This window comes from Rhamphochromis longiceps, linkage group LG15, assembly GCF_057381845.1.
Source record: "Rhamphochromis longiceps isolate RC_006_pf linkage group LG15, R_longiceps_female_GT1.1, whole genome shotgun sequence".
NCBI lineage: Eukaryota > Metazoa > Chordata > Actinopteri > Cichliformes > Cichlidae > Rhamphochromis > Rhamphochromis longiceps.
Window position 1 is genome coordinate 16570005 of NC_140571.1, and position 565335 is coordinate 17135339.

At 39.8% G+C, this 565335-nt stretch overlaps 8 protein-coding genes across 13 annotated transcripts; 3 read left to right on the forward strand and 5 right to left on the reverse strand.

Moving 5' to 3' along the window:
• The first annotated feature begins 1008 nt into the window (after nt 1-1008).
• On the forward strand, nt 1009-3162 carry LOC146652465 (uncharacterized). Its single transcript, XM_085383100.1, has 2 exons — nt 1009-2202; nt 2742-3162. Exons 1-2 carry the CDS (start codon nt 1375-1377, stop codon nt 3066-3068), a joined length of 1155 nt encoding a protein of 384 aa, XP_085239226.1. The 5' UTR covers nt 1009-1374; the 3' UTR covers nt 3069-3162.
• A 565-nt stretch (nt 3163-3727) lies between these two features.
• On the reverse strand, nt 3728-6944 carry LOC146652466 (uncharacterized). Its single transcript, XM_085383101.1, has 2 exons — nt 6734-6944; nt 3728-6050 (listed from the first exon to the last, which is right to left on the reverse strand). The coding sequence occupies exons 1-2, from the start codon at nt 6887-6889 to the stop codon at nt 4125-4127; spliced, it is 2082 nt and encodes a 693-aa protein (XP_085239227.1). The 5' UTR covers nt 6890-6944; the 3' UTR covers nt 3728-4124.
• A 28181-nt stretch (nt 6945-35125) lies between these two features.
• On the reverse strand, nt 35126-46948 carry LOC146652467 (vesicular inhibitory amino acid transporter-like). The gene is made up of 8 exons (XM_085382228.1): nt 46782-46948; nt 45784-46474; nt 39781-39917; nt 39447-39573; nt 38852-39054; nt 37661-37898; nt 37235-37397; nt 35126-35675 (listed from the first exon to the last, which is right to left on the reverse strand). The coding sequence occupies exons 1-8, from the start codon at nt 46883-46885 to the stop codon at nt 35356-35358; spliced, it is 1983 nt and encodes a 660-aa protein (XP_085238354.1). The 5' UTR covers nt 46886-46948; the 3' UTR covers nt 35126-35355.
• An 867-nt stretch (nt 46949-47815) lies between these two features.
• lama2 (laminin, alpha 2) lies at nt 47816-279004 on the forward strand. 5 transcript variants are annotated; one of them, XM_085382585.1, is made up of 73 exons: nt 47816-48248; nt 91200-91370; nt 94496-94608; nt 114370-114421; nt 115905-116095; nt 128262-128441; nt 128574-128663; nt 131687-131804; nt 134026-134204; nt 134287-134386; nt 134867-134924; nt 135756-135858; nt 136110-136250; nt 139744-139908; nt 154172-154276; nt 157241-157452; nt 157887-157998; nt 160203-160316; nt 163078-163205; nt 167972-168058; nt 174535-174746; nt 183330-183436; nt 184048-184320; nt 185631-185811; nt 187545-187681; nt 189091-189222; nt 190037-190141; nt 193992-194135; nt 201652-201828; nt 202131-202316; nt 202516-202634; nt 202836-202953; nt 204625-204777; nt 210549-210673; nt 210845-210931; nt 211429-211622; nt 214516-214658; nt 216161-216259; nt 218858-218969; nt 227745-227907; nt 233408-233486; nt 233563-233694; nt 235997-236113; nt 236312-236475; nt 236910-237048; nt 237910-238012; nt 238272-238388; nt 239273-239455; nt 240373-240527; nt 241072-241215; nt 243327-243460; nt 244304-244463; nt 244550-244674; nt 244974-245136; nt 245568-245712; nt 245830-245968; nt 250940-251060; nt 252204-252359; nt 254523-254576; nt 257256-257407; nt 257514-257690; nt 259393-259564; nt 261248-261340; nt 265446-265558; nt 271088-271181; nt 271502-271597; nt 272010-272090; nt 273092-273169; nt 273462-273531; nt 273694-273822; nt 274052-274182; nt 277493-277712; nt 277878-279004. In XM_085382585.1, the coding sequence occupies exons 1-73, from the start codon at nt 48182-48184 to the stop codon at nt 278036-278038; spliced, it is 9750 nt and encodes a 3249-aa protein (XP_085238711.1). In that variant the 5' UTR covers nt 47816-48181; the 3' UTR covers nt 278039-279004. The 5 variants fall into 5 exon arrangements, with proteins under 5 accessions (XP_085238711.1, XP_085238713.1, XP_085238712.1 ...); XM_085382587.1 differs by having other exon boundaries at nt 211429-211484; XM_085382586.1 differs by having other exon boundaries at nt 184048-184314.
• A 1250-nt stretch (nt 279005-280254) lies between these two features.
• rgs6 (regulator of G protein signaling 6) lies at nt 280255-388320 on the reverse strand. Of its 2 annotated transcripts, none has more exons than XM_085381851.1 (18): nt 388249-388320; nt 381167-381487; nt 298830-298926; nt 296268-296318; nt 295353-295459; nt 293224-293275; nt 291879-291943; nt 291555-291631; nt 290528-290609; nt 290336-290410; nt 290000-290101; nt 289532-289593; nt 287434-287544; nt 286497-286622; nt 284320-284506; nt 282987-283076; nt 282402-282455; nt 280255-281673 (listed from the first exon to the last, which is right to left on the reverse strand). In XM_085381851.1, exons 2-18 carry the CDS (start codon nt 381395-381397, stop codon nt 281623-281625), a joined length of 1620 nt encoding a protein of 539 aa, XP_085237977.1. In that variant the 5' UTR covers nt 381398-381487; nt 388249-388320; the 3' UTR covers nt 280255-281622. The 2 variants fall into 2 exon arrangements, with proteins under 2 accessions (XP_085237977.1, XP_085237978.1); XM_085381852.1 differs by lacking the exon at nt 388249-388320 and adding an exon at nt 387979-388084.
• Nucleotides 388321-400781: 12461 nt separating this feature from the next.
• sipa1l1 (signal-induced proliferation-associated 1 like 1) lies at nt 400782-497603 on the reverse strand. Its single transcript, XM_085381456.1, has 25 exons — nt 497381-497603; nt 458376-458444; nt 435986-436111; nt 433839-435364; nt 433371-433593; nt 432842-432972; nt 429936-430124; nt 429017-429191; nt 427696-427799; nt 427193-427350; nt 420038-420617; nt 418016-418114; nt 416941-417116; nt 416373-416660; nt 415797-415946; nt 415020-415153; nt 412906-413003; nt 412297-412784; nt 408841-409032; nt 407884-408052; nt 407207-407441; nt 406687-406857; nt 406497-406608; nt 405922-406000; nt 400782-403493 (listed from the first exon to the last, which is right to left on the reverse strand). Exons 4-25 carry the CDS (start codon nt 435234-435236, stop codon nt 403350-403352), a joined length of 5493 nt encoding a protein of 1830 aa, XP_085237582.1. The 5' UTR covers nt 435237-435364; nt 435986-436111; nt 458376-458444; nt 497381-497603; the 3' UTR covers nt 400782-403349.
• Nucleotides 497604-522900: 25297 nt separating this feature from the next.
• rab15 (RAB15, member RAS oncogene family) lies at nt 522901-539530 on the reverse strand. The gene is made up of 7 exons (XM_085382656.1): nt 539164-539530; nt 527691-527751; nt 526276-526336; nt 525566-525643; nt 524929-525018; nt 524689-524754; nt 522901-524582 (listed from the first exon to the last, which is right to left on the reverse strand). Exons 1-7 carry the CDS (start codon nt 539285-539287, stop codon nt 524421-524423), a joined length of 642 nt encoding a protein of 213 aa, XP_085238782.1. The 5' UTR covers nt 539288-539530; the 3' UTR covers nt 522901-524420.
• Nucleotides 539531-541349: 1819 nt separating this feature from the next.
• On the forward strand, nt 541350-563396 carry fntb (farnesyltransferase, CAAX box, subunit beta). The gene is made up of 12 exons (XM_085382655.1): nt 541350-541581; nt 543336-543400; nt 546613-546685; nt 547783-547874; nt 552092-552238; nt 552955-553038; nt 554663-554749; nt 554872-555001; nt 559608-559740; nt 560283-560394; nt 560506-560620; nt 563080-563396. The coding sequence occupies exons 1-12, from the start codon at nt 541483-541485 to the stop codon at nt 563245-563247; spliced, it is 1305 nt and encodes a 434-aa protein (XP_085238781.1). The 5' UTR covers nt 541350-541482; the 3' UTR covers nt 563248-563396.
• The last annotated feature ends 1939 nt before the right edge of the window (nt 563397-565335 follow it).

Genomic DNA, 565335 nt, shown 5'->3' on the forward strand with positions numbered 1-565335 from the left:
CCCCAGCGAGGGCGCGCAGTCGTCCGCTTGAAAATTCCCGTCCAAGCCACGTAGGCTTGTGTATACATCCGCATTTCACAACATCCGAACATCTGCTATGAATATTTTTCAAAGGTTTATCATGTCAGATAACTGTGTCTCAGCACTCTCTGCTGTGCTAATGAAAGGAAGGAAGCTGCAGGTACAAAGCCCAGTATGTGTGGCTTGATACCTGCCACACGTCTTTTCTTATTGGCAAAACAATAAACTATTAAATTTGCAATAATATGACTAGGACTCGAGAGCAGTTTAATTCTATGTTCTAAAGTAATTGGCAAAAAATGAATCAGGGATTATCATTTTTTTCTTTATAGAATGTGGATGAGTCTTTGGTTCAGAGAATTATATTATTCCTACAGACTGAGTGATCGTTAAGTATTGGTTTTGATGACTGCCTTGGCAAATGGAGCACAGCTCATGACAACCTGCCAACTGGCCAGGAGCTGATGAATGAATATTCATGAAAGAACCAGTCGACTGTGGAGACTCAGACCTAATGTCCAAGAAGAAACTATTAAATTGCATCCTTTCTAATGTTTTCAGCCTTCTGTCCACCATAAACTAACTTTTTTTTCACAGCCCCAAATAGCTTTTCAGAAATGCAAGCCAGGGTGGATAAATCTTTAAAAGATGGTATTGTTTATTTTACCCTGAGCTTATGTCTGTTTAGAGGCAGGTTCTTTCATAGAAGTCGTGATAAAAAGGCACACTCTCTGCAGAGTGCATACCTTTTGTTGAGCTTTAAGTTTACTAGAACTTTCTGTGAAAAAAGTGAGGAACTGATCAATCTCTGTGCAGGGGTTTTTTAAGGTCATGTTTATAAGATAAGATAAGATAAGATAACCTTTATTAGTCCCACACGTGGGAAATTTGTTTTGTCACAGCAGGAAGTGGACAGTGCAAAAGTTATGAGGCAAAAATTAGAATACAATAAGAATAAATACAGTACACAACTACGGAAGCGTAGAGCTGCCACCCAGGCAAAAGAAAAATACAAGTGTATCACGTTATAACGTGAAAGGTTTATTGTTCTAACAAGATACTTTTCCTGTTTGTACAATATACTATCATGTTTGTACAATATACTTTTCACGTTTGAACAACATAATATCACGTTATTACAATATACATAATTATCACGTTCGTACAATATAATTATCACGTTCGTACAATATAAATATTATATTGTACGAACGTGATAATTATATTGTTTGAACAATAAAATTTTCACGTTATAACATATATTTTATTGTTCGAGCATGATATATTGCCGTAAAGATACGGAAGTGTAAAACATAGTGAAGTGGGTGACAGTGCAGATCAGAGTGCGAGAAAATGGCTCGTTTATTGGAATTAATTAAGTTCTATTTTATGCTTGGATTGAGGCATGGGGAGATTTTGCTGTTATTGAGCAGTTTGGACAGTATTGTGATAAGCATGCGGACACTTAGAAGAAACCTAAAACGCATGGGACTGTACAGGAGAAAGAATGAGTCCGATCCGATTGAGGTGGCACGATTTCTTATTGATCAACTGGAGGGACATGGGAGGCTCCATGGATACAAACTACATCACCTGAACTGCATTCAGGCAGGTTATGTTGTCACGCAGAGTACTGTGAGACATTTACTGAAATATCTTGACCCTTACGGTGTTGAGCAACGACGCAGAAATCGCCTAATGCGACGCACGTATGTAAATCCTGGACCAAATTTCATGTGGCATGTTGACTCCTATGACAAACTGAAGCCTTTTGGAATCTGTATAAATGGAGCTATTGATGGGTTTTCGAGAGTTATGATTTGGCTTCATGCCTATTCAACAAACAATGATCCCAAAGTCATTGCTGGATATTTCATAGCAGAAGTTGAAAAGAGGATGGGAACACCTGCTAGGATTCGCTCTGATTTGGGAACAGAAAATGTCATAATGGCCGAGATGCAACGATTCTTGCGCTGGACTATGGATCCGAACGTCAGAAACTGTTTTATTACTGGATCCAGCAATCACAATCAGCGTATTGAAGGCTGGTGGGCCTTTCTGAGACAACATCATGCTCAGCACTGGATAAATCGTCTCCAGGAACTAAAAGACCATGATTGCTTTTCTGGATGTTTTTTGGACAAGCAGCTCATATTGTTTACGTGCCTGAACGTCATCGAGGTATGTAACCATGTTTATATTCTTTTAATGAGTCATTGTGTGTGTGTGTGTGTGTGTGTGTGTGTGTGTGTGTGTGTGTGTGTGTGTGTGTGTGTGTGTGTGTTAGAGAGAAAGAGAGACACGGAGAGAGAATAAAAAGTTTGCTTTAACACCTACCATGCACCATCCCTATTATCACTCCGTTGAGGATATGAAAAAAAATGCATATTTCACTGGCCAGAAACATAAAATCGCACTGTCTAAAACAATTCACGTTTAATAATTACTTAAAATTTTCCAAAGTATCACGTGTCTACCACTGTTATTCTTGTTGTTGAGTATTTTTGATAAACTCTGTTTTTCCGACTGTCATTGTGTGGTGCTTTTGATTGATTGATTGATTGATTGATTGATTGATTGATTGATCGTACTTTATTCATCCCGAGGGAAATTGGGTTAAGGCTGCCAGCCGTGCCAGCGCCGTTTTGGGTAACATGTTGAGCCAAGAGAAATGTGTTCTTTTACTGATATGAGATTTTTTAATTTTTAATATTTAATAGGAAGAGCTGCAGCAAGTTGCACATATGTGGAACACCCATCTAATACGCAGAAGCAGAAATGCAGTTGCTCCAAGTGGACGTCCGATTCTCATGTACACCATCCCTCATCTCTTTGGAGGACAGGATCATCTGAAAGAGGTTTCTTGGGAGGCAGTGGATGCTTGTAAGCAAGAATGTCAACAGAGAGGACCTTATACCTGTGATGAAACCGTTTTCAGCTTGTGTTGCCTTATAATGTCAGAGAACTTCTTACTTCCACCAAGCACAGCAGATGAATCCATTGAACTGTATCTCTTCCTGAGAGCCTATATACTGAAGGACTTATAAACCTAAATATAATTGGGCTTTGGGAATTTTTACGCATATATTTTTGGGTACAATGTTTTATTTGTGCAATAAACAATAGAAAAGACATTCATTATTATTTTGTTTGGATTTTCGGTTCAAGATAGTAGCAAGCAAGCATGTCTAAATATATTTAACCAAATCTGCGTACTCCAACCTTTTGGCATTTCCAATTATTTTTTAACGGAATTTCTATTATATCTGATTTCTGTTTTAAGACTGTCAAAAAAACATTTTTTAAACTGCTGATCCTATACATTATCATTCATGAAATATTGTTTTCAATTTTACTGAACACATTGTGCAACTGCTATTCATCCACGAACAGTTTCTTGTAAACTGGTAAATGTACAAATTCTGCATTATTTAATAATTAACAAATAGTGTTAGATGTTAACCTCCCTTTTATTTGTGTTCAAGGAGAAGAAAACACGGACTCTTGATAAACACTACAAAACTTAACTTATGTGCCAATTTTCTGTCTTTTATTCCAGTCAACTATTGCATCAAACACATTGCCTTCCAAAGTTATTCCCTTAAAATATGTTCTAAACAAATGACTGGTGGAAAGGTAAAAAAAATATACTTGAAAATAATTAATATTAAGTCTTTTGAATTATTACTAAACAAAACATCCCCTCTAGCAGACATCTTGTATCCTACAAAACTGCACCACAGACCTGTGGAAAAGGACCTTGACACATGATAAGAACTAATAATAAGCATAGTTCACCACTTGCTGCTAACCATATGAACTTATTAAACATAATTAGTTAACATTTAAACTAGTAAAACTTTTAAGTATGAAAATTTAAACTGAAATTTACATTTTTCATGGTGGAAACAAATTGATGTTATCCACAATTTTTGAAAATAAATTCAAATATGAAATAAAACACTTCCCTGAAATTTAAGCTCTTTCTTTTTTTATACAATGATGTGTTCCCTGTTTGTGGGTTTAACAAACTTTAGAGCTTCATAGCCAGTCATTGTTAGTGCAAACCTTTCATTCTTTGGTTTAAACATGATGGACTTTAATCAAGCTATGCTGAACTCATAAGAGCTTTTAGCAGCCAAAACATTGTTCAGTTCATTTCGTAGTTCTGGGTAGGACGTGTATGTCCATGGTAGTTCCAGAAGAGGGCCGCATGTGTGTGCCACAGGTCGTCGTGCCAGTCCATCCACAGGCGTGAACAGTACCTCAACCTTGTCAACACAGATGACATCTGACCCAGTAAGAAACCTGAACATCCTTCTGAGCCCTGTATCGTCAAGTCCTCTGATGTACTGGTGCAGAAATCTGAAGCTCTGCTTCTCTACTTGAGTGGTGGGAGAGGCAGTAAGCAACTTCAAAAGCTTTCTCGTTGTTGGCTTTTTATCCTCATACATTTGTAGGACATCTTGTGGGCTTTGAAAAGCTTCTTTTAGGAAGTAGCTTGCAACTAAGGACATTTTCTCTGCGGCATATGCTGGTTTTTGGATTAATTGTTTGTGTGCGACTTTCAGAAGAAGGCCTTTTAAGTTCTCTTTGGTTGGAAGCACTGATACATCCAGGCGATCCATGAGATCCAGCACTTCATCCCTGTCTTCATCTGAAAGATCTTCTTTTAGTGCCCTTGTTATCAGATCCCTATCTGATTGACTTAGGTAAAAGAGAAGACTTTCAAACAGCAGATCATCTGATACTTGATTCTCACCGAAGATGAGTGCCACTGTGAAAACAGGAGCAAGGCGACAAGGGAAATATCCATGGTCTTGAAATCCCTTCAGTAAAATTCTACCCATGGATTTCCACTCTTCTTCCTGCCATTTAGGAGACAGTGATGGCACTCTGAACTCCTCTCCTTCAGCTGTGTTGTCCACAAACTCTGACCAAAATGCAGCATACACATCTCTTGATACGCCATCTGCGTCAGCTCCTTTTTCATCAATGTAGGTGTATTTTAGAGGGTGTATGAGGAGTGTTGGATCTTTGAACTGGCTGATCATCTCCTCCAGAATAGTAACCCTGTGAAGTTTGATGGTAACACAGACAACATCATATGATCCAGCAGAGCTTATTGCTTCATTGCTTATAGATGTTTCTGGACTACTGACTGCTGTGTTTGTTGGAGGAAGTGTAATGGATGTGATGACCAGATCATCTTCCTCAAACTGCAGGAATGGTTCATCTATTACAGTGTCATCAAGTTGACAAGGCAGAGGCTCTCCAAGGTAGGGTCCAATCATTACCTCAGATGTGTCTAATAATACATCTTCATCAGCATTCCTAGATTCTGATGATGAGATCACAACAGTGTGAGAAGCTTCTTCATCTCCTTGATGTGAGTCAGTCAGTTGTGTAACATTGTTTACATGTGTTTTCCCTCTATCATAAACTTCTTCATCATCTTCATCATTGGAAAATCTTCTTGTGCACAAGTAAAATCTCAACATTCCCATTTTAAGTGCTGAATAGAGTTCTCCAACTGTGACATCTTCATCAAATACGGCCTCTTCCTGATAGTCTAATATGTCATGACTGAACACTTCCCATCTTCCAAATTTGCTTTTTCCACTTGGAAAGAAAAGATCTTTAGCATACTGTAATATGTCAGCTTTTTTGGAGTCTTTGGGCACATCAAAGGTCCTTGTTCCTCCTCCTCTGCGCTTTCTCACTTGCTTACCTTCATGGATCCACCCTAACTCAATTTTTCGTGTCTTTTTCTCAGCCCATTTGTTGTTTTTTGCATATGTTCTTTTTCTCTTAGAAACAAATGCCTCCTCATGATCAGGTTTCTTCTCATTTTCATTGATTCCCATCTTTTCCTTCAATTTTTCGAGCAATGAGTTTTTTCTTGATTCCTTAGTACTTGCACCACTGTTTTCCAAGCAGAACCGTCTGGCAGCTATCCGGTCACCATATGTTGGGATGTAATCAGACAGGGTCTTGTCATCCATGAAATCAATCACTGTGGCATCAATCTGTAATAACAGGGATATTTATTACTATACAGAAGTACAAGGTATACCTGCTGCCACACCACATGAGGTACCTCACTAAAAAAATGTATGTAAATTTCACATGTGTTTTGATAATTGTCTGTTATTATTTTAGTGGCAGCCATCAATATTTAGCATTTATTCTTTTCCTCTCTCTATGGCAGCAACATTAATGAGATTCTCTAACATGTTATTAATAGAAATATTACAGTATATACAACGCCCACCTTTGAAAAAGTAAATTAGTATTCACGTATCTTTCAGTTGCACAGAGCACAAAGGGTTAAACTCACTGTTTTTTTTTAATTGAAGACAAATATCAATATAAACACAGTTTAATTCATTTGTTTTTAGATAAACAAGGAAACATTGTGCATCACATAATATAGCGATATATTTAAGAAACCTGGAATCTGCATACGGGTTAAGTAGTAACATGTGGTCATACAACGACCCAGTTTTATACAGCGGGTTAATTTGTTTTACATTTTCCATTCCATATTAAAGATCCACACCAATGCAGCCTACCGTTACGTCCTTACGCAGTCAAAGCGAGAGAAGCGAAAACCGCTGTGGTTGCTAACTTAGCAATATGTCACATTTTTAGACGCTGTAACTTCGTAAAAAGCGAGTTTTACAAGTTTCCCCCTCAAGAGTGCACTTACGTGTTCTTGTAGCATTCGTAAGAGACAGTCCTCAGGTACACCACGATTCCGAAGAAATCTCAGAAGTGGGCTATCAGTGTTTGTGTCCATGTTGAAAGCAGGGCATTCAAAGTTAAGTGCCAGTTCTGACGAGCGTGCACTCTCCACAACTACCATGGATTTGGGTTTCCGAATGCAACACGTTTTACGTTCTTACAATAAAAAATGTTATTGTAATGGTATTTTTTTTTACGTTTGTACAATATAATTATCACGTTCGTACAATATAATATTTATATTGTACGAACGTGATAATTATGTATATTGTAATAACGTGATATTATGTTGTTCAAACGTGAAAAGTATATTGTACAAACATGATAGTATATTGTACAAACAGGAAAAGTATCTTGTTAGAACAATAAACCTTTCACGTTATAACGTGATACACTTGTATTTTTCTTTTGCCTGGGTGGCAGCTCTACGCTTCCGTAGAATACAAATACAAATACTATATACAACTGAGTAAAAATACAACGATGACAGAAAGGATTATTGCACTTGGTATTATTGCATATGTATGGATGTGTGTGCTTGATCAGTTAAAGTCTTTATTATGAGCAACAATCAAATCTATATTAAAAAATAAAACCAGATCAAATATTGAAGTTTGCCTGATTCTGTCAAGGCCCTGTCCATAAATACACGTGTACTTTAGTAAACTTAGCCTTTTATTTTTCTTTTAGTTTGCCATCCACACAAAACCTCCATGCATGCTGAAGACTTTTTTGACAGCAGACTGTGCACTACAGTTAGATTGTGGATGGATACAGACTTCTGGCCAACATTTCACTGCCATTGGGGTTATATCACCACATGTTCCTTTGAAATGCTTTTGACAGCATTTCACATCACTTTCAGCATTTTTGTGTGGATGGAGGAATATATGAAAATGAAAACAAAAAACAAAACAAAAAAGTTTTAAAAAATTCTCATGTATGAGTAGATCCAGGCCTGAAGTCTGTTCACTGCACCCATGGGTACCATGGGTCATTAAGATATTTGCAGTCAATTTTACCAGGTGAAAGAAGCAGCTTTACCAAAAACCTACCACCGATTGCTTTGGTCACCGGCAGAATGTTTCTATACTTCGCATAAAGTTTGCATCTTACACTAGTAGCCACTCAGATCTATAGTGAGGGCAAATGTGTTCACATAATAGTTGGCACGTTGAGCCTGGAGGTTGCTGGCAGTCTCTCAATTCAACTGGTTGCAAAAAAAAGGTCCTTGTGTTTGCTTTGGTTGCTAGCAGAATGGTGCAATGGCCTGTACTGAAGACGCTCACTTGTCTGCAAACCCTTGCCAGCTACTCTCCAAGCAGTAGTGCAACTATGGTGCGACACAAACTGGAAACATAGACTGATGCCTTCAAAGTAAGAGTTCTGAAAAGTGTTGGTTTCAGCAGTAATGCAGAGCTTTTAAACTGTATTTGAACAATCATGGTTTGCATTGCAGAATAGTTGACAAGTGTTTGCAGACAAGTCAGTGTCTTTCATACAGACTACAGGCCACTGCACCATTCTGCTAGCAATCAAAGCAAATGCAAGTGCAAGGAGCTTTTTGGTGCAGCATCCTCTCTGCAGACCTTTTCATCTAGAGACTGCCAGCAACCCATATGGAAAAGAAATAGTAAAAACTTATATGTGACTACTCATGAAAGTGGCCACTTTCATGAGTAAATCATATAAGGCTTACATGATTTACTCATGAAAGTGGCCACTTTTTCATTACTTTCATACATTGTTTTAGTAAGTATCCAAAACATACAAGTTTCATTATATAATTTTTCAAGGGATCTTATATCTGTTTTCACTCTTATATGCTTTTCATACAAGTTTCACACAAGACAGATACAAATAGGGATGGGTACCGGTGTCCGGTGCCATGATGGCACCGGTTCTGACATAAACGGTAGTAACCAGACCGAAAAGCAGCGCACATTTCGGTGCTTTATTTTGGCGCTTTTTTTTTCCTGAGCTGTGATACACTTCTAGCCAATCATTTTACGTTTCCCAGGATAGTAGGCGGGGCCAGGTACGTACGTTCAGTTAGAGCAGAGCTACAGATTAAAAATGTCCAAGGCGAAGCGGTCAAAAGTCTGGTTGTACTTCACAGCAAAATATGCAAACTCAGCAGCAACAAGTGCTTTAAGCTGATACTGTGATATTGTCAAAGGAGGTAACACCTCGAATCCGATGAAACACCTGGCGACGCATAGCGTTTTTTTTAAAAGCCGAGCAATGTGCCGTATTTGATAGCTTGCTGCGAGACCTCACACTGTGCACGTTGGGTGGGTTGCCAATTATCGGACCCGGAGCAACATCCCCCAAAAACCCGAAGAATAGAGTCCTGGCCCCTAGCCCTGCCAGTGTAGCAGAAATGATGAGGATATTGATGCAGCAGCAGCCGTTCTTCTCTGCGTGAGTCGCTTAATGTTGTTCGAGTGTAATTTACGTTGAGTAGGCTAACCACGTTATTACATTAATGCATGTAAGGTGAACTAGCAAACATCATCATAGCTACATGCGGCTGTCTTCTTGTTTGATGGCAGATACTCCCTTCACCCTGGCCAAAAAGGCTAAAATGACCAAAGAAAAAGTGGGAAACAGTTAAACATGAGAGGTTTTTGGACAAAGTTTGTGTTTTTTTTCCATTGTTTAACCACTGCTTCCAGCCAAGAGTGATACCATATATGCCCCATAGCTGCAGAAAAGGCTAACATTGTTATCTTTTTACAAAAAAAACAAAAAAAACCAGCTGAACATGAGAGGTTTTTGGACAAAGTTTGTGTTCTCCATTCTTTAAGCACCGGTTTGAGCACCGTTTGAGCACCGGCACCGTTTCAAAAGTACCGATTTGGCACCGGTATCGGATAAAACCTAAACGATACCCATCCCTAGATACAAACTTTATAAGATTTATATATATCTTTTCCATATGGGAACCTCCAGCCTCGATTTACCAAATATTAAGAGAACACATTTTCCCCTCTTTTAGACCTGTGTGAAACAGACTAACCTCAGTGTTAGTCTCATGTTTTATCATTTGACATTGGTAGTAGTTTCAGAAAATAAGCTACTGTTAGTTGCTTATTCCTGCTAAGTTATGGTTGCAGTAATATAGTCCTCAGCAGTTTACCCGGAAAACAAATACTTTCAGAAGGCATGTTTATGCTCTTTGTGTGTGCATTTTTGCAGAAGTGTAAGGAGCTGGACTGTGTGAACACAAGAGGAATCTTGCGTGTGCTAATGCATGCTGGATGACAAAAAAATCTTCTAGAAGAATATGCAGAGGAAAAAAAATCTGTTGATAGTAGCTTTGGCTGTGTGTGTGGTGTGTAGGTGTGTTTATGTGTGTGTGTAGGTGTTTGTGTGCGTGTGTGTGTGTGTGGTGTGTAGGTGCAGGCTTCTTTTTTCTTTGCAAGTTGAAATGCCAACGCCTCTTTTCACTCTTACTGATTCCCTTATAATTAATCAGCCATGCAATTATACTGCAGAATAGAGAAAGAGAGAGAGAGAACAAGAGAAGGGGGGGAGCACGATAGGGTGAGAGAGGGAGAGAGAGACACAGGGAGTATGGAAAGAGAGAGCATGAAAACTTCTATTGTGGTTGAGCAGGAGGGAGAAAAAAGAAAGTGATGAGGGGAGAGAGAAACGTAGAAAGAAAGGGTTTTTCATGAAAGGTGATAATAAGGAGCCCTTAAAAGAACAAATGAAAATGTCATTTCTCCACCATCACCCCCCTGTTCCACCCTCCCCCTTGTCCTGTGGAGGGATAATGAGGGGGGAAAGGGAGAAAGTGAGGGAGAATGAGTGTTTCTCAACATGAGACCTTTTGTCGAAACATCTCCACACTCCTTTCCTCCCTTGGCTTTTCTCTCTTTTCCTTGTACCCTGACATCTTTCCTCCTCCATCTACCTTTTGTTGCCATCTCCCCCTCACCACCCTTTTCCCTTTGCTGGGTGTGATTATTTTCCCGATAAGGACGTGTCTTCCACCACCCACGCCAACCCCTCTAAACTCACTTTCTTCTTCTTCTTATGCCTGCACTCTATTATACTGGACATTAATTCCAGGTTGTTATCAAACCGAAAGATTTGGATTGGGCCACAGCTGAGTCTCTGTCCTTCTTTTCAACCAATAGAAAGGTCAGTTATTATGGTAATAGGACACAGTTTGATATTAGAGCTGCTCTTTTTGTTCTAGACAAGTTTCATTACTCTGGAGGAGCTCTCATTACAAAGAACAACGCCTCACTCTGACTCTCTTTTGTCGAGACGATAATACACGAGGCGGGTGAATGTAGAACACTCTCTGCTCACTGTAAATAAGCTCCTGAGGTGCCCTTGAGCAAGGCAATTAACATTTGACTCCCTCTGCTGTTTTAAAGCGCAGGACATTTTGGAAAGCGATATAAATTATAATTTTGCATATGGCAACAATTTAAAACGCCCTCGCGCCGGAACGTTCGCAAAATAAGAATTTACCTTCAGTTCGATTTGCTTTATTCAGAGCCTGCATTCAGCGGAATATCAAAGCAGCTCAGCGTTACTTCATCTTCACAAGCACGTCTTTTGCACAGTAGACACTTGACATTCAAGTGTCAGAGCTGTGCTTTTAGCGCCGCTCTCGATAAGGGAGTCCACTGTTTGGTGCTGCCTCACCTGCCTTTGAGGCCATTTCACATTTTAAGCCACAACTACTGAGAAATCACTCATTTGCAGTGAAAGGTGAGCGCAGACCCGTGGGCAGCCTGGCAAGCAGGGCAAGAAACTGACTCCTTCTCATGGAAACTGCTGTGAAACCACAGGTGAATTGTGTTGAGCTTTTTGAGGCCATCTGCGCACAACGCTGAGCTTGACCATTGACATGTCAGCCCCGATCGCTCTGTCAGAGAAGAAAAGGTAACTCCTGCTGTGCACGGTTTTATTCTGATGTGTGTACTGTACCAGAGTTCTTTGAATCACGAGTGCCGAGTGGAGCAGCTCTCTCTTTGCTCTATGTTTGCAGTGAATGTGTTCCGATTAAAATGTTCTCTCTTTGTCGGGAGAAAAATCGGAACTTTTGTACCAATAAAATATTTGAGCATGTTGTAAAAAAATTACACATGACAAACCTGGTACTAAACCGTACCAACATTTAAAGGGGCTGAGGTAAATCCTTTAGTGAAGAACATGAAACAACTCCTACAACAGTTTGAAAATGTAAAAAAAATGTTGACTGTTATCTTTCTGTTGATTGATTGTTAAATGGATTACCCTTTCCCTGGCACAGGGACATCATTTCAGTGGGAACCATACATCAAGAAGTTGACGATGCTGCAGTCATGCTGAGGAAAATGGTGATTGGAGACTCTGGCATAAACCAAATTACTGCAACTAATTGCAGTGAACTTGAAATCTTCTTGTCTTTTGAAATGGTGGCTTCAAGCTCAGGTTCTGTCAGAGCAGGCTGTGTAAAACTATGTTGCCATAAATATTCACTGTAGTGGTTTTCTTAGTTTTGGGCAATATTTCTTTCCAAAGGTCAGCAATGGCTGAAAAGAAAAATTCTGTCAGCTTCCACCAGTGTTTAACTCTGTTGGAAGCTCATCAAAGTTAATTGATGGATCAGCTCTTGATGTAATGTTTTCATTTATAGTCAGTGACATTTTCTTTATGTACTGTCTTAACGACTAACATTTTAATTAAAATGTTTGCATTTATTTCATAATGGGAAAATGTAAGTTAAGGTTTGGATTTAAAAAAAAAAGATGTTTATTTCAAAAACTTAAAAAAAAATAGGTATACATTTTTAGTAATACATATATATCCATGACAACGACCACATTCATAATACTGATGCTTTCAGTAATGCAGAAAGGGAGCTGTAGTTGAAACTCTTGCTTCTTCCTCCGCTTAGTGTTCCCAGACTGCAACAAGGATGTTGTGCCGTGGATCTGCAGGCGACACACAGCTTATCGTCTGTGAAAGAGTTTAAGTTGATTCTGTTATGCAGCCACAGGGAGGTTGAGTCCAGCTGGACCAGACTGATCAGAGATCAGTGAAACATACCGTGGAATCAGACGAGACTATTACCAAAAGATACAGAGCCTGTGTGTGTGTGCGCGTGGGCAATTTATCTTTTATTTTCCCACCCTTCAACAACAGCTTGTGTGTGTGTTTGTCTGTGTGTGTGTGTGTGTGTGTGTGTGTGTAGTAGCAGATGGGCAATAGAAGAATCAGTAAATTAATCCTCAACACATCGCAGACCACTAATTACTGATTAATAACCACTGGTCTGCTCTCTCTGGCTTTTCCCTCCTCACACATACACAGTTCAAAGTGGTATAATAAAGAAAATGAGTCAGAAATTGGTGGAGGTAGAGCACCAGAAATAAAATCTCATAAACAGAGACAATGTGGGAGAAAAGAATGGAAGAAAAGATGTGGTTAGAGAGCGCGGGCAAAGAGAAAGATGAAGCAACAAAAGGGAATAAAAGTCTGTTGTCTTTTCATCAGCGCAGTCATTGTTTGTAATCCACTTAGATAGACACACAGGCGCACACATTTATCTATCTATCTATAACAGGACGGGTGTTGCTCTTCTTTCTGCCACAAAAAAATAGTGACAGATAACAGATGACTGTGTGCAGCTACAAATAGCTACACAGCTGATCAATGCTGTGCATGTTTGTTCTTCTGAAATTGCTCCAAGTATAAGCCTGGTTACGTCAGTGCTGTTGAGTTAATGATACTTCAATTCAAAACATATTGGTGTCAAGTTTTTCTTTCCAGCTAGAGATAAAACCTCACAACTTCAGTGACTAATACATTTTAACCCACAGAGGAAGATAGTGTATCACTGTCATGTGCTGGTGACATTTTTTTGCCTTTATAAAAACTAGTTATCTTCAGAAGTTTGCCTGCTCTTTGCTTTCTTCCGCTCTAGGACCAACATGCCATCAGCTAAAGATAAGTTTATCCAAGGTCTCAGATTACTTGTAAGTCTTACTAACTACTAACTGCTAACTACTGGAAAGAATCATATGTTTTTTCATGTTGATCTTGAAGATGATATCCTGTTTACCTTGGATTTTTTATGTCTGGTGACTGGACAGCAACTACGCACTACTGTTTGCACCGATTGCTATCATGTGTCCACAAGATGTTCAGCTGTCCATTTGTCTTCAGATTTAGTTACATCCAGTGTGACAGCTGCTTAGTTGCTGTAGTACGGCTGGTACATACACCTGTAACAAATCAAGTGCAGCCTTTTTTAATAGGTTTAAAAGAAAAATGCACAACCTATATTTTTTGTAAAAGGAACAAAGGGCAGAGGACAAGCTGAAAAAGAACCACAATGATTACATACATCTTTTTCAATGCATCTCATTTGCATTTACACTACAGATGTGCTTTGGAGACAACCTCAGAAAGTAGTTTGAGTGATCCAGCAACAATTTATCTCTGTGGTCATTTAAACCTGTATTTAGTAGTCTCCATTCGTAATAAAAACATTTTTAAAAAGTGTAAAAAGAGTCTAACATACACTGAACAAAAATATAAACGCAACACTATTGTTTTTGCTCCCATTCTCCATGGGATGGATGTAGAGACCTAAAATTCATTCCAGATACACAATATAACCATCCCTCCCAAACAGTGGTCACAAATCAGTCCAAATGTGTGGTAGTGGGCACATCTGCTATTGTTAGGGGTTCCGAAAGAGACTCAGGCGCAGGCCAGGGTTTTCCTTTAAGCGAAGGACAGTGCGTTTATTTACAGTGAACACATACACCAAGTGGCTATATACAACGTGCAGGGGAAACGGGTCCGGGTCGCCAGGGTCCGTGGGAAACAGGGTTGGGAGAAGGGTGTTCCACACTTTCTGTACAAAAAGTTCCCCCTTCAATCACTCCTCTCCGCATCGGGTTCCAAAAACGATCTACACAAAAAACGTCGGGTTAGCAGGATAATAATAAGAAATTCTCAAGGTGAAGGTTAGCCGAAACACAAGTCTAACTGACACTGATAGCTCAACGATCCAGCGAAGACTAGTGCAGACTCGCCATCTAAGTAGTGCAGTAATCAGCTGGGATCAGCGGCCGGTGTGGTGATGAGCAGGTGTGTGGGCCAGCAGCGGGAGCCCGCAGTGAGCATCGCCGTGGCGAGAGAGAGAGAGAGTGAGAGAGAGAGGGCGAGAGAGCAAACAAACCACAAACATATTGCCCAATAGAGGATTGACCAGCGGGGCACAGGGACCATGACAGCTATATTGAGATAATCCATCCCACCTCACAGGTGTGCCACATCAGGATGCTGATCTGACATCATGAGTAGTGCACAGGTGTACCTCAGACTGCCCACAACAAAAGGCCACCCTGGAATGTGCAGTTTTTTGCGCTATTGGGGGTCTGGGGACCCAGAACCGGTCAGTATCTGGTGTGACCACCATTTGCCTCATGCAGTGCAACACATCGTCGCATGGAGTCTATCAGATTGTCAATTGTGGCCTGTGGAATGTTGGTCCACTCCACTTCAATGGCTGTGCAAGGTTGTTGGATATTCGTGGGAACTGGCACACGCTGTCGTATACGCCGGTCAAGCACATCCCGAACATGCTCAATGGGTGACATGTCCGGTGAGTATGCTGGCCATGCAAGAACTGGGACATTCTCAGCTGCCATCTGCCCTGAACAATGTGAACCATGATTCATCCGTGAAGCGCACACCTCCCCAACGTGCCAGACGCCATCGAATGTGAGCATTTGCCCACACAAGTCTGTTACGGCGACGAGCTGGAGTCAGGTCAAGACCCCAATGAGGACGACGGGCATGCAGTTGAGCGTCCCTGAGACGGTTTCTGACAGTTTGTGCAGAAATTGTTCCAGCAGCTGTCTGGGTGGCTGGTCTCAGACGATCTTGGAGGTGAACCTGCTGGATGTGGAGGTCCTGGGCTGGTGTGGTTACACGAGGTCTGCGGTTGTGAGGCCGGTTGGATGTGCTGCCATATTCTCTGAAACGCCTGTGGAGACGGCTTATGGTTGAGAAATGAACATTCAATGCACGGGCGACAGATCTGGTTGACATTCCTGCTGTCAGCATGCCAATTGCACGCTCCCTCATTGCTTGTGGCATCTGTGGCATTTTGCTGTGAGAAAAAACTGTACATTCCAGGGTGGCCTTTTGTTGTGGGCAGTCTGAGGTACACCTGTGCACTACTCATGATGTCAGATCAGCATCCTGATGTGGCACACCTGTGAGGTGGGATGGATTATCTCAATATAGCAGATGTGCCCACTACCACACATTTGGACTGATTTGTGACCACTGTTTGGGAGGGATGGTTATATTGTGTATCTGGAATGAATTTTAGGTCTCTACGTCCATCCCATGGGGAATGGGAGCAAAAACAAAAGTGTTGCGTTTATATTTTTGTTCAGTGTATATGTTGATGTTAATGTTTATGAACACTGCTCAGTTTGAGACATTATTTTTAGCTGCTGTTCTTCTTTTTGTGGTTTTTATGCATTCCTGTGAAAAAACTAAGCACACCCTTTACAGCTTTCACGGGAATTAAGAGTCTAAGTAGCAACCAGGTGTAGCTAATTAAATACACTCGATCGACTGATGATCAGCAAGTGTAACCACTTCCAAAAAAGAAGAAGTTTGGTTGTGTGTTCCAGCAATAAAACAGTCTTCCTAGGAGTGGATATCCCAGCAACGTCAGGCCATGCAATGCTCAGAGAAACTGCAAAACATCCAAGAGCTACATCTTAGAGTCTACAGGTCTCAGTTAGCTTGTTAAATATTCAGTTCATGACGGTACATTTAGAAAACTACTGAACAAGTATTGCTTGTCTGGAATGTTTGCCAGGACAAAGACTCTTCCCTCTAAAAGAACATGGCAGCACAGCTTAGGTTTGCAAACTACACGACTTCTGGAACATTGTCCTTTGGAGCCACAGGACCTGCACTCACTGAGTCGAAGAACTCCTCTGTATACCAAAGTATTTACGAGACAAATGTGAGGCCATCTGTTCCACAGCTAGAGTTTGGGTGAAACTGGGTTATACAACAAAATAGTGATTCCAATCAAAGCAGTAAATCTACAACAGAAGGGCTCAAAGAGAAAAGAATCAAGGTGCAATGGCTCAGACAAATCCTAGACCTCAACCTGAACTGCAGTGGCAGGAACTTAAGAGAGCCGAGTCCACAAACCTCATGAAACTAAACCAACATTGCAAAAGAGAGTGGTACGAAACTCCTCCACGGTGACGTGAGAGACTGATAAAGCCATTAATGCTGGTAAAGGTGGTTCTACAAGTTCTGAATTATGGGGTAGTTAGTTTTTCACAAGACTACATAGACTGCTATGAAAAATGTCTTTTTCACATGACTATTAAAATTGCCTCTTTCCTCTTCAGCAGATAATTCCTTTGATGTAAGGCACTCTATTTTTGCTGGGTTGAATTTTCAAAATCAGATCTTGTTGGTCGCACTATAAATGGACACATCAAATGCTCTTCTGTTGTATATCTGACAAATATTCAACAATATATTGTTACTTTTTCCAATGCTTTGCTAACTTCAATGGTGTACCAATGCTAAATGTTGTTATAAAAATGCTAAACATTGTTATACCACGCAGGCATTCTGGAGTTTCGTCCTTTTCACCTTTACAGGGAGCAGGAACACTCCAAACGCTTCTGTGAGGGTGTCGGCGTGATCACCTGGCTTTTGGTGTGTACCTTTAAGAGCAGAGCTGGATGGACTGGAAAGTTTGCACTCATTACTCAACATAATGGACAGACAGAGAGAAGGGGGGAGGAAGACACAGAGAGTTAGTGAGATTGTGAGCGACTGTGTCCCACTCTTGATCATGCAATATCACTGCTCTAATAGATAAAGTAAAATTTGCTGACTTGTAGTTTTCCCACCTCTCTCCTGGACCATCTATCTCACTAACTGCTAACGCCTTTGGAGCTGCTATTTCTACAGGAAATTACCATAGAGCACTAACTTCCCCCAAGCGTGACCACATTAGCCTTATCTCCAGGAGAAACTACAATATGCGGGGATATTTCTACAAACGAACTCAGAAGCACACTTTATGTCTTCCAATGTGGCTTTTCATTGTAGGAAAAATAAAATTTAATTGAAAAGTTACAAGGTCTAATGTAGTATGAATAGAACCCTATGAGAGTCCATGGAAATCATTCATACCTGACTAGATTTTTTAGAAGCATAACAATTACAAATCTAATTATGAAATTGCTCATCTTTAATCCTGGGGAAGATTTTTTTTATTATCTAATTTTTGTTACCCTGCAATAAATCTATAGCTCAGAGAACCACCTACTTAAAAGGTTATAACCTCCTTGAACATTAGACATTCAGCTCATTTCAACCAGGAAGCTGAGAGCAGCAGTAATTTACATTAAACAGAGGTGATTCAGTGGGAATGTATATTATTAATGTTTCCTCTTTCTCTCGTTTAGTGTTTTTATTTCAGTTTTACACATTGAGCAAAGTTAATATCTCTACCTTAAACCATTTATAAGAAGGTTTTATATTAGGTATACCGGTAGTTACTCTTTAGCATATACTGTGTTTGTCACAGTCTGTCTCTAACAAGACTTAGTATTAACTGAAAACAAGCCGTTTATTGAAGGCTGATTTTAGCAATGAAAAACTAAAGCAAAGACAAAACTAAATCATAACCTAAACTGGGTGAGCTAAACATAACAAAACCCTGGAACATGGACATGGAGACAAGGTAGGATATCAGACGCTCGGACAAGGAATGAATGAACACACACAGACTAAAAGTGCACAGGAGGTGATCGGGGGAAGTGGAAACACATGGGGAAAACAGCTGACACAAATGAACATAATGACATCACAGTAGAAGAGTAAAACTAAACACAATGAACACGTGACCTCTTCAAAATAAAACAGGAAACATAATGAGACAGACATGACAACATGAACTTGACAACAAATGACATGCAGACATGAAACACATAGGACAGGGGAGACTTAATACAGGGGTAGAAAACACAAAGGGAAACTAACAAACAAAGAACTATAATGACAACCTGGGCATGATAGAATGAACTTAGAAAACCTAAAGGACTTAAACATAAAAACAAACTAAAACTCAAAACGCTGGTTCAAAATGACCCAGGATCGTGACAGTGTTAAAGTGTCTTAACTGCAACAGATACAAAAATAAAACATATTTAAACCTTTACATTTTCAAAAGTTTATTATATATTAATTTCTTAAATAAAGCTTCTGTGTCCATCTGCCAGTGAAATCATGTACACATGTACTCATACATAAGTTAGGGTAGCAAACAAAATAGTCAATCACATGACAATAACTCTAGGGGTTTAGCCATGTAGGCATGGTCAAGATGACCCACTGAAGTTCAAACCAAGCATCAGAATGGACAAGAAAAGTGATTTAAGAGGGTTTGGTCTTAGTATTTCAGCAGCTGATGATCTACTGGGATTTTCCCACACAACCATTGCTAGGTTTTACAAAGAATGGTCTGAAAAAGAGAAAAGGTTCTTTGGGAGAAAATGTTGATTTGAAAAGTCAGATCAGTATGGCCAGACTGCTTTGAGCTGACTGAAAGGCAGCAGTGACACAAATAACCACTCTTACAACCAAAGTATGCAGAACAGCATCTTTGAATGTACAACATGTCAAAACTTGAAGCAGAACATCATAGTGGGTGATACTCCTGTCAGCTAAGAACAGGAAAATGGGGCTACAATAAGCCCAAGTCCAACAAAATTAGACTTTAGAAGATTGGAAAAATTTTGCCTGGTCTGATGAGTATCGACTTCTGCCGTGATATTTGCATGATAGGGTTAAAGTTTGGCCTAAGCAACATCTAAGCATGGATCCCTCCTGCCTAGTATCGATGGTTCAGCCACCACTAGCGCCTTAGCATCAACTGAACATTGTTTAACCACCGTAGTCTACCTGAGTATGTTTTTTACATGTCCATCCATTTATGACTGCAGTGTACCCATCTTCTGAGAGCTCACAATGAGTTCACTGCACTCAGTACACCTCCACAGTCACTAGATCTCAATCTAATAGAGCACCTCTGGGATGTGGCAGAACGGCAAATTCACAACATGGATGTGCAGCCAATCAAACTGCAGCAACTGTCTGCTGCTGCCATGTCAAAGTGGACCAAAGTCTCAGGGGAATGTTTAAAGCACCTTGTTGAATCAATTTCATGAAGGACTGAGGCAGTTCTGAAAGCAAAAGGGGGTCCACTCTGGTACTAGCATAAAGTGCCAGGTGGGTGTATTTATAGTATAGTGCAGCGGTCCCCAATCTTTTTTGCGCCATGGACCGGTTTATATCCAACAATATTTTCACAAACCGGCCTTTAAGGTGTCGTGGATAAATACAACAAAATTTAAAAAGTACCGGTGCCAAAAAAAAAAGACGATTTATTCATAACACACGGGAAAAGACCCAGGGAAACCGAGTTAACGATAAAAACGATTAAAAAAATAATGATAAAAACCCTGAAAACCATACATTTCACACTCAACTCAACTCTCGCAGCCCGGTACCAAACGACTCCGGTCCGTGGCCCGGGGGTTGGGGACCGCTGGCATAGTGGGTGTTGACATAGAGGGACAGATTTGCCACCATGTACAGTCAGCAGATAAGACAAGTATGAATACATGACAGATTAAATGTCACGGAATATGCATACACGACTTTAATTAAATTTCTTTTAAACTAATTAACAACTAATTTAAATGTTTTATTTCATTCGTCCACTCTTTTAGTTCTTATGAGTGTTTTTTCATCTTTATTACAATTGTTTTTAATTTATTTACATCTTTATCCTATTTTTAAAATTTGTATTTTTGTATTGTATATTTGTACGTCCTATTTAAACTTGGCATGTTACATTTGGATTTCTCAGAGCGGCACCTTAAATCTGCCTTTCTGCACAAAAGATGCTTTACAAATTAAACTACTTTGCCTTGCTTTGCCTCGTCTTACCTCAGTGTGATGTACAATCAAACAAAAAGGTTCTTGGAAAAAGGATTCTAGTGCTTTTCTAAGAAACGGAGGTTCATGGGCTGTTGTGACATATTTCCACACATGTTCCACATAACTCACACGGACACACACAGACATGCGTATCCACACACGGCTCATCCTGCATCCTGCTGTTGAAAGCCAGCATATTAACAGCTGCTGAGAACCAATATCACTAATGACTGACCCCATAATATACTACAGCGGCACACACTAGACCTGGCTTCCAGTAGGTGCAGCATGTGTTTCGTGTATTAACACATGTATTGTATGGTGTGTGTGTCTGTAGCTGTGTCAGATGTGGGTCATTGTGTGTTTGGGATCCGTGTCTGATGATATTAATTTTAATCATCATCTGTCTGTCCACACAACAGCTGCCACAGCATAGAGCAGAGAAAGAATAGAACTGGCTGATGTTTTAAACTCATAGAAACATGAATTAAAAATAAGGGCGATCTGTCTTTAGGATGCACATTTTGCAGCGACATGCATTTCAAGTGTTTTCACAAATCAATAAAAATAGAGAATCAAGGTAGACCATGCTTCCAGTAACTGCCCAATCCTAATGACTGCTAAAGTGCTTCTTAAGTGGGTTTCAAGGATGATGCTCTTATTGAGAATGGCTGATGTTTAGAGCGGATATAGTATAATTAAACGGCGAAAAGCACACAGGAGGACAAAGCACGAGTTGATGGGGAGTTTGGAGTGAAGTAAATGTCAGTGCAAGTGGTATATATTCGTGATTACAGTGGAAATCTCAGTCATGAATATTGCATAAATGGCTGTATTATGAATAGCTTAATTGTTAATTAATATTAAGGGGAAAAATATGCAAAGTGGGATGCTTTTCTGCTCAGTGCCATGCAGTACAAATAGACCTATTTAAATATGTAAAAATGATTTTTCAAATACTTTGGGGCAGTGCATACAACACTGACTTTATCAGCAACATGATTAATAGACCGATTGATACTTCTTTCCCTTTTCACATCAAAGTACATTGAACCTACATAAGGTGCTTTAGTATGTGTTTATTCATCATACATATGCCTATGGATGCATTTCAGACAACACAGAGTTTCCCTTCTTACTCCAGAACACTTTAACTTGCAGTCGAGAGAGACTAGGGAATCGAGCTATTGACCTTTGGATTGGCAGACAACCAACTGTATCTCCTGAGCCACCTTACCTTGCAAGCTGATAGATCAAACTTGTTAGCAAATGGCTGCCAACATGTTATGGCATTTGACGCTTGCCAACAGCTGAATAGTAGATAATTAGATAATAATGAGAAACAGTCTGTCTCAGAGTGATGCTGAAAAGCTAGTTCACGCAGTTATTACTTTTTGGTTAGACTATTGTAATTCATTATTATCAGGTCATGCTGAAAACCCTATAAAGAGCCTTCAGTTGATCAAGAAAACTACAGTGAAGACTGGGAAGAGAGGCCATATTTCTCCCATATTTGCTTCTCTTCACTGGCTTTTTTGTTAAATCCAGAAGTGAATTTAAAATCCTTCTCCTAACAAATAAAATCTCAAATGATCAGGCCCTCTCATATCTTAGAGACCTCATAGTACTTTGGTACCCTAACACTTCGCAGACAGCACTTTGCTCACAGACTGTTGGTTTACGTGTGGCTCCAAGAGTTTTTTAAAAGTAGAATGGGAGATTTGAGCTTTCAGGGCCTGCTACTATAGAACCAACTCCCAGTTTGGATGTGTGAGACAGACACTCTCTCCACTGTTAACATTAGGCTCAAAACTTTACTTTTTGATAATACAGCTGCAAAAGGTTACCATGAACCATCCATTAGTTAAGCTTCAATAGGACTAAGCTGCTGGGGAGCTTACCTTCACTTATCACTTTTCACTCTTTGTATGTTTTAACCCCTTGATAACCACTTGTGAAAAACATTTTTGTTACACAGGTTATTATAGTTAGCTAAAACTAAACTAGAAGCTAAAACTATATGTGAAAAATCAGTTTTGTTTACTACTTAAAAAATATGAGACTAACTAATATTATTTTGCAAACTTGAACTACTAAAATAAGATCAAATCAATCCTTAGTTTTCATTTTCTTTCTTAGTTTGGTAAAAATTTTATTACAACTTGCCTGGTGTGGCTTTGATCATTGGATACCTACAAGATTGTGAATCTACTGCTAAAAGGTCTGCAGTTTTGTACTAATGTTCCCATTTTCCCATGCTTCAGATTTATGCCCCATATACAACACAATGAATAATTTTAAAAAGGCTAAAACTGAAGACCGAAGCTAATAGAAACACAAGTAAAACTATACGTTTTCACACAACTAAAATGAAAAATCCAGTCTGGAAACAAGGTAAAACTAAACTGAATTAAAAGCAAAAAGCAAAAATGAAATAAAACTAAAAACTAATACAAAACTATATTAACTCTTTGTGACTGGTTCGCACAGGGCTGTAGGAGGATGTGGACTGTTGCTAGGTAAAATTGGTCCCAATGGGTAATATGGTGTTGCACTGAAAACAGCCTCTGTCTAACAACCACTTAGCAAGTAGTTGATGAGTGTTTGCAGACTTGTTTTGCCACTGCTTGGTGGTCATTTAGCAAGTGTTTGCAGTCAGCATCTTCCATAGAAACTACAATCAGTCTTTTAGCGGCCAAAACATTCACAAGGTTTTTGCACTTGCTAACTCGTCGAAAAATACTAGTCACTATTCCCTAGTTACCAGACGTTGCCGAGGAGTCACTGACCAGTTTGTAGACCTCTGTGGCTGAGGCCTTAAATGCTTTTCATATTTACTTCCTTAGAATATAAAAGTTGTTTTTATATATAAACACAGAAAAGGACCCACAGATGTGGGTGAGACTAAAAGTCATGGCCACACTAATTAATGAAACGCTGCGTGCTTTAAATTACCACAATATTTATTTTTGAACGGTGCATCTGGAGTGTAAAAACTAAAATAAAAGCTGTCTTATTCCAACAGCATAAATGAGTGGTTACTAACTGTGTTTGCTGTAACTTCATGAGTTTATGGCTCTCCCTCATAAACTACTTCTGGGTTGTGCGATATAAAATTTAACGGGCCCTTTGTTTGCCTCTCTATCTGCAGTTTGTTTAGGTGTTCGGTTGACTAATACTGCATGTTTCTCAATCTTCTCATGCTTTGTCTAGTTTCTTTGTCTTATAAATGTGGCATGTGTGTCCAAAGTGTTAAAGCTCTGCTCCCACACCTGTAATTTATGAGCATATAACTTGCAGTCAAATACACACAACGCACTTCTTCAGCACTATAACCAGGCTGACAAAAAGAGAGAGTAATAAGTACAGTAACCAATTTCTTCAGTAACCATCAGACACTATGAACAGCTACTTTCAATACCATCAATATTTATTTAGACTTTTTTTCTCCGACTCATCTTTGTAAGTCAACTTCAGTTCTTCCTCCAACCCATCACTCAATCTTTAATACCCTATTCATGCAAGACTGCACAAAGAGGTCCTGCCATTAATTAATGTTTTGAATTTTAAATATGATCAACCTCTATTAATCGGCTATGTGCCACAGGCCATCAAGCTGGCACTTTCTCCCCTCATTACAAGCAGTCGCAGCAGATGGCCGCCCCTCCCTGAGCCTGGTCACTGCTGGAGGTTTCATCCTGTTAAAAAGGAGTTTTTCCTTCCCACTGTCACCAAAGTGCTTGCTCATAAGGAGGTCATGTGATTGATGGGGTTTTCTGTGTTTACTTTTTTTATTGAAGGGTCTTTACCTTACAATATAAAGCGCCTCGAGGCAACTGTTGCTGTTATTTGGCGTTACATAAAAGAATTGAATTGGAAAATATATTTAACCTAATCTAAGCATTTGAAGCAGTGGACAGCCCCTATGCCGCAAGAAATGCTGTAAACCTCTGACTTGGTCAATAGTACAGTGACTGAGAATTAACCATACCACAAAACTAGCAGCATGTTAATGCTTCTGGCCACTATACTGATTCTGAGCCTCTTCCTAGTTTAAAAGAATAGTTAACTAAATGCCAACATTTTAAAGTAAGATGAGTCAATCAAGGATGTTGCAATCTCAGATGATTATTTCATCCCTGAGGTTCCAACTGTTTCAAAGGGTTTTGACAGTAAATGTCAGCAAAAAATAATAATAATTAAGCCAAATATGTATATATATGTCAGGATTATAATACGTTAGGTATGTAATCACAACAACTGAATGTTTGGTGTTCACCCCAGAGGACATTTTTTTTTGTTGATTCCATTTGTTGCATTTCTGTAATGAGGAATCCTCCACATCTGCTGACCCCGTGCTCAAAGAGATTAAATATGACTCAGGCTTATTAGGATGCTTAATTATCATAATGGTCTCATTATTCTATGGTCAGCGATGCAACATTGTCATTTTTTAAATTTATGTTTGTTTAACCTTGTAGGTTAGTGGGATATGAATTTATTATTGCTGGGACAGGGGCAGAGCTAAGATTAAGAGTTATAGAAGAGGGGGGGGGGGGGGGGGGGGGGGCTTTGGAGGAAATCGGAGGTGTATACAGTAGTGTGTACAGTAAAGAAAGCAGATAAATTAAGAAAAAGCTAGCATGGTTTGTAAATCTAAGGAAGACAGCAGGTGCGGGAACTTGAAAGTGTTTTGACTAGCCTATTTTTAAAGGGTATGGCTGGGATGAAAAGATCAATTTGGGGGATTTTGGAACTCACTGCAGTTGCTGGCAGCTGCACAGTGGAGTGGGTTACAGCCAAAGAAGGTGTGAGCTTCAGGGAGGAGGAGAGGAAGAGGGGGAAAATTGCTGGAGCTGGTGGAGATGTGGACTGGTGAGCTCAGATAAAGCTGAGTCTTGCCAAGGATGGATTTGCAGATGAGTTGGTCTGATGAATGAGCGAGTACAGCACTGATAGACTTGTAGCACTGCCCATAACTCGTTAATATTTATGACAGTGCCAGCTGACCAAAGTGGTTTTATTATAATGCGCGGGCCAAGTTGAGTGCTCAGAGACCCACCTAGCATGCTCTACTACATCCTTCAATTTAATATATTTTCTCCAAACTCTCCATAATTATGTGAAATATGTAGTGTAAAACTGGAATGGTAATGAGTATATACACTCTTAGTTTCTGGCAACCTTATTTCTCTTCCCCTTTGTTAAGCACTTCCCAATCTTAATCATTAGGAGACTTGGCACTGGAGTTGAGTGATAAATTGACATAACAAAGGCATTAAAAACCACAAGCAGCTGCAAAAAAAAACCCAAAACAGGAATATAAAGAAGTCGGTCTACAATCACTTATACACAAAAAAGGAAAAACATATGCACATTTAAAATTGGGTCAAACAAACACTACCCAAGAATTTTAGACAGTGAAACTTCTCCAGGATTTTAGCATTTCAGTGCAACACCCATGAAACTTTCATTTGAAAACCGGCATTGCTGACTCCTGACCTTCACAATGCAAAGTGATGTACTAAACATGTGAACTTGAAGTCGAGTTTGATGTATCTGACGTTTTTCTGGCAATGATTAAAGCGAACTTTTGGTCAAGTGCAGTTTGCCTAAAATACAGTTCTGAGAATGTGAGCCTGGGTTGAAAAAGATGACCGCATTAGCCCCGTCCTGAACCTTGTTGCATTTGCTCCAATTTTAAGGCACTCCAGCTGACATATTACACAGAATTGCACCATCTGAAGCCTGCCTGAGCCAACAATGCAGAGCTCCTGATTATTCACAGAATTAACAAAGAAATTCTCTTATGGAAAATATGTTTTTTGGAATAGCTCCCCAGCTTTTGAATAGGCACAGTGTCTTTGTTAACTTCAGATGACAGAATTTAATACAATCCCTATAGGCTGTACACAATATCTGGTCCTATAAGTACATAAAAAAAACCCCCCAAAACTTTCATATAGCCTATATTCATGATATCAAAGTCAAATGTTTCAAGCCCTTTAAAAAATAAATAAATAAATAAATATTGATGATTTAGGCTTACACCTTAGTTTATTTCATGTTGTTTCAATAAAGTACTGTTCAGACAGTATAAAAGCCATGTAACTCCTGCTTTAGTTGAGTACACACAACCACAATCACAAGGAAGACTGCTGTCCTTACAGATTTCTAGATGACCATCATCAACACCCTCCACAAGGAGGGTGATCATTGCCTGACCACAGAAGGTCATTGCTGAAAATGCTGGCTGTTCACAGAGTGCTGGAAGGAAAAGGTGCACATGCATCATGAATGACCACCACCACGAGAGGACTGTCAATAAAAGTTGATTCAAGCATCACAGTGAGTGGACTGAGTCTGGAGTCAGAGCCACCATTCACAATTACCTACAGGACAGCAGCTACAGACATCAAACATACATTAGCAGGGCAGGCAAAGAACTGGATTATTGTTCAGTTTTCCAAAGTAAATTTTGTGTTCCTCTTGGAAGTCTAGATCTTGGATTCTGGAAGAAAAGTTGCGAGGCACAGACTCAAAGGTGTTTGAATTCCAGTGTGAAGTTTCTGTGGTCTATGATGATGTGGGGGGCCTGATGTTCATGGAGTTTGTACACTGTATTTTATCTAAAGTCAACAAAGCCAACTACCAGGACTACGACCCACAGTGCCACAAGATGATCACCTCCATGCCGCACCACACGGATTGCATGAATCTTTGGTAAAGGAGCCCCAACCCAGTAGTGAGTGGACGAAGACCTTTAAAAGGTTGGACATTTCTGTATTGTAAATTCTTGTTTAATTGATATTTTGATAATTTGAGACAGTAGATTACACATTTTTATACGGTATAAGCCATAATCATCAAGATTAAGACCTCAGATACTCAAGAAATATTCCGAGAACACAAACCTCCACCTCAGCAGTACTTACTTTTAAGGCAACAGTATACATGCTATTTATGCTATGATATAAAATAAATGCACCTTTTTGTGTGAATGCACACTAAGCTGATGCAACTGATAAATTATATATGTCACTAATGGCTTTCTGATTTCATATTCGGGGGTATGCTATGCTGCAAAATTTAAAAAATAAGTCAGATGGCTCTCTGATAGCAAGTCATGGAGAAGAAAGTAAATGTTTGAACCTTGTCAAATGTTTTGCACACATTATCGACTGGACTTAAATAAAAAGGTTTTTTAAAATATTGGTCAAATATCTTCAGTAATACAATTTAGGAAATATTACCCTGAAAGCAGTTGTGGCAACACGCAGACACATAGTATAACATATACATACACAAATGTATAAATTCCCATATGTGCACCCACATTGCCTTACCTTATGAGCAGAGCGAAACTGATAAATATATGTATGTGTAAGCTGGCCTATAATGGCACTCCCACATACGTATACACAGTGTCTTAGCCAGCCAGATGTTAAAGGGATTAGCAAAATTGGCAGCCAGCGCAGAGCTCCTTATCCACTGGAGCTAATTCACTTTACTACAGTACCTCTGGCGCTTTCTCACTGACAATCTCGCCTCCATCTTCACCTTTTGATCTCTGTGTCGGTCTCTGTTTCTGTCCCTCTCTTTTTCTATTCTCCCTCCTCTCATATCCTTTTCCACCTCTATCTCCCTTTCTTCTCACCCCTTTGCTCACTTCCTCTCTTCATCTGTTTTCTGCTGCAGCAGGAGTGCTCGACTTTCTTTGTTAGGCAGGTGAAGATGTCTTGGAAAGCTCTCTATGCCTCTGGCAGTAAAAACCCTGTACTGATAAAGGTGTAGCCTACTGATAAAGGTGTAGCCTACGTTACTCCTGAAACTCCTTTGGCATCTGTGAAAATTGATAAAAGGCACGCCAGAGTTCCTCTAACTTTTGAACACATTTTGAGTTATTTTGCCTGTGCAGGAAGAAAAACTACAACTATACACTGCACAACCCTATTCCTAAAAAGTGTGGATGCTGTCTAAATTCTAAACATAATGATTCATCATCATGATTTAAAAACTGAATGTAATGATTTGACTTCTCTTTTGAAAACTTATATTTTCTTCAAATAGAATATAAAAAGCAAATCAAATGTTATGTGTACCATTTTCTGAAAACATGATCATTTTGAATTTGGTGGCAGCAACACATCCCCCAAAAAGTTGGGACATGGCCATGTTTATCACTGTGTAGCATCACTTCTTCTTTAGCATTTGATATGTTTTCTTTGTTGTATTATAAATAAAATATGGGTTCATGAGTTTTGCAAATCATTGCATTCTGTTTTTATTTACATCTTATACAGCATCCCTGGTAAAGTTAGATAGTGCTGCTTTGACACTGACTGCAACTGAGCATCTTTAAAGATGCCAAAGCTCTGATCACACCACACAATGGCAAAGAAAAATGTACCATTTACATCTTTGTGGGTAACATAGACCAACTAAAATAATGTACCTAACAAGCTAAGCACTGACATACTGTGGCAGGATGTGGTTTGTGGCTCAGCTGCAGGGGGAGGGTAGCAGTGGGTTCAGGGTGTGGCGTCAGGGGAGGCTGCCACAGCCGGTAGTCATCATCTAATCATGCCTCCCTTATTTCAGTTGGATGCTGGGACCTGGACAAAACAGAAGAGATGGCGGAGACAGAGCATGAAGCAGAGGGCTGATTTAAGTGAGTGAAAGCGGTTTAGCTGCAAGTGCGCTGAAAAAAACAAACACTGTAAATAAACAGGCGCTGAAGCTGCTACCATTGTGTGTGAGTTCCTCCTTTACACATGCTAGTAGTTCATGCTTTTTATATGGTCACTGGTGGTCACGATGGTTCCAGTTTTTATTTTAGCTAAACGTGTTTTCCCAACTCTCTTGCAGCTCTAGACCTTTCTAGACATTAGGCTACCCAACAGAGGAACAGGTGAGAGCACAAATCTTAGGCAATTATATGGCCTTTAACCTTTGAGCTTTCGAGTACAAAGTCTGTGTTATATACCAATGTGAGAACGGCACAGGTAATAAATAGTTTGGGGAAGGGTGTGTCCTGCCTCCTAAATACTCCAGTTGGAACGCTATCTTGCCTAAACTTATTAAGAGCACTGAGAACTCATCTGACTCAGTATTCTGCTATATGCTACACGTGACAAAGGACAACATGTGACAATGTCCTGACCTGATTCTCCTGACATTTTCAGGCATTCATATGTGAAAACAGCTTAAAAGTTAACAGATTGCTGGCAGTAGCTTCGTGTTTACCACAGAGGAAGAAGAAAAATCCTTTGAATGCCATTGTCACCAGGCATTAACGCACATCGTTTAGATGCCTGCCTTCATAGAGGTTTAAACCTTGATCACCCAGCTGAAGGACAGTAGCTGTGATGCCAAATGTAACACGGTGGACAGCTTCATTCAGAGCAGCTCAATATGGTGAGTGCATACTTCTACCACATAATTGGCTCCAGTGGGATTGACTGAAACAACCTTCCAGCCTGACCCCTGATGACATGGCACAACCCAACCCACGCTCAGGCTAAATCACAGCCAGTAAGACCTATACTCTGCTTGTGAATTTACTGGGTGACAAAGCATGAGCAACTACAGTATAACAATGGATATCTAGAAGTAATTTTTCAAAAATGATACACAGAGATCTCTGGAAATTCAGGTACGTGCTATTAATGCAATCACCGGAACCAAAAGGGTATGGCAAAGAACCAGCATATGAATAGCATCATTTATCATTGCACAGTACAGGTCCAGGTGTATTAAATACAATTTTGGAGGGCGACCGCAGCGACGACCGATAACAAGATATTAAATCTCCTTTGTGATAAATCAATAGATTCTGAGGTCAGCGGGCTATCATTGCAGAGGGTACAATGGTTTTTTCCCCATGTAGTTTAATGCTGTTTTCAGCAAAAATTAAAAGAGCCCCTCTGCACATGATATGTTTTGGACAAGTATGAGCACTTTGCACTCTCATCCATTTTTCTCCACCCATTTGGACACCACATGGTATCCACTATCTCACTGTTAAAATTTGACATCAGTGAGACGTGAACTAATTTATTTTCTCCTGATCTGAATGGACTGGCTCTGCTGTTGGACATTCATGGAGTATTTATAAAACATTTTTTTGCAAAAATACAAAGGAGGTCTTAGGTGTAATCTCCTGTCTGAATCTTTTTTCACAGGCTGTTTTCTAGCGATGTGTTGGTGTGGGCTGTCGTGTTCCTGCCACATCGCCGTATGAAACTGACCTCTGGCTAGACACACATGTGTCTTATGATATTTATATGGACGTGGCAGGTGTTGGCTTAAAGACTTTGTCAAGCTGTCAACTGAGTATGTGTGTGTCTCAAAGTAGAATAAGGTTGTAACACGACACCCATACACCCAGAGACATTTTTATTATATAGATGCACCTGTTCATCTGTCATTTAACACACATTTCTAATCAGCCAATCATGGCCGGAGGAATGAAAGTCTTTTTGCAACCATGGTTAATAGAAATTTGGTGGTCTTGAGATAGAATTAAGGTTTTCAGGCACTTCCACATTAGTTTTATTTTTCCAACCTGGAAGCTATGCCTGTGTTTTGAACTGTCTATGGCAGCAGTTCCACCCATTTAGACATGTAGACATGGTCAAGATGACCTGCTGAAGTACAAACCGAGTATAAAAATGGGGAAGGAAGGTGATTTAAGTGACTTTGTTTGTGCTCAGAAACTGCTGATTTACTGGGATGTTCTTACAGAATCAACTCTTGGACAAAGTTCAGCATTTTTATTATAATCCTTGCACTGATTTTCCTAAATCTTGTCACTGGCATATGCTGTCAATAAGTTAATAATAATGAAAACTAAACATTTTGAAACTATAAAAAACTGAAACAAGAAAATCCAGTCACTACACAAGTGTAATAACTCTAATACTTCTGATGGAAGGGTCAGAATTCTGTGGACACAGTAATGATCCATGGATCAATCCTGCCTTATATTAATCATTCAGGCTGCTGCTGGTGGTTTAATGGGATGTTTCCTTGGCATGCTTTGGCTTTAGGCCCCAACAACTGAGCATCCTTTCATTGCCACAGCCTACCTAAGCATTAGGCACGTTAGTATTGTGCATCTAGCTTCTTATTACTACTTACAGCAGGGTAGTACACTATATTACAAACCCCAAAACAGTCACCAGATCTCAGCCCAATCGAGATGTGCTGGAATGGGAGGTTGGATGATACTATGTCAATGCGGACCAACATTTATGAGGAAAATTTATAACTTTTACATGAATTGCTTTGTTTTCAGCGTTACTATAGTGCAGCACAGTATGTGTTTGCTTGTCTCACCAGTGACTCAGAATCTCTGACTAAGAGTTATCACATATCCCCGAATAGAGTTCCAAGAAACACAGAAAACTTTAATTTCTCTTCCCCTCCTCCTCAACTGTCACTTTCTGTTTGCCCTTTCTCAGTCTTATCTTTTCCGTTTTCATTTTTCATTCCTCTCACTGTTCATATTTTTGCTCAGTAGATGTTTTTTTAACATGGTGAAAAATTTAACTACCTTGGTTTCCTTTGTAGTTCTTTTAGGGTTTTTTTTAATCTATCTCAGTTCATTTCAGTCCACTTCCACAGTGTGCTGAAAACACAAACAACTGCCAAACCAAACCCAGAATCACTCCCACCTGCACACACACAAAACACACACGTGTATATATATATATATATATATATATATATATATATATATATATATATATATATATATATATATATAGGTGTGTGTGTGTGTGTGTGTGTGTGTGTGTGTGTGTGTGTGTGTGTGTGTGTGTGTGTATGTTAAAAATTCAGGCATTGGAAAAACATAAGTCAATTTTCTCCTGCCCAGGAGAAGTAGATAAGCAATAATTTTTCATATTTACTCCCCCCAGAGACTAATTAGTTTCACAACAACGATAAGGTGCATACATTTTTATATCTAACAATTGTGTTTTACAATAATAATGTACAGTTAAAGGGTATATCTTTAAGTTTAAATTACAACATATGTTACACTCTTTTTGCCATCTCTTAAAGAAACCCTTAACCATGTTTGATATTATATTACCCACTCTGTGACGATTTCTTGTTTAAGGAAAAGAATTTGTCTGTGATGTCAAGGTCAAGCCTAAGTCTCTTTCTCGTTACGTCTTCCCATAACAAGTCTGTGTGGGGAATGATATTTTAAAGGTTTGTTGCTGTAGTCGATAAAATGTCACAGCCACGGCCATTTGTGAGCAATGACTCCATCAGAAGCCATGAGAAACACACAGCTGACTTGCTGATTTTCACTTCATGTTCTTGATTCAGTCTCAGCATTCACATTTACCCTTGGAACTGTGGGATTTGAGTCTGCCTGTTGCCACAAAATGCTCTCTATTAAAAGTATCAGAATATGCGATATGGAGGAGGAAGCTTGTTGCTCATAAATGTAGCAGTAGTTTTCTTCCAATAGTGAATATTTGCTTTTATGGAATAATTCAACTCTTCTGTGGTGGAAATGAATTTTATTCACACACATTCAACACTGAAGATCACAGCATGCACATACACTGATTTAGATCATCTATAAAAGAGGTTTCAAGATCATGTTTGAATTATCTTCTTTTATGAAATGCATTTACACTTCTATATTTTTTCACCTACATGCAGATTATAATCTAGCAGATCTAACAACAGAAAGGTCACAATATCAGTTTTGTCCAGAATCAACTGGACTTGGTCTTCTTAACTTTACATCAATGCTCAGAGTAACAATTCAAAATGTATGAACACTGCAAATGTCTTGAATAACCCCTCATTTCTTTATGTTTTGCCTCCAGTGAGCCAGACTTTCTTTAATTTTTACGTGGTTTTGAGCAATAGTTCTCCAGGCTTTTTCTTTGGTCACTTTTTCACTCATTTTCATTCATTCCAGTCCTTTTACCTGAACATTTTCAGAAGATTTTAATGATTTATTTGTTTTTAAAACTGACCTTTGAAAGTAGCTAACTCAGACAACTTTGCAAAGAACTGATTTTAAATGGCATCTTTAGGCACTGTTAATGACTCGCTGTTGCAAAACTGCAAAGATAAAACGGTTTGACAGTGCAATAAAAAAAGAAAACAAAATATTAAAAAATGTTCACTGAGAATTTTCATTCCCAAAGATCTATTAGCCAAATATTTAGCACTCACACAATTTAGCACTGTTATGTGTCTGTCAAAAAAGTGTAGGATAAAAGATGGACTGTATCTCAAAGTCATGTATTTAAGAAACAGGAAAAAAAATCTCAGTATGAGTCTACTGTTCTCCAAAGTCTCATCAGAGGTGATTTAAGTAGAAGTGCTGCTCTCAAGAAGTCACACTTAAGGAACTGAAACACGGACCAAACAGGGAACAAACCAAATGACACAAGAAGTGGACTGAAAATCAGTGGAAGCAGGTCTTATAGAGTAATGAGTCCAAACTTGGAATATTTGATTTGAAATATTGGCAGTATATAAAAAAAAATGGAGGAGAAAGGTGCATTTCAGTGATGTTGGAATGTTTGCAAAAGTGATGCAATTGTGAACATTGTAAAGTACCATCAAATTTTTAACCACCATGCAGTGCCATTTAAAAAACAACAACATCTGAATGTCAATCTCTTCATTTTTAACATGACAATGATCTCAAGCAGACTACCGATGCATAAAAGCATACCTGGATAAAAAACACACAGTGAAACACTATCAGTCTTGGATTGCAATCCCCAGAACTCGGACCTCAACATTATTGAAGCAGCATGTGCCTGACAGACGACGAAGAAGCCTGGAGAGCTAAGACTTACTCCTGGAGACTTACTTACAAAGTTACAAGAAAGATGTAACGGTGGTCATACCAAATCTTGACTCTCAAGCTCATTTGAAATGTTAAGACTCTGTTTTCACCTCATATACTGTATTTTCATGCATGCTTGCATGTGTTTCAGAAAATCGCTGCAACTATTTCCTGTTTTCCAAGCAAAATATAAAGAAATAAGGGGTGGCTCAAGACGAGGGGTGTCCTGTAGGTTTTAGACGTCAACCTAGGTCAACACACCTGAATCAAATGATTAGTTAATCCAGGCCTCCAGAACTTCAAGACATGTTGAAGAGGTAATTTAGCCAGTTAAATCAGCTGTGTTGCATCAAGGACGCATCTAAAACCTGCAGGACACCGGCCCTTGAGGCCTGGAGTTGGACACCTCTGCTCTAGACCTTTGTACATTATTCTTCATTGACAGTTTTCAGAACAAACAAATAAAGAGAAAAAGAAAAAAAAGCACAATTTGTACGTTTATTGGATCCTAATATACCTTACAAGCCTTTTAAGACTAACAGAAAATGAAAAACAGCGTGCCTATTTTTATTTGTACTGTAAACTATGTTTGACAAGTACAGAAGGGAAAATATCTGCTCATACATTATTTTAATCCAGGAATAAATACAAAGAAGAACTCGCAGCTGTTCTTTAACGTGACTGACTTAAGCTATTAGCAAATTTTTGCCTTTATCCATCTTCACCTCCTATAGGCCTTCCAGTAGCCTTTTCACTGAACAAATCACACCAGACACACTACAGATGACCCCCAGACTCAGAATACCCACATCTATCAGTCGGGCCTTCACAGTAAGGCGGCTCCACTGCAGTCTAAGGTGAAATAAGCACGGCAGTATGAGTGTCATTGCCGCCCCGGTCACGCTTCCTGTCAGACCCATCAACAGGGAGAACCTGGGCACCAGCAAAGCCAGCAAGTATGATGTCATCAACAAGGCGCCGCGGACCACAAGTGCAGGACGAGATACAGCTTGACCTCGGTGTTTGGAGTAAGACGACATGGCAGCATCTGAAGGGATTAAACCAGAGAAGTTGAAAAGATATACAGTGGTAACTGGTAACTGGTTTATATTCACTATCAAAGAAGCTTTTGTTGTTTGGTCTTTCAATTTATGGATCACTGAATAAGTGGGTGTTACTCAACCACAGCCATTAGATTTGGTTGGATTACAGTTGGGGTTGCGAAACATCCTACTCTGACTCATTGTTTTCCACCTGCACCTGCGTGGTGACTTTAATTACTAAATGACTGGAAACTGTTAGCCATGCATCATTAAATCATCATTGAGTAGTGTGATGACTACATAACTGTTGACAGTCAACTATGAAAGGTTTAGCTATGGTGACCCATCACCAGTATGTTGAAAGTTGGCACGTGTTGTAGGTTACTTTTAGCCTAATTTGTAGGGTTTTCCTTATTAAATTTGACTTACTGTAATTTTTTTCTTACTTCAAATGGTTACACTAATATCATTAGTGAAACACTCTCTGTTAGTCATGTGTTCAATCGTGGCTGAACGTATTGGAAGTATTTTTAGCTATTCACTGTCTGATCATATTTCTCACAGCATCAAAATGCACTAAGCCTTTAAATACATCTGCTGACACTGTTTAGTCACTGTAACTGCTTCTATTTCCTAAAAGGCTGTCACATTGATTTACCAAAACTGCCTTCTTGGGAATCATAGTTTTACTTGTTATAGACTCTTTTGACAGTAGGCATTTTGAAGTGCCATTACAGGGTAAACAAAGGTGTATTTACTAACAGCAGCACTGTGTAGTACTGTTTCATTGAGACAATCCAGTGTTCTGGTTTTGTGCATGCTAGCTCACTGGAATGGCTTTGACACTCCAAACAGAAGAGGCTGTTATTAATTAAATCCACATTTAACCCGCTATTATCATACGAAAATGGCCTCTGTTAAATGGCCCCATGTGGGAAGCAAGGTGGACACCAACTACAGGCATGGGTGGCTAAAAAGCCATCTCAGCTGGGTGCTCATAAATTGTCTTAGGCAGACTTGGTTTAAAGGGTTTATAGAAACAGGTTGCTATTTTTGACATCTGGGCTAATGTAGTCTTTCGTTCAAGAGTAACCTCACAGCATGAGGTGAAATACGACTGATCTGTATTTACTGGCATTTGAAAGGGTAAGCGTTAAGTTTGAGCTTGTCTTTTATGGGCCAAAATATCTGGAAGAAATCACAGCTTGATAAAGCAACATGTGACCTGCATGCTCTGCAGACTTTACAGTGGATTTATGGTTCCTTGTTAGCTCCCAAGCATGCTTTTTTTAAATTAAAAAAGGCTAAACTAGGCTAAACCTAAGGACCAACACCCCCACATATATTTGACACTAACTCCTGGTGACAAACAGACATCCACAACATGTAAACGTGGGTCTGCAAAGCCCAGTGTGCCACCTGCAGACTACCAGAGCACTACTGCCTTTAATCGCAGTAGCTTATGAACATTTGAACATCTTTTTAATTTCAGTGACCCACTGTTAGTTTTAGTATGTACTGAGACAGCACTAGGGGTTATGTTTGGGTTTTCTTTTGGTTTTACCTCTGAGCACACATGTTTGCAGTATTTCAGCAGCAGCATAGAATGGCAGAGGGTAGGACAGTTGGGCTTTAGCCAGCAGGCACAAATTGACTAGAGGTCGTAGGTCAGAGGGTAGATTGTCTGTGATGACCTCACTGGTTTCTGGTCCCCAGGTTAACACCGCCTAATGGAGGAAGAAAACAATCAGCCAGTCTGTTTGTCAACTTATCAGTTATATCAAACCTTAATTGCGAGATACAATTTCTGCTCTGTTTAAACGTGCATGTGTATTAACAGCAAAATAATAAGAATGAAAAGCTTTAAGCAAGGGAAGTGCTACTGCAAACTCACATGCTAATGTTACAAACTTAAAAACCCGCTTTTGACCATCATTTAACTGAAGCTTGTTAGCCTGTGCAATCATATGTTTTCCAAGTTGTCACTAACCATTAGGGAAAACATAGTTTTCATGATGCAAGCTGCTCCATGGGTCCACCCCAGCATGACATTAAACTGTCCCCTGTCTTCCATACTATCCTCTAGAGGAGGGAGGAAGATCTGCGAGGTATAGGAGAAGATGATGACACCGACGGAAACGAGGAAGTCCTCTGGATCCACAGAGAGAGACAGAGAGGACCAAGACCAGCTGCTGGCGCAACTCAAACAGTACAGCATGACCAATAGGCTGTGAGTGAGACAAAATAAAAGCTAATGAGAACTGATTAATTAAAAATTTATCAGCACAGTGATAAACACACACAACAAAGTGGGGCGTAAAAATCCTAATTACGCCGAGAGGAAGAACAAAGTGATGAACTGCAGAAAAGAAAAACACAACAAATAAAGGCAGAAATTATTAACGGGGTAATAAATTAAACTCTCTGAAGGAGACAGTTTAATCAAAGTCTATCAGCAACATCTTAAACTATTTTAGCCCACTACACAAATGAAAAAAACACTAATAATTGTACCGGATGACACTTTAGAAATGCATTAATTTTAAGAAAGTACATGTAATAGTATGAGAATAGTTTAATTTACAGATTTACCATAAATCACTAAACTCTGAATTCAACACACTGTACTGTAGTTTGATACAAATGAGTCATACTAACTGATGTCATCATATCTTATTCATCCAGTCTACCTAATAAAAAAAAATGGATATATTGATGTTGATATTCAACCAGTTACACCAAAGCACTTTATGATTACATGGTTTTAATTACACGATGAATTAATCTAACCAGCACTGCCAAAGAGTGGAGTGAAAACCCAGGCTTTACAATTTCTGTTTTTCATGAACTGAAAGTCAAAGTGTGTGCTTTAAAAGATCAGACAGCTGTAAGAACCCTGGCAGCTCATAGACGCAACTCCGTGCTTCTTTTCTCATGCAAGACACCTGGTGTTAGAAATAAATCAAACAAGCAGGAACAGCGGCGTGTAGCAGGTGAGAGCAGACGACTTAAACAGCAGCAGCTGCACCGCGATCACACGAGCGAGAATGAGAGAGCAATTTAGACAGCGCGCCTTCCTCTCTTGATTAAAATGATTGGTGAGTTTTTAAGGCGATCAGGTCAGCCAGTACAAATTTGCTGGAGTGTTGGGACAAATGAGTTGCTTCTTTTATTCTGTCACCTGATAAGTATGTGAGCCAGGGAACAGAGGAGGCTGAGAGTGGAAACTGGTCTGAGATCAGTCAGAAGCAGACAGGGCAGAAGAAACACCAGAGACACGAGTGAACACACTGATCGAGGAACAGCCACCCAGGACAAACTGTCAAACAACAGGCTTGTAGAGACGAGTAGATAGAGGGTACAGGTCATCAAAAGTTCAATGACCTGAAAGACAGCACAGACGTATATTTTTACTTCATATATTTACTGTATATTGTAAGAAAGTAAATAAATGGCCTTTTTCTGGATACACATATAATATTAGTGCATCTTAAATATTGTTAGATTTTGAGTTATCTAAAAGTTAAGTAGTTTCAGGTTTTTTTCAGTGTAGAATGATGTAATTTCACTATCTTCTAGTGCAACTCAGTTTGAATAAAGATTCTTTTTGAATTCTCTCAAAAGTGACAATATTTTAAGACTCTGCCACAAACTTAGAAGATTGTTTGATTGTTTCATCTGCTTTAAAGAAAAGTTTCGAGTTCATACGTTATATTGCAGAGCAAAAAGAAAAAAAAGGAAAATAAAGGACTGTGTTACAGTTGAAGGCGTGTTACCTGAGCTACATTTACCATCAGACCTCCAACTCCAGACCAATTCGGCCACAGTCCTTTGCAGCAGGCCTCCATAATGTCCTGATAGCTGGTTCGGACCCGGACCTTTGAAACTGACCCAGACCCACCACTGAAATATACCAAAAATATACCAAAAACAACTATTTAACAGAACTAGTAATGGCCTCATTACTTTGTTAAAATGCTTGTGTATTTGGTAAATGTAACAGTTCCCTTAAGTATCTCATAAAACGAGACACTTAAGGTTACTTTTAGTAATGGGCTCACAACAGGCACTGTCATATTGATATTGATAACAATGTGAAAGAAACTCTACCTCATTTCTTCTTCATATAAACAGGACACCAGGGTTCTTCCTGTGTGGTTACAGACCCACGCTGAAAGAACCAACAGGACCAGACCCACATAACCTGACTGCACCAGGGCGAAGGGCAAACCCAGCACAAAGATACCCTTTGAGAAAAGAAAAAGTGCATTTAAAAAAATGTAGGTTTACGAGTAGGCTAAGAAAAGCTCGAAATGACAGACGAATCAAAAACAGCTTAGATGTTCATGTAAGATCATGTAAGGGTGAAATTTCTGGCTTAATCTGCATGTCGTTACTTCATCTTTGAAGGGAGAAATTTACTCAAAATAAAACAAACTTTGATGGTGGGTTTTGTTTCTGTTTTTCAGTGTATAAATTGTGCATAGTCACACATCACAGATGCACATTTTCAGTGAAAGTTCAGGCCAAAATCAAATTTGCACATTTTAAAGATCATCTTAAATGAAACCGCTCACATCAGGAGGTTTTTTTTAATACATGTGAATTCTACCAAGCTAGATAATTCAGAAATAAACAACCTAGATCGATAAAGTACACTACAACCCAGAGGGTAATTTCTTCTTTGTGTGCACACAAAGCTAAATTATAGACAGAAAGAAGGTGGGGGAATATCATTATCTTAGAAAATAATCCACCTTGAGATGACTGTTCTCATGAGATGGTACCATAAAAATAAAATTCCATTAAAAAATGTAATTGAAAGGTTTGATATTATTATAAAGAATATATCAGCATTACTGAAATTCATGCAATAATCATCATCATGAGACCCCAAAGACAAGAAATCTTAGTCAAAGTTAGATTAGGATCGTGCATACATACGTTAAAATATTTTTTTTTTAATGTGAAAATTCACAACCTAAAGTGGAAACTGAAGAGCAAAGGATGGCTGAGGAGAAGAGCGAGAGCAAAGAGATGAAAGGACTCTTCATGGTTGGATGATGAGGAGGCGAGAGAAGAGTTTTGGCTGGATGCCTGGAGAGTCTGAGGATGCAGGAGACCAGCAGGAGCAGAAGGAAGAGTAGAGTCGAGCTTTGGCCCATCACCAAGGGAAAATGTAAGTCACTGCCAGAGAGGGAAGATGGAGGAGAGGGAATGGAGGTGAAAGTGGGAGGTGAGGCAAAGAAAAGAAAAAACAGGGAGACTAGGGAGGAGGAGAAGGACACAGACAGGAGAGAAGGTTGGAAGGAGAGGTGCAGCCTCAGCGCCAGAGAGCATGAGGTTGGATGATGGAAGATCAGAGGAGACAACAAGCTACTTTGATGGAGTTGCTGTGTTTTGAATGTTGGAACACGGAGATATGCAGTCTCACTGAAAGAGTTGTGGAAGCACATCACAGAGCAGACATAAGCACACACTGTGGATGCATAAACAGACAGAGACACATTCTCTCTCTTTCAAGTTGCTATTTTGTAACTGGTGACTGTTAGGCATATGCTGATAGAGCTTTGATGTTCAAATGGAGCTGCTGGGGATGAAAGCAGTTTGAGAGGAATCTGACGCTCAAGTATTTGATTTCATCTCCCCGCCGCTCTCACTGCACTTCTGTTTCTCTGTGTTTTTGCCAGCTAATTCCTAATTGGTTACTCTGAGTACAACCAAAAGCAGCTTCCAATCACAAAGGGGTACAATAAAGGAAGAAACAAATCCCTGATTGGCTCGAGAGAAGCTGTAGAAGAAGTTTTACCCCTACCCCCTTTTATTCTGCCACAATATGACAACTCTAGTATCTTCTATTTACCCAATACTACCTTTATACTCTTTCATATCTTACACAGGAAGCATTGGCAAAACAGTGAGAGTTCTTTGGCATTACATGCTAATAGAATAAAGTTTATTGCACATTCACTGCACCATGCCTGGACTTCTGAGTTAGATTTCAGCTCCTGCCCCTCAGGTCATGGCCAGTATTTTATGCATGGACATGCCTAGTTGGCAAAAAGTGACAGAGAAATGTCTTATTTTCTGCCATGGGGGGATTAGATGATGCTGAAACAGGCAGGTTTGACATTTAAATAACTGAAAGTGACTTTTTTTAAAACCAGGAACAAAGAACTGTTCTCAAGTTCAATCAAACCTGCATTAGAAAAATCAATAAAACAACAAATGGATGTGCCTAATTCATGCATTTGCTGTTTTTCTCTTTTCACTTTATTAGGAACAGGGAGATGCTCATTGAATCTAATGACACGGCATATGCAACTCGATGGATTTAGGCATGAAGAAGTTGTCAAGATTATCTGTGGACGTTTAAATCAAGCCTTTAAATAAGCAAGAAAGGTGATTTGAAGTGATATGTAATGTCAGATGGTTGTTGGTGTCTGAGTATGGCCCATCTGGTTTGAGCTGACAAGAAAGCAACAGCAATTTGTAATTCATTTGTTGCAACCAACGTATGCAGAAGAGTGTCTCTGAATCCACAATACATCGAACCTTCAAGCGGGCAGGCTACGGCAGCGGAAGACCACACCATGTGCAAATCCTGTTGGTTGAGAAGATTAAACTGAGTCTAAAATTCACATGGGGCTACAAAATTGGTCATTGGTCTAATGAGTCACAATTTCTGTTGTGTCATTGGTATATATAGAATTGAATACATTGAATATAATTAGAATTTGGTACAAATAACATGGGTGGTTGTATTTTAATGGTGTAATGGTAAATGGTAAATGGCCTGTATTTATATAGCGCTTTACTAGTCCCTAAGGACCCCAAAGCGCTTTACATATCCAGTCATCCACCCATTCACATTCACACACTGGTGATGGCAAGCTACATTGTAGCCACAGCCACCCTGGGGCGCACTGACAGAGGGGAGGCTGCCGGACACTGGCGCCACCGGGCCCTCTGACCACCACCAGTAGGCAACGGGTGAAGTGTCTTGCCCAAGGACACAACGACCGAGACTGTCCAAGCCGGGGCTCGAACCGGCAACCTTCCGATTACGAGGCGAACTCCCAACTCTTGAGCCACGATCGCCCCACGTAGGTAGTACTTTCTTGGCACTCTTAGGCCCTTTAGTAGTTTAAATACTATAGACTACCTGAGTGTTGTTGCTGACTATGTCCATCTCACTATGCAAAGCATGATGGCTGCTTACAGCAGGATAACGCATCATGTTACAAAGCTCAAATCATCTCAAAGTGATGTTTCAGGTTTTTTCTCAGCATGACAATAAGCTCACTGTACTAAAATAGCCCCCACAGTCACCATATCTTAATCCAACAGAGCACCTCAGGGATGTGGTGGAGTGCGAGATTGACATGGATGTGCAGCTGACAAATATGCCGCAACTGCGTGATGCTATCATGTCAGTATTGACTAATGAACTAAAATGCCTGAGGAGCATTTCCAGCAGCTGAAGACAAAAGGGGGTCAAATCTAGTACTAGAAAGGTGTACCTAATAAAGTGACTGGTGAATATATGTATTATTATATTATCATATATTTCTTTAGCAAAGACTTACGAGTTGGTAAGTTCACTTGTTTAAGATGGCTTGATGTTCATATTTTTCAGTTATGGTTCTTTTTAGAGTAAATCACGATATATCTAGACTGAAAAACATATTTGATTTATAGAGTATCTATATTGTAACTGAAAAGTCACATGAGCGTGTAGTGTTGCTCAGTGAGTTCGTTGTCATGTTGTAGACAGAAGTTTATAGAGTGTCTGCATACGATTAGCCTATTCATCGGTAAACAATCAGCTATAGTCGTTATTTTTGATTTATCATTTCACTGATCGTTTAAAACTTGAAATGTAAAAATCTGATGCAATTAGTTCATTAAGAGCATTTTTTTAAACGGGGCGAATGAAAAACAGACATTCAGTTTGTAGCATCCCAATAAGTTTTTAATCTAAGCAAAGCAAAAGAATAAAGGAACAGATCCTCCTTTTCTCAACCATCTTTCCAAAACAGAACGAGTACATTTATTCCCCTCTGGCTTCTGTTTAGATCAGAAAATCACGACGACTTAAATTTTTCAGTGTGGCTTAAAGTAAAATATCACTTGTAAACAGAAAGCGTGTCAGTCGCAGTCATTCTTATTCTCAATAACATAAGGCCCATATCTCTAATTTGAAACAAAGACACACAAACTGGAGCTGCCTCATTAACAATCAGATTGGAAATCAAACTGAGTTTCATTATTCCCATGTCAGGAGCCTTGAGAGCTGGAGCTGGTTTTTGCATTTTGGCAGCAAATTTACTTTCTAATAAAAACTTTATTAAGCTGGCAGACAGTCAATTATATTGGCATCAATAAACCACCACAGGAAAGTACATATTTTCTTTTTAGCCTTGATAGGAGATAAAAGTGCTGTTCTTTTCCCATTATTTAGACATTTGTTAGCCAAACATCAGATCTGTGATTAATGCCATAATATTTCTTTACACACCACAGATATCCTTTGTCTTTGATCGCTGCCATGTGATTGTTCGTCGCTGTTCAATATTTTAGTATCCAGTGAATATTAAACCATAACCTGACCGTCTGTAACCTCAAGTGAAAGCATTACTGAGCAGTTCATTTAGTCAAGGTCGCTGATTGAGACAGAGGGCTGCAGGTAATGAACAACCTATAAAACATTAACCAATCCAACAACCCTGGAAAGTGTTTGTGCTGAGGTAAAAACACGCTACATAAAAAGTATTCAGATCACACTGGGGTTTGGAGCTAAAATAAATAGCTGGGAGCATTTAAAAAGCCATAGCTTTAAATAAGCAATTTTAATCAGTAATACAGTATATATCACAAGCTGAATTTTCACTGGAGACCAGGATTCTGTGGCTTGCTTGGCACAGAAACCGAGTCTCTAAGGAAAACTGGAATTAAAAAAAATCTGGCACTCAGATATAGACTGCCGTAAACAAACCAAGCACATAAAATACTTCTCTACTAAAAATCATGTGCTAGAATATGTGTTATGTGCTTATACAACGGGGTTAACAGTAAGAGTTTCGAGCAATCGAACACAAAAGCATCTGATGCAAATGTACCTCCGCTCCCGAAGGAACATGTTTGCATCTTAATTAGTCAGCATTTACCTGCATATGACTGTGTATGGATGCATACACAGTATTCCTACCCTAATGTCATAAAGCATTCTCTATGGCTCCGGTGACACTGTTCAATTACACCAGAGTTATTCAGTTAAAACACACGTGCACACACACACGCATTTACGTGAATGCAGTGGTTGAATAGAGCCCAGCATTTAGAGCAAGAGAAGCTATTAGCATTACTGCCACGAGGACACGCTGTGACCGGTGAACTGCCATTTTTTTAAAAACGATTTTATCCACAGTTAATTTAATTATCAAGGCTCGCAAGTGCCTGACAAACAGCCTGCAAGACAAAAGAAAGCATTGTTCAGTAATATAAAAACACAAAAGGAGTAAATGAAATAGGCTGCTTCATGCTTTTTGAATGACGTGTGCAGCTTAACACCTTCACAGTTGGCATTTCGAGTTGTCATTTTTCAGAGGAAAAATAGATGTGGTGCATTTTCAGCTGCACTTAACAAAAGATGTGTTATCAGAAGACAAACATGAGGGCTTTCTTTAAAGTCCTGTTTGAATGCTGCCGCTTTAAATGCTGAAACACTGACTCAAAAATCTGAATTGAGTAAAAGCACTCAATAACTGGATTAAATAACTTTGACTAATGTCTTTTCATAACTGGATAAGTCATACTAGCAACATGCTGAGTTATTGCATTCATTCGGCAGGGAACAAATCAAGGATTGTGTGTCTGTAGCTGTAGGAAAGGTTGATTGGCATGATACAGGTGCGTGAAAGTTATAAAAGTGGAAGTCTGAAAAATGTGCTGCATTGTAACGACCTAAATTATCTGTATTGCTGCTTTACTGCTTTTTTTTTAATCACTTACATGAGGTATGGCATCATGAACTTCTAAAGCAGGGCATAAGAACTGTTATATTTTCTTTTAGGGAAAGCATTTTAACCATGCATGTGTGTATTAGTGTACCTGTATAGCATTGGTGATGTTCCAGCCAGCCTCCCAGGCTGTGATGGTGGGAGAGGGGTTCAGACCCAGGGTGCAGGTTTCAGGGCTCTGAACTGAAGTAACCAAACTCATGCTTCCACTCTGTTTTTCAAGGCGTGTACAGAGCTGAGACGTCCCTTCTACGGGTTTCTCCCCCTCTTGATTCTTCTCTACATCTCCTGAAACTCTCCATTTTACCACTTTCCCTCTAGGAAGCCCAGATGGTCTGATGGACTTCTTCTTGTTCCCCTGGTTCTGGTTGGAACCTTGATTCTCCCAACTCTCGCTTCCCATCTTTTCACCTTGCATCGCAGATAATCTTTTTTCTTTTTCATAGTTTCTGGTATTTTCCAACCAAAAGGGCTCTTCAGTAGAGACAGCGGAAGTTATGGTGAAGGTCTTGGTTCCAGTGGAGATTACAGTAGCCCTGGTTTCTTTAAAGGCTGGGCTTTCCCATCCTAAGGGGCTGGTGGCTCCGTTATGAGCTGCTATAGAGGGCTCATCTTTGCGTCTGTCTTCTCTTGATGACGGTCTGCTGTTTATTCTGTCATCAAAATGTGGATTAATATTGCTTGTGATGTTGTTAAAGGCTGATCTGTTGTCCTCACAGTAACTTCGGTTTAACTCATCACTCTGGGTCAAAACCAGCATCTCTTCATCTCCTTGAAAGAACCTGTAAATCAAAACCTCCTTTGAGAGCTCATGATTCCTCCCCCATCTTTCATTTTACAAAGAACTTCTAAATAATTTTTTACTCCTCCAGAGGTTCCACACATATTCAGACAGATAACAAAATAGGAAAAATATCAAGAAGTATGAAAATAAATCTCAAACCGTCAATAAAGTTATATCAGTTGTGAGAAAATGAATCTATAAAAGTTCACGAAAGTTATGTTATTATATGTATAACATTACTGTAAAATATAGTTCATTTTTAAAGTGAATTTATATAAATAAATATATCTCATGATGTCACTAACCTTGTTGTTCGGTCCAGGTGCAGCCTCGACATAGCCCATCCCCACAGAGACCCAGCAGCACTCCAGGGCTGCTCAGGCCCACGAGCCCAGTGAAGAGAGCCCATCTTCAGCCTTCGTGTCTGCAGAGTAAGCCTCTCTGTCTTTGGAGGTCTTAGCCTCCGGGGGAGCTTAACTCACACTGGACACATAAACAAGCCCAAACAAAAATTCTCACCCAAACACACACAAATACAGGAGTAACATATTCACTCAAATTAGCACATCTGTGTAAGTACTCAGAGTCACAGGTGTGTGAATTGACTGACAGGTTGATGAGCTGTAACATTATAATATGCCAGTGCTTTCAGCGGGGAAGAAGTAAACAGCTCTAATGGCCCTGAGTACACTCAGGGAGTGGAGGCCATTGTAAACAAGTAAACAAGAAACACCCTGAATTCCCGTAGACAACCCTACACCACTACATTTACATTTGTCTTACTGCTGCCAAACAGCAGTAAGATAAAGTAATTTATTCTATCCTAATTTATCATTTATGTTTATAACATTGTATTTGAAAATTGCTTTAATTCCAGCCTTAGTCTAATCCTTCTTTTTACCCAACATATGGAGGTACCAACACCTCTAGTTACCAAATATCGTGCATCTTTAACTTTAATGTGCAGGCCATATGTATGTATCAGCGTCTCTGATTGTTTCAACAGATGGAGCTTCGTGTTGTTTCACATCTCACTTCATTCTTTAAACTACAAGCAGTTTTTTTTTTAACTTAAAACTTTTTTTTGTCCACAAATAAGTAAAATTGTAAAATAAACTGATAACAGTACATGGCTTCCCCTTATTTAAAGTCTCTCCAGTTTATCTGTGATTTAATGTTGTTTTGCCCCAGAGTGTGGTAAGTTTTATGGGGCAGCAGGAGGAGCCATAGAACAGTAGAGCACATCTGGACACGTGTGGACCAGAACTTCTGGCTTTTCTGGTACTGTCTGTGAACCACTACTTTTCAAACTTTTCCCTCTGCTTCTCCTCTTCTCAGAACTGATGTAACACTTCACTGGCTTTGTAGCATCTGTCTGAGTGTTCTTGTCTTGAAGAACACATTTTGGTTACAAGACCGCTCATTTGGATGTAGTGTTGTTGTTTTTTTCACCTGCATCTCCCTAGGAAGGTTTCATATTCCATTCCCATCTCCCCCACCCTTGCTCCCGCCACAACTTTTAGAGAGGAGGAGAAACGAGAGGAAGAGGAGGAGGAGAAGAAAAAGAAGAAGAAGAGAGAGTTTGGATCAACTTCTGTTAAAACTTTTCTGGCGTTCAACTCAACATTGAGCCGCGCGAGAGGACGCCGCGGACCCCACATCGCGCGCGCGGCAGGCTACACCATTGCAACTCAGACAGGACAAAATGAAGTTGCTTCTGCTCGTACTTACGACCGCGTTGCTATGGCAACACTGCCAAGCCCAGCAGAGGGGTAAGTCATCAGCGACTGATAGATAATCGATACGCCGATACCCGGCGCTCTCTGCTGGAGTTCTTTACACAGAACCCCCAGAGCTCATTCGGCTGTGGCTGTTTCAGCGTGTCCCTTAATGAACCACTCAGTCAGTAATTAGATACACCTTTTAACTTCCGGCTATCAGTTCAGTATATTTTGTATCGGTTTAGTTGCGAAGAAGCCTGCCTTTACTGGCTGCAGCTTTACTTTGTTTTCAATAAACAAAAGGGAGGGGAAAGTGTGTGAAAATCATTCAAAGCCTACACGTTTGTCAATGAGCACAGCCGCCTGCTTCAGCCCTAAGTTAATACTAGCACTTGATGAAAAGATGTTTATGGTGGGATTTATGCCCGCTTTGTCTCTTCAATCTGATATTGAAAAAAAAAAGAGAAACACAAGTTTAATGGGTCAGAGACTTACTGGTGGATTTCGTATTATTTTTAGCCACATAAATCAAATTAAGTGCTTGACCTTAAACATAATTGACCCTGGCTTAGCTGTACTGTTATGTGTTAGACAGATGTCACTTGGCTTGCTCTTTTGCAGTTACTGCTGCAAAACAGCATACACTGAGTTTATGATGATCCATGTCACTGAGTTTCACAAAATACAGCCTTCCTAGTATAGAGTCCTTCTTTTTCTTTCATAAAGTTTATGTTCCACCTACTGCAACATCATCAGAAACTTATTTATTTATTTTCAATCAAAAGTCACATTTCTTTGGTCTCCTGTCACTGTAAATATAGACAATGTGTATATAGGCAATACTTTGTAGATGCACAAAGTGACACATTTACATCTAAGCACACAAATACAAGACCTACGCATCCGTAGCAATGCGTAACATATGTGCACTATTAAAAGTAATGTCTCTTTGGTCAGAGGGCCCGGTGGCGCCAGTGTCCGGCAGCCTCGCCTCTGTCAGTGCGCCCCAGGGTGGCTGTGGCTACAATGTAGCTTGCCATCACCAGTGTGTGAATGTGTGAGTGAATGGGTGGATGACTGGATATGTAAAGCGCTTTGGGGTCCTTAGGGACTAGTAAAGCACTATATAAATACAGGCCATTTACCATTCTTTTCTTCTTTTTTTCTATTCTGTAACTCACCTCCAGCCCCAGCTTTAAGGGCTCTTAGCAAGTTACAGCATTAGGCAGGGCCGGTTGACCTCACCTGGGAAAACCAGCAGTTTCTAGTTTACTTATTCACACTTCAGGGGCAAAAAATAGTACTGTTTGGTCAAAGCCACTGGGATCTCATAGAAAACATTGACAAAGTCTGGAAAGTAAGGCTAGTAGCGCTTTCACCCAGGAGACTGCGGTTTATGTCCTGCTTTTTTCTAATTCTAATTTTCACTTCCTTCAAAAAAATGAATGAATGTACTAAAAAGCCATGCTAGTTTTTATTTCACATATTGATTTTGCAGTATGACTTTAATATTTTGTCAGAAAACCCAATATAACAGAGTTTAATTGAATACCATTACAACTTTACGGTTAGAAAAATCATCTCTAAATCTTTTTAAAACATTATGTGTTTGCAGAACCAATGCTCTTAATACAGTACTAAAAAAATAATTTTTTTGAACATTTTTGGTGATATAAAGATTGTCCTAAATAATAGGAAACTGATGCTAACATTTTTTAAACAAACAAAAAACTAAACAATCTGCATCTGTGGACACCAACTGAAAAAAAATCTAATAGTCTAATAGAAGTAAGAATTAAATTTTTAATTAGAAGTGCCCTGAAATGCACTCGAGAAAGAAATACTGCTCTTTTTTACTTGGTATGTGTGCAAGGCTATGAAAGATTAATTCATTTAATGTGTGTGTGTGTGTGTGTGTGTGTGTGTGTGTGTGTGTGTGTGTGTGTGTGTGTGTGTGTGTGTGTGTGTGTGTGTGTTAGGGCCCTGACACAGTCAACAATGAAAAATGAGCAACGAAGCCTTGAGCAGAGATGGGGATTGACAGCTGAGACAAAACCACCAACATAACATGGTGCACAAGAAGAGTCAAAATATTCATGCAAGCAGTGCTTCTAAGAGTTGTTAAGCAAATTATCTCACAGATCCACAAAATGCATTAAAACTGGATTGGAAAAGATGAAATAGTTGCATCCTGTGCAGGGAGCTGATCAGTCAGGTGTTTGAACATGAGTCCGTGCAGAAGTTCTTTGCATGTGCATGTTTTTTTCAGTATGAGGTGATGGTGACTGTTGCTCGAAAGATGAAGCAAATGTATTGCCAGTCATGCTTTTTTCTATTTATCCTCTTCAAACCATCTCCAACTAGTCTGTAAACCTGGAGTGCTCTGGACCTCCCGCAGAGAAGAGGATGGGGACTGCCATCAGGATGTATGTGTTTCTGTATATTGTTTGTGTGTTCTCCATCAGCGACAGAGCTCAGAGAGACACTAGGAGATAATCAGAAAGAGAAGAGAAGGAGGAGGCAAGCTGAAAGAGAGAGGAAGGGGGATCTGTTTAAGAGTTGTTAAGAACTAGAAGAGTGATAGAGAGTGGACTGATGAAACAGGTAGACAGAAGGTTCAGAGGATATAAGACAGAGGATGAGGTTGAAGTATAAATGTTCAGCAAGGAAACCAAACTACATTAGCCACTAAACAACAACAGCTTGATTGGAAAAGAAGATTTTGTCATTCTCCAATATTTATTTTGTGCCTGTGAGAGGGTAGAACTGAGATCATTTTTGTTGATCAGGAAATAATGGGTATTTTTTGGTCATAGTGGAAGTTCAAGTACATTTCCTGGAGAGTCTGGTGCAGAATACACCAGACCTTTCAGCTTCAGTGTGGAACATAAATAATGATTAGTTTTAACTGATGTATTCTCCTGATTTTTGTATCTGAAGAAAAAAATCTTTGCGCAGCTTTGAGGGCATATGAAAGGATTTGTCTGTGCTGTTCTCACTGGTTTGAAGTTGGGAGGGTGAGCTGGAAAATGTGATGCTCTACATTTCTCTTCATCGATAATGAGCTATCAATATTTGAATCTGAGGATTTTTTCTGTTTGTTTGTTTGTTTCTCTTAGTTGCCTCAGCATTGACTTTTGAGTGTTAAACACTTTGGGGTATTTTTCCCCCTTAAACTTGGATTCACTGTTGATTTATTATCTTTGCTTGTTGAAATTTTTTGAGACAACGTGAAATCGGGGTCTCACAGCCACCATTATTTGCTGATATTATATGGAGTGATTGAAATAATGAAAAAAGATCAACAGATTGATGAGAAAACACTGAGGTTTTGGCAAGTGATAATCAGTGAACATTATGTTGAGTACTAATGCCAATACATTGCTATTAGCAAAAACAGTATGCACTGGTCAGCCAAAACATGAAAAATCGGTCTGTGGTTTAAGGCCACAGACCTAGAGACTGGTCGGCGACCTGCTGGAAACCACTCGTTGCTTCTAAAAAAATTTATATTCCCTGAGTGGTTGCTGGAGGCTGCTGGCAGTCACTAGGTGAAATTGGCTACAAAGAGCTATATGGACTTGCACCAAAAACTGCCTTGATTATTAACAGATTGCTGTGGTCGCCTGTAATTTGCATGTAAGACAGTGCGTTGTTTGCAGTTGCCAAATACTCATCAAGTAGCAGTGAAACTGTGAGAATTGCAGCGCAAACTGGAAACGGAGTTTGCCTTCAAAGTAAAAGTGCACCATTCAAAATGATTGGTTGTACTGGTAAGGTACAACCTTACTTTGAAGTTTGGGGTGCACGTTTACAAGTTTCGCTGTAGCTCAGTGAGTAGCTCACAAGTGTTTGCAGACAAGTTGGTTGGTTTTCCATGCAAACTTCAGGTGACCATGCCAATCTGCTATTGACCACCAGGAATCACAAGGTTTTTGGTGTCGCACGCTCTTTGCGACCGATTTCACCAGGCAACATGCAACAAATCTCCAGCAAACACTCACTAACCACTTTGAGAATACTTTTTTTTCTCTAGTGGCCAGAGTTTGCCAGGGTATACTGACAGGTAGGGGTATGTAACTGGGTCCCCTCTTTCCACTAAAACATTAATGTGGTTTTAATATGTGGAAATTTTGTGTTGGTGGATGCTTCTGAATTATTTTGCTCCTGCACATTCCTTGATTTCATATACCCTTATAACTTAGCATGAGTCTTCTTGCAATATAAGTTTTAAACTCTGACTTTCTATCAGATGAGAGCCAGTATGATGCATGGGACTCTGGCACCAAACCAAACAACTGTATTGATAAAAGATAGCAAAATGTCAAGAATATGTGGCTGTCACTGGGGAAAAAAATGTAAAAGTTCTGAGAAGTTGCCAGAAAGTTAACTTGTTGGAGTTATGTGTGTATTAATGTGAGTATTACCAGCCTGATTTGCATGAATAGATGTCAAGTATAGTCACTAGAGACACTAGTGTGGATTGAATCCAGACAAGGCTTGTAAACCAACTGAGAAATCAGCATTTGTATTCAGTGAATTCATGTGACTTACTCATAATCTACTGTCCTGCAGAAACCCCATGCTGCCTCTTAGACAAGATGCAAAAATGTAAGGAAGAGTGAGAAAACTGATTGATTTCCCTGTTGATGTTTATCACACTTTAAGTGTAATTAAAGGTGCAGACTAATCCTGTGATATATTTTCTCCTTGGCAGGATCTATTTCAAAAAATATAACAAGTAGTTAATTTGCTGATAAAAAAAGTCTCTTCATAGCAACTACAGATGTGTTTATAAGTTTATGGTAATGTGGATTTAACCAAGCTGGGCCAAATGCGATGAGATGTGAACTCACCAGAGGCGCCGCAATGAAGGCGATGTGAATCCAGAATGGGTTTTTCTGCTCATCAGAGAAATCAACATTTTTATGAGGTGAATTCATCCCAACGTTATAACGTTTCTAAAATATGTTGATCTCACTCTGCTATGTTAATGTGAGAGCAGCCGAGCTTAGCTGAATGGATTTGATGGTATACACAGGGGGGGGAAGCTCACTTTTTCTCAGCCTGGTACCCAAATTCAGTGAATATAATCAATGTGTCCTAGAAAATAAAGGTAGAGGGAGTGAAGAAAGGAAGGAAAGATAGGTACAGGGAAGAATAAAAGCAGAATAGGCAGGAAGATATGAATGATTCAAAAAAGTTTTCTTGGGTTTAGGAAGTGCTGTCATAAAAGCTGTAGATGCATGCAGAATGTAGATACATATGTCCTTTTGCTTTATACAACTTGCAATTACATGTTATGCTTTTAATTGTCTTTTCTACAATTTCTACTAACTTTTGACAGGAATAGTGTAATACAAGAGAAATCACTGTGTTTCTCATGCGAGTTTTTGTACATTGGAACAACTACACTTACCAAAGTTCACATTTCTTGTTCATTCTAACCAATCATCAGGCCTCCATCCACTTCACCACCACTGCAACAACAACTCGTGTCTTGTGACACCGTAGCCAAGAATTAATAAATGACATTGTGCCAAAAACATAGATCACATTTCCGCTAACAGGTGTTTGTGTTTCTGTGTGCTTCGGAGGAGTCTGGGTGCTAAATTTAGGCAGGTGCTAAGTTGGAACATAGCTGGATGCCTCCAATCAATAAGTGGAAGAGAGCTGGAAGCTGCAGGAGAAGAGAGACACAGTCAATTGCACGGACTGATTTAAGTTTTAAATGTGAATTAGTTTATTCTCTCTCTTGTACAGTTAAATAAAACTAATAGCCTGTGTCTGACCACCTTTTGCCTTTAACAAAACACGAAAAGTTAGGGCGTTCTTTTTTCTCCATAACAATCGATATTAAAATATATCATGAGATGAATTAAATTCACTATGTCAAACAAGCTTAAAGATTACTTTTTACTACTAAGTGAGCAATCATGAGGTTGATTGCTGATTTAATTGCTGATGTGGCGTTCACTGTCCTTATACCAGTGTCTGTTGTGATGAAGACTTCAGTCCTAAAACAATGGCTTTGCCAACCCAGCTCGAAGACATTTACTTTCCAGATTCCAATGATGGACAGTGAGTTGGACATTGAGTCTTATATGTGGTTCTGATGTCCGACTTGACCGCAAATCCAATGTGGTAGCAGAGCATATAGCACTTTGCGGCTCATTTTTAGTGGATTCTATACTTTGTCTATAACTGAGGAACTGCCATCTAAGAGAAATGTTTATGGCCAGGGAGTTGGTAATGAGGGTTAGCTACTGTAATAACTCAGTTAAATCTTATATTTTTGACTGTGCTTACTGGTGTCATGCGTTTTGCACTAAGGTAGACTGTTACATCTTTGATACCACTATAGCTCTCTTTGTTTTGTTTTGTTTGTTTTATTTTTTTGTGTACTAAGGTATTGAACTGGAGAAAGTGGACACTATGGTTTGTCGTTGCGCAGATATCCCAATTGTTGTTTTAGGGGGACCACCAGCACTTGCTTGGATCTGGAACCGTAAAGTCTTGTAAACATTGTTTGTGCTCCAAAGGATGGAAATGCTTCAGAAATAAGCTTTGTTTTTACCATAATCTGCAGTGCTTGCAACTTTGTGCCAGACTTTAAAAAGCCAAAATATCTCCACAACACTGCATTTCTCTGATCCTTCTTTTCAACAGTGTCCTTGTCTTTTGGGCCTAGAGCTATATTCACTGGAGTGTCTTTGTTGGTAATGCTGTCTCTTGACTTGTCTTTAACATTTTCTGTTGCCACTTTCTCTTTTATCTTACTCCTCGTATGCTGGTGTACATGGCAGTGGCAGCAGTATCCCAAAGGTTTGTACATGTGCCATGCCTCCTTTTACTTTTTCACTGTTGTTGTCAACCTACCCTGATGTGGCTGTAACTCCACTCCAGAAGATTTCTCATGATTATTATCATTGCCTTTTTATGCCGGCTGTCAACAAACTTGGATGGAATGAGTGTTATCAATATTGTATTCACCATGCATTGCATTAATTACTTTCATCAGTTTACTTGCCAGCCTTACCACCAATTGTAAAAGGCACACAGCATGTAGAAAAACAAATCTTTTGTGGATTTAGAAATCTAAAATGTTTGCACAGTGCTGTAGGTCACACTATGGATTCATTGTTAAGTGATACATGCTATCTCTTAAAAGTAAAGAAAACTAGCAGGACTTTTTTTTTTGGAAATAATTATGTAAGTAACGACTCCACAAATTATTTCCATAATACTTTTGAGGCACTCGTAATTCATTCACTGAACTTTAGACCTTTATATGCTGCATTTTTCTTATTTTAGAAGTAATGCATAAACATGTGATACATAAACACGCGGGACATTGTCTCCACTAATGCATGTGTGATATGGTTGTCAGAAGATTTGATTGAGTTAGCTTTGCATATTTGATTATTTGTGTGCATCATTGTTTGTGAATGTGTTCGATGCTTATTACAGCAGGATTTTAATATTTGACTTGTGTTCTTCCCCGTGGGGCTTTGCCGCCTCCTAAAAAGCGCATCTTCCACAGAAAAAAAAAATCTAGGTCTGTGCATGTGTGTGTATGCCCATGTGTGTGAGTGTTTCTTTGCTGTTTTGTTGTCAGAACAGCATTGATAATGCTGAGGAGAAAATCAATAGTTAATTCTACCAGGGACACAATAGCTACTCTGCCCAGCTCCATTCTGTGGTGGGCTTAGACACAGAAACAAACAGGGCATGTGCTGATGAATTGGTAAGTGTGTGGTGTGTGTGTGTATGCAGTAACTGCAGCACTCAGACTGCTTAATGTGCCTAAAAAATAAACTAGACTGTGACATAGATTTGTAGGACGCAACACACTGTAAAAACTGTAAAATACTGGATGACAACGTTTTTAGGAATGCAACCCCTACCACTGTTTTGAATACATTACTTATTTAGGTTACACTGAGCTGCGCTATAACCAAGTGTGTCTGCAGCAAGGAATACATGGGAAAATAATGGAAATTAATACAAATTAATACATAATGCATTCTTCTAATAGCACCGACTTCCCACATTGAGAGGCGTCAAAATAGAAAAAGTGTTCTGTGAAGTAGTAATACCAGTACTTCAACTTACATTTTAGAGGGGCATTGCAGAAATAACTACCCAAATTACCCATCTTTCATTCCTCTAACCTTTTTTTTGGTATTTCGACACATCAAATGCTGCTGTGTGGGTAAAATTGCTCTCCAGTAGAAATAAATCTTTCAGCCTATCAGGTAGCTTATCTTGAAGAGTAAAGAGCACAAAATGGGTTACTCATTGGGGGTTTTACAATAAAGTCATCATAACTATTAAACATAGTACTGGAAACAGCTAAAGGTGTGCAGGAACCATAATTTGTTATGCCGGTTTTTTTTTTTTCAGCTTTAATTCCAAGTCAAATAAGTAAAGGTTATAATAAATGCAACTCACTCAGTGTTTACACTGTGGAGTAATATTATTCCTTTAGCTAACCAGTTATGTATTTGGTTTATAAAAAGTCCAAAAATGTAAAAAAAAAAAAAAGACAGTTGAGTGTAATGTTTTCACAAATGGTACAGCAGTAATTCAGAAACATGGTGATCAAGCTTTTTATAATGGGGTGGGACTTCATGCGATGCGCATGCCACAAAAAGAAACAGTGCACTCTTCCTGGGATATCATTCAACAAGGAGCGTTCATGATACTTAGAGTTAGAGTTTTGCATTAAACACTATCTAAATAATCTTCCTCAAAATAGGAAATGTTGTACCTATTTCGATTGTTTTTTTCTTTTTAAAGAAGCTGAACTCTTCTGATTCTCAAATTCCTATCAACTGAATAGACAATGTGCATTCAAATATTGATGCATAAATGTCTGTGTTGGATAGAAGGTTAGTAAAGCAGACAGTCAAATCCATGTATGCATGCTAGGGGATTTGATGTTATGAACTTGTGGCAAAAACACAGCATGTTTGACATACAGATACGCTGCTACAAAACCAGAGGCTGCTGACCCTTACACACATAAACACACACATCTGCAGCTGCAAAGGTTTTGGAATGACCTCTGTTTTTTTTTTTATCTCTCTATGTCAGTCTCTCATCTCTCTCTTGCTCTCTGATCTTCCTGGGTGCTTATATTTTTCCAAGGAGGTTCCTGTGGTAACACATGGTGTCAATAATGAGCCCCCTACACACACACACACACACACACACACACACACACACACACACACACACACACACACACACACACACACACTTTGCAGAAATGCACACAGACATCCCCCCTTCCTCCCCTACTCGTACTCCTCTTTCCTTCCTGTCCACCTCTGCTTTTTCTTTCCATCTCTCCTTTCATTCATTGGCTGCTTGATTGCTTCTCTCCCAGACTATTTTTTTTCAATATGTTCTTGTTTTGTTTTTGGGTTTGTTTGTTTTTTAATCACTTCTTCTATCTCTATGCTTGTATCTAATCAGCAATAATCAGTAATTTTTTTTGAAAATGTCTACATTTTAGAATTTTAGATCAAAATATCTGTCTACATTTTTAAAGGTACACTAGTGATGTGTAGTTTTTGCACATTACTTTAAGCATTCTGGAGTTTCTACATTTCATATCCTTGCACCTCTCTTCCTCCTTCTACATTTCCCCCCTTAACTTTTCTTCCACGTCCTTTTGGGCATCTTCCTTTCATCCTGTGTAGGAGTACTCTTGACAACCTCTGTGGCCATAGCTGAGCGCAATGTCTGCCCTCAGTTTGTTTGTCTAGCTACTCCCTCACTGCTGGTTTCTGGAGGTCTTATTGTTTTGTTCCAACTCAAATCAGTTGAGTTCAGAACCTCTGTTTATCCACAGTGAACACAGTGAGAGCAAGATGTCTTTTACAGGAGAAATCTGCCTGACACAGGCAGTTGAAAGACAACCATAAAGCAAGACAAACACCCCCCGGCTTTATTTTGGATTTTTTTAGCTTGTTAAATTTGGTTTGTGGAAGTTTTTTTCCTTCGGTGTTAAAGTTTGAGAACTAGGGCTCAGCTTGTTGATTTGGGTCCAGGCTCTTCCTTTAAGCTGTCTTTACATTTTATCTAGGTCATGAACCTAAAGCATTGAGTTACACCAAAATAGTTTCTTAATCAAAGTTTGTGCTGTAGCTACACACAAATTAATCCTATTCTAAAGATCAAATGTGTGGATATTATGTCTCCTGAGTTATATTCAAGGCACATCTTTTAGATGAAGTCAAAATAAACTTGAAAATCTTTTGCTCATGTCTAGTTCAGAACAAAAATTTGACGTCCCTGTGTTTCCAGGGAATTCTTGCCAAATTTATTCATTTTCCCTAGGATCAATCAGAGTGATCCTGGGAATTCCAAATATGGTATTTCCTGGTATTTCTAAAGGTTAAAGCAGGATTGGCAGATCCATGTTCAAATTTACTTCTATCTCTAGCTCTAGTATTCTTCTATTGTACATTTTTATTAATTACCTAATTTTAAAGATTAGGCCAACAAATAATGCATATATTAAGTTCAATAAAGACAACCTTTAGAGGAATTAAGATGTTAGATTTTTCTGCAGTTTAAAAAGTAAATAAAAGTGTTTATATCTAGACTAGTAACAACCTGAAGAAAGAAATTGATGACACGGTTTCAGGCATATTGCGAGCAAGGCATATTGCACACATTGAACTTGCACTAAATATGGTGTGTATTAAGACTGAAACAGGGGATAGTATTGCTGAAAAATGTAAATTAAAATCTCACAACACACCTAACCAGAGAATAAGCCATAAATAAGATGAACCAAAAACTGAAAAAAAGAAAAACAACAAAGAAGTCTGTAGAAAAAGTATTACCTGCTCTTACAACCAATTAATTTCAGTTCAATTTATCCGATTTTATTTATATTGCTTATTTCACAACAATAGACGCTTCATATTGTAAGGTAAATTCTAAGGTACCTTACAATATTAGAAAGAAACCCCAACAATCACACAACCAGTATGCAATCTTGACCATCAATATAATGTCATTATATCCTGGGATGTCACGTGAACTGACACTTGAACCAACTTTTGATACCTTTCAATACAAAAAGTCTGAAAACCAAATGGTATTTATTCTTTTAAGTACCACAGGCAACATATGAAAGCAACCCCTAACCCTAGGCTGCAATTCTTCCAGGCAGCAAACGGCTACAAGTCTTCTAATCTACCCTTGCATGCTGAAAAAGGACAGTCACAAGCTTAGGGAAAACAACTCATGTCATTGCACTAATAGCTTCTTTATAATTATAAAAGGACCACCAGCAGACTGACTACTCAACGAGTACACTCACCCATTGCAGTGACATCTGAGTGAAGATAATGCTTTTTGACTTCAGACCTGTTACATTTATGGCATTGCACTTTGAGACACTTTTGCCCTGTTTTTAATTTCAAACCACAGTCTTGTTTATAGACACACAACAGAAGAAACCATGGCTTGCATGTCTTGTGTAGTGCACACCAGACACATGGTCTACACATGTTATAACTTTTTTGTCTGGATTCTTTGTTTGTCTCCTTGCCTTGTTGCTTAATAACATGGTTCTTATTCTTGAGGGGAACATAAACTGCCATACTTATAGTTTTTGCCTATTTTTATTTGTGTGATCTTTATAGAAAATACTTGAAATTACTTGATTTTGTGTATGTTTCCCCAGCAATTGAAGTAGTCATTTCTGTATGTGTTCATGGAGAGGTATACGGGAATTTTTTTATCGTGATGTTTTTTTAATTACAAATAAAGGCTGATAAAAATAGCAATTTAGAGTAAGTTTTAATCCTCGTGTCTTCTAGAAAATTGTGAAAAATTAGGTCAAGAATATAACATTGAGATTTAGCTCAGAGTTTTTCACGACACATTTTGGTAAAACATTTTTTTTCCCAGAAAAATTTCAGAGGCCCACTCAGTCTCGACAGAAAACCCCTTGTTTCAGACTCCCACCAACATCGCAATGCTTTATAGATCATGTTTCAAAAGCGGATTTTTACACTTTAGTTGGCAAGTCTGCTGTGGGCCACTGAGGAGTAGGAATGTCTGAGCTCAGACTGCTTGTTAGACTGGGGTTTATCTGAACTCTGCTCAATACCAGTTGTTTTTAGTGGTTGTTAGAAATTACCAATTACCTCAACCACAACATCCCCGTTCAACACATGGTCCCAAATCTGGGTACAATATGTGTGTGTGTGTGACAAAAAACAAATACAACTGCATCATGAGGATATGGCTTTTTGTTGATCCATCTGTTTTTTATTTCTCCATCTAGCTGTCTAGCTTTTATGTCATGAAGTTCATAATAACCTCTACCCTCTTACATTCATGAACTTTGACCTGCAAGGGTCACCGTCCTCGACCTTTTATTATTGTAACCAAGGCCATTTGTGTGGTCCAAGTTGAGATATCTAAGATTATTCCAGAGCTATACCCACAATGGCTGTGGTTGAGCTCCAGAGTTCAGTTTGCATCAAGGCGAATAAGGAGCGGTATTAAAGAATTGAATCTACTGGCTGCATTAGAACTGCATTTCGATGCATATATAGAACCTTTCCATCATCAGTTCCATGGTTGCAGAGAGTTGGTGTAATTAGGTCAACAAATTAAATCACAATTTGTTCAGCACTCCTACGAAATGGCTTGAATGCAGTTTTTACTTTCTGTGAATCTCTAAGACAAAGAGACAAAGACAGATACCTGTTAAATAGGCAATCTCTGTTTTGAAGGCACCCATTTTCTTTGATTTTTTTGTTTAAATTTATATATTTTTATGTTCTGCTTTATCAAAAATCACTACCAAGGACACTATTTGACTGGAAAGTAAATTTTTGTACAATTTTTTTCTCAAGGTTGACTGCTTTTGGAGCAAGAGCTTTTCAGTCTGTAGCTAAATACGATAGGCATTTAGCTACAGCCTTGTTTGTTTCTGCAAGACTTTTCTCAGCTTCAATCAGAGACTTTAAGATAAAAATAACATTTTTTAGACATAAGAGATGTGTAAACTGGGTAGTTGCTAATAGTTAAACCGCTAATTATATTGTGTGTGCCAGCCACCTTGATGTTTATGATAACTGTTTTGAACTGTTGTTGAAATGGGAGCTTTTATTACACCTTCGTAATGACCAGATTAATTACCAAGTTTGTTGTGGTGCTGTTCATGCGTTCAGCTGCTAGTGGTCTCAGCTGGCACAAAACGGCACTGATGTAAACAAGTATCTAATCTGATAGTAATTTTTAGCATCAATTAGTATCCAAGTATACACTTTTTAAAAAACTCTCCTCAGTACGTATACGTACTGTGTTGGCATGTTTTTAGAATTTGGCACTGAACGATATTCATTCATTAGTATTCATTCTGGTGACATCCCTACCTTATATATTATTTGCTGCTGAATCAAGTAGTTAAAGCTTGGGGAGTTTATGAGGGATTTTTGACTTCATCATCTTCACTTCCATGCCATCAGACTTATATCCACTTATATGTCTTTTCTTTTCCCTGCCTCCCCACTGATACTGTAGTAGAGAAACTAACATGAACATAAATGAGTTAAAATCAGTAGAGACTCTCACAATTGTTAATAAAAACTTTTTATTATTTATTTTCCCCTTTGGAGAGAAGAACACACACAAAGTTGCACCGTTTGGACACTGCAAACAGACTACCTAGACTTTACCTATTTTTATTAATGTGTTCCTCCACTACTCATAATCAGTAGCTTTTTTTCATTTGTAACTTTTAATTAATTTCAAATATGTGCAGTCAGCTTGACTGACAGGTGGATAAATGAATGAATAAAAGTCTAGGGCTTCCTAACCCAACAATTGCCATTTCTGGCGTTACTGACAGATCTGTATGCAGTGCACACATTCTGTGCAGCACAGCTCCTAGATAGAAGTGCGCACGTGCACACACACACACACACACACACACACACACACACACACACACACACACACACACACACACACACACACACACACACACACACACACACACACACACAGAAAGAGGCAGCAAACAGAAAGGCCATTATTTTGGGGCTGAATGTTTGTGTGATTGAGCTGATAAAGCATCAGAGGAATAAGGGTCTATTAGACTGGCCTGGTTAGCTATGGATTTAACATTTATACACACCTCTATGTGTGTGTAGGTGTGTGACAAAGAAAGTGAAAAATACAGATGGTGCAGAGTGAAGGAGGGAGAAAGAGGTATGTGTTGTGTATACAATTTTTCCATTATCCCAGTTGCTTTTCTCATCAATATTGTGTGTGTGTGTGTGTGTGTGTGTGTGTGTGTGTGTGTGTACATGTGTGCACAGAAAGGAACATACTCTATATGTAATTTCACATTTCCATTATATTTTTTTGTGTTTCCATTATTATGGTCCAAGGCAAATCCACAGAGAGCCTAATGCAGAGCAAATGCTCACATCTGACATGAGATGGAAATACGTGAAAAATGGTTGTGTGTGTATGTGTGCATGTGTGTGGACGGGGGGCCCATAACCTCTGCAGCCCCGCAATAATAGACTGGTGACACCCGGGATTTGGGACTGCGGGCTCGGGATTGGACAAGGCTGGTATGAAGTAAAATATTCCACACTGTCATTTCCTTTTCGGGCTAGCAGAGATGGAGCTAAGTAGTTTTTCTAATAAATCATTTAATGGCTGGGCTTAAGGGGGCATGGAAGTATTGAGGCCCAGAACAAACACAGAAATGCAAAAGTGACACAAACTTAATTTGATGATGCCAGGAGGAATCAATAATGTTCTTGGTGAAAATCTCACAGGCTGGTGGCATAATTAAAAGGGCATGGCATTTCCTTTATATTTGTACATTTGTTTAATTACCTGCATCCAAAATTGACACACATTACTGTAATGGCTGATTGGTTTTAACCGAGTATGGATAAACCAAATCTATATTTTAACTTTAAATGTCTACTGAGGAAACCACTAGGAGCACCTCCAATTGTGATCCATGTCTCACTTTGCGCTATTTTGGGCTGACTAGTGCACTATATTTCCTTTTAGTCAGTTTCAAATGAAACAAAATCAAGTAATGGACTTTGTATTTTACGTTTTTCACAGCTGCTTATCCAGTTTGAATAAAAAAGAAGTTGCAAACAAGCAATACCAAATCTTGTTTTGTTTCTTTAGTCCATTCCTGTGAACCCAGTATTTCCGGGATGCTTTCAGAGAAGGTTTAAAATTTGGCATGGACATTAATTTGGATTCACAAATGAACTGCTTAGAATTACAGGAATACTAAAAAGTAGTTATTCAATGAAATACCAGAAAGCAGCAAAAGAAAGTTAGCTTTTGTCCTTTTCAAAAAATATATATAAAGAAGGTGACCGGTGAACTAAATAGTTGTTGCAGCTCTGTGTTTAATAATTGATTGGTAATTTTCGACAGAGAGAGATGAATAATCAGGACCCAGGGTGCTTTTTAGCTGAATTTGACTTTTGACCTTCTCCTTGTTGGAGGAAATTCCCCTGCTGGCATCAGTCAAGTATTAATCTGTTTAGTATCCTAAAATCAAGAGCAAATGTCAGATGCAGTAAAGCAATAAGAGGCAGGCTTTTTTTTAAAATACATCTTTGCATCCTCATTTTCCCCATTAAACCTTGACTGTGTTTTTTTTAACCATCTCTAAGATTCATACTTTATTTTTCTTCTGCTGACCTTGTTTGCCCCTGCAGAGAAAAAGTCAACCTAAGCGCTCAGCTGAGCCCAAGGCTTGTGCTGACAGTGGGTGGGAGGTGGGTGGTCTGTTAGCACATTTATTCCTAGGAGACCCCTGTGCTCTCTTCTTGCAACCCAACCAGCTCATTGTCCTCTGCTGGCCTAGGCCATGTTAACAAAGGCTTCTGTTAGTATGACTTGTAGGGGTCTTGATCTTCTTTGCCCCCTGCTTATTGCCTTGTTAATTTATATATTCAGCATTTTAAGCCAAATCACGTGTTTCTTTATCTAATCAGTTAGAAATCTACATGCTTTATTTAGATTTTCATTTTCAAGTCAGCTGTTGCAAACACATTCTCAAAATTGTATAATTACCTGATAAAAATGAGTTCTGATCAAATGTATTACCTAAAACAGCGGTCCCCAACCCCCGGGCCTCGGACCGGTACCGGTCCGTGAGTCATTTGGTACCGGGCCGCGAGAGTTGAGGCTCAGGTGTGAAATGTATGGTTTTCAGGGTTTTTATCGGTTTTCAGCGTTATTTTGTTATCGTTATCGTTAACTCTGTTTTCCTGGGTCTTTTCACGTGTGTTATGAATAAATCTTCTTTTTTTCGGTACCGGTACTAGTTTTATTTTGTTGTATTTATCCGGGACACGCGACAAGGCCGGTCCGTGAAAATATTGTTGGGCATAAACCGGTCCGTGGCGCAAAAAAAGGTTGGAGACCGCTGACATAAAACACAAAATTTAACACAAAGTGCATAGAGAGATAGATACTGCCACTTGACATCTGATTGTGAAGCCTTGACTAGGGCTATTTAAAAAAACAGATCTTGATTTTATTGGGATTAAATACTTATTTGTGCTACAAACCTTTTTTTTTTTTGCCTTGTTATTTTGTCTTAAATCAAGTACATGCCATATCTTTACAGCATTGCACTCCACACAGCAAATTCAAAAGTGTTAAATGTTTTGGTGTTAGTAGCCTTCTTGCAAAAGTAGAGTTAATTTTACTCTAAGTAGAGTCACATTCTTTTAATGTAACTCTGAGGTGTAAAATGATAGTAGTTAAAATCGAGTGTTAAAAATGAGTGTTTCTATTTCAAATCTGGAGGTGTTACAATGGAAACATTAACTCTTGACCTCTTAACTCTGAACTCCAACAGGGGCTATGACACCAATAGAGTAAATTCACAGACTCCGCCCCCAGCACCATAGGCTCCAATCGAAGCTGAAGTGAAGCCGTTTCAGAACATTTTGCTCTACATATTTGAGTTGTTTGCCATGCTTGGTAAGTCATTTTTTCAAAGATTGTTTAAATTATTATTATTAGCTTTTACTTCTGTGGCTCTTTGGAGTTGAGACAAAGCTGTGTGAAAGGCATTAGCCATGTTGCTCGGTGATAGCATAATATTCTGTTTTAGCTAGCGGAAAGGTGTTGTTTGCGGGCAAATACCACAGCCTTGAAAAAAGCTTGCATATGAATTTTCAGTCAAACTTTTGGTCAAATACACCTAAAACAATGTCTAGAATGTGAAATGTTGGTATAATGGTGCTACTTGAAGCCTGAAAACGATCTCCCATAAAAAAACAAAACAAAAAAAAACGAGCAAACAGCAGTAGCAGATGTCCTGACTGGGTTCTACGTTAGCATTTAGATCCCTCCAGAGTTTTGTGCACACGGTTTAGGTAAAAATGAAAAAGGTTGAGGTTTTACATTTAGTTCAGTATTACCTGTTGCCTGTGTCCTTGTCTTTTGGAAAAATACTTTACACAAGTAATGGCTCAAAGAGGATTCCTTTTTTTTTTTTTTTTAACTGTGCTGTAATTGATTACTGGATTATTTGTGCCATTAATTAGTGTCAACTAATTTTTATTCAATCTCCACACAGGATATGCTTGTGAAGATGGAATATGGGGGAGAGCAGAAGTGCGTTGCAGTTCCACAAAGTGATGAATGAAGGACGTGCATATTGTATTGAAGAAATAAGTGATGAGAATGCTGTTATTTGCATTTACCAGCTCACCTATGTCAGACCTTTTGATAAACAAAATTCTAATGAAAGTGAGAACTGTTACATCTTTCAGAAAATGTTTTGAAATTGCGGTGCACAGTTCAGAATAAATGTTTTTCAAAAACCATTGCGTCTTTTTTGTCAGGCTCAGGAGATACTCGGAGGCAGACCGTCACTTAAGTTCACAATTTATTTACACACAGACACCAGGCGCGGATATATACAGGTGTGGGGGCACAGGAAGAGGGTCTCCGGGGAACACAGGCACGGGAAGGGGACGGCTATGTACACAATCCTTCACTGAAGCTCAGGTAGCTCGGACTCCGGCTTTTAGCTCACCAAAAGGCGGTCCTCAGGCTGGCGAGAAATGAGTGTTACACAATAATCCAGCGAAGAAGCACTCTCAGCAGCCGCCTTAAGAAGTGAATGAGATGAGACGATTGTTTGCAGGTGTCCGAGCCAGGGGCTGGAGCCGTCATGACTCCGCCCCGGTAGAGCGCAGTGCGCGGGAGGGGAGAGAGACGCAGCACAACAAAAGCACTTGTAGCCATACAGAGTCAGCCGAGAAGGCACAGGGTCATGACATTTTTAGTAAATGTTTATTTCCAAAAGAAATTTCTAAAAGTTCAGAACAGTAAAATTCCCGCTTTTTAGAATTAATTAGAAGATAACTCTTACGTAGTTAAACTAAAATACTCTTTGAGAGTTAATATATAAACTCTTAACACCTAGTTAGCATTAGTAAGTGTTAAATTATCAACTCCAGACAGATTTGGTGTTTAACACTAAATCAGAGTTAATGTACCAACTCTCCAAAAAGAGTTAAATTAACACTCTCTGGTGTGGACCCATATAGACACTTTAATAGTGTTGAAATCAAATCTGACAGTGTTAATTTGGACATGCTGGATTTGCTGTGCAGTCTCTCCCTCAAAGCCCAAACTTCCACACTGTTTTGTGCCGCTCCAACCAGGACAGCTCAAAAACAACATGATTGTAACTTTTTTCTTCTTCTTTTTTTTTCCTGTCCCGTTTGGCTCTTTTGCCATCAGAATTATTGTCTAAAGGCGAAGAAAGATGCCCAACGGATTTACTTTACCAAATGGACCAACCCAGCCTTGTCGTAATGGTCTATTTGAGTCACCTTTTATTGTTTATTTTATTTTCACTTGCTAAATACGGGACAGATTTGAGTGGGGTAAAGAAAGGGGAGAAAGAAAGAGGGAAAGAAAAACAGCGGGGAAGAGGCACGGGGATAAAGGGCAAAAAACAAAAACCAACAAAATAAGCACACAAAAAATACATATATCGATCACCTGGATCACCTGTTGAGAAAGAAAAAAGAGAAAACAAGCAGAAGAAAAAAAAGGGCAACATAATAAACAACATCACGATGATCTATGTGAATATAACAGTAAATACTAAATATTAAACATTATTGTGCAGCATGTAAGATCGACAGAGCACAGTGTGCTGTGAGGTAGGAGCCAAAAAGGGTGTAGTTTGTATGTGTGAGCACCCATGTGTACACCTGTGAGCATGGACGCGCTTGTATTTAAAAGGTTCCTTCATGTAATGATCTGCTAGAGGGTGTGGGGAGCCACAGCGCCGTCCTCCAGGGCATGAAGCAGGTATGGAGGAGATCAAAACTCCAGACATCCAGAGGCCCTCAGAACACAAGAGACCAAGGAAGACCAACAGAGGGGCAGCCGCGCCACTGTCCCAGAAAGAGCTGAGGAGAGCCCCAGATGAGGAATCACACATGTATTTCTTAATAATTGCATCAAAAACAATCCTGATTATGATTTTTGCTACCCCATTCTCATGAGCAGGTAGCAGCGGGGAGAATTTCATGGTTTTATCTCAACCGTTTTGGTACATAGAGTTGGGACCACATCTGAGGAGGCAGAGAAATAATTTCAGAGAGCTGATTGAAACGAAGCAGCATCTAGCTGTCTGTCTGTGGTTAAAATAGCATTGTTTTCCTATATATTCTATAACAGTGTGCATTTTGAGCTACAAGTGAACTTGTAGCCAAATCCAGTGGTCTGATTGGTTAGATCTGCATATTCACATCCAAGAAATTAAGTTTGATCTGAAAGAATAAATGCCACAAATTTGTCCTGCACTAAGAATAGCTGAGCTCCAAAAATATTTTTAATGCCTGAAATATTTGCATGAATTTTACGTGTTTGGTGTCTAAAGTCGTTTACTCTGAAGTAACGGAGACCAACATCTCATCAGGAAAAGTCACAGATTGAGGAAATTTAGGGTTGTTTCTCATAGATATTTACACAATTATCAAATGTTGTTGATATAATATCAAGCTTAATTATTTTTGAGTTGTACTCTTTATTATAATGTCAATTAATAGTTTTTTTCTTTAAGTATGTCATCCTTATTCCAGGATTTTATGCAAGTTTCCTTGTGGTTTGGTGCAAAGTCGTAACTCAGCACGGTACAGATGCATTGCACTCATGCACAAACACTGGCAATGGAAACATAACGCACATTTTTGAGGAATAGTCCTCAATCTTAACACACATCACTGTGTATTCTATGCTTTAGATCATTGTGTCTGCCCCCTGATGTCAAAAGCTTTCAATGGCTAAGTCTGGGGCTTATTTTCTCCATCAGTCTTTTGAAGGTAAGTTGCAACCATGTTGAAGCTAATTTCCAGGTGGCCTACATAAAGTTATTGGCAGGCTCTTGCTTAACAAGCAGCTGAATAGAACACATCACCACTGTCAAAAAAAAAAAAGCACCCTGGGAAATGTGTAAGTGTAGCCAATGAAATGTGTAAGGTTGCGAGTGGGCATGATTACAACACTCAATCACAATTTTAACTGCTGGAGAATCTTGACCATCACAGGTTTAACAGTATAAGCACATCTGAGAGGGTATGATGGGATCGTTTAATTGCTCTCTAAGGTTCAGGTCTAATTTCAAATTTGCCATTCAATGGCAGTTTTTAAAGTGAGTGTGCCTTTTATGTATTACATCAGCATGCCATTATAATGAGCGTGTTAAGTCACATATACACAATAATTACAGATTATTAGATGTGTTTATTTGCTGTTTCCTTTTATCACAGCCACTGCTAATTTTAATATTGTTAAATCATAGACACACTTGTAAGGATGCATACTTATAGAGCTTCTTTCCGATGGGCCTGTCAGTCTTTTTTTTCCTAAAACATAGTGTGTCTAATGCAGGAAAAATCCATCTGTTTCTCAACAGACACGCCTTTGGTGTGTGTCACACACTCAGCAGCTGTTCCCAGACTGAAAGCAATAGGAGAGCTTTGAAGTACTCTATCCTATTCTGTCATATTTTCTTTTGTTACCCTATGTTTTATTCTAATACCACTGGTTCCCAGTTGATATTTTCTTCTCAAACAACCAAAGACGGACAAGGTTTTATATGACTTCACACAAACCGGTGTTTGGTTTCCCTGATTTACATACTGACTCAGAGAGAGCAGAATTCTAACCAGATATATATTTTTTATTGTGCCCCGTTTCCATATGCTCTCTGCTGAGTTTCTCAGGGTGTAGGTGGGTGTATTTGCTGAGACAGCAGGTCTGTGTACTAGTAGCCTCGCACACTTGTACACAGTACTTGTGATGCATGGAGGAATCAGAGCTCCAATAATGAGCGGAATCAGCCTTTAACATGGTAATGTGTCATTTAGGGCCCATCCATTTAGCTAACGACTTGCTTCCTTTTGAAACCTATTAGCAGTAATGGTAAATAGCAACTCCCCTTTCAACTCACATCTGATCTATTTGCTTTGCCGCTGTTAGTCTTCTCTTCTCTTCTCTTCTGATTTTTCTTTCATCTTCATTATTGCTTTTTAAAAAGAATGAAGTTCAACTTCTGTGCCCTGTCTTTCATATACTCAGCTTTTATTTTCATTTCCTCATTCACATCCCTTGTGTTTCCTTTTTCTTGTTAATGCAGTTCTCAAAGTCCTTCTAGAAGCCAGTCGTGCCTCGTGTTATCTATCTTAGCGGCAGTATCTTCACAGGTCCTTAAATGAATAATAACCTTAACGCAAGCAGTCTCCCTTAAAAAACATTAGTAAAAGAATGGGTTGTTCTAAAGATCTCTCTGCATTTGAGAATGGTGTCGTAATAGGTGCCACTGTTGCAACGAGACTCTTTGTAAAAATTTGTCCCTCCTGGGTATTCAACGATTAACTACTGTACAAGTGTATTTTTGAAAAGTGGAAGCGTTTAGGACCCACAGCAACTTGGGCAGACCACCTAAAGTTGCAGAGTGGGGTTTCCAAATGTTGAAGTACATAGTCCATAAAAGTTACCAACTCTCTGCTGACTTTGGCATTAATATCAGAACAAGAAGTGTTTGCAGTAAACTTCATAGCATAGGTTTCCACAGCTGAACTGTTCCTCTATCTGTAATATGTGTAATGTATAGGTGGTACATGCTTTATTCCCTATGATGCAAAAGGTTTTGTGTTGTTACGAGAAGGGTGTTTCACACATGACATTGTAGGAACAAGTCAAAAGAAAACAACAACAAAAAATGTTGGTCTACACCTCCCTACATCTTTACTATGTTAATGAGAAGATATGATTGTCGAGCTCCCTTGAGGCTGAAATATGTCCATGTATCGAAAATACAATAGTTTACATTAATCAGCTTTTGGGGAGGCTGGGTGGGTTGACATTTTTGGCATTGCTGAATTCTCTTGTAGTTTGTTCTTTCAGGATTTTTTAAATCCTCTGTGATGTCTTGGTTCTTTCCTTTCATCCATTTTCAACCTTGCCCTTTATGCATTCACATTTTGGCCATACCTTAGGTCTTACAACCTCTCCTCTTCTTTCCGCTCCTCTCTTCTCCAACCCACAGGGGCTCATTCATAACATGAACCCATTACCCACCAAGCTATTAGGTTTGCTAACAGTGAGATCCATTGGGTGAAAATCAATGTCTATCCAGGGAGCAGTTTGTCTGTAGTGCCACTGTAATGAATGCTATATACTCCAACACACACAACTCTGGCCCTGTTTTCTGTGCACACTCTCATAAACACACACATACAGGTTCAGACTGAGAATGTGAGCATTGGTGTAACCGATAGTTTTGTCAACAGTGCGCCTATTCGAAAGAGTTGTAGACAAATTGTAGTCCACACTTATGGGCTCTTTGGAACTCTATCTGATAATCTGTCCACCCTGGTTTTGTCTCTTTTCCGTTTTTCTCTCTCTTGCTCATGTTTCACCTGAATACGATGCTGAATGTTTGGACGCAGATTGTTGTCAAGAAAATTTAAATGGACATTTTCTGTATATTTAGTCATAGTAAATGGTATAAAGCACTATATGTAGTCACCCATTCACTATCTATTAAGCCCTTGCATACACTCTTATAGCTTCTATATTCTCCAACCCATATTTCAGCTACATTCAATCTAATCGGAACCTTTTCCATGCCAAAGCAGTTAGTGATAGCCCCAGGTCAGCTAATAGCCGACGTGTAGTCATCAGTGCTGGCCAGAAACCATGACTCAGCAACCTGTACTTCAGTTCTTGCAAAAAATCCATAGTCATTATTTAATACTATGTATGAACCTCTTAACTCCAGGAGAGCTCATTTCTAATTCAATCATTTGATTCTGAGTTTTCAGACAAATGCAGTCATATTTAAAATGTCACACGCAAGAGTAGTCTGCATAAAAAGAAGTCCTGAAAAACAGTCTGATCAACTTTAACAAAAGGTTGAGGGGAAAAAATGTGTATGAAGTGGTTGCATACTGACTCATCTGTTATCCAGCTGCTGCTTTCAAAAGAAATGGTTTCCACATTGGGAAGGTTTGGGAGCATTTCTGGGTCAATTTTGTTACTCCCCAAAAATCTTTTACTCATTTCCTAAATCAAATATAGAGTTATCATTATGAGGTTATATTTTATGTTGCACAATAGGTTTTTATGCATGACGGATGAATAATGAGCATTTAGTTTCATACATTTAAAAGCCTGATGATTAAGTATCAGGCTTGTATGTATGATAAAGACTGTAATGCAACCATGTACTAGAATAAAATACTCTGATCTCAGTTTGGTCAAAGAGCTTCCTGTAAGACTTTAAACATCTGTGTGCTTTTTGACTTTTTTTTCTGTTTTTGTTGGCTTGCAGTAATGTTTTCCATGTTGACATTCACATTTTGGGCTGCGTCTGGGGCCAGCAGACTATAAAACATTTTGAACTAATCTTTAGATCATAGCAACACTGAGACTAATGGGAACAAGTCTAGCCTCCATCGGTCTTTCTGATGGCCAGTGAGCTATGTTCTCCTTACCAATGTAAAGAAGTTGTTCCCCTGAGAGAATGTGTGAAACTGTGTGAGTTTGTATGGTTAATATTCCTTATGAATAGTGGCCCTTTTGAACCTATTTTGTTAATTGGTCCCCGTGGACCGACTCACACAACTATTCAACCAATACGCTGTTTCCTGTCTCTCAGATTTGTCATTTGTCAGTCATGTGAATCGAAACTAGAAGAGAGGAGATAAAAGTCGTGCGATAAGGGAAGAAATCATGAGGAAAATGGGAAGAGAATAGGAAAAGTAAAAGAATAGGAAGGGTGCGCAGACAGAGATGAAGAATATTAACATTGTAGAGTGTGTTCGGTTTGATCTCTGTGGTAGCCGTTTCTTCCAGGAAGCTCATGCACCTCCATCTGGATTTCCAATTACTCACAATCCCTTGTGACCCCACTGGCGGCGTCTAGAAAATAATGTTATTTCCTGACCTGACAAATACAAAACACACTCAGGACAGCCCTGCACATTCACACAAAATACATCTACTTGAACACATGTAGGAAGTACATATGTACAGAAACACACATAGCAAGGTAACAAAACGAACAAACTTTGTTTTCTGATAATGTTATACTTGGAAAAGCTTCAGCACTAGAAACTCTATGAAAAAAAGGGTTTAGGAATGCACATTAAAAAAAATACCTTTTACTATATAAAATAGCAGTCTGTTCAAATCTCTGTGTCACATCATGAATCAGGATAAACTCAAATTGTCTTAAAAATGTTAGAATTCCATTTTCTTTACCTTGGGGACCGCTGATGAATCACCTGTCTCTCAATGACCATTTTTAGCTGTTAAAATAAATAGAAAGATTTTGTAAAAAGATTAGACAAGGAAGCATAATTTTAGATAAAAATATTGAATTTGGTGACCAATTTGTTTGTTCCACCATTCGTAGACACATCCATTACTACTGCGACAAGTCACGGCAGCCACTGATGGCAGCAGTGTCTCCTGCTGTCTACTGATAGTGGGTACTTGGAGTGACAGTGTTACACCCAGTTTATGTTCACTTTTCTTGCTCTTGCAAATTACAGAACATTTTGAAGATATATCAGATATAACAAGAGCTCAGACAATCTCAGATTACAAGGATGCAGCAGCTGCATCAAGATTCAAACGCATACATATTTTAGGGAGACACCATCACTGTAACGGTGACAGGTTTGTTTCAGATATTTGTAAGTGCACAGCACCATCAAACTTAATTTCATATTGCCTCGGTTTTATAAGCAAATTTGTGTAATACTTTGTACAGTTTATCCCTCAGGGGGAAATTACATTTTAATGTAATAAGCCCTATTTGCACTGGATTAGTATTATCAGGGGGCTTTATTTTAGATTATAACTTTGTTACTCAAATTTACTGACATTTGCGTTTGCCAGTGACGAACCTAATGTTAGCATTTAATGGGATGTTTCATTTAAAAATAAAAACAGTTGAAAAACAGGTTTGATAGCCTGCAGCATTTCCCTCTGCTAATGATTTTGATCTTTTTCCGTGAATTTTCACCAGTGCTGTGTAGTTACATGAGCCCTGCTGAATTTTCACCAATGTCAACCCGTGTGCCAATGCACGCTCTGAAACTCATTTACATAAAACAGGATTGGGAGAACACAAAAATTGTGATGTCGTTTTTACTTTGCACACTACAGATGGCAGAGTCACAGAGTATTAAGATCACAAATGACCTCAATATTTATTGCAAATTACTAGAGGTCCCCAGGTCATAGTCCCATGTGAATAGGGCTATAAGCTCTGACAGATTGCAGACAAGTAAAATGACCTTCTAGCAGTATCATTGTTTTGTAATTGTCATATTTTCCTTTGGCTTTTATTACATAATGATGTCTACTCTATGCACAGTTAATTGTATTTACAGTACACAAGAGGTTTTATTGCTTGGACATGTAATTGTTCGTTGCATATTAGCAAAGTTATATATGAAATCAAGGCAATGCTATTTTGTCCTCTTTCATTACCTAGTCAGCAGTAAGACTGACCAATTATTTTTGGAAGCTGGAATCAGTCTGGAAATATTCAATATAATTGTCATTTTTTGTTACTTTGACATTCACCATTTCATTTGATGACATCAGGTTTCATAATTGTTTTGCTTTGGTTGACCATAAAGGCCACATATACATGCTGTAAAAGCCTGAGCAGTCACTGATCCATGACTTTATCTCTCTGCTCTATTTTGGGTTGCAGGAGAATGTAGTGGTTGCAGCTATGACAAGATTAGATGCTCTCTGGGGCCAGAGGTCAAGTTGCTCTCTCCTGTAAATCTGCTCTCTGGCATGTTTTCATTACTAGCACCAACATATCCCCCATATTCCCCAGACAACGTGTGAATCTAAGTGTGTGTGTAGTGGCCTTGGCTCAGGCTGGACTCTAAGTACTAACCAAGGCTAGCAGCAATAGTTCCTGCTTAAATCATACACGGCCACACACACACATATACGAAGCGAGAGCGAGGGACAGCCATTTCGCGGAGGTGCTTGTGGATGATTTAACAAAGTACTCATCACTGCCTCATCAGGTATGGATTGGGTGTGTATATGTGAGAGAGCAGTTGGAGGGGGCTGCAGGATAGATTTACTGCTGACTGGTCTGAACTCAGCTATATCACTTCAAACACTTATCCAGGAGTTATTGCACATAAACATTCTCCCTGCTACCCTTTGCCTTTAATTCTTTTTTATTTTTTTAAACATACTGTACAGGCCTTGGATCCATTTGTTACTAGAATACTATGGTATTCAATTACAAAACCTGCCTAATTAAAGAAATACATTTTGCAATTGGCTGCTCTGATTTCCGCAAATGTTAACTGTCCTTTCATGGAAGTAGTCAACTAAATGTTGGTGTCATGCGAAATGGTATGCATGGACACCAGTAGCAGCGATAGTCTTAGCCAAATAATTTACGGTACAGTGCACCTTTTTGCATTTCTCAATAGATACAAAATATCAAAATTGACCTAATTTTAAAAATCTGGCATCAGTTATGATGCCAAGGTATAGTGTTACAGTGTGGATATGCTGTCGGTGCTTGTTGCATTAGCTATAATAGAATCATCCCTTTGCAAAAGTAGTAGTTAGCAAGTTATTTCCAGAGGTATAGCATTTATCTAGGGCTTTTCAACTCAGATTGTCTTACTTTTAAAATATTGTCTAGAAATTTTGGGTTGGAAATAAGTGCAACGATTTTTTGAAACTTGTGCAAACATACAAGGAAGTACAGTATATGAGGTTTAAAAAGAGTTTGTATAATTCTAAAGAGCTTAAAAGTTAATATTTCGTATGTTCAACTTTAAAACAGCCTGAACTCTTTCTACCTTATTTCTTTTTTCAGTTGTATCAGAATCACAGTTGGCTCATGGCACTTTATATTGTAAGGTAATGACCCTGAAACAATAACTCTGTAAGTCAAGCTTTCTTGCGATTTCTGTAAGTAATCTTCAATAATAGTACGGAAGGCTTCTTGAAGGACACTCAAAGCTTTTCTTTGGATGCTGGGTGGCTTTTATTCCATTTTCTGTCAAGACGACCCCACACTGTTTCAATAATGTTGAGGTCCGGGCTATGGACAGGCCAATGATTTCCATTGTATGTTTTTCTGTGTAATTTTGGTTAAGATCTACTTTTTGCAATTTCATCTTTTACTGGGCTGCACTGACTTTCACTGAAATGTTGTTTATGCAGTATTCATCAAACTTCTCAAAGCCTCGAGGAAAGAATTTACATTAATTACCTCATTAAACTAAAGTTGATCAAATGAGCCAAACAGACAAATCGGACATTTGTGTACTAGTCTGTGAAATTAAGGACCCCAGGAAATTCTGACACTGATAATCGTGTTTATGTTTATGTGCCTGGATGCTTGACAGTTTTGAGAAAACAGAACTTAAGCAGACATACTGTTGGATAAAAAGGAGTTTTGATATTTAGTTCAGACCGCAGCCGAAATGATATATTGTCAAAGCGCACCACTCCCCATTTTGTAATTTAGCCTACATCCTGGTCTGAAGAATTAATTTGTGAGTAGACCTCCTGGGAGATGCTCACCCTCCAGTCTGGAGCAGACAGTTCATTGACACTGGGTTTGTGAGTTCCTAAGAGTGTGTTTAAGTAGGGGATTAACTGTCTATAACTTAGCGGTTTTCCTGTTTAGTCTGGGTTTATGACCGTCTGGAAGAGGACAGCTTTCGCAAAAATCTACCATACAGACACACACAAATTCACACACAAATTCACACACAGATGCACATACTTAAGCCCACGTGCCTCTTCCTCTTCGGCTCTGTAATGACTGTGTGTGGCCATCTGGAAAAATACAACATTTGAGTCAGTAATTTCCTAAAATTTGGGCCAGTTGTAATTAGTAAAAAGAAGCTTCACGCTCCAATGAACATTGAAGTGTTAATATGTGACTTCTTACTGTGAAAGTACAGCAGTTACATTGACTCGTAGGTGAAATAGTTCAGAGATAGCTGGTGTTGTTTGTAGTTTTAGTTTAGGAGCTTTTAGACCAGTAAAAAACGTGATGTGTGGGAAGGGACAAAAAAAAAGAGGCAGAAATGAAATTTTATTGAAACAGAAATGAGATAAAAGAGATCCCACAGCCTCTTTCTTTCTTTTTAAAATAATTTTCTGCATTTATTTTCTTTTTGTAATAAGTCATTCATCACTCTCTTTCAAGTCAGTGTGACTATCTGCCTGCATTTCCTTTGGAGCTCCATTACTGTTGGGAACCCACACAGAGACACACACACACTGACACACACTCTCCCAGGGCAAGAAGTCCTAGTGAGAGCAGGATGTTGACTTAGTTTTCATTTCAGCTTTCTATGAGAACCCCGGAGGTCGACAGAAGAGGGGCCAACACGTGTAAAGCTGGAGACAGAAGAAGGGGAACAAAACTATAGATTAATGTATATTTTCTCACTCTTATCACCCCAGAGAAGCAATAACAAGAGAGCTCAAAGTGCATATTTATTTTCAGCAATGGTATTGAGGGATACAATTCAAGAAAACAACTTGGGGAAAGCAGACACAGAGAATATGCAAGCACAAACACAGATTTGCCTTGAGTTTATGAGTATTGTATGATGAAAAATCGCATATTTTATCGTTTGGCTCATACGGTAACATAGATAATGGGACTTTTCTGAAAGACTCTTTGAATGAAATACACTTTAAAATGAATGTGTTCAATGTGACACTAAAGACAGTGACAGAGTGACACATAAAGACGCTTTTCAAGTGCTACAGTAATGACAATGTCATAAAAAATGCCCATAAAAACTGAAAGGCACTACTATCGTGCATATCAATTCATTTTCTCAGCGTAACATGTTTGGGTAATATTTCTAAAATCCTTTTACTGTCAACATTGTCTTAAAATCAGCCTTAAGATTGCTGAGGTCAACTCATAGCATTATGGTGACTGAATTCAACCATATCAAATAAACTGACTCATGGGGACCAAATTGGAAATTTATCAAACATGTCTGTGAATGGGCAGCACGGTGGCACGGTGGTTAGCACTGTTGCCGCACAGCAAGAAGGTCCTGAGTTCAATTCCTCCATCAGGCCGGGGTCTTTCTGTGTGGAGTTTGCATGTTCTCCCCGTGTTTGCGTGTGAATGTGCGAGTGAATGTGAGTGCGAATGGTTGTCTGTCCCTGTGTGTTGGCCCTGCGACAGACTGGCGACCCGTCCAGGGTGTACCCTGCCTCTCGCCCTATGACAGCTGGGATAGGCTCCAGCGCCCCCCGCGACCCTGAAAAGGATAAGCGGAAGCGAATGGATGGATGTCTGTGAATTATGTTACTATGGAAACAACATGCAGTAACCAAGGAACACTGACGGTCGTGCATGGGCGAAAACGCACCAATGTTAGTATTTAACCTTTTCTTTGATCTGAGTTATGCTGAACATAAGTCTTGATAAATACTATGAGAATTCATGATTTGCACGTGTATGTATGTGTGTGAAGCAACCAGGGATCGAACCACAAGCGTTCTGATTACTAGATGATCTGGTCTAACTCTGGAGCCACAGCCACCTTAAAATATAATAATATATGTTCCATATAATAAAACCTGTTAGTTGAAATCTTTAAGCAGATATTTCGCTTTTTCATGTTGCCCGGCCTCAAATTAAATGCCGTGCTGTGAACTTTGCTGTTATTTACCCATTTCCTCACTTGTCCACACCTCACCTTCCCTGATTTCTTATTATTGATTGGCTCCTGTGTTACTTTGTCTCTTAATTAAAATCACCTATACAGCAGATATTGCTTAAGGACCTCCCCTTTTATTAAGTCTCAGCAACGGGTGTGTGAGTTTGTTGTTTATTATTAGTTAGATTAACTAATAACCTTACTTATCATTAAATTACTGACCAAAAGTCTAGTCTTTTTTGTGTCTTTTTAAGAGTTTGTAGTTAATGTGTGTCTTTTCCCTATAGTTAAAACTGCTTTTCTTTTAAAACTAAAAATAAACTTAAAACACAGAAGCAGTATTGTTGGCTGTATTTATATGTATTCTGATACATGATAATAAGCCAGTTCCTGTGAAATAGCTGATAACTTTTTGGTTTGAGTAGTCTGGGTCACAATAAAGTATACGTATATATTTTAACAGTTAGATTTTAAGACCAGTGATTTACAAAACAAACATCTAGCTATTTATACGAACTAACTACTGGAAAATGATGACATTTCGAATCTTCACGATTAAGATAAAAAACAATTACATGCTATATATGCCACTATATTTGCACAGTTTAGTGATTAGTCAGTTTGTCACACTTGGATCTTTTTCCATTTTAAATTCGTACTTAAAAGATTTTTTTCTTTAAACTTGAGCCCTTAAAAGTTATGCTGCATTTATTTCAATTCACAGTTAATGAAGACTATCTTCCTTTAGATAAGGATGGTGGCTGTTTGTTAGCGATGGATGACTGAGTGTATTTTTCTTTCCTATATAATAAGTAATTTAGACCATGCCTATTCAACTACGAAGTTAGTTGGGCCAGATTTTCAAACCGAGGAATTTATCTGGGCCAGATATTTTTTTTGAAGCCAGTAAGCAGCAGATCATGATCAATTTCAAGCCCACATAACTGTACTGAAAAACAAGTTGTTTTTTTTATTCCTTTTCCCCTATAAATCTGGTGGTGACCTCTCACAAATGCACACCAAAAGGTCCATTTAAAAAAAAAGGGAGCTATAACTAAACTATTTTTTGCACATTTGAAATAATAATAATAATAACAATAACAAAAAACATTTTGATAATTCCCTTTCAAATTAAAATAAATATTTTGCTGACCACTCACTTTTCCTGCCATGGATGGAGCCCCATCGGTCACAAGTATACAGACACGCTTCATATCCAGACCATTTTCCTCAAAAAGAGCTTAAATCTTTTCAAACATCATTTCGCCAGCTGTGTGTCCCTCTAACGGTAGTAAACCGAGCAATTTCCCATCCAAAAAACGGACATATACGCATAACTGTGCATTATCAGTTCTGTCTGTGATCTCCTGCTATAGACATTACATCAGTTTTCTTCAGGTCATCTAACAGCATTTCAAACTCGTCTGATGCCAGAACTTCAACTCTACGAATATTTGAACTGTCCTACAGGGGTACGTTTTTAATAGCAGATGTCACACTCACTTTTCACCGCATCCACCACGGCCAGCATGCAGTATTTCATTGTTTCAGAATCTGTGAAAGGCCTTTTCTTCTTCGCCAAGAAGCAAACACGAAGGGAAGATGCTGCAGCTCTCTCTTGGGCTGTACAGGACCCTCACCATGGTAGTACAACTCCGGTTGTAAGATTATTAAACTCGGTAAAATGAATAAGTATTTGTCAGTCCAGGCAGGGTTAAACCGACAGTTTTCATTGTCAATTTTGCGCTTTTGGAGTGAGAAAGACATGCTGTTGTCGCATCATATATTACGATGATTGTTTAATAAGTTTACATCACGGTGTATTGTGGGTTAAATATTGCTAGGCTACTAGGAGTGTTGCATTCACAGTCTACACTACGCTGTAGGAATTTTTAATTTTTAAAAAATTAATTAACGAATTCATTTTTTGCGTTTTCTCTGTGTTTCTGCCAGGACCACAGGCAGGGCCACTCACAGGTTGCTTCTGGGCCGCATTTGGCCCGCGGGCCGCCATTTGAATAGGCTTGATTTAGACAAAGTGCTACCTGTTAGGTTCCTTCCTGTAGAGCCATGTGTAACAGGAGGAAACTTTGCAATTATAATTTAATCATTCGGTTGCATTATTTTACTAAGGTCTCCAAGTGTTATGTTGATGTTACACTTAATGATCACTTTCTTTATTGGAAACATGCTTTGCTGTACCTTAGTTCTGTGTGCAGATGCCTGCCTGTACCCTGTGTCACCTTGTTAACTGAGACAGAAAATTATTTATGCCTTATTTGTATTTATTTATTTATTTTACCAGGGTTTCAGTCATGACTCAGGCTATCATCTCGCCCACCTTCAGTAACAAAATTAGGATATGGTCTTGAGAACACGTTATTTTCATCTAGCCTGACATATGACGAACTGACGAGTTATAGTCAGTTTAAGCTTCTGAAAAGGGGCCATGGCGTGTGTTTCTGATTCATAAATTTTCAGTTTCTCCTTGATGAAAAACAAACATTGATGTAATGAAGCAGATACGTGGCCACCAAAAATTGTTTTGTCTTAAAGGAAAAACTGAATCATTGATATTAACCACATGGCTCTGGTCATGAGCAGATGCGGGCACTGCAGCCAGAATCAATTAGCAGAAGCTTTGGTCCCTCATTCTGATGGAAAATTTGATATATCCAGATAACAAGATAATTAAGTTTTGATTTTGATGCTGCTGAAGTCGAAATAGCTGCTGCTGATCTCACCTTCATGTGGACATTTTGGTGATATTTGGTACAAATCTGGGCATGCATTGAATTCTCCTGTCCTTATTAAACTGTTAAAACCCCATTTCCTGGATTGCCTTGTTTACCAAGCTCAAACGAAGGAGAGAAATCATATTTCTGGTGTTTCGAGCACAGCTGAGCTACAGTAACAAAGCTGATTAGATTGTTTAGGAGAGATCCTCATGAAGCTGAAGATGAGTCCAGCACTGATTAGTGTCTCTCTATTTATTTTTTATCTTTTTTGCTGGAAATTAATTTGCGTGTTAGGTGCATATGCATCTTATGAAGAATATCTCTGTGAGACTGGATATAGAGTAATTTTCTATATTTTTGCATATGTATTTTACTGAGTTTAAAGCTCTGCGCCTCGGTTTTTCATCTTTTTGCTTATGTAAATATCTTTATATAAAGGTTATGTGTGTGCATATACAGGATTATTGCAGTCTCATTCCTCTTCTAGCCCTCACCCTTTTTAAACAACACTTCATCTTTCTCTGGGAATCCCTCCATCCATCTATTTGCTCTCCATCAATCTTTCTATCTTTTCTTCCATCCATATCTCGCTCTCACCCTCTAAGCACTCAGGGTGGAGGGAGAGATGGAAAGTTACAGAGAGAGAGAGAGAGAGATACAGAGAGAGAGATGATCCTGTCTTTTTCAACCTCCTCCTTATTCCATCAAGCATACATCTAGCCTCAAAACTCAACAATAACACATCCATCACACACACACACATAAGGCACACGTACAGACGCAGAGCAAGGCGAGCAGTGCCGAGTCATCTTCTATTATGACAAAAAAAGCAAATAAAGTTTTATTCCTAATGCAATAAAAAACCTTTATAAGATAAAAAAGAATATGCTATCGTCCCGAACTTGTGGAAATCTGATCAGTGTGACCATTTTCCCCTTAGATTTAATGTAGACTCCTATGTTAATGACCCATGTTACTACATTGATGAACGGTTCAGTAGCCTGACTTTTGAAAACTCTGCTTGTGTGCACTTGAGCATGTGTGCCCGCCTCAATTACATATATGTAAAAAAGCATAAATATAGAAGATAAATAAAAGAAGGTGAGAGGTGTTTGAGGAGCTTTCAGTAATATTTTACATTAACAGGTGGGTTGGTTTGCTCAGTTGACACAGATGTTATATAAGTTCATGTGCTGATGAAGGACTCAAGATTTTGACTGAATTGCATAGGAACATGTAGACTATTTGAATATAGACAATATCATCTCAGTTTTTGTGCTCGACATCCTTTAAGGGCTCACAGTTGTGCTCATTGTGTAGCTCTCTGGCTGTCAAAATAGAAAGTTTATGAGAATCCGACCAACACAGAGACCACAAAGGCGCTCTATTGTGCAGCCTGCCAGAAAAAAACAATCACGTGTCACCCAGTGGTGGTGACCCGATGCATAGTTCAAATACTAAGTTTGAAAAGTTGGCTTGAAAAAGTCAAGAAATATGGATGTTCACCACAAAGAGGAAAATGTACAAGGAAAAAGATAAAGTTCAAAGAATGAACAACAAGATACCCTGACCGTGGCTGGAGTTGATAGTGTTCATGGTTTTTCAAACTATGTTTCACACAATTATAAAAAAAAGTGTTTTGTGTATCTGGATTGCTGTCTTTCCTCAGCGAGGGATAGGCTAAAGTACCAGCAAAAGCACATATTTTTGCAGTATTTCCCATGTTTTTCATAGTAAATGTAGCAATAGCTATGCTCCTTCAAACTCCTGTTGGTGTTGGTACTGACTAATAATCATAATTCAATTTCTTTGTAAGTGCACTTGAGGAGACTGGGAACTGGGAAAAAAGGTCAAAGTTCAAAAGTTTAAAAAGTCAACTTGATTAACACAAATTTTTAATGGTAACAACCATTTTTTTTTTTTTTTTTTTTTTGTTTTTACCTAGCTATATCAGTATGTAAGCCCGTTTCCGCCCACACAAAGCCCCCCCCAAAGTATCCGTAACTCAAAATGTCGAGTTATTAACTCAGAATTTCAACTTATTTTCTCGAAATTTTGACTTATCAACTTTAAATTTTGAGAAAAGTAACTTTTCAGAGAGTTAGCTCTGCTAATCAGTAATATACGTGGAATGCGCACTCAAATTGGCGCTTTCGAGAGTACGTTTGCTGATAGTAACGCCATGTGATTCAGCTAATAACTCAAGAATTTCATCATTTGTGAAGCCACGCTGAAAATAATCAGCAATTTGTGCATTCATGACTGGCTGTAATACTAGTAGCTTAGCTCTAGCATTTGTAGCTGAGGGTTTCAGCTTCCGGCTAACAAGGAGATGATGTGATTCACGTAGATTACTGATTGGAAACTCTAACTCAAAATTTCAAGTTATCAACTCAAAAGTTTGAGTCAGTCAAAATTAAAGTAAGTCAAAATTTCGAGCTACTTTTGTCAAAATTTCGTATTAATAAGTCGAACTTTTGAGAAAGATAACTCGAGTTATGGATACTTTTTTGTGTGTGGCAGATATGGGCTTCCATAATATCAGCCTTCAATACTAGCAAAACATCGAAAGTTTAGGACATTGACAACTCCTTGGGCAATGACACCGCCCAGCTTTCCCTAGGTATACTTATGCATTTTGACAGTATTAAAATTTAGAGCCAGTATGGCAATAAATCCTCGGAGACTTCTGGTTAACAGAGCGTAGATGGAGGAGGATAGAGAGGCCGACAGACAGACAGACACACAGACAGGCAGGTTGCCATAGTTATCAGAGCAGAGAGAAAAGAGTGGAAGGTGATGAACCTTCGTAGGTGTGTGTATGTGAGAGGCATCCACGGACCCGTAGGCAGACAATCATTGTGTCCTTGTCATTCAGTGAATCTGAAATGTGAACCCTCGTCTTTATCCAGCGCTCTCTGTTTCTCTGTTATCTCACCTTATTGTTCAACATAAAAGGCATGAGAGAAAAAACTTATCACCGTCTGAAGTCACAGTCGGACACATGATCAGAACTAACCAGAATTTTGATGTTGCTCTAACAGCCAGCAACCCATAAAAGTCCCCAAAGTAAAGATCATTCAAATATCCTTGTTTTATTTCTTTAAAGCTGGAATGTTTTTCTTCTCTGCAACATGAAAATTGAAATGTAAGGGTTGTTGGGTTAAGATTAAGTTTATGTGGTGAGGGTCGACTGCTTGAATGTAGCACGGTGCAAGGTCTCAGAGCCTCTGCCCACAGTGCTGAGTTCTTTTCGTTCGCTCATTGAAAAAGTTCTGTTTCCTATTAGAGCTGTGTAGGTTGGATTTATGCTTGAATAATTTCCTGTTAATAACTCACATTGTTTTACTTCATTCGCTGTTCGTTGCATGCCACCTGCCACCAATGAGACAATCAGCCTCCTTGCTGTTTCACTTTGTTTATGGACAGATGTTTTAGAACTTCTTGAAGCTTTTTAGATGTTCTCCACTGATTTGCTTGTGATTTTTTATTCTGAAAATCTCTCTTTGTTCTTAGTTGGCTATTTGTTTTTGTTTTTTTGGGTTTTTTTTTCTACATTTCTTTGTATTGTTTACCACACTGACTCAGGGGTGTACTACAAAGTGACGTTAATGGATTAGCAGCTATGTAGATCTTAGAGTCAAAGCTTTTTTTAATGCCTCTCTTTTTACCTGTCTAAATCACTGTGGTAACTTATACTGCAGCACCTGGTTTATAGCAGATTACATTCAAAGTTATAGTTTAAAATTGGCTTGAAGTACCACGATTTCACTAATTATTTTACTTTCATTATTTGCATGTGTTAAGTGTGATGTAGATTCTTTATTGGCCACGAAGGAAGCCCAGCTGTAAAATTTCAAGAGTTCTAGCTTTGCACTGCCATTGCATTGGAATGTTTTTATATTTGATTCTAAGTTTCTGCTAATTCTCTTTCCCACAATTACAGCTACTAGAACACAAAGTAGAAAATTAATCAGTTATATTTGTTTGCTGGTCATTAAAAATTTTAATTCATCAATAGTGGTGATCTAATGATTTTCTTGTTTCCTTTATTTAGACTATAAGATGGTAACTTTTAATTTTTAACTGTATTTTATGTTCTTTATAGATTTCTATAAAAATAAATAAAGTTTATTATTTCTGTCAACTTCTTATCATCATTATCTGATAATGTCCTTCACTGGAGTAGGGACACTCATAGGGATCATTTTATGTGGACAAGAAGAGTCATGAGTCTAATGAAATCTGGCTGTGTTGAAATTCCTTAATAGTATAAACCACTCCGATGGCCTGCGTATGACCTCTTAAGAGCAGTTCACAGCAAAATGACCACAACATGTACACCGAACCTAAATTTGATGACAGGCTGATGAGATGAAAATGGTACTTCTGTCTAATTATAAGACTTATCCAATTCAGGAAGATAGATTACCCAGAGAGGAGCCAACGCCAGTCACTTGTTGGATTTGAACCCAGGACAGTACCAATCACTGTAGCATCAGTGAATTTAATCTGACCACCAGTATTTCCCAGCTCGCTTGAAAGACAAAGCCAATACAGTTAGACACGGAAAAAAATGAAGTTCTCTTTTAAGCCCATATGGAAAATATATATATAAATCTTATAAAGTTTGTATATGTCTTGTGTGAATCTTGTATGAAAAGCACACAAGAGTGAAAACAGATATAAGAGCTCTTGAAAAATTATATAATGAAACTTGTATGTTTTGGATACTTACTAAAACAATATATGAAAGTAATGAGAAAGTGGCCACTTTCATGAGTAAATCATATAAGTTTTTACTATTTCTTTTCCATATGGGAGACCACGTGTGAATCTGTAAATCAGACATGAAGAAGTGATAAAAAGCTAAGGGTAATAGCTGTCTCAAATCAAGTTGAAAATTCCACAGTCTCCCACACACACTTGTATCTAGAGACTCTTCCAGGTTGTGAATCAAAACCCCAGGAATAAGTAGAATGTTGGCTTGATTTCCTGGCAGTTATAAACGGTGTGGACAATAACCATAAAAATATGTTCATGAAGACATTTTTTTTATTGTGCAGTAAGACATTAAACTAAGTTTTATACTCGGGTCTTGGTTGTCTATGTTGACCACAAAAGAATGCAATCTCTTTTTTCTTCCTTACCTCTGTGGTATGTATATACAGGTCTTGAATGCCATTGCTTTTTTTTTTTTAGAGCTTTATCTCTTCCCTGTTGCCAGTGTTCAAACTGAGAATAAGTGAACAAAAGAGTGCTTTTGAAGGAGTTCAGACTGCTCTCCACTGACTGTGTTCTTTGAAAGGTTGACCAAATATCAGACTAATCTTGAGGCATCAAAAAAGAAATCTCAGAAATTCACAAAGAATCACAGTGAATAGATTAAATTGAAAAGATTTTGATAGCAAATCTATAAAAGTGGCTGCATTATCATTCCAGGGTTCAGAGAGAGACAAAGAGGAGTTGCACTTAGACTGTTTGATTGTGAGTTGAGATTTAGGCATTTGTGACTGTGGGACTATTTGTTTGAACACTTTGTTGAATAAGCTTAGGAAAATGAATTTATATTAAGTACAGCAACCTAATTCGCAACAAATAAAGCATAAAAAATAAATGTGGTGTATTAATGCATGATTCTGTTTTATTTCAAGCCGGCATATTTCCCACAAAAGGTGCAGCTCGTGCACATGTTGCAGGTCATGTTAAAACTGCACATCCCATCTTTGTTGGAAGGATTCAGGGGAATTACTCTTGGAACAAAAAAAAAATCCTGGGGAAGTCTGCACATGCCTCCTGTAGCTTTCCAAACAATCAAAATTTTTACATGAATCGTTTTAAATGCTTTGCTCTGACTGCAGCTACAAATAAGCACAGTGGGTAGCTGCCTAGAATGGTCATTTTGGCTAACTGCATAGGGATCTACATCTGGGTCACCTCACCTGCTGGCTGACTTCAATGGTTATTTTGACAGCAGTTATGTTCGAAATCAAACGGTGTGACTGCTCAAACCGCAGAACAGCTGATCAGTGATTTTACCATCATCACACCCCCCAGAAGTTACACATTAAATGACGACTGATTTGGAGAAAAATTGGGCCAACTCTAAAATTTATTTGGGGCTAAAAGTCTGTATGGTATCCTTGCAAGGTTTCTGTGACTAAAATGCACATTTTCTGTTAAATCAAATGTGTTTCAATACATTACAGCTCGAGGAATTTGATTAACTATAAATATTTTGTGTGCTTCAGTGCTTTAAGGTGAATTAAAACCACTAGAATATGTAATACAGGAGGAATAAATACGGGACTTTGTGTTATTACTCATTGAGAAGCTGGTTAAAATATTTATCCGTGACGTTTCCTTTATTTAAAAAAGTCGTAATGGAAGTCTGGGCTTCTTAAGTGGCAGGGGCTTCTCAGATATCATTACTAAAAGCGTGGGAAACACGTGTGCATGTGATATGTTGTGAGTATTCGTATGAGAATGTGTGCGCATATGTGAGAGAGACTTTGGGTGTCTTAGATGTTTTTCACAGTTCATCTGTCTTGACATCTGGCCAAACAGCTGGACTCATCTGGACAAACACTCACAGACAGTCCACGCTTTTCCAAGTGCTTCTCCTCTCAGACTTCCTTACACTTTTCCTCTCCTTCTTACTCACCCTTGATTTGTTTGTCTCCCATGTGCACGATATGGTACATTTATATTTATCTATTTTTCATTGTGTATACATGCACATGTTCTTTAACTTGTTTTCTTAAACTTTAATTGTAATGTCTAGTGTAACATAGTATATTTATGTGTTTATCTGTGCATGATTTCCAGAAAGGAAATGTGAACCATATGTAGGCCATGTTCAGCATTCCAGGACTTTAAGTTCAACAAGCTTGCCATTCATAGTGAACACTCTGTGATCTCTTAGGGACAGCTGATACTGGCCAATGTTCCATCCTTGTACTGCAACATGTAAAATGCAGCTTTTGATATCTTGAATGGAAGTTCTGGTTAAACACTGAACAGTTATAAACCTTGGTTGGTTTTTACATTTTAGCTTTACATGCATAGCAAAATAGTAATTTTGATTATTTTTTTTAAGAATTGAATTAATGATTTAATTGATAAATTCTTTTTGAAAACGGTCTCTTTTTTGTTAAAAAACTGAGTGTTATTTCAGGCAGACCGTCAGCGGCTCAGTGCCAGCCCACATCAACTGAGGGTTTGGCTGATGTCCTTTTTTGCATCCAACTGTCAAGTCTAATATAGGGTATGTTATTTAAACTGCCCACAGTTGCTGTGCCTCTGCAAGCCACTTCGCAACTCACTCCAATCCCAGGTCCTCTGTTCAAGCTTTATCTGACTTATCCGTGTCATAGTTGTTTCTGTAGGAGGTCTCTGCTATATTGGTATCCCTCAAAAGCAAGTCATTATATCTCAAGGAAAATTCCAGTAATTTTATGTCAATAGGTAGGGGTGGGGGAAAAAAATCGATACTGTGTAGTATCGTGATATTTTGTTTGCTAATAATGTATCGATACAGGAACAGCAGAAATCGATATTTTGTTACAAAAAAGGTTTTTGTGGACTGGAACATGCTCTGACTTCAGAGCATGTTGATCCTTTTTCTGAGCAAGAATCCTGACATTCCTTCACTGTCCAAATGTGTTTAACTTGTTTTTTGGCAGCAATAAACATGACAGTTTACTTATTTTAATTTAAGACATGTTTTATTTTAATTAAGTTTAAAACTTTTTTATTTAATGTAAAATTGTATTTTGTTTTAATTTACTTTCAAATTCTTCAGTTGCTGAATGGGCTGCATAGTTTTCATAAATTGCATAGTTCAGAATAGCTATAATTGGACTAGACTATAATACAAACCGTTCAGTTTGTCAACAATAAAACTGAAATGAGAGAAAGACTGAGTGTGAGACTTTGATATTAGATAAAATTAATATTGATAAAGTTTACCTTTATGTACAGAATCTGAATATCGCAAAATATTTTAAAAAATTGCAATAATATTGTATCGTGCGTTAAGTATTGTGATAATATTGTATCGTGGGATGTATGGTGATTCCCACCTCTATCAATAGGGAGAGATCACTTAGAAGACTTGAACATGATTTATTGAGATTGAGAAATTAATGTGTTTGGTAATTAGACATCATGGCAGAACAGACTCCCAGTGGTGATAGGATTTAAGACAGGAGCCCCCGGAGTCTAGACGCTGGTGGTGGTGAAGATGAAGACTGAGGCTTAGATGAAGCTCTGATGGGGAGGAGGTTAGTTGCACTGACGGTGGGCAAGAAGATGACTGGACCAGAGTCATGATGTCAGTACTGAGATTGACAGCTTGGGAAAGTGGTAGTGATGTTGTATTTTGAAATATGCTTTTTAAAGCTTTAAGCCCTGCTTTTTCAGTAACGTGTCTATCCACTGTTGCTCAGTTAAACTTATGCAGTGTAACTGGTGATTGCTGCAGCCATTCTCAGTTGAAACATTTACTTTTAGATTGCACAAAACTAGCGACTAATATTCAACTGTATGTTTTTGGTAAAACACATTTGCCATTTCCAGCAGTTTTGGTGCACAGTATTGTTCTTTGTTGGAGATTCCCAAAGTGAACTGTCACTGAAGGTTGACAGTATTCTAGCTTCCTGGCTCCATGACATATATGGTCTTGTCTCATTGTATCCACTAGGGAAATTAAATGCATCAGGATGGATTTCCATCAATCCATTCATATGATATTTTACGTCATTTAAACATTTATTGATTAAATATGTAGATTATTTGAAAACTAACTGAATGATAATAGGTCTTAGGGATGAACAGAGTGGTGTCAGCCTTACATAGATGGAGAAATGTGCTGAATGTGCATAAATATGACCTATTGTGGAATAAATTATGGCAGTGAGTGGTATATCATACGTTTGGTCTTCACATTTATCCTTGATATCTGGCTTGTTGCATTTTCTTTCTGCATAAAACATCCAAGTTTCCTGAATGTCCTTCCTGCTTGAATGAACCTGGTCTCACAAGATTACCATAACAATAAGGTTGAAAACAAAGTCCTGTTAGCACAGTATAACTTTATTAATGGATTCCAAGAATATCCTGGAAAAAAAATTGGAGGATTTTCCATAATGTATGTCCTCTCCTAGTTTACATTCTGTGGCTCCAGCAGTGAAAAATGTCCATGGTCAGAAAATGAAAGTTGCTTGAACAACATAATGCAAATGAACAGTTTTGAAACAAAAGTACAAAATTGCTCAAAGTCTGCACAGTGGAAAGCGTGCCAGAAAAATATTCTGTCCATGCTTCTTTTATCAAAAGATAAAGTGATTACAGCCATTTCTATCTGTTGATGTTAAATGATGTTAACTGCTTTTGACTGCACTGAAAATACACCCAAATTAAATAGCTTGGATGATGCGAAACCCTTGCCCTCCCCCTCATGTTCCAGGCTAATTACTCATAACCTCAGTACAACAGAAATACAGGCATCATTTTGATTTGAAATACAAAACCTAAATGCAAATCAGGATGTGCTGTTCCTAACAACCCCCCACGGTAGCATTTGGCAATTGCCCACCTTTTATTTTATGCTTTGACTAAGAAATCCAGCCTGGCCTCATTTGAAGTGCTCTGAACGGACTTTGATGTGTGATTAACGAAGATCTGAATGCACAATAACATAGAACTTGCTTCGAAGTTATCATGTACTGTGTTCTTTTCTTTTTTAGATATGTTGAAAACGAGTGAACTAACTTTTGAAATATTGTAATTTTTTTATTGGATAGTTGATGTAGGTTTGCTTTTTATTTCAAATTTTTTAAGCTATAAAAAAAAGTAGAAGGTATATGCAGGCATCAGTACTAATGCATAAAGCTCTTTAACTTTCAAAAGTTGCATCTGTATGCAATTATCCAATTACCCATGTCTGTTTTCTTTCTTTTTTTTTTCTTCCCCAGGTCTGTTTCCAGCTGTGTTGAATCTAGCGACTATGGCTAATATAACAACCAATGCTACCTGTGGTTCAACTGGTCCAGAAATGTTCTGCAAGCTTGTGGAGCACGTTCCAGGACAGCCTGTTAGAAATGCACAGTGTCGAATCTGCAACCAAAGGAGTGCAAATCCCATGGGTAAGGAAGAGTCACATCCACATGAGACTTATAGTCTTAGTGATTACAACAATTAATCATTTTACATTAGTTAATTAGACTATGATTGGCCAGATGTTAACCAATCATTTTGTCTAAAACGATAATTATAGAACAAAACGAGGAATCAATTGCAACATGACAAGACGACAATACAAAATTAGCCTGCACTCATTATTCAAGTAGTCTACCAGACTGTCATAATACAATGGATCAATAATTCAATTAACCGCTCAGCCAGTCAAATACCCAATCAGTTTGTCAGTGAAGCACTCCATCATTAACTAGTATCCAGTGATTAGTCAACAAACCAATTAGTCAGCCATCAGTCAGCCAGTTCATTGTTGGTGTTATTCATTAAATGGAGCCCATCCTTTTCTTTATTTTCTTATTGTATACTCTTACATTGGCGCATATTCATATAGTGATGGGCCATGGTTTAAAATAATGAGGTCAACGTGTATCCATAGTAGCCTAGTGCTTAGTCTTTAGCGTGCTCTCAACATGAGGTTTTAGAGCTTTGTTTTTTTTTAACTTGTGGCTCTTTTTGTCCTTTTGAGCAGATATCTTTAATTACATTTTAAATATATACCATCAAATCACAACAGCAGTTTCCTCAGTGCACTTTATATTGTAAGGTAGAGATGCTACAATACTACAAGGAGAACCAGGCTCAGCGGCTATCTGCCACAACAATCCTTAATATGTTCATTGACAGTGTGTTCAGTATGTTCAAATAACAACTAGCTGTATTTTGGTAGGGTATGTAGATCACTTCTTGGCTGTGTAAAGTGAGTTAAGGGGGGGTCAACCATCAGGTTGCCCAACATTCAGAAATGGCCCACTGCTTATAAAAGCACTAAAAGAGCAGTTGACAGTTGGTGGGTGAAATTTAAAAAAACCTCATTGCTGTTGCTTTGGTCCTTGTATTTTGTGTAGAAAACAATATATTGTCTGCAAACACTCACCAACTGCTTGCCAAGTAGTAGTAAAACTGAAAAGTGCAACTCAACATATTGGTTTTAGAGACTTGTAACAACTTTAGTTTGAAGGTCAACACTTGGCAAGTCGGCATCTTTTATGCAAACTACGGGTGATTACACCAACCTACTAGTAAACACAGAAATCACAAGGAGCTTTTTGGCGCAGGGCTCTCTTTGTGACTGATTTCAACAGAAAGCTCTAGCATCCACCAGCTGGTCTGGGAATTTTTTTTTTTCTAGGACGTAGCTTCAGTTTTAAAATAAAGTTTATATGTCGTCATCTACAGGTAACTTTGTAAGAAAGCATTTACCCTAGGTCAGGGGTCAGCAACCTTTAGGACCCAAAGAGCCACTTGGACCTGGTTTCCACGCAAAAGAAAACACTGGGAGCCGCAAATACTTTTTGACATCTAAAATGAAGATAACACTGTATATATTGTTTTTTACCTTTATGCTTTGTGTGAACAACTAAGGTGTGTTGCTTATGAAATCCATGAAGTGCTACAGAGAAAGTTACATTTTATTTATGTAATTAACACATTTTGAAGAAATATAACAAAAGGAAAGACACCCAGCTGAACTAAAATGATCCATGTGGCAAACAAAAACTGTTGTGAGCCGCCACCCTTATATCGGCTTTGGGCTTTTGGAGCCTTGACCTGACTTTTAAAAAATAATTGGAAAAAAAGCACTATGCTGCTGAAAAATGAAAAATAGATATTTGCAAAATTCTGCCTAAATATGTATTTTACCATGTTAAGGTGTGTGGCGGGGCGTGGTCTGCAGCGCCGCTGCAGGGGAGGCGGACGCACCTGAGCGGCACCCGCAATCACGCCTCGCCGCCTTAACGTCTGTGCTATCTATGCTGTTGTTGGTGTATGTCGGGCTGTGGGCTGAAAAGCTACAGCCGGCTGTATGCGTACAGCAACCCTGTATGAAAAGTGGTCAACCAAGAGATGCTGAAAAACATGTTCATGCAAACATCGTCGGGTCTGCCGTGTTTACAATGGGACTTCTGCTCCTGAACCTCTGTGCACAGCGTCTGCAAATCGGGGCTGTACGAAGTCACTTTCATCTTTACGCAGGACTGTAAGCTGTCATCTGTGAGGCGTGAGCGGTGTTTGTTTTTAACATAGTTCACGGTGGAGCTGCTGACATAATGTGGATCCGAAGATCCATAATTGACCTACCTGGGATTAAAAATCTCGATAAATGCACGGCGTTTCTGCGGGTACACCGGCTCCCACGAGTGTGACGCTTATTTTGAACGATGAAAAAATAATAAAATATAATTTTATTTTTATATTTCAATATCACAATAATCTTCCAATTTAGAAGTACAAGTTAAAAAAAAGAACTAACATAAATAAAATACACTTCAGCTAAATACTTCTAATTTATTTTACCAAACCACGCCGAGCCACAGTATAAGTATAAGCCGCAGGTTGCCGACCCCTGCCCTAGGTGAATATTCATTTTCTATATCGTGGTTTTAGTGTTTTGTCCATTCTTTATTTGCTTTCTGTAAAATAATTTTCTTTACTGTGTTCTTCTAATGCCACACAGCAGGGTAGGAAAGAGCAAGATAAGTACAATACCTTTATTTTGTTATAGATCATTTCCATTACTTTTAACTGAAATGTCACAGGTAAGTAGCCAGATGACTGACAGGTGCCAGTCAAGCTGAAAAAACATGTCTGCTCTTAAAAACCTTCATTAACACACCTATAAGCACCAAAACGATTCTGCATATAGCGCATAAATAAAATGCTTGATTGTGACCTTTGCTTTATAATAAATTATAGTGGCGATGCATTTTTATCTTCCTGCTCTATTAAAACTGTTCTATAGACTTGTAATAGTACCCAGAAGAAGACTGTGCAAATGCACTGACATTTTTTCTTATTCAGAAGTGAAATCAAATATTACTAAATGGGAAGGAAATCTATTACTACTTCTTTTACGAGGTGGACAAATGTGCTTTTGATATCTGGCTTTGAACGTCTCAAATGCCAGGGTGGAGAAAAATTGTAGAGTACTACATTTTCACTTTAGAACAATGTAGAATGCAAGATGAAAATACCTGAGATATTTAAAATAAACTGTTTCTGTGTGTGCTTACAGAACATCATCCCGTAGAGTATGCCATAGATGGAACCAATCGTTGGTGGCAGAGTCCGTCGATAAAGAATGGAATGGAGTACCACTATGTGACAATCACACTGGACTTGAAACAGGTAGAAAACACACATTCATTATGAGTGAAACGCTGTTCACGTACTTTCACTGCATGCCTCTTTTCTGTTTTATTTATTTATTTGTATTGAACCGGGTTACTTGTCTTTATCAGCTTGCATCATCAAATTTAAGCATTGATTTTCTAAGGTACAAAGTCTTAGAATAACAAACGGGCAGCAGTTTCATCATTCGACAGATTCCTTTAGTGATGACACACGTGCATAATTCGCCAATATAGAAATAATGTCAGCAGACACCCAAGAACACACACAAGCACATATTATATAGGAGAAATGTACAACTTTTCCTCATTTTATACCTGATTGTCAGCACCCGGGGTACCAGAGACTAGGAGGTAGGAATCACAAGCCCTGATTTCTGTTTGCAGATACAGACGTAATAAAAGATGGTTGGGCTCACCTCGAAGTCACTCGCTGGTTGGCAAATCCAAATCATGTTACAAAGCCTTGAGTGTTTTCACCATCACTTTATGTTTTGAAATCAGATGTGACAAGCGAGGAGTGGATGTGAGTGTGAAAATGCATGCTTGTTGGCTAAAGACTTGTCAGTCACAAGTTTTCATCAAATGAACATTTTCTGGATCCTTTCTGATCTGACATTTCAACTCAATCACTCAATTAGTCATTAATTGAGTGACTGAGTACAAAAAGCCATCAGGAAGCCTGAGCTTGGGACTGTACCAGAGACTTGTGTAAGACCAGGAGGTACAGATAAGATTTTCTATATCTGTGTTTGTTTTTTGTTTTTAAATACTGTCTAGCTTTATATGTTGGAGAAGTGGAGGCAGGGTGGGATGCTTAAAGATGGCTGGTTTCAGATGCAGCATTAACTAAGGGGCTGCACCAGGGCTGGCATAAGCTTAAAATATTTTTTAATTGGGAATTATTCCTCCATTCTCTGTGAGGTTTCATTCATGTCATTTTCATTCTTTAAGGTAAATAACCACATGCTTGTAATTGCAATTACTGCATGTAAAATTGAAATCCTTATAAAATTAATAATTTACTAATTACTGCCCAACCTTTCATACTTAGCCCAAAACATGCAGCAATAAATGCATAGCTGTGACCCAATAATTCAGCTTTGTGACAGGTTTATTTATTTATTTATTTAGGACAGTGCATGTTAATGAACATAAATGTAAAAAAAAAAAAAATTACATGAATGTAAACATGCCAGATTATAGCCAAGGGCTAATTTCCATCTGTTGTCCTTAAGCATAAAAAATAGACATAATAATTCATAAAAATTCATCATTCATTCATAATAAAAACTCCATCACCAAACTTACACATACACACCATTCTGTTCCCAAATAAAACATTAAAACTATACAACTCATACATGATCACACACTTGATTTGTCCATACCCAGTTTTTAACCTTTGCCTTAAACAAATTGAGTGTAGAGCATTCTCTAATGGGTTGAGGAAGACTGTTCCACAGATGGCCACCCTGGACAGAGAGGACGTTCTGCCCAAATGCTGTCTGTCTGTGGGGTATAAACAAGTCTCCTCAGATTGTAGCTCGAGTGGTCCTGTCTGAGCTTTCTTTATGCCAAATGAACTGCTTTAGTGGTGGTGGAGCAAGGGAGTGTAAGACTTTATATATTAAACACACTCTTTTAAGTTTCACTAAGTTATTGAAGTTCAGTAATTTATGTTTTTAGGTTTGTGATGTGATATCAAACCGCTTTTTAAAAAAAAATGAATAAAGGGCAAAATCCTCTTTATCAAGGGGTATTTAAGGGGTATTCAATGTAGTCCAAGCAGAAATTCTAAGTACACAAATGCTCATGCATGTGTGCTATTGCAGCATGTTCATTCTCTGAAGGCGCACCTTCACTTGATGCCGCATCAGAAATGTGTCTTGTCAGTACAGTGGAACCCCGACTTACAAAATTAATTCGTTCCCGAGGGTCTTTCGTAAGTCGAAGCACCCATCGTGCGTTTTGACTGAGGCCATGCTGAACGATAGGCTATAGGCTAATCCTAACTAGAACAACAATACGTTGTTCAAGTGGAACAGCGAAGCGCAAGTACGGAAGCCAAGGGGTTGTCACTAGGGGTGGGTTTTGATAATCGATTTATCGATTAAAATAGATTCTGGCTTGGATAACGTGATATCGATTCATTAAAATCCTGAATCGATTTTTTAATATAAATTTATTTTACCTGAAACGCCAGAATCTCAGGTGAAACCTCACAAAATTTTAACAACCACCAAACAGCTAAAACAGTGAATGAGAGCAGGAACACGTGCACATAAATGTAAACACAAAGCGCGGACCGCAGATCAGAATCAGTGAGATGTGGCTTTCTCACCCAATGGCACGGACACGGTCGGGGCTGAAAGCCGACAGCTCGCTGATTCTGATCTGTCGGCGGGTCCGCGCTTTGTGTTTACGCCCTTTTTGCGCTGATTCTAAAGCTGTTAGTTTTATCTCTCTCCAAACAATACTGACTGAACCAGCAGCAAAAGAAGCAGCAAACTATGCTTCACATAAACATTGTCATGGACTCCCTCTGACTTTTGGTGTTTTGCTTCCAACATGATAAAATCAGACATCATGCACAGCTCTCTCTCTCTCTCTCTGTACTTCAAGAACAGTTTCCCGTCTATCCCCAAAATCTGTTTTCTGCATTATTCGCTTGCTTGTTACGCACAAGTCTACCGTTGTTTACAGCGCTGTCGGCCGCTGTTTTTTTCCTTTTACTTACTTCCGAAAAGAAAACCTAATTTCTGCTGTTCAATGGGCTTCAAATGCAAAACGCTTAGCTGTGTCTCTAATAAAACTGCTGTAACTTCAGAGGTAACGTTCATATGTTGATTAATCGTTTTCTTTCGTTTTTGATGTACTGCAGAATATTTTTATAAAATCCAGGCCAGGAAAATCACCTTCATGTTTTTCTGTGTTTTATCTTCAGCTACTTTGACACAAAGGCATCTGCTGTGATGCTCACACCTTTCATAAAGTCTTGCGAGTGTCAGCTTCCATTTTATAGATACAAAAATATGTAAATGTACTGATCTGAATTATAATATTTCTGACTGTCTGAGGCAAAATTTCCCAGATACAAATCGAATTGAATCGAATCGTGGATCGAATCGTTTCGGGACCTTGTGAATCAGAATCGAATCGATTCTAGAAATCAGTGACGATACCCAGCCCTAGTTGTCACATGATTCGGAAGGCATTGTGGGCATTGTAGGCTCAGCCAATCAGAGCCAGTGGATTTTGTTACTCGGGCATTTTGCCGTAACATGGGCAAAAATATTGCTGTTCAGTGCCTTCGTGACTTGAATTTTTCATGAAACGGGGTATTCGTAACTCGGGGTTCCACTGTATATAAACATCAATCCCTGTTTGCAATGTCCCTTTTTTTACACACTTTTTTCATTTGTTAAGGTTCATTTAACAGCTTCAGAATCATTATTTAATTGCTGTGTTGTATAAGTGTATTATACATTCAGACATACAGATATTTAAAAACTCTTACTAAAAGGAATATGTTTCACTAGACATGTATACCTTTTTTTTTTTAAATTTTCGCTCAGTTTACTTTTAGTTTTAGAAGTAATATTTAGCTTTTCTTAAATTGATTTATATGGAGATCCACAATCTCAGCTTTCCATTAGAATCAGACGTACTCACACAAATGCTTATTTTAATGAGTCAAATTCTTTTCATTTGCTTTCTGTTTGTGCACATATGATTGGATTCACACTGAGCGCAGATGCATTCAGCTGCCAGGTGCTTGATCCATCAAGCTCATCCCTTTTCTGCCACTGTGTTCCTTTTCCGTCAGGATGTTGCACGTACAAACACTGTCTTCCCAGAGCTACATTAACACCCTGTGCTGCATGCTGTCATGGTCAGCTTAGCTTGGATTTTATTTTCTCTGCAATTAAAGTGATTACTGCAGTTAGTCATTTAAAGGTGCGGTGTACAAAATGTGTCATTGATATGTCATCAGGGTTTTAAGCTACACAGAACTGTTTCAGTAGAGCTGGAATTAGTTAAACCAACTTTGCTATTAATCACTTCATAATCTTGTGTGCCACGCTTTAAATATTGGCTTCCATTTTTGACTTGGAAAGCTTGGCAGGAATCTCTGTGATTGAGTGGCTGTGTACTGGCATGGGCTGATTTAGGACATTTAGTTTAGTTTAGTTTAGAAGTGTGATTAAATAGATAAGACTGCCAGATTGTAATTATATAGATGTTATGAGAATAAAAGTAATGAGAATAGAAGATTTAGTTTATGAGAATCCATGGCTTCATTAAGAGAAGTCAGTCAAAAATTGGTCTAAAAGTAAAAAAAAAAAAAAGAGATTAATTTTAGATGTCTAATAAAAACACCAATATTCATGAAAAAGCTGAAAACTAACTCGGGTTAACAATTTCTGATTTTCTGATCCCTATTTGACTTTATTAAGTATGTTTTTGATGTCAGCTGATCAAAATTCATACTTTACTATTATAGGGTTATGTAAAAAAATCCAGGTCTAGAAATTGTAACTTGCTCATCCCTTCTGGCGCCTGTTATAGTGGACTGGAAATATGTCTTTAAATTCATTTTAAACATATAAAGAAGAAACAGCAGTTAACCTCCAGCCTTTTTACACATCTAATGCATCCTTTTCTCTTTCTAATCCATGTGATGCGTTCATGGTGCAGATGTAAAGTTGCGGTTGTGATTCTGTCCTAAATCGAAGAAGAAAAATTAGAGTTATTTAAAAGTTGCATTTAAATACTTTACTAGGCAGTTTGCTACAGTTTAGTAGAGGCTGATTAAAGGTTAGTTCGGAGTTCTGAGGTGACGTTTGTAGTAATGTGCTAAGTTGGACTGATTCTGGACAGACTGTGGCGTTCATAGGTTATATTGAGGCCTTTCGTATGTAAGCTGATGATACTGATTAGATTCTGCATTATCTGCTGTCTAAGGATTGGGCTCAACCATGATACCTCATTTAACATCTGCTGAAATTTAAATCCAGGTAACTAAATCCATAAAGAGAAGTAAACCTCTGCAGCAGTGCAGGTCAGCTTGTCAGAGCCTAAACACAAAGAAAATCTACCAAAAAAGTTATTACATGACTTATTTCTAACTAGTTATTTAACCTCATGCCGCACTGCTCCACCTGATCTACAAAAGGCTGCAAAAGTGTAAAATGGAGCAGCAGAACTGTGGAATAAAAATAAATAATTAAATAAACAAGATAAAGTGAAAAGACAGACATGGAGCAGAGAAATTATGAAAATGATGATGACTGAAAAAGAATCTGTTAATTTAATGGCAGTACATTGCTCCAAAAATAATTGGATCACATGTTTTTCAAATGGAATTTAAAGTTTTTTGTTATAATAAAAATAAAGTAATTTTTATATGGCAACGTCTTGCAAATAATGTTTGTTTCAGTCAAATATATCCGGAGTTAATAAAATGGACTTGGGTTATTCAAATCAGTTAATAGTCTGGTGGTGACTGCTGTCTTGTGGCTCATTAAAATCAAACTGCTAACTAGCAGTGCTGTGCTCTATTCATAGAGGATATTTGTCATAACACTAATAGAAATTGCAGGTGGTGGTAGTAGATTTCACTTTTACTTCACAGGTAAACTGGACCCGTTTGACTGACAAAACATAATCAATGGGAAATCATCAAAGAACTGAAATTACAGCAACTAGCTGTATCCACAACAAGCAGAATAAAACCCTCCTAGTTGCCTTTTTTCAAATTTTAAGATTTCTATTCTAACATAATCCCACACGTTTAAGACAATGATGGATGAAAGTGGATGTGATGGAATGACCCTCACAGTTTAAAGTGTAGTTTGTTAAGCGAAATGACAACAAAAAAGTAGTGAAACAAACAAAAAGTAAGAGTTGAATACTAATGTCACATATGAATATTGTAGTATTTCTGGTCAGAGTCCTACTATTCATACTGAATTTAGAGCCACAAAGACAACTGCAACAAAGTGAGGCAAATGTGAAGAGTGCTTTTTCCTTTTCTTGCTTGCTCTTTTTTTCCTGAACGTAATTACAGCCCTGCACAGGAAGAAGAGTAACAGCCATCTTGAAATAATAATGACTTTAGGCCCATCAATCACACCTTTCACCACTGTGGTGCGTCTACTGAATAAATATTAAGGCTTCAGTGGTCTCACAAATACACACACGCACACACACCTGTCTCTGGAGTTGTCACGGGGGTGGAACGGACTCAGGCGCAGACTGAGGTAGCACAGTTCAACGACACTTTATTAATCACACTGGTGCGCTATATACACGTGAAGGGAGGGGGGAAACACCAGGGTCCCGGGGATCAATAGGCTGGGGAGACACTTCTTCGCACTCGCTCTGCTCCCTGTCCAAACAGTCTCCACACAAGCAGCTCAGCTCACTCTCCTACTCACGGGGTCCAGGGGTCACAAAAGGGCTGATCCAGGTAAACCTGTTTACACAGACGAGGGTAAGTCGAAGGCAAACACGGGAACAGTAGAATCGCAAGGAAGCCAGGAACCAGGGCACCCTGACGAAAAGTGGGCTACTGGAACAAGAAGGCATCGGTGGGCAAGAGACGAAAACAGGGCGTTGTTGGAATGCTACTACGCAAGTAACCCCGGCGGAAGGGGCTACATGAATAGGATGAGGGACCTATGGATTCTTCGATACCCAACATCCACAATGACGGCGAAACAACTAGTAGCTCAGTGTTCCAACATTCGAAAGAAGGGACTGCTCTCACAGCTAGAGATTGACGAGGTACAACACAAATGCTACGGCAAGGAGGAGTCAGGACGCCAGGTCAGGGGGGAGATATCATCACCCCCACCCGAGATTGGGTACATAGCCCCAAGTGCGATAGGAGAAGGATCGTTGAGTGCGAGAGGAACTGACCTGAAAAATAGGATCATGGCCAAGCTTGAAACCTGGATCCCCCGTAGCCGGTTACCAAGATTACGTGAAGTACCCTCAGAAGGTCTGCTAGATGATGTTAATGCAGCACTACGGGCAATACCTACAACCACGATTACCGACACTAACAAGCTGATCTACAATACGGCAGCAGTGATCAGTGAGATGCTTGGCTACAAGTTGAACTGCGACAAGGGGCAGTACCCTCCATGGAGAAGGAGGCTAGAGGGCAAGATCAAAGTAGCACGGAGGGAGGTTAGCCAACTAACGGAGTTGCAAAAAGGTGCGACAAATAAGGTGCCTAAGAAATACAGCAAGCTGTCCATACCTGAGGCCTTGGAAACTGCCAAGCAAAGACTCACAGCCTTGGCCAGCCGCTTGAGGAGGTACACCAGAGAGATAGAAGGCAGGAGAATAAACCAGCTGTTCTCCACAGAACCAGCAAAGGTGTACTCTCAGTGGCAAGGGAACAATAAGAGAACAGCACCACCAAGGCTGGAGACGGCGCAATACTGGAAGAGCATATGGGAGAAGGATGCAACCCATAATGGCAATGCTCAGTGGCTAGAGGATCTGAGGGCAGACCACAGCGACCTCCCTGAACAGGGTCCAGTAACCATCACAGTGGCAGATATCCAAGAAAGGGTCTCCAGTATGAAGAGTTGGACAGCACCAGGGCCCGACATGGTTCATGCCTACTGGCTGAAGAAGCTGACTGCACTCCACGAGCGTCTGGCAGCACAAATGAACCAGCTGCTAGTTAACGAGAGACACCCGGAATGGCTAACTGAAGGCCGGACGGTCCTGATCCCCAAGGACCCCAAGAAGGGACCGGTCCCCTCCAACTACCGACCAATAACCTGCCTCAGTACTACATGGAAGCTCCTGTCAGGCATCATATCGGCTAAGATGAACAGGCACATGGGTCAATACATGAGCGGGACACAGAAAGGAATTGGCAAGAATACCAGAGGCGCAAAACACCAGCTACTGGTAGACAGAACAATCAGCCGAGACTGCAAGACCAGACTGACCAACCTGTGCACTGCCTGGATTGATTACAAGAAGGCCTATGACTCAATGCCCCACAGCTGGATACTGGAATGCCTAGAATTGTACAAGATCAATGGGACCCTAAGAGCCTTCATCAGGAACTCAATGGGGATGTGGCGTACAACACTAGAGGCCAACTCCAAGCCCATAGCACAAGTCACCATCAAGTGCGGGATCTACCAAGGAGATGCTCTGTCCCCACTGCTGTTCTGCATAGGCCTGAACCCCCTCAGTGAGATCATTAACAAGACTGGCTACGGATACCGACTACGGAACGGAGCAGTTGTCAGCCACCTCCTGTACATGGATGACATCAAGCTGTATGCCAAGAGTGAACGAGACATCGATTCACTGATCCACACTACCAGGCTATACAGCAATGACATTGGAATGTCGTTCGGACTGGAGAAGTGTAGTCGGATGGTAACAAAGAGAGGGAAGGTAGTCAGAACTGAGGGGATTGAACTACCAGAAGGCAACATTGCAGACATAGAGGACAGTTACAAGTACCTGGGGATCCAGCAGGCAAATGGGAACCATGAAGAGGCCGCTAGAAAGGCTGCAACCACCAAGTACCTGCAGAGGGTCAGGCAAGTCCTGACGAGTCAGCTGAATGGTAAGAACAAGATCCGGGCCATCAACACGTACGCCCTGCCCGTGATCAGGTACCCTGCTGGGGTAATAGGCTGGCCAAAGGAGGAGATAGAAGCCACTGACATAAAGACAAGAAAGCTCCTTACCATGCATGGAGGGTTTCACCCCAAGTCCAGCACCCTGAGGCTGTACGCTAAGCGGAAGGAAGGGGGCCGGGGACTGGTGAGTGTCAGCACCACAGTCCAGGATGAGACAAGGAACATCCAAGAATACATTGGGAAGATGGCCCCAACTGACCGAGTGCTCAGTGAATACCTCAGGCAGCAGAAACCCAAGAAAGAGGAGGGAGACGAGGAACCATCATGGAAGGACAGGCCCCTGCACGGTATGTACCACCGGCAGATAGAGGAGGTGGCTGATATCCAGAAATCCTACCAGTGGCTGGACAAAGCTGGACTGAAAGACAGCACAGAGGCACTAATCATGGCAGCACAAGAACAAGCTCTGAGCACAAGATCCATAGAGGCTGGGGTCTATCACACCAGGCAAGACCCCAGGTGCAGGCTGTGTAAAGATGCCCCAGAGACAATCCAGCACATAACAGCAGGGTGCAAGATGCTAGCAGGCAAGGCATACATGGAACGCCATAACCAAGTGGCCGGCATAGTGTACAGGAACATCTGTGCCGAGTATAATCTGGAAGTCCTGAGGTCAAAATGGGAGATGCCCCCAAGGGTGGTGGAGAATGACCGAGCTAAGATCCTGTGGGACTTCCAGATACAGACGGACAAAATGGTGGTGGCTAACCAACCGGACATAGTGGTGGTAGACAAACAGAAGAAGACGGCCGTAGTGATCGATGTAGCGGTTCCGAATGACAGCAATATCAGGAAGAAGGAACACGAGAAGCTGGAGAAATACCAAGGGCTCAGAGAAGAGCTCGAGAGGATGTGGAGGGTGAAGGTAACGGTGGTCCCCGTGGTAATCGGAGCACTAGGTGCGGTGACTCCCAAGCTAGGCGAGTGGCTCCAGCAGATTCCGGGAACAACATCGGAGATCTCTGTCCAGAAGAGCGCAGTCCTGGGAACAGCTAAGATACTGCGCAGGACCCTCAAGCTCCCAGGCCTCTGGTAGAGGACCCGAGCTTGAAGGATAAACCGCCCGCAGGGGCGTGCTGGGTGTTATATATACATACATATATATATACATACATATATATATATATATATATATACACACATATATATATATATACACACACATATATATATATATATATATATATACACACACACACACACACACACACACACACACACACACACACACACACACATATATTGTCATGGTCCTGCGACCATGACTCAGTGACTTTATGTTTATGTTCTTTATTGTTATTACTTTCATTATTATTCATGGCTGTTTTGGGATGGTTTGTGTTTGGGATTTTAGACACTGGGTTCTGGGTTTGTGCTCCCTCTGTTGGTCCCTGGTGTTAGTGTTCCCCTGTCTCGTCAGGTTAATCAGGTCCAGCTGTTTCCCCCACCTGTGTGTGATTTCCCAGTGTCTCTTCGTGTACTTATAGTGTGTGATTTCCTCTGCTCCTCGTCGCGTCGTCTGTGTTCATACCTGGTGTAATCCCCTGCGTGCTCTCCCTGCTGTTCTCCCTTCATGCTCAGGTTTGCTATTTCTTTGTGTAGTTTCTCCCAGTTAGTTCATCCTTAGTTCTGTTTTACCATCCCCACTTTATATTGGATATTATCAATAAATCACCCTCACACCTGAATAAGTGCTGCGTTTTGAGTCCTCCTTCCGCTCTCCACACGGCCGCTGCCCCGGACCGTGACATATATATATATATATATACATGCATACATACATACATACATACATACATACATACATACATACATACATACATACATACATATACACACACACACACATATATATGCTTTTATATGTATTATTTTGCAGCATAATAGTATCATTATCACATCTTAAAATATCTAAAAAGCTTATGTAAGGAGCTTAGATTACCAATGAGTGAGACTGCAAGGTCATCTTACCGGTAATGTGATTTGGATGTCCCAGCTCGTCCACTGACTCCAAAGGGTTAATGTTAAATTCTTATTATTTAAAATATGTCAAATTTACATCTTAACGTCTTGATAAATTACTTATTTGTTATTGGTGCTATTATTGTAGGATTGGGTGAAAATGATCCACCATGGTAGTTCTAAAAGGCTTTTTATTTTCTTGTTCTAACCAATCTGTCTTCACCCACTGACGATCCCACAGGGGGTTTTGTTATTCTGTCCAAGAGGTTTCTAACCACTTGGCATCAGATATGACTGTGCCTGTGGTGTCAAATTGATATGCCAATAGACACCTTGAGTGTTCCTCTGCAACACTACAGCATTTGACTGAATGGGAGTATTCTGTTTGGTGCCCTCCATCCATTCACTTCCACTTATCCTTTTCAGGGTCGCGGGGGGCACTGGAGCCTATCCCAGCTGTCATAGGGCGAGAGGCGGGGTACACCCTGGACAGGTCGCCAGTCTGTCGCAGGGCCAACACACAGAGACAGACAACCATTCGCACTCACTTTCACTCGCACATTCACACCTAGTGGCAATTTGGATTATCCAATTAACCTATCCCCACAAGTTGCATGTCTTTGGACTGTTTGGTGCCCTGGGATTGAAAAAGAGTATCAGCCCATGCCAGTATTTTTTAATTTTGCATGACTGTAGATACCAGTAACATCTCGACCTGATTTAATTTTGTTGAAAGTCAGGCTCAAAGTCAAGGTCAAGGTCACAACAAATGTGAAGATCAATAAAAACGTTATATTACCAACTGTTTTTTATGGATCGTCGTCAAACTTCACAACAATGCCACTGGGGGACATGAGTATATACATTAACTAATTTTTTGACCTTGAACTTAACTGTTAGCGCTAAAGGTCAAAGTTTACCTTGGAAAAATTTTTTAAGAAAGCATATTGAATAATATATTATATGAAAGGGCATGGAGCAATGCCCTACAGCATCACAGTGATGTCATAACAGGCGGACTTCATTGTACTGTATTACAAACAGACTAATGTCAGCTTGTTGTAAAAAAAACATCATAAAACATCAAAGTTTTAATATAGCCTTTGTACTTCGGGGGGAGTTGCACTATCTGAGTGCTCTTGTTGATTTTGAATTCATGATTTTAGAGAGTAAAGTAAGTGATACGAGTGTCAGTCAGTCTCAATGATTACTAATGTTTTTAGTATTTTCAGAATTGAAAATTTGCATTCTCATGAACCTGAGACTTTTAGGTCAGTTGAATATTTGAAACTTCTTTATTCTCCTATTTAAATAATGGCTTTTGTATTAATTACAGCAATAGTACATTCCATCTATGCTGCAGACGTTGACTACAAATTAAACGTGGTTAATTTTTTGTTAATGCATATGTGTGAATGTGCTTCATTGTATGCGTGACGCTCGATCAAACCAACAGAAAGCTATTTACTCTCCAGTGCACTGAATTTCCTCTGCGACCGCAGTCATTTCACTCGGAAAATGACAGTGGGCTTGTGTGTGTTGTTATCGTCTGTGACATCACCACTCTCATTTCCTCTCTTGTTATTGTTGAGACTCTCTGGACAGAAAGACTAAATAATGAGAGAGTGGGAGCTGAGGGTCTATGTGCTTCACTCCGTGTGTGAAGCAGACAGTTGATGTCTGTGTATGTTCTTCATTATTTTTAGATAAATTCTTGAATCATATCCGTGCGTGAAGATGCATCAGACTTGACAATACACTAAAAGCCATCCGCAGAGATTCTGGAGAGTGGCTTGAGAATAATTTCTAACTTTGCAAAAATAAACATTTTTTGGGGGGGGGGCTTTCATTAGTTTTGAGGTTTAATTTACTTTTTAAAGATTAAAAAATCAAATCCCTTTTTTTTACTGTATCATTGGAGTATTGCAACTCCAGTTTTTCATGCCAAACTAAGAGCTTTCTGGCCATGCATCGCTGGTGTATAAAACTCTGAATTGCAGTTGGCATAACTAATAAAATACATTTAGACTAAGAGATGTCTTAGGACTATTTTACCATGAGTGGATATGCTTGTCTTGCAGTCCCAACATTTTAAAATCATTGTAAGACAGTTAAATGCAATACATACTTACTCTACAATACTGAACTATTGGGTCATGCAAAAAGACAGAAATGCATGTGAAGTAATACAAGTACGCAGAGAAAGTTGCAAAATGTGAATGCATTGGAGTCGTAACATGATTGGGTGTCAAATAAGGAGCGTAGGCTTTATCATATCCATCAAAAGTTGTCAGAGACTGTATGGGCTAATAGTTTAGCAGATAAGAATCTATTTTCTCAATATTAATTTGCAAACATTTTAGAGATTTTATCATCTACAGAACAAAATGTTATTGAAGCACTGATAATCTGTATGGAAATCTCAGTGTGGAAGGGACACAGCTGGAAACCAATATTGAATGGCTGTGATCTTCTTAAAGCTATGATCTCTAATCTAATTTACTTCATGGGCTCAGAAACACTTCTGAAAATCATTCAGTCAGTGAAAATGCACAGCAAAACTCCACCATACAGACAAAAAAATCAAGTAACAAAAAACATATCAACAATTTGAGAAACACATCTTTCCTTCACTGTGACTTTGCTCATATAAACTGGACTCAATTTGAAGTGTACAACTATTACATCATTAATATAATAATTATTATAATATTATTAACATATTTTTTTTCAATTATGGACACAGCATTGTGCTGCCAAAAGAAAAGAGACTCTGGATTTTCACCAGTGCACCTGTGCAGTAGTGCATATGGCATATATGCAAATTAATAATAAGAAACAAAATATCAATGTTTTGGAGGAACACAGGCTACCATCTAGGGTTCCTTTTTCAAGGAATGCTTTCTCATTTCAAGAAGACAGTGCTGAAATAATTTAAAAATAGCATGGCTCCATGCAAAAAGTTGTCCTGTTGCCACACTGGTCTACCTGCAGTCCAGATGTGCCACCCTATGTAATGTTTTATGAAGCGAAGAGTAAAACCAAAGGTTTGCTGAACAGCTGAGATCCTGTATTAAACAAAAAAAGGAAAACTTTGTGCTTTCTAAACTGCTGCAGTTGGTCTCCACAGTTTGCAAAGGCTTTGTGTTGTTGAAGAAGAGGTGATGCAACACAGTGGTAAACATGCTTCTGACCTAACACGAGCTAAACATATTGCTAGTATCAAAATGAATATGAAAAATACAAAAAAAATACTGTGGTCACTTTATGTTACCTTCTTATTTTAGTCAGTACCCTAAGAACGCTGAATTAATTATATTTTTTGCTTTTCCCACCACATTTTACACAAAGTCACACCATTGTTGATTCAAAATTTGATGTGTTAAATGCGTATTTCTTTCTTTAAGCGATACAGACAAACTTGTTTAGCTTTTCAAAAATAACAAACATAAAAAATGATGTAGTCAGAACTTTTAGTGCCAACAAAAATCATAACTAAGAGGACGTAAATGAAACATCTGCTGTACCCAATAAAAGTTTGCTGGTTTAATGTCTGACAGTAGCTTGGGCCAAAGCAAGAATGTGGGAGATTGCAGCATCTGGTGTTTTGTGTAGAGTAAAGCCTATTTAAAAGCTTAGGGCCAAATTACGACCCAGTCTGTGAGTGAGCGTGTTAGTGTATAAAGGCATTTCATTTGTATGTGCAAGTGTGTTTTGAGCAGTTCAGGCAGAGTGACAGACTTAAACAGAATGGATTTCAAAAGGCTGTTACACAGCCGGGCATTCCTCTGTCTTATCTCGAGGCCCGTGTTTGTGTATACTGCTGCCGCTTCGCTGTTCAAATCTATGTGAAAAACAATATTTTTTTCGTATTTCTTGTTGGGGTGTTTTTTTTCTGCAGAGTCCTGTAACTTATTTGCTGCAGGACTGGCGAGACTTTTTTTTCTGGTACATTCAAAAATATGTTCTCAAATTGTTTTTAGTGGAAAAGCACAAAAATGTGAAAAACAAGTGAATGGTTCCACTGATTATTTGCAGCTTGTTTGCCTGCATTTAGTTTGGCAGTAAAGGATGCTGGATGATTCACACCATTTTGAACCGGACCAACAGCTACATTATTAGTCCTGTGAGATGTTAACACATTTTCATTTGAAGTGACAGTAAATCTTCGTACTAGTTTCTCTCATGACATATCCACCTGTGTGTTTATGTCTGGGGGGAAAAAACAAAACTACAATAACAACAACAACAAAGCACCTTTTGCTATTTACATTTTGGGGTCACTATCTTGTTCTGACCTCATCTCACTTTGTTTCTGGTCAGGCTCTGTTTTTGTGCACTGGAACTGACTGGAGTACTAACAGGAATTGGAGGCTGATGCCAGTGTATCAGGCCAGAGAGATTTTAACACGTTTCCATGTGAATGACCTGTAAACGCCAGCTGTTCTGTAAAACCGCTGTAACTATGTGTCCAAATCACACTGAGACAAAATGGATTCTTCACAGGCTATTTAATTGTAGGCAACCTAGCCACACTGGATACGGGGCTTAAGTGGCCCGATTGAGCATTAAAATAAACATTTTAAGTGCTCAGTTGGCTGTAACGCTGAAATATCTGCCAAAAGCCAGTTCCTGGCATATCATGATGATTTTCTGTCAAGTATGTAATGGCAGCAATGGAATACATGAGAGCTATTTGGAAATGAATTTATATTTTTCTGAGTTTTTCATTTAAAAAAAAAAAGATTTCTATGAGATCTAGATATATGTGCGAATGTTGTAAACTTTAAAGACACTTTTTTATTGTTTTTATTTACGTCAACTCTGAAATCTTGTCACTTTTATCTGAAGCAATGTGCAATGTAAAATTAAAATGATTCAGAAGTTTATTTTTGAGTCAAAGAATTATTCATCGGTCCAAAAAACAAATACGATTTTCCACTTCACCTGGGGAACAAATGACTCACCGTTTCACTTTTTAACTTTTTATAAACTCAAACAAAACACAGAGCACACAGATTCTCTCGCAAAAGTAAAAGCTGTTAAATTTTATACTTTTTAATTGCACAAGAGCACCGTCTGTCTGTGCATTAACATGTTGGAATGTTTAAGGCTTCAGCACCAGTATCAAACCATTTATTTTTAAATGGTATCAGTAAAAATTTGTAACGTCATTGAATTAACATGTGATTATTTCAGTGTCAATTTCACTAAACACACATGGGCCTGATTACTGGCAGAGCTGTTGAATCCAGAAATCACATAAATAGAACCTGTCTGACGAAAGTGAAGCAAGCTAAAAGATCTCAAAAAGCAACACAACTTGCTACAATCTAAAGAAACACCTGAGAAATAAAGTCACTGACATCTATCCGCCTGGAAAGGGTTACAAAGCAATTTCTAAGACCTTAGGACTCCAATAAATCAAGGTGAGAGCCATTATACACAAATGGAGAAAATTTGGAACAGTGGTGATGCTTCCCAGGAGTGACTGGCCTACCAAAATTACTCCAAGAGTGCAATGACTCATCCAGGAGGTCAAAAAAGAACCCAGAACAAGATTAAAGAACCACAGGCTTCACATATCCCAGTTAAAGTCAGAGTTCATCAAAAATAAGTATGCAAAAATGGCTTCCATCGGAGAGTTTTAAGACAAAAACCACTGCTGAGCAAATAGAACACAAAGGCTTGTCTCACATTTGCCAAAAAACATCTTAATGATCCCCAAGACATCTGGGAAAATGTTCTGTGGACCGATGAGACAACTTTTTAGAAGGTTTGAGTCCTGTAACATCCAGCATAAAACTAACACAGTATTTTAGAAAAGGAACATCATAGCAACAGTGGTAGTTTGAAGGTCTGGGGTTGTTCTGCTGCGTCAGGGGACCTGGATGTCTTGCTGTGGTAAATGGAACCAACCTGCTGTATACCAAAACATCCTGAAGGTGAATATCCAGCCATCTGTTCGTGACCTCAAGTTGAAGCGTACTTTGGTACTTTAGATCGAAAACACACCAATTTTACCTCTGAATGGCCTAAGAAAATCAAAATGAATGAACCGGCTTTTTAAGATCATGCCACAGCATCTCAATCGAATTCAGGTCAGGCCTTTGGAGTGGCCGAGTCAAAGTCCTGACCTGAATCTGATTGATGTGCTTGATGGCATGATCTTAAAAAGCCAGTTCAACCTTGAAAACTCTCCAATGTGGTTGAATTAAAACAATTCTGCAAAGATGATTGTGCCAAATTTCCTCCATAGTGCTGAAGAAGACTCATTTACAGTTATTTATAGTCATTTATATAGGTTTGGGACATTTTTTCACACAGTGCCATGTTGGTTTTGTTTTTTCCCCCTTAATAATTAACCGCATCATTTAGAAACTGCATTTGCATTAGCTTTGTCTAATATTTAAATTTGTGTGTTTTGGGGTTGGGTGGGGTGGGGGTGTGTGGGGGGGACTGGTCAGGTCTCCAGTCTGGCATTGGGCTAACACAGAGAGACAGACAACAAGCCACAACATATTCACAGAGATACCCACCCAGACATGGGGAGAACATAGAAACTCAACCCAGAAAGAAAGATCCCTCTAAGGTGGCGGATTTAAACCCAGAACCTTCGTCCTGGGAGGTGGCAGTGCTAAGCACCATGCCACTATTTGGATCAGAGTAGAACATTATGCTGTAAAACTCCTTTCAGCTGCTACATTATTCAGTAAGGGTTGCCACAGTAGAAGAATATGCATATTTGATTTGGTAAAGATTTCAGATGCCCCTCCTGACAGGAATCCTTTCTCCCTGAGAGACTTTTGTCTCTTGTCCCAGTCTTGAATCAAGGACTTTTCTGTGTTAGGTGAATGTGTTAACCACTACCATATGGAACCGCTAACTGACAGAGTAAATATTTGAAGCTAAAATTCAATTAATAATTAATAATAATTATGCTGCAAAGAATAAAAATAAGTTTTGGTTCACAAGATAGACCAGATAGATAAAATAGACATGACGTTAACATTGCTGGACTGTACTTTAAGTGGGGTGACAAATACAATGGTATTGAAAGGCAGTAACTCTGTAGTAATACCACCACATTTTATTTTTGTTCAAAAATTTCAATTTCTTTTTTCTTTCATTTGGTGATGCACTTTTTTATCCATTGAGAATGTTTTGTTTGCTTCATTTTAAGTTGGAAATAACAAGGTCTCATGCAAAACCTGATGAAACTCGCTGACACCCTGCTACTTTGAGCTTATAGTTCTTGCACTATAAAGGAAAAAATAAATAAATAAATGTTTGAGCTGAGAATCTATCCAATTAAACTTTATACTTATATGGGCTCTACATAAATGTATTTATCTGACATTAAATTAAATTTCATGCCTATGAGATTCACATTTATTCAACAGCTCTCTTATATTTTGCAGGATGGTTATTGGTTTGTTTATTTGTTGATGCTGTGTTGAGCTCCAGAGGCTGCAAAAAATCTCTTGTCTGATCCACATTTGATCAAAACCTAGACTATGACACAATGCAACCCTGGGTGCGCGCGCACACACATAGACACAGAGTGCATTAGTTAGTGGTGTTGATCTATGTTTAGCTGCTGGAGCTGCCTAGCTGTCCCAAAGTTGTCACCATATTACAAGTTACCCCTGAAATCACTCCTTTTCACATACACACACACATGCACACATACACACCATCCCGTTCTCAGTAAGTAACAGTGACTCTTTGTAGGAGGCTTGAATAACTGCTATAGGGTTACTTAAATGACACAATCTCTCGCTCTCTCTTGCCCTCCCTCTCTTTTGCTCTCTCTCTCTCTCACACACACACACACACACACACACACACACGCTTTTTCCCTATTCTAATTGCTGCAATGTGACACTTCTTCCCACATCTGAGAAGAAAGGCCAATGAGCTTGCATAGAGAAAGGAAGCACAGCCTGGTGAAGATAGTTCAAGCAAGCATTTGACCTAAATCTGAATTTCGCATATACAGTACATTTTTATACCTGTCTATAGTGAGCTGACCTTTTATCTTGCTGAGCGAATCTGGAATTTTTTTTTATTTAAATCATAATAAAATATTTTATTTCTATTTTATAAATACAAAAAGTCGGGCAAAACTGGACAACAACATTCAGTGACTGAAAAATAAAAACCTTTTAGTTTGGTGGGGGTTTTTTTGGTTTATTGTGGTTGTCTAGCTTAAAGTTACCACGAAACCGGCTTACTGTAAGCGCTGGTTTGCATATATATTTTCATATATTTTGAAATTACTATAGCAGCAAATAAGCATTGGCTTTAAGCACATGAGAAACTCATGCTCCCTTTGTGTGAGTTTTAATCTGAGTTTCCCTCTTTACTGTTTTTGGCAATCGGTACAGCTGGCGTGTTCGTGCATGTAAGCCTCTCCCTAACACCTGCAATCTACTGCACTGCACTGTAAAAGCAACAAGGGCAAAGTGCAGTCCTGAGCATTCAGTTACCCAATTTATGTGCGCTTTATTTTTTAATTTTCACTTGTTAAACTCCGCAGTGAGAGTTTTGCTGCCCTCCTCTGCTCCATGTTTCACCATCGAGCAGAGCAGGGGAGAAATTAAGGAAATGAAGATAATTTGACCCAAAATAAGGAGAACTTGATACACTACTGCAAGTGCTAAAAAAGCTCCCCAGCAAGTGTTAATATGTGTTAACATGTTAACGCCTTCTAAGATATTAATGCAATAAATTAAAGGGAGAGAAGCTGACAGGAAGACTGTGTGATGAGTAGACGTGTGTGTTATTTGACAGTGTGGTCTAATGGATTTCATTTTCTCTATGAATTTTTTTACTTTTTGCTCATCTGTAGGCACAGGCATGCACAACTTTTGTTAATTTTGGGGAAATATTGAATGTCATATATTTGTTACAGTGAAGCAAGAAAAAAGCTGAAAAGAACTGAATTTTCAGTCTGAGATACAGTAACATTTTATTTATTCACATATCCCTGTTAAAGATTTCTAATATTGGACTGCTCTGTATTAAGGCTTAAAACAGTGAAAAAATTGTGTAATTGTTAAAACCAAGGTATGATGTGAATTTTTTCTGTGTGCATCTTTCAGGTTTTTCAGATCGCCTATGTGATAATAAAGGCAGCCAACTCACCTCGCCCAGGTATGCGTTCAATTATAAAAATGTTATTTTATCAGTCTCATACTGCTGGAAGTGTTAATATTTTTGCTTTGATTCATTTTAAGGAGAGGACTGTGACTAATGCGCAGGGTTCGTCTTAGGAGCATTAATCATCAAGCTAATGATCATCCCACAGAGAAGCCTTCATATAATGGAAGACTCCATTCAATCAAATGGATCTAAAATCAAAGCTCAGCGATTAACAATACTGATGTGAAACAACAAACTAGCACGTTAAAGTAAAATGGCGGTGGAAGGTTTAAATATGTTGAAAAGTAATCTAGAAAAAGACAAAACAGTTGAATTCCTATGGAATTACTATGTTCTTGGCAAACAGTGCTATCCATTATGGCCACATCTCCATTTGATTTCGTCAAAGGACATTGTTCCACAAGTCTTGTGGTTTGTTCAGATGCAACTTTGCAAACCTAAGCCATGTTACAATGTTCTTGTAGCATTGTACTTCCAGACAAGTGCTACTTATTGAGTCTTTCTCTAAATCAGGGGTGGGAACTGCAGGCCTCAAGGGCCAGAGTCCTGCAGGTTTAAGATATCACCCTGGGTCAGCTCACCTGAATCAAATGATTAGTTCATTACCAGGCCTCTGGAGAACTTGATGACATGCTGAGGAGGTAATTTAGCCATTTAAATCAGCTGTGTTGGATCAAGGACACATCTAAAACCTGCAGGACACCCCTGCTCTGTACTGTCATGATCTTTACCATTAAACATGTTAACTGAGGCCTGTAGAGTCTTTGTCAGATCTTGGTTTTTCTTTATAGTTTTTAAGAGGACTGCACGATCTGACCTTGGTGGGAATTTACAGAGTTGTCTGGTCTGTGGCATCGTGTTAACACAGCCCCAAATCCATCCAGATCCAGACCATCTGCTTAATAGAAGTGGTCACGCTTGCTGATTATCAGTTAATCAAATATATTTCATTAGCAGCACCTGTCTGTTACTTACCCTAATTAATTCCTATGGAAATAGTAAAGGTGAACCTAATTTTTGACAGTATTGCAGAAAGCAATGTGAAAAACCTGCTTTTTCACATGACTCTATATAATGGAGGGATGTGGTGCTTACATGATAAAATAAGCAATTATAATGGGCAAAAATAAAGTTGATGTTCTAGCTAGTTCACACAGAAACACAATAAACAAAAAATAATAAAGATGATGGAAATTATGAGTGCATGTTTGTTTGATTTTTCTGTTGTTGTCTTCACAGTTTTTTTTTTTTTTTTTGTTCAGCAGGACTCACTTTACTTTGCATTTAATCAATCCAGAATACCACAGTTAAATATGAAACTGAATGTTTTGTCAATTTTCTATGTATATTAAGCAGCGTGACCTTAACAGAGACTTGCGTGCCACTCATTATTTTTATTGATCTTCCCTGGTCTCCTCATCGCACACTGAAAGCATTTCATTGTTTTCTTTACCATCGTTTTTTTTGTCCGCAGGCAATTGGATCTTAGAGCGTTCAATAGATGGCGTGACCTTTGAACCCTGGCAGTACTATGCTATCACAGACACAGAGTGCCTGACAAGGTTCAACATAAATCCTCGGACAGGACCTCCATCCTACACCAGAGATGATGAAGTCATCTGCACATCCTTTTACTCAAAGATTCACCCACTGGAGAATGGAGAGGTAACACATGAAGATGTCACAAACTAGGGCTGCTGCAATGTCAGATTTTGACTATACAATTATTCTGGCTGAAAGAATTCATGCTGATCATTTTAACTGTATATCTAAAGGCTTTTGGTTGCATAAGGGTAAGCTGTCCTTCTTAAGCAAAAGAGAAAAGACATTTGCAAACATTTCCAATATACCAGCTCATATAATGGGAAGCCTTGACCTGGATATCTGCTCACTCAAAATACAGCTGTTGGGGGTAGGAGGTTGGATTGACTCAAGATTATTTGTCTTTCTTTGGTCCCAGTTGGGGAAGAAGGGTTAAGGTGGGTTAGTTTAAATCTACTTAAACCATGCTGGAATTTCTGGATTTAATGCATTGCTTGTATAGGCAAAGAAGAAAAAATCCAGAGTGGTCAGAGATGATAAAGAAGGAGGCAGAACCAAAGTTGACTGTACAACTGTGAGACACAAATGAGGATGTGGCAAAGAGACTGATCTGGTGGACTGGTGTAGGCAGGTGATGGCCAGGCGACAAGAGGGATGTGGGAATTGTTATAAAATACTTTAATCAATGACATGAAAAAGAAAGTTCTGAGTTATTAAAAAAGAAAAAAAAAACACCACAAGACACACAAATACACACATGTGCACCCCAGTGTTTACTGTTGTGTTCCTTTGATCTGCTGTGTGTGATCACATCCAGTAACAACAGGCAGGCAGGCCTGACATTAATGAAGAGAAAGAGGATTTCAGAGCACACAAACATACTAACAAATACACAAACACGCATTGAAAATAAACTAATCACACGTTAACATCCCCCCACACAGGGCTGTAATTGTAGATGCCCTTCTGATTATCTGCATGCGTTTCCATGTGTGCTAATGTGCGTGCATGAATATGTGTGCTCGGTGTGTCTTTTTGTGTGTTTGCACTGTATGTGCTTGTGTCCTGCAGGGGAGCGCTAGTGGGGGTGCGAGCTGGGAGATGTCAAGAGCTGCAAGTAACGACGGAGGTGTCTGAATTGTGTGTGTGTGTGTGTGTGTGTGTGTGTGTGTGTGTGTGTGTGTGTGTGTGTGTGTGTGTGGTTGACAGCTCCCTTGCCGTCTGATCACAGTGAAACCATAATGAGTCGTAGGCGATGTGTCACAGCATCGCACACACACGTTCACAATGTCACCCCACCACTCATCACACACACGCCAGCACACACACATAGAGAACCGGCTCCTTCGTTACTTCCAAGTGTGCAGCTTACACCCATCAAGTGTTTCCCCTTGACATACATGCACATACACACCGTCAGCTCACTGAAAGAGTTTTTCTTTTTTTTTCTTTTTTTTTTTTACAGATGCCAAATGTTGCTTTTGGCCACATTAGTGAGACAGACAGATGGACAGTCAGACAGTCAGACAGGCAGACAGAACCTAACACTTCTTATTATGTGCCTGCTTGGTGATTATTGTTTATGCACAATATAAACTGATGCTTCTACTACTTTCACTCTGATTTAATGTTAGACCAGTGCTGGAAAAATACAAGATTCTTTGAATGCCATCAGTAATTGTGCTTGTCCTTCCTTTTTCTATTATTATGATCCAAGTTGTAAGATTCTGTAGAGAGGTATAATCTTTGCCTTGTGGGCATCCTGTCATTAGCAATTTTACATCAGGAAATCTTTTTTTGTTGAGAATTACTACGTTTCAGAAAGGATTTTTGGTCATCTAACATTTCAGCTCATACATTTAATGCAATTCAATGTTATTCATATATTGCCAAAAAGGTAAAGACCCTAAAATAATAGAGAGAAAACCCCAGAAATCAAACAACCCACTTTGAGCAAGAACTTGGTGACAACGGGAAGGAAAAACTCCCTTTTAACAGTAAGAAACCTCTGCCGTGACTGGTTGTGGTTAGTGGGAGGAAGACATGATGCAGAAGAGAGCCAGAAATTAATAATAACTAATGATTAAATGCAGAGTGGTGTACAAACACAGTGAAAATGAGGCATACTGAAGAAATACACAGTGCATCATAGGAAGCCCCTAGCAACCTACATCTATACATATAGATGTAGGTTGATGTAGGCTATTTTCCCAGGCGTGGGACTAATAAAGGTTATCTTATCTTATCTTATCTTATCTTATCTTATACACCCAGCCTAAACTATATACTTTATCACAAAGGAAATTTTTAATCCTAATCTTAAAAATAGAGATAGTGTCTGTCTCCTGAATCCAAACTGGAAGCTGGTTTCACAGAAGAGGGGCCTGAAAACTGAAGGCTCTGCCTCCCATTCTACGTTTAAATACTCTAGAAACCACAAGTAAGCCTGTGGTCTTAGAGTAAAGTGCTCTATTGGGGTGATAAGGTAGGGGAGACCGGGGATAGTTGTAACATTTTTGACATTTCTGTCTGTAAATTGGAGCTCTTTTAAGGTAGTGGATTCAAAATGTAATGCAAAGTATTTACATGTCTCGGCTATTAAATAGTGCAGCTATTTTCTCTGCAGCACAATTACCCATTGCATGGTATGGTCTCAAACACGAAGAGTGAAATGTTACAATTAACCCCATAGTCTGGGTTAGTTGTAACATATCCTGGGGTGAAATGTAACACAATGAAATAAGGGTACTAACAAAACATTAACATGTAATCTTTGTTTATTCAACACATGAATGCACTTAGAGCCATTTATGTAGTGTGTGTGTGACGAAGGGCCAGCTCTGTTCTAGGATGCCCTCTGGACCCAGTGGAGGTGGTGAGTGACAGGAGAATGGCGGCTAAGCTGTCATCCCTGTTGGACAACGTCTCCCACCCCATGCAGCAGACTGTGACAGCACTGAGCAGCTCCTTCAGTGGGAGACTGCGGCACCCACGGTGTGGGACGGAGAGATTTCGCAGGTCTTTCCTCCCCACTGCTGTCAGACTCCACAACAAAGACTTTAACTGAACAAACACACACATCCACACATGTGCAATAACACTAAGTGCAATAATCCTTTCTGGCATCGTTGTATTTTTACTCAGTTGTATATAGCATTCGTATTCTATTTTTATCTTATTGTATATTTTTATTCTATTTTATTCTACTGTATATAGTATATTATTTTATTCTATTCTGTACAGCTGTGTACTGTATTTATTCTTATTGTATTCTAATTTTTGCGTCATAACTTTTGCACTGTCCACTTCCTGCTGTGACAAAACAAATTTCCCACGTGTGGGACTAATAAAGGTTATCTTATCTTATCTTATCTTATCTCTCCCCGGCCGGGCGGAAGTGCACGCAGACGGCGCCGAGATCGTAAACAAAGGCGAGGTAGGCGCGGAGGGCTACGGGCTAAGCTAAAGCTAACACCACACCGGCTGCCTTTACCCAGTATTTTTCTCGCCAATGTCCGTTCTCTGGCAAACAAAATGGATGAGATACGGCTCTCCATCACTAACAACAGACGGATTATGGACTCAAATGTCATGTTTTTCACCGAAACATGGCTGAACAACAGCTGCCCGGACAATGCTATCGAGTTAGCAGGACGCCACACACACCGAGCCGACAGGCTAGCAGATGACTCCGGCAAGACCAGAGGTGGAGGTTTGTGCATTTATATTAACAATGCTTGGTGCATGAACTCCACTACTACTGAGAGTCACTGCTCACCTAATGCGGAGTTTTTAATGGTCAAATGCAGACCTTATTATCTCCCCAGAGAACTCACTTCGATCATACTCACTGCCGTGTATATACCCCCCGACGCTAATGCTAGGTTGGCCATGAAAGAACTTTCTGCAGCCATTAACAAACACCAGAATAAACACTCCGAGGCTGCTTTTATTGTTGCTGGCGACTTCAACCACACCAACTTAAAGACAGTCCTCCCCAGATTCCACCAACATGTCTCCTGCCACACCAGAGGAGACAAGACTTTAGACCATGTGTATTCCAACCTGGCTGGAGCCTACAAAGCCACACCCCTCCCCCACATTGGACAATCGGACCATCTCTCCCTGTTCCTCACACCTCGGTATTCACCACTCATCCAACGTGTGAAACCTGCTGTGAGGACAATTAAAGTGTGGCCAGAGGGGACAGACGCAGTGCTCCAGGACAGATTTAAAAACACAGACTGGAATATGTTCACCCACACAGACCTGGACCAGTACGCCTCATCTGTACTGGATTACATCTCCAAAACCACAGACAGTGTCACCACCCAGAAACGGATCACCATGTACCCCAACCAGAAGCCTTGGATGAACCGGGATGTTCGTCTCCTCCTGAAGGCCCGCAACACTGCCTTTAGGTCAGGAGATGCACACGCCTACAGTACAGCCAGGGCTAATCTAAAGAAGGGCATCAAAAAAGCCAAACACCATTACAAAAAGAAGGTAGAAGAACACTTCTCCAACTCCAACCCCCGACGCATGTGGCAAGGACTCCAGACCATCACAGACTACAGGACCACCAAACCCTCCCCCGCATCCTCTGATGTCTCCTTCCTCAACGAGCTCAACAACTTTTATGCTCGTTTTGAGCGAGGGAACCCCACAACCAAAGCAGACATGACGCCAGACCACCAACCTCTGACTCTCTCCCCCACCGATGTAGGAGCGGTGCTGAGCAGGATCAATGTCCACAAGGCTGCAGGCCCTGATGGCATCCCCAGGCGTGTTCTCAGAGCGTGTTCTGGGGAGCTTGCAGGAGTGCTCACAGACATATTCAATCTGTCCTTGGCCCACGCTGTGGTACCGGCCTGCTTCAAATCCACCTCCATCGTCCTGATACCCAAAAACTCCAACCCATCTTGCCTCAATGATTACCGCCCAGTAGCACTCACCCCCATATCATCACTAAGTGCTTAGAGCGACTGGTCCTAGCACACTTCAAATCCTGTCTCCCCCCCACCCTGGACCCCCACCAATTCGCATACCGCCAGAACAGGAGCACAGAGGATGCAGTCTCCATCGCAATGCACTCTGTCCTCTCACACCTGGACAACAACAACACCTACGCCAGAATGCTGTTTATAGACTTCAGTTCAGCATTCAATACAATCCACCCCTCACAACTCATTAGGAAACTGACAGATCTGGGCATCAGTTCCCTCATCTGCAAATGGTTACTGGACTTCCTGACCAACCGCCCCCAACATGTCCGGCTGGATAACCACTGCTCATCTACCATCACAATGAACACCGGTGTACCACAAGGCTGTGTGATGAGCCCTTTCCTCTACTCCCTCTTCACCCACGACTGCAGACCTGCTGACGGTTCCAACACCATCATTAAGTTTGCAGATGACACCACGGTGATTGGCCTCATCAGTGACAACGATGAGGCCGCCTACAGGGAGGAGGTGGATCGTCTGGCTGAGTGGTGCGACAGAAACAACCTGCTGCTTAACACCGAGAAGACCAAGGAGCTCATCGTGGACTACAGGAGGAATGCTGACCCACATCCACCCATCCACATTAAGGGGACGGCTGTGGAGCGTGTGAGCAGCTTCAAGTTCCTGGGAGTCCACATCTCCGAGGATCTCACCTGGACGACCAACTGCTCCAAGCTGGTCAAGAAGGCTCACCAGCGCCTCTTCTTCTTGAGGACTCTGAGGAAGAACCACCTGTCCTCAGACATCCTGGTGAACTTCTATCGCTGCACCATCGAGAGCATCCTGACCAACTGTATAACAGTCTGGTACGGGAACTGCTCTGCCTCGGACCGGAAGGGGTTGCAGAGGGTCGTGAAACTGCCCAGCGCATCGCCGAAGCACCACTTCCTGCCATAAAAGACATCTACAGGAAGCAGTGTCTGAAAAGGGCTGGGAAAATCATCAAAGACCCCAGTCCCCCATCGCATGGACTCTTCACCCTCCTGCCCTCTGGGAGGCGCTACAGGAGCCTCCGGACTAAGACCACCAGGTACCGGAACAGCTTCTTCCCCACAGCTGTCAGACTCCTGAACTCTGCCTCCTGACATCTGACCCACGTTAAACTCATGGACTGAACATACACACACCCACAATGGACAACTGTACCCTCAAACACACAATAATAACATGGACTGAACCACCACTCACAACCACTAGCACTTTATATAGCCTCTGTAGAAACTATCTACACCCTCACTTATCTTAACTGCACTACTGTATAGCTCTGTGTAAATAATCATTCTGTACATTCGATAATCTTTAATCCTACAACTGTTTACAACTTGCATAGTTCCCATTCTGTATAGCTGTATATCTCAGATTCTGTAAAGTTATTTATTTCATATTCTGTATAGTTTTTCATATTTATATCCTGTTCATAGCCTGTACATAGCTTGTACTCACTACAGCCTGTACATACTTATAGTTATAGAATATTCACAACATACTTCATACCGTGTACATTATAACATACCATAATAGACCCATTTCTGTAATATACTCACATATCTATATTATTGCTAATATATATTTTAATATATCTATATCACTAAAGCACTTCTGGATGGATGCAAACTGCATTTCGTTGCCCTGTACCTGTGCATGTGCAATGACAATAAAGTTGAATTCTAATTCTAATTCTAATAATGTATGTGTGGGAACACAAACAGTGGAGGAATTGTGTTGCCAATGGCATTAACCGCATATACAAAAGCGACCAGTGAACCTCTCTCTGCTGATGTCGTTGCCCCAACTTGTTTAATATAAGTTAAAGTAATAGTGTGGTAAGTTGTAACATCTGCATTATTGTTACAACTAACCCAGACTGTTGCTGTTACAACTGACCCAGACTCCTATAGCCATGAACTAGCTAACATTACAGCCAACGGCTAAAACATTAGCACTATAGACCTACCCAGAATATATCCCCATAGACATACAAATAACATAATTTAAGTTTGATGAGTTTAACTGCAAAGCAGATAATGCTATTAGAAATTGAAATAAAGTAGAAAAACTTACTTTTTGGCATACAAATTACTTTTTTCATGTTAAATTGTCTGTGTTTGACAAAATGCGCTGATTTTTCACATGTGATAGCAGAACTGAGTTGGGCATGTACAGGATGAGTCACATCATTTGAAACTTAGCCCTGATTGGAGAAATTGGAAGTGTTACAACTGACCCACGTTACAACTATCCCCGGTCTCCCCTACTATGAGGTCTTTAAGCTAAGATGGGGGCTGATCATTTAAGACCTTGTATATGAGGAGAAAGATTTTAAATTTGATTCTGGATTTAACAGGGAGCCAATGAAGAGAAGCCAATATAGTCCCTGTCAGTACAATTGCTGCAGCATGTTGGATCAACTGAAGGCTTTCAAAGAGTTTTTAGGACATCCTGATAATAATCAACTGCAATAGTCCAGCCTAAAAGTAATAAATTCATGAACTAGTTTTTCATATCTATATAATCAGCATCTCAAATGGCTACAACTTCATGCATTTGGACCTGTAGATATAGAAAAAACAACCTGCTGAAGTTGAAACTGAGCAGAATGGGGAAGAAACGTACTCTTAAGTGACTTTGAACATGGCTTTATTCCTGGTGCCAGACAGGCTGGTCTCAGTATTTCAGAAACTGCTGATCGACTGAGATTTTTCCACACAACCATCTGTAGGTTTTACAGAGAATGGTCCAAAAAAAAGAAAACATAGAGTGAGGTTTATGGGTGAAAATGTCTTGATACTAGAGGTCAGAGCAGAATGGCTAGACTGTTTTTTTAATAAATGGGCAACAGTTAATCAGATATCTACATGTTAAAAGCAAGGCATACAGAATAACACAACTGGGCGCACAACAGGTCCACGCCTGCCGCCTCTGTCAGCAAAGAACAGGAAACTGAGACTACAGATTACACTGGCTCACCAAAAATGGACAATAGGAGATTGGAAAAATGTTTAAACACCACAACCTACCAGGGCACCATTTATATTGATGTTCATCTCTTTATAACAACAGTGTAGGGCTCTTTTGATGGCTGTTTTCAACAGGATAATGTGCAATGCCATCAAGTTCAAATCATCTCAAGCTGGTTTCTTGAGCATTTGCTGAACTTAAATGCCTTCCACAGTCGCCAGATATCAATCCAACAGGGCACCTTTGGGATGTGATGGAACAGGAGATCGTCATCATGGATATGCAGCTCACAAATGTGCATCAGCTATGTGATCCTATCTTGTCAGTATGGAAAAAACATTTTTGAAAAACCTCTTACACATCATCATTCTGTGCGGTGAACAGTGTTGGGTAAGTTACTTTAAAATAGTAACTTAGTTACATTACTAGTTACTTCGCTCAAAAGTAACTCAGTTACTTCAAGTTACTCGTTACTTTCAAAGTAACTAGTTACTAGGGAAAGTAACTTTGGTTTTACTCAGAATTCTCTTGTTAATGTGTTGCTTCCATAACTTTGCCAGTCTTCTAGCTTGCTTACTTGCCACAAGTGCACTGTGCCACCTGCCAATAGAAAGGAAAAGATAATGTGCATATTTCCACGAGAGAAATCCCACGCCTGGACCGTCATTGACTGCTGCCATGATTCTAGCCTACGTCACAGCGTCATGTGCGCCTTTTACATCCAACACAAAAACTGCAGTCGTGGTGCTTTCGATTGTACTCAGAACTCGGAAATTCTGCCTTCTGAATAGGAAGATGTAGGCAACACCAGACTGCAGATGAGCTGCATACAGAGCTGGACTGGGACAAAAAATTGGCCCGGGCATTTTGACTGGAGACTGGCCCACCATTATAGCAAAAATCATAAAGCCTTTGAATGAAAATAAACACTGTTGTGACAGTGATGTTCACTGTTTTGATGGTATATATGCATCAATCTATCAATCGTTTGTTGTAAGATTCAGATAATTATTTTTTAAAAGCTAGACATTTTAAATGGGAATAAGAAAGAAAAGTATTTCTTTGTGCCCCCCTTTCCCTGTTAATGCCCTACCTGGCCCCCTGGCAACACTTTGCTAGATCCGCCCCTGCACAGTTACCAGCTGTCAGCTACTTAGAAAAGGATCCTGGTGTTATTTGTCGCTCAGAAACAGTTCATAACTTCAACTCATTCATGTCACCTAAAAGGTAAACCTGTTTCTCCATCACAGCTCTGATGATTCAGTAAGGACATCTCCTGGTTTCATCTTCATGTTTCCCTCTCACCAGATAACCAAACTGATATCATGACCAGCAGCTTTACAGCTGTGGCTCCAGCAAACATCAGCTGATACTAGAAATTAATATTAAATAAATTCTAACAACAGCTGATCAAGCTTAAACGTGCTGCTGTTGTTTAGCGCGACATCCTTTGGTTTCCTCTTTCGGCGCAAAGTGAGCGATAAACAAACAAGAGAGAAAAGCCGATCAGCTGATCATTGATCAGTTTTCATGATTGAAGTAGAAACGGGAGAGGGAGGGGGGAGAATGAGAGAAGAAGAGGCAGCTGTGCAGCAAAGACACAGAATAACTCCAGCTTTGTGCCTTTTTCATTGTAACTGAATTACGGCACAAACTGTTCCTTTTCACCTCAATAAGAAACTCGTAATATTTTCTCTGAATACCAGGCGGGACGGTTGGCAACTCTAATAACTTATGAACAAAATAAAGTGCAACATCATTAACTTCATAGGACCCACCCAGCTGTATAGAAACTCCGTCATGCTAGCTAGCACGCAGTACGGAAAAAGTCAGAATAACGAAAATAAACACCACCTAAACTTGGTTTATATCTGACTCAGATAGACTGCAGGTCATAACTTCTTACCTGAAGTTCAGTTCACATTTGGACTGGCGGCCGCCTCGGGTCTCTTTTCCTTCATCCACCTGCTGGCCTCCACCACTTGCTAATGTTACTGAATCTGTGGAAGCTCCGCGATAGCCACCACACGAAGTAACGAGTAACGACCCTATCTAAATCCCAGTAACGACTAACGCGTTCCTGATTTTGGCATAATAACGAGTTACCGTGCTCGTTACCACAATAATAACGTAGTTACTGTAACGTGTTACTTGATAACGCGTTAGTCCCAACACTGGCGGTGAAGGAGCTAAACATCCAGGAAACGAAACACTGATCAAAACGTGGGTGAATAGAGACAGATTTTTTTAAAATACATTATGAACAAGTGAAAAACCATCTGTGATATTACATAAAAAACACGCTGATACACTCAGTAAAAAACAAATTTAGGTATAAAGAAGCATAAGAAATTTGAGGCTTCTGACTGAATCAGGTGTGCATGACAAGATGTCTTAGCCAGCGAGTATTTAAACTCTGCCAAGTTGTGGAAGGCAGGGTGAAACTGTTACTATGTGATAAGTTATAGTAAAGTTGGGACACTCTTGGAAGTTATAATCCCTTAAATAAGTTGTGCTGTCAGCTGTAAGGAGGCATTTTTCTTATTGAGTCTTCTTTAAGTGCTTTAAGTGTTAGTGCCAGGTTAGCTTAGCCTACTGTGACCAGTCACTGTTCAACAACAAAGACTGTATATAAGTTGGTCACAGCCACTGTGACATCACCCATTGCTTTTCCCTCTGCATCTTGAGGTCTCTTTTTCCTTTTGCCATGCTGGGTTTTTTTGTCAGAGGGAAGTATATTTGGAAGATAAAGTGGTGTGCTAAGTTATCTACTAAGCTTGATTACAAAACAGGTATCTGATAATTATTACTAACTAGTGCTAAATAACAGATAATTCATTAGCCCAGAAAGGCACCAAGAACACAAACATAGTCAAGAGATTAAGTTGAGTGACTCAAATGTGCTCTGATGTGGCTACATTTGTCCCCATTTTAAACCCTTTCAGAATTCATTCAAATGACCTAAAAAAAATGCCAAAACATTTTTTGTCCACATTTTTGTCACTTCTGTGATGGCTTCACTTTTTAGTTCAGGACTCTCAGTCTGTTGTGGTCAAAGGGTGATAGCAGGTTTTATGTTTGAATCACTGCTGTGCTTTGCTGTAGCCCAGGGCTGCCCAATCCCAGTCCTCGAGAGCTACTATCCTGCAGCTTTTAGATGCATCCCTACTCCAACACAGCTGAATCAAATGGTTTGATTACCTCTTCAGCATGCCATCGTGTTTGGCAAAGTCCTGATAACAAGCCATTCATTTGATTCGGGTGTGTGGGAACAAGGATGCATCTAAAAGCTGCAGGACGGTAGCTCTCGAGGACCGGGATTGGGCACCCCTGCTGTAGCCACTGTCTCCTGGTCTGAATTTGAAATCAGATTTTATTATTACCAAATAAAACCATTTTCTACCCTGACATTCTTGTTGAATCCAGTGAAAATCAGCATTCTTTTAATTAAATTTGATATGTTTCTGTTGTTAAAGAACAAATAGCAATTTATCCTAGAAGCTGTCGCTGCTCATCAGTGTTGGTCAAGTTACTTGAAAAAGGAATTAGTAACTAATTACTGATTACTTGTCCAAAAAATTAACCCCGTTACTTTACTGACTACTTATTTTCAAAAGTAATTAGTTACTTAGTTACTTAGATAGTTACTTTTTAAAAACATGATACATTATATGCAACAGTCTTTGACTTGAAGAAATTTGTTTAAGATTTAAACCTATTTACTGCATATCAGCACATAAAATAAAATAGTGCTTTGTGTTTACGCTCACTCTTTCAAATAGATGCAAGTAAAACACAGCAGAAATTAAAAAAAAATCAAAGACTCAGGACTGAGTCCTGTCGCTCTTAAATCTATTTTCACCTGTTTAGCAGGAGTGGGGTGGGTGGAGGTTTGCCCGGTGCCGCAGCGGTCATGTCAGTGGGGGGGATCTGGGGGTTTCTCTGTGAATTTCACATTCGCGTGGCAGCATGCTAGGTACTTGCTCAGAAGCTTAGGGGTTTTTCTTCACACGCAGTGTACAGTTGATAGTAATGTTTTTGTCACTTTTTATGGAATCAAACTCAAAGTAAGGTCAGTACTTTGACCCTTTTAAACAGTAACACAGAGTGCTTACGGGAAAATAACAGTAATCTAATTACTTTTTTGCAATAGTAATCCCTTACTTTACTCATTACCTGAAAAAAGTAATTGGATTACCTGCCCATCGTTATGTCGTTTGAATTTTTACTTCTTCTGTTTACTGCTGTGAGAAACTCACAAAACATTTAATCTTCACAGCATGCAGTCGAATTCTGTTGTCATATCTTGGCGTTTATCTCTACAGATACACACTTCTCTGATCAATGGTAGACCCAGTGCAGATGACCCCTCGCCAACTCTCCTGAACTTCACGTCCGCCCGCTACATCAGGTTGGTGTTTCAGAGAATCAGAACGCTGAACGCCGACCTCATGACTCTGACACTCCATGACCCCAAAGATATGGATCCTATTGTGACGAGACGGGTGAGGCTAAAAACACATGCACTACCACTTTAACTTTGTCAGTATGAGTCATTCATCTCTGGATATTTTTAAGTAGAATATCTTTTGAGTCATTGGTTGTTAAAGTTGCAATAACCTGTTTTGGCTCTTCAGTACTACTATACCATTAAGGACATCTCAGTTGGAGGGATGTGCATCTGTTTTGGCCATGCGAAAGCTTGTCCACTCAACAGTGTTACAAAGGTAATAATGTCCAACTTTCTCTCACTCTGTTTAACAATACCATCAAGGTGATGTAGCTCTTCCATAGTTCTGAACAGGAGTAAAGAGAGCCCTCAGGCATCACCTTTTCATCTAACTCCTTCTATAAAAACTTTCCGTGTGAGTCTGTGCGCGCCTTTCTGCAGGGGACACAGGTGACACTGTACAGCATCGTCTCACGTGTCACTTCAAACAGAGGAGTGTTTGATACCAGACACCTGATCTTTCCCTCTTTTTCTCCCACCACACACACATGCACCGCGTTGTGTCCTTTACATGTCCCGAGGCTGAAACAAGAAGTCTAACTCGGATTTGACACCTGTGTCTGGTCCCTCGGTGGTGATGTCAGTGACAATAAGTGATGTCACTGGTGTGTGAAAAGTCCTGTTTTTTTTTTCTTCTTCTTTTCCCACCGTCTCTAACCAAGACTTGAGGAAGTATTTAAACTCACTAGAGGAGACTAACCACTTTCTTCTGCCCAGGTGTTTAAAGGCTACACATTTAGTCAGTTTTAATAGAACAAAAAGACTTTGCAGAGCAGATGTAGTATACGGTACAACCGAATAATTTCTGTTTATTTATAATTCTGCTTTATTTATCTGCAGTTTTTTAGAGCCTCTCTGTTGCGCTGTCTTCCCACAGGACATTTAGCTTTTTTACTTTGATTAGTGTTCAAACAATCCATGCAGTAGCATACTGGGCAGACATTCAGAAAGGTGGAGACCTGCGAGATGATTTGTTGATGATCGTCCGCAGAACATTTGTTCAGATGCCTGCTCAGCACAAAGGCAGCCTAAGCAAGAGCTGTAGCATTGTGTCTCAGATAAAAAGGGGCAAATTTACTCATGCCAACAAATCCAGACTTGGCTCTCGTTGTGCTATTGTACTGCTCTCCTCTCAGTTAAATCTGGCACCCTCACCATATCAACCAATTTACAGAAAGTCCTAAATTGAATTACTGAACCTTAGTTGGCAAATATCCTGCTACATTCTGCTTTGTCTGTGTTTAGTTTTGAATTTATTTCTCTCCTGGGAGACTAATCGTGAACCTATTTACTGCTAACTGAAAATTTGGAAACTGAACCAAGTTCTTTCAGTTGAGTTGGCTCTCATGTGTACACATTGTTGTTTAAAGGGCTTTCAAAAGGTGATGCATTTGATAATTACCTATTTGCACTCTATTCTCACATTCATGTGAATGTTGAGGTGTCACACGAGGGTGCGCAAAGGAGAGAATTTTTTTTCTGTGTATATTAAAAATATATTCATAAATATTGTACAGAGGGTTATACATGTACACTTTCTACACTTTTAGATTCAAATCAATACAAACTTGATCTCAACATTTTATTTTGCTTCAGTTCAGGTGTTGTTCATACATTCAAACATTCTTACTGCAGATGTGGTTATGCATGTAAAGGACCACAAAGTCACAGCAAGAACATAAAGACTGCATTTGAACTAGGTTATTACTTTATTTGAAAAATTGATAGTTACAGTGCTTATTATCTCAGAACAGTTTAAAAGAGATTTGTTCTGGAAGCTATGTGGTTGAAAATGCATTAAAATGTCTTATAACAGTGTCTGTAAAACAATTTTTGATGTGATTCTTATACAAACTGCCACGTGCATGATAATGGAATTCAAGGATTTTCCTGGTGACGAACTTTTTGTCGACCAAACCAGGAAAAAATATTATACCCTTTCATTTATCTAAGAAACACTAAGATATCAAGTTAAATTTCCATCTAATGGAAAATGTCAAAAACTAATAACAGATGCATTTTAATAACCAAATCAGCAACAACAAATAAAACAACCAATATAAATAACCGATGCTAAATATGACGTGAAAACATGTTACTACAAAACATGTTCAAATATGACAAGTTAACATCTGACAAACGTATAAATTGTGACAGAAAAGTGTGGCGCATTGTGCCGTGCGTTATGAATGGCGCACACTGTTCAACCACTGCAATAAAAGTTCAAATTTAAAATAACAAAACAAGCATCCAGCCATTTTCTTCCGCTCATCTGAAGTGATGATTCAGTGATTTACTGGCATTTGGCATCAAGTAAAATTTTAACAATTGGATTAAACGACTACTAAGTCTGGTACCGACTGGTAACAGCGATGATTAGTTGCACACATCCATAGTGGTAATAGTCCACATTCAACTGAACAGTTCCTTTGCAGTAACTTGACCAGCACCATTTCCCTGCACAAGCAGTGCAGTTCCTGATATCTTATCATATCACCCATATCCCCCAAAGAACTCCCAACGCTGGGTTCGGTCACACTAAAACAGTGAAACAGTAAAACACCTCATACTACACTCAAGCAATAATTTCTATTTAGACGATTTATTGTCTAAAAAACTTAAACAGATGGTTTTATTTTCACCATTTAACTCTCCACTTGATTCCAGCTCTGAAACCTCGTCAATCTCCTCCAGGATTAAAGGCCTCACTTCGGGCAGTGGAATTGTTAAGAATATAGTGGCAAGAAACAAAATTTGATAAGAAAGGAAAAAATAAAAAAAATAGATTTCCCTTCAGGATACAAAAATGGTGTAGGGGAAAATAAAAGTTAAAATCAACCTTATTGGGTTGTAAAGTCATTAAAATAATAATATCAAACAACGGGAGCTTCTCTAACAGGCTGTCACTCGGCACAGCGACAGGACACAAAGAAACAAATAATAGTTATTAGTTTAATTAACTGAAGGTCACTCTTTCCCAACACTGTGTGTGGGAGTAGTGTCAAGCTAAGGGCTGACATTTCATTTTTTCACTTAAGAGGTTTTGAATCACCTGCGGTGAAGAATTGGCTGCAGTGAAAAATCATATTTGTTCACGATTCAGATTCAGATTTAAAAACCTGCTTCTAGTTTGCACAATCAATTTAAAGAGAGCTCACATCTGTGAAATTTAAAGTGCACTGTTAATGTGTGTTTTCCATGTGTTTGTGTGTGGACATTTGTGTTTCTGCGCATATGTAGAAGTTTAGCTGTGAATGTGAACACAACACTTGTGGGGAGAGCTGTGATCGCTGTTGCCCAGGTTACCACCAGCAGCCTTGGATGGCAGGAACCTTCCTCACTCGACATGTCTGCGAGAGTAAGAAAAACACAGAACAAATTATATTTGTAAATTGCACACAGCTACCCACAAGCTTACAGCAGTTCACCCACAACACATTTGCTACTTATGAAAAATAAACAGTGACTTCTCAGATTTTCACGAGATAAAAAGCCTCTATCAGAGTTCTTATGGCACTATATAATAGGAAACAGAATACTACATCTTTTCCTAAGAGATTGTAACTAGATATTTCAACTATTTTACCCATTATGTTATTTAACAATTTCTCCATCTACATTTTTAGCTAAATACACTTTACTTACAGATTTGGCAAACTATTACAACCATTTATACATTAAGTTTAGCAATTTGATTTACTAATGGCAGTTTAATGTTATGTGTATTGGCTAACAATTTATTTATTTATTTTATTTTGCTATTATTTTTTCAACATTGCATATTTATTTTAAATATTAATATATATCTATTTTAAAGACTAATATTATTTTTAATTTTACTTTTCTGGTCAAAGTCATTTAGGTCCATTCGGTTCAATAAATTGTGCTTCTTTTTCAGATTAGTTGAGCTAATTTTTTCACATAAAGCCTGGCTACTGCAAAACAGTAGGCTAACCCTAGAGTACTCACTCACTGAGGTCAGTACTCTCCACACAATTAAACTGTGAAGCTGTGCCCTGAAATTCACATTCTTTCCAGCTGATCAGAATCAGTCTGTGATATAAGTCTGTATAAAGCCATCCGAAATCACCCTGGCATCCATTAACCTTCATCAGTTATGCAGCAGTGGAGGGATGAGGTTAGAGGCTTCCACCTGTCATCATAAAACTAAGGTTACAACATGTAATCTTTATTTTATTTCACACAGGCTACACCCTCTGAAAGCTCTGTAGTCTTAGTGGCTCAATGACTGCTTCTGTTGCCTTGACATTGACATAACTAAAGTGACAAAAGGTCCTGTATAGCATAATAGTAAAAGAACTGAACATGACAGATTTAATACCAGTACTGAACAAACTGTTGTAATGGTAGGGGTAGAAAACGTTTATCTAAGATGAGGTATATGAAGCGAACTCGGCACTCTAGGATAGCACAGAATGATGCCCTGTAGTGTTGTGCAGCTTTACAGGTCAGCAGTGACCAGCGGGACAAGCTATCCACTGTTCTTAATCCCATAAACACAGCTGTGAACACGATACTGGATTAACAGTGGGTGGAAGGTCCAGTCATGCAAACATATAAGACAGATGTAATTATAACTTTCTGGAGAACAAAAATCTTTCATAATCATGTCATGGAACATATAAAGCACTGTGTAGTGTTTAAGCATGTGATAGATCATGTAACGTGCTCTGCTTCTCAAGCCAACCAATATGCATTGTAATTAATATGTCGTAGGGACCTGAAATAAGGCATGCCGAGCAGTGAAGGTCAGTACTGTTTTCTTAACACCTGGCCATTTGTACAGCTGATGCCTTTAATCCCTGGATTTAATACACTTTAAGTAATGTCCATCAGGCCATTTCCCTGTGGTTGTTTTAACCTAAAATCTAAAAGTGTTTTGTGTGTCTGGCCTTGCAAATGTATGTGCTACATTAAATGTACTGAGTTTGTAGGGGTGAGAGTCCATAGCCATAGTGTAGGTTAAAAAGTCCATTAGTCATGTAGGGAAAACATATGATCAATATTGCATCAATCACAACATTATCTTTGCAAAACATGTTCTGGTCTGAATTAAGAAAATGTATGAAACAAATGAACTCGGCTACAAAATCGGAATCTAAACTCAAGAAGATCTTTGTGGCCTGGAGTTCGGGCCGTAGGAGACTTCTACAAACTTTAAGTCCAAGTTTCTTCTCAAAATTCCAAAGGACAATGCTTTTATCTAGCTCATGAATTTTAGACCACTTTAGTAAATATAGCAAACTAAAGTGAAAATGGAAAGGGCATGAATGAATAGTAAGGCTATTTTTTTCCTCTGGAGATAATTCTCTGGAGCCCTAGAGATAACACACAGCTCACAGTCAGTGTGTGAACCTTACGGCACTGTCTAAAAACCAGGATAGGGTGTTTTTTTTCTCATCTTGTGAGCAGATGAAGTAAAAGGATTAGAGAAAGTGTCCCCCCCCCCCCCCCGGCTGCATATAATACTGTACAGAATTTTGATAGAAGAGGCAGGACTCGACAAATCCTATCAACTGCAGTACTACAGCCCACCAACTTTTTCTGTGTGTTTTCAGAGTGTAACTGCCACGGTAAGGCAGAAGAATGCTACTTTAATCAAACAGTGGCAGATCTGTCGCTCAGCCTGGACATTCACGGTCAGTACAAAGGGGGCGGAGTCTGCATAGGCTGCCGTGACGACACGGCTGGCATTAACTGTCAGAGCTGCGTTCCTGGATTCTACAGACCTGCTGACGTACGTAACCTGCTTATGCGTGTGTCCGTACATTACCTAAATTGCTGCTATTTGAACATGTCTGCGTTCTCTACCTGTCCAGGTGAGCGCTGAGGAGGAGAACCCCTGCATCCCCTGCTCCTGCGACCCATATGGTTCCATCAGCCAAACGTGTGTCGCAGATTCGAGACAAGCTATGCCCCGTATGCACTCAGTTTGACTTGTACTTTCTGTCTGGTAACGTGACTTTCCGCCTTGTTCTTTCTGAGGATCATTTAAGCCCTAACATAGGGATAATTTTGGCCCCTCAGTGGATATGCATGCAGACTTTTAGAGCCTGCACCCATTTCACATTTTAATTCATTTTAAAGTGGTACTTCAGTAACTCTGAGATTTCATCAATTCGGTCCACATTGATTTCCTATGGGATCGGGGTGAGTCGAGTTCAGCAGCATGCACAGAAGCTTCTGTTACTTGAAAATGTCTTTGACAGAACAGAACTATTTATATTAGAGATAATTTTACTCCTCTGTCCTCCTCTGTGTTTTCGCTGTTTTTATATCTAGCAAGTAGAGTTATTTTAGGTGCAGCTACTTCAAAGAGATACCCTTTCTCTTACACTTATACTTTTTTTATGTGTGCATGTGTCTCTTTGTGTGTGTGTGTTTGTGTTTGACTGACAGGCCAGCCAGCAGGGTCATGCTGGTGTAAGGAGGGTTTTGGGGGTCTGAGATGTGACAGGTGAGAGACACACATACACCCACATGCACACAAATAGGGAAAGAGATAGACACATAGTGACAGGTGAGCAGAACCTTTCAGCTGTTGTCTGTTCCAATTAGTGTTTAGAAATTGCCACCAAGTTTCCATTAGGATCTTTGATGATATTGATTATCACACTTGGGTTGTATAGAAGTGACTGCATGCATAGCTGTGGTGCAAATGCAAGGCACTGTCTTATTTGCAGCTAAATGTTACTTCCTTAATAATACCTTTCATGAACTTAAACGGAGAGAACCACAGCCTGAGGTCTTCATGAAAAGTCTTAGCATTACTAAATTCCTACAAGAATTAAACAAGAAGCAGCTTCAATATCAACCCGTAGATCTGTCAACAGGGTCCTTCATGTTACTCTCCTGATTAGTTGGTTTGCGAGTAATTGCGTTTACTGATGTAATTGCTTTTTTTTTTTGTATTATCTTTGATCCCACGGTAACCCAGTATTCCACTCTAGTCTAATGTAAAAGCCTTATCTTAAAAATACTGCTTTTCCTCTAAACTTTTAATGACCTACCTGCAGGGCCGCAGCATAAGCATTGTCTCTAAAATGACTTCCTAAATGCTATTTAATAGACTTGCTTTGGCTTACTTTCTCTGTTAATTAGTAGGAGTTTTTTGTTTTTGTTTTTCTGCTTAAGCACGCACACATATTACCAGCGTTAGCGGTTTGCAGCAGTGAGTAGGGGATCGGTGACTCACGCGAAAACAGTTTGACCAGGATAAAGGCAGTGGTTGTTAATCTGATCAATTTACTGTTTTGACTTGATCTTTATTATTGCTGTAAAACTGTAGGTGTGCTATTGGTTATATGGGCTACCCATACTGTGACCGCTGTAACTGCAGCGTTGAAGGAAGCGTCAACGCTGACCCATGTATAACACCCTGCATATGCAAGGTACACACAAACACGCACATTCGCATTTGTATGCACAGAAATAATGACAAGTACTCTCTCCTAACCTTTTTAGCCCTGTCATCATTATTTTCACCACATTAACATTGCCGGAACATGCTTTGCACTCGTAGCGTCAACCTGAGGGCAGCCTATAAACTATGCTGCGTCCTTCTTCTTCTTCTTTTTCTCCTCTCTCTTCTCTGCCTGCCCTTTTCTGTCTCTCCCCCTCTCTCTGTCTTTCTCACATGCAGGAAAATGTGGAGGGGGAAAATTGTGACCGCTGTAAGCTCGGATTCTACAATCTTCAAGCGTCCAACAGACGCGGCTGCGAAAAATGCTCCTGCATGGGCGTTTCCAGTCAGTGCGCTGCCTCCACGTGGACCTATCAGAATGTAGGAACTCATTATTCACTGATGTTGTGGGATGATGTAAACGCCACTTCAGTTTAAAATCTTTTCTGCAAGAGTGGCTTAGAGCTGAAAAACTGTTTTTTCCTCCTTTTATTCAAATATCATTTACTGCTGTAAACTTAAATTGCGTCATAACTGTGCACCACAGAAGGATGAACATCAGCTGAGAAACAAATTTGTGACGCAAGTTGTTCTGACTAATTTTATAGTATGTGTTCCCTTCCATGACAAGTTTCAGAGTGGAGTAAACTTTCAGTTTGTGTTCATCTTTTGCATCTAATCCAACTTTGGTGACTTTTGACATGCAGAATTTTAAACAGCACTGATGTTCAGTGAATCAGAGAGTCCAAAACAGAAGCATGTGTCATGAGGTTTTACTGACATTGGCCTGTGTCTCCTTTTTCTAACAGCGTGCTTTACTTGAGAACAAATTGCTCAGCAAAAGAGACGTAAATCTGATTTTTAAACACGAGGGAAATACTACATGAACAACAGGTCTCATACATCAGAGTTATTATAGTTTTCTATAATGTGTGGGTTTGCTCATTTCAGTTTAGTTTAGTTTTTGAAAATGTTTGCTTTTAGTTTCATTTTTATTTGTTTTATAGTTAACTTGAGGGCATTGAGGGTATATGCTGGAAATAACATCGGTAAGGGTACATAGGTATAAAAAAAAAAGCGAAGAACAAACCAGTTGAAAGCAACTGACTCAAAGTAGACATGCGAAGTCACAATAAATATATGCAAAAAGGCCTCATCGGCCAAGCTGTGATAACAAATTTTGCGAAAAGAATTAAACTGAAGTGTAACTCGGCTGGGATAGGCTCCAGCACCCCGACAACCCTGAATTGGATAAGCAGAAGAAGATAGTTGGATGGGTAGTTTTAGTTTTTCATTTAGTTTCAGTCACCTAAAATAACCTTGTCATAATGTTCAATTAGGTTCAACGCTAACAAGCTTGGGCATTGACACTGAGTTTGACACAAGTTTTTGTGATTGAGTTAGTAATTAGTTTGCCAACTACTATTTACCCCTTTGTTTAATCAAATAAATTGGTTTGATCAGGCCTTCAGTATATTTTAAAGTGAAATTTTTCAGATTGTGAGTTTTTAATGTAGGTCCATAATACACATTTTCCTAACAAACAAAACAATCACTTAAGCTATCGCTCAAAACACTTTTTTTTTTAGATGACACGAAAACTACTCATCCACACTGCTGCATCAGTTTAATAAATATCTTTCAGGGCCTGAACATATCTGACACCAGGTGTAAAGTAATTTGGATCTGGCAAACATTAAAAACATCTGGAAATTAATCAGTAGGATGTTAAGCAGAAAAACAAAACTGCATAGAGAGTCTGGAGGGAACAGAGAGGTGAGAGACATGAAGAGAAAGAAAAATATGGAGGAAGGAAGAGGACAGAACTAGAAAGGAGAAGGGAGAAACAAGACAAGAGGCAAGAGGGAGGAGAGAGGTGAAGCAAGAGGAAAACAGTTTTTGACTGACAGGGAGGGTGGGAGAGGAGGAGAGAGGAGACGCTGACAGGATGACAGCTCTGATTTAGACACCGATCGTGTGTGTGTGTGTGTGTGTTTTCAAAAGGGGAAGCCAAGGTTAGGTTAATTACAATGACAGATGTGTGTCTAGCAATCTCTGATTCACAAACACACACACGTGCAGACACACATCAACACACACAAAATCCTTAAGAAAAAAAATCTCTTTCGAGGTGTCGATTGCAAACTTCCAGCTGACATGTGGCAGATTTACAAAGCTGTTACCAAAAGCTTAACTTTGACATTTTTGTTAAAAAAAAATCTTTTATCTCAATCAACTAATTACATTTACAATAAATTACATTAAAAAAATCACATGATAGACATTTTCTATTGTTTTTTAAATTAACCTGAAGTAATATGGTGACTTTAACTTGAATTTTGCTTTTCATTTTTAATTACCTCTTATAATAAAGTATCGTTAGAGGTAATAATTTTACTGCTCAGGAGTTCATCTATATAAACCACCTTCATTTTGCTTGAAGGATTTTTGTAAAAAGGTTTTGGGGTTTTGGAGGCAGTGGTATGGACAAGTTGACAGATGAAGTCAGGCAGGAGTCACCATGAGCTATGATGTTCATAGATGACACTGTGATGTACTGAGAGTATGGACAAGAGGAGTGTAGAGGAGTAGTAGTGGAGTGGAGGTGTGTGCTGGAGAGAAGAGGATTTGAAGTCAGTAGAAGCAAAGGAGAATACATGTGTGTGAATGAGAGGCAGGCAGGTGTAACAGTGAAGATGGACGAGTTGAGATACCTGGGGTGAAGCATCCAAAGCAACATACAGTGTACAATAAAGGTGAAAAAGAGAGTGCAGGTAGGGTGGAGTGGGTGAATGTAAATGAGGGTTTACAAGGTGGTGGTGAGACCTGCTGTGATTTGTGGTTTGAAGACAGTGGCATTAACAGAAAAGACACCAGGTGGAGCTGGAGGAGGCAGAGTTGAAGATGCTCAGTTTGGTTGGGAATGACCACAATACAGAAGATAAGGGTATGATGGAGGCAGACCAAGCTCAGATGATTTGGACATGTGTAGAAGAGGGATAGTGGGTATACTGGACAAAGGATGTTGAATATGGAGCTGCCAGGCAGGAGGAAAACAGGAGAAGGTCCATGAGTGCAGTGAAGAAGGACATGAGAGGGTTGCTGAAACAGAGGATTCTAGGGCAGGAACGAGAAGTCAATAAAACAAAGGTGACGTTTGGCAGTAGACTACCTGGACACAATAGGTACACAAAAAAAATACATTGCAACTTTGGTAATAGAAAAGAAGGAGCTCAGGTGGTGGATGAACAAATCTATTAAGAGAGTCAGAGTGTTGACAGTTGTGTGAAGTAGCAAATCCGAACCACCAGCTGGGCATTATAAGTAAAACCTGTCCGTCTACACTGAACATGCCTTGCTTTAATATGTTTGCTGTCAATGTTACTGATGTGCTGACAGTAAGCAACTCTGTCGCGTGGACAGAAATAATACTGTATGTTGCTTTTCTGTTTTAGACTCTCCCTTTACATATTTATATAAATTCTTTTCCTGATGACTATATATAAACATCTTACATCTCTACATGACTCACGCAGTTTAAGTGAGCAACAGAAAACCTGCTGAAAACAGAAAACCCCAACAAAAACTTGAAGTTGAAAGCTGACGTCTTGTTATGATGTGTACTTCCGCGATTGCAGAAGAGAGCGGAAAGGTGCAATCCTGCCACAGTCTCTTCACACAGATCGTGCCTCACAATTTGGGTGTTGAATTTTTTAACAACCCCTACACAGAAATATTCTTTGTGTACTTTGAAATGTGACATGGGGAACTGCGGTCTGGGCATGCCAGCATGATCAGAGTAAAAAAGTTGTTTTTGAAATAGATGGAGCTGAAAGTAAAATAACTTTTTTTAACCTGGATGTTGTGTTCATAGGAGACCACTCTGACAGGCTGGCACCTGGTTGGCAACACGGGAGGGAGGGTGTGGTCCGTTCACAGAGAGACCCCTCCATATCTCAGCGTGCGACACTTAGATGTTGTGGACGATCTTGGCACCGCCTACTATTGGAATGCACCTGGACTATACTTAGGAAACAAGGTCAGCTGCAAGCACACACTCTGAGACTTTTACAAATGGCTTAAATGACACCTATTACGATTTTCCTTGTTTTCTTTATATTAAACATGGCCAGTGTTTCCAAAAATGAGGTCAGTGTATGTACAAGGAACCCGTGCGAGACAAGAGGCCATTTTTTCTGCTTTTGCCTGTCTATTATGCTCCTAATAATCCCTAATAATCTCAATTACACTGCTCCTGCATTGAGAACAGAAGCTCCACAACCTCCTGTTTGAGTCTTTTGTTTGCAGTGTGCAGCTAATCAAAAGAAAGTTGGCTTAAAGGAGAGAAGGAAAGGAGTTGAGACGACTTGTTTCAGAAACATGAAGAACTGAGGGGCTGCGCTAAGGCCCAGTTTAAGATAAATAATGCAAAGCTACTGTAGACGACCCCAAAAATGACATGGATTTGTCAGTGAATATATTCGGTGTCCTTTGAATAACCAGCAGTCAACACTGATTGCTGATTTTTTTTGTGCCTATTTTACTTGAGATAACTGAGAAACTACATTAGCACCAACATTAAAGTAGACACATCCAAATGCTCTCAAGGTCACAGTAGTAGCTCAGTTGTGCGTTGTTTTAATCCAATCTTTAATCTTATACTTCAGCAGCAATAAGCTATAAGCTAATGTTTCGGGTTACTTCAGCGGACTATTTGCTTCACGACATGGGCATTTCTAACTATATTACTGTGTAGTGATAGCACTGGCGGGCAAATATATAAGTTCTAACGTGATGCATCATTAGGATAGCCTTCACTATATAAACAGATCCAATTTATGATCTCAAAATGTATCCCCTGGGTGGAAGTCTGGTGAGAATGTGTCCTGCTGGGATGTTCACCTCCCTCGTAGCCCTGCTTCTCTGGATCAGCTTCTGCTAATGCCGACTGTTTGAAATTGCGCCGTGGCTTTCTGTATCCACGATTAGACTTTATCACTCCAGCTGTCAAATAGCTGCAGTCCATGTTTCAGAAGTCGAGTTTTTGCTCTACTGCAACAACAGACCGACTGTGATGTTTGTCTGTGTGTCATGGCTTAGAGGAATATACCACTGAATTTCATTACTTTGCACCCGGCAGGCCTGGCTTGTCATCTCACTTCTTTGTCTGAACCTCTATCCCTCCCTCTAACCATCCCTCCATCCCTGCTTCTTTTCATTGGTGTGCTCCTCTAACTCTCTCTCCGTCTCTCCAGGACTCGCATTTTTCACCTCCCTGTTCCTAAATCATCTCCTTCTACTTCCCCCAAGCTCTTTTCTCTCTCACTTCTCTCTCTCTCTCTATCTCTTTCGCTTGCTTTGTGTCTCTTGGGGTAAACAGTGTTTCGCCTGTTGAACTCAATAATCAATGTGGTTTTTTTTTTTCCTCATCGCACACATGCATACACCAAACACACACACACGCACACGCATTAACACTCAGACAGACTCCCAGGTCTATATAAGTCAGATAATGATGTGTTTTGGAGGCATTAGGGACAGCAGAGCAGAACCAAATGCCTCCAAACATGGGAAACAAACAAATTACCACTGTGTGTATGTGTGTGTGTGTGTGTGTATGTGTGTGTGTGTGTGCATGCATGTGTGTGTGATCACTAGAAGCAGTACGCAATACTGTATGAAAAAGTGATTCTTTGCTTCAGTCTCTGATCGTGTTACAGAGATAGATGCTATGTGACTTGACTATTAAACGCATTCACTTACACACGCACATACACACACACACAAACACGCTGTGATCTGTCATGTTAGCGTGTATCCTTGGAAGTGACAGGCCATGTTTGTAATAACAAGCTAGCAGCAGATATATAAGTGCACAAATGTGTGTGTGATGATGTGCTCCATCTCCATCTCTGTATCGTTAATGCCATGCATGCGCATTGGCCCGATCGCCTGCTTCGCGGATGCTCATTGGTCCAGAAGAGCATTCCACTGATGCTCATTGGGTAGTTTATGTGCCATGTAGGTCCAGCGACTGCTCATTCACAGGAACAGCAGTTACTATCATTTAAAAGTGCCAAGTTTAAAAAATAGCCGTCTCTGCTTTATTTGCCAGCAGAGGGCAAATGAGTGGGGTTCAGCGTAAGGATCACAATAAAACTTTTTGATGTGGAGTGTAATCTCAATCTAAGAAAATGTTCCACAAGTTCAAAGACTGTTTTTTTTTTTTTAGTTGTTTTGGTCCTTCTTCACAAACCTGCAGTTGATTCAAGCACATGGACTTTCTTAATCTCTCAAATCTCCATTTTCTTTGGAGCACTTAAAGTAGTCCTTGCACTAAAATGTCATTTTGTTTTAGGAAGCACTCCTCTGTCACAAAAGTGCAGATCTTTGGCTTTTTAATCAGAAACCAAATACTTTATGATAATAGCAGCACAGAGTCTTTGCTAATTTACTAACAGATTCACAATCAACAAAATTTGGGAATAAAAGAATGATGAAGATGGCCAAACAGAGAGCAAAGCCATAGAGTTTTCTTTTCTTCTCCCTTTAGCAACTCTATCTAGCTATTAGTCACCTTGCTTTTGTCTTCCTTGTGCATTTGACAAAGCAAAGAAGACAAAATGATCATTCTTTTAGAAGCAAACTAGCTACACTCCTGAGGGAGGAGCGGAGTAGCTGATTCTTTAGAAAAATGTTATAGAAGTTGACACCTCACCGTTGTAATGAATGAAATTTGTCTTTGTGGAAAATATTATTTTTCTCAGTAAGAAAAACATCAACCTTTTGCAAGCTGATGAGCTGTGACTTATGAGAGTGACAAATGTGTGTAGGTTTTGTGTATAATGTCACTACTAATCTGGTCTTAATTGCATGACATGGATTTGCCCTCCCCTTTCCTCTTTTCTTCTCTCCCTCCCCTTTCTTTTTCTGACTTGTACGGCTGAAAATGCACCGTTACGTCAGTTCGCGGTTGATTTCTTCCAGTTTTTTTTTTTCATTCTAAATGGCAATCTCATGGTCCAGAGAAAAAGAAAGGAAAATAATTACACCTGGTTATCAGTACAGCAACACAAAATTGCATTCCTGAAAGTCAAACAAGGCGTATATAGATACACAACCGTATTCAGTTTGCAGCAGGTCTTGAAGTTAAGATAACTGTTCCTCTGTACATTGTTGCCCAAGTTGCTATTTTGGCTCGTATCTCCACTGCTTATCCCCTGTCCTACTTTGCTCATTCAGGAGATATTAGAAGAGAACAAAAGCAGGTAACACATGCAACACATAATTTGGACAAAACTGGACTCATCAACACTGTAATTAATTGCAAAGTGTAGAGGAGTTTGGTTTTGTGCCTTTTCTGAATTATGAAATAATTTAATTTCCTGACAAATTCAGTGTAGGCCGATAGAGGCTGATAGACTTGTGTTTACATGTTCTTATAATTAAATGTGGAGTGCTAGTAGGATGTTCATACTTAAAATAATAGCTGCAATGAGCCTCAAGGGTGAATATGTGCTGAATATTGAATGTGGGATATCATCTTTCTGTTTATTTGTTAGTTCAAGTCTGAAAGCAGGAAAGAAGTGTTGCACATATAGCCTGTGTATGTACACTCATTGGACACTTTATTAGGTAAACTTTGCTAATACTGGGTTGGAACCCCTTTTATTTTAGTAACTGCATAACTTAGCTCTTCATGGGAGAGATTGAGCAAGATGCTGGAGACAATCCTCAGAGATGTTGGTCCATATCGACCGTGATAGCATCACACACTTGCTGCAGATTCATCAGCAGCATATCCCGTTCCACCACCTCAAAAGATGGAGGTGGTGAAATGGGCCGAGTGGCATTGAGATTAGGTGACACAGGAGAACAATGAATTAATGGAAATCTTCAAGAAACCAGTTTGAGATGATTTGAGCTTTGTGACATGGTGCAGGAAGCAACCATTGGATAATGGCTGCACTGTGGTCATAAAGGAATGGACATGGTCAGCAATAATACTCAAGTGGGCTGTGGTGTTTAAACAATGCTCAGATGGTATTAAGGCAGGGGTGTCAAACTCAAATACACAGTGGGCCAAAATTCAAAACTGGAACAAAGTCACGGGCTAACGTTAATATTTATTGAAAAAAAAATCTTCCTCCAGATATAAGAATGAATCTTTTCTTATGGACTCAAATAAGTTTTTCTGGAAAACTGAATATGGAACAAGCAAAGCTTAATACTAAACAATATATACATTAGCTGTATAATACCAGTAGGCCAGCTCTAATAGTAATTTGGTATGGCTTCGCGGGCCAGAGTTTGACACCTATGTCTTAAGGGAACCAGCGTGCCAATAAAATATCCCCCACTCCCTTACGCCATCACCACTAGGGGGTGACTGTGGTTCAGGAGGTAGAGTAGAGATAAGAGAGATTTGATGTTGTTTACACAAAGCTGTTTACAGTCTTATATTGTCCGATTTTGATGGGCTTGTGCAAATTGTAGCCTCTGTTTCTTGTTCTTAGGCGACAGGAGTCGCAATTGGTGTGATGTTCTAGGTGCTCTTCTGCTACTGTAGCCCTTTTGCTTCAAGATTCAATGTGTTTGGCATTCAGAGATGCTCTTCTACCTTGCTTGTAACAAGTAGCTACTTTAGCGTAACTGTTGCTGACCTATCAGCTAAAAGCAGTCTAGCTGTTCTCCTCCGATCTGTGGCATCAGCAAGGCATTTTCATCACTGGATATTTTCGTTTATCAGACCATCCTCTTTAAACCCTAGAGATGGTTGTGTGGGAAAATCCCAGTAGAGCAGAAGTTTCTGAAATACTCAGACCAGCCTGTCTGGCACAATCAACGATGTCATCAAAAAGAATCTGTTATAATGTTGAACATTTTAACATGAGGATTAAGTGTGGCCCGTTAACTTCACATTGGCTTCATTTCTTGTTTGCACAGTTGGTCTTAAAATCAAATTTTCTTTTGTTCGGATGGTGCTTCAGGCCTTAGACTTTCTTTAAGCTCAACAACCATAGCAGAACAAAAACAGTGATATGTAATATGGGCCACACTGTAGTAATACATATGATAGTAATTTAATAATTATGAGAAAAAGCCATTTGAGAAGTCTTCAGGATGTGAACTTTAAAACAAAAACTTTAAAACAAAAACTTTAAAACAAACACGAAAGCTGGTATACCCACCATGCCTTATACCATATGTAAAGGTGAACATTTTTTGGGCTCTAAAATAACAAAAACTCATGAATTTTGATTAGATCTGATGTGGAGGGAAAAAGCTAAGTTATTATAAACTTGAGTGAAAACATAAAAAGACTTGCTGGAGAAAGAACTTTGACACGACACTTATATTGAATCCATAAGTCTTTCAAATGTTAAATCCAAAACTGTTACCTTGTAGAAAGTAAAACTTCCAAATCTGATACATCGCAAAATGATGGAGTTGATTTTAAGGAGTCAGCAAGCTGCAGAAGAACACAACAATAATTGATTGGCTCTAAGAGACCGGGGGCAACAGAGTGAGCTGCTCTGTGTCATCTTCCTGAATGAGATATGCATACAGATTTACAGTATATGTAACCTTCTCTGGAGTAATAATTATTCTGTCATAGTCCTGCACACAACCACTTAAGAATTCAACAATGTTGCTTCCCCCTTTTGTTTTTCCAAGTGCCAAAGGCATATGTTAGTGTCTGTGCATCACTTAGCAGCTTATAAAACTTCATGGAAAGGAATGTTATTTGAACCACATATACAAGAATACGGAGACACCGGTCAGCTGTCTTTCAGAGGTTGTTTGTGCTTTTTCTTAGGAATTTTGATGTGCTGATTTTGACGTGCTGAACCCAAATATGACATTTTAAACCTGTTTACATGGTTTAGATTATCTTATGTCTTGTCTTTATGTGTGTTTCATGTGATTAACATTTCTTTATTTCTTTATGTACCAAACAATAGCCTTGTAAAAAAAAAAGGTATGGAACAAAAAAATATCTGTGAGTTCACGAAGTTGTTGTGTAGAAAAGGGGGGGGGGGGAATTGATGTCTAACGTCCATTACCTCAGCTATTAGGCTACTTAACTCCGATGGGGTAATTTTGATTCATTTTTCTTTGATTTTTCATTTTTCAACATATGTCCTTATTATTCTGTTTATTTATCTATTTCATTCTTAATTTAGTTTTTCTTTGACCTTATTGTTTGTCGATCTGCGCCTTGACACACAGTAGTGTTATGCGTTAAGTTGTGTGAATTTGATTGCGTCACTAGGTTGTGTGGGTAAGCTACAAAGTTGACCCCACAAACGTGTCCTTGTTTGGGATTAACAAAGTTTTCTTAACCTGAATGTGAATAAGAAACTGGATATATGTAGTGACAATATATGTATTAGAAAAAAACTGCAGGGTTATTCCACCTAAAAAAGCCCCTACTGAAAATATTTAGAGCTGTGCAAGTCATGTAGACGTGTTGCCTGCATGTCTTTCTATGAATGTCTCCACAACCTTTTGCACTTTGTGACTCACAGCACTCTCAACGGCATATCAGGAAAGGAAGTGAAAACTATCACTTGTGTATTGCATTATAGACTTTCTACTGCAAGGAAGGTCAAACCCAAAGTCACAGTAGAAGTCAAAAAGTCAAATAGAGATAATATATGATATTATATATATAATATCATATATAAGGCAAAACAAAAGCTATTGATTAGAAAATTGTCTAAAATTTGATGTAGAGTGACCCTAGGGTAGATTTCAATAGAATTATATACTTTTTGTTTTTTTTAGAAACAGAGGAAATGTTGTCCACTTTTTACAGCTGGAGGCTGTGTGCATCTGTTATATAAAGATCATTGCCTGTAGCCATGCACAGTGTGAGGTATGTCTAGGGATCTAACCTCTTGCCACAAACATCAACTTTAGGTAGAAAAGTGAAAAGACCATATTAAGTTATTGCCTATAATGCCAAACTGAACTCGAGGCCAAATACATTGCAGAGAACCTCAAAGAACCCGATAATAAGCCCGGCTCATTCCTGTGTGCTATTACTGAGTCAGGGTGCAACGGACTGACCCCCAATTAAAGAATGCTGCAAACAACACAGGAGGACCTCCAGGCCAGTACCTGGACCTCTGTAGCATGCACAGCTGCCAAAACATTCTCACAGTCCTGGGAAACTGCAAGTGATCATACAGCCAAGCACAGAAAAAGTAAAGTATCAGGGTGAGCACTGTCTGAAGCAAGTGCTTCCACAATCCAGAGCACAAACACCTTCTAAAATTGTCTTTACCTTGTAAAAGTGATCAGAAAAATAAGACCTAAGAAAGGTAATCACGCAGAATGGTTACTGAAGTACAATCCAATAATCACCTGGTAGCAAACTGCAATAGACACAATGTCTTGTCCAACATCTATCTATCTATCTATCTATCTATCTATCTATCTATCTATCTATCTATCTATCTATCTATCTATCTATCTATCTATCTATCTATCTATCTATCTATCTATCTATCTATCTATCTATCTATCTATCTATCTATCTATCTATCTATCTATCTACCTACCTACCTATGTTCTGTGTGCCATGTGTTTGTCATTTTAGAGACGTTTGTTTTCCAAGGCTTTTGTTACAATCTGGTTTTCATTTCCTAAAGGGTGATTTCCTTTGTCCCCCTCCTCATCCTCCCCGTCTCTTTTTTCCCCTGCCCAATCTCCTGAAGAGAGCATCTGTTGCCACTGTCTGCTTTTGTATTCGCAAAATTGACAGAAAGCAGGCGCACATTTCTGTGAAGAAGCTGGCATGTGGTACGTACAAAAGAAAGTTACATGCTAATTGCATGTCATTACTCCCCGCACACAGTAATTTCTTTGATTGTGGTTACTGTACTTTTCTTCTTCAAAGTAGTGATGGTGCTGATTCTTACCTCTAAATTCTCCATGAATGTCCACAGCGTTTGAGATCAAAAGTCGCTAAAAGTAATAGAAAATGTTTAAAATTGACATGTGTATGTTTATTTGTAATGTGAGAAAATAAATAGACATATAGGAATCATCATACAAATCATTGTAAATTGTTGCTCTTGTGGTTTAGTCAGATTTCTGGGTTTTTGGTAACTAAATACTATTTGGATTAATTATATTCTATATAACTGCATCTGATTAGGCAACTGCCACCATCAGTCCTGTGCAAAAATGGGTGTACTTACCTTACAGTAGATCCATACTATTCTTGCCTAAGCTAACGCCAAAATCAGTCCATTTGACTAGTGGGATCACTATGCACAGTGCAATGCACCGGATTCTCGAGTGCTGTTCAGTTGGACCACTGCTTCCTCAACAGCTGCTGCCAAAGAAATGTTTTGTATTAAGTAATTAGGAAATCTCTAAGGCACGCGAGAGGACACAGTGTGACTGAAGCACAAACTGCAAAATTTTGTGGTTCAGGCACCAACTTAACCACAAAGTGCAAAATGATTAACATCTTTGTTGCCTGCACGGGTGCTTTTGAAAAGCTTGTGTGCATCAAAGAGAGAAATGATATGAGAGTAAGAGAGACAAAACTAAACATATTCATGCTTGGACGTTTAAGCACAGAGTGAGTGCAAGCCAACAGGCAAGTGTAATGAGGGAACAAAAGTGCCTGGATGCAGTACAGAGCCTTGACTGAGTACAGCTTAAGTCTGGGCTTTGGGTGGGCCTGTCAAGGACTTGTTGATTGTTTGCTTTGGTTTACTTTTGTGCACATTTAAAGGTGAACTGTCGCCCTATAGCTTCAGGTCGCTGCCCTCCTGAGCAGGTATTCTCCAATGACTTTTCTATATTTGGATGAAGTCATCCTTCCCTCAGTTCTGACTAGTTTCCTGGTCCCTGCTGTTGAGAAGCACCCCAGAGAATCTTTATCCTTATGCTCTCAGGGTGTCCTTAAATGCCTTTTGAGAAACACCAAGTGGGCTGCCATGTACCTCTAACTTCTGAATCTCTGTTACCATGACTGCTGGGGTCCTGGTCACCTCCCACATGGACCTTCTTGCTCAGTTTGGCAGCAGCGCCAGCTCTATGAAAATTCCTGGAGGGGGTCTTCTTTCTTTTGCAATTACCGACTCCTCTGTGCTACTGGGAACATTCAAAGCAAAGGTTTTGAACCCTTGCTCCCCACAATTTTAGCATCTAAGTCTACAGCAAGGTTCTTTGGATTTCTGAGGCTGAGGTTTTATCCTGAAGTACAGCGCGAATTTTCCTTTCACAGAGCCATGCATATATGAGGGTTTGTCCCTATCATACCTCTGAGTCCATCAGAGTTCTACATACTTGCTAAGGGTTATTAAAGCCAATAACATCTGGCTAGAATTTGAACTTTTACAGTAAAAGCTGAACGATTAGTAAAATTAGACAATCAGTTTCAGATTTTTAAGACATTTGCTGTGTTTCTCATGTTCTTTTCATTTTGTCATCATACTCGTCTGAGTGCAGATTGATGGGAAATGTCAATTCTATTTATTTCACAAATCATAAAAATACAGTTTGTCATTTCTCTACATACATACATATACACATTAGCACCCAATGTAACATGAGTAGCATATATCTTTTAACAACTATCAATGACTAATTTGATGTAGTGTTTTATAAAAGTGTGTATAAGGAACAAACTCAGCTAAATTTGAATAATTTTATGTGGATATGAGAAAACAGGTGTTGTTAAGCAGATATCTCTTTAGGAAAGATGCCTTCGCCTTTTTCTGCAAAACTCGCAAAGAAGTCAAGCTGTAGCACAAATCCAACTCTTTTTGGACAACAACAGTATCCTAAAATTGGAATGGACTAACCCTTAAATTATAATACTCGACTAGGCTACTTATGATTATGGAAAAGCCCTATCCATCTTACATCAGGGCTCTGCTGAGAACCTTGGAGGAGGACTGAGGTCAAACGTGACTCATATGTTGAAGTCACCCAACTTACAGTGACTCATCCTTACACCTCTTCTCCGTGCCAAACCCAAACCCACTACTTGGCACAACGCCAAACTTTACTCTTCTCATTTTCTATATTTTATCCACTTTATTTTTAATTAAACTGATAAACAGGGGCATTATTACCAGTTTCCCCTCCTTCATGAACAGCAGCATGCACACCTTCCCATTTCATCATGTTTAGTTTAGTATGCTCCCTTTTTTTTCACAGTAACTACTCCTGTTTTGATATGAAACTACTTTATCCCTTCTCTCAAATAGTATTGAAGTGAGCTGAATGGCTTGTATGATACTCATATAGCCGTGGCTGTGACAAAGGGTTTCACTCTAATGAAGATTGTGTCAGCTTCTTGATTAGGGTTTTAACAGTGAGGATTATGTCTTGTTCTTCTTATTCTGACCACTAATACAGTTAATAACAGGCTTATCAAGCTCACAAGGGATCTCACTGATGTCTTTTGCAGCTGTGTGTGTGCGTGTGTGTCTGAGTGTTTATTGTTCCTTCGTTTCCACTACACATGATTCTCCTCTCCCTCCCCGTATGTCTCTCTCCTGCTGTGCTGTTCTGTTGGCCTTTTTTTCTCTCTCCTGTATTGTGTTTCTGTATTTCAACTCCCCCCTAGGGTAGAGATGGGTCATCAGGTTGCCATGACAAAAGCTTTGATTGTTGCCCAGGTTGAGTGGACGGCATCAGAGAAATGAGTTTTTCTGAGAAATGTCAATAATTTCAAAGGAAGTAAATTGCAAAATACAGGAGTCCTAACTGGATGGAGAATCAGAGTGAAAAAGCTTTTCTGTTAGTTTTCAGGTCATATCCTGCTGAATGCTTAGTGAACACAACAAACAGAAACAGGTAAAAAAAAAAAGTATAGTACATGCAAATCCACTTTTTATAGCTCTTTGCACAACTGGAGTAGTAAGTTGAAGCACTTACAGATCTGTGCAACTTTCTTGTGTTTTTATCTAGATTTTATTCTATGCCAGCACTTCCTATACTGGTGAACAAAACACTATGTTGTAGTAACAGCAAATGTGAATGCCCATGAGATAGACAGTATTTGATTTTTGGTTCCATAATTCTATATGTAACCATACAGAATTACAGTACTATTTATTAGACTGACATCCAGTGTTTATGCCACAGCTAAACTAAAATAACAATATTGATTATTATAATAAAAATAATGTGTCTATGTCTCTGTAATGGCTAATCAACCAGTGTGTGTACACTCTTTACAAGTGAGCAAAATTTTATTTTATTATGCTGGGGTTTTTTTTTTATTATTTTCCGATTAGGATGACAAATTGTAGTTATTTTTGCAGTTATCATTCCTGAACAGAACATTTATTTTTAGCCAGTGAATGTTTTGCTCTAATAATTTCTGACTTTTCAGACAAGTCCATTGTGCTTGCTCAAATTTGGGTATATCAAAATGTAATTTTAGTTTAAAAAAAAAAAACCTGACAGATTTTTTAAAATACTTGTGTTTTCTTATTTTTATGATAAGTGGTCTAATAAATTTGTTAAGCAAATGTTGTTTTCATAAGCCACAAGCTAAAAAGCCCGGGAATCAGGACCTTGTGAGACTATAATGTATTTTCAGCTCATATCTGGAGTGTTGAAAACTTTACTAATCAACATTTATACTGCAAATGAAATGTAAGATGAGAAAAAATACAAGTTATATATAATTAACCAAAATGCAGACAGAGACAGAATGTTAGGCTAAAACTGGGTTTTATTATACGAGCTGATTTCACAAAAACTAAAAGGTGTATAAGCTAAACTCACAATTTAAAAAAAAAAGTGTTGTAAACAAACTAAAGCTAAATTTAGCTTCTTCTTTTTTTGGTCGCCACTGTGGATTATCTGCCTCCATCACCCTATTTTATATACTTTTCCTCTTCACTGGTAGCTCCATATTCAACATCCTGTATCCACTATCACTCCTCTGTGCATGTCCAAACCATCTCAGGCTTGCCTTTCTATCTTTCTCTCCAAACCACTCAACACGAGCTATACTCACATCTACTCCTGTCCACTCTGGCCACTCCCACCTAAAACCTTAGTTGGAATCTTAGCATCTCCAGCTCAAACCAAAGCTAAGCACACGCAACAGTAAGGGTCAAGCAGATAATCACAAGGGCAGGAATAGAACCAAGAGAGGAAATAAATTAACAGAGGATGCTCAAGAAAAAACAATTACGAAAAAAAAAAGAACCATTAGGAACACAAACACACACAGACAAAGAAAGATGAGAAAAAAGAGGAAAGTAGAAAACAGCGGGTCAATAAAAGAGTAACAGGAATCAAGATTAAAACAAAATTCAAAACCTCGTCCATCTGCATGTTGTGTGAAGGTCTAAATCTTGCTGTTTGACTAAGTCTCACCACTAATCAGTCTATTTCCATCTGCAGCAGGCAGCTGTTTCTCATGAAAAGCCCCAACCCTAACCCTGTTACAATGATTATTTTCTTTTTTCCCTGCTTGCAAAGACTTGGGAGAACAATTTAATAAAACCAAAAACTACATGTTCTGATAGCCTAGGGTTAGAGTTAGGCTTGTGATCATGTAGTAACTGCTGATGCCTCAAAAGGTTAAAACCTATACACTGTCTAGCATCAGTGAATGATGAGACAAACCTATTGACTACTTGTTTAACACAGTGGGGGTCTCTAAATTCCCAGATATTTCCATTAAGGATAGGGTCTAGGATTGTATTTTTTCCTATATTTACCAGAAAAAAAACTATTTCTAATGCTAATGCTAATTTTCAAATGTTGTGTTTATATTATCTCGTGCTTTCTCAACGTGACCAAAATGAACATGGAAATAAAATAATGCGGGTTTAAGTAAAATAAATAATTAAAAGCATGCTATGAAATTTTCACAGTAATATATGTAGTTTTGTTAATTGGTCAAAGTATGAAGTCTGTGTTGTGCTTTTTAGCAGGATCTGTGTCTCTGCTTTATCTTTTAAGTGCTGGTAGCTGTAGTGTCAACAACGAGTTCAAAAAAGTGACGAGATCACCAAAAGTTACTTTTTCCCGTCTACTTGTCTGATCATACCATTTATTACACCTGTAGTCTAGCGAGTACATTGGAAGTGGATGCGTAGCTTATCGTCCTTTTTGTTGCACTGGAATGAAATTCAGACTTTTTTCTTTTTGCATGAGAAACTAAGCGTGTATGCAGTGGTCATGCTAGAGGGCTGATTAGCTAATGGAGGAGGAGGTCGGGCAGCACAAGTGTCTGATGTGTGTGGGCTGTGTGGGTTTAAACTATGATTTTACTGTCCTCTGGAGTCCAAATCAGCAAATGGAGGTAGATAGAGGATAAGTGTTATAGAATAAAATATCCACCAAGTACACCTCCAGGCACACTGGTGTGGATATATCTGTGTATGTGTGTGTGTGTGTGGTTTTTCAGTCAGTTGTGAAAACGGTGATTCCGCCTCGTGGTTTAAAAAGTGAGTGTAATGATGTAGAATGGAAGAGGTTTATAGAGGCATTAAGCCTAACTCTTCCTCCTTCACTACCTCACTCGCTCTGTCTTTCTGTCTCCAGCTCTATTTCTTCGTCTCTCTCCCCCTCATCCTCAATGTCCCCCTCTCTCTGTTTTTATGGTGGCATTATTATCTCGCTCTCCCACCCATTACTGTTCAGGTTGAAGCAGAATAATAAATTTCAGGATCATGCCGATGCAGCACTTCTCCAGCTAAAGCTCATTCTGTGGACTCGACAGAAACGCTGCACCAAAACAACTCGAGACAACAAAGATTGTAGCATGTACCTGCTTTCTTCATGTTTTCAGCATTTTAAAACTATTTTAGGTGGAAAAAGTCATTATTAGATGAAGAAGTTGTGGTGGTTTTTCTGTGTTATTGTGGGTTTGTCTATGACTTGTACTTATTTACAACTTTTCAAAATCTCTCTGACTAGATAACATTTTTTGCATTTTCTAAAAACCTCTTTCTGTGAGACTATGATTAGTTTAAAACAGTGTATTAGGCTTTTTTCCTTCCTACTAATGTACTTTGTCAACATTTTCAACATTTTTAAGTTAACCTGCCTCTACATCAGAATTTTTTCTTTGTCACTTTTTCTCTCACTACTCTGATGGTTTTTTGGTCACGTTTTGCTTTTTAATCCGTGCGCTCTATTAGCGTCAAATAAAGCAGAAACATGGACCTTTAAATCAATCTAATAGTGAGCTAAGTCTAATGAGCTACGAAGCATGGGAAATCAAAAGGTCAAAAGGTGTTGTTTTTATTACAAACTTGACTTTCTAACTTGTTTTGTCTGCCTTTGTCATTCTGCAGCTTTCAGCCTACGGTGGGAATGTCATTTTCACCGTGTCTTATACTGTAGAGCAGCAAGAACAAGTGAGCATCAGAGTCACATCAGAGCCTGACTTAATTATAGAGGTAAGTTTTTAAACAATTCACTAATTACTTGTAGCTGCGAACTTAAACTACTGTCAACATGCTACACGGTAATGGAGAGATATCAAGTCAACCAGGACTTGAGACTGGTCGGCTACCACCACCTGATAGGGAAAAATGTGTACTACCTAAGCAGTTGGCGAGTGTTTGCTGGTTGTCACCCAGTGAAACTGCAGAATAAATCTTGGTCATTATTGGTGGTTGTTATCAGATTGCATGGAGGACACAGACTTGTCTGCAATCACTTGAAAGCTGCTTATTAACAGTCAGACTGGAAACTGAGAACATTCACACTTAAAGTGAAAGCTGTGCCTTACTGCTACAACCAGCACCTTTTGAAGACTTTGAACTCTAATACATTATTTAGTTTAATATTTCAAGTTGCGGTTTTCAATCCACAGCCACAGTAAGGGCTGAGACTGATTTCACATAGCAACAGCCATCAACCTCCAGCAACCACTTGCCAACTGGTTGGAGATTGCAAATGCCTGTGGTTGCTAGGGGAACTGCATGACTGGAGCTTTATCAATTGGTTTCCCAACAACAGCCAGAAATTTCTGCCAATGTTTGAAGAAGTGGAACTTTTTATTTAGAATAAATAAAGGACCTCTAGCAGCCACTCAGCGACCAGTAAGGGAATACACGTTTTTTCCTAGTGATCTGTGGTTTCCGGGAGTCCCCAAGTGTTCTTGATGCCTATGTGACTCTAGCCTGAAACAACATATCCATGCAATCTATATGCATGGGTTTAAATTGTGTCGTTTTTTTGTTTTACTTTTTGATTCCTATATTAAACTGTCTTGGTGCATTTGGGAGACTCCTCAGGAACAGCCATGCGGTAGAGCCCAGGAATGAGATCCAACTGAACTGACTATTTCAGTTAAAGGGGTTGACAAGGACTGCTCCCAGCACTCAGCAAATACATTATTTTTGGTGTCAGAGTAACTCAAGTGTGACTTTTTCTGTTTTTGTGTACTTGTTTTTCCGCTGTTTTCTGCGACCATGAGGACTAAATGAAGTTGCAAACAGTTAAGAAAAGACAGACAGTCACACACGCGCGCACGCAAGCAGCTGCAGCCTGAGGAGAACTGCTGAACTTAGCAATAAAAAATGCAGATATACTCTCTCGCCCCTTCTCTCCCTGTATGTCTGTATAATGAGCAGGTTGCATTATGATGTATGGCAGCAATAAGCAAAGCAGCCACACTATTAGTTAACTGTTTATATCTCTCATATCACTAAACAACATTGTGTCTGTGTATGTGTGAGAGCATGGAGTACACACAAAACAATGCACAGGTTGGTGTGTATGTGTGTCCTCTGTGCTGGAGCTGTAGAAAGGATCCAGTTACTTTGCTAGTGTTCGAAGAAGTGGGAATTCTAATTAGAATAGTTGGAAGGGCTTTCAGAAACGATCTAAAATAAACTGCAGTAAATGTGAAAGCACCTAAGTCTCACATACTGACTGCAAAGAGAAAGCGGCGTACTGTGTACGGTAGGTGAGAAAGAATGGATCGAATGGATGAAAGGGCACGGAAAGAAAGCCATAAAAGGAGGGAATGAAAAGTAAAAGAGACTTTGAATCAAATAAAGGCAGGGCAGACTGAAAAGTGAAATAAAAGATGGGAAAGAAAGAAATTGACAAAAAAAGGAAAAAGTAGTGGAAGATTGAAAGGAAGAATGGTGGGTGTGAAACAACACAAAAGGAAGTGAAAAGGAAAAAAGGAAAAGAAGAAACAAACAGTGAAGAACGGAACGTGGAAATAAACAAAAGTAAGAATGAGGAAGAAGGAAAATTGTGAGACGGATAGTCACAGACCAATGAGCTTGTGTTATTTAAAGATGTGTCAGTGAGATCGACAGACTGGGAGGAGATGGGAGGAGAAGGAGAGGAGGACAAGTGTCGGTCTTGTTGTCAACAAAAAGCCTCTCCAAATGATGACAATAATGAACCACCTACACACTGTCAGCCAGCTCTCTCCCTCTTCACTGTCTCTTTCAGCCTTTGTCTCGTTTTGTTCCCTCTTTTTCTGCCCTGCTGTTTACGCTGCATATCTGCATCGAGTTGTAATATTTTTTGTTGCTTGTTTTTGTGAAGTGCAAGAAGAAACTTGTGTGTTGTTCGCAAGAAGTCAGCATCTGAATAGATAATAATCTCTCTGTCTTTGTATGGCTCTGTGGCTTTGTTGCTTTCCGTGCCTTCCTCTCGATCCATGCCCACTCAATCAGTCCACTTTAGCACAGTTAAAGTGTGTAAATAAAGAAAGAAAAGAATGCTGTAAACACAGAAACGCAGTCTTGAGCCGCCTCTCATTTTGTTTCAGGAAAAACCTTATAAAACTTTCCCTTTGTGATCTAATTTTTAAAGTAAGAAGTGAAATGTTTGTATTAAAAAGTATTAAGAATTGAACCAACATAATGATGTTTGTCTTTTTAAGGGATTTTTTTAACTGAATTCATTTTCTTACTGGTAAATAAAAGTGAGGTGACTCTTTCATTTTCCCTCTTTGTCTCTGTCATCCTCTGATTTTGTGCATCTCTTGGCTGTGCTGCTGGTTTCACCGTCTTTATGATTCCCCCACCTCCCCCAATTCAATTAGTTTTTATTTAATGGTTTATTGGCATAGTAAGCTCTCCCTCTCTCTCACTCTCTCCCTCCATAAGTAGTTGTCACTCTGTGTTAGCCACTACATGCCATTGATCCGTTCTCAACAAGAGATAGTCAGATACCAGGCCTGGGCTCAATTTACTTTGCATTTAGTCCATTCAGTATGTCAATATAAACTGGAGCTCATTACCTAATGACACATCTTTCACTCTCACTCATTTTTTTTAGATAAGTTATAAATGCACATGTCAGTGCTGTCATAAAAGCAACAGAGGGAATGCCGATGTTTTACATTTATGAAATTAAAAGTTCAAATTGTAATTCTTTTGCTCTACCAGGGAGGAGGGATGAAGATTAATTACAAAAGGTTTGGCGAGCCTGTCTACCCATCCTCATCCAGCACCAGTCACATAGTTCTCCTGCCAGAGAACTTCCGGGTTTCAGAGACGGCACAGCCAGTTAGTCGGAGAGATTTCTTGTCTGTGCTGGCAAAAGTGACGAGTGTGATGGTGCGGGCCTCTTACAGCACAGAACGCAGCGCTGTTTACAGGTGGGTACGGAAACATGTACACATTTCGAAGTGTGCCATCATGACGTATTGATCATACACTGTAAAATAAATCATTATATTAAAATTAAGCTTGTAAAATCAGAAGTTTTTAGTCTCATTTAGCTGTAGGAAACAAAATTTTCGCTCAGAATCAAGACTCTGAGGCATCTCCTTCTTATAGCCTGTGAATATCACGGCTTTAACCTTGTGCAACCTAAACATAAAGATGGTGGTTTTATAGGTGAAGCTTATTGCCGTCTGAGAGTAAAATCTGCCTGAGAGAATGAACTCGGCTCATAAAACCTCTAAAAGACTTATCAGCAAAACTGCCCTGTTTACGCACAAGCTGTATGTTTAACTGTGAAGGCGGACAGACTCCCAGTATGCTGTATGATTTTGCTTGATATTTGTATTTCTGTGCCCTCCGTGTGCAGACTCCACTCATTTTCTATGGAGGTAGCAAATCCCGCTGCTATAGGAGAGAGGAGAGCATCAGCTGTAGAAGTGTGTTCTTGCCCTTATGGATATGGTGGAACTTCTTGTGAGGTAAATACACACCATTCATCCATTTGTGTTAACGGCTTATCCAATGGGCACATAAGGCTGGTTGGTTACATACTGTAGCACTAATGCATAGAGACAACCGTTCATACTAACATTTATACCTACAGTCAATATAGACACAAGCACATAGAACAAACAAGATGCTACCAGACAATAAAACTTATAGAAGGGATTAAAAACAAATATGACAAGAACAGAACCAAAACTATTTAACTAAATTCAATATCCAATTGGGCCAAGAGATTAGTAAAGATCTCTGCTTCAGATGGTATTGTTGCAAAATGTATCCTGAATAGAATTAGGTATATTACACATAGCTAATTATTCCATTTGTATGACAAAATAACATCCAATCCAATGTGCAAAAGGTGGATAGGTAGACTTACAAGTCTACAAGAATCAACCCCAGTTACTGGATACAGAGCCGTCTGGACATTAGGTGGAAGTCTGAAGCTTTCAGCAGAACATGAAGAAAGTTGTGGTTACCTTTAATTTCTCTGGAGAGCGTTGCTGAAAACCTGGAAGCTTGTCTCTTGTGAAAACACACATTCTTTGACAAACACTTTTTTGCTAGCCATAAGTCAAAATTTGGGGTTATTATTTTGAAATTTCAACTTTCAAATTTCAATAATAACAATACGTTGTTTTCTCAGACGTTTGAATTGCTAAGACCTAACTTTTTTAGATCATTTTAACTTATGAATGACAGTTTAGTTTTTTTTTTTCTAGTTGTGGGGAAAATATTTTATAGTCTTGAGTTCATGCAGAACCGAATAAGACGTGTGAGCATCGCCTCAGCGGAGCAACATTTGTTGCACTGAAAGGGCATTGATGAAAAGATGTGGTTCAGTTTTGTGTGGCGTAACTGCATATCTTTGGACTGTAGCGCTGTGGAGTGAACCCATGCATCCACTGGGAGTACATGGAAACTCCACACAGAAAGGCTGTGGAGGCTGTAGCTGTAAGATGGCAGGTCTAACCACTGCACTGCAAACAAGCACAAATAAACAAAAAAAATCATTCAAACACAAAGAAACATTGATTAGAAAAATTTCCAGTGCAAGAAAGGATTCTTGAAAAAAAAAAGAGTACCTATTCAAAAGATTGTAAGCCCACACTGAAATGTACGCAGTCACTTAATGATGTTGGTGTGTATTTCTATGTTAGAACATCACATGTGTACTTTTAAATGTGGCTAATGCTAACACATGTACAAGTAATCCCTGTGAGCCACAAGTAGAGCCTTCAATTTGTATCCTGCTATATTGACGTTAACTCAGGATGCATTTCCTTAAATGGTCATCAACTGAAGGCTTAGACACCCATACATACAAACAACAGTCTCTTTCTGTAAATGTTTGTGCACAGTTTTGTGTTACAGGCATTTAGTGTACTGATTCCTTGATATACTGTATGTTATGCTTGGTAATACTTGACTGCACTTCAGGTGGAATTTTAGTGCATTCGTTTTTCATAAATACATCAAAAAGAAGTGTCCTTATTCATGATAACACCTTATGTCCAAGCACATATTCCAGATGGGATTTTTACTCAAAGTGAAAAGATGTTTGTCTGTGTAGCTTTTAGTTATCCAGATCATGGTAGCTGGAATGAGCTCAGAAAGAAAGTGACTTTTTTAAGTCCCGTGAAGACTTGGTTTAAATACCTGGAACTTTCTTTAGAACTCAAGAATCCTCTTGGATGAGAGGTGAAACATCTCCACGAAACCTAAAGAAGTCCTCTCCATTTCTTTCCAGGCTCCTCAGACAGATGGTTGGAAATGTTGTGGATCAGCTTATATTATCTGGGGACTGTTTAACTAGTCTAAAACATCCAAACATATCTCAGAACATAATTTTATTCAAATTGTATTGTGATTCCTAAATTTGTCTCATGGAGATTTGAATTGCTTTATTCAAAGAAAACTGTAAACAATAACACGAAATTACCGTTTAGTCTCAGAATGCAGCTGATGCGCTATTGTTTTAGCTGACAGCATCATGCTTTTGAAAGTCACACACAAGCGCACACGAAAAATATTCCAAGTGTTGCACTCAGAAACACACACACACTTGAGGTGCTAATTAGAGGATCACCATGTAATTACTCTACGCTACAGCAGCTTGAAGAAAGACACTCCGTCTGGCTTTCTGTATTTTCTAACTTTGTGATCTTGTGTGTTTCAGGCGTGTGCGCTTGGTTTTCGGAGGGTAAACGGGAATCTGTATAACGGGGTGTGTGAACCTTGTCACTGCCATGGACACACAACACAATGCCATGAAGTCACGGGGCATTGCTTGGTAAGTAGCTTAGTAGTGGGTGAATTATGTCACCTGTTTCTTTTTCATTTGTATTTATTATTTATTACTATTGCTTTTATGTGTTTGTTTTATGTGTAAATTAATACTCAAAGATCTAACCCTATTTATCATCATTAAAATGTAATAAAGAGTAATGAGTAATGAGTTCAATTTTCTTTATTTGTTTGTTTTGAAAAGTCTCATTTCTTTCATTAACCGCATTCTTTTTTTTAATCAGTAATTAAGGGAGTTGAATTGTTTATTTGGAAGCCGTGGATTACATGTATTCATATCTTTTCAGTGTTTTTGTTTAAAATGTGTCCAATTAATTGAGGAATTGCAGAAAATCTTCCAAAATTGGTTGAGTTAGCTGAGTGTGAGAGTTTTGAAATGAAAGACACTCGGAAGCTAAATGCATAACTTAATATGGAATACATAAATGAACTTTTATGTATACAAAAGAGTTTTTTTCTTATTAGTTGAAGTCTCCCCGGATTTGCCATCTAGTGGTGAAGGCAGGAATTGCAGTGTGAAATGAATAAACATTCCAGATTGGCCTTCTTATGTGCATCTGCTCACATGCACCCACCCCAGTCTGCACATTGCCTTAGGGTTAAGCTGTCAGTTACCATCGCACATACACACACCAGAATACACACACAACACACACATACACAGCGATCTATGAGTTTTGTATTGCCATGTTATGTTTCATTATAGATGAGGAGGATGCTGGGATGTGTCAGGGGGAGGCCAACACACAGAAAAAGACAGACAGACAGGCAGGGAGGCGCTTTCTTTTTCTCTGACACACACACACACACACACACACACACACACACACACACACACACACACACACACACACACACACACAGAGGAAGACAATTTGACGTGAACTCACTCACAGCACATAAATAACCTCTGTATACATATTCATACACAGTGAGTGGCAGACAGATCTGCACACAAACACACCTCTTTTCTGAGGAATTTGATTTCCAGCTCGGGTTGAATGACTGAATGATGCCATGGTTATACAGGTTAACACACTGTGTATGTGTCACATTGTGATTCACCATTTGGGATGTTTGAGCTGAGAAAAAAATGATTTGGAATAAGGTGACATATAAATGCACAGACTAGCTCAAAAGTACCACTGGCGCTTCAGCTGGACATATGAAAACAACAAAGATTTTGGCCAATAAAAGAGCTGTCTATTATAGATACAGCATAATTTTACGGTTTAAAAACTCTTAAACTGAAATCTTCAGATTTTCTATTTTACGTTCTCAGTGTTGAAGAATTTAGTCTTATTAAATAAGTCGTGATGCCACAATTACAAAAGAGCACTAATGGAAGTAGAAGGTTTTACAGCATAAGTGCAGGTTTTAATATTGAGTTTCTCTCTGGAAGCAACTTCTTAATTCAGATTAAAAAGATGCAACAGAAGATGCATCGCTGTGTTTTGATATGTGAAGGTGAAGCCTCCCATTAGAAACCGTAGGGTGTCGAGGACTGTCGATTTTTAATTTCAGAGAGTTTTTTGTACTGCCACTAAATCTGGCCTTAACTATGTTGTTTGCAGCCTTCACAATTTTGCAGGTAAAATATTGTTGGGTTGACTGTTATGATGTTGGGTTTCTGTTAAACCATTTCCTGTTTTATTTTGGAATTCTTTGTCTGTTTATGTTGTTGATTTTATTTCCTGTCTTTGTTAGTTTTCCTTGTGATTGTATGCTCTGCCCTGATTAGTCTCATCTGTGGCGTTCTTCATCCCTGTTTCCAATTAGTCATCATTTACCCGGCTATATGTGTGTGTCTGCAGTTGTTTTCATCTTACTTGCCTCATTTACCTAGACCTCATATTGTTGTCACCCTGCTTGGCACGTGACAAGGTTGTGAATGTGATAACTGGAGAACCAGGTGACGTAGGATTTTGAAATTCATATCACAGTTGCATCTACTAAAATCTTCAGATGAATTTGAATCTCGGTGAACTTGACCTCAAGGTAAAGGTCAGAGATCAACTTTACAGAAAATCTTGTGAGCACAATAAACTGAGAGCAACGTCACCTAGGCTTTTCAAACTGATATCATAGGTGTGTCAAGGTCAGAGGTCACCTTTTTACAAAAATCTGGTTCTGCTGGTGTTGCTTGTGTTGCCAGGATTTTCTGGTGTAGTTTTGTATGCAAACCACCCCCACAATAGCAAAAAGCTCCAAAGGTGTGAACTGTTTAGTTTTTATCTTTCTAACCTTTAACTTTTAGAAACAAAAAAAATATTATGAAAAAAAAAGCAGATCTGTTCTAACGTCTTTCTTTCTAGTTTCTTTTTCTTCCAAGTCTCAACTTAAATCATCCCCTTTTACTATTAACTGCACATGTATGGCTTGACTCAGTATGGTACAGGTTCAGTTCGTTGTTCTTCCTGTCTGTCTTTAGCATTTTTGACTGTTGGAAATTATGCAAAGTTCGTCTGCAGATGTGTATAACATGTACGCAGCTAAAAAAAAAAACTAAAACAAATACTTGAGAGGTTTTTTGTTTCCAAGACAATTCCTTGTTACTTGAAAATACAAAATAGGTCTTATTTGGAGTTTTTTCCTTCCTAAATGACTCAACAGAACAATAGCACAATGTTGTTGAGGTATTTTTATCATTGCACAAACTGCTTAAACTCTTCTTTGAAATTGCATCCTCAGAGAAATTGACTTGCTCTCCTGACTCAAATGAACTTTAACCTATTTTTCTCCCCCAGGACTGCTCCCACAACACCGCTGGCCCCTACTGTGACACCTGCCTGCCAGGTTACTATGGCAACGCCACCCGTGGGTCACCTGCGGACTGTCAACCCTGTGCCTGCCCACTCAATATTCCCAGCAACAAGTAGGTTCTGAAGACCCTGGGGTTAATGCAGCCAGGGCAGCACAATTTAATCAAATGCCTCAATCTATCACTGTTGACCCACCTGACTCTGCGGTCCCTATTTCTCTTAATAATCTCCCGTCTCCTCCTGACACTCTCACCATGTTTTTTTTTTTTGTGTGTGTGTGTGGTCTTTAGAGGTTATCGCCACAACTAGAGACTTCATCACTCTCGGCGGGAATATAATTGTAATGACATTAATGGAAATATCATCACCACAGGTAGACTCATAAATATAAGTGGAGAAACATTATCCCTGTGGGTGGAAATGTCATTGTCGCTGTTAGAATCAACATAATTTCTACTAGGAGCCTTAACACAGTAGAAAATGCAAACCTCCCACAAGTCATTAAGGGATTGAAAACCCTTTAGCATTATATTCCTCTCATATGGAAAGCTACTCATGCTGTGGCTACATCACAGACTTGAATGACAGATGCTCAGATTACACCACACAACAGTTTTCCAAAGAGATGCAAAAATACTACCAGACATGAAGACCTTTAAACCACAGCTATTAAAAAAACATACACATTGATATGTTGTCTAGGGGTAGGCACATTGCTTGGTTACATGCGGTTATTCAATTAAACTCCCTCCGGGACCACACGTGTTGATAAAGTTTAGAAAAATCATCGTTTATAAGAATTTATTTACACACGTCTGATTTGGTTTATTCATGAAACATGCACATAGTACATAAATGACATCATTTAATAGTATTTTATGTTGTTTTGAGTTTTTGGGTTTTTTTTTTTTTTGCAAAGATGTTTTCACAAAGTGGAGTCATTAAAATCAAAACTACCAGCCGGTGTAAATTTGGATAATCTTTCCTTCAAGGTGTCCTCCTCATACATTTTTGGTGCACTTCAGAGCAAGTGTTATTATTACGTTTCTCCCTGGAAGTCCAATTTTGTATCCTGGCACTCTCTGCAGTGCACGCAATGTCCGCTCTTCTAGCGTGTCAAAAAGCCAACATTTCAACTTGAATTTTATATAGGCGAATAAGGGAAATGCTGCTAGCAGTGAGTGAAGGTGTGTTGGTGTGGCCAAAAAAAACATGCTGTACTCTAGCACACTTTTGCCATAGTTTGGTCTATTTGAGCGGAGTGCCCTCCCTCCCTCCCTGCTTGTTGAAAGCCTGATCATGGAGGACAAATTCACAGGGCACAACCCTGTCAAAAAATAATGAGCGTGCTCCTACTCGTGCTTCTGATTTGATGTGCCACCTTTAGACTTGTGCACTTCAGACTTTTTGACTGAGAACTCCTCTTTGGTTTCTGAGTCACAGAGCCAGCCGTCATCTCCTGTGAAGGTTCTTGAGATAAAAGGAGGGTTAGTATGATACTGAAGCTGAATTTGAGGTCCATGGTTAAGTTGCAAATGCAAAATGGGTCTTCCTCAGAGCAATATATGAATAATAGTATCACTGGAATTGGTGTAGAGAGACGCTCATGCAAAGTCCAATCTTATAAAGGCAAAAATTGTAAAATAAATTATGCAGTTAATTTTTTAGTAAATGTAAGAAATGATCAACTTCAGACAGAGCAGGTTATATATATAGACATTTTATTTTTATATTATTATATTATTGAGCCGCAGATTTTCTAAATGACCAGGGTGTGATGCTCTATGGGACTTGCATGGACAAACAACACAGGCAGCAGCAGCAGCTGAGAATTCTCATGCAGTCATGACATGACATATTCAAAACCCTAAGCGCTAAAGTAAGACACAACTCTCTCATACCTCAGGCCTCCACACCACCCTGGCAATAATAATAGCTTTGAGAAGCCATGCCTTTCACCCCCCTCAAAATAGCCATCCAGTCCCTTATCTTTACCAAAATAGCTAGTTAGATTGTTCCACTTATCTGTAATGTCTGAGCTCTTATGAACATCTGATGAAGTGATTAGTGTCAACAGGGGAGAAGACTGGGGTTTTTAATCAAATCAATAAAAAAAAACTGCTTTGTTTTTGATTGCTGTTCTTTTTAATTTATGCCTGGGATTAATTCTCTAACTGCCAAGGACACGTTTTTGTCTTTTTTTCCCCCTTTTTAAAAAAATCACTATAGTTGAATGGAAGTTAATAGTCAATTATGTATCCACGCAGGCCTTAAAAATCTGCAGATAAAACTGTATATGTCTGTTTAACTAAGCATTTTTCACCGCCATTACGACCTAAAATTGTGCCAAATTTTTCCAAAAAGTATAACACGGCCTGCTTTTTTTCCTATTATTTTTATTATTATTTGTATTTTAATCTTGGTATTAATCAGTTTATCAGCTTTAAAGATTATTTATTTTAGTAAAATGTGTTTTTTATGATTTTGTTAATTTTGCAGATACTACCTTGCTAGATATTAGGGCTGAACGATTATGGAAAATAATCTAATTGCGATTTTTTTGCCCCAATATTGCGATTGCGATGCGATATGCGATTATTTTTTAAGGTCTTTGTCTTCTGTATTATTAAACAAAGACAAGCAATACATCATATAGTATGGCCAATACTATATTACATTAATTTTAAACTGTTCTTTCCTGGAAGACAGACCTCTGTTATGATGACATGAGGTGATGCATGAATTGATGACTGACATTTTTATTTAACTTCTTCAATCACAACAGTATATTTGAACATACACAATAGTTTATTTTTAGCTTACAAACATCTGAGCATAAAGTGCTGACAAGGAACCCTGGTGTAAACATTAAAATGAAAGTCAGTACAATGTGCAGATTGCAGAAATATACATAAACAAAATCAGTGGCTTTACCACACTCAGTTTTTCGACATCTGTGAACTACTAGACAGTCATTCAATTAAAAAATAATATTAAATAAATAAAACTAATAAATAAAAAATACACACATCTTACTGATCTCTGCAGTCAGTAACATTACACATAAAGTGCAAACATAATAGCAATTGTATAAACACACACACAAACACGCCTTTAAAGTTTAAAGGCGTGAAATTGGACGGTCTAGCCTTCTGATTAGCGTCACCGCTGTCTCGGTGGAGTTTAATAAACTCGGCCGTCTGCTTCTTGCTATCTAAAATATAACCAGACACTGGCGTAAATTCTCGACTGTCTCATACTTCTGTTTAATAAGTTTTCTGTTTGACGTTTAGTCAGCTGTGTGAAAACCAAGGAGGAACCCACCCGGGGGATTAATAAAGTTTTATTTTATCTAATCTAATAACTTTAATCTCAGCCAAACCGATTTACTCACGAACAAACAAAACACTGAAAAAAGCCCAACAATAACATTTTTAGGTTGTCTAAGTGACTTATATATTACGTTTAACCCGAGCAGAGAAACTCCGCGGTGATCTGAAAATGATGTGCCGGGAGTTGTGCCGTTCTCGGCCGCATCAGTAACCCTCGAGCTCCCGGCTAGCTGTCGAGCTGGTGGGTAGCAGACGCCTCTGAAAACGTCGAAGCACTTTTGCAAATATGGGATATCTTGATAAACCGAGCAGATATTCGATGTTTACACAACTACTTTCTCGCCTGAAAATATTTTAAAAGTTTATTTTGTGACCCAGAAAGATTAGTATGAGTAATTTTAAAACTTAATAGCGGCCGCCATTGTTGGAAACTGGAGTTTGGCTGGGCCGCGCTATGAATTCTGGGATATGGTAGTAATTTGGACAGCCTTCGGCGCGTCACTGTGACGTAATCGGTCTACAAATGCGGCATCAGGAGGATGCAGCCCATGAATTTGGACATGTCCAGAGTATAATCGCAGCCTTTGCGGTTAGAAAATTGCACTTGATCATGTCGCAATATTATCACAAATGCGATATATCGTTCAGCCCTACTAGATATATTTGCAGACCAGTGACATCCTTCCCATCCTGGCCCTTGCAATACCACTTCTAAACTGCAGCAGCCTCCTTCACCTAATGATCCACACGGCAAAATCGGATAAGAAACATAAAAGCACAATCCTTAAAGGCGCTTTAAAACTGCATTACTTTAATGACCACCAGGGGGCAACTCGTGTGACGCGAAATAGCTTCTTCCTCAGGTTCCTTGCTCTGTGACATCAGTAAACACTTAGCAATAAAGCATTAAAATGAGCACAGCTGCAATTTGGCTGTTTACAACTTTATACAACTCTTCTCATACAGCTATGAATTATTTACATTTTATACAGAAAGTGTTTTTCAGTGTTTGTTGTCCGCATACTCTGGCCAATGAAATGTTATTTGTAACTCAGTGAGCCAGCACACAATTAATGAGCCAGTCAGTCAGCTAGTGAGTCAGTCTGGTGCCTGGAACCCGAGCCAGCAGAACTATCTATAGTTTTTGGAAGTGGGAGGGTGAGAGAAAGAGGGAAAGAGACTATCATTTTACTTTGTCGCTGTCTCTTTCTATCTCTCTCTCTCCCCCTCTCCCTTGGTTCGTTAGGCTACACTTTGTAGGGTGGAAGAGGGTTTTTGTAGTCAGGATTGGTGCATGTGTGTGTGCAAAACGGAGAGGAAACTAAAATGTGTATGTGAGTGAATGTGTCATTCAAAGTGCGAATGGGACTGGGAAGAGAAAGCAGAGAAGCAGGTGTGAATGTGTATATGAGGAGGCAAACAATGGCCTTAACTCGCCTCTGTCTTCTCTTCTTCTTCCTGCCTTTTGCCACACTGGGACAACGCTACCAAACTCATCAAAAACTTCAACAACAATCGCAACAACTTCATCTTGGGAACCATGGTAGCTTCAGTCCAACCTGCCACTTGAGTCAAGATGGAGAGCTGCTGTGTGATCAGTGTTGGCCTGGCTACACAGGACCACGATGCGACAGGTAACACACAGTCAAAGCGCTTAGAAACGGTGAAAGGTCTGACACAACTCTGCCTGAACTATGTGCCTAATTTTCACCTTAGCCCAGCTAAGTTCATTATTATTTAATTAAATGACACTGTCAGAAACACACATCTATTAGTGTAATGCATTCAAACCAGCAAAGTATGTTTCATGACCAAATAGTGGCACTATTAGATGTATCCAACTCTAAGTACTAGAAAGTAAACCAGACTTATAGTCAGTTGTTAATTTTGTTTTTTAATGAAAATGGAGAAACTACTGCTCATTAACTGTTTCTTGAGTACTCTGTCTCATTGTCCATCTATTTTATTAGCTGAGTGACATTCTTGTTCCATTAGCTATGGGCTCACCAGTGCAAAACTAATGAGAAAAATATTTCTCTCTGGATGTGAGGCTTGTTGAAACTTCAGGCTATACTGTCATGTTATGACATGCACCGAGTAAATATAGACGTTTCACCACCCAGGCTGACTCAAATACAGTACATTTGGTTTGTATTAAAATAAAACTGCTCATAGTTAAAATTCTAAAGTTCTAATGTGCTGTAAGAGTACTCTTCATTATGTTTGTTTTTCATATAAATATATGTGAAAAAGCATTTAATAAACTTCAGACAAAGCCTTGTTCTTGCTTTTTGCTAGATGGAAGGGGCCTACCGGATGTTTGATGTGCTGATCTGATTCATGTTTTGTTTTTGTAAGCTTTTATGAGCTTCTTTAGTGACAAGTTTTTGGAAGTATTTTTTCTTCTTCTTTTTTCTGGCAACCCAGAAGCTGTTTTCTGTTGTATAAATTTATAAATCTTTAATAAACTCAGTTGTTTGCACTGTCGTCACATAGCAAAAGAACATCATTAATCATAAAAAGTGTTTGCCCTGGGCATGTGCTGATTTCTTACATTCTTAAAAATTGGTGTCTAAAGCTCAAAATGTGTTCGTAGTAATCATGTTCTATAATCAAACTAGTGCACTTCTCAAACACATTAATTCATCTTCTTTTATTAGATAACCTATGGCAAATTTAGAATTGCCAATTACCCTTACTCATGCATGTGTTTAGTCTGTGGGAGGAAGCCAGAGATGGGTGCCCAGGGAGAACCCATGCAAGCATTAGGAGAATATGCAAACACCACACTGAAGGTCCACAGTAGGCAGCTTGATTCAAACATAGGACCTTCTTGCTGTGAGGCATCAGTGCTAACTACTGTACTACTGAACTGCTCTTCAAATCTCATAGTTCTATTTTGTAAAGCAAATGATTCAGTCTTGGGCCTGAAACATTCTTAACCTCTTATTCTCGAACTTTAAATGGGTAATAGGCCAGTTCACTGGCTTGGAGGCAGTTTTGGAAGGGAAGCAGGCAAATGGGTCACTTTTTAGAAGTAAAATTGGTGCTGTAGGAGGAACTGAACACCAGGTTCAGGCACCCGACATTCATCAGACCCAAGAGGTTGGTATAGACAGAAGGACAGACCGTGTGTAACAATGCCCCTGCTTAACCAGCTAGCCCTAATGGCACTGGAAGGTTGGGCCCATCCTTGGAAACAAAAGCCATGAGTGCCATGAGAGTGTGCACATCTTGGTAACAGTAGCAAATATTCAGTTAACAAATTTAAAGGTCGAATCTTGGCTGCTCGTTTGAGGGGAACGTATCAACCATGATGTAAACCACTGAGTTTCTGGTGTTTGCCATTGAAGTCAACTGACCACTGTCTCTAATGCCGCATAGATTAGTGTTTACATTTTCAGCTTTTACAGCTTTTACAGATATGCAAGGATATGTTCATATGTTTTTCTTAATGAGAGTAACAGATTAATAAAACAACTTAATATTGGCATATTTACACTGTTATTTATAAACAGTCTCAGTCTCAAACATTTGGGCTAATATGATGACAAATTCTGCAGTTGCAGTTACCCGAGCTTTTCTATTTGTTGCTGCTGGAGGATGCGGCGCCTCAGTTTGCTGTCCTGAATAGTATGCATGCCATGCATTCCACATCAGAATCTCTCTGTCTGCCTTTGAGTCTTTTTATAAACCTCATTTGCCACTGGAAAGTAAACTGACTCATTGCCAGCTCTGTCTGTCATAGAGTAGCATCTGCACCACATTGCTTTCCAGCCACTGTGCAATATGGCCTCGTGCTGGAACGTGGCCCAACCAATACAATTTGACTCCTCCACCTTTCCAATCTACTTCTGTGTCCGTGTATTAATGAGTGACCACATGGTGCAGTCTGTGTTTTTAATTAATCCTAAAGTAGGAAAAAGCTCATAATATAGTAAACATTCCTTGTTGCTGCTTTTAAATGAATTTAGAAGATGGTGTTTAATTTTGGGGAGTCTGTGTGTGCCTGTACATGTTTATCTTTTGTGCCTGTGTGCCGGTAAATTTATGGATCTGCAGCTGAATATACAGAAGGCATCTGTGTATACATTCTCCTATCCACATGCATGTGTTGTTTTGATCTCACACTGCACAGTCTCATAACGCACAGGAGCTGATGTAATGGGAAATATTTTATTACTAATGACAGCATTAAGTAGGTAATCAGCAGTTGGTGTTTCTTGTTCTATTAGTCTAATTGATACCTGCTATGCACTACCTGCCATTACACTTCATTATCTACAGTGCTTTTGTTGTTGTTTGTGGTAATTAATTGTAATGCGCCAATTTGTCTGTATTATGGGCTTTAACAAAATAAGCTGGTCTATTCCGCCCATGCTAATAGACTATCCACTCACTGCTAAGTGATTCTGCTTTTCAATTTCCTGTCCATAAACAGTCATTTAGAATATAGCTGAAAGCTCTTTATTGCAGCTGCTTAACAAATGTAGGTTAAAACACTTTGAGTCACGGGGTGCTATTTAGGGTGTGCCAGTATGTTAATGGTCTTGCAGATAAGGTCTTTCATTTGTCATGTTAGGTGCTTGCTGCCAACTAGCTGATATGATGGATATAATGTACTTTAATCGATCACCCTCTCATCTAGAATGCAGAGGGATTAAAGTGAGGGTTATTGTTAATGTTGTCGTAATACTACTTATTGATGTTAATGTTAAGAGATGTGCAAATGTAATCATATGTCAAGCTTCGCTGTACGTGTGAGTAAAAGTAGAAACTGTAACACGGAGGCTGCTGGAGGCTCCAAAGTAACATTCAAAAATAGAAATGAAGACTCCAGGAATTAAGTATCTGTTACTTAATTGACGCATTTTAATTGACGTATTTAAATACCTTGTCTCTATGCCGGTTTATGGAGTTTGTCTCAGCTACTCCTCACATGACTGCAGGTGACTAAATGAGTAAATGAGTGGAATAGTCAGTTCACATGGGATTGTTGCTAGTAGTATTAAAATGAGTGTTGGCAGAGCATTAGTTCAGCATTACTAGATAGCAGCAGATTAATTGGTGCTTTGGTTTTAATGAAACTTTTCAGTGCAAAGTTCAGACAATTACTGTATATTGGATTTGATTGACAGTGGCCTGTTAGCAGCAGCAGCACCATCGCAGTTATCATCAAACTTGAAACAGCCCTCTTCAACCCGGGGATGACACCACAAAGAAATGCGTTTAATCAGAAGCTTTTTGTGAACTACGAAAAGTACTCTGACAACGTTTTATGGCTTACTTTGTACTTCATTGAACGTTATAGTAAAAAGCTGATTCCAAAAATGATTTCCAGGTGCTGTTAAAGCACTATAGTTTTTCACATAGCTAATTGTTAATTCAGGATTGAGGATTTAAGCTTGTTCTTTTATGAGGAAATTAGTCTAAACTGGTTGATGGTGTGAATTTGAGCATTGTTTTAGTGTCGTTCTGTTTTAGCCTGTGTTGGAATGATTAAAAAAAGCCTTTAACAGTTTTATTGACAGTGGAGACGAACATAATTAATGATTATATTAAGAAGAAACTGAGCATTTATTCCCCTGTTGTCGACTCTCCATTCATCACTCTGAGAATACAACGCGACTGTTACGATCCAAGCCCATCTGCCCTTCTCTATCTCTCTTTACAAGTTATGCCATACATTTCCTCCACACTCTGATGATTTTGACCAGGTGTTTAACCCCTCCAAAAATATCAACTTCAATCACGCTAGACTAGCCACTATAAATACCTTCACTTCCTCTTGAGGCCCAAGTAACTACACGTATGCATGACTAGAATAGAAGCCCTAACATCGGAATTCATCTCGCATATAAGACTAAATACAAACAGCTCATCTCAACTCAAGAAATAAAAATGCTGCCAGTAAAACTGGGAAGATGTGCAGACATGCTTCAGAAACATACATGTGCACATACACACACACTCGGAGTGGGAAGGAAAGCTAATAAACCAGTTCTATTGAGTACCAAGGAGGGTCAGTGGTAATAATGGCTGGCTGCTCTTGACGCTTTCCCTCACTCTGTCCTTTCCTACCCTCCACCCCCACCCACACCCCCTCTCTAAATTCAATTCTCTTTTCAATGTGAAGACCTTTCCCCTCTCTCCATCTCCCTCTCTTCTCTCATCTGATCGCTCTCCCTCCTCCCTTTCACTTTTCTCTGTCCCTCTTCCTCTCCTCTTTCATCTCAATTCCCTTTTCAGCCTGTAGAGCCTGAGCTCAGCTTTGGCCAGCCTTATTTGGTTTCAGCGGCTCGTGTGACAGCGCCGCTTTCTCAGGTTAATATATTTCCCAGGCCTTGGCCATCTTCCTTTTTATTAATCGAATGAAGTTATTGAAAAAGCAAAATATTGAAATCCTGAACTGGTTTGACAGTTAACACATTTACTTGTTCTTGATCAAGAGTCCTAACGACCCTTTGGAATGTTTGTATCCATGAATGATGCTTAAAAAAATAAAGAATCCATCACAAAAACATCACTTGGTTTTTAAGACCACCTGTCATAGAAAAAAACAACACAAACTAAACATTTGCTGAACTGAACTGATGTTTTTATACCAAAATTTGAGCACAAATTTGAAAAATAAATCAAGAATAATGTTTCCACAATGCAAGTTAAAAACTATAATTTAGCATCTTAATCAAAAAATAAAGTGCTTTAATTCTTTCCCCACTTTTTTTTTTTTGTAAAATATCAAATTTGAAAATTCACGGATAATAATAATTAGGATTTAATATATCATTTTGATTAAAGACCTTAAAGAGCGCACCCTGGTGGATTCACCAATGCGGAAGCATAAAAAATGATTTATTGTTAATTTAGGACAGCTGTGGCATAAACCTTACTATGGCTGGTGGACGAAAAAAATAGGTTAAAATAGGTTATATGTTTTTTATGATTTTGGTTTTTAACGTTACAAATAAATTTGAAATGAACATTGCAGGGGTTTTTTTCGTAGTCTGACTTTTTGTTTCCAGTTTATAAATGTAGTTCAGACAGCAATGCTTTTATTTGAGTAATAGCTGGGCAGCCTGCAGTAAACATCCTGAAGTTCACTGCCTAAAGCCATTAAATCTCCATTTTAAAAAAAAATGTCTTCAAGGGTTTACTTTTATAAACTTTAATTTCTATGCCCTTTCATTTCTGTGGGTTTGCCCTGTAGCTCTTTGGGTGTTTATATTTATGTAATGGGAGTGTACGTATATGAATAATTCAGCTGGACTGGTATCTAAGCAGTTTAACTGGTCAAACAAATTATATAACAGTGCTCATAGTTCCTGTGGACATTTGCTGATGATTTTTAGTTCTTGTGTAGATAGAGACTGGATTTTGGCTTCTGTGATAGTTTGGCGCTTTAATGAGTAATTGTGTATTCAAAGTGTTTTATAATACTGGTGCTAGAAGCTGAAGTAAACAATACTTATATTTACCTGCTTTTACCTGCTGACTCATACGCAGTAGTTGTTAGATGCGAAAGAAAGATAGAAGACAAGGTGACCCACTGTGTATTTTCTTTCAAACTTGAAAGCTGAGGGGGAAAAACATATTTTCAAGTGTTATTTGGGATATAAAAGCAGAGCAAAACTGTATTTTAAAGATATTAGTGCAATACCTGCTCCTTCAGTAACAGAGAGAGGGAGAATAACAGGATGGCATCTTGTTGGTGCAGCTCGAAAGGGTAAAGCTTGGATGTTAATCAGGGTTGAGGCATTTTAAAAGCTCCTGTATGTCGAATTTTATAGTTAGACAACTTCTGCTGCTGGTATAAGAGTTGGTATGTAGAAAATGTGACAGTTTTTACAGTCAGTTTCAGCCCAGTCATCCTCAGTGGTGCTTTTTAATGCTACCTCTAGGAGTCAGAAACTTGACAGATTACAAGTAAAAATCTGCAAAAACCTTGATGCAGAAAAATATTTGTGGGTTCACTGGCATGTCTTCTATCTGCATTGTACAAAATATTTCACCTTATTCTCTTATTATTACGTCTCCCCCAGGAAGCTGATCGGTTAAAGATGATGTGAAACTGATTTATCCATCTCTTGGTATCTCCACTGATTCTCAGATGTTCCAATGGATACTATGGTCAGCCCACTGTACCAGGGGGATCCTGCAGACTTTGTGATTGCAATGGCAACCTGGACCTTTCCATACCTGGGAGCTGCGATCCAAATACAGGCCGGTGTCTGCGGTGTCGCCAGGGTTATGGTGGCAAATCTTGTGACAGCTGCGCTGCAGGTTATTATGGAGACGCCATCATAGCAAAAGATTGCCAACGTAAGTAAGACGACAAAAATTTAAACAGAAATCAAACAACTGATATACAGTCATGGGAAAAATGAAAGCTTCTGTTGAGCTTTGTCTCTTGCTTGTTGCATGGCCCAATTTCAGACAGGCTTTAGCAGTTGTACAGATGGACTCACATCAGTATTATAGATATGTTTATTTTGTTATTAGTATCATTATTATTAATAGTAGTAGTTGTGGTGGTGGTGGTGTATACTAGTTGTAGTATTCGGTGTTAAGATATTTTTAAATTTTCTAACACGGCCAAAGCTTCATAATTTGTTTGTACTTATTTTGTGATGCAGTTCTAAATTTGGACATAAAATACAGACAGTTTCATGAATGAAATTACTCATTTGATTTTAATCATTTGTGCACCAAACATTCACTCTCTGATCTAGAGCTAATTTTGCTGGTACATCCACTCCAAGGAAGACTATTGTGAATCTTTTCATTTGTAAATAATCTTTCTCGCTTTCGAATGATAGCTTTCAAATGGTTTGAAAATGGCTTCATAACCCTTCTCAGATTTATGGGCAGCAAAAGTTGCTTCTTTAAAATAATTTCTTTTCTCCTTGGCATTGTGTTAACACACACTTGAATGCTCCACACCAACAAGCTGCCAAAACCTCTGCTTTTATATCAGTGGTCACACTTGCTGATGATCAATTAATCAAATGCATTTGACTAGCTGTACTCAGCTGCTACTTACCCTCTTAAGTCCCATGGAATCAGGCAGTTCTTCTGCATTTTATCTTAGCCTTTGTTAAATAAATAATATTAATAGCTGCTAAGGATCAGATCTGATTTGATATCTAAAACCTTAGAACTGAAGGATAATGTTCTTTCTTTTTACCATGAAGGTATGTTAGTTTATATCGCTGTAGTATTTCAGTAGTTTTCAAACTTTTTGTGGCCAAGGCACACAAAAATGTCTGCACGGTGACATTTTATCAGTTGTTTTTTTGATTACACAGTCAGACGAAGGCACTTCTTCTTGTGGCATCTAACATGATATTTGGTTACCTGGTTGTTCCTGATACAGTCTCATAATTCCCACCATCCAGCAACTGCATGAATTGACCTAGTTGTCTTTGACAGAAGGCCTTAAGATGTTTTTTATTTCCTTCTGTGCATAAAGAGTATAAACATAGCATACTTAGACTTAACTTCAGACATACCGGTAAACCCCAGCACACCATTTGTGAAGCTCTGGTCTAGAGGAAAAATAAAACCCACACGTGCATCGGGTCTGAGTGCATTTACACTGCAAGCACTATTCACACACATTGGTGTTCACTTGCAGGGGAAATTTTAGAATTTCATTATCCTGTCCGTGGACATTTGGACCATAGACCACTAACAGAGCCACAGGGATGCCTGACTTGGTGTATATATCCAGACATCAAGTAAAAATCTGATTCATCTGTTTTGGTGTAAACAGCACAAATTTAATGTTCTCAGTTCTAAATTTGTTTGCATGTTGTTCTAAATCACATACAGATCTGTTTATTTCACAATGGGACCTCACTGAAATCTGAATTCATCTCACTCTTGCGTCGCTCATATATCTCGAAGGTGCTGGAGATTACCTGCTCTGGAGTACGCGCTGGAAAACAAACCCCACAGAGGTTTTATGAGCTTTGATAGTTTGTAGTTGCTACAGTGCAGACAAATAAAAAACAGAGCAGACATTGAAACTTTGAAAAGATTTTTTTGTTTTTTGCTTTTTTAGACTGAACTAATGTTTTGTTGTCACAGCAGCTGTTGTTTGTCTAAAAGTTACATTGGTCCTCGTTTACGATGGCTATCCACTAAGGTGGCACTTCATTGTATGTTTCAAAAAAATCTCAATTTTTACCATACAAGGTTCTCATCCTTTCATTCTCTCGAGAGGCAGGTCAAAATCTTATCTAAATCATAGTTTGTATAAACATGATAAATTTGCAGCCCTCATTTTTAAAATTTCAAAATTGATCACTTTGGTGACTCCTAGTGTCAGAAAGAGACACTGCACGCCACTGCGTCGCATCCCCAGCGTGACCCCTGGTAAAAGTGACATATTGACAGGACCCATCTGTCAGTAAAGAGTTTATTATCATAATGATTTTAAAGAACCTGCAATAAAAAATAACACTCAGGGCCTTAAAGATGGAAAATATAATTTGGTTTTCCTTCATTATAGAGAAAGTCAGCAGTGCAGCTTGTGGGTCTCAGCAGGGTGTCTCACTGTAGAACACAATTTCTTTATGAAACTCAGTTTTAGCTAAATGATACTTTTAAGCCTTTCTCTGAAACATTCAGTGGATTGTACGCCATCTGGAGCGCGCCTGTATGTGTGTGTGTGTGTGTGCATCAACGAGCAGCTGTGCTAGTGGGAGGTGTGATGTTGGAGCAGCCCACTGACTCCCAGCTGTGTTTAAGATTTAAAATAAACACTATACCTGTAAAAATGAGGTGGTGAGAGTGGAAGAGAAAGAAAGAGATGACAGCGAATACAGATGGCACTTGTTTGTGAAAATCTTCATTAAAACCTTTTTTTCTTTTTTTTTTAAAAAAGAAAAAAAAAGAAGACAGTGGTGTGGGTGGGTGTGGGGAGGGTGGGGTAGGGGAGACAGATCAGCAGAAAGACACTTCACAGTGAGCGATAGACAGGCGGACTGATAAACAGACAGATAAAACTGTCAGCCCAGCACAAAAGCAGGCAGACAGGCTGACAGAGGGTATTAATGTGTATTTGATAGTTCATTGTTCTGTAGTTGTTTCCCCTCTCCACCCAGCTAAATGGTTATTGATTAATCAGCCTGATCTATTGCTCTTCCACAGTGCTGATCGGCTGCTTGTGTCTGGGAGATGGAGAGTTGTTATTGATCCTGCATGAATGACAAAAGACCACCAAGAATTATTAAAACACAACAGCTCTCTCTCTTGCTCCCTCTTCTTCTGCCAGTCTACCTCTCTCTCGCTCTCTCTGTGACTGCTTCCCTCTCCCTGCTGCTCCCAGTCTTAATGAATTTTATTGAGTGGAGCAGGAGAGTTCAGGCCGAGTCCATTTGCGCACTATTAGACTGTAAAAATCCTTTACTTTTTCTTTTGATGTCAGAGTTCTCATCTTCAGCCATTTTCGCCGCAGCCTTTTTGTGTCTCCCCCCTTTAATAGTGTTTCGCTTTAATTCTGCTGGAGAATTGAAAATGGTTTAATTTTGCAAGCAAACTTGGCCACAAACCAATTTGTCTGAGGAATAAATTTCAAGAGAACTCCTCTGAGACCATTTCTCACATGGGGGGGGAATTCATTTGAAAGTTGTAGAAAAGATATGTCAATTGCTCCGTCGCACATTTGTCCATGGGAACAATGTGAGTATATGGTAATTCAATGGCGTAATTACGCTTCCTGTGTATCTGACACTTAATGAATGTTTCATAGATGTTTCTAACAGTTGGTCAATAAACTCTTGAGGGATCTTTGGGAAAACTCACAACTCTAATTTTATCACTCCTAACGGACTATTGAGTGCAGAGGCCCAGGCACTTTTCAAGGGACTGATGGGACCAGAGAAATACTGCAGGAAAATAAAATCCTCAAACAAGTAAGAAGTCTGGACTGACTATGTTTTAGCCAGTTATTTTTTTACATGTACATTAATAGTGCCCCACCATGTATAAGATTCAGACTTCCCTGCCTTATGCTTACTTGACTTCTGGAGATTGCCTGTGGAGACTACTGTACCTGCAAATAATTTCTTTCAAGGGGTTTGTGGCTTGAATTTCTCCAGTTAGACTCCCATCTTGAGCTCTAGATGTGAAAAGGAAATGAGAAACACTTTTCTTTTCTTTTCTTTTCTTTGAGTCAGTCAAACAGCTTAACCCCGGATGCCACCACTTCATGTGCTCAGTGGTCAGTAGAAGTCCCTTTAAAATAGTGCTTGCTGCACTATACCATGAAAAGAAAATGTGGCTTTGGTGGAAAACAGGATGTGCACTCAGTGGAAATCATCTAGATAAAGACTTGTAGAAATTAGAGATGGCACAATACCACTTTTTTATGTCCGATATCGATATCATAAATTTGGATATCTGCCGATACCAATATGAATCCGATATAGTGTTTTTTAATCAATAAAACTGTTTTTTAAATATCTTGCTGCATTTTGTATAAGTTCATACTCAAGTTTAAATAAACAACAACACTAAAGCTATTGTGTTATACCTGTATGTAAAATAAAAATACACTGCACCCAAAATATTTCATAGTTCAGCAATACTGATCAATCTAATAAACTTAAACTTACTCCATCCTTCCTATTCTGGAGTACTTAGCAGGAATATTAAGCAGCCTAACTAATAGGGTTGCAAACTCCCTGCAAAAAAAAAAAAATAGGGAACCACCCCCCCACTTCATGATGCTTAATCAATGTAATCAACTTTAATTTGATGCAGTGTAAAAAAAATGCACACAAATAAATTATTTTTCAAGAATAATTAAATAGATTCAACATCTTTCTTCAACAGAACTGTAGACTGCACAGATGGTATCTTCCCAAAGGAAAAAGTACTATAGCTTACTAGAGTATATTAGACTTAACAGTTACTATATACTGTAATGGACTTCTATACATTTAAATCAGATTAAAACTTTGGGTGTAAGATTCAGATAATTATTTATTAAAAGCTGGACATTTTAAATGAGAATAAGAAAGAAAAGTATGTCTTTGTGCCCCCTTTTCCCTGTTCATGCCCTATCGGCCCCCCTGGCTAAACTTTGCTAGATCCGCCCCTGCACAGTTACCAGCCGTCAGCTACTTAGAAAAGGATCCTGGTGTAGAAAGTAAATAAATTCTAACAACAGCTTATCAAGGTTAAATGTGCTGCTGTTGTTCAGCTGCTGGTTTCCTCTTTCTGGTGCAAAGTGGGCCAAAAACAAAGAAGAGATATGGACTCGCGACAGAAAAGCCGATCAGCTGATCATTAATCAGTTTCATGATTGAAGTAGCAACAGGAGAGGGAGAGAGAAGAGGCAGTCGCTCCATATATTGGTTATTAAGCTTAACGCGGGAATGCTTTACAAACATTCAGAGATGAACTTACACACTTGCTTTACTTCTCTCTGGGATAACTTCCTCGGAGATGAAATGCTGGTTTAGTAGCAGGCTACAAATACACACAGCCGCTCTATCACGTGAGCACACTGCTCTGACGTGCTATGGTTATGAGCCGAGTTACGCTATGTCGCAAGTTTTGTGAGGTGCTTTTTTTGATATTTAAGGGATCGGATTACATTTTTTATTTCTCTCCGATATCCGATCCAGTAATTTATGTCAGTATCGGACCGATACGTAATATCGGATCGGTCCATCTCTAGTAGAAATGTCAGGCAGATAATCATCTAAACCAAATGCCTGGTATAGCTCTGATGCAGGGAGATCCGATGTCAAAAATCTCAAAAAACTTGAGATTGTAACCCTGAAATACATATTACATGTAGTAGTGCAGATAAAACTGGTTGAATTTGGGACCAATCGGATGCCTCATTGATGGAATTGCATCATCTTTTACACAGCAGTTCATATAAAACATGCATTCATAGCATTTAGGCTCTCTAATTCCCATTTTTATTTACATGTTTATCATTTTAAAATTATTATGTAGCACACATGCAAGCAAAACCCTTTGGAGTGATGTGCATTTATGGATAAATGCAATTTTTTTATAGTTGCATTATTGAATAAACACTGTGTTCACTAATATCATTATTCTAATGATAAATGGCAAAGCTAATTAAGGACAGAAGTTATCAAACTAGGATTGGTGATAATCATTAGTTATTTTGAGTCATAAAAATCTCAGTACTGTGGACATGCCTCGATCATGGAGTTACAGACCCCTGGGCACAGATGTTTGATGGGCTTTTGACAGCTTGTTTTAAGGATCAGGCTTGTTTCTCTTTTCTTCAGTAATCAGACATATCATACAGGACTGTGTGCAAACATGTACATAAAATAGTTTGAAATGAGTACACATACACACATACCTGCTCTTTTCCTCACTTTCTCTCTCTCTATGTCTGATTTCCTCAGCACCTCTTGACAGTACCACAATGCTGCTTCTACATCAGAGCTGAAGTAATAATGAAGTAGAGCCCAGCACGCTTTTATCAGGAAAAGCACTGGGATGTGTTTGCTTAGAAAAGGAATAAGCATTGATTCTATGTCAAAATCCAAAATTAAGTATATAAAATAATAATACAGGTAAAACAGAAATATTTTTTAGATACTTCCTTCTTCGGTTGTGAGGGCAGCCTGGTTTTGAGTCAAACCTTTAGGTCATAGATTTATGGTGATTGTGAGTAGCTAACCCTTAGCTGCTAACCTAAAGCTAACCTTTAGTCATGTTATCACACCAAGCATTTCAAGAACTTTAAAGTCAAGGGCAATGTTTTCATCCTGAATTTTTAAATTTCCTCCTTTTTCTTGTCATGGCTGTTTCATTAATTTTTCTTCCGCTCCTGTGTGTCCCCGCACCCTGTGCTCGCTGCTCTTGTCTTCCCTGCTCCTTCCTGGAGAAAAATAACAAAGAAGCAACTTGTCAGGACACTCAACTACCACGGGCATGCACTCACTGGACTTGATACTAATAACACTAATGTGGAGTCTCACGCAATGATCCCACAACAAGGAGCGCTCAGCCACCGTCTAAAGAAGCTCCCCAACGACGCTTCATTAGCTGCAGGTGTGTGAGTCATCATCTGCTTCAGGTGTGGCCATCCTCTAGATAGGACACGCCCACCAGGCCTACCTGAAACCCAGTACTCAGCCACACTCACAGACACACCCACTTGCCTATACATACCAGGACAGGGAATCACAAGAACAGCAGCAGTGCTGCTTGGTCTCATTTTCCTCATGAATAGACACCCCAACTGAGTCCCTGGACACATACCCAGTATGCACATTGGAGGCTGTGGTAATTCATTAAAAGATGATGTAAAAGGACAACATGTGATGCTTAGTAAGTTCAAAAACAAGGCCAGAGTAAAGTAATTGTTGGAGATGGCTAACAACGTCTACTATTACAAGTTATATAGGGCATGGTGTCCATGGTAAAAATTACAGGGGATATTCCTGATTTTTTTCATAGTACCAAACACTGGCATTTCTTTGGGGAAGAATGCGCTTTTACACTGGCACTTTGGATGCCAGATGCACAGTAACTACTCCTCCAGTTGGTTAATCTGACAGATTGACGATTGCTGAGTAACAAAACAAATTTAGTCTAAGAAACATTTACTTTTCCAACACTGAAAAGAGGGAAAAAAAATGAAGTAGTGATTTATCCCACAACAAGGTCCACATAGTAACAACAGACAGAACAGTCCAGATGGTTCCCCAAGGGTGAAGCTGGGGAGGTGAGACAGAGTACGAGAGAGTGTGAAACAGAGGCAGGTGTATGTGTGCATGTTTTCTCGCATGTTTATAATCAGCCGTGTGTGTATTTACATCTGCATGTATGTGGCTGAGCAGGTGTGCATGTGCATGGCTTTCTGCAATGTCCGTTATGTATCGTATGAATGTTTCTGCATATCTGTGTGTATTTCTCCATCTCCCTATCTCTTTGTGGGGGCATCTGTTGTGAACCCCTGCCTCTCACCTCAATTTCCCATCCCACAGTCATGTCTGTCCTTCTTCCTCTTTTATATCTAAGAGGACAGCATGACAGAAGGCAACACAAACTACAAATACCCACTGGTGTTTGTCCAATGTGATGTGTGCTGTTAATTGCAAGGTGTGTTTACAGATGGATGTGGTTATGTGTGTTTTTAAGCATATACGCATTTCCTTCTGACAGCCCATCTACCTGATACAAGCTGTGATGTTCAAGCTTTTAGTTGTATGGATAAGTGGTTGAATGGCAGGGTTATGTGTGTCTTTATTTACTTTATTTATTTGAGTAATGATTTAAACACATTTTATTTATTTATGTATTATTATCTCACTAGGGATATCGGGACATAAATCTTAAATAAAAAATTACATTCATGCAAAGTATTAGGAGTAAGGTTCTAAAGAGTCATTTTGTGGGAACAAAATGTGCTATATCTTGAATTTCTTATGCAGTGCTGTGCAAAAGTCTTGATCAGTCCCTTATGTCTTTATATTTTTCTAGGAAAATAGGATGTAGGCACAGAGATTGAGACAAAAATACACAGAAATGCAGTATATAAGAGAAAAATAGAATGTGTACAATTCTACGTGCAATCCTTTTTTCTTTGCAATTGAGAGGTGCTCAAATAGGTGCTTGAAACATTTTTATTTTTTTTAACTGAGAATTTTGAAAAATGCAGACAACAGTTTTCAAAATTCATTCAACCCACTAGACTACAAAAAATATTTGAGCAACAGAATATTTTCTCAGAAGTGCAGTGACCAAGTGGATATCAGCAGTTAATCCTGAAAAGAAGACCTTAAGCAGTACCTCTTATCCGACCCACCATAGTGTTAGATAAACGCACTCAGAACATGTGTTATTGTTAAATATGCTTGTTCTCAGTCTCTCCTGTCTTTTCCTTTCCTGCAGCGTGTCAGTGCCATACTAATGGTTCTGTTTCTGAGGTCTGCAACCAGGAGACTGGAGAGTGCCACTGTAAGGAAAATGTGCTTGGACAGAAGTGTGACAAGTGCAGGGTAAGTGTAAAGTTTTCTCTACTGACATCCCTGGTTTGTGTTGATGGACTTGTAGACTTTAATTATTTCCAGCTCTATCTCTCTTTTTTTTTTAATCTTCTGTTTTTTCTTTCTGCAGTATTATACCGACAGAGTATTTCACATCTGTGTTTTTATTTGAATTTATCTTGCTTGTCTCATCACATATAATGTGTTTTTAACCACTGGTATACAGAGTACCGACAGGTCAAAGCTGATTAATGTGTCTGCTGCTGCACAGTAAATGAGGTATTATAAGGCAGTCGTGACCTTTAGGTGCTTATATGTCATTGTTAACCTGTTTCTGCAATTTCCCAGCACCTACACAGTTTTTACTTCTAACACAACCTAAGACCCACATGCAAAGCTTTTTCACAAGAATTGGTTTACAGTTGCATTGACAGTATTTGCAATATTTAACCTTGTGTTACCCTGTATTTCAGTTAGCCACACAACACAACAACAGTGTAATTCGTTAGTGTGTAGCCTTGACTTTTTTTAATTTTCTTTTTAACTCTACTGTTTTTATTGCCCTGCTTTCTTACTCCTCCTTGTCTATCTATCCTCCACTATCTGTATTCTGATTGGTCCAGCCTAACAGCTGGTGGGATGCTGAGCATCAGGAGTGTATGCCCTGTCGCTGCAGCCCCTACGGATCTATTTCTCAGCGCTGTGACGTCGAAGGCCGCTGCATCTGTCGCCCTGGCTTCGTGGGCCGACGCTGTGATCTCCGTCGCCTAGGTTACGAAAGGCGGGAGACACGGCGGCCCGTGGAGCGCATCTCGGTGGACTCTGCGCAGCAGAGATGGGGGGGAATAACCCGCACGGGTGGTTGTCCCAGGGGCGCATATAGGCCTAAGGCACGGGTAACACGCGCTGCATGTGGATGGCAGTGGTGTGTTTTTAGTAGCATGGATGTGCTTTCGAGATAAACTCTCTTGGTTAAACATATTGTGGTTTTGGTTTTAAAGCAGTGCACGGCAACGGAAGACAAGTTTATATATAAGGGTTTTGTGAGCATGGCTCTTCCTCTGTGTGTGTGTTTCTTTTAATTCTGAATGTAATCAGTAAAATGTCATCCCTCTGAGTAACTCGAGATGTTTGTTGGGGCTGAAAATTGGCGTTGTAAATGTCAATAGTTTTGGCAAATTATGATGTTCATGATGTTTTTTTGTTTTGTTTTTGTTGTTTTTCTAGAAGTAGACACACTAATGAAGCTATTTTTTTCTTTTAGTTGAGCTTTTTTTCTTTTTTGTTGTCTTTTTTTTGTATGATAACTTCTGAAAATACCTTTGATTAAAAAGTATTGAGTCAGGCTTTATATAATATGACAGTTTAGTTGGCATGGAGATGTCAGATAGCTTTCAGAGATCTATAGCAATTTTTAGGCGGCCTCTAAGCTGAAGACTGATAGAAAATAAAGGTGACTGATTTTGCTAATTTACAGACAAATTTTACTCTGAATAGTTCATAGTAAAAATATATATATATATATATATATATATATATATATATATATATATATATATATATATATATATATATATATGTATATGTATCGGACCTTTATTTAGCTGCTTGTATCATATGTCAAAAAATATTTTAATGATCCGTTCATAAATGTTTGCTTTCTTCTTATTGGTTGCCCCTCACCTGGCTTGAGCAAACAGAACGTTTTTCTAAAGAGATTCAATTCAATTTTATTTTATTTATACAGCACTAAATCAAAACAACAGTCGCCTCAAGGTGTTTTATATTGTAAGCTGGATCCTACAATAATACATACAGAGAAAAACCCAACAAACCCCCTATGAGCAAGCACTTTGGTGACAGTGGGAAGGAAAAACTCCCTTTTAACAGGAAGAAACCTCCGGCAGAACCAGGGAGGGGTGACCATCTGCCAAAGAGAGATCTATTATATGGTCTTTAATACTTATATCCAACGTTATATATTTATAAAGATGACCCACAAAAAGGAAAAGTAATATTGCCTCTACAATTATTTCCTCAGTTTTTCCCGTCTTTATATTTTTCCAGTCTTCTAAAAAGTCTTGTCTGTTTTTCTAACCGCTTTATCCGAATTTGAGCGTGTCTGACATTTGTTTATCCCGGATCAGTTTATACTTTGTCATTTCAGCTCACTAACTCAATGCCAATGGTCTGTGTGTTTCTCCAGGCTGGGACTCATGGCCTTACCACAGGTGGAACCTGCATCCCATGTCACTGCAATTCATATGGTTCCAAGTCATTCGACTGTGATGAAAACGGTCAGTGTCGGTGTCAGCCTGGCGTCACCGGACCCAAATGTGACCGGTGCTCACGAGGATATTTCAACTTTCAGGAGGGAGGGTGCACACGTAAGCACAGAATTTTTAGTCTACTTTTCACAGAGGGCTTTTCCTCATTTCAGTCAACAAATGCAAGTCCGGAATTTGTAGCAAAAGTAATGTCAGCAATCCTCCCCCTCAAAAAAATCCTCTTTAAATTACCGTTCTGTTCTTCTTTTCTTTTTAATTAGAATTTTGAACAAACTAAGATAAAGAAATCATATTTCTATCCCTTCTCTGCCCTCAAGTATTGTTTCTGTTGTGCTCAAGAAGAGGCAGAGTTAAAACAGTCTGAAAAAATATGTAAATCGTAACGAAAAGTAATAAATTGGAGCTGCTGCTTTCTGCTACGCTGCAATTTACTTTACTAAAACGCAATATACTGTCACTATGGACATTTTTATTCCGGGTTCAGATGAATGTGATTATAGTGTTCAGCCACACCTGAACTTTCAAAGCCAGACAGCATTTTGTAATATGCTGCAATTGTTCTCATGTACTTTTTTATGTCGTGACATGTATTATATACAGCTAAGCAGTTCCCTCAGGCAAAAGGCCTGAGATGGAACCAAAAAAAATCTATACCTGTAAATACACAATGAAAGGAACAAATGAAAGACAGAAGAAGGAAAGGGAGACGCAAAGCAATGAGTAAAACATTGCCAGGAGAAACTAGCTGCTGAAGGTCTTTAAAGAGTGAACACACACACACACACGATAAGAAAAGAGTTGTTATTCATGCTGTTTGGTCAATAAGGAAAACGGCAAATAAAAATTATGTGTCTAGGATATTTATAGGAGACAATGTTTAATAGATCCATCCATCCACTCTGCTTAACTGGTAGCCGAAGCCTCTCCCAGCTTACATTGGTTTATCCAATCAAATATTAGTCAAATTTACTGGAATATCTATTTTAATGCTTGATTTAAAAAACAACAACAAAAGGACACGACATACCAAACTGTAGCTGTATGTGTGTGTGTATTTATGCAAATTGCATAACTCTATATGAATGTTCAATGAGGCATTCTTCAATTAGTTTATCAATTTGTCTAATATATATTTATATTTATTATGTTAACTTCTGTTTCCCTTATTGCACTCTGTGACTGGTGCTGTGTAAAATTGTGAGGGTTCCAGGTAATTAATTTTCCACACCGAATGCCAGTCTTCATCCTGTAGCGGTGATTCAAGGTCCGAACCCATTGGGATGTAAGAACAAGCACGCGTTTCTATTCGCACCTCAAATTAAAGGTCAAGGTTTGTACATCAGTGATTTGAGCTGGAAGTGGAGACAGAATTATTCTGTGCCAATTAAGTCAGAGTGTAACCCCTAAAAAGAATAGAAAGTGAAGGTATGTGCTGTAAAATTTCAGTATGTTTTATTTATTTAGGAAAATGTTTTCCTTATGTGCATTTAATGTTGTATTTCTCTTGAATTTGCATAAATGACACAGTTACACTCATGTCAGTTGCCCAAATAGCCAGGTGAGTTAACATTAGAGAGCTATGTTTACCTACCACAACAGTAAGTGTCTCTTATGAGTCTCTGTGTGTGCCCTCTGCAGCAGTTACTACCACAAAAGACAAATTCTTCCCTCTAAAAACAACCCCAAAGCTCTTTTTTTCATACCAGCCATTATTAAACTGGCCTTTAAAATTCAATTTTTGTTGATAACAGCTGATTTTTTTCCAGCTGCTATGCTCGCTCACCTCTCTTTGCTTTAAATTCTCTTTAACTACCTTTCTGCCTCTTTTACAGCATGTCAGTGCAGTCATGTGGGGAACAACTGTGATGCTAACACTGGGCAGTGCATCTGTCCTCCGAACACAATCGGTGAGAGGTGCGATCACTGTGCTCCCAACCACTGGGGGCATGACATCGTAACTGGATGCAAGGTAGGCTGAACAGTGAGCGTCCACATCAAAGGACACTCACTTATGAGTGTACATACGGACACCACATGCCATAATGAATGGGTTATTGAACATGAAACAGAAATATGAAGGATACTGAAGAATGCTTTATCACCACACAACCTTGGGGCCTTCTGTAATTATAGAAAATATTTTTCAGACAACACATTTTTGTTAATTTATTTATTTACTTATTTTTATTTTTTTAACTTTCACTTCTAAACCTGAAACTAACAGGTATGTCTGTGCATTTAATAAAAAGTAATCATTATTTGTGAAATTATAACATATTTTCAAATGTATTTAATGTCTTTCTGATAAAATTAGAAATTCACTGTACTCACTGATCCAGGTGTTTAATTAATATTTTACAATAGATGTAAGTTAAGTGATTGTTTGTGTATATGATGTTATTATGTTATGTATAGTGTATGTAGGTAATTTTTGGACTACCCTTGCCTTGTTTCCACACTCTTATAACCTGCTTTCAGTTCTTTATACCTCACTCAACTGATCTCTACATGCTCCCTTTCTTTGGCATTTTGTTTTCTATTACTGTGTTGGTTTACTCAGCTTTTTTCTTTATCTTGTTTTTGTGCTTTAGAAGGTGTTGTTTTGCTCTGAAACTATTTGACCAATGAGCCGTGAGGCAGCGATAACAGTAACCTATTAGAAACAGGAACAGGCTACTAGTAATTAGACGCTTCAACCTAATCCACAGGAGTACACCGGGACAACTAAGAGAAGAGGAATCAGACAAATCTACATGATAAAAAAAACAAAGAAAATCACAAAGCTACAACCTAGATGTCAATGAGGTCTCAGTAAAAGCACAACAGGAAGAAAAACACAGAGCGAGCAAAAAAAAAGTTAATTTCAAGGTCATGTGGAGATGCTCAAAACAAAAAAATGTCACCAGCTCATAAAATATTGCTGAATATTGGGTTATTAACTCTAACAGTGTTACTTTGGGTCAGTAGATCAAGATTTCCTATTTAAAAAATTTCGATTCGGAGTTGAAAGTCTTGCTGTGATTCTGTCGTAGTTCCTCTCATTTCAGCAGAGACATAGTTTACTTGATGATATTTGTCCATCTGCAGTCTTTGCTTCTGAGCATGCAAAACAAATATCTACTTTTTGTGGTGTTTTCATCTTTAATTGCAACATCTATTAGGGGAACATGGCATTATACAATGATGTCCACTGTAACAAGTGGAGGTTCTTCTCTCCACTCATGCATACATGTAAAGTTGTCATGCTCACTTTGTGGACACAAAACCGTGACTGAATCGTTGCACTAAGATACAAGTTTGTGTTATACACATACAAAGTTTTTCTTTGATGTTTTCATGTCTGAATAGAATTTGGGTTTTTTGTGTGTTTATATGTAGGAGTGTGGCTGCAATGTGATCGGTTCAGTGACCCAGCAGTGCAACGTAAACACAGGCTGCTGCATCTGTCACGACTCCTTCAGAGGAGATAAATGCAATGAATGCCAGATTGGATACAGAGACTTTCCTCAGGTAAATGGTCCAGATTAAAGCTGCTAATATTTCTCATATTGTCATAAATGTCACTTTTATCTCTGCTGACATGAAAGACGAGACGCTGGAGAGAATCCCTACGGGGATTCAGTCATTAGGACTTGATAATGTTTGTAGCTATAGTTGGACAAGCAAAATAGATTTTCATAGACATGACGATGCTGTTGTCATTAATTTTATGAGCACTGAAAACCTGAATAAAAGCATTTGTTTCCTTTCCTATTTATAAAAGTCCAACAGTTTCATCGAAGCCAGTATTAGATCATTTTTATGGCAGAGCCAAACTTTTCAAGACGTGCTGATATTTCTGTATCACAGGTGCCTTTTATGAAAATGAATTATTAAAAAAAACATCCTATAGCTTAAATATAGAGTGACATTTTAATCAAAGCTTAAATGGACATTATTGCCATTTTTTTGTTTTGTTTCAGTCTTTCTTTGATAAGACTTTGAAAGTTTATACATGATCTTATATTTGTCATTTGGCTTTGTTGTGTAGCTTATGATAGAGGAGTTGTTTTGTTTTTAGCACGGTTACTGAATCAATCAAGGAAGACACTCTTTAAAAAGTTCAGAAAAAAGTTGTTTTTTTACACTTTTCAAACCAGAAAAAGTCTGGTTCTGGTGTTTGTCTGAAATTCTCAGTTGACATTGGAGTGAGAAGATAATGGCAACATTTTCATTTTGGAGTAAGTTGTTTAGTGAAGCATAAAGCTAGGACACACTCTGCTCCCTCCTCTAAGGCCTGTCATGTTGTTGATAGCAAAAACTTGCTGTTTTTTTTCCCCCACAGTGCGTCCAGTGCAAGTGCAACATCGCAGGATCGGACAGCCAGACTTGCGACCAGGAGAGAGGAGCCTGTGGCTGTGCAGATCGAACAGGAAAATGTAGCTGCAAGGTAACAGCCACCTTTTCACATTATGTTAAAGACTTATTTTATTCATTTATTTATTTATTTATTTTTCTGGCAAGATACTGGCAGTGTCCAGTGAATGTTTTTATGGGAAAGCGAGAAAAAGCATGTGCTGTTTATTATTTTGACTCCTCGCAGAGATGATAGGTTAGATTTTAAATGTCAGTGCAGATTTAAAACCTAATTTGCATGCTTTCGCTGTCCTTTCTGTCTCTGTGGGGAGCCTGCCCATGTTTGTGTTTTAAAGTATATGTGTGCGCGTGTGTTTGTATGTAATTATTCCAGCAAATGTCACCGTGCCGAGTATGACTGACATCTGCGCACGATGACCTCCATATACTGGAAGAGACATACATGCAAACGTATGAGGTGTGATCAAAAAGTTCAGTGAAACGAGCCAGAAAACTTGCAAAAGTGCGAAAGGACAGAGCAGAACTTCCAGGAAGTGATCTAAAAATAGTTGTGGTGTGTGTGTGAAGATAATCTTGGAGGAGAGATCAGATAAATTTTATGGCCTGGGTCCCAAAACGTTGTCATCACACCTTGTACACTAACAGATATAAAGATGCTGTCATGGTTTGCAGACCAGAACTCAAATGCAGGACATCAGAGGCAGAATGAATAAATGGGAAGTTAATTTTTATTGCTTATATAAGTCCCAAACAAAGAAAGGTCAAAAGGTAAAGCATAAATCTAAACTGCTGGGAGCCAGGGGAAAACCAGGAAACACAAAGAATAACTCAGATCACGCCCCACCACACCCTCCTTTATATTTCCCATTTTGTCATGTGTCCGTCAGCAGTACTCTTCACTTTGGCTGATACTCACTGAAATAGTGTTGTCACAGAAGGTGAGATTCTACCACTTTCCAGCACCAACCCTTATTTCCCTTGTTGGAAATAGCGATTTCATATTTACCTGAAAAATATCCAATGTTGTTTTTCTGACTATCTTTGAAATCATATTTTTTCCACAAGACACAATGTGGCAAAATTACTAAGCTTTAGCTCAATTTTCTTAATTCGAAACATTTTCTTCATCCCGGTAGAGGGGTCTTTTTGATCATGGTCAAATTGTCTCAGTGCAGTAGTAACTTTACTTGATGAATAGTTATGCTTGCATTATCCCTGCACTGCTTCTGATTTAGCATCTGTATGTGTGAACTATACACATCTGATGTTTCCTAGATTTGTCCTGTCTGTGTGTCAGAGAGACAGAAATTGAGTTACAGTCAGAGTAGTTAAATGTTCTACCTGAGAAAACTGAAATTTGATTCATCCATCACCATCATCTCTCTCTGTCCTTGGAAAAACCCTGACAGGCACATTTTTACAGGAGTTACACACATATAAAGCTTAAATTTTACACCTCTTATCGTCACGTTGACAAGGTGATCGCATTACTGCATATGCACTCTTTTCATCATTACCTTGCTGAAGATACACACTTTCACATATTTGATAGAGACTGGTCCACCTGGCATCACTTTTCATCTCTGCTGTCACTTACTGATCACATTATGACACACGCAAAAATGCAAACCTTTTGCGCATACACACACATATACCACCTGATTCATGGCATGTAATGAGGCTTTACATTACTGAGTGTCATCTTCTCTCTGAAAAGGTAGGAGGTTGACTTGCAATCACTCGGTCATTAGTAACCTGTCTCCTGTATGTAGACATCCTGTATGTTAATGTGTACCTCTCTGCCTAGCATGTGATCTACCTACATTGCGTTATATCATCAGGCACATCACTGCTCTTCAATTTTGTGCTTTAACATTAAAACTTAAACGAAATCATGTCATAACTTACTAACCCCTAAATTAAAAGCTGCTGCAATCTAAATATATTTTTTTAATAAAGCAAGCAGGCAGAGATAAACATTAATGAACAATCTGGTAGGAAAGTCTTCAGCATATGCATGATGGTAAATGGTAAATGGCCTGTATTTATATAGCGCTTTACTAGTCCCTAAGGACCCCAAAGCGCTTTACATATCCAGTCATTCACCCATTCACACACACATTCACACACTGGTGTCATTCATGTGTCATGAATGACACATGATGAATGTTGCACATCAAGTCAAGAATGTTCCCCTGCATGAAGGGGAACATGCATGCATGTTGGCTGTTGTTCACAAAACTTACAAAAGGGAAACAGTAGAGTTCTGAAAGAAAGAAAACCATCAGCCTATCAAAATGTTATCGATGCCTTCACTTTTGACAGAAGCAATAGAATACAGAATGAGAAACAGGCACATTCTGTGCGCTCGGATTCAGCCAAATGTATTGGATGAGATTACATCATTCCACAGAACAGTGATCATAAATATACAGCTAAGTAGCCAGGGAGCTTTTCAGAGGGATAAGAATGGGAAATACTTACCACATATTTGTTACATTCTTTTGTTACAGCATTTAAAGTAATAAAATAGCGTTGTAAAGAATTATTGCTCTGAAATATTTCCGATACGTGTCCTTGTTATAGAAGCTGCTCTGCTGCCTGTCTGGTAAGCAGTGCAAAAGGTGCAGTGCAGGATTATCAATGATGGATAACAGTTTGTTCCATGATCTCCTCTCAACCACAGCTTAAAAAGTGTCCAATTTGCAGCCAATCACAGAGCTCCCCTGATCAGTTTATTTGGTCCGTTGGTCACACAAGCTTTGATGTTGCTCCACCAGCAGACCACAGCTAAGTACACTGCGCTATCCACAACTTACTAATAACTGCTACCACTAACTACTAATAAAATATCTCCAACACCAACGTGGAATATCATACCTGAGCTGCATTCCACTTTCTGAAGACTAAAGACATACAAGAGATCAGTGTGTCAGCAGTGAAGGAAAACAACACTAACGACTTTGGGTACATCTTTTTTTTTAAAGTAAGGAAGTACAGTATATAGTGCATTTAGGTTAACAATTGTAGGGAATCTGAAGAACAATTAAAGGAAATAAAACTGTCACTGTGCACCTACCTTTGGGGCTGTACAGGGACTGAATAAAGTATAATACAGTTATGAGCATTAGTTACAGTAATTCAAATGTGGGTATGTGTGGATTTTTTGGTATTGCTGTATGTGAGCATGCAGTGGGATTTTCTTTCTTTTGTGATACAACCCCCCCCCCCCCCCCCCCCCCCCCCCCCCCGCTCCCAAAAAAGAACTGTTGTTGATTATGATAAACAGCCCCCAATAGTGACATAATGATTTACTTTTAATGAAGAAATCCTAACGTGGTCCTCTCTTCCTGACTATACCTTCCCACTCTTCCCTCCTCTGTCCTTTCTCACTAACCTGCAGGACTTTTTGACAGAGCTCAACATTAATTGGATGATGTTGTGTTGACAGCACTGTAACTTTCCTTTGCAGAGAGAAGGCTTAATGCACAGCCCTGTCCACAATTCCATTTTAGACCAGTCGAGTCTCAGCTTATTTACTCACAATGTAAACAGCTGGTCCAGATTCTTATTGCCACCCCAGTGAAGCCAAGACACCAAATGCATTTCCTGGCAAGCATATAAACTAATCAGTTAAACTTTTTATGACATCTAAGAAGATATTAATCATTAAATTGCTGTAAACACATAACTAGGGCTACTTCTGGACTGCTACTTTTATCTGAAGGGTTTAGACTTTCAGCCGTGCTGACATGTTCTTGAGTGAGACACTAGATCCCAAGAGTACTATTAAGCTAAATGTGCTTTATAGCCTCAAGCAGAAAAGAGTCATTTAAAGTATTTCCTAAAGAAATGTTTTCATTTAAAGTATGCATAGAAAGACTGGCTCAAAGGTTGCTTTAATTTGCTGTGTCACATTTTAGGAAAATGTGGAGGGAGACTACTGCGATCACTGTAAGCCCGACACGTTTGGGTTATCCCTACGAAACCCGCTGGGCTGCAGCAGGTGTTACTGTTACGGATTGACCCACTTCTGCACAGAGGCGCAAGGACTTATCAGGATGTGGGTAAGTAAATGTATGTTTTTTGAAATGTTTAACGGATGAAAAGACAAAGAAAGTTTAATTTCAAGTCAATTCTGAAACATTTGGAGGATTTTGATAGCAGTGTTTTATTTTGTTCCCAAAAACTTTCTAAAAAATAAAGTAACCAACAAAAGCAAAATATTGCTGTATATTGCTCAAAATGCTGGTGATGTCTCTAGTGACTTTAAAGCTAATATTATGGTCTGTATCCTTGTTCACTTATGAGTTGTTTTGCCTGTAGTGTGTCAGAAAAGAGGACGTAGACAGTCGTTTTCTAAGCTGCCTATTTGATTTGCACGCTGTCTACACTAGCTTACTTGCTGAGATAACTCATTTGGCAGCCGGCTGCCTGCAACTGACTCTGCATTATACGAGCGTTGCCAAGTAGACTCCATGTCCTTTGCTCATTATGTACAGATGATCTGCAGCTTTTATGAACATTTAATCTTAGCAGATTTGATTGCACCTAATTTTGCTCAGTGAAAAACCAAACATAGTTTTTTTTGCCAGTAATCATAAGCATTGTTTAATGATTTTCTCCTGTACTGCAGATGGAATTAACAATGTTATAAAAAGACAGACACCTCCAGTGATTAAACAAGGTTAAGGGCTTTTATAGTAGCTCTGATAGCTGTGTCTTTTTGAAGACTGTGGATGCTGCATTGTTTGATGCACTTACGAAAAGTGGGTATCAATACAAGAGATAACAATTACAAGCTGATGAGGGCAAAACAGAAAAGCCATGGACCAACAAAAGCCGTGTGGTGTTCACTACAAAAGTTTCACCTCACATTGGTTTGCAGAAACAAGAAGTCCTGCAGTTGCAAATCCCTCTGCTGCCCACAAACAGGGCTGTTCACAGGCTATTAAATGAGTTAATAGGTGTCTGTAGGTTCTCAGTCACAGGAGACTTAAATGTTTGAGTTGAAGCCATCTGGACTTCTTGAGGTTCTCGAAGATGTTTCACATCACACCTGAAACTTCTTCAGTTCTGGCAGCTGATACGGAGATATGTGAGCAGTTAGGATCACATGGGTCAAGATTTGAGTGTGCGTTCAATGATGGTTGTTCCAGGTGAGCATAGATGTCTTGTTGTACTCCTCTCTTAACCGTCTGTCTTCTTTGACCAAAATGTCAACACCTGTATCCTCAAAGGAATGTCCCTTCTCTTTTGAGAGCAGATATTCACTTAGTATTCACAGATTTGCCTCTCTGGGTAGACTTTGTGTTGTTATTGCAACCTGTGTAGCAAGTATTGAGTTATTAAATTAGCAAGCTACCTAAAGACTAACATTGGGATTCATAGCTGTTAATGTGTCTAAAATGTATGAAGTTGTTTTAACAATGAAAAGATGAGATTTCCTACACTGTCAACATAATCAAGGAACTTTTCCTGCTGTTCAGTCATCCATTGTACATGTTTTAGAGAACATAAACATAGGCGTGAAAATGACATGTAGCAACTTGAAGTCAAAAAGAGAGGTCTGATAGATTTAGAAAGACACTCAGGAAGTTTACAATCAGTTGTTGAGGAAAGAGTGTTTTGAATAAGGCCCCTTTATTGTAGAAATGGTTGCAATCAGCAATAAACTGCCGTTTCCGTGGTAACCCGTAGAGTTTTAGGAGGGTGGCGAGAGGCCTCATTTGAACAACAACCATTCACTTCATTTATTGTTGACTGGGTGGACAGACAGAAAGAGAGAAAAAAAATGGAGAGTTTATTGGTAAGAGGGAGATTTTTTCTGAACCACTGAATCGTGAGATTACACTGAGTGAAGTGGGATATATACACACACACTATGAGTGGACACTATGCACACACACACTATGCAAACACAGTACACATGCATTAATTCACACTCTTGAAAACTCACACTACATCGGATTACATAGAGGTTTTACGCACATACAACTTGCTGCACACAACTTTTTTTGAGGAAACGAAGTGTTAGATGGGTGAATATTTAATGAAGATTTGCACCAGCATAAAACTGTAAAAGCTTTTACCTTTATGTGGAATTTCCCTTATCTGTGGGAAAACTAGGAATATTAAAGCACCAGATAGAAGAAAGAAAACATTGTAAATATCTGAAAAAACAAAAGCATGCATGCTTGCTTTAAGTCTGTAGGTAAACTGTAAAGATAATGCATTGATTATATATATTATATACAAACTTTGTGATTTTTAAAGAGGTCTTGAACACAGGTCTTTTTTACAAAAGTTTTCCTTTAGACATGAGATGCCTTTTCACTCATTTTCAGTCCAGTCCTTGGAACGTTGTTTGACTGTAAAGCCACTTGATGCTCAAGGGATCAACAACTGTTGTGGCTAGCTGTAACAGGCATCTTAAAAAACTTTTACTAGCAGCCTTTTGCTAAAACATGCCTAAGATAGCACAGTTTGGCAGGCATAAAAACACATTTCTGCACCAACAAAGGTGATTCCGAAAGAGCTGTTAGATGAAAACTTGGCATATTGCCACACGGTATGCAGTCTCCTTAAAAATGTGACAAAACTGGACAAAAAAAGAGGACAAAAGAAGAAGCAGACCTAAAAAACTGCCACGGGTGCTGACGCAGACGTGTGAAGTGGTGAGGAGTGTGGACCCAAGTGCAGGCACTGATGACTGAGTAGCTGTGAGTGAGTTTTATTTACAGCGGGGGAACGAAATGCAAACAAAGGCAGAGCATCTTAAAGTCATGAACTTGGGAAATAGAAAGAAATTTAGCAGAGACACAGGACCTGAGATATACATCTGGTCCTTCATGTCTGTGAAGGTTCTCAGTCATCCAGGTCATCGTAGTCAAAGGAGCTTGCAAAGAAAAGCGTCTGGACTTCTTTAAGTTGCTTGAAGACGTTTCACCTCTCATCCGAGAAGCTTCTTCAGTTCTAAGGTCAAATGGTGGAGAGTCCCAGATATAAACCTAGTGGGAGTGACCCCCCACAGAGGGACAAAAGGACCCCCTGATGATCCTCTAATCGCCTGAGCCAAGGTGGGAAACTGGGCGTGGGTCCCAATCAGCCAGAGTTTCGGGTGTGTTCATTGTGAAACCTGGCCCCACCTTATCATGCGAATTCCTGAGGTCAGATGGCCCAGGGTGTGAGTGGGCGTTAAGGCGTCTGGGAAGGGATCTCAAAACTGGATTATAGATGGCAGAGAGTTGGTGTCGTAAACCCCCGCCTCTGTTCAAAGATGGTCGCTCACAGTGGACATAGATGGCTTCTTTCACTCCTCTTTCAAACCATCTGTCCTCTCTGTCCAAAATGTGAACATTTGCATCCTCGAAAGAGTGTCCTTTATCCTTAAGATGCAGATGGACTGCTGAGTCTTGTCCTGTGGAGGTGGCTCTTCTGTGTTGTGCCATGCGCTTGTGAAGTGGCTGTTTGGTCTCTCCAATGTAGAGGTCTGAGCATTCCTCGCTGCACTGTACAGCATACACCACATTGTTAAGTTTGTGTTTTGGCGTTTTGTCTTTCGGGTGAACCAGTTTCTGTCTGAGCGTGTTGCTGGGTCTGAAATACACTGGGATGTCATGCTTGGAGAAAACTCTCCTGAGTTTCTCTGATACACCGGCTACATAGGGGATGACAATGTTGTTGCGTCTGTCCTTCTTATCCTCCCTCGCTGGTGTCTGGTCTTCTTTTCTGTGCCTCTTTGCTGACTTTAAGAACGCCCATTTAGGATAGCCGCACGTTTTGAGTGTGAAGTTGGTCCTGTCCTCCAAGGACCAACTTCACACCCGATCAGATCTGCACACTGTTAGACCTCTGCCTCACCACTACATATTTCAAGTACAACGAAGGCTTTTACAGACAAAAACATGGCTGTGCCATGGGCTCCCCCGTGTCACCTATTGTAGCCAACCTTTACATGGAGGAAGTGGAAAGGAAGGCTCTTGGCTCTTTCAAAGGAAGAGTACCCAGCCACTGGTACAGATATGTGGACGACACCTGGGTCAAAATCAAGACACAAGAAGTGGAATCCTTCACTGCGCACATCAACGCTGTGGATAAAAACATCAAGTTCACCAGGGAAGACACAAAGGACAACTGTCTGCCTTTCCTGGACTGTGCTGTGCACATTGAAGAGAACGGCAAACTCAACATCGAAGTTTACCGGAAGCCCACACACACGGACCAGTACCTCCTCTTTGACTCCCATCACCCTTTGGAACACAAACTTGGAGTAATCAGGACCCTACACCACCGGGCAGAACATGTTCCCTCTAAGCCTGAAGGGAAAAAGAAGGAACACACACATTTAAAGGAAGCACTCAAAACGTGCGGCTATCCTAAATGGGCGTTCTTAAAGTCAGCAAAGAGGCAGAAAAGAAGACCAGACACCAGCGAGGGAGGATAAGAAGGACAGACGCAACAACATTGTCATCCCCTATGTAGCCGGTGTATCAGAGAAACTCTGGAGAGTTTTCTCCAAGCATGACATCCCAGTGTATTTCAGACCCAGCAACACGCTCAGACAGAAACTGGTTCACCCGAAAGACAAAACGCCAAAACACAAACTTAACAATGTGGTGTATGCTGTACAGTGCAGCGAGGAATGCTCAGACCTCTACATTGGAGAGACCAAACAGCCACTTCACAAGCGCATGGCACAACACAGAAGAGCCACCTCCACAGGACAAGACTCAGCAGTCCATCTGCATCTTAAGGATAAAGGACACTCTTTCGAGGATGCAAATGTTCACATTTTGGACAGAGAGGACAGATGGTTTGAAAGAGGAGTGAAAGAAGCCATCTATGTCCACTGTGAGCGACCATCTTTGAACAGAGGCGGGGGTTTACGACACCAACTCTCTGCCATCTATAATCCAGTTTTGAGATCCCTTCCCAGACGCCTTAACGCCCACTCACATCCTGGGCCATCTGACCTCAGGAATTCGCATGATAAGGTGGGGCCAGGTTTCACAATGAACACACCCGAAACTCTGGCTGATTGGGACCCACGCCCAGTTTCCCACCTTGGCTCAGGCGATTAGAGGATCATCAGGGGGTCCTTTTGTCCCTCTGTGGGGGGATACTCCCACTAGGTTTATATCTGGGACTCTCCACCATTTGACCTTAGAACTGAAGAAGCTTCTCGGATGAGAGGTGAAACGTCTTCAAGCAACTTAAAGAAGTCCAGACGCTTTTCTTTGCAAGCTCCTTTGACAATCTGGTCCTTCAGTTGATCCACTGTTGATCTAGAAGCTATTCTTAGGAAGGAAAGCTGAGATACAAGAACTGGGCAGAAAATCGGTGGCAGCAGGTCTTGTAAAGTGATGAATCCAAATTTTACATTTTTGGTTCAAATCATTGTATATATGCGGAAGGACATGAGAGAGGTACAACAGTGAGTGTCTACAGCGATCTGTAATACCCTGTCATGCTTCGGCCTGCATTTCAGGCAATGGAGTCAGGGTTTTTGTCAAAATCGATAGAATCATGAATGCAGAAAAGTGCCGGCAGAGTTGTTGGTACCATTGGCAGTTATCCCAAACACTCTGCCAATACAGCAAAACCCTACCTGGATAGAAAAACACATAATGGAACACAATCAGTCATGGATTGGCCTCCCTAGAGCCTAACCCTAACCCCTAACTGAGACTGGAGCAGAAGGTAGTCAACCTTCCAAGAAGAGCTTTGAATTTCCTTCAAGAAGCGTGGCGAACTATTCCTGAAGACTACTTACCAAACATAGCTAGAATTGGACAAACTCAGTTTATATAGTGCTTTAATACAATATTTAAATTTATGTTTGCACATGTTTCAATAAATTTCTCATTTTCCTAGCAAAATCTAAAGAAATGAGGGGTGGCTCAAAACTTTCACATGATTATACATATTGTAATATAGATAGACTGCTACCTGTGACATGCTGGCATTATGGTTTGGCCTGCCTCATTCGCCGTGACACACTAAACACTCAGATTAGAGCATTAAAAAGAAAAACATTCTTAATGATACGCTGTTACTTAAACAGATATATGAAGGCAGCAGTTTAATGTGTTTTAATATCTGATGAGGTGTGTATTTACAGATTGTTCAATGACAGTACGAAACTGTATTTTTTACCATTAATTTGATTTCTATTTAGATTTTTGTTAGAAATCCATTACTCTATATTAATGTATGCCATAGTAATATGTAATAATAACTTATGAGTAACAGTTAAGTAAGAAGCGAGCAGTTTCCCATTTCATGTGTGACTACCTCACTTATACAGGCAATATTCCTAGTATATCCATGCTTTAGTAACTTAATAGATTCCAGAAAATCTGTGCACCACACCAAAAAAAACCTTCCATAATGCCTCAATATTATTCACGCAATATCCACATATCAACACTTCTGGACAGATGGATCTTTTTTTAAAGTGTTTCACTGAACCACAATCCACAGTCAATAATAAACTGTGATATTATTCAAGTAGTATTGAAATATATACACATAAAATGAGAGCTGGAGAGAATGGAAATGAAAGGGGTAGTTTTTCTCCAGACTGCTTGTAATAACTGAAATATTATATCAAAGAGAAAGCTTGGCACATCAGATTTAAATTATATCTAGAATGTAAAGGAACAAAGTTTGATCACTAAGAGAAGAAATTTTAAAATTATCAATTTACTGAAGAAAGAAACAAACACTTCCTTCACTCATTAACAACCCACAGGAAAAAAGGAGATTTCTTCTGTATTGTTAGTGGGGTTTTTTTTTAAATGAATAATCTGTTAATGTGTCGCTTAAACACATTTTTGAGAGTGAAGGTGTTCCCTTGTACAAGACAGAGTGTGAACACGGTAAAGAAATTCTTCTTAATGCATTTAGGTTCAGAGCGGGAGTAAAGGTTATTGTTATATCACAGATAAGTCTTCACCTACCTCAAAGGATGAGAAGTACGCCAAGATCTATTCAATCTCATTTGAAGGATTCTCTAAAAAACTCCCATCATGTTTCAATCAAGTGTGTGTGCAGGAAGTGCTTCCATTCGGACCGTTTTGGAGGCCCAATTACAAGACGGCAAACAGAAAAAAAAATAAGAGAAGCTGAAATTTTGTCTGGGCATCTCAGACAAAAGCCATTTGAAATGGCAAAAAGATCAAAAGATGGTGATGAAAGAGCTTTGTTTGAGTCAGCATCGTCAGGAAGTGAAGAAAGTATGTGGATAAACAGGACAAGAAACACCACTCTGTCCAGTTATTGTTACACATTCTGTTCACTTGTATACTAGAGGCTACGCAATGAACACAGACTCCTTCACTGCTCGTTAGAAAGTTTTTAGCATGTTCACATTCTTTAGGCTTATGCCATTGAAAGTAACTGTTGTACATATTCTAAGTATTTGTATTATGCTATTTAATTTTCTAATTAACAGTACAATCAGGTACCCTAACAGTATGAACAGAAAACAGGATTATTCTCTTAAACGATATCTTTTGGCGTTATTCTGCTGGGTTCCACAGGCCACTGCATTAATATTGTCATGGTTATGTATCCCAGTTAACACTGAAGCCGGAGCAGACGGTGCTCCCCTTGGTGGATAAATCCAACGCCGTGGAGACGAGAACAGGAGTTAGCTTCCAACATCCTGAGATCATCATTCATGCAGAACTTATCACCTCAACTCTGTCTGAACCATACTACTGGAAACTGCCTGAGCAGTTCAAAGGCTCTATGGTAGGAAATATCACAGTGGGGTTTTTTTATTGTTTGTATCATCTTGGATTTTACTTTGGTATTTACAAGATAGTGTGTGTATAGTGATAGACGCTAACAAACATCATGTCTTTCCAAATATAATTGCAAAACTCATGTCACACCTGCCGTTCATTATACATTCATATATTGCGTACAGATCCGTTGTTTTGCATGCATGTAAGACAAAACGGCAAGGTATTCATAGAGAATCTCAAAAATAATGCTCAAAAATCCAATAAGTACAATGTTGGTGATTGTTTTGTGTCATTGTTTCTCTTAAGATCACAGCATATGGGGGGCAGCTGAAATATGCTGTGTACTATGAGGCCAGAGAAGAAACCGGTCCTTCCTCCTATGAGCCTCAGGTCATTATTAAAGGTGGTCCTAACCACAACATGGTGATGACACGCCACATAACAGGACTCCAGATTGGTCAGCTCACCCGCCATGAGATTGACATGACAGAGGTACAGTAATGGTTTAGAGGTGATAAGGAAATTCATAGTAGTAGTAGCAGCAGTAGAAGTAAATACTGTAGGAGTAATTTAAAATTAATTGTTTATTTTACTCCATGCAAACAGGGTTTCTTAAACTGAGTGCAGTGATGATGTTGATTGTGTGTGTGTGTGTGTGTGTGTGTGTGTGTGTGTGTGTGTGTGTGTGCAGCATGATTGGAAATTTGCAGATGGACGGAGTATGACTCGAGAGGACTTTATGGACATTTTGTTCTACGTGGACTACATCCTAATTAAGGCATCACACGGCAACTTGATGAGACAAAGCCGGTAACACACACACACACACACAGAACAACTTAATCCTCCATCTCCACACATTGGGACAATGGCTAAATAAACATTACTTTTGTAAAAGTTTTCAGGTGCAATAATGCAATTTTTTAAAATCTATTTTTTTACTTTACTTTTTTAGAGTTTTGTTCATTAAACTAATAAATTCAAAGATTCTTGATTTTTTTTTTCTCCCAGTATTTCAGAGGTCAGTCTGACAGTGGCCGAGGAGGGCATACCAACCAAAGAAAGCGAGAAAGCCCACCAGATAGAGAAGTGCGATTGTCCAATTGGATACTCTGGACTTTCCTGTGAGGTGGGGACACAATTAAATACCTGCATGCATTCACACATGACACCACACATCTGAAGACCAAATATCTGCAAAGGTCTTGTAAAAGAAGCTCAGTAAATATATACAGCTTACAGATGGTGGGTATAGTGCTCCATAGTATTTGCAAGTAACTGGTTTTTTTTTTTAATTAATCATTTAAAATTTAAAAACAGGTGAAACTTGGAGACTATCTCATATAGAAAAGATTCGAGGACATCTCTCTAAAATGAGGCAGCATGGTTTGCAAAGTATCTGAACAAACCAAAAGACTTATTGAGCAATGTCCTTTGGACAGATGAGCGGAGATATTAGATTGTTGTTTTTTTTTTTTGCTTCTGCCTGGGGATGCCACATTTTTTAGCTGGGTCCTGTAACCCAATATGAGTTGTGTGTTGAAATTAATTGAGTGCAGCTGAGAAAAAGGATGCAACATTAAAACGAATGAAAAAAGACAAAAAAAAAAGTACGATAGTGTGAGATTCTTACAAAAAAAATCACAAGAAAAACTATTTAAATTAATAAAAGTTCAACATTAATCACAGAGTGAGCTGAACTGGCTGCTTCCTTCAGAGCTCGGAAGAATTTTTTTTTCCTGCTTCTCTCACAATGAGAAAGAATGAGGGGAAAATGGGCGCACAGACATGGCTTTCAGTACTATCTCAAAAGTTTCTAATTTACATTTAGCTCAGCATTTTAAGCCTGTCGGTGCCTTTCAGACCCTCCTGTTTTTCTATTCTGTTTTTTATTCTTTTACTTTGGTTAGTCAGGATTAAGCCTCACTGAGCATCTCCTCCACTCAGTTGCGATTTTGTCCAACCAAATGACTTTCAGCTGCATCCAGCTCCTTTGCTTAAGCCGCAGAAATCTTATAGCTGTGACTCAATCTTTAGTCTAATGAGGATTTTGAAGACACAGCTTATGATACACTGACACAACAGTTCTGGCTAATTCTGCTAGGCAGCAGTGCCCAAAAGTCGTTTAGGCATTATTGTGTTAATCTTAAAGGTATACAAGGTCTTCTGGCAAACTTTTAACTGTGTTCTTCAACTTCTGTTTCACTTTGTTGGATTTTATTAGTTGTTCAGAGCACATATTTTCTGGAAAAAAATAACTTAAAAGCTACAGATACTATTAAAAATGGCATCTAAACTTAAAATGTTCAGGTTGTTGAGGGCTTAGCTGACAGATGGCCATTTCTATTTGTAGCTGCCGACGTTGTTAATAAAGTATATTTAAACAGGCATTTAGTGCTAGCACAGGGAACAGATGGCTCTTTAAATGGACTCCATTAATTATTACTGAGCAGGAGAGAGAGGAAGAGAGAGTTACCTTGCATGTGTGTGTCTGTATGTGTGTGTATGAATGGATGCAGTTTTGTGTGTGTGTGTGCATTTGGCAGGTACATGAGGGTGTGTGCCTGTGTTCAAAAGTTACTGAAGGGAGACACCTTTGTGTGTGTGGAAAAAAAAGAGAGCGGTCAACAACTGCCCAGAGAAGTAATGATTGGGGATTATTATGTGAGTGTGTTCCAGTGCCAGGCACAGTTTGATGTTACCGTGGGAACGCACACTTCATCAAACCTGTAAAAGTCTACTTCTATTTTTAATCTTTGTCTCTGATCTAAATCTTTGCTCCCATTATCTCTCCGTGCAGGAGTGTGCTGCAGGATTCTACCGTCTTCGCAGTGGTTTCCTGGCATCTGCTCCAGCGTCCAGCGTGCCCACGGCTACAGGCATGGGCAGCTGTGTTCAGTGTCAGTGCAGTGGGCACTCCTCCTCTTGTGACCCTGAGACATCCATATGCCAGGTAACTGTGTGTGTGTGTGTGTGTGTGTGTGTGTGTGTGTGTGTGTGTGTGTGTGTGTGTGTGTGTGTGTGTGTGTGTGTGTGTGTGTGGGCATTCTACCGCTGGAGACCATCCTAGAGCCATATGCTGAGCAGTTTCTGGAGGAAAGAGGTGGATGAGGGTGCCATATAGGTGTGTAGGTGTGTGTTGGAAAGGATGTCTGGTACTGTAATTAGCCCTCCAATAATTAACGACCTCCAGCTTTCTCATATTTTATGTAATTTCCTCTTCTGTGGATCTCACCCAAAGTTATGTCTGAATATTTTTTTCAAGCAAGGGCTATTAGTTACAAGTAGTTACTGTATATAATGCTATGGCTGTATGACAGAAAACAGTGGTTGGAGACAAAGTTATTGCAACTTTGTGTAATAAACATACAATCTTGTTGCCTTTGAAATGGTTGCTTCAATGATAGAAACCAGGTCTACAAATGGTCAGTTGCCATCAGACTGACTTTAGCAATCTAAGGGCATAAGACAGAGTCAGACTCCTGTCTCTTTGTGATTGAATATAAGAATTGCATTGCATGTGTTTCTGATTAACTGTGCTAAATTTTCAAAAATTCCTCCACATAAAGTGACATAGTTGGTGCAGGACTGCGATTTAGCTGCAAAATGACCAAATGAATCCTATTACAAAGAGATGTGTTGCAGACGAGTTAAACGCATCGGTGCATACTGGCTTCAACTGTAACCTGTTGGCAGTCTGTCTACATTAAAAAACACTTTCTCAAGTTGCAGTCTGAGTAAGACCGTGATCATTTGGAGACAGGTTGGGTACCATCGAGTGACCTGTGCAATCCTTGCCGTCAAAAGTGGTCTCCACAGCTACTTGCAATCAGTTTCCAGTGGGGAAAAAATTCAGTACCATCACCAGACACTGATTTTTGTGAGTCGTAAGGAAGTCGCTGTTGTATTTTTAATCTAGCGTGAGTCATCAAAGGAGATTTATAACATCATCTTGGGCAGTATTGATAAAATTATAGGTTTATGTTAGTTAACACATTATCAATGGCTTGCTGTAAATAGATGTTCAATATTTATTGAAATGGGTTTAGTTCCTCAAACTGTGTTGTATTTACCTATGTTAGATTAGGGAACTGCATAGTGTGTTGCTGGACCGATGAGTCCTCATATTCTGCGAAAATACACACGCTCATATGCATGCCCTCAGTGTGAAACCAAATAGTTTTTTAAACCTTGTTTAGTTAATTTCAGTATTATTTTACTCGGATACATAACAGTACACATTTTTGTTCATCATGTAGTCAGAAATTCCCAGAATTTCTGGAAGTTTGCTCATAAAAATCCAAAACCTTTTCTTTCACTTTCAGATTTTAATGTAAGTTATCTACCACACTGAGGTGACAAGAAACGTGTGCACACAGACAAACCATTTGACTTAAACAGCTAGTGTTTTGATACTCTTCTCCCAATCGCCTGCTTTGACAGGTTATACTCAGAGAATTGTTTGTTTGTTGAAGTTACAACTTCTTACTTAATTTCTTACATGTTCTCAATTTCTGTTAATCTAATGGCACCTTAACGTGTTGGCATCATGTCAGAATTAGCACCTTGGCCACTTTTCTGTGAAAGTGATTTATGTACTATTACTAACTATTAGTCTCATTAAGTTAAAACATTTCAGTGCAATCTGGGTGACACTGTAAATATTGTGCACTACACCGAGTACCTTGACTCTCCGTTTATCACTACTAAAAGTATGTTTGAGTAAAGCGATGAAGTTAATGTAAAAATGAATTGTACTTGAATGGTAGAATGCTAAATGTAATATCAACAGCTTTCCAAACAAATGGGGGTGGTTGAATTCTCATGGAGCCTTGTATACCCTTTTGCATCTTACTTGCAGCTGTTCGTGGCAGCTGGCTGTCATCCCAGAGCATGTTTATGCCTCAGGTTTGTGTCCAGTGCAGCTCATTTTTGTTCCGAAAAGTTTGCTTGACATGCTTAAGGACATACAAACAGGACAACTGAAAGAGTCAGCTAAACAGTGTTTTCATTCCAATTTGTTTAGGTTGTAATGCATCAATGTATTTGTTGCCCACTGTCATTTTAAAGGAAAATTGAACTGCTTTCATTCTTAAAGGAACAATAATTCCCTTCCAAATATGGATTTAAACCACAAGTCCTAAACATTCACCATAAATTCATGGATAATAATGGTAATTATACAAATTCTGTCCTTGCTCAGCTTAATATTCCAACTTTAAACCCTAAGTGTGTGGTTATGTACTGACTTTTTTGCCACTTTCAGTTTCTTTTACTGTCTAATTTTTGTCAGTTTCTCCATTATTTCCATGACTTTCATCTCTGCCTTTCTTCTGCATTCCTTGTGTTGTTCCTCCTTCTGCCACTCCTCCAATTTATCTTTTTTCACCTCATTCACATCCCCTAAATTCCTGTTCTCCTTTCCCTAGTTATATATTTATTCCTCTGTTGTCTTCTTTCATCTTCTTGCCCGTCTTTTGTTTCTAGTTTTCTCATTTTTCATTTTCCCCAATCCTCCTTAACACCTCCTTGGTTTTACCAATTTGTTTTTCTCTCTCTTTCTTTTTTTTACTACTTCACGCCCTCTTCCTCTCTGCCTTCCAGACGTTTTTTCCTTGCCCATTTCTATCTTGCTCTCCATAACAGCAGCATCATTAGCATTTTCTAACCGAGCGGGCTAAATTGAAAATGCTAAACGAGTTTGTTTCTGTGGTAATTAGAGGTAACGAGGAACACAGGAAGTTAATGGAAATGACTTGCCTCGTTAAGAGGCGACTTCCTGTTGTACTGATTGAAGTTCCTATTTATAACAAACAATCCGAACACATAGGACAGGACCCTGGGGATATGAAAGAGAGAGGTGCGTGTTTGTGTACAATATGTATTGCCGTTTAAATTGTGTGGGTTAAAATGATTGAGCTCACAGTGAGTGTTTGAGGGTGGAGGTGGAATAGGGGGTATTTTGTTGTGTGTCCTAAGTGCCTACAGTCTGCACATATTGTACAGAATTACTCTATATAAAAAACATGCCATATTTTTGCCATGAGATGTACCAGAATGCACAAAGGAATAGACACTGTGTCCGTGTGTGTGCATGTGTGGGTGTATGAGACTTTTATAACAAGCATAGCTAAAAATAAATTACAAAATAAACAGAAACATCTGTGGATATGAAAATATTTTAGATATATTTAGATCTCTGTGTGTTGTTGTACCCATGAGGCTATCTGAACAACAGCAAGAGTGAAATCCTGCGAGGAAAATTAGTATTTCAGATGCTCTTGAAGAAGGAAGCTTATTAAAGTCTTTGACGTGTGAGATCGCACCTGTCGGCTAACAGCTACTGTAGCTGGTCGCTCTTGGTCTCACAGCACCTCATCATGCAGGAATGGGACTGAGACCATAGTATAGTTGGTCACACATTATTATGTGTGACCAACTATATTTCTTTTCAGAAATGGTCTGTCTTAGATAAAAGTTCACCAGTGCAAAAGCTTGTACTGGCTCAGCAACTGTAGGTGGTGAAAAGAAGCGAGTAATGATTTCCCACAGAGATTCAGAGCAATCAACACTCACTGTATACTTCTATTAGTTACAACTTGCTAGTACCGGGCGAGACCTCTTTTCCCTTCAGAACGCTCTTAATTCTTTGACTCAGACATTCAGTATTTTTCTGAGATTTTAATCCTTACTGCAACATCACCTTGCAGTTGCTGCAGATTTGTCAGCTACACATCCATGATACAAATCTCCCATTCCACCCCATCCCAGATCTTAATCTACTGGACTGAGATATGGTGACTGTGGAGGTCTTGTGAGTACAGTGACCTCATTTGTGACATGACATGTTATCAGAACATATCAGACCAACAGACCAAATCCATCAGTCAGAACTGCTGACATGAAGAAGGGGGGATCCATGCTTTCGTGTTGTTTATGCCAAATTCTGACCCTAACGTCTAAATGTCACATCAGTAATTGAGACTCATCAGACCTGACAACATGTTTCAATCCTTGTAGTTTCAGTCTTCTGTTCTTAGGTGATTAGTGTGGCACCCAATGTGTTTCTGTATTTCCTTAACCCTTTTTCTTTAAGTCTCAATGTGTTGTGCCTTCAGAGATGCTCTTCTGCAAACCTTTGATTGAATGAGTGGTGATTTGACTTCTTGTTGCTTCCTATCACCTTGAAGCAGCCTGGCCACTGTCCTCTGACAGCAACAAGGCATTTTCACCCAGAGAACTGCTGATCACTGGATATTTTCTGTTTTCAGACAGGTGTAAGCCCCAGCAGTTTCTAAAATACTCGGACTATCAAAGCGCATCAAAACCAGCAACCATCGTAATTTCAAAGTTACTTAATTTGTCTTTCTTCCCCATTCTAAAGCTCAGTTTAGACTTACCAGGTCATTTTGACCATGTCTACATACCTAGTTGCATTGAGTTGATGCTATGTAATTGGGTGATTAAATCTTAGCATTTATGCCCAGTTGAACAGGCGTACCTGACAAAATGGCTGGTGAGTGTATACGTATGTTAAGATAGTAAGTTTCTCAATTAATAATTAATTCATCCATCCATTCTCTTCCGATTACCCTTTTCAGGGTTGCGGGTGGGGGGTGGGCATGTCCCAGCTGTTTTAGGGCCCTAAGATAGCTGGAATAGGCTCCAGCCAGCTCCAGGATAATTATCCTTAGGCTAGGATAATTTACTGATAAATAAAAGGGACTGTGTTCATCTTTCCCTCTAGAAAAAAGCAAATCAAAGAGATGGCCGGTTCTTGACATTGAAGAGATTTAAAGTGAAATGACCCATCTGTCAACATGTTGTCAAACATTTCACTGAGAGTCTCTAAAGTGTCCACATCAAAGCTAAGCACAAAAGTGTTCGAAAAGGCTGTTGTTAGCACCAAAAACTGAAGTGACAGCAGGGAGGTATGCTACTATTATTTCTACTTCTCTGGTATTGATGAAACTCGAACAGCGGTGCCAGGATAATTATCTCACTCACCAAAAAACAAGCCTCTTCAGTGTTGTTTTGTCAGTAATGAAGGAGGTAATGACAGGTGACCCGGTCTGTCATCTTTTCAATTATTCATTGTCAACTTGAAAAACATGGGAGACACAGCTTAAGAGATATACAGATTTCTTCTTTATTAAAGCATCTGAAACACAGTAGATTTTTTTTAGTCTACATGCACTTGAATAGATTCCCATTAGCCCACAAATGCCTGTAAGTGATTCCAAAAAATGTTTTATCATCTTGCTCAAGCAAATTTGGTGTCTTGCTTTTTATCGTGCCAGGGGTGATTTCCAAAAATAATGTCCAAATGGGAGTGTAGGTTAATTTTTGTTAATTTAATTAGAAAATCTGTTGATTTTAGAGATGAAAAGCTTTCTGGAGAGGCAACATGAGTTTTCTTCTTTGTGTGTGTGTGTGTGTGTGTGTGTGTGTGTGTGTGTGTGTGTGTGTGTGTGTGTGTGTGTGTGTGTGTGTGTGTGTCACCATCTTAAAGTTGCCTTCATTATGCTCAGTATGACATTCTGTATTTATTTCCCATCCCAGCACACACCAGGAATTTCTGGGTGGTGGGTGATGGATATTTTTGCACCTACATATTGGAGTAGGTTAAAGTCATGGGGGAGTTGGAGAATGACTAAAGGTAAATAGAGTGCCTTCGCATACATGCATAGCATTATTTTTATGTGTGCACATTTGTGTTGGTAGAACTGTCAAGACAACACAGAGGGTGATCGGTGCGAACGCTGTGCACCGGGATTCTATGGCGTGGTCCGAGGTTCTCCTGATGACTGCAAACCCTGCGCCTGCCCCCTTACCAACCCACAGAATAAGTAAAATTTCTTGCAACCTATCACTACAAACTTTAAACAATATTAATCTGTCATTTTATGCACATTTTATCTTTTCTGTCCTCTCTCCTCTGTAATATAAATAGACTGTATGCTCCAAATGTTTTAACATTTCTTTTGTAATGTCTGTGAAAAATCTCTTTTCATATCCAGTTTCAGTCCCACCTGTGTAGCAGAGGGGTTTGATGACTACCGCTGCACCGCCTGTCCTGAAGGATATGAGGGCAAACACTGTGAGAGGTCAGACACATACAAAGAAATGAACAAGCATAGAAGTTTGGAAATCATCGGCTTTTAATGTGGACTGCACGGATATTTAAATGCAAAGACCAATACAGGGAATACGAGTTGATGTAAAGTGGAATCCAAAAGTCTTAGTCGACCCGTGATAGTTTTAAGAGAGACATTATATGGAAAGAAGTGGTAGTGGCAGTTGCCCCATGCCCATCCCCAAAGAGCCAAACTTCAACTTCATACCAGCCAAACCTGGAAATGCATTGCCAGTTGTTTGCACTGATTTGAATATTTAGAATATCCTCGTATGTGTTATGCCTAAATTCTGCTGTAATGACATGCACTTGAGGTTTACATGAAAACATCTCAGACCTTGGGATCCCACTGTGAGTATTTTGCTGGTGAAATAATTTGTGATATCTCTTTACAGTGTGGGGTTAACATATGTTAAAATTTGGTTAGATTTGAATACTCTCTCTCTCTATGTGATCCCCCCTGTTTAGGTGTGCCACTGGTTACCATGGTAATCCAAGGATACCAGGTGGCCACTGTGAGGAGTGTAAGTGTTCCTTGTGGGGTGCGTTGCCCGGACCATGTGACCCTGTCACGGGCCAATGCCGTTGCAGGGTTGGGGCATCTGGGATGACGTGTGACCAGTGCATGGATAGGCATGTGTGTGGACCATCTGGGATCATCTGTAAGACTAACGCACAGCTTTTGGTTACTCATTCTTTTGTTTTCTTCATCATTTCATTTTTTTCCCTTCATCTTTTACTGTGTTTTTTTTTTCAGAGTGGTCTAGTGTAAAACATGAAAAAATGAAGAAATAATGTGGCTGAAATTTTTTATGCACTTACCTTTAAATGGAAGTTGAGAGATTTTATTATAAAGATTAATCTGCAGTGAAAGTTACCACCAGTGGTGGAAGTAACCCAGCGTAACAGCATGGGGTGTCATGCTTCATGAACCCCACAGACATGCTCTCTGTCTCTTTCTTCTCTGTTCTTCTGTTCCCTTCCCTCTGGTGGCTCACCTCCCTTCATTGTCACCTGATGTTGTGATTTTTACTTTATTTTGGCAATGAAATGCAAATGAACAGTCAGAGCTCCTTTCTCCAGTTGCCATGGGAGACAGGAGATTGTGGCAGAAGTCAGATTCAAGTCATTTAGAAAATAATTTCAATGTCATTTGGAGCTAATTTAAACTTAATATAACCATAATGGCAGGGCCAATTTGGTGCCATTAGCATGTCTAGAAGGAAGTCTATGTGTGCAAGTGAGAGCACAGAAGAAAGGGTAGTAAGACAGAGGCTGATGTGAAATTGCTGCTGTCAGGTCAGTGAGGAAATTGCTTGCTCAGGTCTTTGTGTTCAGACACAAAGCGTGTGTTCATAAATTGGCAGTGCGTGTGCCGCAATGCTTCCTGACACCAAACCGCTCAACTCTACGTCCAGGCTATAATCCCAAGTCCTGATGGTTTACAGAGAATGGAGTGATCACACTGCTGTTCACTTGTTGAAGAGTGATTGCACTCTGCATTCCTTCTGTTATCTGGCCTTTCTCCCATTCTGTCCAATGCCACTGAGCACTTTTGGAGTCAGAAGTAGTGACATGCATGCAGCTCCTAAATTTGTTGTATAATGCTGTTTGCTAAGAATTGCCCCTTAATGTCAATAGATTTTGTAATGGGTACATTAGTAAACGCACCCAAAGAAGAAGAAATTCAGGAAGAAAATTGAGAATAAACTATACAGTATCATGGTGTACAGTTATAACTAAAGACTATATCTGCTTAATAATGGAAAAGAAACTTGCTGGGCATTTTATATAAACTTTAAAACCAAGATCCATATCACTACATGACGTTCAAAGCCTGACCAACAGAATCGCTAGTGCTTGATCTTAACAGGTGGATAGCATTATAGCTATGTAATAAGTCAGGATATAGCTTATTTCTAAATTAGATTAAACTGAATTACAATGTGACTGCAATGGGCTTCCCTATTAAATGAAATAATTCAATTAATTTTCCCATTGTCAAAAATTGACAAATATTTTAAGTGTTGTAACTTTAATTTAGACAAACTGACTTTGGACTTATCAGTCTGATGCAAAATAATTGGGAACACAATATATTGATCACTGAGTATTCAGAAGATGGAAACCGTTGGTGGGTGGAACATTTTGACCATCACTGTCCTGTTTTTATGGATCCAGACATCACATGAGGGAAACTGAGGGATATACAGATTCATTTTGGTTTTAGTCCCACCCTGAAATAATACTTTTCAAACTTAAAAATACTTGACTGTAAAGTCATTAGAAAATTGCTTATTTTGGCCATAAATTTGGTGATTAGTATAACTTTCATGTTATAATCAAACTTCAATCTCCATCTTTTTTCTTCTGTCTGTGTATATAAAGTTTTTGTTTTTTTAAAGACACAGGTGGGGACATTTGCGCTGTTGTTTCTGTGAACTTGCTTAGTGCCACACCTTTAAATTCAGTGGTGTTTTGACACCTACAAAACCTACCTACTACATAAACTGCATTACATTTGTAACCCTTACAACTCTTATAATCTCATATAATTTACTATATCAATAGAAGTTTACTATTTTATTATCACACTTCAATAGAAAACATTTACACAATAATATTACACTTGCTTGGTGTAAATACATATATCATTTCAATGGCACACTGGAAATGTTTGCAATGATAAAACAACTGCCGTTGTATAGTGACTCACACATGTACGATAATATTGTGTGTCATTATTAAAATCCACTATCAGCAGACTTCAACATACTGCTTACAAGCTCCATCTCTGTAGTACAAAATGTTTTCCCTCAGTGCTGAAGTTAGTGAATGCAATCCTTCATCAGTGAGCTTCTTGAATAGCTTTGATTTGACAAGCAGCTATTTACTCCCACATACACAATGTAGTCTGCATACAGTACACTGTGTGCGCATATATGTGTGGGTTTGTGTGTATGCATTAAACTGCATGAACGCATGGATTTATTTGTGTTTTGCTGTTTTGTCAGAGATTGATAGAGTAGAAACTGTTTTTATTTTATTTAATTTTTCTTTGATTTCCCTTGTCAGAAATTTTAATTTGTGTAATAAATCAGCCTCAGGCTGCAGAAGGCAAAGAAATTCATACACACGCGATATAGGAGAATGTGTGTGTGTCTTAGTGAATTCCCTGGTGTGCGCCGTGCATATTTGTGTGTGTGTGTGTGGGTGTCTGTTTGTGTGTTTTTAGCCTGCAGTGTGTACTTGTAGTAGGCACTTTTGCCCCTGCGCGCTGAATTTCATGCATCACCAGCCCTGTCTTTCTGATGCCAGAGCCACTTAAACAGAAAAACACAAGCAGTCACCACAGTCCCTTATTGATGTGTTTCTGAGCTCGCCCATATAAACACACATTCAGTTGTAAAAATGCACTCAAAACTCAAACTTTCTCGAAAAGTTAACATGTCAGCTCACACACAGACACAAACCCATAATGACTGTTTGTGGTTTTAGTCGCCCTCATGACTCACTGCCTTACATCTGACTGTGTGTCTTTACTTGTTTCTCCAGCCTGCGATGATGAGTGCTCTGGTTTGTTGATCAGCGATATGGACCGCCTGTTAAGCATCATCAATGAGGTCACTTTGACGACACCCCTTCCACCACCTTATAAGGTGTTGTACCGATTTGAGAACATGACAGAGGAGCTCAAGGTAAGAAAAAAAAATGTGTGAGAGTAGTTGGAATTTACTTTTATTTAACCCATGTCATAACTACAAGTGGTTTCATTACTTTGACTTACTTTGACCACCTATATGTGGCGTCCCTCAATTCGATGCCTTCAAATTTCCTCCATTTGAATTCTGGAAAAACTGAGATTCTTGTGTTAGGACATGGAATTTTCTCCAGTGAGGTCGGTCATTACACCAGCCCCCCTGCCAACAATATCAAATATTCTACTGAGAACCTTTGCATCGTTTTTTGTTTTGTTTTGTTTTGTGAGGCTCTAAGATCCAAATCTTGTTTCTTTCATCTAAGGAACATTTTAATCGGTGCCTTGTCTTACACCCAGTAATTTGAGACTTTTAATACTCCCTTTAAATTCCGCCCGACTTGATTATTGTAACTTACTTTGCTTCGCTGTCCTCCTTAGCCTGTTATTCCTTTTGTTATGATGCATTTCTCTTTTTACTCTTTTACAATTTTTATTAGAACAGCAGATGCTGGTATCTAATGTTACCAATGGTTGTGACCATTGGTTGCATACTACTTTTTATGAGGCGTTACTTGAATGCTCTATGTAGGGCATACTGATACTCATTGTGCATTCTAACACTACTACAACATGGTAAACTTATCTAATGAATCTACTGATTAACATGTGCATGACATGTTATGATACTTCGACTGCTTCTGTTTGTGAACCATTCAAATGCTGCCTTCTTTTTCTAGTGGAACTTTTTTTTTGGCCTCACTATGATGTGTCAGTCTCTAGTGGGCTCATTACTTCCCCCTGAGGTCTAAAGACCACTGGTACAATTATCAAGTCACAGTGAGTCCTACACACACCACAGGGAAATATGTACTTTTGTGTTTCAGCCCTGTGATAGACTGGTGACATGTCCAGGGCGTACCCCACTTTTTTACACTTTTTAAACTAATAGGCGGCATAAATAGCCTACTAAGTTGGACAAGCAGTATAGAAGGATGCAAAGATGGCTAGATGACTGAATGGAAATGTTTTGTGCTTCAAAGGTTTTACAAAAGAAAATATGTACTATAACTACTACTTGGTTTATTGTAAAAAATAAACCAAGTAGAAAGCATTTTAATGTGCTGTGTAATCAAATATATGGTCGTACATTGAGACACTCACTTTAGCTCACTTAAGATGTTCTGTAGGTAAAGGATTATCCTGCATTAACACTCCTTAGTGAGTTTTTCAAAATTTTCCAAGCGCTTAATTACAATTCCATAAAGTTGCCACATTTATATTGCTAATACACACTGCACTTTGAGACAATTTAAATATGTTTATCAGATGTGTTTACAATTGAATTATTTATGTCTTCCTTGCCTTTTGCACGCACTTGTTTATTCTTTTCTTTTTAGCTCTACGGCACAAAGCCAGACAGTTCAAAAGCCTAGCCCAGGGCCAAAATGTGTCAGACATTTCTCTCCATAATTCCTTCATCTCTCTGTTTCTCTCTGGCAGCACATGTTGTCGCCTCAGAAAGCTCCAGAGAGATTACTGCAACTGGCTGACTCCAACCTGGGATCGCTGGTTACAGAGATGGACCAGCTACACAGCAGGGTAAAAACCTTTGAGTTTTTCTTTTGACTCAAATTTTGTCTCCATCGTTGTCTGCCTTCGTCCTGTCTTTATCCTTGTTTCACTCTTTCTTTGTGTGCAGCCGGAGAGCAAATACACATTGTGACAGGCACTGAGATCATAGTTTAAAGCATTGTGTGTAACAGTTTTTGCTGTCTGGGATGTCAAAATATAGATATATAGTACTGAGACACTGGGAATTAAGTGCTGCTATCCACTGAAACATGCAATCATAAATACAGATAAAGGATGTAAGGTAAAAATCGAGTTTGTACAATTCTAAAAGTCTTCTCTTACGCAAGCTTTCTTGAACTTTCTTTCAGAAATAGTTCTCCAGGCTTCTTGAATGAGATTCAAAGCTCTTCTTTGGATGTTGTTAAGGTAATGTTAAGGTTCAAAATTGAGGAAGGAGAGTACAAACCAGCCTTGGTCCAGAAGGTCTTTGGTCAAACAATGATTTTAATGAATACACGCGTGGGAAGACACTCTGTACGCAGACAGCCAGTAGTCCTCGACTTAATCAAAGCATGAACAGATATTTTATAGCATCAGGGTTTGTTTACTGACGCCCCTTCATGCGTCACCGGTACATTTTATACATAGATCAGATCAACATCATCATGACTTTTCACCCAGAAAATCATCTTCTATTTTCATGGCTTGGTACTTTCCGTTCTTGTCTCAAAGTGAATTGTTCCTCTTTCTTGTCTAGACATAACTGATCTCTCCTCTAAATAAGTCTAACTAATATGTGTGTATGTGTTGACCTCACATGCTCTTTGTGTCACCTCTTAACTGTCTGTGTCTCGTCCTCAAATGCTCCTCAAAATAACCTACACTTAGACTCTGCTTTCGGTTTCAGTTCTGCAAAAGGCACACTCTGCAAACCTGCAACTTCCTGTCAGCCTGCAACTTAGTCTCTCTGAAAGACACACACTGTTTAAACATCTGAATGCAATATAAACTCCAGATTATATTATTAATGCAATGGTACTGATGACAATTATTTAACAATAGCAGTAAAATAATTTCCCTTCTCCACAATGTCGATTGCCTTTTGTTCCATTCTTTGTTGAGATAATCTAGATTTTAAATGCTAACATATACCAGTATTATTGAGGGTCAGAGAAGCATATTTTGAGCATTTTACTAATTTTTAAAGCAGATTTTTACACAACTTTTAAATCCTATATTTTTACATGCATGTTTCTTTTTAGTTGTGTATACTATGCAAAAATAATGAAGATGAAGTGCAGAATAACTTGTACCAGTTGGTCAAAAATGTCTTAAAGGGCATTTTAAGGACTTTATCATGGCAGTTTCACTTTGATGGTTTGTTTTTCAAAGCAAACCTGATGTCATGAATAGCTTTCCCACCCTCTGGAGCTCTGTGTTGCTTCTTTTGGCCAGCTATATCGCTCAGCTGGGCGCGGATGAGTAGCTAAGTGGTTGGATATTAATAAAATAAAGTGGTTGTCACACATGAACTCCAGAGAGTTCCAAAGTTTTCATATCTCACATGGAATATACAGCTGGAAACAGTCTGTTTCAGACAGTTTGGTTTAGTTGAGGGTTTTGCAGGACGGAGGACACCTGACACCTACTCATGTTCTCCCTGAGCCTGCGTAGGTTTTCTTCAGGTACTCCAGCTTCCTCCCACTTTCCAAAGATAGATTAATTGGTGATTCTAAACTTGGTGTGAATGCGGGGTAGATACAGGTCTTAAGCGCACAGATTAAAGTGCTCTTTGAATGTGTGTGAAAGCCCATAGAGTGATATATAAATCGAGTCTAGTTTATTCCATCTATTATTCTGTGATGCCACAGAATAAAAGTTCAGGGCTGCGCTACCTGTTTGAGAATCAGTCCATGCATAAAAGTAATTAAGATGAAAAGTTAACACTCTAAAGTTTTATATACCACATAAATAATGAAGTATTCTACAAACTCTTTGTCTAATACGCGCTCATTTTTTACCATTTTGAGAGTCAAAGTTATCTGTAAGAGTAGTTTACCAACACAGAAGGAAAAAAACACTTTTTGAGTGGAGGGGACCTAAAAATACCAAATGGAGAAAAATAACACTCACATTCGTGCTGTCAAGCTGCAGCCTTTTAGGGGCTGAGGCCTTGACATTTGTTGACAGCAATACTATCCCCCACACCCCACACCCCATCGCACATACACACATACTCTCACACAAACCACCTAAAATGATATAGCATGGTCTTGTCAAATCACAACAGTAATTACCTACACTTTCTTTTTGTCAGTGTGTGCGTGTACATGTACATTGAGTGTATATGGAACTGTTTTCATGTCTGTCAAAAATTCATCCGTCTCTTGTTTTCCTGGTCCTTTGTGAACATGTTAATGTCTGATATTTTGTTTTCATTTCATGTCAGTAATTCATTTATCCTTATATTTGTTTGCACAGTATTATCAATAGTGCTTATGTATTGCTTTCATCGCCCTTTACGTTGAAGATCTCATCCTTCTTTTTTCCGCTCCATAGAAGTCGATACGTTCACTTATTCAGCAGTTGTTCATTATTTTATAACGTATATGTCTTTGTGTACAGGCCACTAAGGTGTCTGCTGATGGAGAGCAGGTTGAGGATGATGCTGACAGGATTCATAAACGAGCCGAGGACCTGGAGCAGTTCATCAGGGACACACTGCTCGGAGCTAAAGGTAGCAGAAATGAGAAGCACCTCTCCCCTATTAGCTTCCTCTATATCCTGCCAACTGGGATTTCAGGATTTATCTGTCTATTGTCTCCCTAGTTTCATCTGTCATTAGAGCACATTTCATTAAATTAGAGAATATTACACGTAACAGATCCCAATGGGAAATTTGGGTTATTACATTTCGGGAGAGTGGGACAGAAGAGTATGAAAACGTAATGAAATGAATAATTATCATGACAGAACACATTAAAAACTCCATTTAAATAAAGATGCAGCATCTTCAGAATGACACTGAAGTTGAATTGCACATAAAATAATTACTGTGATAAGAGCAGTGTCGTTACAACCAAGACTCATTTCAGCATTTACTCGGAGTAAACAGCTTGTATTCGTTCTGTTCGATCATTATTCTTTGAAAGTGTGACATTTTCAAAGTGAGACAAACAAAACATCTTAGTACCCCCTTGTAAGATCACTAATGGAAAACGTAGCTCAAACACAGTCGCTGATGGGCCAGCTGCCAGTGCTCTGTGCCAGCTGCCGGAGTAAAGTGTTGCCTGACCAATAAAGACAGATCCAGCAGGCTGCAGCATCGCTAACCACGGTGATAAAGAGAGCACCTACCAAGATAATTGGGTGCAACAACTCAGTTGGCTTTGTTCGTTTTGTAGGTAGTTGGCAAGCAACTCTTCCATTACCTTGAAGAGTAGCATCATGTGGCAAAAGAGGCTTCTAAAGCACAATCTAGCTCATGTGCACATGAACTACAGTGCTACACAAAAATCTTGAGCCAGCCTTTCTTTTACTAGGAAAATGGGAAATATGTGCAGTTATTTATTGAAATGTGACCACATAATTATAGTGAAATAAACTGTACAAGGTAAAAACAGTTTGTACCATTCTAACAAGCTTAATGCACTACAAAATCGATATTTGGTATGAGCACCTTTATTCTTCAGCACAGCCTGAACTCTCTTAGCCAGGTTAGAATTGCTTTTAGTCCTCAGGAATAGTTCTCCAGGCTTCTTGAAGGACATTCAAAGCTCTTCTTTGTTTAAAAAATGCTGAGGTCCGGGGTCATTTATTGCCCTAGCAGTGTGCTTGGGATCATGGTTATGCTGAAAAACGAAGCAGTTTTAAATCAGACGCTTTTTCCAAATGGAATTGCCCGATGGATCAAAATCTGATGGCATTGTTCTGTGTTCACAATTGTTCATAATACCCAGTTTTGACAAGTTACCCAACACCACTGTTTGAAATGTAGCCCCAAACAATGATAGATCCTCCACTATGTTTTATAGATGGCTGTAGGCACTCACTGTTGTACCTGCTTCTTGACTCCATGTATACATCTCTTTATACATTTTGACAATGCCTTGTTGCAATGTCTGCTTCTTGTGCAATAATGCACACCTCTTACTTAAAAATTGCTTCTTCCACTGAGATGGTTTCTGATGAGGCTTTATTGAACAGTACATGGATAAACTGAGGGGCCAGATGAATCTCTTACATGCTGTTAATCTGCTGTAGTCTGCCACTTCTTCTTTGGATTATCTCTTGTTTGCTTGGCATATCTCGGACTGCCAAGCATTGCCTAACGATACAATTTCAAACTAGTTGTTTTTTACACTTGAGTGATTCATAGTTCAGTGTTTATGGCCTTAACATACAAGAAAGGAAGAAAAAAACATTCTTCTGAAAATTGTCTGCTACAAGAAAAGGACTGAAAATAAGTGAAAAGCAGCCAATATCCAAATAGACATTTTGTAAGACCTTTAGAAAGCCTGGAAAACTGTTGATCAGGAACACTTTAAGAAGTTACTCTTCCTCCCGAGAAGAACGGATCAACATCTTTGCACAATACTGTACTTATTGTGGGTTCTCAGTCATCCAGGTCATGGTAGAAGCTTGGAGGAAAAAGTACTGTACTTGTTCAATCACAAATGGTAGCTTGAGCAGCATTGCTCATGCATACACAGATTCATGCTTCAAATTTTTTTTTTAAAGATTTTTTTCCACATTGGCCTTTTTTAAAATATATTTTTTCATGGTAAATGTTCAGCTCCTGTTCACCAGCTCGTTGCTGTGGTGCTAAGTATGTACTGCAGAGTGGCGTTTAAAGGAAAAAACAATAAATAATAAAACAATAAAGAATTTTTGCTGTGTCTTGATAAGAGGCAAGAGAGCGGTGAATCAGAACGGTAATGTTGCATTTCAGAAAATTAGAACAACAAGCTTGTAGCTCAGAAGGAAATCTTTGTAGGTTTAAGAATTCAAACAACCCTGCTGCTTTGATTCACTGTTAATAGAATAATATTGGCTTACAGCACCTTTAAATTAATTTTCAATTAATTTGAACCAAAATATTTTCACAACTTAAAGGTATTTCTTCACTATTATTTGTTTGTTTGTTTGAGTTCTTCATGTGGTGTCTTTGTTTAACCACGAATCATATATTATCCATGTAGCCACAGATTTAGGGATAAGTACTGTCCAAAAGCGGGATGCTGGTGTAAAAGAGTCTCTCAGGACTTTGCAGTTTTTTCCAGATGGTTTCCTCCAGCAGTGACGACTTCAGGCAGATTGCTTCTTTCTTTGGCTCTGTCTTACGCACACATGCGCCCACACACACTCACACACAAATATATACTCTGCATATGTAACTAGCAGGTCACTCAATTCAGCTCCAGTCTCCTTTTTTTTTTTTTTTTTTTTGCTGGTGCAGCTGCTGCATCTCCTCCTTCAGCTCTGTCAACAGTGGCTTCGTGACCAGCTTGTGATTAGTTTTCTTCTTTGACTCAACACAAAATAAACACAACAGATGATAACTCAAGTATAAAAGAGGTTTCACTGCTTTGTTTAGGGATTCCAAGCCATTAGCAGTCTTCCGTGTGGGAGTGGACGAGAATTGAACGTGTAGCTTTTGAGCTTTTGTTTAGCCAAAAGTGCTTTTTTGCTCGACACTTTGGTTGTACTAGAACCCTTCATGCTCTTCTTTACCTACTATTACAGCTGACACCACATTTAGTCCCTGTTGTTTCAATATTAGCCTTAAAGTGGACTACTACACTTTTTCTCTGGTAGTGTGTTGCAGTGGTGGAATCTAAATAAAATGGACAAAGTTTCGAATAATGAAGTTAGTTTATGTGCAAGTTATCCCTATAAAGACTTTGAACTATCCTAAATGAACAGTTTCGAACAATCGTTTGTACTCTTGGTTGTGTATGTCACTGAGATTATATCCCTGATGTGGTTATCCCTGGCACATGGCTCTGGCTGTGGGAAAATCAGCCTATTTGTAAAGCCTCTGTTTACAAGGACCAGCCAGCAGTGAACTGGCTATGTGGGCACTAGGTTAAACAGGTTGTTGCCGACAGCGGGTGGACTCAGGTCCAGTGTAGGATGAACTGTGAAGAAAGAAAAGCTACTCCCCTTTTTTCACATTTAACAAAGTAAACATCAGTGACACAATTCAATGCAGTGTGCCATCACCAAGATATTTTTTTAACCCACTGCATCTTTGGCATTAGAAAAAGCTGCCGATTTCAAACAGTCTCCACTCACTTGTTTTTGAACTCTCATTTTTAGATAAACTTTGCTGTCACAAAAGTGTTTTTTTTCCCCTATTCTGAGTTTTTTTTTTTTATTACTTGTATTCATGCTGGCTGGAAAAAGGTGTTTTAGTATGGACAAAAGACACAACCCTTTAACAGAAAAACTAAAAACACTGCAGCTCCATGGTAACCACCTAAACTTTATCTGCTGATAAAAGCTCCATAGCGAGCGAATAAGTGGATCTTGAGTGCAGCTTGGTTTGTCACCTGTTTCCACAGTCGCTCCCTGTTGTCTAATGTGTTGTTCTCTGTGTTTTCCCTTTCAATAACTGCTCCAGTTAGACAGTCAAAGCTTTAAAAAAAAATAATATTCTTGTTGGTGAAAATGGTTATATATATAAAATAGTTATATATGTGCGTGTGTGGCTCTAGTTTTAGTCACTTTATCCTGAGCAACTCTAATTGAATTCTACTTAGGCTTAGCACAAATAAATCTATTTATAAGTGGCTCTTCCTCCCCTTTGCTGATATTAGGTGGGAACAACAAACAAGTGTGCTCTTTCTAAAACTGTGTAGTCAAATAATGAAATATTTTGATTTCCACTATGAAAATTTTATGGCTTGTGTGATGAAAAGAAAGTTACTAAACCAACCCATTCTGGCTGGCTGTGATGAAACTGTCCTCTTCTTGTTGTTGCTCCCAGCTCTCTGGCCCTCTGCCTAATCATTGTGTGATTATGGTTGTGTGCGCGCACGTGTTTGTTTCTGAGAGAGGAAAAGAGAGACTGTGTCGCAGCTCACTGGATGATTGAGAGCAGCAATTAGAGACTTAATTAGTGGCTATCACAAACGCGTGCGCATGCACACACACACACACACACACACACACACACACACACACACACACACACACACACACACACACACACACACACCAGATACACAAACACTGATGCCAATGTACACACACATTCATACAGCTGCGCATGCACAGCCACACACATGCACACACATAATAATACTGTACACACTTTTCTCTGTGTGCGTGCCTGTGTTTACTAGATAGCATAATATGATTCCATCCACGTTTTAAGTGTTTAATTGGCTTTTAAATCCTACTATGTAATTATATGGCTGTGACACACACTTACAAACTCATAGACATACGCACACACAAATGCAACATGCGCACACATGCACACATGCAGTACAGCTGTTCATTAGCATGATGGCTTTACTGCTGTCTTGGCTCTAATCACGGCATGTTTACATTTTAAATGAGCGGAAATGCTGCATTGCCACAACTGCGCACACATACACTCAGGCCCACCCGTACACAAACACCTTCCAAACACTCACATACTCCGTTTAACTTTGAACTTACTTTAATCATATTGTGTTTACATTTCAAATGAGAAAGGATTGCAGCATTACAGCAGACACACAAACCACACAAACACACATTCAGTTTTTCCCTCTTCTGTTTTCGTTTTGCATAGGCAAATACACAGACACACTTCTCATTAGGGTTGCAGCAGTTTGAATAGCCATAGAGTCTCTTTTTTTTACTGTATTTTAATTATTGATTAGTTTGAGATTTCACTAGCTGTAATTTAATTAAAGAGGGGCAGACATAAACTCCTTTGCTTTGAATAGAGCTTTAGCGTGTGCATTTGTGTCTTACTGTCAGACTTTGCCAAAGACAGAATGTCCATCAGGTTTGGCGCGTTCATCTGTTTGGCTGTGGTACATCTCTGTATATATGAAGAGGATTTCTGTGTGCACTTCTCAAACTGTCCCTAGCATCCACTTCTGTCACACCAGTCCTCTGCATGTCCTCCTTCACTCCTATGTGGTCGTCCTCTTTTCCTCTGGCCTGGCAGCACAGCATTCAGCAGCCTTTGTCCAATACATCCACTATCCCTCCTCTGCACATGTCCAAACCATCTCAGCCATGCCTCTCTAACATTATCTCCAAACTGCTCAGTCTGAGTTGTCCCTCTGATAATTCTACCTTATAATAATGCTGTGGACTGAACAGGCAAGATAATACTTGAAAACACAGTGTTTCCATCATTAGATTAAAGTCATACAGGTTTAGAAAATTCAATCTGTGGATGATGAATTTAGTATTTTGTGCAGTTTCTGTCCACTACTTTAGTGATGGCTGAAATTTCTCAGCAGCTAATGGATTGCCATGAAATTTGTGCTGAATCATTTGCTGAATGTTAGAGTGTCCACTATCCGTTTTGTAAATTAACAGTTTGCGTGGTGTGAACATTTTCAGAATGTAGTTTTACTTCTTTGCACTAAATAGTAGGGCTGTGCGATATGACCCAAATCTCATATCCCGATATAAGAATTCTATCGTCCCAATAACGATATAAATCACAAAAATGCAACATTTTCTGTAAATTCTGTGAATCTCGGGAAGCTCGACTTGCAGGAAGTGTTTCCAGCTGCGCGTCATGTAGCTGGAGTCGAGTGTTTTAACCGATGCATGAAACTACACATTTTTAGACATAAGTTGTAACGGCTGCCGTTTTCTTTGTGAGTATTTATTACACGGCGTGCTGCGGGGAAAAGCCTGTCCTAACGTTTGAGTCTAAGGTTTATTTTTTAGCACCCGGCCGCTCTTTTTTTACTTCTCATCTGCAAATAACCTGCTCTTTCACGTGATTATGTTTATTTTGAAAAGTCTCAACAGGATCTTGAGTAGTGATGTGCGGATCGATCCTGAAATATCGATTCCTCCGATACCAATCATTTATGGTCTAGAATCGATTCTCACATTAAAATATCGATATTTTAGTAATATCATTCGGATTGTCTACATTCAAAGGAACTACTTCCTCTTCCGCCTTTCATAGTCATGTGCGAAATACGGCTGTATAAATGTCTCGCGCCCCTTGGCGTGCACACGCACAACAATGGCTGAGCCTAATTGGAGTCATGTGAGGACTTATTTTACCTCCACAAACAGCTGAGACGTGGTTTGCGATACATGTGGCAAAAAAGTGCTCCAAGAGTGAGGTGTTGTGGCCATACTAGGGCTGTTGGGGGGGAATACATTTTACAGTGTTTATTTATCGGATAAAATACGTTAAATGTTTGGCCGACCCGGAAACAGCGGGGGTGTCCAAATTCAGAGGCCGCTTCCACCTGAGGACCCGGCCTTCGTGGTCTAAAGAAAGCCGGGTAGTACGTCATGAGTTCCCTCGGTGGAGTGAAACTCTGCCGTCTGCTCCTTGCTATCTAAAATATAACCGGGCGCTGGCGTAAACACTCGACCGTCTCACACTTCTATTTAATCATTTTCTTTTTGACGTTTATTCAGCTGTATGAAAACCCCAGAGGAACCCTCCCGAGGGATTAATAAAGTTAAATTTAAATTAATCGAATCTAATAACTTTAATCTCAGCCAAACCGATTTACTCACGAACAAATAAAACACTGAAAAAGCCAAACAATAACATTTTTAAGTTATCAAAGTGACTTATATATCATGTTTAACCCGAGTAGCGAAAGACCGCGGGGGTTTGAAGACGATATTTGAAGTTTACACAGCTACATTCTCACCTGAAAATATGTTAAAAGTTTTTTTGGGACCAAGAAAGAGAAATAAGAGTAATATTAAAACCAAGTAGCTGTTGCCATTGTTGGAAACTGGAATTGGCTGGGCCGCGCTATGAATTCTGCGATATGGTTTTTCAATTTTGTTGTCCGGGTGGAAAATCGGGAGAAATTCGGGAGAATGGTGGCTCCGGGAGATTTTCGGGAGGGGCACTGAAATTCGGTATTCTCCCGGAAAAATCGGGAGGGTTGGCATGTATGGTTGTGGCAACATCACTAACCTTGTCAAACACCTCAGAGTAAATCATATCACAGAATATGACGAGCGTATGTTGAGACTGAAGAGGAGGAGAGGGACAGGTGCTGCTAGGGCGAGACAGACGTCTCTCACAGAGTCCTTTAGTGCTGCAGGCAGGCAAGGTGTTCAAATAGCGCACAACTTCAGTTTTTTTTTATTTCTATATGATGAACTCTGCATTATTAAGTGATAAGAACAAGTAATCTGATGTCCTGTAATCATTATGATGCTATAATTTGAGATACAATAAATAAAATACGTTTTTGTACAAAGTATCAGTATTGTCGATACCACCCTGAATGTTACTTGGTATCGGATCAGAAAGGAAATCAGTGGTATCGCACATCACTAATCTTGAGCTTTATTGTGAAAGGTTTATGTGGAACATAAACAAGCGGAAACGCGATGCTGTTACCGTCGTTGTTGCTAACCACAACGCATAAAAACAGGCGCTTGTCCGTCCGTAGTGTGGTTATATAAAATATAAGAGAAAGAGAGAACTTTAAGAAATGAATATAGCCACTACAGTGACCATCAAAACGATGAAAAAATATTGCCGTAAACAGTTTATTTTGTGACACCACGAAACAAACGATAGCGTAAAATGAAACGATAGACGTTTTTATATCGTCATCCGATATATATCGTTATAACAGCCCTACTAAATAGGACATTTTTTTCATGTTTTTAACCATCTTTATGGAGTTATTTTGCTTACACAGTTGGGCTGTATATTGCCTATACACTAAAAGGAGATTGACCCTCTTGGCTGTTTGTCTTGTATATAACAGACTAACTACTGAAAATTGTCAAAGAAGCTGATCATGGTGACAAACGCACAAAGAACTGACAGAGAAATCTTTAGCTCTGATAAATAGATTAGACTCTCCCTTTCATGCACCAAGCTCTGGTGTGTTAATGTTGTTTTTAAACTAAATTTGATCATCTAACAACTGAAAATACCCAGATTATTTTCCCAGGAGAGAGTAAAAAATAAAACTGAGCTAAAATATAAAGTGAATATGTCATTACAGGAATTGCTGGCCAGTGTATAAACTGATTTCATAAGATGATTACGTGTCAGTGGTGTGTTTCAAAGCTTGTTTTGAAGTTTTTCTGCTCTTGGTTGCTGAAAGGTTTGTTAGCGAAGCTAAGCAGAACTGTTAAGGTGACTAAAATAAAAACATCCGAACTTGATAATACCTATATATTTAAAATATAAAAGTTCATTATTAACCCTGAGGAAATTTCAGTGAATCTGAAATGCTTGTAAAACTGTGACTGCATGAATTGAGTCTGTCCACCTGCCGTGTTCTAGATTCAGACTACTTTCACGTTGTGTCTTTGTCTCCAGACCTCGAATCAAAGGCTGCTGAGTTGAATCAGTCTCTTTCACGGAGAGGTGGAACTCCAGAAAAAAGCCTGAGCGAGATGAAGGAGGAGATCCAGGCTATGCTGCATGAGATGAGGCAACGACAGCTGGGAAGGAAGAAAGTTATTGCAGAGGAGGAAAACAAGTATGGAAACACATGAACACATATGTACAGAGGTCATGTTTTTCTATCTCCCACACACACACACACACACACACACACACACACACACACACACACACACACACACACACACACACACACACACACACACACAAAAGGAAAACTAAGTAAACAGACCAGCCATTGTTTTAGACATATGCAACGGAGTGTGTGCAAACCATAAGGTGGTAATATACAGAGATAAAACATGCTAACAGTCATGTCTGAGTACAAGAGAAAAAGTGAGCATCCATGCTATGGGCACTTTTTGAGGATGCTTGATGTTTCTCTTTCTCGCTGTCTTCATTATTTTTATTTTATTTTTTGTAAAATTTGTAGATTCAAATCACAACTGTTATCTCTAGGTGCTTTATAGTGGAAAGAAAAAAACCTAGTGTAACAGTGGAAATCACATCAACCAGACAAATAAATCTATGATCAAGCATTGGGTGATGGTGGGAAGGAAAAACTGCCTTTTATCAGGAAGAAACCTCCAGCAGAAGCAGATTCAGATAGAAGCAACCACGTGCTGTGACATGTTTGGGGGGGGGGGGGGGGGGTGAAGCGAAATGAAGAAAGGAGAACAGGGGGAGACAAGACGAAAAAGTCCATGTGGGAGAGAGAAGACACAACAGTGCCATGTAAACACACAAAGAATAAATTGAGGTGAGTGGAGATGAAGTGCTCAGTACATCACAAGTCCTGCAGCAGCCTGGACCTATATCAGCATAACCAAGGGATGCTGAGGGTCATGTGATAAAGCCAAAAGTTTAAGCTTTATCAAAAGGCCAAAGTTTAAAGTCTAATCTTAAGTCTGTCTACCAAATTCAAACCGGGAGCTAGCTCCACAGGAGAGGGGCCTGATAGCCGAAGGCTCAGCCTCCCATTCTGCTTTTAAATACAATATGAACCACAAAATGCTCTATTAAGATAATATAGTACTACTGGCTCTTTAAGATATGAGGAGGCCTGATTGAGGAAGATATGAGCGGACTTTCTACAGTAAATGGGATGGTTCTTATATAGCACTTTTACTCTACTTGAGCACTTAAAGCGCTTTATACAACATTATACATCACCCATTCATTCAAGCACTTTTTTCTGTGCTTAAGCGCTTTCTGTCTAACATTCAAACACATTCACACTCAGATGGAAGCATTGGAGAGCAACTTGGGGTTAGTATCTCGCACAAGGATATTTGGCATGCAGACTGGAGCAGCCAGGGATCAAACCACCAACTTTCTGATTAGTAGATGACCTGCTCTACCACCTGAGCTACAGCCACCCCGAAAATGTGAGGAGAATGATTTTAATTCAATTCTTGATTTAACCGGAAGCCAAAGAGAGACACCACCATCTGGGAAATATTATCTTGCTGCAGCATTTTGGATCAACTGAAGGGTTTTCTGAACAATCTGGTAATATTGGATTATAATAGTACAGCTTGAATATTCTGAATGCTTATTTAATTCACAAACTCGCTTTTCAGCATCAATTTGAAACATGATGTTTCTAAATTTAGTGATAATAAAGAGATAAAAGAATGCAGATGAAAGAAATCAACACATTTGTTTGATGTGACTCCAGGATTCCACCTACCAGTTATTTTGCTCTCACTTGTTCAAGACTTTGCATTTACTTTGAGCTGTTTTTACTCATGAAATTGTGAGTGGTGCCAGGACATTGTTCCAATGTGTACAAAACACTTCAGAGATTTTCTCTCACTTGTAAATACTCGGTTTGATTTTAGCAAGGTTGCTGCCTGGGTAGAGTGTGCAGAAGGCAGGAAGTAAGAAATACATTCGCTTTTTGCAAAATCACCTTTTGTATTGTCACAAAGTGGACATTTCTACTTATGGTTTGCGGTAAATTAGTTTGAAAAAAATTAAACTTGTGGGTAATTACTTTGTAAATGCACTATGTTTGTTTCTGGCCATTTAAATAAAGAAAATTCTGCCGCGTGTATTGATAAAGTAAACTGCAAATGATGTCAGACTTGATATTTTCAAGAGTTAGAAACTAGTTTCATTTAGATTCTATTTGTTTATGGAACTTTCCGTGAATGCCGGGAATAAAAGAAAATCACCTTCATTTGTAAAACAACACTGCACTGAGTATTTGGAAAATTGTTAGGTAATATGTAGAGGTTAAATTAAGCAAACCCATCATTCCTTTGTGATTGATTTCTTTCTTTTTTTGGACATTGGGTATCAGATGTAAACCACTCCCACTTACAGAGATCTGATTGCTATGTGTCCTAAAGCCCTGTTGATGTTTCCCCCTTTGCGTTCCCACACTTTCTGTCTCTCTCAATGCATTTGATGGAATTAGTAATCTGTTCCCGTCTTCCCTCCTTTGCTCCCTCTCTTTGTCTGTCCCTTTGAGCAGTAAATGTTGACAAGGTCGATGAGTTAATTAAAAGTATCACCGCGGGGGCAGAAGCGGAGAAAGACACAGCCATACAAAGAACAGGTAGTGAGAAGAAAAGTCACAGAGGGACAGGGGAACAGCTAACAGATGGACAGCGAGTTGTGATGGGATAACATATGAGGAAAAACAGAGACAAAGAGAAGTTGCCACTGCTATTCAGTGACTTGCCTGTCAGTTCACAGTGCATTATTTCACTGAGCCCTGAGGGGAGCAAAGAAAACGCTAGCAAAAAACAAGTGCTAAAATGAGCAAAGCTGGCACAATTATGCATACTGTTTATATTTCATCTAGATATGCCAGAGTTCAAAAACTTTGCAGTGTGCTGCAAATGTTACTTTCATTCACATGCAGCATTAGTATATAATGATGTTGTAATAATTAATTGTTAGATGCGCCCGTTATATTTTTTTAACTTTGACTTTCTCTTGCTATTCTCCACAGGGTTCATTAAATTGTCATCAGATCAAATCATTACCTTCCATATGTCCCTAAAATTATATGAAATTGTCCTCTGAGTACTCTTAACTGGAGGACACTAGATCCTTGTAGTCCTTTTTAATGCTGAAGGTTAAAAATTGCACTCATTACAGGACTCACTGGTAAGCATATGGCTACTAAACTGTTTGAAAGTATTTCTGCTTTCTAAAAGTTCACATCATGGAGTAGGGGTATGTCACCAGGGTGCAGAGGAGGCTACCCCCCCCCCCCCCCCCCCCCCCCTCTGTCCCCTTCTGGCTGCCTCTGCCTCAATTTTATCCCACAACTTAGACATTCACATTACTCACACTCTCATTACACATACATATAGGATCTTGGGGGTGGGCACGATACACGGAGTCCAAAGTACCATCAGGGTGTACACCTCACCCCTGGCGTCGTTGCCCACCTCTCAATTTTAAATACACGTAGACATTGAGGGCTAGCAGGAGGGACCATGCGCTTACCTGCTGCTCTCTGGCAGGTAGCTCCATGCCCTCCTGGGTTTTAAATGCACCTTAGAACACACATGCATCAACACTACAATGAGCGGGTGGAGGGAGGTTTGGAGTCTTCTCTCACCCCCGTTCTCTGCGGCCTGCTGGAGCGGGGGGGCTAGGAGGAGGAGTTGGCCGTCCGACTGCGGTCTGGAGTGTGGGGCCTCCCTGCTGCTGCGGAGTCGGGGCGGTCTGCCTCCCCCCACCGCAGGGAAAAGGGTAACACCACCTGGGTCTGGGTGCAGTTCCCCCCTCCAGGGGCAAGGGTACCTAGACCCGGTTTGTAGAGTACGCTTGGGGAGTGTGATCGTGTGTACAGCGTCTCTTTATGTCTGTCTCCACGTTGGTTGAGTGTGGAGTAAGTGCATATGAGAGCATGAGGGTGGGAATGGATGTTTGTATCTGTGTGTGCCTGTATGTCTGTGTCTATATGTCAGGTTGGGTATCAGACGCCACCTCTCTGGGGACATCTCAGGCCCTCCAAGGTTTGGAGGCCTATCTCCACCCACCACCACTTCCCCTGCCAGTGGCGGACTCCCTCAGGTGTCGGTGCGTTGGTGGTTCTTTGTGTCTGGGGGTGGGCATCCGGGTACACACCGGCTCACACGATTGGTGCTCTGTGAACGTTTTCCCTTGAGTCTATCCCCTATGTACACATCCTCTGATGCCCCGAGCCAGCTAAAGAAGAGAATATTTGCTACAAGCCACCCAAAATGTGAAGTGGTGACTTTTAGGTGTCTTCAACATGACAAGATGTCCATGTTGAAAATGCTCAATGTCTCGGTTGTTGCAAAACAATCATTGCTGCCCACTGGCTAGTTTTCCTTTTCAAGTTTTTCATTTTGAGAAGTCTTTTCTGGAAACATTCATGATGATGCACTGCGTTATGCAAAAAGCCCCCTAAATTCATATAAAGGCTGAAACAGGGGCTTTAGAAAGTTTACACTCTGCCAACTTTCTCACCTTCATACAGCTGGCCGTGTATGCGACGGCCATGAATGTTGCAACATAAGTTTCAGAGATTGTACTCTCCCATCCAATTTTGTCTTTGGAAATATGTGGCAGTAGAGACTGTTTGAACACCTATGAAGTATTTCTGATGGAGTATACTGGCTCTCTAAGCAATCAGTGCTCTGCTCTTTCATTTGCTGGATGCCTGGTACCACACCGCTCACCTGAAAGCCATGCACTCACTTGCTTCTACTGCTATTTTCATTTCATTTCATAGCCTAGAATGCACATGGAGTGTCTGAGTCTGCCTTTCCCATTGAGGAAAATGACTATTGTCACCTCCCCACTCTCAGCCTTGCTGAGCCTGATGTTGTAAAAAGAGAAAATGGATTGTTCTGTAAAAGCCAAACACAAACATTATACATAAATACATTTGCAAATGATCCATCCCATGTTAGATACTCAGTGTGTACTGCACTTAGAATGAGAACAGCACAACAAAACTATTAAATTTTAATGAAATGTCCCTTAAACAAAGCCTGATGACAGCTTAAAATTCCTTTTATATTAAACAAAGTCTCTGGATTGTTGGCTCTGGATATTTGTTGCAGCAAGCTGAATGCAAAATTTATGCCTCGGAGTATTTCTCAGACAGGCAGCCTGATGAGGCTCGGTTGTTAGGTTTTAGTTATCTTTTAGAATCTCGTTTTCTTCCAGTTATATTTATTGCTGTTACCTATATAGCAAATTCTGTTGCAGTGTATATTACCACGTGTTGCTTTACCCCCTCACCCACACAGACACGCATGTTAGAGTGATATTTGCAATGTTTTACATTGCTGCAATTTAATCTATCTTAGCCTGAGGGGTCAATAGACAAACGCTGCTAATTTCAGACCCACATTTCAGTGTTCAGTCATATGGAGTGATTATTGTCTTCAGACTAGCAGAGGGTCTTTCACACATGGCAGTAACTCCCATCCTCTTGTCTCTTCTGTGGATTCTAGTATTCGCATGTGATACTTTAATCCACTGTTCTACTAAGTCATGTATGACACTGTGCAGTAACACTGTGGGATTTAATGGAAATAATCCAGTCTCTCTCTCTCTCCTCTTTTTCCATTCAGTTTAGCAGAAGAGTTGTATCAGAAAGTCCAAAGACTCTTTGGTAAACCGCATCAGGCCACTGAAGACCTCAAGGCAGAGGTGACAATTAATTTTACTTATTTGTCTTCAGTTTTACTAAATGAATGGCTTAACACCTCCTTATCTTCTTTCTAAGATAAAAGAGAAGCTTTCGGACCATGAGGAGAAGCTCAGGGATGCCCATGGTCTGCTCATCTTTGCCCAGGGACAGACAAGTCTGGCTGGCTCACTGGCTTACCAAAACCAAGCTAACCTCACAGCCCTGGAGGTACAAGCACGAGTTTACATTGTGACCTCGTGTCCAAACTGTGTGTTTTGTGTATAACTGATATTTTGAGATGTCAGTTAGTTAAATGTTGTCATAATGTGGTAAGCAAAGCCTCTATGCCTCTTTAACTATCACACAATGGGGCGATCGTGGCTCAAGAGTTGGGCATTCGTCTTGTAATCGGAAGGTTGCCGGTTCGAGCCCCGGCTCCGACAATCTCGGTCATTGTATCCTTGGGCAAGACACTTCACCCATTGCCTACTGGTGGTGGCCGGTGGCGCCAGTGTCCGGCAGCCTCGCCTCTGTCAGTGCGCCCCAGGGCAGCTGTGGCTACACTGTAGCTTGCCATCACCAGTGTGTGAATGGGTGGATGATTGTGTATAGTTAAAGCGCTTTGGGGTCCTTAGGACCAAGTAAAGCGCTATACAAATACAGACCATTTAGACCATTGACAGTAGATTCTGTAAAAACACCCTTCTGTTGGCATTACAATTACTTGTCAATGTATTTGCCGTATACTCTAAAGTGCTGAAGCGAGCAGTATTTCATAAAAACCGACTCTGAACCTGAAGCATCTACATGAACACTGCTGTGTGATGTCTTTGTTACTCCCCATTTGCTCTGTACTTTCTACTGTGGCCTGGATAGCTACAGAAAAGAGCACCAAAATGACTGTTTGCACATTTTTGGACCCTTCCATGCACTTGAGAGAGACAAATTTATGCTCATACCAATAAGCATGTTCCAGTCTTTAAGAAGTTGGGTCACAAAGTTAAAGGCACAAGGCCACACGTTACCCAACGTCTGATAGTAACGATAACGTTTTAAGTGTATTTTATTTCTGACTTTAGACATAAGACAATTAAATCTTTTAGTTTCTGTCTCCTAAACTGAAAAAACAATAAAAATGCTTAATAATCCCAAAGACTGAAATTCACCATCTATAAATCATTGATGCCACTTAATCTTATTTTGTTGAGAAGCCTTTTGCATGTGATTAATCATCAAGAAGGGCTTAGATGCAGCATAACCTCTAACAGAAAAAAATAGCAAACATTTATTGAATAGATTATCCTACATATCCTACAGGAAAGATTATACAGTCTTCTATCTCTGACACACTCAATCAATATAGTCTCACAGCAATTTCATTAAATGCACCTTGCTAGTGTGGAGCAGGGAAATTATTTTACTGCTATTGTTAAATAATTGTCATCAGTACCATTGTATTGATAATATAATCTGGAGTTTATATTGCATTCAGATGTTGAAACAGTGTGCGTCTTTCAGAAAGACTAAGTTGCAGGCTGACAGGAAGTTGCAGGTTTGCAGAGTGTGCCTTTTGCAGAACTGAAACCGAAAGCAGACGAGACACAGACAGTAGGTGAAGAGGTGACACAAAGAGCATGTGAGGTCAACACATACACACACATTAGTTAGATTTATTTAGAGGAGAGAACGGAAAGTACCAAGCCATGAAAATAGAAGATGATTTTCTGGGTGAAAAGTCATGATGATGTTGATCTGATCTATGTATAAAATGTATCTGTGACGCATGAAGGGGCGTCAGTAAATCAAACCCTGATGCTATAAAATATCTGTTCATGCTTTGATTAAGTCGAGGACTACTGGCTGTCTGCGTACAGAGTGTCTTCCCACATGTGTGTTCATTAAAATCATTGTTTGACCAAGACCTTTTGGAACCATGGGTGGTGTGTACTCTCCTTCCTCAATTTTGAATCTTAACACTAGTTACGGCTCACTACCCCTTTTGCCCTCAGAACTGTCTTAATTCTTTGTGGCACAGATTCGACCCAGAAACACTGCTTAGAGATTTTGGTCCATATCAACCCGATGGCATCACACAGCTACTGCAGACTTGCCAGCTGCACATCCATGATATAAATCTCCTAGTCCACCACATCGCAGAGGTTCTCTGTTGGATTGAGATCTGCTGACTGTGGAGGTCATTAAGCTCATTGTGATGAAACCAGTCTGAGATGATTTGGGTTTTGCGACATAGCACATTATCCAACTGGAAGCAGCCATCAGAATGTGGCTACACTGGGGTAAAGAGATGGACTTGACCTGCAACAATATTTGGGGAGGCTGTACTGTTTGAATGATGCTCGATTGGTACTAAGAGGCTCAAAGTGTGCCTACAACATACCCCCCCACACATTACACCACCACCACCAGCCTCAACCAGTGGTGTAAGGCCAGATGGATCCATGCTTTCATGTTTTTACCACCAACTCCTGACCCCACCATCTGAATCTGGTCCTGTTTTCTTTTAATGCAGAGGAAGCGATCTGCAGTCAGCGGAGTGAAACAGGAAGCACAGAAGGTTCTTAGAGAAGGAGAACGTCTACTGGGTGAAGCGAACCAGCTTTCTGACAACGTCAACAAAGAGATCGAGGTACGGAAATAAACCTTTCGTGCTCTGTAACACTTTAAACCTCTGTCCACTCTAGAATATTCTGCCTCAGGTTAGTTGTATTGCTTTTGTCTTCAAGAAAGACAAATTTCAGTTCGGCACATATAATGTTATTGTTATGTTTTATTAGCATTAAAAGTCACTTTTATGTAGATCTGAGTCTCTGTTCTCTGTTCACAGGACTTGGAGGAAATGGCGAGTGAGCTCGGGGCTCTTCATGGCCGGCTGGATGACAGAGTCAGTCACCTCACTTATGGTTTGAGCGATGGTCGCCTGGCTTATCGCGTGCAGGATGCAGAGGAACATGCCAAGCAACTTAACAACTCTGCAGCCATTTTAGATGGGTAAAGGGAGTATATTTTTACAGTACAGAAAAGCACACACATAGGCCCAGGTAGTATTTACTTCAGGCCGAGTGTGATTTTAAAACGGGTTCATGTTGCTTTCTTTCATGTTGTTGTCTTTTTTAATAACATTTGCTGGTTACAGCTTTTTATTCAGTTTCATGTAACTGTAAGTTAAATATCCAAATCGACTCTTAAGCGCTAAAAGCATACCATCATCAACTGCACGCTCAGCTTCACAGTTCAGTTAAGCTGGAATATATTATGCTCAAGTCCACCCAAAATCCAACTAATGGCAGTAAATGTTGAAACATGAAAAGTTCTGGAAATTCTCATTATAACTTCCAGTTTAATTTAACTGCTTACCAAAGTGTGTATAACAAATAGAATAGGAAATCAATGTCCATTTCTTCCTCTCCCCCCCCTCTTCACAGTATTTTGGCTGAAGCTAAAAACCTTTCCTTCAATGCGACAGCCGCCTTCAATGCCTACAGTAACATTAAAGCGAATGTTGATGCAGCAGAGAAGGAAGCAAAGGCAGCCAAACAGAGGGCGAGCGAGGCGCTGGCACTGGTAAGAGGACGTGCACTGTCACGTATGGAAACACATGCTGTATGTAACTCGCCCTGTATTCAGCTACTGTAGATACCAAACACAAGCAGTTTAGCAATCCGGACCATGAAAGTGTTCTCTCAGCACAAAAGATAGTGTGTGTGTGTTTGTGTGTGTGTCGCATGCAGTGACAGTAATGTAAGCTTGTGCTCTCCATTAGTCATGGCTGAGGGATCAAAGCACAGCTCTGTCCCTCTTCTTCCTTCCCTCTCTTTCTCATTATCATGACTCACACCTGAATTCTTCCTTTTTCCTTCTTTTATTTTTTAATTTGTCCCGTTTCCTATTCCCTTTCTTTTTTTCCTTCTTTTTTTTCTTTTTCCCTTGCACGTTTTTACTTTTTTTTTTAAACATTCACCTTCATCTTTGATTTTTTTTTCTCCATGTATTTCCTCTTCTCTCCTTTTTCACTTTAATTTCCTCTGAGCCAGTTCATTCGTCTGACCGTCATTCTGCTGATACTTTACCCTTCTCTTGTTGACTCATGCGGCTTGTTTGCTTTTTTCGCCGCCTTAATTTTTTCTTTTCCTTTGGCAAGTAATATGTAAAGGGCTAAAAGTGAAAAGCAAAGGGATGAAAAAATGATTCAAAGGGTTGAACACGGAGAAACAAAGTGATGAATAGTTAAGTAATTTGAATCCCTTTCTTAGAGGATCATTTAGCAATGCGAAGTAGTTATGCTTTGATCTTACAGTCGGTACTTCTGTATGCAGATTACTGCACCTCTACATTTTTTTTTTAAATTTGTGTGTGAACCCAAAAATACTTTATTCTGAGAGCATTTTAAGTCACATAATTTGCACTGTTGCTCCTTGTATGCAGGCTTTAGGTCCAGAGATCCCAGTAAAGGAAGCAGCTCGAGATGCCCTGCAGAAGAGTCATGTACTGTTGGATCAAGCTAAACAACTTCAAAATGAGGTCCAAGGTACTGTCGGTGTATGTGTATCCAGAATGTATATTATATATAATGCAAGAAATAGGTTCCTTATACAATATAAACAAGCCTTCCAATTTTAGAGCAGTGTATCTGATATCACTGTCGTCCTACATTTGCCTCTCTATGCCTTTTTCTCAGTCACTCTTTCCCATTAGGGAGGTGAGGGAAGTGATTTCATTAGCAGGCGGCCTTGGCTTCAAATCAAACCACCATCATCATTTACTTTGTGTGTGTTGTGTGTGTGTAGAGAATGCAGCTGGTGTGGCCGGGCTGAAGGGCAGAGTTAAAGCAGCGAAAGACAAAACCAAAGACCTGCTGAAAGCTGTCAATGGAACCATGGCAACGCTCAACGCCATCCCCAACGGTATGATTGCATCATTGTGTGTGTGTGTGTGTGTGGGGGGGGCTGTGCATGCACACAAGTGTGGGCGAAAGATAAAGACAGAGTGGATCAATATCAGTGTGTGGATAGAGGTCAGTTGCTCGGGTAAACTCAACTTGACACATGTCAGTACTCACAGATACGCACTCGGAAATGCACTGCGGCGATAGCAAAGTTACTGAACTGAAGTGTTACACATGTTTGTGTTTGGATCGACACAAAGACAGCTCTCAAATGTAGCAATAGTAACAGTTCAACATGGAAACATTTGCCTTAAAAATAAATGAATATGAATAATAAAGAGATTTTTACAGGATTTCCCTAGTGTGATGTCACCGTCTGCTTAGAGCAAATATTTAGCGTGATACTTTTATAGTTTCAGTCTCAAACAATAAAATCTGTTCATAGACTGGCCCTATGCAAATGTTGTATCAAAACAAGCTGTGTTTTTATTCTGGAGACTTCTCACGTCCAGGATGATCAGAGCAGGGATTCACATTTAATCATCCAAGTTTCACTTTCTTTTACCATGATGTCTAAGAACTATAATCCTTGATACTAAGTGATGAATTTAAAATTATTGTGCAGCGTGAACTGAGAGAGCATATATCTGTGTGCGCGCATGCGTATGTATGTAATGTGATGCCATAATCAAACCAAATTAATGCCATTAATTGCTTTGTGGAACTTACAGAGTCCAGATCTGACCTAAGAGCTATCTTGTTATTTCTTTAATAACACATAAAAATGATAGTAAATAAACTGAACAGTAAAGTATATATTTGTTTAAAAATTTGGGTTTGCACAACATCAATGTAAATTATGGCAGTTACAGTACACATCTTTTATGTTTCATCCTTTGACAGACACAGCAGCTAGGCTAGCAGCCACAAAGGCTGTAGCAGCGGATGCTAACGCCACAGCCATCGACGTCCTGGAGCGTCTTGGAGATTTGAACCTGCGACTTGGTGGACTAGAGCGCAACTACACTGATCTGAAGGAGACTGTCAGCGAAGCCAATCAGATGATCCAGGACCCTGAGAAAAACAGTAAAGTGCTTTTCTTTTGGTAGTTAGTATGCATAGTCTAATATTAGTAGGCAGGTAGTAACTAATTACTCTTTCTTTACTCTGAAAAGAGTGAGCTTTTGAACATTTTTGCAACTCTTACATCCTAATTTGATAAATTAATAACAAAATGTTGAAAATGATCAACTGGAACATTTCCAAACTTTTATCTTGTTGTTGTCTCAGATCTACGTAAATTCAAAATTGAAATTTGATATATTTCTCTCTGTTTCTCTTTTTTTCAACCCCCACAGCAATCAGTATGTATATTTCACTTACTTTAATTTGAGCACGTATTATACGTGGTGCACCAATACCATATTTTAATTGCAATATCTCACATATTTGTTTTGCTTAAATACAATAAATCACAGAGTTCACACTGTATTGAGTCAGCGCGCTCTTCAGTCAGTATCGCCTATGGCGGCATAGGCTGATTTCGACAGCAGTATTGGAGCACCACCCATTAATATTGTGATTATCTTTAATAGCTACACGGTAAACAATAGTTGCTTCTAATAAAGCCTCCATTCGGCATGAGCATGAGAGCTCTGCACACTGCAAAGCATAGCACTTCTTTTTTTTAATTTTTATGTCTTCTCTTTATTTTTATCTTTCCTGGATCTTAAGCTGATACAATTTCTCCAAGTAAATAAATTAGAAGCAGTTCTCTTTGAATGCTGAGTTACACTAATTGTTTGGCTCTTACTGGCTTTGCCATCTTTCTGTCTCTTCCTCCACATTTCTCCTCCTCCAGTGATTTCCTCATCTACCATTATTTCGCTTCGTCTTCTGCAAGCTTTCTCTTTCTCTCAGCTGCAGTACTGTACCGAATAGTATCATGATAACAACTATGGTAGTGTTCTGTATCGTTGTATTTGATCTCTCTCTACCTTCAGTTCATGCTGCAGGAGCAAAAGTGAAGGATTTGGAGGACGAAGCTGACAGGCTGTTGGAGAAGCTGCAGCCAATCAAAAAGCTACAGGACAATTTGAGGCGCAACATCTCCCAAATAAAGGAACTGATTAACCAGGCCAGGAAACAAGCTAATTCAGTAAGTTGTTGACACACTGCCATGTACAACTCCTACTCATAGTTGTAGGAGATCACATGTTTTATAGTAGTTTAATGTTCTTGTGCAAGATTTATTATGATTTATTTGAACTTCCAGAAGCATTTGTGGCTGGCTAACACTTCGACAGGTTGACCAGGAGAGAGTTGGACTGAATGTGTTTACATGTACGAGGCCCAGCCATGGGTCTAATAGGCTTGGTTTCTTTTGATGACTTTCTTCCACCTCACCCCTGGGAGCTATTTAGAAACATGTCGGTGCCCAGCGGTTGGTTAAAACTCTGTTGCAGGACTATATATGGCATAATAATTCAGGCATAATCTGCCTGCATTTATAAATTAGATATCAGTCTATCTGAGACTGATTGCTCTCAGTCCAAGCTGGACTTGGAGGCAAATACCAGATGTTTTTTTTTTTAAATACTTGTGTGTTATTATACAATATATAGGATAAATTCAAACTAAAATCGAAGATTCCTTTTTGTGGAAACATTCTTAATTCCTTCACTCTTTCTTCCTGTTTACAGATCAAAGTATCAGTGTCTTCGGGAGGTGACTGCCTCCGTAGTTACCGCCCTGACATCCGAAAGGGGAGGTATAATACCATCATTCTTCATGTCAAAACCACCACACCTGACAACCTGCTACTCTACCTGGGATCAGCCAAATATGTAAGCACGTCTCAGAAAAACACAGGAGCATAAAATCAAAAATAGTTTGAACTTGTACAGGTTGTTAATTTCTAAACAAAAACCAAATCTATTGCCTTAAAAATGTGTCTTTATGTCACAATTTAAATATGAAAATGTTCATTTTTTAAAAAAATGTTTCATATCGATGCATTGTTCTCATTTAATTTAACACTCAGGTGCTATGTAGAGCACCATAACATATTTTTTTTCTCTTGAAGCGTTCTCGTGTACCATTAGTCTTGCATTAAAAAGCACACACACTTGTCTCTTTCCCATAAACCGGCCCTCTCACACACCTTACAGGTATTCCCAAAGTGGCTTGTCTAATATGTGAATAACTAATACACATTGACACATACTTGCAGGCACCCTATAAACATAGCACTAATTTAAGTCACCATGCTACTCCCAAGGTGTGCATACGTGTGGGTTTGGTTGTAAACACACGTGTGTATCTTGATGAGCAGCACCAATTAACAACAAGTTTATGTTGCCATGTACTTTAGCCTGATTTCCCCTGAGAAATCTTCACTGCATCTGACTGGAAAGTGTGGAACATTCATATGTGTGTGTTTGTGTGTCTCTACTATTTTCTGATGGTGAATAATTCAGTTTGTATAGTAATTTTGTGTGTGTGCATGCACGCCTCTTACATTTTTCTAATAGCGTGTAATACTAGTTGAATAGTAACGATGCTGCCCTGTGATCTCTACTAATGAATAATCGGCATTACCCTGGGGAGACCAGAAAGATTAGTGCATGCACTTTTGTGTCTGTGTATGCGTGTCATTTGTGTCTTCAAATGTGACCCCCTGATAATCTCTAATTGCGCATAATAATATATGAATTATAATTCTTGGTATGCACTTCAGCTGCATCATGAAGATGAGAGCATATGCTGAAAGTTCACTTTTTTTTTTCATACTCATACATATGTAATAAGAGCATTAATCAAAATACAGCAAGATCCAGTAAAAATCCACTTACAAGGACAGATGGAGAAAAGGAAAGCTTTTGTAGCCCCGGAATAGATAAGAACTGGGTATAAAAGTGCTTCACTGTTCAATCATTCACATTTTAGTACATAAAACCGCTGCATAACTCCTGCATTGTGTCATCTTAAAAGCATAGACTGTGTATAAAAGACACCTGTATCGAGGGAAAAGTAAAGCCACTGCCCATCACTTTTTACCTTACAGTTTGCCACTAATGGACATTATAGGCTCTGGTTTCATAGGTCACTCTATGCTAGGACATTTCCAACAACGTTATGTAGGTAGTTGCTTCAGTTGCTCATAGTTTAACTCTGTAGCTGCTTGCTCCACATGCAGCTATTTTGTGGTCGAAACAAGTTTCAATTTCACCGGCATACTGTGGTCTTACCATGCATAACTTCAAGCCTGTATATAGCTTACATGTTATTTCTCTTGTAAATCATTTTAACATGGGTACCTTTATTGGCTTCACCACAGATCCCAGCTTGCTAAGGAGCTAAAGCATGATTGTTGGTTGTCCATTTCTAAACAAAAACCAGTATAAATATTACCACTGCACATTATGTTGTTATTTGCAGAATTCTAGTAGATAAATGATTCCACATTCACAAAGGTGTTTAAAAAAAACAAAGTGGTTAGCAGTGTCACCTCAAAGCAGGAGGGTCGTGGGTTTGAATCCACCAATTTGCTGGGGCCTTCCTGTGTGAGGTTTGCATATTCTCCCTGTCACTGTCAGGGTTCCTTCTGGGTATTCTGACTTCCTATTACCATGTTAGAACAATTGGAGAATAGGTGAAAACTGGCCATAAGTATGAATATGAGCATAAATGGTTTTCCCTACCTCTCCCCCTATGACACCTGGAGTATGCTTCAGAATCACCGTGACCCTGAACACTGTATATCTCGAGTTTTCTCCAAGTATTTTTGAATGTTTCATAAACTGTCAACTTGTTCATGTGCATTACCCACAATTACATAAAATCAGTATCTGTATTCATCTTGTTAAGCGGATAAATCAGCACTAAGCACAGTAACCTTAACCTAAAATAAATCACAACAATGCAGTTTATTCAGCATGTGTCTACTTTGTCTCAGGTTGATTTCTTGGCATTGGAGATGCGCAAGGGGAAGGTGAATTTCCTTTGGGATGTGGGTTCAGGTGTGGGGAGGGTCGAATATCCCCATCACACCATCCATGATGGAAACTGGCACAGGATCGAGGCGTCTCGGTAAGAAGAGCGCACTCATTCATGTGTATGGAAATGTGCTGTACCTTTGACACGTATGGTTTAAAAACTGATGTTACATCTTACATTTCAGGAGTTTTGAGAAGACAATAATAAGAAAACATGCGTACACCCACACACAATCACAAGAAAGGGGTATAACAAAAGAAAGTTACTGTACTTATCTATACATGTCTGTATAGATGTATATAGCTAATTAGTTTTCTACATTTCTTTATATTTTTTTTTGTCTGTCATCCCGTCTAACCACAAGCAACAGTTGTAACCGACAGTTGTTGCAGAAATAAACCAACAGTTACCTAAGGACATCTTCTCATTCATGCTACTGTGGAAAACGCACTGTTTCACTTGGGAAATCAAGAGATTGCAGGATGTCAGCCTGTGGCACATCATTGCATAGATACAGTGTAATCTAACAAACTAGTTTTCTCTGTGAAAGCTGCAGCGATGTTTTATGCAAAACCATCTAACATCAGGCCAATTCACACAAAGGAGATGGCCCATTTGCACCATGTATTTCCATCTGAGAAATTTCCCAAAGGTGTCTTCCAGTGGAATCACGCAGACTATCGGTCTTAAGTGTTCCCCTACACAATGTAGAAATCTTGACTTTAAACTCCAAGGTGGCCAGCTGATTTTGCCATACATCTCAGAGTTTTCACTGCAACAAAACTGGCTCCACACTCTGTTTCTATCATTCTTCTTTAGCACCAAGAGTTTATAAAAACTGATTCCAAATGGCTTCAGTCATAACAAATCTCTTCCAGGCAGTACAGAATGCCAAGCAAAAAGACAACAAACCCTCTTCTCATTCTCTCAATACAGCAATGGGTTGAATGGTACCATATCAGTATATCCTCTGGAAGGCTCTATGGCTGGTATGATGCCGACCCCGGCCAGTGCCAACTCGCCCACGGCCTTCACCATCTTGGATGTAGACCAGAACGCCTACCTGTTTGTGGGAGGGATATTCGGCTCTGTCAAGGTGCCTGTCTGTCTGTCTCAAAACATGAAGAACCTGTCTTCCTGCTGTGTTTTCTCATGATTATCTTTTTTCTGTTTGTCTTTTAGAAAGCAGAGACAGTAAGAACAAATACTTTCACAGGCTGCATGGGGGAAACCTACCTGGATGGTAAACCTATTGGACTGTGGAACTACAGAGAGAGAGAGGGAGACTGTAAGGGATGTGTCGTCAGGTATACAGTCACAATTTAATTAGAAGTTAATTATTTTATTCTTCCTTACTGATATTGATAGTGTAGTCTTTTTATTACTCCCAGTTGTATTCCTAATCGTAGATATGTAAAGAACATTTTATACAGGAACTAGGATTTATTTATAAAAACAGCTGTCTTTTGCAGATATTCTGGTTGGTCTAATATTCAAGTGAGCGTCTCATTGTCTCGCCTACTTTGCATTTAATTATTTGTGACCTTTCAAACTCAGGCAGTTGGACAGGAAACAAAGCAGTTGTAAATTGGTCCTTTTTTTGTAGCCCCCAGCGCTCCCACGGTGAAGGGACCGTTCAACTGGATGGAGAAGGCTACGCTGCAGTGGGACGACCCACTAGGTGGAACCCAAATGTCTCCACCATCACTTTCAAGTTCCGCACGTTCTCCTCTGATGCTCTGCTCATGTATATGGCAGCTGAAGACATGGTATGTGTTTAATATGGTATTAATACCATGATGGAGACAGATATTTTGTTTATTGTGTAAGTTGTGAGGCTTTTTAAAATTTATTTAGACAGTACAAATACTGTAAAAAGTACATCAAACAATCAAACAGGTGTCATGCTCTTACTGCTTGTGTCTTATGAAAATTAAAAAGAAAACATTACAGTTCTCTTTATGTGACATTAAGAATAGTGTCCAAAATCTGCTGTTTTATTGAGCAGTCAAGATTTGATTAATTGATAAAATAATTTTAACCATTTTCTTCAGTCTAGTCCATATTGGGACCCTTTGCAGTATATTTTACACAGTGTTGTTAAATCCTATCTTTTCAGACTCGTGCTGTTATTGATTTGTACTGAATTTGAAACGCCAGAGTGTCACAGCAGTCTCTCCCTGTTTGATGCTCTCTGCAGAAGGACTTCATGTCTCTGGAGCTGTCAGAGGGTAAAGTGAAGGTTAACTTTGACCTTGGATCTGGAGTTGGAAGTGCCAACTCATCTAAGCGCCATAATGATGGCCACTGGAAATCCCTCACCATGTCGAGGAACAAGAAACTATGTAAGCCTTCTTATATAACCTGAGCTGTGAATTAATGGAACAGATAAATTAGAGGGTATACATATACAATCGCTCCGTGTTCTGTTGCTGATAATGTATCTTCAACTCTTAACAAAGCCACGGTGTCCATAGTAGACGTCGACAGCAGTGACGAGGAAAAGATTGTGGCCACATCTCTGGGGTCAGCTACTGGTCTGAACCTTAAGGAGCACCAGAAAATCTATTTTGGGGGTCTGCCAACGATTGGAAATTACAGGTACGCATAAAGTGCTGTAATTTACGTTGGTTCAGTTTATAAAAGCTTACATGATGTTCTGTGTGAGAGCTGCATATTGTTTTGCATTTGATTTACAGAAATGCTCTTTAATATTTTTGAATGTTTCATTTGCGTTAATTCATATACACTCAACAAAAATATAAACGCAACACCTTTGTTACTGCTCCCATTCCCCATGGGATGGACGTAGAGACCTAAAATTCATTCCAGATACACAATATAACCATCCCTCCCAAACAGTGGTCACAAATCAGTCCAAATGTGTGGTAGTGGGCACATCTGCTATAGAATAGAATAGAATAGAATTCAACTTTATTGTCATTGCACATGCACAGGTACAGGGCAACGAAATGCAGTTTGCATCCATCCAGAAGTGCTTTAGTGATATAGATATATTACAATATATATTAGCAATAATATAGATATGTGAGTATATTACAGAAATGGGTCTATTATGGTATGTTATAATGTACACGGTATGAAGTATGTTGTGAATATTCTATAACTATAAGTATGTACAGGCTGTAGTGAGTACAAGCTATGTACAGGCTATGAACAGGATATAAATATGAAAAACTATACAGAATATGAAATAAATAACTTTACAGAATCTGGGATATACAGCTATACAGAAATGGGAACTATGCAAGTTGTAAACAGTTGTAGGATTAAAGATTATCGAATGTACAGAATGATTATTTACACAGAGCTATACAGTAGTGCAGTTAAGATAAATGAGGGTGTAGATAGTTTCTACAGAGGCTATATAAAGTGCTAGTGGTTGTGAGTGGTGGTTCAGTCCATGTTATTATTGTGTTTGAGGGTACAGTTGTCCATTGTGGGTGTGTGTATGTTCAGTTCATGAGTTTAACGTGGGTCAGATGTCAGGAGGCAGAGTTCAGGAGTCTGACAGCTGTGGGGAAGAAGCTGTTCCGGTACCTGGTGGTCTTAGTCCGGAGGCTCCTGTGGCGCCTCCCAGAGGGCAGGAGGGTGAAGAGTCCATGTGATGGGTGACTGGGGTCTTTGATGATTTTCCCAGCCCTTTTCAGACACCGCTTCCTGTAGATGTCTTTCATGGCAGGAAGTGGTGCTCCGGCGATGCGCTGGGCAGTTTTCACGACCCTCTGCAACGCCTTCCGGTCCGAGGCAGAGCAGTTCCCGTACCAGACTGTTATACAGTTGGTCAGGATGCTCTCGATGGTGCAGCGATAGAAGTTCACCAGGATGTCTGAGGACAGGTGGTTCTTCCTCAGAGTCCTCAAGAAGAAGAGGTGCTGGTGAGCCTTCTTGACCAGCTTGGAGCAGTTGGTCGTCCAGGTGAGATCCTCGGAGATGTGGACTCCCAGGAACTTGAAGCTGCTCACACGCTCCACAGCCGTCCCCTTAATGTGGATGGGTGGATGTGGGTCAGCATTCCTCCTGTAGTCCACGATGAGCTCCTTGGTCTTCTCGGTGTTAAGCAGCAGGTTGTTTCTGTCGCACCACTCAGCCAGACGATCCACCTCCTCCCTGTAGGCGGCCTCATCGTTGTCACTGATGAGGCCAATCACCGTGGTGTCATCTGCAAACTTAATGATGGTGTTGGAACCATCAGCAGGTCTGCAGTCGTGGGTGAAGAGGGAGTAGAGGAAAGGGCTCATCACACAGCCTTGTGGTACACCGGTGTTCATTGTGATGGTAGATGAGCAGCGGTTATCCAGCCGGACATGTTGGGGGCGGTTGGTCAGGAAGTCCAGTAACCATTTGCAGATGAGGGAACTGATACCCAGGTCTGTCAGTTTCCTGATGAGTTGTGAGGGGTGGATTGTATTGAATGCTGAACTGAAGTCTATAAACAGCATTCTGGCATAGGTGTTGTTGTTGTCCATGTGTGAGAGGACAGAGTGCATTGCGATGGAGACTGCATCCTCTGTGCTCCTGTTCCGGCGGTATGCGAATTGGTGGGGGTCCAGGGTGGGGGGGAGACAGGATTTGAAGTGTGCTAGGACCAGTCGCTCTAAGCACTTAGTGATGATGGGGGTGAGTGCTACTGGGCGGCAATCATTGAGGCAAGATGGGTTGGAGTTTTTGGGTATCGGGACGATGGAGGTGGATTTGAAGCAGGCCGGTACCACAGCGTGGGCCAAGGACAGATTGAATATGTCTGTGAGCACTCCTGCAAGCTCCCCAGAACACGCTCTGAGAACACGCCCGGGGATGCCATCAGGGCCTGCAGCCTTGTGGACATTGATCCTGCTCAGCACCGCTCCTACATCGGTGGGGGAGAGAGTCATAGGTTGGTGGTCTGGCGTCATGTCTGCTTTGGTTGTGGTTGTGGGGTTCCCTCGCTCAAAGCGAGCATAAAAGTTGTTGAGCTCGTTGAGGAAGGAGACATCAGAGGATGCGGGGGAGGGTTTGGTGGTCCTGTAGTCTGTGATGGTCTGGAGTCCTTGCCACATGCGTCGGGGGTTGGAGTTGGAGAAGTGTTCTTCTACCTTCTTTTTGTAATGGTGTTTGGCTTTTTTGATGCCCTTCTTTAGATTAGCCCTGGCTGTACTGTAGGCGTGTGCATCTCCTGACCTAAAGGCAGTGTTGCGGGCCTTCAGGAGGAGACGGGGGAGATAACCCATCCCACCTCACAGGTGTGCCACATCAGGATGCTGATCTGACATCATGAGTAGTGCACAGGTGTACCTCAGACTGCCCACAACAAAAGGCCACCCTGGAATGTGCAGTTTTGTCTCACAGCAAAATGCCACAGATGCCACAAGCAATGAGGGAGCGTGCAATTGGCATGCTGACAGCAGGAATGTCAACCAGATCTGTCGCCCGTGCATTGAATGTTCATTTCTCAACCATAAGCCGTCTCCACAGGCGTTTCAGAGAATATGGCAGCACATCCAACCGGCCTCACAACCGCAGACCTCGTGTAACCACACCAGCCCAGGACCTCCACATCCAGCAGGTTCACCTCCAAGATCGTCTGAGACCAGCCACCCAGACAGCTGCTGGAACAATTGGTTTGCACAACCAAACAATTTCTGCACAAACTGTCAGAAACCGTCTCAGGGACGCTCAACTGCATGCCCGTCGTCCTCATCGGGGTCTTGACCTGACTCCAGCTCGTCGCCGTAACAGACTTGTGTGGGCAAATGCTCACATTCGATGGCGTCTGGCACGTTGGAGAGGTGTGCGCTTCACGGATGAATCATGGTTCACATTGTTCAGGGCAGATGGCAGCTGAGAATGTCCCAGTTCTTGCATGGCCAGCATACTCACCGGACATGTCACCCATTGAGCATGTTCGGGATGTGCTTGACTGGCGTATACGACAGCGTGTACCAGTTCCCACGAATATCCAACAACCTCGCACAGCCATTGAAGTGGAGTGGACCAACATTCCACAGGCCACACTTGACAATCTGATAGACTCCATGCGACGATGTGTTGCACTGCATGAGGCAAATGGTGGTCACACCAGATACTGACCGGTTCTGGGTCCCCAGACACCCAATAGCGCAAAAAACTGCACATTCCAGGGTGGCCTTTTGTTGTGGGCAGTCTGAGGTACACCTGTGCACTACTCATGATGTCAGATCAGCATCCTGATGTGGCACACCTGTGAGGTGGGATGGATTATCTCAATATAGCAGATGTGCCCACTACCACACATTTGGACTGATTTGTGACCACTGTTTGGGAGGGATGGTTATATTGTGTATCTGGAATGAATTTTAGGTCTCTACGTCCATCCCATGGGGAATGGGAGCAGTAACAAAGGTGTTGCGTTTATATTTTTGTTGAGTGTAGTTTCCTCATGGGAAAGTTATTTTGACACTTTGAGGCAGTTAAAGTAGTAACAGACCAAACCTCTGCTCCAACATATCCATTATGTGGGATAATGCTTGCTACTAAGCACAAATACATTTTTATCCTATTTCTAAGCCCCATTCCAGAAATAGGATAACAATTAGGTCAGTGAAGACTCTGAGTTTGTTAACCCTGAGATGAGAGAAACGCCATATGTTCTGATCTGAGAGTTAACTTCAACTTTGAGCCTGTAACCGGGGTAACCTACTCACTGGCAGGATTTCTTCAACTTAGTTTAGCTCCTCCCCTCCTCCTGCACCTGAATCAGCTGTCTGACACTGGCTATCAAACCTCATAGCAGAGTGAATTAAATGGCATAAACATTAAAAACAACTTGACCAGTTCAATGATCAAAGTAAAGATGGCAAGTTGAATTGAAGGTTTAGTTTAAGAATGTTAACATGTTTACCATATGGTTGTGTGTTTGCTAATGCTTGAATGTCATGTTCCTTCTTAACAGCACCGCAGCCAGGTAAATGAATGAATAAATAAATAAATAAATACATTTTATAATCAAGCACAATAAAAAAATCAACTGTATTCACTATTGAGCTGTGCATGAGGCTGACCTGCTGATAATGCTGTACAGCCCACACTGAATGTACGTTTGTTTGTTGGCTGGACTCTCAGAAATCACTTTTTCTATCCTTTGTTAATCTGAATTTGACGTTTGTTCAACAACATTTTGGTGGAATAACTCATATGAATAACTCCCTTCCATATTTTATTGGCATATTCAGTAGATTTAGATGTTAATCTACTTCCTGACATTTTCGAGATTGATGGGTAACTTAAAAAAAAAGTGTATTATGCTGCTAAAAGAATGTTTATTGCAGTCGTTGACGAGGATTATCATATGCTGGATATTTTTTTAAGAACTTTCTCTTCAATAACAGATACTCATCTTGAAATGAGTAATATAGAAAAATATCCCAGTGCATTTGTATGGACAAACGACATATTCAGATTATTCTTGTTGCTGTTTAGGTATCACTCTGCTTGCGAATTCACTGCTGCAGTAATTCACTTCTACAAGAGCAGACTGACCATTATTATGATTATTGAATACTCCAAAGTAAAACTGTCTTACACTTCATATAGGTCAGAGGTCATTCTGAAGAGGTATGCGGGCTGTCTTCGGGACATTGAAATCTCCAGAACGCCATATAACCTTCTGAGCAGCTCAGATTATACTGGTGTGACTAAAGGATGTAATGTAGAGGTAAGTGAGCTTTTATGAAACATCCCGTATGATTGCTGACCCTCTGGTTGCAGTATTATATATTTTAGATTTGCCATATATAGAGAGAGATGTGTGAATGGGTCAGGTCGGCGAATATGTACATATAATTAACATAACATCCACTAAATGGGGAATCTGAAAAGGCATTAAAATCTGTTGATTGGATGACCTTGAAATTCTACAGCTTTTTTTTCAACAGCACATGTCACTTTCATTCTGATTTGCCTTTCACTCGGTTGCTTCTTTATGTAGGAAGATGGTTTCCGCACAAAGAATAAAATAAAAAGGCACAGACGTGTTTAATCTGCAGTACCCTTTCATATTCATGTTCCTCTCACAGACACAAACTATGCATTATGTATTAATCAGTGCATTTGTAAGAATATACACACTTCTTAAATTGCTTTTTATATTTTAATCTTTCAAGCCTATTATGCAAACACACTCATGGAGCTTTCAACAGCCATGCAAGGTTTTCACCATGACTAGTGCTATTCATTTACTTATAAAAAAAAATGCAGCCAAAGCGTATCAAGGCCCAGAGAATGTTGAAGAAGATTGCTGAAGGTCTTTCTCTTGTTTTCTCCGTGTGGTGGTGGTAGAGAGGAGGTCAAAGGCTGGGGACCTTCGTCTTTTGGAAAAAAGCAAGTCGTTATTATGTGAATGATTTAAAATAAAGACTTAGTTTAAGCATAGTATAAAGTCAGGTTAAGGTTAGATGTAGGCAGTTAGTGGTTGTAAGAAAAAAAGAAAGAAAGAAAGAAAGAAAAAGTCCTTATTAAAGTAATAAAACCACATGTGGGTAGTAGGTATGTTAAATAGAGGGGGAGAATTTCATTTTTACAACTACCGTAACAAAAGGAAAGCTGGATGATGATGCACCAGAAAGTCTGTGTGAAACAGCGTGCCACTAAAATGTGTTGCTGTTCTTTGAAAAACCTTGACTAAAATATCAGAAAGTCATATCAATTTGATCAACTACATTCAGACTTGTGTAGTCGTTTTTACTCTTTTCTGTTTGACTTCTGCATTGTAGGCATGATGAACGGTGCTGAACTAAATAACTGATCTGTCCATTGACAACATACATGTCAAGTGAAACTGTTTCTTCTTTGTTTGCAGAACCTGCACACAGTCAGTTTCTCTAAGCCAGGATACATGGAGCTGAGTGGTCTGTCGCTGGCCGTTGACACAGAGATCAGCCTGTCATTCAGCACTCTAGAAGACACTGGGACCATACTGCTGGCAGTAGGCGGAGGGTCACCAAACAAACAGAAGGTTATTGTTATTTTATTAGGGGTTTTTTTTTTTGGTCCATCTGTTTTACTCACTGAGTCACTCCAATACAATATACTTCTTAAATCTGAGTTGATCAAGTTCCTCATTCTGTTATAGTTGTAAGATATTTCTCATGGGTGGGGAACAGTGTAATATGGAGAGTAGCTTCATTTGAAATTAAATACTCATTCACCACTAATCACTCAAATCTTTCTCTATTGTCACCAGTTTGTGTTCAATATTTTTTCAGAAAATAGTTAAAAAATTGTTAAGTTGTTGTTAATAATTGCCATAAAATCTAATAAAACTGCAAGAATGTACAGTATAATCATTTATTTTAAATATAGTACATATATAGAATTTATGTAGTATGGAAGTGAAATACAATATAAAAATTGTTTGGTATATTGTTTCAGTCCATCTTTGTATTTGTGCTAAAGAAACATTTCGAAAACATCCATTTGACTTTAAAGGGTTAAAACAATGTTTGCTGTGTAGTGACAAAATTTGCCAGTGTGTGCATGGTAACATAACAGCGTGCCTGTTGTCTAATAATATGGCTTCTATTAAAAACCTTGTAATGCAAGCTCAGTTTTTTCTGGTTAAGTTTCTTGCACATCTGCCCCTTTTATGGTACAGTTAACCCTTTACAGCCGATCGGAGCGGGCACGCTCTGTTTTGCGTAACTATTTTTAAATCCCGGTAGCTCTGCAACCAAGTAAGCTAGCGCAATAATTTTTTTTGCATATGAAACTGGAGGAGTTGTACTTACATCTTATGCCATCAGCTTGTCCTAGGTCACAGTTTCCTTCCACATATAGCTTTGCAAAAACTGCATAAAAATCACTTGCAGCAACAAAAACATGATATTCCAGAAACACGCTTCGCCGATCCATCAGCTGTTTGTAACACTTCCTACGTCCATCAGCGCGAACTATCACATGACCGCATGACCTGCCCGAAACCGGAAGTGACGTCATTTTACGGAAATGTAGTTTTTTACGATCGGGGCCTTATGAGCTTGTGTTTTACTTGTTATGTGTTTTAAAAAGTTATGTTTGACTTTATGACTTTCTGTGTCGTTTCTGGGATGCTTAAGACTCATATTGCACTGCTGGAAATAGTTTATTTTGATGCATATGCTGTTATTTTGCAAATTTGCACTATAATATTTATTTTCGTTTTTCCTGCAGTATATAAAAATTGGTGTGTTTCAAAAATAAAACTATGAAGACACTCAAAATAAATTTCCTGTGGTGGGAAACTATTTTGTGTAACTTTTTTGTATTTACAGTTTTGAGGGATAAGCCTCTTAAATTTCTCTAACTAGAAATATATGTTAAAAAAACAAAAACGATTTTCAATTTTTTTGTAGTTTATTGCACTTTTTTGCAATTTATGTAATTACTATGCACCTAATGCAGACATATTATTAAAATTTGGGCTATAATGGTTGTATTGATGTATAGCAACTTGAAATGCTCCCAAAAATGGCTCCACAGCATGTAAAAATATAATATAAGCTCTGGCAAACTTGGTTCTATGGTAGGTCTTAAAGGGTTAAACTATGGAAAACAGCAAAGCCAAAACTATTGTGAGCGTTTGCATTGAAATTGTAATACAAACAGCTGCAGAGGAGCTGAGCTACAAATTGATCGCAAACTGTCTGCGTCTATAAATTTATGGCAATAATTTGCCAATCTGTGTGAGTGTTTTCAGTCTGGTCAAGGTGGACTCAAGTGACTCACTTGAGTAATCGCATTACTCAAGTGAGTAATCCAGTGTAACTGTACCATTAGGTAATGATAGCACTTTATGATAAAGCATTGTGAAGCTATTAGTAAGGTGTTAGCAAGTGCTTAATTCATCATTGATACAGCATTATTTCTCCTTAAGGCCATTTATAAATACAGATATATGATCATGATTCATGACTCAAAGCTGTGCATGGTGTAAGAGTAGCAGATAGATAAACATCTCTGTTTATAAATGACATACCAAGGCGGAGTAATATGTATGTAAACAATAAATTAAGCACTTCCCAATACCGTACTAATGCTTAATAGTGTGACATTATAAGAAAGTGCTACCAAGGCAGTATCAGAAAACTTATTGGAAGAATCTGTGCACAATAACATTGTTCTGAATATCTTTCCAATCCAGGCCCGCTCCACAAGCCTTTCAAAGTCCAAGAGGAAGAGAAGACAGTCAGGAGAGGTGGGTTCACCATGCACAGTTTGGACCCAAATGCTGTCTTGTTTGCCTAAGTGAATGGCAGTTACATAAGTGCATATTAATGAGATTTGCAGTTTTTGGCAACTGAGCTAATGGGATTGTTGTTTTCCAAAATGCACACTCTTACTTATACACACCCATAGATGTGCAAAGACTCATACACACCTTTAGTAGCTGTTGTGGAGGTTCATTGTATAGTGGCGATCTTAGCTTTTAGCTGACTTTGCCAGTGCGTCCACACAGTCACACAAGCAACTTTTCTGTAAGTGAATTAAGTTTCCATGAGTGCATATTAATGAGATTTGACTCTGTTGGCAACTACACTGATTAGATTGTTTCACAGCTGAAACACCTTTTTTTCCACGTGCACACACACATGTGCACACATGCCTGTCAACCCTAGCCAGTGCTAAATAATTAAATCCATTATTTTAACTCCCCTGAAAACACCATGGGCAGCATGTCATATTTGCAGCTGTGTGTGTTTGTATGTGCACGTAAGGGGTTTGTGTGTCATATCAGGTGTGAGGATGGCACTCACACGCGTGCAAATTTAAATGTGTGTCGTGTTTTTGTGTGTGAGAGAGGTAGAGAGGACAGAGGGTTACCTCTAGCTTATCCATCATCACTGGTTGTTAGGCACATAAATCTATTTTTACTAACTATGCTGGCAGGCACAGCATTTGTGTGTGTGTGTGCGCCTCTGTACGTGCGTGTGTGGAGAAAGGTTAAGCGAGGTTAAAAACACCATCAACTCAACTTGGCCCTGACTAATGGCTGTTTTAGAGAGGGACACAGAGAGAAGGGGACAGGAGACAAAGGATGGAGGGATGGAGGAGAGAGATTTAGAGGTGAAAGTAAGGATAGAGAAGTAAGAACAAAGCTAAAAAGAACGGAAATGAGATGATGGGGAGGATAGTCTGCTGTGGGAGAGAACAAAAATTGAAAAAATGAAAAGAGCTGGGAGCAAAAAAATGAAAGGACGGGCACAGAGGAGAGGTAAGAAGAAAAGAGGTGGAAGAATATCTTAGATGAAAAACAGTAGATTGTTTTTAAGCTGGCCAATAAAGAAAGAAAAACAAATAATCACCTGTAGGTAAAAGATGGAGACCACCATGACGTCACAGAATATTTGTAAGCATTTGAACCACGGCGACTTTAACCCTTTAAGACCATAGAGCCAAGTCCGCCAGAACTTATCTTTATATTTTTACATGCTGTAGTGACATTTTTGGGAGCATTTCAAGTTGCTATACATCAATACAACTGTCATATACCAAATTTTAATAATATGTATGCATTAAGGCCATAGTAACTACATAAATTGCAAAGAAAGTGCAATAAACTACAAAAAAATGAAAATCTCTTTATCTTTCCTTCTTATCCACTGAATGATTGCACTAGTTTTTTGCACTAGCCTCGAGATATCACATTACTTTTTGTTTTTAATTAAGACATTAGATTGTCTCATAAAATGTGGAAAAACATATTGAATAGGCCTGACCTGAAAGACATGGACTGCACAGTTCTACCTGCTTCAGCTTTACACTCAAGATATCGAATGAGAAATGCAGAAAAGCATACCATGTTTTGCATGAATGTTGTATTTGTGCACATTCTTGTAAAATGCACCTGTATGTGAGTCTGCATGAGTGTGTGTGTGTACGCACGCGGGTGTGCTTTTGTACCCATGTACGAGTGTGAGATGGCGCGGCGAGAGCCATGTTGTACCTACATCTCAGTTCAATTTGTCCCCGACCTCAAATTGAAATTCCATTTTCAGGTGGTAAATTGTCTCCCACTTCGCCCTCTGGCACACAGTGAATTAAAATTCAAATTAGCCTGACCCTGCACCACTGCTCTCTAGCACCTCTCTGTCTGTCTCACTCTTTCGCTCTCTCGCCATCTCTATCGTGCTTGCTGTTTTGCTCTCTGCCCTCTCATCTCTTCCCCCTATTATCCTGTCCTCTCCATTCCTCTCATCTCTTGTTATCCTTTCCTCCCCACTCCCCTCGTCTTCCTTTATCTTGCTTATTTCCCCCCAATTTTGCTCTATATACCATATATCTCCCTGCATTCACCTCGCCATTCCCCCTACCCTTTCTCTGCTCTAATCCTCACTCTGTTTTGCCTCCCTTTTTTTTTTTCTGTCCGTTTCATCCAATACCCTTTCTTTCCCTTTTTTCTTTTTGCACAATGTGGATATAGAGTTACAACCAAATGTGCATTTAGGTATTTATTTATTTGTGTGTGTGTGTGTGTGTGTGTGTGTGTGTGTGTGTGTGTGTGTGTGTGTGTGTGTGCGTGCGTGCGTGCGTGCGTGCGTGCGTGCGTGCGTGCGTGCGTGTGTGTGTGTGTGTCTTCTTTAAAACAACATAAATGGATTAGAAGCTAAAACAACATTGTTGTTGTTGCAGTTCCCCTGTGTGTTTTTAAGAAATAATCTGTAATCAAACACCTACATTTTCATGTCATTTTCTACTCATCAAAATAAAGTTTCTGATATATTACACTGGACTGAATGTACTGAATTTAAAAACATAAAGTCCTTTTGCATTTACTTATGCAAATTTACTTGAACTTTACCATATTCTGTCTCCTAGGGTTAGTTTGAATGTACATGTTGACCCTGTTAATAAAGTTTATCTCCAACTCTGGCAGCCCTACCTCTCAGTCATGCTGACCAGAGGTTCGCTGGAAGTCGTAGTGTCTACCGGCAGCCACAATCGGCGACAAGCCACCAGACGACCTGAACAAGGCACGCTGAATGATGGCAGAGAGCACACACTCCGCATAGAGAGGCTAGCTGGCAGGTTAGCGTTTGTTTTTGTTATGAAGTAACAAACTCCTGTTGAAGATGTTTTATTGTGTGTTATAATCCATTTCCTCATTTTGGAATTTTTCTTTGTTTTCCAACAGATCTTTTGCAGTCCACGTGGACGATGAAGCCAGGATGCAGGGTATGCTTCCCAATGACCAGCCATTGAACTTGCAGCGTATCTTCCTTGGTGGTATTCCCGCAGAAGTAGAGCAGACCTCCAACAGAGCCAACATCCCCTTCAAAGGATGCATATGGAACCTCATGATCAATGCTGTGTATGTTAAACTTTGTCACTCTGTCAGATATAACTGTGAACAGATTTGTTTTCTACAAATTTATTTGATGCAGGCATGATCTTCAGTTGAACAGCAGAGTGTTTGGTGTTTTTTAAGATGATTAACAGCAGTTTATTGAAATGCTTGTTTAGGCTGTAGACTTGTTTTTAAGTTAGCTTTTAAAAAAATTGGATACAAACAGTGTGGATCTGCCACTAGAAATGCTTCTGTCTCCTACGATGTTGAGATCACACATGGGTGAAAGTACTAATTCACTTTACATTATGTTTAAAATGTTCCCGTTAAACCTGTTTGATCCATATTTAAACACTGTACTTACTGTCTTAATGATCACCATAGACATTATACACTGACAGGTTAAAGTGTAGTTAATGCAATTGCAGCAGGTCACGGTCGTGCTGGTGGTGTTGATGATGATAAAGCCCGTCTTTCTGCCTGAACAGCAGTAATTGAACTGTCCAGCATCATAAACATGCTCATAACTCAGATTACACCACCTCGTCTTTGTCTGTTTATGATTGCGTCGTTCCCTTCATTTCAGCCCTATCACCCCGACCTTTTCTAAGCTTACATCTGCGTGCCTGTCTGTCAGTTCACTCAGTGTCTGAAACAACCTCTCCCCTTTAGGACAACCTCCCTTTAAGCCAGGGGTGTCCAACTCCAGGCCTCAAGGACTGGTGTCCTACAGGCTTTAGATGTGTCCTTGAGCCAACACAGCTGATTTAAATGGCTAAATTACCTCCTCAACATGTCTTGAAGTTCTCCAGAGGCCTGGTAATGAAATCATCATTTGATTCAGGTGTGTTGACCCAGGGTGAGCTCTAAAACCCGGAGGACGCCAGTCCTTGAGGCCTGGAGTTGGACACCCCTGCTTTAAGCCATAAAGATCTGGTTGGCAGTCCCATCCAAATGAAAGGCCTGAGTGCGAATGCTCTGCTCACACATATGTATCTAAATGATGAGAGCAGGAGTTGGAAAAACCCTTGTAAGCTGAGCTTTTAGAGCATTCTGAAGCCTAAGCGTTTGGCTAACAGGGATTGTTTAGTCTTTCGTTGGTTTTTTGCTGGTATTGTATCTAAGGCAGAACCACTTTTGTCAAAGAAAATGTTATATCCATCTAAAGTAATGTTATGTAACAGAGCAGAACAGGGATCGGTGACAAAAGATGTGAGAGGCTCGTGGTGAAGCTGGTTGCAAAGTGCCTTGAAGAGAAAAAAGCAAGTGGAGACAGGCGAATAGCTACTTAAAAAATGTGCCCTGTGTGAAACAAATATATGTATAAATACTTGGAAGTGTATAAACTGAATCAGCTGGCATCAGTTGATGTATTGGAATCAGGGGCTAAACTTGGTTTTGGGGCTAAACTTGGTTTTGTGGCCTGCCTGATCTAAGACTATGCTCAATTGATTTAGCCATAAAATTATGTGCATGTCAGGCCTGTTGTTTTTATTCACCAGCAGGGAATCCACCACACGCGACAGTGATGATAGTCATTTCAGCCTGATATTTCTTAGTTGCAGTTTTATTTGTATATGTAAAATACTAAATATCTACTTTATTTTGTGAAGAAAATGAAATTAAGGCTTGAAATAATAAACCATAGCAAACCTTGATACTTACAGATTTATTTAATTCTGCTGTGCACATGATTTTTACATCTAACTGCCTGTTCCCCTCTCAGTTTGTCAGATTTCGCTCAGCCTGTTTCCTTTGAGAATGCTGAAATTGGTCAGTGCCCGAACCTCACCCCACCGCCACCTCCACCTCCTCTACCAGCAGAGAAGGAGCTCGAGAAAGAAAAAGAGGATTCAGAGCCCTCAACCCCCATCTCACCACGTCCAAGTCCTCCTGCTGTAAGTTTAATATAGCAACTAATGAAGGATGTTACAACTATTAAGTAAATTGTAATGGCCATTGTTTTTGTTAGTCAGCCTGTTTTAGACTGTTTGAACATTTTCAAAATATAAAAACAAATAATTATGTGCATGTTAGGCACATAGAACACAGTGTAGTAAAAAGACACACATTCACCTGTGTACAGCTGTCCTACAGGGCTACAGTGCTATTTTTCTGACTCTGTTATTCAGAATATACTCTCACTCCCTTTCTCTCTCTGATGAAATGCAGCCATGGCCTGCCGTGTTAGCTTAGCAATTCATCACACAGCAGTTGTACAGCCCATTAACTTTTCTTTATAGTCCCTTTAGCCTTGAGTCACTAAACGCCAGCCCTGGCAGCCTGTCATACAGAGTGGAGCCATGGCGTTATGCTAGGCTAACTGTGCATACAATTAATGCTTTATGAGTGCAGAGGAGCCAAACACTCTGAGCTAACATTTAGCCACTATTCTAAGAAGCTGGCAGGCGGTAAAGTCAGTCATTTTTACACTCTTAGCACCGGGTTAGGCAAGATATATTTCACATATATGGCTTACAGCAGGCATAGGTTATCAGTTACCCAGTTAGCTGCTAAACTACACCTCTTAAGGAACATTGATCTTCAAGCACAGAGCCAAAGAACTCTCCTATCCTAGCTATAATTCTGGTTTGTTGCTTTATGGGCTGAGAATTCATCTGATTTTATGATTTAGACTGCAGGCTGTAAAAGCCACAGTTCTGAGTTCTCATCTACACATTAAGTGTTATTAGGGTGGTTTTTTTTATGTGTATTTATATATGTCATGCTTTGTTTGTTTGGTGCTTTGTTAAGACTCTTGACTCCTAGAGAAGTCTGTTAAATTAACATCATAATGTAGTATACAGCAGATACTATAGAAAACATCATTACTGCCATTTTTGTCTTGTACTGGATACAACACTGTTAAAATATTGACATGTTTTCACTATCGAAAAACAGTTTTTAAAAATTGAACGGCACAATTTTGGCTATTAGCACATTGTTTTCAAATGATTAAGCAATGGAGCTCTGCACACAGGTTGTGACATGAATTTTTCATCAGCAGTAGGAGGATTTTGTCAAAATGAAGAAGTAAACACTGGTTGAATCACAGTTGACAAAACACAACAACTCAGCATGCGTATGAATGAAAAGAGCGTCTTTACTTCCCACTTCTCTGTCACGGCTTCTGTATTTGTGATTCTTCTGATAGTCACCGAGTACCAAGTGAGGGGTCAAAGAGGCTCCATAGGCCTCAGTGAACCTCTGAAAAATATAACTCAGACTTTAATTTGAGCATTTTCCTTTTTCTCTTTGCATTTTGATTGATAATGTGACAACTGCCTCTAATTAGCTTTTTAAATCTCAGGTCTATAATTTCCTTCATTTACACTGAGCTGCAACATTAATAATGTTAAACAGGCTATATTTTCAGCTGCAAAATTAGACTTTTTCTTTAAAAAAACCCAAAAAACTAGAAATAGGCCTTGATCTATTCATCTGTTAGAAGAAACTATGGTAAGAGTCTATAAGGAATGGGAACCGTTGCTTTTTGGCATTATCATCTGCTCTGTCATCATTCTGTCTCTCTGGCTGCCACTAATCTGCTTCCTTCCAACTCTCCAACTGCTGACTTGCAGGAGGCTACGTCCCCTTCCCTACCTGCTGCTGCAACCCGTGCACCTGCTACTGTAGCACCGTCCAGTGATAAACAGAAACCCAGCTCAGATGTGGTACACACACACACATGCAAACACACGAACTCAGTACTGGTTTGCTATTATTAAGTCAAGTGTAAGATTGTGTCACTCAGATTTTGTGATTTCCTCTGTGGCTTGCAAGCCCAAAACTTGTCCATTCATACTGAAGACATGATCCAAAAAAAAGAGAAGATGACAAATAAATAATTTAATCTTTCAGAAATAAAAACTGTATTATTTTCTAGAAGCGCTAGTTAGCAGACACTATTCAGAGAGAGAGAGAGAGACATTAAACAGTTGTTGGTAACTATTCTCAGACACAGATTTAGTGGACTGGAGAGTAACCTTGTGTTTACTCCACCCATGGCATCATTCCTTCTTTGGCCTTAGGCTAACAAGTTATCATGAGACTGACCCAAGGTTCTCTTCTATCTGTCTGCTACTTGAGGCCAGGCAGAGAAATTGGTGCAAACACAGCCCTCAACTGGCAGTGACTGACCACCTCTGCCAGAGCAGCTGAGGGTTAAGTGCTTTGTTCGAGAGCCCTTAACATTAGGTACTGAGAAGAAGAGGGGCTTTCTTGTTTGATATTCCGATGGTGTATCTGTTATAGTTTGGGATGCACCAGTTTATCAGCTGAAATTAACCTTGTTGACTGACTTCAACGCATTGGCAAAAGAGATGACATTCACTGAGGGGAGTGTTCAGCATTTATTTTGTGTGTTCCATCAATTTTGTGGTCTCTGGGATTCAGTTTCATTTAAAGACAGCGTGGCAGGGAAAATCTGAAAGACCTGAGATAATCAAATTGAGAAATGTCTCTGTTTTCATGGTAAAAAAGAGCGCATGAATGATAAAAACTAAATAAACAGAAAAAAACAAAGGTTCACAGGATTCTGGGTACTCCTGTGAAAGACTAAGAATGACCGCATCGTGACTTGGTAGCTTGTAGAACAACCTTTAGCAGCAATACCTTGGAATAATAATCATCTATATGCATTTAACAGTATCTCACATTGTTGTGGAGGAATCCTGGCCCACTCTTCTCTTCGTCCCACCATAGCATTTCAGTCAGGTTGAGGTCTGGTCATTGAGTTGGCCATTGCAACATCTTGGTTCATTTCTTCTTCGGCCATTCTGTTGTAGATTTGCTGCTGTGGTTGGGATTGCTTTCCTGTTGCAGTTGCAAGCTTAAGACTTTTTCCTGACAACCGTTCCAAATAAGCCATACTTGTTAAGTCTTTTCTCTTTTCCTTCACTTTCTCTAAACATTGCGCAGTTGGACCTAGAGGGGAATTTTCACTCCTGTGATTGTGTCATTGTTTTTAACACGTACCTGAATGCTCCAGACCAGCAAACTACCACATAAGTAGTATGTATTTTACACCTGTAAAGCTATTATCCCAGATCAGTTTGTTCTGCAGTTCTTGTTCCTAAAAACTTTTTTCCAGTGGCTGAAATACAGTAAGCACAGTATAGACTTTATAACTATAGAAAGTGGTGGAAACTCTTACCTACACACACAGGCTCATCTTCACTCGTCACACACACACACACACACACACACACACACACACACACACACACACACACATATATATATATATATACACACACACACACATAAATTTCTGGCTAAAGGACAGATTCTATTGGTGTGACCTCCAACCAAAGACCTGAATGGAAGACCGTCTTCCCATTGTTAGCTTAATGGAAATACGCAGAAGGGATGAGAGAAAGGAAGGGAAGAAGAGGAGGATGGAAAAGGATAGAAGAAAGACAAGAGGGAAGAGAGAAAAGGTGCAACGAAAAGGGAGAGTCTTTCTGAACAGAGTGGCGCTCAGCTTTTGTTGGCTTAATGGAAAGACGGAGGAGAGGAAGTGGGAAAAGAATGAAAGGAGAGGGAAGTAAAGGACTTCTGAGCAAGTGACGTCTGCCTTTTGTTAGATAGGGGAAGAATAAGAAAGAGGAAAAAGACTGAGGTTGAAGAGGAGGAGCGGATATGGGGACAGAGAGTGATAAGAGGTGAGTGTCAGCTGTAACAAAGCAAGGTCACGGTGTGGGGAATGTCTTCACTTGAAAGGGAACAAGAGAGGATTGGAGATTGAGACACACATACACTCAGTCGTCTCAGATCCTCTCTCTCTTGCTAACTTTGTCACGCACTCACACTTGAAGTATGGCAAAGTACCTTTATCACTTAATAGGCATTACTGTATATTCAAAAGAGGAGAGACACAAACTAGAGGGTGAAGCTTTTGGAAGGGGGGGGGGGGGGGGGGAATTAGGGGGCGGGGGGACAAAGGAAAGACCAGATACTGAGGTGTGAACAGAAGACTAGTCTAGATCTGGAGAGACTATTAGAGGTGATACAAGGTAACAAAATGAAGTAGAAGCAAAACGAAAGGACTTCAGGTGACTGTAAGTGAGACAAGATAGAAGTGTAAGATAATAAAAAATAGAGGGAAACAGATAAGGGCCAAGGACAAGAAGTAAAGCAAGAAGTAGAGAGAGAGGACAATGACAGGAGGGTACGATGGGAGCAGAGGGTTTGGTAAGTAAAAGCCAAAAAAAGAGGTGTAGAAAAGTGGAGAAAGTTGAGGGAAATAGAAGATCAGTACAGTTTGGGAAGAACAAAGCAGAAGAAAAACCATGTACGGTAAAAGAATGTGGAATGAGTGGGATTTATCGGTACATGCTGGTACAGACAGCAGGAGGAGAGGGAAGAAAGGAAAACTGGGTGGGTGGGAGGAGAGGCAAAGATGGTAAAGCAGATGATGGGAGCACAAAGGACGAAGAATACTACAGGAGACTTAGACTGAAAAAATGAATAAGAAATATAAACCAGTGAAGATGAGCATTATAGGGGGAAAAAGACAGATGTTTTGAGTTTTGAGACAAGCAGACAAAAATAAAGGAGGTATCATTTTTTTTTAAAAAGGAGAAGGTAAAATTGGATATTGTTTTAGAGTAACCAACAAAGTAAAGTTGCATCTGATGCTAGTATAGGAAAATATGAAAGCAGAGGGAATAATTGTGGGGAAATAAAGTAATTGTAAAAGTGAGGACAACGGAAGGAATAAATAAAGTAAGGAAAATGAAGAAGCAAGATAAAAGTATGCAGGAGTGGAGGGAAAATGAAAGCAGCAGATGGGAGGATAGGTGGGCATCATGAAATTAGGGAAAAATAAAGACTTTGACAAGGAGGAAAAGGAGAAGAGGTATAAGAGTGAGGAGGGATTAAATAGAAGCAAGCAGAAAAGAGAAATGTCTTGGAAGGCCTAAAATAAGATGGTGTGAGATACAACAATGACACCTGGTGGTTGTTGACTGAACTGCAGAGTGCGGGAAGAGAGAGCACATAAACACTAATTGAATAAGTTACTAAAATAATATACAGCTAAAGCAATTCAAGAATGAATAGTGGAATTGTAAAGAGGGCCTCGAAAAGCGCTATATAAATGCAATCCATTATTATTATTATTATTATTATTATTATTATTATTAAGAGAAAACAGCTGTGATGCCTGGTTTAGATGAAATCAAAACATGCACAGGGGTCCTAAAAATTAGACGATTCCATGTTCCATAGCAAAACACCAAATCTGCCATGTGACCAGCTGTTTTGATGTGATGAAGAACATAATTGATAAGCATGACAAGCATCCAGTCTCCCGTTTTCTTAACCACTTAACCACAGGCTTATTGGAAGGATCTGAACCTACCTATGATGATACGCACACCTTGGGTTTCATGGTCCATAACATAGCAGCAGTGCAAAAGATTGAGAATGTTATACTGGACTATACTGTGTTTGACAATCAGAATATTTTTAATTGACTGTATTGTTTAAATTAGAGTTTTAAAATTACATCATAAATACCCCATCTAAAAACTACTGTGCCTTTAAAGTGATTTTTTTTCAAACATTTTCAATGATTTCTTATGTAAAGTCCTGTTTGGTGCGTCATCGTGACCTGCCAACCCTGCGAGCCCTTGCAGATCAGAAGAACGAACCCTATTAGTGTGATTGGCATGTGTTCTGCCTGGGTGTTAGGGTTCACGTTGACAAGAGCCAATTGAAGCGGTGCGGTGAGACCTTGTCACTGTAACTGACATGTTATGTCCCAATCTCCAGGAATCATGTGCATCAGCTGTGGCCCCAGCAGCACTTGAGAAGGCCTATCAGTTTGGATTGACCAGAAACAGCCACATGAGCTTCGCCTTTGATGACAACAATGTCAGAGACAAGTATGTTCAAAGCAAATGAGCTTTTTCAAATGAATAATGGATTTGAGTTATTTATTTTTTTAATGGTTCTTGGCAAACATGTATGGAACGCCAGGACTGCCATAATGAATTAATTAAATACACCATTAAATAATTAATTAAATGTGGCAATAATTAATTAAAATTGGAATTAATTAATTAAAAAAATAGTTATGGTATATGTAATTAATTAATTATTGACACATTTAATTAATTATTTATGTATTTCACATTTTAATTAATTATTGACACATTTAATTAATTAATTATTGACATATTTAATTAATTATTTATGTATTTCACATTTTAATTAATTATTGACACATTTAATTAATTATTGACACATTTAATTAATTATTGACACATTTAATTAATTATTTAATGATATATTTATTTATTTCATTTTGGCAGTCCTGGCGCCTGGCTCTCATCATGAAATAATTTTATCTGTCAGCCTCACCCATCAAACTCAGGGGGCGGGGTTAACGCTGATCGAGTCAAAACCATTGCTTTGGCCTGGTGGCCATTGTTTCTAGCACACAACAACCGGCATGTGGAAGCTAACAGAACTGAGCTTTGAAAAACCCTGTTTGTGTGTTACCAAATACCGTTTTAATATTTTTTTTAGCCGAGAATGTAGTGGTTTAATCTTCATGTGTCTGGTCGGTTTGTCAAGATACAGCCTCTTTGCAAAAGTGTTTCGATGATTTCGGAGATGTCGTCCCAGTCTCACGGCAAAGCGTGGGATAGACCCGCTCGCCTCGCAAGCAATCCCACCGACAAAGCGCAGGCCCCGGTACACAGCTGTAGTAACCCCCGCTGACTTCTTTTACTGAGGTTATATTTATCGGTGTTTTATTTCCTGATGTTCTTATGTGTCCTACGTGTTTCAGTCGCCAATTCTGAATTATAACTAACATTAAAAACATGTTTAAGGAGGAGAGAGAGCAAATAAATCTGTTTAACATCTGATCTTTGGGTTTTTGTTCAGTAATCAGCGTGACCTGTGTATAAACACATAAAAGAGATAACGTTGGTGTTTCCGTCATGTAGTAACTGCTGGCTTTAACTGTACAAAGGTTGTTCGACACTATGAAACACATACAGACTTCATGATGTTCGGCTAATATTTTTATTGTGAATATTAATCATGCTGACCTCGCTCTGTACACCACGCAGCGAGGTCAGCATATCCACGATATCCTCAGCTCCATGAGTTAACACAAAGTTTCCCAGCTGACTATCTAACTGCCAACTATTCCAGAGACGTGAAAATATACAGCATAAAGAAAAGTGTAAGAGACTCAGCAGCAGATTAGAATAACAGTTATACATTTAATAAATCACCAAATGAATCCAAGAAACGAGCAAACCTGTTCCGACAATTTGAATTTGTATTCCCTCAGCTGCAGACTCGCTGCTGTTTAAATGTTTGAAAAGGAAGATTAGATATAAACAAACGTCAAACATAGACTCAGTCTGCCTTCACATTTGATATGAGGCCAGCACGTATAGTGGCCTCAGCAGGCTATTACTGAAATACACGTGCTATATCTTAAACTATGATATAAACAGGGAGGTCCTATTAACATGTTTAGTTTTAAAGGACACCTTCCTGCCTTTAGTCTCATTCATGAGCAGTATTAGTTTTCTTCTAACATCCAGAAGTCTGCACGATGTGTTTCATAGTTTGTAACAAGCCTTTGACAGGTAAACATAACATGACCGAAAAAGCAAAAAAAAAAAAAAAAAAAAAAAAAGAGAGAGAGAGAGAGAGAGTGTTGACATAAGAAGAGAAAATGCTCTCAATTATGGAGACAGGCAAATGGTTCATTTATGTTTGATGTGTGTTTATTCCTCCCTAAATATCGTCGGTGAAGTTTGCCATGCACGTCAGATTTTCCTGCGCATTTTTATACCTCTGCCAACAGAGAGAGAAAAAAAATCACATTCTAACAGACAGCTGGTGCTTAGAATACAGTTGAATAACTATTAAAAAACAGATGATATTTAGATGATAGTTCAGTCTAACACATGTGCCAGTGAACCATTAAACGTCTGTGAAACTATGCAGTTATGAAACGTAACTTTAACCTCAGCCAAACCGATTTGCTCAGTTGTAAATAAAACAGCGAAGTAAACGTGACCCGACAGACAGAACCTGAGTGAATGAAGTCCAGCGTTTAACCACTGAGAGCTAAAACTCAGCTGAGGTTTGAAAGCTGTGTGCCGGTGATTGGACATCAGCCGCTGATAAAGCTGGCTCGCCTATAAAGTGCTCTGTAAGGAAACAAGCTCCAGCAGCTCTGCGCTCGGGGAAAATAGTATATTTACTTATCTTGTGCAGAAAAATGCGCTGACATTGCGTTATATCGAGCACCGGCTGCCCAGTTAAACTGTGACTATCACCAGGTAACGTAGGCGTGTTTCTTGAATTAGCAGCAGGTGTTAAACAGCTGACAGATGAGGAGGAGGATGCATGCAGGTAAACTGAGGGTCTGTTGAGCTGATCGCTGGTTTCGTGAGAAAAATGTCAGCTCGTTCTTTATGTTACAGAAGCACAGAGACACAAGACCAGGCGGAAAGAGACGATCGTTCGGTGAAAATGAGAATCTGCGAATGCAACATGTGGAACACGGAGAGTGGAATATGTAAACAAACCGGTTAACGTAACCCCCTCGGTGCGCTCTGCATGCTAACTGTTAGCAGAGCTAGTGAAATCTCTGAAAACATCTGAGCACTTTTGCAAGCATGTTCTATGTTGACAACCTGACCAGACATACGGCGCGACATTCGCGGCTAAAACACTGTTAAAAGTGTAGCTGGTGACAGAAAAACGGGGTATTTTAAAACTACACCACCACCATTGCTGCCTGTGATTTGATCTGCATTCTGGGATAACTGGCTGCCCCAAGTCTACACAAGCAATCGATTTTCTAGGATCGACCTGTTTTGACTTACTTTGCACGGCAACCAATCAAATGTTAGAGAAGCTGCATGGGCAGCATTAACCCCGCCCCCTGAGTTTGATGGGTGAGGCTGACAGATAAAATTATTTCATGACGAGAGCCAGGTGCCAGGACTGCCAAAATGAAATAAATAAATATATCATTAAATAATTAATTAAATGTGTCAATAATTAATTAAATGTGTCAATAATTAATTAAAATGTGAAATACATAAATAATTAATTAAATGTGTCAATAATTAATTAATTAAATGTGTCAATAATTAATTAAAATGTGAAATACATAAATAATTAATTAAATGTGTCAATAATTAATTAATTAAATGTGTCAATAATTAATTAAAATGTGAAATACATAAATAATTAATTAAATGTGTCAATAATTAATTAATTACATGTGTCATAACTATTTATTTAATTAATTAATTCCAATTTTAATTAATTATTGCCACATTTAATTAATTATTTAATGGTGTATTTAATTAATTCATTATGGCAGTCCTGGCGTTCCATAAACATGTAGACAGTGCTGCTTTGTGGAATTTAGGTTTTTACAGTAGAGTTATGCAGTAGCTGTCATAGATGAGACAAATCTTTGTAGTATTGTCTGAAACTTGGATGTAATTGCAATGAAAATATTCATCTCAATCAATTTGAGTTTATTGCAAATTATTTACTGTAAAGAAAAATGTGCAATGGGAGGAAATATTCAAATATTATAAAGTAACAGTTGCATGATCACCTTAGTAAGAAATTGTAATATGCAAGTAGAACTGTGTGCATTTGAAGCACATTGTAAGTATGTCATTATTACAGATGATATGCCCTTAATGTTTTTCTGAATAATTACATAGTTGGATGAAGCAGCATAAAAAGAAAATACTGTAAAAGTTAGTCACCCCAGTTACAAATGTAGCTACAGGATAACCCCACCACCTGTAACATAGTTAACATAGCAACCCCAGATACGTGTGTGTGTGATCTGCAGTACGGAGCACATTTCTAAATAAATAAATAAAAAGCAGAAGTGAGCGGTAGTTTTGGCAGGATGTGATTCCTACAAACAGAAAGGTGTACACCGGGTCAAAATCTACTGTATAAGAAACAACATCTTTAAAAAATGAACATGTTGGCTGGACCAGCCGTCAGAACAACCCTTCTGGTCCACAGCAAACTGACAGTAACAAAAAAAAACCACACTCTACAAACAAGGCGAAGGTCTGAGTATGCTTTAGTTGTTGTCCTAGTGGTCTGTGCAAACAAGGGATTTGTGTCTTGGGCAGTGTCTCTGACTGTTTTAAGAATCACACTTGTAACATTTAATTACTTCACATGCTCCCTAAGCTGCAAGGCAGCCTGCTGTCCAAGTAAATCACCATGTATCCATTACTCTGTGTATCTGTCAGTGCTAGAAAACACAAACCTGACTCAGATATTGAACTCTTCAAACTTAAGTTTGTCCTTAGAAACACTTCTTGTAATAATCAAGGCTATGCAGAACTAAAGACAATTACTAATGTAAATCTTTGGGGTGTAAAATATGGTTTGAAATATTGAAATGGTACAGTCAAAGAACATACTAGACATTATTTTGTATGCTGTATGCCCTGATCTCAATCAATCGAATCGTTTGACTAAGATATTAACAGAAACTGGTCACAGTCCTTTAAGATTTCCTGTCTCACGCGAACTCTTAGTATTAGAATTTAGTAATGTCTTTTTGCATCAGTAGCATCAGTCACATATTTCACGTAGGCTTTTTTGACTCTTTATTTCTTTGTTTTCAACCATTCATTTGTTCTTTAGGCTGTTCATGGTTGCTTTAGGTTGTGATCTTTTTGGACTGCTCCTACAGTAACTTCAGAGTCACAGGCTACAAGGCACAATGATTGCAAGGAATCCAGGTGCTTAAGTAGCAAAGCCTGAAAGATCTCTTGCAAACCTAAAACATGCCACAATGTGGTCGTGCAATGGTTTTCATTAACTTAAATTCTAAATGTGAACTCTAGCAAGTTGTAATGATTTATGCATCTGTTTTTTTTCCTGTTATGCTTGAGTTCTTCTTCACTAGGACTTCAGGATATATGGTGGATGCCAGCTTCCAGGAGAGTAGCAACAGTCCTGTATTTCCTCTATTTATACACAGTTTCTTATTGTGGATTTCTAAACACCCAGGGACTTAAATATGCTTTTGATGCTTCACATACAGTTTTTCTATGATGCTCCTTTTAGGTCCTTGGTTCAAACCGACGTATCTTTCTTTAGAGAGCAGGCGATGTCAGTAAGAAGACTCCATGTTTTTATTTAAAGAGCCTCACAGCTCTACAGCCACCTCCCTCTCTCCAGTTAGCCTTAAGAGAAATCATTAATGAAGAGGTTCATTTCTTTCTTTCTTCTGGTCTGAGTCTGTGTGATTACAAAAAATACAAGTGTGTCATCAGTTTAGTCAGATCCTGTTTGCCTTGACAATTCAGAAACCCTGTCTTGCAACTGTACTACAATGTATTCCTGTGTTTGTTTGTTGTGGGGGTTTTTCTCCACAGACTGAAAATTGAGTTTGAGCTGAGGACAAAGGAGTCATCCGGTCTTATTTTCTACATGGCGAGAATCAACCATGCTGACTTTGTTTCCATACAGGTAACTATCTAATATACTGGCAGGTGTTTTTAGTTGTTTCTCTACTGCTGTTTGTCCTGTAGTATTTTTTTAGTTTAAGACTTAATCTCATAAAGGGATATAAAGTTTGCTCTTTGTGTGTTTGATTTCCAAATTAGGCCCAGTAGGTACACACTCTGAACTGCTTTTACAACTTAAAAGGTTTCACCTGATAAATTTCCAGTTTGATTTCTGTCTGTGCTGTAGAACTGTATAGAGGCTAAAGCTGTATGTACTCTGTTTTACATGTCTGCTTGTTATTCTCCTTCATCTATCATGAAAACCCTTTTTTATTCTTTAAGATCAAGAATGGTCAGGTTTGTCTGGGTTATGATCTTGGCCATGGAAACATATCTGACTGTGTCCCATACTCCATCAATGATGGAAGCTGGCATAAGGTACAACAGTTCTTAAGTTTTTAACACATTTCTTCAATTATTTGAACAGCATCTCCTGTCTGGATTTGATCTGCATGACATCTTGTATGCAACATTATGATAAGATTCAAAATCTTTACTGTTTCAAGAGCTTAACTGCAATAATAAAAGTTCTGTTGCTTGTTGTTTTATAGCTCTTAAAAGAATTGTTTATAATAGAAAATCTGCACTTTCCTTATTAGGAATAACAATTTGTGTTACACTGCAATGAACACATTGAAAAAGTCACAGCACGTAAAGACAAGTTGTCAGTCTTCATGCGTCCAAGGCAACGTTTTAGTCATTGATGAAACTATCGGATGCTTGTGATTCAGTTACTTCACCATGTCTACTTCCTTTTTGTTCTCTCTCTGTCTCTGGTTTTTGTTCCTAGATCAGCGTAACGCGTGACAGGCAGAGAGCCACGCTTATTGTGAATAGGCGGTTCCAAAAAATGATGTCAAGTCCAAAGAAGGTGCTCAGAATAACTCATACATGTAGCATAACACAATGCATGACCTGCAAAAGCCGTAATTTGCTCAAACTCCGCTTCTCATACGTTACTCATTACTTGTCAGTGACATCAGAAATAGTCCTTGGACCTGTACTATAAATGAAGTTTATACATCCAAGGTGTTATTCCTTATCTAGCTTCTTAACACTGGCAGTCCTGCCAAACAATAAGTCAACCTAGGGGTTTGATATCTAGCTACAAGCACATTTACGTGAAAGAAGTGGTGTTGGCAGCGTCTGCTGGCTGCACAAGCGTGTATTTTATGAAAAACTTACACTATAATATTTCAGAAATATGAAGAGGTTAAACAGAGTATCTAAGTTGTAAGCATCAATCCGTAAGTGTCCATAGTGATGTACACGCTAAGAGAACCAGCTCCATAACATTGAAACCTAGAATTAAAAGTTGAACTTGCATCACTGAGCCCAAGTCCTGTTTCTGCCCTCTATCGTCACAATGAGGTAGTCAAACTCTTGCCATTATGTCATTCAGTAAATCATGAACTTAAACTGTGGCTAACACAAAGTTTCACAATGATTTATGTCAAAGATGTTGTACACAGCAGTGCAGGAAACCAAAATGAAGTGTTTTACAACACTGCGTAGCACAAAGGAAAAAAATCACAGAGGAAGCATCAGAAAAGACTCTTTGCATGTTGCATTGGGAGAGGAAATATTTGTTCATATTTGGACTTTAAACTGTGGCCCAGCAAGGGGGTGTTTTCACTGTTTGCATTTCTAATTTTATATTTTTATGCTGTATTTTTGTGTCTTGTCAATTTTCTCTGCTACATCACCTTGACATGGTCATCTCGAGACACATTATTGTAATAATCAATAATGTAGGACGCAGACAGACAGAATTGCTTTTATTATCTGTACTAATAGAGATGAAATTGTGTGTCAAAGTGACTGTGAGCACTGCAAAAATATTGCGTTAATGAACTGTGTTCTTGTTGCCAGGCTGACCTGTTAGATGTGGTGGGGATTCTGTACGTTGGCGGATTACCACAAAACTATACCACAAAACGAATAGGACCGGTAAAACACACGCACACACACACGCACACACCATTTAAAAATAGGTAATAAGTCTTTCATTGCATGTCAACACATGCCATCATATTTTTATTTCGGTGCTTCACTTGTTTGTTGTCAGTTTAGTTGTTTTCGATTAACTGAAATAGCTTGAGTGTCATTTCAGTATAAAAATTAAGAACTTCTAGCATGATTATCCAGTTTTCGAGGACTGAAGTTAGTATCAGTCAGATTTTGAGTGATTTTTGTTCAACGAAAGCCATTTTTATCAACTCTTTTTTTTTTCTTCATCAAGATTCTCTATAGTATCAATGGATGTATTCGTGACCTTAGGGTGGCTGGAAGCCCTGTAGGAGGTGTTTCAGGTAATGGTTTGTATTGTATTTAATGAGTGCCTATTGGTTTTAATGTCTCTTTTGTTTTGTTGTGTTTTTTTCTCAAAAGAATAGTGTAACAGCTTGATATACGAGATGTTATTTTTGAATGTGCCCAAATAGTTTTTATTAACTTGCTCTCGTTCTATCAAGGTTCTTCTGAGTCCATGATTGACTTTAAACTAGACATGGCCACACCCACATCCAGTCATATGGTTGGAAGGTGCTTCGTTGCTACTGAGACGGGCACTTATTTTGAGGGCACTGGCTTTCTAAAAGCAGGTGAGATGACGCTCAGAGCATGTACATGAAAGGGGAACATAAGGCTGGGATTTTCCTGGTCATGTTGTACATGCATATAAATTACCTAGCAATGACCTGATTTTGGTTCTTTTGCTGTTTTATTTTATTTTATTATATATTGATCTGAATAAATTTTACTTATTGGAATGTCTTTGTACAAAATGTGCCTTCCATTTCTCACCAACAGTTACTCTTTGTCTTTATCTAGTCTCATCCTATAGAGTGGGTCTGGATGTGTCCATAGCATTAGAGTTCCGAACCAGCAGAACCAGTGGAGTGCTTTTGGCAGTCAGTAATCAAGGCAATGATGGACTGGGGCTAGAAATTGTCGATGGCAAGGTACGCAACACTCATTTATGGCTCAGTCGCACCAAATATAGTGTGTATAGTAAATATAGGATAAGACCCTCCTTGTGACTAGAAAAAAACAGCAGGGATTGCACTGGATTTTTTTCACCTTTGCTGACTGAATGCAAGTAGTTGTGGTGACCAGCTGGTTGTCCAGAGGTTGAACATGCAATGCCCTTAACCTTTGGGTAATCATTTCTGACAGATTTATCAGCAGTAAATCTTTGCTACTGTCTGATTTATAAATGCAGAAAAATTGCCAACACATTGCAATCAATCTTGGTCACTTTGCACCAATGAGCGCAATTTGTCTGTGACGTGTTCCACAATAAGTTTCCTGTTGTTAGACACACTGAGGGACTCTACTGAACCGGTTGCCAACTGCTTCCATTGCCATATTACAATTAAATCACAGACATCATGAACTCCTGAATTTTAGTTTCAGATCTATGAAGTTCTGGCTGGACTTTCAACATAAGTACTTAATGTGAATTTCTGTGTAACAGATTTGCGATTATTACAAACAGATTGCATGTAATTAACACATTGAAGCCATTCAGTTGCAGACTGACACCGTTTGGTGCAATTATGGTCACAGACATAGCAGCCATGTTTGAATTGGCCGCTTTCAGTTTCATTGTACATGGTCTTAATAATTTTGTTAATGTTGCAATTTCCAGCCACTGTTGCACTGCGCAGTGGTTCTCAAACTTTTTACATCATTCCCCACGTGGCAAGAAGAAATACTTTCAAGCCCCATCTAAACAAAATAATGACAGAAAAGCCTGGCTGCAACTTTATTTAGATAATAAACTCATTCACAATGAATCATTCAGTAATTTTTGTTTTAAACAAACAACTTTCATTTCAAACAACTATTTCTTAACTTTTAGTCTGCACCACTTCTTCAAAAAGGTAAAAAGTTAAACAGAATGTGAACATTGCCAGACATAGAAAAATAAAATTCAGTCTTAGTCTTATAAAAAAAGAAATCCCCAGAAACTTGTGAACAGAGGTGAAAAATATATAATTTAGTGAGAGCTTAATGCTATTCACTCTTAAAGGCTGCAGTCAGCCTGTTTTTGACAGCAGAGCTGCGGCGGGGCGTGGACTGGGGCGTGGCTGCGGGGGAGATGGACGCACCTGTGCGGCATCCCCAGTCACGTCTCCCCAGCTTAGGACAGAATGAACTGGGTCCTGTTGTTGTTGTTGATATGTGTAGGCTGTAGCCGAAAAGCTGCATTCGCGTGTGTAAGTCGACAGGCGCAATATAGTGCGAACATGCAGCCCAATCCTGGGTTTTGGCACCACTGTAAACGATGGACGACAGACACAACCACATGTTCGCACTTTTCACTACACTTCTTTATTGCGGCTGTTGAATTACACGCGTGGCTGCGTGCAGCTTTTCAGGGATGCAGCGGATGCGCATATTATTAACGTAACTGCTGCAAATTTCTTGTTTCTTTCCGCCGTAAAAGTGATTCTGATGTTAAACATTAGTTCTGCATGACTTTTCTGCCAGGTAACTTGCGCCCCACCTGTCAGAACTCCAGTGGGGCGTGCCACACACTTTAAAAACTGCACTAACCTGACTGTAGTATAATGGACTGTAGTATAAAGGAATAATATTTGTGTGAAATGCACATATTTAAAAACTCACATTATAATATTACAGATATATTAAGCGGTTAAACACTGACTTTTTTACTTATTTAAGCAGGACAGTATAACTATTGAGATCAAAAATCTCTTTTACAAGTGTGTTAGTTTTCTAGGCAAGAAATACAGCAGTGAAGTTGCAAAAAACTGGTAACACACAGAAAAAAATACACAAGTTAAGTACTCTAAAATAAAAACAATAAAAATAAAATACAAAAGCAACCAAAATGTATAAATGTCATCACCAATAAACCCTGAAAAATCAATAAAAGTAATTCCCACAATTTTTTGATTAATGGAAGTCAGTAAGACAGGCGCAGACCATATAAATAAGACCTTAAAAATAAGAATGTACCAGTGGCTGAGGCTATGAAATGACAAACAGACCTCCCAGCACAAGCACACAATGTACAGTGGCAGGTAAACGCTTTAAGGTTTGTAATAAATCTCAGTGCTCAGTTATAGAAAGAATCCAGCATATGTAAACGTTGTAATATAAGTGAGTATCTCGACTTTTAATATATATATTTTGTTCAGTAAACATGTTTTATATCTTGTTTGAAAATTATCCATGGCTCTGCTCTTTCTGCAACAAAATCATAACAGAAGGTCGTCGTCATTAGCAACAACCGAAGCTGCTGGACATTAATGTGGAACGATTGCGATAAATAAATAAGTTAACGCTAAGTGACCTCTTTGGCGGTTCTAGCATTAAAAATTTCCTGGATATCTTGAATTAGTTGTCAGTAATCTGAAATTGATTTAGAGAGTCACAGCAAACTTAAATTATTCCAATTCAAGTCTTCCATAAGAACCATTTACTTAAAATTCCCTTTTAATAAAAGCTTCATTAAAGAGGGTAGTGCACTTCTGACAACTGAGGATGTTCTGGAGTAGCCAAGTGTAATCTGGAGGGATTCAAAGGATCAAGTACCAAAAACTGAAATGATCAAAAACTCACTGATTCAGAGTTTTTGCCAAATATTATAATACCCCTGACTTTTTTAGGTCACTCAGTCCTATATACATATAATACCCATCAACACTAATATCTGTATTTGTAATAGATTTGCCTAACCAGATTTCAAATTAAACTATAATATTAGAATGTGCTCAAATGCTAAGCATAACCATAGCACATAAACTATGTATGTTCAAATGAAGAAAACATAAATCTGTTTTAAAATCAACAGGAATGTTAAACCTTGTGCTGGAAGCAGGCCCGGAAATAAGAAGCAACAGAAGAATTAAACACTTGTCATTTTTTAAGATTTTAGTCCATTGTAAAATAAAATAAATGCTGCTTAGAGGAAAAGGACATTGATACAAATTTGATCTTAAAAAAACCTTAAAAAATAGCAAAAATAACATAAAGGGAAAAAACCTCCAGAGAGAAAGCTTTTTCAGTTGTGAGGTTTGGGACTATCAAACATGTTCTTGGTCCATCTCCACAAATTGAGGATTTTATTTTTTTACATAAACTTGTCACAAAAAGTAATTTTTACTTAGTATTTTTTGTGAAAACTTTATAAAACTTTTCACAAACTAATTTCAAAGAATTTCAAAGAATTATGAAATTAGTTTGACTACATGCAGTAAGCTTGTTTGTTGTTTCCATGTGCCTTTCCCTCCCTCTTAGCTGCTCTTCCATGTTGACAATGGAGCTGGGCGCTTTACGGCAGTGCACGTTCCTCAGGGAGAAGGCTTCTGTGATGGACAGTGGCACTCCGTCACCGCCACCAAGAAACGGAACAAGCTGGAGCTGGTGGTTGATGGGAAGCAGAGCGATGCAGCCAGTCCGTATGCACACTCTGTCACCTGTGACACCAGCGACCCCATATATGTTGGAGGATATCCTGGTATGAATGCCACCTACCTAAAATGATACTTGGACAAATGTAAAGAAACATGCCAACACATATGAATTGTTGTTAGCATATATAGAAAACATACTTGTTACAGGAGAAGAGCCTGTTCAGGGATTATGGAGTAAATTTGATTATGTGTTTTTGTTTCTGTCTCAGCTGGAGTTCACCAGGCAGCTCTTTCTACCAGCACCTCTTTTCATGGTTGTATAAGAAACCTGAAGATCACCAAGTCTTCTAAGACCATGGAGGTGCACTTCAACAAGGCTCTGGAGATTAGAGGAGTCCAGCCTCTTTCCTGTCCCGCTGTCGCTGCCTAATTCTCCTTACTGCTTTTCAATAAGGTCTCAGCTTTCCCAAGGGACCTAATGCCAATTTATGTGTTGACCCATTTCCTCAGAGTGAATTTGTGTGTTAGCTGTGTAGTCATTACTCTTTTAAGTCCTGCAACTCGTGACACGTTTCTCTATTCCCAAATTAGTGTACCTTTACAGCCATTCATTAATTCTACTCACAATTCATTTGTTTGGTGTAAGTACCTAAAAAATAAGTGCCCAGCTCAGCTACACTTTTTGCATTGTAACATCAAAAATGTCTTTCTGAGCGTTTTTCTTCACTCAAATTGAAATATAAACAACAACAAGTCTAACCAAACAATTATTCTGATGCTACCAACATGCTATTGCTCAGTGTGATTTTTAAAGTACCAAATTCATCCATCAATCTATCCATCTTCTTCCGCTTATCTGGGGCTGAGTCGTGGGGGCAACAGCCTAAGGAATCCTCCCTCTCCCTAGCCATCTCCTCCAGCTTGTCTAGAGGAACACCAAGGTGTTGCCAGACCAGCCGAGAGTTATAATCTCCCCAGCATGTCCTGGGTCTGCCCTAGTGCCTCCTCCCAGTGGGACATGCCCAAAACATCCGTAGGCATCCTAGCCAGATGCCCGAATCGCCTCAACTGCCTCCTTTGGAGGAGCAGCGGTTCTATTCTGAGCCCCTGCTGGATGGCTGAACTTCTCACCCTATCTCTAAGGGAGAGGCCAGCCACCCTTCGGAGGAAGTCCATTTCTGCCGCTTCTCTCGCTTTTGGTCGCTACCCACAGCTCATGACCATAGGATGAGGGTAGGGACGTGGATCGAACGGTAAATCGAAAGCTTCGCTTTTACACTCCACCCATCCCAGTTCTTCAAATATAACCTTAAACATCTACTAAGAAGTTCTCAGTTTATTATCAGACCTGCGCACAATGTGAAGCTCTGATCAATAAATTTGTAATGGCTATGAAGTGAGTCTCACTGTGTTTCAGTTTGTCATCTAAAGTATTAAAATCCTGCATTGCAATACATGTGCTTACAGTACTCAGGTGCTGCTTTTTGGGATATTTTTTGGTGTTTTGAATAAGTTCAGTTTTGTCTTTTATCTTGGAAACAGTTGCACCAGGATTTGGTTTTTTTTTTTCCTGTCTGTTCTTCGTATACCTTCTTTTCTAAAAAACGGTTTAGAACGTCTGAATTTTTGATCAATGTTTTTAAGCAATAATGCACAAGAAACATTTAAGTGTTTTGATCTCTCCCACAAAACTTGAGTATGCACTTAAAGCTTTACAACTATATGTAGAACATACACTAACGAATCACTAAAATATAAAAGTAAAATAAAAAATTTGATACTCGGGACAAAATGGTTTTATCCAGGAAGTGTACAGTTAGATCCATAATAATTTGGCCAGTCACTCATTTTTACCTCTTGACTGTAAATTGCTGATAGGGTATTGCCGTTAACTTTGTGAACACAATAACTTGAGATTGAGGCAGTGTACGATGTCTAAATCAATACTACAGGTGCATCTAGTAAAAATCTCAGACAAGTTATGAATATCAGTGACTTTGACCTTAAGGTCAAAGTCCTTTACCTGCACTGACATCTGTTTGGGTGTCATATTGACAGTCTCAGTTACCAAAATGAAGTTCAACATTTGGAATTAACCAGAGGTGGGTCGAGTGTTTGTCATGGAATAACAAGGCAACAGTCTCAAACTTCTTGTCAATTGTCAAAATACTTTTGAGCCTCTCAAAATATTTCTAATTCTTTTGCTGAACCTCATGAATTAAAGCTGAAAGTCTGCACTTGAATTACATATTGCTGGATTTGAAACCCACTGTAGTGGTGTATAGAGGGAAATCTAAAAAAAGATATGCCTTATTCAAATATAACATGGAGACTATCGGAATAAAACAGTAGTCATACTTGTTTGATGAAGATTAATATAAGACTGACTTACAGGAGGAAGATAATAGAAAAGAGAAAAAAAATGTACCGTTTCTTAATAAAATGCCCACCAGATGGCGCTATTGCACTTCACAGCTATTACTAAGATGGCAAGATACTAAAAGCTCTTTGTAGCATTAGATGTAATAATCAGTCTTTATTTCCCAAGCATCAAATTCAAGAGCGACAACACTTTAAAGCTGCACTGTTTAACATTTAGGTTTTAATAGTACATTTCTAAAGCGTACTTGTTGCCCAGCTGTAATGGTTTTGCTCCACGTGCCAGCAAATGACAGAAAGTGAGACGTTTAACCAGTACTTACTACCCAACGGACACTAGGGGGCAGTATGTAACTACAAAGTGCAAAGATGCACCTGTTACATGTTACATGCATTTATTCTGGGATTTTATTGAAAGTGTCATCTGATGCATTTTCCCTGTAAGAAGAAATGGACATGCTGACATAAGGGTCCAAAACTCCGTCTTTATTGTGCATTCCTCTTTTATTGTCATCTTTACACAAAGTGAAGAATGGTAAGAAGTCAGCCAAATAAACATTACTGTGGCCGCCTGCAGTGGAATGTTTAGAAGATAGAGTAAAGCCTAACCTTTATCCACCCACCCGTTTAAAGCAATACAACTGTTTGTAAACCTACCAACTCACCTTTTTATGACAAGATGTTCACCTCTGGGTGTCCACAACATATGTTTAGGGCAAAGTAATTATTGATTTGTAGATTAAGAATATGTCCAAATGATCAGGTCAACACTGATTTTGGTTAGCTTTCCAGGATACGTGTGGCCTTCGTGTTTGGTGCCCTTTACTTGAATTTAAAAGCAGACATTTCAGCTTGTGCTTGTACTAACTTCAGTATTAGTAGCTACTGTTGCACATACTAACACATACTATTGTACCAACTACAGTACTACATTACACAGCTATAAGTGCAGGGAGACAGACAAAAGCAGCAAGTGTGCTGATTTAAATGTGAGCGCACACTGTAACCAAGTAAATCGGCATTGGACATACAGAGGCATATCTTGTGTCATACAATAGTAAGTTGATCTAAAAGCTTTAGTCAATCATAAGTTCAGTGTACTACACCACCTGGCAGTCAAGCATCTGTAAACTGCTCCCAGTGTTTCATTCCCTTATATCATCGTAGTGAATGATGAGATAAAACAGCTAGCTACAGCATTTAATCTAAGTCTCGTTTGACATCTGTCAAGGCATTCAAGCATTCCGTGTTTATATCACTGAAAGTAAAAGCAATAGCCTCTTCAGCTACTATATTAACATGAGAGTAGATAGAGAGAAACAACTGAGCCCGGCTTTCCTTAGTACAGGTGATTTTTGTAGAAACTTCCTAAGAGGAGTAGCATTGTTTATCATCTACACTGTGACAGCACTGGTGTCAGGTCTGGTGACTTATTGCATGCTGTCGGTCCGCTTGAACTGATCTGAGGTGAGTTTCACATGTGGTAGTAGTCCAATCCAGTGGTGTAAGCTTGTTTGGCGCACTTATCCACCTCCCATAGCTACACAAGCACACCCCAGGGTCCTTTTCCACCTGCTTCCCATAGGTAAGCAGCTCTTCTGGGTATGGTTCCACCTATTCTTCATCCAGGCCTTGTCAGGACGACTGCATGAGACCCGTCAGTCGTTTGCCTGTCAATGACTTGCCCTGGAAAAGAAGAGTCATAGTTTAAAGTTTTATTCTCAAGATTTCTAAGGAGCTAAGGAGAAAAAGAAGAAGGATGACCTGCATGCACATAGAGCTTTGTCTGCAAAAATATATTAAATCTCAAGGTGAGAATACATTATATTAGCCCTGAAAAAAAAAGGGGGGGGGGGGGACAGTAATGCAATGAGAGGTGCCTTAGGGAGCTCCAAGCTTGCCATATGAAGTCCAATAAGACTTAAATAACGTTTTTTTCTTCTTCTTTGATATCAAGCTCATAATGTGTCTGCAGAGAAATGCATAGTTTGGTCACAGTTCCATGTCTTTGCAAACCAAAGGCTTCATCTATTGAACTGAAAGAAATAATGCATTTCATAAAGCAAAAACAAACATGGCAACACATGGCAAATGGCACCCCAAAGGGAACACTGAAGAATACAGAAATCACTCAAACCGCTTAGCTGTAATTTTACATTGTAATTGTTTTGCCTGCATCCTGCCTCTTCCCTCATTTGCAGTCACGCAGTTAGGCAAACTAATTTGTACAATGGACAGTCCTTTATTACTCAATACGCCATTCTTTTAAACCATTGTTTTAAAAAAGTAAATGTCCTTTGTAGCTGCAAAAGTATCTAATGACTACAAAAAATACTTTAGCACAGATGTACAATTAAAAAAAAGTTTGATAAAGTAGCTGTAATAATTAAAACCAGACGCAGCGGGACACTCACCACACTGCGAGTGAACTTCTCCAGGGAGGTGCGTCGGCCCTGCTCCGTTTCAGGCTAGAGTCGAGCAAAAAGTAAAGAGTGTGAGAGTTCAACTCTTTCGAAGCCAAAATTGCATCTTTCACTTTCAGAGTCAGTTCGCAAAAATTGCACAAGATTGCAGGCATATTTTTAAACATTACTGATATTACAGTAATTGCTGGAAAATACTATGCCGTATTCCACTTTCTTTTCTAAAAAGGGCTGTTAGCAGTCGTCTCAGCAATTTAGCTGACCGAATGCGGTGCACCCCTCATGCCTCATAGCTGGCCCTGCTAGAGGCAGGTTGCCCATCAATCCAGTGTCAAACATGTCAAAATGCCCTTTGACATATTCACAAATTATACTGTATCTCATGGTGTGTGACTGTTACAGTGCTGTGTGTGCACTTTGAGCAGTCATTAAGTCATAAAGACTGGTCCACTTATCTCTACCAAGTAAAGTCGGGGAGCCTGCCTTAGTCTCAGCTTCACTGATGCTAATGTTCAATGATACAGCTTCTGTATGTCCACAGAGAGTAATTCATAAATAGATGACACAGTCACTTACTTTCTTCCTCGCCATCAGAAGGTCCTGGTACAGGTTGGAGCGCAGGAAACGTGAATAGCTGTCACTTTTCATCAGCTTGTAGATGTGGTCCTTAGAGGTCAGAAAGATGGGATACACAGCAAGTAAGAAGGAGAAGTTTGCGTCGGAAGGATGGCGGTGCAATTCTGCTATGTTTATATATAACTATGTGTCGATGATGTACAAAACTTGCCAACTCAAGCAGAGTAAACTGAACAAGACCCTCTCAGTGGGAGAGGATGATTGAGGCACACTGCCAGGTAACTGACAGGAGAAATCTTTTCTTTGTTTAACTCGTCCCATTTAAGCCTGTGACACGAGACGGAATTTAATAGATGCTACGCAGCGCCCAGTACCCCCCCCCCCCCCCCCCCCCCCGCCCATCTATCTCCCAATGAGACGTATTCTCTGGAAATCACTCCACAATATAGACCCATTAGTTGATACTGGTGAAGCATGTAAGAAAGACAAATGGAGCAGACAATAGTGTGGGGCAGAGCTTCTGAAAGAAGCACAGAAAACCCACAGAGATATAACCAACTTAAGTTGGAATGTAGAATAGAGCCTTGTGGTAATACTCTTGACCTCAAGCAGGCCTATTTGGAGTCAGTCACATAACTGGGGAATCCTGATACACAGGAAATTACTGAAGCTTATCCCAGCTGTCATAGTATAGGTCAACAGTCTATTGCAGGTCTAACACAGAGACAGACAACCAGTCACACAATTAGGTCATTTAGAATTAAACTTCAGAAGCATGGCGGTGCATTAGTTAGCATTGTTGTTTCCCAGCAAAAAGGTCCTGGGTTCAAATCTGCTGACTGGCTGGGGCCTTGCTATGTAAGTTTGCCTGTCTGCTTTACTTTTTCAAAAGTCACTCCAAAGGATATGAGGTGTGTATTTGCAGTGTAAATGTGTTGCAATCACTGATCAAAAGTAGGGACATTTTTCTCAGTAGTGAGAGAACAGAATGAGGCTAACTGAAATAAATGCAATTTGCTAAATGACTCCTTTTCTAGGATTCACTTAGTGTTGTAGTTCACCTTTTATTATTTATGAGTACCACTAATTCTCAGTTCAGCCAGACAAATTTCAGCTGGCATTTGCCAAAAAGTTGCATAAATCTGGACAGGATTTTAAGAGCAGGTTCTTTTTTTCCCAGTCATATAATTTCTATATGTAGGTTTAAAGAGGTTGATATATTGTTACATCAGCTCCACTTTAAAACCCTGTGAAGTCCGACTGGTTTTATAATTTTCAAGTTCAAATAATTTTACTTGAGCTCAAATGCACTGCATGCTCCTCTGCTTCTCACCTGTGCATCTTCGTAGCTGTATCGTCCAGGGTCTTTCAGGTTTTGGCTGGTGCGTTCGTAACTGTGGGAGTCCAGGTTAATAGAGCTGGGCGCTCCCTCTGCCAGGAACTCTGCCCAGATGTCCTGTGCCCTCTGTGCAACTTCGTGCTGAGGTATCCTCTTTAATTCCTGCACAGCCAGCCAGAACCTGCAACAACACAAACAGAAACACACATCAGTGGCATAGACCTTTAAATCTGCATGCTAAACATGTAACTGGTGATAACTTATCTTTAGATAGATTAGCGAGTTTAGGACAGTGAAAGCTTTCTGTATGATTAGAGCGGTAAAATTAAAAGTGAAACCTTCCTGCAAAGCAAACATAGTTTTCTCGAAACATGTCAGTATCCAGAACATTGACTTACATGTATTTGATTTCTTTCTTTCTAAAATGCTCTTAAAACTTTCTCCTCCTTTCCTCGACGACACACGAGAATAATTTTCTTTTAAATATTGACACAGAGAAAAAACTTAAACTGTGTTAAATACCAGGGGCAGCAGAGAAGCAGACTGCCTGCAATATTAGTTTCTATCTATATTGATCTGTGGACTGGTTTAGCAATATAGAGCAAAGCACCTCTGGGGTGTGCTTTGCTCACTCACTCTCTATTTCTCAATAACTGACACTCTCTCTTTCTGTGCCACTCCTCCAAAAGCTCCCTCATAAAACCAAAAGCAATTAAGGGTCCAGAAGAAGAGAACAATAGATGGAGGTGAGGAGACTGGTGGCGTAGCTGAAGGGTGAACAGCGATGTGAGTGTATGCCCTCCCGCTCTGCATCTCACCCTGCTTATGTGTGTGTGTTTTTTCTCTGTAGTGGATCTCCCCCTGGCTCAGAAGTATCAACAACCTCCATAGTATCAGTTCATCCCCAGACTCTTATTCCTAACACGTTTCTGTCTCTCTCACTAGATTTCAGAGATGCCTCATCTCTCTCTCCCACCCACACACTATAAAACACCCACTTATTGCTGCATAGGTGCATAAGGGACTAAATATGACAGTGCCTAGTGTGTAAATTTGTATTTAATGTGAGCTGTAAACCATTACAAGAACAAGTCAAAGAAATCAAAAACATTCATGGACTTAAAAATTAAACAGACAGATTGAGGAAAAGTTGCCATGAGCCTAAAAACACGAGTTTTGAAATGTTTTGTGACGTGTGATGGATCGTCGGGCTAGCGGTTTCTCTTAGTATGCTTACTGCCGGTGCTCTACAACTCTGTTTTTGATGTGTAGACAGAAGTAAAGTAGTTCTGTGAAATCTTATTTCCCTTTGAATCTTTCCTTTAAGGCACGACAACTTAAATTACGTCTTAAATGCATAGGAGGAGTGTGGTTGTCTGTTTAAAGAGGCCCTGTGGTAGGGCACGTTGTGTACTCTGCACCTCACCCAGCAGAGCCAGCTGGGACAGGCTCTACTGCTGCTGCTATGACTTTTAATTGAATGAGCAGTTAAGAAAATTGATGTGTACCTCATTAGCTCAGTCTTGTTATTTTTATCAGAGTTGTAAGGCTGCATCTTTTTCTTCTCTTCGATACAACATTGTTGTTTATGGTGATAAGACCTTTCAAAAACTGTTTTTATCTTAGATTTATCCAACAGAGTAAAAAAAAAATACTAGAAGAGATACATCTGCATAACATTGTAGCTCAGTATTGCTCCTTTCTAATACTCTTTTCTTTTCCTGAAATTTCGATGAGCAGAATTTTAGTGTGGTTTGTGCGCTTCTCTTTAAGTGTTCTAGGTATCTAAAAACTGGCAAACCTTCACTTGATTGCTCTTCCATGTTCCAAGTGGGTTGAAATGGTAGGTTGGAACAATGAGGTTGCCAAGAAGAAATAATTTCTGCCTATTTTCATGGAAGTGAAAGCTTTTGATCGACTCTTATACTCTCCTCACGTTGTTAAAGGGGAGCTGCACAAATGTCCAACTGAATGTCTTAAATGTTATCCTATGAAGCACAGAGGATTTGTTATAATGCAGAATAAGCTGCCTTTAAAAATTCACCACAAAATCTGTGCTTGTGCACTACTTGCCTTTCTTCATTAATTGAGTTCAGTACAGCATGGTTAAAAAGAGCAGGAAAATATCACTTCAACATACAACAGTGATGACTGAAATATATTTTGCTCACCTGAGATTCTCTGAGCTAAACTCTGATTCTAGAAACTTGAGGAAAAGCTCCTGCCCTGCTGGATCTTTCAAGGCGTCCTCCAAAGAGAAGCCCCACTTCTTCACCCTCTGCTGACTGGGCTCCTTACTAGGAAAGATGGAGATAGGGATTGGCAGTTTATTGTTATATATGTATATATGTATATTGCAGCCCCTCTATAAAAATATCTGTGTTTCCAAAATTATCAGTGCAATATATTTGTGTTCCCCTCAAATTAAGCTGAAAAATCTGTAGTATTCACAAAACTCTACTTTCAATATGTTTTTGACAATAGTTACAATGTCCTTAAAAAAATAAAGAATGAAACTAGTGTCTGAGACTTAATTACAGCTGGGAAAGTGTGGACAGATCTAAAAAGTGAAAACAGAGGAAAGATGAAGATAGAGATGAGACATTAAAACTGCAAAATCCTCCTGATCTTTGGGACTCACGAAAGGGTCTGATGTGGATGTGATACTGGTTTATGAAAAGCTGCACATTATGACAGTGCTCATCTGAAATCCAATCATTACAATCTCTGCAGGGAATATGTTCTCTTATCCTGCAATTAATCAATTCAGATGAATTATTAAGCTACATTAGGCACAGTGATCATGTGTCTGATCTAATGAATTCCTGCGTATTCAGCAGTTCCAATCATAGTGCACCTTGTTGAGAGCACTACTTTTCTTTATGTTTAATAATTTGGTAGCAAGGCAGTTCAAGGAAGGTTATAGGAAGGTTATAGGAAGGTTATAGGTTAAAGGAAGGTTATAGGTTACAGAGCCCAACAACAGAAAAATAAATTATTTTAAAATAATCAGTGCAAACAGTTTCCTCTAAAAATACCATGATTATGAAAACAACAACAAAACAGCACGCAGAGACATCTTGACATATCCACTGACAGTGATTGTACCTAGCCTCCAAATCCCAGAAAGTGGGGTCATCGCTGGTCCAGGGGTTGGATGGTTCAGGTGATGTCACAAATGGGTCATACTCCAAGTACTGCTCAGTGTAGGCTATCAGACTGACACACAACAGCAACAACACACATGGACACACATGACAAAGGAAAGGAGGCATTAGCTTATCATATGTTTAGAGACAGCAGTGACATGCTGATGATTTGAGGTACATGTTAATAGTGAACCGCATGTTTTTCTGCAGTAAAATTAAGAAACTGATGTCCTGAGTAGTCTGAGACAAACGGTAAGTGAGAGACAGAGTGAAGCAGAATGTCCTTCACAACAACAGCAACACTGTGCAGAAAATATTTTCCTTCTCACAGATTAAACAATAATGCAAGAATCCCCAATAACATACAAATGTATGTACTACAACTTCGCTGCACTGCCAACGCATGACCTCAAGCTGTACGAAGGCGAGGAAAAACACACAACTTCTTCTCTTTACAGCAGTAATATCCTTCTAACCCTACGGTACAAAAGCTTCATTATATCTAAATATGACTTTTTGATTTACATATTACAACACATGAAAATATGAGCTATATACATAAAAAGAAAAACAAAATTATAAAAATTACAAAAAAACTGCAGAAACTCCATTTACTTATGTGTTTCCAGACCTTTTATTTTTGATGCTGATTCCAGAAAGTTTTAAATTGACTAACAAATAAATGCAATTCCAGATACCAGGATCCATAAAAATCATAGACACCAGGCCAACAGAAGTTATAGAAGCTCAATACAATATACAGTACATTCTGTAACAGCAATGGGCAAGATAAGCAGGGTAACAGGACCACGGACAGAGACAGCCCAGAGTTTGTTTGGATGTTCCTGTGCAGAGTTCTCTGAATGAGCAACAACGTAGTAGAAACTTGATGTCCACCTGAGGATGACACCTACAAGAGCTGCCCAGCCATGAAAATCAAAGCTCCCCTGCACAGTTTAGTGCTGTTGTTAATGCCAGGGGAAGTTTAGAAGCAGAGCACTGGTGACTTTTACACACCAAATACCTCAGCACTTGGCGACCCTAACCTGCAATTAAACTCTTCCCTTTTGCAATAATACTACATAAAGTTGATTTTAAAAGGAATTTCTTGAACTGACTTGATAATTCATTGAGTGACTCTGTGAAAGTGACCCATTCTTTTGCAAATGTTTGGAAGGATATTATAAGCTTTGGCAATGGGACTGAAAACAATAATGCTGTGTGTGGCCCAGTGCTTATGTCCACATAGTGTAGTTAAAGACTTGTTCTCAGTTGAAGTTCAAATCGTTAAACAGGGCAAGACGGTTGAAACTGTACAGTGAGCAGTTTTTTAAAAGACTACAAAAACACAGTGTTTTGTTCTTAATGTGTTAAAGGAAAAAGCATAGACTTTATGGGGCTGGAGTATTGTACAAAAATTATTTAAAATGAAAATTGTGCAGTTTCACATCACATCCCAAACATCCTCTCTAGAACCCTTGACCCTATTGTGTATTATTAGCTCAATACTTATTCAAATTTTGAAAATGTGACATCATATTGATAAATTCAAGAGAATGAAAGTAATGAAAATGCATGTTGAGCCCAAATGGTAAATGGCCTGTATTTTTTATAGTGCTTTACTAGTCCCTAAGGACCCCAAAGCGCTTTACACAACCAGTCATCCACCCATTCACACACATTGTCTTTAGACCTGTATATCTAATAGTCACACTGAGCATGAAAATCCAGGGACAAAATACAGTCTTACTGAACCACTTCATACCCAAACAGCAAAAGCAGCACTCTGGACTCTGAATGTCAAACTGAAACCTCCACAGGTCCAAATAAGGTGTCAAGAAACCTATTATCCCCTGTCTGCCACTCCTCTAGGAGAGTTACAGTAAAAGGTAGGCCAGTAGCACAGAGCTTTGTCTGATTATGGATGGTCAGAGAGTACAGGAGATGGGAACGGAGTACCTTAGCGACAAAGAGTGCCTCACAAGATTGACAAGATAGAGATTGGACATGATGCTGTGCTCCATTTTAAATGTGTATGTGAAGTAAGTTTCCTGTACCTTTCAGCAACTTTGGACATCTTCATGCAGTGACGATCTAGCTGGGTATTCAGGAATACGATCTGAAAAAGACAATGAGCAATAAACTATACCAAAAAATCTTTTTATATAAAGGTTTTTGAATCTGATTGCATGATCTCAACTAGAGCTAGCAAATACCTGTAACAGAAATAAATGAAAAGGAGCTTGTTGAGTCAGCTGGCAGTGTCTATGTCAATCGGCAATACTGTTAGTGCTACCATTTCTCATAATTACTGTTTGTGCGAGAAAACAATCCAGCAGATTTGAAAAGATTTGACAAGGTGGGCACCGCACAAAATGCGTTACAATGTCTGCCAATCTTCTCTGTAATTGGCCTGCGGCTGTGAAATCCAGTGCTTGTGGCGTTAAAAGCAGAAAGAGCACAAAACACTGACATCTTCTCTAATGATGGCTTATAATTTTGTCAACATTTGAACTGATTTTTACCTCCTTTTCTACATCCTCCTTGGTGCCTTTCCTGCAGTGGTGTAAAGGAGTGTGTATGGGACTCTGAGACTGTGTTCCCTCCTCTATCACACCATACACCGACTGGGCCATTCAACCATGATGAGAGAGGAGAAGTGGGTAAGTATTAGAAGGTACACTTATTTTCTTGCAGTGTGGGAAATGATATGTTATGTTGTTTAAAAAATGCAAGGGACATGAATTTTAACACAACTTACAAAAAATTTTAAAAAAAGGAATAAACTTGTTGCATGGGGTATATTTTAAAAAATCTCTTTAAAAAGATTCCTGTCACAAAGTTGACAGCTAAGGTTTTACCTTCTTAACTCTGTGAGGATTCTTCATGCGTCTACATTTCCTGATGTCCATCTCTGTGGTGTTAACACATCCAGGCTGCAGAAAAAAACACCCCAAGGAAAACAATGTCATTGCATCAGCACTATTTGAGAATGCGGATTAGGTGGGTGGCTATAATCTCACATAGACAGGAAGTGTGTATGTGAGACTTACCACAGGTCTGTGGACATCCCAGAAAGCTCTCTCTTGGCTGTCCAGGATCTTCCTTTCAATTTTATCCTTTTTCCTGTCAATCCTGCAGAATAGAGCAGTGTTTTTTAACAATAATGAGGCTCAGAACAGACTCAGTCTACAGTGTACTCTAGCTTCATACACACTGTCTGCATCCACATACTGTGTAACTCTGTGTTATTCCAGGTACTTGAGTACTTCCAGTTTTTTGATATCTACATTTCATTTTTTTCAAAAAGAAATTAATTTAAAAATTAAGAATATTCACCGTGAGTTAAAAAAGCATTTAAAATTGTCTAACAGGCTTCAAGAATAATAAGAATAACAATTGTATAATTTGTTGATCTTCATAATGTTTAATAGGTTATGACTTTAACTTTTAACTTAATAATTTTAAGGAATTGCTACTTTGCATACTAGTATTTAAAGTCTTTGACCCCTGGCAACGTGCATTATGTTTGTTTATGTGCTAGACTTCCACATTGTTACTTATTTAGAAGAAGAAGAAAAATTAGAAAACATTTTAATACTAGTTTCGTGAATCATGATCAGATTAGAAATGCTGGTCATATATACCTGGAACCAAAACATGGAAGCAAATGTAATAATAGCAGTTCACTTTATTTCACAAAGATCTTGGGAACATTTTGGAAATTACAGCTTTCCCTTTAACATCCCTCAGACTGATGCAACTGTGGATTCATAATCAAAAGAAGGCTGGCAAAGGATGGTGGAAAACAGAGCAGTGTGTACAGTCTCCACTCTTCTTCCATTTTCGAATTTCCATGTGTTCCAAGTAAGTATTGCCTATGTTTGTTAGTTTAAAGAGCATCTGATGTGAAACACACCTGTAGACACGTCAATCCTAATCTCACAGTGGTAATCTTACACAAAACCACACGTACAAATGCTCACTTCTCATGATTGCTTGTCTTTTACCTTGAGTGTGAATGACATCAGTGCATGCACTGCAGTTTCATGTGTTGCCTTGGTAACAGATCACACTTACTTGACCTGGGCCTCAGCCTGCATGTAGATAAACTCCCACTTCCTGGCAAAAGCTCTCTGCAGCCTGGCCAGGTTCTCCTGTTAGAAATGAGAGAGAAACATTATCAAAAGTCAACAAGGAAAAACAATAGTTGGGAAAAAAAATACTGTTAAATACACTTGACAGTTTTAAAGTTTGAGTCTGCTCCAAGAAGTAATTTAGATTTCATGCCATCACAGACACACGCCTGTCTGACCTTTAAGAGGCTGTATTTTTTTGGTCCCAGAGCTTGACGCACTGATCAATACTTGGACTAATAGCTTAGAGCAACAGTTCAACACTCACAGCCTCATAATCTGCCAGCTCCAGCCTCGTCTTGTTCTGCATGGTCCGCTTGCACAGGTAAATAGCTGAAGGAGAAAGAGAGAGAAAGAATTAATCACAGAGACATCCCTGTTCCTCCTTTTCACTCATCTGTGCTCATCTCTCACTCTCTGTGCAACCCACCTCTCCTCTCCTCACCACCCATTTTACATGGACTACAATCCCTCTCAAGCTGCCTGCCCACCATTGGGATTATGAGGCAGTTTTAAGAGTCCCTGAACTCCCAAACCAAAAACTCCAGTCGTGGCTGTGTCTGAAAGGATGAAGGGCAGGAAGTGGAACAGTGATTGACTAATCATGTCAGCTGTTCGCCTCCTCAACTAAAAGTACAGTGCTTACTGGGCTTCAGTGCTTTGCTCAGTGGGAGTTTGTTGAGCTTTAGTTATAAATTGCAGGCTTATGCCTTCTCATCTGTTTACGGTTGCTTCATCTTTCTTCAGATCAGAAAAATCGGAAAAAAATCTACATAGTCAAGACTTGAAATGAAACACTGTATTGAAAAGAATAGCACGGTTATATCAACTCAATAAAAATAAATAAATAAAGGTTAAAACTCTGTGTCTTGGTGAGACATTATGACATGAAAATATGTAGTTTTCATCAATTAATAAGAATATTATGACATATTGAAATTAATGCATAAAGTTGATTCTCTTTATCTGGATGCAGCGTTTTCTGTGGAAGAAACGATTTGTCACTCATCCATGTTACTTGGTCAGGCTCAGCTGACTGCAGGCATCCCCAATTAGTTACTTATTAATATTCCCTACAGTGGGATATTTAATTGGTGTCTGCTTGTTATAATCACTTTTTAAGCTACACAGTCTAGCTTTTGCTGCATAAAGCTTGTTCAGAGTTGAGCTGACAGACAAAAGTTAGATAAATTATCCAGTTATAATCTTTCTGCTCCTAATAAAAAGGCAGTCAGAAAACATGTTTTTCCAAAGGTTTTGCCTCAAGATCAGATGTAGATTGATAAGATCCATATCTTATCCCTCAGTTATTATTGATGGTTATTCATACCCTGCTAATGTTGGAGGTGTAGTTTGCACTTTACATAATACCTCAGAAGCAGCTGTTGCAAATTAGATTAGAGACCGGGACCACAGAAAGCATTAGTTTCACCTTAAATTCAGTATAACACTAGCAGGTTTCGTTCCATGCAGTGATGCTATATTACTGTTTCCAACCCACGTATACTATTTCTAATCCATTTAATTAATCTTATGACTAAAGCATTGCTCTTTAAAACTTAAAGGACAATCAAAAACCACAAAATGTCAAGATATTCCTTGAAGTTTCTCACCATAGTCTGTGTTCTCAGGCTCCCAGCAGTTGGACGGCCAGAAATATGGCGCCTGAGGACAAAACAAAGTAGAAATGTGAAAATCAAAAGTGATGCTGAATTGCTGCTGATTGTTCCCTGAACCTCCCAGGTCACGATTTATGAGTCAAAACTATTTGACAAAACTGGAGTGATGATGATGACCTTTACAAGATAGCTGTTTGCCTCTGAGACACAGGGGAGCACATGATTGTCTTGCTTCACCAATCAAAATATTTTTTATTATCAGGGCAGGAGAGATTCAGAACAGCCAACTTCTAAAACTTTTCACACCTCTGCAACACCCCAGGGGGCTATTACTCATGGAAAAGTATTGCAGAAAACAATAAAAGAATGACAGCTGGGAAGTAAACAGTCAGAAAACAGAACAATAAGCCGCCAGGCAAAGAACAGACAGGACAGGTTCTGTATTTGACAAAAAACTATGTAAAACTGTTAAACGAGTCCAAACCATCTGTAGTATTTTCATTGAGAAGAGATATTACACAATTGTGATTTTTCTGCCCTGTGTTTCTCTTTATCTTGCACTTGATTTGCCTCCAAAAGGAAATGCTAATGAGTGGTGATTATCTTTATGAAGCTCTTTCGGCTACAGCAAATAGACCTCCTCCTCCTCCCCTCTTTTATTCCACTTCACTTTGAAGGAGGAGAACCAAGGTCAAATAACCTAATGTGCACTGTTGGTTTAATTAAACTGCTCTTCTGGCTTCACTGGAGATTCAATCCTGTAACTGCAGTATGTATAGGAAGAAGATGCTACATAGAAATCATTCTAATCGCACCACATGCTGCTTTTGCATTCACAAATGAGGAATTTGAAAACATGGTTTCCTTTCTTTAATTAGAGACTTCAGTCTGGCATAATTAATATGCAAGCTTAATGCCACTGCCTTAACTGTGAACAGTGAAGGAGGCACAAAATGTCAGCCTTACTTTATTTATTTTTTGTTCTTTGATATGAGTCTCTAATTGTAGTGTGGGCTGCTACACTACATGTCCCTGTAAAGATTCTGGTAGCTGCCTATTTGGCCCGGACCAGACCTGCTTCCTCTGAGCTCTTGATGAATATTTTAACAGCTCACCATCCATTTTTAATAGGGTCACAGGATCCCAACATAGTACTGAAGAAACTGTAGTGGACAGGGCCCCAGTGCTTCTATAACGAAGCAAGTAATCGTCAGTGGCTGATTGGGATATTGTAGGCGACCCCACAGCTAGATTAAACTTGCTGGAGGTTTTTTATTATCTCTTACAATTACACAGAATGAAGAAGGCATTAGTGTGAGAGTCATGTCTGGCACAAAAGGGAACATAAAAGGGAACATAAAAGGGAACATTAAAGAAAAACTATTTTCATCTATTGACAATAAAGAGCCGGTACTCGAAACTTACTATATCTACATTTCAAAAGCTATCTGAATGTGCTGAGTCAACCACAATTTTTCCACCATGTTAAGAATAGCTATCAAAAGTAACATCCATCCATCCATTTTCTTCCGCTTATCCAGGGCTGGTTCGTGGGGGCAGCAGCCCAAGCAGAGAAGCCCAGACCTCCCTCTCCCCAGCCACCTCCTCCAGCTTGTCCGGGGGAACACCAAGGCTTTCCCAGGCCAGCCAAGAGATATAATCTCTCCAATGTGTCCTGGGTTTGCCCCGGGTCCTCCTCCGCGACCCAGGGATCCCAGGGGCTATGTAGGGCTGTGCAATATGACCAAAACCTCATATCCCGATATAAAACATCTATCGTCCGATAACTGTATCATTATCGGACGATAGATGTTTCACAAAAATTTAACATTTTCTGTAAATTCAGAGTTTCAGGTAATCATTAGCTATCCAGTTTCATGTAGTGGTTCAATCCCTTACTTACTCACTTGAATTTTTCACCCGTCTATACAGAAAATAATTTTACGATATTTATCAAAACAAGACACTAACCTAGAATTAACCATGAAGTATCTAAATGCTGATTGTCACGTTTCTCATTAAGCTTCACATCAGGTATAAATCTTGAGTTTGCTAATAATTAAATGTGGCCATACCTCCTATAGCCTTCTCTGTGTTTTTAACCACTTGGTGTGTCCGCTCACCTGGAAGCGGTAGAAAGTTCCATCGTCTTTCAGGGTAAGGACATGGTCTGAGATTGGGAAAAAGTACCCCTGAGCTGCAATTAAACTCCCAATGTGCATCGCCTCAGCTGTAAAAGGAGCAGAATAAAGAGATAAATAGATTACAGTAGATTCCTCAGCATTGCAGACAGTATTTACATTGCAGTATGGATAGAATTAAGTTGGTTGAAACAACATCTAGACAATGAGATCAAATATGACAGTCATGGAACTGATATTTTGTAACATTACATTAATACAAAACTATGAATCACCTGCCAAGTATACCATCCCTGGAATATTTTTTGAAGTGGAGCATTTTAAGAAATGCAAATATATCAACACAGCTTGTTGAACTTTTGTTTTTGTTTGTTTGTCTGTTTAAAGTGGCTTTCTGCTAGGACTATGGGAATCAGAGGTGGTTGGGATGTACATGGATGACTCAGTGACTGATTCACTGTCCAGGCCGTGGGCTATTGTACCAACAATAAACACTGCTCTCCCACCACCAGGCTTTAGGTCAGGCCAACGAAACAACAAATATAAAACAAATTCTGTTTGTTAAAAAAACAATCTAGTTGCCTCTTTTCCTGTTTGGTATGTTTTCTCTATAGTATTAACTTGTAAATGTTTTCTACAGATAATTGCCAAGTTTTTGTAGTTAGGTCTTCTGAACAACAATGCACCTGCTCACTATAAACATCTCTTCATTGTAAGCATTTATTGCAGGCAATTGTTCAAAAACCTATCATAAAGATAGACACACCCCTGTATTTCTTATTATATAGCGTGCATGCTTTTTATAAATAAATCCTGCTGTTCTGCTATCATGGGAGGTTGTGGCATTTAGAAATCATTCAGCAGAGTACACTCTGCTTTCCCATTTTAAAAACATACCTGGATCCTCAATGGACAGATTCTTCATCAGCCACTGTACAATATCTGCACCTGTATCAGATCAGATGAGGATAGATAAATAGCTGCGATACATGGTGTGTTTACAATAATGTACTGAAAGATATAGATTTGGGATTAAACATACAGCAGCCCGGGGGGGCAGGATAGAAGAACACAAAAAACAAAACAAGGGGGCTTCCATTGTTGGGGCAAAATATACACTCAACAGTCATTTTAGTAGTTACCCCTTGCTAGTAACTGGTTGGAGTGGCTTTCACCTTCAGAACTGCCTTGATTTTTAGTGCCATAGATGTAACAAGGTGTGGGAAACATTCCTCAGAGATCGTGGTCCAATAAAGTCATGATAACATTTTGCAATTTCTGCAGATTTGTCAGCTACACATCCAGATCTTTTAGATAGAGAATTGGCAACTGTAGGCCATTTAAGTAAAATGTAATGTTAACCATGACCAAGAAACCAGTTTGAGAGATTTGAGCTTTGTACTATGGTATATTATCCAACTGAAAGAACATGGGTACTGTGTGGAAATACAGGGATGGATGTTAACAGCAACAATGCAATGCTCGCTTGGTAGTAATGGACCATAGTGAGCCAAAAAAATATCAGATCAGGCAACATTTCTTTCATCTTCTGTTGTCAAACCCTGCATCAATTGTAGCCTCAATTTCCTGTTTTTAGCTGGCAGTAGTGCCATTCAGTATGGTCTTCTGCTGCTGTAGCTCATCTGCTTCATACGCTGGTCATGGAAAAAGTGGTTATTTGAGTTATGGCTGCCTTTATGTCAGCTTGAAGCAATCTGACCATTCTTAGGTTTGGACCACTCAATATAAAACTAGATGTTTGGATGGGGAAATCCCAGTAAATCAGTTTCCAAAATATTCAGAGCAGCCCATCTGACACCAACCACCATGTTCAAGGCCACTTAAATAATCTTTCTTCCCTATTTGGATGCTCGGTTTGAACCTCCAACCTACATGCCTAAATGCACTGAACAGGTGTAACTAACAAAGTGGCCAATGAGTGTAAATACACAAGTGCCCCAATTTACACTTCCAAGACAAAACCTAAAGGTAATAGAATGATGATAATAAAAGACATAAGACATAAGGCATAATCAAAGGCTTTCTGCATGCTAAAAACTAGGTTAGCTTATCAGTATTTTTCCCTCTAACAGAAAACAAAATCTCAAATGTTTCAACTATTTCACCCAAAACAGTGGTATTCGCTTGAATATAAATATAAAAGATTTTAAATGTGATCCCATACCTCAAAAGATCAATATTTAGAGACTTTAAAACTCTATTAGAGTGGAATTAGAATATCTTCTACTTTCCTTAGTGAGGTGATGTTTAATTTCTTCATCAGTTATTAGTTTCTTAGCCTTCAGCACTCAGCTGCAAACATTTGAGAGATACTGTTCTGCATATCCATCAGCCGCTGGGGTAATTATGTTTATTGATATGCTCTGCTTATTGCATATTGGGTATGCATCTTCCATTAATGCAAAGACTGGGGTAGTGGTGGTGGGGGGTGGGGGTGGGGTGTTAATAGTCTATGTTTTTGTTTTCATCATTTGTTTCATTCGTTTGCTGTGAAAGCCTCCCACTGCAGCACCAGCCTGTTGGAATGATTTATGCTGTCAGTGAAAGTGATTACAGCCAGCTGGCAAGGGGGCTAACATTCATCCCTACCCATCAGGTTCAACTAACAAATAATGTTTTCTTTTGTTGTTTTTACTTCATTTAAATTCAAAGTTTATTCTGTTGTTGGACAGCTTGACGCACAGATCCCCACAGTCGCAGCTCTACGAGAGAAGTCAGGGGTTGACTGCTTCACTTAAGGGCACCTTGATAGTAGGACAGCATTAGTCATTCTGTTTATGCACTTACACACTTTTTCAAACGTTTAATCATATGTTGTCTTCCCACTTTTACCTAAAGCTATTCAGCTTTTCTGTGCCTCAACAGACTGAAATGCAGCCACCAAGCAGATGATTATTTGAATACAAATGTGGGACCAAGCTGGAGAGCTAGGATGTACTGTATAGTGTTTCACAAAATACCTTGCAAGATGGATTTTTTTGGATGCCTACCCTTGTGTTGTGAAATAAACTAATGCTCTGTCTAGATGACAGGCAGGAAATTGATATCCTGCTCATACCTATGTGTATAGTGTATCATAAGTCTGCAATTAACAGACAGTTTACCTTTTTATAAAGTCTACCCAGATTGTTAATATTTCCATATTTCCTTTTTTCAGGAATAATTCTTCACATACAACCTTAAAAAGAAGCTGAATAAGTAAATATCTCAAAATATCAAATTAAAGTACGTTGATTAAATTATCCTGGAATAGCTGATTGAACTGTCATTTTTCAGCCTCACTAAAACAAGAGGCCCAACAGACATCAGCATTTTCCATCGTCTCATTTTGTTCTCTGGGCACTTAATGTCCATCAGTGATGCACTTCTATAGTTAATGTTTGTACAGTGCAGGTTAGGTCACTTTTTGCTTGACATCTGTCTCTTTTGATTTCTTACCCGTAACGACACTGGGGATTTTCGTCATGAAACTTTTGACAGTTCTGATGGGTACACCGTCCGTCTCGTCCTGGATGCGAGTGATAATGTCTTCAATCTGTAGAATAAGGCAGAAGACAGAGTTTAAAAGTTTGAACAAACGGAAACTTTTATCCATGTGAGACAAGTATTAGTTAAATGTACTTTATTTGGATTTTTCTTAAGATATTTAAACAGTTAATCTTTAAGTTGAAGTGCTGCATTACTTCAAACCAAGACAATGGCAAGCGCTATGATTCATATCTATGCCATCACAAAGAAAATGCAGGATCAGCTCACTTCTCTTCAATTTATGAAGACAAGACTATCGTTAGCTGCAAAGATGCTGCTACAATTTCTACTGTAGAATAAAATATGTCTTGAAAGAAAGAAAAATGATATCATTCATTATATGGTCTAACAAACCAGTTAATTACATTGACTTTAAAATTCAACTGTTTATAAATGCTTCATGGAAATTGATACCAGTGAAAAAACACAGGTAGTTCGTGAAAAAGAAAAGCTCTTCTCCTTTTTCACTTTTTATAGGTTTAACTATACACTTCACCTCTCGCTGTAATGTTGTTTTAACCACAAGACTGAGTCACATGATAACTGAGTCTAATCTAAGCAGGAGTTGAGGTTCAGCAGGACAGCACATATCTGTGGCCCTTAATTACAATTGCACAGATGTTAAACGAAACACGTCACCCACTTTGCACTTAAGTAATCAGATTAGTATTTGATTATCTGGTTTTGATTGCAAGGTTGACACCCCCTCTCTCTTCACAGATGCTTTTTTTGTTTGCGTCAGGGAGTGGGAAGTGAGAAGCTGGTCGCTTTGGAGACAGCTATCGCACACTAACGCACAACCCGGCAGCTATATATAAACCCTGAATGGAACCCAGAGCAACGGCAGAGAGGCAGAGATAACCACATATGCTTTTTACATCTAGACAATTAAAGTGATTACAGAAAAGAAGTGCATTTCACCAGTTTTGAGAAAAACACATTCTACTTCCTACCTGTAGTGCCCATAGTTTATTTTACTGCAAATATGTCCTCAGTTTGTGCAATTTTGCGACCCTTATGAGTATATTTATAATGTGCAGCTGTCAGTGGAGTATAGTTCTAGGAGCCACCCACGCTGGGTTAAAGCTGGTGACTTCCACAACACTCATGCAGACTCAATGTACAGTCTGTTTAAGACTGAACATACTATTCATCCACACAGTTTTTCAATATTTCTTTTTTTTTTAAAAAACATTGCACAATATCCAAAATAATTTAACAACATTGCTTTGCTGGTGTGCTTTTTTTACTTGTATGAATAGCAGAATCCCGTGGATGCATAAAATCACTTCTTCAATGGCCCCCGTCTTTAGAAGCATTAGAATTTTGCTAAAAACAAGCAAGCATACAAACGTAGGGTGAGAGAGGTTAAAGCTGGCTTTAAATCTGCAAGAGAAGAGAAATTCATCCCTTTCATAAGAACAAAAGGAGCAAAAGCAACATATTGGCTTTGCTCTGTGTCTCTTTGAATAACTCAGCTGGGTAAAAGTGCTGTTTTCGCCACACAATTTTCCACTGCATGACTACCAGCAGTTTTTAAAAATATCACAGCTGGTTTTGGTTTGTTTTTATTGACAATACCCCAATGTGATTGCTATGCAAATAAAATGCTGTACTCTTCTAGAGTCCACCACCTATTAACTGGATAAACACAGGCAGATAGAAAACTGGTGACTGAGACTAAACAGAAGCTATAGTTTATGCTATATGAAAGGCATTTAAGCTGCTTACACCTGAAAGTAATTAGGTAAATTTACCACTATCTCCTATCATAACCCTCCTGTCCTGTTGCAAGTAGACAGGTGACGTGAAAACGCAGTATTTGTGTCGTCGAAGGGCCTGCAAACATTCAAAAAAAAAGAAATGACTGAAACACATCTTTCTCACTTTCCAGCACAGATGCTTCCAACCAGTCTGGAAATTCAAACTGACAAGCTTCCTGCTTTTACGCCTCTGGCCATCAGCCTGCTGTCACCCTGTTCCTCTCTATAGATCCTGGCTGTCTGCCAAAAGCAAAGACATAGAGAGCTCCGGGCTACACTTCAAAATCAATACAACTAATATGATTGTAATAAGATGTTGATAGTGTGGAGGTAGCTGCTCAAATGACTTTAATGGCTTCCACTATCATGAACAATCTACTCCTGCTCCATTAATGAAAATAGGCATTCACAACACGTTTACTTCATGCTACAACAGCTGTCACCCACTGAATCTAAAATTGCCCAACACTACTTTGTATATCTGTGACGATGAAACACGAAATGGTATTTTTGAAACAAAAAGGAGGAACATTAAAAAACAATTTTCTGTGTATTTTATAATATTTATCGTTACACGTGACCAAGTTGAGTCGCTGTTGTATTACATAAGTTACATAAGTATCATAATTATTAATACCGATTTGCTGTATGTGGTTGGACTTACTGCCTGTAGCGTTTGGTTTGCAGTTTTTGGTTATGGAGTTAGACTCCATTAGGTGTGAAGCTCCCCCAAATCTGAGGCCATGACTCTGAGCTGGAAAATGGAAATGGCTGAGGAAAGGTTGCTGCCCAAAACATAGGAATTTAAGTACAGCTGTGGAAAAGAAAGTTTTGGAAGCAGCCAGATGCTGCAAATCAAAAACGCACTTGAACAACTGGTCATCAAAATTCCCCCAAAATACTCTTGGTCCACTCCGCAGATTAAAAAACTGGAGATTTGATACAAATTCAAATACGAGCCTTAGATCAATAAGACTTCACCTCATCACACAAGTATGGACTCAAATATCTAATGGACTCAAGCAAACAATTACTTATTTAACTCTCTATTTCTGTGCCTGTGAATCATTTGTTTTCAGCTGTCTCTTAGCTAAAAATATTATGACTACTGAAGAAGAAACTTGCTGCATTGAGAGGAACGTCCACAGGTTAGTCATAGCACTTTGCAATATGACATTAAGCCAGGTTTAATGTTTTTTTCTTGCAGACCCTGTACTGGAACCCTGATGCAATGACATTGCGATCTTTTACCCCCATAACTGAAGACTTCCTTTTAAAGCACAATCCTGGTGCCCTAACATAACATTTTAAAACTAGATTAGTTCAAGATGACTGTTCCGTTTAGATTACTGGTTGATTAGATTGGTAGTTATAATTACTGTATGTGTTGTGTCAGTGTAGATCCTCACAAGTCCATACAAACATATGTGCATGTGTATATAGTTTTGGGGTTGTGTGCTGTATGAATGCGCCTGCTTGTTTGTGTCTTGGCTTGTAGTGCAGCCCAGCGGGAACAGATTTCATCAGACTTATTGCAAGCCGGTCTATTTAACACGCCTGATTACAGTATTATCACCACACACTTAGCATGGACCAGCTAGCGGGCTGGCAGGCATCTTGGCAGACAGGTTGGTTACAGGGAGAAAAGGGCTGTGCTACTGACTGTGGTTTAATGATCTCTTTGGGCAAAAAAAAAAGAAAGAAAAAAGAATGTCTATCTATTTGTACTTACCAGAAATGCCATCGTCATGGTCCCTCACTAAGCCATTAATTGTCTGATTGGGTATCGTACTTACCTGACTGTTACGCTAGAGGGGTGTCAAACTCAATTGCAGAGGGGGCCAAAACTCAAGGCACACTTTAGGTCACGGGCCAAACAAGATAAAGATTTATCGAACACACTAAAACAATGTTTTTTAAACACAAATATGAAGGAAAACAGACAGGAATATTATTCCAGATTAAATCAACTTAAAAAAATAAACTTTAACTATAAATATTTTGCTCCACATAAAAATATATCCTGTCAAAATTATGCAAGTTAGAAATATCAACATGCTGCCAAAAACCCCAGAAAAAATAAATGAAAGCATACACAAGGTTGGAGCCGCATGTAGACGGAGCTGGGCATTGCTGCAGGAATGGAACTAATAAACAGTGTCGTACTTTGCCCTGAGTGTCCCATTACACTGCAGCTCCATCTGAATCTGCACAGGTGCAGTTCAGCAAAGTCCGCTGACTTGGTTCAAGTGAGGCAGGTTGCACTGGTGCATTTGTGACAGCTTCACTTGAAATGCCTTCACCGCATCATACATGCCATGTCCATGTACTGACAGATTTCCTTGCTGAGCTCAAAAACTCTATTGAGAACTTTTCCCCAACTCAGCCAACGGACCTCTGTATGATGAGGAATGTCGGCAAACTCTGAATCTATTTCCCACATGGAAGGAAGTGGAATTGTCCTTGGGAGGTAATTTTCCTGTCGGGGCACTGATAGGAGATCCGTCAGAGTTACGACTCCTGGGAGACCCGGGCAACCCTTGGATAGTAAGTTCAATAAAAATATGGGGAAGAGTACTTAAAAAGTACCATTTAAACCAGAGGGCCGGTTTCCTTAAATGGTTTGCATATGACCCAGAATTTTTGCCTAGTAAGTTCGACTCGACATTCAAAACATGGGCAAATAAAGGTCTCACCACATACAGTACCTTGTTGAAAAATGGAAAAGTGATGAGTTTCCAAGACCTTAAGAAAAAGTTTGGGTTGCAAAATCCAGATCTTTTTAGATATTTGCAACTGAGGGACTTCCTGAATAAAAAGCTAAAAAATTCTCAGTTATCAACTGGGAATGAAGAGATTATAAATATATTCGAGAACGCGTATAGAGATGGACCCTATCAAAAAAATTTTTCCAAATTATATTGTTCACTGATCAATCTACAGGGTCATGATACAAGATATGTTAAAGGAAGATGGGAAACAGAGAGCAATCTATTCTTAACAGGAGAGGAATGGGATGGGATTTGTAGGCAGCAGTGGTCAGTAACAAGCTCCCCCTCGTGGAGGGAATTCAGCTGGAAGAACGTAATTCGTTATTTTATTACCCCAGCCCAAAAATTCAATTATTCTCAGAATACAACATGCTGGAGGCATTGTGGACATGCAACAGCAAATCATTTTCACATTTTTTGGGAATGTCCCCGTGTGGTTCCATTTTGGAAGGAAACACATAAGGTCATGGAAACAATCTTTCAAAAGAAAATACAATTTCATTTTGCATTATTGTACCTAGGCAACCTAGAGAGTCTTAATCTATGCAAACCGGATAAATATTTGTTCAGTGTGCTGTCGGTAGCTTGCAAAAAGGCCATAACTCGCCTTTGGATTAAAGAGGATATTCCTACCATAGATGAATGGATTGATGTGATATATAATATTTTTGTTATGGAAAGAATAACTTTTAGGCTAAAATGCCAGGCGGACGCATTTGATGAATATTGGTTGAAATGGTTGAAATATGTACAAAATGGGAGGCCCGATTTTGTATAATGTCATTGTATTTCTTGGTTTGTTTGTTCTTGTGTTTTGTTTGGTCTTGTTTTGGTCCGTTTGTCTCTTATGTTGTTGCTCGGTTTGGTTTTGCTTTCCCCCTCATGGTGATTAAATTGAATTTGTTGTATATGTTGTATAAATAAGAAAACTAATAAAAATTAAAAATAAAAAAAAGACTGAAATTGACGGTGATTTAAACGTTTAGCTCAGATAAAGTTTACGGTTTGCGTTACGGTGACTATCTGTTGTAAGTCCAACAAGTTTGTCCCAGGGCAGTTTCATGTCGGTTACACTTTGACATACGTTTTAAAAATGTATTTTCCTGTCGCTGTCCCGTGCATCGATTTAATGTTCAGTATTTCCTCTCCACGGATGAAGATGGTCAGCTGTGCAATGTCCATCATGTCTGTACTTTCATCCACAGCAAGATATTATGCAATAAAGTTTTTGCTTCTTTCACACAACTGGCTCTGCTTTCAGAATCAACTTGTCTCTCCACCATTGTGAGCGGCTAGCTTCAAACAGAAGTTTGACTTGATTGAAGCGGGAATGTTCCCAGTTAGCCTAGCATTCAGCAAGGAGGCTGCAGCGCTGCATTATGGGATCTGTAGTTTGTATATTATTAGCGCCTCATATCGCTGGGCCATGCATAACAATAATAGTACATCTATATAAAATGATCTCAAATCAAATCACTTTTTATTGTCACATCACATGTGCAGGCACACTGGCACAGCACATGCGAGTGAAATCCTTGTGTGCGAGCCCCACAAGCAACAGAGATGTGCAAACACAACAACACAAACGAGCAAAATACAAGAATGGCCAACCTGAAACTAATAAATATATGTACAATATATAATAGTGTATGCATTTCTGGATGTGTATACTAAATATTTTCCTACGTGTGTGTGTGTGTGTGTGTGTGTGTGTGTGTGTGTGTGTGTATACACATTTTTACAAATTAAATAGTAAAAAAATAAAATAAAATAATAATAATAATAATAAAATATATAAAATATACAGAGTTGAATATGTGCAAAACAAGTGGCATTTATATACAGTGTGGAGTGCATAATGTTAAAGTTCCAGTAGTGAAGCTGAGGTGTCTATGACGTGTTCAGCAGTCTGATGGCCTGATGGAAAAAGCTGTCTCTCAGTCTGCTGGTACGGGACCGGATGCTGCAGAACCTCCTTCCTGATGGAAGCAGTCTGAACAGTTTATGGCTGGGGTGACTGGAGTCCTTGATGATCCTCCCCGCTTTCCTCAGGCACCGCTTCCTGTAGATGTCTTGGAGGGAGGGAAGCTCACCTCCAATTATCCGTTCAGAGCACCGCACTACTCGCTGGAGAGCTTTGCAGTTGTAGGCGGTGCTGTTGCCATACCAGGTGGTGATGCATCCAGTGAGGATGCTCTCAATGGCACAGCGATAGAAGGTCCTGAGGATGCGGGGGCTCATGCCGAATCTTTTCAGTCTCCTGAGAAAGAAGAGGCGCTGCTGCGCCTTCTTCACTGTTTTGTTTGTGTGTACTGACCACGTAAGATCCTCAGCCAGGTGTACGCCAAGGAACCGGAAGCTGCTCACTCTCTCCACAGCAGCGCCGTTGATGGTGATGGGGGTGTGTACTTCTCTGCACCTCCGGAAGTCCACTATCAACTCCTTTGTCTTTGCGACGTTGAGGGTGAGATGGTTGTCTTGACACCAGTGGGTCAGGGCGCTGACCTCCTCCCTGTAAGCCGTCTCATCACCGTTGGTGATAAGACCCACCACTGTAGTGTCGTCCGCAAACTTCACAATGATGTTGGAGCTGTTAGTGGCTGTGCAGTCGTAGGTGTAGAGTGAGCACAGGAGAGGGCTCAGTACACACCCCTGTGGAGCACCAGTGTTCAGTGTGATGGGGGATGAGGTGATGCTGCCCAGTCTGACCACCTGGCGTCTGTCAGACAGGAAGCTAAGGATCCAGCTGCAGAGGGAGCTGCTCAGTCCTAGATCCTGCAGTTTCCTGTCCAGCTTCGAGGGAACGATGGTATTGAATGCTGAGCTGTAATCTACAAACAGCATCCTCACATACGTGTCTCTCTTCTCCAGGTGTGACAGGGCAGTGTGTAGTGTCAGGGCTATCTCGGGCCGGATATAAATGTACGCCGGGCCGGATGTGGCCCGCAGGCCTTGACTTTGACACATGTGCGCTAGATGGAAAAGCACATAAACATGAACATAATATATCTGTATAAAAAAGTACAAAACATATTTCTACACTTTTCTTTCCAAATTAACTTATTTCAGCAGGTATTGTGAAGCATTAGTTGCATAACAGACATGCTACCTATCCATCCATCCAACACAAGGTAAAAGAAAGGTACTGCACACCTAGAATTTCTCCCTCAATGATACAACCATACAGACTATTTCATTGGTCGTTGCATCATAAAACCAGTTATCAGTTGAGAACATTTATTTAACCTCCAGCACTGTGACTAATGATGGTAAAATTATTTACTCAAGAGTTTCTTTTTTTCCCCCAAATGCAAACGGGCTGAAGCATGAGTCAGGACGAGGGCACAATAATTCAAAGCTCAACAACCTGGCATGCACACCTAAACACGCAGAGGAGGCTAACACAAAGTACATTTTATTGTAAAATAGCCCCCTTTTGAATTCCTGTCCCTGAAACAGCTGCAATTAGCCTTTCATAGCAAAAAGCGAATTACGTGGGAGAGAAGACTGACAAGGCCATTACTATGGTTATAATGGAGCAGGGATACATCCTGCTGAGAGAGAAAATGTCAGCCACAGACTTGAAGAATGGGAATTTTTGTGCAGTGATACCTGGGCAACACATTTTGAGAGAAAAGAAAGAAAATTACCTCCTCTGAACCGTGCAGTTCCCAAGCCATCCCCACAGTGAAAGTTAACATGCTGCTAGATTGATAACAGCCTGGCTGAAGGCCAGCTGGACAACAAGCAGATAGATGACTTCAAGTCAACAATCTTGAGTTGAATATCCTCGCTGTTTGTTTGACTGCAGTTTTGATCATTTAATGGTCTCACTCATCTTGATCTTTCCAGACAGATTATTTACAGTTCCTTTAGTACTGTAAGACTATTTTCATCCATTCTAGGGCTCATGAGTTATTTTTGTAACTCATGTACTAACACCAATCAAACCTAAATGTACCTTGGGAGGATTGAATGCCATGAATTTATTAATTTGAATTTTCGGGGAGGCAAATATAGTATGAACAGGAGACCATTGGCTGATTTGGCTCCTTCCGGATCTACTTCAGTAGATTGCATATTACCTTCCTAAGACCATTCACAATCAACTGATTGCAACACATTCCTCTGTGCTTTGAGTGGCACTTGCATACTGACAAGAAACTCGGAAAGAAAGTCAAGAGCCAAGCACAGGAAAAAAGGGATTAGAGATTCTGTGAAAGCGCTTACCGAGAGCCGCGCGAGCAGATACAATTTGTCAAAAAATGCAGCATAATAGACTATGAGCTTAAAATATTCAACACAGTGCAATGGACTCAAGAATCATGTTGGCAATGCAACAAAAAAGGCTCAATTTACATGTGTTCAAGACTGTCACCAGCAGCCTAGCAAGCAGTTTCTTCAATTTCTGGTTTTTATGATAGTCATAGTAACTTAGTCTGCTTTTTGGCTTAATGTCATGCATATATGCTTCATATAGCATGTTTATGTCAGACATTTGTCCCCAATTTGACACAAAACGCGTGAAGTAATTCATCATGCAAAAGTCAGAGTGTCACGGACCCGGCTCTGGAGGACTCGGGGGTCCGTGAGCAGTTTTGACTGTTTTTTTGACTGATTGTTATTATTATTATTATCGTTATTATTTGGTGATGTGTGTGTTTTTCTGCACAATGCTGTGTTATTCTGTGTTCCACTCATTATATGTATAGGCAGGGTGTGGGTGTGTACGTGTGTGTGTGTCTGCGGGTGTGGCTGGAGGATGGAGCACAGCCACCTGCAGGCCTGATGGGTGTGGCCCTGTGGGAGGACTGGCCACACCTGAAGTTCCTGTCACACCTGAGCACACACACGGGAGTCATGTCCCCACAGTCTGCCAGCCAGAATGTGACACAGAGCCAGCCAGTATAGTCTGTATATTAGAAAGTTTATCCGCAAACTCAACATTTAATATCTCACTATAAAGAAATATTATGAAAAGCAGCTGTTTTTATAATTCATCCCTTGTAGCATGCCGTTATGGGTGGTTGACACATGTTATGTTCCTAACAGCAATTCAAAGTAATTACAAAATCTAGCGAGAACTGGTAATAATGCGACATGTGACAGAAACAAATAAAGCACTGAAATTGTGTAAAAATAGTACAGAGAGATCTGATGAAGAAAGATTACCTTGGAAACAGCACAAACCAATCAAGATATAATTACATATCCTACATACATCGGATACATCGGCTCACACAGGTGATAATTAAACATCTTACCTTCTCCATTAATGCTACTGGGCAAAGACAGAAATCTCTATAAGAAACTAAAACGCTACAGCATATTTCAAAATTCTCTCTCTAAAATGCTAATGGGTCATATTACCCGTAACACTCCAAATATTTTAACAAATTACGCATCTTTTTTTCCCCATTCTGAATTAGGCAGATATGAAGTTTGCTATTTACAGCTGTTCATGTCGGGTCTAGACTGATACTGACTGGAGTTTGTTTTAATTCCAGATTAGTCCAAAAAAGGTATAGTGTTCAGTCTTATTTTAGTCAGAAAAATCACAACCTCTTGTTTTGAAGCTTAAAACAACTAGGTGGCACATCAAGTGCTGTTGTGCTAGGCAAGAAGCTAACTACTAGGACATTTAACAAGCTCTAACAAGCTCTTTCTGCAGTCCTGGACTGGGAAATGCATGCCAAACCAGGCAACAATTCGTTTCCCAGCCAAAAATCCCAACAAACAACTTGCAACCAGACCCGGATCTTTGGCAAGTAACACCTGTAAAGTGGCTTAGGCTACGTTCACACTGCAGGCGAAAGCGCATCAAATCCGATTTTTTTGACCCTATGCGACCCATATCCGATCATGCTATGACAGTGTGAACGGCGCAAATCCGATATTTTCAAATCCGATCTGGGTCACTTTCGTATGTGGTACTGAATCCGATACATATCCGATGTTTTAGAAAGCGACTGCTGTTTGAACGGTCAAGTCGCATTAAATCCGCCTTTTACGTCACCGACACAAGACTGAAGCCAATTATCAGCGCCCGAGAAGACATCGCGAACGCTTCCTAGCCATCCAGTGTAGATGTCAGTGAAACTGTTGGGAAGACAACGTAAACATTTTATTTGTACTGTATAATCTGCAGATTCTGACAGAAATCTGCAGCTATCCTTTGAAGCACCGCTCCTCTCTTAAACAGCAATAAGGATCATTATTAGGTTATTTACATTATTATGTAAATAACAAAATAACTTAAAGCAAAAATTGGGAAACGTGAAGTCCGAAGTCTTTATATTAACGGCCATCAGTCAAACAATACTGTTTGTTCTTGGTCTAAACAGAGCGCGTTGTGTGTGACATCTTCTTTTGCGCATGCGGGCCGCTTTGAGCGTTCACACTAGAGCGCGTTTGCTGTCGCATTTTATTTGTAGTGTGGACGAGGAGACAAAAAAATCGGATTTGATCAAAAAATCGGAATTGAGCATTAAGACCTGCAGTGTGAACGTAGCCTTAGTCATTACGCTGAAGGTCTTCTAGATCCTGACAATCAGCCATACAAATGGAGAAAGCTACTTGCGTTTCAGCTGAAGAACAAGTGCACAGTTGGAAACTAAAAGGTATATCCAGTGGAAATGGGGTGTAAGGGCTTTGTAGTCAGTTTAGCTGTAAGGCTTCAGAGGGGGCTCTAGGAAGGCAATCAAAGCAATCAAAGAACTCGCCATGGTGCCAAAATAGCCAGTCACTGTCTTGGAGTAAAAAGAAGAGGCAATGTCGGAGCCACCGCCTAAAAAATAACTACAAGACTCAACCTGCAGCGAGCCTGTGCTTAGGTACAAAGCCAAGCAATCGTTTCACTAGAACTACATTACAAAGTTGCTTTAACACTTCCATATACTGTAAGTATAGTAACTATATGGAGGGAATATACTGTATCTATAGTTATACTTGTGGAGCAGGGAAATTATTTTACTGCTATTGTTAAATAATCATCATTATTACCATTGCATTAATAATATAATCTGCAGTATGATCATTGCTTTAACAATGTAACAGATAGCTTTAAGATGGCCTTAAGATGTTTATGATGATGTTAATTTTGTATTTCAGATGCAGTTATAACTATTGTGTACACAATGCATATCTGTGCTTATTTGAGTTGATGTTCAGGTTCTTTAAAGGTCTTAAGCTTCACTGACGTGACTGTTCAGGTGATACATGCTGAGGGAAAACTAGAACATAGAAGGAATTGCAATACATGCTTACAAAACACTTGTATATCAGGTCATTTTATATTAAGGTTTTAGTAGAGGTTCTTGGTTAAAACATTTATTTAGTAGAGGACATATACATAGTCTCAGTTAGGTTGTAACACATAAGGATGAGCCTCTGTTCTGGTAAAAGGTCAGAAGTGCAACAGGTGAATTGAGAAAGAGCATGTGAGGTCAACACACACACACACGAGTTAGATTTATTTAGAGGAGAGATTAGTCATGTCTTGGTAAAAGAGGAACCGTCCTTGTTGTCTCGGCAAGAAAGAGGAACAATTCACTTTAAGACAAGAACGGAAAGTACCAGCCATGAAAATAGAAGATGATCTTCTGGGTTAAAAGTCATTGTGGTGTTGATCTGATCTATGTATAAAATGTATCTGTGACGCATGAAGGGGCGTCAGTAAATCAAACCCTGATGCTATAAAATATCTGTTCATGCTTTGATTAAGTTGAAGACTACTTGCTGTCGGCATACAGAGTGTCTTCCCACACGTGTGTAGTCATTAAAATCATTGTTTGACCAAGAGCTTCTGGACCAAGGGTGGTTTGTACTCTCTCTCCTCAATTTTTGAACCTTAACATACTCCAGGCACTCTAGGGTTGGAGATGAAGTAGTGTGTGAAGCCATGCTTTAGTGTGTGCTTGGATGTGTGTAGGTGTAAGTATAAGTGTCATCCAAGGTAACAGTTCCTTCTGAGACCAGTTTTTCTTTTAGTAGAGCACCTTGCCTCCCCTGCAGTTTCTTGCATCCCACTGCTAACGCTCAGAGATCTCTGCACTGCTGCAGATATCACATGATTTTCCTGTAGAGAAGATTACAATCAGTCTTAATCTTAAAATTTGACTGCTGGGCTTAATTTTAAGATTTGACTGCTGGGGGGGTCATTTTTATTGTTTCACTGTGAACTTTTTGTCAGTTTTTGTATTGATATAGTTGATGGTAGAACGGTGCTCTTTTTTCCCTTTGTGTCCCTATGAATAATACCCAAGGCTCTAAGGTAAGTCCACTAAGAATAGAGGGCTGTCTGACTTCCTCTCAAGAATTATATTTTTAGCAATGGGGTGATAACACTTTATGAAATGCTTTTATGAGATTATGAATATACAGTAAAAGAATATGAATCCTCCACTGTTACTTTTGGAGTGTAATATACAGTCTCACAGTCTTCTAGTGTTATATTACAATGTGAATACATTATACATTGGAATACACTGGAACAGCAACATCCAGCGAATGAATAATTTTACAATTCGAGCTAGACTTATATTACTTTGTAAGGAATTTAAAAGTGCATTTTTAGGTATAATTATTTTTTAAAAGTAATACCATATCTTATTAATTTTTACAGAGGGTCTAGATTCCCCAAAAGCCTGTTAAAGTTACATAAGCCAACTCTGTTTACTTGGATGATCTAGCTGGAATAACGTTAGTCCCTGAAGACCTGGGCCCTGTGCTTCGTACGTCGCTTACTACATCCAAGATCAAATGAAACATCCAAGACCAAACCATCGCGCTAACCGTGAGCGCGCTAATCCGGTTCCCCGAACACACCTGCTGTTGACGATTAGTACAGCTGGACGCAGTAATGTGACATCACTGGGTGTCGTAAAAGGGGCTACGCATCGATAGTAGAAACATTGATCGGCAACCCTCTGATTGGTCGGCGAAAATGTCGACGGAGCGCGCTCGGCTCGGTATTTTTCGGCAGCAGAGCAAGAACTCTTGAGTGAGGGATTTCAGGAGTTTCAGAGTTTAATCAGAACGCAAGGGAACACTGCAAAGGCTGCAAAAGCAAGGAGCGAGGGCTGGCAGGAAGTTGCTGACAAATTAAACTCGTAAGTAATTTAATAATAACAATAATAATGGAGTGGATTGATATAGCGCTTTTCAAGGCACCCAAAGCGCTTTACAATGCCACTATTCAGTCACTCTCACATTCACACACTGGTGGAGGCAGCTACAGTTGTAGCCACAGCTGCCCTGGGGCAGACTGACAGAAGCCAGGCTGCCATATCGCGCCATCGGCCCCTCTGGCCAACACCAGTAGGCGGTAGGGTAGATTTATTATATTACACTATATTATCCAATATTATATTACATTATATTATAATATGTTATATTTTATCCTCTTTCACATTAGAGCCACGACAGGACCCACTAGAACATGGGAACAGGTAAAAGTGAAATATAAGAATATCCTACAGAATGGTAATATTTATCACTTATATTGCTTTTAGTCTCTTGGAAAGAGACCCTGGAATAATCTGTTTGTTTATAACAGCAACCAAGAAAAGGGCAGAGGAAAAAAAGACAGGTGGTGGTCCTGCACCCCCTCGTCAACAAGTTGGTTAAGTGAATAATACCCTCACGGGAAAATCGATATCTCTCTATGAGCACACTGTCGCGCTGAGCTAAAGGATCCTGTCTGTCCCGCAATATACGCTGAATTCTGAGGACTCTCCTTATCAATCTTGCACCTTCCGCAATGGGTGGCTCGCGTATACGGACAGGACATGGCTGCGACAGACTTCCCAAATCCACCTTCGCTTTTATAGCCGTGGTCTCTCATCTTGATTACACGAAGTAATTTACAATTACTACTCTGAAATATGAATTACATCTGTAATAATCACATACATGTAATAGAATGTTAATAGTACATTTCCCTTTTTTAGGAAATGACCTGTATGTATCTGTGTGAAATCAATAAATGGATCAGGTGCTGCATTGTCTTTAGTTACATTGATGTTATTTATTTATGGTGAAACAGTGGTGGAATATCGCTGTTGCTTTCGTATGAATGACGCGGGCATACCTGCGTGGCCGCGATCTAATCCTGTTTACATAAAGTAAACCTGCTCCCCAGCAGGTTTACGCTTACGGCTCTGTTGCTATGACAGCAAGTCCCGGATGGGCTTCGGGGAACCGAACGATCCAGGATCACGCGAAATCGTCAACAATCTCATCCAGCTAACTCACTTAGCGCGGTACGAAGAACAGGCCCCTGGACTAAATTCACAGATAATAATAAATATAAATATTTATTAGGAAATTGTTTTTGTGAATGACTGCCCCGCTTGCCAGCAGGCACTAACATATCAAATGTGAGTAAGGCAAAGAGCTACAAAGAAAGCTTATGATACGATGAGTTTACAGTTAGGTTAGGTTGACACCAGCTGTATTTGTCAGTGTTATGAAGGTTTTATCTACTGAGTGAAATGCATAGTGGTGCATTTATTCTCTTGTTCAGGCCACACAAGGTATTATCAAGGGCTGTCACTGTGCAGTGTGTGTGTGTGTGTGTGTGTGTACAAACAAACCAAATTGTAAGTTATGTAATACAAAATGCAATCAATAGGTTAGATTGAGACCGACCAGTCCTAAATGAAAACATGGTATGCTTTAGTTTTGCTAACATGCTCAAGATGACTTGCTGAAGTTCAAACTGAACATTAGAATGGCGAAGAGATTTTAAGTGGCATGTGTTGAGTATTTCAGAAACTGCTGATCCACTGGAATTTTCCTATACAGATACCTTGAGGGTTTACAGAGGATGGTCTAAAAAAAAGAGAAAATATCCAGTGAGCAGCAGTTCTCTGGTTGAGCCGTTTTGTTGCCAGATGTCAGAGGAGAATGACCAGACTTCTTTGAGCTAAAAGGAGAGCAAGAGTGGCTCAAATAGCCACTTGTTACAATACATGGATCCTTGAATCAAATGGGCTATAGCAGCAGAAGACCACACCAGGTGCCACTGCTGTCAGTTGAGAACAGGAAACTGAGGCTATAGTTTGCGCAGGTTCTCCAAAACGAACAAGAGATGATTGCGGAAACGTTTTCTATGGCGTTATTTTTGTGCCTCTATTCTGAGCACATGTAAGAAAAAATTGCAAGCGCAAATGTTGCATTTTGAGGAGAAAATTATTTTGAGCAACGAAAAGTTTAATTTGAGCAGAAAATTCATTGTTGCCTGCAAGAAATGTATTTCAGTGTTTGCTGTTATTCATATACACACACAATAATAGCTGCTCTCGCTCAGTTGTTGGCCACAAAACCAACCAATCACAGACTTGGATGCAAAAATTCTGATTGGTTGTTACAGTCTCCAATCAGCTTGCTAGCTACTGCATTCCGGAAACAGGGTCCAGAATGTAGCTTAATGTAGATTAAAACCAACAATGGTCTTAAAAAATTACAAGTTTTAAAATAAAATAAGTAAACATACTAACCGAAAATGGATTTAGACTGACACTGTAACAGCCAATCAGAATTTTTGCATTCAAGTCTGTGATTGATTGATTTTGTGGCAGACTTAATGGTGTACAGAGAGCTGAGCGTGCACGAAGCAGGGATGGTGTGAGCACGAACGACACACTGAGAGCAGGTCAGCAGAGATCTGAGCAAGAGAAAATGCCAACCACTGAGCAAGAGGGGCTGTTATTGTGTGTGTATGTGGATAATAGCAAACACTGAAATACATTTCTTGCACGCAACAGTGAATTTTGTTTGCTCAAATTAAGCTTTACTTCGCTCAAAATATTTTTCTCCTCAAAATGCAACATTTGCGCTTGCAATTGTTTTTCCCCTTACGCTCAGAATAGAGGCACAAAAATAACGCCATAGTTTTCTGCTGCCACATTTGAATGCTAGTGCCAGAATTTGGTGTAAACAACATGAAAGCATGGATCCATCCTATCTTGTATCACCAGTAAGGCTGGCAGTTGTGGTGTAAAATTGTAGTGGAACACTTTGAGCAGCTTAATATCAATTGTACCTGAATATTGTTGCTGACCCTGTGCATCATTTTATTACCTCAATGTACCCATGTTCTATGGGCTGCTTCCAGCAAGATAGCGCAACATGTCACGAAGCTCAGATCATCTCAATTGATAACAAAATTCATCACAGGAAAACTTATGCTTCCTCACTTTACAACCCAAAACAAAACAATAGTTCTAGTTTATGAGAAAAAAAATGCAAGTTTAAACACTGTAAATGTATTTTTAAATATCTATTTAAATTTCTATAATGCTAGACTAGACTAGCATCAACACCTGTGGTAATGTAGCACCTGTCAAGTACCCCATCACTGACTTGAGTAGCTTGATGAGTTCTTTGCTATAAAAAGGAAATGCATAATTTGCACAAGCTCCCAGGTCAGTGAAGAGGATAATTATGATTGTCGACCTTTTGCTTAAGAGCGAAATAATGTACTGATAATAAATCTCCACTGTGATGGAAATTGCATAATAAAGTCTGAGCGCATACAGTTAATGATCAAGCTCTTGTATGCGAGAACTAAAATGAGAGAACTTGGGTAATCCCACATTCAATCTAAAATCTCACGCAAGATATTAGCGTCTTTCTTCATTCCAGAAGATAATCACCATCCCATCCTGGCAAAGGTCAAAGTAGTTTCGTCAAATATATTAAATGTAGTGACTTCGATCAAAATGCGTGTGTGCATTTAACACACACTTCTCACACAGAAGCACACATTAAATGAATTACCGTTCTCCCAGAGTGGGTGTAATGACTCATAGCAGAGATGGTGAACCTGCTTGTGCACAGTGTGCACAGTGTACGGGGTTTATGTCTGAAGGTCAGATTCGATGGCTCGGTGACAGTGATGATGAGCCTTACTGGTTTCAGCCCAGTGCATTTGGCAGCAGGGTTACATGACTGTTAATGGAAGTGTAATGACAACAGGATGGCTTTGCCACAGTTGACTGCCGATGCATCTCTGCCTGACAGCTGATACCATCCCAGGGAAATATGAGGCTGGTCGGGATTCTGGATCACAAAATGAAAATGTCATTTCGTTTGTTTCTTTTACAACAATAACTGCTGAAAAGATCATCTCCAATCATTCCCCCATAGTTGCTTACCCATGTTTAGCCCCACTGTTCATAATGAATAGACAGCCAGCTGGATAAAATAGTACTGCTGACAAATTAATTAAGACTTAAATTATAATATAGTTGGGCTTTTTCAGTTAGAAGATATTAAATGTGTGTTTGCTGTAGGGAATTCTGTGAGGCCAAACTCAGGTACTCTGCTTCTTTAAACCAAGATGCTGTTATGGTTGGTGTATAAAAGGACATTTCTGCACAGGAGAGATGTACTGTTTGCCAGTAATGGAGGATTAACTGCAAAGCAGTAGTCAGACACTGAGCTGCACCTGAATCCTGTCTGCGCCCAAATTTTAAAACAAAAGCTCACGAGGCATCTAAGTTAAAAGCTGGTTGTTGTTTCTGGAAAACATCTGAGGTGAGAATAATTCATGCAGTTGCTAAATATGTCTTCATTCTAGGTGGGCAATGCTTCATTTTATGGTTTCCTGAGTTATGACACCCCTAATGTGTGGAAGGTAGACTAGATATCAAGGGTTTTCTGCAAGCAATGAGCAAGGAACTCAACACCCCATCAATTAAAACACTACATGACTCCATGAACTAACTGCAGGGCTGGCAACATTTAATGACATTTAATGGGAAGCATGGAAAAGACAGATCATGAAGACGTAACAATAAGGAAGTTTTGCAGAGCCACTATTGATTGAACATATTAGTATGTTAGAGACACAAAGAACAGATGAGGCAGATAACAATGCAAAGCTTTGCAAAAATTTGGTCACGTAAGAAGGATCTGAACTAACAAATATTTTTAACAAGGTTAAGTTACATGTTTAAAAAAAAATCCCCAAAGCTACAGAATTCATTAATTATTTATGAATGAATCATATTTCATGGCAATCCATCCAGTTGTTTACAGCCAATAGGGGAAAGGTCAGAGCACCAGAAACAAATTTATTTATTTTTCCTATAACTGTGAAAAACCACATTTATATTGACATTTTATGCTAACCCATCATGGGCATGTTCAGATATGAACAACGCTCTATGGATATAACGAGAGGTGATCTAAAAGCCAGAGAAACAATACAATTCCTATCAATTATATAGCAAAAATATATTTTTTAAAAATGACATGACATGACATAACTTGCCTTGTACTGTATGTGCACTCCTTTTCAAAGAGATTAATATTTAAGCTCACATGCCGAGGGATTTTTCCTAGTGCTTTATGTTAACACGACTCTGCTTGCGATTTACTGATCCGTCCATCACTTTCACTTTCTAATTTTGAGAAAAAGGAAAGACTATGATAAAATGAGCTAAACTGTCCATCAGATTAGAAAGGGCACCGTACATCAAAGTAAATGGAATAGAATGCTATCCATCTAAACTGCAGTCTGGGACGAAACTGAAAAATATTTTTTGGAAACTGATCTAATCAACTAATCATTTCAGAGTCCAGGTGTTAACTATAGTGCTTTAGTCAGGTAGGAAAAAAACAAGAAAGAGCTACAAATCTAATTTCCATGAAACATAATTTCAGTTGAAAAAGAAACAAATGCTGCAAAAATTAATTGCACACAAAAATGTTTGAACAGACTGCTGTTTCTCCGGCTACAGGAGGTGTACAGACCTACAGCCTCAGCCTTCCTCTGCATAGTTAACCTCTCTGGAACACGACACCTACTGCACTGAGGGTAAGGTGCCCTTGGCGACAATGACGCAACAAGTCGTCTACCTGACTGTAGCAGAAACAGGGAAATGATATGGTAAATGGTCTGTATTTGTATAGCGCTTTACTAGTCCCTAAGGACCTATTATTCAGCTTTTCAGTGATTTTAGATGACTCCTACAAAATGCATTATATAAACTTTTATTTAAGCTGGATGGCAGTGTTTTAAGCCACTTATCACTGACCTATGAATCATTCGCGCATTAAAAAAAAAATTACCTAACTTAAGTGATGAACCAGTGTTGTGTCTACAAATAACAGACAGTTATGTGTTTGCTACAGAGCAGCCTATTGCAAAAACACATCCTTTGGATCTGGTGATTCATCTACTGCTTGCTCGGTTAAAAATCTAAAGTTCTAATGGAATAATGAATTCATATTAGAAATGTTTGGTTTAAATTGTCATAAACATGAACTGAGGAGATCAGGAGAATGAGTGTCTACAGCCATCTGAAATCTCAGTGGAGGTTCTGTCTGTGGTTTGTGGTTGTGTGGATTTCAGCCAGTGGTGTTGGGGAAGCTTGATGGAATTATGAACGCAGAAAAGATCTACCACTATTTAAAGACTAACATGCAGCCATCACTGAGCTATCAGTCATGCACGGGCCTCCCCAGAGCCTGGGCCTCAACATTATTGAGGCAGCGTGGGATCATCTTGACAGAGAACAGAACAAAAGGCAGCCAACATCCAAAGAAGAGCTTTGAATGTCCTTCAAGAAGCCAGGAGATCTATTCTTGAAGTCTACTTAAAGAAATTACAAGAAAGCATAGCTAAGAGAGTTCAGACTATGTTCAAGAGTAAAGGTGGTCATACTAAATACTGAATTCCTAGCTCATTAGAATTGTACAAGCAAATTTAACTTACTGCATTTCCATGTATATAGTATATAGGCTTGCAGCACAATGAACTACAGGAATTGTCTCCCTCAGTTCATCTGCTCATGCTGCCTATGACAACGTGATAATACATCTATTCCCTGAACATTAAGTAAGAGAAAAATTCTCAGCGATGTCCGCATGTTGCTCTTTAAAGCCCCGTGAGGCATAGCAGATTTCATGGACAGCACGCTGCCACAGCAATTCGTCCGGGGAATCGGCTCAGAGAGAATCAATGCTGAATAAAGATTGAATTCATCCAGCATTTCGTGGCAATTGACATGTGCTTTTGACAAATTGAGTAATCCTATTACAGTGTTAAACCTTGCAACAGCTCCCGCATGAGGGAAAAGAATGAACATATAGTTGTTTATACTGTAGTGTGAAGGTGCGCACATCCATGGATTCAAGATCTTTTCCTGTGGCACAGAGAGTAAATTGACCTGTCACTTCCTTTTAAGCACAGACTGAATGTTTAGCTGTAATGAGACTGTCAATTTCCTTCTTCCCCAGCAGAACTGTGTCCTCCTATCCTGCTCTGAGTCACATGGGTCACTGCTGTAGAAACACTGTGTAGACATACTAATAAGAAGATCTGTTTCATTTTACTGATACCACCGGGAAACGACAAGCTTCTATCCACCCTCTGCCTCATTTTTAAAACCTCATTTCAAAGCCTCCTCCCAAGTTGCTCTCATTCCTCTCCCTCGGTGAAAGGCTGTTTTCATGTTGAGAAAAAATTCTGCTTGTAAGAGAGAAATGGAAACACACCAGAGGGAGTTGAATACGAGGGGCACTGTGGGTGAATAAACTGCAAGCAGGAATTAGGACATTTCACTAGATTGGAGAGGTGATTTGATAAACTGTGATGGGGACTTTTAAATAGCAAATTGGGATCTGTTGTAAATCACTTTAAGGAAGCTTCTCTAGTAGTTTAGAAATTATTTTTCTTCTTTAATTAGCTGGTTTTACATTGTGTTATATTCTGAATTCCTCACAAATGTAACACAGGATAGAAATGTGTACTCTTAGCCTCTCAGACAGATTCACACCAAACCCTGCCCACTCCAGGTGGAAAGAGCAGAAAGCGCTGTTCATAATCTTTCACATACTCCTGTAATTTGTTTAAACTGGTAGCTGGTTGAATTGCACTTACAGCTACATTAGGTCTCAGAGTTTGGAAAGAGCTCCAGAGAGCTGTTTCAGTAATTGGAGCTCTTACTCCTACATGTATGGTTTGTTATGTCTCAGGCTGCACACACACATTGCTCTGAGTCATGGTAAACTCGCTCCCTAAATTACAGTATGAAAATGGAAAAAAAGGAATGAGTAAGAAAGCATCGGGGGACTCTAATACTGTAGCTGACATTTGCTATTTCTCCATAACTCGGTGTAGAGCAAACTTCAATAACAAATTCTAGACAGCTGACACAAGTTCCTCAAGGCTTAAATTTATTTTTTGGGTTGAAGCTCTTTGCAGGTTTGGCACAGAAAGAGTGGGGGGAAAAAATCAAGTGATCAACTCTCATTTTGGTTGCTTGTTCCTTCATCTAACCCTATAAGACTTATAACCCAATAAAAACATACAGAACTAATTCTACATCAAAACAGCAACAAAGTCTGCAATATAGTATTGGGTATAATTCAAAATACAGTGTTACTCTCTTCTATTGCATAACTGAATGTGAGTTTATACAAATGCAATCAAATGCAATTAAAAAGGACAAAAATGATATATATCTATTTGCTGTTTGACTGACATAATAAGAAAGCTGGATATGATGACAACCTGTTACAATTTGTTTCACAGAGGTATTATCTTTGTCGTTATCAGTGTTGTGTAATTACACTGCATAGACCTGGATGACTGCAATGCATAGGCTACAAAACAGGCTACAGCTAAGGGTTGCATCTTAACACAGTAGCTTCCACTTGGGTTTAAATCAGTATCATGAATCGAGCATTGAACCTTCCCACTTGGAAGTCCACCAGACTCCTAGTTATGCCATCGTCAACAGGTAAACAAGTTTCAGTGCATATAACAGTGTACCTTCAATGTTTTGTAATCATGCAAACTTGTTTACACATCAAACACATCCATATCCAAGCATGCTTCCTTCAGCAGAAAGGGCTGGACTTTTCTAAAAAGGAGACTGAGGCTGTCCACATGTACAATGTTTTTTTTTAAACAAGTTTGTAAATATATCTGTCCACATGGTGATGCAAAAACTGATCTGAAGGTCTGTCAAGAGTATGCCAAAGCAACACGTGGCACTGTGACTTGAACCGTGAAGAAACGATGGCCAATCAAAAGCCAACAGACAATAATGATGCCAAAAAAGGCACACAACTTGTGTGCCAAAATGTAAATGCAGAAATAGGGTTTTTGAAAATCTTTACTGTGGCAGGAGTTTTTAAAAAGCTCAATTTTCAGAAATCCAAAATTGCATTTATGTGAAAATTTAAATTGCATTTAAACTAAGTCAGTGCACATGTCCAAAATTAGTATATCCCCAGTTTTATGAGATAAGATGGAGTCATCACAAAAACACCACACGTTTTAGTTTTCCCTTCACTTGACTTTCACTTCGACTCTCACTGGCTGTTAAATTAGATTTAGGTGCCCTCATTGTTTGCATAGGCTTATAATGTTTGGGGTTTGCAATGTGAAAGAAAGCTTAATATTAATGGAAACAAGCTCAATATCCAAGATCTATAGGTGGGTCATAACAGCTTGTGAAAAAACAGCCTATGAAGTCATTTGGTGGAGGAAGGATAGTTAAAGGATTTTACACCCTTTCATATAAAATCTCAAACCTCAAGTGGTTAACCTTCAGCTGCTCAAAAGGTGATACACTGCAGGTCAACCTCGGCTCTGGCTTTTCTGAAGAGGCAGTAAATGTTTGTGCTTTTAACATGAAATAATGAAAAACATTTCAAAGGAGAAAATCTTTTTATTTCTATATTCAATACCCTAACTCTGCTAATGTGGGATTTACTATATCGACTCCCTAGATGCTGAAATACTATCTGGTGATTCACTTCGCAGCAGTCAAATAATTGCTCATTTTGTCTGAGTCTGAGAGCAATTTGGATGCAGGGAGTGAATTTGTGTTTTTCATTAGACTCCATTTTCAGCTCCCAGTTAAAAAGCAGTTCTTAGACTTGACTGTCTCACATTTGGTGATTCTTTGAAGAAAGTAAGTTGCTGTAGAGCTTGGTTAACCCCTTCTCATAAACAGGGTCATGGTTGGTAGCTTTCAGTAGATGGGCAGTGTCGTTGTTTTGGGCCTTTGACTGTCGTATTTGAGTTTTTGTGGACTTTGAATTATTATTTAATGCAAATATTTTGTTTTATCTTGGTTAGGGTTCCTATAATATGCAGACATGTTTGTTAGTGTTTTCCAGTGTCAAGTTCCCAGTATGTCAGTGTCTTATTAGTGTTCAGTTAGTTACTTCCTGTTTTACTTTCTTTTGTTATCATTGATTCGTTTCACCTGCTTTTTGTTACCCACCCTTCAGTGTGTGTGTGTGGGTGGCTGTCTGTCCTTCAGCTGAGCCTTGCCAGGTCATACTGTGTCCTTGCCTGTCTGTATCCCTGTACCTCATAGATTTTATTACTTTTTTATGCTGGATTCTTTTTTGCTTTCAGTTCTGGATTTATGTTTTGGACTTTATTAGCCTAAAAAATGGCTTGCTTAGTTTTTTTCTCAGCGCCTTGCAGTTGGGTCCTCATTTCTGCGCACACCACACCATTACAAGCAGTTCCAAATTGGTTTTGATCCAGTGCCAAGTAAAATACTTTGCCAGATTCACAAATATTAAAACAAACATTGAAAGGTTTCTGTGCATGTAGACTCAACAGCAAAGAAGCAAAGAGTGCTCCTCATAGAAATCCATCACTTCATTTCTATCTGTACTTTTATATGCAGATTTGGTCCTGAAACACCTTCAGTTTTTGACATCAACATTCCATCATCCCTTTAATGCTAAGTGTTTTATATTTCATGCGTACAGTTTTTCAGACAACCAAAAAAAAAATTTAAAATGCTGGACATAGCAAATAAGCTAAAAACTCATATGATCTGTGATAAACACTGCAGGATGCTCCTATCAAGCAAGGCAAAAGCTTCAGACTGCTCTCATCGCTCAGTTTCTAATAAATCATTTTTCACTTGTGATTTTTTTATCATATCTGGGAGAGTTGTAATTGCTAATATGGTCATTTTTGCCATCAAATGTTAGCTGTGAGCACGTAAGCATTACCTAAATGCTATCCAAACTATTGTATCCAAGGGGGCAGCCAATCAGGAGTAATTTGACTTGAAAGTAGAGGAGCTTAAGCACACACAGTGCATTTTGATGCTTGGAAGATAATGTAAATATTAAATTTTAATTCAATTTAAATCATAAATAAATAGTTGTCTCAAGGTGCTTTGCATTATTGTATTGTATTTACCTTACAATATAAAGAAAACAGAAAAAAAAACATATCAGTCACATGACCTCCTTTGAGCAAGCACTTTAGCAACAGTGGGGAAAAACTCTCACTTAACAGGAAGAAACATCCAGCAGAACCAGCCTCAGGAAGGGCCATCTGCCTCTAGCAGTTGGGGGTGAGTGGATGAAGACAGGACAAAGACATGCTGTGGAAGACAGTCAGAGATTAATAATAACAAATAATTAAATGCAGAGAGGTGTACTGCATAAACACATAGTGAGTGAAAATGAAAGAAACTATCATCAAACTCCAGGCACATGAGGGACAACTAGGTGTTTTTGGGAATACCAGAGAAGGTTGAAGAAGACCTGGAAAGACGGTGATTATTTTAATCAAGACTCACCTGAAATAGAAGATGTAGTTAAAAATATCTGCTTCCATCAGGTTTGGTAAATGGTAAATGGCCTGTATTTATATAGCGCTTTACTAGTTCCTAAGGACCCCCAAAGCGCTTTACACATCCAGTCATCCACCCATTCACACACCCATTCACACACTGGTGATGGGTAGCTACATTGTAGCCATAGCCACCCTGGGGTGCACTGACAGAGGGTTACCAGGATAACTCTTACGGATATGGATCTTTTCATTCTTTTTCATAATCACTTTACTTTTAGGCAAAAGAAAGAATCTGTCTGAGGCTGTTTAGAAATTGTTTTTAATGGGAAATAATTGAGCCAAACTTTCTTGAGAGGCACATTTCCTCAATGATTGAGCACACGTTGTTAAGGACACTAAAGCCTTTGACAGGCCATTCTGCAGCACATCTGTAATTAAACATTATTTCCTTGCTCTGGAAAAAAAAACGGATTGTCATCATTTTGCATACACTTCTCCTTTAGTGTGTTTCATCCTAATTTAGCCACTGCCTGCTGAGATGGAGATGGAGTGGCCCCAGCTTATTTCTTTTCTTTTCTTCACCGAGAAGCCAGGAGCAATTGGCAGATTGAGATTTTGACAAAGAAACAAAAGGGGCAAAAATTCATTGTCTGCCATCATACTGAACTGGCTGGGGTTTGAAAGTGGTTCTGAAACACTCACTTTGACTTTGGGGTACTGTCAGTTTTTAATGCAATAACAAAAGAGGGGAAAAAATGTGAGGAGAGTTCATCTCATATGAACCCTTTATGCCAAAGTATTAGTTGCAAGACGTGAACAAATAATTGGTTTGTATAATTGGATGGTTGTGCTGTTAGTCTAGCACGTTAGGGAAAAAGAGAATTGATGTTATGAATCTATTAGTAGTTCACATGCTAATTGGCGAACGATGCACACCGAGTTCCTTAAAGCTCATTTACACTTGGTGGTCTTTTGACAACCTTCAGTCAGGATTTAAAGGATAGCTAAAAAAAAAAGTAAAGACGTGGCTCCAAAATGAAAGTTATGAGCTTGGCATGCTTCTTCTGGATGTCCTTATTAGATTTGTTTTTAAAAGAAAAGGAAAAGGAAAAAAAAAAAGCAAATACCAGAAGTGTCAGTCAGACCCATGACCTCAAACTTCAGGGCCCATTTCTCGTACTGCTGAGCTAATCAGCATTACATTTAAAAAATTCCCATCACAGTGTTTGTGTGTGGACAGCAGGGTCAGAGATAAGGTGACTGTAACAGTCTGACATCTTAAGCTCACCGATCAGCAATTGAAATGGATTTTATATGACCATAAACATCATTTGCTTAAAATTTAATGACTTATATTAAAAAATAGGCCACGTTAAAGTTGGTCTGTGTATGTGTAGAAGCTGTTGTGTAGCCGTCCACATTCTTGTTAAAAAAAAATGGCAAAGATGGATGCATTTAATTCCTTCACTGCAATAATCTGATTTTTCTCAGTCTTTCTATAGTTTAGTTTCTGTCGTTGTGCCACAACTAGTTTTGTAGAGATTGGCTTCCTGTCTCATGTGTTTGAATGATTTGCTTTCAGAGCAATGAGGTTTTCTTTTCTTTTTTGCCAACTATACCGATTCTCAATTTCACTGCTGCTAATAGGGGTTTCAGTGTGGTTAGATGTTATATGTTGTTTTGCTCTAGTTGTGGTTTATTGAAGTTGCCGACTTCAATAAAACACCTGACTCATCAGGGAGATGATTCAACCCACTCTCATGCAAAACATGTAATAGACACACTGGTCCACCGTGTCCAGTTCATCCTTTGCTTTTCCAAAGTGTGAAATGTACACACAAGGAGAGATTGCATTACTGCATGCAGAAGTTGCATTACCAGCATGGGGCGATGATATATTTAAAGCCAAGAAGTCATGTTAGTGCGTGTTAATGTGTTAATGATATCTGTTTAAGCGCTTTCCCGTGATTATTTTCATATTGGCTTGCAATGAAATTGTAGCTTACTGCAATTTCTGCATGCATGTACATCTCGAAATATATACAGTCTACCAGCCAAGCCTATTGCACGCATTGCCACGATATCAGGTTGGATGATTTCAGGATCTTAACCATGTTTGCTGGGATATAATTTTTTTTTATATCATTACATTGTGTGGCAAAAATTATTGTCAGGTAGTGATGGTTTCATCAGTGAGCTTGCCCTTAATCCAAGTGATCCTTAACAGTAATCTGTGTTAGAAAAAGTAATGAGACCAGTTTCAGTCATAAGTCTAGTATTACACTGTGAACAGTTATAACTTTGTAACCACTTGGCTATTGGGGGGGGGGAACAAACTTATAGGCTAAAATTTAATGAACTACTATTAACTTTCAATCTTTTAAAAAAAAATTACCACATTTTATCTAAACTACAGACTTTCCCAAGAATGTGGTCAGTATGTAAAGGATTTTAATGTGAATACTTATCTTTCTATCTTCAGGCTATCTTGGGATGTTATCTGTATCTCCTTTCTGGGTATATCAATGCATCTACCCCCTAATGGTCACCTTTGCCCTCGTTTATTTGCACCTTTTTGTACCTGTGTTGGTCTGATTCTCACAGTATGCATAAGTCAGTTTTTTTCATATATTACGTGTCAGTTTTTGTGTATCTGTTAAGAACTGCTAATCAGTGGAGACGGAGCGATTTTACAATGGAGCAGCCTCATCTGCAGGGTTCACACCAGTCTAATTAACCCAAAGGAACAAACAGCACCTTCACACTTATTCCCTGGTAATTTAATGGACTTCATTGTGTACCACACTACCTGTTATGCAGATAACTAATCAGCAGCCTGGTAACATCATCTGGATGTTTGTCATCTAGTCCATAATGTCAGCTGATGAAGACAGTGGTAATGGTAGAAGAAGTAGCACGTGTAGGGAGTTTTAAAACTCAACCAAATTTTCACTTGTATCAGTGTGAAAATAATTATCTGTAATTAACAGACTGCTTTGTATGTGATACTCCAAGGAAACACTGAGAGTTGGACCATCTGCATAGAAAGTTAGCAGTCACCTCACTTCCAATGATATATTTCTATCTTCCTGGGAGAATTTGTGCTGCACTTTCAAGTCTATCAGTCAATGGTTTTGCAACTAATTATAACAATCTCAGTTTAAGACTTAGGCTAATTTTATTACTGATTTAATTACTGCTTTAGAAAATTGGGGTGGGGGGGGGGGGGGGGCAATTGTGCTTGTACATAAAAATCAAGAGAAAAATCTGGCTTTGGCGTCTTTTATTCAAATGTGATTTCAAGAAACTTGTAAGATGAGCCTGAAATCCCTCCATGTCAGATTGAACCACATCATGCTGAAATAACTGAATGGTTTAAAACATTAATATCTGAGTTTAAAACTTAATCCATACACCGACATATTAATGCTACCAAGATAAGGCATTTTACTGATTGCATCTTACAGTTAAATAAGCAGAAGCTGGTTTCATGTTGGTGTCACAACCCTGTATGTTGTTTTAAAGGCAATTTAACAGGGCTACAGGTTCAGTTTTCTGACATTAACGGAATCACAGTGGCCTTTTACCATCCTGAGAAGTGACTACAGCTCTCCTGCTGCTCTGGTTTATCACTTTGACACCTTTAAATATCATCACAGACTAATGGGCCCCCTGCTCAGTGGCCAAGGATGTGTTTCATGGCTGCACGTTTTATTATACCAGATGGTAACAGATTCATGTGTGGAAAAATTTAATTTTTAATTGTTTTCAAATGATTTCTGCATTTTTCTTATTATTAATTATTACCCGGTGACCTTTAAAAAACAACTGTGTGAATGCTGTTATGATAAAAATAAAAATTGTTAATATTCATGTTTTGTCTCCCAGGTAACTCTTTCTGGGTGTAAATTATACATAGTTGGGAAGTATGCGTGAAATAAGCTTTTTTCTTCCCTTCACTCTGTTTCACCTTCCAGTCCTGCATTCAGTTTCATTCATGTCTTTATTGTATTTGACGCTGTCATTCTGTCAGAAACTGCTTTACACAGCAACAAATGGACGTGTGTGCACATGTGTGCCAGAATGATGGAAAGGGAGAGAGTGTGTGTTATCTCCCCACGGCTACCCCAAAGAATAACTGTCCAGAGTGTTCCTTTTGCCTGGTAATAGTCTGCTCCTATCTGCCTTCATGCTGCACTGAAAAGAAATGACTTTCCAACATTATGCTTTCCTTGACTGCTCAAGCCTGAATCAGCAGCAACAAATGGAGCCTCGCCTTTGGACCCATCACTGTTTTCATTAAAAGTAATTTTTTGTGACTTTTTTCCCTCTTTATTTTGCATTAAAGAGTCCCAGGCATCAGGAAAGCCACAGAAAGGGCAAAAAGCTTGGCGATTCTACTGGACTTCCTCATCCTGTAAATATGGAAATTACACTAGTTTGACTCTTTATACTCCCCCAAATTTCCCAGCTCTCGTTATAATAAGTGCTCTCTTTGAGTGGCGTATAGAGGCAGGTTTCCACTTTGAGTATAGCATAATGACTACATTATCATTTCACCACACAGTTCATTAATTGGAGCATTACTTGTTTATGAGTGGCTAACGGCTTACCAGGTCCACTTTGAAGCTGAACTACAGCAAAGTGTCACTGCAGTTTGAACTTCTGAGGAGAGAGTGCTGGGTTAAAAAATGTCAGCGTCCTCTTGCACACTGCTTTTTAAAATGAGCCGACGCGATGAGCTCTTTTTTTGACCCATGTGCACTTCCTGTCTGCACATCCCCAGGCCCCACTCGTTCACTGGAAGAGTGCACTTGCTGCCATTGCTCCTGCAGAGTGTTTTCTTCATCGTTCGTTGACAAAGCCTCCACTTGTACACTATGGTGTCTTGCCTCAGGGCTCTCAAGTATGGCTTAAAAGGAGTGGCAGCTCTCCACAAAGGCAAAACCAGTGGGCATATTCATCTCCTGGTCATGACAGAAAAAAGCTAAAGATGTAGCTGTGAGATGGGGCCAGGATGAATAAGTGAACCCCGGGGCAATAAAGAAGGCTCGATGAGCAATGTCTGACTACATCACTATCTATCAGGCCATCAGCTCCCAGGGGCTATCACAGCAATCAATGACAGTCCTCAGTACAATATAGAGAAGGTCTCAGCAGTGATAGAAGAAACCTGTCTGCTGCTGTTGCAGCTTGAATACTAACGCCAATAAATGGATTGCTCCTTTGTTCATTTGTTCCCTCCTTCTTTCGTCTCCTGTATACACGGGTCCATTTTCTGCTTTGGGATGAAAGGCTATGACCCCATTTCTCCTTTTGTACCTAATCACCAGAGCATCACATGGATTCACAGATTCAAGTAAACCCTAGAAATGAATCTGTAAATAATGGCAAAATAAAACTGTTATTTGGTTCAGTTGCTTTTTACAGGGACTAATTGAGGCTGTTCAGTATTTTATTCAAGATGACTGTTTAATAGCCCCGTTAGATGGACTGCCCCTTTGGTCTTGCTAATAAACCCTGTTGGTTTATTGAAAGGGACAGCTGAAACGCTGAGCCAGTATATCTGTAGCAGATCTTATTCACAAATAAACTACTACCCCTGCTAACATTTGTTATTCTCAGTCTTTGCTCAGGGATTTCACACTAGCATCCGTAAATGCTCCAGAGAAATGAGCCCAGTTTGGTAAGACACACAAATGTGATTTATAGCAGGTGATGGGAAATATCCACGTGGAACGTCATAAGAATATGGATCGCATCTTCTCCACAACTTGAATATCACTGGCTCAATTGTTCAGTTTTTATTTTGTTTTTTTAATCATAAACCTTTGTCAGCTTAAAATGTTTTTCCTACCCAGAGCTGTTTTTCTTTCCTACTGACCACCTGCAAACATCTGCAAAACTGTGACACAACTGTTAACCTGAGTGTGTACTGTGTACTTTTAGCTAATGTCAGTCATCTCAGTAACTATCAGCATGCAAGCATAATCACTGTGAGCACATTAGCATACTGTGCCTCATTGAGTTGCAGCTTTGGCCATACTCATGTTAAAATGCACACCATTTTACAAGTGCTCCAAAGAACCAGCATTCCCGTCAGACCATATCAGACAGCACTGCCAAAGAGAATACATTTAAGCAATTTCGCTGAAGTTAAGGCCCAAGTCACACAGGCATTAACCCTGCAACCATGAGTCACTTGGAGAAAGGTTTTGAAGAAATACTAAACGTGCAGCTGATGAAAGACGGGTCCTTGATGTGATAATTCCTCCCTATGTGCATATTTAAACTTTAAATCATGAAAGAGAAATAAAGAAAAGTTTGCAGTGATTCAGCAGTGATATAAAATTGAAATTCTAAATCATTTTCAGTCACATCTTGAAGGAATTTTTAGCTATGTGCATTAATAAATTACAGCTCTGAGAGAGAATTCCTTCTTTGGTACCCTTGATTGCCTTATAGCACCAGTTCATAAGTACACTGCAAAGCTGAAAATTGGCACTCAAAAGAATTTACAGCCAGTGCAATGGAAAGATTTCTTTAGAGATTTTTGATTAGACCTATCTTTATCTCAAGATCTACAGAGACTATGGAAAGAATGAGGTTTAAATGCCAAAGAGAAAGAAAGATGCACAGTCCAGCATTTGTTGCGAATGGTATCTAACAGATGGTGTGAAGACAGACTGTTCACACCAAATTCCCACCAGCTGTTTTGCTCCACTGTCTAATGTATTTTTTCCAGTAAGAGATAGCTTGGGGCACTGAAACCAGCGCTGATTAAGACTTTAATCTTTTGCTGTTTCTTCGCTGATCTGCCTAGTGCTTTAGAAGAAAAGCATCACAGGGATAAACCATGAGAATAAAGAAAAGAAATAAACAGACGTAAAAGAAAACAGCCAGAGTAAAGATGATACTTTAGAGCTATTGAAGTCTCAGCCTTGATTCCCAGAAAGAGCTGGACCCTTAGCCTGTTTCTTAAATCTTAGTCTGCTCCATTACGCTTAAAAGCAGCCTATGATCTCTTCCGCAGGGTGGTGGTGAGGGGACCTGAAGTCATGGCCACTGACACTTGCATATTTCTTTCTTTTTAAGCCTGCAAATGAGTTCCGATCAGGCCCAATCTGCATCACTTCCAACAGAACAGAGGCAAAGACATCTGTCCCCCACTGCTCTACCACCCACTGATCAATGGGAATGTGAAATGGTGCATGTTCTGCACAGCGCTCACAGCCAGCATTTTAGTTTTCTGTGTATTTGATTTAAGTCTGACAGTTTCAAACAAAAAGCAAAGTTTTAACTGCGAATGTCTATTCCTGTCGGCCAGATCTGACAGATTGTTTTATCAAGAGACAGAGAAAAGAAGAAAAGAAATATGTGTGGGTTTATGTGTATTTGTGCAGAAGATTTATGCAATTCTTCAAGATTTCTTTCACATTAAAAAAGAAACTAAACAAAACAAAAAAACTCTTCTGTTTTAGCTTTCTAGGTGTGCATATGTGGGTATGTACTGTAAGGTAATTAAGGCTTATTGTTTTCTTCATCACTCAAAGTTTTACTTATTAAAATTAAGTTTTATTGTTTGTTTGTTTTTTGCTTTTTGTGAATCTGTTGGCAGTTTAACGGTTCTGTGCTCTTCATTAAATCTTCAAAAATAACTACAGACCATTTCCAGCACCCACACATTTCTTCCTAAACTTGCAGACAATCCAAGACTTTAACAATTGTAATTTCTACTGAAGGCAGGTTGCAACAGCAATGTCAGCAGCTCCTTTAAAATCGTACTTGCAACAGCACTGCTTGTAAAAATCATATCCCTACATAGCACGTTTAAACACAGCAGACATTTACCAAAATGCTCCACAGCAGTCAATTAAGATATGATTTAAATCAATTAAAATATTAAACTTTTAAATAACTAAAAATTAAAAAAACTGTGAACAAATGCTTTGCACAGAATGGGGGATAAAACATCAAAGTAATTATTTGAATGCTCGTTGTGATAATTAACAATGTCCACTGCACAAACATCTTTCACCTGTCTTTCAACATAGGTTGATTTACTCACTTTTATTGCAGTCCTTGTATCTGACTATGTTCGGAGGCTTTTTGTTGTTAGCTACTGAACCATGACCTATAAACAACTCAAGTATGAAAAAAGACACCAGGCAACTTGGTAAACAACCAATTTTAAACTGTGTCTTTAGGTACTTTATCGGCAGCTTGTTCCAAAAACATGTCATTGTTCCCCGTTCCTATTAAAAATCTGGCAAGATTTTTCCAAGACTGGACAAATGGAGAGCAAAAAGGAAGTGGCAGGCCTAAGAAACTAGCTTTGAAAGTCATGTCCTTAAAAAACAGGAAAAACTCCAACAAAGACCAGCATTGTTAAATCTGGTTCTTCAGTTAATCCATCTACTGTTCACTGAAGTCCCATCAGAAATGGTCATAGTGGATGAGTGTCTGTCATAAAGCCTATGCCAAATTACACAAGAACTGGACTAAAAATCAGTGGTGAGGTCTGATGGAATGATGAATCAAAATTTGACATTTTTGGTTCAAATTGTCAGTATGTACAGAGGAGGTCAGGACAGGCCTCTAACAGTAAATCTGTACAGCAATCTGTAAAACGTGATGGAGGCTCTGTCGTGGTTTGGGCTGCCTTTCAATCAATGGTGTTGGAAATCTTGTCAAAATTGAGAGAATTGCGAATATAGAAAAGTACCATCAGATTTTGATCCACCATGCAGTACCATTCATTTTTCAACATGAAAATGATCCCAAAAACATAATGTAAAAACGCATAATGTCATGGATTGGCCTCCCCAAAGCCCAGATTACAACATTATGGAAGCAGTGTGGGATAATCTTGGTAGAGATGGAACAAATGCAACCCAAATCCAAAGAAGAGCTTTGAATGTCCTTCATCAAGTCTGCAAAACTAAATACTCGAAGACTACTTAAAGAAATTATAAGTGCCTAAGAGAATTCGGTTAATGTTGAAGGATAAAGGAGGTCATACCAAATATTGACTTTCAAGTTTGTTAGAATTAGACAAACTCTGTTTTTGCCTTATACACTGCATTTCCAGGCATGTTTGCACGTTTCAATAAATCACTGCACCCTTTTCCTATTTTCCTAACAAAATACAAATAAATGAGAGGTGACTAGAGAGTTTTGCCCAGCACTGTATGTCCTCTGTCGACATTTCAATACTGTTAGAAAGGTAGATGATCTAATCAGGAAATAACCAAAGTCATTAGGATTCGTCCTGTAGAAAACATCTGTGTCAGATTTTATGGCTACTGATCCACGACTTTTTTGTTGCTCTTAGTAAAGGGTAGCCTTCTATGAGGTGTGATGAGGAACTAAAGGGAGAGCTCCGCTATTGGACACTGATAATGTTGTTGTGAAAGACTTCAAAGCTTGGATTCCCAAATGCTTTGGAAAGAGTCCTGGCATGCCCCATAAGAGCGGAACAATCTTCTGTTTCCTCTGTCAGTGCTATTTCATGTTGAATTCTGAAGTGTTAGGTAGATAAAAGGATTTTAATGAGTACTGTTCCAGAGACACCCACGTACCCTTCCCTGTTCCCTCTGACAGTGCAGCAGGAGAGCATTAAATTGTAGGCTAATGGATTTCTCTGACAAACCAAGAATGAAGTTGAAATTGGCACAGGCTCATCTATGAAAGGAAATGCCAAGTGCTTTTTCCCTTGCACCCTTTGACTTTTACCCCCCTAAATAACTAACGTAAATGTGTTTTCTTTATATAATACACAGCTCAAACGCCCCAAAGAAAAATTTAAATGGCAATCACTGGTATTAATTATTGAAGGCATAAGCAGTTTGAAATCATTAAGGGTATGTGACACTGTTAGCATTGTTTTTGTGTGTACTTACAGTCACTAAGTGATAATCACAGCTGATTAGGGCTGTGTGGGTGCAAAGCTTTTATAAAGGCTGCAAATGCAGGAATTTCCCTGTGGTATGGATCATTTTAATCTTTGTAGTGTGAGAATACATAAAACCTTTGAAGTCATATATAATATCTGGCTGTCATTGCCAGGTGTGATAATGGTGACAGTAATAAAACGACCATTCTTATTTCTATTTATCTTTCATGGGAAAAACTTTGGATAAATTATTTCATATACAGTAATAACAAGATGTGCTGCAGGCAGACTTGGACTCCCATGGGCGAACAGGAAGAATGGAAAATAATCAGCCTCCCCCTCTGATGATTACTCACTCTCTGCCAGGTATGGATGCGTCTGGCTTTGAGACACGAGGTCAGCTCTGTTGGTGTCCCTCACTAGGAGCAATGAAAACTTGTCTGGATTGATTATTGCCCAGGGAGTGTTTGGCCTCAGTTCACTTTCTGCTGTCTGGCTGGCGGCTCTCTGCCAGACAGGAAACTCAAACACCGAGATTTTATGAGAACTTTGGCCTGTCGACTTCTTCCTCAGCGGTTAGTCACTTTCTCTTCGAACCCTGTGGTGAAATAGCATTTAGAAAGAAATCCTAATGATGCTTTGGAAATCAAATTCTAGCCTCAGTTTATTTAATATATTCTGGCACAGCTTCAAACTCTAATCTATATAGACAAGTAACCAGCTGAGAATTCCAAGGAATTATTAACAAGACAGTTAATAATGTACCCGTATGAAATATCTGCTTCTGGATGGTAGTGACATACGGCTATAGTTGCCAAAAACAAATATGCTGTAAGACCTTGAATGTTAGCAAAGGATGTTTGCTAACGTGTTAGTGACTATATCCCTTTTGTTCTTCATGGCTTGTTTGTGCTTCTCTTTGTTCTTCATGCTCATTTATTCTCAAATATTTCACTTAAGAGGGAAAATTAGTTTTGCCAATCTGTAATGCTTTTGGCATAAGACAGTAGTCACTTATGAGCTCTATCATGTGCTGCCCAGACAAATTTCACAGCAAATAAGAGAAGGCCTCCAAGGCTTTCGTTGCTCACAGGACAAAGTGAGGGTTTTGTTTCTTCTGTTTAGAGCACATGTTTCTGCCCATTTGGTAAATTCTCTTTGATACAATTTTAGGAAAATTTACAGTGACCTTGCACAATGAACATTCATATTCCTTCTTTAGACTAAAGGCAAATGATCAGACAAGTGAGGAGACCTGGACAGGACACTCAAAGCCAACTGCTTTCTAATCAGCCGATCACATGGCAGCAATCGAATGCATTTAGGAATGCAAAAATAGTCAAACTGAGTCATCGGCGTAACTTTGTGCTGAACATTGGGGGGACTGAAATGAGTCAAGAAAATCAACAGCCTATTTATGCAAGATAATTCATAGTTTTATTGCGGGGGGGGGGGGGGGTTATATTGGTTGGGTCTGATTATTGGAGGGGTCATAACCCCCTTAACCCCCCTGGAAATTACGCCCCTGAACTGAGTGCCAGAATTTGGAAAACATTTTAAGTGATTTTGAACACGGCATGGTTGTTGTTGTCCGAATGTTTCAGAAACAACTGATCTTCTGGGATTTTCCCGCAATGCCATCTCTACGATTTACAGAGAATGGTCTGAAAATAATCCTATGAGCAGCAATTCTCTGATTGAAAATGCCTTGTTGATGCTGCAGGTCAGAAAAATATGGCTGGGCTGCTTGGAGTGATAAGAAGGCAACAGTTCCTTAAATAACCACTCATTACAGCTAAGAGGAAGCAACTGTGAATTTACAACATGTTGAAGTGCCACTCCTGTCAGCTAGGAACAGGAAACTGAGGCTACAATTCGCATGGGCTCACCAAAATTGGACAACGGAAAACTGGAAAAACATATCCTGGTCTGATGAGTCCTGATTTGCGCTGCCACACTCAGATGATTCATTGTGCCTTGTATCAGCAGTTCAGGCTGCTGCTGCTGATATGTGGGATATTTTCTTGGAATGTTTTAGGCTTTGTAATACCACATGATCATTGTTTCCACAAAAAAAGAAAAAGAAAGAAAGAAAGAAAGAAAGAAAGAAAGAAAGAAAGAAAGAAAGAAAGAAAGAAAGAAAGAAAGAAAGAAAGAAAAGAATTTGACATTTCTGAAGGCAAAAATGTGTCCAACCCAGCAAAGTGTACCAAATAAATTGGTTAGCACGTGTATGTATATAATGAAAATGTACTTCCTGTTTCGCCATTAGAATCAAAAACTGGGTGGAAGCAAATCACATCAACGCGTGTATTGATTGAAATGTCCTTAAAAATATAACCTCAGTGCAATAAAGTCAGTGTAAGGAAGATAATGAAACATATGAATAATAAATATAATCTTTGCTTTGACAGAGCGTTAATGGGAGCTGAAGTTCTTAACTGCTTACAGCTGTTTGTTGAAGTTTATTAAATTTTTGTAGCCACAGCAGGAGGCGGACACCCTCAGCACAGATGAGAGAGACTCTGTTTTTATGGACATGGCACAAAAAGCACTTCATGAACTTATTGAAATCACAGTTTATCTTTGGTATTGACAGTTTTAACAGCAGGGGTGGGCAGTTCATTAACACGAGAAACTGGGACTGGGCTGCATTGATACGTTGAACTCAGTCCTGCTCAGTTTTAATTTAAACTTTTTATAAGCTTATTATAAAATCCCCTCCACAACAGTCCTAGTTTTTCCATGTGGGCCCCTGGGTAAATAAATTGCCCACCCCTGCCTAACAGGCTCTAACACCAAATGACATTCAGACAGTAGATCTGCCACAGAGAGATTATAGTAGTAAGCTATAGTCATATTACTTGTTATGCAACTGATGTCCTCGGGTTGAGTACTCTGGTGAGTCACAACTGTCTGGAGTTATTTAACTTGGTCATTTATTTTTCGGTTGGATTTGCAGCATTTTGAGTGCTTTTTTTTCTTTAGTGTTACTATTTTAATTTTGTGAAAATAGAAATATTATGCTCTGTAAGATTTCCAAATGGAATATTATTTCCCATTGTTTTGTTAACTAAAACAAAACTATTTGACTGAAATGGTCAGGTACATGGATTGTCCAAAGAAATGAATCTAAAGAAAAACTTGAAGAGACTTTCAGAAAACCTGGGGAGCTACTGTTCAAACCACTTTAAGAAACAATGATAAAGTTCCTTGAGAGCAAAATAATAAGGAATGAGGTGGCTCAAGACTTTTTCACTGTAGTGTATAGTAGTACTGTAAGTAGTAATATCAGTAAAGTTAACAACTAATCCTCTGGGATTAGTTGTTAATTTAGAGTTGCATTCATGAATGAGTAAAGTTGTATTGATGGATTTCCTATCAATGGCGTTGCAGCACTCTGTTTCATTATTTAAAGAAAAGCAGCATATCAAAGTATGATCTTTTTAAAAGGGCTCTATGGCCTTTCAAAAAATACTTTGATGCTTAACAGAATGGAAAAGGTTTGGATACGCCAGGGGCAGTTGACCAAGATGAGAGGTCACAACGCAGTAACTTCCGCACACCTAAAGACATCTCTGACACTGACCCGTCCATGTACATCAGTCTGCCATCCACTGTAGAATATGGATGTGTATGATAGTATTGCAAATAGAAAGCTTTTGTTCTCCAAAAAACTCCTTGTTCCTCATCTGCAGTTTGATGAATACCAGCTGGACAAGCATAAAAGCCTGCCATGTAAGGGAAAAAAACAGGGTGGTAGTGTTATGGTTTAGGTGTATTCTAATTATCAGGGACATGATTGATGGAGCAATAACTCCTGAATGTTAAGCACAAGACGAAGACGGTCATGATGCAAGACAGTGGCAAAGCCCACAGCTCCTCTCCCCCCAAAAACGGATTGATCAAAAGTTGCCAACAATATTAGACCTATTCCTTCTTACCTTTCCTTCCTCAAGCTTGTATAAAAACAGTCACTATTAGTGTAAAAAACACAAAAGGCCTTTGGGGGTGCAGCATGAGAGGACTTAATTCTAAGGCAACAAAAACACAATTAGTTATAGCTACAGCCAACTGCACACTAATGAAACTTCTGCAAGTGCACATTGGCACTTTAACATAACAAGAAAATATTGTTAATCAGCTGGTAAATATATGCTTAAGATGACAGTAAAATTTTCATTTTCAGCACATTTGTTTTTAAATTAATACTCCTCCATTAATACTAAGCCTCTCCAAATAAGGCTTAATACAGAAAAATACACAGTAATTTACATTTAAGGTAAACCAGAGTCTTTGACTAAACTTCAGGGAATATATTCAGGATGTGAATCCTGGATGTCACAGTGCTGCACTTTGTATGCATTTCATTTACCCAAATCACCGCACTGTGACTCTGGTACGTTTGATAAGTGTAATGCTTCAGTCATGATCATGATGTAAACCCCAAGAGGAAGACGGTGGCTGTTTTTTATTCTGCGCTAGCATTGCCTAAAGAGTATTCAAAGAGTAACTGTAACCAGCTTATTACTCATAGCTTCAAGTGACTAAAAACACCATCACAGAAATTAGGTTATACAACTTTACTATCAATTTTGAGCACGGAAATGTAAATACAGCCACGCACTGATGTACAGACCATAACATCTTATTTTCACAACAAAGGAGAGTAAAGTCCCATATGCCCCAAACAGCAGCTCCTTCTAACCAGCTGAAAGACCCTCTCCAGTTAATCAACTTTGTGTTTTGTGGAGGAAGACTGGCTCCAAGGACCTTATACCCATAAATAATTCATTATTTAACAGAAAGTCTTCTTGTTTTCATGCTTTGGTGCCAGCTTAATGTCAACTAGTGGTACAAGACTCAACACTAACAAGTGAAAATATGGCTAAAAGAACATTTTCACTTTCCCAGCAAACCCAAGGGCTGAAAGTGTTTGGCTGAGTCAGCCTTACATAAAGCACACCTCTCTCTTGAGAGAGTGGAGTAATAATCCGCAACTAAAGCAATATTTACAAATGTCTCTCAGACAGATGAACATCTCAACATTAAGGGTCCACTGAGGGGTCTCCATTAGCCAAAGCTATTGCACAGATTTCATCTTTGAACTCTTTGTACTGTTTAACACTTGTTTATTTTTTCGCTGTATTTTGGCTATCATTCGGCCTCATTTTTGAAAGATATTTCACTAGCTGGGACCACATCCTCGGTAACGATGAGGGATGAGGAAGTGTGAACTGGTGCTGCAGTTTGGGGAAGGCCTCGAAGGGGACTGGCGACGACTCTCAGGACGGGCAGATCACCATGTACTAACGAGATGTGAATGAAGTAAGGAAGAGAGAAGAAGAGAGGGAAAATGGGGGGGGGGGGGGGCATGAAAATCAGAACAGCAGGTATTGATGAAGGGGGGCCGGAGGGGGCATGAAGGGGGAGTGGTCCCGCTCCTGAAATTCAGATGATATCTCCACTTAAGTTGGGATCTGAGCCTTTCAGTGCCAACTAAAACGATGTGATGGACCACAACAGAAATTAATAAAGTGAAATAAGCTGAGCACTTGCACGTACTTTTCAGGCAGGTTTGCGTGTTTACTGTTCTTACTCAGTCGCAAAGGTTTAGAAACCAGTCTGTGAAAATGTGTATTTGCTGACTGCTTGGTGAGTAGATGTTGAAGGTTTGTGACTGCCTGGATAATTGAGCATACATCAAGGCATTTTCAAATGTTATGACTTTTACTTTGAAAGGGAACTCTCACTACCACTCAGCTAGTTGACACGTTTCTTCAGACAAGTTGGGGCCTCCCATGCAAACTAGGGATGACCGAAGCAACTCCCAGGAACCAAAAGAATCATACGGCGGTTTTCCTATATACCTCTTTGATACCAAGTATCAGCAGCAACATTCAACAATCATCACTCACTAGTTGGTCAGGGAACACTTATTTTTCTAGTGGCAGGTGTTTGATAAGGAGCCATCAAGCGGTCTCTAGGCTCCTGTCGCTGTGGGATAACCTACTTTCTTGTTAGCCCACAAATGTAAGTAATGATGACTGAAGAGTATGTAGATATGTGTTGTGGTGCATGAACATGTTGATGCTTGAGGTGGTTACGTTTTCAGTTAATGGTAAACTGTATGAATGGTCCTTTGAGGTAAAGAAGGTATCACTGGAGTAAAAGATGCTCCCTCTGAGAGTGAACGAATACTAGAAAGAACAAAAATAGCGGGAATAGTTCACACAACACAGTTACCAGTGATCATTGGGGACAGTTCATTGGGGAAACATCACACCACTGACTAGTACTGTGAAATCTGCAAATGTCGACTTGTAATAGGAAATCATTATTGAAGGGTGAGACTGAGCAAACAGCTACAAACTTCTCTACAGAGCTAAATGACAGTTAGTTTGGGAAGTTGGATAACTGGGGGCTGCATGGGTGGCAGAAGGGCGTGAGTAAAAGAAAATAGTTCAGAACTGCTCTTTAAAAACTTAAAAATGAATATCAAGTAGTTCATTTTTCAACATACTGTGGAAGTTAGTTCAAAATGGGGAACTGCTATATGAATGTGAACTTCTTACAAAGTGTAAATGTGCCCAGCATTGCATATTAGCCAACCCTAATTAACCCTCATATCAACTCAGGCATAGACAACATGTGTGAGTCTCTTTTCACATATTAACAAACCACTCTATATGTAACAAGGTATAATTCAAATGGGGTAACCATCTTTGAAAGACTTGTGATGAGTGACAAATTAGAATAATTGTTTTGCAAAACCCCCTAAAGCAAACGTTCAGCTTAAAGTCTGTCTTTTTTGATCAATTAAATGTAACTACCCAACCTATGAAATTACAGATTTTTGAACATTCAGCCTCGTTCAGATGAGGGATTCTTTTTCCCTCGTCTGTGTAACAGAGTTGTGCCAAAGCACAGAAAAGACTATTGAACAGCAGAATAGCAGAAGACATAGAGGACTACCAGGTTTGTACAGCAACCGAATGAAAGGTTCTACCAAATTCCCGAATCCTTTCCAACCACTTCAAACATTCTAATGACGTAAATGCATTCAATATTGCGGCTTGCCGCGAGGTACAGTTGGCTCATAAGACTGGTCATGTGTTGAGAATTACAATGTGCCTCCTCTTCCTAAGCCCTGCAGGTCTCTACTGCTGCATGTCTGTCAGCTCTCTGTACTTTGTTGCCAGTCCTTCTCCACCCAGCAGTCCTGATGGATATTGATCACTTGCTTTCTTTAAGCTCTGTCTGTCAGTCTAACCATCTGAAGCACTGCACCACCCTAACCCTATTAAATATTAATACCAGCTAGCAAAGGTCAATCTCATGGATCAATGCCTCTTGGTGAGTGAAGTGCTACAAACTTTGAAGAGAGGGAATCTGAATTTTTGGCTTTCTTCAAATCCAAGTAAGCGTTTTATTAAAGTCTTAAAGGTGTTATTTTGTTGCAGACAATAACTGTTACACAGCTGCATACTGAATTATCCCTTCATGCGCTTGGTTGTGGTTTTTCAAAGAGAGGGATTGAAGCAAAGAGTTTAATCACCCATGTCACTGAAGACTAGAGGAGAAAAGGCCGAGCCATGAAACAAACAATACGTTTATCTCAGGAGAAAGAGCAGATTTTCACTTTTAGCTACACAAAGGCTTCTTGTGATTGTTTTACAACCATTTTTCCTGAAATAGGAAGTTTCAAAAGAATGAAAAAAGTAGATGCAAATTGTCTCAATTTTCTGTTTGGATGGGGGCAACAAATTAACAGATTCACTACAAAGTAACAGGAGTTTGCCTGAAGGCATTCAGGAAACGTGATAAGGAAAGGATTACACAGGAGGTAAATTAAGGAAATTGTTGACTCCTCTCTGAGAGTATGATTTGCACGACAGAGAGCGAGTGATAAAGCTGTGAAGCACAGAAAAGAAAAAAATAATAAGCAGATCAAAATGGAAAAACAGATAAACAGAGATATGTAGGGAAAAAAAGGGAGACAAAAGAGAGACTGGGTTCATGTAATAGAGAGTCATGCCATTATAGATCAGGAAGGTTTTTCATTGATGGATGGCTTGATGTCTATATCTTAATGGACTCCGTTGATAGGCGAGCCAAGGGAGACAGAGATCTATAAAATCTATACTAATCTGGATTTGGTAAACACCTTTATCTTCTTTTTTCAGAATATGGGGGAATGCCATGTGAGGAATATAGCTCCTGTCTATCTATCCTGGCAGATTTATTCTGGATCCCAGTCTTTTATTTATCATACTCTTCAATCATTTTTGTCCTTGAGCTGCTGTCTCGAAGGCTCTTTCTATACTTCCTTCTCTAGAACTATTATACAACACCGTTGCTAGAGTTTCTTTTTTGTCTATATAATGCTTATTATGCTTAGGGGGCAATCGTGGCTCAAGAGTTAGGAGTTCGCCTTGTAATCGGAAGGTTGCTGGTTCGAGCCCCGGCTTGGACAGTCTCGGTCGTTGTGTCCTTGGGCAAGACAGTCCACCCGTTGCCTACTGGTGGTGGTCAGAGGGCCCGGTGGCGCCAGTGTCCGGCAGCCTCGCCTCTGTCAGTGCGCCCCAGGGCGGCTGTGGCTACAATGTAGCTTGCCATCACCAGTGTGTGAATGTGTGCGTGGATGGGTGGATGACTGGATATGTAAAGCGCTTTGGGGTCCTTAGGGACTAGTAAGGCGCTATATAAATACAGGCCATTTACCATTTACCATTTATTCTACATCAGCTTTCCAACCAGATCTTAAATAATACAGCCCAATAAAATGGTTTCATTACAGAAACCGTTCTCTATTTAAGGGGGACACACTTGTACTGCAAAATGAACCACAGCCACAAAGAGTCTATCAGAACTTTTTTTTAAAAATGCTGGAAGGCAGTTTGAATTGTTATGTACCACTGTATGTGGCTTGTAGAATGAAATGGTGATCCTGTGCCTCAAAAAAGCAACAACAGTGAGCTGTAGCATACAGACCAGGTGTTAGACAAGAACTCTGAATATTTGATTTCGCAAAAAAGGTCTAAGGTTTGGCTTAAAATCCTTCTTTTTAAGCAGGCAGCGTAAATCGTGCTCGTCATCAGCTCATATTGTTCATCTTACAGCATATCAGCTGCTTACCAATCACACTGCTACTTGGCTGATCATGTTACCATTACTGATGATGCATATCACCGTCATCACTCTCTATCAGCACAAGTAATGGCTTTCTTGTTGCTGAGCAAGCCATTACAGCAACATCCCTGTTTTTGAGCTATGTTTTGCACATGTATTGATTGAGGCCCCCAGTGATACTCGGCCATATGGAGTAACTACCAGCCTATATCAAGACTGCAGCTGTAAGCAAAGGTGCTGAAAAAGTTGTTTACCAACAGGTGCGAAATTTTTTATTGATGAACAAATGCTTTAATAACTGCAGTGACACTGCACTCAAAGATACTAAATGATTCACCTTAAAAGCAACTCAGGCAAAGCTCTAAGGACCAAATTATATATTAATTGAAGAGAAAGTCCTTTATCTGCAGTGGAAACTGTGCCACTGCACAGATGGCTATAGCCTGTGGGGTTCCACAGGGCCATTAAGGACCCATCTTGTTCAATCTTTTTATGCTTCCTGCTGAATCTCAGTGGCACTGCATTCAACAAATCAATGAGTAGGTGCTGCAAAATCCTGCTAAGCAGAGATATCGTTGGAGCACAGATAGAGAGACAAACAATCAATCCAGCGATCTTGGTGTTGTCTCAAATTTAAACAGTTTACTTAGTTTGCTCTATTTAGAGTTCATTTTATCAGCTATATCTAATCAGCAACTCCTTCATCTGATTATCATTTTTAACTGCAAAATAAGAACTAAAGAGAGAGCTTTTGCACCAGTGGCCCCCAAAGTCTGGAACTCTCCCCCTCTGAGCCTGAGATCTGTGGACTCTGATCTCATTTAAAATGCAGCTAAAACTCTTCTTTTTAACTCTACTGTGTGTGTGTGTGTGTGTGTGTGTGTGTGTGTGTGTGTGTGTGTGTGTGTGTGTGTGTGTGTGTGTGTGTGTTTTGATGTTGTAGTATTTTTGTTGTGAAGCACTCTGCAATATTTATCTTTAAAAGGTTCTGTATAAATAACATTTTACTTACTCCATGGACCTTTAGGGGTCCTAACTAAAACTAGGAAACACAATCATACAATACCAAGTCTTCCAACCACCAGTCGCTTGGATAATTAATTTTAATATCTTACCACGAGTCTACAAATCAGTTGTTCTGGGCCCCACATATGTCTGACATGCTTGTGCTATATTAACCCTAACCTCCTTTTGAGTCACCAGAGGCTGTGTCAGAGCCAACATGAGACAGCACAGACCTGAATCAGTCACCCAGATGTTAGATAGCACTCACACTCCGTTACATAACATAAGTGAAAGCTAAAACCTGTCTGATTTTATGAAAACTATAAAACTTTAACAGTCCAAGCTGTCATCTTAGTATTTGTCATGATTCGGCCGTGTGGCAGGCAGGATGAGGACCCAAATTGCAAACTCACAGACACGGGGGATAAACTCAAAATGCAGCTTTATTGCTGACAGGTGATAAACAATAACGATGATACAAAAGCAATGCAAAACTACACTAAACTGGGAAAAGCTAAAGTAACATATACCGGAAGACACGGGGAGAACCACACACGGCATGAGGGAGAACGCGACGCCGAACAGAGGGAGACGCAGACAGAAATACACAGAGGGTAAACGAGGAAAGTTTGAACACACGGGGAACACAGGTGACGCTGATAATCATAACGAGACAGGGCGGGGTGAACTGAACATGACATGTACAGGCGTGAGAGTCACAAAGTAAACAGGAAGTGCACAGAGGTTCAGACAGGAGGAGAGAGAGCACGGGGAAAACACAGACATAACGGGCTGGGGAAACATGGAATAAAACATAAGGAGAGACGAGGGCTCAGATACACAGAGGGGCACACAGGGGGTGAGAGTCACAACGGGAAAACACATAAGGAACAACGTAACAGATCAACCCAGGAAGCATGGCCTAAATAAAGAACAAAATACAAAAATACATGAAAACTAAGAATACTGGGCCCACATGGCCCAGGACCATGACAGTATTTGTTGTAAAATATACTTTAAGTGTATATTTTATTGTTTGCAATAGTTTTATTTTATACTTTTATTTCATTTCAGTTTACTTTAGGTTAGTATTTTATTTGTACTTCATTGATATTTAGATTCAGATTATATTTTTACTGCATTTTTACACACACTGGATTGCCTTGTCCAAGACCTCTCTTACTCTTGCAGAAAATCTTACTTTTACTCCACCTACAGATGGAAAGGTAACTGTGAGGACACTCTCGGAAATACACAGCATACAGATAGGACACGATGCAGAGTGAAGCAGGAATCTGATGTGTGGCAGCTCGAAGAGGCACGAGGATATTGACAGGAAGAGATAGAGGAGAAGGGGGAGAGGAGAAGCACAGCAAACTGTATTCAGGTTTAATCTTTCCTTATTCAGACAGTTTAGTGTGTGTGCGAAGGATTTTGGTAGTCCTTATCCTTGCTCACAAGCTTTTACAAAGCCTTAAGTTTTTCTCCATCTTGAGTAAAACTAGAAATTTGTCATAAAATTAGTGTCTCTTCTGTTCCTTTCTGCTGAGCCATTTCTTTTACAAGGCGTTGTTTAAAAACAGGACTGAGCTGGACAGGTTTTATAAAAATATGGATTTATTCATCAGCAACTTTGAGTGCTGATTAAATGACTTTTTACAAGTGAATGAAAACATTTGCAAAATAATTAACGAGCTGAGAGTTTCTTAAATAAACTTAAACACAGGGTCAGAGCCAGAACTGCATTACAAACCAACTGAATATTCATGGCAAGGTCTGTTTTTTAACACATGGTGATATCTTAAAATAACCAGTGGCATATGTAGGCATAGAAGACAGCGTGATATTTGGGTTATTTTTGTAAGTTTTCCACTGGCACTTCAATCTTTCCCATTTGTTGTCAGTTTAATAAGAGTTTGTTTTTAGTCAGTGAGTTTCTGTATTTGTATTAGTGGATTTCAAAGGATGCTGTTTTTCTAATGCAATTTTAAAAGAAAAACATCATTTCAAAGTGTCACTGCTCTAAAAGTAGCCATTTTCCACACTGTCACTTTTAACAATAGAAGCCCACATTCACATGTGACAGCTTAGATTGGAGCACTTGCTACAAATGGACAGTTTAAATAATCGCAGATGTAAAGCCAGCAGACATCTTATCTAATGACGCGTCTCGAAGAGGAAAACTAGATTTTAATGCTTTTTTAATATGTATATTGTCAAGCACGAGTCCAGCTAATTGAAATGTAGAGAAGATGTGAAAGATTGAAAGGTTTCTATTAAATTCCAAACACATGCAGACAGGGATGGGGTTTTTTTTAATCTCCCATTGTGTCACCTCTATTATAGGCATCCCTAAACACTGCTTTGTCTTGCTGTCAGTCATAAAAAGCTCACAGGTACAGCTCACTATTTCATCACAACTTGTGCTCCTGCTAGAAGGTCAGCAAAACAAGTCGGCAAAGGGGAACCAATGAAAGCCATTAAACATATTGCAGCTTTCTGCCACTGAGTGATGGAGGCACGTGTAGATGTGAGCATGGCAGCTCATACACCAAATGTGTGTGGTCACAGTTCAGCATGTAAACAAAATTGCACATTAAATTATTTTGGAGAGAAGACAAATGTACAGCTAGGCAGTCAGCTTTTACAGACTACAGCTAACTGTAATGAAAACTGTCAGTCATGCAGTGTCGTGCATGTTTTTCTCAGATCAAAATGATTAGAAGCACATGAGCTAACAGTAATGTTAGTGAAATTTTCCTGCGCTTCCTCTGTTGTTGATGTGGATTCCCCTGAAGGAAATGCTGAAAGGTAGGAAAGAGGTCAGCTGATCTCTCAGAGTGAAGCTAAGTTTGTAGGAATTAATCAAATTTGAAGATATTAGCAAATACAGCAGATAGATTACATAGAGAAAGCCATATTTCCCTTTAGCCGAACAACACTCAAAAAAATGAAATTGGGTGGTTGTTACATGCATAAGATCCAAACTTGTAATTTGAACTAAATAATTCCATGTTTCTATGGTGAACGTAATTAAATCATGTAGCATCTGCATGAAATTCAGCAACTTAATTTGTTCTTGTTGAGATGACATCATACAATCTAGTAAGAGTGGCTGGATCCAGGCAACTAACCACTCTTACTAGATTGTATGATGTCATCTCAACAAGAACAAATTAAGTTGCTGAATTTCATGCAGATGCTACATGATTTAATTACGTTCACCATAGAAACATGGAATTATTTAGTTCAAATTACAAGTTTGGATCTTATGCATGTAACAACCACCCAATTTCATTTTGGGGGTCGACTCACGAAATTCACAAGATCACATTAGATGTCAAACCACAGGAAAATCAGTGGCGTTACAAGAGGCGGACAACCACACCACGTGTATGCTGTTACTATTTCTTATGGTTTAACTTGTCAAGAACAACAACATAAAGCATCATCAAGCATAGCTTTCCTACTTTTGTTAAGTCTGTATTTACAGATTAATGCCATGGTGGTTCGTGCTGTTGCCTCAGAGCAAGAAGATCCTGGGTTCAAATCCACAATGTGGCGAAGTTTGCAGTGGGTTCTCTCTGCGTACTCTGGTTTCCTCCACAGTCATGCAGTTGTAAGGGTAACTGGTTATTCTAAATTGCCCAAAGGTGTTAAAGTGCAAATGATTGTTTGTCTCTGTATGATTGACTGGCGACCTGTCCAGGATGTACCCTGTCCCTCTTGCCCTGTCACTTCCGCAGCCCAGATAAAGCTAAGAAGATGGGTGGATTGGAAGTTGCTGTAAATCCATTGATTTTTTTTTGGTTGAACATTACTTAATATGAATACAACATGTACTACAGACACAAGTTACATTTCATTCATTCAACAAGATTATCATTGGTGTCACAAACAAATATTTTACTAGTTGATGTAACAAGACTGATTTTTGATGTGCCAAAGTGTTTAAACAATATAAGATGGATTTAAATAAATTTAATTAGACTAACGTTGTGCAAACATGTTGATTGAACAAAAGTCAAATTAATTGAATGTTAATGTTAATATTATGTTAAACCTACACACATATATCATGTTGACACAACACAATCAAGATGGATTAATGTAACATGATTTGTTTAGATGGAATATAAGTGGCAAGATAAAATTACGTTCATCCAATGAATTATTTTTTTGAGTGAAGCACAATCTAGTCAGATTAAAAACAACAGTTTAATGCCAAACTGATCCGTCAGGCTTTTTCACATTCCAGACAGATCAGCTTAAAGTGAAATTCATGGTAACACACTTGTGTTCGTTTGTTAGTTTGAACAAAAAAGGGAAAAACAAACCAACATGCACAGAAGCACAGATCAAACTACAGTGGATAGTCTTCTTTTAAAAACCTCACTTACAGTACAAATTAATTCTTTGTATTTTATGATTTGTTTCCCACAGCAACAGGATAACAACAGCACCGAGATGGTGCAACTCCCCCTGAATGCCAGAGGCTATACCAAAGCTTTGATCTTTTATGATGTTTTTAAATCACAACATGCTGGCATCAGGCTTTTTTATATTACAATATGATGTCGCTCTTCAGAGCTCAAAGAGTTCAAGTGTGGTACTACAGGGAGTGCAGAATTATTAGGCAAGTTGCATTTTTGAGGAACAATTTTATTATTGAACAACAACCATGTTCTCAATGAACCCAAAAAACTCATTAATATCAAAGCTGAATGTTTTTGGAAGTAGTTTTTAGTTTGTTTTTAGTTTTAGCTATTTTAGGGGGATATCTGTGTGTGCAGGTGACTATTACTGTGCATAATTATTAGGCAACTTAACAAAAAACAAATATATACCCATTTCAATTATTTATTTTTACCAGTGAAACCAGTATAACATCTCCACATTCACAAATATACATTTCTGACATTCAAAAACAAAACAAAAACAAATCAGCGACCAATATAGCCACCTTTCTTTGCAAGGACACTCAAAAGCCTGCCATCCATGGATTCTGTCAGTGTTTTGATCTGTTCACCATCAACATTGCGTGCAGCAGCAACCACAGCCTCCCAGACACTGTTCAGAGAGGTGTACTGTTTTCCCTCCTTGTAAATCTCACATTTGATGATGGACCACAGGTTCTCAATGGGGTCCAGATCAAGTGAACAAGGTGGCCATGTCATTAGTTTTCTTCTTTTATACCCTTTCTTGCCAGCCACGCTGTGGAGTACTTGGACGCGTGTGATGGAGCATTGTCCTGCATGAAAATCATGTTTTTCTTGAAGGATGCAGACTTCTTCCTGTACCACTGCTTGAAGAAGGTGTCTTCCAGAAACTGGCAGTAGGACTGGGAGTTGAGCTTGACTCCATCCTCAACCCGAAAAAGCCCCACAAGCTCATCTTTGATGATACCAACCCAAACCAGTACTCCACCTCCACCTTGCTGGCGTCTGAGTCGGACTGGAGCTCTCTGCCCTTTACCAATCCAGCCACGGGCCCATCCATCTGGCCCATCAAGACTCACTCTCATTTCATCAGTCCATAAAACCTTAGAAAAACCAGTCTTGAGATATTTCTTGGCCCAGTCTTGACGTTTCAGCTTGTGTGTCTTGTTCAGTGGTGGTCGTCTTTCAGCCTTTCTTACCTTGGCCATGTCTCTGAGTATTGCACACCTTGTGCTTTTGGGCACTCCAGTGATGTTGCTGCTCTGAAATATGGCCAAACTGATGGCAAGTGGCATCTTGGCAGCTGCACGCTTGACTTTTCTCAGTTCATGGGCAGTTATTTTGCGCCTTGGTTTTTCCACACGTTTCTTGCGACCCTGTTGACTATTTTGAATGAAACGCTTGATTGTTCGATGATCACGCTTCAGAAGCTTTGCAATTTTGAGACTGCTGCATCCCTCTGCAAGATATCTCACTATTTTTGACTTTTCTGAGCCTGTCAAGTCCTTCTTTTGACCCATTTTGCCAAAGGAAAGGACGTTGCCTAATAATTATGCACACCTGATATAGGGTGTTGATGTCATTAGACCACACCCCTTCTCATTACAGCGATGCACATCACCTAATATGCTTAATTGGTAGTAGGCTTTCGAGCCTATACAGCTTGGAGTAAGACAACATGCATGAAGAGGATGATGTGGACAAAATACTCATTTGCCTAATAATTCTGCACTCCCTGTATAATGGGACGCGACATTGCAAAGAGTGATATTATGAAACTTTTTCCTCCTAGATGTCCTACGACATCAACTCTAATCTGTATTATTGTAAAGCAGAAGCATTTAGGAACCGCAGCAACTTAATGTGGCAGATGTCGTAAAATTGTAGCGTAAATGTTACCACTACGATGCTGAATTGGTAACTGCAGAACTCCTTTTTTTTTTTTTTTTTTTTTTTTTTTTTTGCCTGTCCCGTTTGGCTCTTTTGCCATCAGAATTGTTGTCTAAAGGCAAAGAAAGATGCCCAACGGATTTACTTTACCAAATTGACCATCCCAGCCTTGCCGTAATGGTCCATTTGATTCACCTTTTATTATTTATTTTATTTTCACTTACTGAATACGGGACAGACTCGAACTGCAGAACTCCTAACCTCCTCTGGCATTACATCATCTCAAACTGTGGACTAAAAAGTTTGAGATCAGCAGGCTACACCATCCTGATCCACTTCATCTAAATTCATTTGCAACCAAATTGACACCCAAGCTCCAAACTTCATCTTACCTAACATGATATCTGTTTTTATGAATAACAGCCTTATTTAATAATCCTACTTTCACACCTAATACTCTCCACGTATACACATTTTCTACAAGTTTCTTGAACAGCTAGTTTGACAAAAGACTCATGTAAGCTTTTGACTTGCCGAGGTTTTGGTTGCCTTTAAGTAAATGTGTTTGGCTTTAGTAATGTTATGTTTCATTTCTTTGGTGACACGCGTCTCCTTTATGACTTTTTCAAACACTGATGTTTTTGAGTCACACATGCTTCTAAATACTTTATACAGTTTATATATGAACATTTATTTTTTGGCCTAAATTCAAGTAAATGACTTAAACTTTACCCTTAAGTTACCATATAAAGTAATGAGATGGAAAATGATGCAGATGCTTTTTCATATCCTCTAAGTTGCATTTAAAACAACATTATATGACTGCGAGACCAAAACTCAGTGTCACAGCCATGACATATCACTTCCGGGCTTCAGCCTCATTACAGTATTACCCTCACTCGTATTCACTCTGTATTTTGACAAATGTTTTGCTGCTTCTTCTGTTAGCGAGGTGTTGTGTCCACACATACTATTGCATTTGTTCTGTAGATGCATTTACCAGAAGCGCTAGAGGGCGCTAGTGAGTATGTTGTTCTGGTTGTGGTTTTGAAGAAGAAAAAAGAAAAATAAAGAAAGGAGTCAACTCCGGTAATCCTCTGTTCCTACCTGCGTGTGTGTGTAATGCTTGCTGAACTAACACCACACAACAAGTGGCGACGAGAGTAGTGGTGATTAAGTTATGGCTCTGCTCTCTTTGCAACCCCCGGCTGTGTTCCTGGATTGCCCGGGCGAACCGAAAATTCCATTTGCTGCGTGGAAAAAGTTGTTCGATAACTACTTGCTGGCGATCGGGGGTAATGACTTTGCTACGGAGAGGAAGAGGGCCCTGCTCATTCACTGCTTGGGAACGGAGGGACAACGAATCTACAGTGCCTTACCACTCGCTACGGATGATTACGAGGGATCCGTAAAGGCTTTGGAAACGTACTTTCATCCTAAAGTCAATGTTGTCGCCGAGAGATACCGTTTCAGGCAACGAGCCCAAGCTGTCGGTGAGTCTACAGATCACTACGTTGCAGCACTGCGTGAGCTCGTGAAACAATGTAAGTTCGGGGCTATGGAGAATGAAATGTTGCGGGATCAACTTGTAGAGAAGACAAATAATGCTCGTATACGTGAAAGACTGCTAATGGAGGAGGATTTGACGCTCGATCGAGCTTTGGAAATTGCTAGGCGTACAGAGGCTGCAATAGCTGATGCAAAGGCCATTGCTGTCGGTGAAACGAAGCCTGTTGCCGCTGTTCAAGTACAAAAGAAGATGCGCAAGCCAAAATACAAAGCAGCTAAAAAACAGCTCCGACGTGCTACCGTTGTGGTTCAGCTGATCACAAAGCCAATGATAAATCCTGCCTCGCAAAAGACTGCAAATGTAATACGTGTGGGAAAATCGGACATTTTTCGAGAGTGTGTAAATCTTCTCATAAGCTTGTTAATGAAGTGACTGTTCCTGAAATGTGTGTTTTAACTGTTGACAATTGTGTCAGTGGTGACCCGGCTAAATTGATGTGCACTGTTGCTGTCACTGTACCAAATACTGCGCAGGCATGCACTGTTAAGCTACTAGTAGACACAGGGTCTGGTGTTTCCATACTGCCTGAACATGTTTACAGCACAAATTTTGGCTCAGTTAAGTTAAGTAATCCAGCTGTTCAGCTTATTACATATTCAAAAGAGAAACTGGATGTATTAGGGTGTCTTAGAGCTGACATTACTTACAATGGCAAGAGTGCCTCCACAGATCTCTACATTGTGAGAACAGGAACACCCATACTGGGAATGGACTTGGTGACTGCCCTCCAGCTACACATAAAAGGGGGACAATTAGTCCTTGACAGTCCCAAGGTCTGTGCTGCACTCCAGCAAACCTCGGCTCTGCCCACTCAATGTAAACAGGAATGTGAGTCTCCAGTTGCATTCGGATGTGCAAAGGACTTTGTACATAAAGTGAAGGTGCGACCTGAAGTGAAGCCAATACAGCAGAAACTTCGACGCTTACCCCTGTCAGTCCGTGATGCTGTTTCCGCAGAACTCAAGAACCTTGAGGAACATGGCATCATAGAGAAAATTGATGCATCTGAATGGGTCTCCCCGATTGTAGTCACTAGAAGGAAGACTGGTGGCATACGCATGTGCGTTGATTTGAGAGAACCTAACAAAGCGGTGGTCGCTGACAGTCATCCCTTGCCACTGATAGAGGACATACTGTCTGAGCTGCGTGGGGCTGTCATGTTCTCCACCCTGGATCTTAAATCCGCCTACCATCAGCTAAAACTACATGAAGAGAGTAGAGGGCTCACTGCTTTCATTACACATGAAGGACTGTACCAGTACTGCAGAGTTCCCTATGGGTTGAGTTCAGCACCTGCAGCCTTCCAAAAGATGATGACACAAATCCTACGTGGCCAGAAAGGGGTGCAATGCTACCTTGATGATGTCATCATATACGGAACGTCAGAAGCTGAACATGAGGCCAACTTGCGTGCTGTGTTACACAGAATCAACAATGCAGGACTGAAACTCAATGTTGACAAATGTCAACTCCGTCAAACTACTCTGAGCTTTTTGGGTCAAAAGATCGGTCCAGAAGGTCTGCTGCCAGATGACTCTCATGTCACTGCCATCCTGCATGCTCCGCCCCCTACTGATCCTGCAACCCTGCGCTCATTTCTTGGCTTGAGTGCTTGGTACAGCAAGTTTGTGCCAAATTACGCGACTGTTGTTGAACCTATGAGAGCTCTTCTCCGTAAGGACTGTTCATTCCACTGGAACGACGCAGCTCAAGCAGCGTTTGATCAAGTCAAGCGGTTAATCGTGCACAGCCCTGCCCTGGTGATGTTCGACCCCAGTAAGCCAACCATAGTCTCAACAGATGCCTCAGACTACGGTGTAGGTGCTGTTTTGACTCAACTTGACGGTAATGATGCAGAACATACTGTTGCATTTGCATCTCGCAGCTTGTCTGATGCAGAGAGGAAATACTCAATCGTTGAGAAGGAAGCTCTAGCTTGCGTCTGGGCTGCTGAAAAATGGCGCACATGGCTCTGGGGCAGAAAATTCCTCCTACGAACAGATCACCAAGCACTGACAACACTGCTGACTACTAAGGGCAATAACAGAGCTGGTCTACGCATAGCCAGATGGTCAGCTCGCCTGTTGGAGTTTGATTATGAAGTGGAATATAGAACTGGGTCACTGAACCATGTTGCTGATTGTCTTTCTAGGCTCCCACTTTCCGAGACAGACATGGCATGTGCAGAGGATGTGGAGTCAGTTGCAGCCATCCTCACTGATCTGAGTGCTGTGTCTGAGGATGACTTCAAGTCAGGGTGCAAAGACTGTCCAGTGTTCGCAAAGCTCCGTGTGCAGATACAGAAAGTCTGGCCTGCTAGGAAGACGTCACTGGATCCTGACTTACAGCCGTACTTCCCAATCCGCCATGAACTCGCGCTCTTGAACGAGTGCATCATCAGAGGTACACATCGATTGCTAGTGCCTGAGTCGTTGCAGAAAAAACTCACTGATATAGCTCATGAAACTCACCAAGGCATCGTCCGTACCAAACAACGCCTGAGGGAAATGTACTGGTGGCCCAAAATGGATTGTCATATAGAGACACTGATAAAGAATTGTGCAACGTGCAGACAGAATGACAAGTCCACTGTCACCCATGATGCTCCACTCCAACCCATTCCTTTACCAGCTGCTGCTTGGGAAAAGGTGTCTGTGGACATCATAGGCCCTTTTGAAATAGCCCCTTCTGACTGTAGATTTGCCATCACATTGGTAGACTACTTTAGCAAGTGGCCTGAGGTAGCTTTTGCTCCCCGAGCTGATGCGGCTACTATCATTCAATTCCTTTCTGTAGTTTTCTCTCGTGAAGGGAATCCAAAGACACTGATAAGTGACAATGGCTCTCAATTTCTCTCTGCTGAGTTCACTGACTTCCTGAAAAGCAGGGGAATACCTGAGATCCTCAGCGTATTACCCAAGAGCTAATGGGGAAGTTGAGAGATTCAATAGATGCGTTAAAGACTGCCTACAGACTGCCTCGATTCAAGGACAACCCTGGAAATCGTTCCTGAGAACTTACCTGATGGACTACAGAGCAACCCCTCATTCAACAACTGGAGTTTCCCCTTCAGAACTGCTCCATGGACGACGAATGAGAACAAAGTTACAGGTAATGGATATGCCTGTTCCTTAGACAGAGAGGCATACCATGTGCGAAAGAGTTAAGAATAAGCAAATGAAAATGAAAGAATACACTGATGCTCGCAGACACGCCAAACCATCCAACTTTCAGCCTGGTGACAAGGTACGGGTTAGGAAGCCGTGGAAGGTAAAGAAAGGCGAGTTAAAGTTTTCCAAACCAAGGACTGTCATGACAAGGAAAGGACCAAACACTTATTTGCTGGATGATGGACAGACCTGGAACGCCTCACACTTATCGGCTCTGTCAGAGCTGAACGCAGGTACTGATTCTGACACAACAATGGACTGTCATAAACCAGGAACTGATCTAGCATCTAACTCTGAGTCTGATAGTAGGCTTAGGCCCACCAGGATGAGGAACCCACCTTGCTGGACCCAAGACTTTGTCATGGGAAAGTGAATGTTACTGAGTAATGTGAAATATGTTAAACGTGTATTAGGTGACATACATCAGAATGATGAAGTCAGGTTCACATAAGAAATCCTTGTCCAAAGGGGGAGATGTTGTGTCCACACATACTATTGCATTTGTTCTGTAGATGCATTTACCAGAAGCGCTAGAGGGCGCTAGTGAGTATGTTGTTCTGGTTGTGGTTTTGAAGAAGAAAAAAGAAAAATAAAGAAAGGAGTCAACTCCGGTAATCCTCTGTTCCTACCTGCGTGTGTGTGTAATGCTTGCTGAACTAACACCACACAACACGAGGACCTCTTCAACCTCTACCTGCTTTGATTCCGTTTTCTTTTCATGCACCCTGGGCGGTCTTTATTTCTAAAAGGTTTCCCTTGGGGGGATTTAATTGCACTGCTCCCTGCTTGTTTTCTAAAGAGGATATTCTTGTTTTGAAGCAGCAGGGAGTATGTGTAAAAGTAGCATCATGCCACGAGTGTTTTTGCAAAAATTAAAGCTTCGGGACATGGGTTCATTCATAGATGTGTGAATGAACCTAACCTTTCATTTAGTAGTTTTAAGCTAACCTATTGCTCCAACACATTTACAAATTGTCCTTGCACCCATGGGTATCTGCTCTCTCCTTGTCTGAGATTAGGCTAGAATTTTAACTAGTGTGCAAACCATGAGATCGTGAGATCTCACATGGTCTGTTTTCACATGCAAGCATCCACAGCCTTTGAAGCAATTTACTTTACTTTCTTGTTTAACAGAAGAATATGCTTTACAAGATGCCCACTGTTGCACAGCCTCACTTGGCTCTACTTGTTCAAGGTAAGTGCTGCTTAATTAGAAAACACAAGTACTGTCCATTATTGAAACCAATGCAATGTGAGCTTGCAGCTTTGAGTGAAAACACTCTTAACACGTTTTGGTTTCACAGCCAAAGAAAATTTAAGGGCAGCACTGAAAATGCCAACAACAATCAACAGGCAGCTAATAAAACTTATGCTGGTGCTTCAGCTGCCAGCTCCCACAGCAGGGTCCTCTAGACAACAACGTCCGGGGAGAAACACTGCACCAGGTGCAGCTGAAGAGCTCTATAGCAAGCACTTTACTTTAAATGTCCAACCCTATGGAAAGGGAGAATGAAAATTAAGTTTGAAAGCAGTTATACAACAGGCAGAAGTATCAATATGTTTTGCTATTGAAAGTGGAAAGCAGAAGAGACACATCATGGCTCACTAATTATTGTTATCTCTTCTAAATCAGCAGAGTTAATCAGACCGAGACTTCTCTTGTCCATATCTTTTAAGGTTAGCCTGTGTATTAGCTGTAAAATGTGTAATTATTATGCCTGGATGGCAATAATAGCAAAGAAATTATTGTGGAAAGCGCAACAACAGAACTAATAAAATGCCATAGCTTTGTGATATCATTTTATAATGCTGTTCCAATTTGATATCAAACAAACAAACAAAATCCATCTGATCTTCATGCTGCTTATCTACTTACTGTAATTCACATTACAAAACAAAAGGTCTTGATTTCTCTTAAAGAATGTGTTTACTTCTGTTCCCTCTTACCTTAGCAGGCCTTGGACCACAGAATAAAATGATGACTCGAAAAAAAAAATGGAAAAGGCACTAGCTGTTGTTCTTATATAACAAGAGCTAGTGTGTTGGCTAATGTGTGCCTATACTGGGTTTCTGTTATGGACTGTACTGTCCATCACATGCCCCAATAGCCATGGGGTGCTTCACACACTGGTTTTAACCCCAATAAGTCCACACGCACTGAGCTGCTAAGTGTCCCTTGGCTCTTTTCCAAGTGGAGCTGAGACATTGTCTGGCCTACTTCTCACTTTGCTCAAGTATTATTCTCAGCCAACACTGAAACTAAACCGCACAGTAAAGACACAGATAGCCTAGAGGGAAGTGAGAGAGAGATGGCCTGCATGGCCTGCATTTGTATAGCGCTTTTCTAGTCCATAGGACCCCAAAGCGCTTTACACTACATTCAGTCATCCACCCATTCACACACACATTCACACACTGGCGATAGCAAGCTACATTGTAGCCACAGCTGCCCTGGGGCGCACTGACAGAGGCGAGGCTGCCGGACACAGGCGCCACCGGGCCCTCTGACCACCACCAGTGGTGGTCAGAGGGCCCGGAGAGACAGAGAGAAGAGACGGGGGAGAAGAGAGAGAAGAAGAAAATAATAGGGTGTGGTGCAAAAGACAAGCAAGGATAAACAAGAAAGTCGTGTGAGTGGATAATATCATGCTATCAACAGACCATACCTGCCGACAGGTATAAGATCCAGGAATCTGAGGGATTGTCAAGCCTGTTTCTATTTCTAGTTGTAGCATATTCAGACTATTTAATGAAATTAATGACAAACATAACATCAGCTACATGCAAAAAGACTTTCTGATGTCATGAAGTGAGACTACGATATATTAAATCGAACATTTTTATGACATCTCAGCATCTTCAGTGTCACACATTGTTGGTGGTCCCATTCGACTCATGATGCTTTTGTCAAACCACATACAGTGTCCATCTTGGAATATTTGACTGATAAAAGTTGGAAAATAGTTGTCTGCACAGGAATTGACAACTGCTGAGAGAAACCCAAACCAGGAAAAACTAAAATAATTGTACCCATCAATGCCAATATCAAATACAAACTGTGCTGGCTAGGATAAGCTCAGCTCGCTGTATATTCAGGCCAATGCAGTTTCCCTCAGTGTGAGAGAAGTACAAAATCTATATTTTTAAAGATCAGTTTAAGAGACAATGAAAGAAGTTGCTGTTTTGTGATGATGGCAAAGAGAACAAATAAAGTGAAGAAAGGACTGATTGCAACATGGGAAGAAAGTCTTACTTTCATATCATCCATATAAAGTGTGGGTTGTCTTTTTCCTTTGTGTATGTCTGGCTTTTGTTTATCCATCTAAGTTTTCTAATGGACTTGGGGATACATGTTGAGTGTACCTAGCAAAAAAAAAAAAAAAAATCACATTCATTAATCATAACCTGCCACTTGGTGCTGCAGCCTGTGCTGCTTTGGTTTCTGCCATCCTGGAGCTCCTCAGATAAACTCAAGTACCATTACACCTCGTCCAACATACTATAATGGCCCAGATCCACACAGCCCTAGCCTCTCGCTTTGTCTATAGCAACACAAACCCTCATGGTGCCGCCTTCTAGTATGGATACTTAGAGCAGATGAGTCTGAAAGTGAGAAGACAGTGAGCGGCAGTTTCCTGGGTGAAATTGCCTTGTTGATGCCAGAGATCGGGGGAGACTAGCCACACAGAAAGTATGTCTGAATGCACAACATGTCAAACACTGAAGTCAATGGATTACAACAGCAGAAGACCACAATAGGTGCCATTCCTGTTAGCTAAGAACAGGAAACTGAGGATACAGTTCACACCGGCTCATCAAAATTAAACAACATAAGAGTGTAAAAGCATCTCTGGCTTGGTGATTCTTGATTTCTGATTTTCTTGAATTTTCAATGGTTGGGTCAGAATGTGGTTGAGACAACATGGTTCAGGTTGGTGGTCATAGAGTAATGGTATGAGGTATTTTCTTGGCACACTTTGGACCCCTTAATATCAACTGAGCATGGTTTAAATGCCCCAGCCTGCCAGAGTATTGTTGATGACCATGTCCATCCCTTTATGGCCACAGTCTACATCTTCTGATGGCTGCTTACAGCAGGATAACACCATGTCACAAAGCTGAAATCATATCAAACTGGTTTCTTGAACATGACTCACGGGTTCACTGCACTAAAATAGCTCCCACAAGCCACAAGATCTCAGTACAACAGAGACATCACAGATGTCCAGCTGATAAATGATACAAATAATGCAGCTGTATGACACTATCATGTCAACATGGATCAACATCTCTCAGGAACGTTTCCTTGTTGAAACTGTGTCATAAAAAATAAGGCTGTACTGCAGGCAAAAGGCAACCTGGTTCTAGTAAGGTTTACTTTGGAGCGATAAATCTGTGCAATGTTACATAATATTTCTAGTTAAGTGTACAGAATTACTGTAGAGCACATACACAGGAAAGCCTTCACTTTTGTTACAGTTAGAAATTGTAGCTGCACTGTAAAACAACAGTTTTATACTAGTAAACCTTGCTGCCAGAACTTGGGAAAAATGGATCATTTAACTATTGATTGATTAAAAGTTTGTCATAATTCTTTGACGTGTTAAATTTTAGAGCTCTCAAGGAACCTTAAGGCTCCTGGGGAGCTGAATCCAAGGATTCTGACATATAGACAGAAACCGATTGTGTCAAATTAGGAAATTATCAGAGCTTAAAATGTGCAGTCCAGTAATCCACTGGTACTATTCTCTTAAAGCAACCCTGTCAAAGGTGTTTACTATCCATCCATCCATCCATTCGCTTCTGCTTATCCTTTTCAGGGTCGCGGGGAGCGCTGGAGCCTATCCCAGCTGTCATAGGGCGAGAGGCGGGGTACACCCTGGACAGGTCGCCAGTCTGTCGCAGGGCTAACACACAGGGACAACCATTCACACTCACATTCACTCGCACATTCACACCTAGTGGCAGTTTGGATTATTCAATTAACCTATCCCCACAAGCTGCATGTCTTTGGACGGTGGGAGGAAGCCGAAGGAGCCACACAGAAAAGACCCCGGCCTGATGGTGGAATTGAACTCAGGCAACAATGCTAACCACCATGCCACCGTGTGTTTACTAAAACACTCTAAATGAGGCTCGTCTTCCTAGAAATAGAAGTGGTTGCTCAGATTCTTTATGATAATGTCTCCTTGTGAATGTGGAGATGATTCATTCATGTTCAAATCCTGCAAGTAACCACTTCCTATTCATTTGAAATATTTAATATTTTTGTACCTCTGTAGTCGGGACTATCCCGTCCCAGCTGGAGGGGGATAAGAGAGACTGCGTTCAATGGGCTGTGCTGCTTCATTATTTTGGCTCGATCTGCTTGCCTGGCTGCCACGAATTAACAAAACAGGTGTCACTACATTGGGCTGAAGCAGCTTCACAGTGCATTAGCACAATAATGGCTGCAGGTGTATTTATTCACAGTTGAGCTCAACCTTCTATCCAAATATTAACACCTTTCTGAATATATTCACTTCCACACTGAAGAGCTCTCTCTCTTTCTCACACTCTCTTTTTTTCATAATCGTGTCTCAGTGCGGGGAATGTGTGCGTACACGTTTAAGCTTTGTGTCGCTGTAGTCCTTTCATATGCAGTCCTTTGTAATTTCTGCCAAAAAGCGACAGGAGGTTGTACTATGTCTCATTATGGCATAGAAAAGGCTTTTGTCATTGTTTCCTTAACAAAACAATATGGTAATCCCTATTACAGCATGAATATCTGTGGGATTAATTAGGGATTAAACAATTTGCCCACAGGACAAGACCGCTGTATAACCGACAAAGAATTATGGCAGCACAGAGCCCAGATAAACAATAAACTGCACAGTTATCAAATGATATCACCCGTGCTTATGAATTGCCATCTGCATCATAAATATCTTTCATACACAATCTCCACTCTGGTACGCCTACACAATAGCTAATATTTGTTCTAATACTAACAATGTTTCTTTAATATTTCTTGATGGTTTTGTATGTATATTACTTGTTTATGCTTCTGGCTACAGATTAGTGTTTTTTCCCTCACTGGTGCATTTTTCTGATTTGTGTTTAATCATTGGCTGAACATCAAATCTCTTATGGAATATTAATGAAATTACAAATATAGAATCAAAATACAAGTTAAGATGACATTTTTCCAGTGAAATGGGATACTGTGTTCTTTGATGTCACTTCAAACGTTGTTTAAATGCAAATTTTTGCTGTTCACTTCACAATGTGAAAACATTGTCTCAAAGGCTTACAGATACATGACATTCTATTATATTTTTAGCAGTGTTGAAAGTGTAACAGGACCCAAAGTTTTAAAAAGTATCACAAGTGCAAAAAAAGAAGTGCAAATCAAAAAGTGCCTGACAAAACCCAGGCAAACAAATAATAAAGCCAAAAATCCACAAATAAACAGAAAATATGTATGTACAAACATGGAGAAAAGGACAAACAAGAGACAACAATCAGATGTTTTGCAATAGTAGCTTACATGAAAACCTGGAAAGCCTGACTTACACAGACAACATAAAACAAACAAAAAATAAAGTAAAAAAAAAAAGCAGTGCTAAGAACATTCAGGGAAATATACTTAAAACCAAAAGTAGCCACTGCGTGTAGCTGTTTGAGATGGAAAAATGAATACAGGTGGGTCTAAAAGTTACTGAACAAGGACACTTTTTATGATTGCCTCTTTACACACACAAAATAAGTATAAACATTCATGAACATTAATTATTTGGCGGTTACAGCCATTTTTATACTCAATACCCAATTTATGAGCTTCAAAATTAATTGGAAAAAGAGGTTTTTATCATAAGGACTGTTTTTAAAAAAACTGGATAAACAATTGTCTGCTTGAAGTCTACAACCCATTGACATCAGCAAATGTTTCCTCCCTTGAGATGCTCTGCTAGGCCTTCACTGCAGCCACCTTCAGTAGCTGCTGGTTAGTAGATCTTTCTGCATTCAGGTTTGACTGCAGTAGATGAAAAACAGGCTCTCTTGAGTTGAAATCAAACAAATGACATCATCATTGGAAAATATCCCCTTTCTTGAGAAACTCTTGCTTTTGCAGTGTGCTTCGGTTAAGCTCCCATTTGCACTGTGAAACACTTTCCGGTCAGTTTTTGCAGGGAGCCTAAGCAGGTAGTATAGCCCTGTAGACTTTACTATTTATTACAATATAAATTGTACACTTTATCCCGCTACTATCACCACTCACAACGTCACTCAACACTAATGACCCATTTCGACTAGCAGCCATACAGACTTATGCTTTAACATTGCCTCAATCATGTCTGACACATAATGCTTTGGATCATTAACTCTCTCTGTCCTTTGCCAGTTTTCTCTTCCAATCATTCAGATTTTTTTTTCCAAGATTCGTTTCAGATGTTTTCTACCTGAACATAATCGTGTACTCAGTAGTTTGCACCTTGCTATAAACCCTCTGTATTTACATTCATGAAGACAACTCTTGATTGTTGACTTTGAAAGTGATGCACCTACCTCCCCAAAATAGTTATGTGATCATTCCCTATAGTTGTCTTATATAATATTTCAGGCCTTTTGGTGTTGTTGAGCTGGCGAGTGCATTCATTCTTCTTAGTATATTCATACTATATTATTGATTTGGCCTCTTCTAAAGTTTTTGCCATCTCTCTAAAAAGTTTATTTTTTATTATTATTCTCATTATTGTTATTAGTTTGAATGATAACCTCCTTCACTTGCAGCAACATGTCATTTGGACCTCACATTTGAGTTTCAGTGAACAGCAACTAAATGCAAGTTCAACAGCTCCAGATCTTTTTTGTGTTTAATTTGTCATAGGCTGATAAGAGAACAGGCCTCAGCTGGCTGTGAAACTGCTTGTCAATTGTCCAATTTTAAGCCTTTGAAAATGAGGGACTGCGTTAGAAATGTCTGCAATTCCGAAACAGTTATTACAATATTTTTGTTACACCTCTTGAATTAAAGATGAAAGTCTGCACTTCAATCACATATGGATGGGTTGATTTAAAATCCAGTGTGATTATGTACGGAAGTAAAACTACACTACACTAATAACAGTATGTCATTGTCCAAAAATGTATGGCCCTCACGAAAAACACACTTTCTATGCAACGCAGTGTGTTTAGAAGTTCCATATATCTTTGAATGGTGGGAGCAGGAAAAATGATTACTCTGGCAAATTCAGGTTCAGGTTACTTTATCTCTACCCATAAATAGATTTGTCTGCAGTGGGGAGTCATCTAACCTAATGCACATTTTCAATACAAATACAGATAGCAGATTAGCATAACACAAAATACTGATGAAATAAATAAAAAATGACAGAACAAATTCACTGGGAAATGGGAGATGGATGATAAATGAAGCTATGGTAGGGGATTTTGTGTTGTTTGGCTTCAAACACATCCAAATGAACATCTGAAACAGGACGAACTGACATATCACAGACAGCGTCTGGTCTACTGGGTTTATCTTTAATGGTGAGTTGTGTTTTTAGAGCTGTCAAATAAATAGTAATACAGAGGATAGAAATATTAGGTAAATGTTTTGACTTACAAATAAGTCAGTGTGTGTTAATTCTGCATTAATGTAACACCTCAGTTCATGTACTTTGATCGATTACACTGTGGAATTTCAGACGAGGTGGTTTAAAACATGGTTTACATACTGCCACACAATCTGTATCTGTCTCTTTAAAACAGCCAGGAAACTCACTGATCTGAAGTCAAAACCAGCACAACACACACGCTTACATATTCACATATGCACCTAGAGATTTGGTCGCAGTCACTTTACATTCATATGAACCAGTGAAATTCGGAAACGCTGACAAGAAGCAAGGCCAAGTGGGTTCATCTGACACCTGCTGTCCGACACAACCAGAGCATGACAAATACACTGATGCCTCAATAGACTCACAAAACCAACAGGCTCTTTTCTGCCAGATAGGAGTAAACAAGTGAATGGCCTTACAAGGAGTTTAGACTGGTCCAGATCAGACTCATTCAAGGGCATCTGCTTGTAAAGTTGACTCCATTTTTCCCTGGCTCTGATGCTTTGATGTTTGAACATACACGGGCACACAGCAGGTCTCGTGAAACTGTGTGGGAATTAAAAATAATCCAATGCTCAGTCAGTGTTTTACTCTTCAATCTCTTTAATCACAGGCAAACAAAGAATTAACTGTCATATATTTTAGACTACGACTAAAAATAAACAAAACCTCTCATGTTCTGTCTTAGATGTGGTAAAAGAGTCACTCCTGATGCCAGAAATAACAGAATAAGAAAACTGAATCTGTGCAGGAGTTAAGTGCACACTGAGGAGGATTAATCTGGATTAGAAGTGAGAGAAACAGGAACTCAGTGGGGAATCAGGATGTTATTATTTCTGCCGGCACAGGGAATGTTCCTTGAAGGACTGCTGCCACTTTTTCACTGTCAGAACCAGATTCTATCGCTAATACTGGCCAGACCTGCTGTCACGAGTTCCCCTTATCTTTTACTTTTGATAATTACCAAGAAGAAAACAACAGGGATCACTTTATCCCCTCGTAAAAAACAAAAAACAAAAACCCTCCTGTCACAAGTAAAGATATTAATTTCTAAAACAAGGGGGAAAAGCACTGCAGTTCAACTTTTCTTTTAACTTAACAGATCTGGTTTGTGTCATACGCCAACAAAACCTAGCAAAACAATTATATCAGCAACAGTGCCGCACTATACAACGTTGTCATATTTATTTCAGTCAGACTGATTTATTAGAGTTTGGTGTCTAGGCTCTGAGTTCATCACTGCCCATACATATAAAAGAGGGGAATAATGAGTAATTATCCCACCCGAGGCTACAGCTGGACGCCGGTGTGGTGGAACAGTATGCAGTCATGCAGGGGAGCAGCAGGACTGACATGTCAGAGGGAGAGATGGAAAACTTTGCAGCATAAATACACTGCCAAATTGGGAGAGTGTGTTTGGTACGTGAAGTGAGGAAAATGAAGCATGTTAGTGTGTATGACGCAGTGCAGCTTGAGAACTAGCTTGAAGGCTTTACTCCTTAAAGCAGTTTGCCTCTTCAAAAACAAGGGTAACAAAATGCTTCAGAAAAATCAAAACAATGCAATTCAAATTAAAAGAGTAAAAAGTAAAAGAATGCTGGAAGTAAAAGCTATACAGTAAATAAGAAAGGAATAATAGGGAAACAAAAATTACAAGATAAAAAAAATGAAAAATACATAAAAGAACAAGTGCAAAACTTAAGAGTGCGTGCAGAATGTCACAACAACAAAACTCAGCGGGATAGCACTTTGGACATATCCATCCAAGAGAAACCGTAACAAAACAAAGCCCACCATATTCAAATATAGCATCTAGCTTCAGCTAATGAATGGAAAGGTGAGTGATTTGGTCACAGGTCAAGTCAATAACAGCATTATAAGTTCAGCACTGTTGCCTTTTCCTTTTTCAAGGCATCATCTTACCGAATCTTATGTAAATTTATCTTAACCCTCAGTCACACAGGGTTAAAGACCTGTCAACAATCATCAGATAAAGGTGAAAAATGTGTATTACTCGACCTGTTGCAAGTGATTGCTGGATTGCTAGCTGTAAATTCGATGGCTATTGTCCTAGTCACACAAGCCTAGAGGTTGGTAGTTGACCCCTGCGCTAACCATCGTCGCGAGGGGCTGCAGGCAATAATTAATGTGAAATTAGTTCCAAAGTTGTGTTAGGGTGCGGCACCAAAATCCTTTTTTTTTGATTACTTTGGTTTTAGGCAGATTGCTGAGGTCACTGGTAGTTTTCAAAGAAGACACATAGAAATTGTCTGCAACTGATGCAAACAGGAAACAACGGGTATTGGCCTTGAAAAAAAAGTTGTGCCTTTTGAGATGTGCTTGTTTTAGCGTTAGCACAACTTTTACTTTGAAGACAAGCTTCTCTATTTTTGTTGCCGTTTCCAGTTTGGATTGCATTTTCTTTCAAATTCCAGTGCAGCGGCGATACTAAATGGTGGCTGTTTGCAGACGATTCGGCATCTTCCATGCAAGCTGCAGGCAACTGTGGCAATCCTCTAGCAATTAAAGGTTTTGTGTTGCAGTTCCTGCGATTCAACAGATTCTCCAGCAGCTACCTGAAAACTGTCTGACTGGAGGTTGCAGGGGAGTTGTCGACCGTTCTTTTGGGCCTTAGTCCATTATTGTTCCGTAAATGACCCCAAATACATGATTCTCATGATTTGGGATTTTTTTCAGAATTTTCTTTCCATTTTTACTTTTTCCCCCATTTTTACTTCTTGCCTTTGTACCTTTTCCTATGAGTCTTTAGTGTTATCTATGTTTTATTAGCCAGTTAGTCGCATCAGTATAAACATTCCCTTATCTTGCCATGTAATGGGGAAATTATAGTTCAGTGGTGTTAGTGCATGGGCAGTCTGTTGACAGGCCAGGGGAAGATTCATCTCTGTCTGTCTACCTGCAAAGAGCATCTGTTGCCATAGGGTGGGAATGTTCAACACATGGTACAAAAGCAGTCTGGGGGATGCTCTTTTTCTTATATTGTGTGTCCATCAGTCAGCCGTGGAGAACAACAAAGGTATAACACAGAAAGAGCTGAAGTGAAACATCAGTGTCCATGGCAGCCACTGTCTGGCTCCACATTTCTCCCTTCCCCATTTCAGCCTATTCATCAACCAATCAGCATTCAATCGCTGCACGGCTTGAAGTGTTAAGAAGTGTTCAGTTATGGGACAGAAAAGCATTAGATACCAGCTCATGAAATGAATCAAACAGGAAAAAAGTGATGGTTTCAAGTTTCAAAGTTAACTGCCATATGCAGGGTAAAGAGACGCGTTTCCCTGTACAATTAAATTGTAACAGTTACTGTTACGGTACTTTGTGCCTGGATGTGTAAACAAAATATTCGATCATATATGCCCGTGTTGTATTTTTCAGATAGTTTCGCTGCCCTCCAAGTGAGTGAAATGCTCCAAGTTCACAGGATTGTGGCAACAAGTAAAAATGGAAAATTAAAAAAGTGATGAGTGATCACCTTGTCACTTTAAAATTTGCAATTTAAACTCTCCCAATTAGCCTCTCCCTGCCACCTTGATTTGATTAGCCTGCTGTTCTCTACCTGCTCTGTTATTATGAACTCTCTTCAGATATCTGCGGGCGGCTGCGCTGTGATTAGACGCGCTTAGTCATTTGCTAAGTGACAAGCGGGAGCACACAAACCTACGAGCAGGCATGCATGAACACACAACACCACACACACAGTTGCATTTCTCACAGAAAAAGGCTTAGATGAGAACAACAACAGTGGAAGTCTTTACAGTTACACATTTCATGCCTGCAATACTTCTAAATTTTTGTGTCATACAGATAAATTATATTTGTGTGCTTGTCCACATTATTAACATCCAAACCATTCAATACACTGCTAAATGCTTGAGCAAGATAAATGAAAACTGAGAAAGTCATATTGAAAATCTAAAAATAATTGAACATGACCAAAGTGAGAATGTTGATCCACAGTATCTGCTTGGATGCCGTGATGCCATTGGAGTTCAACAGAGAGCTATGCACAGGTTCAGCTATGATTCATACTCTTGCTCACCAGTGAATATCTTTGCCATGTGAAATTGCCTAATAAATATGCGCTGGACAGCGGTGACTAGGCATGACTGGAATTTTATGGTTCATAAAGGGGCTCAAAGGCTCATAAAATAAGTCATCACCTTGTGCAGTCTGCGTTTCACACTATAAACAGACAATATAGTTATTAACTCCTAAATAGTAATGTTAAATCACACTGAATTGTTTTTATTGCTGCATGGACATTTGAAAAAAATGCATGCAATTAAATTGGGATGTTGTTTATAGGAGTTTTAATAAATCAGTTAATCTACTTAAACTGTTGTTGTGATTTGCCTGCACCGTCAGAGGATACATGGAGGAGAAAAAGAAGAACTCGTTTATTAGTTTAAAAGCTGCACCGTAGACTCAAATGGATGAGGGTGCTCACATTAAAGAAAAAGTAAGCATATACCTGAAAATTTGCATATTAACATTTTATTTTCTTCTTGGCGCTTCTTTGATGTGCTCTGAACCCTTCGTCAAGGCGTTTGGCACATCAAAACAACAACAAAATGAGCACAACATCCTGCTGGGGCTGTACAACTAAACAACAAAAATACTCCTTTTCTTAAATTAGGTGGTGGTGGTGTGTGTGGGGGGGGACTCTGCTGTGAAAGGCTTGAGATCTGAACGTTGAACACCAGAAGATTGGGTTAACTTTTCTTTTCAAACAGCCACTTATTACTGCTATTGCTTATGTTTCATCCACATGGCAGCAAATGTTTTGTGGCAGCCTCTCCCATAGGCCCTGAACTCAGCCATTTCTAAACAGAGAGCAGTAAGTGCCAGCTCTGTGGCACATGGGCATTACGCTGAAGTGGTTCAAGAATAAGGATCTTGTTGGGAAAGCAATAAAAGTCTAATGAAGCTTAGCTGACAGTAGTTTGATGCCCAATGTCTGCATAAAATATGTTATTTTCAAAAGTTAACATTTAAATCTTTATTTATAAAGATTTAAGATTAAATTATTGCTTCTGCAAGAGAAAATGTATTAAAGTCACAGTGTGTAAAATCTCACCACTAGATGTCAGTATATTGCAGATTGCAGATAACTGAATTCCGTTTTCTTAGCTTTAACAATTCAAGTGCGTAATTCTACCTATGGTAGCCACTGTAGGACAAAAAACTCCCTATTCTGGGTTCATCTGTTGTGAGTGTAGGCTGTCAGTCCGCTGTCAATGTGTGTCCATGTCTATTTACCCTGAAGAAAGCTAGAAAACTTTGTGAAAGAGGTTTGATATGAGACAATGAGTCAGCGAAACACATTTCTGACCAATGACAGCAATACTGAGGTGAGTTGTTGAGATTATCCTAAACCTTCGTGTTAGTAAGTGCTGGTGTTTTTGCTGTCCGTCTCTGTTATCTACTGTTAGCCACCATTAGCCTCTGTTAGCCTCCGTTAGCCAGTGTTAGCCTCTGTTAGCCTCCGTTAGCCACTGTTAGCCTCCGTTAGCCAGCGTTACTGAAACTTTCTTTGAAGTGTATCTAACATTTTTCGATTCAGACACTTGCCGAATAAATTCCTATACAACGTGAGAATGGAATCAAACTGTTTATCAATGGGAAAGTGTGATTTGGGTTTTTTCTAACGAACACTTGAGCCTATCATTAGCATATTCTTAGCTTATAACTTGCTGCCGTTGTTGTTATTTAGCCGCCTCATTGCCAGTTGTCCGGAGAGGGGAGGGTTGTATGTCTAATCTCCTGACAATAAGTTGGCTTATGCAAGTTTTCATGAGATAGAGCCCCGACTTCAGTTTAGGAAGTAAGGCTCGTGTGGGGGAAGAGGATGACGTTTTATTCAAATGGCTGTCTTGTTGTGTCCTTCCTACGTGTTTTTAAAAACATAGATAAAACATAGGTATGATCCCTCATATCTTAGGTATGAAGGTGCAGAGGAGTTCTCTTCTCCTCAACCTTTGTTATAGTACATATGTGGCTGGTTTCTAGCACACAATTAGACAGAACAGCAATTTTAGCTACCGTATTTAAGTTGCCAGGGCAACATCGCAGCTTCCACATTTTACATATCTCAATTCGTAGTTTATAAGAATGCATCACTTGTTGGAAGACATAATTTTACAGTAATCTATGTGCATTTATGTCTATAATATTGTTTTTCTATTAAATTAATATTTTTTAAAAACCCAACCGACTATACCTTTAAATTGCCATAGGATGCAGGGGATCTTAAATGGAGTGATTGTTCTGGTATTTATTGCTCCTCTTACAGTAAGTCATTGTTGACAGTTCATTGGTTGTGTTCAATATTTTCTCCATTAAGAGAGCTGATGATGCATATGGAGAAAGGGTTTACATTAACACATGGGGATTTATTGTCTTTGTGGTTACGATATATGGTTCACTACTGATATTGATTCCTCTAATCTCTCAGCTGAGCTGCTTTAAAGCACATTATGAGGTCAAAAACATCAGGATTTGTCAGGAGGAAGGTGCTCCAAATAGAGCTTTAGGTAGTCGCTGAAATATCTAGCTTTTGAGGGGAGGCCCTGGGAGGAGACGGGTGATGCAATTTCCCAAAGTAGTGTCTGCATCATTGAAATCATGAGATGTTTTGGCCTCTGACTGAGTTCTGTGGCAAGAGCTGAAAACAGTTGAGAGACTCAAAAATGAACACTTCATCATAGGATGGCTGTACATTAAAAAAAAAACTGATTTTTGTTAAAATATTACATTTAATTTATATTTGCATATGCAGAAAAAAATCTGTAAAAAAAAAAAAAATTGAAATTGAAACAATGGATGGAACCTAACTCGTGCCATAATGCTAGGAACCTGGTGAATATTAAGAGTTTTATCACAGTGTGTTTCTCAGTAGGATTACATACAGATAAACAAATGGCCCATCGTTTAAAAAAACATGGTTTTTGAATCAATGCACCTCTTCAAACAGTAGCTTCATGGTGGCTTTTCAACCTCTGAGCTCTCTTTTAAAGCATGTTCCAGCGGCCCAGATGAATATGGGAAAAATGCATCTGTATAAACAGCCTGTTAAGTAAACAGGTCTGCACTTCAACAGCTGCTAATGTCAGACTGGAAATTAAAGACGTGGGGGGTGGGGGTGGGAAAAGGTGTGTTACACTAAAATAACAGCTCTACAAACACACAAGGACACACCCAAACTGCAGCATGCACAAATGCTCTGTATCCCACTTCCTACCATCTTTTCTTATCTCTCTCTCTCTCTCTCTCTCTCTCTCTCTCTCTCTCTCTCTCTCTCTCTCACACACACACACACACACACACACACACACACACACACACACACACACACACAGTGTTTCTGAGCAGATGCTGGCTGACAGGTTTGAATTCATGCTGGTGAAAAGGTGAGTCAACACCCTCCACTCTTGTCAACACCATTGTGTGTGTGTGTGTGTGTGTGTGTGTGTGTGTGTGTGTGTGTGTGTGTGTGTGTGTGTGTGTGTGTGTGTGTGTGTGTGTGTGTGTGTGTGTGTGCGCGCGCGCGCGCGCGCGCATTGGATGGTGACAACAAAAAATAATCTAGTGGGGAGAGGGGGAGTAATGTTCAGTTTCTTAGACAAACATCTATTGTACGCATAGATTTATGATTTTAAACCAAATAGGATAAAAGCATTAAAAATAAATAGAGGGAGAATTCATTAAAGTGATTAGGAATCAATTAGAACAGCAGACATTAAGATGATAGAATAAGAAAGTGAGGGGAGGGGTAAAAAAGAAGAAGACATGGAATAAAGTCATACACCATCTTTCTAGCAGATGAATGGGTCCCTGTGGGCGAGAGGCATCACTTCTCATCCTAATTACTCTTCAAACACTGACCCAGTATCAGCTCTCATGTTCTACCCGCATTTAACTCTCCAAGCACTAAAATCGTCTTGCAGGAAAAAGTCGGTGTATAAAATTGGAAGTTAATTATCTATAAGACAAAAAAAGGAGAAACTTAATTCACCTTAATTCACCATTAATTTGAAGTGGTTCGATAGTTTGGGTCTCAGAGCTTTGGAAACGGTGAATTTGAAGCACAATTTGCATGCATCATGATTGGTGACTCATCTAAAAAGACTAATGGGAATGCAGTCCTGGGAATACATATTTAATCACAAAGCAACCTTTTGCGTAATGGCCAATATTGTAAATCAGTAGGTCAGCTTATAAGCAAGTGTTGTAATGCAGAGAGACTGTGAAAGCTATAACTCATTGGAATGGCATTTTGAAGTAGCTTTTGTCTGCATATAAATGCAATGCAGCCCATGTAGTTGGTTGTAAGTGCATTAGTCTGTTTCATCTTCTTCACAGCAGCCAGTGAAGACACCGACACCACAACACAACACACAACAAGTCACAACCAGCTCTCTAAATGGACGCCAAACATTGTCTTTAAAAACATGATGATGAAAAATATAATTTTGTCATGACATTCCTCATTAGAACTATTAAAAAATGAATTTACTTAACTACTGTACACAATTGATCTATTTGTCATTAGAAAGCACACCTGCCAGGTGGCCTAGTTCTTCTGTAATACTTCTAATGATTAAGTCATACTACAGTAGAAATAGAACGACCACCTCTCTATGTATTGGTGGTTGCATTGAATTTGATCAGGTTGGTGAAGGTCTGTACATAACTACCATATAATTCATAAACACAGACAGTCTGTCAATAAATTTCAGTTGCAGTCAGTCTGTGCCAATCAACTTATCTGTGACCCATCTGCAATCTGTCTCATTGCAATGGAGGATTCAACTCAGCTGCTTGTCAGCTGGTTATGTTATTCATAAAAGTAAGGCTGCTGAGTGCGTGTCATTTTGTAGTTTAATTGCCATCCTTCAACAACTACCTCACTATTTCTCAGGATTTTTTGAACTGAATCTGAAAAATTGAAGAAATGTTTTTGATAAATAAAAACCTCTCCTGACTGTCTTTTTTTGTTTTTTCCACAAAACGCTTTTTTGGTTCAACCACGGTAAAAGATACTTCAAATTTAGCTGAGGATATTATGATTTGGAAAATGGACTAATTCTTATATAGTGTTTTCTAGTCTCCCCACGCTCTATACAACATGCCTCATTCACCCATTCACAAGCACTTCTAAACTCAAGTGCAAACTAATAAACATTCACACACATTCACACTCCGATGAACGCAGGTTTTAAAATATATCTTGGTGATACTATGACTTCTTTGCTGGAGAAATTATATTAGATGACAGGTGTTCTTATCTTCAACTAACATGTGTAAGGCTGCTGCTCAGATACATTTTAACTCTACAGATTCATATTTTTTGGTATTTTTTCTGTTATCTTTTCCTTACCCTTTGCCTACTGTTTTTCTTTGCTATCAAACTATTTTTGCACTTTTATTGTCACGGTCTGCCAGGGCAAGCCGTGGGGATGTTGGAGAAAGGACCCAAATGCTGGACTAAGTGCAATGAACAGTGCGTTTATTTACAGTGGGGTAATGTACCACACACAATAAATCTCCAATGTGCTCCCTCAACTCCTGTGTTGTGCCTTCTCCTAAGTGCTGGTATTCCGTGCGTCCTGCCGTACTGTGTTCCGCTCTCCTCATGGAGTCTAACTCAACGATCCTGCGCCGGAGGAAGCTCCATCGCTCTGTTAAGTAGCTCCCCCGACGAGCTTGATCAGAAGCAGGTGTGTGAGAACCTAGGCGTGATCAGCAGCTGGCAGGGCCACACCCATCAGGCCTGCAGGTGGCTGTCCAGCCACACCCGCAGACACACACACATACACACACCAGCATGGAACACAAGAGCACAGTGCAGCAAACATACATCCAATACAATAATAATAGTCCACACTGCTCACCATCCCTGAGTCCCAGGAACTGGGTCTGTGACACTTATACCATCTGTTATTTTCTACTTCCTTGTTTTTCAATCTCTCCACACAGCTTCTTTTTCTATCTGTAAACTCTCGTCTCTATCCTGCATCAGGAACTCGTTTATTTATTCATTTACTGGCAATTGGAGTCCTGCGATTCCAGCTCCACCTCCAGCATCTTTAGATAAATGACATTTCCAAAGCCAGATGGACTACAGATACTGAAATAGTCTACCATGAGTTCATCAGTCCTACCACTTATCAACATTCAGATTTTTCTGTCTCATTGTTGTTCTTGTCATCGTGGAAAGATAAGAAGAATTGTTTAAAAAAAGAAAAGAAGGTTCAAATACACTTAAAAAGCACCGCACATAAATGATCCAATGAAAAAGCAGCTGAGAACAGAGGGTGAATGTGTAGGTCAGATGAATCAAAATACATAAATCAATACACAGACTGATCGATACACATAGGTTCATCTCACTAAAATTATTTTTCTTAGCAGGAAATATCCATTTATAGATCCTTCATCAACATCACCAGTAAATACTTTATTATATTATTATTATATAACAATAAGACACTCAGAGTGAGTTGTATCAGACAATGCAATCTCATTATCCAGTTTCAGGATATTAAGACACGTGCGTCTTCAGTTCCATTCATCCAAATCGGGACAAAATCTATACTGTAGATATCCTCCTGCATCAAATCATCCATAGACCCTTCATACAGATATTCAAACCCAACTTTCTTAGCATCTTGGATAAATCAATAAACCATTCTTCTTAAATAGCCTACAGCAAGAACTCAGACCTACCCAACTGTAGTGTCTAAAACAATATCCAGCTATGGCCTTTTTCCTGATGATACCACTGTTTTCTTTTCTGGTGGTGAACACATATTGTGCAGTCATCTGCATGTTTACATTTGTCTGCATGTACAGTGCTGTGAAAAAGTATTTCCTTCCTTCTTAAGTTCCTTTTTTTGTATATTTGTTTTGCTTTTGTTGAATGTTTCAGATTAAACAAATCCAAACCTACTGCAGTCAAACATTTGCAATTACTAGGAACAACTCTACATGGCTCTGGAGGAATTTTGTCCCACTTTTCTTTGAGAATTATTGGAATTCAACCATGTCTGAGGGTTTTCAAGCATAAAATTCATGTTTGATTTGAGTCCAGCCAAGATCGCTCCAAAACCTGGTTGTTGTTTTTTCATTTGGGTTTTATTGTTTGTTTGTTTCTTTAGTTGCTTGATTTTTTCCATTTAGAGGTGGACTTGCTTTTGTGTTTCAGGTCATGATCTTGCTGTAAAACCCAAATGTGCTTAAGCTTCAGGACATGAACTGATGCTCAGGTACTGTCTTTCAAGATTTTTTGAAAGAGAGCAGAATTCATGGTTCCATCGTGTAAGGCAACTCGTCCTGGTGCTGAAACAGCAAAGCAGTCCCAGACCATCACACCACCACGTTTGACTGATGATAATGTTTTTTATGAAATGCTGTTTAGTTTTATGCCACCTACCGCGGGACTCAAACCTTTCAAAAAGTTCAACAACAAAAGTCTTGGGGGTATATCGAGATATTTCTTGGCAAATGTGAGATCTTTGTGTTCTTTTGGGTGAGCGGTAGTTTTCACCTTGGAACTCTTGGATGCCATTTTTGCCTGGTCTTTTTCTTATTGTTGAATCATGAAATCTGACCTCAAATGAGGTCTGCAGTTCTTTAGATGTTGTTTCTGGATGAGTTGTCGATGTAGGCCAGCCATTCCTGGTAAGGTTTCCACTGTTTCAAGTCCCCTAACCTTAGAAATGGATTCGTAACCCTTTCCTGATACATGTCAGTGACTTTGTTTCTTAGATCTTGACATGGTGTGTTGATTTTTTTAAAGATCTTTTAGCCTACATAACTTTGTTCCATTTAAGTGATTTCTTTCCTTAACATGTTTGAGGCCTGGGTGTGGCTGATCTAACTGAACTCAGCTTTTCAAAAAAATGTGGTTAATCGCAGTTAATTCATAGGTTAATATTGCAACTAAATGTATGTGTTCTACCAATGTAAACGATTCATTTTAGAAAGGCCACATTTATGACATTTTCTTCTTCCTGCACCTTTTTATTCAAACTTGAATAAAAATAAATGAGTAGAATACAAAATTTGAGTCATTTGAGCACTTGTTAAACTAATTGAACCAGAAAAGGTTATCTGTCCAAACAAAAAGCAAAAATAGTGTTTGCCACTAGTAAGTTTTATCTTCAAGTGCTGCTTCTTTATATTGTCAAGTGCAAGTGCTGTCACTGTGGTTCATTTCCAGGCTTCATCAAGACTTCATCAAGACTGAATAGGATGCAAAGTAATTTGATAATGCCCACTCAGCATTTAAAAAAGTTCTCAGCCTCCATTAAATATCCTTCACATCTCTGATCACAGAATTTAGTGCTTACTGACAGAGAGAAATTATTTCAGCCAATTTCACCCATTAATTTTTGCATTACAGACACGCTATGGCTAGTAGAGATCATTTTCCATCACTCTCTTCTCATCTTTTTCATCTCCTCATCCCTATAGAGCCACACTTCCGTGGTCACGATAAATAAGTAAAAATGTGCACTAGCTGCCTGCTGGTAAACAATACTGACACGTTCATTTAGCACAGGAGGCGAGATTGCCCTCAGAGTAAATTCATCTCCTTCCCCCTTGTCTTTCATTCAGGTTGGGCTGACATGACATAGTGCATTGATTCCTTACTTACAAACTTACAAAAAATGGCAACCGAGCCTCCTCCCTTATATTTTATGTACAACATTTTGGCATTAACTTATCATGGACAGTTTCATTTGTGGTGTGCTGCTTCTAGACAGCTAGTCCTTCTGGACTAGCATTCAAGGTTCAAGGTTCAAGGTTCTTTATTTGTCACATGCATAGTTATACAAGTATAACACACAGTGAAATGTAGCCTGACACGCTCCTCGACATGTGCAAAAATTGGGGGGGGGGGGGTGTAGAGGAAGAACATTATATATATATATATATATATATATATATATATATATATATATATATATATATATATATATATATATATATATATATATATATATATATATATATACACTGGGTGAATGTGCAGTAGTAGCAGCATTTAGGAGTTAGTGTTTTTTTCCACTATTCTTTATTTATCTATGGTACTTAATGCAGTTGTCAACTTGCAGTGGTGGCTCAGCTGATGTCTTATGTAGTCTCTTCACTTCACACTTCTTTTAAAACCCCATTTCTCTTTTTTTTTTTTTTTTCTTTTTTTTTTAAATGACATCAGAAACAGCAGTATGCGACATTACGTGATGGCAGAGCTTCAGTTCATCCTTTGTCATTTTTTTTTTTTTTTTTTTTTTTTTTTTTTTTTTTTTTTTTTTTGGGAAGCAGATTTATCAGTCAACCTAGACCAAAACTTCTGGTCTCAGATTTGCTTAAAAACTTTTAAATTAATTAAAAATCCCAGTCTGCAATTAATACAATACAAAATACTTCATAGAGTGCACTATACAGGTCATCGGATGTTCAAGATGGGCTTTACATCTTCCAACAACTGCTCACACTGTCAAGGCAATACACCAGACAATTACATCCACGCTCTTTGGTTCTGTCCACCAGTGCAAAAGTTTTGGCGCGAGATATGTGAAGACTTATCAAAATGTCTGAAATGTAACATTCCAACCTCCCCCTTAGTGTGTTTGTTGGGCAGCTTAGATAATGTCACTTCAGAAAAGAATATAGCCCATATGATCTTCACTGCCCTATGCATAGCCAAGAAAACAGTCCTCATGAACTGGAAAAATAAAAATAATCTTAATTCTAACCAATATAGAAATTATCTATTAGATTACATTAGTCTTGACACAGCCTCTGCCACCACATCAGATCAATTGCTCTGGGCCCCTTTTATCAGCTCCATCACCTAGTGGGGGTGGGGGGTCATAGTTTGGTCCCGCCTTCACTGTTGTGATTGGTGAGGGGGTAGGGACAGGCTTAGGGCGTCGGGGGGTTCCCCGGAGGCATCTTCCTTGGGGGGCTCAACCCGGGGTAGCGGTCACGTCCGGTTGAGGGCTCTGTTGGCTCTCAGGTGACTGTTTCCTCGCGGCTGCGTGCAGCGGGGCTAGGGGAGGGTCTGTGCTGACGGACGTGGGTTACTGACCTGGCAACCTGGCTGCCCCTGGGTGGGTCCGGGATGGGCGTGAGGTTCTGGGGGTGCTCCGTCTCTGGGCGGGGGCCCGGGCCGGGCCTCGGGGGCTCGGGTCCTGGTTGGTGTGTTGCCGGGGTTGTGGGCGGGTGGGTGCATGGGGGCCCGGCCCTGGAGCAGGGTGCCGCCGGTGCATCGAGCCGCCTGGGGGGCTCTTCAACTGGTGGGGGGGATGGTCACATCTGGCAGGAGCTTTCTTCTCTCAGGAACTCTCTGCAGGAGGGGGAGATACAGGAGAGGTGGAGGAAGATCTCAGCCTGGGCGTTTACCGTCTTATGTAGTCTGGAAGATGTGTGGTTGGTGGGGTGGGTGCAGTTTTCTCTGTGGTGGGGTTGGGTGGACTGTCCAGGGCTCTGTGGAGCCGGGGGGCGCTACTGCACTGGGCCCCGGTCTGATGGGCCTGGGCCCCCCTTCCCTGGCGGGTCGCGGAGGGTGGGAGTGCCTACTGGGGTCAGCGGGGGAGCTGGCCCCAGGGAGGGGTCACTTGCCCCTCCCTTCCTTCCCTCCCCATCTCCAGCTGCCTCCCTCTTCCCGCTCCTCCACAACCACCCACACATGCAGGGCCTTGGAGTGGGGATATGTCACCAGGGTGCAGAGGAGGCTACCCCCCCCCTGTCCCCTTCTGGCTGCCTCTGCCTCAATTTTATCCCACAACTTAGACATTCACATTATTCACACTCTCATTACACATACATATAGGATCTTGGGGGTGGGCACAATCACGGAGTCCAAATCACCATCAGGGTGTATACCTCACCCCTGACGTCGTTGCCCACCTCTCAATTTTAAATACACTTAGTCATTGAGGGCTAGCAGGAGGGACTATGTGCTTACCTGCTGCTCCTTGGCAGGTAGCTCCATGCCCTCCTGGGTTTTAATTGCACCTTAGAACACATATGCATCAACACTACAATGAGCGGGTGGAGGGAGGTTTGGAGTCTTCTCCCACCCCCATTCTCTGCGGCCTGCTGGAGCGGGAGGGCTAGTAGGAGGAGTTGGCCGTCCGACTGCGGTCTGGGGTGTGGGGCCTCCCTGCTGCTGCGGAGTCGGGGTGGTCTGCCTCTCCCCACCGCAGGGAAAAGGGTAACACCACCTGGGTCTGGGTGCAATTCCCCCCTCCAGGGGCAAGGGTACCTAGACCCGGATTGTAGAGTACGCTTGGGGAGTGTGATTGTGTGTACAGCGTCTCTTTATGTCTGTCTCCACGTTGGTTGAGTGTGGAGTGAGTGCATATGAGAGCATGAGGGTGGGAATGGATGTTTGTGTCTGTGTGTGCCTGTATGTCTGTGTCTATATGTCAGGTTGGGTATCAGACGCCACCTCTCTGGGGACACCTCAGGCCCTCCAAGGTTTGGAGGCCTATCTCCACCCACCACCACTTCCCCTGCCGGTGGCGGACTCCCTCAGGTGTCGGTGTGTTGGTGGTTCTTTGTGTCTGGGGGTGGGCGTCCGGGTACACACCGGCTCACTCCTTGGCGGCCGCTTGTCGGGGCCTGGGGCCTGGGGCTCGCTCGGGCCCCCTTTGGAGGTGGGGTGCCCCCGGCCTCTCGGCCTAGGGCTCGGTCACTCAGGCGCAGCTGGGGGCCGGCGGAGCTCACGGGCGCGTCACTGCAACCCCCCCTGGCTTCTGCTCCGCGGCTGCTGAGTGAGCCCTCATCTGGGACTCTCCTCAGCTCTTACTGGAACAGTGGCGCGGCTGCCCCTCTGTTGGTCTTCCATGGTCTTTTGTGTTCTGGGGGCCTCTGGATGTCTGGAGTTTTGATCTCCTCCATACCCGCTTCACACCCTGGAGGACGGGGCTGAGGCCCCCCCACACTCCCTAGCAGATCATTACATGGAGAAACCTTTGGAATGCAAGCATGCTGATCCACACAGGTATGCACACATGGGTATTCACAGACGCGGACTAAAGCTTTCTTGGCTGCTGCCTCAAAGCACACTGTGCGCTGTCTATCTTGCGTGCTGCACAATATTGTTTATTACTTAGTAAATACTGATATCTATGACTAGCTAGTTTATTGTGATGGTGCTTTGTTTTCTCTATTATTATGTTGCTCTTTGTTGTTTGCTGTCTCCTCTGTTTGTTTGTTTGTTTGTTTGTTTTTTTTTCTCCATACAGGTGACCCAGGAGTTTTTTTTTTTTTTTTTTTTTTTTGTCTCTCTTCCCCCCCCTTCTCACCGTCTCTTCTCCCCTTTGGTTTTCTTTCTTTCTCTCCCCCTCTCTCTCTCATTCATTCCCCCTGTCCTATTTATTAAAAAAAAAAAAAAAAAAAAAAAAAATAAAACCCCATTTCTCACAAAGATGTCCTGCTATTTCTGAAACTATCCTCTCCATAAATTTGATGTGTGTCTTTTCTGATCAAAAGAAACATACTGCAAGCTTGTTCATGAAAAACAATCTCTCACTTTTTTCGCCACCTGTCCAAAAACTTTCCATCTCAGTTCGCAGCAGGAGCCTTCATTTCTAGTGTCATATATCAGAGCAGCAGCTCTTCAAATACATATGACTCCAGCAGCTCCAAGAGGAAATTGCTGCATCACCAGCCAATAGGAATTAACTTCAATTTTAGTATGTAGCATCCTAATTATGCATGATAATTAGTTAAATGTGTGCACCAGCTGCCTGCTGGTAAGTAATGCGGTCACAGCTCATATTCATTTAGAAGAGAGAGCAAGACTGCCTTTGAAATACATTCATTTGTCTTTTAATCAGCTCTGTGTGGCATAAAGTAACTAATGTAGAGGAATAACAATAAACCTCTAAAGCTTTGGGTTATAATCACACCTATAATTATACCACCTATACAGTAAATCTCCATCTCTGATGACACAGACATCAAAAAGAAAGTAATTTTGTCCTGTTGGAGTTTATGCTGATACTCTGGCTTCCTCCATTTAAAATACATGTAAAAGATGCATACATGTAATACATGTAAAAAGAATAAAGCTAGTTTCAGAACTGGCCTCACTGATTCCAGCCAAATGTAAAAATCTCAGAATCACCTGAAAATAATAAAATTTGCTCCAAAACTCTCACAGATCAGCTGAATGTTCGCTTTATTTTTTATTCAAACTTACTTTCGAGTTTGACAGACAGCAAAGCCAAAAAATCATTTTGCACTGAAGCGCTTAAAAAGCATTCCCCGTCCTACTTTCTCAAGTCTGCAGCACCACCAGCAGCAACCGGTTAAAATTTGTCTAACAAAACCACAAACCACTGTGAGTCAGCAAAAAGATGCTGGAGATTATACTTGCTCTTACCTTTCTGTAAACAATCATGTTGGGCGTGTCATCATCTGGGTCCACGATGCTCATGGACCTCGTGGAGAGCAGAGGTCGAGACGGGGTCGTCTGGGCGATCTCCTTCGGTTCTTCAGCCCCTTCGTCAGGTTCAGACTTCTCCACGGGGCTCGACTGCTGCTGCTCCTCTTCCTTCTCCTTCTCCCCTCCTTCCTCCTGCTGTTGCTGCTGCTGCTGCTGTGCCTCAGCCATCTCTCCCTTACAGTCGCCTTCCCCGTGTGTTAAATTATCCTCTCTTCTTTGTCTTCTCTTCTTTATTTCCAACTGTGCTGTCTCCAGAGTCTAGGGAAAGAAAGAGAGTGAGAAACAAAGTGATAAATTGGACCATAGAACTGAGCATTGGGCTCCAGTCTCCCATGTCTCTCTATTTTCTGGTTTTCTATCAGCAGCCACAGGATGGATGCAATGGAGGCGTCATCAATTCTCCTACTTTTCTCTGTTATCCCTTCTACGCTACTCCCTTCAGACCCGTCATATGAGACTGAAGTTAAAGGAGAATAAAATACATTCTGTTTTTGCTTGATTATTCCAGTCAATCATTTCAGTTTGTGGGACATCATATTTCCTGGCATATAAGAGCGTCACTTGCTTTTTTCCCACAGAGGATGTGATGTCTTGTTTTACAAGGGGAATAAAAATTTGTTTCTTCAGTTAAAATGAGGCATCATGTGCATGAATTAATTCAAATGATGAAAATCAGTCAGATGAATATCTCATTTTGAAAACTAATTTGCACGTTCATTTCCATTCAGAGAAGCAGAAGGATAGCAGCAAGAGTGAAAGGGAAGGTTTACAAGATGGTAGTGGGGCCTGCTATGATGTAGAGTTTGGAGACAGCAGTAGTGACAAAAAGACAGGAGGCCGTGCTGGAGGTGACAGAGTTGAAGATGAATTGTGTTACATGTGACCAAAATGGACAGGATTAGAAATGAGTATATCAGAGGGACAACTCAGGTCGAGCGGCGTGGAAACTCTTTGGAGGATGCTGAAGATGGAGTTGCCAGGCAGGAGTAAAAGAGGAAGAGCACAGATAAGATTCATGGGTGTAGCGAAGGCGGACATGGAGACTGTTGCAAAAATGATTTCACATTATTCCAATAAACCACTCACAAAGTACAGAAACAAATTGCAGCAGGTTAAAGGTTGATTTTAAACCCCATAAAATTGCCCTTTAATTTACTACAGAACAACCGATCACCGAATCATGCACAATACATGCAATATATGCGACTCCACACACACACACACACACTTGTGACATCCCATTACTCAGACCTGTCTGTGCTCTTCTGACAGCTGTCAAAATATTGTTGTGTGACACTTGAGCTGAGATTAGGTGCAAGAAGGAGAAGGTTCAAAGTCAGATAGGGGGCAAACAGCTGGAAAGAGAAATGAAACACACTTGACACCCTGGTTTCTATATGAGGGCTCCATCTATGCATCCTCTTTTCCTCTGTGCTCATCAGTGCCAGAAGATTTTATCCCAAACGTAACTGGGACCAGATGCCTTTCCATTTAGTCCATTGTAAAAGAAATAATAGCTTCTGACTGATTCATCTGCAGACAGCTAGTCTCTTTGCTGGTTGCAACACAGTGAATGTGCAAAATAACGTTACACAGGCCTGGAAATCTAAACAATTCTGCACTCGATTAAATGAGTCTGGTTGCAAACCGCGCAATGAAAATGCAAAACAAATCTAATCTATAGGAAATGTTATGATAGCAAGCTCTTCCTTGTGTTGGAGATAACTGAATCCTTACAACAATATACCTGGAAGCTGCCAAATATGCACTCATGATAATGGAAACACACTCCATTATTTCATTTCAGTTTAATTTATTCATTTCTTTTGCAATGCAAACCAGAAGAGTTTGCACATAATCTCAGTGAGATGGAGTTTTCCTGGAAACATTTATCTGAGAAAATATTTGTGGAAGAAATTATAGACTTTAGGTGTATGACTGGAAGATGATTCTGCTCAGAGAAAAGCTGTATTTTCCACTTTGTGTTTCCACTCAGTAAAATCTTTAAAAAAAAGACCATCACACTCACCACTAAATATAAAGAACTGAAATGTGAATGAAGGCCTGATGCAGGTTATCAAAGCAAAATGTCTTCCTAGAACTTCAGCCAAATGTTGGCAAAGAGTTTTTAACTCATTCACTGCCAGCCATTGGCAGTGAATGAGTTAAACCCATTGACTCATTCACTGCAATTGACGGCTATAGACGTCAATGGCAGTGAATGAGTTAATAGTGTCCACCTGTGCTTCATAAACCATGTGTACATGGGAAATTTAGTTCACATGTGTAGTTCCCAAAAGCTAGCATGAATGGTGAGAAGGAGAGCAAAATTAAGTTCTTTTTTCTTTACCTGGGAATTCACTGTAAGAAACAGTGTTTTTAGTCATTTAAATCTTTATCTATTGCTTATTTACTTTGGTGCAGTATGAATGGGCAGAGGAAAACTAGCAAAACTTGAAAATACAGTTAAAAGTGAAGTCACATTTTCTAAAACTGTCCACAGGCTCAGACTGGAGTCATTGCTGGGCCAATTCTAGTCCCGGGCCTCATGTTTGACACCCCTGCTGTAGGAAAAAAAATCAAATTGATCTAATTTAATCAATTTGTAAATATTAACCGTGTAAGCATGTTTTCAGCTGAAAGAATAAAGGTATCAGAGCTGAAATTTGACACAGAATCAGTGTGGGTGCCTGCATCCGCAGTATCATCATCGTGAGCATCATGTGTTGATATGCTATTTCGATCGTGCATAATCTCGTATTCTGAAGCAAAATTAGAAGTTAAAGAACTTCCACAAAGCAATTTCTGCTTCATGCCCAAAGAGTGAAAAGAGAAAGGAAGCAAAATGAGAGCAGACTTGAGCATGATTGGTTGTAGGATGATTGGGTTTGGCATGTTGGGAAACATCCACAGATCTGAAGACAAGATCAATACCACTCTCATATCTATATGGAAACTGCGAAGCTTCAGCCAGAGGCTAGTGTAGCTTAGCTTATCTCAGAAACAGGTGCACCTAGGTTGTGTATTATATTTAGTTCATGTATTACTCATAAAGCCGTTTACAAAGACACATAGTGGTAGCACATCTTCTTCCGTGCAAGCAAGCTAAACATTAAATAATAAGAATCGAACTAAAGTTAAGAAAGTGGTTTTGACTGGGTTAAGAGTAAATGGCAGTTTTGTGTCATCTGAAGTGAATTTAATGTCCTTTTTAAGTCGACGCTCTCATTAACCAGCTGTTTGTGTGTGTCTGAATGTGTGAGAGGATATACTGCACAAAGTGTCCATGTGTCCACGAGCTTTCTGGTGCTGAAGAAAAGACAGGGACACCGTCTGCTTAACTGCTACTCCAAACCAGCAGTCAATGCTTAGAAGTGATGCCTGGTTTGTTTCTCTGAACTGCTCAAGTTTAAACTCCCATCTTCTTTCCATCCTGCTCCTGGAATGTCGTAAAGTTGCGTAGGCTGGGATCAATACCTCCAACATTCGCTCTAACTCTGGATTTTGCAAAGAAATGAAATGTTCAGGTTGAACATTCACATGAGATCATCCTCTATCGCACAGTTATTTAATTAATGGTTCACAGAGGAGCCTCACCCCTGTTGATAGAGATGCTTTAGTTGGCCTAATTGCTTTAAAGAACTTCCAGAGTCAGCTTTGGTCACCTTGAAAGCCTCTGATGTAATGCCTAATCTATTTATCCAAAATTAGATGAACGTGAGGATGAAGAAGATATAAAGGGACCACACGCGTCTCATTTTATGAAACGCAAACAACATGTTTTTACAGAAGAATTAAAATCTTCCTATGTTAAGCCCTCAAACTCCTTCAGAACCGCCAGCTCAGGAAACTCCTTCCTGTGGTGTTTACGAGGCTTCAATCGATGTGCTGTGATGTCTTCGTGAGAGCCTGTAGGTGTAGAGTCCTTTGTTTGTTCGCCGCTCGTGTTAGCTACGTACAATTACAAGTGAAGCACAGTTTTTTAAACTTCACTTAAGCTTTATCTTTCTTCTTCTTAAATGCAAAAGACTAACAAGCACGCTTGAATTTCAGCTGATGTCTTCCCCAGCTCAGCGTTCAGCTCTACATAATTGGAACAAATCAAGCGCTGCCACAGAAATGATACTCGATTGCAAGAAAATGAACACTGAGGAAGGCATCAGTCAAAACATTTGTGCTCGCTCCTCTTTTGCACTACAAAGGAATAACAACAGTGAAAGTGTTGTGATGTAATTTGAAGTCACTGAAGAAGAAAAAAATAAAATAAAATAAAAATAGGCCCCAGGTTTCAGGAAATTAAATGACTGAAAGAAACGCATGACATTTATTTTTATACTTGTCGCAGATTAATACTCTAAATTATTCTGATTACATTTAGAGGTGAACATTTATTTAACCACCCCCCTTTCCTTTAAAACACGCTGCGATGACAGGAAGTGGATGCGGTGAGTGAGATCTCTTGCTGTGTCTAAAGTCTGCGCTATCCTTTTCCCTCTGGACCCTCCACAGTGCAACGCACACCCAGCGTTTGCTTCACCTTCCATCGAAAACCACCCCAGGGAGGGCTGCATGAGGATGTCTGGCTATTTTACACAAAAGCCTGGCTACAAATATAAGGGACACCACCAGTTTAGAAGCCATTCAACCTTATAAAGAGTCAAATGTGTGGAGTTGTGTGTGTGGTTTATCAGGCAGACTGCATTTAACAGCATATATCACACAGTAATGGTTCATTCACATCTTGTTTAAGATACGAAACATATTAAGAGCTTCTGTATATTAATGGTACAGTACTGTATCTTTTTCTTGTGTGATCATGTAAATTCAAGTTCAAATCCTTGATTGTTTTTTCACGTGTGATCTAGTTACCAGGTTTTGTGTAGCAGAAAGCTGTGCTGAGGTTTAGACAGCAATGAGTGAGACTACCATAGAAATTCGCCAGTCTTCACCTTGGGTGGTTGATACAATTTTGAGCAGGTCAGGAATACTGTAACCTTGTGAGGCAAGAAGTGAATACCAAGCTGCAAACACAGTTTAAGCATAACAGGAAACTGAATTCAGAGTACACAGAGGAGGACACCCACAGGTAATTTTAGGGTAATAAACTGTTTATGTTCTAATACTGTTCCTCTTTATATTACTGTAGTAGCACTAATATGATCGGAAAATCTCATCCACACTACCGACAATATGATGTCATAAAGCTTAAAGCACAGTATTCTTAATTACTGTAAATCCAGCTGCCAACTGGGTCATTCCAACACAAATCTTCACATTTTTTAGAACATTTTCTGCTCACTCGTTCTTTTTGTCCCACTTTTTTTTGTTAGATATTCATGTTCAAGGGTTGTCTCAGATTTTCAAAGTGTGAAAAAAGCAGGTAATAATAAAAAAATGTATTTTATATAAAAAGCTACAAACTTTGGACATAAAATTTTTAGCCAAATTGGAGATAGGCGAGCAGAGAGCCCACAGTGATTTGAGACTGAATGACCTTTAACGGTGAAATTACAGTGTAGCGTTCATTGAAATGAATCTAATAAAGTATTGTGCCACACCTCTTAATCTCTGAATTCAGGTGTTTTCAGCTCCATTCCCATAGCTGTATGAAATCGAGCACCTGCCCATGCAGTTGATTAAAAGTTGGTTCCAAGGTCTCAGTAACATTGAGCAGCAGTTTCTTAACTGCTAACCTAACTGGGGGTCATATAAGTGCTGGATCGTGCTTGATAAGAGTTCAGCAGCTACAACAAAGCTAGGCTAGACTATTAAGCCCCAAATCCACAGCTAGGATCAACTTTAGAATCACCATTTAACCCGTCACTGGACTGTAGGCAGAAAGATCTTGGAGGCTCCGAGAGAACATGCAAACCCCACAAAGAAAGGCCAGAGCCTCGTCCAAAATCTTCTATCACTTGGGAATTTATTTTTAGAACAATGTAGGAGTGAGTACCTGGTCACAATATAAAAACTTCTATGCTTTGTGAGGCTGCGACAAATCAGTCACAAGCGTTTTACTGATATAAGCCACTGGTGCTGGCCGATAAGGCCAAAGCTGGCACTTGTTTATCTTTTTCAGTTCATCCTCGACCTTTAAAGATCTTTGATTTTCTTCAAAATCCCCATCATGCAAACAAATTTTTGCATGATGGGGACGTCAAAACTTGTGCATCCACATTTGACCATGAAGTCAATCAGGTAAACAATGCTCTGACAGTCCACAGATAACTAAATCAAGATAACGTGTAATTATGCAGCATTAATATAAATATCAGTATCACTGCTTAATAGCCAGAACCGGGCTCAAATCGTCATCTGTCTTAATGTGGGGAGAGCTTAAGTTTGATGGATGATGGTCGTGCATGTCTGCATACCAACAGTGACATAGATCTCTCTCTCGGTCTCACTCCGACCTCTTTCTGTGGTCTCTCTATCCTCTCAGAACCGCTTCACCCCCCAGCACACACACCCAGCACTCTGCAGCCTAATTTACACGACACAGTCCGCAACAACCAGCAGCACGCATTTTTACGCGCGTACTTTACCCTACACACACACACACACACACACACACACACACACACACACACACACACACACACACACACACACACACACACACACCATACCTCTCTCACTATCTTCCTCACAAATTTCCGTGCGCATCCCAACAGATGCACAGAGGACGAAAACGCGCAAATTGATTTCAAACATGCACTTGTGCACTTCAAGTGTCCCCGAGAGATCACCTGAGGTCTCTTTAATCCCAGGTGGGAAAAACTGCATCCTCCGTGTCACCCTCCGAAATATTAATTACTCCAACAACAGCCAAGCAACACCTCAAGCACAGCAAACTGAGAACACCGCTGCAATGACAAATAACAGAGGCTTTACCAGTAGGAGCGTTAAAAGCGCACGCAACAACATTTCAGTTTTCTTTTATGCATCTTTCACCACTAATAATACCGCCACTCGTATTCGCTCTGCTCCAGCCTCTCCCCCTTCTCCCCGTCCCTTACCTCTGCAGCCGGCTTATCTCTCTCTCGGAGCTCAGGAGCCAAGAAGCAGCTTCACCGACCGACCCATCAAACCGCCGCACAGTGGAGAGAGAGAGAGAGAGAGAGAGAGCGCGCGAGAGAGGAAGAGAGAGACCGTGTTTGGAATATGGGAATCATTATACTGCAACAGTTCAGATAGTAGGTGTACTCATTTAATATCGCACCTATGGTATTCCAGGGCAATCCCAAACTTGCACGAATTTGGGATTTTAGGAGTTTACGCAGAGTGTGCATCTCTCTATTGTGTGTGATTGTCAATCCCCCCTCCGATGAAGGTTCACCAACAAATTAGGTGGTTGTTGTTTTTTTTCAGGATCAGGGGAATGTTGTGGTTATGGTCATGGTTAGGTTGGGTTTGTAGGATAGAGGAAAAGCCAGCTTTACATCTGTGTAGGCACCACTTATCCTGAAGATTAACAAATACTGTTAACTCAATATTTGATATGTTCACGTACTGGCTCTGTTATCTGCACTGTTATCAAATAAATATTGGCTGTAAACAATTTTTAGATTATTGTATTGTATACTGTTTGTATTCATAATTTACACGGTGTCACATAAAGTGTCCAGTCAAGCTAGTCATATTCATATGTTCCATTATCATAAGTTGTGAATTTTCCCTGCAGGGTCTTATGGTTTTACACAATAATACTTGACCCTCTGTCTGCAGACACAGGTCCCTGTGCTGCTGTTTCCCCTCTTTGCCTTAAAATCCATTGATGTCATAATGCCCACACAGGATATGAGAAGATTTGACTGCAAAACCAGGAAATTGTATGTGAGAAAACAACATACATGCAGACAAAGAAGGTACGTTTTCCAAACAACTGTACTCACACTGTTCATAATTATCCTGATAATACAGCCTGAAATGACTATAAAATGAATATGGACACAACTTTATGGAAAAAATGCATGATAGAATAGAAGTTTCAAAATAAAATGAAAACAAATTAGAATTGGATAAATGGAAGAAAATGGATGCTAGAGGTTGTACCTGGAAATGGAAGGCAGCTAGTTGAACATTTACAGAAAGATTAAAGATCCACCAGGACCTCCATGAATCATGTTTGTGGACTGTAGGAGAATTCAGCGCCGCTAAAAACAGTCATGTTTATGTTTTGAATTAATCTGACTCCTGAGTGGTGTTTGCCAGACATGAAGAACCATCATCTCCCAGTGTGTTTGCACATTTCTTTCTCCAGATGAATAATATTTAAATTTGAACCACCTCATCCAATTTCTCTCTTGCTTTCTCTGCTTATTTATGCTGTTTTGAAGCTCGCTGTTCCACCGCCGCTGCCATCGCCTTGTCAGTGGCCGTCTCAAGATAACAATTAGTTTAATGAAGAGAAAGGAGGCTTTGTTGGATAAGAAAATTAGCCTGTTGTCATGGGGAAAACAACTAAGAGAATAGGGGAAAATGCACTAATCAGGCACAACATTTAAAAAACCACCTGCTTAATTTTGCCAAGGTCCCACCTTGTGTGGTCTGTAAGGTTTGGACGGGGGGAGGGGAACCAAGACGTTGACAGCAGAACATTTGAATTCTGTGGTTTCACAGGTAAAGCATTGTTAGATATAATCCAACGGATGCTCAATCCAGTTTAAATATGTGGATTTGGTATTCTGGTTGAACATCCTGGTCTCTTTGCTGGGTTCCTTGAGCTGTTCCTGAGCAGTTTTTGCATTGCTGGGGAGATCGCTGCTATTGTGCAGGGGTGGCAAGTGACAAATTAACATCCGCATGGATGCCAGGATCCAATATATCCCAGCGTAACCTTGCACTATAATGAGATAATCACTGTTATTTTCTTCAGTTATCAGTAGTTTTAAGTTTTCAGATGATTGGTAGATATTTATAACTCTTCTCAGTGCTTTTGTAGCTTTGAATTTTAAATGCACGGAGAGGCACTTTCTGAAATAAATGCACCCACAAGCTTGCTAATATCCCCTACATGGGAAATTATCTGAAATACTCACTCCCTCTCTTAAGTCTTTTTCTTTCTTTTTTGCTCTTCGAGCCTTCCCCATACTCACCCCCGTTCCCCATCTTTCTTAGTGTAATCGCTCCTAATTTCTCATCTTCAACATATGCAAGGCCAACAGCTTCAAACCAGCGAGCTGCAAGCCCAGCAGATAAACTCTTAGCTGATGGGGACTCTCGGCCAAGCACTGAGGCACATCAAAGGCCCTGATGCAATGATGGACTAAGGGAGGAAAGTGGGTGCTTACTACAGCCAGCAGAGGTTTCTTCGCTTTGTGTGCATGTGTGTGTGTGTGCATCCCAGTCTCACATGAAACGTGTCAACAGACAGCAAGTTTACCATTTACTGTAATTCAGGCTACGTTTTCTCACAGCCGGTGGTGGCGACTAAAAATATTTGCTGTCCTAATTCAATAAGCCATTACTGGGACAGAGAGTGAGGGGGACCACATGCTTCAAAAGCCAGCGGTTTCCCTCTCCTTTTTTTTCTTTCTCGCTTTTATCCGCTGTTTACTGTACAAATGGAAAAATGGACGTCAATAAGCTCGTAAAATCAATACGTGCACTTACAAGCTAAATGCCGTCAAAAACAGCATTGATGCTAATGGCCCCATCTGTTCGTGCGGATACACACTCGAACACATCTTCTCATGGTTGGAAACTATAGCCTCCACTCTGGACCGACTGAATTATTGAGCAACAGGAAGCAGGAAGAAAAGATCCCACTGGAGCCTATCTGTGTGTGTGCTGATAAGTGGTTTAGGAAGGGATGCCCTATTTTATGTGCTCGTTTATTGCAGTACATCGTCACATGTACACACGTGTATACACACATACATACCCATGTATACACTGATCAATAAGCTGCTAAACTTACAGAAATTCTATTTTTTCCATGGCAAAAGTATGTAACTGTATACAATACAAGATATTATTTTAAACTGGATAAGTGCTCTGTGCACTCTTCAGAAATTATAGTGATTTTGTTTTAAATATAGTGGCTTGCAAAAGTATTCGGCCCCCTTGAACTTTTCCACATTTTGTCACATTACAGCCACAAACATGAATCAGTTTTATTGGAATTCCACGTGAGAGACCAACACAAAGTGGTGCACACAAGCGGAACGAAAATCATACATGATTCGGTTATTTATTTTTACAAATAAATAACTGAAAAGTGGGGTGTGCGTAATTATTCAGCCCCCTGAGTCAATACTTTGTAGAACCACCTTTTGCTGCAGTTACAGCTGCCAGTCTTTTAGGGTATGTCTCTACCAGCTTTGCACATCTAGAGACTGAAATCTTTGCCCATTCTTCTTTGCAAAACAGCTCCAGCTCAGTCAGATTAGATGGACAGCGTTTGTGAACAGCAGTTTTCAGATCTTGCCACAGATTCTCGTTTGGATTTAGATCTGGACTTTGACTGGGCCATTCTAACACATGGATATGTTTTGTTTTAAACCACTCCATTGTTGCCCTGGCTTTATGTTTAGGGTCGTTGTCCTGCTGGAAGGTGAACCTCGGCCCCAGTCTCAAGTCTTTTGCAGACTCCAAGAGGTTTTCTTCCAAGATTGCCCTGTATTTGGCTCCATCCATCTTCCCATCAACTCTGACCAGCTTCCTTGTCCCTGCTGAAGAGAAGCACCCCCAGAGCATGATGCTGCCACCACCATATTTGACAGTGGGGATGGTGTGTTCAGAGTGATGTGCAGTGTTAGTTTTCCGCCACACATAGCATTTTGCATTTTGGCCAAAAAGTTCCATTTTGGTCTCATCTGACCAGAGCACCTTCTTCCACATGTTTGCTGTGTCCCCCACATGGCTTGTGGCAAACTGCAAACGGGACTTCTTATGGTTTTCTGTTAACAATGACTTTCTTCTTGCCGCTCTTCCATAAAGGCCAACTTTGTTCAGTGCACGACTAATAGTTGTCCTATGGACAGATTCCCCCACCTGAGCTGTGGATCTCTGCAGCTCGTCCAGAGTCACCATGGGCCTCTTGGCTGCATTTCCGATCAGCGCTCTCCTTGTTCGGCCTGTGAGTTTAGGTGGACGGCCTTGTCTTGGTAGGTTTATACTTGTGCCATACTCCTTTCATTTCTGAATGATTGATTGAACAGTGCTCCGTGGGATTTTCAAGGTTGGGAAATCTTTTTGTAGCCTAAGCCTGCTTTAGGTTTCTCAATAACTTTATCCCTGACCTGTCTGGTGTGTTCTTTGGACTTCATGCTGTCGTTGCTCCCAAATTTCTCTTAGACAACCTCTGACACGTCATAGAGCAGCTGTATTTGTACTGACATTAGATTACACACAGGTGCACTCTATTTAGTCATTAGCACTCATCAGGCAATGTCTATGGGCAACTGACTGCACTCAGACCAAAGGGGGCTGAATAATTACGCACACCCCACTTTGCAGTTATTTATTTGTAAAAAATGTTTGGAATCATGTATGATTTTCGTTCCACTTCTCACGTGTACACCACTTTGTGTTGGTCTTTCACGTGGAATTCCAATAAAATTGATTCATGTTTGTGGCTGTAATGTGACAAAATGTGGGAAAGTTCAAGGGGGCCGAATACTTTCGCAAACCACTGTAAATAAGGCACAAGTAAATTAAAAGATAAGGTAAACTCGCTCAGAATTCTGACTATCCTTGGAATCTTGACCTTTAAAATATTAATCTCAATATTCTGAAATTCTGATCCACAACCATCAACACCCAGAATTCTAACTTTATTCTCTTTAAATTTGACTTTTAGAATTTTGACAGTCAGATTTATGATGAGAAAATCAGAAGTCTGAGAAAAACATGGAGCAAAATTCTGAGAATTTAGTAAGAATTACAAGTAAAATAATGAGAATTCAGAGAAAAAGTGAAATTCCTGAGAAAAAATCGAATTCTGGGATTAAAAAAAGAAAAGGAAATTCTCTCCAAGGAGAAACGAGGAGAAACTTAATTCTGAGAATTAGGCAGAATTCCAAGTAAAATAGTGAGAATTCTGCGAAAAAAAAAGAATTCAAGGGGCAAAGTGATGAGATTAGAGAGATTAGTGAGAATTCCAAGCAGATTTATGAGAAAAAAAATTCAGAATTTAAAATCAAAATCAAATTCTAAAAATCTGAGAATAATCTCAGAATTCTCACAAAAAGGTTATAAAAAAACATCAAATTATTCCTGTTATTAATGGTAACGTCATAAATCTGAGCAATAATCTGAATTCTGAGAGAGAAAAAAAAGTCATGATCCCAAACTTTTTCTATCGTTTTCTACAAAAGGGGACGATTCCTGTCGATGCAAAAATAAGTCAGGTTGGGTAGTCTATGAGAACATGACCCCACCTGTCACTTAATCTATAACCTTAAATCTAATCTGATCTGAATCTATGAATTTCTAATGAGTGTTTTGTTCTATATATTGTGTGTTTTATTAGCTAAACCCAGTGGGTAACAGATGAGGAACATACAAACATACATAAACTAAAATCATGATATTATCATCCTATCTATTTATTTATTATAGTGACACACCATTCCTTTCTATGACATTCCCTTTTCCCTAATTCATATGATTATGGGACTTGAATAAAATATTTATATACTCCATATAGATGTTGCCACTCACAGAGCCCTAAGCAATGTTTATGTTTCACTGAGAGCGGTCCACTCGTCTAGGAGGAGCTAGAGAACATACAAACATAAATACATATGATCATTATAGCATGGTGATAAGTGGTTTCAAAAAGCCAAAAATGCTTCTCGAGGCTTTTCACAGGAATTTCAAAACCATAATAGCTACTTCCATATTTTATAGTCTATGAATACTGCATGCAGGGAGGTAAGGGTAGCCTGGAGGTCTTGAGCAGGCATGTCATGGTCTGGGCAGACTGTCTTTTTCTACCCCCCTTTCTTCCTCTCTCTACCAGCCTACACTGTCTGTGCTTTCTCTCTCATCTCTCCTTTTCTCACCTACAGGTGGAGCTGGTTCTGAGGTCTTCTTTGCTCAGTCTTCGGGCTTCATCAGTCGCACCTTTTCCTCGTTTCTCATACTGCTGTTGATTTAATGACCGACTCTCACGTCCATTCTCCACCAGATTGTTCTCCAGCTCTGACTTGTAATTTAATATTTGCTTTAAGCACCCTGGCTCTCAAACTCTGGATATAGAAGAATCTCCCCACGGTTTACCCGTCATCCTCGACGCCCAGCTTCACCTGTAAATTGGGCGTTCAGCCTGCCAATACCACTCACCTGTCTGACCACTTTCTCCACTTGGTGAATTTAACTGCTTGTACCTTCTTCAACTAACCAATCAAATAAAAGTGGTTCGACCCACATCACTGTTTTGAGAACTCGTGTTTTGAACGCTCAAGCTTGGCATTAGCATTTAACAGGACATAAGCACGAAGCGAGTCTGAACAAGGACGCTGGGCTCTGGCACAGTTGAGGCACAGCAACTTGTCCATCACAATGTTGCCACACTGTAAAGCATATCCTACTTTATTTGTGTGTTGTCGTTGTTGTTTTTCAGTGGGACCCTATTTTTGAAATAACAAACATGTTGCATGAAATGAGACTTGAAATTATCGTTTGAGGTCACGATCCCAGTGAGAAGTAAAGTTGTTTTCTAACAGTCTCCAATGCAGTTAGACTTCTTACTGCAACCCCAGGTTCGCCGCGGCTTTACTTTTCAGACCTGAAGGCCATGTTTCTCTTTTATATGCAGAAGTTACTGCTATATTCAACAGCGCACCACTATTATTCCAAAAGCCCAGTAATATTAAAACACTAGTGAACTGTCTCAGGTATGAACAGTCATGGTTGGAGATTAACTTTTGCTCAGTTTAACAGAAATTATTTTTATCAGGGGAACCCGGTGTGTTCGATGGGTACGACAGTGCTATTGGTCCTTTCGTCCAATTGGATGACAATAAGAGACGAAACGTGATTCTCATGAACGTGATTCTCATGAATATGTAATAGGAAGATCATTTGGGAATCTATGTGTCTTTAAATGAAAACACCAGAAGAAATTAACTGTGTATTAGCTAGAAACTAAAATTGAATCTGAAATCTTCAGTCTACAAAAATTAGGCATCAACCTTTGATAATTCACTTTTTTAAAGGTTGATGCACTGGGATCACAGCAGCTCAAACTCCCTCTTCCCTGGTGTTTTCATCAAGCTCCTCCGAGGATATCATAGCAGATATCAGGGCCAAATGTAATACGGAGTACAAGTGCTCAGCGTGTTCCTCAGTGTCCCATTGATGCTAGATGTGCCGGAAAACCTTTGCAAGCATCCAAATCAGGTGGCTAAGGCATCTGAACTGACACCTTGCAAATGCAAAGGAGCAGCAGATGAATCTCATTGCAGCTGCTCATACTGTATCTAATTCACACTGTCAGGTGCTACCCAGACCTCATGGCTTCAGTGGAAAGGATGGTGCTGGGGAGTTGGAGGGAGCTTGCATGCTGGGTGGGTGAAGCAGTATCTATCAAATAAAAACCTAACAAGCATACCGAACCTACAGAAAGCATCTGAGGGACTCTTGTATCAAGTTTCTAAACGTCTTTTTCCAAGAGGCATGATTTCCATGAGGCAAGTCTTTGTAAACGGACTAATTAGAGCTCCTCGCTATGTTTCGTGTCAGAGATGCAAAACAGGAACAGTGACGATTTGAAAAATATGCGTGTGTGCGTGTCACCAGGACAGTCTGCTGAATATCAAGAGCCATCACAGACAGCGGCGCAGACTGACAGGTATTGTGTAAATCAACAAACAGAGGGGCTTGTTTGTATCTCGAATGACAGCAAACAACAATGCTGCGCTGCTGAAGAACAAAACACCTCTACTTTCTACTGTCTCTCGTCTCGAGCGCCTGATAAGAGCCGAGAGCGTTACGGAGACATGAAGGCGTTGTGTGGGCCGCTGGAGAGTGTGGGATAAAAGCATTAAGGGTCCGTACACGTTGCAAGAAAAAGAAAAAGTCAGGAGATGAGCACATGCTGCTGGTAAACCGAGACTGTTTCATTTTCTACGTCGGGTCACATGGTAGAGAAATGAAACTGAGATTGCAAACACGTTATAATTAAAGCTCCTTTTACAGTCGTGGTATAAAATAGAGATTTCTAAATGTTTAAGTTTTAACAATGTGGCTATAAATTAAAAGGTAACAGTCAAATAGTGGGGGGAGTGGAGGGGGGGGGGAGCATTCACACATTCACACAAGTGCTTTTTCTTTCTATTCCTAAACAGTTTTAGTCTAACGTTCACAGACTCCCGCTCCAATGGATGTATTTCTTCTTTTTCTTCTTCCTCCCTGAGCCTGGTTCCGCTGGAGGCTTTTTCCTGTTAAAAGGGAGTTTTTCCTTCCCACTATTGCCAAGCGCTTGCTCAAAGCATGTCATCTCATTACGGTCTGTACCTTGCAATATAAAGAGCCTTGGGGTGACTTTACATCAGCTCATATTCAGCTTTTTGTATAAGAACTCTATATGTACAGTAAAAGTACAAATGATAGCAGATGGGTTCGCTCATCAGACTTTACTTCAGCTCTCCTATACTTCTCTTAGTAACAAATCCTGAAAGTAAGTCCAGGTGACTCAGCCTCCACATTTTTATCAAAGATGACTAATCGGTGTCCTCCTCCACATTATACCTTTCCTCATCCTGTCTTCACTTCTGACACTGCAGCGACTGCCTCGCTGGTCTCAAACAGCCCCGAGCATCGCTGCAGGGGGACAGAGAGGAAAACAAACGCTTTGGATCAGAGGTGATTTACCAGCGAGGCAGTTTGCCCTTCACAGTCTGCTTATACCTGCGTGACTTCTTCCGTGCGCAGATGAAATGCTCATTTCTACAGAAGCCATGAATGAAAGGGTGAACGTATATTATCAGTGTGGTGATGACACGGAAACAGAGCTGAACCCGACAGTTAAACCACAACAATGAACGATGCGGCTTATGTGTCAATAAAACAGATGGGTTGTTTGTTTTTTTTAACAAAATCCATATGTTATTTTAAGAGGATTTGTTAAACTTCAAGGATAATAATCATTCCAGACAACAGGTGCACTGGAGAGGCAACGACAAGACAACCTCCAAAGAGGTAAGAATTTTTGCAGGTGATGGCCACAGATCACTTTTTCATGTCCCAGTCACTGCTGTTGGAATGAGAAAACATCTGGGATTGGTCCCGACCAATCTCCTTCTGGTCCCAGATCAGGGGACCAGTGAGCTCCTGGACAGTCTGTGGCACCATTTGGTTGCATCAGATGGACCTATACTATACATAATGTCCCACGGCCCTTTGAGCAGTATATTAATGTGCGTTATGCTTTATGTTTACGTCTTTTTCTTACCCGGTGGCAAAGAAATGTCAGGGCAATTTTATTTTATTTTAAAAAAGAAGTCATAATCATTTGATAACCTTTTGGTGGTGATGGTAGGGCTGTAGTGTGTACCGAGGATACAAACTCATGTTTCATTCATGCTGCTCGAAACCAGTCCTGTTAACCTCTTTATTCCACTAAAATCAAGCAATTTCATATACAGAAAATTCACTTAATGTTGTATTATTACAGCCCTCAAAATAATAGATCCTCCTATGAAACTGTACTGCACTAATGGACTAAAGTAACCAAGATGGATATCAGGACAGCTGTTGTGCAGAAATACCTTTATTCCCTGTTATCTTAGAGGGGAGGGGGGGGGGGGCTTAAATTGTATTACTATGATTTCCTCTCACTGCTTTCAGAAGTGGCTGCAGCATAATGAGAAAAAAAAGAAAACACAGTTGATGCAATTTCTGGCTCTGGCTGTGAGAACGGTTAAAATGCAATCAGGTGAATCAGTGATGGGGAACAACAGGAGCCTGAGGCAACTGCAGGTCAAATCCCAGACCTCTCACCATCTCCTCACTCTAGTTACTCACTGCAAGCTACAATCAGACAGCAGCTTCACAGGAAACACAGAAAATTCTTTTTTTTTTGGTCACAAGTAAACTTCAGACTTTGCAGGTGTTTTATTTGATTGGACGCAGCATGAAGGAACTAAAATATTGATAAAAAATTGATAAAATAAATTAAAAAGCAAGTTGTCTGCACTTCATGCAGATTGTTACAGTAAAATATGCGCCACGCTTCTTTTGTGATAAACAAAACATTCAGACTACCTGTGGAACTTAATTTAGATGAGACTGTCATATTACTGTTTTTGTGGTGCTTTTAATTAAAGTGCCTGTAATTCCCTTTTAAAATGTGTCGGTGTATGTTTTTAATGTTGGATCCCAGGAAGACTGGCTTTTGCAATTTGCTAAACTTAATTACACACAGAACCCCTGCAGTTAAAAGAGGATGTTAATTCAAAGAGAGCATGAAAAGGACTAAGCTGCACTTTGTGCCCTGCTTGAACTAATACTATGTTTGATTTTCCACCTACTGCCGCCGCAGTAGGTGGTCGCGTACGTGTCATCGCTTTAAAAGTGACAAACTTCCTTTGGTATCTGCCCTCAAACTGTTAAAAGTCACGCTGATTTATTCGAGCTAAAGGGGGATGTCTGGTCAGATGCTTACGGTAGTTATATATGTACCTATAGCTGTTGAACTTGTGAGGGACTGCCTGTTTCTGAAACAACATTACACTTAGAGGCCACTTCCTTAAGTACGCCTTGCTAATTTAGGTGACATTACACAGTTGCAACATATTTCCACCTGGTCTGAAGCAACTCCGTCACATCCCAAAGGTGGGCAGGAGGGAGGGGCTTTACTTAGGACTAGCTGGGAGAACGGGAAAGAAAAGAAACAGCTAGACTAGACCAATGATGTCAGCATCGAGTTTTAAAGTGTGGGGAAGTGAGTTAAAGAATAGACTAGCAGCCAAACACCCAGAAAAGCACAGGTCCATGATTACCCATCTTTACCGAAATTACACACAAGCTTCATATCTAAATGCACTGATTAGACATCTTTCACATGCAGGTGAACAGGTGTACCTAATAAAGTGGCATGAGTGTATGTGTGCTGACTAGAGTTCATTGTACTGTATGCTGTATGCATCAGTGTGGAAAATGATAACTGATAAATGCAAGTGAGGATATTTCAATATCTACGATACACAAACTGACAGCACCACAAAATCGACACAGCATTTATTTATTTATTTATTTCAGAAACCTTAATACTGTGATCACTGCAAATGTCTTATTCATACCTTTACATTTTACAAAGACAATGGATCTGGGATGTAAACAGTATTTTCAATTGTTTAAAACGTATGGTCCTCTTAAAATAGTGTGCTTTGTTTCCAGTCAGAGCGGATCACCTCACCGTTTCCTCTGTTCTTCCAGCAGGAGCAAACAAAACAGATCAAGACTCAGCAGTGCAGGGCTGCGTCTCCGAGCTCTGGGAAACCTTCCTCCCCTGCTTCAATCACTGAAACCCAGCATCCCTACAGTTTACACAACGTACGACCTCCTCTCGTCTGATCAGTGATGCTTGAGGAATAAAGTTATAAAGCACCTGTTTGTCAGGAGCTGCACTGGCAGGGAAAACTACAGAGCAACATTCTAGACAAGGTTGCACAGGAATCCATCAATTCACCCTTTTTATATCCAAAACCTGTAAACACTATGCTTTTTTTCTTTAATGTAAAACACATTGTTGTGCAAAGAATCTCAAAAATAAGATATTGCAAAAAAAAAAAAAAAAAAGAAAAGAAAAAGAACATCTGAACATTCAAATTTGTGATATCCTTCAGTGAAGCAGCAAAAACAACGCTGAGGAGAGAAAACCCACGTTCACTGCAAGGTAACAAAGACGAGTGAAACCCCAGACCGGCTTACGTTTGTTTCTGACTTAGTATAAACTGAATCTAACATCCAAGTTGATGCACACTTTTAAAGATGCAAGCAAAACATCTGCACTGCACGTTCTGTCATTTGGCCATACTTCATTTAAAATACAAAAAAAAAAAAAAAATTAACCTTGACCACTTTCCTTTTACAATAAAACATAAACATTGCTTTTAGTTAATTTAATCATTTTAATCATTGATATAGTTTTGGACAGAAACCCAGTGTACATGGTATATAATTTACAGTCAACACTTTACGGATAGGGGCCCATTTGCGCCAAGAGGACTCACCTTTTTTCATTAATATTTCAAGGATTTCACATTAGTGGATGACTCGTTTTCACAACGGGCCAGCTTGAAAAACTTAAATTTAAAAATAAGGGGAAAAAAGACCAAATCTGGTGTTGACCATCTACTGGTGTAACTGTCGTCCACGCAGACTGACGGGAGATTCCTAAAACAGAACCAAAACTTTTGCTAACAGTCCACTCGTGTCTCTGCGAAACTGCAGAGCTTAATAAGCATGTCGGTTATAGTAAACAACATATTTCTTTAGGCTCGTTTATATTCTCTTTACATTCAGACTGGGAAATCATTTGTGCTGTGCGCTGCAGGGCTTCTAATTGCATCAATGTGAGATGCAAATTTACTTGGGGCGAGTCAAAAACTTTAGCGCGGGGGGAATTAAGGCTTTCGCCAAGTTTAAATGGACACGCTTAGGCTTCGACCTAAACGCCCCTGTTGTCGTGTCAAACACCCAGCTGTGACTCTTGCTTGTGTTGTAAGCAGCTTTGTGATGTGGGGGAAGAAAAAAAAAAACCTGTCTTCCGGCACACTTGTATTACAGGGGCCAGTGGCTCAAGTAATTGAATGCAAAGGCACACACGCAGACAGACTTCCACAAATACTCATCACTGTGTCGGGAGGCTGGCCTGACTGACTGAAGAGGAGAAATAAGCATTTGAGCAAATGAAAGGATGAAGCCTCTCAGCCGAGTCGACGACTGTGAGTGTGAACTCAAATTAAAATCGTATCTGGTGAGTGCGTGCGTGTTACTGTACCAGGTGTGCTTATCTTTCAGGATGAAGGAGAAGAGCCTTTCCCTTTTAATCTGTTCCCCAGGTGCTGTTTCAAAGGCATGTCCCTGCTCTGCCTCGGAGTAAATGACCAAGATAAGTGACTGTAGGCACGGCTGGATTGACTGATGTACATTCACACGACAACAACACACACACACACACACACACACACACACACACACACACACACGGGTACAGCTGATACTGTAGCCCCCTCCTAACAGAAAGCCACATATGCAATTTCTGTTGATTCCTCACATTCCTGACATAAACTGAACCTGAGGAAAACTATAAATGCTCTGCAGACACAACATCCACACACACTCACACACAGACACACACACCTTAGGTCTGCTCCTTTTTTTTATCAAAAATACACCTGTGATTGTCTCTCAAGGCTGGCTTCTGATTATTCCTCCTGTCCTGTTTGTGTGGCCTCCACGGTTTGATGTCTGACTGATTGCGGAAGAGGCGTTAGAAAAATACAGAGTGACTGGCAGCACATTTACAAATCATGACATTTCCACTGGTCACCACTAGAGGGCACTGTAAGCAACACGACAGCAGGCTTGGGCACCACAAAATACAACAGAATACAGAATAAAAACCATACAAGTCAGGCTTTAGCCAGAATTAAGAAAGAAAGCCATTTAAATAATATAGCTAGTGACCGTTTGTCTTGAGGAACTAAACACTGATGTCAGTTGTACTATACGAATAGAACAACGTATTTATTGGATTATAATACAAGGAAATAAATAAACCTTGGGGAGGAAAAAACAACACTTTTCCATCTCATTAATGTCTCTGTCACTTTTAATCAGCAGCTGTCTCTGCAGACAGTGGGATGATGTTTAGAGTTCTCACTTTCCTTTTCCCCCCTCACAGTTCAGTGGGAAAGGATAAAGGCTCTTGTGCAGCACAAATCGGCAGCCTTGTAAGCTCCAAATAATCTTTTCCCACTTTAAGCGTCTCTTAAGAGAGTCCTGACTTCTTCCTATTGCTTTTAAGACACATATAATTAGGAGGGACCAAAGCACTACGGATCAGTCCTGGGTTTTTTTGTATTTTTTTGGTTTTTTGTTGTTTTTTTTTTTTAAGTGGCATCGCTTGCCGATGGCTTTTAAATATCCCCCTCTGTCAGGATGTTGTAATCCAGATTTGACTGACACGAAAGAGAGAAAGTGAGATCGAGAGAGAGAAAGAAAAAGAGAAACTGTACAAATCCCTCCTGTGCTGAAGCAGAGCGACCTGTTTCCGTGTGGGTGGCTGCGGTCGAACAGCCAGAGCGACCGTCCGGTGGTTTGAGCCTTCGAGGGGAGGGCACGCAGGTGTGAACGAAGTGAAAACCTCTCACGTGTCCTCTGCTCTTGTGGTTTCAGATGATCGTTTCTGTATGTGTGTTTGCATGCGGTCGTTTGTGTTCCAGTAGCTGGACCGGCAGATTGATGGCGTACCCGTCTTGACTTTGCGGGACCATTTTTAAGAGACTTTCATTCAGATCACCTTGGTGTCTCTGTAACGCCACCCCACCCATCCTGTGGCAGCTGAGATTTGGCATAAAGGACTCAAGTCCCCTTTTAGAGCAGCTGGGCATCATTTAAAAAGACTTGCTGGGAAAAAATATTAAAAAAAAAAAAAAAACAAGAATAAATGTCCTAAAAAGAGAAGCACATCCACGTGGAACAAAATCTACAGATAGGAGGCGGAGCTTCTCTGCGTGCACCGCTGGAACAACCGCAAGAGGCAAAGTCGACTTCTTTAGAAGGTGGAGGGTGTGAAGTGCTTTCTCCTTGTCGGCAATTTAAGAAAAGAGATTTTGTCACACGAGAGAAAGACAAATTCAACAGCTCTCATAGGTGAGAATGACACCCATTTTCTTGAGTGTCATCTTCCTAAGTTTAACAGAGGGTCTGCGAGGAGAGACCGAGACTGGTCGACGGCATTACCCACTGATGGCTGAAGCCAATGGAAGATGGTTGACGTATTCAGCATCAGGATAATTCAAGTCCAACAACAACAATCTCCTGTTTCCTCGTGAGTGTCGATCCTCCTCTGCCTCTTTATCCAGAGTGTGTGTGCGTGTGTGTGCGCTCATGTTTGCATTTGTGTGCATGTGTGTAGGTTAAAATGTTGAGGTGGGAGTCAGTTCATGTCGATGGTGTTGAAGACCCACTCTGTGAACTTCTTGAGCTTGGCAGCAGAGGTCTGGGACTCCTCCTGCAGTCTCTGGTTGTCCTCCCAGAGTCTCTTGATCTGAGCCTGAAGCCTCACCTTTTCTTCCCGCTCCTGCGGAAGGTGGAGAAAGGTGGGGTTAAATTACTCGTTTTCATTAACCCGTTATTAAGCAATTAACAGTGGAGAAAGTTTTTCTTAAGCAATCAATTCAATCTCTGCTGTGTTTATGTAAACTAAATCTCGGGCCTGCAGACAGCGAGTCGCAGCTAGATAGAAGTTTGTGATTTTGTAAACAGATATTATCAGCTGACATTTTAAACCCGAAGACAGCACAACGAAATAAACTCCGAGTTGGGTGCATGAACATAAATATTGAGTCTCAGTCTAGGAAGGTAAAGAACACACTGAAGGAAACAATAAAACTGGAGCGAGCTGCTGTCAGTCAGCTGCAGTCGATTGCTGCTGGGGTGAGAGAGGTACGTATTAGCTTTCTTGGTGTCAAACTGATTTCCTGTCATGTTAAAAGTAAGAAATGTAGAAAAGCTTTGCAACATTTCACAAGACAGCTGAAAGTTTCCCAAGAATTGCATTACATGTGAATCTCAAACCGCAGCAGTTTTCTGAGTGAAAACTTTTCCCCGTTACAAAAGGTCAGGCTCAAAGAGGGGATGGTGAGGGAGCTATAAGGTGATTCAACCACCTGACTCGTGGTTTCTAAAGCCTGAGTGGACTGTACCACTGGAGAAGGGGGTGATTAGTGATAGTCCATCCTTTTTCTTCACTGCTTTTCCAATTAAGCATGGTGGGAGGCTGGAGCGAGCTCTCATAGGGCAAAAGGTATCCTACCTTTTATCCTACCTATCCTAACAGGACTATCAGAGTTTGTCGCTTTTTGCTGTGATGTTTAAGTTAATATACTATATTCCATAAAGTCGAAAGTTACAGGACTATGATTTATTCATATCATCAATAACCTTACGGCTAATTTTAGGGGAAAAGCCATATTTTCAGCCTATGGGCAGAGGTGTCTTGTATTCTGCTGCTTCTTTGCTATTTGCTTACACTCTGGCGTTTGATGTATTTCACCATACTCGTAACTCTCAGCCGCTTCAACCTCACTACCAAACACGAAGCATTAAAAGTACAAATCATGACTTTATGGTTAGTATTTGGTGTGAATAAAGTTCTGACCTGTGTGGTGTGCAAAAACAGCAGTAACTGAAATATGGACATGAACTATGAAACACTGGACGAGTGAACAGGAAACATGGGAAACTTTTTCCAGGTGATTTAAACGTTATCATTTTAGTGGCCGCAGTGAAACTTGAGTCAGCAGTTAGCAACAACAATAAGCAGCAGAGTGGACCCAAGAGAACAATAGAAACGCTCAACTGCTGACTTTGTATATTCTTTTGAAAACAAAATATTTATTTACACCACCCGCTCCACGTTCCACTGTATACAAAGGCAACTGAAGTCTGTATCTTTCATTCACACTTCAAAAGAAGAGGGGAACCAAAAATGATTCTTTTAGCGCAGCACCGAGCAAAAGTTTGCACAGGACTCAATGCAGTCATGTGAAAAAACGAGTTTATCCTTACAGTAAGAGGATAATGTGTCACCAGGTGCTGCTAAATCTGATTGGCTGATCATCAGTTTGAGCATCTCTATAAATTCTTCTAGAAAAGCAGATTTTTGACAGTTTGCTGGGTTGGAGCGTTCAAACATTTCACTGATAAGACATCAGCAATGATCTTAGAGAAGCACTTCTTACTGCCCATCAATGCCATTTGCAAACAATTTGAAGACCGTCACTCGACAGTGAGAAAGATTATGCACAAATGCAAACATTCAAAACAGCTGCCAATCTTCCCAGAACTGAACGTCCCAGCAAATTCACCTCAAGGTCAGACCGAGTAACGCTCAGAGAAAAACCCTGGAGCTACAGGCCTCAATTAGCATGTTAAATGATAAAGTTCATGACAGCACAATTAGAAGAAGACTCAACATCTATGGCTGTTTGGAAGGGTTCCCAAATGAAAGCCTTCACTCCTGGAACAATGTCCTTTAGACAGATTAGAATAAAATGGGACATGTTGGGTAGGGCTGTTATAACGATATATATCGGATGACGATATAAAAACGTCTATCGTTTCATTTTACGCTATCGTTTGTTTCGTGGTGTCGCAAAATAATCTGTTTACGGCAATATTTTTTCACCGTTTTGATGGTCACTGTAGTGGCTATTTCTTAAAGTTCTCTCTTTCTCTTATATTTAATATAACCACACTACGGACGGACAAGCGCCTGTTTTTATGCGTTGTCGTTAGCAGCAATGACGGTAACACCAAATGTTACATTTTTGTGATTTATATCGTTATCGGACGATAGAATTTTTATATCGGGATATGAGATTTTGGTCATATCGCACAGCCCTAATGTTGGGCCGCCTTCTTTCTTTCTTTTTTTTTTTTTCCTCTTCTCGCAGGACTGTATATATTTATTCAAACTGTGTGTCATGTTTTAGGTTCCGTCTCACCTTCTTCAGGTCCTCCTGAAGCATCTTCACCATGGCCTCCAGCTTAGTCACTTTCCTCTCCAGCCCTATATGTCCCTCACTGCGGCAAGAAAAGAAAGTCAACCTGAGTAAACACTGCATACATCTTTGAAGTGGAATTTTATTAGCAACAAACTCTTGTTTACCCTGTATATTCCAGTTCTACTGGATACTGAATTCAGTTAATAATCTTTATATGTACACACACCATCTGCTTCTTGAATTATCTGGTTAGACGTGAAACTTCTTTTTGTTGCACTGATAGTTAATCAATTTCATTTTAAAAAGTCTAATTCCCAAACCAAACCAACTTAGTATATGCAACATTACAGGTAGGCAGTACTCCGTTAACCTGCTCAGCACCTCTGGATCTTGTAATTTCTCATTCTGTGCAGCTGGATGGCTTTAGCTCATTTGCTTTGTGAACTTGTTTTTCATGAAGGAAAATAGGACAGTAATTTTATCTTTTGTCTGCAGTCCTGAGGTGATGTGTGTTCGCTGCACATATCTTCCATGTGAACATTTAACACAGACTACAGCGTGTGTGTTGTGTGTACCTAGACGAGGGCCGTGACAGTGGAACAGGCTTCAGCTCTATGTGAGACTGCTGTGGACTGGAGGTGCCGCTGCTCCGGTGGTTTGAGTCACCAAAAACAAAACTTCTCTGGACTAAAAGAAGACAGAAACGTGAGGGCAAAGAATACCAAGCGTTTGCTTTAACTACTAGTAAAAGCAGGAGAACTATACCATAATGTGTGTTTCGCTCATTCTCAAAGGTATTGGCCACGTCCACCAGGTGTGTCCATTCGAGGGGACTGTCTCTGTCTGAAGAGGGGAGGGGCATGAGCTCCTGAGGGAGAGGTCCACGATGACGCTCCACCAAATCCACCAATGATGTGTCAGATGCCGAAAGGTCACCTGTTAAATTAAGTTTTGAAAAGTGATTTTTCCACACTTTTGAGCATTTTTATTGAAAAGAGGGGACAGCAGGAAAAAAATAAAATAATTTAGGTTTAGCCTTTGCTGTCATTTTCACATAATATTAAGAGATATGGTAACCAAATATGTCCTTGGCAAATATAAGCACCTCTTAGTTCTGCAGAAAACATAATGAGCTGCGTTGCATTTATTCAAAGCACCCTTATTTACCTGCTAATTATTTTCTAATGCATTTGGTTATTTCCCATTGAATAACAGTAACAACTATCAGCAACAAATTATGTCTTCAGTATATAAAGCGAGCTGCCAGCCTTCTACTCAAGCTTACCATGCAGTTTGACTCCCAGCTTATAGGAAGGCCGTCTAAGGGGCACGCCACGAGTGGTGGGCGAACGTGGAAGGGTGGAGCAGCTGAAGAGAACGTCAGCGGCGAGAGCCGGTTCAGGAATGGTGTCGCTCAGGGAGGGAAGGCGCTGGCCACGATAAATGCTCTCATCTGATAGAGTGCGATGGAGCGAGCGACGGCGGCTGAGAGGCTGCTCTGGCGGCGACTTCTGGCTATGCTGCGCAGGGTGAAAGTGAGCAGGTGTTACTTTAATGATCACATTTACTACTGCACAGAGTCTGCTCTGACACCTGTGTGAGACCAGGGGCTGCAGTGCTGCTCTACATCAGCTACAGCCTCTCTCCTGTTTGATCTGCTGCCAAAAAACATTCGCCACACATCAAATACATTTTTTTCCCCCAACGATGTGCAGGTGAATGACCTATTCTAGCTACAAGCAGACGAGCATTAACACCCGATTTTTATGTTTGATATTTGACCTTTGCTTTTACAATTGTACCACTGCCTGCGAAAAGCTGAAGTAGCTGCGAAGGTGGACGGAACAAGCAAAGACTGCAAATTGAGCTTTCCAAGTGAATTCACTCCACTCACCTGACAAATTCTCTGAAAGCTGTGCAAACTTTTATAGTAGCTGCTTTTGGTCTTAATGGCAGACGTACCTTTTCTTTATGTTTTCGTGGTGGCGGGGGACTGTCTGGAGCACTGTGCCTCTTCACATCTTCCTCCATTGTAGACTTTGCATGAGTCTGCGGCGAGTGCATGTCTCTCAGAGATGGCCTGGCTGCCGGGGTTGGAACCACGTCTACTCCACTTTCTCCTGGAGATTTCCTAAGACACAAACACACACGCGCACACACACACAGTCAGTAAAAAGGCGGTTGTGAGAAAATTATGTTGCACTGATAATGTTTTATATAATGACACAGAAAATAAAGATATGTAGCCTTTCAATGGGAAAAAAAAAAAAAAATCACATTCAGGGTCTGCATTATAGCATTTAATGCAATACTCTCTTGAGCCACAAGGGGGTAATCAAGTAGCACACATGATATTACATGAAACCCATTAATGTAAAAATTGTAGTACTAGTTGTAGTAGGATTAAAAGCAGTCTGCCAAATGAAAGCACTGCTATAAATCAGAGGAAAGTTCAATTTGAAACTATGAGTATAAATGCAGTAATGCAGGGGGAAAAAAGACAGCCACAGTGGCAACGTTAGGCATCATTCTTTAGACACTAATGTGGTTGGGAATAAAGTGAGTTTTAATGCACTGTACTATGCCCAATGAACCATCTGAAGGATTTGCCAAATTTAGAAAAATCTGACCGGAACATCTTTCACCTGTTAATTTGTTCTGTTTCTTCATTATTAACCAACAGCCTGAAAAAAAAAAATCACCAGGATCAATAACTTCTTGTGAAAGTTAACACTGAGCTGGCACAAAAAAATCCAACTCTCTTTTACAGAGGCATTTAAAGCTCAAAAACCTCTAGAGGAATTATTGATAACATATAACTTTAATAATTTATGTAACTTTTCACACCTCAAATACACAGTTTGAATAACAATTCAAGACTTTTGTTTTCTACTTTCTGTATAGTCCTTTCATCCTTACTTGCGCGTGTCTCCAAAGTCGACAGAATTGATGGTGGAGCCGGGCTTCCTCCAACCAATCAGGTACTTGGACTGAGCTCCTTGGCGCGGGTAGAAGCTCTTGGGCCCAGGGGACACCGAGGACTGAGATGAAGGGGAGGTTGCCGAAGAGGACGACTCCTCTCTGGGAGAGCTGTGGCCCGAGTGGCGAGCACTGATGGACAGAGGAAACAATCAGGATGTGGAAATAGTAATGAAACATATGTACACAAGTTGTATCATAATCCTCACTAAAAAAACAACAACAACAAAAATACATCTTAAAGCAAAGACAGGCTTTTTCTTTTAAACCCAGATCTGTGCATTATTTAGGCAAGAATCTTAATGTTTTTACGTTTTAAGAAGTCAAGCTTGGTCTTAGGTCAAGCAGTAATACAAAATTCAGCAGTGAGACATCTTTTATCAAGGAATTTTGAGGTAGGGCATATATTATTCAGTTATAAATGGAAAACTATATGAAAGTATCACCTGCTGTCAAGCCAATCTTGGCAAGCTCATTCTGCCACCCCTTTTCTTTTGCCCTCCATCACTGTGACAGAATACAAATGTAGTTTTAATGCTGGACACATGACACCGAGGTCATGAGGTGTAACTATCATTACTGGTGATTTAAGACTCTTCAAATGAGAAGAGCAGGTCACTGGAGTTCCTTCAGATCTTTGGCATGTGTAGAGGGAGTTAAAATTACTCTTTAAGGTTGGCTTCACGTTTAAAAACGTGTCTGTGGATGCAGTTTGCAGTATAAAAGTACTTGAGAGTAGGGCTGGGCCATATTATACCGTTCACGGTAATACCGGTATAATGTTAGGCAACGATAGGAAAATGAAATATCGCGATAGAATGGGAGTAAAACGCGCATGCGCAGTGCCTTTGTTTTCATACGCACATGGCCGATTGTTGAGTGAAACAGATGAACCAGAATTGGTTTGTAAAAATGGTGCAACTTCAGTGATGTGGAACTGGTTTGGTGTTTGTCCGTCAGATACACAACAAAGCACATTTTTTTGCAGAACATGCAAGCGGCCGTTGTTATTGTCATATTTGTCGGACTAAGACGCTCTTAAATCTGGGAGTAATCTGGGTCCTAAACTCCGTACGCTTCAGGTCAAACAACACTGCAGCATCACTTAGAGTTAAAAACTGTCTAAATTCTTTCATCTTTAATAAAACGATCAGCATTGCTGCTTTACCAGGTGTAACTATAAAGTTTAACTTCCAGGCATCCATGAAAACAAAAGTTATTACATTTAACGGAGTTAGAAGTTAGCAGGAAGCTAGCGGAAGTTAGCTCGCTAGTTACCTAAGCATGATATTGCATGTTCTGACGGAGAGATTTCTGAAAAAAATCAAACGTACAGCTCTGCTATCACTTCCAACATAAATGAAGACAGGAAACTAAACAGCAGTGACGTTTGTAGGGTTACTGAAGTTGGGCTAGCTGGTATATAATGATGTGCTACGTGATCGCTAGCGACACAGCTATGTTAGCATAACATAAACAGTGAAGCTGGAGGAGAACACTAACACTTTTCCACTTATAAAAGTTAACGTGAAGGTTCCTCATGGTTAGAGACAAATGCAATCGCATGGCAGGATACTGTAAACGGACCAAACTTCAGTCAGGAGAACAACTGAGATAATCCATCCACAATACGAGGTTAGTCATTAATATACTGCAACAACATGGGAATAGAGCAGCTGCCAGAGAATTCAACATTAATGAATCAATGGTACAGAAGTGGAGGAAGCAAGAAGAATGAGTTTAATAAAGTTTGATTTATCTGACTGCTTTGTTTCGCTTAATGTGCCTTATAATCCCGTGCACCTTATGGTGCGAAAAATACGTACTGCACACTGCAGTTTAATGTTGCAAAGCACCTCTTTTTAACTTCAGTGGATATTATACATGGTTATGCTCAGGATATGTCAGCCCATTTCTACTGGAAATGCCTTTTGGTTAAACTTTCAGCAAGGAATTTGCATTTGCACTGTTACATTTTTATAAAGCTTTAATGTACATAAAAACCAGCTTCTTGTTTAAGTGAAAATAAATGGAAGGTTGTCTTTTTGCGCTAGTAATGTTGTGGAGTTGTATTTTGTCTCGCATCAATTATATCGTCGGTTATATCGTTATCGCAAATTTTCAAATATATATCGTGATAAATATTTTTGGCCATATCGCCCTGCTCTACTTGAGAGTGTTAGTTGAGGGTAAAAAAGGTTCTAGGTTTGAACCAGTCTAAAGTTGCTTATCAGGTTAACTGGTAAACCACCAAAAACGATCCGGTGGTTGAAATTCTGTAGTTAATCAGCTGATTCCTAAGATGGAAATTGGCAAACAGAGGGACTAACACACAAACTTCAGTGCTTGTATCACATTTAAAATATTATTTCTGTTATCTCATGCACTACAATGACTGCAGCAATCAGGCAAATACTGAGATAATAAATTATGAAATGGATGAGGCCAGATCTCAATGCATAACTGAAGCTCGATTAGTTATAGCTGTGAGATGAAACATATTTTGAATGAACCAATTTATGTTATTCATTGTCAATCAATGTTAAACCACTTGAGTTTTTTTTTAGCGTATTGTGGCTAAGGGATCAGTTGCTTATCCTATCAAGGTAAGAGTGACAGGACAAAAGTGGTAAAGCTGAGTGAGCTGCACAAATACAGTTAATGCAGGTTTAATCAGGTAGATTTATATTTACTCAGTCTATTCATTACATCACTTCTGCTTTCCCAGGCTGTCAAACTCAATTGTGTCGTTGTCACTCTGACCCAATCATTTTCTTCTGAATTATCATTTCACGCTCTCATTCATCAAACCCACCTCCTAAACATTTCAGATCAGAGATCATCACCTAAATCTCCAAATGCTTCATCACCACCACCACCAGCATCTGACTCCAGGGGAGGGTTTGGGTCTACTTCCTACCATTGTTGGACTTTGCTGTCAAACTCTCTACTTTAATAGATTTAATTCAGGTCTTTCAAACAATTGCTTCTTAGTGAAATGTGTTTATTTGAAAACAGTATGATGATGCATTCGCCATCTGCTTCTAGAAGCAGTTTACCTCAACCTCAGGTATGATCATGTCATCACGTTACGTTCTAGGTGCAATTCTTAGGCTTCAAGGTGAGAAACAACAAATGGATTACAGTGTTTGTGGTCATTAGCTGTATGCAATTGAATCAAAAGTGGGATCTCTTCTCAAATCTGTTTTTCTTCAGTGTTTTACAAAAGCTTTAACCATCCAGCGTTTTCTAAGAAGAAGCTAAAACATTTTTCTTCTGTCAGGAGTCTTAATCATATCACAACATTTTTCTGGAAACTTCCACCCTTAAGCCTGCACTCCCTGCCTTAGAGGACAAGTTTAATAGTGAAGCTTTAGGTTTTACACCCACACCCACCTGGAGTGAGATCCAGTGTCACTCAGGCTGTAGGTGCTGCTGTCTCTAACAAGGAGGTGAGTAGGTGGACTTCGACCTGTTCCATCCATGCTTCTCTCTCCTGGAGGGCCAGGGGACTCGGCAGCAGCAGGCGACCTCTCGAGCATCCTGCGGCCTCCCTCGGTTGGACTGTGCCATGGGGACGCTGACCTCTCCCTGCTGTCTCTGCCTCCACTGGGAGCCAGCAGCGAGGTGGTGCTGCCATGGTGAGTGTGGGGGTGGGCGTGGTGAGAGGCTCCAAAAGAGCCGCTGTCGATGCCGCTGTCGGCCGAGGCGCCCTGGAGGTAACCACCTCCTCCCAGGCCATTGGGTTCTGGGTCACCCTGGTCACCACTGGAGCCCCCACCAGTCCCCATATCATACCATTTGTCGCTGTCGCTGTGGCCCCCACTGGAAGTAGTGCTGGAGAGTGTGTTACTACTGGAGTGACCAGAGTAAGGGCCATCTGACTGCATAACGACAGATAATAGGGATGAGTACAGGGAAAACGATAAAATATTCTGGTTATACAAAAAAGCCTAAATGTTCATGTTACATCACCATCATGTCAAAAACCATGTAAAGCCTGACCTGGCTGCCCTTCTTCGGGGACAGGTGGATGACTTGCTCTTGCCTCTGGATACGAGGAGCTCCCGAGTATCCTTGACCAGACTTCGAGACTGGCGCCTCTGCAATAAATAGACCATTACACACAGCTGGGGTTGGTGACAAACACATGAGAGCACACCCTGTGGCACAAACATCGTTGATGAATACACACAGAAGTTATGTTCATTTGCATATATTTTACTACTACAGCAGTTGCGCTTCCGAGAGGTTCACACGGATTTTATTTTGCTTTTGCCATGTCCATGAACAAAAACCCACATCACTTGTCAGCAAAAGCCAAGCACATCAAACACAAATTTGTCCCCAGATGGTCCCTGCTGGCTTTGTTTGTTCTGGGCAAGCTGTGCCGCGTGAGAAAACGTGTGTATGTGTCCCGAAGCAAAACTTGGGGTATAATTGGGACTATTGTATAATCCTGTGGATGTTATGCAACAAGACCTACAGAGAAGGCTGCTAATGACCACAGCATCATGACAGAGGGAGTAAAGAGAGATATCATAACATCTGCTGGAATGAATCTAGAAATGTAGATTCAGTCGCACAAAAATCTGCAAAGTTGCACCACAGCCCACGGGGCTCTCCACTAATAAAGAATGTCTTTATTAGCATGCCTGCTTTTCAGGAGTGCACGTGTTTATATACAAGCATATGTGGGTATTTGTGTATTGTTTACTTTCTGAAGAGTTGCCCTTTTAAGCTAAATGAAAAGTCATGAGAAATGGCAATTTCTCCATGAATTAACCATGTAATTACTCTGGTGGAAAGCCCTTTTGAAGCTAAAGGGTAAGCAAATGTCCTGTTTGTGTGTGTGCATAACAAAAAAAAGTATGTATTTTGCCCACTGCGTGACTCGTGTTATTTCTGGACATAACATGACCACATAATCGTTGCTGAAGACTGGCAGGTCAAAGGGTGAAAATGGAAGGAAGAGGAAAAGGACAGATCTCTAAACCACAGAGAGAGCAGACTGTACAGTGCAGGGCCAGACACTTGGCTGACTCTGGCTGCACTGGACCAGTTTACATTGTTCCACCCTGACCAGTAACGACATAAGTGCTATGAACAACCACAAAATGAAAGACTAAAGCCTTTAACTGTGATTGTGGCGGTCAGGAACAGGTTGAGAACATGACTGAAACTAGGCTGGTCAACAATCAACGAAAGCAACATCCTGCTGGGAATCAAAGGAGCAGCGGGGGTGGGGTGGGGGGGGGGGTTGGAAGCCTTTGTGGGATTCGGAACTTTAATAAAAGAAAGGTCCCAAAAACAGTGCATGGGAGAATACTTTCAATTAAATGAGAGGGAATGTACAACATAATAAAAAGAAGTTTGAATGAGAGGCAAAAACAAGCAGCAGTGGAGAATGAGGAACAGACTGAAGGGAGGGAGGGAAGGAAAGGCGCACAGTGACTAGGGTGGCCAACTGTGTTGACAGGAAAGAAAGGAATTTCTCCCTTTTCTCTTCTTATTAAGTCGTATAGAACAGAAAGGAAAATGACAAACAAAAAGCCACTTATTGCACCCAATGCCACCGTTTGAACACCTTTCTGATCCCTATTCAATAATTCTCCCCTTCCTTCGCCATTTGTCTCATTACGTTTCCACCATTTTGTTTGCAGAGACATTAAGACCTTCTCAGTGAAGGCAATATAATTCACAGCTTGCAGAGGCGAAGGAGGTGGAAGAGGAGTGGAGTGTGGGGGGAGTGGAAGGGAAGCGCTGTGGCTGCTGTCAGAGTTTTTATCTCTATGAAAAAGCTGCTGCTGCAAAGAAGAAGAAAAAATGCCACCGGCAGACGAGGTAGATGAGGAGGCGCACACACACAAACACCACTCACACACTCTTCAAGATACCTGTCATTTCAAAGAAATTTACCACCACAGATAAATATGGATGATTTCTTTCCAGTGCTGTCTCCTCCTCCGCCCTCAAAACTGAAAAGCCAACTGCCCTGATGTCTATAAAAACACGTCCACAGGCTCACATTTATGCTGCGTTTTATGTTTACACTACTGATAGTATTAAAATACGCCACAATTTGCCAAGACTTTACAGCGCACTTAATCCCAACATACCTGTTGACCCGCGTTCGGCTCCTCCCCCTTCATCCATCCTGGACCAACTGGAAGAGGACTTTCCACCTGACCCACTCTCTCCAGCCACCTCTCGTCTCTCCCCAGACATCGGAGAGTGCCGATTGCTTGCAAATCTAGGAAACGAGTGCACATGCACCAAATTAAACCCCCCTTTTTAAAGTTACTTAACTGTGTTTTTACTGATTAAAAAGGAATGATAGAAAAACAGAGTTTGAAACAGAATACATTTTCCTACAGGCTGCAGTGGTTGGGGGGGGGGGGGGGGGGGGGGCTGTCGAGAGCATTAACAGAGACAAAGACCTAAATGCTAGCATCTCACTCTCCTACAGTAATGCCATATGCTGTTACGGTTGTAAAAAGATTGTACTTCAAGCCAACTTTTTTGTATATAGCAAAAAATATATACACACATATATAAAAAATTTAAATAATTTATGTCACAACGATGCATAAATACATAAATCAGCTTCTTAAATGTAAATGCGTCTTAAACGTCTGTTTAAAACGGTATATCAACCTGTTGCTTTTTGTTGGTTTAAGACATATTTTATGACATCTACAGAAGAGAAGCGATAAATACCTGACCATATGTCAGAGTACACAGAGCGCAGTGGACTTTCTATCATTGATGAATGAAATCACAAATCCCTAAAGGCAGCATAAAACTTTGTAGTGAGAAGAAACTGGGGGTTTTTGTACATAAAATATGCAGTCACTATCCATAAATCGCATCCATAACCACATATTCTTCCTTACTGCTCAGGCATGGACTTCTGTCTCCAGTGAGCAGAGCTCCCAGAGGCGTCGCTGGAACAGGACAGGTTGCTGGGAGAGCTGCGGTTATGAGGGGAACGGCCTAGCGCCAAAGATGAGGCCAGGCTATAGCTCTCACTGCCTGGAGACATCCTGGTGTAGGACAGAGAAACAGTAAGAATTTATCCGCTCATGAAAACATGAAGGTTTTTGTTTTTTTAAGCCAAAAGACTATAAAAGTTCAATTTTCAAAGTTCAGGAAAATTTCGATGGATTTTTATTTTGTCCCAAACAATCAATATGGGGGGGGGAAAAGTCTACTTCTGAAGCGCAGAAGCGCTCATTATACGTAAAAAAATTTTATTTTCAGCAAAGGTTAAAAAATAAATAAATAAATAAAACCTATTACCCAGGAAAATATGGACTGTAATACAACTGATCAGTTAAACAGCTGGAGGATTCTGGCTTTCGCAGCACATATTTTCCAGTTTGCTCTCTCTTTAGCAAACCTTTCCCAGTCTCCTTCAACATAATACGGTTTTTCAATCATACATACTTAAAGAGCCAACAAGCTCTAACCTCTTGGTGTCTAGAGGTCGTCCATCGCTGCTAACGCTCCGCGGGATGACACCACCCCTCTCCAGCCTCTCGGCTGACAGCGTCTTTCCCACTGAGCTACCGAGGCTGATGGCTCGGTTGGGTGTGTGGGGCTGTGGCGAGGCAGTCAGAGATTGCTGAGGGCTGCTTGATGTCCTCTGCCACTTGTTATTGTTGCTGCGGAAGGGGAATTTGTACTCAAAGGAACCGCTGTCGCTGCTGCTGCCCTTGTACTCTGACACAGGCACCCGATAGAGCTCTGAACAGCCCCTGTGGAGGGAAAGAAAAGAAGTTTAGTTCACATGTGTCTGTGTGGAAGAAGGGCTTGCATATTGCATAACCCATATTGAAAAGGGTTGGCATAACATTCAGGACTTAGGACAACAATATTGGTCACCTCTGGCTCCAAAGACACAAAATTTGAGGGCCAAAACACCAAACTCAAGGTTTCAAGTTTGGACACAAACCAACATGTGACATCAAAGTGGCTACATGCAACTTCTATGAAAAGTCTATGACACACACATAATTTTCTTTCTTTTCCACTTACCTGCGTGGAGTGGCGTCCTCATGTGGCGGGATGATAACAACGCGCACTGTCACCGAAGTCCGCAAGAGGTCAATCATCTGCTCGTGGGTCAGAGTTGCAACAGCAACCTTGCAGATTTCCACCAAACGACTTCCCTGCCGCAGTCCTGCCTGCCAAGCGTAGCCGTATGGCTCCACCTAAAAATAAAGTTACAAAAAGTAAAAATGCCAGAATATTTTCTTCATCTTCAGTAATCCCTGATTTTGACCTCCTGCAGGGGAATCTTTGCAGATCCTTTGATATTGTTGCCCGCATTTATGCCTGTGTGCTCATGTCTCAGTGTTTTATATGCAGCCTTAGCTGACAGAAAAGAAAAATAGAATGCTGGGATTTTTTTCCTTTTGTGGGTACCCACTTTTTTTCTCTCTCTCTTGCACACTCCCTCATATCCATCCCAATAGTTTCAGCAATCTCATTCCAGGAAATTGCTGTTATTTCTGAATCATTATATTGATGCTATGATTATGAGGTGATGATTGCTATTATTTCACTCATAAAACAAAAACTGCATCGGAGAAGTAAGCAGAAATGCACAAGAGGAATCGATGATGCTGAACAGGCCAGTCACAGTAGTTGTGGGCTGTATCAATTCCATGTGTAGTTAGATTTTTGGGGAGGTGCACGTCGGGTTACACAGTATATTACAGCGTATATATCACGCTAAAGAATTTATTTTTTAAATAAAGCATAAAAACTGAACAACTTGGTGTTTCATACTGCTGGACAAGCACATCTGTGTGCATTAAACTATTAAATTATACAACATCGCTTTGGTAAAATACTCATTGTCACTAAAAATAAAGGTGTATTTGAATCTCAAGTTGTCTGAGAAAGGAAATGTGTGCAAACATCTGTTGCATGACAACAACAAGTTGCTATGTTGGGATGCAAATCATCTCCCTGGGGCTGCTTCATCACCAGCAAACATTTTACGCCTACAAATTAGGAGCTTCTCAAACCGCGCATAAGCAAGTGTTCTCCCCGAATGCGCTTCACAGTTCTCAGACACACATTTTCATTGTGAATGGACAAGTACCTCAGCTACGATGCCTTCGTAGTTCACGTGGAAGCCGAGCTGTCCCAGGCCATTTCGACGAAGCGTCATCTCTGATGTCTCACAGCCTTTAGTCAGGAACTGGATATAGAGAAGGGCAGAGAGGTGCACAAAGTGGATGTGAGCCATTAAAGGACAGGGACGACTGGAGGACAGAAGCTAAAGCAAAGAACCAAACATCCCCCGGGGTGTATTTTGGTTCAACATAAATAAGTCATTATTTGGAAAAAGCTTTGCAGGATATTTGAAATACTCGAATAATGGACTTCCACTTAAGAAGCAGTTTTAAACAACCTGCGTGATCCTTAGGATGTTTATTTGCATGAATAAAAACAAGCATTCATATATACAAACTTGTTAAACAACAAGAATAAAAGCAGGTTTGTCTCCTGCTGTATGAGAACAACTGGGTAAACTTCTGGGTCACTGTTTTCATTTGGCGGTGAAGAACTAAAATCAGTTACGGAAAAGTGAAAATACAAGAGTTTGGATCCCATAATACTCTAAAGGTCAACTAATAAGTTGATAAAATATGTGGTAATACTAATCCTTATTCCCAACAAACTTATCCTGTTGTGGTCAGTCACAGCCCTTCTGTTGATGTGCCTGGTGGCTTCAGGGTGCCTCTCAGTTCTCTATCTGAACAGCGTATTAGCAAAAATCTCTGCAGAAGTCAAACTTCCCAAGAAAGTGTGAATAAATCATGATGCAGACTGGCACCTGACAGGAATTGTTATTTTGCCCTCTGATGTTTCTGAACGTGTGTGTGGGAGAGGAAGCGAGCACAAGAAAAAAAAAAGGGGGGGGGAGAAGGAAAAATAGAAAACAAGAAGAAGAAAAAATAGGGGGATAGGAGAAAGAGAGAGGGAGACAAAGAGAGGGAGAGTAGAAGAGATTGGCTCCAAAAAGCAGCTGGCCCGAGGCCACTTCCCTTCCACGGTCTGGCACTGAGGTAGTCCAAGCGATTGAAGATTAAAGACAGATGCATAAAATGCAACATGTGATCAGCTTCTGAGTCCCGAGCCAAGTAACGAAGTGCAAGTGTTCAAATATGTTTGTATGCATGTGTGCAAATGAAAGATGTCAAATTCAACCCAGGCTACAGAAACACATCACATATGTTCGCATGCAAACACACACACACAGTTTTAAGGCAGATAGAGGCTGAGGAAATGAATGTATTCTAAAGCATTGATGATTACATAAGAAAACACCTTTTTTTCCTCCGACCAGTTTCCATGGAAACAGCTAAGGACGAACTAGCATCACTTCACTGTATGTGTAGGTGTATGAGCCATTAAGGAGTATTTGTCCAGTGGTGTTTCTGAAACTCCCTCAATAAGCAGAGACCAGTAATGAGACAGCAGCATGTGGATGCAGAAATGTTGTCATTCTGGCAGACTGACAGCCGACACTGAATAGTAAGCGAGACTGTGAGTGGGCCAGGTAACTGATCAATGGCAGCCAGCGGCGTTTTTTTCCATTGGTTGGGTTTCTCAGTACAGTTCTACTATTAATATGAATAAATAATTCTGCCATCTTCAGGACTTCCAACAAACACAAAGAGCGTGGTTAACATTGCAAGCATGAGCGGTGTCCAAAAGGGACACAACAATATTTGTCTTGACGTTCGAAAAACAAATCGCAGTTTATCTTGGCGCATAAACCAATTAACCTAATTTAATTTAGAATATGTAGCTCTTGGGCATGAGAGCAGAGGGCAGAAGACGGAAAAAATTGTTAATGGATGACTCATTGTGAAAGGGTAACAAACAAATACTTGTTCATTACCACTGAGAGGAAGATTGAAAACCTAATTATATTTTCAGCTATCATTTATAATAATAATGATGTCGGCTTCCTTCTTGGCCAGGTCACTCATGAAAATAAGTTATTTTTAATTTCAATAAAATCCAGAACACAGACTGCAACTCCCTCCATCGACTGTTGTTTATACCAACAAGCACCATTCTTATGTGTATTGTATTTTGTGTGTGTTCTAACCTCTAGACGTTTGACCACCTCTTTGAAGTCTTCTGTATTATTACTGATACTCCTCAGAGACACGCTTTCACCCCGCTCGTAGAAAATCTTCAAAGACGCGGGGCTGCTAAGCGTCCAGCCAATCACATCCTTAGTGGCACAGTTAAACACCACAGCCTTGGCCTCCTGGTCCAACAGGATTAAAAAGTCGTTGGAAATGGCCAGCAGGGCCTCCATTTCTCCTCCACTCCCATGATCCTCAGCATGGACTGGCCAAGTCACCGCCCCAAGACTGCGCAGCTCTGCTCCTTCATATGGCCGGGTCTTCTCTTTCTTTTTGTGGGCAAGCGAGATGAAAGGGAACTTCCCAGAGGGGTCAATCGGGGTGTTGGTGGTGTGCCGCTCAGCCAGGTCGCGCAGATACTCCTGCCGCGTTCGGGTGGCCATGGCTCGGAACTTGTGTGATTTGTGGGCAGCATTTTCCGCATTGATGACCTTGGCCAGCAGGAAGTCCCGGAACACCGATGACTTGGGGAACGTCACACCCTCTGGGATAGGGGGGCCGAAAGAGGGTACGTCTTTGGAGCGGGTGACGGCCACACTACAACAATGGGAGAAGAAAAGAACAGATAAAAAAAATAAAAAATAAAACTCCAGGCCAAGAACTGGGCCAATTTAGAGTCTGTGTTTTATTCAGACATCAGATTATTTTACTTTAAATGAAAACAATATGTCCCATGAAAAGCTTGAACTCTTTGCCATTTTAGACTAGTCAGATTTAAAAGCAACAAACTGCAACAAAGCTATCTCTCTTTCATTTGTTGTTGTGATGTTGAAATGGAGAAGTTTAGAGTAAAGCTATAAAAGCAGAAATGTATAATTTCTTTATTCCTTTTGTTTAGTTTCTTATTATTGATACACTTTAGTGTCCTTATAGGCCATTATAAAATGATTTTTATAGTTTTTATAGAATTTTGTGACTTCTTATCGGGTTGTCGAGTCACCTGTGAAATACTGAATGCCTCTAACCTGCATGAAAGGTGTAAATAAAACCTCATTTCAATCAAGGAGCTGTGTGATTGCGTTTTTTCCCTACACCTCCTCCCCCCTCCTTCCTTCCTCCTTTCATTAAGTCCCTGGAATGGCCATCTGAGGATACTTGCTCTCTCTGGTATGTCAGGAACTCAGCTGAGCAGCCATGAAAAGCAAGGAAAGATGGGGAGGATGAGGGGAGACTGCTATTTTAAATCTGCTGTCCAAAGCCACAGAAAACACAGTGTGAGACACAAAAGGAATATGTGGCTAAGAAAGGAAGAAAAGAAGTCTGTGCAGGGGAAACATCAGGAAATTATTGCATACTGGCGAAAGTTTTAAAAAACAATTTTTAAAATGTCTGAGAGTGAAACAGTTCTCTAAACGGTCTACAGAGCTCTGTGGCTGCACGCTGGCCACCTGTCCTCGTCTCAACCTCTTCATAACCAAATGTGCTCAATCACAGGTGATAATTGCCAGCTGACAAGAGTAGCTGTAGAAATGGGAGCTCTCATCCCACACACACTTCCCCGCTGACATGCGTCAACATACATGCTGACACCAGGATTAATAGCTTTGTCTAATTAGCGATACCTGTGCCACCCACATCTTTCTAAACATACCTCAGAGGCACCCTATCTTCATGGGTGACATGGGGTGTTCAATTAACCTAACCATCATATCGTTGACACCTCATCTCCCATGTTTGCAACATGGAAAGGTGGGCCCTGAGGTAAGAGAAGAAGCATTGTTTTCTAGACAGAATTGCCTTTGAGAATGAACACAAGCTATTATTGTGCAAGGCTGGCAAGTGCATCCTGGGAATACTCACAGGAATTCCAGTGCCATTTTTCTACAAATAGGGACGGGGCCTTTATCTGCCTCAAGTGCAGAAGAGAAAAGTCCCTCGTATGAGAAAGAGTGAATTAGAAATAATTAAATGTTACTACTTAATTCAACATATTTTAGCAGACATATCATCTGTGCCAAAAAGGAGATCACCATCAGCGCATCAACCCAGCATGCCCACGTTGTCACAGCTTCTCTAATCTAACTTGAAGGTCAACCACACCCTGCCCATCAACAGAGAGCATGTTTTTAATTCAATACAGGTATTAATAAAAACAAAAAACAAAAAACCCAGAGTAAATAAAAATGTCTCCATTTCCTTCCTGCCATTTGTGCTGAAATCAACAAGGAGAAGGAAAGCAGGTAGCGTGTACATGCGTAGGTGTCAGGGCATGCAAACGTGTTAACATCAAAGACCCTTCTGCTGTTAGCGGTTTAGCAGTTTTCACTCTTTTAACTGTGTATATTTTCAATATGGCCCTTACAATGGAGGGAAAATTACATCACACTGTTAGTTCACAGCTTGACTTGTTTAACATGATCACAGGATTTTTTTCCACATTTATTTAAAAAAAACAAAAACAAACAAAAAAAACAAAACAAAACAAAACAAAAAACGAATAAATGGCTCTGACTAAAGACATAATTCCCCTGTAATTAAACGGAATTTAAATTATTTTATTTGAAATTACAATATTTATATATTTACCTACAACTACTTTGAAGGTAGGCAGATTAGAAAAAGGGGTTAATGAGCAAAATAATTATACTCTAAGCAAATAAAATGTTGCGTTAATAATTTCTTTTGAGTAGTGTTTAATTTCATGGTAATGTTGAAAATGTGTTGTAATTTTTGGAGCGCACGTATTATGGAGTGGATTAATATTGCTTTTTTCACATCTTTATTTAATATTCATTATGTCAATAAGTATGTTGGATATTCTATTATTCAAGCTTTATTTTTATTTTACCAACATAAATGTGATAAGAAATGTTATCCCCTTTACCAACTTAAAAATAAATAAATGCCATTAAAATCTGCAAACCTGTGTGACCTTATAATGACAGCACCCTTTAAAAATCACTGTTTTAAACTGTTCAAACAAGTGCACAGTGTCTCTTTCCCTGTAAAATACCTGGAAGTTAGGGAAAGTTTAGCCACTACTGTCCACAGCACACACTCCAAAAAGTACAGTGCACTTGCAATGTAAGCTGGGAAAATACTATTCATTTTGCCACAAAGTTACCAAGAAATTACATAGTTACTTACTTATGGACTTTCATGAAATTACCTACAAAATAATTTATGTGTCCTTTCCTGCAATATGCCGAAGGTTATTAAATAAACTTAGTTACATGTAAATACTTACATTTATTTACAGACAACTTAAATTAATTTAAAGTATAATACGACTTGTTACCTCCCATTCTACTGTGTACACCTTTAAGTATTTGTAGGTAAATTTAACTACATGTAATTTGAAATAAAATTCCATTAATTTAAATTTAATTAATTTAAGTTCTTTTTAAAATAACATCTTAAAAAAAAAAAATATTGTGTCCAGTTAAAATTAGAAGTCTTCCTAATTCTGATGTCTCTCTATTGAAGGATTAAAATAAACATAAAGTGAAGCAGTAAAGAGTTTAAGATATAAAGTGGCATTACATGAAAGTATTTTGCCCTGTAGCATCCTTATTAAAACTGTTACTAGCATATAATCCAACTCTGAAAAAAATAATAACATCAAATCTGATGAGAGACTGGCAGCAGCATAGCTCTATTAGCCAGGGCTTCTGTCGATAACAAATGAACCATGCCGGGTATTTGAGAGTGGGGTAGCTAAAGTGATTATACGATGGGAGAACAAATGGTTACAATAAAATGTGACCTTTTATTCTTATTCTTCTCCATCACTACAGCATCACTCAATGCATTATATTGGAGCTCTAAAAGCACTTGTACTGATCTCAAACACCTGTGAGTCAGTCAACCAAAGACCTGTGACTCATGCAGGACAGAGGAAAGTGATGGCGAGAGGTAGGTAGAGGTATGAAAGCAAGAGGAAAAGACTGAAAGAGCATTAAGAAATAATGAATGTGGAGGGGGGGGGATAAGGAGAAGGAACGAGAAAAGCAAGTGAGGAAGACAGAGAGGAAAAGGAGTGTTGGGGAATTGCTGCACTGTGAGGCTGCTATGTGATCTCTATGGCAGGAGGTTTGGTAAAAGAAATGAAAGAGCACATTCCTGTGGCTTTCACTGATTTGTGGTCTTATAAATATCCAATGTGTGGGCAGTTCTGCTCTTCCAGTATCTATGACCTGCTGCCCACTGAGCCAGGCCAAGAAAAAGAACATGTCAATACCTGATGGAGTGCGAGATTGTGAGAGTGTGGATATGGGGAAGGTATACATTATGTTTTTGTCTACTTTAGGCAACTAATATTCAAAGCAAGGACTATTTTTGTTATCTAAAAGTTTTGAGGTTTTGTTTATGTAGTGACTTTTTAGCTAAGAGCCATGCAAAGAGTTTAAAAGAATTCAAATTTGTGGGGATAAAACCTTTTTGAGAAATTCTAACCGTTTTATGCGTTTTATGAAAACCTTTTTTTCGCATTCCAAAGCCATTACATCACAATGTGATTGGTCAGCTGCAATTTCCAACAGTCCAGGATGGCAACATTATGCTGACGCAAGAACAACATTGTTAAGGTGCAGATGAATTTACCATTGAAGAGGAAATAAGTAACCACACTAGTAGTTTCCAAATGGAGTGCTGAGACATATCGAAGAGCCATTCAGGCAGCTCCTGCATGTGTGACATATCAAAGTTTACGCTCGACTGTGAGGATGAAAACAAAAGCTGCGAGTTGTGGAATGAATCATTTTATTGTGTCGATCATAACACAACTACGGACCACCACCTAAAGACGAGAGGAAACAATATCTAACAGGAAACTATCTGATGGCTGCCAGCCTCATGGCTCCAGCTGTGGCATGAATGTCAACAGCCTCAGTGAGCGTGCAACATCTGTCAGGAGAAGATGATGCACTTGAGAAACTGTGCCTTCTTCAAAGGGTGAATCAAAATGCGCCGTTACAAACATTCAGTCCGCTCATTGGACAGATGTGTCTGGGGCGGGAGCAACAAAAGTAAATACAGGAAGAAGGTGTTTTGTTCTGGACTATTGGAGAACACGAGCAGTCACCCATCCATGCTGACTGTTACACATCTATAGTAACTTACCGCATCCCAGAATGCAAAGCATACGTGGCTACGGGAAGTTTTTAGCTCAAACTCGCAACGTCAGATCACGTTCAAACTGTGGTGTGAAAACAAGTATCAGGATTTCTGTTATGTGCACACATAATACTGGTCAAGCCCCATCAGTTATGTGCCTTAAGTCTTATTCCTTAGAAGCAAGATATTAAAAAAAACGAGGGGTGATTCAAGATTTTTGCACTGTACTGTAAATACACTTGTGCCCACTTGACCTTAAGCCATGTAGGAAAGAGACCATTTTTCACACCTTTAAAATAAACTGTTACTCGAGCACTTAAGTATCGCACTTCTCCAGTGAGGACGCATCATTTCTCTGCAGCTGTATTTTACAGAGGCTTTCAGCCTTGAAGACATCTGTAGATTTCTGCATTATTTTTTTTCACAGAGTGAACTCAAATTACCTAATTTCTTGATTACAGTGAAAATGCCAGTAGAATCCTTTAAAGGAAATCCTCCATCAGTTTTCAGTTACGCGTACAGTATCGCTTTCGGCAGCACTCTAATGCCTTTAGCTCATACACTAGGTCTTATAACAAACTCAGTTTGGGTTGCAGCCATCAAAATATCATTATTTGAGAGTAGCCTATTTTGTATTAACACGCAATTACATTTAACTGTACAAGATACTAGCAGCATTAGAGCAGTGAACAGAAAACACATCCTGGTTTACATTAAATGGGGTTACACACTATTTTATTGTACTTTGCTCTATTCATATCAAACAAAAGAAATTGTTTTTTTACACTTCCACTAAGAGCAGACATTGAGCGAGCAGAATAGTTATGTTTTGATCTCTAAATGCTTGAAAGCAGGTGCAAGGCCAGGTGAACCCAGAATTTTCCCACTTTCAAAATGACAAATTGAACAGAACAGTGAAGTAGTTCAATACCAAGTGTGTATGCCCCCGTCTTCATAAACCTTAAGAAAACAAACCAAAGCTTCAAAGCATTTAGGTCACCTTTGCTTAATATCTTATGACTCAGTCAATTTCCTGTGGTGACTATGAATCATAATTTATTTTTGAAAGCTGATGTTTCACCTTTATATGGTGTGCAGAAAACTCCTTTACACTTCAAAAAACTTAACTTGCGTTTGTGAGTCGCATAAGGCACATGTCAATAGTACTTGCTCTTCTTCTATTCAATTCATTATTGGCCGCTTTGTGTTTGTGTGGTGCTGTTGTTTAGTAGTGAAGTAGCCCCATGGGGGACAATTAAGTCCTCACACAATGTGCTCTGACAGCAATTAAAACAGCCATTAGTGGAAGAGGGAGGCAGAGTCCTAGAGAGCAAGATAAGAGAGAATGACAGAAAACGAGATAAAAAGACAGAGCCAGGAATGAGCTAAATGAAATGCCCTTCAAATCTGAACAGCGCTGAACACGAAAGACTGCAAAGGCAGAATATAAATAATTACTTAAAAGTTATTTCAGACTTGTACATTGTATTTAATATTACACCCTCTCACAGCGGGGAAATAAATCGCGAGTCGTAGAGAGGGCTCTCAACACTCTCGGCCTACTCCATGATGAAACTGCAAAGGCAACGAGAGCCGTACAACAATCTGAGCAGAAGGATGAGAGCATTATTGTTTTTGCTGTGATGAAAAGTGAATCATAAATCACATGCAAGTCCTCAAATGCAGTATTTTTCCAGACATTTTGAAAAGGCAGGTAAAGCACTGGCCTTAGATAACCTCTAATGTAATGAAAAGACATAGAAGGGAATGTTCCAACTGACCTCTACAGCCCTTATTTTTTAGTTCAGTGTGTAGTTTTTCAACTCACCTTCCTTAACTATCACATTTTGACACTGTATTACTTTGAATAATGCCAGTCTGGACGTAACCTCTCCAGGTTCAAGTAGACTGATTCTCTTTGACTTGACCAAGTCTACATTACAGCATCAAACCGGTTATTTTTGCACTGTTTAGGCTTCAAATGGGGCACAGGTTGAAAAGTAGTATGCAGCATTTTATTTACACGCAGTTTATTCTGGTGTACTCTTGAATCTCACCTGTAGGAGGTGTTTTCGGAGCAAGGGTTATGCGCTCGCACAATCACAAAGACGTGCTGAAAGTGTGAGCGGATGTTTTTAGGAGTGAAGGGGAGCGCCCCGGGTTCCTGGAACACAATCGTGACGATATCGTTCCCAATATGTCGCTTCCGCAGCAACTGGAAAACATTTTCAAAGAGAGAAGCTAAAGTTAAAACATAATTAAGTAGACATCTAGAGGAAAAAACAACAACACTTGAGCCACTGTTGTTTCGGCCTTTAAGGGTCGCCACAGTGAATTATCTGCCTCTATCTGACACCATCCTCTAGCATCCTCCTCTGTCTTACCAAACCTCTGCATGTCCTCCTTGACTACATCTATATACACAAAGAACAGGATCATGTTAACTCTAAAAATGTGCATAGCATGGATTACTACTTTCTCTAATGAAAAGCCACAACTTGCTGGTGGATCCAAAGGTATTTTAGTGTATCCAAGCTCTGAGCCCTGTAAATTAACATACCTGTTGCTTATTGTTGGGTGTGTATGGCAGCATGGTGGATACGTGGAACATGATCTCATAATCCTTGTAAGTAGTATACAACGAGTGGGTGCCAGTTGAGTCAGCTGAGAAGGAGAAAACTGCACGTAAATGTCTCATACTTCAGGAAAATACACCATGACAGGTTTGTTCAAGTACCCTAAAACTTTCTTCCCGCATGCTTGTCTCTACTATATGCCGTTCAGACGGCCCTAAAACACGCTCACTTCTTTACAGTCAGGGAGCCACTGCACTACCTCACTAGGCTGTTGATGTTTTCCATTTAGAGAGCCAAACAGTCACAAGGTATTTAAAGGCCGTACTTAAACAGCTACATTACCTCAATTAATTACACGCATTCATTAAGGAGGGCGTTGCATGGCTGTATTTAATTTGCTAGAGGCTACACATCCTGCAAAAATTGATTGGGGCAGTTTTTGTCTCACAGGGTATTGGGCAATGGCTTAGTTCATGCAGGGATAATATGGATAACATAATATCATACACAGGCTTGGAAATGTCACAGAGGTAGCAAAAATAAAGTGGACATCAATTCTGTTTGGAACAAACACAGGTGGTCTGGCAAAGGAGAAGGGCACAACCACAGAGGATCAATATCAGTGTCCAAAAGAAAATACAGTAATCTGAAACTAAAGGCCATCTGTCAAATGTCTGAAGAAACATCTGAGGAAACTTAAGAATCGGTGAACGAAGACAAGGAAGTGAGGGGGATTTAATGGGACTGGAGTTGAAAACGGGGGGAACAGGATCAGAAATTTTTAAAACATGTATTCCATCTGCTCATAATTAAATGTTTTGAAAACTGCAAGAAATTTAGGTGCCAAAGGCAAGGAAATTAAATCAAGTTAAATGCTATAATAACTTACAACCTCAACAATTAATTTCACTTCTTACATTACATACCTTCATCCTAATAAAAAGTGTAATAAACATTTTATAAGGAAACAATGTATTTAGTACTAGTGCAGTACCAGTCCTTTAACATGTGAATGAGATCTAATGTGATTATCGCAATGCAAGTTGAGGCACTGAACCCATGTGTGTATACACATAATCTAAAAGACTCTGACGACCCCCTGCATGCTCCAATCCATCAAATACTTGCTGGGCAACTGAACTCAGCACTTTTTGATCAATGTGAATGTCTATTTCGTGCGTGCCAATTTACTAATTTACTACCTGCTGTGCTGGATTAGACAGGATCAATGTCAGCGTAAGATCAAATATAAAGGTTCCCTCACACCCTCACTGGCACTTCGCAGTTTTTTGCAAATGTACATACTCTTTGTGTCCAGCTGAGCTCGATACTTGGTGAAGCCTTTAAGACGAACCCTCTCGCCCAGCAGATGGAGGAACTCCTCTAGTGCAGGCCCAGCCGCTTCGTTGTTGTACATCTCCTCTTCGCTACTCTGACCCGCCATGCAGTACATCACCCCCACCTTTCGCTGAAAGCTCAGCTGCGGAGAGAACAAACATTATTCCAATGAAAAGGGGAGAAACAAATGGAGATTACTGTGTGGAAGTCATGTCAGAGTAACCATGTTGACATTTGAGGCAGGACTCATGTTGACATTTTAAGAATAACCGTGGGTTGTTCTGTAGTGATTTTGTGCCATTTTCCTAAGAAATCATGTTGACATTTTCAGAGGATTCAGCTTCTGATAACTGCATCAGCTTTTGAGTATATATATATATATATATATATATATATATATATATATATATATATATATATATATAATTTTTTTTTTAAGGGTTATGTTGTGTGTGCATGCATCGACACAGCATGCATATAAACAGTTTCTTCAGATAAATTCCACATAACGGTCTTTGGGAGTAAATAAAGAGATACAGCAAAAATAAATAAAAAGAATTTAGTTCAACAATGATACATCCCCTTCACAGAAAAACACCCACACACTAAAAAAATTCATGAAATGCCAAATGACAATTGTTTGCTTTGCATAGTCAATAGTACAGGTTACCAGCTGCAAAAGTTCTTTGGCTCAAAGACCGATCGAATGCATGCACGAAAGGATCGCACTCTATTCAGCGGATGCCATGTCTGCATGACACTGTCTTTTCACTAAATGGAAAGCAGTAATCAAATGTGCTCAATCAAAGGAATTAATCAAGCAGATTCATCCGGCCCATCATAACCCACAATCAAACCTCAAGACGTGCTCGCTGCATCTCCTTACCCCCTGCTCGTCCAGCTTCATCAGCTGCTCAGTGACCTTGGGTGTGTTGAGTGCCAGGCGTAAGCAGTGAACATTGAGCTCAGGCACGAGGTACTCCAGCACTTCTTTGAGGGGCAGGCCTCGACCTAGACCATGCTTGGACGTCGAAGGTACAGCATCTTCCAGGATGGAACCGCGCAGAGTATTCAGCTGGAGACCACCCATAATGCAGGAAAAGAACAACAAAAACACAATTGCAGGGGTCAAAGCCATTATGATTTTCACTTAAAAGAACAACAACAACAACAACAAAAAACAAAAACAAAAAAAAAAACCCTAATACTCCATCCATCAATCTTCTTCCACTTATCCAGTTCACGGTTGTTGGAGCCTATTCTAGCCGATCAATGTCAGTATCGAATCAAACCATCAAAAATATCAAGATTTCTATTTTAACTTACTTAAAAAGGAAAAATGGAGTTTAACATGGTTCTAATACGGCGCACGAAACTCACAGAAGCATGAGTTTATAGCTGTTGCTAATTTCTAACCCTTGCTTTTAAATTCAATTACATAAAAGCACAATGCACTATAAATAGAAAACTACAATATGGCACAACCATTTGTTAATATTTAAGAAAGAAACAAGCTTTATTGGTCAGATACATGATCACATAGAGTACAACATGCAGTGAAATGTGTCGTGTCCGAGCTGTGAACAGGCTGCAGGCGTAGCCGCACCATTCCAGGGCTTGGTGTTTGGCATGGGGGGGCCTAGCCAGGACCTTTACTGGATACTGGAAGGGAATCGAACTTGCTACTTCCGCTCCAAAGGGGTGTGGTCTTACTGTAACACTATCCAGCTTAACTATTTGGTCACAGTTTTAGCAACCCTTTCACTTCTCCTGCTGATGGTGCAGATTAAATCATTTTCATGCTTTGTGCAGTTTTACACTGCTTCCACAGCTAATGGAGATTTGATTGGTCTATTGGTATTCATCACAGAATATTCAATGATTGAAATGAAATTCACTTTGATTTGGCTAAAACTGAATTGATTTCCACTTATCCCTCAATATGGGAGCATATTAACCTCTTTAGGTATCATATTTAAATATATCAAGTTAAAATGTGAAAGCTTTAATGCGCAGCATTTATGTTAGAAATTAAATGCATAGCGGGAAAATATGTAATATCGAGACACTGTTTGACTGCAATTCTATCTCTGTGCCAAAAGACTGTGCTTTGTGTTTTTCATAGCTCTCCATAACCTGCTCGTCTTGAAGCAGGCAGCACTCAAGCAAGAGATTAAAAAAAAAAAAAGAAGAAGAAGAAGAGTTAAATAAAGAACACCTAGGTTCAAAGAGAAAGCTGATAGTTTTAATCTTTTGCTTATCCAGCCTGTTAATGCAAATAAACTTGCTTCATAGCACACCCGTCAGATCGAGTCCAGATTAGTTGCTGGTTAGATAATTCTTCTCTTGGCTCTTCCTTCCTGCTCCACGCAGAGTGTTTGTTCTTTGTAACAGGCAACAAAACAACAACATGACTAGCTATCCAGCCCTCTGTAGAATACTAGTAACTCTATTTTGGGAAAACTGGAAGGAAGCCTGTGATGAGGCCTTAATCTATGCAATTAAATTCAGTTTAGGATCACACATGAAATTAATCTTTTTCCACAAAATCTAAAAACAGATATTTTTTCCCACTCTCTGTTGGTACAGGGAAAGCAAAATGCAGAAAAGTGTCTGGCTAAGGGAGAAAATAAAATAAATAAATAAATAAAATAAATAGAGTGGAGATTTTGCTGCTGTAGCTTTCAGTGTGAATACTAAAGCTTCGGGGTAAAAAAAGCTCAACGAGGACATCCATGAATAAATCAGGAAGACTGTTGAAAGTCCAGAATCTGAATATCTACTATCAACTAACAGCTGTTAGTCAGTAGTGGTCCCATGCCACTTGTGTGTTTTTGCCTTCACGTGGTGTTTGGAAAGTCCAGAATTGCTGCCAGCGCACTCAGTACTAAACAAACCAAAGAAGAAAAGCACTTTAAACTTATCATGGGCAGTATTAAAAGGACAGTCGTCCTCTTTGGTCCCTGGACTTTTGTCTTCAACATTAGTGCAACCCACTCACTCCCACGCAGGCACACAAATATATCTAAACCTGTGAAGCTCCCTGCTCTGAAAATAGCAATTAGAGAAGAGACTGAGAGGCAAGAGAAGGAAAGAAAAATAGAGGAAAACATAGCACAGTAGGTCGTGCGTCATCCCAAGAGATTGCAAGGGCTATTACTCATGGCACGCTTTAATAGAAAAGCAATGCTTTACCTTCTTCACTCAAATACCCCAGGTGCTATTTTAGTGTCGTTGAGCTGCAAAATGGCACAGCTCAGCCCTTCAAAGATGAAGGCTGACAAAGATGGTGGGTGGGTGTTCAGCTCAGCGAATAAGGACGTGCATCTATGGTTCTACTGTGTCTACTGATGGCAACAAGGGCTAGAGGGATTCACGAAAAAGTTGAGAATTTGGACTAAACAAATGGGAGGAAACTATAAAGATCAAATGGGCAGTAATTTAAGGTGGTATCAAGGAGCGGAAGCGGTAGCATCCTGAGCTGTATGCGACAGCCTTGAGCTGAAGCTTTTATAATGTCTCCCCCCAAATGGCTTCATCAATAAGCAGGGAGCAGTTCTTATATGTCAACTCCTACACAGTTTGAACTCATAAAAGCATTTCAGGAAGATCACTCAGGAGAGCATACTAAATACTGACAGATATATTCACATGAACTTTCACAGTGGGAATAGCTAGAAAAGCTACAAGCTTACCCTGGTGAATGAAAACATAATTAAAAAATAATAATTATATAACAAAATCGTGAACACGTCAGACAGATGGCACACTATTTGTCAGAATGTATGTTACCTCACTCGTTCTGAAAATGACCCTGTAGTTGTACTGCTGTCCATGGTCTTTGTGTTCCTCCAGCTTCTCCCTTCTCAGACTCACCGCCACAGGGCCCAGATTCTCATCTACCCCCAGGTAATTCCAGTGCTCTAAGGGTGAAAAGTATTGGGATTTCAGATGCAGACATAAATTGATGACAGAGGACAGGAGAGATAAAACTACAGAAAGGAAGAAAACCTGAGCAATTATTCCACTATGTGTATTGCAGCTGAGTTATATCAACTATTAAAACTTTACAGAACGTTCGCAACATTACTAATGACTCTTTGCTGGTTCCCCGGTTTTCTCACGTGTAATGCAGAATGAAGTACAACTTCTGCACCTTGTCTAATTAGTGTCTAAAACACTACAAATTGTATTTTTTCTGCCAATACAGTCCACAGCATTTGCTCTAAGACTAGAAACGTTCAGTAAGACAAATTGAAAAGCACCCACTAAAGTTTAAGAACTACAAATCAAAAAAGCCCAAACTATCCAATTTTCTCACCTCTGAGATAAAAGTACTTTCGGTAGTAATAGGCACCAAGGTCAACATGTTCCACAATGTATCGTTTGGACCTGTCGGCATGTTGACTAGGCCCGTCCTTGGAAGCCTCCAACACAGCCACACCTGCATTGGTAAAATGGGTAGTGAGGGTGGCATCCAAAGGGCCTTCTTCTGTACTGCCAGAGGAATTGCTTGAGCTCCCACCGCTTCCTATGCTTCCCTGCTGGAAGATTAATAAAAAGGAAAGGTAAAGCCAGCAAGCTGTAAACCACATCATCATATTTTTATCTTTACATCTTAAATATGCAGAAATCTGAGCGCTTTTCAGTGCGTTTTCAAAATACACATCTGCAGACTGCAGCATCAATATTAAAACAGCAGAACCCGAGAAACCGTTTTATATATTAAAATGCATTGCAATATTTGCATATATCTAAGAAAATATAATGACTACTCAAGCAGACCTACCTGTTTAACAGGAGAAATGTTCCTTTCCCCCTCTCCACCAATCTCATTCCTGAAACAAGGGCAGCTGAGAACCAAATCATTGCTCTTATCATCGCCAGGGTCGGTACCGCCTCCTGTCCCCTCCTTGCTTAGCTCTTCTTGGGAGCCACAAGGTGACCCATACACTCCACTCTGATTAGACGAAAGAGAGGACGAGGCCGAAGCAGAGGCGGCAGCTGCAGCGGAGGCACCAGTAGTGGTGTTTTTGCGTTTGGCTCCAGATTGCCGACTTTGAATCGCCTCATTGAGGTCAAAGAGTAGAGACTGAACATCAAAATGGGCAAATCCCTTTTGGCATGCCCAGGGTTTGGGAGGTGGTCCACTCTCATCCCCTTTCCCACCATCTTCAGCATCCGAGCCAGCCCTTGATGTGTCACCCTCCACCTTTACACTGCGCAGCTTACGGAAGATCGACTCTCCACCTGTTTCTGACTTTGACCTTCTCTTCAAATGCTTCTCTCGTTCCTTTAGCCGACTGGCAGGACTACCTCTGGCTGGACCTAAAGGTCCATCTGGCAGATCCAGAGCAGCCTGTTTTATGGGAGCAACAGTAAGGAGTTCTGTTAGCCTTTCTGGAGCTGGGCTTCGCTGATCCGGGGCCTCAGCGGACTGGTATCCCTTTAGCATATCAAAGAAGCTCTCTCCTGACACACCATGCTTGTCTATAGATGAAGTGCTGCCATATTCCCGGTGCATGGGTGTCCACCCGGAGAACGACCAGCCCTCGTTTCCATCCCCGTCGAGCTCACTGATAGTTATATCACTGTTACTGCGTTGGCGGATGCGTCTCATGCCCTTGCGAGGGGAACCCAGATAGCCATCCGGTGACAGGAAGCGATTGTCCTTTCCCTTGCTTTGCATCTTGCTCTTTAGTGTGTTGTGGATGTTGCGCAGCATGGATGAGTCCTGTGGGCTTATCAGGTGACCGAGCTTGGCTGACAGATTGCTATGGGCTGTGACGGCTGACACCCCCCCTCCTCCACTCCCACCACTCCCGCCACTACCTCCTCCACCACCTCCTCCCCCTCTTTCAAGTCTTTCTCTATCTCCACTTCCTGACCCTGAAGAGCTAGTGGTGTTGGTAGAGCTGGGTGAGTCTGTTTCCACAGTGATGTGCCAAACACCCCCTCCTCCCCCATCTTTTCTTGGTGGCCAGTCAGCTACACGAGCCCGAACCCCCATCTTTGGGACACCAGGGTTGGTGCCCGTGGTTGAAGAAGAGGAGATGTGGGCGCTCTCACTGCGAGGTGGTGGTGCCCCTCCATTAGGCAGTCGCAGACGACGAGTGTAGAACTCATCGGTAGCCGACACCGAGCCCCCAACTGAGCGCTCTGTTTGAGAGCGCTTCAGACTGGTCATGACGGAGTCGGGAAATGGTGTTGGGAGATGGGAGGGAAAGGTAAGGATGGGGTGCTAATGAGATTAGATTCGGGTCAACATAACGGCCACTGAGTGAAGTGATTCAAGAGGCTAAGGGACATTTAGTGCTGTGGAAACAGAAAAGGAAAAGTAAACAGGAAAAATTCAATATTTTCTTTAGTAATATAATAGTTATTGTAGACCAATATTTAATAACTATAGTAGTATAGTTATCATAGTTGTTAAAGCTTAAGAACCAATGGAAAAATAGCTGAGTTTGAATTTTACAGGTCAAACACTGAGCCTTCAAAAGGTTTAATTAAAAATTGCAATATACATATTAAATTCAACACTTATCAATAGTTGCATCGCAATACTTGGGACATTAAGAGAAAGTTCACCAAAAAATCGAATTTATATTTTATACAAGGTGCATACAATGGAACTAAATGAGAATTGCCTTACAGCAGCATTGGATTTCTGAAAACATAACCCAAAAAAAAAAAAAAAAATGGTCCCAAACAGAGAACTACATAAATTAAAAAAAAAAAAAAAATCATTGTAGGAACCCAGAGAGTCCATCTCTTTGGGGGGATTTTGGACACCATTACAGTCATGAAAAGCCTGTCATGTCTGGAGACGATATGCCCAATGGTCAGCTTACACGAAGACAATCTAGAAGGATAAATGGCGCTAATGATTTTAAGCATTAAAAAAAAAAAAAGGGGGGGGGGGGGGGTATTTTGTACCTCTACAGTAGTGAGTCTTGATGAAGAGAAATTAGTTGATGGCCAACTTTTATTGTTGAAGACTCTTACAAGCAGTCTGCTTAGGAATCAGGTGACAGGGGACTCTTTCTATCTGGAACTCGGCAACTGGGAAGAACAGTAGAGAGAGAAAACAGAAAGCAAAGACAGAAGGAAACCGAAGACAAGTCAGATTACAAGGCAAATTACATTCAGTGCTACATACTCTTTAGTATTACATTTCTTTCAGATACTCTACTGCAGTAGTAAAGAAATAGGAAACTATGGTATTTTTGTGAAATTTTGAGATCCTCATATACAGCATACAGAATATACTCTAGGGTTTAGAGTCTATCCATTTTTACTGCAGTGTCAAAGATTAGATTCCCTGTTATTTAATTAACAGCTACGTGAGAGCCTAGTAATTTTACACATCAAGCCCAGTCTGCTATCTAGTCATAGGGAGTATCTCACAGCCTGTAAAGTTGAGAATGAAGTCTCCTCAGGCTCTTTAGAGTACATTAACCAGCAAAACCCTTTTTCCAAAATTGGAGCTTCTTAGCTTAGACTTTTCAATGTGTTCTAAAACTAGCAGGGTATTCAACAGCAAAAGTCTTTAAAAAAAATGCTATATTTAAAAATATCTTTAAAATATTTTTTTCCCCTTTCTCTTTATGCAATTGTGGATGCCCAATAGTAACATGACAAATATTAAAAACATTTTAAAAAAAAGCTTAAGCTTCAGCCTGCTCTAAAGTAAACTCCTCTTACTTCAGACAGTTTTTTTCCTTCTCTTGTATACTCATTATGTTATAGATCAGCAGGATTAATATGGCCATGTCCACCGCAGAGCTCTGGCTCATTGATAGTGGCAGGCAATCAGGACAAAGTTAGGTAAAGTTAGATTGTTTGGCAAAATGAATGAACTTGGGTGCTGGACCAAGTTGCAGTGCAAGGCAAGTAAACAGTTTTTTTTTTTAAATGTGGATCATGCAAAAGTACTCTACTAGACATTATTAGGTTAACAAAATATCTATTAGATAACTAGAGCCACTTAAGTACCTTAAGGATGGAGATTAAAGTAATACAGCAGGAAAAAAAAAAACCCTCACAGGATGCCACAGTAAGGATGGGCAGCTCATTTAGTCAGTCAAACACAATGTGGCAGTAATTGCTTTACAGCACTATTCACAAGTTTAACAAGGACCAGTATGTGCTCGTCTACTGGTGGGTCCATAATAATGCACCACTTCTCCCTTTCAGACCACATTCTGAATCACCATGGTGATACAGAGTTTTGTACGGTGCATGTTTTAGTAAGTGTGTGTGCGTGTGAGAGAAAGAAGAGTGGGTATTGATCGCTTCACACAGAACTCGCTGTGAGCAGTTTTCATGAAATTACCTTTTCTTGGTTTGTGGATTAACTGGGAAAACCACAACAATAGGTGTAACAGAGTTGTTGAGCGTTTTGAGTGTAATCTTTAATGTAAGTGGAACAAACACTGTGGATCGCTAACATGATTCATGGTTATGTCACAAATTTCTCCATGTCTTTAAAACGGAAACCATCTACGTGGTTCAGCTCCAAGTAGAAATTAAGATCTTTTTAATATCATCTGTAACCTAACTCTGATCTGAAAAAGATCTATGGTGCTTTGGTGTACTACAGAATCTGCTCAGTTTCCCAATGCTCACTGAACACCAAATTCTCTTTCATTTCACTTAAGCATATGTGTGTTTGAGCACAAGTATCTATTTCCCTTACACACATAATGAGGAGCCAAACACTAAGGGAACATTTTGGATTTCCTAAAGAGGCCTCTCTATTTTCTGCAGATTGTTTTGGGACAAAAAAAAAAAAAAAAAAAAGAAAAAAACAATTCTCAATTGTCTTGTCTCCATTGGTGCATTAGTACAACTGTTTTCAAAGGGGTTACAATGATTTGCAAATCACCGCGTTTTACTTTTATTCATTTTTTCCAGAAACTCATTAGTAGAACAGATATACAATCATCTTGGGTGCTTTATAAACAGTTTCAAATGTCTCAAAAGAGAGCGAACTGTGAAACTGAAAGAACATGAATATAGATGAACCTCCTGCGAGCGATTTTCTTCTATGCCAGCAAAAGCTTGTCAAACTTTTTACTTCATTGGAAATATCAAAAATCAGTACGACGCTGGCATACTTTCAACCCACTGTAGACCAACATCGATTGGTTCAACTTTTTCCCCACTCGAGGCTCCTTTAATTAAACTCAAATGAACAGATATTCTCCCATTAACCAAAGCAGAAGAAGGGGCTGAGTAACTGTAAGACTGTTTCCCAATATTCAGACACATTTTGGTCCTATTACAGAATAAACTGGCCATTGCGGCTCTGTTTGCAGTACAGTAATCCCTGCAGTACTTCAATTGTCATTCCAAAATAGGAGATCTCTCGCTTCTGTTGTAGACTGTCTGACTGATAGGCCCTTGTGAATGAGGACACTGCTTGCACAATAACACCCAATCCTGAGGCTCATTACAAAAGTATGTGGATACAAGTTGATAACATTACTGACCTTGAAGCTAATCATAACAGGCTTCTTCTACCAAATAAGAACAAATTTCAATTTCTTATCCAAATTAATGCAAACAAGAGAACAAGTGGATGTTCTAATCCACAAGCTGCTTAATTTGCACAAAATCCGCTGGGTTGATATTAGGCTAAAAATATTTTTTATAATTTTCTCATTTATATACAAATCTTGTTGACAACTGTTTTACATGTTCTGTTGTTACACAAAATCTGATTATGAATAGTTCTCCACCACACTCCTGCTTATTTTTGATCATTTCTGCAGAACATATCCTGGGTAAATAGTCCCATTATCCATTTGGCTGTGCAGAGGTAAAAACAAAGCACACATGCTGGTATTTTGAACATATTCAATCATTCAAATCAGCACTGTCACATCAGCTATCACCATCAAAAACAGCACATTTGTTTTTACCTCCCGTTCCACAAAGTCTGCTATGAACCAGTGTCGTCTCCAAGATACTACCACTCAAAAACTGTATCCCGAATAACTAGCTGCAGAGTGCCCTTCACTTATTCCACAGAGGATTGCGTAGTACTTTTAATAAAATAAATAAAAAAAATGAGTTGGATAGTACGTGGAGAAAAAAAAAAAAAAAAAAAACAGTGAAAGAGTTTCAGAACTGAGCAAACAGGAAGAGGATTAAACTGTATGCTTGGCTGGAAGACTGGCAATTCAAAATGAATGAATGTGGCGTTGCACGCATCTATGCAGCCACTGAGGACCAATTATACTGACAGATACTCAGTAACCTTTAGCAGTGTCTAAATGAGGTCGATTCCTGAGGTAAATGCGCAGCATCCTTGGCCCAGTGAATGTAATGGCTGCTGATGTTATCTGTTGGCCCAGCTGGCAGGAAACTTATTTCAACAGAGGGACTTATTTACTTCTTACAAATGATAGTGGCTGGGACCCCAAGCACATTATCACACAGTGAAAGCGGATGTGTAATATCATATCAAGCACTTGATTGAAAAGATAAAAATCTAGAGATTTACACGAGAGCAAGTTCAATTCTCTACAGTGGGAATTTTGCACACAAAAAAACGAACCCAAAAATAAAATTGAAAAAAAAACAAAACATGATTTTTAATTTGACTGTTGTGCATTTGCAGATGTCTTACAGCTTAGTCACTGTAAATTTCCATAGTAGGAATCATTACAATGGCTAGTACTTTGTTGTACATACAGACATAAATGTGTCGAGACGTACTTGGAATAATGTAAACTAACTGCAATACTGCAGATTTACTATGTATTATAATAAATCAGATATCATAGGGCGAGAGGCGGGGTACAACCTGGCCATTTTAGAATCACCAATAAACCTAACCCCACTAACTTAATTTCTTTGGACTGAGGAGAGAAGCCGGAGTACCCAGAGAGAACCCGTGCAGAAACGGGGAAAACACACAAAGTCCACACAGAAAAGCCCCAGTCAGATGATGGATTTGAACCCAGGACCTTCTTGCTGTGAGGCAATTTGTTAGCACTGTTAAACAATCATTACCATTTATAAAAGAAATAGTATAACTGGCATTAGCATTGTATAACTGACATCATTACCATTAAAAAAAAAAAAAAAAAAAAAAAAAGCAGGGTTTGTTTTGGCTCAGAATGGCTGTGGGGATGACTATGTACAGAGGTACAATGAGCTAATAACATGGTTTTTTTTAAAAAAGACAAGAAATGATTATAATTCTGTAATTCTGGTGATTTTCCTTTTCCTCTGGCTCAAAACCTCTGAGGCAACAAAACCATGAACAGGGGCGTTGGCTGCTTGTTATCACTGGGTGCACCCTTTAAATATTCCTGTGTTCTGCTACAAGAAAACATTTCTGCTTTAAAGTAACATTCAGAATGTGGAAACCCCTTTGTTGTAACCCATTAATTTATCTTGAATTAAGCAGTCAATGTTTGGCGACTGGCAGTTACGGCCCTTTCCAAGTAAACGCTCCACATCATTCCAATAAAAGTTGCCATGAGGATTTCAACCTGGAGTTAGTGTAATTGTCTGAATAAGTAATCACTTAACAGCGACTTCAGTGTGACCTCATTACCAGTAAGAGATGATATGGTTTGTAATTCCCCCGAACATTTCCTGCAAAGAATTATGTAATGCTCTACCAATTATTGTGGGTACAAACGTCACGTCTAGAACAGATGGTTTGTTGCATTCACTCCCACACATATACACACTTCCTTTTATATGGTGAAGTGGCTGATGAGTGTAGTTTTCTGTCATTCAATAAAAATAAACCAACATGAAACTTCTCATTGAAGTAATACTGCAACTTGAGTTTTGTAATTGGAACACGTCAGCTATGTGTGACATCAGATGAAAACCATTAGACACATTTGTCATTTTTTCAGCGGTGCATGTTAAAAAAAAATGGTAATGATCACCACAGCTGATGTGTTCTAACTATAGGATGTAAGTTAAAGTGTTACTACGAGTGTCTACACTCAGTGGTAACTTCGCTTCTTACACTCTTAAACTGCTTGTTTTACACAAATATCTAATCAGCCAATCACATGGCACTAACCCAGTGCATTTAGGAACAGTTCGAACCAAGCATCAGAATGAGGAAGAAAGGCGATTTAAATAACTTGGAATGTCGCATGGCTGTTTGTGCCTGTCTTTGTTGGTCTGAGTATTTCAGAAACTCCCCACACAGCCATCTCCTAGGTCTCTCGCCAGAGAATGGCCTAAAAAAGAGAAAATGTGAGATGAAGTTCTGAGTCAAAATGCTTTGTTGATGCCAGAGAAGAATGGCTGACTGCTTCTGTCACTTTATGACTACTGCACCCATCTTCTGATGGCTGCTTCCAGGAGGATAACGCATCACGTCACAAAGCTCAGATCATCTCAAACTGCTTTCTTGAATGTGACATTGAACAGCTGTACGATGCCGTCATATGATTATGGACTCAAATGTCTCCAGCCCCTTTCTGAATCTATGCCCTGAAGAAATAAGGCAGTTCTTAAAGGGGGGCCTACCTGGTAACAGCAAGATGTACCTAACAAAGTGGCAAATCAGTGTAGATGTTAATATTTAACTGGGCTAGTTAGTATAGTAAAATAATGTATTAGCAAAAACACTGATGAAGAATAAATAAAACTATGGAGTATTAAATATTATTATTATTATTTTTTTTTTATGTTTCTGCCAGTCTAAAGTTGCCATTAAGCAGTCCAGGTGTGCCGGTGACTGTCACTGTGAGACTATTAATATGCTTCAGTGCACAGTGAGTCATGCACCTGAATATTACAGAGCAGATGAGTTCTCACTGACTGATGGAGGCTAGTTCTGCACCATGAAAAGAGACCGTTAAAGAGGCGGCACATAAAGTTTAGGAATAAGTGCATTGAGTGTGAATGGTATGGTATGTGTGTGCATGTGAGCAGATCAGGTGCAGAGAAACGCTACGATTTGTTTCTTCAATCCATTCAATTAGTATTTTCAGAAAGGTACAAAGAAAATTGATAGTCTCCATTCTTTAATCAACCTGTATTGTGTAGAAGAAAATGGATAGTTTTCCCAAACCTGTGTTTAGCAAAGATACTCTAAGTACCTTCCAATCAGAGACCAGACAGAAGTGTGGAGGCAGAAGATTTAAGAAAACCATAAAAGAAAAATAGGAGAAGAAAAAAGAAGCATAACTCTCTAACTGTGATGTTTTTCTGTTAGTAGATATTTGACAATTGCACACCTGTTTCCCCAGACAGACATCATTACTACACCAACTGGTGAGTCAGGTCAAGTCACGTCATGTTTTTCTACGTCCTGACAACGCATACTACGTTATGTCTCAATGGTTTTCACAGGCTCAAAGCAGAAACAGTTTCTAAGCCAAAGCTTCAAGCTGCAGGCTTCTGGACTTGCAGTATATAATGGGGAAAACCTACTGAGCGTAAATTCAAAGAGATATTGCTTCCTGGATGGCTCGTGGTGCAATGCAAGCCTAATGTGAGCAGTGCCAATTACAAATAACAGAAAGAGAGGAACACTGACTTAATCTTTGACAGCATGTCCTTTTGTACACCAGGTGCCAAAACACTGGTGGCATCAGTGTGACCACTGAGGCAAGTTGGTTGCCTCAACCAACTGGGGTCCAGATTATGATGCAGACATTTAGTTTGCATTTCCATGTCTCTCTCTCTGTCTGTCTCATAAGTTAAACAAACAAAGCAAACAGAGAGATAATGAGCGCTGTTGCATCACATTCTTGTTTTCTCACCCATGTCATCTTTCCCAGGCTCAGCAGCATTACATACTCCAACTTTCATTTGGTTTAAACCTTCTGCCAATGTGGCCCGACAGTTTCAAATATTTTGAAACTTCCTGAAGACTTCAGCAGTTCAAAAGTATATAAAGAGACATTTTAAAAAGTAGCACTGATGGTTTTAAGTGTTCTCAGAAATCACAAACATGTCAACAATAAGAGTTCTGCATAAATGATGTCCCCTAAACAACGAAATGTGTGCTTGTCACACAGTAACAGTCATGACCTACAGCACTTTTGAATACTATAGAGCTGTTTGAAAGGTAAACAGCTTTTCATCTCAGCTTGTCTGAGCATAGATGAGGAAATGCTAGGCCAAGACACAGAGAAGATAAGGAGAAAAAAATAAATAATAAAATCAAACATTCTCTTTGAAAGCTGCCAGGCAGCAGGCAGTCCAAAGTGTTGGAGTTTCTGCTCAGAGCCTTTCAAACTGAAATTGTAATTGTGTGGAAAGATGAACGTGGTTTGCAGATTTTTTTCTTTCCTCCCTCTGCAGAGCTTGGTGGTGAGCTTGGGGTCTCCTCTCTTGCTCACTAAAATGTAAGAGGGGACTTTTGAGAGCTCTGAAGGTATTCTTATAGTTTATTCTACAGCGCTTCCACTTCCCCAGCTACCACAGAATAACAGTGGAAGGCGGAGAGCAGCATTGAGATTTGAGTGATGAGAGAGGGTCTGTGTGTGTATGTTAGCAATAGTTACAGCAATGGGCAGTCACTTTAATGCTGGAATATATGCATTCTGCTCAGGTACTAGGTATCTATGAGCTTTATTTTTTAACACAGATAAAAATGACTTTGGTAGATAGCACAGGTGTTAAGGCACCAGTATACCTGCCTCTGGCGACTGCGCCACCATTTCATTGAACAGATTTACTCAATTTCATTCAATTTTGCACTCAGTTCTTATGAGGCCATTGGAGTAATGGTGTCCTTAGCAAAGCCACACCTCCTGCACTGTGTGTTGTAATCTTCACTTTACTGTTCTAAAGTTTTGGCCATGCGTGCATGTTAGTGCATGCGAGTTGCTCCCTGTGAAACTGCTGCCTCTCCCCAAATTTACAATGAGACTTGGGAATTTTCACACCTATAGCTTGTTTGCTCTGGCCTGAATTAGATGGTGAGTTTGTTTTTACAACACAGAAATGTCCAAGCAAAGCAAAATGTGCAAGGAAAAAAACATGCGAACAGTAAATACAGAAGGAATCTCCTGTTTTTCTGGTGCATGTGTGAGAAACAATGTTAGTAAGGCCATGGTTCATTCTCCGCCTGGATACTACTACTATTATTTAGGTTTCTGTAGTTTGCATGGATCCAAGAATACAAAGCATAGCCACAAGGTCCTTTATACCTTTTAGAGCTTCTATCAGCTGTTGGTAAAAGAAAGAGAAGACAAAGTTATCACAGAATTTTACAGCTTCCCCACCCCCCCCAATTTTCTGGATTTCATGACTTTACCGTTTTTAAAACTACTCTCACCTTCAGTTGTTTACCCGATTTCCATGTACTTGTGTTTACTCATTATAGCCGGCTGCGTGTGAACAGCATTAATCATCATTAAGGGCTCTCCTTGTGGCGTAGCTCAACTTACTCACCAACCTCTGCCTTTCTGTCATCAGCAGAGAAAGAACCAAGCGAATCACTAATGTATTTTCACAGTTACATTATGGCGGGTGGATACATTAACAGATAGGTCTGACATACTGGGTTGCCTGGGTGAAAATTCTATCTTATTGTACAAAAGTCACTGGAAGAATAACAACGTATCTGGTGGAAACTCAGAGAATGTTGCACATCATCACAGATCAGAGATTCAGATTGTTTTTATCTATTATGCTGGTACTTGAGTGTGTTATTTACTGGCTCTGAATGCCATACATCAAAAAGATTCACAGTAGATTTACAGTATTGGTTAATACAATGTGGTTTTCAAGTACCACATGTAGCACACTGTATAATTAAGCTTTTAACAGATTAATTAGGAGAGAGCAACACCTTAACTACTTAGGTTACTTAGGAGAAACTGACTTAAGTGCCACTTATGCTTTGATCAGATAGTAAACTGTCTACATCCTACTAGCTTCCTAGTGCAAATAACCTTGTAATGCCCAATTGTGCCATTTACCCAGGCTTCACCATCATCTATGCCAAAAACAATATTTCACTTGAGAATTCCTCAGAAGCAGAATACTGCATGTGAGAAAGAATAAGTTAAGACCGCATCCTGACCAGATTCTCTAAACACTGTCCTGAGGTCATTAACATGCCTTGAAAGCAACACTCAGAGCTTTCCTACATCCCCTGCATGAAAGCATGTGTATACATGTTTGTATTTGTCCCACAACTAAACATCAGAAACCAACTATGCTCTTGGACAGTCAGGAATTTTGGTGAGGTACCAAATGGGGGTTTTAGCACAAAGACAAGTCAGGTAAGTCACCAACTCTATATCAGAATCAGAATACTTTATTCATCCCGAGGGAAATTAGGGGTTACAGCAGGCAGCACGCTAATGGCGCATGCGCACTCATGACCATAACTGCTGATTATAGCTAAATTTATTGAAGCATAGTATCCATTTTTAGTTTATGAAATGATCTGAAATAGTAGGAATATTCAAAGATATTTCTCAAATAAGGCAACAGAGTCAATGCCTTTAGCGAATGTGGACCACTTGTGCTTACGAGCAAAGTCAGCCTCCAGAGGTCCATTCTAAGCCAAGAAATACCCTGCTGCCGTGTGCACTTTAAATCACACAGGACAGCATCTGGGTCATGCAAGTTATGATGAATCAGGTCCATTAAGCCAATTGCCCTCATGAAATGCTGGTCTATTATTCATGCAAGCAGAGATGATTTTTCTGAGGATAAAGGGTGGTTAGTTAGTAGCAAGCTACAGTGACTTTTCTTTTAGGTGTATCAACTTGACTCGTACTTTAACTCCTCTCTTGTCTTTGACTTATGAGCATTTTTTACTTTTCATATGTGGTCATTCATACATGACTGAAGTTAGACTCAAGTTAGACTTACTTAAAACAGCATCCTTCAATGTGAGTTTAAATAATATTACAGCAAACCCAGCAAAGATAGCTCGACATTTGCACTGAAAGTACATTTTATTGGTAAGATCTGTCGCAACATGCAATACAGGTATTAGGTATTGTTATAGTAATAACATTATTATCATTGAATAAATATTAATGTAACAACAAGCTGTAGATTACACATTTATGCTCTGCCTAACTTTGTTTGCATCCAGCTGATTGTTGTGTTCATGATGTTCCAAAAGCAAGAGAGAAGTTCTTTACATTTTTAATTTTTATTTATCAGCTGATATTTGAAAATTATTTACATACGTCAGCTGATAATATCAGCCCTAATAATATCGGTCGAGCTGTAATAAACTACTCAAATTTTATTTCCAACTTCCCAACAATCCATGAGACAGATGTAAAAAAATGCATGCATGCATACATGCATTCATGCATACATTTATTAAATTCCACCTGTATAAGTATAATGTAATTAGTGTTGGAAAGCTTAATCATAGACAAAAACCTGCTAGGGGGTGATACCTGTGGATGCAAAAAGACCTGCGATCCCATAGCCTATAAAGCTTTGTGGCTTAATCCTGCTGAGTTTGTGGGCTCACTCACACATTTAGCGTCACACTGAATACAAAACAAATTCGATTTTATAATAGAGTGTGGTTTTAAAGCCAGACCTGCCGCCTTCTCATTACATGTGGTTTCAAAATAGTAAGATGGTGATGACAAAAATCCTGCAGCCACCTCAAAGTAGCTACAACCATCTTTTATACTGTCTGTGTGCTTGATCGGTTTTCACAGACGGTCATGTTTTATATACTGATTTTACAAAAATTTGTGTTGCTAAATCAAAATAGTTGAGTTGTTTTCATTTGATGTGTGATATGTCGAGCCACAGTATCTACTATTACTTCAAAAGTAATTACTTAAAGAAAAAAAAAATCTCTTCATTGCATTGCCTGAAAATCAGTTATTTCTGTCACTTTTTCCTGCAAAATGCATACTGTCACACCTTGTTCAGTCTAGTGTGTCTACATAAAGATAATAAATAAGTAAAACACTGAAGAAGGCACACGCAGACAGACTTCAGGTCCTATCTGAGAGGTTCCAATCCATTTACCATAGCCCTACAGTGCCTAAAATAAGCAACTAAATCTACCGAAGGCATTACGATTGATGGCAACTGTACACGCAATAGCTGCAAGATCTGAGAGTGCTTTGAATACTAGCAAAACTACATATTTGAACATGAACTTGAAATTAAATAAAGTTAGTTAATCTACATAAATCAAGGAGTGAAGTAGCTTGCACTGATAAACATTTACCACATTCAGTAACTCTGGCATTAATGCACAAAATGTCGTCATCATCATAATACAAACTGTTCGGCTGCTTAGCGTTTAAGATGTCGTTTTCTGCACTGCAACTTGTCTCAGCCATTCTAACTTCAGTAGTGAGGGTGGCATAGATAAATATGCACCCATTAATAGAGTTTAATTTGGCTTTATGTGAGCAATCCAGCTCGTTTTGATGTTGTTGACAGCAAAAGTCCATTTAAAGACACGTTTAAAGAAACCAGGCAAATAGATCAGTCTGCAGTGCACAGACAGCAGCAATGAAGCTGCCTGGTCTTCTGCAACTGCCACCTCCACACCACCGCCAACAGCCCACTAATCTGTGCCAATCAGATGACGCTAAACAACCATTTGTTGTTGAATTGGGCACCAGTACATGCCCCCTCCTCATTTCAACAGCCACTGCAGACCCTAGCAAAATGCTGGCGATGTAGCAAATGCAGGCACAGCAGTGAGGGTGACAGAAATAGCAGAGTGGTGAATAATAGAGAAAAAAAACTGTGGTGTAATTAACATGGTGGCTGGGGGCTGATAGAGGGGCCGTACAGAGATAAAGAAAGGCACTGAAGAGAGGGTGCTGTGAAAGAGGATGTAGGAGAGATATGAAGAGAAAAGATGAGAAATTAAAAGAATAAAAAGAGTGAAGAGAAAAGTTCTGGAAGACAAAAGCAGAGAAGCAACTTGTAAGAAACAGGGTAGGTTAGAGAGGAAAACAAACTAGGTCTCTGTCATCTAATCTAAAAAAGTAAATAAAAACACTGGTAACTGGCAGAACTGTCATATTCAAATTATGTGGCTTGATTGAGCAACAATCCCACAAAATCAACAACTATAAAAATATAAAGCGCTTTCATGCGTAGTTCCAAAGAAAATCCCAGCTGCTGCTTAACAAGACAATCCAACGTATCAGAGAACTGTGGTACACAATAGCTGTGAAACTGAGGGAGACAGAAAAGGACAGAAACGGAAATGTAGATAATTACACGTTTCTCAGCAGCAAGTACAACTCAACATGGTCTCGCTTGCTCTGGTTCAATTCTGCAAAGCAAGAGGATCGTTTAACTGGTGACAAGTCATGCATTTGGATATGAAACAAGCCTACTGAGTAAATTAGGACGTCTTGTTTTCCACTGCCTCACAGCACAGGTGACTTATTTAAAAAACAGAGAGAGAGCCATGGATTGCAGCCATCAGAAACGAGCTGCAGATTTCCAAAATGGCGCAGCTCTGCGTGGGCAACAGTGAGCTAGAACAGCACTGCAGTAAGAGAGGAGTGAGTAGGACTGAGAACGAAAGCAGCTCGCTCTCCAGTACTTGTTATATGTAGTAAACATGTAAGCCGAAAGAGGAGGATAGAGAGAAACGCAGATAGCAGTTCTGTACATTCAAATGCTGTTGTTTTCTGTTGTTTTCATTCAAATTCCATTGTTTTGATTCAAATTCTGTTCTGTACATTCAAATTCCGTCGTTTTCATGTTAATTCCGTTGTTTTCATTCTAATTCCGTTGTTTGAATGAAAACAATGGAATTTGAATGAAAACAATGGAAGTTTAAAACAAATTCCGTTGTTTTCATTCAAATTCTATTCATTTCATTCTAATTCCCTTCTTTTTATTGCAATTCTGTTGTTTTCATTCAAATTCCATTGTTTTGATTCAAATTCTGTTGTTTTCATGTTAATTCTGTTGTTTTCATTCTAATTCTGTTGTTTTCATTCTAATTCTGTTGTTTTCATTCTAATTCTGTTGTTTTCATTCTAATTCTGTTGTTTTCATTCTAATTCTGTTGTTTGTTTTAAACTTCCATTGTTTTCATTCTAATTCCGTTGTTTTCATTCAAATTCTATTCATTTCATTCTAATTCCCTTCTTTTTATTCAAATTCTGTTGTTTTCATTCTAATTCCGTTGTTTTCATTCAAATTCCATTGTTTTGATTCAAATTCTGTTCTGTTCATTCAAATTCCGTCGTTTTCATGTTAATTCCATTGTTTTCATTCAAATTCTGTTCTGTTCTAATTCCGTTGTTTTCATTCAAATTCTATTCATTTCATTCTAATTCCCTTCTTTTTATTGCAATTCCATTGTTTTGATTCAAATTCTGTTCTGTTCATGTTAATTCCGTTGTTTTCATGTTAATTCCGTTGTTTTCATTCTAATTCTGTTGTTTTCATTCTAATTCTGTTGTTTTCATTCTAATTCTGTTGTTTGTTTTAAACTTCCATTGTTTTCATTCAAATTCCATTGTTTTCATTCAAATTCCATTGTTTTCATTCAAATTCCATTGTTTTCATTCAAATTCTGTTCTAATTCCGTTGTTTTCATTCAAATTCTATTCATTTCATTCTAATTCCCTTCTTTTTATTCAAATTCTGTTGTTTTCATTCTAATTCCGTTGTTTTCATTCAAATTCCATTGTTTTGATTCAAATTCTGTTCTGTACATTCAAATTCCGTCGTTTTCATGTTAATTCCGTTGTTTTCATTCTAATTCCGTTGTTTTGATTCAAATTCTGTTCTGTTCATTCAAATTCCGTCGTTTTCATGTTAATTCCATTGTTTTCATTCAAATTCTGTTCTGTTCTAATTCCGTTGTTTTCATTCAAATTCTATTAATTTCATTCTAATTCCCTTCTTTTTATTGTAATTCCGTTGTTTTCATTCAAATGCTTTTGTTTCCATTCTAATTCTACTCTTTTTATTCAAATTCCGTTGTTTTCATTCAAATTCTGTTTTCATTCTAATTCCGTTGTTTTCATTCTAATTCCGTTGTTTTCATTCTAATTCCGTTGTTTTCATTCTAATTCCGTTGTTTTCATTCAAATTCTGTTGTTTTCATTCAAATTCCGTTGTTTTCATTCAAATTCAGTTCTTTTTATTGCAATTCCGTTGTTTTCATTCTAATTCTGTTGTTTTTATTCAAATTCTGTTGTTTTTATTCAAATTCTGTTGTTTTCATTCAAATTCTGTTGTTTTCATTCAAATTCTGTTGTTTTCATTCAAATTCTGTTGTTTTCATTCTAATTCTGTTGTTTTCATTCTAATTCTGTTGTTTTCATTCTAATTAAAATGGGGGAAATTTGACAAACAACCTAGTGTTGGTGAAAAACAGCATTTTGAAAATTAAGACAGTCAAAGCACATGCAGTGTAAAACTCACAATGGGAGAGCCAACAGCAGTGGTTAATGAAATTTAAATGGAAAATTGCACTGGAAGACAACCAATTAACAGGAAAGAGAGGCTACACATGATATCTTTGTTGTAATAACTTGACATCAGTAAGAATTTATTAGCTTGCTGTAACAATAGCGGGAAGCTTTTAGTCTTACTGCATGAAAATCAGAGAGCATGCAACATCCAAGCTACGAGTTACAAAAACTGGTGGAGGAATAGCCTAGAACGACTTCAGATAGGGTTATCATGTTTTCCTTCTTGAGATTTATCTTTTTAAGAGAAATTATATACATTTTCAACAAAGCCTACGTATAGACATAAGCATACACTTTTCCAAAACACCATATAATACCACAAACATCAGCTTCTCCATGGACACAGTCATACTCTTTCTTACAAGCAGTTTTTCATACACAATCAAAATTTAAGTATAATTTGAGTAATAGTATAAGTGCAGAGGACAAAGTCGGACTAATATAGTCTAAGCTTGTACAAATTACATTTGGCACCCAATATGATCTGTATAATCAAAGCCTTTTGATTCATTTGTTCAGCAAAGTAGAAATGTGTGTTTGTACTCTACATAACAAATTTAATACTACATACCGTTGCTAAATGCTTACAAGTAACCAGTGATGGGAAACCCAAATATTATTCTTTTTTTCTATTCATAAAGCTACTTTCAGCTGTTCCATTATTCACAAGGTTCTGTTATTCACAGCACTTTTTGATTTGGCTGTTTTTATGTCGGATGCCATTCCTGATAAATGAAAGGAATTTGTGTCTCCTCCAGATATTCAACCGTGGATCTTTTGCTTGTTAAGTGAATACCTAACCCACTACACCAAGGAGTAACTAAAGTTTTTACATTTATGTATTCACTTATTATAAAGACAAAATAAAAGAGATTATAACTATGGTAGCACAACTTCTTAATTGTCACTGCACACTTTGAAAAGTTCCTTTTAGATGTAGTTCTCGTTTGTGAGATTTTTAGACTAGTCAAGAATGATCAGTCCTACAAAGTTTTAAAAAGAAAAAGAAAAAAGGATTGTACGGATAGCTGCTTCTGCCTTGTAATGAGATGGGGATAATGCAGAGTGCAATGAATATACAGTAAGGAAACCCTACTCCTTCCTGTTGCTTTCAGACCCAGGGCTATGCCAGCTTGTGCTTTTGCCAAGGAAGCAGTCTCATATTCCAACAGGAAACACATCTCAGCCTCTTCCTGCTTACCCAGAGGAAGTGGCAGGTCAGATGGGGAATGGATGAGACATTTATTCTCATGACTAAAGTCCAGAGTGTTAATTTCCAAGAAAAATATATATATATAACAACATACAAACTATTGTATTAATAACAAAGTTGATTATGCTACCACATGTCTTCTGCTTTTGATAACATAAGTATTCTTCGATTCCAAATTTCCCCCATTTTAAATAAAATATGTTTAACTGTGTCTTCATTCTTCATCTACTCTGCCCTTTTAGTTTTGCTCTTATTTTAATGGCATTTGAAACAATATACAAAAGCCACCAAACCCAGGTATGCTACAAAAATTCAAGCTTTAACAGTATAAAAAAAAATATTTTTTAACCTAAATAAGTATGCATAACTACATTTTTGCTTCTAGAAAGTACCACCCGATCATGTGTAGTCAGCCCAAACAAGCAATCCACCTATGTCAATAAATGAACTTAAATACGCTCACCGGCCACTTGTTAGGTACGCGTGTTCAACTGCTCATTAAAACAAGTAATGAGCCGGTTGCATGGCAGAAATCCATGGCAATTCTCTGGGTGAAAATGCCTCATTAATGACAGAGAACACAGGAGCCTTCGAGCTCATAGGACGGCAGCAGGAGCTCAAATAACCAGTCGTTGCAACAAAAGTGCGCAGAAGAGCATCTCCAAACACACAACACACTGAACCTTGAAGCAGATGGTTTAGAGCAGCAGATTGACGCTGGCTGCCCAGCTGCCAGACAAAAACATCAAACTGATGTTATAATTCACTTAGGCTCACTAAAATTGGACCAAAGAATAAAAAATTAAAACAAAAATAGGAAAAATGTCTCTCTATCTCAATTTCTGCTGCAGCATTTAGATTTTAGGGCTCAGACTCCAGTGTATATACACAAAAAAAAAAAAAAGCATGGCTCACCCCTTCCTTGTACAATGGCTGACACTGGTGGCAGTGCTGTAATTATATGAGGAATATCTCCTTGGCACATTTAGGTTCCCTTAATGCAAACCTAGCACTGTTTAAACACCAGAGTCTAGTATTGATGGTGACCACGTCCATAGGTCATCAAGGGATGCTTCCAGCGGGATAACACAGCATGTCACAAAGCTCATAACAGATAACTATTTCACAACTATGGGAAATTCTGAATCACCAGTTAACCTACACCCGTTAACTGGATGTCCTTTGATTGTGGGAGGAAGCCGGATTAAACCGAGATAACCCAGGACCTTCTTGCTGTGAGGCAACAGTGTTAACCACCATCCCACTGCTTCCCAGTCAGACACAGGAAGCTTACAAAGCTCAGATCATTTCTAATTGGTTACTTGAACACAACAATGAATTCACTGTACTCAAGTGGTCACAGTCACCAGCTCTCAATCCAATAGAGCAGTGGTCCCCAACCTTTTTTGTGCCACGGACCGGTTTAATGTCAGACAATATTTTCACAGGCCGCCCTTTAAGGTGTCGCAGATAAACAACATAAAGTGATACAACTAAGAAAGAAACTGTGGCATTTTGTAAATATAATAATAAATGTGAATTCCTGAAATGCGCCAACAACACTAAGAGTGACATCCTCCTCTCTGCCCCTTAATGCGCTCTGGTCGCTATGGTAACACATAAATATTTCTTTCAAAATAAGATACATTACTACAACATGGGAAAAGCCCAGGGAAACTGAGTAAATGATAAAAACCTTGAAAGCTATAAATTTCACAACCGAGGTTCAACTCTCGCGGCCTGATACTTCATGGACCAGTACCAGTCTGTGGCCTGGGGGTTGGAGACCGCTGCAATAGAGCACCTTTGGGATGTGCTGTAGACACAGGTATCACCTTAATGATGCAATTCTCCTACTGCATTGAAAAAAAGATGGAGATCTGGTGAACGTGGAAGTCACTTAATGTAAGTGAACTCACTGTCATGTTCCAGAAACCAGCCTGAGCTTACTTGAGATTTGTGACCAGGCATGGTGTCATGCTGTAGCAGCCATTAGAAGATGTTACGCACACGTACACTCTCCAACAAAACTCAGAGGGGCTATGGTGTTTAAATGGTTCAAACTGTGCCAAAAAATATCCACTGCATCATTACACCACCACCCGCAGTCCAAATTGCTGAGATTCGATAGATCTGTGCTTTTATGTTGTTTACATCAAGTCTTATGGGCTACTTCTATTCTTTCATTGTACTTTTCTTCACTTATGAGCAGTTTGCAAAGACACGTACATTAGCACAAACATAGCTCCTTTCCCTTCTTTTAATGAGACATAACAGCCATTATTCTGATGCATTTTCAGTTGAGTCTTTACATGAAAACTCTTAAAACATTAAAGCACTCTTTGCAAACAGCCATTAAATGACCAAAATATAAGTCCATGTTAACACAGACATATCATTATACGCAAGTTACTGGAGGCCCTTTTTAAATTTTATTTCACCAACACAAAACATGCTTTTACCATAAGAAAAATGGCTAAACGCACACTCAGTTAAACTGTAATTCACCACAAAGCTTGGCCAACATACCGGTCGTGTCCTTGTAATTAGCCACAACCGCTCTGTCAGTGGCTGCCATGTTACTTTTTATGCAAGTTACTGAACTTCACCTTTTAACCTTTTCTACATCTCTTCATCTGCATATACATTGTGAGCTATCGCTGAATGATGCTAGTTCAAAGGCAGCTGATCAGTACAAATTAGGGATGCACCAATCAGCTGTTGGTGCAATCCTTACTCAAAATACCTCAGTGAGGAATAAAAATGATTAATTTAGCAATGGTATTGATCTGTACTTGGTATCAGCAGAAACCATTCTTTCCTATTTTGACATTTGGCTTAAACCTCAGCAGATCCTCTTGGCCGTGTCTATACACCTAAAGTTTCTGCCATGTGATTAGATAGTTCCTTTAACAAGCAGCAGAACCAGTGTAACTAATAACGTGACCAGAGAGTGTTCACTTTTAAAAGCTGCCTCTTTCTGTCAGTGGCACAGTCATTAACGTAAGGTAGCAAAGGTGGTGGTGGACTGTGTAACAACTGATTCCCCAGGATTCAGCTATTTGCTATAATTGACACTGGACAGCAATGTCCCATGGTTACTCTGAAACCATTGTCAAAACCTACACACTTCTAAGATGCCCTGTGGCAGTAAAGAATAAATTGCAGCATTTGTACTGGGGCTGCTGCTGACAGGTAGGCAGAGGTTTTTGCCCAATTATAGGAGAAAAGGGATGAAGCAGGATAAGGCGGGCCACTAGAATAGACCTAATGAGGACGTGGTATGATTGCTGTGGGACTCATTCGTGCCCACAGCAGGCGTATTCGATTGGTACAGAATGGCCAGAATGAAGTGGCAGAGAGAGCGACAGAGATAGATATGGAGAGATAATAGAAGTGAGAAGGACTGATTCCTCACTCAATGTGAGAGTATGTGGGAGGAGATGAGATGCTGAGACTGAAAGTGGGAAAGAAATGGATGCTTAAAGTAAGTGAGTAAGTCAGTCCATCAAGTCAACTATGCTTTCACTCTCTCTTCTTTCCATCCATCCATGGCTGCCTCCATCCTCCAATCATACATACAAACACTGCAAGCACAGGCGGTGCTGCTACAACCATCCAGAAAGATGTATGCCATCAAATCAGTTCAACTTCATGCAAAGATGTTCAAGGTTGTAAAACAACCACTGACATGTGTCAACACTATGGGGCATTTGCCTGCAGCGGAACAAAACCTGGAAAACCTGGGCAAACAGGAAGTGAAGGAAGTGCTTTTTCAAAAAGAGTTGATATCCATTCAGGCGAGAAGTGTTTAAATAGATTCTGCAAACTTAGCAAACCACTGTATAGGAGTGACTATAGATGTAGCTACTATAGTAGACATGGATGCTTGGCCATGTAGGGCTAATACATCAATTCTGTTTGGTTACAATGAAAATGTGAGTGAAGTGCAGACTTTCAAATTGTAGCTCAAGGGTTTTTTTGTTTGTTTGTTTTTTTAATTTGCCTTGACTGTTTAAGAGCTCTTAGCACAGAGGTTCATCTGAGGAAAAACTACAAAAATGTGTATTTGTCTGACAAATTATAAATCTGGAGCCATTATTAGTTAACAAGGTTAATATTGATATTGAACCTTTGGACAGTTTATGAGTTTGTCCTTAAAAGCATTTAGGCTGCTGCAAAAAGTAAAACTCCCCTCCCTCTTTAGGGACATATTACTATTTATGGCAATTAGCTTCAGTTACTGTGACTCATTGCCATCTAAACAGACAGTCACTGCATGGTACTGATTTCCTCTTATCACTAGACACACTCAAGTGCAACTTCTTCAACTAACTTCTTCAGCCTAAACTGACTAAGCAGAAAATAGATGTACATTCTTCGGCACCAACCACCTTCATTATATACTTCCTGTAACCACTGATGAGATTTGTGCAATAAAGAGGAAAATTTCTGGACTATTCTTCATACAAAACCTTTTGTATTGATAACCCCTCTTCAAGTCGGCATCTTGCTTGGCTGGGATATCAATCAGACCACAGGACTCAAGTTGTCCATTCGACGCCATTCTTCTCTTAACCATTTAGTTGTTTATTTATGTACTATGGACGTTTTTCCTTATTGCTTTATGAAATGTCTCCTAATCATTCCCCAGAATTTATTGATAACTTTTCACCTTTTGAAATTCTTTTTGATAACTTTATGTCCAGGCCCAGACAGTGATGCTGCCTCCACCGTACTTTGAATTAGTGCGTTTTCTCCCTCCAAAATGCAGATTTATGTATGTGTGTTTAACTCATTACTCCACCGAGGAGATTTTCTCTTTGTTTATTTTTTTTACTTTAAACATGCCACAAGGCATTTTTTGGAGTGTGGTGGTTTCCTTTATGGTGGTGTTTCATTAACACCATTCTTATTCAGTGTTTTTCTTATAGTGAGGATGTGAGCAAAGATTATAGCAAGTTGTATAGATTTCTGCAGGTGTTTTGCTGTTACTCATGGGTTCTCTTTCACCTCTTTCAATATTGCACATTGTGCTTTTGGTGTGATCATTGTAAGACGCCTACTCCCAGAAAGAGCAGCAACAGTCCAACGTTTCCTCCATTTGAATATAATTGATCTTGTGGAATGATAAACATCCAAGGGTTTTGTATGCTTTTCGAGTAAAATGCTTCTACTAAAAGGTCCTGTAAAGGTTGTTTTGATCGGGGCATGGTTCACAGCAATCACTCATTCTTGAGGAAACCAGACCTTGTTAGTAATCACACTTTGTATAACTTACTTATAGTGAGGGGCTCCCTCTACAATTCACACTTCTGAACCTCTCAATTGAAACACCCACTCCTAGGAGGTTTTGGTTTTGGTGAAGCTGTTAGCACAGAGGTTCACTTTGATTTTCCTGAACTTTAAATGATAACTCTGTGTGTTCACTAAAACTCAAGATCGTATTTGCATGTTATTAGTTTTTCCAGATTGTGTTAGTCTATAATTAAGACGGAAATTAAGCTCAGACCACATTTTAGAAGAAGTCAAAGAAACTAATCATAGTGTAAGCCTGAAAACGCCATTTGCAATTTAGTGGTTTATTATTAGGAGTCCTATACACTCAGCTTTTCTTTATATTTGTTCTGCAAGAGAACACTCATGCAAATCTATCTTATGAGAATTTTCCCAAATATTTCATGCAAATTTGTATTCGCTTCTTTTTTAAGGCTCATGGACTTCCAGGATTCTAAATTACAAGATAAACAGACTTTACCAACCACCTGTGTTACTTTTGAGTCCAAATAGATTTTCATTAAAATTCTTATGCACATCATTTTTTTTCCGTTTTCTGTTTTATCTCTCTCTATCCCATTATATTAATTTCCTTCGCTCTTTATTATAATTTCCATTTCTCTTCCCTGGTGTTTTTCCTTTCACCATATCTCATTCTTTTCTCCCCCTCATTCTTGTGTGACTGTAGTAGTGTCTGTGTGTGTGTGGGAGTAGAGGAGAGCAGCTATGCTGGCTGGGGGAGGAGGTGAGAGAGAAAGAAAAAGAAGCGAAAGAGGGATAGAAATACACAGAGAGGGAAGCAAAGCATTTACTGGAACAAAACATGCTGTTTCGAACTCATAGATAAGGGCCGCCTACTCGCTAGTTCTTATTTCAGAGCAGTTTACGCCTTATTTTTACAATCTATTCTATTCTATTTATTTATTATGCATTTTTTTAGTAATATTATGAATACCTTAGACAACCAAGATATTATTTTCTGGCATTTTTTACTCAACTGAATTACTTTAGAGTTGCTAGACCTACCATCTGTCCAGTGTCCATAAAGTTTAACTCCATATTTCAAGTAGGTGGCAGGAGGAAGACTACATCTGAAAGCCAATTAGAAGTGAAGGGCACACGGAAGAGTTTGATTGTTTCTAAGGATGCTAGTTTTTATATTATTACAATTGTAATACATATAAACACTCTGGTACTTTGACAGCCTGTTGCTAGAATCTTTATGGTAGCCACATATCTAATATCTAATAAAACCAGCTCTTCTTATAAGAAGATCAAGCACAGAAACATTTACTTTGAGAAGTTCTGAGTTATTTTTGGTGATAAAAAGCAACACAAAAGAGCATTAACACTGATACCATCTGCATCAACATCTATGATGAATGTAACCCAACAGACCCTGAAAATCCAGCTGAGCAAGTTGGATACTCACTGTTGATCCCGGTATCTCGTCAACACCAGTGAAGTGCAGATGACACAGCCTGAAAGCTGTACAGGTAACCTAAAATAGAAGATGATAATTTGCGCATGAGGAATAGCGTACACAGTGAGGTCAAATAAAAATAACAGAAATGCAACACCTGTAGAGAAAAGAGTGCTTCTATGAAAGACGAGCTTAATGAGAGACCAATCAGGAAAATATTACAAATTTTTGACCCAAGTAGTAAATACCCATCTATGAATTTTGCATATTTAGACACCATTATCTACAATAATAACATACAATTGCAATATATCTAAATATTAACATGAGTATTTGATTTTACAGGACTTACAGTGCCTCTTAGATTCACCACAACTGAACTTGAACTGAAAAGCCAGAATTTAAGTTTGTTTTTTACCTCGCACCCTACAGACTAGCTTTTACTTGAAAACCAAACCGCATTACTGATTAACCAATTAATAAATAAAGCAACAAATTAAAAATAATTAAATAAAAAGGTATAGTCCTTTTCAGTGACACACACACACAAAAAAAAATTGCTTAGCTCATTATATTCAGCTAAAAGCCTCTGGGAGAGAAAAAAATGAAAGCGCTAATTTAATGGAGTATCTCAAAATGCTTGTGGTAATTCCAGTTCAAGGACCATCACACACAAACTAACAAGACTGCAAAAATCATCAGGCCTGTAATGAAGGGCAAATCTTAATTGACACACAGTCTAATGAATGACATCCATTAGGATAGTTACAAAAATAATATGTAAGGTTTTGTGGCTTACTGAAATTCCAAAACAGGCTTCAAACAAAGATGCAAATTGTACAGTTGGGGATAAGGGCTCACAAAAGTACAGCGTCCACTGTAATCACAGGTCAAACCAGTCATCTAGGAGTTGTTTTTAAACACACACATCCCAGCATGCACGTATTTCATTTCCTCCCTATGGAGGCTGGTTGGATTTCCTGGAGAACCGATGCAGTTGCATTCGCCAACTCTGCACACTGCAGAAACGCTTGTTATAACTTCCATCTGTGTGGTCGTGGGAATTCATTTGATTTGATGTTAGTTGTGATGAGCGCTGATCAATACCAACTTTAACCATCTGTTTCCCAGCTTAAATAAACAATTAGGTCAGACCTAAACTCATGATAAGTGAAGGATCCCAGAAATGCACTGTCCCAAAAATTTACACTGCACTAATGAATAAAGGGATTCTTTATTTTTATTTTCTTCCCTCAGCTACAGTTAACCCAATTTACCTCACACTTGATATATAGCTGGGGTTGATGTCAGGCCTTCAGGGAGTAAATTGTGGCAAGTCTCACAACCTCACACCAAGTTTATCAATTGTTATCATCCAAAAAAGAAACTGTCAGCAGTATCAGCCATCTCTTGCTTATTTCTATTAAACATACATTAAATTACTTTAAGTTAACTCTGTATTTTTCACCTGATTGTCTGGCCTCCACCTGCAGTGGCTCCTTGTCCTACAGTTTGAAGGCCACTGCTCTAATTGTAGGAAACACTCGGCTTAAAGCAGAAAGCTAATGCAAGGCGAGTTTCTGTTTAATTGGCAGTGATCTGACCTGCTGTTTAGGCATTATGTGTTTACTAGAAACAACATATACATTCATAAAGTTTTTACTTATCCTTCTAGACACCAACTATCAAACGAGCCAATACTATGTGTATATTAGACTTTTACACAGTTGATCAGTAAATTGCTGCTTGAAGGGGAAAAAAAGACCTATCCCTATTTCTCTGCATGGGTCAAACACTAGAAAGGACTACATTTATATCTAATAGATTCATCAGTGTTACATCACTATATTGTGCAACTGTGCCACAGAAGTCAATCTGTGTGCTATCTTTAGTCACTATCAGCTGTTCCGCTTTTTTAATCACAGCAGTGGTTATGTTAAAGGAAGCATGCAATCCGCCCATTGCGAGCAGGCACGTGCTGATTGACATTGTAGTAACAGAACAGACTAAATTCCAAGAACTTTACACTTTACAGAACAGGATCTACTGGCTACCCTCAACTGCCACCATATTTTCAATCTTGTGGAAGAGCTGGGTAGCAATTCAGCAGTTTAACCATTTTCCACAGGTTGCACTCTTTTAATCACTTACTGTCATTTACTAAGCCTAAACAGTAGTGCTAGTAGTACAGAAAGATGAACAGGGTTCAAAATCCAACACGTAATAATACGTATCCTTCATGGCACTGCCCGTTTCCCCTTATGGTTAATTTTTGAGAACACTTGAAACCCATCAACCCATAAACATACAGGAGGCGGCAGGCAGAAAACCACATCAATTCACTTTCCCGTTCCCCATGTTTAAAAAACAAACAAAAAAACAAAAAAACAAAACGTAATTGTTCTACTCCGATCCTCATCTCCAAACCTGGTTACAGTCTCCAAACTCTCTTCCATCCTCTGATGCAAAATAGTTTGGAGCAGCAGTCATCTTTATTGCCATCTCACTATACCCCAGGCTATTAGTGCAGACTGCTGACCTGGACCTTGGACCTCTCCATAGTCTGTTTCTGCAGGCTGGCATTCAGCCTAATGAGGCTTGCTAATGGTCCCCTCATGTCAGTCTGAGGAAAGCCTTCTACTCTATGCAAACTGGAACACATGTTCACACACTCACTCCTTCCAGCACTTTCCACAGTTGCCTAGTTGATAATAAAAAAACAAAGATGACCAATGTATGACTCAACTAAACGCCAAACCGCTGCCCATCATCGGTCATACTGTATCACACAAACTCTACTTATCTGTCCTTGCTTTATGACCTTTCTTTAGCCCCACTGCACAACAATTTTAGGACTATCTGCACCTGGTCAATGTGATGTGGGGAATTTCAAACTCGGGAAGCACAGAAAGGAAAAGAAAATGCTTCCCATAACTTATCCATTATCAAAACAGCTGCTTTTTGTGCTGATTTTCAGTCTGGGAAAAATTACACAGGACTCTGAGTAATGCTTAGAAAATGAATGGCAGGTTACACATTTCCACATTTAAAACATTCAGGGGAAATGAGATGTACAGCAACTAGACAACATTTTGCTGTGCCTGCCACTAAGTCCGATTGGCTTCACAAGGCCACACTTTCAGAGAAACTTGTCCATTAGCCACGCTCTGTTAACACTTGCTAGTTAATGATTATGAGCCCCGCTGAAACACATTTTAAAACATGTGGTCATTAACTATGGACACGCATGACACATGCAAGTTAAATAAAACATCAAAGAGTCCAGCATTGATAAGTTTGTCCCAGAGCTGCTAAGAAAATTCAAAATATCATCTTTTACTCTTTGGAATGATGAGAGCTCCAAAAGCACCTGTAAAATCCGTTAAGTTTATGCAGGCAAGTACAGTGAGCCTTAGCTAAGACCAATGCTTTGACAGACTGAAGACTGTCACGGCAGATAAAAGATTCTCTAAAAGCAGCTGAGTGCTGTGAGAGTGACAAGTTGGGTAGGAGAAATCAGAAGTGCATTAAAAAAAAAAAAAAAAAGCAGCCAGACAGACTGCAGAAATGTCTGGGAGACTTGAGTTTTAGAGAGCAGTAAAAAGAGGTGATTTGAAGCTAAAAACAAGATTAAAAGGAAAGGTCCGGACTGGCTGACCAGTTCAAGGTCATGTCTTAAGCCAAAGCCACAAGCTACGCAAGATGCTTTGACCCCCTGGTTCTAAGCAGTAGGCAAATAAAAATGTCAGTTTTTAGATGTAGCTGCAACTATTAAATACATTTCCACCCATCAGCTTTACATCAGCCTGGGATTTAAAGATTATGCCTGCCTAGTTAAGTAAAGTATCAACGTCGAATTCAATCTGCAAAACATCTGAATTAAACTTTCAACAGCCAACTCTAGATTTCTGTAAGATAACGTATTCTTATTTTACCATAGAGGGAATCTGTTAGCTTTGGCTAGAAAACACAATCCAACATGACAACAAAAAAGCCCGTGATTAAGTGGAATGTGTCCTTTGGCTAGATTTTTTTTTTTCTTTAGGAGGCACCTTCATAATACAAATCATACTTTGGAACACTGGATTCAGACAGACCCTAAGCTCAAGTTGCAGGTCGTAAAACAGACAGCGTCCAGATGTCTGGCAGAGGGTATGCAGCAGAGGATTTAGGTAGTTCCCTTCCAAGTCAGCTACTGGTGGTCATAGCTGACAACCAAATGCTTGCCAAGTAGTTCAGTGCAGTAATTCTTGTGTGTATTTGGCACACATTTATTGTTTCATTAACCAACTATAAATTCTTTCTATAAATCCATCTTTAAATTTAACTAGATATGATGAGATTTTTGTGAAACGCTCTTTTCATTCTGAATTTTACCACAACGCTTGCAGCCAGGGTGACATGCGGCTTATTATAACATTATGACAGAAGCTTCTTCAACTGAGAAGAAACAACAAATGGCAGGTAAGATGAGAGTCCGGAAACATCACAGTGATACTGTTGTGGTGTAAATCATGAATGCTTAAAGCCTGAGCCTGTTGCAGTACAGACAAGATGGGGAAATAATGAACCTGACAGCTGGCATTTTGCAGTCTTTTGCAACGAATTCAATTTATACAAATTAGGCTTTACCAAAATATGCTCACCAAAAAAAAAACAAAAAAAAAACGATGCCACATCCCGTTACTTACACCTATTAAGATACAAATTCAAGTGTTGCGACATGTGCCGTTAGATTATCGTTTCCTGTCTACTTGAGAAAAAGCATTGAACTCTGAAGAATAATTAGCACCTTGTAAGTACTTCTTATGTAACCCCCTCTACCTTTGCCTAGTCTCTGATCATCAGCAGGCAATGCTTCACAAATGCCAAGACTGAAAAGAAAAACTGCACCACGCTGATGTAAAAAGTCAACACCTTTTTTTTTTTTTTTTAATGACCCATAAAAATACCACACTCTCACTCCACGTTATAAATGCCCCACATTAGGGAAGTGAGTCAATAAAGTTTGAGGTAGGTCATGTTGCATAGAGGGAGGGGAAAAGCATACTGTGCAAAGCCCCATGAAGGTGTCTGGGTATGGGACTCACAGCACTTGCAAAAACTCAGTGCATCAAATTCTCTGTGGATTTCCTTCCAAAGCCACTTCTTAGCCAGTGCAAGCCAGCAGAAGCAGCTTTGTTCCTTTGCCACCTATCCTCACTTTCTACCCATTGTAAACCTGTCTTCAATGCTTTGGCTATAGCTCTCTATCAAGTCTCAACTGCTTGCTCTTCACATTCCTCCATCACGGGGACATAAGCCTCAGTTTCTCTCTCCCACACTATTCAGCTCCTTGGAAAATGGGGATACAGGCTGGCAGAGTCACTGTATCAAATCTATTTGTCGGTTAAACCTGCAGCTGGATTAGGCCTGCTTTTAGCCACTGCTACTATTCAGCAAACGTTTCGTGTGTGCTAGCTCGCGCTGCCGTCCAGTCAGGTTTTGATGGGCCAAAGCTATTCATGAAACTCCTGACTTGCCAGGAGGAGTTCAACCACCGGCCACTAAAGCCTCTGACTTACTGTCATCATGGTAATAGTCTTCACAAGTGTGTTCTCATAACCACTGACATGTGAGTATGTCATTTTCCAAAAGTCTACATACCAAGAGTCTTTGTAGAAAATTAATGGTAATCATAACTGTTCTATCCACGACACCGTTAAGCGGTCATGGCAGTGATGTGGCTGGTTTTTTAGCAAAGTATCACAACAATAAAAGAACAAGAAAGAAAAAGAAAACAAGAAAAAGAAGCAACTGTGTGACTGAAAAAGCCTGGGAATCATCTGCACAGGGTTAGAAAAGCATGACCAAAGTAGCAGATCCTCTGCTATGACTATAAATCACAACAGAGCTGAAGTCTACAAAGCTAAAGAGAAAGGAGTGGAGAGAGGAAGACCAAAAAAAAAAAAAAAAAAAAAAAAAAAAAAGGAAGTTTTACAGGGAAATAAAAAACATGCCAAATCAGTACAAAAAGATGGGCTCAAGACCAAATACCAGAGAAAGGGCTTGAGATAGAAATATAAAAAGATAATGTGAAGCAAAAGTAGCCAGTAAAGAAACTTGAGTTCACAAGTTCATCTGGGGGAAAAAAGGAAACCTTTGCACTCTCTACTCTTACACCTCATCTCCAGACGATTGTGTCTGCACTTTGCAGTGAGCACAAGAAGGAGAAAAAAATCCATGTGTGTCGTTTCTCAAAAACCCAGCAGCACCTGATGCATACTTCGGAAGGAATTAAAGTTGAATCCCTGGGGATAAAGCTGCACCTTAGGTAAATTTAACTGTTCCCTGCCTTTGTCTAACCACACTCTGGTAAAGTGTAAGCCTTCACACTTACCTCAACTGTGTGCAGACCTGTGGGGAGCCTGTCGGGAACCAACAGTGTGGTAAAACCTTGATAATGAAAGCTATAAATCACCCTTACCACATCCCCAGCCTCAAAGCTCATAAAACTCCAGCCCACAACAGCTTGACAACAAAAACATGGTACTTTTTTTATTTTATTTTCCTCTCCCTTTACTCGAGTTCACACTATAAACATCAGTAGCGACAGGGGTAGCCATGGCAAAGCAGAGTTGCCAGGAAGACTTCTTGCGCCTTTTATGTATCCAAGATGATTATAAGTAGAATTAAAAGACATTTTCTTCTGTTTGATAAAACCTAAAATACATTTTACATCACTTTATTCCCTTACTAATGTAGACTTGCTGATTCATATGTGCGCCTACAATCACAAGTAAAGCAATATACGTTTTTTAACAGTCTGTCAGTCACTGGAACCACATGTTTAACTCATTTATGTATACAGTGACAGATGAAGCTGTCAGAGCATTCATTCTGGCAAATTAAACTAATTCTGTCTGCTAATCTAATATTTTATTACATTTAGTCTCATATTGACTGAAAATAAAGTATGATTAAAATTGAGTCCTTGCGTGCATTACTTCACAGACGATGAAGTCAGGAAGTTTGAGTCACTGTTAGTCAGAGATATGCCAATTTACCAGCCGCACAAAGAAAAAGAAAAATGCCGCCATAACATCAAGGTAAACAAAAGACGAGAGAGGGAGAATGAGTACGTGCCAACGCTTTTAAACCTGACATCTAAAGACACAATCCCACTACTTACAGCAATTAGCCCAGCGTTTTGTTCTCTCTCTGCTCTTTGTTGTTCTGACACTCTAAACACAGTACCAGGTAGCATCACTACAGACAAAGCCAAAAACACTGTCTGACAAGTTCTGTGGGAGGATAGCTTAAGTTAACTGATCAAACTAACCAGGGAGAGTGTCTGTCTGTAAATACAGGCACAAACATACCTCCGTGCTGCGACAATAGCAGTTTAATCGATGGTTTAGTTCTGCATGCACACTGCTGTGCAAAAGTCTTATGCCTTGGTAGGAAAATGGGAATGAGTGCAAACGTATATGGAAATGGTTCAGTCAGTGTTTGGTATGAGCACCTTTATTTCTTAGCTAAGCTTTGTTTTTAAGTCTTCAGGAATAATTCTTCTGGCATCTTGAAGGACTTTCAAAGCTCTTCTATGGATGTTGGCTGCATTTTGTTCCATCTCTAATAAGATTGATATGGTTAAGGTCTGTGACCCTAGGGAGGCCAATCAATGGTCAATGAACAGTGGATAGATACGTAGAATGACCACATGCATAGTGTATTACATTCAGTCTCATATTGACTGAAAATAAAGTATGATTAAAATTGAGTCTGCATGCGTTCCTTCACAGACAATGAAGTCAGAAAGTTTGAGTCAATGTTAGTCAGAGATTTGCCAATTTACCATGTCTTTGCCCCCCCCCCCCATTGCCTGACATGACAGAAACTATTTATCAGCTTATAAATAGCCGCTTCTTTTGTCCTTCATTTTTGCAATGTGTTCTTCCAAAACTTGGTGTGACTTGGAGTGGTGTCATACCAAGTTTTTGGCATATTTCGGAATCATCTTGTTGGTGCAAAATTACCATTTTATACCTCTTAACCTGCTAAAGTTGGCTTTTTTGAAGATGCAACTAAAGCATTGGGGACAAATGATGTGCTTTTGAGATTCCCAGTAACAAAGTGCCTGAAAATAAAATGCAAAATTGGTTCGTTGTTAAGTTTTACGTAGATTATGCTGGTTCGTCCCTTGAAATTAGGTCTTTGTTATGCTTGAATGGTTGATAAAGAAGTGTTAAGTGGCTAAATTAAGAGAAAATCCCTGAGAAAAATGGTCAAATATGGACTAACGTATAAGCTAAACAAAACAAAAGTGGAAAAGGTTTACCTAATATTTCAAGCAAAGCACACATTTCGAAATGCAGTTTCCATTTTACACAGAAACGCTACATGTTGTCAAAAACATGCTTGCTTTTAGTCCATGGAGTAACCCAAATATCCATAGTAGGCAGGCTTGTATTGATTTTGCCTAGCCAGCTCAGAGGCAAATGGCGATGAGGCCATCGGTCACAGGGCGATTGACAGCTGCATGTTTAATGGTCGTGAGAAACGATGTGCAGGGGTTTCAAGGGCAATCGCTGTTATAAGAGATGGGAGGAGATGAGGTTAAGGCTCCAGACAGCAAGCCTGTGACACTTTGACAGATGTGAGTTTTATACCTCACAAAGCAACACACACAGAAAAGGTCTTTGAATAAAATGCCTACTGCAAAGCTTTCTGTGCAGTTCCCTCAGCCTCAGAGCTCAAACTAAAGAAACAGTCAGGCTGTTGGTTGACTGGGGCTTAATTGTTTTGTTTTCCCAGATAAAGTTCAGGGGCGAGATTTTCTCAAGGCTTACCTTTCCCTCACACTCCTTTGCATTCATGACAGCCTCTACTGCTCTACTAGTCATTTATCTGACGCTACCTTTTTTCCCTTTTAAAGATCAAATGTTTTTACCTTATCTTCTAATGCATGGTCCTCAGATCTATCTGCCTAACTCTAACATTGTTTATTTTCCTTCCTACTCTCATCTTTTTGCCATTTCTCTATCCGTTTTTTCAGTTACCACTTTTGTAGTTCCCACAACTGGGTTTCTTTTGGAACTTTTGTGGTCATATTTCCCATTTGAGAGCTGAGACAGCTGGAAGAAACGGTTTGGATATAGTCCTGTCAAAATATCAAATGGGAATGCAGGCCCAATTTGTTTAAGAAAAGAAACAAGGAAAAAAAAGAAAGAAAGAAAGAAAGAAAAGTAGACAATTCAAATACAGCATTAGTTCTCCAATCCTCTCTCCAACCAACCCTCACACCGAAGCATTGGGGAGTTTTGCATTTTTAAGATGTTTTTAGACACAAACTACAGCCGTTTAATAATCTATGTAATATCTAAAACTTGGGGGGGGGGAGAGAAGCGTTTTAAAATAGCACCAGACTTAATATAGTTTATCTACAACAACTCCTCAGCGGTATAAGGTGCCCAATATCTAATGATGCAAGCCCACAAATTCATCTTTAAATTGTTTAATTATATGTGGCATCTTTTGGAGGATTCTTAATGAAATTTTGGTGAACTTTGAGAGCACTAATAGCTCAACAAAGCACCATGAGTGCTGTGGTAAATACATTTTTCCAGCTCGTGAGACAACCAGCCATTGCGACTGATCAACTGTTTTTCCATTTACTCCTACAGTGTGAGAGGCACAACAAATCCAGGGGGTTCCTGATCCTTACCACTGTCCGATTAAAGTATTTAAACATGGTTAAGTTCAAGGGAACTCCGCTGAGAGTGACTAAAAGCATTTTACAACTTAACTCCAGAATATGTTGATAAAAACATGTCTGCATACTCTACAAAGTTGGCATTTGACAGCGGTGCATACAGGAGGTAGGACTTACATTTCTACATCCATCACTATATCTCTAAATTCTCCAGAGATCAACGTAAGCTAGTCACACATAGGATCAAGTGAACATTGGGAAAACTGCATGCTAAGTAGGCTTAACATCCAGTCTGAGTAAGTCCAGTGCTATTGGTAATGTCTATTAAGTTCATAGATGCATCGCATGTGTAAAAACAGCTGAACAGTGAGGGCGTTTCAGATAGATGTTACCTTTACACACCTGTCTGCGTGATTCAAACATCTCTCTTATACATAGAGCATTCTGGGAATTGAAAGGCTGGTTTGCTTAAGCTCAAATTCCAGTCGCCACTGATACATAATAAACTACTGCAAGCATTAATTCCCCCAAATACATTTTTATTAGTATGACAGGTACACCAGAGATAGACAGACACTCTTAAAAGCTTTTTCGCTAGACATAAACATGTCTACTACTCATCAAGAGCTGAACTTTACAGGGAGTGCAGAATTACACTCAACAAAAATATAAACGCAACACCTTTGTTACTGCTCCCATTCCCCATGGGATGGACGTAGAGACCTAAAATTCATTCCAGATACACAATATAACCATCCCTCCCAAACAGTGGTCACAAATCAGCCCAAATGTGTGGTAGTGGGCACATCTGCTATATTGAGATAATCCATCCCACCTCACAGGTGTGCCACATCAGGATGCTGATCTGACATCATGAGTAGTGCACAGGTGTACCTCAGACTGCCCACAACAAAAGGCCACCCTGGAATGTGCAGTTTTTTGCGCTATTGGGGGTCTGGGGACCCAAAACCGGTCAATATCTGGTGTGACCACCATTTGCCTCATGCAGTGCAACACATCGTCGCATGGAGTCTATCAGATTGTCAATTGTGGCCTGTGGAATGTTGGTCCACTCCACTTCAATGGCTGTGTGAGGTTGTTGGATATTCGTGGGAACTGGTACACGCTGTCGTATACGCCGGTCAAGCACATCCCGAACATGCTCAATGGGTGACATGTCCGGTGAGTATGCTGGCCATGCAAGAACTGGGACATTCTCAGCTGCCATCTGCCCTGAACAATGTGAACCATGATTCATCCGTGAAGCGCACACCTCTCCAACGTGCCAGACGCCATCGAATGTGAGCATTTGCCCACACAAGTCTGTTACGGCGACGAGCTGGAGTCAGGTCAAGACCCCAATGAGGACGACGGGCATGCAGTTGAGCGTCCCTGAGACGGTTTCTGACAGTTTGTGCAGAAATTGTTTGGTTGTGCAAACCAATTGTTCCAGCAGCTGTCTGGGTGGCTGGTCTCAGACGATCTTGGAGGTGAACCTGCTGGATGTGGAGGTCCTGGGCTGGTGTGGTTACACGAGGTCTGCGGTTGTGAGGCCGGTTGGATGTGCTGCCATATTCTCTGAAACGCCTGTGGAGACGGCTTATGGTTGAGAAATGAACATTCAATGCACGGGCGACAGATCTGGTTGACATTCCTGCTGTCAGCATGCCAATTGCACGCTCCCTCATTGCTTGTGGCATCTGTGGCATTTTGCTGTGAGACAAAACTGCACATTCCAGGGTGGCCTTTTGTTGTGGGCAGTCTGAGGTACACCTGTGCACTACTCATGATGTCAGATCAGCATCCTGATGTGGCACACCTGTGAGGTGGGATGGATTATCTCAATATAGCAGATGTGCCCACTACCACACATTTGGACTGATTTGTGACCACTGTTTGGGAGGGATGGTTATATTGTGTATCTGGAATGAATTTTAGGTCTCTACGTCCATCCCATGGGGAATGGGAGCAGTAACAAAGGTGTTGCGTTTATATTTTTGTTGAGTGTATTAGGCAAGTTGTATTTTTGAGGAATAATTTTATTATTGAACAACAACCATGTTCTCAATGAACCCAAAAAACGCATTAATATCAAAGCTGTTTGTTTTTAGTTTTAGCTATTTTAGGGGGATATCTGTGTGTGCAGGTGACTATTACTGTGCATAATTATTAGGCAACTTAACAAAAAACAAATATATACCCATTTCAATTATTTATTTTTACCAGTGACACCAGTATAACATCTCCACATTCACAAATATACATTTCTGACATTCAAAAACAAAACAAAAACAAATCAGCGACCAATATAGCCACCTTTCTTTGCAAGGACACTCAAAAGCCTGCCATCCATGGATTCTGTCAGTGTTTTGATCTGTTCACCATCAACATTGCGTGCAGCAGCAACCACAGCCTCCCAGACACTGTTCAGAGAGGTGTACCGTTTTCCCTCCTTGTAAATCTCACATTTGATGATGGACCACAGGTTCTCAATGGGGTTCAGATCAGGTGAACAAGGAGGCCATGTCATTAGTTTTTCTTCTTTTATACCCTTTCTTGCCAGCCACGCTGTGGAGTACTTGGACGCGTGTGATGGAGCATTGTCCTGCATGAAAATCATGTTTTTCTTGAAGGATGCAGACTTTTTCCTGTACCACTGCTTGAAGAAGGTGTCTTCCAGAAACTGGCAGTAGGACTGGGAGTTGAGCTTGACTCCATCCTCAACCCGAAAAAGCCCCACAAGCTCATCTTTGATGATACCAGCCCAAACCAGTACTCCACCTCCACCTTGCTGGCGTCCGAGTCGGACTGGAGCTCTCTGCCCTTTACCAATCCAGCCACGGGCCCATCCATCTGGCCCATCAAGACTCCCTCTCATTTCATCAGTCCATAAAACCTTAGAAAAATCAGTCTTGAGATATTTCTTGGCCCAGTCTTGAAGTTTCAGCTTGTGTGTCTTGTTCAGTGGTGGTCGTCTTTCAGCCTTTCTTACCTTGGCCATGTCTCTGAGTATTGCACACCTTGTGCTCTTGGGCACTCCAGTGATGTTGCAGCTCTGAAATATGGCCAAACTGGTGGCAAGTGGCATCTTGGCAGCTGCACGCTTGACTTTTCTCAGTTCATGGGCAGTTATTTTGCGCCTTGGTTTTTCCACACGCTTCTTGCAACCCTGTTGACTATTTTGAATGAAACGCTTGATTGTTCGATGATCACGCTTCAGAAGCTTTGCAATTTTGAGACTGCTGCATCCTTCTGCAAGATATCTCACTATTTTTGACTTTTCTGAGCCTGTCAAGTCCTTCTTTTGACCCATTTTGCCAAAGGAAAGGATGTTGCCTAATAATTATGCACACCTGATATAGGGTGTTGATGTCATTAGACCACACCCCTTCTCATTACAGCGATGCACATCACCTAATATGCTTAATTGGTAGTAGGCTTTCGAGCCTATACAGCTTGGAGTAAGACAACATGCATGAAGAGGATGATGTGGACAAAATACTCATTTGCCTAATAATTCTGCACTCCCTGTATAATGTTTTTACTTTGGATATAACACAAAACAAACACAGCCAGTGAATTGGCTTACAGTTCTTTCAGTGGTAAGCAGTAATTCAACAGCTGATGCCTAGGGAGGAGAGATGTTTTGTGTGGATTTCAATCAGTTGTTGTTGAAAACACATTTCTATTAAATGGCGCACACGAGAAAACGCTGGCTGTCTGCATGTCAAGAACTAATACTGTATATCAAAGACTTTAAGCTTAAACACAGACGCCTCTCCCTTTAATTACAGAAGTCTCAGAGGGCGAGATGATGAGCTTTTTAAATACAGCTTGCAGGGTCACATGGGCCTTCCTGGAAGACCCCTGTAGTAAATTATTCAGTCTTTATTCAACACTTATGATACTTAGAAAAGCCAAAAAGAAACACACCAGTCAGCTGGGGACATTAACAGGAACAGGGTCTTCACAAAACTGCCCGCAATCACTGAGTAACACATTGCGAACTTGAGGGTAGAAAATGGTCTGTGCATGAGAACCAACTAGTGGTAAATGGTAAATGGACTGGTTCTTATATAGCGCTTTCTACTCTTCTGAGCACTCAAAGCGCTTTATACAACTTGTGCATTCACCCATTCACACAAGCACATTTTTCCTAGGTGCTTTCTAACTGACATTCACACACATTCATACTCCGATGGATGCATCGGAGAGGAATTTGGGGTTAGTATCTTGCCCAAGGATATTTGGCATGCAGACTAGGGGAAGCCAGGAATCGAACCACAAACCTTCAGATCAGTAGGTTTGCTCAATGAGCTACAGCCAGTGTAAACTGTCCTTTTTTTAACAGAACATGATAAAAGCATGCATCTTTCTTGGTGCATTGCTCCACTGAAGAGTGGCTGTAGGGTTAAGAAGGCACTAGATGCGGAAGGAGGAAAGGGGGGAAAATAAAGCTGCTAATTACCGTTGTTAGAGCCCTGCATTATCATTACACTCCAAGGTTTCTGACAACACAACAACTGTGCTGCCATGGCAACACTGTGCCGAAGGAGATGTTGGTACTGTGGCTCTGTGTTTCGCCCATTTAATATTGCCTAGGAGATCTGCTGACTACACGCAATCAGTCTGTTCAACATCAATCTGATCATTGACCTGCACCTTAATCCTGAACCCCACTCTGATGAGCGCAGGTGGACACATCAGTCAGCTTGGCTGGCACAACTTCACCCATGGGCGAAACAACACAGCACAGCTGGGTTCGTCTGATATTATGTAACCCAGCGCCACCCCCGCCAGGCCTTGTTCACACCACAAGACCCCTCTCCTCCTACTCCACCTCCCTCTAGTGCACCGTTGGCTATTTGTAGGAATAGGTGCATTGTGAAACAAGAGTGTTCCGGTACAAGCACGGCTCATGGGGGATATTTGAGGAGGAAAATGGTGGCCAAAACAAGCAAAGAAAACGTTTATTTTATGCATTGGTCAATTTTTAGATTTTGGGTTATATTTGGTTCCATTACTTGTGTTATTTCAGACCAGCAGAAAGAAAATGACCAAAACTACACCTGTAAGTGCTTTACAACAACCTGTCTACAGGATGTTTATGCAGAATAAGATACTTGAAGTAGCCGATGTCTCATTTGCATATTTGAACCGAAATATATATACACACACACACACACACACACACACTTTCATATCTTAGTGAGGACATCTAATTGACATAATGCTTTCCATAGCCGCTAATCGTAACCCTAACCATCAAAAATGAATGCCTGATCCGAACCCTCAGCCTAAACCTAATCGTAACCCTGACACTAAAACCACATTTTGACCCTCAAAAATGACCTCAAACTCATGGGGACAGGCATTGTGTTCCCAATGACTGTTGGTCCCCACAAATATAGTGATATCTATTTGGGTGGGGGGACTGTTAATTGTATATTCCAATAAAAATTCTGCCTCATACATTGAGCCAGGAATGTCCACTTCTGTTTATGCACCAACTTTTCCAGGTTTATTCTCATCTTGCATTCCAAAGGTTCCAACAGACGGCTTTGTTCATGTATTATTCAGAGTGTGATTTACAGAACATTTTATTCCCCCCTTCCCGAAAAATAACATGGGGAAAACATTTTCTCATGAGTGACAGTAAACTGGAGGCAAAAGTTTGATTTTGGTACAGAAACATAATTTTTCCTCGTGGTAAACTCATTGTGCATTCCATGACTGGAATTGATTATGGTGATATTGTTTATATCCATGCCTCCACCTCCCCACTGAAGCCTCTTGAATCTTTTTTCTCTCAGTGCACGGTGTTTCACAACACGTGATACTTTCCAAAATCATTGCTGTATGTTAGGCCCCAGTCACACAGGCCTAAAGACTATTCCGTGACACCCCAGGACACTCCAGGCGCTGACTGGAACAACAAGCATTTGCAGACAAGCAAGCATCTTCCATGCAAACCGTTGGCGACCTCAGAATCCATTGCTAACCTGTCTCTCGGCCTGTGTGAGTGAGGCCTTATAAGTAAAGATTAGATGGTCCTCCTTAGAAAGGAGCTGGAAAGCATGCAAATTATAGATAAGACTCCACTTCAATAATCACCTTGTTACCTCTAGATCCTTGCTAATTTAAACATAGTCGTTATAATGTCATAGGATATTTTAGCATTAGCTGTATCTCTGAGTCACACTGACTGCAGACAAAAATCCTTTGGTCCCTACAAATACAGTAAGCCACAAAATATTCTCTTATTTCACTGTAACATTTTAAAAGGTTATATTTATTCATTTTTATACTATAAGGTTATATTTCACTGTTGCATATGCTTTGTGTCTGTATAATCAGAATCAGAATCAGAAAGGGGTTTATTGCCAAATGTTGAGCAGGTTTACAACATTAGGAAATTGCTGCGGTGCTTCAGTGCAAACATAGTGTCATAAATAGCACTTAAATAGACATGAAAAAATAAAAGTAGGGATAAGAAATTTAAAGTGCTACGTAGAAAGATATGTGCATGAGATATACATGAGATATATACATGAGAATAAGAATTAAGAGTGCTACGTTGAAAGATATGTGCATGAGTGCAGGTGGTGATCAGTGCCAAACATGGAATGATGCAGTGAACACAGCGTAGGGTCATGTGTTAGTGGCGGGAACAGTCATATGGTAATTGTTCATGTGTCCAACAGCAGAGGGGAAGAAACTGTTCTTATGGCGAGAGGTTCTGGTGCGAATGGACCAGAGCCTCCTGCCTGAGGGGAGCAGGTCAAACAGACTGTGTCCAGGGTGAGAAGGGTCAGCTGAGATCCGAGCTGCACGCCGCAATGTCCTGGAGGTGTACAGGTCTTGCAGAGATGGGAGTCTGCAGCCAATCACCTTCTCAGCAGAGCGCACAACACGCTGCAGTCTCTGTTTGTCCCTGATAGTGGCTCCAGCGTACCACACGGTGATGGAGGTGGTGAGGATGGACTCAATGATTGCAGTGTAGAACTGCATCATCGTCCGTGTTGGCAGGTTGAATTTCTTCAGCTGCCTCAGGAAGTACATCCTCTGCTGGGCTTTCTTGATGACGGAGGTGATGGTGGGCTCCCACTTCAGGTCCTGGGTGATGGTGGTACCCAGGAAGCGGAATGAGTCCACAGAGGTGATGGGGGTGTCAGTCAGGATGATGGGGGGGAGTGGGGCTGTGTGCTTCCTGAAGTCCACAATAATCTCCACTGTCTTCTGGGCATTCAGCACCAGGTTGTTGTGGCTGCACCAGGACACCAGACGTTCAACCTCCCTCCTGTAGGCAGACTCATCCCCGTCAGAGATGAGCCCAATAACGATGGTGTCATCTGCAAACTTGATTAGCTTGACAGACTGGTGGGTGGAGGTGCAGCAGTTGGTGTACAGGGAGAAGAGCAGAGGAGAAAGAACACAGCCCTGAGGGGAGCCGGTGCTGATGGTCCGGGAGTCCGAGACATTCTTTCCCAGCCTCACATGCTGCTTCCTGTCCGTCAGGAAGTCAGTGATCCACCGGCAGATGGGATCAGGCACATTCATCTGGGAAAGCTTGTCTCGGAGATGGTCTGGAAGGATGGTGTTGAAGGCAGAGCTGAAGTCCACAAACAGGATCCTGGCGTAGGTTCCTGGGGAGTCCAGATGCTGCAGGATGAAGTGTAGGGCCATGTTGATGGCGTCGTCTACAGACCTGTTGGCTCTATATGCAAACTGCAGGGGGTCCAGGAGGGGGGCCGTGAGGGTCCTGAGATGGGAGAGAACTAGGCGCTCAAAAGACTTCATGACCACAGATGTCAGAGCCACGGGTCTGTAGTCATTTAGTCCAGTGATCCTAGGTTTCTTGGGGACAGGGATTATGGTGGAGGACTTGAAGCAGGCAGGCACATGACATGCCTGCAGTGAGAAGTTGAAAATGCCAGAAAACACTGGGGCCAGCTCGTTTGCACAGTGTCTGAGGGTGGCAGGAGACATGCCGTCTGGGCCGGGAGCTTTCCGAGCATTCAGGTTCTTAAACTGCTTCCTCACATCTGCTTCATGAATATGAAGAGTTGTGGTGGGAGGAGGTGGTGTGAAATCCTCTTTTGTGTGGGGTGAGGAGGGGGGTGTTGTAGGTGAACAGTTTGAAGGTGGTGATGGCTCTATGGAGGGGGGAGAGGTGGGGGAATTAGTGTCCAAAGTGCCTCTATTGTTGGGGCCGTTGGAGGTGTGAAGGCTGCCTGATGGCTCGTCAAAACGGCAGTAGAAGTCGTTAAGGGTGTTGGCTAAGAGCAAGTCATCAGTGGAGTGGGGGGTTTTAGGCTTGTAGTTTGTGATATTCCTAAAACCTTTCCACACAGAGTCTGTCTACACTGTTTTTAGTTTCTCTTGTGAAAATCTCCAGTTTCAATTCCATTTTCAAAATGGACTGTGTCTGAATAAAGGATTCAGTATTTTGTGATTTATGGGGTGATAAAAGGTCATATCCGAAATCAACAATTTAAAAAAAAAAAAAAAAAAAAACTATGATCTTTATCTGATGTTCAGATTGCTTTTTAAATAGAAATCATTTTTAGACAGATAAGGACTCATTTACACATTTATGTGTAAAATCTTTAAAAAAAAAATACAACAAAACTATTAAACTAATTAATAAGATTAGTAAAGTGTCATTTACAAATGTGTGCAAATTTTCTTATCCTAATCAACTGTATTAGAACACTGTAAAACTAAATATGCATGAACAAATTGGGGCTTGAGCAAAACTACCGCTCTATGAAAACAGATTGTTTAATGTCATTTCAGAATCAGAATCAGAATACTTTATTGATCCCTGGGGGAAATTTCCAACAATTTGGTCTTTTTATACTCATTAAACAGAATGAAACATAAGGTTGATTGTGTGGGACAGACACTCCCTTCAGCTGTAGTTTAACACTCTTACAGATGACTAGCTTGTGGCACTGCTTTAATTGCCTGTAATAGGTCAGATGAGATTCCAGTGTCGTCTCCATCACTGATTCCAGCACTGATTCTGCCTTTACTTCTTGGAAACAATTTTTGTTACTAAGCAGTACTTGCCAAAAGTGGAAGTGCAGCCGTTGCCTGGCAACATTAGCTTACTGAATCTCATATCAGGAAGCAATGAGAACTACGGGTGCTTTGAGCTCGAACCCTCCAGATACTTTTCTAATCTCCGACTGTAGAGACTGTGAAGTCCAACAATCATGCTATTCAAGTCATCTGATAGCACATTATATCTTGTAGAGCTCGTATCTGCACACCTGACTACTCGTCATAATCCCATACACAAGCATAACATAAACTTTAAACCACAGAACAGTAGTGGATCCCCACAGGTTAGTTACTACATTCAACTTAATTTTCACTAACTCAGTCCTGCTTAACAAAGACAGAAAAGGGACACTTCTTTCCAAGCACTACATCTGTGATGAAAATTAGGGAAGCAGCCTCAAGGGTCCATTCATTTAAGCCTCTCTTCAAGCACAGACAACCCTCCACTCACCCCATCCCAAGTCTAAGGGATTTTAAAGGTAGTAATTTAATTTAGAAAAAAAAAACAACAACAACCCTGTGGGTTCTCACTGAATTAGATTTTCCGCTAAACTGGCCCTCTGTCATTAGAAAGTGCCACTGGGGCAATCAACTGTCCAACTATTTGCTAGTTAATGAAAAACATGAGCTTTCACAGGCACAAACCACTGATCGAGCTTTCCTCTCTTCAGCTTGTGAGACCCAGCAGAGGCACCAACTAGAAGTTGTCAGAATACTACTACTCTAATGGATCAAAGCGCTTAGTGGTAAATCACCACCAAAGACCATCTAAAGCAGAATAGCCCTCTCTATTTGAGTGACTGGGTAATAAGGCAGCATCCATTTATGTTAGCAGGGAGAGATGTAAGGTAATAGGGTAGCAGGAGAAAAGTGTAGTTTGATATGGAAGCTTTGTGGCAAACAAGGTTACCATCACCTGCATCAAGTATTTTCTGGGAATGACAGAAAGCGTATGATAGGTTCTCTTGTTTCATGAAATCAGATTTAATCTTTGGTCTGAAAACACAAGCTCATTGTGCATTTGAGTGTTTAACTAATAATATCTGCAAATTTACTTTTTTAAATTGATAAGACAATATTATGTTATAGAAGAGAGTTTCTCCAACTATAGGGCATGCCAGATCACGTTGGACTGCACTTATTTTACCGTTCCATTACACAATTTCCTGCTGCTACACATACCAAACAACTTGCTAAAAGAGGCAAGTGCCATATTGATCAATAAATTACAATAACCAATTTCAGCATTCTCTATGCCAATAAAAATGTTCACAAATCCCAACACACTGATATATCGCAGGTAATCTTCACCCAGCTTGTGAATGAAAGGAAGACCTAATTTATGCTAATATTTTCAAAGACTCACAATCTGGGCCAAAGTTCACATGCAAACCTACTGAGGATCACCGTGGTTAGGACTGCATTCACTAACTGACAGCAGGAACAAAGCCCATAGCAGCTGGTTTCTCTACAGCAACATGCGCCAGTGTGTGTAGCACAACACTTCAAATCCCACTTGTCCAAATAATCATTAACCAGTTCAGCCCTGTGTAAATATTTTAAGAACCTTTGTAAACTAAAAGGTAAATACACACCTTAGCAAGAGGACACACACACACACACACACACACACACACACACACACACACACACACACACACACACACACACACTCTAAAAGGAGGGGGGCTCAGTAGTGGGACGTCCAGATTTCATTGTTATTCGGCATGTTGGGCTTACATAGGGTTGAAAACGATGAGGTCATCCCTATTGTGTACACCAAGCATTCACACACATACCTCTGCATGCCACTGCAGACCATTGGCTCAGCTGAAACACAAATGGGATGAAGCTAGTTTTTGGAAGGTTGGGGGATTTTCTTTTTTTTCCCTCTCACTTAACCACTTTTTTTTTTTCCTCCTCAAAGTCATCAAAATAAATCCAATAAACTCAAGAATGAAAACTCTACTTGTGTTTGCAAGGCTGCCACCTCAAAAGCCAAAATACTCCCATTCTTCGATGAGCTCAGTGAACAGAACGGTTGCACTGAGCAATACAGATCATGACAGGCCACTTTCCTGTTTTGGTTTCTGCAGTCACCACCTGCAAGCCAGATGATGTGAGATTGGGCACTGTGACCCATTTTTCCGGATTAGAAGAAAACTATCTGCAGGTCTACTTGTCTCATCATTGTTTATGTCCTCTAGTGGAGCACGTGATAATTAAGGCGAAAACAAGTAGAGACAGACTATAGCAAACAGTCCAAACAACTGGATTTGCTGCTTTTTTGAATGTTGAGCCCTTTGCAAAATAAGAAAGCTGCCCTTGTAAACTGGAAATGCAGTGTTTTAGTACTGTATAGACTAAATAAAAGATTCAAAAATAACCAGAGTAATGAAATGAAAATAAGCCAGAAGCCTGAAATTTATCTGGATAAAATAAGCACCCTACTCAGTTACCAGCAACAACTGAGGAATTCATACCTATCAGCATCATCTGTGGCTTTCTATGCGCATCTGACAAGCAGGAAGACCGAGCAGGGTTCAGCCAAAAGCCGCTACTGCTGATTTCAGTAAATCCAGATGGATTTATGTGTTTACCATCCCTGGCACTATCTAGGACCTCCTTGGAACCAACAAACCCGAGCAAGATGTCTTTCATTATGTGGATCTGTCCTCCTCATCATGAGGACTGATTGTTGGAGCTTCATTTAACATTTCTTCCTAAGATAAAGATGCCACCACATGCACTGAAATTCTTTTTCCGTGACCCTTTAGCAAATACAGCTCTTTTTGTTGGAGAATTCTTCAACGTAGAATTCAGAGAAACAGACCATAATACCGCCAATGATCGGCTAAATGGCAGAAAGGCTTTATCCTCGGTCGTGCCTAAACTCAGGCAAGAAGCATCCATCTATCCCTTTATTGCTTGTTCTACTCAAGATGTAGCCTTTAATGTGCACTGGGCAAACCTTCAGTGCATGCTGGGATAAATTAAAAGCTCAATTCATTTCAATTTTTGATATTCTTAGACGCAGGGAGTTGGTGTCGGGGGTTTTATGAGCAGCAGCTGACAGCCATGTTTTGACTTACATTTAACCCTCAATAAACCAAACTATTTAAGTTGCCAAAATAACAAGGTTGAGTAATTTCTTTATATTTTTCATCCAAAGTTTCTTGCTATTTTTAAAGTGGTCTTGACAACAGCTCTCCAAGCATTCTGAAGGTCTTTCCAAGGTTTTTCCTGAACCTGTGACTCATTCTACAATAAAAAAATAAATAAAAATATGCACCTATCTCAAGGAATGAACCCGTGTTGTGTCTACACATAACACTTTAACACAGAACCACTTTTAGACTGCATCTTTATCTCTTTTTTTTTCCGATTGTGTCTTGTTACTAGCAGCCTGTTACAAAAAGAAACAAAAAAAACAAAACAAAAAAAAACACTTGTTCCATTTTCTTTCATTCAATCTATAAAGAAAATCCAGTTTGACAGGCACAAAAACTTTATTTTTACACCAAGAAAGTGATTCTCAAAGAACTGTTATGTGAAAACCTGACATATCTGTACATGGTACGTAGTGTCCTTCAAAGATTTAAAGAAGAACAGAAGTATCAGGACTATCTACAGCAGATAAACAGCATTTGAAAGTTATGTCTTTAAGAAATAGGACAAAGACCTGACACAGGACCCGAGAGGTGATTCTGGTCCTTCACAAGAATTGGACTGGAAGGAATCAGTCAGATCAAATTTTGATCAACCATGCAATATAATCTGGAAAGAATCCAAGTGGCTACAACTTCATTTTTTAACATGACAATGATCCCAAACACACTGCCAATGCAGTAAAAGGATATCGGGATAAAAGGGAAGAAAAAAAAAAAAAAAAACAAAAAAAAAACACACACACACACACACACACACACACACACACACACACACACACACACACACAGTTATGGACCTCAACATTATTAAAGGAGTGTGGAACAAAATGTAATGAAAGGCAGCCTTGGAATGTCCTTCAAGAAGCTGTAACAAATATTGCTGAAGATTACTTTAATTACAAGAAAGCTCGTTCAGGAGTTCAGGCAAAGTTGTTCATACAAAATACTGACTGCTAAGTTTGCTAGAATTTTACAAATTGTTGTTACTTTTATTATTCAATTTCCATGTATGTTTTCACATTTCAATAAATTTACTAAACCCCACTTCCCATTTTCCTAGAACAATATGAAGGAATGAGCGGTGGCTCGAAACTTTTCACAGTGCTATATAATAGCACTGTGTCATTTCAAGAAAAAAAAAAAAAGATAGATGAACCAATACTTTAATACAATAATCACCAAGAAACTCAAACTTTCTTATGCTTCCATTTAAAATAAAATTTTCTGTAGGCGTTTCATTTTGTTGTAGAAATTATTTATATAGTACTGAAATATCTGAAACTTATTACTGGCAAAATTACATGTCTAATAATGGGAAAAAATAACAACAAATTGCAATTTAAAAAAAAAAAAAAAAAAGCCCATGATGTTAAAATTCATCCCCACTCAGCCACTCTAAGGTTAAAGTAACTTGAACACTAAATCCCATCTCTGGCTGAAATATGCGCTCCATGTATCTTACAACCATGCCCTCCTCCCCTGTTTGGCCACATTACCATAAACATCAACATAGCCAAAAGATTATCTGTTTGAATTGTTGTGGCTCAGTGGAAAATTACAAGCAAGGAAGAGAAATCAAACTGACAGAGAAATCACAAAGACTGTCAATTACAGTGCACTTAATGAATCAATTTCAAGGCTGGGAAACAACTCAAAAGCTTGTTGACTTTAATACCAGATTTTTCTTTTTGAAACGCCTCTTCACACTATGGCAGCTCAGCAATGCATACTTTTAAAACAGAAGAAGGGAGAGAGGGGGAAAAAAACTCATATCCCCTTTATCACATAAAATAATCAGCTGCTTCCAAGCTTATAGTATGTCACACTAAAAGCAATACAGACTGCAGATGATCAAAAAAGAAAACTTAAACCAGGCACATGACAGCTTTCCAACTTTAAGAAGTGACAGTTTCCCTTGGATGAAAGAAGCAACTCCATCCTGCAGTAATGGATAATGACCAGGATGTAGGTCTTCCTTTAATCCCGTGCCCGTTTCCCTTACTTGTGCAACTGTCGTCACTGGAGGCTTTCCTATAGTTGCGCGTTCAGGAAATGGCACATTAGACCTTCAGGCTCCTCTATAAAAACGCATTTGAATTGTTCAGGATCAAATTACTACTATAATGAAGCTGCCAAAAAATACAAAAACAGTATTTATACAAAAGGATAATCTTGTTAAGTCAGGACCACTATAGTCTAAAAATAAAAATTGCCATTAGCAGTGATTTATATTTGGCGTCATGGCTCTGATGTGTCACCTTTCCAACTTTCCATGGTCAGCTGATGGCGAAGAGAGCTGCAGCAAGATCATCAACATCATGACAAGGAAAAGCTTGGATGGATGTGGGTAGCAAAGCAGCTTGCAGATTTGTAGCAACTGAGGACAGTTTAAATAGAACACCCTGCCTGTATGCCATTTGCCCACTAAATGTGTAGAAAAACATTAACTTGATGTGAGCTGGTATTGAAATCAGCAGTTTTTTTTGTTTTGGGGTTGCAAGCCGCCTGAAGGAATGCTACACTCAATTTCTTGTGCACCCTCTATATGATATGGAAGAACTAGAGCAGCTTCTCTGGCCAGCTTGGACTTGGAATAATTAACTGTGTGCACTATGTAGTTAAGCGCACTCTCATTTCAAAGTTTTGCCCCAGGAATTTAGACATTAACTCGAGTGGGTACACGTGTCTCATGCTTGGATACAAATGCAGGAACATTTGAGAATGGGTCGAATGTTCCCAGAGGATGTGGGTGACAACACATTAGCCTCACTTCTTGAATTATTCTGGACAGCTTGCTGCAGTTAGGGCTGCTCGATTATGGCAAAAATGATAATCACGATTATTTTCACTGAAATTGAGATCACGATTATTTGACGATATTTATTTAACCCTTTAAGACCTACCATAGAACCAAGTCCACCAGAGCTTTTTTTTTTTTTTTTTTTTTTTTTTTTTTTTTTTTTTTACATGCTGTAGTGCCATTTGTGGGAGCATTTCAAGTTGCTATACATCAATACAACGGTTATAGCCCATATTTTAATAATATGTATGCATTAAGTCCATAGTAATTACATAAATTGCAAAAAAGTGCAATAAACTACAAAAAAAATTGAAAATCGCTTTTGTTTTGTTTACATATATTTCTACTTGGAGAAATTTAAGAAGCTTATCCCTCAAAACTTTAAATACAATAAAGTTGCAAAAAATAGTTTACAACAACAGGAAATTTATTTTGAGTGTCTTCATAGTTTTATTTTGGAGATACACCAATTTTTATATACTGCAGGAAAAACAAAAAACAATCCTATGATGCAAATTTGCAAAGAAAACAGCAGGTGCATCATTTCACTGTGGGAAGTGTTACGAACAGCTGATAGGATCGGCAAAGCGTGTTTCTGGAATATTATGTTTTTGTTCCTGCAAGCGCTTTTTATGCAATTTTTGCAAAGCTATATGTGGAACGAAACCGTGACCGAGGACAAGCTGATGGCATCAGATGTAAGTACAACTCCTCCGGTTTCATATGCAAAACAAATTATTGCGCTAGCTTACACGGTTCAGGTTCTACAGGGATTTAACAGTAGTTACGCAAAACGGAGCGTGCAGCTCTGACCGGCTTTAAAGGGTTAACAATGACTTTAAAAAAATAATATAAAATAGTGTGCAACACCACTGAAGTTTTTTTTTTTTTTAAACTCTCTTTTCAACCAACGGCAGTCACTCTCCAAATAACTTCTGCTTAGCTTTCCGAGCTTCCCTCGGGTCCTCTTAATCAGCGGTCTCCAACCTTTTTTGCGCCACGGACCGGTTTATGCCCGACAATATTTTCACGGACCGGCCTTTAAGGTGTCGCGGATAAATTAGGGAGGGGCTAATAATCGGCTCAGTCATTTTTAATGATCGTTGAAAGCCCAGATCGTAATCGTGATTAAAATTCGATTAATTGAGCAGCCCTAGCTGCAGTCATATTAAATATCATGTATCATTTTTGGAAACCCACCAACAGCAGTGTGCTATTAGTCTAATCATTTTTTGAGCATTTTGCACCCAAACATTTAGCCAAGACAGGGTCAAAGGGGAGCTGGAGCCAAGCCATCACAGAGCTACTGCAGAAGAGCAATCCTTTATGCTTACATTCACACCTACGGCCAACTTGATCCCCCAACTTGATCACCAATGAACCTAACAATCGCCATTAGAAGAACCAAGAGTATCCAAAGAGAATGTAGAAAGCCACAAGAACAATATGTAAAATTCCACATAGCTCCAGTCAGTCAGTTAATTGGAACCCAGAATCGTTTTGATGTGAGAAGACTGATCGAAAACCACCTGGCAACCATCGGTCTCTCTGCGTGGCAAGTGTTTGCTGAGGTTGCTGCCTGTCGCTAGGTGAAATTGGTCACAAAGCAGTATATGTAGATTCACAGAAAACTTTCTTGTGAAAGGCTTGGTCTTTAGCACATCACCCATAGTTTTCATGGAAGACATTTGCACTCAGCAAACTGTTACCAAGCAGCAATGAAACTGAAGAGTGTGACCCAAGCTGTAGATGGAGTCCATTTGCCAAGTGCCTTTTGTAATGTGTTGGTTGTGGTAGTATAGCACAAGTTTTACTTAAAGGCAAACTGCCTCAATTTCTAGTCTGCATTACACTACAAGTTCCACTATCGCTTGACCAGTAGTTGACGAGTGTTTGGCCAGCCCAAGGGTCTTGCATGACCATGGTATTTTGATAGCAGTCAAAGCAATCACAAGGTGGTTTTGTAGTGCAGCACCCTCTTTGCAACCAATTCCACTCAGTGATGGCCAGAAAACTCCAACAACCTCTACCAATCACTCACCAACTGACTGGAAAACACATTTTACCTAGCAACTGAAGCCTGTAACAATTCTTATTTTCACCAGCACCTCGTAGGATATAATCCACTACTACAACTGAAAGGTGCCATTAAAGTGCAAGCTGTCTGTCAGCCACCACTGAACAACAAAAACAAAAGAAAGCAATACCAGTTGTTGGAGTTGTAAAATGTGTGTGGCCCTGTGAGTTTGGATCCTACCACAGAAACAGAAACATGCTGAGCCAAAGGTAACTAAAGCCACCAGGAAGTCTTGTGCAGAACTCCTTCAAATAAACGAAAATAAGGTCCAGAACAAACTCAGCTGTGTAAGGCTAGTGTGACTGCCACGATGGTCATTAAGAGCATTTTGGGGTCAAAGTGAGGGTCAGACAGTTTTCAATTTAAACACCTCTTTTTGCTTGAAATGCCATCCTGAAAATACATGAATGGGTAATTTGCTACAAAAAACCCCAATTTCCTTTTTCAAAGAACATCTCACTCCTGAGCCTCAGAAGTTCTCCCATTTCCACTGTTAACCAACATCTAACATAAAAAATCTAAAATGAGAAATTATAACTGTCAATCTCAAAAACAGAGCACGTTATCCAATATTTAAAAGCCATGTGTCAAACGGAGAGACAGTATTAACAGAGATGCTATTAATTTGAAATTCCAATGCTTTTCCCACTCTTTAAGCTTCCTTTTTGTTTGTTATTATTTATTTCCAACTTTGTACCAGGAAAAACAAATGAAATACATAAATAAATCACAGCTTTAGCCCCTTATCTTTGTAAGAGCACCAACCCAGTCAAGCAAATACATGAAAGTAATCCAATATTTAAGGACAAAGAGCAGATAAACATTGACTACTGCCACTTCATGTCCTCTAAATTGCTGACAGAGTGATGGCAGTAAACAAGATAGATATAAGCGGATTTCAGCCAACATATTAATGAATCCCCAATCATCAAGCTATTGAGAGGCAAATACAAAAAAACAAAAAGGTGCACTCTGTCACAGACACAGTCCTTGCTGTCTCTTTTTTACCTGAGATTTCTCTACAACTCTTTATTTCTATTTTCATCTTTTTGGTTTTAGTCATATTTCTCCAGGGTCTTCTCTCCTTTCCCCCACAGCTGTCCCTCTGACTCAGGCTACCAGCTTCAAAGTGGCTAAGGTTATTTAAAACCTCTGAACTTCCTCTTCCAAATATAATACACTTTAAGATGTATTTATTTATTTTTTGCTAAACAGGAAAGGAAATTTGTCCAGTTAAACTGTCAGGATGCAAACAGTTAAAACAAACCGGCATGAATCACTACATATTCTGCATCTACTGAAAATACACGGGGAACTGATTATTGACAGGAACTTCAACATCTCTCTAGAACAGTTTGAACTAAAGAAACTTTCATAAAAAGAGACAATTTAGAAGATTTCTGCCAGAAAAGCTCTTAGGCAGGCCGCCAGAATTGCAAAGTGTATGGCATAGATTTGAACAGCAGAACTGTGCAGACTAGGGCTGCCATGATTAGTCGACTCGTCACAATTACGTCGACTATCAAAATTGTCGACAACTAATTTAATAGTCGACGCATCGTTTGAAGTTTTGTAAGGTCCCAAAAGACGCAGGAATAAGTAGTAGGATTTAAGAGTGTAATAACGGACTGAAACAGAAGATGGCAGCACTGCATGTACAAGGATGCCAGCTGCCGTTAAACCCCGAAGAAGAAGAAGAAGGAAGTGTGTCCCAGAATTCATAGCTCAATTTCCAACAATGGCGGCAGCTAGTTAGTTTTAATATTACTCTTATTATACTTTCTGGGTCACAAAATAAACGTTTAACATATTTTCAGGCGAGAATGTAGCTGTGTAAACCTCAAATATCTGCTCAGTTTATCAAGACACCACATATTTTCAAAAGTGCTCCAACGTTTTCGGAGACGTCTGTTACCCACTAGCTCGATAGCTAGGCTGGGTTCAAGGCTCACTAGAGCCCGTGAGAACACCGGACTCCCGGCAAATTGTTTTCAAACCCACCGCTGTCTTTTGCTACCCAGGTTAAACATGATATACAAGTCACTTAGATAACTTAAAAATGTTTTTTTTTTTCAGTATTTTATTTGTTCCTGAGTAAATCTGTTTGGCTGAGATTAAAGTTATAGTTTTTACACAGCTGAATAAACGTCAAACAGACAACTGATTATCAGAAGTGTGAGATACTCGAGAATATACTCCGGTGTCCTGTTATATTTTAGATAGCAAGGAGCAGATGGCCGAGTTTATTAAACTCCAACGAAACAATCTGCAAATTTCATTAAACTTTAATAAACTATCATCTTGTCTTTATTTTTAGTTAGCACATACCTTAAACACTTAAAGCTGTAAGCTAATGGTAGTTATATAAGAGCAGATGCTGCTGGTGCAATAAGCTGTACGTTGTACGTCCAATGGATGCATGATCTGATTAGTCGACTAATCGCAAAAATAATCGGTGACTAGTCGACTATCAAAATAATCATTTGTGGCAGCCCTATTGCAGACGCATGCACAGCTGCTCCCAACAGAGAAACAAATGATTAAGCTCATTAGAGCTAATTAGTGAATATTGCTGGACAGATTTCAAAAAAGTTCTACCAGATATTTTGAGTAATTTTACACATTTCTACATTTCCAGCGACAGACCATGACTTACAACCATTTTCATGATAATGTGCAGCTCTGATTATTTTGATGAAAACAGTCACAACTTGTTATCTTCAGTAAGAAAAGATGTGTCATTTGTGTTTTTCCAGAATTTCATGTGTTATTGATTCTGAGAACTCAAACCAATTTAATACCTTTACAACTATACTTAAGTCCAAACGGCTTGTTACACAAATTCAGAGTAGAGCTGGGCGATAGAACGATAACGATATGTATCGCGATATAACTTTTACTCGATAGAGAAATTAAGCTATCGCGATAGACCTCGCCGCTCTTGTCCTCTTAAAAAAATAAAATAAAATTAAAAAAAAAAAAAAAAAAAAAAAAGGTCAGCCAATCCAAATTAAGTAGCGCAGAGCCGAACCAATCACAGCCGCAGCGTCACGTCGCGTGACTTGTTACGTACAGCACAAGTGCCAAGCCGCACGTGTGTTTGTTTGGGAAGCAGCCAGCGGGTAATGGAGCCAGCGCGTAATGGAGGAAATGAGTGTGCCGACTAGAAAAATCAACAGAGCGTGACCGAAGAGAAAACAGATGATGGTTCCAACGCCGGAGAGATTGTCGAACGGAAGAGCCATAGAAGCTCCGTAGTGTGAAGGTATTTCGGCTATTTCAAGTCTGACAAAAAACAGAGTAGCGTGCACTGTAAATTGTGCCGAAAACAAGTCTGGAAATACAATAAACTGGTGCATGCGTCACACTGTGCGCCACGTTATTGTTTCGGTGAAATGAATTTCTACAATACTGTTACTGTTAATTCTACTCTCTGCAGTGTTTAAATGCTTACATATACACACAGTTACTGTCCCTCCACACATACGACTCGGTTCTGCTTCTATGCCCCAGCTTTGTTTACTTTTTCCCACCGAGGCTTCTAGACTTCTGATTGGCCAACATTTCTGCACGGTTAGGAATCTAGCGCCACCTGCTGCTTTGGCATGTTCATAGCAGCGTTTTCCTTCATTTCTGCCTTTATGTGTGGACGGGATTATTTTTTTAAAACGAAAACGGAAAATCTCCGTTTTCAAAAATGCCCGTGTACGTGTGGACGTAGCCTCAGTCTCTGACTGGAAGCGCTAATTCGTCATTCGGCTTTTGTCAGACTAAAGTAACTGTTAAAACTGTTTGAAAAGCTAAGCTATACAACAAGGAGAGATTGAGAATTTCCTTTTAGTTCTCAGTTTATTTGATATTGACAAAAGTTAGTCAGTTTTGTCTGTTCTTCTGTAAAACAAACTAAGATTTATTTTTAGAATTAATATTTTGTTTCTAAGTGGAATTGACAATTTAGTCTGTTTCATTTGTTCTATTTTGAAACTTAAACGCTTTAGCGGCTGCCTTTTGTGTAGTTTGCAATATTTGCCTTTATTTATCTGAAAAAGTCTCATGTTCCTTAAGTACATCTACCCTGTTGAACTTATTATGGGAAATAAATATTTAAATAAAAACAAGCTGCTGATTATTTCACATTTTACTTGTGAGCAACGGCACATTTAAATCTTACAAATATAGTTATTTGGCTTATATCGTGATAGATATCGTTATCGCCTGAAATGAAAAAAACATATCGTGATATGAAAAAAATCTCATATCGCCCAGCTCTAATTCAAAGACTCGCAAACATGGCTCGAATCACTTTTTCTCGAGTTTTTAAAAGTCTCGCTGTTTATCGAGTCTTCGCAGTACGTGAAGCTGAAAAGGTCAAATAACAGCAAAGACAGTGAGCCATTTCAATTACCAAAAACCATTTACTGTCATTATGCAGAAATATTAACTTCACACACTCCTTGGCTCAGGTTGTGGGTTGCCAGATTGCACTAAAGATTAATCTGTATGTAGTGTGTGGATTTTAGACTGTTCCACAGGCAATCAGGCAACTTGCCGCATGGGCTGTCCAGCTGAAGGCAGAGTAACTTCCCTGTCGGAAACACGTGTTTGGAACACCAAAAAACAACCACCAACTTATCCAAACAGAGTCAGCCGAATAAATAAATAACTACACATGAACAGATTTCCTGAAAATTGGTTGTTTTCAGCATTTTAAAGTTTAAAAAACCTGAAAAATAGAAATGATGTTGGATATTTAAAATCACCAAAAATCAGTACCTGTACTGGTCTTGCAAATTTGTGTATTTTGGCTTCAGCTCCCCCACGACCCTGAATTCGATAAGCAGAAGAAGATGGATGGATGGCTGGGTAGACAAATATAATGTCAGGGCTGTGCAGATTACAAGAGATTCCTGGGAGAAGGAGCAAAATGCAAACCCAATGGAAGACCATCTTTAAATAATATTAGGTATGCCATATATTTCTCCCAAAAAGTTATTTAAACAGTTTAAATATCATCTTTGTAGGGACACTATATGATTCACCCTTGGCAAATATTAAGAACTCTAAAACGATACAGAAAATGCTAACCACAAACGCAAGTCAAATTTAGCCGATGACATTAAAAATATGGGATAACAGCAACCTTAAAAGATTGAGCAACCAGAATGGGTTAAGTTGTCAAATAACTCTCCCAGTACTAATAACCCCAATTTGAGTAAGAAATTCAATCCAGTTCAAAGCTGACACTCAAATGATCACGAGTGCTGACATTACAAGGTAATTTCAGGAAAAATGGCTTGCATGGATTTCAAGTTGCACCTCCAGACACAAACACACACACACAACAATTTCCCCCAAAAATGGCACAAGAGAGGCGGCAGCAATTAACAAATCCAACTGGGTCACAAAATGACTTCTTTCACTAATACCAACTCAGGCAGCCAACACCAGCAGCATCCATTTAGCCATCCAGAAATACAGAAATTTGAGAGCTTTGTCTGCTTGGAAACAGATGGCAAGGCAGTTGGTAGGAATTTCAGAAACACTCCAGTACATGTTAGTCTTATCCCCTAACAGTTTTTGTACTCAGTGGCACTCTTGCAATTTCATTATAGAGTTGACATGAGGAAGGGTTGAGGACAGTCTGGAAGAATTATTAATTTGACACAAACTCATTGTAATCCAGGATAATGAACACGTGCACCCCTGCAGTCAATGCTTTCTACCAGTTAGCTGACGTGCTGTTGTTGTTCTCTCACTTCTGCAACAGCAACTAGTATAATGCTGATAATAGCCAAGTCATTCAGCCACAAAGGACATGAACTAATAGTGAAATTCTGTGTCAATGATTATGTCAAAAAAAAAATAAAAAATAAAAAAATAGAAAGATAAATCATTGTGTTATCACACCTTTCAGGTCTGTATCTAGTGCAAAACACATAAATCAGTAAATGCCACCTCATTTACTAATGTCAGTCAACAAGTCCAAAGAGCCAAACAGCTCTTTTTAAACATTAAAAAAATAGATATTTTCAAGGCTGTGTCTAATCATGTAAAAAGCACATGATATCAATACTGACCACAATACTTTAAAAAGTAATACCTCTTCGTAAGGGATTACTTTGACTTCTTATGATTATTCTGTTATTACATTGAATAGAGTAGTTTGATAGAGCATCATAAATGTGAAAAAGTAGAATTTTTAAGTTATCATCATCTAAGGCAGCGGTCCCCAACCCCCGGGCCTCGGACCGGTACCGGTCGGTGAGTCGTTTGGTACCGGGCCGCAAGAGTTGAGGCTCAGGTGTGAAATGTATGGTTTTCAGCGTTATTTTGTTATCGTTTTTATTGTTAACTCTGTTTTCCTGGGTCTTTTCACGTGTGTTATGAATAAATCTTTTTTTCGGTACCGGTACTAGTTTTATTTTGTTATATTTATTCGCGATACCTTAAAGGTCGGGCATAAACCGGTCCGTGGCGCAAAAAAGGTTGGGGACTGCTGATCTAAGGCTACGTTCACACTGCAGGTCTTAATGCTCAATTCCGATTTCTTGATCAAATCCGATTTTTTTTGTCTACTTGTTCACACTACAAATAATATGCGACAGCAAACGCGCTCCAGTGTGAGCCCTCAAAGCGGCCTGCATGCGCAAAAGAAGACGTCACACACAACGCGCTCTGTTTAGACCCAGAGCAAACAATATTGTTTGACTGATGGCCCTTAATATAAAGACTTCAGACTTTACGTTTCCCAATTTTTGCTTTAAGTTATTTTGTTATTTACATAATAATGTAAATAACCTAATAATTATCCTTATTGCTGTTTAAGAGAGGAGCGGTGCTTCAAAGGATAGTTGCAGATTTATGTCAGAATCTGCAGATTATACAGTACAAATAAAATGTTCATGTTTCTCCAACGTTGTCTTCCCAACAACTTCACTGACATCTACACTGGATGGCCAGGAAGCGTTTACGATGTCTTCTCGGGCACTTCTCCAAAGCTGATAATTGGCGTCTGTCTTGTGTCAGTGACATTTAATGCGACTTGACCGTTCACACAGCAGTCGCTTTCTAAAACATTGGATATGTATCGGATTCAGTACCATATGCGAAAGTGACCCAGATCGGATTTGAAAATATGGGATTTGTGCTGTTCACACTGTCATACCATGATCGGATATGGGTCGCATAGGGTCAAAAAAAAAAATCAGATTTGATGCGCTTTCGTCTGTAGTGTGAACGTAGCCTAAGTCGGACAAGCAGTTGAGAAAGAAGGAGGACATCACAAAAATTATAAAAGACTGATGCAGCTACTGTGAAATAACCCATTGGTTTCTTAAGTCCAATTTTGAAGCATCAAGATTTTCCATTTTCACCTTTGTCAAATACTCATTTGAAGGATTTGACAACAGCGGACCATAATTACAGTGAAACTGTACATTCGTTAGCTACCAACTTACACATTGATTCTCCTAGCATGATTTAGACTGACCAATATTTGTGTTTACTCAAAGCTGAGCAGCATCAGACCAATATTAAAAGCCTGGCCAGGAGCAGAGGCCCAAAGCCAGATGGAGTATCTGTTTAACCATTCACACCAATCTCAAAACACTGTATAATTACAGATTACGGCATCAGTCTGAAGAGAGCACTGACAGCCAGAAAAAAAAAAAAAAAAACAGAATATGGGTGAAATTGGTGGCTAGTTATTCAGTCTGCAGCAGAACTGCAATCAATTCAATGGTTAACACTGCAAAACTAGATTGTAAGGGAATTTAACCTGGCTTTTTTGGATAATTCAAGAAGTAAACTTAAAATGTTCAGCCAACCTGCTGTGTGTAGGCCGGGGGATGCCAATGTAGTAGTATCTTAGGTTTTTATTCCAAGCTAATTTCTGCAAATTGCAATGAAATAATAAGGAGAGCAAAGGCACAAATGATCCCTGCCTAATATTCTAGCATTACAATATCCATATGAAGATACTCCACGTTCAATCTCCATCCTGGCTTATATCGTTTGTAAGGATTATACGTTTATTCTATAATATCTAGGCTGTTCTTGCTTTCAAGGCTTTTGTACAGTACATTGTGTTTACTTCCATGTTGATTAATCTGACTAGTCATTGTTCCCTGATGCTTATAGATTTTTTTTCCTCTCTCATTTGTCACAACTAAAATCTGAAGCCTTTATAATCCACAGTGCTTTCATCTGCTACAATCCACTTACAGCCCTAATTAAAAAGTTGTTTCACCAGACAGACGGGAAAGTGGAGAACTGGACAGGGATCCAAGTCCCCTCACCTCAGGTGGAATGGCTAAAAGTAACTGCTTCCTCTTGTGACCCCCTTTTTTCTTTTCTGGGTGCTTTGAAAAGGCCTGACAAAGCCTTCATGGGGTTTCATATTTATCCTCTGCAAAGGACCATGGATCAAAAGAGATAGGCAATTTCACATATCAGAGAAAACACCGCAAGGGCTGTTTGTTGGGTGAAAACAAAATGCTGGCTTGCACTTCAATGTGTCAAGAGCTTACAGACCCAGGCTTTCTAACATACCCTGCACTTAAGTATTTGGAGATACTGTCTTTCTGTTGACTATTTAAAAATTATTTACCAAAACAGGTGCCTGTACAAAACACATGTACATCTGATGTGAATCAGTCAGAAAATAGTTTGATGTTCATCTGTTGCTGCCTGCTTTTTGCCATTAGCGATGTCTTAGCTACTCCTCCATTTCCTCTATTTCTACCAGTGGCTTTGACTTCTTGCTCATTTTTTCACAAGATCAGCATCTGCTAGAAAAATGTGGTCATTGATAGAGTGTATTCTTAGTGTCACTTTACATGTTACTTCTGTTCCCAATTAGAGTTCATTATTTGGTCATTTCTGTATAAAAGGGGAAGTGAGCATGTTGGTCACCAATGAGACAGACCACAATCATGGTCATACAACTACAGCAGAGAGTATTATGATATTTAGTCCAACTGCAACCTTACCTTCAAATAGCTCAGCTAGCTCACAAGAGCTAGGTTGCACACACTAATATGTGCTGAGCACTGATAGGCTGTTACTCAAGATATGTAATCAATAAGATTATCAATAAGACTAGAATGTGAGACATTTCTGTCAACCACAGAGCAGCATCTGAGGAAATTTTTAAAAAGAAAGAAAGAAAAGAAAAGCAACCGCCAAATTGTTAGCAAAAAGTCACCACCTGAAAACATTTGCGTCTCACTGTTTAACTAGTTCCTTTATTGTCCGGGCCATCAACAAGATAATCAATACGGTAATCAATCCTTTTTTCAATGCTAATTAAGATTCCTGGTATTACTGACTTAAATTCAAAATGTGATTAAAGTCTGCACAGCATCTCAGTAAGAATCCCAGTATTTTGTATTACACCATTTTGCCAGGCCAAGTAATTTTATTCAATCAGTCTGCCCTACAGTATGAGCTACTTACTGTTACAGAGTATTTCTTGCTCTGTTATTTCTCAAGAGACAGCCTACCCCAATACCTTAAACAGAGTGAACTCACATTCCAATCTCCAGCATGTAAAGAGTCACCAAAACAGACAGACAAAAGCACAAAAAAATCAAAAGGTAAGCTCAAGAAAAGAAGCAACATAAATCATGAATCAAAATTAATGCAGAAAGGATCGACATGGGCACTCTGAAAGAGTGACGTGGTAATAGACAGAGATAAATATGAGGGATGTGGACAGAAATGAAGAGTGTGTCATAGTCCCCGGCATGCCATCCACAACAGAAAGAAAGCAAGCCGAGAGGAAAAGGCACTGTGATGGGCAAAAGGAGGAAGGAATCGTGGGAGGTGGGGAGTAAAGGAGCAGCAACAGAACTGAGACAGAAGGCGAGGATGAGGCAGTAACAGTGGAAGGGAGGGGAGCATAGTGAGGTATGTCGTAAACAGGTAAGACCCCATTATCAGATACTGTCAGTGATGCATTACACGTCAAAAGGGAAAGCGCTAGTATCCCAGTTATGGGATTAAAATGTCCTCCTATTCCTCACTTTGCATTTTCAGATTCTCTCCTTGAGCACCTCCAAATCTTTTCCTGTCCCAAGCGGGGCTAAACTACACATTTGAGACTTTTTCACCACATCCTAATTGAAGTGTTTATTTAAAATGCAGGATTTTGCTCACAAGAAGACACCAAGGTCCTGGGAAATTCTTTATTTGAAAGCAGTAAAGAAACCCCCTGCTGTGTGCTTGCGAAGGAGAGGGTTCATGCACACTGACCTAGGCTTTCTAGCAAAGCCTGCACTAAAGTCTTCGGGGATGCCTTTCTCTGTCAACCACAGTAGTTGAAAATAATTTATGCATCTCACAATCTTGACTGCATGATGACAACAGTCTCATTCATTCAACTCGTGCTGCTTAATCTAAAAACATGCAGATGTTTCAACATCCCAAAGAACTTAAAATAATCTTTCAGCTGCCCACCATCAGTGCTTGAATTTCTTTTCCGCCCCTCATATCTTTTTTTAAATTCAGCAACTACACGTGTGACAGAACATGTGCGCCTCCACCTACACACTCAATTTCAATAGTCTACTTAATATTATAAATGCGACACAGCTTCCAGATCAGCTCAGCCTTGGCATTCACAGGCACTGACGAGGGAGGGCTGATAGCATGAGATGTTCAACCGCTATATCAGAGTTTGGGTTTTTTTGTTGGGGTTTTTTTTGTTTGTTTGTTTTTTAAACGCAGCTGCTGCAGCAGCCAAAGCAAAAAGGACAAAGCAGCTCAAATGATGCCGTGGAAGGAAAGCATCTCCAGCGGTGCTGCTGTGTTGTTCGAGTTGAAAATTAGACCCATCCCAGTCAACCACCGAACAGACATGTAATTTCTTTGATGTGTCCATTAAGGATTTGTCAGTGAAGGAAGCTGTGTGTGTGTGTGTGTGTGTGTGTGTGTGTGTGTGTGTGTGTGTGTGTGTGTGTGTGTGTGTGTGTGTTAACCCCCTCCTCCCGGAGGGGTAACGCTGGTAGCCTGGGGGCAGACTCCACAGGTGGAGATGGCAGTAAAAAAAAAAAAAAAAAAAGAAGACAGAGCATCTACAGGAGGTCCATTAACAATACCCCCCCCCCATGGTGACAGAGAGAGATCTCAGACACAAGCAAGTACTAACCTCTTTAAGACAAGCAAACTTTAATAAACTTAAGAAATGCTTACTTCATGGTTAAATCGTTTGATGAGCCAAGCTTCAGAGGCATCTTAAATGTAGCACTCCTACATCACTATTCAAATGTGACTAAACTACACTGACGGCCATTTTGATTAATGAGACTGGTGTTGACAGAGCCTTAGGTGGAAATAACTTCATTTTTGATTTCCAGCAAGTTCCTAAGCTTGCACTGCGCTCTGAAAATAACACATCACATGCAAGTAATACCATGAAAGAACACGTGAGTCCGGGGATAAGTAATAAACTTTGCATCTCTCATCACATCCCTGACTGATCTCTATGCCAATCAACACATTACAGAGCTGTGAAATGCTGCAGATGTCCAGGAAACCATTCAAATCGGCAGCAGCAATGCCTGCTAACAGAAATGCACTGCAAATCATGCATTTGCACCAAGAGCTGCTTCCCCAGATAGAAGACATTTCTCTGATGAAAGTGGCCCCACGAGTCTTTACGCCAGCTGCAGCGTCCACATGTAAGATGATAAGACAGACAGCATAGGTTGGGATACACAGGAAACCCACTAGAGCGGCTGCGGCTAGCCATCCCCAATTATACAGCAGTCACGGAGAGACTTAACCAAACAACCATTACCTTTATCTGATCGTCATTTTCGCAAGATTTCCTGTGTCTTTAAGAGCAACGGTGAATCGCTGTCTGAATTTTTAACTGTGGTGTCTGCGTGCATGTGTCAAAGAAGACGCCGTTAACTGAATGGGGGCTGAAAGCCTGCTCGTTATGATACAGGTAATAAAATCAGATACATGCTGGGAGGGGAAATAAAATCCACGCCAGTACCACGTAAACGTTACCTGAGCGCCAATTAAACTTTTCAGCCTTGTTTTCTCTACCTAAAATATACTGCATTTATCCAAATACTTAATCCACACTGGTTTTTAGCACACTAATAGCAGCTACAATCCGGCTAACCGAACACTAATGGATCTAATATCCCCCAGTTTCTATACGCACACCAACGGAGAAGAGAACGCACTCACCTTTATCAATTTCCACCTTTTCGACAGGAAAAATAACGCTCTCGCTGGTCATTCGGCGGCGCACACACAGACCGTAACTGCTGTAAAGGGAACCGGCTGTCAAAGCTTCGTAGCAGAAAACCTCCGCTGCCTTTCACCTTTGTATCTCTTGCTGTCCGAGCACTCCGCCGACCGCCTCTCGGTTTGTTCAAATCAGAAGTTCATCCAAAGTTGCAGCGGTTCGCCCCGCCTCGCGACGGCGATTAGGTCACCGCCTCCCTGTAATCCTCTGAGCTGTACTCTCGCGATACGGACAGCCACTGCTTATCAGACTGCGTAGCCTCGCGGTGACACGGCGAATTGAATTAAAGAGAGGCCGACCCAGTGCTGTTGAAAAAGGACAGGAGAGAGGGAATGCGTTGCTCTGGCAACACAGTGGCTGGGCTTTCAGCGATGCCCCCCCCTTTTTTTTTAAATTCAAGCCAGTGATGTTGTGGCAGGTTTGCGTGTTGATAAACACTACCTAATCGATCTAATGCTTGCATCGGGGACAGAATAACAGGAAGCTACCTGCTGGAATGTGTTTACCCTGTATAAGAACTGCCATTTGGTTTTCAGCTGCTACATTGGGATATAATGAAGTATAATGAAGGTGCTCTTCATTACTTAGATAACAGTACCGAGGGGTAATTTTGGCACTATTTGTATAAAAGAATACAAGCATCGAAAAGGATGAAGAGAGGCATTAAAATATTTAAATGTATCTATATTTTGCTAGTTCTCAGATATGAACCACAACGTGGGTCACAGATAAAACCTACCCACTACATTTGATGTCATTAGCCATTTCTGGGTCCAATGGCTCTTAACTTACACAAAGAAAACAAAGACTGAGACACATTAGAGTATTAAAATTATCAGTGTAGCTGGTTTTCCAGGTGTTACGATAAATAATATAAAATAAAGAAATATGCACAAGGTGTAGTTGCTTTAAAAGTTAGTAGTATGTTAACTAGCTAGTAGACATCTAAACATGGTGGTCTCTCTTAAGAATTAAAAAAATATGGCTATGACTTTGGACTTAATAAAAGGAAAGAAAACTAAATATCAGCAACATTTGGATGGTTAGTGAAGTTGAGTTGGATCAAATAATAGTCTGGTAGCTATTTTAGGTATAACAAATGGCGTCACAGGGAAAGTAAACTGTCAAAACTTAAGCCAAGAAAACATCTGAGATTACAGTTAGTCAATAATATGTTTTTGTGTGGACTGGGTCAGGAAGATGGGACAAACCTACCCAGTCTACCCATTGACTAATATTAAGTTCATCACACATTGCTCAAGAGTTGTCAGTCATACACTTAAGACATGATGCAACCACTAGTTCCAATGGAAAAATCTGTATGAGTACACATTTCCCAGAGTCCGCTGGTTCTCACTAGGTAAAATAAGTTGCTGCCCCAAAAACCTAATGATCGATTTTTTTGTGTTTTCCAGGAAATAATCACTGACTACTAGTTCGTAAAACCTGCCTACAAAGAGCATTTTCTTTAACTTTGAAGGTGAACCATCTCTATTTCTGGTTTGCTGTTCACTCTAGCTCAGAGAGTATCTGGACTCTATTTGTGAATATGTGTTTTTCCTTAGTGACAGGTGGTTACTAGAGGGTCAGTGACTGGTCTGTAGGCCTGTGTAACTGGGGCTTTCACAATCTTTTCCTTTGCAACTGCCAACCCCAGCAACCACTCAAAACTGACTATAGAATACATGTTTTTCTTTCATTGGCGGTTGCCAGATGATTGCTGATTGGTCTCCAGGCTAGTGTGAATGGGGCCTTGTTCGTTAATCCTACATTGTCACCATGATTGCCACACATCTAAAATGCCAGAGAAGTTAACGTCACATGGTTAGTGATCACAGTTAGTGGTCACAGTTAGTGTCTTCAAAATCTCAACTGGCATGCACATGTCATCCACGGCCCCCCACAAATGTGTGTCATTCATAATGATGGTAAAAACCTAAAACTATATTTAATGTACAACTCAGACTAAGTAAACGTGGTTGGACATAGGTCAAATTCCATGTTCAGCCTCAGGTATTGAGATCCTGAGGTTAAGGTTAGGATAAGTTGAGAAAGTCTCTGGTTAGGGTTAGACCATCAAAAGCAGTGGTTATGGATAGGGAAGATGACCAGGTTGAGTCTCCACATTGTTCAGTTACAAGATCCTGAAATTGTTATTCATTTTATAAATGACAGTACAGCCCCTAGGACACTCTAAGACAGCTTCACGAGTCAGGACAATACCCAGATGCATCAAGCCTGGTGTGTATACTTCCATTATTAACATGGAAGTATACACACTTCATAACTAGTTACCTAGTTATGAGTTAGCACTCATAACTAGGTAACTAATTACCTAGTTATGAGTGCTAACTAGGTAATTAGCTAGAACTGATTGAAAGTATTCAGAAAAAAAACACACAACAACGACACAAAAACTAACAAATAACCTTAATATTGGATGCAACTGGTGTTGTTTTCACATTTTCACCTCTGAACTCTGTTGGGGAAAGCACTTGGTACATGTCTTTTGTCACACACAAGAGGTGAGGGTACATTTTAGACGCACTCAATAAATAATTGCAGGACACAGGACACAAGATGGCCATCTAGCAGCAAACTATCGATCACCTGACTGTTCCCTGCACTCTTCTCACAGTGGCACAACTGGATGTCACATAGACTTTGTGCTATTTTTTTCACTTTCATCTCTGTTGGGTAATGTCTGGTGAATTTTGGAGTTCCAGTGTACGTGAGAAAATTATTTGAGATCTGTGCTCTGTCATTCAGGAAGTTAACTCACAACAGTGTGAGTAACTAGAAACTGACAATGATCATAACAGTTCAGTAGGACTGGTGATCCACTGTTTGGAGGAATTTGCTCTTAAGCCTCTAAACCTGGTGTGTTTCCTATTAAACCACACCCATATGACACAGACGAGGTACTATATATTTATGTTTGTGTTTTAGTGCCAAGTATTTAAATGGGAGTCACTTACTGTAATGGTGAAGGTGTTTGCGGTAAACCTAATTCTAACACTTTCATCTATCCCAACCCCATTGCAACACAATAGTAAAAGTAAAGGAAAAACTAGCAGATCATTTAAAAGAGTGCTTCACTGATGTAGCATTGAAGCTCATGTAACATTGTTAGACTCAGAGTGGATAAAGAATCAAAATCGATCCCTGTTTTCTTATACTTGTTTCTACTGCTACTGGTGTTCAGAGCAGGGCCACTTTGATTGACAAGTGTCATGGCCCAGTCAGCTTACCCAGTGGCGTCTGCGAGGCCTCACCTGAGCTACATTAAGTCCCTTTACTGGATGCCTCTACTTTTTTGTGCTGTTGGAACCTTTAATTTAATTAGCTGACCAATACTTCAACATGCTGCATTATACAGACTATTCAAGAAGTCTGGTGTTCAGTTTTGATAAGTGAAATTCGATCATTTTATTAGTTACTATGCACTAATAAGCAAATATGTATGTCTGTGTGTTGTCTCTCAACAGTTTATGAATGGAGCTTCCTAACCAAGCTAGCTAGCATTAGCTTGCAATAGTTAGTGCATCATCTTCTTGTACAAATATGTTAACTACTTGCTTGAAAAAGCTAACATGGCAGTGGCGACTAAGTAGCTAACATTGAAGCTTCAAAATGTAGAATCCAAAAACAATGCGTGACATCACAGTAGTTGCTTTCATCATTAACATACACTCACTACATATCATTAGTAATAGCTGGAACAGTAAAAGGTGGGGTTCATTGAGATGCTAATGTAAAGTCAGGAGAAGTGTTCAAATCCAAAGACTTCTAAAGTAGTTAAAACACACAAATATTTATGCAGTGCCCACTCTGGAGCGCGAACAAGATGCTGTCCCAAGTGGATGCATTCAACTATCTCCAGGTCTTGGTCACCAGTGAGGGGAAAGAGGACGAGGAGACTGACAGGCAAATTGGTGATGTGTTATGGTGAAGATCGAGCCGAGCATGAAAGCAAAGCTGTCAATTTACCATCAATCTATGTCCCTACCCTCACTCTATAGTCATAAACTAGTGATGAAAAGAACAAGATTGCAGATACAAGTGGCTGACATGAGCTTCCACTGAAGGATGCCTGTACTCAGCTTCAAAGGTAGTGTGAGGAGCTCTCTGTTTTTGGGAGCGACTCAGACTAGAGCTCCAACTCCTCCAGATTGAAAGGAGCCAGGTAGTTCAGACATCTGACCAGGATGCCTCCTAGGTTAGGTGTGTCCATCTCTTGGCTGGCTTTGGATGATCTCTCCCCCTGGAATAGGTGGAGAGATCATCCCTGCCCTACCTGCTGCTGATTACCTGGATCAGGTGTGGTTTGCAAATAAGAAGCTACAAGGGCAGGTTAGTTGGAAAACAAGCAGGACAACGACCCTCGAGGCCTGGAGTTCGACACCTGTGGCTTAGATTGATACCCCCAAATTTCCGACCTGGACAGTAGAAGAAAATGGGCGGAAGAATGGTAAAACCATGACAGGTAAAAGGCCTACTTTAACTATGCACAGTCATTTAACCCTGAGGTGCATGAGTAGGGACCTTTGAACAACAGTCAAACAGTTCACAGTGATTGAACAGTATTTTTGCTTGAAATGTCCACTCATGCTCAAAGCAAAAACTTTATGATTTCTTGCCAAAAATAAATTACTTATTTTTGATGATCCCTAACAAACCATCACAAGATTGGTTCAGATCTCTGGATTCATATATTTCCAAATTCCTTTGGAAAGATAAATCCCCGTGTATTAGCTTAAAAACGCTACAAAGAACCAAGGATAGAGGAGGATTAGATCTGCCTAATTTTCACCAATACTTCTTAGCCAACAGGCTTCAGTTCATCTCAGAATGGTTAAAACATACCTTCTTAGTTGAGCCCTGGCTAGATGTTGAACAGGCACTATGCAAGGATCTAGAGATTTCAGACCTACCATTTATTAGCTCAAACATCAAAAGACATGAATGCTTTAAAAGTATCAACATCAGCTTTTCTCTAACAGCATGGTGGGAGTTTCTAAAAATAACGGAGTCTTCATTAATCCCATGCAAACGTACACCTATCTGGAATAACCCTGACATATTACAAAACAATAATATGATTAATTTCCCAGAATGGAGTTGTAAAGGAATTAAATACTTAGAACATATATTAGAGGGAACAGAATTTATTCCATTTGACAGATTAGTTGAACAATATGGGATCAACAAGACAAGGTTTTTAGAATATCAACAAATTAAATCCATAGTAAAAAAGAAATTTAACCTCAGTCAAGTTGAATTACAAACACCACTAAGTGCGGCACATTTTCTTACTCTTAAATCCCCCAAATTATTATCTAAAATATACAGAACACTTTCTAAATTAGATGAATCAATATCCCTTCCTACTGCAAAGTGGGAAGCAGATTTATCAGTCAACCTAGACCAAAACTTCTGGTCTCAGATTTGCTTAAAAACTTTCAAATTAATTAAAAATCCCAGTCTGCAATTAATACAATACAAAATACTTCATAGAGTGCACTATACAGGTCATCGGATGTTCAAGATGGGCTTTACATCTTCCAACAACTGCTCACACTGTCAAGGCAATACACCAGACAATTACATCCACGCTCTTTGGTTCTGTCCACCAGTGCAAAAGTTTTGGCGCGAGATATGTGAAGACTTATCAAAGTGTCTGAAATGTAACATTCCAACTTCCCCCTTAGTGTGTCTACTGGGCAGCTTAGATAATGTCACTTCAGAAAAGAATATAGCCCATATGATCTTCACTGCCCTATGCATAGCCAAGAAAACAGTCCTCATGAACTGGAAAAATAAAAATAATCTTAATTCTAACCAATATAGAAATTATCTATTAGATTACATTAGTCTTGACACAGCCTCTGCCACCACATTAGATCAATTGCTCTGGGCCCCTTTTATCAGCTCCATCACCTAGTGGGGGTGGGGGGTCATAGTTTGGTCCCGCCTTCACTGTTGTGATTGGTGAGGGGGTAGGGACAGGCTTAGGGCGTCGGGGGGTTCCCCGGAGGCATCTTCCTTGGGGGGCTCAACCCGGGGTAGCGGTCACGTCCGGTTGGGGGCTCTGTTGGCTCTCAGGTGACTGTTTCCTCGCGGCTGCGTGCAGCGGGGCTAGGGGAGGGTCTGTGCTGACGGACGTGGGTTACTGACCTGGCAACCTGGCTGCCCCTGGGTGGGTCCGGGATGGGCGTGAGGTTCTGGGGGCGCTCCGTCTCTGGGCTGGGGCCCGGGCCGGGCCTCGGGGGCTTGGGTCCTGGTTGGTGTGTTGCCGGGGTTGTGGGGGGGTGGGTGCATGGGGGCCCGGCCCTGGAGCAGGGTGCCGCCGGTGCGTCGAGCCGCCTGGGGGGCTCTTCATCTGGTGGGGGGGATGGTCACATCTTGCAGGAGCTTTCTTCTCTTCAGGAACTCTCTGCGGGAGGGGGAGATACAGGAGAGGTGGAGGAAGATCTCAGCCTGGGCGTTTACCGTCTTATGTAGTCTGGAAGATGTGTGGATGGTGGGGTGGGTGCAGTTTTCTCTGTGGTGGGGTTGGGTGGACTGTCCAGGGCTCTGTGGAGCCGGAGGGCGCTACTGCACTGGGCCCGGTCTGATGGGCCTGGGCCCCCCTTCCCTGGCGGGTCGCGGAGGGTGGGAGTGCCTACTGGGGTCAGCGGGGGAGCTGGCCCCAGGGAGGGGTTACCTGCCCCTCCCTTCCTTCCCTCCCCATCTCCAGCTGCCTCCCTCTTCCCGCTCCTCCACAACCACCCACACATGCAGGGCCTTGGAGTGGGGGTATGTCACCAGGGTGCAGAGGAGGCTTAGACATTCACATTATTCACACTCTCATTACACATACATATAGGATCTTGGGGGTGGGCACAATCACGGAGTCCAATTTACCATCAGGGTGTATACCTCACCCCTGACGTCGTTGCCCACCTCTCAATTTTAAATACACTTAGTCATTGAGGGCTAGCAGGAGGGACTATGCGCTTACCTGCTGCTCCATGGCAGGTAGCTCCATGCCCTCCTGGGTTTTAATTGCACCTTAGAACACATATGCATCAACACTACAATGAGCGGGTGGAGGGAGGTTTGGAGTCTTCTCCCACCCCCATTCTCTGCGGCCTGCTGGAGCGGGAGGGCTAGTAGGAGGAGTTGGCCGTCCGACTGCGGTCTGGGGTGTGGGGCCTCCCTGCTGCTGCGGAGTCGGGGTGGTCTGCCTCTCCCCACCGCAGGGAAAAGGGTAACACCACCTGGGTCTGGGTGCAATTCCCCCCTCCAGGGGCAAGGGTACCTAGACCCGGTTTGTAGAGTACGCTTGGGGAGTGTGATTGTGTGTACAGCGTCTCTTTATGTCTGTCTCCACGTTGGTTGAGTGTGGAGTGAGTGCATATGAGAGCATGAGGGTGGGAATGGATGTTTGTGTCTGTGTGTGCCTGTATGTCTGTGTCTATATGTCAGGTTGGGTATCAGACGCCACCTCTCTGGGGACATCTCAGGCCCTCCAAGGTTTGGAGGCCTATCTCCACCCACCACCACTTCCCCTGCCGGTGGCGGACTCCCTCAGGTGTCGGTGTGTTGGTGGTTCTTTGTGTCTGGGGGTGGGCGTCCGGGTACACACCGGCTCACTCCTTGGCGGCCGCTTGTCGGGGCCTGGGGCCTGGGGCTCGCTCGGGCCCCCTTTGGAAGTGGGGTGCCCCCGGCCTCTCGGCCTGGGGCTCGGTCACTCAGGCGCAGCTGGGGGCCGGCGGAGCTCACGGGCGCGTCACTGCAACTCCCCCTGACTTCTGCTCCGCGGCTGCTGGGCGAGCCCTCATCTGGGACTCTCCTCAGCTCTTACTGGAATAGTGGCGCGGCTGCCCCTCTGTTGGTCTTCCATGGTCTCTTGTGTTCTGGGGGCCTCTGGATGTCTGGAGTTTTGATCTCCTCCATACCCGCTTCACACCCTGGAGGACGGGGCTGTGGCCCCCCCACACTCCCTAGCAGATCATTACATGGAGAAACCTTTGGAATGCAAGCATGCTGATCCACACAGGTATGCACACATGGGTATTCACAGACGCGGACTAAAGCTTTCTTGGCTGCTACCTCAAAGCACACTGTGCGCTGTCTATCTTGCGTGCTGCACAATATTGTTTATTATTTAGTAAATATTGATATCTATGGCTAGCTAGTTTATTGTGATGGTGCTTTGTTTTCTCTATTATTATGTTGCTCTTTGTTGTTTGCTGTCTCCTCTGTTTGTTTTTTTTGTTTGTTTTTTTTTTTTTTTTCTCCATACAGGTGACCCAGGAGTTCTTTTTTTTTCTTTTTTTTTTTTCTCTCTCTTTCCCCCCCTTCTCACCGTCTCTTCTCCCCTTTGGTTTTCTTTCTTTCTCTCCCCCTCTTTCTCTCATTCATTCCCCCTGTCCTATTTATTAAAAAAAAAAAAAAAAAAAAAATGACAAAGGATGAACTGAAGCTCTGCCATCACGTAATGTCGCATACTGCTGTTTCTGATGTCATTTAAAAAAAAAAAAAAAAACAAAACAAAAAAAAAAAAACAACAACTTTATGATTACACCGGTTTATGTAGCCTCCAGGAGCTGTCTGCAGTACCTGTAAACATACTTTGATGTGCCTGGTTGTGTCTGTGCCAGTGGATTTCCCCATTAATTGCTCCTCTTAATTAATGGGATTTGTGCTTGAAACACAGCACATAAGTGAACGTATTTCCTACCACCCCAGAATATTTGGCAACTTTGAGAAGAGTTCTGTGATGTTGTTTGAGCAGCCTCGAGCTTAATAACCAGAAATCCTGTAGAGTGTAGCCTATTAGCAAATCACATCCACCACTGCGGCAAAAGATTTAGAACGATATTGCAGCCACATTAAAAACGTCCCTACTTTCTTCAAAAACACTGCATTATTTATTTCTTCTTAAATTTTTAATTAGATAAGAGAAAGAGCATTGCCCTAATTAAAGTAGCTCAGCAGGTACCAATGTGAAGAGTGGGTGAAAGACACAAGATTTCAACTCTCACCCACATAATCACCTGTGAATAGTCACAAACTTATTCTGTATTCTCTGTCCCCAGCCTGTCTTTTCTCCTCTGCAGTTAATAAATGCGGTTCTAGTGGCAGCAGTTCACATTCTCATCTTCATTTAGTCATTTTCTCCCCAGTTAGCTCAGCCTTTCCTTTCATTTCTACTTTCCATATGTGCATCCATTATTGTAAAATGTCATCCAGGATGACATAAAAATCTAATAGAGACAAAGGAAAAGCGATTACTGTCATTAAAACTGCTCTATTCCTGTAACTCTGTGGGTCTTAACACTACCCACCCCGTTCTGTCATGGGGCGGATATTTGTGTGGGCGGTTTGTATTGTTCTCTGGTGAAAAAGTGCTCCCTCGGGATTAGTTCAAGTAGTCTAATTGGGTTAGCTGCAGAATGTAATTGAGTTTGGATTAAAGAATTGAAAAGACACATCAGCAACAAGATTCACTGCTCGTTATACCAGTAAAATAGTAAAGCATCAGATACTTAAGCAGAAGAAAATAATCAATTCATCTACAGGTGTTATTATGAATTCTATACAGCTGAGAAGCGAGTGTATTTATGAGAATAAATGTGACCAATGTAACTTCTGCCTTCATTAGAACAGCAGTCATGCAGAGCAGAGGGGAAGTTATCGGTGCTTCTGAAAACATAGAGTCCTGATGTGGAGAGATTGTGTGTCTAACAAACAACTGCTGACATTTCTAGCTGTCTAAACGTAATTTCCTGCTAATTTTCTTTGAGTATGTAACTGAATTTAGAAGGACAGTGAAGAGGAACAGCACTCTATAGCTGTCATTTTATTTTAGCCATACTTTATCTACCTTATAATTTAAAAAAGTATTGTATTTACTATGTTATGCCACAGAGATGTAAAAATCCAATACTTTTTAAGCCTGACATTGATTTCAATATCTTCCCCTAAGTTGTTTATACAAAACAAGTAATGGGAAAACCAAATTTTATAATGCAATTGACAGTCATCATCACACCATAGCTGACATGTCATTACCGATGTCACTGTGATTCAGCGTATTTTACTTCCGCATTTCCCCTTTTTCCACTTATCTGCATAGATCTGCACAGCAAAAGGGATTTAATTTAAAATTACATTTTTATTTGAAATTTGGAGCATTAGTATAAATAAATAAACAATGAAAAGTACAGTGTATAACATATTGCAGATATGGTACGCATATAGGTCCAAACTGTGAACTGGGACAGTGAAGCCAAATCCTTGGAATGTCCCAGTTACATATTAATTATATACAGTACGTAACAGACAGTTATTGTGTTTGTATTATTGGTATAAATAAGTTATTATGTTCCAATTCCACATTTGATACAAATACATTATATGGAAAGAAACACTGGGCTTAATCTTTAAAGTCAAGTGTTTTCAGTCCCATTTCTACAGGTTTATGAAGTCGTTAAATCTGCCTTTGCAAACATTTGTGAAATAATGGGTTGCTCTAAAGAGCTGACTGACTTTGAGTGTGCTACTGTCATAGGATGCATCAACTGCAACAAGTCAGCTCATGACATTTCTTCCCTCATAGATATTCCACAATCAGCTGGAGGTCATATTATTGCAAAGTGGAAGCGTTTACAAAAACCCAAGACCTCTTGAGCAGAGTTGCCACTAGCGGGTATTAACAGTAGCACAAAACCTGTGTGCTGGGAGCTTCATGGTGGAGCCGATGCATGTAAGTTTTACATGCCAAGCATCTGTGCCATGTGTAGGTGGCTTTTGTCCATATAGCCTACTACATATACTAATAAATATAGTACATTTTGTAGAAAAGTAGCACAGTATTACTTGTCCACAATTTGTTTTTATTCTTAAGGAGTGTCTAAAGTAGCCTCTTTATTTTTCACGTGTCCTTTACTCTTACTGACCACTTGAAGTATGTTACAGTACAATTTGCATTTCAACCATAAAATCATGCAGTGCTTTATTCTATACACTTGGAGCACCAACAGATTCAGACCAGGAACCTTCATCCTATGGAGTTACACTGATAATCACCTTTTTTTATTTTATTTTATGCTTATAAAAAATGAATATAAAAGTTACTTTCGCAACCAAAACTTACATTCAGTACAAAGCAATACAATGGAGTAAGTCACAGATCAGATACGTGGTGCTTTTTGGAGCTCAGTCTTTATTACAGCATGCTCTTTGCATCACTACACATTATCATATCTGATGCCAAGACTGCAGCATGCAATTATTACACGTCTGAGTCATATTAAGATGTCAAGTAGTGAAGAGTGAACCCAGAAAAGGACAGCGGTGGAATTCCTTACCCCGTTACCCCTGGAAGCAGAGGAATGAAAAGAATGGGTCCCATTCACGAAGTTCCACTCAAATGGTGCTCCTACACTAACAGAGATTGACACGAGGAAAGCGGCAAGTTCTTTTCACACACACTGGCTCTTTTGTCTCCTTTACTAAGGGGCGTAATGCAGACAGTGGCTCTGAAAATAGGCAGAATTTGATGCGCTTGTTTTACATGAGTGGAAACCAGTGTTTCTTGATTGGAGTGTGTGTGCAATTAGCGCTTTGTTGTATAATGTCATTGTATAAACTGCTAGGGCCATTTATTTGGCTGAGTGGCAGCCGTTTCAGAAAGACAGGAGGGGAGGGGCTATTGATAATATTCTCTCCAATCGCTACTTTGAAAGAGAGTAAAACACTTCACCCACTTTAACATTTGTGCACATTTTGAGCACATGTATGCCATGTTCCTTATAATTAAATTCAATGTGTCTTTCACCCTTAGGAGTAAGACATATCTGATGTTGTTAAGGAGTGTCTTAATATTAGGACTGCAAAAGTTGTAGCTAATTTCCTGAAGATGTCTCTGCATGGCGTCTGTTGATGCAGTAAAACCAGCCTCAGTCCACTTGCCGTGATGCTCTCCCAGGTTGGACTTTTCTCGACCATAGTCCCAAGGCTGCAGTCATCCCTGTTGCGTATGCACCTTTTCCTTCTCTTCTGGTTACTTTCAGCTCTGTGCCAATAATCCAATTTTTCAGGAGTGATTATATGTGGCTAACTGTTGTTGTGGAGGATCTCAGTAACAGTCAGCACATCTTCCCTATGACTTTGGTTGAGCGGTATTCATAAAGTTTTAAATAAGTTATTAAAGTTCAGTATGAAATATTCTAGTAATATGAGATACAGGGTTTCTGATTTTCATGAGTTATAAACAATAACAAGCAAACACCAAAACAAACAGGCACTTAAAACATTTCTCTTTGCATGTAACAAATACAGTTTATCTCTTTGAAATAAGGAACAAAAATTAACTTTTTCATTCTTTTTAATTTTCCTTTTCTTAGATTGACTAGTGTTGTAGCATGCTGATATTAAACATATAATAATATATAATTATTAAAATCTGATTATTATTATGGTAACGCTTGCTTATTAGCATCAGTGACCCCAAGCTTATTGGCTGAGTGGTGACACTAGAAGTTGAGCAAAATTTTATGACCAATCAAGAATATATCCCAAATATTTATTTTACAGTGTCCAGTTAATATTAAAACTGTGTCCTCTGGGACTGGCTGTCTAAATTCTTCCAGCAGATGTTTGTGTATTTACAGATGAGTGAAATGTTTTACTGTCATGGCTTCACCTCGGCCAGTAGGAGCAACACAGAAAGTTGTCTTCCTTTCCTCCTTCAAACTCTTTTACATAGGGTCTGTGAATGTTGTACATAGAAAACTGTACATTAAAAACTTCACGATTTATAAGGGAAAACAATCTCACATTTGTTTCTGATTCTCTAGCAAGTTTCTTGTACGTAGCTGAAATATTCTCTTGTTAACGACGAGTTAAAGACACCCCCAAACAAAAACTTCACAACACATTTAAAACCAAACATTCTGAAGTAAAACTACCAAACAGGAAGTCAATCAACAACTGAATTTGGTACAATGATCCCATCAGAGAAAGAACAATTTCTTTACTATCACACAGAAATGCTGATGTTGTTTATCACGTCTCAACAATTATGCTTGGATTTGTCTTTTCTTGTACTGTCATTCAAAGTTTGCCAGTTTTTTAAAGTTGTCATACTAACACTACGGACTTTAACATGATAACTAAGTTTGGGAAAATTATATAGTAAATCTTAAATCTACGGATGTTAAAGTCTTACCAATACATCTGTTGGAGTCTGTAGCCTGCAGCATTTAGTTCAGTAGTAATTAGTTAGAAGCAGAATGCATACTAGAAGCTCTGTGCAAGCAACTTTATTGCAAACACTTCAAAAGTCCTTCTGTCACGTTAGGTGTCACTTTCTAAAACAAACATAACAGAGACAAGACTAATGGAGACTTAGTTATTATTTATCTTGTGTATATTTTACGCATATTGCGCCATTTATGTGCTAGAGGCAGAATCTATTAAATATGCCTTAAAATAAGGCAAGTTTTTTGCTTCATTATTAACTTTCAAATTTATTCATGCTTTTAGTTTTGAGGTAAGCAACAGCAACAGAATTTAAAAATCTTTAAATCTTTTGTTTTTCTGTCTTCCACAGTTCTTAAAGGGAGCTAGTATGCTAACTTCAAGGTCCTTCTGTTTATTCTTGGACTGAAACCAGATTTATTTAGAATACTTTCATTCACAGCAACCAAAAAAACGGGAAAAAAAAAAAAAAAAGACCGTCTGAAGTGTAAGCATTTGCCTCCAAGGGATTACACACTGACTTTCACTGACCTCGCTATTTACAAGTTTAACCATGTTTAATATGAGCATTCAGTATTGTTGTAGTATATGCATGACAGGAACAAGTTGAAGCCACAAGGGAGACCCCAAGCGGCTTGTTCAGCCTTCCATATTTGGGGATAATTAAAATTTCCTGTCTTTATTTGTAGCCAGCTAAGCCCCTTCAAGTGTTTAGTGAGGCACTTCTGTGATTAACAATTAAATGTAGGATATAAACAAAACTAAGCTACAAAGAAGACAAAGATACTGTGGCCTGTGTCCAATTCGTCAGTAGGGCTATGAACTGATGAGAGTCATTATTCAAAAAAGTCATTTATTAAACAGAACACTTTTCTTAAAAGTAATGCAGTACATTACTTTATTACTTCCAGGAGAAAGTAATTTGTTATACTACTTGTTTCATTACTCGTACACTCATTCTGTGCAGCCAGAAACTGCAAGAAAAACACATCCATTAATTACAGGTGACCTATTTGTTAACAGTTCCCATGATGAATGGGTTTATTTCCAACTGAGACTGTGCACATATCACATAAACAGAGAAGTCAGGCAAGTTCAGTGCAACCAAATCTCCAAACAAGTTAAACATCGTGTCAATGCCTCATATGATATGTCATATAGCAGAGTTTCTTCATCCTCTACTGAACCCTGACGTGCTTGCTCACATTTAGCATGCATTGGTCAGTGTGAAATGGCCAGTTTTTACTGGTCAGACTCTCCCTGTGATAACTCAATAAACATACTTATTTTGATAATTGAAACTAACATTACTGAAGTGAGTGGGCCCAGTGCCCCTCAGGCTGTGGCAACAGGTTTTTTTCTTTTGTGCTGTTGTTTGCACATTAATTTTTTGTGTTGAAATCTGTAATCATTTTTTGAGGAAACATAGACGAACATTGTTTTTGTTACCTTTTATTATTGTTATTTTCTGCGGCTTTAAATTGTTTGGGTGCGCCAAAGATCATTGAATTTTAGATTCACAAATCTAGCCGGTTTTCTTTTGATCATCTTAAAGGGTTTGAACTCCTTCTCTTCCATTGTACTTTTACAAAATAGGGGCCCCCAAACAGAATCTTGCAAGGGCCCCTAAAAGGCTAGAACTTTCTCTGCTCTTAACGCAATCTTAAACCTACCGACAGGCCGATCCCATGGGCTGCTGGGCTGTTATTATTCATGCTTGATGAAAACTGTATTGCCAGTATGAGAAATCTACTACGTATAAATTAGTCTCTGTCTGTGCATATGGTAAAGAAGCTGGTGGGTTGTCAGCACCATGATCCTTGGAGTCCTGGGGGTTTTCTTGTACAGAAAACTCTTCTAAGATATGCATTAAAACACACTGACAAAATGCAAGTTCAAAATACCTCCCGCTTGGCACTGTATGCACAAATACATTTCCCCACAAAGAGAACTAGAGCGCAGTGACTCACACTGGTGCGAAAACACAGCGGAGAGGTGGGAGGATGACATCACAACACCCTGCAGTAGAACAAGTGCTTTGGAGTTGGACCCTATTCAAGCACGCACATAAGGGCACGTAGACACATACACCTATACACATATAAGTGCACACAGTACTCCTCTGCTGCCTCTCAATCACACCGCCCGCCCCCGCCACACGTGCACACGAATGCGCTCAGAACATTTCCTCACCAGAAATAAAGCTGATTGTCCTGAGGAGACATTTAGTTGTTATGTTTTTGATTTCCAGCTCCACATGGGGTAGGGGGCGTGGGAAGAGGCAAGCTGGGGGTTGGCCAGGATGTGGACATGCTGTGATAGGATTTGGGGGCTTCGGCTAAACAACAAACAAACAACAAAGATGGATATGTATTTTTTCGTAAGGAAAAAGGTACACATCTAGCTCAGACGCTGATGTTAAGATGTGAAGCTCCACCAATCATTTGTGCCTTTGTATGTGGATCTGAATATAGCATATGCTCACCAGGAGCGGCTCCAGCTTCTGTGACGATAGCGCGAGCAGAAAGCAAGTGTGATTAATTGCCAAACATACATACTGCATTCAAATGCAAGAACAAGCTCGAGCTCAGTGTTTCTAATGCGAATGAAGGGCGGGGGGCTTCAAGATTAAAGCTGGATCTGCGAGACAAGTGGCTGATGCAGTGATTCATCAACAAAAACATTTCATCGTGCTTCCGACAAACTTTTTTTCTTCCTTTGCTTTTATCAAGAATTGTTATTGAGGCAGACAAATACAAGATTGAGTCATGCAAACATGGTTGCTTTAGACCAAACAAAGTCAAGTCAATTTAGTAGCACTTTTGGAGTTTTGAATTGCTGTCCTCCTGAGGACGAAAGAAGACAAAATTTGTTAGAAGCCATGAAACTGCAGTATTGTCATTTACATTCGTACTTACATTAAACCTGAATTAAATGAAGTAAGCCTAACGTTAGTCCACTGCTCTGCTCGCAATCTTTTCACTTCACACAACAGTGTATTTCAAGAAGCAAGGAGAGAATTTTATTGCATCTCCAAATGTTTTGCTTGACTTGTCTAACTATTTAACTATGGTGGCCAAAGTTCAAGTTTTGCCCTTAAGATAAGATAAGATAAGATAAGATAACCTTTATTAGTCCCACACGTGGGAAATTTGAGGTCATACCAAAGTCCTTCTAGAAGGGAAACACCTTTTATAGTGTAAAAGGTGGATGGAGCTGCGGTGACTCTGCAGTCTGAAGCTTAACTATTAGCATTTCTTCCCCTTTCATGTTTTATAGAGTCAGAGCTTACCCTGCTTGGGTGAAAAGATGGAGTACTAAGATATGAGCTAACACTACGAGCTAGCACGTGGTGTGGGTGCAACACACAGACCACATATCCGATGATTAATGATAAATAAAAAACTAATAAATAAAAATACTTCCTCTTGGATGTGTATTAGTCTGATAATGGTTTAAAAGGTCAGGACTGCTGGCAGGTCATTCGTCTCCGATAAACCCTGCTCTGTGGGATCGAGCATTGTCATTTCGAGGACAGTTTGGTCCCAGACTGTGGAGATGTGGGATTGCCACTGGTAGCAGAATCTCATCTCCATGCATTGAGATTTCCTCCAATGATGACAAGTTGTTTTTCCAGTGAGGGAGATGCCGCCCCACACCATCACACTGCCTCCACCAAAAGCTGCTACCCTGTCAGTGCAGCAGTCAGCATAGCATTCGCCATATCCTCTCCATACTTTAACCGTACAAACCAACTCCTGTAGGCAGAATCTGGACTCATCGCTGAACATAATGTTCCCTTACATGTTCAGGTTTCAGTGTACATGCTGCCGACACCAGCGTGAATGGGCCTGATGGGGAAGGGCAGTCATGGCAGGCATCCTGGCAGCTCTGTGAGGCAACCCACATACTCAGCTCTGCTGCTCAACCTACAAATGTGTTCTCCTTACATTTAAAGGAAATAAACAGGTTTTCCATTGATATAAGATATATTGCAAAAACGTATTGTTACAACAAAGAAAAATTTGACCAAGCATAAATTTCCTTGCTTTTTATCCTAAGTGTGCTGTGCTATGTGTACACACATATTGCTCAATTAATCAGACCTTTCTAGCAAACCCAAATTGGTGCTTCTGGAGTAATCCCAACAAAACCTGAATGAATCCATGTATCACCTTAGTTTAAATTTCCACCTGAAAATTCACATTCTGTGTTTTTTTTCTTCAGACAGAGCCCTATACCTACTGTCACAGGCAATTTGGAATGAATCAGACACTTTATTATGAAATTGAGTCCAGGTGTAGCATCTTCCACTTGGCTTGGCATTAATTTGCAGTTTTTCTTTTAAATTAAATTAATATCATAACATAATGATATTTATATTATAATGTCCGTCAATTTAACCACTTTTGCAGTGAAATAATATTAGACGTAAATCTTTTTCATCTGTTAAAGACCTTAAACGATGTGAAAAACACTCTTGTCCTTGGTTCTACCTCTGGTAGAGGTATTTCAGAATTCTGGGAGCAGTTCCCCTGTTTTTTTGCACCGTGATGTTTGCCACAATGTTAACATTCATTTTAAATCGAAGTGGTTCATGGGAGTCTACGGAGATTGTCTCGCTTTTGGATTCAGCCTCAAGTGGTCGTTAATGGAACTGCAGTTTTGGCACTTCATTTGACTTGATTTTTCATCCGTTGGCTGCCATCGAGAGATATTCCTGCAGACATGTTTGGGCAGTTATTTTGAATCATTCAGTGGTCACTAGGATATAAAACCAACAACAATACACTTCCAGACATTGCCGACTTAGCCTTTTTTCCTCTGATTTTGAACTATTTTTGCTGCAGTGGATTAATGTCTATACTAATAATGATAGGCTTTTACATATGCAAAAGCTTGCAACTCTCCTGGTTGGTGAAGGCATACAACCGCTGTGCTCCAGCTTGTATGTTTCCTGCCACTCTGTACACACCAAAGCTATGCTGTTGCTCTTATTATGTCCAATATTCCCACGTTTAAGCCTCAGAAAGTCTCTTTAGCTGCTAATGCAGAGCTGTGTTCAAACAATGCCAATAACAGTGTTTGCCTTTTGGTTTTGCATACTTAGCATGCACTAGTTTGTTTTCTTATGAACAAATATTGATTTGTGCGTCTCTAAAGACTGCATACAAGAAAACAGTTTCTTTTAAGTGACACTAGCTCTGAACCCAGCACCCACCAATGCTAACCACTGCACCACCAAACTGCCTGCATAGCAGACGTGCAGCACACGGAAGTCATGTGTGTGTCCACCTGATGAATCCAAGTCGAAACTCTCCTATCGATTTATTTTTTACTCCCCAGCAAGCTCCAGTTATTCTATGTGTCTGTCATATCAGGTGGTAAGTCTTTATGAATTTAGTGCTATTTCTGACGCCTACCGCATTAGATATAGTTGCACACATTGCACAAATTGTTACTACACATAGCGCAGCTTTAAATTAATCAGCTTGTTGAAACAGCTGCATGTGTTAAATCGTGAAAAGAGAACCATGAAGCATTTATTACTCACAGAGAAACGTGCACTATTTACTCAGAAAAAGGAAGGCGCATCAGTTATGGCATCAATTTACCTTTCTCATCATGCTGCCTTTTTTTTTTCTTTTGCTTTCTGCAGCCTTCCCACTCAGTTTGTTTTTTAGATATTGTTAAAGGGGATAAATGGAGGTGGATCTCAAGAACAGATAGCTTTAAAAAGCACAGCATAACCACAGGTGGCATGACAAAAATGGAGGACAGAATGTTTCAGTGTTAGATCTGGCTGTACAAGAAACCTTCAACCTACACTGCTACATCTGAATGTGTGATTTAGAGTTTATTTTCTCCTCTGATTTTCTGGCTCACTGTGACCATAAAGCTTCAGCTCTATTTGGAATGGATGCACTGGCGAGGATGCTGAGAAGTGCTGAGCAGAGGGAGGTGGGGGGGTCTGGCTGGGTCTGGCTTGGCAGGGTGCTACAGCAGTTAATTAAAGCTGCTGGGCAGGTATTTCGGGATTAGGAGCGGGTGTGTGGAAAGGGCCTCTGGTGGCCTTAGCATGAAGTCATCATCTCATGAGTAATAGTGGCTGTGAACACTTGAGTGTGCCGGTTGTTTCTTCAAATGCTTGTGGTTGTGTCAGTAGAATTTGCTTGATGTGGTGCGTCTCTTTGTTATGACTGGCGCTTGCTTTATGGCACTGATCGCGTTTACCAGTGAGACATCTCATTAATGTGGCGATAAAATGTCATTTTGCTGGACAGTCAATCATGGGGCTTATTCAGCTAGCGAGTAAACACTCTTATGTAATGGAGCGTGTGATTATTTTTCCTACTTTTATTTTCTTATCATCACAAATAATGTTGTCATTTAAACAACATTGGAATTCTTATTATCTTTATATAAGATTTGCTTCATCATCGGGAGAAAATGGCCTGGAGGTATTCTGAAAACATCACAAGACTATAATTTGCCAAATCAAGATCACGATAACAAGAAAAATAAATAAATATTTGGGGATTTGTGATCTTTAAAGAACACATCCACAAGACGTTAGCGGACATGCTCAGTTAATAACTTTATTTATTTCAGACCTTCAGTCTAACTCTGGGTCACACCACCTACAGAAATACTCTGACGATTCAGTTGAATGCTTACGTGATGGGCAGGAGGAGTACAGAGCACTACTGGATTATTCTGTGGAGCGGGGTGGGAAGAATTATTTTCTTTTGAATGTGAATCAGACCAGAGAGGTGGTGATCGACTTCAGAAGGAAGACGAGGCATCACGACTCCTGTCTGTCCTGGAACAGGATGTTGATGTGACGGAGGAGCGCAAAGTACCCGGGCATCTACATCGACAGCAGGCTGAACTGGAATACAAACAGAGAAGCTGTGCACAAAAAAAGGGGGGTGAACAGGTTCTACTCCCAAAGGAAGCTGAGATCCTTCTGTGTGTGCAGGAAAACGATGGAGATTTTCTTTTTTTACCAGTGAGTTGTGTTGAGTGCAGTGTACTTTATTGCGGCATCAGAGAAAACTGTCTCTGTGCCTGTGACTGGCTCCAAACTGGACACCTTTGAAACTTGTAAAAAATGTTTCACATCATGTGACCACCGTCTGCACCACTCACTGGACAGGCAGCCTTCTATAACAGATGCATACCACAAGGACGGGAAATCTTTCATGCTACATGCACTTTATAATACAATATATCTGTCTGTTACAGAATCATCTGCAAGATCTTATCTTTATATGTCCTGTAGTGTATAGTCCTGGGATTTTGCATCCTATCAGCCTGAGGGTGTGCTTGGTGTGCAACAACAGATCTCGGGGCTTGAGGTTTCCCAGCAGCATGGTGTTTTGTAACAAGTGGATCAATGAATTTCACTTGACCTTTCAGAGGTGTTAATGTTGCGGCTGATTGGTGTGTGTGTGTGTTATACCTTCTTCCTCCAGGTGGCCGAAAAAATTGCCGTGACACTTTAAATCACAAGTACTCGATCTTTTGACCATGAATGAACTCTGTCCTCTGTTTTTATTAGGGGAGCTTCTCCGTCTTTCTCCTCCACCCCCGCACGTCTCCGCACACATATCCATCCAGTTATGTCACTGCAGCTCTCAAACATTCCCTCATTTACGCTCACATACGCTGACACACACACGCACCATATGGTTGAATGTCAGACAGCTGCAAGACCTGAAGTGATGTGGCAGGGGATTGTGTTGCAGAAAGTGATGATGATGAAGATAATGATGATAGCTTCTGCTCACAGCAGCAAGAATGAACTGCCTCCATGTTTAGATGTATACGTCTGTACGAACTGTGTGTGCGTGTGTGTGTTTATGTGTGGGTGCTTTGTGTCAGCGTGTAAGCCGACTTGCTATTGTGTACGTGTGTCCGTGTGTCACTCAGCCTTGTGATAGATACCGAGTTGTCACATCTATCAAGCAGACAACAGTTCCACATGCATATTCATCATTATGGTAATTTCATCCAAAGCGCTTTAATGAGTTCACAACATTAACAGCTCCGATGAGGTGATGAACAAAAGCTTTGCAGCTTTTTTCCCCCTGTCCCTGTCACTGACTCATAATGAAACATTTATTTGGTACAGTTTTCCTGAGTGTGCTAAACAAATGTGTAGGGCATTGCTGTAAAGTAAAGCTGTCACTTTTATTTATTTATTCCTTGTGGTTTAGGAATAATGTGGGCAAGGGGATGTTTCAAGTATTCAAGTTACATTTAATAAGAATGACCACCAGATGGCAATTACATTCATATGTGGAAACTGACTCTGCTGTTTATCCGCTGTTGTAAATATTCCCTGTGTTACAGTATAAACGACACATTTTAAGGAACTCGCACTCTTACAGTCGAAGCAGGCTCTGGCAAACTAATGGGGCGAATCTGTCACCTAGTGGTTAAATTAAGAGGTGAGACAAAAGCAGCTCTCATTTCATCAGCAGAGATCTAGGGTATTGTTTATGTAACAATGCAACAATGTGAGTTTGGTGACAGGGAGTCTGGAGACACATTAAAGGAAAATCCTGAGTAAATCAGTGGAGAAACACAACGAATGCAGATGTTCATGAGTGGAACATTGATTCACCGAATGGTTTGATGAGCATGAAAATGATGTGATTCAGATGTTTAACCCAGTTGAATATCTTTGGGAGATTTTGGACTCAAATGTTAGACACAGAGATGTCTTTCAGCTGGCTTGGGATTGCTTTGATGTCCCACCAGAAGAGCTGGAGGAGGTGGTTGGGCAGAGTGAGGTTTTATGCTTAAACTGCTGCCTCAATAACCTAGACCCTGATGGATGGATGGATGTTTGACCACCCTACAGCAAGTGTTTTGATCCTTCCATCTTGGCAAGTCCGTCACAAGATGCACTGAACCTTAAGTGAAGGTGAACGAATTTGCTAGTCTGTGCCTCCTGTGACACCTCCATCTTCTCGGGTCTTCTCAAAATCCAATTTAGTTTTAAGCAGTCACCTCAAGGCACTGGAAGTTAAGGAACATATAATAATAGAGCCCCAACAATCAAACGACCCCCTGTGAGCAAGCACTTGGCGACAGTGGGAAGGAAAAACTCTTATTTAACCAGGAAGAAACCTCCAGCAGAACCAAGCTCAAGAAAGGGCAGCCATCTGCCGCGACTGGATGGAGATGAGGGGAAAGAAGAGAGCAGAGGGAGGCAGGACAAAATACCCACTGTGGAAGAGAGCTAGAGTTTAAGAATAACTAATGATTAAATGTCCCGAGTCCCTTAAAATGTGTGTATAAACACATATAGAGTGAAAAGAGGTGAGTGAAGAAGAAACAGTATGGGAAGCCCCCATCAGTCTAGGCCTATTGCAGAAGAAAGGGTTGAGGTTCAAGTTTATCACAGACCTCTTGCACCAATACCACAGGAGGTCTATTGATAGCCACCCATTTGTATGTAAACTTAGCAGAACAGCAGTGGGGACAGAGAATCTCCTTGGTAGATCCTGCACTTCATGGTGACCTATGCTATGGACTTGAAGGTGGCCTCTGGTGTTGTTTGCCACATCCCCACTGAGTTCCTGATGAAGGCTCTTAGGGTCCTGTTGATCTTGTATAGTTCTAGGCATTCCAGAATCCATGTGTGGGGCATTGAGTCATTGGCTTTCTTGTAGTCAATCTAGGTGGTGCTGTGGTAGGTCAGTCTGGTCTTGCAGTCTTGGGCAACTGGACTGTCTACCAGGAACTGGTGTTTTGCACTTCTAGTATTGTTGCGAATTCCTTTCTGTGCCCCGCTTATGTGCCTGTTCATCTTAGCCGCTATGATACCTGAAAGGAGCTTCCATGTGGTACTGGTAGTTGGATGGGACTGGTCCCTTCTGGAGTTCCTTGAGGATCAGGACTATCCAGGCTTCAGTCAGGCATTCTGGGTGTCTCTTGTTGACTAGCAGCTGGTTCATTTGAGCTGCCAAACGCTTATAGAGTGCAATCAGCTTCTTCAGCCAGTAGGCGTGAAACATGTTGGGGATGGTGCTGTCCAGAAGAAGAATGTTAGAAGGTTCTGTGATGAAGTGCTGGTTTGTTCTTCTACCTTCTATCTCTCTGATGTACCTCTTCAATCAACTGGCCAAGGCTGTGAGTCTTTGCTTGGCAGTTTCCAAGGCTCAGGTATGGGCACCTTGCTCTATTTCTTAGGCACCTTTCTGCAGCTCCAATTTTTGATTAAGTTTCCTCTGTGCTACCTTGACCTCAGCCTCTAATCTCCTTCTCCATGGAGGTTACTGCTCCTTGTGCCTGTTCATCTTGTAGCCAAGCATCTCAGTGACCACTACTGCTGTGGTCTAGATCAGCTGGTTGGTTTCAGTGATGGTTGCAGTAGGGATTGTCCGTAATGCTGCAGTTCCATCTTCTAGTAGACTTTCAGAGGGTACTTCATGGAGTCTTGGTAACCAGTTACGGAGGATCCAGGTTTCCAGCTTTGCCATGATCCTATCTTTCAGGTCAGCTGCTCTCGCAATCAGCACTCCTGCTTCCATCATACTTAGGGCTTGGTACGCCATCTCGGGTACACATTTATAACAGTTATCATCAATGCATTTTATGTTTACTATGAAACATGTATCTGAGAATTTTAATTTATTGGGCACACCTATAATATGTATCCTTCAGCATGAATTATGTATAAATTATTGCCTCTCAGATCACGGTCAGAGAAAATGGATGGATAGCTCTATTTTCTAAAAGGAAAAGAATAAATGAGCACACTCAGCAGAAAATACGTTTTCACTAACATTTGAAGGAGAAAAATGTATGTGCGTCTGGTTGTACTAAAATTTAAAGATTCAGTAACTTGTGCAACTCACCACATTCAATGCCAGTGTCATTGTGAGAGTTGCCATGCTACCAGTGACCACCAACACTTGCACAACAGATTGTCTCATGTTTTAGCTTAATGTGGATTCAATAATTTACATACTTGTTAAGTAACAAATGCTGACAGCATCCTTAACTTGTAGTTACTGGACTGAAATTGCATTTTTTATGGTTAGGTTTATACACTGGCAACATCTGGCCAACTAGAGGGAAAGACAGTGGTTTGCTTTGATAAAGAAATTTCGAACACAATCCACTTTAGACTCATTTTCTGTCTAAAGTGAGAGCAGTTCAGCATATGATATGATACCATTACCCACACATTGATAATTATATAACAATACTGTAGGGCTGTTCGATATATAACGATATATATCGGATGATGATATAAAAACATCTATCGTTTCATTTTACGCTATCATTTGTTTCGTGGTGTCGCAAAAGAAACTGTTTACGGCAATATTTTTTCATCGTGTTGATGGTCACTGTAGTGGCTACATTCATTTCTTAAAGTTATCTCTTTCTCTTATATGTAATGTAACCACACTACGGATGGACAAGCGCCTGTTTTTATGCGTTGTGGTTAGCAACAATGAAGGTAACACCATCGCGTGTCCGCTTGTTCATGTTCCACATAAACCTTTCACAATAAAGCTCAAGATCCTGTTGAGACTTTTCAAAATAAACTGAATCACGTGAAAAAGCAGATTATTCACGGATGAGAAGTAAAAAAAGAGCCGCCAGGTGCTAAAAAATAAACCTTAGACTCAAACGTTAGAATAGGCTTTTCCCCGCAGCACGCCATGTAATAAATACAAAGAAAACGGCGGTTGTTACAACTTATGTCTAAAAATGTATAGTTTCATGCATCGGTTAAAACACTCGACTCCGGGTAAAGGACGCGCAGCTGGAAACACTTCACGCAAGTCGAGCTGCCCGAGATTCACAGAATTTACAGAAAATGTTACATTTTTGTGATTTATATCGTTATCGGGACGATAGAATTCTTATATCGGTATATGAGATTTTGGTCATATCGCACAGCCCTACAATACAGCAATTCTATGTTACTGGACACACTGCAATACCATCATCTGGTAAGAGTAATAATGGCCATTAAAAGACAAAAAGCAGGAAACGTGTCATTTCAGGGATTCTGATAATAATTATTAAAAAGGGGTTAAATGAGCAAAGGTTTTATGTTTTTGCCATTAAAATCTTGTCTTTAGTACCTGAACATTTAGCATAGTACAATGTAGTGCATCTCCAAATCATATTTAGTGATTACCAAGAAGACATCTGAGCACAGTGTCATATAACTGCAAGTATTTACTCATAAACATCAGACATCATTTCTTCAAGGTTAACATGTTGCATGTAATATAGTTACACAAATGCAATTAAAGTAGTCTGAAAGAAAGAGAAAAATAAAGTTCCTGAAAACAACACAGATAAGTTGTGTATCTAGAGTGTAGTCCAGAACATAATTCGCTACGACATACCGCCGCTTCACATGTTGCACACGTTAACAATTGTTTTGAGTAGCATTTAGTAATACTAAGTTGCAAAAAATGTAGCCAAAGTTCATCTTTCTGTGTCTACTCTCCAAACAGGCAACTCTGGTCAAATACGTCACTTATATTACGGTTAGGTGAATATTAACTTCATTGAAGTTACAATGAAAAGAAAGGAAAGGAGTGTGAAACGCATGCAGAACCCTCATTCGTCCTTTGTTAAATCTGTGAGCAAACAAAAGAAAAGGCATCTCCACTGAACTCTGTACAAAACAGCTATTAAAAGAACAAAATGATCGATACATTATTATCTTCACAAAGGGAATATTTTAGACCATCGAGAATACCCATGTGGACTTTTTATACAGCCTTCTACAGTGAAGTTCATGACGTACACTTGCTCATGAGTCTATCAATCTACATTGCTTTTAAAAACGTGGTATGTACAATGCAATATGCAGTCAGCGATCCACCTGTACTATAGTTTCTTCTATAAACAAACTCTATAAAATAATAAAAATACCTTCTGTTTGCTACAGGGAAACTATATTATTTTGCTCTCGATGTTTCCCTCGCCATAGACTGGTAAATCAGACCACTTAGATAATATTACAAGCTGCAACACTTCCTCTGTTGTCATGATATGTATGAAAACAATGCAAACAAAATGCAATAAAGTGGATGCATATATTCAGAATCATTTTGCTCCGTTGAAGGAAGCCACTGCAAGTGCAAATAAAACCAAAAACGAACGGAAGAAGAGGAAAAACAGGGATGTAATGACCGCTGGACATCTCGAGTGCTGTTTTTGCAATGCATATAGCACCCTCTTGTGGTAATTTCTTGTACTGGATCTAAAGCATTTGAAGGTAAAAAAGGGGATTTCAACCAGTTCCTCTGTACTCTACATCTGTGTAACTTATAAAGAAAACATTATCAGATTTTCATTTTCACCCCTTATAGAAGTTTTGTGTCCATTGCCAAATTTGCAGTGGATAGAGATCACATTTGGTTACAAAGACATGCTAAACTGTTCAGAAAATGGTGAACATTCAGCTACAAGGAGGCAAACAGTCTTTGTTCAGCAAAATATTTCTCGCTTGACCCTTAAAACTGCTCTCAAGTGACTTGTTAGCACTTTTGGCCCTGCCCCACCAAACTAAATTAAAATACTAAGATGAAACATAGCTGATATCAAAATTACAGACACGTAAGCCTCATCCTCTGGTGAGAAAAAAAGAAAAGAAAAAGGAAACACATTTTTCCAGGAGTGTGCAAAGTGTGTGGCATGTGTGACATATGTTCAGTCAGGATTCAAGGTTTTCCTCTAACACCAGCAGCCTTTGCGTTGGTCGCCAGCAGCACTGTCACAGAGTCCCTCCTCTTCCTCCAGAGCAGTGAGATTGAGCTCGTCGTTAACGGACATCCGGAGTAGATCCAGGTCCTTTTTGTTGGCTGCCAGCACCTGCTCAGCCAGTCGTGTAAAAGTCTTTGGAGGAGACACATAGACATGATGAGACACCCCGTGATGCAATTACAGGTACATGCATTTCTGTGCATGGCCTTGAGAGAAGTGTCTCCCCGTGTAACCTCACCTCTGTTATATTATGATTGGTGAAGGCACTTGTCTCAAAGAAATCCATTCCATAAGCCTTGGCCAGCTGGAAGACAGATTACGGTGAAAATGGGAGCAAATGGAAAAAAACTGAGCACGTTATGCTTCTTTAGTCCCTCTCTCCCGAATAATCCCAGGTATCTAAACAGCAAAGCAGAGCCACAAAATCGAACTCAAGTTCTGCTAGGTACACATAGCCATCGATGCCAGAGTGACCCACCTTGATGCCTTGCTCAGTGGCCACCTGCCTCTTGTCCACTTCATCCGACTTGTTCCCTACGAGGATCTTCTGGACCTTGTCAGGAGCGTACTGCAGGGGTTTGTGATGTGGACACGAAGAGATGTTTACAGACAAGGGAGAAGAGCAGAAAACAAAGCGATAAGACAGCAGAGAGATGTTTCAAATGCCAGGAGAATGCAGAGAGCGCGACAGTGTACAGGAAATGAGACCTAGATTAAAAGCAAGTGGGAAGCGTGCCAGCATCAATAGGTGATATATTTGGAGAGACCCATAGAGGAAATTACATTCATAATGACTAAATTAATAGCATAAGATCACCTGGGAAACGATAAAGGGGAGCGGAAGACGAGAGAGCTTTATGAAGAAAAAGTGAGCGCATGTGGAAAAACCGTGTTCTTTCCGATATTTATGACAAACGAAGACGAAACACCGTAAACGCAGAATAGCTGTCAGGTCAGTGTGTTTGGTTTCTATCACACCATGCCAGCCATATGTTCTTCGTCAAGCTGGAGCCTCTGCACACTCGGTCCATTTGTTACTTCGGGCCTTTCGACAGCGTTGAAGAAAAATGTGCCTGATTTATTGAGTTCTTAAATCCCAAATCACACTGACTCACCTCGTCCACGTCGCTGGCCCACTTCATGATGTGCTGGAACGATCGCTCACTCGTGATGTCATATACCAGGAAGATGCCCTGAAAAGAGACGGTCAAATATTTTAAAACAACAACAACATGCATATTTTTCAAGCACCTTTGAGATCCATGTTTACAAAATGTTGCTTGAACCCTTTTTGGAGCATTTCATAACACGTTCCTATGATTCCCATAAACAAATCAGACTAGCACTTGGAAAACTGGCTGCCTCTACTGGCAGTGTGTTCTGTGTTGTGAGCCACAGTCTGGAAGAGAAATCCACTCAACTGTTTTAGAGCACAAAACAGGATAAAGAAACTTTCCTTTCAATTTCATTACCAGTTTCTGGTAAATAGACAATTAGGTTTCAGCCAGTTTAACCTCTTTAGCAGCCCAAAACAAATTTCATACTGCTGCGAAAGGGCTACACACTCCTTTGAGGAAAGGAAGAACATTTACGACACCACTAGTCTCAGATAAAATCCTTTTGTTGTGAAAACCTCAGGGTAGCGGCTCCACTATGATTCCTTTAAGAGAAGTAACATAAGCAGCTGTAAGGATTAGGCAAGGGTTATTCTTGTAGCTGGAACAAACTGAATCTAAAACAGATTAGACTTAAATTTGTACTGTGTGTGTGCAGAAATAATATTGCATCAATTTATGGCAGAGTAACTGTAGGAGACTTAAGCTACCTGCGCTCGTCTGTAGTACTGCTTAGTGATGGTCTGGTACCTTTCCTGGCCCGCAGTGTCCCTGCAAAACAAACATATATGAATATTCATTTTGTGATTATAATACAATGACATGGAGTGCAGGAGGCAGGTAATTAGAAGTGTTGAGGCTAAAGAGGACACTTAGCAAAATCTCGACCAGACACCTAAAATACCTTTTCAGCTTTTCAGACAATAACAAAAAAAGGGCAAACTGTGGTCAGCAGAGCTTTTTTTAGTGACTCTTGTGCAGCTTTTGCAATGTCAAAGTTAAGACTTCAGGTAGACAGATGTATGTGAAATGTGGGTTATAGGCTCTCTAGATAAAATGCAAAAAAAAAACCAAAAAAAAAAAAAACAGCAGTTGATCTGTGATCTGGTTAAATTCATAAAAGTCTTTTCTAAAAAAAAAGAAAGAAGTTGAGCGATTTAGCTGCATTTTAACAATTTTTTGCATGAAAAGAAAATTCCCTCATGCATTTCGATTTCTACTTAATTCTACAACGTCAGTGTGACGCATCAGTGGTTAAGTTTGGGAAAATGTCATCACTCTAGTTGTGAGTTATGACAGGGCACAAACTCCAGGTTTGGTGCTACAAAAATAGTAAAACATACGTGACTAAAATGTACGTGCTATCTTCTAGGTGAAGTCAAAACAGGTGGGCTTTAAACCTGGATGCTATCTGAAGGCCGCCAGATGAAGATAGCTGAGGTTGGAAAAAGAAATTTTATCCTATAGAAGTCTCTGGGAAAATAGTTTTCTGTGTTACAGTTTTTGGACTCAATCATTCATTTTTGATCTGGGAAACTATTAAAAAAATATTTTGTAAATCTTGGTCATACTATGTCTTCAAATCGAGAAATATCTGTGGTTTGAAATCACTCTTTCATCTGTGGTTGTGCCTTTTGGGTGACCTGTGATATAATTATCTGACAAATAGCACGGCTTATTGTGCACTAAAGTTTCTTTCAGCTTTTCCTGTTTAATTTTTAAGAAACACAGATGACGTTCCCAACACAACCCTATCAGGATTTGTCTCTCCCGCTAACTGTAAACAAGGGAACTTGTGTAGGCCAAACGTGTTAAGCACTATGCTGATTTTACTTTATTTTATCACTAATTAGCAATTATGCAATTTATGAATACACCTTGCTAACCAAGCTTGTTATCTCCACCCTTCAATCCAAATATGGTCCCTTTGTGCTCAAATAACCCCCCGAGATGGCAGCGGCCTTAATGCCTGACATGAGGTTATAGAACAGTAGTCCACATATCAGTAGCTGGCATTATGGTTTACATAATACTTTTTTTAATTTTTCACATGCAGTCTATGGCTAACCCTTCAAACAACATACAACACCTTATAATAAGATTTTGTCTCTTTCCAGTTTCTTACCATATCTGTATGCGGACTTTGATACCATCTATTAGTAGTGTCTTCATTTTAAAGTCGACCCCTGCAAGGGAGAAGATACGATGAGGAAACACAGCATCACATTCACAAAGTAGCTTTATTTGATATTTCTCCCAGAGACAGCCTAAATGCTCTGACTGTTGTCAGAATTGTATACACTCTCCTTTCGGTAAGCGACCAACATTAATTAACCAAGCTTGTCCGACAGATGGACGTTTACCACTATCTGCTCCAGCTTTGCAACATCATAGGAAACATTAACACAAAGAGAGGCACATCATCCCTGTATAATCAGCCTGAGAGAAGGTCGAGCTAATGATCCAGTGAGCAGAGTGCTCGTTTAGTTCAGTCCTTTGTATTGACTGCGTGGGGGAGGGGTTGGGGAGGTGGAACAAGAAAAAAAAAAGAGCTATATGATAACTGAGCACAACATAACAGCAAACAGGAGGGATGGGAAGAAAGAAAAGAGAGCTGGGAAGGGGTTAAGTAAGCAGTCACTCACGCTTCAGTGATCTCTGATCTATTTCAGACAGCTGAGTGTGATATTATTCACAGAAAGTCAGACAGGGGCAAGTTTATTTGTTATCATGAGGACTGTCCATTTTTAAACATATATGAGAGTTTTTAGTTTTTAGGCATTTATACTTTGCTTGTAAATGTGCAGCATTTTATGGAGACATGGACAAACATACATGGAAATGCAGTATATAAAGCAAAAACTAGGTTTTGCACAAGTCTGTTGAGCTTGAAAGTCAATATTTGGTATGAGCATTTTAATTATTCAAGCCTCAGACAAGCTTTCTTGTAATGTATTTAAGCAGATTCAAAACTTTAAAGCTCTACTTTGGATGTTGGCTGCCTTTTGTTCTGTTCTCTGTCAAGATGATCCCATACTGCTTCAATAATATTGAGGTCTGGGCTCTGGGGAGGCCAATCCATGACTGATATTTGTGCACCGTGGCATTTTTTATTTACCACACATGCATGCTTTTACTAGGTTTGTTTTATAAAATGTTTGGAATCGTTGTCAGGACAGAAAAATGAAGCTTTTACTGCTTTCCACATCTTACCATGTTGACATATGCCAGGTTTTTCACTAATAGTTCTTTGTGAATCACATTCTTTGTGCAAAAACACTATTTCATACAATTTTTCCTTGCATTAATGAAAGCAATGCTTAAAATGCTAAGTTTTTGTTAAAGGCTTCTAAGACCAAAATGCAAAAAGACACAATTTAAAATTGGTTCTTCGCTGAGTTGGCTGTTATTTGTATACACAACACTGGTTCCCTTGAGTTAGGTGTCCTTTTTAATGCTCTAAAGACTCATAGGTAAGTCTTAAGTGGTTAACAAATTAAAAGACTTTGCAACAGTGATGTGCAAGGAGTGGACTTCAAATGAATGACAAAGCAACAAATCACCAAAGATAAACATTGAAAGAACTTCAGAAACTCTGGAAAACTCTTGTTCAATATAGCCTTAAAAATTATAAGAAATTCTGGCTCCTTAGAAAAAAAACATATAATGAGAAATATATATAATGGGAAATGAGGACTTTTTGACAGTAGTGTATATGTAATAAGACTGTAGAAGAAGAGCCTGAAGCCAGGATCTCAGAGAAACTGCAGTAAACTGAGTCCTGTTTTGCATGGCAATACCCCCAACCCCCCTGAACATCAATAATAACAAACAACTGCTATAGTAAGTCTTTAACGTTTGGATAAGATACAGTAAAATTCCTAAACAAAGCAATCAGATTTTACATTCAACTACAGTCATTGTTTTCCTCATCTCCTTTCTCTATCTATAATGCAGACTAATGCAGTTAAGTCAATACAAAGCACACCCACAGGCTTCTATAGACCGCACTAATCCCTGGGAAATCAATTAACTGTTCATCCCAATTAACCTGATACTCAACACCCCTGTGCCACAGCCAGCATCACGCGCACAGAAAGAGCTACCGGGTCCAATCGATTCACAGAAATGGAAAACGTCCTGCTTGTGTTTTTTATTATGAGGTTCATTTTCTAAGACACTGACATAAGGAAAAGCTGGCATATCTACTACAGCTGGCCGAACTTGTTTTCAGATTATACTTGGGCTAAGAAGGAGTCCAGTGAATGTTGCTGGAGGCTAGAGTGAACTGGCTTGACAATAAGGGGCCTCATTTAAAAGTTATACTCAACCTTTGCCTTTGACCAGAGAGATTTCAGACTAAATGAAAGGTCAGCATCACAATCAGCAGCTTGCTGCGCCCGAGGCTTGAGACAAGAGAGGAGACCATTAAAAAAAGATGCTGTCTTCCTGCATTGTATTAAGCAAGTCAGATAGTCATTCATGGAAATTGTAATGATTTGAGCAGAAAATGCGGATATAGACAGAAAGCCTAATGGGCTCTGCAGTTTAGCAGTGAATGTCTACAAATACGAATCTGACCAAATCTGGAAAATCAAGAAAACTAAACTGACAAATCATTAAAGTCTAAGTTCTATTTCGAGAAAAGCAAGTCATGCTTCAGCCTACACTGTCTTCTTTCAGCTGCTAAAAAAAAAAAAAAAAAAAAATCAACTTCAGTGGGTTTTTCATCCAGTCAGACATCCTGCCAGCCATTTTACAAAACTTATCCTATTGACAGGAAGAAGGGGTTTTTCCATCAAGCTGGCATTGGACAAGCAGGAACCTCTGAAGCTGAAAAACCCAACAAAAACTGCAGTTGCTAGAATGGCCACTTGAGGCTTCAAAAATGAGCCAGTCCCGATAGACTTTCATGTTAAAGGGCCAACTTTACAGCAGAAAAAAGTGTGTTTACAGCCTGGTAGAAAAATTGTTTGAGCCTCTTAGGACAGTTTCCCTCTTCATAACAATTTAAAGTTGTTTTATTCATAACTTATTTCTCTGCACACTGGAGTTACGAGTGTGGTCACCTTAACTTTCAGTTCATCTCCGCTAAACGAAGTTGGCTCTCCAATGTGTTTGTGCCTTTTTGAGCATTTAATGGAATAATCAGATTAATATTGATGCAGACCACCAAAAAGGTTCGTACTTCAGCTTTGCATATCTATGCCTTTTCATTGCATGTATACAGTTCACTTTGCTAACCAAACTTGCTAGCATTAGCACCCCAGCCTGTGGGCATTTTTAGCTCTAAGAAAAACCTGTCAGCGGCCAAATGGTAACACTGAACCTCCGCTATGCAGAATTCAACACCCATGCGTGGCATCACCGTGGCGACATTCATCTTTTATATTGCTTTTGATTACTTTATAACAACTGTGCGAAATGAGGCAAATTTAGTTGTAGTTGCAAAGCACGTAGAAACAAAGACAGCCTTCAACATAAAAATGTCTGTTTTCTGAGCTTCTTTTCCCCACATTTTTCAGTCTGCATTAGAAAAAATGTAGAACGCCCTGAATACTGCTGTTCAAAGACAGAATTTTTTAAAAAAAGCATGTGTAACTGCTGTTACAGCCATAAATGTTGCAACTATCTGCAATCGGTTAAAAAAGCCTTAAAAGGAAACACACTAGTACATTTGATTGACAGTCTGTTACTATTCGAAATGTTATTGCTTTTTATTGTCATGAGGGAATATATGCTAGAGAATAGAGCTGAATCGTGTCCGTGACTTGCACACATTTGAGTTAGCGATATGAATACTGCATACTAAATCCTGCGCTCAGCTTTTGTAGCTCTGTAAAAAAAAAAAACATTAATCTTGAGGAACACCTTGAAAAAAACAAACGCTTCTTGTCAGCTTTGCTTCTTCCCTTCAGAGGCACAATGTGCACAGTATGAGAGACAGCAGTTAATTGAACACGGCAGCATTTCACAATCAGCAGTTTGAGAGCCATGTAAAAACAAATGGCTACACACCCAAAATTGACTTGACTAATTACTGGGATGACTATGTTTGACTGTGCAAGACGGATTAGGCAGTAAAATATGTCAGCGTGCTGTAGGTAATGGTGACAGGCTCACTAACAGATGGATGGACGGATGGATGCTCTGGCACTGACACCCAGTCACTGGGGGATGGATCTGACATGCATGACTAGCATTACTAGCAGAGGACAGACAACAGCTGTCAACAGCTGTTGTCTTTGGGGAACACAAGGACAAGGGGCAATCCTTCTTTGGCAATAATAAACTTGTCATTAATCTGTATTGAAACACAATCTTATTGGGATTCTTCAGTACCAGGAACACATAGAGGAAAAAAGGTGGCAAAACTTTTTTTAAATTTAAGGCTGATAATAGCACATGAGGGAATAAAAGCAAGAGCGAGGATGTGAGAGCAAAACACGGGGTTTGAGGGATGTCAAGGGAGAAAACCAGTGGAACATGTCTTTTTAACATGGCTAAAATATCTGAGCCGGAGGAAAAATTCTACAGAATTTTAGAAAAGGTCCAAGAGAAAAGGTTGTCAAAGTGTTTTAGGACTGAATACCAAGTTATGCAGCCAACATGTGACTGAGGACCAGAGAAGAAAAAGACACGTCATTAAGTTAGCATTTGTAATGTGTCTATTCATAGGAAAGGGGTTTATGCTAGTTTATAGTTAGTGAAGTAGCTTTTACATTCCTTGGCACCTGTTGTATTTGACAGTTGCAGGATGACACAGTCTGCTTTAATGGGTTGAAAAGAAGGTTATCCAGGAAAAATGTTGCTTTAACACAGTATAACAAAAACTTTGGATGATTAATACTGAACCCTTGGAGTGATTTTATAACAAAGGGTCTTCTAACTACACTCAAGCCAAGTAGATGGCAGAAATGTACCTTACTAATAGATGTCAGCTGCTTCAAAGAAGAAGGAAACAAATAAGTATAGAAATGCTGAAGGCAAATGCTGATGAGTTTAAGGAATCTCCACTTAAAACCTTTTTTATCAGTACTAAAATGTCACATGTCTTAAAAAATTATTTTAGAAAGATTTAATTAAAATGAAATCTGTTTAAGGATCTTGAGGTGTATGAGTGCATGTATGAAAAACTTCTGCAAAGCCTCCAGAAAGAGTTGTGTAAAACATATTCAATTCATGGAGCTTACTTCAGTCAGCAGTGGTTGAGAGTTAAGACTGAAAGTTTGACAGAAGAAATATTTAGAGTTGCAAAAGTAGTAATCTCACAAACTTCTGTAGCCTGTACCTAATCTGTGCTTGAGGGTGGCAGCTCAGCCGTGTGATCTGAGCCACTTCTCGCTGAACTGTCTGCAGCTGAGCCACATTGTGGATGAAGGAGGAAGTTGTAATGGTGATAGAAAAAGGGGACCTTCTTCTGGTTTTGGTGCGTCAATCTTGGCTGTGCACTGTGAATCTTTTTGTGTCCGAGTAACCATTGAAAATGACTCTCAGTATGAAACGTTCAGGGTCAATTGGTCAAAAAGTTTATACTCTATGATTAAATGTTAGATACAAATTCTTGTGCACCTAATTTAGGAAAGAACCAATTCTAAATGGTATCTTTGGGGAACTGGATAACTGGAGAAAAAAAAAGGCCTAAAAAACAAAAACAAAACTAATCTACAGCAAATGAACAGCATCTGAAAGTCATTCAGAAAGAAGGAAATCATTGTCGATGTGTATGCAGGAGGTCAGCAGAGAGGAATATCACTGAATCTCTCCAGTTGTACATCTGTAAAACAGAGTGCAGGCTCTGTCGTGGTTTGGGGCTGAATTTTAGCCAGCGGTGTTGGGAATCTTTTCAAAACTGATTAATTTATGAACACAAAGTACCACCGGATTTTGTAATACCATATAGAAAAATGAAACAACAGGTCAATTTTTCAGCATCACAATATTCCCAAATACTTCAAATGCAAGCACACGTAGATAGTAACACTATCAGTCATGGATTGGCCTTCCCAGAGCCTGGACCTCAAAGTTACTGAAGCAGTGTGGAATCATCTTGACAGTGATCAGAACAAAATCCAAATTAGAGCTTTGAATGTCCTTCAAGAAGCCTAGCAAACTAAAAGACGCCTATAGTAGTAGAAATGAGGGTTGACTCAAGACAAAACGCTGTATACTGTGTGTATTTATATCTTTTTCCTGTCTTTTTTAAGAAAGACACATTAGAGACGTGACAGGAACTGCAGTAAGAGAAACATGCAGTAAAGTCGCCAGCCATCTGAAACTTCCTGACAAATACAACCTCAACTATAGCCACCTCAGCTGACATAATATACTCGTAAGATTACGCTATCTGTGCTATGGACAGGCGCAGAAAAGCCAAGTCTATGACAACACCTCTGTTTCCCTGATAACCTCCTACAATAGGATAGCCATCTGTGCTGGCCGTAATCCATTTCTGACCCTTTAGAGCACTGAGCTTATCGAGCAGCAGCGAGCTACGTGTATAACCATAACACCACCGGGATAAGTACAATGTGGACAGCTGCTTATTGAGCTATGATATAAAGCAGCACAGGGCTGATATTTTATTGGTGTTTTGACAGCCAGGAGGTCCAATGAGGCCAGTGACAAGACTGGCAAGGTAACAGTGAGGAAGATTAAACTCAGCAGTGTGACTGAATACCATTACTAAATCATCTCTGCAGCTGCTCTTTGTCAGACAAGTGTGCACGCTCCAGCCCCCGAACACAGCTATCTGTGAAAATAAAATGAAATACCTCAACAAGAGAGGAAGTATTACTCATTCAGGTGCGATCAGAACTCTTGCTCCAATTACCGTGGCCTTGTTTGACTCTTAATATTCAATCTTTCCATTTTTAGTCAGCTGAAACTAGAAAGCTAAGTCATAGTTTCTCGTTTCATACAAGCAGTGGCAGTTTTAATGACTATAGCACTGATTTTATTTCATGGTAAAGAGACCAAGTGACTCACACTAACTGCCTATCGAACACCTCTTTCAGAAGGCAATGAATCTAAATATGCTGGAAGAAAGTATTGTAAAAGATATAGGAATTTTTTAAGGTAAGTAAGGTGCTTTATTTTGTGAATACTTCAAATGCTTGTGTTAAATCTAATAGAAAATAATAATAAAGGCAAGTTTCTGTGGAGTCTAATGATTTAAAAGCATATTAGAGATGACCCACTACTTCAATTAGTGCATAACATACAGAAATTTAAAAAATAAACTGGACCCAGGCCAGACATGGCTAATTAAGGAAGTGTAAATATTAAGTTCATATTTAAAAGTAATGTGGTGTTATTTCGTACCTAGTGCTTAGATTTTGATTGCTGTGGATGTGTTAAGTGGTTTCCAGTGTAACATGGCAACGGTGAATACTAATGAAAAAAGGGATCTTGTCTCAGTGCAAGAAAGACAACAAACTTAACTCAGGAGACGCAAATGTGGACACGGATTAAAGCTTGATTTAGTCTTCTGTGGGAATTTTTAATCCTACGCTGCAAACGTCTACGCCATTCAAGTCATTGCAGGTTGCTTTGACCGGACGTATAGTTACACTTCTCACAAGGTGCACATCAGGTTACGTGGAAGGTTACGCCATAAGCTTAAAAGAGGTTCCTGACTATGTCACAAGTTATAAAGTAGATTTCTGGCAGAAGATTTGTAAGTCACACATGACGGTCTGCACTGCGTGAGTATTTTGCCTTCAGAAGTGCTTTAATTCTGCATGATACAAACTTAACAAGTTGCTGGAAACATTCCTTAGAGATTTTGGACCACACCGACATGATAGCGTCACATAGTACCCGCAGATTTGTCAGCTGCACGTCCAATCATGATCAAATCTCCTGTTCCATCACATCCCAAAGGTGCTTTACTGGATTAAGATCTGATGAGCATGGAGGCCATCTACGTGCAGGATATTCAATGATATGTTCCAGAAAGATGATTGAGCTTTGTGACATGCAGTCTTGCTGGAAATAAAAACAGAAGATGGCTAATCGGCCATAAAGGGATTGAGATGGTCAGCAGCAGTACACGGGTAGGCTGTTGTGTTGGTGCTAAGGGGCTCAAAAATGGTGCCGAGAAAATATCCCCCACACCATTACACCACCACCACCAGTCTGAACTGTTTACTCAAGGCAGGATCAATCATGCTTTCATGTTGCTTATGCCAAATTCTGACACTATAATCCAAATGTTACAGCAGAAATCAAGACTCATCAGGTCAGGCAACCTTTTTTCAGTCATCTGTTGTCAAATTTTGGTGAGTCCACTGAGAGGTAGGCTCAGTTTCTTAGCTGACATGAGTGCCACCTGGTGTCCTCTTCTGTTGCTGTAGCCCATGTGAGGCTCAACGTGTTTTCACAGATGCTTTTCTGCATACATTGATTGCACTGAGTGCTTATTTCAGTTACCTTTTCCTTTCTATCAGCTCAAGGCAGCCTGGCAATTCTTCTCTGTTCTCTGACTGTAAACTTTGGAGATGGCTATGCATGAAAATCACAGCACTTCAATAGTTTCTGAAATACTCAGACCAGCCCATCTGGCACCAACAACCATGCAATGTTCAAAGTCCTTAAATCACTTTTCTTCTTCTTACTGATGCCCTGTTTCGAATTCATGTCCATTGTCTTGATCGTGTCCACATGCCTAAATGCACTGATTTGCTTCCTTGTGATTGGCAGATAGATATTTGTGTAAACGAGCAGTTGAACTGGGTTTTGCAATAAAGTGATTGTATATATAGATTTACAGCATGCAAAATTAATCTTCCAATGGTTATTAAAGTATCAGCATTAAAATTACATTAAATAACAGGCTGACAATATTACAGTGTATAGCCAATATTTTACACAGCACAGTATTGCGATGTTTTTATAGAAGGAAACTTGATCTAAATTATAGTAATTTCAGTGTAAAAATAACTGTTTAATGCTAGAAAACCTGTCTGCATGTACTTTACAGTAAATGAATGCAATTTGACAGTTTTATATTTATGTATAACTTAAAATTGCTTCCTGCAGAAATGGCAGGGACTGACCTGTCATCAAATGCCAAAGAGCATTTACAGGTCACGTGACAACAAAATGCTGTAAAAACACAGGAAAATGCAGTTCTAGAAACAGTGGGCGTGTTTTCCCAGCTATGTTTTTATAGTTTTGGTCTGAACCAAGCCTGTTAGTTTAACAACATGTCAACATGACAATATCCTCCACGCAATGCCAGCTAAACAACAACAGCTAGTTGAAATCCATCAAAACAGCTAGTTTTGATGGATTTCAGGTGTGGAAACACTTAAAAACCCTTCCCCCACAAGTCACAGCTGACAACCTTAATTCATGCTCTTGTGGCTATATGGGAGAAAATTCACCGTCTTCAAATGCCTTGCAGCAGATTAATGTCTACAGTATAACAACAGCAATGAAAATTCATATATATGTTTTCAGGTATCCACATACTTAGAAATATCTATTCATTATCACACTGTTTAGGAGCTGTTAATGTCTGCATGTTGTGATTGTAGCATTCTGAGTAACAGCAGGAGCATCAGCTTAATGAGAGACAAAGGTTTTATAGTGTTTTATGAAGGAAAAAATGAGAAGCCATGGGAGCAGCAGTTTTGGGGATAATTAGGAGCGGGAAAATGAATGAGTGGACCGTAAAGGGGTGTGATAAATAATGGAATAACCAATGAGGGGGACAGGGGAGAGAATTTATATCCCTCTGTCAGCGTGAAGGTTGGGAAATGATTCATTGAACCGCTGAAGGAAAGCACTGATGATGGTCACTCTTGAGCTCCTGCTCTCTCTTTCCCTTTGGAGTTTGTGGGCCCTGTTTATCAGAAGAATTAACTTTTAATTATTTCATGAAAGACCTCTCAGTGTGGCTTATAGGCACCACCTGCTGCCAACAGCTCTTCTGGCCCATATGAGTCTGGATTTCACTGCCTGCCAGACGGCAGATTCTTACCACATCCAGCTGTGCTTGTGAACACTGGGTATGGTCTAACAAAAGCACAAAAAGATCGATATAGTCATCATTTTCAACATACACAAACAGCTGGGATTTTCCTTGTAGGAGACAAGAGAAAGGCTTGCTGCATAGGTTGTAAGCATCACTCTCTCCAGGGTGGAAGTTTCCTGTGGAGTGCTATAGGTCTAGGACTTAAAATAGCATACTGCAGCCTTTGCAGCTGTATGCATGTGGGCATATATCACATCTGGCTGGCAAAAACATGAGGGAAGACAAGCCTTTAAATGAATTTGAGCTTAATAGAGTGTGGATTATTTACAGGAGCATTATTCAAACTAATACAAAGGCATTTATTTAACTACTAAAGGAGTCCAAAAATAAAAAGGAAGAAACAAATAGAGACACGGTCGTGTTTATATTCCCTTTTTATATTGGATCTTGTGAAGTAATATCCGCCTGTAAATACATGGCTTAGCACCGGATTCATGATTCATTGCCTCGACCTTATCTCGACAACATGTTCTGTGTGTCTTTTCACTACAAGAGTCAGTTATCACTCACAACCAGCAGGAGCATTTCCTGACTTTTTCTTCACCCACGGCAATGTTTGTATGCTCCCTTCTTCATTTCTGGCAAATTGCAGATCTCTCTATTAACTAAACACACACAGAGAGCACAGCCTGCAGACTCTGCAGCAGCATGTGAGTAAAACCCACTGCTTACTGTATATCCTTATTTCCCTCACCTCAAAGGAAAACATGGTAATGCGCCTGTCGTGACTCTGAATCCAAACTACGAAGCGCACAGCCCATATTAGCTATGAGAATGAAGGCTGGCTCGGCTTTGCTGAGTCAATAGTCATCGACGGGGAAGTGGCAAATCTACGAGTTTGTTCTGCAAACAGAGAAGGAGCTGAACATGTCAGCCCTGTCAGTCACAGAGAGAACATCTGATTAGTGCATACCAGGATTGTGTAACTGATATTTAGTCAGTGATGTTTGCAGTTTTAATCATTTGACAAACTCTCATTTTACAAGATTTTACATTTTATTTAAAGACCTCACAGAATGGGTCACTAAATTTGTGCCAGGCATTGAGTTGAGAAGGAACTTTGATCAGAAACCACTTGCAGCCAATTAATGTACACCTGCTGACTCCAGGGCCCCAGTTTAACCGGTAACAAGGATGCTGATGCAAAACGTCCACTTCTCATTCATATATATGAGAATATATATATATATAAATCTTTTTTGTTATTTTTTTTGAATGGCACTCGTTTGCATAGTCAGTGCCAAGCGCTGGTAGTTGGTGAACTCATCTGCATGGCTGCCAAGTGTTGGCTCTTCCCCTCTCAGGGCTTCTCCAAACAATCCAATCACGCTTTTCTATTTCTGCTGTATGAATTCACTGCTATGGTTAAGTAATAACGCAGCACTTTCCCGTTCAACCTTATTGGATCTAATTGGTAAAAAATTATTGGCCACAAAAAAGGGACACACACACATATAAAACGATGAAAGAGGGTTAGGATAAATCAGGAAGCTGATCAACATGAAGTGCAGAAAACAGGTAACAAACGAGTCCTGCTGGCAGTGCAGCGTCTTACCGATGGTGGAGATGTGAGATGGGTGAAATTCGTTGTCCGTGAATCTGCATAACAAGCATGTTTTCCCAACCCCAGAATCTCCGAGAAGCAGGAGTCGGAAGAGCACATCGTACTGCTTAGCCATAGTGTTGCACGTATTGTTGAAATATAAAAGCCGGAGTCAGCTAACTCAGCGATGGACGAACGACCCCTCCCCACCTGCATCCCATATCTGCTCAGAAGCTCAGCATAAACGGCTTTGACTTCGCTTTTTTTTGCTCACTGGTGTTGGGTCGGTGGTTAACAAAACAAGGATGCCCCAGCTCCACAGTCAGCCTCCACCTTCCACTGGGCGCGGTGGACCGCTGTCAGGTGAGACTCGATGATAAAAAGACACTTCCGGTGATGTTTTTCAACATAAAAGTGGCCCTTTCGCGCTACTAGTTTTGAATTTTAACATGTTCTGTACACGCTGTTGGCTTTAAAAGTTCTGATAGTGACAACAAATAATACACCAGGCCCAAATTTCCCAGACTTTAGCTGTTTAAATCTGCCAAAACAAAATCTAAAAATGTTTATGAATTACAAAACATAAATTGGTTGTTTAAAAACGTGTTTCTAAAGCTAGGAAAAGACATAAAGCTTGTCTTTTTTTTTCCTTAGGCAGGTATGGTGCTATTGGTGTCTTGCAGCACATTTCTGGGATGCAGTAATAACAACAATAATAACAATCAAGTCCAAACAATCTGCTACTTTGAGTAGATTATTATTTGTAGCATCTACAGGGCTAGGCGCCACAGAGATAGGTTGGATATACAGCCTGTATCTGTCCCGAGACAGGATCTACAACAGACTGTTCCAGCTATACTGCTACAAGGTCAGACGTAGGAAATCTTTCATACCACATGCAATAATTCTCAGCACTTAATACATAACAATGTATATGTCTGACAGACAGTCATCTCTATAATACTAACAACAACAACAACAATTATAGTCCTAAAGTTTTACTCAGGACCAAACCATGCTACCTTTGTGAATGTGACCTACAAGCATACTTTAACGGCTAAAATGAAGTGGCAAAACGTCCTGGCTTTATAATTATGAGCTACAAGCATACTCTGATGGGCAAAGTTAACCCTTGTGTGGTGTTCGTATTTTTGTTACTCAGCCAGTGTTCATGGGTCTGGTGGACCCGCTAGAGTTTTGGCTTTCCAAATTAACACTATCAAACAATTTTATGTTAAATTACTCAACAGATGTTTACTTCATCCCAATTACAAGACATATGAACAGCAAACATGGTTAATTTTTTCCCTTTACCTTTGTTAGATCACATTTATGAATTAATGTGCTTCTCGTTTTTCTTTTATATAAAATGTTATAAATAAATCAGTTATAATCAAGTGGAGTGAGTGGAAAGACACAACACATTTACACGTGAAAAAATAATTAATTGTTTAATTTTTCTTTTGAAAAAAACTGAACACGGGTCTCACAGACCCGAACACCATACAAGGGTTAAGTGGCAAACCGTCATACCTCCTTACATTTGTGCTGGAATGACTCTGTGACAGCAGAAATGTGCATAAACTACTTACGGTAGGACGTTTTGCCAAAGTAGGACGTTTTGTCAGAACACCGGGCCTTAAAAATAGAGTTTAGTAAATGTGCAAAAGCTTAATTAAGCCTCTTAACATATGCACATAACATCAACAAACAAATGTGCGATTAATTATAGTCCTATTTTATTGTATATAGTCCCAGGAACAGCAAGATACTGCGCAGGACCCTCAACCTCCCAGGCGTCTGGTAGAGGACACGAGTTTGAACTATAGACCGCCCGCAGGGGCGAGAGAGGAATTTGTTATATGTAACCGTGAAACCCTTTCTTAAAGGTGGTCGATTTTTATCTTAAATAACTTTCAGTTTTAATTTGGAAGGCAAAACGGAACTATTTCCGGTATCCCCCCGCCCCCCACCGGGTAGTTTACCAGCAGGAATATTACCTGCGGTTACATTGACTCTCAGAATGCCAGTTAATGAAATTAAATTAAAATGGTCACAATACACACGCTCATAAACACTTAAAATTTATGTTTACCACTTTTCCAAGCGGCACCGCTCGTTTCTTTACATTCTCGCGTTCAGTGAATAAAACGCCACTAAAGAAGTTTGTTCCTTTGGAGACACCGTAACAGTTATCCACGCAGTTTCCGCCCAACAGGAAGTGAGCGGAGTCCAGCGAAAGTGTGAGTGAACTGTCAAAACAAACCAATAGCGACAAAATTATATCTTCACTCAGAGCGTCCGCACATCTAAAGAGGTCCCTTCACCACCATGGACAACATGCCTAACCCTCTGTGGTGTTTCCGTGAGCAGCAATCGGCAGAAATGTTCTTGGATGACGGGGTAGAGACGGTGACTTCTGTGGAGCAGGTAAGCACACGAGCGTTAGCTTTTCTTTTTTTTATAAGGCAGTGTGGCTAATGCTAACGTGCGGCTCTCCAGTCTGGGTGTAAAAAAGTGCACAGAAACTCAGCTGCCATACACACAATGCGTTATATTGCTAAAATGTCGGCACTTTGATTGAAAAAGTAATCAGAAACTTGTTTGCGGGCATTAGTTCGCCGTGCTTTATCCATTTAGCCCATGGATGGCTAGCTTTGTTCCTTAATGAGATTAAGTTTGAATGTAGCTAGCTGCTAGCCAACTAATTAAAATAGTTAAGCCTGGGCATGACATAAAGTCTAACTTTGTCTTTAGTTTCTTCCCAATTAAAACATGATAGCAGGAGAGGGCTTTTATTTTGAAAAAACCTTATAAGACGTCAATTTCTGACAGCGTCTGAACATCTCTGCATCCTGGGCACTGTTCTTGAAAATTACTCCACTGCAATCATTTTAGATCAGATCCAGTAACAGTTATCACTTCAGTCAAGGCACAAGTTAGAACTGCATCAATAAAAAAGGAAACTAGGATTCAGACTGCCGTTTTTGCTCATTTCTAAAAAGTTCATCTGTCATTTTTTTCGGGGGGTGCAAACATTATTGTTATGTACGTTTTTGCTACTTTCAATCCAGAAGAGATCTTTCTCTCGAGTCTGTGTGGGAAGGTGCGACAGCTGCTGCAGCATGCACACACATCTTAATCCAGGGTGTCAAAATCACTGTTTGTCTCTTACAGTGGGTATGCACAATTCAGTGATTTATCAATATTTTAGTACCTGAATTTGTTCATACTTTAGGAAAACATTTAAAAGTGCCAAGTGAACAAATGAAGACCTGGCTGTCTTAGGAAATGAGGTGGAAATGAGAGCAGTGATGGCGGATCAGGCAGATGAAGAAGAGGAGGAGAAAGATGCAATGAGAAAAAGATAATGAAAAGATACAGGTTACAGGTACACTGTTAAATGGTCATATATAGTTTAAAAGAACTATTATGATAGTTATGTTAGAGTTATGATGTAACTTATAAGATGTACTATTTATGTTTCTGGTCTCTGCAAACATACATAAAACTCAATCAGGTGGAATGACAGTGTCCATCTAGGTGCCTTGTTGCTTTTGCTAATTTTGCTGATTTTTACCCCTTTTGATGACACCATACACTTAAAAAAACAGTACAATCAGAAATGTATGCATATTGTAGCATATCCCCATAGCAGGAAGAGTAGTGACTATTGGTGATGTCACAAGAAATTTCACACATTGCAAAGCCCTCAAGAGGGTCAAATTGGACCCTTTGGCTGGCTTTTTTCACCCACTTGTCATATGTTTTACATCCCTGGTCTAAATTAAGCTATACATGAACAAATAATGTCAAAAGTTACCCATTTTATTATGATAGAAGTTTTAAATATTCCTGGCTGCTAACGTTGATAAAGTAGCTCACGCTCTTTCAGTCACTTTCCATAATATAGGTCATGTGTAAGGCACAAATACGAGGTTATATGTTTTGAATTGATTGAGTTGACAGTTTTGACCACAAAACACACATGAGCTGTTAATGTTCAGGGGTTTACACATCAATCGCACCTTTTCTGGATTTTGTGGCTGATGCTAGTCCAGATTTTTAAATAGGAAATAATCCTGTTTTCTGAAATGCCTAAAATATGTTTTTTTCCCCTCAAAATAAGCTTCATAACAACCAATCACATGCTGCTTTTTTTCTCTTTTTTTTTTTTTTTTTAGAAAAAGGTGGAGAAATCCATTCAAGAAGTCATGAGTGTTTACAAGCAAATACACAGCTTACCACAGTAAGTATCTGCAGTGTGTTGTAGAATACAATGGAGCAGAGTCTGTGAGCTTTTTCAGGCAGACAGCTCAGCCCACTACAGCCTGTGATGTGCCTCGTTCTCCACACTTCATATATCAAACACCACCTTCAGATTTGAATGTTTAATTAAACTGCAAATCCCCATCTCTCCCTCTGACATGTTAATGCTGATGCTGCCATGTGTTGCTGCCAACATTTTCAATCCCTACACTGCACCAACATCTACCTGTAGGCTCCAGAATTTTAATCATCTCCCACTAATTTCTATGTTTATCCCGTTTGCGGGGAGTGATGAGCTCTCATTATAGAGATTTTGGATATCCGCTAAAGGAGGAGGGGGGTTGTTTCTCCTTTTGTCCAAGGGGAACAATTAACAATTTGAAGTCCTCCTTCACACTGCAGTACATTTTTAGAATCACACATTCCATCATACAAAATGAGGAAAGTAGATTACAGATGTAAGGATGTAGGTGATAAACACTGCCATCATTGATTGGCAATTTATTTGCCAATGGGCCGATAGCAGACAGTAAGGAAAACGTCGACCAATACCAATTTTCAGTGCATCCCAAAGTATTTTTCACTATATGTGGGATTGTGTCATTTATGGGTAATGTTGATGTTTGAAAAAGGAGACAGGATGGGTTCTTTGGAGTTCCTTGTCAGGTGACTCTTTTGAAGCAGAAAAGTAGAATTGCCTTGTCTCTTTATAAAAATCTCAAAATCTTACTTTGTTGTTTTGTTTTGTTTTTTTTAAAGACTCAGACCTGGTTTCCTACATTGTTAAAGTCATTACCTGAAACCAGGACACTAAATTGGCCTGGTTATGACAGAAAAGTGTGCATTTTCAGACTCTTGCTGACAAGTAGGCCAGACGTTGTGTAGCCATAGCAATAATAATTACGTATTCATCAGTCACTCATAAAGGTGACTACATGAACAGCCATTATGAGGCATTTACAGGAACACCATTATTGGCCGTAGATGTTATTATGTTTTTTGTTTTTTTTACCCACAAACACCTGCTGTTTGTTTGCTATTAGAGAAGGCTGCACTGTGATGCACGATGGCTGTTATCTTAGCGGCGAGTAGATCTGCCCACGTAGTTTGCTTCTGCTATCAGCTGCCGTCGCTTCTCAATGAGGTGACTCATCTCATTTCTATGACAACTGCTAGATGTGAATGTCAGCGGTACTGCAACCAATGGAGAAATGCATTTTAGTACTACTAAAGAATCCGTGATATTCATCAGCTGAGGTCCTGCTTTTAGTGGTGATAATTGTTTTTTCAGCCTTGGCCGGGACTTGACCTCAAACAGGTGGGAGGCAAGATTTAAAGTTTTTAGATACGCTTTTTAAAACATAGTTGCAAAGTGCTTTATAGGACATAATAAATGGATCATATGAAATATAAAAACAGTGAGTGATTTACAGGATGGGTAAAATGAAGTATTTAAGAATAAATAAAGGCGGAATGAGAACATTTTTATTATTAAAAATTACTTTCTGTAAGAATAAGTTTTGAGGAGGGATTTGAAAGTAGGGTCTTAACCCTCAGTGCCTCTGGTTAAGGGATCCACAGCTACAAGCTCTAACAGAAATGTCCTGATGGGGGTACGACAAAGCAAGTTTGGCAAGTTCTTTGAATTAGCTGGGTCGACAAAACCTATAATCAATGTCAGCAATCTGTAAAAATATCTTTTTGTTGTGCCTTCACTTTTTGTTCGGCTGTTTGTTTTTCTTTCCTTCATTAGTTTATTTCTTTAGATAATTTGCCTGTAATATTTTTTCTTTCTTTATGTGCTTTCTTTCTCTTTTAGTTCTTCTATTCTTTCTATCTAGTCTTTCTCTCCTTCTTTTATTCACTGTTTTTTTCCATAGCTTTTATTCTTTCATTAATTTCTTTTTCCTTCCGATCATTTGGTCATTCGTTTTCTTTTTCTTTTGCTCTATTTATTTATTTGTTTGGTCATTCATTTATTTCTTTAATTTGTTCTTCCCCCCTATCTTTTTAGTTGTATTTTTGTTTGTACATTTTGTATTTTGTTTTCTTTCGTTCACTAATTTTTGGTTTCGTTGTGTACACTTGCGTGTAGCCTGTCGAGCTCTCAGCATTTAAAAGGGTGGGTTGAACATATATTTGTGTGGTGGACAGACGAGGTTTTAGATGTGGAGCTCTGCTTCTGTCATGTAGTGATCTGTGACTCATTCTGTGTTGGTAGAAAGCGCATATTATAACAGGTGTAGCGAACACTGTGTGGAAAGGTCAAGCAGAGAATCAGAGTGGGTGGGTATCAGTTGTCATTGATGCAGATATATAGTCAGACTTATGTTTATGAAGAGCTGCAGACTGAATTTTCCTTCAAACATTTAAAGATTAACTATGCGGCTCCTTAGTTTCTGTCATTCTGTTATAGTGTTTTAAGGCATTCTTTCATTCATATGTTTATTTTTATTAGTTTTTGCCTTAATTTCCTATATATTATATATATGTCTACCTCAATTTAATTTGATGTTTATTCGGGATAAGAATACGATATGGACCAGTATCTCATACCACAGCATTAATGGGTGGTTTGTGGTGCTGCTCCCTAGATAGTTTTAAGAGTTTTATGCATAAAAATCTATCGACAACAAATTAAAAAAACACAGTGCTGAAAAATATGATAGACATGATGACTTTCTTTTCTTTTTCTTTTTTTTTTTTAGTTTCGTTGAGAAATACTTTAAAACTTGAAAGGCTAAGCTGATGTTTTGGTTTGCCTGGCTTTGGTTTCTTTTTTCTTTTTGTTCTTAATGAGGACAGGCCTCAAAGCTCTCCTAATAGAAAGTGAATAAAAAATAAGGAAGGAAATAAACAGAAGTCGCTAATTAGACTGCTGAGGATCTGAATATCTGAAACGAGTGAATAAATAATGCAGAGTTTGATCACAAACCCTTGCGTAGACGATCATTTTATTTGTGTTTCTCAGATTTTGGGCTACCTGATGAATAATTAAATTTTGACACATAAATCAGTTCTTCTTTTTTTAAAATTTAAACTTACAAATGTTAGAAAAACAAGTGAATTGTGTGTCTAAGTTTTGAAATTATGAGTACTGACACTTTTCTGATTTTGTTTTTATTTATTTAAAAAAAAAAAAATTTCCAAGTTGTTTGACATTTAACTTTTTGTCCCTCGTTTGTTTTTCAGGCCAACGTTGTTGCGGGAACAACACTACCAGTATCTCAAGAAGGGCTTACGTCATTTATCAGATGCTTATGAGGTAAAGTAAATTACTAATAAATAAAGAAAACACACACAAATTATGTGTTGTAGATATGTAGATGTAGTTTTATTTTTTCTTATAAACCTGTATTTCAATCAAAGTAGGCGTTGTATTTACACTCATCAGCCACTTTATTAGTTGTACTCCTTTTGCCTTCAGAGCTGAGCTGTTCAGTGCTGGAAACATTGCTCAGACGTTTTAGTCCATATTATGATGATAGCATCACACAATTGCTGCAGTTTTGTCCATCGCACATCCATGATGAGAATCTCCTGTTCCCCTACAGCGCAAGATTGTGTGTGAAAATTCCAGTCGATCAGCAGTTTCTCAAATACTCAGATCAGCTGGTCTGGCACAACCATTCCACATTCATTGTTTGAATGATTAGCTATTTGCATTAGCAAGCCGTTAAGTGTGTAACTAACAAAGTGGCTGGTGAGTGTGTGCTTAATATCGTGTGCTGAACAGTAGGACACAAATCTCACTGCCTCTGGAAAAATGCCGAATTGTTATCCTCTGCTTTAAATAGAAATGCTGCAATTTTCAATTGGCCAAAAAAATATAGTTGTCTGCTTCTGGCAAAGTCACTGCTTTTTTAAAATCTTTTACTTTTTTGATGTGTGTGCTTTTTGTTACTCTAGCCAGAAGAGAGAAAAGCATTTGTGTTTCTCCTTTTCTTCAGCTCAGTACCTTCATTATTTCAGTGGCGTTTCCTTTGATCACACAAAAGCAGGCAGACAGCCAATTTGTGTAGTTAAGTGTACGCAGTGCTAAAGAGAACAAACTGAGTTTGAATTATATGTAATAAAATCAGCACAAAAAGCATCACACAACTAATATTTGCATCATAAATGGCAGACATAATCATAAAGTCCATTTACCAACTGCAGAAAATGAGTTTGTATGATGTTTCTGTGTGGCTCACTCCCATCATTTTCCTCCTCCTGCCCCTTGTGTGTCTGGCAGAGTTGTTTTTCTCTCATCTGTGCCTCTGACTGGCTGATCTCACAATCTCATTTATAGCTGTAATCGGTCATGTGATGCCCATTTGATTTTGCGTGTGTGTGTGTGTGTGTGTGTGTCTGTGCGAGTAGTGTCTGGATGCTAGCCGACCGTGGCTTTGCTTCTGGATTCTTCACAGTCTGGAGTTACTACAGGAGCCCATTCCTGCTGCCGTCGCCTCAGAGTGAGTCACACACGACAACAGAGTGGAGCCAAATAATACCCGTGCACTGCCAACGAATTTTGTTATTTATTGCTTTTTGCATAGTTCTCATAATTATTGCAGTAAAGCAGGTTTGTTGAAGATGCCACCCACCAATACCCCACCGCCCTTTATTTATAAATATCCATAAATAGTAAATGTAGAAATATGGTATAGTTGTGATATGCTAGCTTTACTTAACAGAGTTTTTTAGTGGATTTCATTTTCATTTATTTTTTTAAAGATTTCTACACAACATCCTTGATGACTGCATTTTTTTTTTTTGCTTTTCAGTTTTCTCTTTTGTATAGCAAAATCTAATATAACCACACACAACTTTCAGGTCCACCTCCTGGTAGCTAGGGAAGTGGTGTTTTTCTGTTATGGTTGATCATTGGTAGTTTGCAGACAGCTTGTAGACACATTACTGCCCCCTTCTGGTAGTAGTAGCAAACTCTTACGTTAAACTAGGCCCTAAAAAGGAGACGGTTTACAGTTTTGACCCTTTCTGGCTCCAATAATGAACATAATGTAGTTTATCTTATTCCATATGATCTGAAATTACCGACCACCCTATAAGTACAGTGGTAAATGTCACAGAGTTAGGAACCTGAGGCTGTTTTCCCTCAGACTTCCTATAGAGGCCATTGAAAAAGAATGCAGGTTTAGGGCATCTGCTTCAGTTCTCAGACCCAGGGGCTATGCACGTTTGTATAATTGTACATATGAATAAACCCAAAATTTCAACATATTTTTCTAAAATGCTTCAGATGTGTTTAAACGTGTTATATTGCTTAAAACAAGTTAGAAGATCAGACTACATCTGTACAGAATACAGTTATACTAGCTCTTCCTATGTCTCAGGTTATACACAATAAAAAGAGATTATTAGCTCAATTAAAATGTCCTTTATACTTTATTCCTTACGCTACAGTCACACTGTGGCAAACAGCAGTTGGATACTGAGGCACAAACAAAATGAGTGTGAACTTGTGATTTTGTTGCCTTTGAAACGGTTGCTTTGAAAATGGGGACCAGGTCTGTGACCACTTGCGGTTATTTTTCTTCTTCAAAGCATCATCAAGATGGTGATGAAACAGCAATAAGATTGAGTTGGTCTGCTGTCAGTTTGTGATTGAAGTTGGCAGATACTTAAAATTCATTTGTAACTGTGACATATTGTAAACACTGCAATTCTGTTGCCATCTACCTACAGAAAAATTCATATTAACTACTTCTAGCTCAGCGGTCCCCAACCCCCGGGCCTCGGACCGGTACCGGTCCGTGAGTCGTTTGGTACGGGGCCGCGAGAGTTGAGGCTCAGGTGTGAAATGTATGGTTCAGGGTTTTTATCGGTATTTTGTTATCGTTTTTATCGTTAACTCAGTTTTCCTGGGTCTTTTCACATGTGTTATGAATAAATCTTCTTTTTTTCGGTACCGGTACTGGTTTTATTTTGTTGTATTTATCCGTGACGCCTTAAAGGCCGGTCCGTGAAAATACTGTCGGGCATAAACCAGTCCGTGGCGCAAAAAAGGTTGGGGACCGCTGGTCTAGCTGGAACCTCATAGATCTGGACCCAAAATTTCCCCCCAAAATAGTGATGTAGTTCCTGCAAGATGGCAGTTTAAGTGCTCAGCAACCTTATTTTTATATAACCAGAATGCAACCAGTTGGCAGCCAGTTCAGTCGAATCCCCGATTGCAAAGAGCCATGTCCATGTCACACATGGGATACACTCCTTGGTGCAGACTGACTCTGACTGACTGCAGCGTGTCAGGAATCTGACTGTTATGAATTGAAGGGGATCAAGTGCCAGCAGTGCGAGTCAGACTGCAATTGTTTGTAGACAGGTTTCTCCCACCGGGCGACCTATTCAAGAGCCTCGTGATCACAAGTGGCCCACCACAGGTTCAGGGTGTTGGACGCAGACATTATACTACATTACATGTACCAATGTTACTGTAAACTCCTCCTATCCTCTGGCTCCCTTCCTAAAACACAAGTCACCATTTTATAAAACAGAACCAGAAGTGGTAAGAGATGAAAGATGTTGATTAAATTACCATATAATGACCATTATTTTTTTTTTTTCCTGTCCAGCTGCAGCATTGGCCTGGGCTTTGCTGTTAAATCATCCCTTGTCCTTGTTTCCATAGCCAACTTCAAGAAGTTTAATTTATTCTCTGTAATAGAAAACTCGCAGTAATAAAAAGTTGGGGTGTTGATGTTTGAAGCAGTGAAATGAAGGTTTTTCCAAGAGTTATTATGCCTGATATGTGTGATTAAAAGTGATGACAACATTGTGCATGACTGGCAGGTGTACTTATAAGTACTTTTTTTTTATGCTGACACGGCTTCAAACACTGTTGCTCTCACTGCCACCAAAATGTCATTTGATTAAATTACTGCCAGTCAAAGTAGCACTCTGCAAACCACGTAGCGAGTCGCCGTTCCAGGCTGCCAGCCCACGCTCTCATTATAACCGTGAGGCGTGCCAGCACACCGGCTGGCACTGCCCGGGCACCAACGTGATGGCTTTGTGCTCACACACACAAAAACACTGGCCCTGTTCAACGATCTATAACAATGCAACCTACAAGAGATTGCTTTCTCTGGTTTATGAAGTGTACACTGTTCTCAGGTCAGTGTTGGCACCAGACCAGTTGGCCAAAATTAAAGTGGGCTTCCCTTCCAACTCACTTGGCTCAAAGCACTCTTACAGTTTTATTATTTTTCTCCATGGCGGAGGATGAAGAGGACATTTGTGAGCGAAGCAGCGTGGTGCATGGAGGCTGGAAAGAAAGGGACCTGTGGTAGAGTTGGTCTATGCAGTATGACACGTCAGCTAAAGTGAAATAGCCCAGTGGAGCGTGTTTTATAGCCTTCCAACTTTCTGCCGGTCTGAGATAGAAAATAGGAGCTGTGATTATTTAGTAAATGGAAACTGTGTAGCGTGCAGAAAAAGTGGTTTGTTCAAGTCAGGTGAAATAATTAGCGTCAAACTTTTAAACAGAAAGAAAAGCTGCTATACGTACATACTTATACAGACTGGAATCTGTATTGTACAGGATTACTTGACCCTCAGATGACCAAGTGGAGTAATTTATGACGTATTTTTGTGCTTATCAGCCTCATACCACATCCTTTATCTATGAAAGATATTCTAAAAATGTGCTAATGCAAGTAATCATGGTTTCTAATCATTTCTATGCAAAAGCAACGTGATCGTCACCTTCATATCATTTTGATTGTCACATTGGGTATTCGATATCTGCAGCTGCTAACAGACCTTTCTACTGAAGGTTCTACTGTTAGCCTTGGTTTACGGCAAAACATTGCAATGCAGTGATTAGAAGCAGAAAACTGCAATAAGATTGAAGACTATAATGTTTAAAAAATACACTATCCATGCCACAGTAATGGGCCACTTACTGTTTTTAAAAAAAAGCTATAAAGCATGTAGGAGAACTACACTGACAAATTACTGGTAGTAAATGTTTTTGTGATTAAAGATGTGTAACTGCAACATACGACATGGCTGTGATCCCCATTTCTTGACACCTCCTTGAATATTTGGTTCTAAAAATAGTATTTAGATATCAGCATTATTTTTATTTATTTATTTATTTTTAGAAATCGTGTCAATATCTTGTGTAACTCAAGGAAGTGAGCATCAAAACTCATTATCTGTGCAAACATACATTTCTGCAGATTGCCTAAACGTGCCAAAAATTGCGAACCCTTTGGGTGTTGACACAGATCTGAGGTAAATGGTAACTGTAACTTGCCGTCTTAATCAAACGAATAAATAAATAAATTATGTGTTTTACAAAAAAGCTGAAAAAAATAGTAAAACAGTGAATTTGAAAGTTGATTAAAAACAGTAATTATATTTTAGCATTATTGCTGCTGGATTAGCCTTTACAAACATTAATATGATTTTTGGCAATTACTGTTAATTTAGGGCAGTTGTGGGGTAAACCTTTGGGTGGTGGGCTAGTACATTTGTTCAAACTATCAATACAATTAATGAGTGTTTTATTGCTGCCATGCAATTTCAGCAATCCTGCATGTAAGAAAGAGTATGCTGGTGTTTGTAGTACATTCATGCAGTACCATTTGGCTGCTCTTTGTGGTTGTCAGTTTGTATATTAAATAAATAATGATATTATAACCTCTGTATCTTTGCTCTCCAGTGTGTGTCAGTTTCTGGCACGCTGTCAAAGCCCAACAGGGGGTTTTGCCGGGGGACCGGGGCAACACGCCCACCTTGCACCCACCTACGCTGCCGTCAACGCCCTCTGCATCATCGGCACAGATGAGGCCTATAATGTTATAGACAGGTATGATCACACAGTGTGCTGCTAGGGTGGTAAAATGACAACATGACAAACACAAAACAGCTTCCGTTAAAGCAGCTCAGTTTGTTTGAAATTAATATGTCAGACAACCCCTAATTTATGTGATGATATTTATTGGATTTCTTTTAGACTTGCATAGTTTATTACAGTGCTCTTATTGTATCTTGGATATTTATTTGTATTTTATAGGCTATTTAATAAAGATGAAACTAAACTGTGGCTGTGTAATTGAAATTCATAATTTACGCCTTTAAATTTGTTTGTGTAACTGAATTTCCCTCCTATGCTATAACCACTATAACACATTTTCTTACAGTTGGAGGGGGTTGTCGCAGCTACGGATCATGTTAATGTTATTTAACCAGCAGCTCATTATAAGACCATTTCGAAACACTGTTTACATGAGTTGTTTTTCTCCTAATTGACTCTGCGTGATGGAGAAAAGGTGACGCTTTGCGTGTTTACAGTCGAGCAGCGATTCCCGTTTCTTCGCAGCGACGCAGATTTAGACAGCGGGTGTTGACTTTGCATTAGTGCTTTATTAAATTTCCAGCAGCTACTCTTCCACCCCCTGCCCTCTCTCTCCTCTGTTTATTCTTCACTCCATCTACAGCGCCTCCTCCTCCTCCTCTTTACACCATGAACTCATCCTTGTTTCTAATCAACCCTTCTCCCCCTTCTGTTTTGACTTCCTCCAGGGAGAAGCTGCTAGATTTCTTGTGGTCAGTGAAGCAGCCAGATGGCTCCTTTGTGATGCACGTCGGTGGAGAGGTGGATGTCAGGTGAGGCCCCAGAAGATAAATTCTGATTCCTCTATCCTTGTGTTTTTCTGTAGGTTTTTATTTTTTAGAATTTGCTTTTCATCACATAAGAAAATTTATATCGTTAACTACATCTTTGATGACTGCTTGGACACCAAACATCTTTGGTGTCCATACTGTGTTGATCACAGTAAAGGGGTCATTTTTGAAGGCTAATTTCTCCTTAAGCACACTCTGCTTTGTATTTATATTCTCCTGTGTTTTCTTTTAGTGTTGATAACAGGGGAAATAATGAGAAATGCCCACATCTCTTTTACATAATAGTGGATTTATCTCATTTCGGATGTGTGTGTGTGCTTTTTCCTCTTTGAGGCTGTTATGTGGGGCTTTTTGTTATGTTTTTGTTTTGTTCTTTGAGGTTCAGTTTCCTTTGAACAAAGAACTTCAGAAGGTACATTTTCATTCTCAGAGGAGCCTGATATCTGTTTCCAACCAATTAGCATCGAGGTGCCGTTATGTATTACTAAAACTGTCTTTCTCTTAGGCAGGTTTTGCTATTCAGTTTTTGATAAACCATTTTGTGTCACATTTTTCTAAACTGTCAACAAAGTTATCCTTATTTTGAAAGTTTTTTTTAGGGGTTGTAATTACAGGATTTTCTGATTTGATGTTAGTGTAAGTGTGGTGATATACAGTGTTATGCAAAGATTTAGTTGCCTTATTCGTGTTTTCACTGTTTTTGCTAGAAGTCTGATATAGCTTAGCTTTAAAAAAAAAAACACACATTCAATTTAATTACCACGAACAAGTCTGGCTGCTGTCACTGTTCACGAGCAGCACTAAATGTATTTTCCAGATGAAAGTACTCCAACAAAAAGTGGCTTATACATTCTAGGGGAACTTTTTATTAGGTACAGCTTGCCAGTTCCAGGTTGGATCCTGTTTTGCCTTTTTTGTTTCATAGATTCAACAAGATGCTGGAAACATTTTCCATAGATTCTGGTCCATATTAACGTGATAACATCACATAGTTGCTCCAGATTTGTTTTGTTTCGACATCTTAACAGGAAAAAAAAGTAACTTGTCTTTCTACAAACCTGGTTTAAGGTTTTTCCCAGCACACATAAGCACATCGGTTCAACTTTTATATCATATTTGAAAGAAATTGAAATCAAATAAACCCCAATTATTAAAACAGTCTTTCTTTCTAGTTATTTAGTTAACATAGTTTTGTGAACCCACATGAACTATAGCCAAGGTGTTCATCATAAAGATAGAAGATTATTTATATAACACTTTTTGAGTTTTTGGATGATCTCTGCAACCAAATAAGGAGTTTTATGCACGTCTGATACCTGAGCTTTTCAAGTGATTTATTGACAATATCAAAGATTTAAAAAACACCTTTCTTGAATTCTAGTTTAGTTATGATTCCTTGCAGTCTCAACATTGCAGGGAAACAAAATATGTAACAGTCAAAATGACTGTGACTGAACAGCAGGGGAACATAAATGGCAAACTGGATGTTTGTTTGGTCTGCTGGCAGCCTAAAACACAGTATGATGATGTTTAGCGAGAGCTTCCTGCTCCCTCTCAACTTTATCGTGATCTTTATCAGCCTGATTTGTTTTTTCTGCTTTTTTAGGAGTGCATACTGTGCAGCTTCGGTAGCATCGCTCACAAACATCCTCACACCTAAACTGTTTGAAAACACAACCAACTGGATTCTCAGGTACAACAACCGACCACAGCACTCTGAGTAAATTATTAAAGAGCATTTTTGTCCTGCTTTTTTTACATAATCCAGTGTATGGGTTTTTTTGTTTTTTAACTACATGGTTTTCTGATTTCTAGCTGTCAGAACTGGGAGGGTGGTTTAAGTGGAGTACCGGGTTTGGAGGCACACGGCGGTTACACGTTCTGTGGTACAGCCGCCCTTGTCATCCTGGGCAAAGAACACATGCTGGATCTGAAAGCCTTGCTGGTGAGCACATCCTCCCTCCCCGCCTTTTCCTCTCTATTGTAACCTCAAATGCTCAGTCTGTGTCCCAACAGCAGAAAAAGATGCTATCATTGTCAGTCACAACAGGGGCTTTGTGCTAAAGTTTTATCGCTTTCAAAGTTGGGTGCTCAGTTCTGTGACGAAGCAAGTACAAAATGTCATTAAAAATCAAATACAATGTTGCAACTCACAACAAAATTTCATCTTCTGAAAAATGTGGAGAAATCTCTCTATGTCAGTCTTTCCTTCTCCTATTCGACAAACATTAATCTGATCCACTTATTGTTAAGCTTTTCTCATACTTACTATCTTTGTGATGATATTTACTGACTTTAATGCATCCACAGGCCTCTAATTCCCAAGTTAATCATTCACAAAAAGTGCCAAACGTCAGGTGCTGGTTTAGCTCAGTAGTTGAGCAGGCAAGCAGATAATGCAAGACCAAATGCAGCAGGCTGGGTTTGACTCTTTTGTTGGGCATCTTTCCTGTCTGCTCTTTACTGAAAACTATCTAATAAAGGTGAGAAAAACCCAAAATTAGTCACTCAGGAACTGTCCTTGCATACATCTTTACACTACATGTTACTTTTATTGTGCACAATCGCACGTCGCAGTAATGCAAACTTCATCATGAAGTACTAAAAGGAAATAAGTATTCAGTGACTTCAAGCAACAAAATAACCACAGATTACATGAAGTGAGCGGGTCCCAAGTTAAAGAGTGAATGTTACTGCTGTTTGCTAAAAGAGGAGGCCTGAATTTATTGATGTCACCTAGGCAGAGCAGCCTAGAAATGTTTAGCTTTTAAAAAATTCCTTATTCTGATAGTTTGATTATGTTTGGTTTCTGTGATAAATTACTCATAATTTGTTTGAAGCAGTTTCCAGGAAAACTGCAACCTGCTCTTTCTTCACAGACTCGTTTAAACTGGCACAATTACACAAACGCATTCGCCGAGTCCTTGTAGCTGTCCTCTTTACACAGGAGTAACTTAATAATGACCTGCATGTGAGCTGTTTAGGAGACATCTGTAAACTGGAGCTATGAAAAACACGGGTTACACTCTTCCTGAATCTACTAAAACTGCCGATGTTCCTTTTATGACTTCTTTACGTTGTTTAGCTACACCATAATGTGCTTCCGTGTATTCAATCACTCTTTCTGTACTGTGGAATAAACATCTGTGCATGTAGTTACTCTCGGAGCACTCTGGAGGTTTACATTAGTTTTTGTTTTGCAACTGTTGGGATGCTTTGTTTCTCCCCTCAGGGAAATCTCATTTCCCTTCTTCCTTAGTAGTAAAAGGTTAGGAGCAGCTGCCCTTTAGCTTTGATGCAGGTCGAGCTTTTGAGTCATGCTCAGGGAAGCTGCAGTGGGGCAGATGCTCGCTGACACAAAGCTTGAGGTCATCCTGAGAAGATAAAATGATAAGGCTGTAACCAGAAGGCCAGTCTGCAGCAGTTTTTTATATTTTATTGAGCTCATAAAACACTTGATGTCATCATCCCTTAGCTTTTATTCAAATACTGTGTGATCACATTTGCATGTAACTGTGAAGTAAACCTGTTTCCACACCTGCGTGCACTAAAGTCCCTCTACCTTTAAACAACGTTAGTTATTTTCACCCAACACCCAGCTCAAGTGGCAGGTCAACAGAGCGCGCTCTCTAAGGTGTTGTGTGTCACTGTCCGTCCCTCAGAGACGCCCGGCATATGGCTCTGACTGAAGGCGGCGGGTTAGCAAAGGTTGTAAGTTGAAACCAGGTGGAGAATATCAAAAGCAGCGAGACTCGCTCGCTGCACAACTCGAGTCATAACCTAAAAATTGTATGTGAGAGAATGCATAAATCATTAACGCTGAGATACATAGATAATTCACAATGAACAACTTTCATATTTACGTGGTGTCATTGTTTATTTTCACGGGGATCTATTAATGATCTTGTGATGATCATAGTCCAGATTCTCATTAGGAATTCATTAAATCCGTGAACAACCAGGCAAATATACTCATTTTACCGCAAGCCGCGTTGTTTCTTTGCCTTGCATTTTTCTTTCTTTGGTAAAGGCGGCCACTTCTCACATGATTAAGACATTTAAAACCTTTTGAAGGTGCACTAATTAAAATTTGCCTCTGTGGCACGCAAACACCCATTAGTTCCCTCATCCAAATTTGGATGACTACATATGTGGCCAGTCTCTAACCTTTAAAAGAGAGAGGTGGGGAGCTTGTTCATTCAGGTGACTCTCCTCCAGTATCTCTTGGGTGACTCTGAGGTGAGGTGTTCCAACATGTCCTAAGGGGGGGGGGGGCAGAGCAGACCCAGGACATGCTGGGGAGATTACATCTCTCAGCTGGAATGCCTTGGTGTCCATGCAGAAGAACTGGTGGAGTGGGTTGACTTTGTTTAGGCTGCTCCCCCAATAACCTAGCCATTGATCAGCAGCTTTTGTGTTACATGGCCTGGGTATTTTCACATTATTAACTCTTTCGCCCACGGACACTCACTAGGACTAACCCTTGTTTCTCTTTTCTTAACTGAGCAGTTTCTATTATATTTCAGGGCTGCTACCAGAACAAAATGACAGTTTTTTTTGTGTGTGTGCACCAAGTTGAGAGCAAATTTGGTCCAAAGAGCACTTCAAATAAAAATGTGTTGCAGTTTAGTTTCATCTGGTGTAGAAACATGTAGAGGTACAAATGGAGGCTGGAAATGTTACAGGCGTCACTGCTTCTGTTACCTCTTGAAGGCTCTGGCTGCTGGGCTGGGTACAGGACACACTCACTCTGTGAGCTTTGTAAGCACCTGCAAAGCCAGCGTGCTAACACAAAGTTCAATTTTGCGTTAGCTAGAGTGGATCGTTTTCTGGCCTGGGTGTACTTTGTGCTTCACTGTTACGTTCTTGTCCTTTTGTGCAATAAAAATGACAGTTATGTAATCTCCACTCCTCAAAAAAGTGCAGGCTGCTCAACTATTATTTTCTGCTCCATCAACATGAACGCCAGCTGCTTGTAGCACAAGTGCACAGAAAAGGGGACACATCATGATGTTCTTTTTCTTAGTCTGCTCTTGCTGGTTATTAAAGAACACAAATGATATTCCTACAAATTCCTTAACTTATGCAATGCACATCATAAATCAAATACATTGTGATAATTTGATGCTCTATGTAAACAGCAGAATTTTCAGAGCCATTTTAACGCTCTCCACCACTGCAGCAAATCAAAGTTCAATATATATATATATTTTTTTTATCTCAGCGTCCAGATGCAGTGAAATTAAAGCTAAAGCAGTAGCATGTTTGAAGCATCTATGGTACCCTGTGACTTAATGAGGAATTATGTGAAAAATAAATAACAGAAAATATGAATTGAAGGAAATTTGCACAAAACACACATACTCACTATCAAATTTAGGTGGATACTCCAACGTTAATTTACTGATCACCGGTGCACATATCACTGTCTGTGTTGTGAGATAAAATGCAATAATTTTCCATACAGCTTAATAAAGTTTAATATGAGACATTAAATAATTTCAAATACTTCTTTCCCACGTTTGCTTCGTAGCAACTGATGTGCAGTAGTTTAATACACATATTGATTAAACCCCCCCCCCCCCCCCCCCACCCCACCCCACCCCTTCTTCCAGAGTGGAGCTGGTATTAACTCCAATATCCCATAATTATTCAGTCCTATTGGACTGGATTGTACCAGTTGGCAATTTCCATGGCAGCAGTTTTCTAAATCGTTCCTATTCTGAAAAATATCAGGTCCCGTCTGGTCCGCTCCTGCCTCCTGTCTCGTCTTACCCTGTGAGGTTTTCAGCTGTTGGTATACATGCGATTCCACTCAGAGCTAAAGGGACACAAACACATGCAGTACATTCAAATTCAAATTTTATTTGTCACACACACACAACCATACACAGTATGACATGGGGGTGAAATGCTTGTAGCTGTACAATGCCCGACCATTAAATGACAGAAGAAAAGTTTTACAATATTTACAATTTACAGTTTACTACAGAATTTACAAATTAACTTAGGAATTTACAGTAAAGAATGTGCAAATAGCAGAAGAGATTATAAAGATTATAGGAATTATAGGATTATAGGAAATGTGTGGTGGTGCGTGTGGTGACGTGTGTGAGAGTCCAGTCTTTAAGTGAAGTGTTTGGGAGAGTCCAGTCCTACACCTGGTTCAGGGCCCGAATAGCCTGGGGGAAGAAGCTCCTCCTCATTCTCTCTGTTTTGGCCTTAAGGGAGCGGAAGCGCTTCCCAGACCTCAACAGTGAGAAGAGTCCATTGTTGGGATGGGAGAGGTCCATCATAATCTTCCTAGCTTTGGACTTGCACCGCTTGGTGTAGATGGACAGCAGGTCAGGGAGCTCTGATTGATGCGTTCGGCTGAGCGCACCACCCTTTGCAGATCTCGTCTGTCCTGCTTGGTGCTGTTCCCAAACCAGGTGCAGATGTTTGCCGTCAGGACGCTCTCGATGGTGCAGGAGTAGAAGTTCTTGAGTTCTACATGCTTTGTTTGTTAATTCAGCGTATTTAAATGTGTGTTTGTCACCTTTCCTCCTCAGCGTTGGGTGGTCAGCAGGCAGATGCGATTTGAAGGAGGTTTCCAAGGCCGCTGCAATAAACTAGTGGACGGCTGCTACTCTTTCTGGCAAGCTGGACTCCTGCCTTTACTCCACAGAGCCTTATACAAAGAAGGTGCCTTTACATTTTGACCCTAAACTCTTAAAACAGTTCGAAATGGAAAGGTCTCATCACCGTAGCATCAAGCGGCACAAGGAAAACCAATTTAGCAAAGCATGATTTTTGGTCAGAATTATTTGAAATGATAATATCAGCAAGTCTCCACTGACTTCAGCTGATCTGAATGAATGTCAGTGCAACAAAGATAGAATATTTTTCCAGTTTTAGTCGTTTTTCACCCAAAACTCTTTGAATAGTGAGTGATAGATTTATCAGTGTCAAAATCTTGAGGTTTGTCGTGAAGCAGTCCTTCGTTCTAAAATGTAAATCAGAAAATTAGAGAATATGTGGTTAGGAGGTCATTTTTCTTTAGATTTTGACTATAATTTGTATTGTTATTCTGTGGGGGGTTTTAAAATGTTAAAACTGGAAATAGCCAGGTGTTCACATTTTCATGTTGAAAATGAAGTCTGAATTTTCTGTGGGATCATCCTGGTTTTTTTTTTGTTGGATTTTTTTTTTTCCCCCTCTTGTGACTGACCTGTGTGTTTGCTCAGGAGAGTCAGAGCTGAGTCAGCAGCGGTGGATGTTTGAGCAGCAGGCCTTGCAGGAGTACATCCTCCTGTGCTGTCAAAACCCAACAGGAGGCCTTCTGGATAAGCCTGGCAAGTCAGTACCACACCATCTTAGCACACACACACACACTACATATTTGTACAGCTTTACTCATGCGTAGCGTTTTTACATCACTGCCCTGTTTTATTGTCTTGGTATGTCCAGGTCCAGAGATTTTTACCACACGTGTTACTGCCTCAGCGGCCTCTCCATAGCACAGCACTTTGGGAACATGGACAACCATTACGAGGTGATCCTCGGCAAGGAGGAGAATAGATTGGTGAGAATGAAAGATATACATTATATGAAACTTTGACAAATGTTGGGTGTAATAAATATTTTACATAGAGGACATGTTACTTGTTGGGGAGTGGAGTCAGAAGCTGGTCTTTACATTCAGTTAAAACATGTCATCCTAAATGAGCTGTTCTACAGTTCTAACTCTACCTTCCTGTTTCGCTCAGAGTTAGATTAGATAATCAGTGCACACTCATGTGTCTGACCCGCCTTGGCTTTCTGAATAACTCTGTGAGGTCTCAGTCATCATTAGTGGAGACCCTGAAGGGGATGGTTGAGAAACACACGGATGTACGTTGCTCTTGCTAAGAGCTTTGCATCCATCGTTATTTGGCGGTCATCCTAGACCTAGAACAAGAATTACCCGAATGTCATCCCTTCCCCTGTTCCTGGACTTGTAAGCACCGACCGCATATATGAGAGCAGGTAAACGTATAGCAAATCAGTCTGCAAGAGTGGGAGCTATACTCTTGGATACTGTCCAGGACTGGAAGATGCAGGCTGACTTGGATCAGAAGCTCAGTTTTCCACCAGAGATCCCAGCACCTGCTCGTAGGCCGGGCCAAATCTCGTGGAACAAACGGTACCATTAAAGAATGCGGTGGGTGAAGCGCACGAACAGAAAAAGCTGAAATAGAATGAAATAGCAGCTGAAGCTGAAGAGAGCAACGAATGTACAAGCTGCTCCATTTAGAGTTGGGATGCAGGGCATTTGTAGTGACATCAACAACAAGGCTCCCAAAGAGCACAGAGGTTTGAGAACAGGCTTTCTGATAAGTCATCAATTCACTGTCAGTTTGGAAAACGGACTCAAGTGGGACCGCAGGATGTCCAGCATAAGTGGTAAAAGCAGAGCAGCCATGAGAAACCGCATGTGGAGCTAGTGCATAATAATGCCTCAGCAGATGAGTCCATGCGATCATAATAAACCGCTGGGGTCGCAGGCGTCTGCACAAACCCTCCTGGTCACCGTTTGATCTCAAGTTTTCTGTCATTCAGACTGTAGCAGACCCACTGACAGGACACTGTGGAACATGTTTGACAGAAACACATATTAAAGCATTCACAGGTTTTACAGAAAAGGTGCTTTTCCAAAGGCTGTTATGTTAGGGCGGAGTCCTCACCGAGTTACACTAATTAACTCCTGAGCAGTTTAAAGAGATTAACATTACTGTTAATTGTTTCAAGTCTGAAATGGTAGCTAACGACATATGTAGATTTTTGATGGCATTATTCATTCCTAAAGGTCTGTGTCAGTCTCGGCTGAAAACTCTGCATTAAATCAGGTGGTTTCATTTAAAATAAAACAATGTTTTAGGACCTTTTTGCATCAAAAACTGAAATACCAACAATAGAGCTCAAATATTATGTATGTATACAGGTTTTTATATCATGTCACGCAGTTGCAAACACAAGCGGCTCTTCATGAGTAGATGAGAACTAACTGTGCACAGTGACACGGCTGCTTGCAGAGATAATCGCTCATACGGGAAACTGCTTAAGAAGGTTGGCAATTTTTATTTTTATTTTTTATAACCAGGACATGATTTCTGCACTACATTTTATATGTATTTTATTTTTGTTTTTTCTTTCTTTTTGGGCAGTTTTTGGTTTATAATCCCATTATTTTCAAGAGAAGTTGCACATTTTTCTGCAGCCAGTATCTCTAAAACTGGGAAACTTAAATATTCTTGCTTTAGCTATTGAAGCTAACAGTATAATTGTCTCTTTAAGGGTAACTGCTGCTTCTTTTTTTTCTTGTTTTTTTGCACCCTTTCATTTCATCACCATGCAGTAAATAATTAAAGTACTGGTTTTCTTTTATCAGCCATGGTTTAATCTGCACGCACCTGCATAAAGAGTCAAAAACGCCTCAAAGGTGTTCCCGTGCTGACTATTGAGTGCAGTGCAGTCAGGTTTAATATGAGCGAGCTATAAAATGAGAAGCTCTGAAAGATGCTCTACAATAAGTGGGGTTTATAAAAAAGAAAAAAAAATTGAAGCTACTGAAATGACACGTGTGGTTGCACGTAAAGGCCGCGGCAGTTGGTTTTGGTTTTGTTTTCCTGTTTGCTGTTGCATTACTGGCACTGACAGCTGTTTACAGCAAGTCTTCCCCTTGCACATGCATATGCATATCGGCTCGTAGGTTAAAACAGCAGCCAGGTTCAAACTGTATCCCTAAAGTGCCTGAGCTATGGTGTTTTCAGCTCAAAGTGTAGTGGGTTTCTTTGTGGTGTGCAATTCTCAGATAAATCAATAAAACAGTCTCGGTGGATGGTGGCAGCTTCCTGTGATGAAAATGTTAAAACTGCATCATAATAGTGAAACTGCAGTTCCACCCACTAATGGGATATAATGGGATATAATAAGAAAAAAAATACATACTGCGACAAACGAAATATCTCGCAAATCTTTTGTTTTCTTCTTCTGACCAATTAGGCACCAACTCATCCAGTTTACAACATCTGTCCAGAGAAGGTGGCTCAGGCCCTGCAGCACTTTCTCCGGATGCCCGTTCCCGAGGTCAGCAGGCAGCCGGGAGGCTCCGGTGAAGACAGACCGTCAGATGCTGCTGCTGCCTCCTCATCAGCTGACCTTCAGTCCTAGTTGGTCCTCAGCAGTAACGTCACTGTGCGTTTTTAAAAAAAAACAAAACAAAATAACAAAAATCAGCCAACTCTGGGGATCGCCCCTGAGCCGGGAAGCTGTTGTCAGGTATTTTGTGGACAAGCGGGATAGTTGACCCTTGCTGCAGACCAGTGCTGAATTTTGCCCCAAATAAAGGTCAACGGTTTTGCAAGGGCAGCCTCACATTCAGTTGAATATGTTTTATTTTTATTTTTTTTGCTTGCATTGTCTGTTTTCATTCTCTGAAATAAAGGTGGAACTTTATAAGGTTTCAGTAGGTTAATAAAACTTGTTAGAGCTTTTCTCATGATGGTGTTAGGGTGCTGAGGGGGTCGGTCAGGTGTTTTTTCTGAGTTTGTATGTTATACACGTATTATATTCACTGGCCAGTTCATTAGGTACACCAGTTCCACTGCATTTGTAAAGCAACCAACAATAGGGCAGCAACTTGGTGTATTTACACACACAGGCATGGTCAAAACAACCTCCTGAAATTCAAACTGTGCTTTTTTTTTATGCCACATACTATTCTGTCTATCCCTTTGTGACCACACTTGTATGGTGTATCTACTGTGTCACACATCCGAAATCATCCCGAACTGGTTTCGTGAATGTAACGGGTTCACTGTACTCAAATGGCGTCCGCAGAGCTCAATCCAGCAGAGCACCTTTGGGATGTGTTTGAACAAGCGATTTGCATCGTAGATGTGCGGCCAACCAATGTGCAGCACCTGTTTGATGCTATCATGTCAATATGGGCAAGAGTCACATGTTAGATGTTTCCACCAACTTGTTAGAGGAGGATCTAACTTGGTACTAGTGTACTTAACAAAGTGGCTGGCGAGTGTATAATCGCACTCTGTGTAATTTCCCTTTAACTTGAAGCTCAGCAAAACAGGATTAAAATTAAATTAAAAGGTAGCAAACTGTGTCGAGTCCATGATTACAGGACAAATGGGGACAAAGTACTAAGACAGCTACTTAACTCTTTCCCCCATAAAGATCACATTTTATGACCTCCTTTGTACCCTTAATGATGACTTGACACCTCAGTGTGTAACAATAAAGATGCGGTTTGATGACCATTAGGATATTTTCCAGGTTTTCAGATGACAGCTAGATGATGCAGACCCAGTCATTTTGTCCTATAAGCAGGCCTGAAGTATGAAAGACGCTCAGTTCAGGGAAGAGCATCAAGGGTTACTGCTAGTAGGCTTTCAAAAGGGTAAAGCGTTATTGTAGATCTTAAAAGGTTTACGTTTGAGGTCATTTTAGACTTTACAAAAGACAGAATAAATCTATACAAAATCCGATTTAGTTTTTCTCATCTCAGTAGTTGCACCCTCCTATTTTAGAAACTGGAGCTTTTGGACATTTGCCAAATGATTTATTGCATCAGCTTTATAAAGGCAGCGTGTCTAGGCTCATTCCATGCAAACATGTTATTTACAGTAATGGGAATGGCAGTTACAGGTGGATACTGGGGAAGGGAGACTCGGCGCTTGAATAGGTCATCAAATTGGTACATGTGTGCAACTCAGGGCAAAGAACATGACATATTAAAGCAATTAAAATATTTCCGATGCTTGTAGACTTTTCTAAAATCCAGAGAGTGGTTAAACCGGAGAGCAGGAAACACACACAAAAGTATCCTCTAAATAAGAAGGGAATGACCGTGAACAGACAAGAGTCGGCTGGGGTTGGCCGCTGCTCAGCCACCTGGTTAAAAAACGACTCTCGTGTAAAAATGGGAAATTATAACACATCAGGTAGACAAACAAAACCAGAAAAACCTGACTTCACTACACCTGCACAATAAATCAGTTAAATTCAGTTTGAGTCTTTAATGTTCCCACGTACAGCTTCGTTAAGCCGCCGCCACACATTTTTTCGATCACGCCATGTGGCTGCATTGTTCAGTTCGATTGCACATTTTCAGACTTCTAGAAACTGTTAACGGTGAAATGCATTTTAAAATTTGAAAAACAAAACATGGAAACCATAAGGATGATGACACAGGTCATTAATGACCAAATAAGATTTCATCTATGATGGGTATTTCCATTT

Excerpts from the sequence above, each read along its gene's own strand:
- LOC146652465 (XM_085383100.1), top strand. The coding sequence starts at position 1,375 with ATGGCTCGTTTATTGGAATTAATTAAGTTCTATTTTATGCTTGGATTG. Across the intron at positions 2,203-2,741 it reads CGTGCCTGAACGTCATCGAG|GAAGAGCTGCAGCAAGTTGC; the intron begins GTATGTAACCAT and ends AATATTTAATAG.
- LOC146652466 (XM_085383101.1), bottom strand. The coding sequence starts at position 6,889 with ATGGTAGTTGTGGAGAGTGCACGCTCGTCAGAACTGGCACTTAACTTT. Across the intron at positions 6,051-6,733 it reads TACGAATGCTACAAGAACAC|ATTGATGCCACAGTGATTGA; the intron begins GTAAGTGCACTC and ends CTGTTATTACAG.
- LOC146652467 (XM_085382228.1), bottom strand. The coding sequence starts at position 46,885 with ATGGGCTCTCTTCACTGGGCTCGTGGGCCTGAGCAGCCCTGGAGTGCT. Across the intron at positions 37,899-38,851 it reads CTGGCTCACATACTTATCAG|CCTATTGGTCATGCTGTACT; the intron begins GTGACAGAATAA and ends TCTCACTCACAG. Across the intron at positions 37,398-37,660 it reads AAACTATGTTTTCCCTAATG|GCGGTGTTAACCTGGGGACC; the intron begins GTTAGTGACAAC and ends TTCCTCCATTAG.
- lama2 (XM_085382585.1), top strand. The coding sequence starts at position 48,182 with ATGAAGTTGCTTCTGCTCGTACTTACGACCGCGTTGCTATGGCAACAC. Across the intron at positions 245,137-245,567 it reads ATATGGCAGCTGAAGACATG|AAGGACTTCATGTCTCTGGA; the intron begins GTATGTGTTTAA and ends TGCTCTCTGCAG. Across the intron at positions 257,691-259,392 it reads AACCTCATGATCAATGCTGT|TTTGTCAGATTTCGCTCAGC; the intron begins GTATGTTAAACT and ends TTCCCCTCTCAG.
- rgs6 (XM_085381851.1), bottom strand. The coding sequence starts at position 381,397 with ATGGCTGAGGCACAGCAGCAGCAGCAGCAACAGCAGGAGGAAGGAGGG. Across the intron at positions 293,276-295,352 it reads GAACTTTCTACCGCTTCCAG|GCGCCATATTTCTGGCCGTC; the intron begins GTGAGCGGACAC and ends TTTTGTCCTCAG. Across the intron at positions 286,623-287,433 it reads TTCTGGGATTTGGAGGCTAG|TAAGGAGCCCAGTCAGCAGA; the intron begins GTACAATCACTG and ends CATCTTTCCTAG.
- sipa1l1 (XM_085381456.1), bottom strand. The coding sequence starts at position 435,236 with ATGACCAGTCTGAAGCGCTCTCAAACAGAGCGCTCAGTTGGGGGCTCG. Across the intron at positions 406,609-406,686 it reads TGAGCGAAACACACATTATG|TCCAGAGAAGTTTTGTTTTT; the intron begins GTATAGTTCTCC and ends GTCTTCTTTTAG. Across the intron at positions 406,001-406,496 it reads CTGTCACGGCCCTCGTCTAG|TGAGGGACATATAGGGCTGG; the intron begins GTACACACAACA and ends TTCTTGCCGCAG.
- rab15 (XM_085382656.1), bottom strand. The coding sequence starts at position 539,287 with ATGGCTAAGCAGTACGATGTGCTCTTCCGACTCCTGCTTCTCGGAGAT. Across the intron at positions 526,337-527,690 it reads AAAGTCCGCATACAGATATG|GGACACTGCGGGCCAGGAAA; the intron begins GTAAGAAACTGG and ends TTTGTTTTGCAG. Across the intron at positions 524,755-524,928 it reads CCACTGAGCAAGGCATCAAG|CTGGCCAAGGCTTATGGAAT; the intron begins GTGGGTCACTCT and ends TCTGTCTTCCAG.
- fntb (XM_085382655.1), top strand. The coding sequence starts at position 541,483 with ATGGACAACATGCCTAACCCTCTGTGGTGTTTCCGTGAGCAGCAATCG. Across the intron at positions 553,039-554,662 it reads GGTGGAGAGGTGGATGTCAG|GAGTGCATACTGTGCAGCTT; the intron begins GTGAGGCCCCAG and ends CTGCTTTTTTAG. Across the intron at positions 560,621-563,079 it reads GCAAGGAGGAGAATAGATTG|GCACCAACTCATCCAGTTTA; the intron begins GTGAGAATGAAA and ends CTGACCAATTAG.